Source organism: Podarcis filfolensis, assembly GCF_964270895.1.
Source record: "Podarcis filfolensis genome assembly, chromosome: 12".
NCBI classification, from domain to species: Eukaryota; Metazoa; Chordata; class Lepidosauria; order Squamata; family Lacertidae; genus Podarcis; species Podarcis filfolensis.
Window position 1 is genome coordinate 21,692,196 of NC_139614.1, and position 478,353 is coordinate 22,170,548.

Consider the following 478,353-nt stretch of genomic DNA (forward strand, 5'->3'; position numbering starts at 1 on the left):
TAATCTGTTTTCTAAATAGTTTGGGGAAATCACAGGGAAATATTAAAAAAACCCTTTTGGTTTCATCAGTGGATCGTGCTCTCTCCTACCACAAGTCTCCACGGACCTTTTACTTACTTTACTGTAATTGGAAATATTTCTGCTCTGCCTTTCCACGCAGCTTGAGGCTGCTTCAGTTTAAAAACAAAAAGTCACTTTGCCTTTGTGTTCTGTGGGGAAAAAAATGTATTAAATATCTTTTAAAAAACCTGGTTCAGTGTGGGGCATGAGCGTAGCCTGGGGGGTTGCAGGGGGCTAAATTTAGTAAGTAAATAAGAATATTTAACTGACCAATTGCGTCACAGACAACGTGGTTCTGCCCCACCTCTCACCACAGAATGCCTTCCCTTCCCAAATAAATCCCGGCCTACGCCCATGGTTTGGGGGCACTTAACCCACAATACTGAGCGACACGCAATCTACGCCGTTTTGCCGTACTGTTTCTTTAAGAGCAGAAAGGAGGCGGTGATTGGGCTGTCAGCTGACAGCAGCAGTGGCTGCTGATGCTTTAACGCAGGGCGAAAACCTAGGGCTTTCTCCGGTGCACGATTCTAACTGCGCTTACTCAGAAGCAAATCCGAGCCCAGCAGCGGGACTTCTCTCTCAGTAATTTTTAATTGCAAGCACGTTGCGCAGCGTCAGATCCTGAGACCTGGCCTTTCATTGCTAGACCCCCGCGCAGCGCGATCCTATTCTGCTCGCCTGTTGGGGGAATTCCTTCCATTTTAGTATTGCAGAAATGAAGGGAGGGGAAATGTGCTTTGCTTCTTTATGTAGACCGGTTTCTTTTTAAGCCGGGGTGGTGGGATCCATGTTTCTTCCAAAGCCTAAATAATGCGAGGGATCCGCCGAAGGCGCCTTCGCTTTCCCAATGGGCAGGCGCCATAGGCAAAGGGGGCGGGCAAGGCTGCTTCTTCTCCCCCCGCCTTCCCTTCCAGGGATCGCGATTGGCTGCATGCGGGCTTGTGGCTTGCCAGCCTTCTTGCAGGGCTCCGGTTGCGGGTGGGGGTCAGCACATGATCTGCAGCCGGTGAGTGAGGCCGGGAAATTTGGGACAGTGTCTCTGGGCAGGTAAGCCAGCGCTGTATGCTAGATGCGGCGCATTTAGGGTAGAATCTGTAATAAGACAGCGCCGGGGGTGTTTTCCCTTTTGGTTAGGGGGCTCACTAGCTCAGTCCAGGGGCTGCTGCTGTTTGAAAGGGCCTCATGTTGAAATCCCCGCCTTTTTTTTAGGATAAAGCCGAGCAATAAAGCGCAAGGTCGCCTCCGTGCAGCTAATGGGTGTCGGAAACCTGCCAGAACAGCAATGGTTAATTTCCAAAAAGAAGGGTGCCAGGGGTTGTCCACAACTGGAAGGCGTGTTTCTCGGGAAGGCTTTATTCCAAATCTCGTGTGTGTGTGAATGTGTCAGTGTCAGAAGCTGGTGATGGTTACTGGCTGACAAAGGCAAAAGTCATTTTTAAGCATGCTGAAACTCCCTCGATCTTCCTTATGATCGCTCCTTTTCCAACGTTTTGAAAGCTGAAGGCCCCCACTTGAGGCCTGGCTTAAATTTAAAGGGCAGGCTAAAGCAGGTTTGCTCCAAAGTAAGTTCAAATGAGTTCAGTGATACATCGTAATAAATTAAGAATGATTTGTGGAAGGGGAGGGGAACGCCCAACTTCCTCTTAATCTGCTCCTGATAAATAATAGCACTGGAAAGGAAACCAGCATTTGCAGAAGTTAGGAAAGGCCGAAAGGCGCTTCCTTGTTGCACAACTGATTTATAAAAGCCGGGTTAAATCCAACCTTAATTGACAGTTCTGTGGCTGCATGTTTTGTTTAGGCTTTGGATATGTCCGCTTGCATCAGGAAACATTAAAGAACGTTAGGTTTTGTAGCTCTCAGTCGGTAGTGAGGTCCAAGCGGCCCCAGCCTTGCACAGCTCTGGACCCTTTGGCTGAGCAAACCCGCAATGAGAAGTTACAAAAATTCAAGGTATGCAACATTTTGTATTACAGTGGTGCCTCGCAAGACGAAATTAATTCGTTCCGCAAGTTTTTTCTTCTTGCGAGTTTTTCGTCTTGCGAAGCACGGTTTCCCATAGGAATGCATTGAAAATCAATTAATGCGTTCCTATGGAGACCGCTTGCCAGGCTGGCGGTGCGGAGAAGGGCTTTTCTCCCCACCGCAAGCCTTCAGGACAGGTAAGGGAACAGAGGGGAAGGCGCGCAGCGCTTCTCCTCTGTTCCCGGGGCTTGCGGTGGGAGGAGAGTTTTTCCTCCCCACCGCCAACATTCAGAACAGCATTCTGAACGTTGGCAGTGGGAAGGAAAACCCTCCTCCCACCGCAAGTCTTCAGGACAGCCATCCGAAGGCTGGCGCGGGGAGAAGGTCTCTCCGCCCCACCGCCAGCCTTCGGAGGAGCCTTCCGAAGGCTGGCGGCGGGAGGAGGTCTCTCCGCCCCACCGCCAGCCTTCGGAGGAGGTCCGAGGACACTGGGGAAGACGCGGTGCGCTTCCCCGCTGTCCTGGAGATTTCCCTATGGGCTTTCGTCTTGCGAAGGAAGCCCATAGGGAAATTCGTCTTGTGAAGCGCATCGAAAAACGGAAAACCCTTTCGTCTAGCGGGTTTTTCGTCTTGCGAGGCGTTCGTCTTGCGGGGCACCACTGTATTTTAGATGGTGTGAAAAGTGACTGATGATGTGAAAAGCAAACTTAAGAAGTCCAGGCTCCCCTACAATCCCAGACCCACATCAAGCCTGCCTCTTTCTTCTTCCACTGCCAAAAACACTCCGTCATCAGACACTGCTGCTACTCTCTGCAGAGGAGTCACCGATGTTTCTAATATGCAAGGAAATCCTTTTGCAGTCGTGCTGTTATATTCCCGGTTCCCGGGAATCTGACTCATAAGCATATTATGCACACACCAGGAAAATGCACAGGTGCGTTGTTGCAGCTCACATTTTGTGCACAGATTATAAGCCCGTGTCATAATTTTTCCTTTGGAAAAAAGCCTTGCTATCAGGCCACTGTTGTCTAGCTCACTTCTTAGGCAATTGCTTCATTGTGTGTGTGTATGTATCTGAGAGAAAGGGGGGAGAGATGATGTGGCTCCTATATGGTGAGCCTAGAAATAAAAAGGACTTGCAGGTTGGGAGGATGCCAGAGGGAGAAAAGAAAGATGGATAAAGGGGTAAAAAGCAAATAGAATGATGAGTGGCGCAGCAAGAAAATAGAGCTGTGCAGTGCTGCATACCCCAACCATTTTTGGATCTGGTCCTGTCCATCATCAACATACACTCCCCAACAGATTATCCATGACTCTTGACACATTTCTTCCTTATTTCTTTTCTAGAACAAGGATGGACAGATACTACACTTGTGGAATCTTGGTTGTTTTTTTAAAAAAATTATTTTACTAAAACTCCTAAGCCCATCAGCTGGAGCCTGGTGCAAAATGGTGGGTCAGATAAGGAACAGGGTCAGGCCAGGATTATTCCTGGGATCATGAAGGGGTCCCTGCCTATAATGCCATGATAGCAGGTTATGGGATGTGATTCCTGCTATAAGCTTCCTACCGCTGTGAACCTAGCATGTGGTAATGGAACGTCTGCTTTAATGGCAAGCTGAAAAGTTCTAAAATTATAGGCCTGGTTAAGGCCCAGATTTAGAGGCCTAGAGTCCACTGGGAAAGAATGGCTGCACAGATAGCGGATTAGAGGTGATTCAAGGACTGGTGGGAACTTTGCTGTGCTGAACAGATGAGTGCATTTGGGCTGGATTTGCCTACCTTTCTGATTTAGGTTTTCTGCTGAAAGAAAGGCATTCCACACCAAGCTGGCTTATGTGTGATTAGTCTACACTGAAATAGAAAACCTTGTACAGTATATATCTGGCAGCTCCCACTGGTGGATTGGCAGAAACACCTGTTGGGAAAATCCCCAACTCACACATTTGTTTTCAGAACTAGAAAAGTATTCATACCAAAATCCATTCCCTAAGTGATCTTTACTCAGCAGCCTTATTTTATTTTAAGGAAGCCTTTTTCAAAAACAGTTTGGAGTAAAGAAACTCTTTCTACTCTTCCCCTAAAATCCCCATGTAGATTCTGATCTGCCTTTGGTCTCCTCTGCTCTAGCTCACCCCAGTGTCCTGAACTGAAAACAGTCAGTAGTTATCATTGCCTGTGCTAATTTTACTTACAGGAAATTCCCAGATCCCAGGAGCAGAGCATCTCCTCTGCATGCAGAAATTCCCAGGTTCCATTCCTGGCATCTGCAGGTAGATTTGGGAATGTCCCTTGCCTGTAACCCTGGAGATTCACAGCCAATCAGTGTTGACAGTACTGGCCCGGATGGATCAATGCTTTGCCTTGGTATACAGCAACTTCCTATGTGTCCATTCAGATTAGGTCGGCTGGGTTTTCTATTACTTCAGGCAGAATCAGGGCAAGGTCTTAGAAGCACAGACACAACTGGCCTTCCTGCGACCATTGCTGTAGTAGAGCTGTCACTGTTGGAGGAAAGCCATGACAATCTCTGGTGACCTGATTGTCAGTACAGCCCTGTCTCTGTGACTAGAGCATTTCCTTATTTTTAAGTATCGTAAAGGATGGGTGAATGTAGCACTGTAAAAAAATAATAATGGGGAAAATAGTACAGTGGTACCTCAGGTTACATACGCTTCAGGTTACATACGCTTCAGGTTGCAGACTCCGCTAACCCAGAAATAGTGCTTAGGTTAAGAACTTTGCTTCAGGATGAGAACAGAAATCGTGCTCCGGCGGCGCAGCAGCATCGGGAGGCCCCGTGAGCTAAAGTGGTGCTTCAGGTTAAGAACAGTTTCAGGTTAAGTACAGACCTCCGGTATTTAAGTACTTAACCTGAGGCACCACTGTATAGGGCTTCCTGGCCCTGCGCAGTTATTCGTTGTCCTTTCAAGATCACTTTCTTTTAAGGAAAAAATGGGAACGCATTTTTGGAAAGTATGTGACTTGAACACATTCAAGAACATGCTGTTTTCTACGTTTCTCTTAGAAATGAAACTGAGAACCGTTTGGCATTTAAGGGCCAGTCTCACTTCTCCACTGATTTGTATGGGGCAGTAGTTGCAAGGATAAGGAACTGATGCATGTCCTATTCATGTCTGTAAAATTAGTACAACTGTTGGTGGGTTGGTACCATAGCAATAGTAAGCAGTCTGCCACTTGTGAAGAGGATAAGAATAGTTATATGTAAACTGCTGCAGTTTCAACTGTTTGAAATATTGACCTCCAAGTCTCAGTTTGGCAGCTCATGATTCCGGGAACAGCAAATACATCTTCTGGGCAGGAGTAGGGAAGCTTTTTCAGCCCGTAGGCTGCATTCCTTGATGGCTAGCTTTTCAAGGGTAGCTATAAAACACATACCCATTCATACATCATTCACAAAAAACCACATATGCATTCATATATACACCTAGGCATGTGACATTTGTTCATTTCTTCATTCATTCAAACGGACACACAGTCATTCACTCGCTGTCTTTCTCAATCTCACACTCATTTTCTTTCCCCTGCCCCCCAGCAGTTAGGCTTGAAGAAAAGATGATTCCTATAAGGAGGGGGGTGATCTTTGTGGATTTTTGTGCACAATATATTTGAAGGAGAGAGTTAACCCTTTACTCCCCAGCTGCAATCCTGGGAAACAGACAAGGAGTTAAAAATTCAGAATGTGTAGATCTGCCTTTGTATCCTAGTTCATTGTGATCTTTGGAGGAATATTACATCCACTTTGCTCCTTGGATTTGTGCTTGAAAGGGAGAGCCTTAAGCATCATTGACTATTTGAAACAAAAGAGTTATAGCAAAACAAAATACTTCTGGTTTTTGTTTTTAAAAAGTCATGTAGCCTAGTTATGTGGAAGATGTCCTGTACCCATGTGGGGATTTTGATTTAATTTGCATTTAAAGACAAACTGCAAAGTTTCAACTTTCCAGAACAATACACATTGAAACATAGCCAGATAACATATTAAAAAATGTATATACCAGGAGGAGTGTGTTACTAAAATCAACGTAGAGAAATGGATTATTTTAGAGAAAATTGCTTTGCTAAAATGTGTATATGAGACAAAAACTGCATACAAGAACGTATATTAGGAGAAATCGACACTAAAATTGTGGTGACTTTTCACGAGGACTTTTTAGAGAAACAGTTTGCAAACTGATGTGGAAATGTGGAGATTAGAAAAATCAATGGAATGGAGAGAAACCAAAATTAGCAGATTCTCATATTCCTGCTTCTACATCTTGTAGTTCATATTTTAAAATACTGTGCCACAAAGTGTAGGCGATAGATGACATTGCAAAAATATATATTGCTGTCAAACAAATCCCAAATGAACCACTTCTGCCAAACCGTAAGTACAGTTCCAGAGTGTGTAATGGCAGCTATAGGCTTTTATCACTTGGGAAGACAGGCGAACTAATGCCAGTGTACTGGAAGAAGCAAAGATCACCAGTATTGAAGCAATGATTCTTTAACATCAACTTCATTGGATTGGTCATGTTGTACAGATGCCTGATTATCATCTTCCAAAGCAACTACTCTATTCCAAAATTAAAAATGGAAAGTGTAATGCTGGTGGTCACCAAAAGAGGTTTAAAGACTCTCAAGGCAACTCTAAAAAAATGTAGTATAAACACCAACAACTGAAAAACCCTGGCTTGCAAGCGCCCCAGTTGGAGAACAGCCTTTACCAAAGGTATCATGGGCTTTGAAGATGCTCAAACTCAACTCCCGCCCGGAAATCAATGTCCCCACTGTGGAAGGATGTGTGGATCCAGAATTGGCCTCCACAGTCACTCACAAACCCACTGTTAAAACCGTGTTTGTGGAAGACAATCTTACTTGGCTACGAGTGATCGCCAAAGAAGAAGGCTGCCATACAGCTTGATCAGATGGTCTCCTGATAAAAGTATTGTCAAGAATATGGGAAAGGAACAAGAAGGGATAGGTGGTTTTGGGGTTAAGTAATGGATGGCATATTGAGGCTCCCAGCTTCAGAAAGTGAATCATGAAGTTCTACTAAATGGGTGGGTGAGAATAAGGAAACGACAGATTTGCATGGGGAGGCAAAAAACGAAACAGGAAATGTTGACTGTGATGCAGTGAAATAGTTCCCTTCTCATTAGTTAAGAGAAATCTGTGGTGCCGTGTTCTACTGTCAAGTTGCTAAAGCCATTTTTCTTTGGTGAGTTGTGAAGTGGTTTGTTTGTTTTTTTCTTTGGGCAAAATGATATAGAAATTCTGGGTGAAAACAAGAAATAAACTCCTCTATTGAAACAGGGAAATGTTGTATCACTCTAGCAGAATGGGTAAGCAAATTCAATATTTGAAGGAAGAAGAATGCAAATGGAAGGAAACAATGGAAGTGGTTGTGAAGTTTCACGGCTGTGGTTACTATTTTTGCCATTACTGTTTTGTAAGATTGGTTTGAGATGACAAGTGGTCGGCATTGCTTTTAGAGCAGCTATATAGCATTGTTGCAAAATGCGCTAAATATTTGCTCTTATTTACACTTTTGACAATGGAAATAATAATCCAGTATTAGCTCCAGTAAGATCAGTATTAGCCACAAGGGGGCATGCCATTGACACAGAATCAACATCAGCTGTTGTTTTACTGTTGCTGCTGCGTTCTTATGGTACTTTTATAAGTACCATTTTATAAGTCATTCTGTCCTTTGGGTAGCCCCACTAAAATTTGGCTTGGCTAAGGAGAAAGTTAGCTTACTACTCGTAACAGGTAAGAATATAGACCCTCAATGTCTGTGGTGTTCTTGTAGCTGAGCTTCTGATTAAGCCTATTAAAACAAATACCACTCAGGTAGTATTCATATAAAGTTCTTATAACTATGTAAATTTATCATTTCTGAAGCTTGAGGAGCCATGAACCTTTATTATGAATGGCATTTTTGACTGTAGCAAGTGAGTAACATCTCTCTTGAATTTTCTCTGTTTTCATATCTTTTTTTCCTGAATGTGAAATACTTCAATGTTTGCTTGGAAGAGGAGCAAGATGTTACCAAGCAAAATGTAATCCTAAGAAGTAGTGAAATACTGTGAAGAAATCTGATTCCTTTCTTAGTTTCGTAATGATTAAAGTTACTCTCTTCCACTGTTTTGCTGAGATACACTTGACTGACTTGGAGCCTATCATGGTAAAAGTATTTGGCAAGCTCTACTTGACTTTGTCCAACATATTCTAGACAAACTCATAACCAAATTCCAGATTTGTACCCCAGTCTTCCAAAACCAGCAACAAAGAATAGACAAAAATGTTTTGGGGCTTGAAAAAGAGCTGAGAGTATAGTGATTTTCAGCAATCCTATCCCTGCTGGACTTGGGAGTGAGAAGCACTTTAACTCAGTTGGACTTACTTTTGAGTTGGCATGTATAGGCTTGCAGTGTAATAGTGTGAGCCAAGAACATGGGTATGCAAACTAAGGCCCGGGGGCCAGATCTGGCCCAATCGCCTTCTCAATCCAGCCCGCAGATGGTCCAGGAATCAGCGTGTTTTTACATGAGTAAAATGTGTGCTTTTATTTAAAATGCATCTCTGGTTTATTTGTGGGGCATAGGAATTCGTTCATCCACCCCCCAAATATTCGGCCCCCCACAAGGTCTGAGGGACAGTCAACCGGCCCCCTGCTGAAAAAGTTTTCTGACCCCTGGCCAAGAAGATCCATTCAAACTTCACCTCAGAAGCAAACTGTGGCAAACCACTCTTCTTCCAGCTCTTTCATTTTCCCTCCCTACTTAAGAATAATGGCCTAATAACAGCTGCCTTGAAATCAAGAATTTCTGGCTAACCTGTTCTCTAAGGAGATGCAGATCAAAGTACTAATTCACTTGTTGTGATCTTTTTGACTTTTAAGGGAATTCAAACAGTGGGAGTAAACTGACATGAATTTCGATCCTATACTAATAGCAAACCCATCTTCCAACTGTGGATCCTTATGTTACCAAACCACTACCACCCAGAATTGATGGAGCCTCAAGAGTTCGTAGAAGTACAAAATAAAAACCCCAAACGGCTCAATTAGGGACATCCTCAATGGCTATGGAATGTTGCTTGGCCCAGAATGGAAAAGAGGTAGCTTGTAATTCAAGTTGCACCTGTTGATATTTCCTTCTTCTATGCAAAGGTGCAGGTGCATCTTTACCCAAAAATAGACTATCATTTAAGATGGCATAGTTGGCTGCCAGGAACACTTTGCACTGCAACATTTTGTTGCAGTTCTTACTTGCCCTACACTATTTGTTATCTCACTGATACCAATATTTAAAGATTTGCCTTCCTGTAGGATAGTTTCCTCCCTCTCTTCTCTGATCATAGATTTACAATTGCATAGACAGGAGAAGACACATGCTCAGCAGCTGCTTTAGAACACATTAAGCAGTTATTCTGTCAGCCTTTCCCATCTAGATGAAAAGGTCTCTGCCGTAGTTATCCATTTTGCATTGTTCTGAAACTGATGAGTTTTTTTCCTTCTTTTTGTAATTTTTTTGGCTCTTTTTCTTATGTTTTATACATCACATTGGGACATATATGGGAGGTGATCAAGTAATAATAATATATTCAGTAGAAACTGTATTGGCTTGTTGCGAACATTTTTGAGCTTCTAAGTATGTGAGAACAGCAAAAACCCACCAGGTTTCACATTGCTAAATAATAATGTTCTCGCAGGATTCAGGACCATAAAACTTTTTTTTTTCAGTTTAATTTTTTGTCAGCCCTTTTTTAGAGCAGGAAGGAAAAACAAAAGAAACAGATTCCTTTGTACAAACTGCACCACCCTCCATTCCTAGTAAAAGCACTCCCCTACTCTATTTGATACCAAAGGTGTCAAAAAAATTGCTTACAGGCAGTGAGGTTGAAGGGATGATGTAAAGTTTACTATATCTGTACAGTCCAATGAAGAGGGGACTTGGCATTTCAGGAAGAAAATGGAGTCTTGGATGCCCTTTCAGGCTGGCTGTTCACTAGTCCCCATTCAGCAAGGCTGCGGTAGCTTGATAACATTGTCTGTGTTTCCTCATCCATTGAGAAAATTCTGCCATTGTTTCATAAGTGTGCCTGAGTGGCTGACTGGTTTTTATATGTGTGGAACTAATGCATCCTTCTGCTTTTGCTACAATAGAAATATTGCCATTTCTTCCCTTCCACCAATCTATTTCTCTCTGAATTCTAAACCTTTGATTAGCTGTTCGACTTTGGACAACTGTCACTGGAGTGTTCTAATAGATTGCCAAGAAAAGACGATGTATTCGTTAGCCTTTTCAGTATAGAGGCACAGCTTGCATTGCACATGACTCTCTTTAGAGTTCATAAATGTAATTTCCACTGTGAGTTAACAATGCTTTCTCTTGCATACTTTTTCTAGCATTAAACCATATCTAGAGATAATGCTAGCTAGCCTCAACTGAGCATGAAGGGAAGGGGGACTGGATTTGCTTCCCAGTACAGCATTGTCCTGTGTCCAGCAGTCCATCACCCATTGATTGATAAAGTGTCATTTCTGGGCATGGTGCTTTACAAAGTATAAAAGGAGAGGTCCCTGCCCAGAGGAGCTTACAATCTGAAATTCAGTACTGAGGAAGGCAAAGGATATAAAGGCAGTGGCAGCTCAATGCTTTACATTTATTTAGGCTTTGTTATTGTAGGATAAAGGTAAAAATAAAGGGACCCTGACCATTAGGTCCAGTCGTGCATGACTCTGGGGTTGCAGTGTTCATCTCGCTTTACTGGCCGAGGGAGCCGGCGTACAGTTTCTGGGTCATGTGGCCAGCATGACTAAGCCGCTTCTGGCGAACCAGAGCAGCGCACGGAAACACCGCTTACCTTCCCGCCGGAGCGGTACCTATTTATCTACTTGCACTTTGACGTGCTTTCGAATTGCTAGGTTGGCAGGAGCAGGGACCGAGCAACGGGAGCTCACCCCATCGCGGGGATTCGAACTGCCGACCTTCTGATCGGCAAGCCCTAGGCTCTGTGGTTTAACCCACAGCGCCACCTGTGTCCCTTATTGTAGGATAGGAGAGCCTTTTTTAATGCTGAGGTATGAAGTTAAATATACAGGGGGAGGGAGGAACGAAAGGGAAAGTGGCTACAATGGATGTCACCTGGGTCTGTTTCTTAGGGCTGGAACCCAGTGTCAAACACAAATAAACAGCTGACCAGTCACCAGGCAGACTGACTCCAGCTACAAAAGCAGCTCCTAATGCTGAAGGAACCAGATACCATATTTGCTGTGAGCCCTGCAAAGACCTGCTTTGCTGGCTTTCAGATGCCCTGCTTGAAACCATGGAGTACAGCTGCCAGTCTGTGAAGACAATACTGGGCTAGAGAGTCTTAACTCATTACAGTCGTGGCTTGGATCCCAAACGCCTTGCGTGTTGAACGCTTTGGATCCCGAACGCCACAAACTCAACAGTGCGTTTTCCAGTTTGCGAGCATTCTTTGGAACCTGAACTTCCAGCGCAGCTTCCGATTGGCTGCATGAGCTTCCTGCAGCCAATCGGAAGCCACGCCTTGGTTCCCAAACATTTTGGAAGTCGAACGGACTTCTGGAACAGTTTTCGTTCGACTTCCGAGGTACGAACCTGTATAAGGCAGGTTCTGGTGTGCTAGCAGCTAGAATGTCTCAGCTAGATTTTTTTCTGGCTTTTCATCCTCCAATTCTGGTAGCTGGTCAGAAGGGTGAAATTCTAATTGGGCCAGTAGCATTATGTCGGGACAGTAACCCTAGAGATGTGGCTCCAGTGCAATACTCATATTGCCTGTAATGTGAGAAACAGCCCTTGGGTAGTTCTTACTGTTGCTACCTTCTAGTTACGCATTTTCTCCTTTGCATAAAAGCACCAACAAGCTCTGTCTTGTTATAGGGAAACAACAAAGCATACCCGACTTCCTTCAGCAATTGTTCTCTCTAAGGCTGGCATTAGGACGTGGGAGAGAGTAGAGGCTTCAGAGGTCATCCTGCTCTGAGCTGAAATGTGTGACTAACAGCCAGTCTGCTGTAATGCTTGAAAATCAATTGAGAACTAGATTAAAGAAAAGTTCAGCCTGCCTTTGCAGCAGAAAGCACTTCTTTGCTGCACGAACTCTGTGTACACTTGGAAGCGCCATTGATTTAACTTTGGTCTCTCCAGCTGCAACTGGGCTTACACAGGACGTCTCTGAAAAAGTAATTCTGCTTCTGCAGCTGCTGATTGAAAACCCTTTCCTTTCCGGTATGACTTGTATAGATTTCTCCTTTCGAAGTCCTGTTTGGAATTAACCAGGTACTCTCTGTAATTGTTGGGCTTGGGGAGAAGGAAATGAAAGACTGCCATTTCCCAACCCATCTGCTTGTGTACTTTCTTGTCTCAGTTGTTGGTGACTGCCTGAGCCCTCATCAGTCTTTCGTCTCCCTCCTATGCAATTAGAATTGTGTGATAGAGTGGGGATGAGTACCTGTATACCTGAAGGAGTGTCTCCACCCCCATCATTCAGCCCGGACACTGAAGTCCAGCACCGAGGGCCTTCTGGTGGTTTCCTCACCGCGAGAAGTGAGGTTACAGGGAACCAGGCAGAGGGCCTTCTCAGTAGTGGCACCCGCCCTGTGGAACGCCCTCCCATCAGATGTCCAGGAAATAAACAACTATCTGACTTTTAGAAGACATCTGAAGGCAGCCCTGTTAAGGGAAGTTTTTAATGTTTGATGTTTTATTGTGTTTTAAATACTCTGTTGGGAGCCACCCAGAGTGGCTGGGGAGGCCTGGCCAGATGGGTGGGGTATAAGTATTATTAATGTTGTTGTTGTTGTTGTTGTTGTTGTTGTTATTTATTACCTTGGCCCCACCTTCACTACACCCCCATTGCTTGTTCCCCTCCATGCATTGGCAGACAGGGCCAATCCAAAACTTGGAAACAAAGACATCAATTGTCTAGTGAGGGGCTTTAAATTGCAGTCCTGGTTGATCACCACAGATTTTCCTATTCCTTCTCTGTCTGCTCTTAACAGGATGCACTGTCTTGCAGTCCTAACCACATCTGCGCAGAATTAAGCCCTGCTAAATTCAATGGTGCTCGCTCCCAGAAAGGGGAGTTATAACCGCAGTCTTAGAATATGTTCACATTACCGGGTACTCCACATCTTGGTGCTCTCCCACTTCTAGTTTTTGAAGCCGCATTCACATGGTGTACGATCCATTATCAATCCTGTAGTTACTCACCAAATACCAGCTTCAATCTGATTAGAAAACTTCAGCTGCATTTGATATGTACTACAGAACGGTGCGTAAATTTGAGACAGTGGTTGCGCATGCGCAGACGAGAGCTTCATGAATGGGAGTTGTGGAGGGGCTGCGGGGGGGGGGGGAATCTATCTGACTTTTAGAAGACGCCTGAAGGCAGCCCTTCAGGGAAGTTTTTGATGTTTGATTGTGCTTTTAATATTCTGTTGGGAGCAGCCCAGAATGGCTAGGGCAACCCAGTCAGATGGGCAGCATGTAAATAACAAAATTATTATTATTATGCATATTGGGTATCCCCACCTGCTATCCCATGCGAACAACACTCTGCAAATGCAGATTGACACACAGCAGGGGAAAATGACTTAGTTGCATTTTAAGCCACCCATGTGAACAAACCCTTAGTTGTGTTTGTTAAAATGCAGCGCTTGTATCCTCTTCTGCTTTCTCAGCTGTGAGAAGGAACAGAGACAGGAAAGCACTTAACTTTGAGGTAGATGTTGCATAACATCCCAGAGCTACTATTGAGGGGAGGGGAAGATCTAGACAGACTTTACGAAGCCGCAGCAGTGGATGTTTAAAATTGTGCTCTAATCTGATTTATTCTAAGGTAACTGGATGAAAAGATGGGCAAGATAACTCGGGTCTTGCTGGCTTTGCTCAGTCTGAGCTTGAGCTTGGAGCTAGTCCACACTCAGGAGCGATGGAGTGTGTTCCGAAGAGCTTTTCGGGGAATAAAGTATGGAACATCGTTGGGAGGAGACCCTGGAAAACCGCTGTTTCTAACGCCTTACATTGAAAGTGGCAAAACTGAGGAAGGTAAAAGTGTTAATCTTGTTATTTTAAAATATATAAGTATTTCCACCTGTTCTTCATTATCTCCTGTGTAGAATTCTACACATAGCAGTAGAATGCATTAGTTAAGAGTTGGGAAGTGGGTGGTGATGTGGTCTAAACCACCGAGCCTCTTGGGCTTGCCGATCGGAAGGTTGGCATTTCGAATCCGCATGATGGGCTGAGCACCCCGCTTTGCTCTGTCCTAGCTTCTGCCAACCTAGTAGAGTTGTACCTCGGTTGTTGAATGCCTTGGTACCCAGACGTTTTGGCTCCCAAATGTTGCAACCCCAGAAATGTGTGTTCTGGGTTGCAAGCGTTTTTTGGAAGCTGAACGTCTGACACGGCTTCCGCAGCTTCCGACTGAGTGCAGGAAGCTCCTGCAGCCAATCAGAAGCCATGCCTTGGTTTTCAAACTGTTCCGGGAGTCGAACGGACTCCTGGAACGGATTAAGTTCAACAAACAAGGTACCACTGTAGTTTGAAAGCATACCAGTTCAGGTAGATAAATAGGTACCTCTGCAACAGGACGGTAAACAATGTTTACATACGCTCTGGTTTCCGTCACGGTGTTCCGTTGTGTACATCTTCCATATGAGCTTTTAGAAGACATCTGAAGCTAGCCCTGTATGGGAAGTTATTAATGTTTGATGTTTTATTATGTTTTTATATGTTTTGGAAGCCACCCAGAGTGGCTTGGGAAACCAGCCAGATGAGCAGGGTATCAATATTAAAATAATAGTAATTATTATTATTATTATTATTATTATTATTATTATTATTATTATTATTATTATATTTAGCCTTAGTGTTGTGCTCATATTTCAAATCCTGCTCGTGTTTTCATGGAACTATAGTAGTTCTTTAGATATTCTACCATTAGATATTCATTGTAGAATGGCATTGATAGCCTTAACCTCTGTGAATTTGTCTACTCCAATTTTAAAATCACAGCTAAATTATTCTTAATCACAGACATGGGACCAGATAATCCTTATCAGGAAGGCAGCATGCAGGGAGGGGAGCTGTTGGAAAAAATACCCCATTGGTACTAATGATGATTTTTCATTCTTTGAGCTTGCACTCATTTTCTCTTTCCCTTACATATGACCAGAATGCCGACCAATACAAGTACTTTGTAATTGTTCATGATGCTGTGAGAAGATGTTAAATATAGAGTAAATCCTCCATACGCTTATTATACTTTGCAAAGCTGCTTATTATTTTCACCTTCTGCGTGTGTCTTGAAAAAACTGGAGTTAATTCCAATACAGGACTTCTACAAAACTATTTAACTCAGCGTCACAATAATAAACCAGAAATAAAATACCATGTATCTCCCATGCATCTGAACTTCCAGACACTTCTTAAAGCGCATCCTCACTTAGCCATGAAGTTCACTGGGTGACCTTGGGCCTGTCACCAGAATAACCTACCTCACAGAGTGGTTGTGAGGATGAAATGGGGAGGAGAACCATGTACACCATCTTGAGATCCTTGGAAAAGAAAGGTGATATATAAATGTAAGAAATAAAATAAATAACCAGCCCTTCAGTCTGATGTTTTTTATACTTGTCATTCTTTATAACAGGAAGGCAATTAAGTCTGGTAGGCCATCTTCCAGGACCCAGTGTGAAGAGCTATTCGGGTTATCTGACAGTCAACAAGACTCATAACAGTAATCTTTTCTTCTGGTTCTTCCCTGCTCAGGTGGGTCTGTTGTTTTGATATGCTGCCATATTAAAGCTTTCCATTTCAACAACGTATATATTGTACAAGATCTGTGCTAGCTCTGCTGCTTCCCAAAATGAGTACAGGTTAATAATGTTTGGCATGTAGTACCAGCCTACATGGGGACGCGGGTGGCGTTGTGGTCTAAACCACAAAGCCTCTTGGGCTTGCCAATCAGAAGGTTGGCGGTTCGAATCCCCGCAACGGGGTGAGCTCCCATTGCTTGGTCCCTGCTCCTGCCAACCTAGCAGTTCGAAAGCACTGTAACCATATAGCCAATTACAAATGTGAGTTATGTGCATCATCTTGTGATCAAACACAAGAGATTATTGGTTTCCGTGCGCTGCTCTGGTTTGCCAGAAGTGGCTTAGTCATGCTGGCCACATGACCTGGAAGCTGTCTGCGGACAAACACTGGCTCCCTCAGCCTATACAGCGAGATGAGTGCGCAACCCCAGAGTCGTCTGCGACTGGACCTAATGGTCAGGGGTACCTTTACCTTTACCTTTATGTGGTGTTTATAAGCAGCCACCAGAACAGTCCTGTGGGTGGGGATATTGGGAGATATAACTACAGTGGTACCTCGGGTTACATACGCTTCAGGTTACAAACTCCGCTAACCCAGAAATAGTACCTTGGGTTAAGAACTTTGCTTCAGGATGAGAACAGAAATCGTGCTCCGGCGGCGCGGCGGCAGCAGGAGGCCCCATTAACTAAAGTGGTGCTTCAGGTTAAGAATAGTTTCAGGTTAAGAACGGACCTCCGGAACAAATTAAGCACTTAACCCAAGATACCACTGTAGTTGTGTAGCTGTATGTTTTGTATGTGGGAGTAAAGTGTTCAGAGCACATTTTGGACCAATAGGCAAAATGTCTGCTGTGAAATGAAATTGAGATGGAGAGTACATTGTTCAGTGTGTCCATGCTAGATTGGAACTGGAATCTACCAAACCCTGATCTAATATCCTCCTCTTGTTTGTTTTGAAAGGTTTCTGTAATTGACTGCCATTATCAGCAAACCTAGACTTTTCCCTTTTGAAACAAAATGTTTGCTGCTTTGACACAGCTTTTCTAGCAGTTATCTGATTTTTCTTTTTAAGTCAGCTTTCAAATTCTGGACTCTCTCTTTGCTCCCAGTACTAATGACCTAGCTTTTCATTTTTCATTAGAATATGTAGGAGAGTTGTTTTAATTATTTGTAAATGAACAAAAAGCAATTAAATGAAATAGATAATGTAAGAGTCCTTAGTTAGAATTGAGAGAGCTCTCTGAATAAAGAGCTGAATTTAGAACCTGTTGCTCATGAAGATTTGCATTGCTTGATTCCTTGTGCCATTAATTCACACTGGCATAATGTGTTTCCAGAAAGGAATGAGTTGAATGAAACATATTTTTTGCACAGGTGGTTGCCAGAGAAACAAATGAGCCTTAAGAAGAATTCCAAAATCCATATTAGGTCAATAACTTTTATGAGGACAACCAAAATACTGCAAGTGTGTTTTGGAACAGGAGGGTGACAAATTGAAATTGCAGAGTTTTGAGAAATTAAAAGACAGAGTGCGAGATTGGCTTCATTATTATCAAATAAGGGAGGCCTACAATTTGGACAAAAAAATTGGTTTCCAGGTGGAAAAATCAAAATTGGAAACAGAACTGTTAGATCCCAAAACTAAGATATTATCAAGAATGTATAACTTGCTGTTGAAATGGAATACTCAGGATGAAACGGTTAAATCTGCTATGATTAAATGCGCACAAGATGTTGGACATAATATAATGTTTGCTGACTGGGAACAGTTGTGGACCACAGGTATGAAATTTACGGCATGTAATGCCTTAAGAGAGAATATTATGAAAATGATATACAGGTGGTACATGACACCAGTCAAGCTTGCAAAAGTATACCATTTGCCCGATAATAAGTGTTGGAAATGTAAAGAAAATGAAGGTACATTCTTTCACCTTTGGTGGACGTGCCCAAAGATTAAGGCCTTCTGGGAGATGATCTACAATGAATTGAAAAAGGTATTTAAATATACCTTCTTGAAGAAACCAGAGGCCTTCCTCCTGGGCATGGTTGGCCAATTGGTGTTAAAGAAGGATAGAACTTTCTTTATGTACGCTACAACAGCAGCAAGAATACTTATCGCAAAGTATTGGAAGACACAAGATCTACCCACCCTGGAAGAGTGGCAGATGAAAGTGATAGACTATATGGAACTGGCGGAAATGACTGGCAGAATCCGAGACCAGGGAGAAGAGTTGGTGGAAGAAGATTGGAAGGAATTTAAAGACTATTTGCAGAAATATTGTAAAATTAATGAATGTTAAAAAGATTTTGGATTGAAATGAAACGGCTTTAGCAACAAGGTTAAAAAGAATATGTAAAAATGGATTGATAATTAGATGAAAATACAAAATTATAATATGTTAAGATATAGAATTAAGATAAAAACAAAGAGGGAAAGGATTTGCTGAATTAAACATGTGAACTGGAATACAAAAAAGGGAGGTGTGAGGAGGTCAGGAAACAAGTAAATGAAATATAAGACATGAAAATATTGATCTGTTTTTTAATTGTTTTTTTATTTTTTATGTATTTTGTATTTTTTCTTTGTCTTTTTGTACCTCTGTTTTTATTTTTATTTTTGTTTTTTGTTTTCTCTTTTTTAATTCTGTAACTCTTTTCTGTCTGTAAAATTTCAATAAATATCATTAAAAAAAAAACAAAATACTGCAAGTGTGCAAGGTTTCAACTTCTTCTTAGTACCGTATTTTTCGCCCTATAGGACGCACTTTTTCCCCTCAAAAAATGAAGGGGAAATGTGTGTGTGTCCTGTGGGGCGAATGCAGGCTTTCGCTGAGTTCCCGTCGGGCTCCCTAGGCTTGCAGATAGCAGCCTGCATCTTGAAGCCTGGGGCGCGCTTCGGTTCCCCGACCTGGTTTGGAGGCTGGCGGCGGGGAGAAGCGCGCATCTCCCTGCCACCAGCCCCACAAGCGCGCCATCCCGCTGTCCCCGGACCTGGTTTGGGCTTCAGGCAGATATCCCCAAGGCGTGGGAGCCCTGCGGGAAGTCGCGCCGGTCTCCCAAGGCTTGCGGAGAGCTGCCTGTTCTGGGGGCTGGGGTCAGGGGAAGCTCGGGCTGGGGAGGGAAATATTTTTTTTTCTTTAATCCCCCCCCCCAAAAAAACTAGGTGCGTCCTATGGGCTGGAGCGCCCTATGGGGCGAAAAATACGGTACTTTCTGTTTAGGAGATGGGGGAACTGACATGTTTAAAGGAGTTGGCAATGGCTCAGATGTCTCTAAAATGAGTGGGATTTGAGACCACTTTAGAAAGAACGGCGGGTGAGTTTTCAGAACGTTTGACAGGCAAAGACCTAAAACAACATCCTAGTGGCTTTTTCTGAAGAGATTTGAGCTTGCAGTATATAACTGTGAAATCTCAAAACAACTTGCTTAAGTTGACACAATGTTGAGAAGTTTATGCCAATAAGTCCCATTAGTTTTATATTTTTTAAGTGTGAATGTAATTTATTTATAGTTCACTGACCACGAATTATTTCAAAAAGAGTTTCTTAGCAGGATGGAAATTCTGAAGGCTCTTGGATGAAGAGGAAAAATAGGCTTTGCATAAGGATATCACCACTTCTTCAGTTTAAGGATATACTGTTCTGCTAGAAATGCAATATTATTAATCCCAGATGCTATGAGCAACAGATTTGTTTCTGTGTTTAATACTTCTGTTGTAATCCTGGGCTCATTACATAAATAGCATAGTCCATCTTGTACAACTTACGCCAGAGAGGGAAAACATTGGCAGCAGTAAATGTTTTATTTAGAAGAGACCCTGAATGGTTTTTCACAACTGATTTTGCTGGCCAATCTCATTTGTCAGCTCTAATAAATAAATAATATTGCAGAAAAGAAGAAGAAGAAGAGTTTGGATTTGATATCCCGCCTTTCACTCCCTTTAAGGAGTCTCAAAGCGGCTAACATTCGCCTTTCCCTTCCTCCCGCACAACAAACACTCTGTGAGGTGAGTGGGGCTGAAAGACTTCAAAGAAGTGTGACTGGCCCAAGGTCACCCAGCAGCTGCATGTGGAGGAGCGGGGAATCGAACCCAGTTCACCAGATTACGAGTCTACCACTCTTAACCACTACCCCACACTGGCTCTCAGAGTGAGTGTTGTGATAAAAGGGAAGGAAGCAGAAGAGTTTCAAGCTGGTTAAACTTCCATTACTTGGTCTTCAAAATGAGAGATGCACAGATGTTCACACAGAGTGAAAGAATAATTCAGTGATTGCTCGAGGTCTTTACCCTGTCATGCTGAATTTCTGTGAGTGGGGAGTTGTATCTCGCTCTTTCTCTTTTATGGCGGGCGGGCCATCCCATGTTGGGGTTTCCTCCATCTTTTGTTCTGTGCAGTCCAACCCCATATAATTATATTGTGGCCTTGCTCACTATGACACAGTGGGAATTGGCAAGCTTTCGGGTACCCAGAAGGAAAATCATGGCCATTTTGCTCCTTCCCTGGACCTGTTGCTGCCATTCTACCCAGATCAAAGCCATGGTTTGGCTTCATATTGTCTCAGTCCCAACAAACCATATCCAACCTGTTATGTACTGAGTTGAATAGGATCCAAAATGCAGCAGTCTGATTGGTCCAAGAACAATAGGATCCAAAATGCAGCAGTCTGATTGGTCCTAGAACAATAGGATTCAGTATGCAGCAATCTGATTGGTCCTAGAACAATGCAGCAGTATGATTGGTCTGCAGGAGCCACCCAATCCAGCTCCAGATGGAAGTGAATCCACAACCTGATTGGCCTACAGGAGAATTCTGGAATTAGCCAATCACTTGCAGCCCATTGTGTAAATAATGTATATAAAGCAGATACTTTGAGGGGACTTTCATTCCTCCTCACCACTATGAGCTGAATAAAGAGCATGAAATCCACTCACAACTCTGTGTATATTTCACAATCTTTGTTCGTGACTTACCATTCATGGTTTCCCAGAGGGAAACAGACCACGAGTGCAGATTCACACATAACACTGAGCCAAACTATGGCTTAGCTCTGGGTAGCATGGCATTAGGAGGAGTGAGGAAGGACTGAAATGGTTGCATTTTCCCTTCTGGAAGTGCAGAAGCTTGCTCTTTCTTGCTTCACCATGGTTTGGCTTAATGCTATGTGAAAACGAGAACTGTGTGCGGATGTTGATCCCATTTGCTTTCCTCTACTCCCTCTGTTTAAAGTCTGAAAATTTCTTTTCACTGTGCATGCAAGATACTAGGACTGTAGAGACATGGCTTACCAAGCACGTGGTCACTCAGAGCATGTAGAAAGGTCTTGTGTTAGGTATAAAATTAGCTACTGTATTTTTCTGTGTATAAGACGATATTTCCCCCCCAAATTTAAGTTTAAAATTGAGGGTCGTCTTATACACAGAATGTTGCAATTAAATATATAAATAAATACATGCCGCCATCCATATTCTTTTCTCCCAGCCCCCCCTCACTATTGGCGCTATATATATATATATATATATATATATATATATATATATATATATATTTGTTTAGTTGTGTCCGACTCTTCGTGACCCCATGGACCAGAGCACGCCAGGCACTCCTGTCTTCCACTGCCTCCGTGTGTGTGTGTGTGTGTGTGTGTGTGTGTGTGTGTATATACACACACACACACACACACACACACACACGCACACACACACACTAAATATATCAGTAAAGTTGTTCTGTTTGATGTTTATATATACAGTACTAAATATATCGGTGTTTTGAATATTTAATCGAATATGAGAGTTGTTGTGTTTGGTGTTTAAAATATTAATTTCTTAATTTTGGGCTCAAAAAATAGGGGGCGTCTTATACATGGGGGCGTCTTATACACGGAAAAATACGGTTCTTATAAAGAAAGTGTTGGCATTTATTTCTCACAGTCTACCGAGATAATTCATGGATTCTGTAAATTTATGTGGGAACAGCTCCAGTTTTTATTGCCTTTCTGGTCTGCAGGTACAACCTGAAAAAGCCCCTATCCTACTTTGGCTCCAAGGTGGACCTGGAGGAACATCCATGTTTGGCATTTTTGTGGAACACGGACCGTATGTTGTCAAGAAGAATCTCACATGCAAGTGTTGTTTATTTCTATGTTGAAGGCTTCCAGCGAGATGTTAATATCATTATAGTTTTAACATAAAAAATGTAACCTGTTCCCTTATGGGTTTGGAATTTGCATCTGTCTTGCATGTCTTGCTGTAGCAGTTTGCAGTGTGTCTTGCTGTAGCAGTTTGGGAAAGAATAATATATGATCATTAATGGCATGAAATAGAAGTACCTTTTTATATAAAAAAAGAAACATTTCCCCTCCCCCCAAACTAAAAATGCATTTGAAATATATTTCCTATATTATCAGTGGCAGGTTACAGGTTGTTATAATATTAGTTCACAGACTTAAAATAATATAGAAATATGTTTTAATAAATAAATTTTGCTCCTAAGGTGACATCCATGTTAAGGGAGAATGTGCACTTTTCCCCAAAACAGTGCTGGGAGGAAAATAGATAAATAAACTGAGAGAGATTCCCAGTCTTACCATTCACAGAATCATAGAGTTGGAAGGGGCCAATGCAGGAATCTTTTGCCCTGCATGGGGCTTGAACCCACAGCCCTAAAGGTCTCATGCTGTACTGACTGAGCTATCCAGTTACAGTACAATCCTGAGTCTGTGGAGCGTGAAGCTGGCATTTGGCTGCATAAAACCATAATTTGATTTATAATATTTTTACATCAACTTAGGGCTAAAGCATTCTCAAGGATAAAAAGGTAAAGGTACCCCTGCCCGTACGGGCCAGTCTTGACAGACTCTAGGGTTGTGCGCTCATCTCACTCTAGAGGCCGGGAGCCAGCGCTGTCCGCAGACACTTCCGGGTCACGTGGCCAGCGTGACGAAGCTGCTCTGGCGAGCCGGCACCAGAGCAGCACACGGAACGCCATTTACCTTCCTGCTATAAAGCGGTCCCTATTTATCTACTTGCACTTAAGGGTGCTTTCGAACTGCTAGGTGGGCAGGAGCTGGGACCGAACGACGGGAGCTCACCCTGCCGCGGGGATTCGAACAGCCGACCATGCGATCGGCAAGTCCTAGGCGCTGAGGTTTTACCCACAGCGCCACCCGCGTCCCGTTCATTCTCAAGGATAGCTTGCAATATAAAATAGGATACAGAAAAATGATTCAAATAATCCACCAATAAACTATAAAGCAGCCTAAACATGTTTTAATCCATCAAAAATAAATGGCCTTTAGGTTTTGGAAATGTTTTCATCACACCATTCTCCAACCTGGTATGTGACTGATCATACTCGGTTTAAAAAATACCTTTAAAATTCTCACCACAAGTGATATGCATTGCTTTTTACAATTACGCTAGGTGCTAACATCTGTCTGAAGTACTTGGGTTTAGTTTTTTGTTTTTCTGTCTTGGTAGGAAATGCAGAACCATATGAAAATATTGTAAAATAGCCAATGCCATGTTTAATAGCCTAAAACAATTAATAGCATTACTGTAAACATTGAAATATTGAATCCATCCAGCATGTTAACAATGCAACCTTCTCATGTTGTTCAACATTGCTGCGCCTTGTGATATAAAATGAGCAAAAGATGAATTCACTACAGTAATGTGCACCGAAATAATATCAGTGACAAAGTCTGGCCCGATAAATCCATCTTTAATATATACCTTAATCACAGCAGACATATACCTTAATGGGATGAAAAAAGTAATAGCATATAATGATATTTCAGTTGGCAACTTAATGCTATACAAGCTTGTGAAAGGCTGCATAGTTTTCTTCTGTGGTCTCAGAATGTTGAATAGTGGACCCTACAGTTCAAGCACACCTTGATTATTGACTTATTGGGTGACTTTGGCATGTTAGCCTACAATCCACCTGGGAGCAAGCCCTGCTAAGTTCAGTAGGACTTGACTGCTGAGTAGATATACCGTATTTTTCGCTCCATAAGACACACTTTTTCCCTCCTAAAAAGTAAGGGGAAATGTGTGTGCATCTTATGGAGCAAATGCAGGGGGAGGCAGGCAGGAAAAGCCCCCAAGAGCCGCACACAAGCTCTGTGTGGCTCTTGCGGGCTTTTCCCCAGGAGGGCGAAGGGACTGACGCTGCCAGTCAGTCCCTTCTCCCTCCTTGTAGAAAAGCCCGCAGGAGCTGCGTGCTCCTTAAAGGGTGCGCGGCTCCTGTGGGCTTTTGCGGGAGGTGGGGGAATTGCCATAGCCGCGCGCAGCCTCTCCTGGCTGGATCCCGCTCACTGTCTTGGCTTCTTTGCTCTTTGGGGCTGGGGGGGGGTGGGGCTTCCCCCGGCAGCCCCGAGAAGCCTGTCCGCTGCTCTTTGGGGCTGAGGGGGAAAAATAATATTTCCCCCCTTGATTTCCCCCTCTAAAAACTAGGTGCATCTTATGGTCCGGTGCGCCTTATGGAGCAAAAAATACGGTAGTTAGGATCACACTCTTCGTCCTGCTTCCTATTTGGACTGATGCTAATGATTCAAGCTGTAGACACTCAACTCTCATTTTCTTCCGTGTTGATAGTGTCTGAACGAAAATTTCCTTGGACCTCCAAGTTTTCCATGCTCTACATTGACAATCCGGTAAGTGAACAACGGATTGCGTATCTAAATGTGTCTGTTGAAAAAAAACTTTTCTTGACAGCAACAATTGCCTTAACCCTTATGTTCTTGCATCTTAAAACGTCGTAATTTTATCTGTTACATGTAAGGATAGTCACTTTGTCAACAGCCCTTTTTTCCTCAACGTGGTATGGCATTTAAGAAGGATCTCGTGTAGGGGAAACATGGCTAGACAAAATCTTTGGGCAGCTGCCAGGGCTAACGACTGATGTGGACCCTATGGACCCACCATGCTAGGTGCCTGGGGCTGCCTCTCGGCAGATATTTTTATTATTATTTCCAGTGCCCCACAATGTGGGGTTCTACCAGTGAAGCAGGGGTCCCTTCAGATCTGGAACTAGGTCTGTGCTGGCTCTCTACTAACTATGTGGTGGGCTCAGGTCCAAACTAGTCATGACCCACAATATACTTCCTCTGGCTCTTTAGGTTTTAATCAAGCTGAAGCTGAATTTGGGCAGACTGAAGGGACGAGACTGGCTAACCCTTTCCCGCACTGACAGTTTCCCTGTTCAAAATCCCTCTCAGTTAAGGGGGGAAGTTATAGGAGTGAAGGTCTGAGTGGAAAACACTGCTGATTGGGATGTATAATTCCACCCTTCCATTTTTGTGTGTGTGTGATCCTGTGTGTGATTTTAATTCAGCAGCAGCACCCTGAATTCTCTCTTCGTCTCTTTGTGGTGACTCTGGAATATATTTACTTACAATTGAAGGTTGCCTGAGAACTTGGTAGATAAATTCCTAACAGCCACCAGAAAGCTTATTTTAAACAAAGGTTGAAATATATGTCCCCCTTCCTTTATTGACAGGAAAAATTTGGAACTATTTCTGTGTGCCTTGATTTGAAATGTGGCATGTCGCTGAATTTTCTCACATCTTGAACACTGTGCTAGAATAATCCTAACTATGCTAGAATAACAAAAATGAGTCTTATTAAAGGAAGGTTCACAAGCTGCATGTCTGGAGGAATCCAGATCTTCTAATGGACTAATTGAAAAAACAGGTTTTTAAACTCCATTTGCAACTGTAGGAGAAACCGTATACCTAACAGAATATCATTTTGCTTGATGTCAAAAACAGCAGCGAAAAACTGGAAGATAATTGTTCCACATATATTTTATATTCTCTTTTGCTCTCAGGTTGGAACTGGCTTCAGTTTCACAGATGACACAGGTTATGCAGTGAATGAAGATGATGTAGGAAGAGATTTGTATAGGTAAATCAGCCGATACAAGATGCATTTTCTTCTGCTAAGCTTTTGAAATGCACCAGAAAAGTCAGCGCTTGCTGACACCTTCTGGAGAACTTTCAAAATATTTATATAGTAAAATGTTCTTTATCCCCTTCTCATTTTAAGGAAATGATTATGTAAGCATTGGGTGAGATCCTAGACTCGTGGAATTGTAGAGTTGGAAGGGATCACATGAGTCATCAAGTCCAGGAATCTTTTGCCCAACATGGGGCTGATCCAATGTTACTCATACTCAGAGTAGGCCTTGGAAATTGATGGATTTAATTACCGTAACATCAGTCCATTGATTTCAGTGGGTCTTCTCTGAGTATGATTTAGTTCAGGGGCCAGCAAACTTTTTCAGCAGAGGGCTGGTCCACTGTCCCTCAGACCTTGTGGGGGGCCGGACTATATATTTTTTTGGGGGGGGGAATGAACAAATTCCTATGCCCCACAAATAACCCAGAGATGCATTTTAAATAAAAGCACACATTCTACTCATGTAAAAACACCAGGCAGGCCCCACAAATAACCCAGAGATGCAATTTAAATAAAAGGACACATTCTACTCATGTAAAAACATGTTGATTCCCAGACCGTCTGTGGGCCGGATTTAGATGGTGATTGGGCCAGATCCGGCCCCCGGGCCTTAGTTTGCCCACCCATGATTTAGTTGGATATTGCCCTTGGCATCCGGACTTAACAGAATGGTGTGTGCATGTTTTCAGATGCAGAGAGTAGCACAGTAGATGGCTTTTAAACATCGCTTTCCAGACAGTGGTTTTGTTAAGTAATATACGTGCAGTTTCCTCTCATTCTTGAGAGACATCAATCAATACATCTGTCTGATTTCATCTACCTCTTTATAGATGCCCTGTTTTTGTTTTTTATGCATCCCTCTAGATGGTTGTGTGAGAAAGGTGAGTTCACTCTGAATAAGAATGATGCTTGGTAACAGAGACGGTAGAAATGCAGACTTTCCTTCAAGGTGGAAAATTGGAGTTTCATGGCCCAAGCAGAAATGATGTCACGTGCCTTCCTGCTTGTCTTCTCCCCAAGAACTTGTACATATTGCAGCAGAAAATGTCTCTGTTTAAGGACTGTATCTGCAAGGAGAATTTTAAGAAGTGTGCTGAGACTTCTGCATATTTTTAAATTAATATTACTGTGTAATAGATTGTGTATGTTGGGATGAGATTAATGCTGTGACACTTCGCTGTAGTTCAATTTTTGAGACAAAATGTATTTTGTGGCTAAAGGATAATGTCACACTTGCCTGTGACCATATTTTCACGAGTGAATGTCAGCCTGCTTCTGTTGAGGAGCAGCTGCCGAATAAGTTAGCAAGCTTTCATTTTCAGCACTACTATGACATTTGACTACAACCTTTCTTAGTGCAGATATTTTTACCTGTACTTCGTCTGTCATTTCAGTGCTCTCATCCAGTTTTTCCAGCTCTTTCCTGATTATCAGAAAAATGACTTCTACGCAACAGGAGAAGTAAGTTCAGATAACTTTTAATTCTTGAACTGTGTAACTTGTGAACATGAAGATCGTCGAAGAGAAATTAAGGAACTTTTTGTGGATTATCCTAAAGCACAGGTGGACCTGTCCCCCCTCCACCCAGTTGGATTTAATTTTAAATTACATTTCCTAGATACAGGCACATCTATCAACATAACTTTGAACAACAGTATGTTTTATAATTAGTAAAATAATGAAAAAATAATATCTTTAAAACAGCCAGCAGGGGGAGCAGAAAGGACCAGAACAGCCCCTTCCAGATTAAAAAATGTGTTGTTACCTAGCGATTCCCTTTCCCAGCCCAAAAGTACATTTTCTGGTAAATAACTTTGGCCTCAGCATTTAGTCTGGCAGTGTTTCTTTTAAAAATTAAGAGCTTAGGTATTTCTAGAGGAGCTTTTCCCATTGATCCTTGCTTTGGTACTGAAATTGATTTCAAAACCTATCCTCCCCCCAAGAGAGAGAAGGGAACCTCTTTGGTATTGCAACTAAAAGCTATCTGTTGCTCACTGCCTCTAACAACTTAAGCAGAGCTGCTGTTTCTTTGATACTAACTGCTAACACGTGTGACATTCTAGGCAAGAGATACTGCTTTCATTACAGCTTTGTTCTACGATTCTCCTTTTGTCTCTGAAGATGTAGATCCCATCTTGATTTTTCTGGCAAAGAAAGCTTCTTTAATTTTTTGCTAACAGAGATACTTGTCTAGGAAAGAAATATGCAGTGTGGGGTGGGAGAAAAGAGAGTCAGATTTCATTGTGCCTTTTGCCAGTGGAGACCAGGGATCACCTTCTTGGTTTCACATCATAAAAAGCCTCCTAAGAAAGGAAAGATGGAAGAGGCTTGAAACAAACAGTTGCCGCGCAGCCTCGTGAAGGGTAAAAGGTCAGCTCTTCATTGGCAGAAATTGAGACAAAAGGCCTGAATGCCTAAAGAGGCTGAGAGTATTAGTATATGCTCCTTTGTATATGCTTATCTTGCATTAAGTTATATCTTACCATATCTTCTGCAGTGCACCTGATATCTGCAGTTTGGACTGGGTTACCAATATGCAGAAGCGCTAATAGATCCATGGATTAAGCCCTTCCCCATCTGTTGCCCCTTGTTCCCCATGTCTTAATTTTCGCTGAGTTGGTTGAAGGTTTCTGTTCTTATCCCTCTCCCCCCATTGATCAAGAACTTTGGCTGTGCCTCTCTCCCAACACCTTCCTTGATTACTCTTCAGATGGCTTGTAATAACTTCCGGTTACCTGCTAAATCTTTCCATTCCAAGCACTAGCCGCATGTTACCTCCAAAGTACAGTGGTGCCTCGCAAGACGAAATTAATCCGTTCCGCGAGTCTCTTTGTCTTGCGGTTTTTTCGTCTTGCGAAGCACGGCTATTAGCGGCTTAGCGGCTATTAACGGCTTAGCGGCTATTAACGGCTTAGCGGCTGTTAACGGCTTAGCGGCTTTAAGAAAACAAGGAAACAAAGGAACAAAGGAAACAAACTCGCAAGAACTCGCAAGACGTTTCGTCTTGCGAAGCAAGCCCATAGGGAAAATCATCTAGCGAAGCGACGCAAAAACCGAAAAACCCTTTCGTCTTGCACGTTTTTCGTTTTGCGAGGCATTTGTCTTGCGAGGCACCACTGTATGATTGAAAGTCATAGTTCAGAGGCACCCCAGGAAAGCGGGCTGCATAGACAGCCTGGAAGAGTGCTCTATCCAGCCTAATGGCACATTCGTACTTAGGATCGGCCAGCACAATATTGCAAGTCATTGATTCATTGGTTTTGTAAGTTCATGGGTTATTCCAGCGTTGCAAGCATTATTGAGCTGGTTGGATACATGTACAGTCGTACCTTGGAAGTCAAACGGATTCCGTTCCGGAAGTCTGTTTGACTTCCAGAACGTTCAGAAACCAAAGCCTGGCTTCTGATTGGCTGCAGAAAGCTCCTGCAGCCAATTGGAAGCCACAGAAGCCCCGTCGGACGTTCTGCTTCCAAAAATAGTTCGCAAATCGGAACAGTCACTTCCGGGTTTGCAGCATTCGGGAGCCAAAACATTCGAGAACTAAGCTGTTCGAAAACCAAGGTAAGACTGTACTAGACGCGAAAAGACTTTGATTACAAATTTAATTAGTGTTCTCAGTTAAAAGGTTGAAGGATTTTTTTAAAGAAAAGCATTTAGGCAGGAATCCAGTTGGTACACACAGAATGTCTTTTGATCCTTTGCTAACAGGAGAGGGGAGGTAAATTTTGCCCATTTGCTGTCTCTTTTGCACCATCCAGAACCCAAAAATCAACTTGGGAGATTCTCCATAACATGTAGAAGGGGGTTGGCAGGGGAGAAGACGAATCAGAATAAATATCCCGTCCTCTGTGAGCTCCTTCTATGAGCTTAAGAGCACGAATTCTATTGATTACTTACAGCCTTAATAATGAAAACTAGCAGGTGCGAATCAAATATTTTAGATGCAATCATATTGCATAAAAGCATTTATCCTTGGAGCACGATACCAACTTGCCTGCATGCACAAACCTCTTGTGTTTATGCTTTTTGCTGCAGCCAGATTGTTAGTGGCCTCCCATTGGAAGTCCCAGTCATCTCCTTCCCAATCGGAGTGCCTATCAAAAATATGGGACATTGCACTGTCAGAACATCCGACACGTGCATGGAGAGTCCTTAACAGTTCATTAAAAATAGATCTTTTTATTTCACATGGTATAAGATCTTATCCTAACGTAAACTCAGCTGAACAGCCCACTAAACCCCAGATGAAAGTGTGGAGACGCTTTATGGAGAACTGAATTGACTCACACACACACACACACACCCTTTTTAAAATATATGATAGTTGAATGCATTATTGTATTCTCAGCTTTCAGGTTTTCTTCCCCATTGTATTTTCATTTTATTTTTTTCTATTTCTGCGTGCAATTTGTATTGACTACACCTATCACGTTCGATGTATTTTCTATGTGTTTATATCAATAAACAGAATTTTTACAAATGCATGAAAGCTATTCACACTACCTTTTTGTTTGACTGTATTCTTCAATATCACTAGTCCTACGCAGGGAAGTATGTGCCTGCCATCGGCTATTATATCCACACCCGTAATCCTACAGCAAAGATAAAGATCAACTTTAAGGGTGTTGCCATTGGAGATGGTCTCTGTGACCCTGAATTGGTAAGATTTCTCCATATTGTGTTTAATTAAAAAAAAATTATTATTTTTTAAACCAGACGTGGATTGTGATTCTCAAATTGTGGGGAAAGGATAACGGAAGAAAGGGAAAAATGAGTATTGTTCCATGTAACTTTCTAATTTCAATAAAACTTTAATTAGTTTACCACATGTTTCTCAAGAGCAAATTAGCTGTGATCCTGCAGGGAACTAGACTGCTTATAAATGCCACCAAAGTTTTTTTGCAGCCTTGGCAAACTATTTAAAATTTGTAAGCATGCTTTAAAAAATAAATAAATCTCTGCTTAATGCATTGCCTTTTTTTAAAAAAAAACAACAATGGGCATTCTAGAAGATTAGAATAATCTAGACTAATATCGCTGAGTTTCTTGATTCCCTTTGCAGATGTTTGGTGGCTATGCAGAATTGTTATATCAAATTGGCTTGTTGGATGAGAAGCAGAAGGCGTTTTTCCGGCAGCAGACTGATCTGGCAGTAATCTACATCCAGCAGAAGAAATGGAGAGAAGCCTTTGAAGTACGTATTAGAGGCCCACATGCTGGCCTCCAGCAATTAAAACCATCTGAAGAGAGTAAGGGGGTCAGAAGGAAGCAGAATGGAGGTCACAAGCTCCGCTCTGGAAAAAGGTGTCCATTTATATTGCCGCAGAAGGGCAAAGAGAGGGAGAACTAATGGAGAGAGAAATCACCGTCCAATGTTTCTACAAAATTTACCTTGGCCTCTTTTCAGAATTGAGTGCTGTGGCATATGTTTACATAGGCATCTCTTTCATGAATTGCTTTAGTTTTTCTAAGTCTGTGCTTGTATGCCCTAAAGGTTTAGCTTATCCCCAGGAAATCAGGAAAGATGCAGTCGTGGAACTCGTTGCATATGCTTGAACACACGCCTGAAACCTTTCTATATCCATGAATAATGGCTCCAATTTTTAACCCCCACCAAAAGAGTGGAAGGCGAAAACAGCAGCACACACTGTGGGCTGGCGTTTTGCTCTGAATTTGCGGCGTTTTGTGTTTCCCGCGCAGTGATGCCACGAAGCAGCCTTCGGATGTGTGCAGCAGTAAGCCGCTAATGAGTTACTTACTGCAATATAGTGCATTTTACAGAATAATTTGTCTAATTTTAGAAATAACCTTTAAAATGCATATAACTGTGTGACTTGTATTTCCTCCCCTTGGGAAGATCCACCATGCTGACTTATATTCTCAGCATTCCAGTTTATATCCATGCTACGCATTATCTGGTTTCATTTATTTATTTTATTTACACACACACACACACACACACACACACACACACACACACACTGCTTGATTACAAGGAAACCTCTAAAATCTTAGCTATGGTGGAGCAGTGAATAGAGTGTGCCCAACACAGGCAAATAATAGGTTGAAGCAGCATTCTAGATTGGATCTTCCTGGGGGCTGGCAGTGGGATCGGGAAGTTGAAGTGGGTCAAAAAACAGCGCCTTCCAAATTTTGAATATGGTAATCAGTTGGCCCCAAGAACAGGAGACAAATCCTTCCTAATAATAGTAATAATAATTCTATTATTTACATGCCGCCCATCTGACTGGGTTGCCCCAGCCACTCTGGGTGACTCTCAACAAGATAGATATTTTAAACGCAATAAAACATCCAGCCATTGAAAGCTTCCCTGAAAGCCTTCAGATGTCTTCTAAAAGTCAAATAGTTGTTGCTCTGTTTGACATCTGATGGGGAGGCGTTCCACAGGGCAGGTGTCACCAGCGACGCCTTTACTCGGGGGTTCAAGGGGTGCAGGGCACCCTGGCGCCAAATTCGGGGGGGGCGCTAAATGCCAAAGATGGCACTGGAGGTTGTAGTTGGACATCCCCATCCCCAGGAACTTTTAGAGGGGAGATCCGTTCATCGTGGATGGGTGCAAGGAAGGCGTGCAAGCTCAGGTAAGGGTGTGGAGGACCCAGTGTTGTGGGCACCGCACGGTGGCTCCTCTGCCTCCGCCCAGCACTGCGGGCAGAGCTTTTCCTTTCCGCGTCCCGCCCATTCCTTTCCTTGCTGTGCTTCTCCTCCTGTGCCATCAGGCGCCCTGCCTAGCCCTGCCCAGGTCTGTCCCGTCCCGCAGCGCCGCCCTCGTCCTCCCGCAGCAGCGGAGCCCAGGAGGGAGCAGAGTGGCGGCAACAGGCCAGGCAGCCTCCCTCCCTCTCGCGCTGGCTGTTTCCTTGCCGTGCTTCTCCTCCCGTGCCGCTGGGCACTCTGTGTAGCACTGCCCAGCTACGTCTCATCGCGTGACAGCACCCTAGTCCTCCCGCAGCAGCAGAGCCCGGGAGGGAGCGGAGTGGTGGCGGTTGTGACAGGTGAGCGATTTCTCCCTCCCCTAAAGGCGGCCCTGGGTGTCACTGCTGAGAAGGCCCTCTGTCTGGTTCCCTGTAGCTTCACGTCTTGCAGTAAGGGAACCGCCAGAAAGCCCTCGGAGCTGGACCTCAGTGTCCAGGCAGGACAATGAGAGTGGAGATGCTCCTTCAGGTATGCATGGCCATTCAGGGCTTTGAAGATCAACACCAACACTCTGAATTGTGCTTGGAAATGTACTGGGAGCCAGTGTAGATCCTTTAGGACTGGTGTTATATGGCCTTAATATTTCATTGCTCAGGTACACTCCACAAAGCATCTCCTTGCTACTCGTGGCCAACTGAATTATGCCGAGCATTGCGGTTCCTTAGAATTTTTAACCCAGCAGAAACCATATTTTGAACTGTGTTTCTTTCCATGGCTCTCTTCCTCCAGGTGTTTGATGTTCTGTTGAATGGCGATGAAATTGGAACTGCTTCCTTCTTTCAGAATGCCACAGGGTGTAGCAACTACTTCAACTTCATGAAGTGCCAGGTAAGCCACCCTCAGACTAGGCATTCTGGTAATGTGCTTTCGAAGGTATGGAATTGACTTGGGCTACTGCTCTATCAAGAGCGATTGGAAATGGTGGTAGCAGTACTGGAGCTTGGGGAAACGATCCCTCCTCCCTCCCCCCCCCCCCCCGTCGTTGCTTAAATCTCAGCACATGCTTAAGGTGAAGGGACAAGTGGGAGATTTTGCACCTGGTGCCAAGGTACCATGAGGAGGTCTTTAGCATTGTGCAAATACTGCAGACGATTCACCTAGGACGTCCCTGTCTCTCCACTTGCGACAAACCCAACAGCTGGAGAGAAAAAGGAAGGGTTTCCCACCCCATGAAGATTAGGTCTATCGATGGCTATTGGCCTGGTGGCTAAATGGAATTTCAGTATTTAGAGGTGCTGAGAGAGTGCTGTTGCCTTCATGCCCTGCCTGTAAACTTTCCAGCTAAGCACTCTTGGAAGCCAAATGTTAAGACTAGTTTGACCTTTTCTCTGCAAGTTTCTCCCCCCTAAGTTCTTATGGGAAATAGTGCAAGATGAAGCAGTTTGCCTAAGTTAAAACTTGATATTGCATTGCCTGCATGGGACACTGTTTAATGCAAGTAAACTCAGTCTGGCACAGTGACAAATTAATGTGGCTGTACATTTTCACTAACGGCAAACCTTTCCCCCCCTCTCTCATCTGATCAATTACCAAATGCCACCAGTTTTCATGACCTGCTGGGATTTCCCCCTTATGAAACTAATAGACTTGAACACTTTAAATTGCTTCATAATTTCAGACTTAACTGACCCCTGCAGTTTCATGTTTAACACAATCCTCACTTATGCGGTGTTTTGCATGCTTCAGTGCTAGGTAGGATATTCCTGTACATGAATAACTAGGGTATATAATTTTATTGTGTTGATTTTTTTGCAGCCATTTTTATCTTTTTCATCTTTTGTTTAATAGGAACCTGAGGATCAGGAATACTTTGGACAGTTGTTAACATTGCCAGAAATAAGGAAGTCTATCCACGTTGGCAACCTGACATTTCATAATGGCTCCACGGTTGAGAAACATTTGCTTGAAGATGTGATGCAGACAATAAAACCATGGCTGGCTGTTCTAATGGATAACTACAGGGTAGGTAGGCTGCCAAGCCCAGCCTCTTAAATTTAAGAACCTGCAGAACTGCCTTAATTCATTATTTTCCAAATATTTAACCTCCGAATATTTAACACCTACTCCCGACTTCTAATCAGCCATCCCTAAAACAGAACCAGAATAGTTTTAGCAATTCAGTGATAATCAGTGTTGCAGCAATGTGTGACTTCAGAGAAATCAGCTGATTAACTTTGCATTTCAAACCTTTACCCAATATTGGAGAGGATAGCTTTGTGTTATAGCATGTAAAATGTCTGGTTTTTTCCCTGGCATTCTTTTTTTGGGGGGGGGGGGTCAGACTTGGTTAGTAGAGGTGATGAAGTCCTCCGTTGGAGACTTTAGCACCTCAGTTCTCATGTGTATATGTTGCAGGGACTTTTCCCCATATAAAACACATAGCATTTCAAGAGAGCTAACTTTCGAAGCTGGTGAAATACTTCTGCACCGGTGGTTGAAGTCCTCATCTACAGGACAACACTGCATCTTAGCAACTGTATTTGTGCTTGAATGTTTTGCTCTTCCACAGCACCTGTTCAGGTTTAGCCAGCAGATCAATTGTATTATATTTTTGTGTTATTATTTTATATATATTTATAAAAGTATTTCTGTACAGTCATACCTTGGAAGTCAAACGGAATCCGTTCCAGAAGTCCGTTCAACTTCCAAAATGTTCAGAAACCAAAGCACGGCTTCTGATTGGCTGCAGGAAGCTCCTGCAACCAATCGAAAGCCCCGTCGGACGTTCGGCTTCCAAAAATAGTTCGCAAACCAGAACACTCATTTCCGGGTTTCTGGCATTCGGGAGGCAAAACATCTGAGTACCAAGGCGTTCAGGATCCAAGGTATGGCTTCATAATATATCAGGATTACGTACTACAACGAAATACAAAATGCCATTAAAAGCAATGCTTTTAATCCTTGATGTGCCTGGCTAATCAAAAACAGACAGAAACAGCTGTATAGGCCTGTTGGCATAAAAAGATCCTCAAGAGAGACAACAGCAAGGCTGTCTGCCAAATCTCTGCAGTGAGAATGTTCTGTAGCAGAGGACTGGTGACGCTAAATGTCTGACTTTCTAGCTGAGGCCAGTTACGCCCCTGTAACATGGGTGACAGCTAACAGCACTCTTCCAGATAATCTCTATGATTGATCTGAGATATAATGGCTCAGGTAGACCGTAAGGCACCGGGGCTGGATGCGGCCCAATTGCCTTCTAAATCTGGCCTGCGGACGGTCCGGGAATCAGCATGTTTTTACATGAGTAGAATGTGTGCTTTTATTTAAAATGCATCTCTTGAGTTATTTGTGAGGCATAGGAATTCGTTCATTCTACCCCCCCCCCCGTATAGTCCGGCCCCCAACAAGGTCTTAGGGACAGTGGACTGGCCCCCTGCTGAAAAAGTTTTCTGACCCCTGCCATAAAGTATACTGGGCCCAAGTTGCTCAAAACCCTGAACCTGGGCTGATAGCCTATGGGAAGTCAGTGATGTTTCAGGAGTTCCCATAGGCAAGTCTGTTGCTGTTGTAAAACAAGAGAGGCTTGGCATTTGTTGCTTTTCTAAGTGCTGCCCCAGGCGGTCAACTAGAGCTATCTAGTAATGAGAGTAGATAAGGGAGCAGATTACTTGCTTCTTACTTCCCGACCTAGTTTGGTAAGGCACTTGTGGTGTTTAAAAGACTACATAGAAATGTCTTAAATGATGAAATGAGTAAGTTTATTGACTTTTTAAAATTTAATTCCACATGCCACTGAAATTAATCTTAAACAACTTAAACTGATTGAAGGCTGTGGTTAACAGTCATGGCTTTCTTCCAGAGAATCCTTGGAATGTGTAGCTTTGTGGGATACTAAGACTTGTTTGTTGGGAATCTTTAGCCCTTCATGTAACTTTTAATTTTTAACATTCCGTTAGATGGGCCCACAACAGTTACGCAGGCATAAAACTGGTCTAAATTTCTAGTGTACACGTAACCTTAGAAAATATTGAAGAACGTACCTACTGCAGCAGCTTTACATATATATATATTTAGTTAGATGCTGTAAGACACAACCGGTATTGGTCTGTGACTGTAAATTGTTCAGTTTTTATGCTGAATTTTAAATTGTTGCCACATGCCCTGGGACCTGCTGACGACGACAACAACAACAACAACAGGACAGTGGTTGTAGCACAAAAGAGAGGTATGCACATCCCATTTGCTGTGGCCAGTACTCACATCTTGTGATCTTTGGAGTTCACATGTAATGTATTGGCTAGTTTGCATTGTATATCACATTGGGGGGGGGGCATACGGAGCCACTCATTTCTACCTCAAGAATATTGCAATGGTTTGGAATGATAACTTACTTGCATGTCAAGCTTAATGTTCACATGTGACATGGCTTGGGGCAGTTTTTGCAGTAGGCAGAACGTCTCTGCAAGACTGAGCTATCTAACCCTCTTTTGGTCTATGGCAGGAGTCACTTCACATCCCATACTAGTGCCTAACCACATGGTAAATGTAGCATTTTGATCTGAACTATATTAGGAGGGTGAGGACCAGTCCAAGTTGAAGCACTCTGCTTTTCTACGCACTGGAAGTTTGGCTGTTTTGGCAAATCCAGTCTTTTTCCTAAGGCAAAGGATTGTTGTCGTTGCTGCTGTTATTTCTATACCAACTTATACCCTATTTCTATACCGCCCTATGGCTGTGCGCTTCGAAGTCCTCCATGTCAGAAATTAATGCAGGAAATAAGTTTGGTACAAGGAAGTGCATGGCGTTTTCTGGAAAGTGGTCAACATGCCCTTCATACTTTTTGTTGGATTGAAGGATGTGTTCCTTTTAGGATACGTAAAAAGAAACAAAAGAAACTTCTTTTTTTATTACTTTTTATATCGGTCCTGGAGGTTTTGCTTAATATGATTAGGAGGGACCAGTTGGTTAAAGGCATTCAGGTCGGAGCTAAACAATATAAACTGAGAGCATTTGCAGATGACTTAGTACTTACATTGCAAGAGCCAGAAGCTAGCACGAAAAGAGTTTTGGAAATAATTCAAGAGTTTGGTCAAATGGCAGGATTTAAATTGAATAAGGCTAAGACAAAGGTTTTGGAGAAAAATTTGACACAGATAGAAAAGGAAAGGTTCCAGAATGAGACAGGGTTGACTGTGGTTAAAAAAGTGAAATATTTGGGTATAAATATGACAGCTAAAAATGTGAATTTGTTTAAAGATAATTATGAAAAAACTTGGAGAGAAGTGAAAAAAGATTTGGAGATTTGGTCCAACTTGAAGCTTTCCTTGTTAGGCCGTATTGCAGCTATAAAGATGAATGTATTGCCAAGAATGTTGTTTTTGTTCCAAGCATTGCAAATAATTGATAAAATGGATTGTTTCAAGAGGTGGCAAAAAGACATATCTAAATTTGTCTGGCAGGGCAAAAAGCCCAGAATTAAATTTAAGATACTAACGGATTCAAAGGAAAGAGGGGGGTTTGCCCTGCCAGACTTTAAACTTTACTATGAAGCGGCAGCTTTCTGCTGGCTGAAAGAATGGCTACTTCTTGAAAACACAGACATTTTGGATTTGGAAGGTTTTAATAACATTTTTGGGTGGCATGCATATTTGTGGTATGACAAGGTTAAAGCACATAAAAGTTTTAAAAATCATATTGTCAGAAAAGCACTACTAAATGTCTGGGACAGATATAAAGACTTGCTGGAAAATAAAACTCCAAGGTGGCTGTCGCCAATGGAAGCTAAGGCAGTTAAAAAATTAAATATGGAGTCCAAGTGGCCAAGATACTGGGAAATTTTGGAAAAGGAAGGGGACAAATTGAGATTGCAGAGTTTTGAGAAATTAAAAGGGAAGGTGAGAGATTGGTTCCACTACCATCAAATTAATGAAGCGTTTAAACTGGACAGTAAAATTGGCTTCCAGGTGGAAAAATCAAAATTGGAGACAGAACTGTTAGAACCCAGTACTAAGAATTTGTCTAAAATGTACAATTTGCTGCTGAAATGGAATACACAAGATGAAACGGTTAAATCGGTCATGATTAAATGGGCTCAGGACATTGGTCATAATATTTTGTTTGCTGATTGGGAAAAGTTGTGGACCACCGGGATAAAATTTACGGCATGTAATGCCTTAAGAGAAAACATTATGAAAATGATATATAGGTGGTACATAACCCCAGTCAAGCTTGCAAAGATTTACCATGTGCCTGACAACAAATGTTGGAAATGTAAAGAAACTGAAGGTACATTTTTCCATCTTTGGTGGACCTGCCCGAAGATTAAGGCATTCTGGGAAATGATCTATAATGAACTTAAAAAGGTATTTAAATATACTTTCCCCAAGAAACCAGAGGCCTTTCTCTTGGGTATTGTCGGCCAAGGGGTGTTAAAGACGGATATAACTTTCTTTATGTATGCTACAACAGCAGCTAGAATACTCATTGCGAAGTACTGGAAGACGCAAGAACTACCCACACTGGAAGAATGGCAGATGAAGGTGATAGACTATATGGGCTTGGCAGAAATGACGAGCAGAATCCGAAACCAGGGAAGAGAAGCAGCGCAAGAAGAATGGAAAAAATTCAAGGACTATTTAAAGAAATATCATAAAGTTAATGAAAGTTAGAATGATGTTGGACTGGAAAGTAAATGGTTACTATTAGCAATGGTTAAGACAAGGAAAATAAGGAAGAATAGTCTAAATTTAAATTAAAATAAGGGAAGATTTGCTGAACAATCGATAAGAATTTGGAATACAGAAAGGGGAAGCATGAGGAAGTCGGGGAAGATAGGATATGAAATTAGGATATGAAATGATACATGTTTTTTGTTTTGTTTTTGTTTTTGTATGTTTATGTTTGTTGTATTGTGTTTATATGGAAAAATAAAAATATTTTAAAAAAAAAACAAAAGAAACTTCTTTGTCTTCTCGCTCAACCAAAGCCAGATGGGGAATAATACTACTCATAATTCATTGTACAGGATTTGTGAAGGATGCGGCATGGCGTGTGGTAGCTGCCATGATAGATGCTGCAGCCTACTGACCTTTCAAAAGATCACAATCACTTATAGATTAAGAGCAGCATGTTTGGTGCTTAGAAATGCTGTCAGGAGTGCTTCAGAAATTCTGTTTATGGCACTCCTGTGTCTAGGTTAAACTGTTTGCTATGCTTCCTCCAACCCCTCTTTCTTCCTTAGCAATTTAATAAGGAATTATGGCAAATAATAGAAAATGGAAAACACAGTGTTAATGGCATGGCCTATGTCAGGGAACTGTCATCGGAAGAACAGGTGGTGGAGGGGCTCCCAGAGGTTGAGAGAGACTTATCAGCGGAGGAGGGAACCAGCAGGGGGCGAGAAAGAGCTCCAAGGGAAAGCGAGTCAGAAGAATGGCTCAGAGACAATTCCAGCGAGAACAGTGAGGAGGTTTCAGGACCTCCTATAGGGACACCCACTCCTCGCCGGAAATTGTCACGTAGAGAGTCCAGAAGACGTGTTTCCGTTAAGGAGCTGTTATGCTGGAAGAAATTCCGTAAACGCCCACTGTCGGATTCTGCCAGCGACTGACGGAGCCATGCTTATGGCGCTCCGTTACAGACAGTGGTTTGTGGACTTAGCCAAACACTGAGGGACTAGGAACTTTACGCACAAGCAGCTCAACATCCCATCACAGCCTATTAGAAATCTGGCATCACTGTCCTTGGTTGTATGTTGTGTGGCGATTAGTCTTGTGCAGTCCTTTTTGTATTTGGCAGAATTTGGTATTTCTCAGCAGTAGAGAAGATGCTTGGTTGCCAACGGTCCCAGTTTCAATCCTTGGCGTTTTTGGATAGGGCTGGAAAAAACCTGCTGGAAACCATGGAGAGCTGGTGCCAGTCAATGTTGACAAGTGCTCTTCAGCCTTGTAGTCCTGGCGTTGTTGGGCTGCAGCTGCCATCATCCCTGAGCAGTGGCTAAATTGGTTTATGGGATTATGGGAATTGTAGTTCAACCCCAACTAGGGATCAAAGGTTGAAAAACACTAGTGTAGGCAGTACTGGACCCAATGGGCTGACTCACTTTATTTTATTTAAGGTATTTAAATAAATAAAAATAAAATATTTAGGTTTTGGAAGCTTTATGACAAGTTTTGATTAAGTTGGCCATCTTTTCTGCAAGGGTATTAAAAAATTTACTAGGACTCCTGAAGGGTCTTTCTAAAACTAGAAAGAGGAATTTGTCTTAATTAATAGGAAGGAAGCTCATTATCAATTTGACTTTACCTCATAAATTGCAACATTGGTGAGGTTGCGCTTCCTCCTATGAATCAGGTTATTGGCAAGGGGATACTGCTGGATCCATCTCTGCTTCTGGCATCCTTGACAAGGAACTGGACAGTTACAGCTTTCCCTGGGAAAGTTAAATCTTTCCATTATCAGCCTTGTTTTGGACTAGACTATTGGCAATACGCTGTATGTGGGATTGTCCTTTGGAAAATTTCAGAAAGTACATCAACTTGTTAATGAGGACATGCTGCACCAAGAAAGCAAATACTGATCGCACTTAGCTTAGAGAACTTCAGTGGCTCCTAGTTGGCTTCCAGAAACAATTCAAAGTACCTGTGTTGATCTTTGGCATCCTAAATCTCTTGGATCACTATACTTGAGGGAGCATTTAAGTGTTATTTGTTGAGATAGCAATAGAGGCTATGCTTCAGGTGCCTCCTCACCACCAATGATGCCAAGACTTCTCTGGAGAAGATGATCAAAAGTCTATATGGCACCATTCCTCTTTTCTCTTACAAAGCAAATGATATTTTACTGGGTTGTGTGTGGTGTGTTTTTTTTACATGTGATTCTAAATATTTATATTGTGTGGAATTGACTCTGTTAGCTGTAATACGTACTTTTTAGTGGAAAGCCAGGATATAAACATTTTGAAAACATAGTGAGAAGCAGAAAAGTGGGAAGGATATTTATTCCCCGTTTGTCTGTTCTTCTCCAGAGTTCCCTCAAACTTTCTACGAAATGCCAGAATTTTCTTCTGTTCCTTGATTGATACCTTCCTGTTATTCACCGTAGATACATTATCCGGGCTTCAAAGGGTGGAAAGCTCCTTTTGAAAACTTTCCCATTGCTTAGGAACCTGGATATATTTCTTAACTTGGCTATTTATGTGCTTGTTTATGTTTCTGAGCTTTGGCTCCATTCCCTCCCAGTTTGTAGTTGTGGGATTGTCTCAAGCTGCCTTTTTCCGCTTTAATTTTGGTTTTAAAAAAAACAAACCCCCCCCCCCTAATAAAATGCAGCTGTTACTGAAACGCTTAGATATTTTATCAGGTTTTCCCATCAGATGTGTTGCAGTGTCACTTGTGAGGAAATATTACACCAGTAGGTTCAGGCAATGAACAAAACATGGCACATGTGCAAACTGGCCATTTCTCAACACTCATCTACAACATTGGCTCCTTTGTTCGTAACAGAGCTGAGGGAAAGACCTCTGTTACATCCCACACATATCCCCTTTTTCAGCCTTCAAAGATTGGCTTCTATTACTTCTACTGAAAGAGTGACATTTTTTCTTCAACATAACGTGGTGTTGCTCCATAAAATAGAGGCAGCCTAGTGATGACAACTGTTTTATCCATTCTAAAACCAGTCACATTACATTTCTATAACACTTTTTACACTACATTAATTGTCACACATTTTCCCCTCACGCACACTCGCACAGAAACGATGGGCATCTCCCACCCATTTCCCCCCTTAATAGTAGATTTGTGTAATTGCACCCCTATTTGTCAGATGCAGAGTGCTAAAAAAAGATTTGTGGGAGGAAATCGTAATACGGGATCACAATTCAGCTGGGCTTTTGCTTCTGAATATCAAATGGTTTTCCAAACTGGGGTCTCCAGCTGTTTTTGGACTACAGCTCCCATCACCCCTAGCTAGCAGGACCGGTGGTCAGGGATGATGGGAATTGTAGTCCAAAAACAGCTGGAGATCCAAGTTTGGAAAAAACTGGTTTAATCAAACCATGGTGTTATCAAACATACCAAACACTGCCTGTTCTTGAGTGGGTATGGCTTTTGTTGGATATATTCGAAGCAAATTTTATCACTTAGCTCTTCGTGAAAAAAGATGTCTGTTTCTTCAAGAAGAGCCATATTGGTGATAAACCAACGAGAATGTTCCTCTAATTCTTTCTTTCTTTTTAAAGCACCCATTTGGAAATCACTGTGGTCATTTGTTGTTATCGCTCAGCACTGTTATCTGCCAGCCTTTCTTGGTTATAGAAAAGTATTTTAAGAAAAATGTTTAATGCCTCCAAGAAGAGAAACCAGAAGTCTCATTGTGCAAGCAGATATCTATTGTGCAAGTAGACGGATATATATATAATTTCCAGAAGGAATTAAATGAGCAAAGATTTCATTTGCAAGGCAAAAATTGGGTATGATTTGTGCAGGACTTTCTTACGTTCCATACAGGGGCTTTGTAATAATTGGATGAGATATTTTATCCCAGGAAAGAGGCTTTGGCTTAGAATTCTTTAACTCTAATAAAACCTTTGATGTTTGTGGATTCTGTGAATATATTTTTGTTAGTATCAGATTTTGCTATATCTACTGATTTAAACCTGTCTTGCCCCAAAAGGAGTTGTGCAACACCGGAAAGGTTAACTTGCCTTAGGTTAGAACTCAGTCCTACAATATTTAAGATTGCATCTAGTTCGGAAATTGTGGCAGGCACTGTCACTTATCGTTAAACAGCTCATTAAATCCCTGCTAATTGCATCTTTGTTCCTGCATTTTAAAGTCTTCCTGTGCCAGCCCTTAACTACCTCACTAAAATTTTACCATTTGTACCCTCACAGTTAACTTCATTAGCTTATTCTAGCTCAAGTAAAACAAGAGTTTTAATAAGATTTTGTTTTGTACAAGTTGAAGGCAGAGTGTTCGACATTTGCTCTGCCTGGTAGCCTGAGCGACTTAAAATCCACAAGTAAAGTAGTGCATATTTGAAATGTTCATGACATGTTTATATTTTTTGTAATGTGTTTTGGTTTTCTGTGTTGTTTCAGAGCTTTTAAACAGTTTTGCTTGTGATCTACATCATACCCTCTAACACCTCAGTGGCAAAATCCAGGACACGTTCTTCTGGGACATTATCTTCCCATTTTTTCCCATTTTGGATGCCATAATCTTGAGCAATTTCACCTCACAATTCCCCCCCCCCCCCAGAAAAAGCGCCTTTTTCGGCACGGTGCCCTAAAAGGTGTTTTGGGGGCGCCACACAAGATTGCAGGCCTGAAAAAGAACTTGGGGGGGGAAACACATCACAATCATGATGTGAAATCGGCAAGATCACAGCATCCAAAATGTTATGCCATGCCGCCATGGCAGCCATTTTGTGACTGCTGCCCACAACATTTCCACAAAATTCAAAATGTGCTCACTGGTCCTGAAAGGTTGGCAACCTCAGTCACATTCATTCTATTCTTTATGTCTAACTTTTTGCTTATTTTGTTTTGCTCGTCTGTTCCTTTTCCACTTCAGTTCCTTTCAATGTTCTGGGAAAACTAGGGTTTCATGTCATGATGAGCCCACATCTACCGCTTGGAACGGGGAACTTTGCCACTGACCCAAATTTCCCTGTTTCAAAGAGGCTTTTATGGGGGAAATCCTTGTATCCTTTCTTTGGAATTTAGTTTATATCACCTTCCTCGCAGAAAGCATGCAAGCAAGCCAAAGACATGAGCCACCCGCATGTGAACATTCTTTCTTAAACTGTTCATTCATATAATCCACAAGTCTTAATCCCTTTCTCTTCTGTCTAGGTTTCTTCATCTGCAGTGTTTATTTATGGCAGCAATTGAATTTAATCGGCTACATGCTACTCTCTGCATTGGCCATGCTACTTTCTGCTTTTGGTGAGAATGCTTAGCAAAAGGAGATGGAGAAAATGTAGAGGCTGGTAATTATAGTCGTGAAGGGCCTTGGCAGTGGGAAGAGGCACAGCCAAGAATAAGAGGATTGTCTTTTTTTATTTTGGAAAGTTTAGTGATATTGGAAAAGTTGAAAAGTACAGATTTGTCACCCTATCTCTCCTTCCCAGTGATCCTTTCACAAGTTAACTGTGAATATTCAGGTTGCTCCCGATTTTCTCTTCTTGTAGCATGGTCACAGTGAGTTGCCAACATGCAGGTAGAGGACCAGGAGGATAGGCTTCACTGGCTTTTGTGTATTTGATAATGTCACTGCTTTGCACAATATAGATTTACTTAATACAGGGATGTTTAACCTCTGGGCCACAGGCCTGATTAGGGCCACCAGGCCTTCCCAGTTGACCCATGGTGCCATTTTAGCTGAACCATGCCCACCTGTCTTAATAAGTCTTGGTTTGTTTCACTACGCAGTTGTATTTATGGCTTCTAAAAAGCTGTCAATTTTTGCATTTCTGGTGGCCGGATCTTTTATGCTCCAGTGCTTAACACAATGGACAGCCAGGGTCCAGGTTTCCTTAATCAGGGAACGCAGTATTAGCAGTATTTCACCACTAGTGTTTGATTAAAGCCCCAGTATGAGGCAGCCACACTTGTGCTATTGCTAAATGAGCAAGTGGTGGATGGTGCAGTTAGGAATGGAATAGCTTGAAGTAGCCTCCAATGTAGGTCATATCTGCTCCTTATAAACAAAGAAAATGGAGCCCCAAGCGTTCAGTGGTGGTTCAGTAAAACATCAAGCTCCATTCCTGGTTTACATAAATCTGTCTTGGCCATTCCATTTGCAAGACTGCCATTACCTCAGGTTTCTTGGCCACTGCTACTAGCACAGAAGTTATGGCAAATTTGTAAAACATGTCTCTGTACCTCCTGTCTGCCATTATGCTCTTATTTTTCTTGTTTCTTTTACGGTGCTCCCTGCAACATGTAATGACTTACTAGAAGAAAAATTAGCCCATCTTATTGTTTAGCTGTCCCAAAAGAAAAGAGCGTGTGAGGAAGGGATTGGCTGGGAGACAGACTGTTCTTCCATCTGGTATATGAGACTGTATTCCGGAATCCCAGGGGTAATCTAAAGAGATCTTCTTTTGATGGTTTACTGTAGCCCTGTGGGAGTCCTTTCACCTTCCTCTGCTGATTGACAGGGATGAACTGTATCCTTAGATAACTCTGTGCAAGAATGCAGATGTTGCATGCCATGCTTACATTTCAAATCCTGTAATATAACACACAGTTTTTCAAAAACTAGAGAATAAAATAATTGGTACCTGCTTAGGCTAGTTACTTGTTACAAACAGCAAAGGGGGGAAATGTTCAGATTATTATACAGTGGTACCTCGGGTTAAGTACTTAATTCGTTCCGGAGGTGCGTTCTTAACCTGAAACTGTTCTTAACCTGAAGCACCACTTTAGCTAATGGGGCCTCCTGCTGCTGCCGTGCCGCCGGAGCACGATTTCTGTTCTCATCCTGAAGCAAAGTTCTTAACCCGAGGTACTATTTCTGCGTTAGCGGAGTCTGTAACCCGAAGCATCTGTAACCAGAAGCGTATGTAACCTGAGGTACCACTGTACTGTAAATGAATACAATCTGTATCAACTAGTGCTGTATGACTAACTGATATGTTCCCTTTCCAGAAATTGCACCATTAATGACAGTTAGCCTTGTTAACCCTAATGAATTTCTGCTCTGAAGAAAAATAATTCAATAGGTCGTACTGCCTTTGTTTCTACCCACTGCTTTTGAAAGATGGCTGTAGCTGTTTAAAATGACAGTACTGCCCCAGCCTTTTAGCTGGGGTGGGGTGGGGTACATCTGTAATTGTCTTCCTTGAAGTTGTCCAATGGGATTTTGGTTTATTTTGTGGAGTGCTCAGAATTGAGATGGCAGCTAATTAGGATCATGGCTGAAATATACTCAGAGTCGCAAAGTGATTTCATGCTCTTTATTCAGCTCATAGTGGTGAGGAGGAATGAATGAAAGTCCCCTCAAGGTATCTGCTTTATATACATTATTTACACAATGGGCTGCACATGATTGGCTAATTCCGGAATTCTACTGTAAGCCAATCAGGTTGTGGATTCACTTCTATCTGGAGCATGATTGGGTGGTTCCTGCCAACCAATCATATTGCTGCATTGTTCTAGGACCAATCTGACTGCTGCATTCTGAATCCTATTGTTCTAGGACCAATCAGACTGCTGCAGTTTGGATCCTATTCAACTCAGTACATAACACCCCTCCCCTCTAAGTTCCAGTCCTGCCCGGGAGGTCGCATTCATAGTCCTCGAGGTACGCCGGTGGCCTACGTGTGCGTTGCGGCCTGGGGTGTTCCCTGGTCCGGGGTTCAGGTTCTGGCTCATGTTCCAAGGATGCTGGCTGTGATGGGCCTGTCTGGTCAGGTGCAACCGGCTCGCTCAGTCGTGGTTCTGGTTCCGGTGTCCTTTTGGCTTCGCGGGTCCTCTCTGTATTTACTGATTCTGCCTCTCCTGCTGGCCCCTCCTGCTCTATGGGCCTCACTGCCCCTCTGTTCCCTTGGGACTCCTCTGACCTTTCCTCCTCCTGGTTTTCTCCCGGGAATCGTCGCCGTATCTGGTCGCAGTGGCGGCGCCAGCATTGCCCCCCATCCGTTAGCACCTCGTACGACACGGGACCAGTGACCCTGGTGACTGTGGCGGGTACCCATGCTGGGCCTGCCCCAAAATTCTTTGCGTACACTGGGTCCTGGGCCTCGAAGGTCCGGGGGTTCCTGCCTTCCCCCACCACTACCTCATCCTGAGCTCTATCGGGGTGAAGGCGGTCCAATCTGATTGCAAGGCGCCGACCCATTAGTAGTTCAGCGGGGCTCCGGCCAGTCGTTGAGCTGGGGGTGCTGTGTTGTGCTAGGAGGAATGTGGCAAGGCGGTACTCCCAATCCCCTTGCGTCATGCGGCGAAGGGTGTCCTTGGTGGTCCGCACCATGCGTTCTGCTTGGCCATTGGTGGCAGGGTGGAATGGCGCCGAACGGATGTGGCGGATGGCGTTCTGCGCTGTGAAGGTTTGGAATTCTCCTGACGTAAATGCAGTCCCGTTGTCTGAGACGAGAGTGTCAGGGAGCCCGTGGGTTGCAAACAGCCTGCGTAGTACCCGGATGGCTGCGGACGTAGAAGTGGACGGTACCAGTGCGACTTCCAGCCATTTGGTGTAGGAGTCCACCACTATGAAGAATGTTTTCCCCTGAAAGGGGCCAGCGAAGTCCACATGCAGGCGTGACCATGGTGCTCGGGCGGACTCCCAGGACTGGACTGGGGCCCTTGGGGGATCTGGGCGGGATTCTTGGCAGGCCTGGCAGTGTTTGACCCAGGCCTCTATCTCTCCGTCGATCCCCGGCCACCACACATAACTCCTGGCAAGGGCCTTCATTCTTACTACCCCTGGGTGTGTCTCGTGTAGGGCTGTGAGGACCCTTTTGCGGAGGGGCTGGGGAACAACGACCCTGCTTCCCCATAACAGGCACCCCTTGTGGGCCGACAGTTCATGTTTGCGGGTTGTGTAGCCGGCGAATTCTGGCCCGGGGCTGCTGCTGGGCCATCCCCTCCACACCCAGTCCAGGACGCGGGAGATGACCCTATCTTTCTTGGAATGGTGTGCAACTTCTTGTGCCTGAATGGGGCGGTCGGGAAGCAGCTCCAGGCTCATAACCTCTTGTGCAGGTGCTGGGTCGGGGCCTGTTTCCGGTAGTGGTAGCCTGCTGAGGGCGTCCGCATGGCCCATCGCCTTCCCAGGGCGGTGAATCAGTGCATACTGGTAGCTGGCAAGGAAAATTGACCACCTGAGGACACGAGGAGACAGCACTTGGGGGGTCTGCTTTTCGGAGGCAAACACGCCAAGCAAGGGCTTGTGGTCAGTCACCACGGTGAAGGGCCGCCCGTACAAGAAATCATGGAATTTTTTTACTCCCTTCACGATTGCCAGACCCTCCTTGTCGATTTGCGAGTAGTTCCGCTCGGTTGCGTTGAGTGTCTGGGAAAAGTATGCCACCGGTACCTCTCTTCCATCCGGGAGTTGGTGTCCCAGGACAGCGCCAATGCCATAGGGTGAGGCGTCGCATGCTAGCACCACCGGCAGCCTCTCGTCGAAGTGTGCCAAGACCGAGTTTGAGACAAGCAAGTCCTTGACTGCCTGGAATGCGGCCTCCTGGCGCTGGCCCCACACCCAAGGGGCCCGCTTGTCCAGGAGTCTGTGTAGGGGCTCCGCTACCGCCGCCTTGTGGGGAAGGAAGGAATGGTAAAAGTTCAATAGTCCCAAGAAGGCCTGAAGTTCAGTCTTGTTCTTGGGCGCTGGGGCATCACAAATGGCCCGTACCTTGTCCCCAGTCGGGTGGACCCCTTCTGCGTCCACCATAAATCCCAGAAAGTCCACCTGAGGCACTCCTAGTAGACATTTTTCCCGCTTCACCTTGAGACCCGCCGTCTGGAAACGGTGCAGAACGGTGCGGAGGCGGTCCTCAAACTCCTCTGGTGTGGGCCCGGCAATCAACACATCATCGAAGAAGGGGGTGACGCCAGGAATCCCTTTAAGGAGAGAGTCCATTAGATTCTGGAATATGCCTGGTGCCACGCTGACACCGAATTGCAGCCGCTTTACCCTGAACGCTCCTCTGTGCGTCACAATCGTCTGTGCCTCTGCTGTGGCCTCATCTACTGGCAGTTGTTGATATGCTTGGGCCAAGTCCAGCTTGCCAAAAATTTTCGACCCAGCCAGGGTGGCAAGGACATGGCTGACCACTGGCACTGGGTATGCATGGGCCGTGAGGGCCTTGTTTATGGTACATTTGTAGTCTGCGCAGATGCGGACCGAACCATTCGGCTTGACGGGTGTGACGATTGGGGTTTCCCAGGGGGCATTAGGCACCGGCTCCAGCACGCCTTGCTCCACGAGTCGGTCCAATTCCTCGTCTATACGGGGTTTCAGGGCGAACGGGACCCGGCGGGCCTTGAGCCTGACTGGTCGTACTGCGGGGTCAAGCTGTAGAGCAATGGGGGGGCCCGTATACTGTCCCAATTTCCCATCAAAAACCCCCGGAAATTCCTTGCATATGGCGTCCACGTCCACTTGTAAGCTCGTGTGGTTCACCCCGGTGACGGCTAGCCCCAGTGGTCCAAACCATGCCAATCCCAGTAAGCTAATGTAGGGGCCCTTGACCACAAGCAAGTCCAGTTGCCGCGTCCGCCCTTGGTATTGCACCCTGAAGGTCCCCACCCCCATTGTGGGGACCTTACGTTTCTGGAAGTCCCGGAGGGTGAATGGGGCCGGCCTGAGTTTGGGACCCCCAGTAGGACACAGTTTCCTTAAGGTCCTTGCCGAGATTATGGATAGAGTTGAACCCGTGTCAAGCTCCATGCGGCATGGGGCCCCCTCTATTTGTACCTCTACATAAATTTTCTCTACGTTGGGGTGGGGCAACTGGTATACCTGGAAGTCCGTGAGCTCCGTCGAGTTGCCTTGGTGTGTTGGGCCCCGGGACCTGGGGCTCTTGGATTGGTCATCTGATGCCTGGCGTCGGGTGGGCCGAGCTCGACACACCCGGGCGATGTGTCCCAATTTTCTGCACTGCCTGCACTCTGCGTTGCGGAAACGGCAGGTCCTCCTCTCGTGACTGTCTCCACAGCTTGCGCAGTTCCCTGCTTCTCGTCGAGGCAGCTGTGGTATGTGGGCTGCTTGAGTGCGCTGCTGTACTCGGTGCACCTCCTCCCTGTTGGATCCTGAGTCGTCGGTGAGGTCTTCGTGGTGGACCCTCGGTTGGGACGGCTGGCTCGGCCGTGCCTCTTGCGTCGACCTCTCGGCAGCTTCCGTTGCCAGGGCCTCCTCCAGAGCGACCTGGAACGTTAGGTCCTTCTTAGCGTAGAGGCGTCGTTGCAGCTTCTCATCCTTCAGGCCACCGACGAGGCGGTCACGAAGCATGTTCTCCAGCTCTGAGAAGTTGCAGAACCGGGCAGCTTGGCGGAGAGAGGTCACAAACCCAGTTATGGTTTCCCCAGGGGCTTGCCGCTTTGCATAGAAGGCATTTCGACGAGCCACCACAGAGGGCTGTGGCGAAAAGTGCCCCTTCAGCTGTTCCATTATTGTTTTGTATGGAACAGTAGCGACGTCTTCGGGTGCAAGGAGAGCCCGGGCGATTTCAAACGTCTCCTCTCCGCAGACGCTGAAGAATATCGCCCTCTTCTTGGCGTCTTCTTCATCGGTGACCCCTTTGGCTTCTAGGAGGAAGGTGAAACGGGAGGCATACGCTTCCCAGTCTCCAGATGCTGGGTTGAACGGCGAGAAGCTGCTGTCGGTTGCCATTCTGAGTTCCTTGTGTCCCGGAGCTGAAGCCTGGATACACGGTGCGAGGCAGCGGTGCGGCAGGTGGCGGTGCTGCGGTGCTGTGTGTGGCAGTCAGCTCAGCGGGATCCCACCTTCGTCGCCAGTGAAATATACTCAGAGTCGCAAAGTGATTTCATGCTCTTTATTCAGCTCATAGTGGTGAGGAGGAATGAATGAAAGTCCCCTCAAGGTATCTGCTTTATATACATTATTTACACAATGGGCTGCACATGATTGGCTAATTCCGGAATTCTACTGTAAGCCAATCAGGTTGTGGATTCACTTCTATCTGGAGCATGATTGGGTGGTTCCTGCCAACCAATCATATTGCTGCATTGTTCTAGGACCAATCTGACTGCTGCATTCTGAATCCTATTGTTCTAGGACCAATCAGACTGCTGCAGTTTGGATCCTATTCAACTCAGTACATAACAATGGCACAGGCCAGGACATCTTAAGACTGCTCTTCAATCATCATTTCCTCTTACAGGAAACCACAAAATATTGTAGATTAAGGTCACCAGGGAAAAGATCAAAAGTTTGTCTGCATAGGAAACATAGTATAATTGTATAAGGACCAAACAGTAAGGATGGAGCTGGTTTTAAAACAGGATCTAGAGTTGCAATTTATCACACATCTTATATGCGCCTCTTGCAAGAACCTTGAGGTATTTGAGATGATATGCTTCAAATTCTTTTCAATGAGTGGTTATGCCATTCATCCGATCTCCCAAAGCTGTTTGCTTGAATTTAGAAACAACTCCAGTTTAAAAGCAGAAACAGAAAAACAGATTAACACTACTGTTATGTATTCAGTGGTCTGGGTTTGCCTGAGCTTGAGTCTGGACTAAGAATTCTGAGCCCCTGTGTTCTGATTCGGTACATGATATCCAGTAACAGAACATTTCAGGATTGGGGCCTCTGCCATTGGCCCTTAAACTCTTGAGTTATGATTCGCAGCTTGGAAGCTTAGACAACCAATCACGTTGGGAGTGGGAGTGGCCCAGACCTTCAGAAATGTATATAAGTAGTTGCTTTGCCCCTGGTGTCCAGTTCTGCTAGTTCAAGAAAGGTTTTTGCTGTTATCACTGTGTCTTGCCTCATGGGAACCCCACTTACACTTCAACTACCATACCTAAATTGAGCGCATTACACAGTGTGCATAGCAATTAAAATCCCCATAGACTTTTGAAGCTTGCATTCATATTTTTATGCCAGAATAAATATTATAGCTGATTCTGTATTTAGACTTGTTCATTAACATTATAGTAATTATTACAATGCTTGGTGGCTGTTTGAACTGGTCTTCAATAAAACTGCATTTCTAATGGGTGGTACTTGAAGTAGGCCCACTGAAATCCATTACTCAAGTCCATTAATTTCATTGGGTCACTTCTGTATATTATTATTGCGTGTTATCCAATGTTTTCAGTGCAAACAAGGGAACTTTAATTTGCAACAAACCAGAAATTAAGGGATTTTTCATCATAGTTTAAACATATTTATCGTGATGCAGCCATCGGCAGTGGAAGGTGGAAAAAAATATAGGACTTCTTCCTTCCACTCTTCTCATATGTTGCTACAGAAGCTTTCTTAATACTAGGAGTATGATTTGGGGGACAGTTTTGCAATAAATTACACCCGCATTAAAGTCAACCTGCGTGGCCTGCCAGTATACAATACAAATAAGTAAGTGCAAACTCCTGTTGGCGTAAAATTATTCAAGCTTTTGAAGTTTGGCAGAAATCGTTTGCACTTTGCTGAAATTGCTAGAAGTGTGTGTGGTTTGTGTCCCTGTAGGATGTTCTCCCACCGACAAGTGCGCACACACTCTTAGTCCCCATAAAAAATGAGAAAAATAGATACAATGCCAATTACATGTTACTTCTAGGTTCGTAGAGCAAAGGATACATAGCCTTACCAAATTGGGTTGTGCTGTTTTTACTGTGCTGTGTCCTACCCTAAGACGGGTAATTGTAATTATTCCCATACTGTCGAGTGTAACAGCTGCAGAAAATTTTTGCAGAGGCCATGGAGAATCAAGGTCTTTGAGGCATAGCTTCTTCATATAAACAGTGCAATTATTTTATTTGAGCTAGCTTGGGCGAGTCTTACAGAAAAGGCTTTTAACCCCACCAGGATTTTTTAGTAACAAAGAATTAATAGTTCATAGGAAACATGTGTGCGTTGCAGTCGTACAAAGGGCTCTATCTTGGCTTGAGCCTGAACAGTCTGCTGTGAGATCCCAACTGATACAAAACATATATGCTGTTTGGGTATGGGATTTAAAGAGAAACTTAAACCAGCTTTGTGGGATGGAATATGTTTTTACACCAATCACGCGTTCCCCCTTTTTCTATTTAAAACAAAAAAAAGAAAAAGAAAGAAAAAAGAAAAAATCCAGCGTGCATTCTGATGGAATCTTTACGCTACATCTTCTTTTTCCATTTGTTGAGCTAAAGTCTAAAGTTCTTCCTGTCAGAATCTACCAGGGCAGTCTCCCTGGAGTATTTTTTAGTAAGGCTCCCTCTTTCCATTCATGGTGCATTGTTTTTCAAAGACCATACCCAGTGATTTGCACCTATAGACTATTCACTCTCGTGCTAGAGATTTTGTTTCTGCTATTGCATATGTAACGAAAGCTATTGTTGCTATGGTTTCTATATTTTCTATTATTTCTATTCTTGCTAAGCCACCTTTGGCTAATGCATGAAGTTATAAATTTTGTACATGTAGTGTGCATTATATTACCAACCTATATGTTACTTGATACTGATTTCTGTTTGTTGACAGTGATCCATTGTTATTATCTTGTATGACTGTAGTTTAGTACCAAAGGTTGACTGCATCGGGTTTTGTAAAGATTGGATAGGCTGGAAGACTAATACGAGTTGCATCCATAGAATCATAGGATTGTAGAGTTTGAAGGGACCCTGAGGATCATCTAGTCCAACCCCCTGCAATGAAGGAATATGCAGCTGTCCCATACGGGGATTGATTGAATCTGCAAACTTAGCGTTATCAACACCATGCTTCAGCCAACTGAGCTATTCAGGCTGACCAGCACTAAATTGGACATATTGGATTAAATAGTCCTTAATGCTCTTTCAGATTTGAACTATGCACTGAGCTTTTGCTTTAACTTTCATGTATGAGATGAAGGGATCAACTGTGTCTGGTTGATTAGCCAAATTGCTTTCTCTCACCCTTTTGCAAGCAATGTCGAGTTATTTGTGCTCCTTCTCTCATTACTTTTAGCATGGGATGTGCGGGGTATGGTCAGGGAAGTTTTTAATGTGTGACATTTTAATGTATTTTTAATCTTTGCTGGAAGCTACCCAGAGTGGCTGGGAAAACTCAGCCAGATGGGCGGGGTACAAATAATAACATTATTATTGTTGTTGTTGTTGTTGTTGTTGTTGTTGTTGTTGTTGTTGTTGTTGTATTTGTATGTGATTGGATTCTTGAGAGTATTCTTTTTGAGCTCAAATGCCCAGCCATTTCTGAGACATAGAGGGCTATGGCTATCTTTAATCCTATCCTCTTGTGAACATATTTTTTATTTTGTTTATTTATATACTTATAAACCACATATAACAAGCTAGTGTAAAGATAAAAAATACATTACCACAGTAGCAACAGTAGAAACATCAATAACACCAATGATCAAAAGTAGCTGAATAACCAATCAGATTGGACATGGTGACGGACTTTCTTGAGGGCAAATTCAGGCAGTTCAGAGTATGAGCAGTGCTTTATTTGTTGCCTTGCTGAATGGGCAGGAGAAGGCTTGCTTGAAGTAAACGCCATAGCAGGTGTGTGGATCTTGAGCATTAACAAGAAGCTGCCCACTGCCCAGGTGATGCAGGCTGTTGTCCTTTATGGCTTCAGCTCCTGCATCTCCACCAGATGAGGAGGGCAAGTGCCTCACTCTCCTTGTGAGGCCCCCCTAAATGGCCAAAAGTTGGGAACCTTTGCGTGGCCTGTAAGTGAGGCTGAGTTCTGCTTAAGCTCAGCCCTATTGGATTTCACAGCTGCAGCCTGAAATTGTACATCCCAGAAACAGATGCATCACCCAGACTCCTGCTCCTCTGTTTTCCCCCAGGTCTTAGACCTCTCTGTCCAGGTGTAATGGCTGTGCTCCAAGCTGAGGCTACTATTTCCCCATCAGACTAACCTGGTCTCTGTCCTTGATTTTTGGCTTTTGCTTTGTTATACAGGCTGTTTAGGATCGCTTCTGAGAGACTCATGGCGCTTTGTACGCCTGATCCTTTACTAGGCTCTTACAAGCCGTGGACCTGCTTCTGTTTTCCAGGTTCTCCTATACAGTGGACAACTTGATATCATTGTGGGAGCCCCACTGACGGAACGGTTTCTGCCGACTGTGCCGTGGGCCAAAGTGGAAGAGTACAAGAATGCCGAGAGAGTTGTATGGAGGGTGCGTGCTAAAGATCCAGACGTTGCTGGCTATGTGCGCCAAGCAGGTGAATTCTATCAGGTAAGGGGGCGGGGATGCTAAGATTTTAAAGAATCACAGTGCAAATTCAGCTTTGTTTATTTGACTTTTTCCAGCTGAAGGACTCGCTTTTCTCTCTAACACCAGGTGAAGTGAGTTAAATTCAGGCTGCAATTCTGTGCGTGCTTATTATGGAATATATAGCCCCCACTGAGCTCATAATACTTCTGTCGGAGTTAAACCTCCCATTCTCTTGGTTGTGCACTACCAGTGACCTAACTTGAAGTGAAACTATCTCTTAAGCACCCTGCATTACGAAAGATGTTTGGGAATTGTCAGGGAACTGCCATCGGCTCAGGAGTGGGGGGGGGGGAAGGCGGACGGATTACAGAGAGCCCCCAAAGATCGTGGGAAGCAGCACCTCCTCAGCGGAGGAAGGAAGCCACACTTCTAGTGGGGAGGAGGTGCAGGGCTTGGAGGATGCAAGGCGGTGCCAGGACACCTTGTCTGGGCAAAGCGGGGAGGAGGGAGGTCCCCCTTTACCCAGGCCTTCCTTGCGCAGAAGACTTTCGCGCAGAGAGGGGAGGCGTAGGCTGGGGGTCAAGAGACTACTCTGCTGCGGAAGATTCAAGGACCGCCCACTCTCAGATTCTCTAGTGAATGAGCAAGACGTGGAATAGAGGCGCTCTGCATTGTAAAGGTTTTTAGCACCAATAATAAAGCTTTAGAACAAACCAGTGAGGCACCTTGCCTGATTGCTCTCGAGCAACCATCTGATAGCCTTAACAGGAATGTAGGAATCAGATGCCTGATCATTTTCTCCCCACCAACCACCCCCACAGGGACTCCAGGAGTAGGACGAGATTGCTGCTACAGATCTTGATGTGATAGATCTCATTTCCGAATGTTTGTTGTTTGACTCCTGGTGTGGGTTCTCTCTGGCAGGGAAAAATGAAAGCTTTCCCTGCAGCTTTTAAAATTGATTTCGGCAGCAAAGCACTGAGCATGCGGTCGGAGCAGCTATCCTTGGTCAGTGTTTCTATCCTTGATCACTGTTGACAAAGATGACATTTGCACTTGGCTGCTGGGGGGGGGAGGGGAGGGGAGGGGAGAGGCTTAGACTTTTCTAGGCAGCAGCTGCAGACAGTTAGCCAACTATTTGTACTGCCATGCAGTGACAGATCACAAAATACTGCATCTGCGGGCATCTGAACACGCTTCATTTTTAGCCCTCGTAAGCAGGCTCTGCTCCTGATCCTCCAGTTTCTGTAACATCTGAGTCGTAAAAAAAGAGAAGTATTTACACAATAAAGCTGTGCACAGGGGTAAACTAAATATTAAAGGCCTTTCCCATCTTCTGCTATGTCCCCTCCCCCCAAAAAAATCTAAAGAGAGTCAGTATCTCATGAAGAAAGGAGATATTCAAAAAGTGACTATTGAAATGTTACTAATAATAATAATAATAATAATTTATTTATACCCCAGCTATTCTGGGCGGCTTCCAACAAAATATTAAAATACAGTAATGCACCAACCATTAAAAGCTTCCCTAAACAGGGCTGCCTTCAGATGTCTTCTAAAAGTCTGGTAGTTGTTGTTCTCTTTGACATCTGGTGGGAGGGCATTCCACAGGGCGAGTGCCACTACTGAGAAGGCCCTCTGCCTGGTTCCCTGTAACTTGGCTTCTTACAGTGAGGAAACCGCCAGAAGGCCCTCGGCGCTGGACCTCAGTGTCCGGGTAGAACGATGGGGGTGGAGACGCTCCTTCAGATATACCGGAGCAGTTAAATAGAAACGCCAATTCTTCCAGCCGAAAGAAGACAGCACTGTGGAAAGTATTCAGTTTTTATTCAAACGAAGTCTGGACCAGTGTTAGAAACTGAGACATGAAAGCTAGGAGCTAAATGGCACCTTAAACCCAAGTTATGGGCGCCACAACAGAATGTCTAGGCTGAAAATGAATGAACTACAGCTAAAACCTTCTGATCATTTTTCACATGGTCTAGTCCTCATCTGAAGACTGCAAGAAAAGAAGCCATGCTTCCCCTGCCTGCCTCCTTAATATTCTTATGAGGGTCCCTCAAAACGCTGCCTTCCTGTAAGGGCAGCTGAGAGGCAGAACCTATCAGCTTGCCTGACGCTGAAGTGATTTCTTGGAAGTCAAGCAGGCAGGAATTTCTCCTCCCACGCCCTCAGCACCAGCAGTCACAGTTTTAATCTGAAATCTTACGTGCAGTGCCCAGAGCTCAGAAATTGCTCACGCCAATGAAATTCCCAATCTCAGAATGTGCCTAGAACAATGGGAGTTTCAAACGCTGGTCAGGACAGAGAATACAAAATTCAAGGCACCTTCTTACCCCATGCCCAGATCCTTCCAAGCAATATAAACTGGATAACAGAATGTGCAAACAACTCATAAACAGCCCCTGGACTCCTCATGGTCACTTCTAATTGGTTACACCAATTATTGGAGTTGCTTTTTCTTTACAACTCTCCCTATCTTGTCCCGGTTTTGTCCTAACTCAAAAGTAGTTTCTGTTAAACTCTTAAAGGTTTGAGATACTTGTTTTCCTTCCTCCCATGACTATTAAATTGGGAGGTGCTGAATCTGCGTTTTTAGTGCAGTGAGGCTAGGCTTGTGTTCTGCTGGTGTAGCATTCACCTGTTTGCTTGTACAACAGTTCAAAGAATAGAGATTGCTCTTAAGCAGTTAAAATCATTTAAGTGCAGCACGACTAAGAACTTAAATGATAGGCATCTCATAAATCACATTTATAACCCAGAGTGTATTTCAATTAGAAAACTTGGATTTTGTTACTCTCAAATATACAATTAAAAAAACAACCCAACCAGCTGAAATCCTACATAGAATGACTTGTTTTTGCTGGAATTCATCAACACCTTTTTATTTTGGGCTTCGCTGATATGCATGACATGAAGGTCTTCTGAAAGTTTTAACGAAAGCTTAACTTAGCCTATAATAATATGTCACTACTTTCAGATGGAAGGAAACTATTCAGGCAATTTTCATCAAATGCTTCTCACAGGGACTAAGTATAAACTGAAGTGTTATCTTTCACAGTCTCTTAAATTTATAGGCTTATAGACATTTTATTTTCCAGTAAATGCTTCTGAGAAATGGCCTTGTGAGTCAGAATGTGGGTAATATTTACTTTACCATTGCTTTACTGGGGTAGTGTGTGTGAGGATCAACCAGAATGAAATTTTACAATTAACAGGCTGCTTTAAAAACAAAACAAAGCAAAAACTACAGTGATTTAAGAACACGGCTAGCTTGGCTTCATTTCAGTATTAGTAGGAGGACTTAAATTTCACTTGCTTTCAGGGGAGCTTAAAATTATGTGGCTGAGTACTTTTCGGAAACTGGGTCCTTTGGAGGATTTTGGGTAGGTTACTAAATTGGAATAAGTAACTGCAAATAAACATATTTCTAATTGAAGGAAGAAGCTGCTGAATAGATTTGGGATAACTTCTGCCAAGGCCAGCTAGTTCCCAGGAAGAAAAATCTTGGCTTCACTGAAGTCTTTGTTAGTTCCTTTGTCAGTTTCTTGCTTCATTCTTTGAGGATGAGTGAAGTTCCTGATACCACGTAGAAATTATCCACACTTAACTTTTGCCCTGCACTTTCTTAGGCAGAGATCTGCACTTAAAAGCTCAGTGTCTAAACATTCTTTTTTGCTCTGGAACTTCCCCCCTGGAAGCCTGCTTCTTAGCGCTAAATTGGAGCAGAGGTCAATTTGGGTTCTCAATGGATTGCTGTTTGCTCCTATTGAGCTTTAAAGAATGGATTTTCGTACGGAAAACTCGGGGGCAAAAAAGGGAATTTGGACATGGAGCGCAGACCATGCCTGGAAAGAGCAGAGGAAAGGTAAATGTGGATAATCCCATAGTGTGGTGACTGTTTTCTAGAAGCTTCTATGGGTGTCGTGGTTTGTTTAACTGTTTTACATGGACTTTCTCTAAGCATGCAAAGTGCCTATAGGATAGTGTTCTTGCGCTAGCGTGGTCATATTTAGAATATGGATAGAATGTATTTTTCAGTAAGTTCCCCAGCTATCAAATACCTAGCATCAGTTAATGGTTGAAAGGAGCTGGTCTATAGGTCAGTGGTAGAATATTGCTTTGCAGTGTTGAGGTCCAGAGTTAGGTCTTGATGAGCAAAATTCAAAGTGTTGGTGCTGACCATTAAAGCCCAAAACGGCTTCGGCTCTAAATACCTGAAGGAGCTTCTCCACCCTCATTGTTCAGCCTGGACACTGAGGTCTACCTCTGAGGCCTTCTGGTGGTTCCCTCACTGCGAGAAGTGAGGTTACAGGGAAACAGGCAGAGGGCCTTCTCGGTAGTGGCGCCCGCCCTGTGGAACACTCTCCTGTCAGAAGTCAAGGAAATAAACAACTATCTGACTTTTAGAAGATATCTGAAGGCAGCCCTGAACAAGGAAGTTTTTTATGTTTGATGCTTTACTGTGTTGATGTTTCAATTTTCTGGAAGCTGCCCAGTGTGGCTGAGGCAACCTAGTCAGATGGGTGTCATATAAACAATTTATAATTATATAGAAAGGCCACCAAAGTGGGCGTCTGGAAAGGAGCTGACTGTGTACATAGTCAGAGTACATAGGCAGCTGGCTTATATCAAGTTAGACCATTGGTCCAAATAGCACAATGTTGTCAGCACTGACTGGCTGGGTTGCAGGCAGAAGTCTTCCACAGTTCTACCCGGAGACCCCAAGGATTAAACCTGGAACCTTTGGCATGTGAAGAATGTGTTCCACCACAGACCTATGGTCCTTCCCTGAAGGTTAAACTATTAGTCTGACCCATTTATGGGGTAGTTCTTCATGCTCAATGTCTGTCGCCTTGCTGGTTTCCTTAATGGGCACCCACCCTTTCTGAAGTCTACATTCATGATCTCGACACACCTGTGAGTTATTATTTACCCCCTTGTGTTGCAGCTCTTAAGATCGTACTCATCTGCTATGCCACAGCTGCAGCCTTGCTGAAGTGCTGCCTGAAACTTGGCCAGTGCTTGGAACAGTGCCGTGGCAAAGATTTCAGCTCCTGTTCGTCCAAGTGCACTTGTTCGGCTTGGTTTTGAAGAAGTTTTTAATATTGCCAAACTATCAAGAGGCAGAGATCTTCTTCAGGAAAAACAAGCCACAGGCATCCTGCAATCTGATCAGCATGCATTGAGACTAGAAACTCACCCAACAATCTGGGCAGACAGAAGCAGCCTTATTTTAAAGGGGATATTCTCTCACTGTTGCTCACCAGTGATCCTTCTCATCCTTTCTCCTTGCCAGTCACAAGTTTCTGCTTCCAGCATGTTCCCTGCTCCATAGTTCCCTATTCTTCTGGTGTTCTTTGAGGCTCATATTATTCCCCTCTTTTGCACACCCAGCCCCCTTTTGAGCTCAGACTCTCTTGAACTGCTGTCATCTTGCCTATAGGCATAAATGAGCTAAGTCAGGCTTCCTCAACCTCTGCCCTCCAGATGTTTTGAGACTACAATTCCTATCATCCCTGACCACTGGTCCTGCTAGCTAGGGATCGTGGGAGTTGTAGACCAAAAACATCTGGAGGGCCAAGGCTGAGGAAGCCTGAGCTAAGTTATCTGCTTTTGAGGGAATGAATGAAATTTGTTGGAATTTTCTGGCCCAGCAAGGAAATAGCAGCTCCGCATTAGTATTCCACACGGATCTTCAGAATGACACTGCAGAATATTCCCACAAAGCCACAGCATCGCTTAAGCCAGTCATGGGCCGGCGATGCTGGTTTGCCAATGATTTTAAGTAAAGCAACATTTTGGATTTCTTTCCTGGGTTCTCTCTGCCGTTTGCCTGTTCAATCCCTATGGCTGCGCACATCTGTTTTGCACTATTCTGCTTGCTGATTTAATTGTACATGGCTGCACATGCATAGATATCTGAGAGGAAACCACAAAGAGCCACTTGTCCAAAGACAGCGAAGCCAAGGAACTGATGCTTGAACAGATTTCTCCTAGAACAGACTTTTATTTATTTCATTGCTTGATAGCCATAGCACTTAATCTTTTAATGCTGATGTTGAATCTCTCTCTCTCTCTCTCTCTCTCTATATATATATATTACTGTGGCTGATTTTAAAATTCCTTATGATGTCAAAAACGGTTACGCTCCCATGTGTGCGGATGATTTTTGTTCTAAATCCAATGCATAGTGATAGTGGTGAAACAGAAGCACAGACTTCTTCTTCTTCTTCTTCTTCTTCTTCTTCTTCTTCTTCTTCTTCTTCTTCTTCTTCTTCCCGTGGCTTTGGGATGTGGTAGCCATGCTAAAGAGGATGGGGCCCAAACCAACGGGTTCAAATTACGAGAAAGGCAGGTTGGACTAAACAAGTAGAGTGCAAACTGTTCGACAACAGACTGGACTCTCCTTTGTTAGAAGTTTTAAGCAGAGGCCGGATAGCCACTATCTGGGATGCTTTAGCAGTGGATTGCCTTCATCAGCATGGAGTTGGACTAAGGGTGTCCTAAACTTGAGTCTCCAGCTGTTTTTGGACTACAACTCCCACCATCCCCAGCTAGCAGGCCAGTGGCCAGGGATGATGGGAATTGTAGTCCAAAAACAGCTGGAGACCCAAGTTTGGGAAACCCTGGACTAGATGAACTTGGAGGCCCCTTCCAGATCCTTATGTTTCAGTGATTTGGCTCCAGATCCAGGCAATTTTCTTTCTTTCTTTCTTTCTTTCTTTCTTTCTTTCTTTCTTTCTCTCTCTCTCTCTCTCTCTCTCTCTCTCTTTCTCTCTTTCACACATGTATTCCCACGCACTGCTGTGAGCGTCCATTAAACATTCTAGAAGTTGATCTCCCTTCTGATCCCTTGAAGATGCACGATCAGGCGCCACACTGACATCCCACAGCCGCTGCCCTCCCCTGCTTTCAAATACAGAGGTCAAAGAGGAAGTTTGGGTCACAGTAAATGTAAGCAAAGACCCTGTATTCGGCTGTTACTTTTTTGTCGTGCATGAATGCCGTTTGGACTGGCGCCCTGTGAACTCTGCTGGCTGATCCCACCCCCACCCTGCCTCCACTACTGTATGTTCCTTTTGAAGCTGCGTGGAGAAGGAGAAATGCAGCTGTTTACTGCTTTCACTGAAACTGTGTGTGTGTGTGTGTGTGTGTGTGTGTGTGTGTGTGTGTTTGTGTTTGTATGTGACTTCAGTTTTTTGCAATTAGGACCGAAGCCTGGAACAGCACTGCCGGCCTCCGTGGAGCATTTAGCAATGTCTAGTCATGGCAGTGATAGGATTAAAGAAAGAGGAGGTCTGTCTGGAACAATGTAAATTATAGCCAGCTCTTACGATTCAAAGGGATCCCAAAGCCAAAGTAAAATTAGGGTGGTGGTTGTGGTTTTAAGCCAGTTAACATTGGCTTATAGAGTGTGTCCCAAATAAATTACCACATCTGGTTCCTGCAAGGGGAAAGACCGGCAGTGGAGTGAGCATGAAACCTGAACTCTTTCTCACCCTAACTAAAGTATAGCGGCTGGGTCCATGCTTCATTCCTGTAGTTTGACGTCTCTACTTCTGGACTCGCAAATTAATCGTGCAGTGTTAATTGAGAAGGGGGAAAAAATGGGTGTGGGTGTGTTATTGTTCACGACACAATCCCTCCTCCTTTTTGGTTTTTAAAATATTCACCTTGTTTCTAAGTTTTGCATGTATGCTGTTGCTGCAACTGCAGCCCAATTTCAGCCCCCTTCCCTTTCTACTCCTATCCTGCCAATAATGGAGGTGGAGAAGTTCTCGCTGCTTCTAGTAATATTGTGTTGTGTCCTAGTAAAATAAGCTTTGCCAACAAAGGTCCGTATAGTTAAAGCCATGGTTTTCCCAGTAGTGATGTATGGAAGTGAGAGCTGGACCATAAAGAAGGCTGATCGCCGAAGAATTGATGCTTTTGAATTATGGTGCTGGAGGAGACTCTTGAGAGTCCCATGGACTGCAAGAAGATCAAACACATCCATTCTTAAGGAAATTAGCCCTGAGTGCTCACTGGAAGGACAGATTGTGAAGCTGAGGCTCCAATACTTTGGCCACCTCATGAGAAGAGAAGACTCCCTGGAAAAGACCCTGATGTTGGGAAAGATTGAGGGCACAAGGAGAAGGGGACGACAGAGGATGAGATGGTTGGACAGTGTTCTCGAAGCTACAAACATGAGTCTGACTAAACTGCGGGAGACAGTGGAAGACAGAAGTGCCTGGCATGCTCTGGTCCAGAGGGTCACGAAGAGTCGGACACGACTAAACGACTAAACAACAACAACAACAAAATAAGCTGGGAAGGTAGCTCAATAGTGGAGCATTTGCTCTGCATGTAGAAGGTCCCTGGTGTATCCAGTTTAAAAGAATCAGGTGGTGACTAGGGCAATATGGCCTGAGGCTGTATAAAGCAACTCCCTGAGGGCGGTGTGCTATTTCGAAGCACGTTGCAAGAAATAGGTCCACCACTCGGGCTGGGCAATATATCGATACATTGCCCAAATCTGGTTTGAAGTCCACATCATGATATCGATTTCATAATTTTTGACCTGGCAATATATTGCAAATCATGGTGCGTGGGTGTGTGCTATGCAAAAATCACAATGTGGGAAAAACAGTGAAGCTAGCCAATGCTTCTCTCAATTCCTGCAGCTCCTGTTAACTCGGTCAGCTCAGCTCTCCCCTGCTTCCTGCAGGGGGAAGCGTGTCACAAGAGCAGGCGCCAGCAAAAATCACAATACGGGGAAAACCATGAAGCCAGCCAGTGTCTCTACATAGCTCGATCCTCATGTCAGACACTGTGATATATCAGTACATCATGATGTTTAGCTGGTGATATATCACGATGTTGAAAACCAGGTGATGGGACGCGGGTGGCGCTGTGGTCTAAACCACTGAGCCTCTTGGGCTTGCTGATTGGAAGGTCGGTGGTTTGAATCCCCACGACGGGGTGAGCTCCCGTTGCTCTGTCCCAGCTCCTGCCAACCTAGCAGTTCGAAAGCATGCCTATGCAAGTAGATAACTAGGTACCTCTGTGATGGGAAGGTAAATGGCATTTCCGTGCACTCTGGCACTCGTCATGCGCCGGTAGCGGTTTAGTCATGCTGGCCACATGTCCTGGAAAACTGTCTGTAGACAAACAACGGCTCCCTTGGCCTGAAAGTGAGATGAGCGTCACACCCCATAGTCACCTTTGACTGGACTTAACCATCCAGGGGTCCTTTACCTTTACCTGAAAACCAGGTGTTCAGAACATGTTATGAAGGCTGTACTTTTTTTTTTGTATTAAAAACGTAGAAACTTGCCTTATCCTGAGTCAGACCGTTGATTTCAGGCAGGGAATCTTTCCCAACTCTACCAAGAGAAGACAAGGATTGGGGCTGGGACCTACTGATGCAAGTAGGACTACCCCATTGCAGATTTAGGAAGCTGTGTTTGCTGTAACAGCCTTCTGTCTCCGTTTACTCAGCATCTTGGTAATCGTACTTCTTCTGACATTGTTAGTTTCGATCTGAAGTACAAATCAGTGCTCCCAATTCAAACGGCCAAACTTTTGGAAAGGAAGAGGTTAATCATTGACAGTAGGCTTTTAACAAAAAGATCTGTAGTAATGCTAATGAGGAAATAGCCCAGTGACCTCTGGCAACCTGATGGACTCTCCTGTTCAGATGTGGAAGAGACTTCTGCTGCCAACTTGGTTTGAAAATATTGTAAAATCCAAATGCCACGTCGGTGTCCTTCAGCAGGCTCTGTGCTTCTGCAGGAATCACTGTGCCAGACAACTGCTAAGACAAGTCTGATTCTCGTTCACCTTCAAGGCTTTGGCTGTTGGCACCAGAAGTAAAGATCCTCTGGAATAATTTGAAGACACTGACTGATGTTGTTTGCTTTTTAGCGGTGAAGGAATATTACAGTGGTACCTCGGGTTACATACGCTTCAGATTACATACACTTCAGGTTACAGACTCCGCTAACCCAGAAATAGTGCTTCAGGTTAAGAACTTTGCTTCAGGATGAGAACAGAAATTGTGCTCCGGCGGTGCGGCAGCAGCGGGAGGCCCCATTAGCTAAAGTGGTGCTTCAGGTTAAGAACAGTTTCAGGTTAAGTATGGACCTCCGGAACGAATTAAGTACTTAACCTGAGGTACCACTGTATGTCTGTATGCTAAGGAGAAAACCTGTGAAAATGAGAATATGGACTCAGCAATGCAACACGGTTCTAAACATATTTGAAAGAGCATTATCATTTGATTAGAGCTAGCATATTATCTTATTTCACAGGACTGCTTCTGCCCAAAACGAGAGGTCGTCTGTTTGATTTGTACTTAGATTAGAGACTATGCTCCTGAGCCACATTACAGTCATTGCTCAATGAGTCCGTGGCTGAGCTGGATTTGCATTAGTATTTTTGGTTTGGATCCAACATGCCATACCATTGGGTGATTTTGGTCCAGTCGTAACAGATCGCTGAGCTGTGTATGAGCTTGTGTGACTTGATGGTCGTAGTGATGAGTTAGTATGCGGAAACCCCAGTTTCAAATCTTTCTGAGGCCTGCTGTGCATTTCTTGTGTACACATCAGATGCTTTTAAAATGTACAGTATATCTAAAACTGTAAATGAAAACACACATTCTGCAGGGGGGGGGGGAATCTGTTGTCTCATTTCACCATTTGTGATTCAGTTTATTTAGCTGCTATCGCTCCCTTTGCTCTCAGAATGCGGCAGACTTTTCACTGTATATTTTGTGCCAGAGCACAAGCGCATAAGACCAAGTACAATAAACAAAATACACCCAATTAAGCATGGAGGGCATGTATACATGCGACGTTGGACATGCCGTTTATGTATTCAAGGCATTTGTATATCTTCATAAATATTTATCCCGAGGAAGTTTACATTGCAAATTTCAATGCAATGAGCCACTCATTGACTCTGTTCCGACTACAGTATTTTCGTCGAACAGTATTCTCTTTGTCTTATTGCATTTCTTTTACTTAGAGTTGGAAGGGGACCATAAGGGTCACGTACTCCAGCCCCTCGCAATGTAGGAATCTCTTTTCTCAACATGGAGCTTGAATTTAAATTTCACATAAATTTAATGAGCAAATGCCATTTAATAAGAAGAACATAAGAGGTAGGACACAACCATTGTGGCTACAAGTCTTGTCCTCCATGAATTTGTTCAGTCCTCTTCCAAAGCCATCCAAGTTGGTGGCGGCTGTCACTGCCTCTTGTAGGATTGAGTTCCATCATGTAACTATGTGCTGTGCAAAGAAGCACTTTCTTTTGTCTGTTATGAATCTCCCAACATTCAGCTTCATTGTGTGGCCATGAGTTCTAGTTTTTTGAGAGAGGCAGGAAATTTTTCTCGATCCACTTTCTTCATGCCCAGTGCCGGATCGACGTATAAACTAAACAAGCTATAGCTTAGGGCCCCACTCTCTTGGGAGGCCCCCCAAAAAATTAAGAAAAAAAACACAGGATGTACATTTCCAAAATATAAGATAAAAAACAAATAAAATAAAACCTACATATTGCAACAGTGTTTTGTGTTGTGTAGGCTCCTATGATGTAAGGAATGGGCCCCGCCTGCTAGCCTGCTCCCTAAAATATCACTGGTTTGCTCATTTCTATATATAGGGTGCCTACATTCTGCATGGACTGGTTATTTTGTTATGTGCAAATGGCTTTAGATACCTATTAGGTCCAAAAATTACCATATAGGATTCAACACAAAAAACAGTGACAATTTGTTGTTAACAAAGAACAGCTGGACATATAAAGGGCCCCATTACCTTCAGTAGCTTAGGGCCTCATCAAACCTAAATCTGACACTGTTCATGCCATGCATAGTTTTATAAACTCTTCTATCCTGTTGCCTCTTACTTACGTGGTCTCTTAAAGTCTCAATTACTGCAACTAATTCCTCACAGAGCAGTCGCTCCCTCCCCTTGTTAATTTTGGTCGCCCTTTTCTGAACCTTTTCACAACTCTGCAATTTCATTCTGTGGGGATTAATGTGAGCTACAAAGCCCCTAATCTAATTTTTATTGAATGTGTTGGAACCAAACGTATGTCCTGGAAGCAGCGTTTTCTCTTATTTAAACTATATATATTTCTTTTTATAATTCTACAGGCCATTGTTCGAGGCGGAGGACACATCCTGCCCTATGACCAGCCAGAAAGATGTTTGGACATGATCGACAGATTTATATCAGGGAGGGGATTCAAAGCCTAATGGGCACTGAAATCTCAGCTTCAGTGCTGCAGCTCTTCTGAATTCTCCACAAGAGATTTTAGGGGCCAATAGGAAAACTTGTACTGTGTATAAATAAACTGTTTTAATCTGCTCAGTTACAATCTTGAGTCTGTTGTCCTTGTCACTGGCTCAGCTTTCCCTGCTGTGGTGCAATTTTGAACCTGGTATTACAGAGGAAACTTTTTTTTTGACATGGTTCCAGAATCCCTCATAGGCTGAACTTATTCACATGGAAAAAGGGTTACACGTTACACGGTTGAGACTATTGTTACATGAAATAGACAACGGCCATTTTTCATATGTGGGTGGGGGGGGTGTTCAGTTCCTGGCCCCCATGCGCATCAGCCTGTTCTGCCCCTTTTTTGCCCTCTTCCGAGTCCCAAAGGACTTATTCTTTGGCGGTCATGCGTCAATTGGATGTGCACACATTGGCCACTGGCTGTACAAAGCAGCTTTGAACAAACTCTTTCAGGATCCTATACGTAGCCAGTCATGCCAGCTGAGGCTTTGTGGGGTTTTTGAGTCTTTGAGTCTCAAGAGGGAACCACATAATTACAGTGGTACCTCGGTTCTCAAACTTAATCCGTTCCAGAAGTCCGTTCCAAAATCAAAGCGTTCCAAAACCAAGGTGCTCTTTCCCATAGAAAATATTGCAAAATGGATTAATCCGTTCCAGACTTTTAAAAACAACCCCTAAAACAGCAATTTAACATGAATTTTACTATCTAACGAGACGATTGATCCATAAAATGAAAGAAATAAAACAATGTACTGCAGCCACGGAATCAATCAATCAGTAGCTGAACTGGGTTCCACACAGTCACAAAAACAAAAAAAGAGAGCCACAAAACCACAAAATAAATAGTAAAAACAGACAGACCTCAGTGTAACACTCAAAACGGAAGTGTGGCACTCAAAATGGAGCATGTTTGGCTTCCAAAAAGAGTTCGCAAACTGGAACATTTACTTCCAGGTTTGCAGTGTTTGGGTTCCAAGTTGCTTGAGTACCAAGGCATTTGAGAACCAAGGTACCACTGTACTGTGGAACGGGGCTGAACTGCTGATGTTCTCCTGGCATGAGGTACATGGCTGGGCCTCTGCTCAACTGCCCATGTGTTAGAAGGGATATCTGAAGTGAAGACTTCAGATGTAAGTATGTAGCTTCTTCACTACAGATACCCATTTTAACACATGGCCTTCTCAGCCAGCACCATGCTGGCCTCACTTTTGAGTAATTGATATGTAAAAGGGGCTTTATTCTCTAACTTGGGGCTTCCCCTCATTGCTTTAACTCTACTGCAAAACAACAGACAGATGTATAAATGGAACTTTCTTTTACTGGACCCACAGAAATAGAACAAAAATAGGAACCCATAAAGGAACTGGAAGTAGGAAGAAGTAGAAAGACAAAGGAGATATTTATTAATCTGACGTGTTTTGGACCCTACTGTTCATTCTTCAGGGAAATTCGGGAAAATAAAGACTTGACATTTATATGTCCTGCCTCTCTTCTGAGTTTTCCCAAAGAAGGACCAGAAGAGTCTGAAATGCATTAGATTAATAAATCTCTCTCTCGTCTATTGTTTTGCTTCTGTGTAAGTGAAATTATTTAAAATAAATCTCCCCCCACAAAAAAATCCTTAAACCCCACCCCTTTCCAGTTTTTCCTCTTGTTTTGCTGTCATCTGTAGACTCCTGAACATCAAAAATAATCCACTTAATGATATTGTTGTACACACCTCACTTCTCTAAACAGAAGTTCCAGGAGCATGATACTTAACTGGGCTCTGTTCAGACGCCATTTTGTAACATTTGAGTTTATTCACAAGGAGTTTGTATGTAGGTGAACTAAGCTGCAGATGTTTTGAACTACGACTCCCACCAGCCCCAGCCCTCATTGGGGTTGATGGGAGTTGTAGTCCAAAGCATTTGGAAGGCTCTAGGTTGGAGAAAGCCGGTTTCTCCAAAACACAGTCCAATCCATTGTCTCACATCTGATCTCACAGGGAAAGACAGCCCACAAAAGGCTAGGAACCTCTGACTCTTCCTCACTATCTTCCTCAACAATTATCTGTCTTTGGTTCCCTTTTGCAGAACATTATCCTCGGCTGGGGAGGACAGGGGATTCCAAATCTATAATTCTCAATTATAGAAGAGATTTTAAATTACTGTGACCAAAAGCCTCCCGGGCCTATTCAGAAGCCTGTTTTGAGCTGAAAGCTTATTTCCGATGCTTCAGAAAACGAAAATAACAAAAGCCTGCAAATAGGAATAGCAAGCAAACTTGCAGAGTTTAATTTTCTGGATGCGCGATGTATGCACGCGCTGACAATTTGGTCCTTTCTCATGTATATTTTCATGATTCAGTGGTTGTTATCTCAAATGTCTTTGACAAAAAAAGGAGAGAAAGTGCATCTCCATCGAGCACTTGCTCATCAAATTGCAAGCGTTTTCAAAGAAATCAGCCTTGCCTTGGACCCTAACTGCTTACTGGTACTTCTATTGAACTGCTGAGATTACCAAGCCCTCTTTATGGCTCCCAAACAGACATCTGGGGGAGCCAGAGGACTTCTCTGGTTAGTTGCAATACCACCCTTAACTGTTACATATGCATATGGACTTACCCATTTGCTTAAATTGGGCTGGAGGACAAGGTCTGTGCCATGCCCTAGATTGGTGGAACCAACATCAAAATAGTGGACACTTTGTAGGTACCTGCAACAGATCAGGTGCTGCTGCTTCCTCCCAGTGCTGCTAGGGGTGAGCCTGCTGGACGAAAGGCCCCCAGGGTGGCTTTTCGCTGGAGCTGCCCTGACAACGCAGTACAGTGGTACCTCGGGTTAAGTACTTAATTCGTTTTGGAGGTCCATTCTTAACCTGAAACTGTTCTTAACCTGAAGCACCACTTTAGCTAATGGGACCTCCTGCTGCTGCCGCTGCGCCGCCGGAGCACGATTTCTGTTCTCATCCTGAAGCAAAGTTCTTAACCTGAGGTGCTATTTCTGGGTTAGCAGAGTCTGTAACCTGAAGCATATGTAACCCAAGGTACCACTGTACCGGCCTTGGCTCTGGACTTGCTTTCCTTAGAAAGGCACTGGATTATCACAGTCCAGTCGAAGCAAAATACAAACAAGAACTGCACCCTATCGAAAAACAAAAGCACCTATAGAGGTAAAGCTCTTATCACCCCAAGATTATTTGTTTTCAGTCCCAGTGCCTTTTGCATTGCATTTATTTAAACAGTATGTACGTACCGCTTAGCTGTGGTCATCTCTATGCGGTATAAAAGAAATGCAATACAGAAATGTTAAAAATATTTAAAACTATAAAACCAGGCTTCAATTAAAATAGTTCTTCTAAAAAATGAAGATAACCAAATAAAATTAAAAAACTTTGAGGAAATAAGAGAACACATTTCAGACTGGTTCCAATACCATCAGTTATTTGAAAAATTTAAATCTGACAAACAAAAGGGGTTCTCAACAGAAATTTCCCGATTCGAATCTGATCTTGTAAATTCTAAAAGAAAAACTCTTTCCAAAACTTACCGACTCCTCCTTGACTGGACAGTCAAGGAGGAGGAGGTAACAGTGGCAATGGTGAGGTGGTCCCAGGATTTTGGCCATTCAATAACCATGGCCCAATGGGAAAATTTATGGAAGATCAATTGGAAATTCACAAATTGTTACACGATTAGAGAGAACTTTCAAAAAATGCAATATCGATGGTATCTAACACCATGGAAACTTTCAAAAATGTATAAAAATGTGTCAAGTAATTGTTGGAGATGCGGAGACTCAGGAACATTCTACCATATGTGGTGGACATGTAGGAAAATACAGGTATTCTGGGAGAGTATACATGCAGAACTGCAAAAAATGCTAAAGATCTCTTTCAATAAAAAACCAGAGGCCTACCTCCTGGGAATAACAGATTTGGATATTCCACAAAAGAGGAAGGGTATCTTTTTATATGCGACGACGGCAGCAAGAGTTTTGATTGCAGCAAAATGGAAGAGTAATGAAATCCCCTCTATACAAGATTGGATCCAAAAGCTGACAGAATATGCCAAATTAGATGGTTTATCAAAAAAAATAAAGAATAAATCAAAACAGGAATTTGTTTCTAAATGGGAGGTTTTCAAAGAATATCTGAAAAATAAGTATAGAAGTTTAAATTCTGTTGCAGCATTCGAGGAACTTCAGTAATAGTTGCAAGGTAGATATAAGAAATTAGATTTATTGAGAATAAGTTTAATTATGAAAAAAAATGTGTATTGGCAATAAGTAATATGAATTTGAAATATAGAATAGACGGGAGGTTGGGTCTTTAGTGTTAAGACCAATAGATGTTTTATTGTTTGCTAAGAAAAATTATGTGTCTATGGTTACTGTTGTAATTTGTGTGTAATTTGGTATTTGGGGTTTTTGTTGTTGTTGTTTTTTCTTGTTGTATAAATAAAAAATAAAAAATAAAATAGCTGGTGGATTTTTTATTTTTTTAAAGTAATAATAATTATTATTTATTTATACCCCGCCCATCTGCCTGGGTTTCCAACAGAATGATGATGATGACGATAATTAATAATAATAATAATGTGATAAAACATCAAACATTAAAAACTTCCCTAAACAGGGGGGTACAGGTAGTGCTGAAAGTTGAACAGAGAATGGGTCTGTCTGACCTCAACTAGAAGGGAATTCCATAAACGTGGGCCCGCAATACTGAAGACACAATTCCTGGTGAATTGTATGTATTCAAACCATAGGGGACTACGAACAGTGACCCCAAAACCTCAGTGATCGGATAGGGATTAAGTGGTCCTTGAGTTATCTTGGACCCTAGTTACTAAGGACTCTGTAAATCAATACATTAGAATAATGGTGCATTAGAATTTAAATTCTAAAAGGGAGCATTCCTGAAATGGTTTCTTAGTTCATTGTGGGAAAGTGCATCTCTCTCTTGAAGGGCATATACATGGGGTGTTGGAATTCCTGTATTTTATTGAATCTAAGAAGATTGGTTTGTATAGGACATATTTGCCAACACAAATCACTAACATTTCCACGTTTCCACTTCTAACCAGATATAAACTTGTTTCTTTGAAACGCAGTGGTGGAAGTCCAGCTTGGAATCGCTGTTCATGAGGATGTCAAATAATATTAAATCCACCAAAGTCTAGCTTATGCTGGATACTAGTGAGTTCACAGGACATACCGTTTTGATAAATACATTACACTTAACAAGACAAAAGCTCTTGGTTGTGTCTTGGGGATAGAATGTCAAAGTTCACTTCTTTAATTTCCTGTACTCTCTCGCTCTGTTTTTTAGAACTTCCACTTGAGGATTTGGGAAAGATGATACGTGCACATCCTGAATAACTAGCAAGAAACATTAAAAGAATGAAAGTAAATTTTCTAATCTGGACCTTTGTCTGCGTCTTCTGAAGCCTCTCAACAGTTTTTGCTTTTAAAAGAGGGAACGTTATCTTATTCTACATGTCAGAATTTTCACTATTTGGCATTATTTTATCTCCCCACAAAAAGAGATTCGATGGATGACTTAGTACATCAGTTTATACAGTGTCTTGTCCTGCCCTCTATTTGTGTACTTTTTATGGTGTAAAATACTCCTATATCCTTGTTTCCATGCTTTCTTCCTGTTTGTCATTTATTTTTAGATTTAGCTGCACTTTCATGAGAGAGGAAAGGATGGAGAGTTCCAGAGCTTCTGAGCTCCTAAAACAACAGCATTAAGAAACAAACTGGCAGACACTGCAACCTAGAAAGGGAGATCCAGAAGGATCTTCTTGGTTGATAGGTTAAAAGCCACAAAGATGTCCTGGAAAATCAGCAGGGTCTCTCCTCCATCAAAGGTCATTCTCCCTGGTGACCAAAGCAATTTTGGTCCTAAAACAGCTAGAATAGGATTACCAGACGTCTACGGTTCCCAGGGAAAGTCCCCAGATTTGCAAATCTGTCCCCGGACAAATTCCGTCCCCGGAATATCCCCAGATTTGCAAATCTGTCTCTGGGAAACATGGCAGCGGCAGCCTCAGCAGCCCGGAGCCAGCCTGTTAGCGCAGTTGGCTCTGGCTGGCTTCAGGAGCTGCTTGCTGCCATGGCACCCGCCATTTTTCCTGCACAACGGCAGCAAGCAGCTCCTGAAGCCAGCCAGAGCCAACTGCACTACCAGGCTGGCCCCTCCTGGGCAACGGCCGCCCACTTGTGACTCCCAAGCCTCCCCTGATCTGTCAAAACAAAGGGGGAAGGGGGAAGTAGATTGGGAAAGGCTCAGGAGTCATGGACAGGTGGAAAGAGGGAAGTTTCAGAATGAAACAGGTTTAACTATTGTGAAGAAAGTGAAATACCTGGGGATTAATATGACAGCAAAAAATGGGAACTTGTTTAAAGATAATTATGAAAAATGTTGGGCGGAAGTGAAAAAAGATTTAGAAATTTGGACAAATTTGAAGCTTTCCTTGCTGGGTTGAATTGCAGCTATAAAGATGAATGTATTGCCTAGAATGTTGTTTTTGTTTCAAACATTGCAAATTGTGGACAAGATGGGTTGTTTCAAGAAGTGGCAGAAAGACATTTCTAATTTTGTCTGGCAGGGCAAGAAGCCAAGAATAAAATTTAAGATATTAACTGATGCAAAAGAAAGGGGTGGATTTGCCCTGCCAGACTTTAAACTTTATTATGAATCAGCAGCGTTCTGTTGGTTGAAAGATTGGCTACTTCTTGAGAACACAGACATTTTGGATCTAGAAGGTTTTAACAATGTTTTTGGGTGGCATGCATATCTGTGGTATGACAAGGTTAAAGCTCATAAAGCATTTAAAAACCATATTGTCAGAAGAGCATTGTTTAATGTCTGGACAAGATATAAGGATTTACTTGAAAATAAAATCCCAAGGTGGTTATCACCGATGGAAGCGAAGGCTCAGAAAAAGCTCAATATGGAGGCCAAATGGCCAAAATATTGGGAGATTTTGGAACAAGAAGGTGACAAATTGAAATTGCAGAGTTTTGAGAAACTAAAAGATAAAGTGCGAGATTGGCTTCATTATTTTCAGATAATGGAGGCTTATAATTTGGACAAGAAAATTGGCTTCCAGGTGGAAAAATCTAAACTAGAAACAGAACTGTTAGAACCCAAAACTAAGATACTATCAAGAATGTATAGCTTGCTGTTGAAATGGAATACTCAGGATGAAACGGTTAAATCTGCTATGATTAAATGGGCACAAGATGTTGGACATAACATTATGTTTGCTGACTGGGAACAGTTGTGGACCACAGGTATGAAATTTACGGCATGTAATGCCTTAAGAGAAAATATTATGAAAATGATATATAGGTGGTACATGACCCCAGTCAAGCTTGCAAAAATTTACCATCTGCCCGATAATAAATGTTGGAAATGTAAAGAAAATGAAGGTACATTTTTTCACCTTTGGTGGACCTGCCCTAAGATTAAGGCTTTCTGGGAAATGATTTATAATGAATTGAAAAAGGTATTTAAATATACCTTTGTGAAGAAACCAGAGGCCTTTCTCTTGGGCATGGTCGGCCAATTGGTGTTAAAAAAGGATAGAACTTTCTTTATGTATGCTACAACAGCAGCAAGAATACTCATCGCAAAGTATTGGAAGACGCAAGATCTACCCACTCTGGAAGAATGGCAGACGAAGTTGATTGACTTTATGGGACTGGCAGAATTGACTGGCAGAATCCGTGACCAGGGAAAAGAATCGGCAGAAGAAGAATGGAAGAAATTCAAAGACTATTTGCAAAAATACTGTAATATTAAGGAATATTGAGTGATGTTGGATTGAAATTAAGGGGTTATTAGCTGTAATGGTACAAAAGAATATGAAAAAATAGTTCTTTTTTGTATATAAGTAAAAGTATAAGTTATAATAATTTAAGAAGATGGATAGAAAATAAGGTTTTTAGCTGTAATGCTATGAGATAAGGATTTGCTGGATGAACAATTTGAACTGGAATACAAGAAGGGGAGGCATGAGGAGGTCAGGGAAATATGTTATTGAAAAATAAGTTATGAAATTTATGTGTTTTTAATATTTTTTCTTTTCAACTTTTTTCTTTTTTTCTTTGTTTGTATAAAATGGAAAACCCTAATAAATATCTTTAAAAAAAAAAAGGAGTCATGGACAGGTGACATGCCGTTGCCCAGGTTTTTAAAAAACTCTGCGCATTTATGTTTCACAGGGTGCGAAAGAAGGGCTTTGCACCTTTATACAATATGCAGGTGTGCTTGGGCCCAGGGTCTTTTGCCTCACCATCCCCACTACTGACTCCCTGTTGCTACTCAGCTGCCAAAAAAAAAAAAAGTGTCCCTGGATTCATTGAAAAAAACCTGGTAACCATAAGCTAGAAGCCAGATTGAGATGGGTCTAGGGATAATATATTTCCTACAGGATGTCTGGAATTGGCAGTGGGTTAAACCACAGAGCCTAGGACTTGCCGATCAGAAGGTCAGTGGTTCGAATCCCCATGACGGGTTGAGCTCCCGTTGCTCGGTCCCTGCTCCTGCCAACCTAGCAGTTCGAAAGCATGTCAAAGTGCAAGTAGATAAATAGGTACCACTCCGATGGGAAAGTAAACGGTGTTTCTGTGTGCTGCTTTGGTTCGCCAGAAGCGGCTTAGTCATGCTGGCCACATGACCCGGAAGCTGTACGCTGGCTCCCTCGGCCAATAAAATGAGATGAGCGCTGACTGGACCTAATGGTCAGGGGTCCCTTTACCTTTAACTTTACCCACTTCAGCACCTTGCCCACAAAGGGTACATTAACAAGTTGCAACAGGCGGTTAGCTGGAAAAGTCATCTGGGTCCAGAGAAGGGTTTTTAAGAAGCATAGAATCATAGAATTGTAGAGCTGGAAGGGACATTGAGGTTCATACAGTCGACCCCCTGCAATGCAAGAATATGTGGCTGTCCCATATGTGGATCAAACCTGCAACCTTGGCGTTATCAGCACCACGCTCTAACCAACTGAGCTATCCAGTCTCACTGCTGCCCCTGTCAAGGCAACCACAACCCCCCATCTCTCATGAAGACATTCACTACCTCCAGAGCCTCATTGATTGTCTACAGTTATCCAAGATAGGCAATGGGATGACTATACCATTGGTAGGTAAACACTTCTACAAGCACAGCTTGTGAAATTTACTCAGGCAAATGCAACTGTAAAATAGGGGGGAGAGAATGAGAGAGAGAAAGTCATTTTGGAAAGGACGATTTCTTTCTTTTGCTACACTATAGTGTAGGTACTGAATAGGTAACACAAAAGCACTGGTGCAAAGCTCCCCGACAGAAGAAGAAGAAAAGTTTGGATTTGATATCCTGTTTTATCACTACCCGAAGGAGTCTCAAAGCAGCTAACATTCTCCTTTCCCTTCCTCCCCCACAACAAACACTCTGTGAGGTGAGTGAGACTGAGAGACTTCAGAGAAGTGTGACTGGCCCAAGGTCACCCAGCAGCCGCATGTGAAGGACCGGGGACGCGAACCCAGTTCACCAGATTATGAGTCTACCGCTCTTAACCACTACACTGCACTGGCTCACAGAGATGGTGTCACCAGCGCAAAACCACTGTGCTCGATTTCCTGCCCAAGTGAGACCTCAAAATGTTCTTAAGATGCTAAGCATTGGTGTGAAGCAACTATATTTATTGAAGCCAGAGTAAGTTGCCTTCAGAATCATACTTGGCTTTCTTGCCCATCCTAAGCCATTGTTCCACTGGTATGGGGAGGATCTGAAGTCAGCAATGGAGACCACTGGATCCCCTGCCCAACTCAACATGTTGTTGTTTTTTTTTAAACTGCTAGATTTACTGCTGTGAAATTTCTTGCACTCCTTTACTAATCTCCTGAGTAGTCAGCCCAGCCAGTCTGTTCTTTCTATAGGAGCAGTGAGCTGGGAGAGAGCAGTAATCCCCCAGAGAACTGATAAATTTGGCAGTCCACAAAAATTTAACCATTAAAGTTTTCACTTGGCTCGCTCTTCCTTTGGCGTTGTACATGGAATGTCAAGGAGCCTTTCTGGAACGAGAAGCGGGTAAGTGGGAGCTAAATTATCTGGGCCACTGTGTTCTGTTCTTTTGCAATGCTTGTGTTTTATGTCCAGGCGGCTTGGTAACTGCGAAGCGTTATTTCTGAAGAAATCCCCTCAAGCTGTGATTTGAGGCTTTGGCTTTGACATGACAACCTGAAAAGCAAGCAAGTCGCTCAACAATGAAAAGTACAGTGTGGAATAACGCTGAGGGGAGGGCACAAAGGCTATGAAAAAAGGACGAAACGACATAAATTTGGGCAAAACTGAACAATAAACCTGTACTGATGTTGTGCGAACAACCCCGCAAAAGGGTGAACAATCTACATATAATAGTAGTCAAAGTATCAGGTGTCTGGTAAGCATCCCAAGGGATGAAAAGATTGTGTTACTTACTCTCTGGGCAAATCTCCAGTATTGCTGTGTGCCAACAAAAAAGTTAAGTATTCTTAGCAAAAGAACACTTCAGTTGCTGAAAACTGGAGGCAGAAGTGTAAAACGAACTTCACTTTTAGAGTTACAGGAATACCTAGGAAAGACTAATTATTGCCAAAGGCGAGGAAATATTCGTATTATTTATTTCTATTTTAATTCCAGTCTCCCTGAAACCTCAAGGTTAATTACAACATTAAAACAAAACAAAACCCAAAGTCTAATATTTCAGTCCAGAGAACTCTTGTCAGCAAAGGACCCACCACTTTCTAGAACATCCCTATTTAAGCAAAGGGAGGACCCAAATCTGTAGGAGCTTTGCTTGAGAAGTTGGTGAGGGTGTGTGTGTGAATCTATAAAAGAACAACATGAGCACAATGAAGTCATGGTCTGCAATATTTCACTGAACATTAGCGGGCTAGGTGTTCAAGAAAGGCTATGCTGGTAGGATCATAGGAAACACAAGAATCTGCACTTTCCCAAGTCAAACCAATGTCCCATCCATGTTACACCATGGGTACCCAATGCGGTGCTCTCTAGATTTGCTGGACTACTGTTCCCATTATCCTTGACCCATGCTGTTGTTTTTGTCTGTTACTATGTTACAGTTTTGCTGTGCTTTGCTTTTATATTGTTAAACCACCCTTTGATTCCAGGATGAAAGGCACCATAGAAATTTAATAAATAATAATTATAATTATAATGCTGTCAGGGGCTGAAGGCAGCTGAAGTCCAGCAAAATATGGAGGCATCTCTGGGCTATACTGACAGGTGATAGCTCTCTAGAGTTTTGCCATCTCTATGGATAGTCTACAGGGAGGAGGCTTGTACATACAAAGTATGTGCTCTACCACTGATATATTTTCTCTCCTCATAAGCACATCGGACAACTTAGACTTGCCCAGAAGTGCAAGTCAGTGTCTCATAGCCTCTATCAGCCTGGCCTGACTCCCTAAACAACACAGCAAGATTGTGGCAGTAATTAAGGGCCTTTGTTGCTCTAATGTAGGGTGGAGATCAGATAAGACGTTCTTTATGTGAGGTGCAATGACTTCTCCGTGAATCTCCCTCTCACACCAAACAAAATTCCAAAGATAGTTCCATGGGGGCCAGAAAAGGAAAAGATCTAGAGGAAAAGTCTGAACCTCAAGTGTTTTTAAAAGCAGCCCAATATGATGACACACACACCAGAGAAGAAGGTGTGAGGGAAGATCTACATCAGGAACAAGGGGGAGGAAGAAAGAGTCATATTGGGATTGGTCACCCGCTTGGACCTTGCCACCTGAGACGGTCACCTCACCTTGCCTCATGGGTGGGCCAGACCTGCCCTGAGGCCATTCAGGGACACTCCGGCAATGAGCTGCCATAAGTGTACAACTCTTCTCTTCAAGCGTTTATTGCGTATTTATTTGTCACAGCTGAATCCCACCCTGTCCCCAAGGAGCTCATGGTAATGCACATGGAGTTGCCACGCTAGTTTGTTGCAAGGATGAGGTAAATTGGAATGAGCTGGGAATGTAAGATGAAGTTCCCACATCCCTCAGGACTGGGCTGAACACTGGCAATGCAGCCTAATACTTTGGCAAAACAATAATAGTGTTGTCATGTTTTAATAAAACTCCAAAAGCATAGGGCCCCTTATAAACAAAGGCGATGGCTTGCATCTGAATGCAAGCGAAGAAACCCTTCTTGCAGAGTGTTTTAATATTCTACCTGTACACTGCCAGCTCTGTGAAATCAATATTCACGAGCAATTGTGATCTTTGTGATAAAATCTATGGACTTTTTACTGCAGCCTTTAAAGTGTTTTGAAAGGATTCACAGAGATAATAGCCCGGGGTCACTGGAGGTTCCTGAAATCATTGTTCCAGATCTTCTGGAATTATATAGAGACAGTCACAATGAATATTATTTTGACAGATCAAAATTACATGAAACTGTTCTTCTTAATTTATATAGGTTTTTAAATGAATGAATGAGTTTAAGCATTGTTCATTTAAGCCCAGACCATACATACTAACCCATTTGTAACACAAAAATCCTAAAGTAAGCCATAGCTGAGGCAGGGATTGTGAGGGCAGAGAGGATTTATAAAACGAAAAGAAACCAAGTCAAAGACCTAGTGCAAGTTAAAAAGTATGCAATCCAAGACAAGTTAGGTCAAATCCAGTCCTACCAGAAGAAATACACCAAACTATATTTTTTAAAGTCATAGTAAGGGTGGTAAACTGCAAGAAGAGGTGCTGGAATTAGGTTATGAGGCCTGGAGCTGGGGAAAAGAGAATAAGGACTTGGAAGCGGCTAGGCTGAGCGAGGCTGAGTTTACACATCTAAACCATGAACAGCAATTGTTATGAAGCATTACTGACACATGGCAGTGATGTGTGGTGTCTTTCCAATGGTGGCTGCCCCAGGGCCAGGACTGACTCACTCCTTCCCCATATGCCAAACACTAGAATCTGCTTCAGAAATGATGATCTAACTACATGGCTGCATATAGATGTTGGGGGAATAAATTATATTGTTCAGACCTCTTGGCCCTGAATGATCTTTCAGTCAGAGTCAAGTCTCCTGTATTGCATTAGCAGATTCCACTGCCGTTTCCATTGCTTTGTTTGTGTGTCGTATCGTTACCAATGTAACAATAACATGCTTTGTATTTTAATCCACAAATGCATACTTTCTGTGGCATGCATCAGTAATGTACATCCCATACGATCTTTGCAACCACAATGTTGCATTGGTTCTGCATGCATAATGGTCAAACTAGCCGGAGACTATGAAGAATGGAAGCACTCTGTTATGAGAATTAGAAGGTCTAAGATATAAAATAAATGTTCATGAATGTACCTGGCAAACACATACACAAGTATATAAACCACGCGTCTGAAATAGTACCTGAAGCCATTTTGACTCTCAAATTGACCTCCAATATTTCTCTGCAAGGAGGAAGTAAATGGGAAAAGCTTTCTAATTGTCTTTGGACTGTAGGGGCTTACACCTCCCTTTTATAATACAGTCTGTATCTGTTAAGCTGAGTACACTATCAAAATGTGTAAGAGATTCAGGAACTAAGTATTTACCATCTCAAATGAATGGCCAGACTGCCCAGAAAATGCAATCAATGACCATTATCAAGAACCCTGGCAAAGAGGATTTCTGCTGTAGACCGCCTCCTCTGCTGTTGACCACCTCTTTCTGTGATGTATGCATGATGTTTCAGGGGGGTGGTCTTGGGCTACAGGGTGGGCAATTTCAAAAGTCTATATAAGAGCTTGCACACCAATGTTCTGGGTTCCTCCTCCCTCCTGCGTGGGGGTGTGAGCACCCTGCTGCAACAGTTTAATAAAGATCAGGCTTACTAGCTGCTTTGCTTCTCAATATTCTCTGGTTGGCCTCTGTTATTTTTCTCCTACCGATAGAGAACCTACATAAGGACTCTATATGGGCTCTTGGGTACCCCATTAGGGAAAAGGAGCAGTTTTCTCTTATAACAACTCAGTCATCACATGACCCTGACAGTGAAGCGAAGAGTCCAGAAATGCACTCTAAACACACTGGAGGAAATCCGGAACTGGCTAATCAATCATCACCACCGTAGCTAAAGTAGTTTTAAAACAAAATGAACACCTAAAGCAGAGACCTTTGTTATCCAGCTGGAACAGCTTGTCAAAAATTCTCTTTTCAGAAAGTCCAGATAATGGGTGTCTATCGTATCTCACTGCTCAACAGAACAACAGAAAGATTTGCTTCAAGTGAGGGTACTATCTGGTGGCAGTCTGCTCTCCACAAGCAATCTGGCCACCATGTTCTGCACCTACAGGACTGAACCCAGGGGCAGCCCCACATAGAGCACCTTGCAGTAATCCAGCTGTGAGGTTGCATGGACAACCGTGTTTGAGCTATCCCAATCCAGGAATGACTGTAGCTGTCTTACCAGCCAAAGCTGACAAAAGGCACTCCTAGTCCAATAGAGGGACGTGGGTAGTGCTGTGGGTTAAACCACAGAGCCCAGGGCTTGCCGATCAGAAGGTCGGCGGTTTGAATCCCCGCGACGGGGTGAGCTCCCGTTGCTCGGTCCCAGCTCCTGCCAACCTAGCAGTTCGAAAGCACGTCAAAGTGCAAGTAGATAAATAGGTACCACTCTGGGGGAAGGTAAACGGCGTTTCCGTGCGCTGCTGTGGTTCGCCAGAAGCGGCTTAGTCATGCTGGCCACATGACCCGGAAGCTGTACGTCGGCTCCCTCGGCCAATAAAGCGAGATGAGTGCCACAACCCCAGAGTCATCCGCGACTGGACTTTACCTTTACCTTTAGTCCAATAGAACTGGGAGTAAAAGCTATTGAGATGATGTATAAAGCTATCAGATCATGCATTTGATAATACAGTGGTACCTCGGTTCTCAAACGTCTCCACTGACAAATGTTTTGGAACTCAAATGCCAAAAACCCGGAAGTAAATGCTTCCGTTTTCGAACGTGCCTCAGAAGTCGAACGGCTTCTGCTGCTTGTTTTTCAATTTCCTCAACTGAATTTGCAGACAACCCTTTGTGCCTCAGTTTTTGAATGTTTCAGAACTCGAACAGTCTTCTGGAATGGATTACGTTCGAGAACTGAGGTACCACTGTACTATTTATGGCTTATACAGCACTGCCAACGTTCCTGATGCCTAACAGAGTTTCATAGATAGTAGATCCCTGTCTCCAGGGAACTTACTTATCTATGCAGAAGTATGGTAAGTTTCACATTCCTCCCAGCTGAGTAGATATAGACCAGGGGTGGCCAACTCCCAAGAGACTGCGATCTACTCACAGAGTTAAAAACTGGCAGGAAAGCCCTGTTTTTTGGGGGGTTGAGCTTTTTTGCAAAGCAATAATGTTGAGGTTATTTTAGGGGAGACAAAGTTGTTGAGCTTCTTTGGGGGGAGCCAGTGATCTACCAGTGCTCTACAATACCACAGATGTCCAGTGATCTACCAGTAGATCACAATCTACCTGTTGGATGTGCCTGATATAGAATATGTATTTAAGCCAGCCTTTCTCAACCTGTGGGTCCCCAGATGTTGTTGAACTACAACTCCCATCACTCCTAGCTAGCAAGGCCAGAGCTCAGGGATAATGGGAGTTGTAGTCCAACAACATCTGGGGACCCACAGGTTGAGAACCGCTGAGAGACTTATGAGAAAGGATTTGAAGGAACAGAAAGATGCTTGTCTGGTTGACTGAAGCGCCCACTAAAGGGTATCAACTGTTGCTTCGAATGCTTGTGTGACAAGTTACTGTATTGCACCAATAAAAACAATGCAGTCTTCAGGAGTGAAGAAAGTTGAAAACACCAGCACCCCATTTCCAAATGTGTTTAGAAATCTCATTCATTGTCCTGTAACTCACCACCACCTTATGAGTGGTGATACTGTAGCCTTCAAGACACAGGAGTAGTGGATTGATGCCCATTTAAAATGAGTTTTAAATGCTCTCTTTCAGTTATCATGGATGCAAGCAACCTTATATGGGCTTTCAGGCTCTTTGGAATCAATGCTTATGGAAAGAAGCATGTAATAGCATTTTATACATTAGGGCCTCAGCACTGCAGTAATAAACGGCATCTAATTCACCCTGCCTAAAAGTTTGAAGCCATGTATGTGATTTGCACTGCAGCCATTTATGGGTATACAGTATAGGCTCTATGGAAAGTATACGTTTGTCTCAACTCCAGTGTTTGGTTCCCAGAGAAAGGAAATGCCTTATACTATAAAAAGCCCATTAGCAGCTGGGTTATTGGCTAGTTTGGCCAGAGTAGAGGATTGCACTGTTAAAGCAGAAAAGCAAAGTTAATATGCAAACACTTACCATTCAGTTTAAGTAGCAAATAGGAGCCAAATGCTCTGGGCGGCAAAGATCACTGGGGAACAGGACTTGGAAGACTGAAATAATTATTCAGTTATTATCTTGATCAAATTTCAGCACAACTAAAAATTCCCATGCAACGATCTGACTACTCCAGTGCAGCTAAAACTGGTGATGTTCTGACTCTCCCCCCCCCCCCAGATTGCATCCCCAATTGAATTCTAAGCTGTAGATTGGGGCAAGGAGGTCTGTGCTCCTCCTGGTTTTGTTGGATGTCAACTCCCATTAGACCCAGCCACCATGACCAATGGTCAGAAATTATGAGGATTGCAGTCCAGTATCTGGAGAGAAAGAGGTTCCTTAGCCCTCCTGCAGATTATTTTGAAAATCTAGCAATGTAATACTATGGATAGTTAAGGGCCATACTTTGGTCCAATCACCCTGACCTATCAAGGGAAATCCATGGGCAGCTGCAGTGCTTGGAACTGATGGGAAGGCACATCTGGAAGTGTATTTGCAGCCATATTGTGGTTTTAATTTGGACCCCATTGCACTGGTTGCATACATTTAGTTTAGGTATGGGAAGCTGCAGACTCCTCCAGATATTGGTCAGTGACAACGCCCACCATCTCTAACTACTGAACATGCTGATTAGGACTGGCGGGAGTTGGAGTCCAGAAGCATCTGAAGTGCCACAGGTTCCCCATTTCTGATTTAGATACAGCAGGGAATGACCCTTTCATACCAATGTGTGCTATTAGCAGTAGAGCAGAGCCACTTACAGCCCCTTATCTCATTGGATTTGATGGGAGTTACTTCTGAGTAAAGGTAAAGGGACCCCTGACCATTAGGTCCAGTGGTGACTGATTCTGGGGTTGTGGCGCTCATCTCGCTCTATAGGCCGAGGGAGCCGACGTACAGCTTCCGGGTCATGTGGCCAGCATGACTAAGCCGCTTCTGGCGAACCACAGCAGCGCACGGAAACGCCGTTTACCTTCCCCCAGAGTGGTACCTATTTATCTACTTGCACTTTGACGTGCTTTCGAACTGCTAGGTTGGCAGGAGCAGGGACCGAACAACGGGAGCTCACCCCGTCGCGGGGATTCAAACCGCCAACCTTCTGATCGGCAAGCCCTAGGCTCTGTGGTTTAACCCACAGTGCCACCCACGTCCCTACTTCTGAGTAGTCATGACTTAAAACAAACAAACAAAAAAACATAAATGCATGCCTTATACATCTTTAGTCAGGCATTTACTGCTTAAAAGCTCCTTCCAACTGGCAGAGCAAGTTTTTGTAGTTGAGTATTCCCGTAGGAAAAGGTACAGATAGTTATTAAAAATGTGGCTGCATCTCCCTGCTTGAGCAGGGAGTGTGTGGAATATTTGCTGCGAGTCTGGAAAACACACTTTCTTCCTGAAGAAGAGCTGAAGGTCTCGAGTGACATTCCATTCTTAAACGAAAGCAAATGATCCCATCAGAAAATACCTTATCTGCAATGCTATTCAACCAACATAAATTACAGATGGCACACAGATTACTTCCACAAGTAAGCCATAAATCTGGGGAAAGGGTGTGTGCATGTGTGTCTATGATGCTTGGCAACAAAATGTTCAAATTAGGCATTGGTGCTGAACATCGCTCTCCTTAACAGCAAATAAAGTTTTGCAGCTTAATTGCATGCTTACTCAGATGCGAGTCCAGTTGTGCTCAATGGGGCTTACTCCCCAGTAAGTGTGTTCTGGATTTTCACTCGAGTTTTCATCTTTGAACGCCGGACACATTGTATGCATTAAGTTGTTAGACATGTTTGTATTTTTGTATTAGAGCTTTTTATAGAATCTGAGTGGACATCAAACCCCAAAGCTCTCCCAAAACAGCCACAGATGTTATGCAGATGATTTTAATGCCGGTTTTAGTTTTGTAAGACACCCTGGGAATGTTTTTAGACCGAAGTGTGGGGTATAAATTCATAAAATAACAAGAACAGCACAACAGCAGCACAGTACACATATTATATGTGTGAGAGCAGCAGTCATTTGTTAAATGATTAGTAAATGTGTTCTGGTGTAACTGAACACAGTTTTTTAGTGAATGGAAGTGAAGTTGAGAAAGAGCCAACTACCGATAAAACGGGGTACTCGGAATGAGTGTGTGAGAGAGATGGGGGTGGGTGGGAGATGAACTGAAGAGCTGTTGAGGCAAATCAGTCACAAACAATCACATATGTCGACTCAGAAAAAAATCTCCACTGCTTTCAATGGGATTTAAGCCCAAGATTTCAGCCTTAGAAAGGAAGTTGTGAAGTCCAAGACCAATCCATTTGGCTGGGCTGGAAGCTCAGGGTTGTTTTTTTTTTTTGGGGGGGGGGTGTTTGGCTTTTCAGATGTTGCTGAGCTACAACTCCCAACACCTCCAGCAGGTATAGCCAAGGGACCTGTAGTTCAGAAACATCTGGAGGGGGAAATGTTCCCGGGCACCTGCACTTGATGGAAGATTAAAGTCTCTTCCCATACTCCTGATCTGTCAAAGTTCAATGAATCACATTGCTATTAGCAAGGAACTCACCTGGCAGACGAAGGTGGACTGAGCCAAGGGCCCATGTGGTACGCAGGTTGCCCACCCTGTCCCAAATGTATCACAGCTGGGAATAAAAGCATATATAATAGGATGCTAACGGACTTCATTCTTCCACTCCTTGTCCATATGGCAAGAGAGTATATTATAATCTCTGCACCCTTGCCTTCTCCTTTTTATCTGTTTTCACCACAGGTTTCCTGTTAAACGTTTGGCCAGACATTAAGATGGGAAATTAGCAGCAGCGATGTAATATGCATGGGAATGATAGGTATTGTTTTTGTGCTGTCTTTCCCAGATGGATATTCAAGATGTTTGGGACGTTTTCCTCTTGTCTTCTCTTGCATGTTGCAATTTCCCAGAAAAAAAATCTAGCAATGGCTGCATACACACTATCCTGGCCAATGTAGTTTGTTAATGGGTTGCTACGAGTTATAACTTTGTGAAGGGTTTAACTACAACCCCCAGAATTCTTTGAGGGAAAGAATGCGTTTTGAGGGTGCATTAAAAGTATAGTGTTCAGCTTTATTAGTTACAAATAAAGCCTAGCACAAATTTGTTATTAGAAGGCGACATCATCTAACAATTTACAGTGACAGGCTGCTGCACTGACACCAGGAGACCTGCTATTTGTAAGGCACCCATGTGGAGCAAGATTCAGGAGATATGATGAATACTTCAGTTGAGCTGAGGTCTCTAGGCTTCATTGTCACCCTCCAATTCCTCGAACCATCTTTACTTGTAAGACACCTCCTTCCTTTATATAAGCATTGCATCCATGGGCTTTGAAGACACTCAAACTCAGGATGAAAGGGAGAAACGTGCTAAGAGGAAAGTACTCTTGGCAAACCCTCACCATGATCAACTCCTGCCTGGAAACTTATGTCCCCACTGTGGAAGGACGTGTGGATCCAGAACTGGCCTCCACAGTCCCTTACGGACTCACTGTTAAAACCGTGTTTATGGAAGACAATATTACTCGGCTATGAGCGATCGCCAAAGAAGAAAGAAGGAGCACTCTTAGGATTTCAGTCTTTTTAATTAGTATAAAACTCTGCACCAGCCTGTAACTGATATGCAAGGAACACATATACAGGTATCATTTGTATTTTGAGAGTGAAGTGTTGCGTGCAGGGGGCAAACTTCACAAAAAAATGTCCATAGTGCGGGATGTATTATTACTAGAGCAGTCAAGTACAACAATTTCCTGTTGCCTAGAATGGGCACACAGGGGAATGTGGCTCCAGGCAGGAGCCATACTTGCTCTGGAGCTTCCTCTCCCTGTGTGTGACCAGGTAGATGGGCATGACCCTAGCTGACCAGATAAAAGGGCTGGCCATGCTGCCATCTTACTCTTTGAGTCTTGCTCTCCTGGCTCTTAGCCAGCGCATGGCTCAGCCTTCACACAGAATGGAGCTCACAAGCAGAAGGTCTGAGGTGTAGCTCAGACTTCTTTTTACTGTAACCACAAGATAAAGCCAGCCTTCAGATTACTGCTGTGAGTAAAACTTTATTCTTACTTTTAAAGAAGACTGTGTTGTGTTATTATCATTTTAAGAGGGAAATAAAAAGGAAACTTACCAGGAACAAGCCAGACTGGATTGCTTAATTAAAGGATTCTAGTGAAGCATCAACTCACTTCCAATAAGTTGCAAAGGAAACGTGCTCTGCTGTTTTCTCACTAGCGTGAGTGAGGAGGGATAATATCAAAACAATCTATCCTCTCCCATCTTCCTTAACATTCCCACACATAGGAATGTAACAATATATACCAGGCACCAGAAAAGGGGGGGGGGGAGAGAGAGAGCTTTATTTCATAGCAGTTAGGAAGGCCAGTGCTGTGTCTACAGATTTAGAATTCTGTTATTTTAAACAAGTGTGTCATGTGGTCAATGGATAAACCATTTATTTTGTTTGGAGAAATGGGATTCACGAGCTCTTGGGTGCACTGTTTGGTATCCAGATCACTACATCACAGCTCAGTTTGGGTAACTGGAGATCCTATGAGAGGTGGGTTAGGCTGATTCCAGGGCCAGCCCTACCATTAGGAAGACGGGAGCCAACTGCCTCAGGAGGCAGATAGTAGGCAGCTGCCTGGCTGTTTCTCCTGAGCATCTCTAGTAGCTGTGTGTGCCTTGCTTGCTGGTCTCAGGTGTACTGGAGAACGCCCCCTGTATTGAAGAAAAACTCATCTGCCAATCCTTGCAGCTTCTGTAGATGGAATTGGAGGTGGGGATGTCTCATCCTGATCTGACATCCTATACCCAGGGGAGGGGGAGCCTATGGCCCTTCATATGATCTGGGACTACATCTCCCTCATCCTTCTCCATTGGTCACGCCAGCTGGCTCTGATGGGAGCTGTAGTAGCGCAGCCACATGTGGAGGGCTCATCATACTGGCTCAGCAAAGCGATCCCTTTTGCTCCAGATATACTGTGGCGGCTGCAAATCCTAGCAAGCCTCTTTTCACAGAAGACCCGTTTCGTTTTACCTTCCAGCCAGAGAGGTGCTGCAGCGGGTGGAGGACAGCAGCAAGGCGATTCAGCCGTCGGTGTCAATAGGCCCTAATCTGCGGTAAACCGTGACTATTGCTCTTGGCAGGCCGCTGCTCCGTGCAGAGAAGGGGCGAGTGGGAGGGACTTGGCTGGCAAGCTGCGCAAATTGAAACCATCCAGCGCTTTATCTGCAGCCCACGTGCTCCGATCTCGCTTCCCCTCCTGCCCAGACCGCCAAGTTTCTCCTGCGGAGTCCCCCCCCCCACTTTGCACCCCCTCCTCCTGCTGCTGCTGCTTGGCTGCGCCTCGGCACCCCCCTTCCCCTCGCCTTCTGCATGCACACACTGACTCCGGCGCGCTGCCCTGGTCCGACGGCCTCCCTCCTTCTGTCCTTTCGGCTGCAGCAGCCTCCCCTCCACCTCCTCACCCCCCCCTCTTTGCAGCCGCTCTTCCCGCGCGTCCCCGAGGGCCAAGGGTGGGAAGTGCGAGTTTCCGCTCCTCCGCTTGTCTGTCCCCGGCCGCAGAGCAGCCCAGGCAGCGGCAGCGGCAGGAAGCTCGCCGGGAGACGCAGCGCCGCCGACGGCTCTCTCCCGCCTAACCCTGCGCGGCGGCGGCGGCGGCTGCTGCAGGGAAGTGGCGATCGCCGTCTCCAGCGGCGGGAAGCCGTCGGTTGACTAGGCGAAGGGGGTCTCTCCGTCCCCTCCTCGGCAGCGGGTTCGAGAGGCGCGCCCCCGACGCCAGAGGAGGAGCCCGGCCGGCAGCCGCCGCGCAAGAGAGAGCAAGCGGGCGAGAGGAGAGGGTGGGATGCCGGAGAGACGCCGAGGGATCGGGGGAAGCTGCCGCTCGCCGCCCGCCCTCGCGGGATGGAGCCGCCGCGCCCGCGCCGTCTGATGCCGCTCCTCCTCCTCTGCTGCTCCTTGGCTCTGCTGCCTCCCGCCGCGCAGCCCGTGTGCCCGGAGCCATGCGACTGCCAGCAGCAGCAGCACGTCCTGTGCACCAACCGGGGGCTGCGGGCCGTGCCCAAAGCCGTCGAGCCGCAGGACATCCTCACCTACAGCCTGGGCGGCAACTTCATCGCCAACATCTCCGCTTTCGACTTCCACCGCCTGACGGCGCTGCAGCGCCTCGACTTGCAGTACAACCGCATCCGCGCGCTCCACCCGAAGGCCTTCGAGCGCCTGGCGCGCCTGGAGGAGCTCTACCTGGGGAACAACCTCCTGACGGCCCTGGCGCCCGGCACCCTGCGCCCCCTGGCCAAGCTGCGCATTCTCTACGCCAATGCCAACGAGATTAGCTCCCTGAGCGCCGCTTCCTTCGCCGGGCTGGGCAGCCTGGTCAAGCTGCGGCTGGACGGCAACGCCTTGGGCTCGCTGGGAGATGCCACGTTCTCGGGGATGTCCAACCTGCTCTATTTGCACCTGGAAGCCAACCGCATCCGCTGGCTGAGTCGCAACGCCTTTGCCGGCCTGGGGAAGCTGCGCTTCCTGGACCTGTCGGGGAACCAGCAGAGCCTGCTACGCCACCCCGACATCTTCCGGCCGATGCGTTTGCTCAGCACCCTCCTCCTCTCGGGCAACAGCCTGCAGCAGCTGGGGAAAGGGCTCTTCCAACACCTGCCCAACTTGGCCAAGCTGTCCTTGAGCGGCAACCGCCTGGCTTGGTTGGCGCCGGAAGCCTTCGCCGGCCTGGGGGCCCTCAAGGAGCTGCGGTTGGATGGGAACGTTCTGAGCCAGCTGCCTGCGCCGCTGCTGCAGCCACTGCGCAGCCTGGAGGTGCTGGACCTGAGCCACAACGCCCTGGCCGCTCTCCCGCCGGGTGCCTTCGCTCAGCTGCACAAGCTGCGGGAGCTCAGCTTGCAGGACAACGCCTTGACTACGGTGCCCGGTGACCTCTTTGCCTCCAGCCCCGTGCTCTACCGCTTGGAGCTGGATGGAAATCCCTGGAGCTGCGACTGCCGCCTGCGAGGCCTGAAGCACTGGCTGGGCTCCTGGCATGCGCAGGGCCGGCTCCTCACAGTGTTTGTGCAGTGCCGGCAGCCGCGGGCCCTGGCAGGGAAATACCTCGATTACCTGGAGGACTCCCAGCTCTCAACGGCTCTCAACGGCTCCTCTTGCCCTGACGTGGTGACCTCTCCTGCCCCGCTTGCTAGGGGCAACAGCAGCTCGGGCCTGGGCCTAGTGCAGGAGAAGGTCGGCTCCTTGCCCTCTGCCTCGACCATGCAGCTGCTGGGCTCTCAGAAGATCTTGGCGTCTGGAAGAGAGAGCTGGGCAGCTGAGACAGGCCCCACAACCTCAACGCCCGGCTTGCACCTCAACACCAGGCCGCCTTCCCTACCTGGAGCTGCTTGGCCCAGGCGGGCAGGCAAATACCACTCAGTCTCGTCCGGCATCCCTCCGTTGGTCACCGACCCCTGTGATTTCAACAAGCTGTTCCTCTACAACCTGTCGGTGGAGGCGGTCGGCTCTGGCACGGTGACGGTGCGCTGGGGGGTCCGCCCGCACCGTAGCCCCCGCCTGCTCGGCCCTGTGCGCTTCAGAGTCCTCTTCGACCGCTTCGGGGCCGCCACCAAGTTCCAGCGGTTTGTTTACCTCCCCGAGTGGAGCGAGCCTGTGGCTACTCTGCAGGAGCTGCGCCCCGACACCCCTTACCTGGTCTGCGTGGAGGGCGTGATCGGGGGCCGCGTCTGCCCGGTGGCGCCGAGGGACCATTGCGCGGGGCTGGTCACCCTGCCCGAAGAAGGTGCGGGAGCTTCCGCCGCCGTGGCGGGCAGATCCCAAAACCTGGACCATCAACTCCTCACCCTGGTGCTGCTGGCGGTCAATGCGTTGCTGCTCTTCCTGGCCCTGGCGGCCTGGGCTTCCCGCCTGGTGCGGAAGAAGGTGCTGGGGTGCCGGCGGCGGAAGGCAGCGTCGCCCGTGCACGTCCGGCAGATGTATTCGACCCGCCGGCCCCTGCGCTCCATGGGGACGGGCGTCTCCGCCGACTTTTCCGGCTTCCAGTCCCACCGCCCACCCCGAAGTGCGGTCTGTGCCTTGAGCGAGGCTGACCTCATTGAGTTCCCGTGCGAGCGCTTCATCGACAGTGGCGCCGGAGGGAACAGCAGCGCCCGGCGTGGAGAGGATCACCTGCTGCAGAGGTTTGCAGACTAGAGGCGTGGACGGAACAAAAGCTGTGGCTTCCGTCGCCGCCCTGTTATGCCGGAGTCAAGTGCCCAGCATTGAGATTTGGCAAGGTCTGCTGGGAATGGCAGCCTTTGGTTGTACTTAGGCCTTCTGCTGTGCAAAAATGGCGGCTCATCAGATGAATGTTGGATGGTTCTAGGATAGGGTATGCTGGAAAAACAGTAGCAGCAAAGGGGTTGCCCATTTCTCATTTGGGGACCAACCCTAGTTAAAGCGGGATTCTACCACTGTTCTCTTGAAATTACCACTATACTGTAGCTGAAGGGGTACTGGTTCCTCTTCATGGGCAACTATCAACTTGGTGATGTGGGTTTTATGGTTATCCAATCATCAGTTTCCACACTGAGATGGTCTATTGTTGTTTTCTAAATAACTATTCTGTAATCGTCTCTAACCTGTGGATATAATTCTTTAGCTAATCCTAATTACTGTTGGCCAAGAAATGAACAGAGATACTAGGAATGAAACAGAAGATGGAGAATGTAACCCTATACAAGTGTTCAGAGCTCAGGTGGATTGTGTGCCTTATAGTTGCTCCGTATTTGCACCATTTTACGTGCCCGGTACATCACTTAATGCAAATCCCAGGTCTCCTCTTTCACAGGACTAGGGTCCTGTTACTTCCGCATATGAACTGTCTTACATATGAGAACTCCGCATACAGCTTAAATCCCCCTTACCCACTAGAATGGTCAAACCAAATGCTCGTCCAGTGTGGCATGTGGCCAGCCAGTGTGGCATGAACACAACAGCCGTCTTCTGCTTGCCTACTCGAATTAGTATTTAGAGCGGGGTTTCCTAAACTTGGGTCTCCAGCTGTTTTTGGACTACACCTCCCATCATCCCTCACTAGCAGGACCAGTGGTCAGGGATGATGGGAATTGTAGTCCAAGGCAACTCAAGTTTGGGAAATTCTTGATTTAGAGGCATGCTACCTCTCCAAACTTTATAGCCTTACTTTCCATTGAATTTGTTTAATCCCCAGTTTTTGCTGGCGGCCATCTGTACAACTTGTGGCAGGGAGTTCCATAGTTTATGCGCTGCTCGAAGAAGAGCTTCCTTTTGTCTGTCCTCATCTCACACCCTTCAGCTTCGTTGGATGTTCCCATGTACTCACGTTAATGACAAGGAGGAAAGCCTCCTACCTGCTTTCTCCATGTGGTGGATACTTCTTATTTTCTTCTGCCATATCCCACCTCACCTTTTCTCCAAACTGAAAAGGTTGAAGCATTTGTAACCTTCCCTTATGGAGGAGTTGCGCCAGCTCCGTTTACACCACCTAAATGTACAGAGCCTACGCATGGTGCTTCTGCCACTGCTGGGTATACGCTGGCACTGCCATGCACTTGTTGCAAGCACACACATGCCAGGGAAATGTCTAACCCATCCCTAAGTCCGTACAGTGCTTGATTTGCAGACCGTTTGAATCAATGACGTTTCAGACACTGACCTCCTTGATCTTTGCACCAGCCTCTATTGAAAATGAGCCAGGCTTGCTTCTGTTTTGAGTAATGTGAAGGCAGATTACTGCTACGACATGGGGATTGGTGTTCATAGGTGTCCAAACTTGAACACTAGACTTTTAACTCTAGTCAACGTTTTGAGCCCCAGTCTTTGACTCAAACCCTTTCCCTCCACAAGTGGTGCCTTGGAGACAAACCTTAACATGCAAGTAATTGGAAGAAACTAGAACAGTGTTTTTTTTTTTTTTTAATAGCCAGAGCCTTTTTTTAATTAGCTCAAATCAACGTGAGCTGATTTAATGTGTGTTTATATATAAAGTATGCAAACATGTTGGTTTTGCTAGGCTAAATTGCCGATACCACTAGGGGAAAACTAACCCAAGTTTGTTATGATTTGTTTAGAATGGGTTATTTTTACAATGGTCTTGAATAAATACTTTTTGGTACTTCTACAGCTTAGCATGTTTTTCTTGTACAAGCTGCTGCGACTATTGCTAGGGAGTGAAATGCAGAGATTTGTAATGAAGAGTGGATCTGAAGGAATCTGATTGGTAAATAGGTAACATGGTTGAATGAATGTTTGACCTCTGAAAAATAACACTCGACATAGTTCAGACATCTGAAACGGTTTGGTTTTTTTTAAGGAAAAAAAGAAAGAAATTCAGGCAGTTCAATGGGTCATAAATAAATTGCTCTTCAGTGTTTTCCTCCCTAATGTGACTCTCACTAGAAGTTTTATTCAGTTGGGCAACTTTTCATTAGCACTAACAAAAATAATGGGGGCAAGCTTTGGAGTTCTCCAGGACTCCTCATTAGGCAAACGAAGGAATGGAGGAAATGGGGGCCTGACTCAAGGTACAAAAATTAGCCTGGGTGTTGTAGCCATGAGATCAGCTTGTAGCCTCAGTTGTAAGATGGAGACTGCAGACAGAATAAATCCTTCTCATGTGCTACAGGTATCAGGTTACACACCTAGAATTCTGGGGTAAAGAAACAATGCTTGCTCCCAAATTATGAGAAATTAAAGTTAGGACATTTCAGGTTATAGATCCCCCCCCCACCTCTGCTAATCTATAAGCTATTTTTAAAAATTATATATAAATATTGTCTTCAATGTTGCCTGATAATAAAGTTATGATGACAAGTCAAGACTTTAAATTTTTCAGAAACGAGGAGTTGCCATTGCTTTTTTTTAAAAAAATCCTCATCTTGCTCTCTTCTGTGTAACAACTTGCCTGTTGAAGAGTTTGGAAGAAATCAGAAGTTTGCTGCAATTTTGTGACACACTGGTACCTTGGGTTAAGAACTTAATTCGTTCCGGAGGTCCGTTCTTAACCTGAAACTGTTCTTAACCTGAAGTACCACTTTAGCTAATGGGGCCTCCTTCTGCCGCCACGCTGCTGCTGCATGATTTTCGTTCTCATCCTGAGGCAAAGTTCTTAACCCGAGGTACTATTTCTGGGTTGGCGGAGTCTGTAACCTGAAGCGTATGTAACCCGAAGTACGAGTGTATTTTGGTTGGTCCTAATAAAGTTATTAGGGGATGTGGGTGGCGCTGTGGTCTAAACCACAGAGCCTCTTGGGCTTGCCAATCAGAAGGTCGGCAGTTTGAATCCCCGCGATGGGGTGAGCTCCCGTTGCTCGGTCCCTGCTCCTGCCAACCTAGCAGTTCAAAACCACGTCAAGGTGCATGTAGATAAATAGGTACCACTCCGTCAGGAAGGTAAACGGTGTTTCCATGCACCGCTCTGGTTTGCCAGAAGCGGCTTAGTCATGCTGGCCACATGACCCAGAAGCTGTACGCTGGCTCCCTCGGCCAATAAAGCGAGATGAGCGCCGCAACCCCAGAGTCGGCTATGACTGGACCTAACGGTCAGGGGTCCCTTTACCTTAATAAAGTTATTACCCAACTGTGGCTTTTAGAAGGTGGTTCCCCCCCTCTATGGACGAACACCTTTGCTTTTGACAAATTTTATACATATTTTCACATAAAATCTCTATATTATGTCTGTGTTTCTCAGTGATTTTAGAAATTTCTCAGCTGGTTGAGCTGCGATGCCTTCAAATGGTAGTTCTCAATTTGGGTCATAAACCACTGAGAAGTTATCTTTGTGCAGAAGTAAATGGGAAATCTGTCACTTTTGCCCTGTTGTGCAATCCGATTTATTTTAGTCTGACCTGCGTAGGGGCTCCTCTTAATGAATGATGCCTGTGGATATTACTTTTACGAGGGAATTAAACTGTTACAGAGAAAGTCTTCATGCGATGTCAGAACAACGCTGTTTTACTTCTTACACAAATATTCCTCTTGAGTGTAGCCTGGGAAAACACTGATCAGATTTCTTTACAGACTGCATGGTTCTTAAATCTGCGATCCTTTTATTCTTTGATATTCCATATTCTTTAACATTTGCTTGATAAGTGTATGCCTGATGAGTAAGGAGAAGAGTCAAGTGCTAATGACATCACCATGTTTTCCCTTGCTTGTTCTAGATTTTTCCGTTCCAGGAAGGAAGGGGAGTAGAGCATCTGCCTTGCATGCAGAATGTCCCAGCTTCAGTTCCTGACATAGAATCTTAGAATTGTGGAGTTGGACGGGGGTCCTAAGGTTCATCTAAGTCCAACCCCCTCAAATCCAGGAATCCTGCATTCCAGGTAGGGCTGGGAGAGACTCCTGTCTGAGGTCCAGCTCTGAGGGCCTTCTGGCGGTTCCCTCCCTGCGAGAAGTGAGGTTACAGGGAACCAGGAAGAGGGTCTTCTCAGTGGTGGCGCCCGCCTTGCAGAGCACCCTCCCACCAGATGTCAAGGAAATAAACAACTATCTGACCTTTAGAAGACACCTGAAGGCAGCTGTGTTTAGGGAAGTTTTTAATATTTGAAATTTTATTCTGTTTAATATTCTGTTGGGAGCCGCCCAGAGTGGCTGGGGAAACTCAGCCAGATGGGCGAGCTATAATCAATATTATTATTATTATTATCATCATCATCATCATCATCATCATCATCATCATTATTTTGAGAGTTGCTTCCCCTCTGGGCACACAATACCCAGCTAGAAAGTACAGTCTTATGACCCAGTATAATCCTACGCTGGTTGTTTTTCTCACGTTACATTAAAAACCCAATTGACCCTGCAATCCTGAACCCACTTACTTTGGGAGTGAACCCCACTGAATCCAGTGGGACCCACTGCTGAGTAGATACGGTTAGGATTGCAGCCTTAGCCTTCTCCTGTATCCTTAGCTCTACATCTGAAAATTGTTAATATGTCCAGAGAGCAGAAGAGAATTTAAGGTTGTGTTCCTGTGCACACTTTCAGAACAGCTAGTGTGGTGTAGTGGTTAGAGTGTCAGTCTGGGACCTGGGAGACCAGGGTTCAAATCCCCCCAGAGCCTTGAAACTCACTGGGGTGTCCATGGGCCAGTCACTGCCTCTCAGCCTAACCTACCTCTCAGGGTTGTTGTGGGGATTAAAAAGATATTTATTGGAGTTTTACAAAGACATGAATTTAAAAGATCATATAAAAAGAAAGAAATACAATAAAAGAAACATAGAAAAATACATAAAATAAGAAAAGGAAAATAAAAACAAATCCATTTTTGTAACCCTAACTCGTTATCTTATTCCTTGGCCTCCTCACACCTCCCCTTTTTGTATTCCCATTTAAATAATCAAATCAGCAAATCCTTACCCTCTTTCGTTTATCTTAACTCTATATCTTAACATATTATAACTCTATATTTTCATCCATTTATCAATTCATTTTTGCATATTCTTATTAACTTTGTTGCTAATGCCACTTATTTTCAATCCAACATCATTTTAACATTCATTAATTTTACAGTGTTTCTGAAGATAGTCTTTAAATTTCTTCCAGTCTTCTTCCACCAACTCTTCTCCCAGGTCACGGATTCTGCCAGTCATTTCCGCCAATTCCATATAATCCATCACCTTGTTGTGGGGATTAAATGGGGTGAGGGAGAACGATGTATCAATCAATTAATCAATAGATAGATAGATAGATAGACAGATAGATAGATAGATAGATAGATAGATAGATAGAAGTAAGCTCCTCTGAACACTGCCACCATAAAATCTATCTGAAAATGTACGCTCTAGCCAATGTAGGTTTCACACCTGCATTACAAGACTGATTTAAGTACCAATGGGTTTAATAAGCCCCCCCCGTGGAAAAACACGCTTTGTTACCAAACTCATCTGGGTGATGTGCCGCGTGACCCCCCAAGGCGTCTCTCCTTCAGATGTATCCATTAGGAAGTTAGGACTTTGGGAAGGGTGTGTGTGTGATAAGTCATTTCCCCCCTGCTAATTGACAGGATGTTGTGGAATTATAAGCGCTGCGTAGCAGTAAACAAGGCCTTATATTGGCGGCACTAAAACAGTAGATGCTGCCACCGCTGCGAATTCGCAATGGGAAATGGGGAGAGAACGGAATGTCAGTGGAGGGGGAGGCCGGTTTTTTGGCAAACTGGGAAAGTCTGAAGCCCCTGCTATGTGCATAGCAATGAGCTCAGGCTCACAACAGATGTGCACGACACACAGAATTCCATTCCATCCGTGTAATGTGGGAATCAGCCACTGGAAAGAACAGCCATCATTCTGACAGGGCTTCCAGGAAGCAGTGTTCACCAGGCCCAAATGACATAAAACGCTATGCAGTATTAGCATTAATGCTAAAGTGTTTTTTGCAGCATGCTTACACAATGAAGAGATAGGGCCCCATTCCCTTTACTTCTGCTGTTCAGTGGTGATGAGTACCGCTTATGCATCCAAAATGATCCTGTCCAAGAGGGAGCTGTCAGTAGGCTTTGTGAAACTGCAAAGTTTGGACAAACAGAATAAGAATATGTATCTATCAGCGGGTGGTGCTGTGGGAACGCAGGTGACGCTGTGGTCTAAACCACTGAGCCTCGGGCTTGCCGATCAGAAGGTTGGCAGTTCGAATCCCTGCGATGGGGTGAGCTCCCGTTGCTCGGTCCCTCCTCCTGCACGTTCAAAAGCACGTCAAAGTGCAAGTAGATAAATAGGTACCGCTCTGGTGGGAAGGTAAACGGTGTTTCTGTGTGCTGCTCTGGTTCGCCAGAAGTGGCTTAGTCATGCTGGCCACATGACCTGGAAGCAGTAAAGCGAGATGAGCGCCACAACCCCAGAGTCGTTCGCGACTGGACCTAGCAGTCAGGGGTCCCTTTACCTTTATCTATCTATCTATCATTATCTATCTGTCTATCTATTAACAAACCCTCAGGGAAATTGCAAGTTTGAGAAACCGCAGAAGCAAAAATATCTTCCTGGAACTTAGAGCGGGGGATTAAAACACAACAACCCAAAACAGTGTAATATGGACTGAGCATGTTCAGAGGCCGCAGAATGCTTTGTGTCTGTTAGAGGAGGGGAGAAAAATAGAAAATGGGTGGGGGAGGGAATGGGGTGGAATATTTTGAATGATGGCATGACTAGCTGACGCTCATACTGCAACATTTGGTTGCAGACCCCACTTGTTCTCTCAGTATTAATGCGAACCAGTTCTCATAATGCCCTTCAACTTGTCTTTCATGCTCGCAGTCAATTAATACACGGTCTCAGTTTATTAAAATGCTAATTTTGGGAGTGCTGTTTAAATGTGTGCTCACGGCTGGAGCGGACATGCTAATCCATAATCTTGCTAAAAGCACTTCGATGTAGAATTGTTAAGGTTCACCCATTGCACAATCCCTGCCATTTTATTCTTGGCAAACTTAGCATTACAGTATTTCTTGCAAGTATTTAGGGCTGAACTGGAAAATTTACAATTACAATTTATTTATTTACGGCTATTAGCCCATAAAGGAACTGGAAAAGGACTCCTACCTCCCCAACTTTACCACCTTAGGGTGGAAAAAGGTTTGGTAAGTTGAAGTGTATGATTTCAGTCCTTCAGAGGGTGTAGAAGAGACATATTCACTCCACGCAACCCTGAAGCCATTCCTACTCCCCACTCATGTTGGGTACTGTTTCTCCAATGCTTCCTCCCAGACACCCCAGAGAGGACAGGAAGAATTGCATTCTGGTTCTGTGCGCAGTCTGAGGTTTCATGAGGACGCCATGAAATGATGTTTCCTTCCTGCTCTCTGGCATTTTCCGAGTAGGAACGAACTACACAGCACTAACCAAACAGGCACCATGACCAGTCCAACCATCAGGAGGAACATATGTGGTAGCAGACAGCATCACCTCCAGGGTTTGGAGGACTCAGAACGTAAGAACATCACAAGAGCTTGCTGGGTCACACCAAAGGCCCATCGAGTCCAGCATCCTGTTCTCACAGTGACCAACCAGGTGGGGATTCCCAAAGTAGGACCTGAGCACAACAGCACTCACCCCTCCTGCAGTTTTCAGAAACTGGTCTTCAGAAGCAGGTTCTCTCTGAAAGTGAGTGTAAAGGTAAAGGGACCCCAGACCATTTGGTCCAGTCGTAGCCGACTCTGGGGTTGCGGCGCTCATCTTGCTTTATTGGCTGAGGGAGCCGGTGTACAGCTTCTGGGTCATGTGGCCAGCATGACAGCCGCTTCTGGCGAACCAGAGCAGTGCACGGAAACCCCGTTTACCTTCCCGCTGGAGCGGTACCTATTTATCTACTTGCACTTTGATGTGCTTTCGAACTGCTAGGTTGGCAGGAGCAGGGACTGAGCAACGGAAGCTCACCCCGTCGCAGAGATTCGAACCGCGACCTTCTGATCAGCAAGTCCTAGGCTCTGTGGTTTAACCCATAGCGCCACCCGCGTCCCTGAAAGTGAGTGTAGAACATAGCAACTGTGGCTTGTAGACATTGATAGCCCTCATGGTGTCCTCTCCTTCACTGAGTCTAGCTTCTATTTGCAGTAGGCCCAGGAGGTTCAGGTCAGTGGGCCTACCTCCTGAGTGGGGGGTCCTTGGCAGATGCCCAACTGTGCCAACCCTTGGCTCTCTACCTGGTGTCAGAAGTGTGTATATGTGTGGAAAGTTTCATGAATCCTAGCCTTCCCTGGCCCCCAAAGCCCCCAGGTTCAAACAAACAAAACACCAAAAGGACTTCCACGCATACTTTAGGAAAGGGGATTGCGGTCAATAGACAATAACTGAATGAAGATAAGGCTTTTCTGTGGTGGCATCCAGAGTCTGGGATGTGCAACTGGTGCCAACATTACAATCTTTTCAACACCTTGTTAAAATATTTTTATTTTCCCAGGCATTTTAAATTATGTTTAGTCTGCATTATGGTTCTAAAGTTTAATTGCTGTTAATTCCTCATATTGCAACTGGCCTTAATAGTTTTGTTCATACACAACGTACACCACTCTGGAATTCCTTTGGATAGAGGGCGGTCAAGGAATACTTTAAATTGATCAATCCCCCCAAGCAAGTGTTTGGCCAATGTTAGGTTTCGACCTGGTTCTTACAGGTTTATGGCCCAGACTCTTAACTACTCTTAAAAAGGTAAAGGGTAAAGGGACCCCTGACCATTAGGTCCAGTCATGACCGACTTTGGGGTTGCGGCGCTCATCTCGCTTTATTGGCCGAGGGAGCCGGCGTTTGTCCGCAGACAGCTTCTGGGTCATGTGGCCAGCATGACTAAGCCGCTTCTGGCGAACCAGAGCAGCACACAGAAATGTCGTTTACCTTCCCGCTGGAGCGGTACCTATTTATCTACTTGCAATTTGTGCTTTCGAACTGCTAGGTTGGCTGGAGCAGGGACCGAACAACGGGAGCTCACCCCGTCGTGGGGATTCGAACCGCAGACCTTCTGACGGGCAAGTCCTAGTCTCTGTGGTTTAACCCACAGCGCCACCCGCATCCCCTAACTACGCTTATAACATGCTTTATTGCACTCTTTTGCAAATGTGGAAGCAGGATGGGGAAATACATTGATGACTATATTCTGGGTGGACTCATCAGTACAAGGGTGTGATCTTGAATACTGTGTGCAACTGTGAAACTCGAGGGAATTTTCTGGCTTCTTGCAGAGTTCATTCCATTCCTGCGTTTTGCTAACTTGCTGCTTCCAGAGATGACTTGCCTCTCTGATTCATAAGGTGACACTTCTTGTGGAGCGAATGCTTTGTTGCTGACGCCCACATTGCATGGGTCTTCAGAAATGCTTTCCCAAGCAGGGTGAGCCCAGGTTGTACGCTGAACAATTTGTAAACATACTAAGGAATGAGTGAAAAGGAGAAGGGGCAGCTGTATCTTTCTAATGAGGGTTTGTGAGATATTTATCAAGCAAATTAGGCCAATGAAGCCAAACACAGCTGTTTTATATTGCAAATTAAACTCTTCCTTTTCAAACAGCCATTAAAATATAAATAAATGGGGCCAAATTCACCCCTGATGCCTTGCTTTGCAATCCAGGAAGATTTGTCCTGAGATTACAGGTGCCTATAGTAGATATCTTTTTACTGTCACTACATCATGGCTCCTTGTTGGGTTGGATACACACATGATTTCCCTGAAAGAAACCTGGGAGCTGCACTTTGCTAAGGGTGCCTGGAATTGCAGCTATGCGATGGGCAAACTCCACTTCCAAGGATCCTTTGGAGAAAGCTATTTGCTTTCTAGTAGTGCAGCAATATAACTGCTAGTCCATTTGCTAAAGCTAAGCAGGGTCTCATGTGGTTTCAGATTGGATGGTAGACCACAGTTTGAGATTCATGCTTTGCAGGGGGTTGGACTAGATGATGTCTTCCAAAGGTTGCATGAATAATAATTGCATAATAATTTTATTATTTATACCCTGCCCATCTGGGGCAACTCTGGGTGACTTCTAACACATTTAAAGACATGATAAAATATAAAACATTAATGTGAAACATTATGTAACTCCTTGGCTCAGGGGTTGCATAACTCCATACCCTCCAAATAGGGACGTCCTAAGGAAAAGTGGGACATTCTGGGATCAAATCTGAAAACAGTATGGCTTCTGTAAATCCAGGACTGTCCCTGGAAAATGGAGACACTCGGAAAGTTTTGTCTACACGTTTATTTGCTACAGCAAAGCACTGGACTATTGGGAAGTACACACGATTAAGCAAATCAGTTCTTGGTTTCATTTCTGTCACAGAGGACACGGCCTCATTATTTGTGACACTGTTTGAGAATTAATTAGTTTCTGGAAAGATTTAATCTCTGATTCAGCTGAATTTATTATACCTTGGATGTGTCACATGGAAAACAAGGTTAACAAAAGGAAACATCTGCTCTTTATCTCCGCGAATGAACATTTGTGCAGTTAAGAAGCACATACGATTTGAATCATTGCTTATTTTGTACTGGCTAGAAGTGATATTTGAGGTAGGGCTCTGTCTTGGATGCATATAGTGGGAAACCACTTGACGATGATATTCCATTTAATGAGTTCCCATTTTTTCCTCTGGATACTTCTTCATAATAACCTTTTTTTGATTCTGGAAACAAAAGAGCATGGGAATCTAAGAAAGCCTGAAGTGGAAGACAAATGCTAGTAAAGAACAGAAACCTCCAGTGCTTTTAGAATGGGAGCGAGTCGTTCCAACTTCATGCTGTTTTTCTCCAAGGAAAAGGGAAAACAGAGTGGGAAGAGAATTACTCCAGTTTGGCACTCTCCAAGGACACACCTGGACATCTGCTTCAGAAATGGAGTCAACAGTACTGTGCATGTAATATATAGGGGAATTTCTCTTTTGGAGGAGAACATTGCCTTTTTTAAAAAAGGAAAAGGATGATACATTTCTATTACAAATTGGGGCATCTTTTCCTCTGTTCCAGTATGTCTTTATTTCTTCTCTCCTTACCCATAGGTATCTGGTAGGTCACTGCGAGAACAGTACGCTGGACCAGATGGGATGTTGGGCTCTTCTTATCTTTTGATGTTCTTCTAAACCAGGGTTTCCCAAACTTGGGTCTCCAGCTGTTTTCGGATTACAATTCCCATCATCTCTGACCACTGGTCCTGCTAGTTAGGGATGATAGGAGTTGTAGTCCCAAAACAGCTGGAGTTCCAAGTTTGGGAAACACTGTTCTGAACCAAAAGGACCTATTTACCACTTAAGTTTGAGTGTCATGTACCATATAGCTACAATGGCCCATTAAGGTGTGTGTTTTTCATAACTGCACAGTATTCACAATCGTCGTATTTTAGGAGAAAACAAGGAGAAAGCTATAATACAGCAGAGGGAGAAAGCTATAATACTGCAGCCGTCTGGTGCTGGGCTGAAATGCTGTTTGGGAAAATTACATTTTCCAAAGGAGCATAAAGGATTTATGAATGCTGGTTTCAGGATAAATCAACATGAACCAGTTGTTTTGGCATAGATTGCAGAAGGGACATCATTCTTCTTCCTCTTTCTGAGCTCCAGTCCAGAGCAGGAGGTGGATTCCATTCCCCCCCCTGCACAATACAAGTTTTGCTGCAACAAGGAAATCCCTTTCCATGGCGAACTCTTTGCATGCATTACCTTGCTCCCACACCCATTTCCCCCTCCTTCTTCAATTCAGCTAGTCTTTGTCAAACATTCTATGATTTTAAATGCCTTAAACTCACATATGATAGACAGGACCAGCGCTACCATTAGACAAAGTGAGGCAGCCACCTCAGGCAGTTGATGTAGAGCACCATAAAAAAGGCAGCTATGTATTTGTGACACTTTCTGCCTCTGGTGCTAGACTAAACTGGTCATCTTTGGAAGGCGGTCATCATTTGCTGGTTTGCCTCAGGCAGCAAAATGTCTTGAGCCAGCCCTGATTATGGAACAGCTTGTCACTTACTTAACCGCCTTTCAACTTTTGCTTGCGAGTAGTTAATGTGTAGCTGTACAGCGGAGAGGAAATTCTAATCCCTGTTAGTAAGCATAACGTGCAAGTGAGTGATTTTATGTATATGATGAAATCTCCTCTCTCCCAATATCCCCTCAAAATCAAAATAAAGTATGGATGCATATATGGAAAGGCTGTAGTAGTCATGGGAGATAAATTTGGTTCAAGCCATACCTAGTTTGAACCCACTTAATTCTCACTCCCTGAAACATGCGAATGGAAATGCAGCTACCCTTCAAGATCATGTGATGCAGACCTCCAACCAAACAATGTGTACAAAAGCGTGTAAACAAGTGAAAAGTGCCAATACAGCACAACCTCTACTTATGATAATAATCTGTTCTGGAGGCCTGTCCGCTGGGTAAAACTGGACGCTAGTAGAGGCGCCGTTGTGCGAGTGCGCATTCGGCGGCAGTGGGCTTCAGATGGCAGAAGCCACTTCCGTGCATGTGCAAATCATGGCAAACCTGGTGTTTACTTCCAGGTTTGCTGTGGTTGCAACTTGGAACGTCTGTGAGAAGAGGCGGATATAAGTCGAGGTTCCACTGTTCATGCATGCAAAAGCTATTGCTGAAAATGACATACAAAGTGAGAGCTTCAGGAGGAATGCATAGCAAAAGACTGATGGATATCCATATGGACTTTTTTTTTTAAAAAAATAAATCCATCTGTTGAGGAGAAATGAATCTAAGATTGGAAAAATGAGAAGCCCAAAAAAACTGAAATGGAGAGATTTTGTCTATCTCTGAGTCTGTAGGTCGTTTCCTAGGCTCCCCAAAACAGCACTGGGTGAGGAGAAAATGTATCTGCCCATGCTCTTCAGTGAATAATCTCTGAAGAACAAGAGATGGTGTCTCTTCTCTGCATCACCATGGGGAGTGTATGCGTGTGATTTTGAGTGTGTATCTTTGAGAGACGGGTGGGGGCTGTGTATTTGTGTGAGTGGTGAAGGCAAGTGCTGTTTGTGGGGTTATTGTGCTTGCAGAGTCGGTATGTGGATTGGTGTATGAGTACAGTGGTACCTTGGGTTAATAACTTAATTCGTTTAGGAGGTCCATTCTTAACCTGAAACTGTTCGTAACCTGAAGCACCACTTTAGCAAATGGGGCCTCCCGCTGCCACTGCACGATTTCTGTTCTCATCCTGAAGCAAAGTTCTTAACCCAAGGTACTATTTCTGGGTTAGCGGAGTCTGTAACCTGAAGCATCTGTATCCCGAGGTACCACTGTATGTAGTCCGTATGTGTGCTTTATGGGTGGTGAGTGTGCATGCACTCGCGCATGCATTGGTGTGTGCTGGCTATGCTCACTGCTAGCATGTGGCCCTTGGAGGGAAGTCTGACTGTCAACGTGACCCTCTGGCCAAAAAAATTTAGCCACCCTTGCTCTAAGGACTTCAGTCACTTCTGTAATCCTAACCGTCATTAACTCCCTTGAGAAAGTTCTCCATTTTGAAAATTTTCCTCACAGATTTTGAAAATTAAGTCTCCACCTTTGCATGTATGAATATGATGTAAACTTTGAAATTTTAAGATTTTTAAACCTTTGCATGGTTTTATGGCTTGTTCATAGGCTGTGTGACACAGCCTTCTTTCTGTCCAATTCACTGCCCTCCTCAGTGTGTTCCAGACAACTGTTTGCTTCTTTCGCTCTGTGTTGCCCTGTGTGTATCTGGTTACTTCGACCCCCTCAGTGAATAATAATCTTCTGTGCATGGAAGCCATGAAATAGTGACAAAGTTGAGCTGAGGGGGGAGAGGAGAAGCCCTCCAAAAGAGCATTTTCAAGCGAATTAACCTCCTAAAACAATCCTACATGAAGACTTCTTCATTTTTCAAAGTTTGGCTGCCGTGAAAAATCATGTTCAAACATAAACCATTTGAGGTTAGGTTGATAGTTGCCACTTTAACTAACTGCAGTTTGATGCTGAATCCAAACCAGATGTTTTATTTTCTGTCAGGGGTGTTTTCTGTTGTCTAGGGAGGGAGGAAGGGAAGGGAGGGGGACGGGAAGGCAGGCACAAAGGGTTATGGAGCAGGGGTTTTTTTTATACTGCAGTTGATTAGGACAAATTACAAAGAGCTATGCTTTCGGATTGGAAATGCTGAGGCGTTTATGATCTCAGGCCCCAACAATTAAAAGAAAACAAAAACAGAGGGATTGAAAGAATATGTACTGTGAACCGTTAAACCGAAAGGCCCACGGGCCCACAGCAGCTGGATTTCATTTAGCCTTAAAAAGTTTAATAGCCTAAGCTTGCACATCTCTCCACTTCAGAAGATCATCTGCCAGGTGGGGGAAATTCTACTCCTTCCTCTGCCCCCCTCCTGGTAATAGTCATGCTGTCTCACTTCATTTTTGTAATAAAAAGGTATTGTCTCTTGAAATGTTTTAGCAGGATCTGTGTTTTACCCAGAGCAGAATTTATAACCCTGGAGAAATGGGAATTCAGCATAAAGGGAACCGAAGGGATGAACCGCCTGTAGGTCTGTATTTTAGTTTTCCTCCTCAGCCCTGTATGAATGAGAAACATTTCATGCCCATGTTTGCCAGGAGACATGTCGAGAGAGTTTGACAAAACCAGCCTTCAGAGCTCTGGTGAGAGAAAATGCCTCAGTCCAAACAAAAACTGGCTCCTCCATTTCTCTCATAGATAAACACGACTTGTGGCTCCTAAAAGCTGTCACATCCCGGGAAATGGCTTAAACTGGCCAGCTAAACCAGGTGGGGGTAGCCAATGGGTCTCAAACCCCTGGTGAGTTAGGGGCTTCCCCTGCGTGTGAAGACAGGCTCCGGAGGATTAAGCGGACGAGACCAGTAGTGGGTCCAATGGTCAAGAAGGCTGTCTCTGCACGTGCTGTAAAGGGAAGTGTTATGTACTGAAGTTCTCACCCTGGGCCAGCAGGGGGATACTGTAGACAGTTTTCACTCAGGTCCACATATGCAAATAAGGAATTGACAGTGATGTTCAGTGACTGGATAGTTACAAAAAGTTGTCACTGTTGCGTTGTAGTCGAGCTGTATATAAGCAGGTTGGCTGAACCCTTCAGTTCAGTTTTGTTCCGGCCTCTGAATAAACAAGAGCTGTCTGAAGAAACGCTGTGTCGTCTGATATGTTCACCCACAACTTAACAGGAAGTGAGGGGCAGATGAGGCTCATCAACCTGGGAAGAGTTGAGGAGAAGGAAGAAAAACCTCACCCTAAACCTCTACAGCCCTGTGGGATATCTTCAGGAGAAGAAAAGGCTAGGGAGTAAACCCTACACAATCCAGAGTGGAGCCCCTAAGACCAAGGCCTTTTCCAGCTGGAACTTGCCGGAACTCAGTTCCAACACCCCTCAAGAGACGCCATTGCCATTCTAAGAGAATGATGGAGGCATTCATGGTGACTTCTGGCATCTAGAAGAATTGCACTGCCTAAGACAGTTGGGTGGCGCCTTGCATGCCACCTTCCGGCAACTCCTGCAGCCCAGCTGGGGCCAAACTTATCGCTCTGCTTTCCTTTGGACCACATCAGCGAGGCCGAGAGGGGGGTCTTGTCATCTGAGCAGCCCAGGACCTCCATACACACTGCCCAGGCTTGCGGCCTGTGGAGGTCAGTTGGGTGCTGCTAATGCAGTGGTTTGACTTCACTCCATTGTCTCTCGAGACAGACAGATGCCAACAACAGCAACATTGGCACCATAGATTTATACATACAGTGATGCCACTTTTAACTGGCATGGCTTCCCCTGAAGAATGGTGGGGGCTGTAGCTTGTTAAGGGTGCTGGCAGTTGTTAGGAGCCCCTCTTCCCCCCTCACCTGAGCTGCAATTCCCAGAGTGGTTTAACCACCAACCCCCCCTCCCCTCACAGGAAACCCTGGGAACTGTATCTCTTAGGAAACTCCTTTTCCCTTCTAACAACTCACAGCACCTTTAACAAAACATAGCACCCACAATTCTTTGGTGGAAGCCATGACAGTTTAAGATGATGTCATTGTGGCCTATCACTGCTTACAATGTGGCACAACCAAAGAGCAATTGGTTTTAACCCGGGACAGAAGTCCCAATTTCTGTCATGAACATAGGGTCAGTCGCTCTCTGCACCAGACCGTGTGGCAGTAAGGTATGTGATTTTAGAGGGCAAAACTTAATTTTGTAAATTTCTTAAGTGTTGGGTCTTTAAGATTTTTTTTTTGGTGGGGGGTGGGCATGAGGGATTTAAATCGGCTACTATTTTGGTGATTACAACATTCAGCTCGGAAAGTTTCTGTCTGATGAAGCACATAAACTGATTTTGGAAAACCAAAGAATTTTAATTTTACCTTCTGAAAATGTCAGTTATTGTGACAACAATGACAGCAACCGGTGCTTTCCCTCCCCCTGGGGGTACTTATGGGTATGCAATACCGGTACCTTTTTTTCCTAGAGGAAAAGCACTGATAAGAAATACTAATAATACTAATACTATAACTGCAAGTACTTGACAGTCATTCATTATTTCTATGGAATTTCACACACACTTTACTTATCAAGCAAAACTAAACTGTGTTAATTTAACCAAAATATCTTTTGACTTCCCAAGCCATTTTACAACTTTGTAGCACCCTTCATTTTTGGGAAAAATTCAACATGTCCTAATGTGTCAGCACCTGCTGAAATTGCAGCTTCTGTCAAGTGGTAGCTGAGGAGGGGTGGGAAACTTATATAAAGGTAAAAGGTAAAGGACCCCTGGATGGTTAAGTCGAGTCAAAGGTGAGTATGGGGTCGCGGCGCTCATCTCGCTTTCAGGCTGAGGGAGCCACGTTTGACCCAGCTTTCTGGGTCATGTGGCCAGCATGACTAAACTGCTTCTGGAGCAATGGGACACCGTGATGGAAACCAGAGCACACGGAAATGCCATTTACCTTATCACCACAGCGGTACCTATTTATCTACTTGCACTGGCATGCTTTTGAACTGCTAGGTTGGCAGGAGCTGGGACAGAGTAACGGGAGTTTGCTCCGTCGTGGGGTTTCGAACCACCAATCTTCTGATCAGCAGGCCCAAGAGGCTCAGTGGTTTAGATCACAGTGCCACCTGTGTCTAGCCACTGCTGCCAAGCACTCACACAACATAGGTATTACTAAAACAGTCTACACTCACAGGAACCAGTGATGCCCTTGACTTACCCTGACCACTACCAGCCTCTATGACAATACTTACATCACACGGGGACCCTTCTGTGCAATCAGTAAGGGTGTCGTTGGCTGCAACCCCCACAGCTCGCACACCAGAGCATTTGCATCTGAACAGATTCCCATACAGGGCTGGCATCCGTGTGCGCCATTATTCCACTGATGCCTACCCTAAAGGTAAAGGGACCCCTGACAATTAGGTCCAGTTGTGACCGACTCTGGGGTTACGGCACTCGTCTCGCTTTATTGGCCAAGGGAGCCGGCGTACAGCTTCCGGGTCATGTGGCCAGCATGACTAAGTCACTTCTGGCAAACCAGAGCAGCACACGGAAACGCCGTTTACCTTCCCGCCGGAGCGGTACCTATTTATCTACTTGCACTTTGCCATGCTTTCGAACTGCTAGGTTGGCAGGAGCTGGGACCGAACAATGGGAGCTCACCTTGTCGTGGGGACTCGAACCGCCGACCTTCTGGTTGGCAAGTCCTAGGCTCTGTGGTTTAACCCACAGTGCCACCCGTGTCCCTGATGCCTACCCTAGGCTCCTTTAAAAACAACAACAACAACACACCTCCTATTTGAATTTCCCAAAATAACCCTGATGCAGCATTGGCTGTAAGCATTGAGGGAAATTTAAACAGCAGGCCCCTGCTTGGAGCATTGCTCCTGTCTACCAGTGGTACCAGAGCAATTATCCAGGGCCTGCCAGCAGAGGAGGGGGCTTAACACAGGGCACATTAGCCAGCCCCCACCCACCCACCACACTGCTCACCCTCAGAGCCAAAGCTGGCCCTGCTCCCACTGGTATAAGTCCGGCTTGGCCTGGAGAGTTTGATAGTTAGAAGAATTTCCCAACTGCAAGCTCTTTTTATTATTATTAAATATTTTCTTGATTTACAAAACTGCAAGCTGTTTTCTGCACTGTTTTTATTTTTAAGCGTTTCCATGGCATGTCTGCAAATCATCTAGGGATAAAAGGCTATTCAAAAATTAATACACACACACATCCCACTATAAGATACCACTGAAAATATAAAACACCATGGAAAATATCAAGTCTCCCATACAGTTATAATCCACCCAAAGGAATTTGAATCTGCCAGTTCTCTGTGCAGATGGATTCCTCTCAAGGGAGACAGCTGGCTAGTTCACAGAACCTGGACAAATGGCACATTGGCCGCCATCTGGAATTACATATCTGACTGGTCTTCCAGCGAGTGGATCAAGTGGCCACGTTGCTGGAGAAAATCACTTCCACATAATAGCAGTTTGCTAAATGAGCTGTGACTTGATTGTGGTCCCATAAACCGCATGTGTTCTGTAGTTAATGCAGAGTCTACTTTGCTATAAAGAAACTGTGCTGTTGCCTCAGAGCTGGCCTCTGGTGGAGCGCAGCAATGTGAAGTCTAAGCTAGGCTTTGTGGCCTGTCACCATGAATGGTTTGTTTATTATAGTCCTTCCATTCAGAAATGTCACCTGCAGTCTGTGCTTGTTAGGTCTTCTCTCAGTTTTTTCCTTTTCAAAAAAATCACTTAAAGAAATCTAGTGCCACCTTGTGGATTTGGGATTTACTGCAGAGCTTTAAAATCCTCACATTTTGTCAAGGGCGGGGGTGTGTGTGTGTGTGTGTCAAAAGTGGATTGTTTAAAGAGACACAAAGCTGGGTGAGCCACAAAACCATTTCACTTTAATTTCAACGCAGTTGATCTCAATTCATCAGTGTGCGAGAATACATTACGAATCTGTCAGTACCCAATTATCGTTGACTGCTTACTAAAGCCACATTAAATGTTTTTCCACCCAAAGATCCAGTGCCGTAGCGTGGGGGGTGCAGGGGGGGCCGGTCGCACCGGGCGCAACATCTGGGGGTTAGGGTTAGGGGGCGCAAATCCACGGGTTAGGGGGCGCAAATTACTTGCCTTGCCCCGGGTGCTGACAACCCACGCTACACCACTGCAAAGATCTAAACGGCAGACTGGTATACCTTATCAGAACAGACTCTCTTATGTTATCAGGCTGCCAATTGTATGAAGCATATTTTACTGCACTGTGGGCTGTATAAACAAGCTAGGGATCAATTTAATTAAACCCTTATTGGTAAATTTACCTGGAAATACTGAAACCTCAGGTATCTTCTCAAAGATAAGTCAAATGATATTAACTTGGCCATGGCAAAAATTCTCTCAGAGGTAATAAAAAATAGAAATCAACATGCTCTGGATAAAACATAGTGACTGTCTTGTATCTTCCCTTGTATCTCTGCTGCACTTTGCTTTCAAAACTGTTTTTGTGGGTTTTTGGACCGTAATAAAGAATGTGTGTGAATACATAAAAAAACCTCAACCGCTTTTGAAAATTTACATTTAATTAACAACGATAATCTAAGTGATGTCGGACATAAGAACTTTGAGCTGAAGTTCTAAAACTGATTTGCACAAAAAAGATGGAGGAATCGTAAGAAATGGTTTCAGAAACACACTGTCAGTGAATCCTATACTTGTCTACTCAGAAGCAAGTGCCACTGAGTACAAGGAGATTTACTTGCAGGCTGGTGCATATAGGATTGCAGCCTAAACATCATGTGGATTTGCACATCAGTTATGGGGGGGGGGACCAGCCTGTTGCCTGCTGCAGAATCTTCACGCTCCCTGTAGCCAGTTCACACCAGCTAAATGTATTCACATGATAGATGCATGTAGCTCCCAAAGTAGCTTACAAACGTAAGATCAATAAAAATAAGATGCATAGATCACAGGCTTTTTCTGTGCAATTTACAAAAGACGGGGCAGGGATATGAGGGGAAAGGAAAACAAGCAAAGCCAGGCACCAGTTCTTAAAGTTGCATAATAGTTCTTATAATGACCAGCTGAAATGGGAGCCATTCAGGGGGACAGGAGCTAAATGCAGCCGGTCTCTCAGCAGAGCTAATGGAAAGCTACTCATCTCTCCTCTACAACCTGATAGGATCGATGAATGCCTAGGAAGTCAGAAGTAGGAAAGCAGTCACCCAAGTCTCCTTCCTCGCATGCATTCCCTGACCGTCTGAAAAGAGCTGTTGTAATTAGAAAAGCAGCTGTGAGTTATTCTAAAACAGGGGTAGGAAACCTAAGGCCCGGGGGCCAGATCCGGCCCAATCGCCTTCTCAATCTGGCTCATGGATGGTCTGGGAATCAGCGCACAGAAATTGTGCAGCAGCGGCACGGCGGCAGCGGGAGGCCCCATTAGCTAAAGTGGTACCTCAGGTTAAGAACAGTTTCAGGTTAAGAACGGACCTCCAGAATGAATTAAGTTCTTAAACCGAGGTACCACTGTATACATATCACTCACCTTGCACACTTAAGTCCTTTCCTTAAAAGCAGGCAGTTCTCAAAAACCTGCCAGAATAACAGTCTTCACCTGCTGGTGGAAGGACAATAAGGAGGGAGCCGGTCTAGCCTCTCAAGAGAGGGAGTAACAAAGTCTGGGAGCCACTGCTAAGAAGGCCTTCTTTTGCTTCCTCACCAAATGTGCCTTGTGAGGTTGGCTGAACTCAAATGGGACATATGAGTGGACCTTTATAAAGTTTTACTTTCAGCAGTTCACAATGGGATGGATGATTTGACCTCAAGTGCAAGCATTATGGCTGAGGTGATCTCTGTCTGCTGCATTTGTTCTGCATGTGTCTTTTCACTTATGCAGGTCACCATGTCATGTTGCCATTGGTGATGAACATGCATGCGTAAATCAGCATAAGGATGTGGTCTGTTGGTGCCACATTTATCGTATTCCTTTTTTTATGGAGTTGCCTGTATTTGTCAAAGGCCTTAAAAGCTTTCGTTATGGCTCTACGTGACCCTAGTATCTTTCCATTTCTTTCAGCTGCCTGCCCTCCAAACATGCTCATTCATTACATACTAAGCATGCAGTCCTAAATATGCCGAACTGAATAATCATTCCACTAAAATCAATGGAACATATATACTTGACAATTTTAATACAGTAGGTTGAAATCAATATGAGCTGAGCATTTCTGTGGATATGCATTGTATTGAATGAGCAACACTTTTTCTTAAATTGAGCATAAAAAGCTGCTCAATACCAAGTCAAAACAATTGGTCTGTTTACCTCAGTATTATCATTTCTCAAACTCTGTGGTTTTGTGGACTGCTTAAACATTGCTGTGGGTCTTCGCAGACCACTTAATTAACTCTTTCCGTCAGCATCAAAGCCAGTGCCATGTTACAAACATCATGGGCAGGCTAAGTACAGATATTCCCACCTGTTCTGCAACCTTTCCATGGAATGTGACCTTGCAGACTACCAGACGTCCATGGATAATGCCAAGGTTGCAGGTTCAATCCCTGTACGGGACAGCTGCATATCTCTGCATTGCAGAGGGTTGGACTGGATGATCCTCAGGGTCCCTTCCAACTCTACAATTCCATGACTAAGGCAATCTCTGGTCTACTGCCAGATGTTCTCCAGGGTTTCAGACATGAGACCTTTCCAGCTTTACCTGCAGATGCTGGGTGCTGAACTTGCATGCAAAACCTCTGCTCCTACCACCGAGTTATGTCCCTTCTTTGGGGAAGAAAATCTTGTTGTTGTTGTTTAGTCATTTAGTCGTGTCTGACTCTTTGTGACCCCATGGACCAGAGCACGCCAGGCACTCCTGTCTTCCACTGCCTCCTGCAGTTTGGTCAAACTCATGCTGGTAGCTTCGAGAACACTATCCAACCATCTTGTCCTCTGTCATCCCCTTCTCCTTGTGCCCTCCATCTTTCCCAGCATCAGGGTCTTTTCCAGGGAGTCTTCTCTTCTCATGAGGTGGCCAAAGTATTGGAGCCTCAGCTTCAGGATCTGTCCTTCCAGTGAGCACTCAGGGCTGATTTCCTTCAGAATGGATAGGTTTGATCTTCTTGCAGTCCATGGGACTCTCAAGAGTCTTCTCCAGCACCATAATTCAAAAGCATCAATTCCCTTTTTTATGGTCCAGCTTTCACTTCCATCTTAGCATTTACCTAAACCAGGGGTAGTCAACCTGGTCCCTACCGCCCACTAGTGGTCGTTTCAGGATCCCAGGTGGGTGGTAGGGGGTTCTGGCACATGTTACTGTAGCCCTGGTGGGTGGCAAGGAAATTTTACCATCAAGAAAGATGCATTAGTGGGCAGTAGGTGTAGAAAGGTTGACTACCCCTGACCTAAACTATAGATTTTGGACTGAAACGTGAACTATCCCACATTTCTAACATACCCTTTTTTACCAATGAGCAAAACAGTCTAATAATGCAACCCAGTGTTTGTTTACTCGAAAGTAAATGTTGTTATAACCAACAAGGCTCACTCTAAAAGTATATATGTGCAAAGAATTGCATGGTTAAACATTGATAGCCTACATCTTTAAGATCTCCTAATAAAATGCCAGCTTAAAAATTGTTTCCGCGCCTCTCCCCCAGCTTTGCTAACATCTCAATCTCCTCCAGTTATAAAGAAACACACTATAAAATATTTTCCACCCCTTTAAAGAAGTTCCCCATGTTTGCTTTACCATCCATCTCACTTCCTCTCTGAATTTTAATTATGTGCTAACATAATCACTGAAAGGAGGTCATGGAAAGTTCAGGCACATTTTATGTCCCTGCTTTTTTTTGTGGCTTTCAAACTGTCCACATTACTAAAGGGGCAATACATCACACACAAACACACACACAAACACACAATCTGCATCAGCTGTTGCTTTAATCCAAATCTAGTGAAAGCTGTATGAACTCCCTTCTTGGCATTTACACAAGTCAGGGAATGATTGGAGTTGCTGGGTTTATTTTTATTTTTTTAAAGTGTGTTTTTAAAAACTTGTTCACCCACATGAACAAATCCAATCTCAAGCGACAGCTGCTGTATTTGTGGCTCACCTGGTCCCTAGGTGTCAGAATAGGCAACCGTTTCTGCTTTCAGAAGTAACTCTAGCAATGTTGGTGAAGTTTGAAATACCAGCTTCTAGGGATGGAGGAGAAATTTGATTCAGTTCACAGTCAAGGCCAAATCTATCAAATTCACACTTTCTGAAATAATATGAGAACTGAAACACAGCCATATTTAGGAATTCAGCTATATTTTTTTTGTGGAGCAGTTCTCCAACCAAACAGCATTTACAAAAATGCATCTATGAGAGGAAAGTGTGCTTTAAAATTAGTGAATATTATATACATAAATGCATTCGATGGATTTATAAGGCCCCCAAGAGGAGGATACTCAGAGGGTCTCTAAGGATCGACCAGGGTAAGTAGATTGCTCATGTTTTGCATTCCCCCCCAATTTAAATGAATGAATGAAATATCACTTTGTTCTGCTCTGTTACAAACTGAGCAGCATTTCCCCCCTCCTCCAAAATGGAATGTAAAACGAGATCCTGCACACATGAGATCAAGCAGGCCCGGCTCCAGGTTTTGGGCCCCCTAACCAGGCTGCACTTGGAGGGACCCACAAGTGCCCATAGCCACTTGAGCCCCCGGTGGTGCTATGTCTGTAGCCACCAACCTCCTCCTTGTATACCCAGACCCTCCAAGTGCCCCTGTTTTCCAGGGGACAGTCCTGGATTTATAAAAACCATCCTGGTTTCTGATCTGATCCCAGAATGTCCCGGTTTTCCTTAGGACATCCCTATTTTCATTGGAGAAATGTTGGAGGGTATGGAGTTATCCGACCTCCAAGCCATCTGAAGGCAGCCCTGTATAGGGAAGGCTTTTTTTAAAAAAAGTCTAATGTTTAATTATGTTTTTATATGTGTTGGAAGCCACCCAGAATTGCTGGGGCAAACCAGTGAGATGGGTGGGCTATAAATAGTAACATTATGGAATAGGATGTCCCTATTTTCATTGGAGAAATGTTGGAGGGTATGCACACCCCTTCGTGTTCACATGCAGATGTAAGCAGGTGGCGCTGTGGTCTAAACCACTGAGCCTCTTGAGCTTGCCAGTCAGAAGGTTGGCGGTTCGAAACCCCACGATGGGGTGAGCTCCCGTTGCTCTGTCCCAGCTCCTGCCAACCTAGCAGTTTGAAAGCACTTCAGTGTGAGTAGATAATTAGGTACCACTGTGGCGGGAAGGTAAACGGCGTTTCCGTGCGCTCTGGCACTTGTCATGGTGTCCCGTTGCGCCAGAAGTGATTTAGTCATGTTAGCCACATAACCCAGAAAACTGTCTCTGGGCAAACGCCATCTCTCTGAAAGCGAGATGAGTGCCGCAACCCCATAGTTGCCTTTGACTGGACTTAACCATCCAGCGGTCCTTTACCTCAGCCAGTGGCAGTGACAGTGTTATAATGGCCTAGGAGCTGAGCAGCCTGCCAGCCCTGTATGGTACCTTGCAGTCACCATATTTCATCTTGCGCAGCTCTGTGGAGTATAAAATATTGTGGCCATCAGGAACCGAATGGAGCTGAGTAGCTGCTTAGCTCTCAGCTCATTACAGCAGCACTGCTGCTTAACATTCTTCTATTTATTAGGGAAATGTTAAGGATTTCTGCAACTGATGACAGGGGAAGAGTTTTCACATTCAGCCTAAAGTACTAGTGCTTCCTCAACTTCCCTATGAAAAAAATGTGTGTTTATGTGTCCAGCTTTTTAAATGTGTGTGTATTGAGGTGGGGGAACAAACAAGACAGGAATGTAGAAAAAGATCGTATTTGATACATACAATGCACATTTAGTTACAGGTAAGTTCCGCTTTGTTTGGTTGAGCCTATTCCCTGAGAAGCATGCCTAGGATTTTAGCTGAAACTAATTATAGGCAGCAATTGTTTTAGGCACATCCAATATGAGCGTGATAAAAAAATGCGCTCACTGCCCCGAACCTGGAAATGACCCAAACACGTCACAGAAAGGGACAGGACGGGGGCAGGCTTTTTCAATGGTGTTTCAAATATATGCAATTTCACTTAAACACACAGTGCCTTGGAACATAAATTGGGAGTTGCCTGTACACTAACAGCAAATGTAAGTGCTGTGTTAAGGTACCTATGTAGCCAAATTGAGGCAACTGGAAAACAAGACAGAGGTATCAACATGCACAGTGAAACAAACCCCAAAGATTGCAAGATGGCCAAGTGTTGGGATGAAATAATGGAGAAGAAATAATGTGAAATTGGCTGGAGGGGCAGCTGAGGGGGAAGTACCCTGAAATGAGGAATGGCTGGCTTAACAATGAACACTCCATACTGCAACATTTAGTTGCGGATCTCACTTTGTAATAGGGATTCTGAAATATGAGTGAATCCGTATTTAATGTTTAATAGACTATTGTATTTTAATATTCTGTTGAAAGCTGCCCAGAGTGGCTGGGGAAACCCACCAGATGGGTGGGGTATAAATAAATAATAATAATAATAATAATAATTATTATTATTATTATTATTATTAGATACTTTCTGCACTTCGTAGCATCTTACATTTTCTATCTCACTGGTGCTTTTCTTGTTGGCAGCTGTCAAGGCAATAAAATGGTTTGTTGCGGCAGAAGAGCATTGACATGAGATTTATCCCTTAAGCAAAGTTAGAACCCCATTGACATTTTGCGAAAATTGTGCTATTAGATGAAGCTCTTGTCAACGTGGACTAAATCAAACATAATTTTCAAACAGCATCAGCGTTTCCCCAATGATCAGGTTTCAGACAAAGTTGACATGCAGAAGAAATCACAATTCAGCTTTCTATTTATGACTGACAGATTCAATTGGTTAATTACTGTGTCTTCCCCCCTTTTTTATTTTCTTCTATAATTCTTGTTAACAGGCTGGATTCAACTGTTGCTATTTTCGCCTTGTTACCACTACTCCGTTTGACATGTGAGTCATAATTGTAATAAGCAATGTGAGTAATGACTGTAATGACTTTATTTCCTCCCTCTATTTCTCACTACGCCCGCCCCTGTGGTGGTTTGGGATTTGTGCTCTTCTCGGAGGCAGCGGCCATTATTAATGCAGATGTGTCAAAATGGACAGCCAGAAGTAGCCATTGTTTCTCTTGAAAGACAAGCCACGAAGCAATCTGCTCTCCAGGGTTTCAGCCTTAAATAAACTTACTCTACAATCCCATTGTCCCTGAAAGAGCATCCCAGGGAACTCCGGAAGTTGACTTACACTGAGTCAGACCATTGTGCCATCTATGGCTGGATCTACACAGATATAAAAAAAAACCATGAAAAAACACTATAAATATATCTACCCCAATGCAATTTGCCATTGACTTTGGATTGCAGCTCTACAATGCTATCCAGTGTCACATTTCTGTAACCCACTTATAACATTATAATGGACCTGTGTAACTGAGTCCTAATTTAGTACTGTCAACACTGACAAGTACTGAAACGCCAGGTTTTTAGGCAGGAATCTCTCCCATTCCTACCTGGAGATGATGAAGATTGAACCTGGAGTCTTCTGAATTCAGAACAGAGGCTTGGCCACATATACCCATTTTTGTATGCAGTTCCCCCTAATAAAATGAGTATTCTATATATCTTATTAGCATAGGGGTTTCTATGTGCCAGTGTGGTGTAGTGGTTAAGAGTGGTAGTCTCGTAATCTGGTGAACCGGGTTCGCGTCTCCGCTCCTCCACATGCAGCTGCTGGGTGACCTTGGGCCAGTCACACTTCTCTGAAGTCTCTCAGCCCCACTCACCTCAGAAAGTGTTTGTTGTGGGGGAGGAAGGGAAAGGAGATTGTTAGCCGCTTTGAGACTCCTTCGGGTAGTGATAAAGCGGGATATCAAATCTAAACTCTTCTTCTTCTTCTTCTTCTTCTTCTTCTTCTTCTTCTTCTTCTTCTTCTTCTTCTATCCCAGTGTACATATGCAGTGCAAAATTTGCCTTGAGCCTATGCTCAGTCAGCAGAACATGATACTTTTAATCTCAAGGCTGTGGGTTCGAGCCCCACATTGGGCAAAAGATTTCTGCATTGTAGGGGATTGGACTTGACCCTCATGCTCCCTTATGATTCTACAATTGAAGGATGGACTGGGTTCAGGTATTGTTCAGGAGCATTCACATTTAAATGCAAGCTGAACTGAATTTCTCTTTCATCCCGAGGAGTAAGGCCTATCTTCCCCATGCAAGATTTCTATACTGAGCGCTTAGGGTGAAATATAGCTGCATGCAATTAAACAGTTCTTTAAAACCTTCATTATTTGGATTCCCTGCTTTCACAAAGACATCTCATTGTCATGCCCGGGACTATTGTTCTGTATTAATAAGCTGACACCAAGCAGCTCCAAACACCAGTGTCATGCTTCGCAAATATTTGTCTAACTTTTGCTTGAAGAAAAATGATTAAGAGATTTGAGTTGTTTATACAATACTAGCGTGTTCCAATATAAGCAGAGGAGTTTACAGAAGAATCCCCATGACACCAGTCTTTCTCATCTGGATAACCATTTAACTTTGCTTTTATGGAACATATGATGAATAAAGTGCCAAAAATTTGCTTGATATTCCTAGTGCAAGGACAACAACCCAGAGATGCTCTGCTGTGTGTGCATGTGTATGATCTAAACAGATTAACAATAAACATTTTATTGGTTTGGATCTAGATTACGTTAGTTGTACTTAAGTCTCATTGACTTTAATAGGAACTAAGTCGTAACTGACTGGTTCCATTGATTTCAGTGGGATACAATTTCTATTAACTTTCAGTGGAATCCCAAGTCATGTCTGCTCATAAGTAAACTTCACTGACTTGTTCCAGCTAAGGATTTTAGCCCTAATATAGAGCCAAACCATTGCATGGGATCCACCTAACAAAGGGCCTGTTCACCTGCGTTTATTTATTTATTCAAAGTATTTGTACCAGTGGCACTGTCAGATGGGGGTCTGGGAGCTAAGACTGAGGTAAGAAAGCACCAATTCCTTCAGGCAGCCCTTTGGCTCATAGGGATGTTGCTTAATGTCCAGATTTTAAGGTAGGAGAGTGGGAGAGGCAAGGACTATTTTCTACAGAGTGGCCAAATAGTCTGGGCTAAACCAAGTTGCTTTTATGTAGCTGGTCTATGTGCCAAACTCACGCATGTTTGAAGCCTCCAAAAAAAGACCTCCCACTTGAAAACCAACACATCTTTCATGTATTCCCTTTGTGTCAACTGATTCAGATTAGAAAGGGATCCTTTGTGAGCCAAAATTTCCTAAGGGTGAACCTGCTAATGATTAGCTGAACAATGATGTCCGCAAGCCTTCAGTTAGTGCTGAGGAAAATATTCCCCACACACTGTTAAATGAGAAATTATGAACTGGTGTCACTTACTTTGTTGACATTAATAAACTCTGTAATCCTATACTCATATACAACAGTGTTATTATGAAAATTGTTCTGGCTTTGCTGGAAACACAGCATGTTCTATCATCCTACACCTTAGTGAGGATCTCAGTCTACCTTCTGCCCCCCCCCTTTTAAATTTAAAACAGTCAAAAAGTCATGAACGTCAAAATCATTCTAATATGGCAGTCCCTGACTAATCTTGCCCCTTTCTAACATTTCTGTGTTTTTCTTTCTGTAAATCTACCAAAGAATAAAATAATATAAATTAGGGAATAAGGGGATTTCTCAGGATGGTGGAGGGAATGTATTCTGTGCCCCATTGGTGTGGTGGCAGCAAAACTCACCCTTCTTCTGATAGGAAATGCTCTTTGGGTAGGTGGGGGGCACACAAAAATGGGGGGGTTGAGGAGGGTCAGTTGGGTGTGTGAGTGAGAGAGAAAAGTGCCTATTTTCATCTGAGGAATGTTGGAGGGTATGCTGCAAGTGTCTATTATTTTATAGACAAAGCTGGCCCTAACATTAGGCAGAGTGAGGCAACTATCTCAGGTGGCAAATATTGGGGGTGGAAGCAGCTGTTCCTCCTGAGCATGTGCTTCTTTTGGGGGACTGAGCTGTGTATGCCACAAGACTTCTCCTGGGGCTTTATATTAGTCTGTTGCCTCAGGTGCGGCAAAGGACACACTCCCAGTGTTTGAAGTAAGCTTCAACTGCCAATCCAGTTGGCTTCTGTTGATGGACTGAGGCGGTGACGCCATCTTGTCTTTAACCTCAGGCAGCAAAATGTCATGCACTGGCCCCATTCATAGTGCTTTATGAAGTTTGAGATGCTTCTAAGAGTTGGCAGTTGACTCCTTTTGCCGTAACGTGAGGTAATCATTTGACAGCCTGCAATTACTCCTTGTCTCCACTGCCGTAATGTCAAGCTACAATCTTGACGCCTGCAGAAAATGTGATTATTAATGTACCTCCCCTAAGCTCACATCTGTCTCTGGAATTCTGGAGAAGACATGGACAGAAAGGAACATTGTGCGTCTCTAAAGGATGAAGCTTGCCCTTTTGCTCCAACTACTAATTGTTCTTTAGGGACGACTAGTCAAATGTAAGAGTCAGGACTCGGTGCCCATCAATGTCTTTAATGAGAAATCTCTGTGCAAGGGGTGAAATGTACGCGAAACGTTCTTCAAATAGGCAGTGGCATTTCCCCATTGGGAAATCCCAGAATCTATTAGATAAGCTAGATAAAATGATCGGCAGCGGTTGTCCTCAGGTGAAGAGGAGAATCCTGCACTCTGTATATAGGTTTGCCAGGAGAATGTGATGGTGAGGAGGAAAGAATTCAGCAAGATTATTTTTTTGCGCGTATAGAAGACGAACTTTGGGCCTGTCCCTAGGCTAATCCTCAAAGCAGTATAATTAATGACACTGGAGAGTTTGAGAAAGTGAGAAGACCCTTTGAAAAGGGTATTCTAAAGTTCTAAAGGGGACATCTTCAACTCCCAGAAGGTGGAATTTCAAGTTCATTTAAATATTCACTACTTAGTAATATCTAAGTTCAACAGAAAGTCTTAAAAAAATCTCCTGTTCATCTATCTGGGAAATGTATCACTCCTGATATGTTGCTCCTATAAGGAGGCCTGGCTCCATCACAGGTTTTTGGAGGAAGAACATAGGGCAATGATGTTGGGCCATTACTTCTATTTCCCCTAGTTTATTTTCTCATTTGCTTAAAACAAAATGAATGTACGCCTGGAGTTCTGAGCTACAGCTTGTCCTACAATAGGTTCAGTTACTGGGACACTAGATCCATTTGGGCCTCTTAATGCGTTCTTCCCTCTTATATGCCTTCTTATAATTCTTCCAATGGAATAGAGTCCTGTTTAGACTCTGTAGGGACATTGCTGCTATCACTGGTAACCTCCCAAAGTACAATTCTTGGAGGAAACATTCTTGTGGAGTTCAGTCAAGAACTTCAATCACTCATAGTGTCCCCTAATAGCAGAAAATGCCAGAGGCTAGCATGCAGCACCATGAATAGAGCACTATTCATAACTTGTACTGTTAAAGCTGATTTAAACTTCTACATCTTTCCTCCATTAAGGGAGGATACCGGGCTTTGTGAAACATCGGCATCAATAGCTTTTGCCACCACAGTGTTTCACGTTTTTAATACCCTTTTAGGAATGTAGCAGTGGCATTAAAAGCAGCATTAAATGTCTGTAAATGTTTTAGAATGGTAAAGCCTGGAGATCAAGTTTCTGTCTTTAGATAGTCCGTTGTTTCCCACTGACTAGTGTCATTAATATTAAACTGGATACCAAAGTCCTGACACAAGTAATGGTTTCTGGTAATAAGATTGTTTTAAAAGAAATGTACTTCTTAAAAGTTTGGGATTTTTTCCAATGCATGTTTACCAAAATTTATGAATTCAAAGCTGTTTTTATTTTGTCTTGATGAAGATGACTTGGTGTGTCTATAATTTCCCTCCCCAGCTGAACCTTTTAGTTTCAAGAGGAATATTCAGTTTCCTTGTTTGTAGTACTACAAATCGGAAAGAATCTTTTTCCAGTGCAATGTTTATGAGATTAGTACAATCTGGACAGTGGAGAGAGCACAGATTCATAAAAAATACCTGCCCAAATACACTGACACTGGATGGGTAAATTGCATTAACTCGCATCTATTTTATGCAACTGACTATTTGCTTCCAAGGTGTCTCTTGCCTTAACCTTGTCTGTTGTACATCTGTGCTGTCCAGAGATGGCAGTGTTTCAAAACATTGCAGCTGAAGGAAATGAGCCTGTTGCTCTTAATATGCCACTCCTATTTGTGATCAGGCATAATTCTGTACGATAAGGCATCAAAGTGTGAAATAACAAATTATCAGGGTTCAGCTTTCTCATCTTTGTTGCTCGTTTGGAAAAAGGGTTACTTGCCTAAATCCAGCGGTGTAGCGTGGGTTGTCAGCACCCGGGGCAAGGCAAGTAATTTGCGCCCCCTAACCTGGGGCAAGGCAAGTAATTTGCGCCCCCTAACCTGGGGCAAGGCAAGTAATTTGTGCCCCCTAACCCGGGGCAAGGCAAGTAATTTGCGCCCCCTAACCCCTAACCTGACGCCGCTGCCAGCTTCTTCTTGCTGCTGCCTGATCTGGTCTGGTGTGGTTCTCTCCCGCGCTCAGCGCTGCGCTGGGCATCCGCTGCACTGTCCCTCCCCCAGATAGTCCCTCGCTCTCTCTCCGCACTGCACGCCTGGCACCCACCCCCTCCACAGTGGGCGGCGACCCGGCGGCTCGGATCGGATTCGCACAGCCAGCACTGCAGTGAGAGAGAGTGAGTGAGCCAGGTAGGGGCAGAGAGCTGCGAGTGCGAGCGCGCCCCCCAGATGTTGCGCCCGGTGCAGCTGGCCCCCTGCACCCCCCACGCTACGCCACTGCCTAAATCACATATTACAAATGCACCGCCATCATGGAATGACTGCAAGATCAAGTGATAGGTTGCATTTGTGAAACATCCATCAGAGATAAAAACATTGCACACATAGCTTTCATGCCAGTCAACAACACAGAAGATACGCTGTTTTCTGGTGAAAGCAGTTCACACCAGGTGATCAAGTAGTGTGTGTACATGTGAAAATAGGGACCACATAGAGTTGGTTGCCTGGTAGGGTTGTCATACGTCCGGAGAAACCCGGAATACTGTACAGTGGTACCTTGGTTTAAGAACAACCCTGTTTATGAACTATTCGGTATACGAACTCCGCAAAACCGGAAGTAGGTGTTCCGGTTAGCGAACTTTACCTCGGTCTACGAACAGAAGTCGAATGGTGGAAGGGCACCGGTGGTGGGAGGCCTCATTAGGGAAAGCGCGCCTTGGTTTACAAACGGCTTTGGTTTAGGAACAGACTTCCGGAATGGATTAAGTTCGCAAACTGAGGTACCACTGTAATGGGAAGTAGTGTCCAGGCAGAAACTGTCCAAAGTGTCTGGGAAAATTCACAAGTATGGCTACCCATGTTGGCATAATTGCTTTTGCCTATTTTTTGCGACTCCTTTTGTGTCCAGATTTTCACTTTTTGAAATATGGCAGCCCTGTTCCCTGGTGATGTTGGACTAACACTCCCATCATTCTTGACTGCTCCCCCTGCCGGCTATGGATGATGGCAGTGGTAGTCCAACAACATCTGGGAGTCCAAGGCTGATACAGAGAGATGGGCTTAGAATGATGACCGGTATACATTCTAAAGTGGTTTCAGCACACTTTGATAAAATATATATTGCTGCTGAAGCAGTGAATGTGTGTTCCAACCAAATTCTGCCACAACCCTGTGCAAGATGACTCAAGCATAAGTTTCGGTCCACTCACTGGAACTCACTCCTAAGTAAATGTGTCCAGGACTGCAGCCTTAGAATGTCTGTCTTCACCCTTCCGTGATTAGTACAAATCATCAGCACTCATGAGACTCTGATGGAGAAAAACTAGAGAAAAATTCAGAGGCCTTGAATGATCCCTGGCTTAAAAAAAATTGCAAACACATCTCATGTAATTTATTATCTATGTGTTTTTGAACCCGATTTGGCTTTGAAATTCTCTTTTAAATACAAACACTCTTCTTAAGTGGTGTAATTTCCTAAGACTAGCATTAGAAGATAGTGGGTGGTCTCTTTTGATAATTGTACTGGTTCCCCAATGCTATGAATGCTAGCACACATGTCCCCTGCCCTTTGCAGGGTCCCTTTTACAATCTTCCAGCTGCCCTTTTGTTTTTCCAGACTAATTCCACATTAGCTTGCAAATGTGGGAAGGTGAAAGCGAAAGACGGGCAAGATAGCTTGCCCCCAGTCAGCAGGTAAAACCAAGAACTGAGGGTACTTCCAGCTGACCTGCTTATTGAGTAGTCAACCGGATTTGTTTCCAGAGAGATTACGAGATGTTGGCTATTTGTTGAGCATTCCTTCCAATTTGTTTGCGGGGAGGATAGACGTTGTTGCATCAAAGCAAGTGTTATCCCACACTTTCTAGTGCAGTTCTGTGTCACTTTCCTGACCACAAAAGTCCCATCTTTGGGGAAAGTGGGTTCATAGCACGGGAACACACATTGCCAGTATGTGATTGGATCCCAATGGAAAATAGCAATGGTCTCGCCAAAGCACCCTCGATCTCTGTGGCTCATTGAAACTTCCCCATGGACATTCAAAGGGCAGCTGCCTTTTGGGTCTCCTATTTGTTTAGGTTAAGTGTGACTTAGGTAGGTTCATCTTTAAATGCAAACTGAATCAAATAGTACCTCACCCATTCCTGCCCTTCCTACAAGGGAATTGAAGCTAACCTTCGACAGAGTTCCAATGTATCCAGTATGCTCAAATTTCAGAGCTTTGAATTTCGAATGGGATGCTGATTCCCTACAAACCACATACGCTTTTGGGTCATGCCACCGGGCTGCCATTGCTTCCATTTGTATTTATGCACTAAGAGTAGAATTTGCTGAAATAGACAAATCACCCTTCACTAAACATCTGAACGGAAGTAGCTAGCATTTCATATCTGGCAGTGGACTGTAAAAGAGGAACTGATTATCTCCACTAGCTAATATATTTTGATTGATCAGTATTTACTTTATTTTTCAATTTTTCATTTACTTTATTTTTCAGTTTATTTAATTGCCTGCTAAAGAGGTTTTGGTTTGTTACACAGATAGTGGAAGATTGTATCTGCTATGTTCTTGGTTTGATTGCTTGAGTTGGCCCCAGAGACACTTACGCTGCGATAGACTGCAATGCCATCGTTAAATCAATGTGTTTTTTTTAATGGCCTCTTATGACTTGACAACTTGCTCAAAGGTTGATCACTGACAGATTAGAGAACTGATGCTGGATTTTTGTTGAGTTAAACTATGGTGTAATTTTTAAGCCAGAAGGGCAATCATTGTGTTGGGACATGGGATTTATCACCCCAATGGAATGCAACATACTTTCCAAAGTGTCTCCTTAGTTTGATATTTAACCAAATCTCGATTCCATACATAAACGGACAAATGCACAAAACATGCATAAATGCACAAAACAATAAACGTTAGGTTGCATTTTCTGCAAGGCTCAAACGAATTCTTCCATTTGCTCCACTAGAGGGCACTGTGGGCTACATAAACAAAGTGTGATGGCTCGGCCCTGGCACACGCTTATTATTTAAGCAAGAACAAGTGAAGTTTAGAAGGCAACATGCATTTGTTTTCTCTGTTCTGTTAATGCCCTCCTTCCAACTCTTTCTCCCAGCCTTTTAAATATGTAGAGCTGTTAAAAGGAACTTTGCAGTCCTACTATTCCCTCAAAATAAAAGTTTTGTTTAGACACGAAGCCTGAAAAAAGTTTGTTGTTGTTGTAAAGATAGGCTTGTTTACACATTTTAAGATTCCTGAGGATTTCTCCATGCTCACCTATTCTTGTTTGTAGGAGCAAGATATCTGCAAATTGTATTGTGGTCATCAGTTTGCTCCTCCTTTCAGTGAATCCATAGGTCCCTGTTACCTTGTAATGGATTATGGATCCATCTCACCTTTATGCACTTCAGAGGAGTCCCACAGTGGTGTCTGCAATAGCAGGGAGGAGTGTGCACAAGATAAGAATCCTATGGGTCAAATTCCTGGATCACGAAAAATCAGAGGCGGAAGCGAATTCTCATGACAGATTGTCAAAAAGGACAGATAATCAGGAGAAAGGCACAGTATGGTCCACATTCTCTGCCTGTCCATGTTGTGAGGTAGAGTTCTTCAGAATTTTAAGTTTTTAAAATAATAATAATTTGTATACTGAGAGTAGAAATCACAAGAGTTCCATACACACGTAAGGAATGACAGTATCAATGGAAGTGACTCTCTCTTACAAAGCATTCTTCTTCCATTGTGCTGGAAATACTGTATTTACTCAAATGTAATGCGTGCCTTTTTTGGCCAAATCAAGTCACGAAAATTAGGGTGTGCATTAGATCTGATGGCGCATTTACATTCACCAGCAAATACTCTTTTCGTTTCAAGGTTTTGAAAACGCGTTAGATTCGAAGGTGCATTAGATTCGCGTAAATACAGTACGTCATTTAAGCTTCTTATCTGACTTGATCTGGCTGTCGCATAAGAATCCCGTGGGAAGCAACAGGGCCTGTGCAGGAAAGCAACAGTCAGGACCAAGGAAGTCACCACCCAACATCTAGCAGAAAGAGCAACAGAGATTCCACACAATAGACACAACAGGGGCCACACAAGGCTGTAGAAACAAGGGCAGGAAACCCTCATCAGAGAAGTTCAATGACTGGATTAGCTCAAGAAGGAGAGCACTGGAAACTATAAAGGCACCTACACCTACTTTTATGGTTTCTTAAACATTCTACCCTGAAGGACCTCCTTCTGCCAGGACTTTTAGGACATTCAGTTTATGGCCCTCTTAAAATAGCAATGGCCAACCACCCACTGTGCTGCTTTGGAGAACTTCTACACAGGTTCTGCTCAGAGATGTTCCTGGGTGAAGTTCAAGGTGTTACTATTGGTATAAAGCAGGCATAGGCAAACTTGGCCCTCCAGATGTTTTAGGACTACAATTCCCATCATCCCTGACCACTGGTCCTGTTAGCTAGGGATCATGAGAGTTGTACACCCATAACATCTGGAGGGCCCAATTTGCCTATGCCTGGTATAAAGCCTAGCTTGGGACCAATTGACTTGCAAGACTGCCTAACCCCAGATGCGTCCATGTGACTGATTTGATCTGTGAAACTGGCTACTTTCAAAGTGCCACCTAACACTCATTCTGCTGTTGTAAGAAATCAATATTTTAACGTGGCAACACAGCTTAAAATCTTTTTATTTAGGCAAAACAACAACAACAGCAGCAGCAGCAGCAACAACAACAACAACAATTTTATCATTTATACCCTGCCCATCTGGCTAGGTTTCCCCAGCCACTCTGGGCGGCTTACAGCATATATAAAAACATAGTAAAACATTGATCATTAAAAACTTCTTGATACAGGGCTGCCTTCAGATGTCTTCTAAAAGTTATGTAGTTCTTTATCTCCTTGACATCTGAAGGGAGGGCGTTTCACGGGGAGGGCACGACTACCGAGATGTTGTTGTGCTGTGAAGTCAATTATTTTTAAATGTTTTGATTTTTTTTAAAAAAATAATAATTTCAATACCTCTTCTAAACCGCTTCGAGGTGTTACTTTTTTCAACTTTGATTGAAAGTTTTCCATGTAAGATACCAATAAATATCACACTAATCCAAAACAGAAAAATAGAAAAAGGAGATGAAGAAATTATTATTATTATTATTATTATTATTATACCACCCTATACCTGGAGGTCTCAGAAAGGTAGAGAATAAAGAAGAAAATAAAGGAAGGAAGGAAGAAAAGGAAATGACCAAGTCCTCTATCAAAATTAAATCTTAATCCTTATTCCACACACAGAAAAGTGAGCCCTCCCTGCTCTCACCTGGGAGTCCCCCCCCTTCCCCCAGCGCTGCCCCTCACACAGAGCCCCTCATCTCCATCACCTTCCTGTGTCTATCTTCCGTGATATGAGATAGGGAACTTCAAATTACAGAACAAAACCTAAGTATAATGAGAAGAAAGAAAAACAAAATGTTTAAAAGAAATAAATGCACCTCTCCTCAGTCAGCTGTAGCTGTTTGTTCTAAAGTGATTCTTCCTAACAAGGGCCCAAATTCCTGAAAACAAATTGCGGAATCCATTAAAAATATTACGTTAACCTTCATTCTTCATCTTGTTAATAATGTAACTGAATGTAGAGAAATGGAGATGATTCAAAAATGTGTGGATGAAAAACGAAGAATGACGATATATATCTATAGTTTCACAAATTATGAACAGCAACTGTGAGTTGTACCCAACTACAAAAGTGAACATTTGGAGCAACTTCTTTGTGCACCAGGAAGTTTCTCTCCCCATGCCTATTCCTGCACGCCTCCCAGATATGTTATGGGGGTTCCCCCCAGCCTTCCGGTTCAGAATTAAGAGTCTGGTGGGGGGTGTGCAGGTGGACGAGAGACTGGGTCCTCTCTGTTGGTGCTTGTGAAAATGGTTCTACTCAAGCAATGATTTTGTTCAATATAAGACTGGAACTCTCTGGATGTTCCAAACTATAACCCCCCAAAGCCAAAGTCAAGCAGTCAGTTGTCAGGTATGGTGGGAATTGTAGTCTATGGTGATGGATCTCATGGAATTGCTTGAATTTTATATTCATTTCTTATCCCTATGTCTGAAACATTTAATATTCGAAACCGAAGATAAATGAAGCATTTCTTCTCTGTTGATGTAGTCAACAGATTAAAGAATCCTACTGAACACAAATATATTCCAGGGATATTCAACAGATTTATTAAGAATGGGAAACAGAATATATATTTTCTTTCTTTCTTTCTTTTTTACAAAAAGAAGTCTATACAAGTTGCTTTCTAGTAAAGGGCTAATTGTAGAGTAAATCAACCATAAGTCCCACAGCCCATTAGTTTATAGTTTATGGGATTTTTACCCTAAGGTAAGGACCTCTATTAAAATATACAAGAGTACACATAGCTAAATATTCTCTCTCTTTTTACAGTGCTCTGTATATAATGTTCCCTTTTAATTTGCTTCATTAAATGGTTTTGTGTGTGTGTAATTAATGCTTTTAATGGGAATGCTATGGTAACAAATATAGAATTTATTACGGCTTGTTGGTTTTCATTTTTGTTTTTCAAAAAACATTTTGCTTACTAGACTTTCCATTAGCAAGCCGCAGTGCGTGGAAGCCCTCGTAATATTTATGTACCCAGACCAGAAATCGGCTACCAAAAACCAGGTGATGTTTTCAATAGCGCAGGGAAATATCCTACATAAACAATCCTGACGAAAGGGTTAGTCGTGTGTATGGAACAGGAGGCAACACCAAAGGCTATCTTTAAAGGAATCCAAGGGAAATTTTTCCCATGGTGATAACGGGATTTATATGTAGGCACCAGGACTTGAAGGAGTGAGTTATGAAGTGTAGAAAGGTATAGTTCAGGGAAAAAACAACCCTGCCTCTTTCTGATTTTTGAAAATAAACACTACCCAGCTGCCCAACATAGGATGCATGAAAAATCCTAGCTGAATGCCTGAATGTGCAATCCAAGGGGAATTTGAACAAGCCCCATGCGGGCATACCTTGGTTGATGCCGTTTTCGGTTCCTATGAGAAACAGATTCCGCTTCAGGAAAGAGCTGTAAAATCTGTCTCTGGCTCAATGGTGCAGAGGTCGAGATACGAAGCACAGTCCTGTACAGTGGTACCACAGGTTACATACGCTTCAGGTTACATGTGCTTCAGGTTACAGACTCCACTAACCAAGAAATAGTACCTCGGGTTAAGAACTTTGCTTCAGGATGAGAACAGAAATCGTTCGGCAGCGGCACAGCGGCAGCAGGAGGCCCCGTTAGCTAAAGTGGTACTTCAGGTTAAGAACAGTTTCAGGTTAAGAACGGACCTCCAAAACGAATTAAGTTCTTAACCCGAGGTACCACTGTATAGGGATGGGAGGGGGGTGGGGGAAAGAAATCCAGCTCACTTTGCATTTTCCTGCAGATCTCCCCACTTTCAACTTTCCAAAACAAGAAAATGGAAAAGCAGCAACCCTTCAAAATTTAATTGATTACTCCACCAACAAACTGTTGCAGCACAACCAAAACACCTGACACCCTGGGGTTTCAGGTTTTTCAGTTTAGCTCCCTCAAAACTGTGGGTGGGTTGGTGTGAGGAGGGGAGACAAGTTTGCGCAAACAGGGCCTCTGTGGAACTGGCTGGTTGTGGGGAGGTTCAGACTTTTATGGAAAGATGCCTGTAGGGTGGGAGGGAGCAGCTTGCCTTGCTTCTACACAACTCAGCTTCTTTCAGCACCTGCTGTTTCGGAGACGGCTTGAACTGGGAGCCAAGAGTGAGATCCGGAGCCCACCCTTTCTCTCTGGAAGAGTGTGGAGTGCCTGTCAAAAATGCGGATAATTATACTTGCCTTATAACACAAAATCAAGTCTAAAATACTGCAGCTCCTCTAATAAGTATAGCAATTAAGTTGGATGTAACACATGACTGTATGGGTGGGCTCTAGAAGGACAGATACTGGCCTAGTAAAAGGGCTTTGTTATGAAGCTGCCTTTATTTCATTGACTGAATGACTGCAAAAGTGAAATTACAATGGTACCTTGGGTTACAGACGCTTCAGGTTACAGACTCCGCTAACCTGGAAGTAGTACCTCAGGTTAAGAACTTTACCTCAAGATGAGAACAGAAATCCCGCGGTGGCGACAGGAGGTCCCATTAGCTAAAGTGGTACCTCAGGTTAAGAACAGTTTCAGGTTAAGAATGGACCTCCAGAACGAATTAAGTTCTTAACCCGAGGTACCACTGTAAGCCCAATTTCGAAGGGCAAAAGTGACTCAATGCCATCTCTGGAAATGGCAATGGGCAGAGTACCAGTAACTAAGCGTGCACACCTCTGATTCTGGCCCAGAACAAGGCTGAAGAACCTGTGGCCTTCCAGTTATTGTTGATCCATGGGTTCATGGGAACAGTAGTCCAATAATATGGGGGGGGGGGCGCTACAGGTTTCTCCGTCCTGCTCTACAGGTATACAGTCATACCTCGGATGTCGAACGGAATCCTTTCCGGAAGTCCGCTCAACTTCCAAAATGTTTGGACACCAGTCAGAAGCCGCAGAAGCCGCATCAGACATTCAGGTTCCAAAGTGCGTTCGCAAACCGAAACACTCACTTCAGGGTTTGCAGCGTTTGGGAGCCAAAGCATTCGAGTCGCAAGGCATTCAACTTCTGAGGTACGACTGTATTTGTCATTCTTCCTTTAGATCAGGAAGGCTTAAGCATTAGTCTGCTGTGGCTTGAATCAATCTTATCTGGCCTCTGGTAGCCATATCAAGTTATAAAACATTTGGGGGGGAAACACCAAATCTCTTGATCTTGTGTTTAGTGTATATTGGTGGAATATAGTCGATTATATGAACTAGCAGGGGAAGAGAATTTCTCCATGTGCTTCAGCTTCCATTGCATTTGCATGAAACAAGAAAATGGGAAATACTAAACCTCTTTCTCTACTTTGCTTTTAGATAACAGGTGAAGATTGATATTATGATATTATGATCCCAGGCCAGCCTCCTGTGCTTCTGGCTCTGTGGTGCAGCTTTGCCTTGTTTTTATTTGGTTTTTATTGTTGCAAACGACCTGTTAGTTTTGACAGGGAGCCACCTTGGATGCAATGGCAGAAAGGTGGGATCTGGAAGTTTACATAAATCTAAATAAGTGACAGATGTTTTCAGTCCAAGAAAATTGCTCAGTCTTTCCCCCTTTCTGCCTGAGTCAGGATATTTCAATTCCCCCTGCTTTAAAAGCAACCACTTTCTTGCTTTTACATGCTTTTGTCTCAAGCCCATCGTCTTCATATACTCAGCAGTTATGTCAAGCATCTCTCCGCCCGCCCTGACTGATTACCGCTGCCTGCAAAGTGCTGACGGAGATATTTTTCCTGTAGGGATGCCTCATTTTCCAGTGGGATGCCAGGGAGATAAATGCCGGACATCCCCAGCTGATTATGTTCGTGAGCCCCTCTCCGGCTGCGAGGCCACATCTCTGCTCGCCTGTATCTAGGGCCCATATTGATTGCGCTCCAAGCAAATCCTCAGAGATTGGGCCGATCAGGTTCACTAATGGTCAGACTTCTCCTGGTATTTGCTTACATAACACTATCAGAACACATGTCTTAAATATTTTATCAGCTTTAAAGGGTCGCTTTCATAACAAGGCATTGTGTTGCACTGGAGAAGAGAGATTAGGTTGGAGAATAGATGGTCTGCAATACCCTGCAGGGAAAACAATAGCCTTGGGCATGAGTAACTTGCTGCCTTGTCACTCTTTTAAAGGCACATTTCTCCACTGGGGTGGAGAGCCACACTTTTCAAATAAGAATATTTTTGCAGGAATATTCCACGGCGACATGCTAGGCAATCGCAGTGGGCTAATTGTTTACTTGCTGCGCTCTTTTCTGACCATTAAGGAAGAATTTGGGTTGCTTTCTTCTGCAGAGACCAATACGCACGCCACTGTTAGCCATGTGCTTTATTTTTAAAATAAATAGGTTACACAAGAGCTATCTTAGTCAACGAAACTGGAGGATTTCGTGCATCCAACCTCATTCACAGATTAGAATTCAAAGCGATTGTTCAAGTTATGGATGCATACACAACAAACGTTTAAAGCACTCCCCCCTCCAAAAGAATATTGGGAACTGTAGTTTGTTCAGGGGTGGGTGGGAATTATGACTATGTAAAGGAGCCAATCTCTGGTATAGTCAAAACCTTCATAGGAGCAGTCAGTAGTGCTTTCCGTAAAAGACATGGAAATGATGGAGACTTTTGCAAAGAATGAATGATTTCCAAATGTTGGCGCTGACCTTGAAAGCCCTAAACGGCCCTGGCCCAGTATACCTGAAGGAGCATCTTCACCCCCATCGTTCAGCCCAGAGACTGAGGTCCAGCGCCGAGGGCCTTCTGGCAGTTCCCTCCCTGCGAGAAGTCAGGTTACAGGGAACCAGGCAGAGGGACTTCTCGGCAATGGCACCCGCCCTGTGGAATGCCCTCCCATCAGATGTCCAGGAAATAAACAACTATCTGACTTTTAGAAGACATCTGAAGGCAGCCATGTTTAGGGAAGTTTTTAATGTTTGATCTTTTATTGTGTTTTTAATATTCTGTTGGAAGCTGTCCAGAGTGGCTAGGGAGGCCCGGCCAGATGGGCGGGGTATAAATAATATACCGTATTTTTTGCTCTATAAGACTCACTTTTTCCCTCCTAAAAAGTAAGGGGAAATGTGTGTGCGTCTTATGGAGCGAATGCAGGCTGCGCAGCTATCCCAGAAGCCAGAACAGCAAGAGGGATTGCTGCTTTCACTGCGCAGCGATCCCTCTTGCTGTTCTGGCTTCTGAGATTCAGAATATTTTTTTTTCTTGTTTTCCTCCTCCAAAAACTAGGTGCGTCCTGTGGTCTGGTGCGTCTTATAGAGCGAAAAATATGGTATATATTTTTTAAAAATACCACTCACACATTATACACCAGCAAAACTTGGTTTACCACAGAATTGACACTTGGCAATGGTGGTGGGGGTGGCATACAAGGAATCCTGGCTCCCAAACACTTATATCAGTATGGTCAGTTCTTCAAATATACATTTGTGTGCGCATGTGTGTGAGAGAGATAAGAGGTCATTTAGTTCAATTTCCTGGCAATGCAGGAAAAACACACCACTGCAGCAACTCTGAAAAACCTTAAAAACCTCCACACCATTTGGAAGTTCTTCCTAAGGTTTAGGTGAAATCTCTGTCCCTGTATTTTGAACCAATTGGTTTAGGTCCTGCTCTCTGGAGGAACTGAAAACTAATTTTCTCCATCTATGTGGCAGCCCTTCAGATATCTGAAGGTGGTCTCTGTCCAATCCCTTCCACCTTTCTTTGCAGTACTTGCTCTCCCGGCTTCTAACTATCTTTACCACCTTCTCCTGGACATGCTCCAGTTTAATTTTGGTGCCCAGAACTGGAGGGTAAATAACTCTCTCAAATAGATACTATACATATCCATATCATGCTAGAAATGTATAAAAAGTGGATGGAAAGAAGTTTTTCTTCATGCATCAAAATGCTGGAACCTGACGTCACACAATGAAGATTGTGTTAGAAGATTCAGGACAGATCAGGGGAACGACTTCTCCATGCAGCACATAGTTAAAAACTATGGCATTTGCTTCCCGCAAGATGTAGGGATGACTACCACCTTTAAAAGAGGTTTAGACATAGTCAAGGAGAATAAGGCTATGGTCTCTTTCCACTGATGGAGGCCTTATGCCTTTGAATACCGGTTGCTAGGAATCGCAAAAGGGCAGTGTTATGTATTCAGTGGTCTGTGTTTGCCTGAGCTTGAGTCCGGACTAAGGATTCTGAGCTCCTGTGTTCTGATTCGATATATGATATCCAATCACAGAACATTTCAGGATTTGGGCCTCTGCCATTGGCCCTTAAACTCTGAGTCGTGATTCGCAGTTTGGAAGTTTAGACAGCCAATCACGTCGGGAAGGGAGTGGCCCAGGCCTTCAGGAAAGTATATAAGCAGTTGCTTTGCCCCTGTTGTCCAGTTCTGCTAGTTCAAGAAAGGTTCTTGCTGTTATCACTGTGTCTTGTCTCGTGGGAACCCACCTACACTTCGGGCAGGGTGCGGTTACTTGCAGGCTTCTGGCTAGCCAACTGTGAGAACAGGATGCTGGACTCGATGGGCCTTCGTCTGATCCAGCAAGGCTTCTTCTCTTCTCAAATCAGATAAGAAAATGGGAGGACAGTATAGAAGATAACTGTCCGGTAGCAAGGCTGATTGGATTTGATGTAATAACTGAATGAACAGGTTATGTCAGTTCCAGAGAAAGAGGTTGGATTGAAGCAATCCAAGGATCAATTTTTAAAAGTTTCCCCTAATAATAATAATAATTACAATAATACTAATATGCCATCCATCTGGCTGGGTTGCCCCAGCAACTCCCGGTAGCTTCCAACACATATAAAAACATAATAAAATATCAAATATTAAAAACTTCCCGTTACAGGTCTGCCTTTAGAGGCCTTCTAAAAGTTAAAATTAACGAAAATTAAAGAAAAAGTGGAAACTGCAGGCATTTAATTGCATTTGAGTGCTTTATTATACTGGAATTGCAGTGATATTATTAACATTTGTACAAATGCACAAAATCTCCCCTCGTTAGAAAGAGATGTAGAAATCGGATCTAGATGAATAATCTCAATGAACTTCACTGTCCATTCGTAATAAATGTGTTCACAATGCGACAAAAGAAGCGTAAGATAAAATTAAACATATTAAAAGCAACTGCACGTTATTTACAGGTATGTACCAATTTTATTTCTCTCCTCCCAGCAAGGGAGGTGGTTGGTGGCGGCGGCTGTTTAAACAGAAAAGAAGAACAAGCACAAAACCTTTGCAAATAATACAAAAAAAAAAGAAAAAAAGGATCAAGCCCCAGCTCTAGCGACAGAATCTTTACCCTCCCTGTAAACCTCCACAGTGCTTACTTCTCCCAGTGCTAAGTGTTCCTTTAAAAAAAATAATCAATGGAGTTGAGTAATAATATTTCATAGAAGCAGCTTGCATTGATCAGCCGGTGCTTAAAATGGAATAATTTGGAGGCATGGGGAAAATAAAGGAGCTCTCCAGAGAGAGGAACAGCTCTTGTTTTGATTCCAGTTCTACATTCTTACTCCAGTAGACGTGCCTTTGACTGGAGGTCTACCTAGCAAAGGAAATCAAGTAGATTCAAAATCCAATATGGTGACCCTGCCCCATCATAAGTTGTTTTCAAGGCTGGGGTCATAAAATACCCATGGTAGCAGAGGTAGGATTCCCTGTCTACTATTCTCTTCGTAGGCATTGTTTTTAAAAAGTCAAAACCTGTGTCAGCTGGTTTTCAGTAAGTGGAATAGGGTGTTGGGTGGTTAAAAGGGAAATATACAGGGCGATATTGACCACAGCTACTGATTCGGTGTTGAGAGACACAAGGTAGGGAGGGAAATACAGAAACTTTTATTTTTGTGTCCATTATTTTCAAGAGGGCATTGGAGACAGACAGGAAGGCCTTCCTTCCCCTGTTTAAGGATTTCCCTAGTTGTACAACTTCACGGAAATAACATGTAGCTTTGCAGACTTGGGAGAAAATACCATTGGACACAGTGATTGTAATAAAATGCTCTCAGACAGAACTGCTTCATGAAACATAATGTGAAATGTTTGTTTCAGTGAAACAAGATTCTACAGATGGTGCATTCCACATATTATGCATTTTGTGTAAACATACTTGAGCATAATGTCCAGTTGTTATCCAAGGAGAACTTGGAAAGGGGTCAGATTTCCACTCGGGAGAATTCCTCTCTCAGCCTCATGCTAACATTTTGGATTTACGCTCTTCTCAGCCCCCCCCCCCTTTGCAAATCCCTGTAAGTCATTTACAGAGATAGAAAAATGTCAGAAGAAGCTTTCACGTATTAATTCTTCCAACATGTGCCAATATTGATACTCAGGTATTGCTGCTTCCAACATGTGCGCTATTGATACACAGATTTTAGTATGTCTGGCAAGGAAAAATCTCTGACCACATAAATATTTACTCCTGAAGAATGAGGTTTATATGCATTTTCTCCCCACTCAGTTATCAATTTAGCAGTAGGTATTATTTGGGCAGTGGGGGTTGGGCAGGTAGAGTGTCGTGAAAACAAAGTAGGAACACTTTAATAGTTGTTGGAAGAAAAACAATATCTTTTATCTTTCAGTTTTTTTAAAAAAAGTTGGCTTAAAAAAATCCACTTGACGTTTTATTGCTTTAAATATACTTGCTGTTACGTTATTACACTTTAAAAAAATTAAAAAGGTGCTGTCTCCCATTAATCTACAAGGCGACGTGATATTAAGTGGGTTTGGAATTCAAAATGGACGTCTGACCACTGTTCTTTTCACCTCGCTGTAGCTTAAGTAGCTCCTGCCACAACTTGGGCAATATTTAAAGAGCATTCCAACAGAAAAGAGGCACTTTCCTGCCCAATGACATATACCTACTATGGGTTTAAACTGTAGTTCTTGTAGAAGAGCTGGGGATATTTAGCAGAGCGTCCCTAGCACCTCATAAAGCTGAAATCCCCAAGACTCTTTGGAGAAAAGACCCTAAGTTAAAAGTTGCGTGAAACAGATGTAGATAGGGTGCTTTTAAATACCAGGCTATTAGAAAACAGCAGGTCTAGATGTGGCAGGGTGGTCCATATGGTGCCTGCCATTTGTTGTTGGGACTACAACTCCCATCATCCCTGGACTTTGGCAATGCTAGCTATGACTGATGGCAGTTGTAGTCCAACTATACATGGAGGGCGCCATCTTGGCTAGTGACTAGCTTTTCCCTACTTCAGTCATCCAAGAAGGCTTTCTTGGAGCTAGAGTGAGAGACAAAGGTGGCGATGTCTCCAGTTAGAGCATCTAAATCTATCACTGGCCAACCTCTTACAGGGGAAAGAACTTCGGCCGGGGGAGACAGCTAAAGTGCAACTTTTCAAATAATATAAATAATTGAAATGCCGCGAGATGCTAATTAGTTACAATGGTTTCCATTCTCTAGGCACTGTTTGAGTATCTGTACAAAAACCGAGACCTTTACTTCCCGCTCTCCGCCACCCCGGCGACATGGCAGAACATTTTTATCTGATGCACAATGGAGCTTCAGTGGTTTAAAGCTACTGAGCGCTGTTTTCGGAAGGGACACAAGGAGGACTGATAAGGCAGTTTTAGTGCAACTCACTAGGCGATATTAGAAAAAGAAGCAAGCGTCGGGCAGGATCTCCATTGGAGTTGCTTATAATGAGCCTATTCATAAAGGCAGCTTTCCAGTTATATGGGTTATTTCCCTTGAGCAGGCCTGTGCACATCTTCAACAACAAAAAAAGAGGAAACAACTGTACATTTGTACGCCTTTGTTGTCGTCGTTACAAATAGCAGATGCTGCTTTAAAGAAAATACTGAATTCTGGACATTTCCAGGTAGTAGACGCCAGCAAAAGTGGTTCCATCTAGGATGGATAACTCTTGCTTGAGATCTACAAAGATATATATATTTATATTTGTATTTATATATATATATATTTACATATACATACACTGAGAGTTGTGCATTGCAAAAAATTAAAGGGGTAGTCCACTCAGAACCGCTGCTGCCATTCTCTGGTTTTCCGTGAGGCTTGTGTGAGATTCAGAGTCATGAATGTGCAGCAGCTGTCGCCGGGCGGGTTACTCCCAATGTAACTAAGAAAAATACAAACATATTCTAATATAAGAATGCTGTTTAAATGGAATGTGTTAAAAATAACATTTAGTAATAAATACTTTATAAAATTCTATGTGAATACTAAATTAATAGATTCCTGTTTTGTTTTTAAATTTCAACTTTGGTCCTTAATGAATTTCCATAAATCCACTATATACTTTTTTTTCCTTTTCTTCTTTTGTAGAAAAAAGTGTTGTTGGCTAAAAAGCAGATTCTAACTAAAAGGCTTCTTTTAAAAACACACACCACACACAAAATATCATCGCTTAAAAATATAAATCCCCCCTCCCACCCCCCAAAGAAGGGCTTTTACCAGTTGCAGCTAGGTTGTTAGTGAAGAGAAATATACACCAATTTTTGAAGGCCCACCACTCAACTTCCCCCTGTTCTTCCAACCCACTCTCCAAAGGGTGGGACAGTTTTACTTAAATTGCATGGATGAGCATGCAGCAAAAGCTCCCTGTTGTCATAATAAAACACACCAGAAAAGTACACCCACACACACACACACACACACACACCCACACACACCACTTTTTGCCCCCAGGTTGTGTCACAGAAATATGGCTTGCATAAAAGATCAATGTAGCACACAAACGTGTATTGCAACACAGCCCTTTGGGATAAGTATTGCAATCAGCAGTGCTTGGAATTTTCCCCACACACAAACACACAGACACACACATTTCCATTTTTGTACAGTGAGATAGAACACTCCTATATGGAAGAAGAAGAAGAAGAAGAGTTTGGATTTGATATCCCGCTTTATCACTACCCAAAGGAGTCTCAAAGCGGCTAACATTCTCCTTTCCCTTCCTCCCCCATAACAAGCACTCTGTGAGGTGAGTAAGGCTGAGAGACTTCAGAGAAGTGTGACTAGCCCAAGGTCACCCAGCAGCTGCATGTGGAGGAGCGGAGACACAAACCTGGTTCGCCAGATTACGAGTCTATTGCTCTTAACCACTACACCACACTGGCTTTGGTCAGGGGATGGGGAAATAAATTCTTCAGCCTCTAGTTGTAGAACACAGTTAAAACAAAGAGAGGGAAGAAAGTGGCCTTCACTTCCTCATGTGAATGTGAGGGGTTGTGGATGTGATACTATGAAACAAGGCTACCTATACGAAAGAGAAGATAGGTCAGAATTATCAGAAGCCTGGAAACGAAGAATGACGCACTTATCTTTTTCAATAGACTTGTAATTACGAGCATAACGTGATGAGTTTGTTTTGATGCACCGAGTCTAGTTAGTTGTAGAATGAAGAGTACATATGATTACACAAGGATTAGTGTGAGCTCATCATAAAGTTCTCTAACATAGGATACGAAGCATCATTTGCAACATTATGGGGGAGCATGGGATCTTGATTCTGCCCTAGGGGGCTAGTAGAAATCAGGCGGTCAAATTCCCTAGTCGTTTCAGCAATCAATTCTTACCTGTTTGAAAATAACACCTATTTATCCCTTTCTTTTTAAACTCCTCATGTATTTTGTATACACAGTATACATCTCTAATGTCGGCCTCAGAACAAAATGTATATGAAATACTATATAGGCATTTTAAATATATTTAGTAATGCTATTCAAAATGATGAGATTTGTATTCTGTAGCTTGGTCCAGATATACTGGGAAACCATGGTTTCCCATTACATGTATAGATGAACTTCAGGATCATGCCCTACCCTTTACCTTCTCTAACACACACCAGGAGGAAACTGAAAGTACCTGCTTTTGATTTTGAACCAATCACAGTTCTGTTGTGATGTCTGAACTCGGGATACTGTGGTTTGCTTAAACTATGGGTGGCATCCAATGGAAATCCACTTGCTCAATTCAACTTCTGGCTTGTCTTCTCCCTCTCCATTCCTCCATGCACCCCCCAAAATCTGCTGCCCAAAGTCCCTCAACCCTTCAGAGCAGATTTTGGGGGTGCGGCGGTGGGGGGGAGCTATAGGAGAAGATGAAGAAGCCTCATTGCATGAGCCAGACGTCTGCTCATGTTAGTTTGGATCTCAGCCCACGGTTTGAGAACAAACCAGAATTCGAAACCGCAGTTTGATTTGTTTGTAACCCATACTAATTATAGTTCAGGCACAGTTTCCTGAGTTCAGATGTCATGGGGAAGTGTGGTTACTTTAAAACTGCAAGCAAACGCTTTGATCAGCTCTGACATATGCAAAAGGAGGGGAGGTGACATGGGAGTGTGTTAAGTGCAAGGCTTGCTGAACATTATGCACCAAAGAGGAAATCTTCCTTGTGTGTGAATCTGGCCTATGTGTAATTTTCAGAGCAACGAATAGAAGATCTAAAGACTTTTTGACGATTTAAGGCAGTTCCTTGGCCTAAGGAAATCCATTCTAGCCCAAGGAAGTATGGCGATGCAACTCTCATTGGGGGTTCAGTTCCTTATGTGTTTCTAAGAAAAAGCAATTCATGGCAAGAATAATTTCCCATCCACTAGGTAAACGACTCGGGATTCATGTGTATAAGAAAACAAGAATCTTACACGGTAATCCTAGGCATATTTACTTGGAAGTAAGTCTTGTTAAGAACAAGGGAAGCTGCCGTATACTGAATCTAACAGTTGACAACTGTGCTGTTTCCCTTGAGACCATCGAAACATCAAGTCCTGGACTTTGGGCTCTCAAATCTCAGCAGTGACTTGTGAGATGCTAAAATTCAGCACCCCCGCCTATTGCACTCTGTCCGATGGTATTGTTGTGGTGTCCCCAACAGTGTGGCACCCAGTGCTGCCATACCGGTTGCAGTTCCCTAAAACTGCCCCTGCTGTCACGTCCAGGGGACTTGCTGTATATGCACACTCAAAATGTTGCCATTGTGGTGGAGGGAGAGCTCTGTGCACTAGCCCCTTGGGCTCTGGATGCCCTGCTCTGGAACGCCTTGTATAGGAATGTGCCAGACTACAGATTCTGAGGTGGACCATTGATGCAATCCAGGTCACGATCCACCCGGATCAGATCCAGTGACTCTGCTTTGGAATCTGAGTTGCGCAAATTCCTCCCCCATCCCTACGCCCAGTTTCCTGGATTTGGGCATATGTTTTGCTCTTTATTGACTGGCAACGCCACAGAAAACTGCGACTGACATAATGAGATCTGCCCTCCTCTTATGCCATGAATTTTTACAACGAAAATCTTACAAGAGTTTCCCTAGCACTGATGACTTACAAGCAGACTTCACCTGTGGTTAAACTGCTTTTAACTTTTACTATTTATTAAAAACACTAAATCAGGATCATAAAATGTATGAGGAGGGTTTTTTTCCCCCCTTGTGGGTCTTTCCCCCCTCTCTTTTTTTGGACAAAGCAAAAGCCAGTGCAGCTGTGGATAAGTGGCTATTGAAAACAGTGACCAAGCAGCTGTTTCTGGGTAAATGGCTGGTGGGCCTGGAGGCATTAAGGTTTCTTGAATACTGACAGAAAATTGTGCAAGAAATAGGAATAAGAACTTTAGCTTGCGATCCTATACCCACTTGCCTGAGAGAACGCCCCACTAAACTCAACAAGATTTACCATATTTTTTTGCTCTATAAGACTCACTTTTTCCCTCCTAAAAAGTAAGAGGAAATGTGTGTGCATCTTATGGAGCAAATGCAGGCTGCACAGCTATCCCAGAAGCCAGAACAGCAAGAGGGATTGCTGCTTTCACTGCGCAGCGATCCCTCTTGGTGTTTTGGCTTCTGAGATTCAGAATATTTTTTTTCTTGTTTTCCTCCTCCAAAAACTAGGTGCATCTTGTGGTCTGGTGCGTCTTATAGAGAGAAAAATACGGTACTTCTGAGTTGGGTATGTATAGGATTGCAGAGTTAGTATTAAGCACAATAAAGATGCTTTAAAAGGAGGACAATAGCTATGAGGGTTGCGAACAGGAACGGAAGGTAGAGAGGGAAGGACGGGGACAGAAAATACAGTGGAAGCTCAAAAATCATTTCAATGGCATCGTGGTGGTAGGCTAGAGGCTTTGGATTTCTGGATGAGAGAATGTTAAGAAAGTGACAGAATGGCCAGGGAGGGTCAAGATTTCTACCCCTTGGAGCATTACATAGACCACCTGCATGTTTTCAAACATTCATCCGGAAACAAGCAGGCTAAGGAAACCAGAATTACCAAAATAAAAGGAAAGGCGGGGGGTGGGGGAGCCAAACATTCTGTAGAATTGAAACTTGGTGCCACAACACACTGAAAAGTGAAATTCTATGCATGGAGAAGATGATAAACAGCTTGGACAAAGGGAGATGAGATGGAGAGCAGGACCAGTTGGGTGCATTGCCATAATTTGCTTTTTTGAGCGGATAACTATGTAAAGTATGGAAACATTTTTCAAAACAAAATAGATATGCAAGGCTACGGATGTGTTTTAGAGCCTGGTGCTATAGGAAAGAAAGAAAGAAAGAAAGAAAGAAGGAAGGAAGGAAAGAAAGAAAGAAAGAAAGAAAGAAAGAAAGAAAGAAAGAAAGAAAGAAGGAAAGAAAGGAATTATGCTGTCAACCAGGCTTCTTCGTGTATTTATAGTCCAATTATGCCTAGTTGCCAGTGTGTGGCTGCTTAATGCTTCTCAAGCCTTGTTTTGGCTAATAAGTGGCCCTTTAACACGTTTCCGCTGTAACAACTTGCAGTGGTGAGAAGGAACATCATTATGTACAGGAACAGTTTGGTTTAAACGTAACAAACAAACAAAGAATACAAACAAACAACTGGTACCAGAAAAACCGGAGAAAGCACCAACGCATTTCCCAAGCTGATAGCATAGTCATTGCATAACTCCCTTTATTATTACTAAGTATAAAAGACATTTTATAAACTATAAAATTGGAACTCATAGTCTTTTGGGGTCTGAAGAGTCCTCCAGATCTGAGATAACTTTGAGAGAGAAAAAATGCCTTTAAACCAGAAAGGAAATCTGATATTTTCCTATCACTTTTTCATAGCAGTTCCTGACCGATAGGTTTTAAAGGATCGGATTCATATCTGTTCTGTGGCTTGTGAGCTGACTGAGGGTTGAGCTTCCGACGACGTCGCTGACCGTTGATGAAGTTGTGATGGTGTTATGCTGGATGACTTGTTGCTGGGAGCAGGCAGGGACTGGACTTGAAGGAGGACTGCTTTCAGGACCTGAGGAAGGAACAAATGAAGGCTCAAGTCGACATGGGTAGAGGAACCTCACTTTCTCCTCCACTACCCTTCCATTTGCCCCACTTTTTGCAGAATATTACAATGCTGCTAAACAGGCAGCAGAGTGTAAATGCCACAAAACACACAACGAGAGGAAATCCAGAACCCAGATATTCAGATTAGGACATATTATTATTATGTTTATGATTAGAAAGTACATATCTGTCTTAAGCCGTAAGCATTTTGAGGCTGCAATCCTCTACTCACTCACTCAGGTAGGAGTAAGACCCACTGAACTCACTGGGACTTGCTTCCAAGTAGACAACAGTAGGATTGTATAATGACACCTCAGTGTCCACAGTAAATCACCACCGTGTTACTTGCATGTACTGACGTATCATCTTCATGAAGTCAGAGCTGCTCCAGCAAAATACTGAGTACGTGGCCTCTCCTCTCCAGGCTGCCTTGTCTCCTTTCCAAGCACTTTAATGGGGCTCTGAACGAGGTGAAGCTGGGAAAGGAAGGCAGTGCTATTCCCAGATTCCTTGAACCTCCAAAGATACATGGGAATCTGGAAGTATGAGTATTGTAGGAAGGCACTGCTCCCTGGGCGGAAGGACAATATGGCATTCCCTCCCCAGTCCACTCAGCAGCTGAATCTTACTTCCACAAAGGGCAAAGTTGTGTGGTACACAAAACTCTGTCCACTAGCACCTCATCAGTGGACTAATCTACAGTGGTCAATTAAAACGTTAAAAATGCATTATAAAATGTGACACCAGAGGGAGCTGTAGAGCAGTGATCTGTCATCAATGTAAAATTGCATTGAGAGCTTTTCTCCGCTTCTCAATAGCGTTTTCCAGATCAGTGTAGATCCAGCCCGTGTCTGCCTGACTTCTGGCATTTGCTGCCTGACGTGGCTGCTTCATTTTGCCTAATGGTAGGGCTGGTTCTGGAGTCTTCTCTGGCCCTAGGAATTTATGGATGCTGCTGTCTCTGGGGAAGTAAAAGAGATCCTTACTCCCCAGATGAAGAGAAGTAATGAGTTGGAGCAGCCCCGAGGAGTAGTAGTAGTAGTAGTAGTAATAATAATAATAATAATAATAATAATAATAATAATAATTTTTATTTATACCCCACCCTCCCCAGCCAAGGCCGGGCTCAGGGCGGCTGAGTAGTAGCAGCAGCATTATTACAGTTTATTACCTGCCCTTCCCACGAAGGTCCCAACAATTAAAACACAGCAAAAATATTAAAACACAACAATTCTCAATGTTAAGAACAACTTCAAATTACAATAATAAGGTGGGTCCTAAAAATATATGTCTTGGGTACCAAAAGCCAAGGCGAACAGGTGTCTCCTCAGCATTCACCCAAATCTGTACAATGAAGGTGCCAGACACACCTCAGTGGGGAGTTCCACAACTTAGGGGCCGCCACAGAGAATGCCCCCTCTCAGGCCACCATCGCCATTGCTTAGGAGGGCAGTGGAATAACCAAGAGGGCTCTTTTCACCAATCTTAGCACCTGAGAGCTGCTGTAAGGAAGGAAGTGCTCTTTCAGGTATTTGGGGGCCTGACATGTTTAGGGCTTTATTCCGACCTTATTTGCACTAAACTACAACTGAGGGGCGCCTCATATAGCAACAAACCTAGGTTTGCCGCCATATACACACCCAACTGGCAGCACAGCTCAGCTGAGCTCTCAAATAAGTATACCAGTATGACATCCATGTTTGCAAACACAGGTTTGTTGCGCTCATAATTCCCTCCCCAGTCCAGTCAGCAGCTGAATCTTACTTCCACAAAGGGCAAAGTTGTGTGGTACACAAAACTCTGTCCACTAGCACCTCATCAGTGGACTAATCTACAGTGGTCAATTAAAACGTTTGCAAACACAGGTTTGTTCCGCTCATAATTCATATTGCTAGGTGCACAACTGAGGCTATGTTTTACTTCCAAGCAGTACCACTCCAGGTAAGGGCTTGCATACAGAGAAGCAAAGAAAATAATAAAACCATGCAAGAAGCAAGAAGCGTTTGAGGTGATTTTCTATGTGGTCCTGGCTTTTCTCTTTCATTTTTGGAGGGCTGTTCCAACTATGTGAGCCGTCCGCTGCAGCCTGAAGTGGTACAGCTTTGCCATGTAAATTGGCACCATCTTTGATGCTCCCCCCCCCAAGTCTCAAAATATTTTTTTCTTGCATCTCTAGCTGTTCCTGTACTTTTAATGTCCTATATGGCATTTTTATTGTATTTATCATTCTAAATTATACCCTGCCTTTGAAGACTTGAACTCAGTGACAGCCAGTAGATCAAACAAGAAAGCAATTAAATAAATAACAGTAAATGTATGGTTTAGACTGTAATCCTAGACCCACTCCTGGGAGTAAGCCCCATGTAACTTACTCCCAAGTGCATTGGGGCTTACTTCTGAATAGGTATAGATATAGGATTGTATATGGAAGGTGCAATGCCCAGAATAAGAACAACAGGGCTAGGCATTACTGGACATTCTGAGGCCTTTGACATGCCCCTACCATGTATATTTTAGTACTGAGGCTTCTCTAAGTCTGAACTGGTCCAGCTTGCACATAATGTTAAACCATAGTTCATATTTCACTTTGATGGTTTGGCTTTATAGCAATACACGGGCTCGAGTTTGCATGTAATTACAAACTGTGGTTTGTTGCTTGTTGCTCCCATTTAACATTGCGTGCAAACCAGGCCATTTTAAGCTTTGGTTGCTAGCATGCTTCACCGCAGGTGCTTTTCCTCCATGCTAACTTTATGCCATTCCTAAAGATGGTTGAAGGAGACTGTTTAGAAATTGAGAGGTTAGGTCAAAAGAGAAGCGCATCATTAGTACTTAACCTATGATAATATAAATATGTTACCTACTTACTTAGGTATCCTTGCGATTCTTTCTGCATGGCTGTTATTGGACAGTCTTTGTGTGTTAACAATAACTGTTTCAGCTGTGCTACCTCGTTTTTCAACATGGAAACCTCATTCTGGAAGGAGAGAAGAGATTTTTTACTTTAACAAATGTATACATCTTAAGAGGAGACAACTTTGCATGCTTTTCATTGTCATAAATATAGTAGGCTTGCATACAGTTTGAATCTCCATGCAATTATTTTTTCATTGTAGATATACTAGGACGAAATCCATATCCTGCCATGTGCCTTAAAGTCTACTGTGTATCTGCCATCTCATTTTATTTTTTAAAACCAGTCTTAATAGGATTATTGCTCTAGAGCACGACAACCACAGCAAATGAGGCAGCTCTACTGTTCATTAGGATCGTGCTTTAGGATCCCAGCATCAGACTGCTGCTCTGTGTCCATTTAAAAAAAACCATTAAATTAAATTGTATATATTTAGCAGTGGATTGACAATGAAGTAACCATTTTTTTAAAAAAAACAAAACCCAATTCTGACAAATGTAGCATGGTGTAGTGGTTAAAGAGGCCAGGGTTTGAATCCTCACTTGGCCATGAAGTTCATTGGGTGTGACCTTAGGCCAGTCCCTCAGCCTAACCTACCTCACAGGTTTGTTGTGGGTATTTCCCCTTCGGGGAAAGGGTGAGATCTAAAATACAGTAAATGAATAAATGAATGGATGGATAGATAGATGATAGATAGATAAATAAATGAATAAATAAATGGGCTCTCATGTATACACAGTGCTCCCTTCCTCTCCCTCTCATGTGAATCAGCTCTGTGTGCATATTACAGTATACAAGCAGCTCAGGATTGCGACAAATATCCTTTGAAAATGAGGCCCAATATTACAAAAGACTTTAGCTACAAATAAATGGATTGGAGCCTCGTGTTTTGCTCTGGAAATGGAAGAAGCTTCTGTTTACAGAAGAAGAATTGTGCCCACAGAAGGGGTTCTTCCATTCAAGGAGCAAAAATATTATCAAAACTTAAACTCGTAACTGTTTTAAAAAGAGAACTACAATGACTCTATTGGCTTGCCTGAAAAATTATCTCTTCTGCAGTATTGGCTAGGCTAGCAAGGTCAGACGCAATGAATCAGAGATGGAAATAAGGCGTGGAAATGACTGCTGTGACGAAAATCATCCCCGTAATCCATACAGACTATATTCATCCAATTCAGAAAAGACTGTTGCGAATCGGACGTGCTTGTCTCTAGCTTGCACATGCAGACATATGATGTAGCATTAAACACATGCTTACAATTGAATTTTAATTCACTCATTGCTTTTGCAAGCAGGAAATCATATTTGGTAGAAACGACCAGTTTTTATATTATATAAAAGGTTCGGCTTGTCACCAAACTACTGCCATTTGGTATGCACTGATCCCAATTGGTGTCAATAAATTTAACAGATAGATTTTCTGCTTCACTTTTTCTTTAAAATAAAATGAATTATTCCAACTCCAGCAGAACATTTCTGACTATCAAATTCATCTTCATTAGTAAGAAATCCTGTAACAAAGGGAAATCTATGAATTTTTAACTTTCCTCTTTCATATTGAGCTGCAGCACATTGATTACAATGTGTAGATTACATTGTCTAGATTACAATGTCCTACAGTGCAACTGGGACCATATAGAAGACAAAGAAACAGAGACAGGGGGAACCCTTTTTCTTATGGGCAAGTTGCAATCCACCTGGAAATTATCCTTCGCATATTACCATCTTATAATGAGTTGCATTCATTCTGATGTGATTTGCACGCAAGAATTTCCCATTTTGTGCCCATTGATTGCGCACAGTCCTCACTGAACCCTTTTGGTATTCCCTGCCCACCTTACAGTCCCCTCCCCCTTATCCTTCTGGATTTACCCAATCTTCCCGATTCCCTCTCTTGTATGTGGGCGGTGCCATTTTGGCTACATAAGGATTGGCATCCTGCGAATTAATTTGCTATTAGTACACAAGGTTGTCTTAAGATGTCACTGTTTGCGGTGAGAAAAATGATCAGTGCAGAGTTTAGTCCACTTCAGACCATGGCTCTGTGCTTAAAATGGAGGGTGAAGATCATTCGTTCCCTTTTGAGGTCTGGTAGTACGAAGGAGAAAGGCCCAGGCTAGATGAGAAAGGCTTCCTTTCTCTCTGCACATCACTCATCTATTACTTACTGTCTTTAAACATCCATTCCATACCTGAACAAAGATGCAATGAACAAAAGGTGTTGTTTCATGCTGTTTGCTCAGAATGTCTTTATATGTGAGCCTGCTTCCAAATCTTGACACTCTTCTTGGTTAATGTGTGTGTGTGTGTGTGTGTGTGTGTGTGTGTAGATAGATAGATAGATAGATAGATAGATAGATACAGAGGTAAAGGTAAAGGGTAAAGGGACCTCTGACCATTAGGTCCAGTCGTGGCCGACTCTGGGGTTGCGGCGCTCATCTTGCTTTATTGGCCGAGGGAGCCGGAGTACAGCTTCTGGGTCATGTGGCCAGCATGACTAAGCCGCTTCTGGCGAATCAGAGCAGTGCATGGAAACGCGGTTTACTATCCCACCGGAGCGGTACCTATTTATCTACTTGCACTTTGACGTGCTTTCGAACTGCTAGGTTGGCAGGAGCAGGGACCGAGCAACGGGAGCTCACCCCGTCGTGGGGATTTGAACCGCCGACCTTCTGATCAGCAAGTTCTAGGCTCTGTGGTTTAACCCACAGCGCCACCCGCGTCCCTAGATACAGAGATGATAGATAGATAGATGATAGATATTGTTCAGATTCTCTGTGTTTGTGTTAGTAGCCTAAAGTGTAGCAGCACCAGTTTAAGTCAAGAAGGTCTTGCTGGTGCAGCAGTGACCCAAGATGCAAACAGTGCCTCTCTGTGTCCTAGCCATGTCCTAGGCAGCAGTCCGCACCTGAAGTTGCATGTTTGTCTGGGTGAGTTCTTCTGCTTTCTTTTCCAGTGACATCACCCAGACCTTCCTCTTCTGTCTGCAGCGTGTGGCAGCTGCTCGGTTTCGTTCCAGAAATTTCCGCCGCCTCTCATCTGGGTCTTCGTCCACCACTCTCCTTCGGCGCCCCCCAGTGGGCTGAGGCGGCTGTATTGTCTGTGTGGGCTGCATCTGTTGGGCTGCTGCTGATACCTAATGAGAAACATAACTGATCTTAATTAAGTAGACAGTAAGGGGATGACACCATAGCTGACTGTGGAATAATAGTAATAATAATAATAAAGATCAACTGTAATAATAAAAAAAATACGACCGGGATATGTTCTTTGAATACAGACATTTTGGCAAGATATGAGAATGGCAGAAGTTCAAAGACTCCACCAGATGCCCTTAAATTACTCTTCAACTAACAGCCTGCATGGACCAGGAAGATGTTTTGGAAAATGGCCTTTTTGAATTGCAGCAGAGAGGATGTTTTATTTTATTTTATTTTGCTCCATCGTATTAAAAAAAATGTTTCATTTCATTTCAAGAACAGTTTTTTAAAAAAGCCAGTCAGTTCAAATGTGAAACATCTAAATCACACCAGTGACTTGCATTAATCATGAAACAGAAGGAGCCTTGGGACCCTTAATTTTGTTCCTAATTTAAAGGCGTGCATTTTCCTTTGCACTGCATGTCTTGTTTACACAGATAGCTATCCTGAGGTAACAACCCATTAATTTGCTGTGCTTTGGATTTATGAGAAATAAATAAATCTTAAGATGGAAGCAGGCTTTGAACCAAGTGGGCAATTAAGAGGTGTCCTATTATCCCCCTTTTCCATTTTCTTGGGGAAACTGAGGTGATTCACTGATGAGTTTATGGGAACTAAAAAGAAATTAAGTTCTCAGAACCATTAATGTGACAGTTCTGTGAGGAACTGGAACACCTCATAAGACACATGATGCATTTCATATTGCTTTCCATCTCAACCCGTTCATGGGTGCTACACCAGGGAGGACAATTCTAGGCCAGTGAGCTAGCTTTGTCGGCTTCCTAGCTTTGCACCAGCACGACATGATCCTTTCAAGTAAGCAATCCCTGCAGAACCTTCCGGAGTGTCGTGAAGGATTGCTAACACAGGCTGCGCCAAACATTTTTGCCATCTGAGTTTGTGAATGTGCCTAGACTCAAAATTTTTACAGTGACACCACAGCAACTTTCAGCTGCTCGTTGGCTTCCAAATAGTAAAAGTCAAATGGCAGCATGCGTAGCAAATCCAAGTTGTTTGACCATGAGTAAGGCAATCACTACTTTCATAATGAAATTACCATTGTATGCCCAAACTCAGGCCCCATGCCATCCATCTCACATTTTAGCCTTCTTGCTGGATTCTGTGAATTGGTCCTCAGTGTCTATCACCCCCATCTTGGCTTGAGAAGTTTATGTTGAGTAATGCCAGATGCCCCTTCCAGCAGGGATATGTATGTTGCCTCTACAGCAACACACCTGAAATGTAAAGGCCTCAAAGGTCTCTTTTAAACTGTCAGTCTAACATCAAAAGCCACAAGCAACACCTTCTGAGCCATCAAAGGTTTGTTGTTTACATTACAGGACACGGACATCTTTGCACAAGCCTTTCTGCCTTCTCCCTTTTTAATTCAAGCTGTAAATTCTGTTTCTACTTCTCAGGCTGGTTCTCTTATACATAACAGCCCTTTCCACTCCTTTAATGTTGTTTTACTTGAGTGAAAATGTGTTCTTTTTCAGCCTCTTGTTCCTCTGTTGCCTGAATAGTCTTAGATGACATGGTGGGACAAACCCTGGTAAAAACAGGGCTCATGTACCTCACTGTTTATGCAGGAAAAGGTAGACCAACTTACACAACATGCAGAAAATGTGGCCAGAACGGTTCTGTCCAAAGTTTGGCATATGCTGGAAGCATACCCTCCAAAACCTTGAAGGCAAAAACCAGGAAACCACCTACCCATTTTTTATGAAAGAGAAGGGTAGCCATTTTGGGTGCTGTGATCTCGCATGATTTCATGCTGGAATTCCTCTCCTGAAAAGCACATTTTGGGGGCACGGAGCCTCCAGACATGTGTTTTTCAAGGCACAAGATCGCGGTCCTGGGAAGGAAAGCATTTTTTTCTTGAGAGAAATTGCGGTGCAAAATTGCACAAGATCACCGTGCCCAAAATGGCTGCTGTTCTCTCACGAGAAAAAAAATGGGATGTCCCGGCTTTCTTGGGACAATTTCAGGGTATGTGAAATAATCACTTGATAGCTTACCACAGAAGGGAAGCTCTTGCATCTCAGTCCACATTACACCCCAGCTCATAATGTGTTGCTCACTGACATGGTAAATGTACTCCATGGTTCCGTTCAACACATGGACGAGTTCTTTACAGATATGCCCAACACATATTCCGGGTGCATCAACATGGCTATGCCAATGCCCTTAGAGATGTATTATTTAGTATATGCTCCAAAGGCTGACAGGAATGTGACACTGTTTGTGCTTATGTGATGACAGAGGATTGTGGAAGTGCATAGACTGCAGGTTTTAGAGCTACTGACTCATTTGAAACACATGAATGTGTTTGGTTATGTAGATAATGTGGCAGAATCAATTAAAAGGGACACAGAATATCATATATAATTTTTTTGTTATACATTTCTGACCATGTATAATTTGCAACAAGGGGTAATGTAGAGTTGGCCTTTTGGGGGCGGACCAAAGTTGTTGAGATTTTTTTAGTGATTTTCCTGGACATTTCAGTGATTTCCACCCGGACGCTGTTTGCAAGGGCTGAATACCAGCTATGTCCAGGAAATTACAACCTTGCTGTCTCAAAGTTCTTCTGATTGGAAATTCATCTGAAAGAAATTTCAGTATTAAAACCAAACATGTGTGAAATATCTGAATTAGGCCAGCCGGCACAGAGCAGAACAGAAAGGGAACTGCTAAATTGGCTGGGCTTTGCCTTGATCCCTGATCCTGTATGTCTCTCCAATTGTTTATAACCCTACTGCTATATTTTTAGCCATTCATTTTAGCAACCCCATAATTCATTAGGTTCTGCAGGGCTGTTGAAAACTTTGAAATTTAATACAGGGGCATGGCATAAAATAATCAAAGTTATGGCAAAAGGGGAGCGTAGCTCCTAGCAATTCAGATCATGCATTGGTTTTGACATGAACCTTGAAACTTAAGTATTTGGTTCAATAGAAAGAGTTGGTTAATAATTAGTAAAGTGTACCATAAGATTAATGTGTCTGCTGAAGCAGTCTGACCCCCCAAAGAGGCCAATACTGAGGGGAATTATAGATGGATTTTGAAAGCAATAACCTTATGTTTATTACTCACTCAAACCATCTTTTATCCCAGTCAATGCCCTCTTCAAAAAGTGTCACTGCTTTTGTGTTCCCTTGAGGAATTCAAACTGTTCTGTTGTCTAGGGAACTACCTGACCTATAGATCTTAAAATCTCCACCCATCCTCCAAGCAGCAACGCACAATGTTTTTTGAACAAATATCTCTTTTACATGTCCTACAGAAATGGAACAATTTCTACTAAAGCCCGTGAGACTGCTCTTTGTGGGTTTTGGCAATAGCCGTTATCTGTTGTTTCCTCCTTCCATGTGCAAATATTAAATCTTTATCTGTTTAGAAGGAAGGTGTAATTATCTTGGAGTCTGGAAACAATTATTTCTGAACAGGCAGTTGAAGGACTGTACCTGATTCTCCCAAGGCACCAATCCTAAGTACATACACCTAGAATTAAACACCACGGAAATGGAATTTAATTCATGGGTGCAAGATGAACTTCCGCATAACTGCTATAACCTGGCAAAGGCAATCTGCATATGGCAAGAGGGCCTCTGTGAATGGATTGCCTTTCCTGATCCAAGTTCCATGTGTGTAAAGAGTGTTGACAGTGCGGGTGGAAAAGCGCTGCATCTAGCTGAGGGCTGCACATGCACAGTTTTTACTTAAATCAGGACTGCATATACAAACTCTTAGTACTGTTGAGTGTTGCATTGTTGAGCAACTCTTCTGAGGAATGGAAGAACTGATTCCAGGCATCTCAATTGTTCCTCTCTGAAAGTGTAGATCAGTACTGTCAAAGCTGGTAGTATTCCTTCAGCACCATCTCTTTTCATACACAAGAGTCTCTACTTAAGGGCCAATGTATATATTTTTTAAATCGCAAATGACACTTGGCTATGTCCATCTCAATTATCTGTGGACTGCTTCTTTTGTTAGTTAATGTCCATCTTGTATATACGCTTCCTTCAAAGTTCTATCTAGTGGGTCAAACATTGCATTCCAAGCAATGAGAAATTCAGATCCATCTCTTAATGATTTCACTTTCTTCTTTCTCTGGTATTACTTATTATCATTCTAGAGTCCCACAACTTTTCACCTTGGCACCATTTGTCACTATCCTATAACTTATGTGTATTTCTTTTTGTAGCCCACGTGATCTTAGAAATTGGATTTTTGATCAGGATGCCAACCAAGACAGAGCATCCATCATTGCCGTCCGTTACGCTACTTGGTACCCCCAAATTAAGACCAATCCCTCAAGGTCCCGTTACATTGAGATTCTGACCTTCCCACAACTATGCAGGGCCTTTGTAGAACTAAGATTCCAACAGATGCCCTCCGTGTATTTAGAGGGGAGATGCCGGAAAATTCTCCATATGGATCACAAATGTATACATGCATCTCCTCAGGTAGAAGACATTACACACTATCTGCTGATTTGCCCCCTGTACACAACACCCAGAGGAAAATTTATATCGCCAATTCTTAATTGGCTTCCGGGTTGATCCGCACAGGAAGTGATAGTTGAACTCCTAGCAGATAAACACCTGTACATTACACACCAGGTAGCCAAGAAGCTCCGTTCCAGCTATGTAAATACACTGCAATCTTAAATTTTAATGTTGTGAATTTCCTTTATATTGTTAACTGCTACAGGTTACGTTATATGATTTTAGATGAAAGTTTTTCTTTTATTCTCTGTCGTTCATTGTAAAGGCCTTTGATGACATACAATAAAACTGACTGATATACAGAATGTATAATTTCACCTTTGATACCAAGACTTTTTTTTTTAAAGGATTGCAGGTTTAAATGGTTTTTAATGTTGTGTTTTAGATTGTTGGAATCTGCCCAGGGACTTTAGGATGAAAGGTAAGTAAATAAAAATTTTGATCAGCTTTGCTCCTCTGCTGTGTTTAAATCTTGATGGCATTCTAGACAAAAAAACTTCATGCAAACTTCCTCAATTGTTTCACATCTAACTTTAATGTTTAATCTTCAGCTTGGTTTCAGTTTTGCTCTGGGTATTGCATTAACCTGGTGGATTTTATCCCACTGAGATTGAAAAAACCCCTCAACGGTAAAAATAAAAATGTTGTTTTCCTATATGACTGATTCTCCGTAACATCCATAAAATTTTTATAGTAATGACATGTAGGTTGCTATGGTATATAAAACAAACAAACCATGGCACATACATGGTCAAATGTTGCCCCAAAACACATGTGAAAGGCTAGTTATTTCAAGACATTTTGCAGCAATACACTTGAACAGCTGAAAACCTCGTGCGACAGACACTTCTGGAGCTGCTGTATGGCAGCAGACACATGAATACTCTGTGGGAAATACTGCTATAACTCACAGAAATGGGTCCTGCAGCATAAAGTGTGGATCTGCCTTGAGATATATTCATAACTGTAGACTTCTTTAACCTGAAAATTTGATTCAAGCTCTTTGGAAGGTAGCAAATGGTGCAAGCAATTATATCTACATTTAGAAACGTGTTTGAACTTCTACCCCAACATAACCCACTTTAGGTTTTCGGCATAGATTCCTGAAGTACAATGTCTATCCTTGATGCAGATTTTTTTAAAAAATAGTCCTTGATATAAAGTGAAGGTGCCAATGAGCAATGCCAGATTTACACATGAGCTAAACAAGCTATAGCTTAGGGCCCCATTTTCTTGGGGCCCCCCCCAAAAAAAATTAAAGGGAAAAAACCTGGATGTACATTTCCAAAATATAAGATAAAAAAGAAATAAAATAAAACCTACATACAGCAACAGTGTTTTGCTCCTATGATGTAAGTCATGGGCCCCGCCTGCTAGCCTGCTCCCTAAAATATCACTGGTTTGCTCCTTTCTATATACAGGGTGCCTACATTCTGCATGGACTGGTTGCACGGCAACATGTGCAAATGGCTTTAGATACCTATTAGGTCCATAAATTACCATGCAGCATATATTCAACACAAATAAACAGTGACAATTTGTTGCTGACAAAGGACAGCTGGACATATAAAGGCTCCCATTACCTTCAGTAGCTTAGGACCTCATTAAACCTAAATCCAGCCCTGCCAATGAGTACAGAAAGAGCTAGAGAAAATCAAAATCAAGCCAAGTTACAGGGAACCAGGCAGAGGGCCTTCTTGGTAGTGACATCCGCCCTGTGGAACGCCCTCCCACCAGATGTCAAAGAGAAAAACAACTATCAAACTTGTAGAAGACATCTAAAGGCAGCCCTGTTTAGGGAAGCTTTTAATGTTTAACAGGTTATTGTATTTTAGTGTTTTGTTGGAAGCCGCCCAGAGTGGCTGGGGAAACCCAGCCAGATGGGCGGGGTATAAATAATAATAATAATAATAATAATAATAATAATAATAATAATTAATAGACAATGTGAACATTTGATTTAAAACCCAAATTTATATTGCAGAATATATTTTGAGGAAGTTCTACCTGTGCTTGCCCGCCTGTGTGCAGGGGTGGATGTGGCGAGGTCTGATGATGCGCTGGGTGCGCATGAAGGTGAGCGTGGGAGTGGTGGTGCGGGTGGTTCTGCTGGTGATGCGTCTGAGGGTGGTGCGCTGGGTGCTGATGCTGGTGTGGATATGGGTGATGAGGTGGAAGCGTCTGGTGCTGATGCGGATGTGTGTGCATATGGTGGTGAGCTGTCTGGTCCTGTCGGGAGCTCATCATCTCCATCATATGGCCCATGCTGTTCATATTTCCATTTGACATCCCTGCAGGATGATGAGTCAATGCTGCCTTCAACCTCTGCAACAACAAAAAAAAGTTTGTTTATAAAGTCAGTCCACAGGCGAGGAGACGTCATATTCGTTCTTTGCATTTGTTGGCCGCTGTCTACAAAATAAAGTTCTCAAAGCAACGTGACAAAATACAACAATTCAAATCATAAGAAAATTATCCATAAAGATTATGCGCGGCTAAGATTTGTCGCAACTGTTGTCGGTTTTGTTAACTGACAAAAATGCAGCCACAATTAAGCACTCGGTAGCCCTGTTAGAATCTCATTTGAAGGGGGAAATGTGAATATTCTTGAGGGAAGCAGAACCAAAATTACACCAGAAAGCAGTGGAGGAACTCAAAAAGTGATAGAAAAATTAACTGATTTTTTTCCTTGAGGAACCAAATTATTCCTCAAGTGTTTTGAGAATAGGATGCTGAAAATGGAATTTAAAAAATATAATTCAATACAATATTCTCACATTTAAAACACAGCCATTTAATGCAACCATATGGTGATGTAGGAATTGTTTTGTTAAAGGGTGCTCAGTGGATCCTCAATGTAAACATAGATTCGAATCCAGGGAACTGTGAGCTGAGGTAAAAATGAGGGCTGGGGGCAGATGGTGGGCCTTACAGCACCACAACAGAGCTTGGTTATAACAGCCTTCAGCATATCAACCACTGTGGGTCATAAAAAGTACTTGCTCAAGGGCTGTGCTCACAGAGTAACTTTTCTGGATTTGGAGACATTTTTTCTCAAAATCTACTTGGTTGGAAATATCCCTTCAGTAAGTTAAAGGCTCTTTCTGCTTGCAGATGAAACACCTTAGATCTCTGGATCAAAGCTGTATTTGTTTGTGATATTTTGTATACCGTTCTTTAAAATAAAACTATTATTTATTTCAAGGTGTCTTAGAATAACAATTCAAACAGCAGAGGCGCAACAGCACTTAAATAAAAATCAATAATCTTTTTAAAGGCTCTTAAAATGCCACTATTCTATAAATATCAATTAGTATATGGTTACAATAAAAATATGCACCAACTATGCCTGGTATTAAATAAAAAAAGTCACTGTTCATCTACACACAAACATACCTGATTCATAAAAAGAGGAGGAAAATATTCAAAGTGCCATTTAAACAAGGATTCAACACATCCAAAGCTAAAAGTCTTTTTAGAAAACCCACTGGGTTTCTTTCTTTTATATTTTAGTAATATTGTGCTCTTACTTTTGCCTTCTTTGTTTATGCTGAGGTTCCATTGGAAACACACACACACACACACACACACACACACACACACACACACACACATTAATGGCATAATGTGCTTACATGAAAACCTCATGTTTTAAATTGAGTGTTGATTTGTTTGTTTGTCTGCTTAATTGGTTTTTAATGGCCTCTGATGCATTAGGTAATTTGGAATGCTCCCGTATGAAATTTGTTTAAAAACCCAGTATTTCTAGGTTCTCCTTTTGGGGTTTGTCTCTGTCGACGTGCATATCTCCTATTTGGAAAAAGTTCGGAAGTGTAGGGATGAAGGAAGCACAAATCACTCATCCAGTTTCCTTCAAATGTCTGGTGTGGCTTTTGTCTGACAATGCCAGGGACTGAACAATAGGATGTGCTTTTCTGTTTCGGAACCTAAGAGCCTGGAATGTAACAAGTTATCAGCCACACTCAAATAAAACAGCAACTGTTTCCATCAGACTAAAAGGTTAATTGCTGGCATTAAGGAGAAAACAATGGTGAGAATATTGAAATATTTGCTGGAGCAACCAAACATTAATGCACATTGTAGTCTAAGCGGTCCTCATCTTTTTTTTTTACCTTAGGGATATTTCTTCAGCTTTAATGTAGGTGAAATATGTCAACCTATCTGGGTGCAGCAGCTCTGATTTCACTTAACTTATTGTGGAATAATCAATTTCCGTAGTAATGAAAAGGCAACAATGCTACCAACCTCCTGTTTTGAACTCAACACGGCTAATGCCTTTTGGTTCAGGGGCATAACGTGATCTCTTTCCAGAAATAGGATTGTTTTGTTTCAGTTCGTGCGATCAACAGATTTCAGATATCCATTTCATTCAGTTTTGCCGTACACATCAGATGAAAGAATTCCTCCATACCAGACTTTAAACGTGAAGAATTCACCACATGCAGGCAGGCCTCTGGACTGCAGCCAGCAGAGCACAAAATATGTGATACAAGTGTTGATAAAGTATCACAGGCAGAACTCAATTCTTAAAATAACCTTTAGCTGCTTCTTCTGCTATAAAGTACTGTTCAAAGTTCAAAAGCCTGCATTCATTTTCAACACCAAGATTCCCCTTATCCGCTTTGCGTATCTCACATTTTCACCTAATAACCATCCAAAAACAGCACGGCATTTGCCAAACAACCACTTATTTCAGAGAAACGTATTTTTCTCCACTTGTCAGGAATTTTCTGGGAAAGAGACTTTCCCTAGATTCCTCCTCGACTTCGGCTACTGCTACACAACCCTTATTCACACAGTGATCTGTAGAACATGGTCACACATTTCTCTTTAAGAGGGCTTGCAACTTAATGTTATTTACAAAAGAGAGACATGGAGGGGAGATATCAGGGGGCAGTGCAGATGCAGATGCAGAAGAGGTAAGGCTGCTATTGGCCCAGGATCAGGAAAGCTTTTGTTGGAGAAGAGACCAAATGGAACATTTCACCCACTCAAGATGGCTGCACATCCCCCTCACGTTCAGAAAAACAACAGCAACAAATAAAGAAGAAAATATGGAGGGTGGCAGACACCAATACTTTAGTAACCCTAGTTTCTCAGTATGTGTAACTCAGGAATCCAACGCAAGCAATACAATATTGAGTTTTCATCCATTTAAACAGGGATGAGGAACTGTGGCCCTCCAGATGTCATCATCTTGACTTGGGTATGGTGGCTGGAGCTGGTTGCAGCTGGGAGTCTAACAATAACATCTGGATGGCTTCAGGTTCTTGCCCCCCTGTATTAAAATGTACTATACAGTGGTACCTCGGGTTACATACGCTTCAGGTTACATACGCTTCAGGTTATAGACTCTGCTAACCCAGAAATAGTACCTTGGATTAAGAACTTTGCTTCAGGATGAGAACAGAAATTGCACGGTGGCAGTGCAGCGGCAGCGGGAAGCCCCATTAGCTAAAGTGGTGCTTCAGGTTAAGAACAGTTTCAGGTTAAGAACAGATCTCCGGAATGAATTAAGTACTTAACCCGAGGTACCACTGTATTTCACACAGTACACAGCATGAACAAACTACTTTCCATCTGAAGGGTTCTTTAGGCACTGTGGTGGTGATCTCCCTGGAACAGAGTTACTTTTGGCTAATCCAGAACTGACCGACCTACTTACGCTTGTCTCTATTTAAGTCAATAGGACTGACTAGTTGAGTTTTACCATGTTTAAATATCCCACCTTTTCCCCATTACACCGGGAACCCAATTTGGGCACACAGGTTGGTCAACCTGGCCATGATGATGATGCCCAAAAACTCTCTCAGCCAAAAAGCAAAGCAAAAAAACCCTCCCACTTGTTTTATAGATCTGGTATCTTTACGTTGGACAACTGCGCCATAAATTAGGTTATCTGTCCCCAATTAACGTACTGAAAAACAGAAGCACTGCAGCCACTCAAAAAGCAAAACAAGCAACTTATCAAGGAATTCTAATTCATCCTTACCTCCATTACCAAAACAAAAATGCACCCAGCTCTGCTGCCCACGGTCTTTGCTGGACTGAAACGGAGGATCTCTTCGTTTAGGCTAATTTTTTAAAAAATGAACACAAATTCTATCATAGCCACAAAATAGCTGGCGGTAGTAGCTGATGAAACTCACCAAGGAAAGATATAGAAAAATACACCAATCTAAGTCATTTTCAAGCAAGGCATTCTTTTCCAAAGCCAAATCTGTGGCATTAAAAGGGTTGGATAACTACCACTATTTTGGTAAAAGTCCAGTAACGTTATATTAAAGAGTGTTTATTCTGCCCAAATATAAAACTCCCACAAACCCCTATTTGCCAGAATTTTTATAAATGGTGACTATTAGTCTGTAGATGTGCCCACGCACTGTTTGTCCAAATGATCCTACTTTGATGGTGAACTGCACCACTTGCCATTATAAACTGCACACTCCCCAAACTCTCTTCCCCTTTCCCCAAAGTGTCAGGGATGAAAAAGACCTTAATGTGTGAAGGAACACCCAGCTCCAAATGCACACACACACACACACAACCATAAAAGCTGTGAATTTGATTCTCAGTAGAATACATTATTCTGTTTTCTTTCCACAGACCCTTCAGCCACATCTATTTACTTGAGATTGCAAATCAAGAGAGGCAGGGAGAAGCTTGACGTGCAGCTGGTTTCTGTCAATAGGGGTCATTTGTATGTGGTCTCTGTACTTTACAAGCTCCTTGTTCACTTTTCCCAATGGGAGGGTGGGCCAGCTGCCCTGGATCCAAATTCTGGTAAGAGACCAGCTATCTACCTCATCTTCTCCCATAGCAACAACAGCAACTGCCCAGCCCCTCTTTAACTTCATGCTTAGGTCAGCGCTCCATTGACAGGAGTGTTACGGAGCCCCTGCAGAACATTTATCAGACACACACAACTACACACCATGCTCTTGCCATGAATGAGAAGTATTTGAGGAAACATTTTTATTCTTCTATTGAGGAAACATTTTTATTCTCCTGCCTTTAAAAACAGGCACTTAAGACCTTTGTAAAACTGAAGCCTTTGCAAAATAAAGCGACATTGCACCACCCGCAACATGGGCACTGCAGTATCAAATTATCTTACGTGCATTAGCAAGCATTATTGGAATAATGTAGACAAAACGTCTTAGATATTGCCAAGTGCTGCTTAGATTCTAATTCATAATATTTCAAGTGGGATCTGCAATACAAAGTCGTCTTCTTTACTGTTCTAGGCAGCAATGCCCTTTTCCATGATACTCCATTTCAGCTTCCCATCCACACATTTCTGGCCACCCCCCCGGCAATGACCAGGCTACAGAACATACTCAAACCTCACTGAACTGTTTTTAGAGGTCCTCCATGTAAGGGTTTTGCTTTTTTAAAGAAAAAGATTTGCACTTAAATCAACCTTGGGGTCCCCCAAGCCTACTGATATTTCCTCACATGCACAACTAAATAAATATATGTATTTATAGACATCTATTGCCCAGCCTTTACCACGGAGTCCTAGGGCAGGTCATGTATAGCTCATTATAATGAAACCAGGCAACATCTTCTGCCCCCAGGTTTTAGCTAGATAATCCACGACAAAGCAACTTGAAATTGCATTACAAAAACAGTTGCATGTTGCAGCAAGGTTACAAGGGCAAGCTAGGCGGTAGACAACTACTGATACATTTAAATTAACCTCTTTTAGTAGTTTAACTTTTGTACATTTTAAAATACGGTTGTGAATTTTCCTCGAGGTTTTCTACAATCAAACCGGCGTGTATGGGTTTTATGAAATAAATAATAATAAACGCATGGACTGGTGTCGGTTAGCTCAGTGGGTTAGAACATGGTGTTGATAATGCCAGGGCTGCAGGTTCGATTCCCCATAAGGTACAGCTACATATTCCTGACACAAGCTACAATTCCTGACAGGGGTCGGACTAGATGATCACCAGGGTTTCTTCCAACTCTTATGAGTCTATGTACAGTGAAAGCCTTGTGTCAGTGGTGGCCCTAACAGGATCGAACTGAAGCACATGCATCTCACATTCCCCCATAATCTTTTAGGTGGCTTGCTAATGCAGTGCTATTCCATCAAGCTTTGGGTATGTGGAGGTATAGATTTATATTTATTTACTACTATTATCCAATGTTTTGATGGACTGCTGCTGATTTTTGACATTTGGATCATGTTGTGCGTTTTGGCCTTTTTTAAAAAAAAAATTAAATCATGTAATGGGCGCTAGCTACCATGTGGATATTTTCTATGGAAAGGAACATTTTGATAGGTAAATAAAGAAATACATTTATATTGATATTTCACTGCCTTTTAAGATGAATGTCATGAGATGCAGAAGAAGCACAGGAACGAATCTTATCCCATGCTTCACCACCAAACCCTTTAGAGGCAGACAAGATGAAGCTGCTTTTTGTAAACCAGAATTCCACTCAAGATTCGTTAAAAAAATATAAGCTGAATATAATTCATCTCTATCCAGCAACAGAACTGAAGACACTTAACGATGACATTTCAGAAATGGATAGAGCTGTTTATGATGATGACATGTAAGGAACAGCATTCTTTTCTGTACAGAAAACGCCTAATGATTTCAAGAGGGGGACAGCCGTTCCAAAAATCCACATCAAGGTCTATGTCTTAGTTTAGACAATGCTAATTTGCTAATCTTTGTAATTAGTCCCAGGCTTGTGCCCCTTCTGTTCTCCAACACTGAGACTTGCAGCAGTTGGAACAATGACCTGAACTGCTGGGATGGGAGTCAGAGTGGAGAGCCAATGTTAAGGATTTGGTTCTATGGGTGGGGCATTGCTCAGTCCGCAATGAACACAATGTGGGTGGAATTTCTGACCGAAATTGGCAGGATTCTACCAAGTAGGCATCATCCACCCAGTCCAAGCATAAACCATATTCACGTTGGGGGAAATTAATGTGTCATTAAGTGCTGTGAGTGGAGGTGAAAGCTTGTAAACCCTGAAAGACCAGAGAGTCTCCTTCTTTAATGGGCATACCTCGTAGCAACAAAATGGACGCCATTAACTGGCTGGCACAGTTTTTCAGCGGTAATATCTACAAAAACACCCAATTTGTTGTCTTATTAGAAGCCTCGTCTTCTTAAAAGCTGCTAGGCTTCCCTTAGTAGCTTCACCTCTTTCAGACTATGCAAGGTGAAGGGGAAAGAAGAAAATAAGAGGATTTTGCAACCATTGAAACATGTTGGGAAGAAAACGAAATAAAATAATTTGTTGGTGTAGGCCGCATGCCACTGAACTTAATGGTGAAGTTCATATGGATCCTAATGAGTCTACTTCTTTCCTCCTTTCTCACTGCTAAAGAACGGGACCACAATCCCGAAAAAAAGGAGGATAGTGCTGGGATACGGCCAGTAGCCCAAAGACAGTGAATGAAGGACAAGCTCAAATTTAACAAAACTGAATGGGGAAAACTGCAAATGTGCTGTACAGGTACGTACAGGTGCTGATGGAGCCTAGGTCAACTCTTTTGCAGTCATTGGTCAGGACAGGTATTACATGTGGCTCTAGGTCAAGGTTTCCCAAACCTGGATCTCCAGCTGTTTTTAGACTACAACTCCCATCATCCCTGACCACTGGTCCTGCTAGCTAGGGGTGATGGGAGTTGTAGTCCAAAAAGAGCTGAAGACTCAAGTTTGGGAAACCCAGCTCTAGGTGACACTTCCTTAGATCTTTGTATACAATGTCACTATACCCACTGTCCGGAAAACTTGCAACAGCTTTGCTTATTATTTGGAGATCACGGCTATACAGACACAGAGAACAGTTCACATTTTCTTGTCTGGTGTGTGTGAGAGAAACCCTATCAGAGCAGCCCTAAAGCTGTTTGGCATTAAGCAGAGATACCACTGGAGAAAGCAGACACTGCAGTATTAAGCTAGCAAACCACATCACACACCCCATTCATTTTAACAAGTATCTTGCGGGCTTAAGCTGTGGCAACCTCGGATCTGAACGCGCCTCGCCGGTGGAACAGATGATCTCCCTTTCCCACAGAATGCTTGCATCTTACCACAGTCTAGGGGCTTATCTGCTATCAGCCTGGGCAAATGAAATAAGTTCTTCTCGTACAGCTACTTCTCCTTGGAAGACTGCCAATGTGTAGAAGGCAGGTTGTGGGAGAGGCAGACTCAGTGGTGGTTGGTTCAAACAAGGGGGTTAAGGTGACTGCATCTTTTCTAGTTATTTCCCCCCCTGTAGTTAAAGCCAGGAGAGATAATTTATCCCATGTTTTGATGGTGCTCCAGTTGGCAGCAGAGAGAGCTGTTTATTAATTTGCTCAGTCCACCTACATATCAGCGCAGGGCTTAAAGGTGCAGTCAAGCTGTGCTGGTGTCAGGAAAATTGAGGAACGGAAGCGTTTTCTGGCCTGTTGCTCTGACAGTGCATGCCAATCGCAGATTTTGGTGCAAAAGGGGTCTTACTATGGAAGACGACAAGTGAATTTTCTGCATTTGGGGGGTAGAATTCTATTGATGTCTATCTTTCTCAAAACCTACCCAGAGTTAGGGATGGAAGCAATTGTCAGTTATAGTTCTCTCTCTTTTGGCATTTTTCTACTCTTAAATTCAGTTCTTCACATTTCCACAGCAACTTGCGTTTTTAAAAACATAATCTTCATGGTGCAGTGCAAATTTCTCCTCAGAAACACAATTTTCTATGGAGGTTTGACTAATGCACATGCATTTGCAAACAATTTTCCCTAATATAAGTTAGGTTACTTTCACTATGTTATTCATTTTCATGCACAATTTCCCCTAATATATATTGTAAACATTGGTTGGCTGGATAATTGCATTACAAAATTTGGATAAGTGTGAATTCTGAAGGTTAGTTGTTTTGGTCTGTGCTTTTTTTAAAAAGATTTACCATTAAATATGAAGTGAATCACCACCCCTTTCATTCCTCCCTTTCAAACACACATGGGTGAAATACTTATAATAATATAATCATAGAATTTTGGAGCTGGAAGGGACCACAAGAGACATGTGGTTCAACTCCTGCATTGCAAAAATCTCCTGAGATTAAGAGTCTCATGCTCTACTGATTGAGCTAACTTTAAAAAGAAAAAAAGGTAAGCATTTAGGAAATAACATATTTTCTTTCAGAATTTGCATTTGATTTTTAAAAGCCTTGTAACTTTTCTGTTAGCGCCACCCTTATCCTAGCATGACCCAGTGCTATAATTCTGACATGCAGTCCACACATAATGGGCAGAGAAGTTGCTTTACTGTGTTTCTCACTTAAAAAAAAATTTCAGAAGAAAACAGGAAGATGCCCCATTTGGAGATGAAGAACGTTATTGATGAATGAATACAAAACACTGTGTAGAAAGCAAAAGTGGTCAAAATGGTGGGACATTGGTTTTGGGTGGTGACTTTCTTTCCATAGCTCATTAGTTATGAGACTAGATGAATTTCCCCATGCTGTTGTGATCTACAGCAGTGGAATGCACTGGAATGTGTGTTTTTTAATTTCTTTATTTTATTTAAAAACATTTTTCAGCTGCTTAATATTTTTTCAAAAGAACCCAAGCTGCATAAAAATAGTAAAAATAAAATACAAGCAGCATCAAAACAGAGACACAGGATAAAAACTAGTAAAACAGTATTATAAAAACAGGAATTCAGTAAAAACAAATACCAATATTATGAGTCGGAGAAAGCCTGGTTGAAAAGACAAGTCTTTATAAGACTGTGTTTTACGTATGGCAGTTGGAAGTGCCTTTTTTGGTATATCCTCTTGATTAGTCTTTTTTGGGAAGTTTTAAATTAAAAGTGAAACAAAACTTTTAGAACTCTAAAAAAATTGCAAGAAGACATGACCATAGGAAGTTATGCCGTCCATTAAATCAGAAACTACACCAATATCCGATTGGAGCCATAAAAACGCATGCAACCATTTCCTCCACAATTTTCCGCAGTACCTTACTAATTGTACTCGCTTTGTGTTGCCTTTCTCTTTTTTTAAATCAAAACGATTGGCATAGGAAAATTTTAGGAGCAGACTGTACTTTGGATTCTGGTGTGGATTTGGGCACATATCAGTTGTTTCGAGTGAGAAGACGTTGCTTTCCTTGCTTCTGCTCATAAGAAATGCCTTCTTCATCACACACAAACCCACAAAGTTCTAATTTAGACCTTCATATTTCTACTGATATAGCTAAGTGTTTTATTCTTTTAAATGGCACAAGCACATATCAGAGCGGCTCTAGTTGGAATCGGAACAGCAATCTCCATGGCTATGCCTATCGCTTTATTCATTTTAGATCTCCGCTGTTACTTGCACACATGTGTTTCGTATGAAAATCTGTTTTTAAACTCATATCCCAGCAAACTTTTTTACAGATAGAATTAGAAAACACCTCTGCAGCAGGAATAGGTTTGAGCACAAAACGGGCATTTCTAAGAGTTTTAATGAAGATATCCTGGAAGGCTGTTTTGCTCACCCTTGTTGTTTGGGTCTGAGGCTCATTCCCCCCCCCCCCGGATTTTTCTTCTAAATTATTTAGAATTGAGACTCTATATGACACACGATCCCATTATTATTTGGGAAACACAACAACAGCATTTCATACATTCTTCATTTTTCTCACTGCAACCACATTGAATAGTTTTGTGCAAATGAAGCTTATAATTACTCCTATAAATCAGCCCAATGTGGTATTTCTTGTGATCTCTTTCAATAGCCTCCCTCGAGGATAGGAATCCCATCTGCTTCCCTCCATTCAGGCTAATTGAAGGGCACTGACTTTTCAAAATGGATTCATTAATGACTCCACAGCGCATATTCTCAAACTTTGTCACGGCGATCCTCTTTAAGTCAAGAAGGGAAAAGGGGGGGGGAGAGGGAGATGGGGGGGGGGAAGAGAAGAAGCTGACCTATTCCCAGGTGTGACTCAGAGCCACTTCGTGAAATATGCACATCACACGTGGAGCAATTGCAACAGTCGCTCCACAGCGGCTATGCCAGGCAGACATCGCTTTGGCATGCCAACTCATTTAGTAGGTTCCACGCAAAGGACCGCAGGTCAAGGAACGTCCAGGTGTGTTCACCAGACTGTGCTGTAAATCAAGGGCAGAGTTGTTGCCTTCTTCACAAGGTGGTACTTTGAGGGTGGCTAGCAGCACCCTACAGGGTGACATCATTGGCCTGGGTATATGTAGATACCGGGGTGCCCAAGAGCACTATCCTTGCCTATCATTTAGAAATCTCCCTTGTTGATATTTAATGACATGCATGGATATAGTCTCATACCCTCCAATGTTTCTCCAATGAAAAGAGGGGTGTCCTAACAACAAAGGGACACGGGTGGTGCTGTGGGTTAAACCATAGAGCCTAGGGCTTGCTGATCAGAAGGTTGGTGGTTCGAATCCCTGTGACAGGGTGAGTTCCCGTTGCTCGGTCCCTGCTCCTGTCAACCTAGCAGTTTGAAAGCACAAAGTGCAAGTAGATAAATAGGTACCACTCTGGTGGGAAGGTAAACGGCATTTCCGTGCACTGCTCTGGTTTTCCAGAAGCAGCTTAGTCATGCTGGCCACATGACCCGGAAGCTGTTTGCGGACAAATGCCGGTTCCCTCGGCCAGTAAAGCGAGATGAGCACCGCAACCCCAGGGGATGGGGTTTGAAATACTGCTGATGTGAGTGCAGGACTGAAGGATGTGCTCCCGGTTCTTCCTGCTCTTGTGTGAGGAGGAAACAAATGACCAGAATTTTCATCCCCTTATTTGTGAATGCTGCCAATGTCTGCTCTGAAGCCACATTATCTGAATGACTTTACTTTGCTGGGACATTATATCTGTAAATGGCCCAGGCTTTTTAATGGATGTCTGCAGGATTTTCCCCACCCCACTCCTTCTTTAGACTCTTCTTCATGATGACGCCTCTGCTTCATTGTGCCATCTGACCAGGTTTCTGCAATCTCATCGTTCTCCTTATGTCTTGATCTAAAACAAATGCAGATGTGCTGGCAGCTTTCCCTTCTCTTTATTTCTAGTTTCTGAGTGCAATGTTACAAAACACTTGTAATCCCATTCCTCTTTTGCCACTAATTTAATGTGCATTCAGCATCTATAAATATTAAGGCCAAAACTGTTTCAATATGTTTTCTCCACCACAATAAATGCAAAAGATGGCCTGGAAAGAAGAAGAATAAATATGCAGGTAATGAATGTCAAACTCTCTCTATCCTCCCCTTGCCAAATTATTCTTGTTTTTGATTATATATATATATATATATATATATATATATATATTCAGCAGCATACAGTGAAGAACTGCTTTCTGTAGGTTGTTATGAGTTTATGGAACAGACATTAATTGAGAGCCAGGTTTCAATATACTGCTTAGCCAAGGACCAAATTTAAGGATTTGGGGGTGGGATTGGTTGTTATGTATCTGTGTGTGTTTTAAATGAATAGATACATATACCACGCAACAGAGCAAAAAGACATCCTATATTTCAAGCCTGAGATTTCTCCTGATGTTTTGTATACAGCATTAAGCTTCAACGGAGCGTTAAGGTTAAACATGTTGTTGATGCTGACATGAAAAGCAGCAAATGGTGCAAAATGGTCCTCCAGATGTTTTAGACTACAATTGCCACCACAGATGCATGATGCCCGTGGCTGGTGTGGGGAAGACCAAGGAAATGAACACAGGAGATTGGTATTGGGTTGAATTGGGCCACATTTGTACTGATTACATGTAAGAGTAGGTTTTGCTAGGGCATTGGGCCTGTATCTGGCATCAGACAGCCCACATGCTGGCTGATAGGAACCCAGTGGTGTCCAGCCTGTGCTGGGGAGTCCCCCACAACATGGACTGAGTACCACAACCCCACACAGACCACCATTTGGAGAGGTGTTTAGGCCCATAGGTCCCTGTGTGGATTCCTGGACAGAGTTACCCCTCCCAGAGCCCATTAACCTTATGAGGAGGCAAAATTACCTTCCAAGTTCCATGCTATTGTATCTAGAACTGACAAGTAAGTTCGGAAATTATGTGCAAGTACTGTAGACTCTGACTCCTTTTCAAATGGTTGTAAAAATTGGAGTGGTTTTTAAAAAAGTGTCAGTACAGTCGTACTTTGGTTTTCAAACAGCTTAGTTCTTGACCATTTTGGCTCCCGAATGCCACAAACTGTTCCAGTTTGTGAACTATTTTTGGAAGCCAAACATCCGATGGGGCTTCCGTGGCTGCACTTTGGTTTTCTGAACCTTTTTTAAGTCGAACGGACTTCCGGAACGGATTCCGTTCGACTTCCAAGGTATGACTGTATATTAAAAAGGTTTTCAAGTGAAAGTGTCATATTATGCTTTGTTCAATAATATTTCAGTGTTTCAAAAGATGGAATGTTGACGAATAACAGAAGTTAACTGAGAAGTGGTATCAGAAGAATCTCTTCTAAAGAAGATATATTTATACCCCTGGGATCACACTTTAAGAGATAATACGTGGAATCTGACATTTCCAACTTTAATAAATGTGCTCCCTCTCTCTCTTTAACACACTCACACTATTAGGGACTGTAACACAATTATTATGGTGGTGATGTGATAATCCATTTCTCTGCAACACACATGAAGCTGTTGGCTGGGGACAGCTGAACAAACAGCTTGCAAAAGTCTTTTTGGAGACAGCCAACAAGTTACACCCATAATTTCATCTCTGTTAACAAAAACAACTCATACTGGTGCAGGGCTGGGGTTGATTTCCTAGCTTTTGAATTACAGAGTGTCAAGATGCACTTAAGGTACCACCTTACTGATTTATAGGACGCTATATGATGTCAACCCAAACTAGAAGATTCCATGTGAAATTATGCAAAGCCAGTAAGTTTTCTTGGCAATATTACTGCATGCCCAACAGAAAAAACGATGACACAGAAGTGTTCAATTAAAGAGCTAAGATTGACTAGTTTAAGAAATTCCTTATTTGTATACGAAACTAGATTAAACGAAGAAAGGTTAACGTTTTAAATCAAGCTGATTTTGTTATCTGTTTACCAAATTAAGATACCTGCTGGAGTTTAAGGAGCCTTTGGTGAAGTAGCTAAGATTTATTACACTTCCCAAAGTGACATTTCAATCTTCCTGGGGATAGAAAATAACAGAATAGAATGAAGGAAAGTAAATGAAAGGACAGGGGAGAAAAGATAGTGGCATCCTAAATTGCTGTAATAAGGTATATCAATGGCAGGACTCTGGTGAATTACGACTCGGTAGTAACATGAAGGTGGGTCAGCAAAATGAAACAACAAAAGCCATTTTGGTGAATGATCACAAAATGGTAACACAGAAAGCCAAGGGAAATATTGTGTTTAAAGTGGGGCATATATGTATCCTTGGTACTAATGGCAATTGTTAGAGAAGTTTAGAAAAAACATATGTGGAAAAGTTGCCAAATAAGTACTGGGCTAAGTTAAAGGGGCTGGTAAAGTTAAAGGTAAAGGACCCCTGACAGTTAAGTCCAGTCGCAGACGACTCTGGGGTTGCGGCGCTCATCTCGCTTTACTGGCCGAGGGAGCCAACGTTTGTCCGCAGACAGTTTTTCTGGGTCATGTGGCCAGCATGACTAAGCCATTTCTGGCGCAACAGAACACCGAAACCAGAGCAGTGCACGGAAACGCCTTTTACCTTCCCGCTGGAGGGTACCTATTTATCTACTTGCACTTTTTTGCGTGTTTTTGAACTGCTAGGTTGGCAGAAGCTGGGACAGAGCAACGGGAGCTCACCCCGTCGCGGGGATTTGGACCGCTGACCTTCTGATTGGAAAGCCCAAGAGGCTCAGTGGTTTAGACCACAGCGCCACCCGCGTATTGGGCTAAGTTAAAGGGGTTGGTACTGGTGCATAAAGCCCTGTATGGTTTACTGTGAGTTCGAGATAGACACAAACCTCTGTCTCTAGATGGAATAGCTCATCACATATCTCGGCTGCAAGGCTATGTCTGGAATTAAGCCGCACTGAATTCATATGGGTTTACTTCTGAAAAAACAAAGGATAGTGTTTTTAATTGCTTCTGGGTTATATGAATCCAGAGTGCAGGTAAAGCATTGCTTGATTTAATGCTGTTCCAGGGAGAGGGGTGGGGGACTAAGATAGAAAACTAGTACTTCACTATATCCATAGAAACATTCGGTCACAGAATTCCCCACCCAGACTCTGGAATGATAGATTTCAGGAACCACACGATGGATGATTTGTCTAGAGAGCCTCTGAACAAATTAGTATAAAAACAGGAAAGCACAATGCTTTAGATTGTTAACTATGTGGTTGTAGTATATAATAGGAACTCAGAAATGTAGTCTACTTTAAATCTTTCAAGCAGGGAAAAAAGAGAGAGAAAGTCACAGAAGCGGCCACTGCAAATTTCCATGGCTAGGTATCAATTTCTGAAGAGAAGCCATAAGCACCCCCCTCCCCCTGGCCAATTTGGGAGATGCATATAATATAGCTAGTGAACTACACATAATGTTTAAGAAAACGAAGGAACCAGAATGTTACAACTTTCCCACCCAAACACATATGTGAAGCCATAAAATGAAATATTAACAACACAGCAAACTGGCAGCTGGCGCAGCGAGTCACATTCAGTGCCAGCTGTGGGCCCCTTTACAGATTCCCCACCCGCTTAGACATTCACCGCTAAATGGACCATTAAAAGCACACTGATTCACTGGGCAGAGCTGAACTGAACATAATCAGATAGAGACAATACATTGTACATTTTATGCCTCTAATACAGATCTGATGAGACATGGGACTCAAGACTCAAAGCTACCCATATAATTTTGTAGCCTGCTGTTGTTTTCAAGATGAAAAGGAACCACCGTACAAATGGTTGAATTCTAAGATTTAAGCTTCATTGTGATATAATGACAAGTTAAAGCAACATTTCGAAGACCTTACTGTGTACTAAAATAATGTGAGAATCAGCCTTATTAATGGGCTAATAAACAGTTGCTTCCTTGTTTGCAAGGCAGATTTATTTTAGGTTCTGACTGTGAAATGAATGCAATCTTGTGTAACTTTTTCTTTTCTTTTTTGCTTATAGACACTGGGTTGGATCCAGTCTGATTTAGTTGAACTTAGTTCTCACTGAAATCAGTGGGGCTGAAAGTAACACATAACTTGTCCCAATGAGCCAGTGTGGTGTAATGATTGGAGTGTGGGCCAGGACCCAGGAGAACAGGGTTGGAATCCCCACTCGATTATGAAGCTCATTTGGTGATCTTCGGCCAGCCACCATCTCTTAGGTCACAAGGTTGTTGTAAGGATGAAATAGGGAGGAGAACCATGTACACCACATATAAAGGTGATATATAAATGTAATAATAATAATAATAAAATTCAATGAAAACTAACTTCAACTAACTTACTCTGGATTGAGTCAACAGTTAATGTTAAAATATTGTTACAAAAGTTGGCCACCTCCACTCCCTGCAAGATTCCAGGACTTCTAGGCATACCCCAGGGTCTGTGCTCCTTTGGAGAATTGAGACACGACAGAGACTGTTGTAGCTTCAAGAAATATGGCTTATTCACCTATTTATACCTTCAGTCTGCATGGAGTGAGTCCAGATCTTACAGAATGGTCATTTCAAAAGGGGCTTGTCCCTCACAGCAGTGCAGCTCTGAAGTCCAAGGCATCTCTCCCAGCCAACCTGCAGCCAGCCTGCCCAATATGGACCCCAGTCTTTTCTCTCCTTTCTTCTTCCCATAACACCTTGCTAAAAAAACCCCTCTCTTTTCCTGTCACCCCAAACACATACCCCATCACCTTGGCAGCATGTGTCTCCACAGGCTAAAAGATTTTGATTAGATGGCCCATCAATACCTTTCATCACGTTAACAGATTTGCTCCAGCCAGGCTGGAAAACTGTAACAATACTTAAGAGAGCATGCAGTTTCCAACACTCTTTGTGTGCTTTGTGTGTGGATGTTTTAAGCAGAAGGTATTAACTACAGGGTATGTGTGTCAGGACTGGAAAGAGTGCCTTGGAAGACCTTCTGGCGGTTCCCTCGCTGGGAAAAGCCAAGCTACAGGGAACCAGGCAGAGGGCCTTCTCGGTAGTGGCGCCCGCCCTATGGAACGCCCTCGCACCAGATGTCAAAGAGAAAAATAACTACCAAACTTTTAGAAGACATCTAAAGGCAGCCCTGTTTAGGGAAGCTTTTAATGTTAAATAGGTTATTGTATTTTAGTGTTTTGTTGGAAGCCACCCAGAGTGGCTGGGGGGACCCAGCCAGATGGGCGGGGTATAAATAATAAATTATTATTATTATTATTATTATTATTATTATTATTATTATTATTACTACTACTACTACTACTACTACTATTATCCAGCTCTACCAGGAAGTTCCAGGGGCTGAGACCTATTGCATTCAAAGCATGTGCTCTTAGATGGAATAGCTCAGAAATAAGTCCAAATCCATTCAGTGTGGCTTAGTCTCATGCAAATATACATAGGGTTGCATATTCAATTTTCAATATGAGGGAAACTTGCTTGAAGCCTCCCCCTCCCAATGCATATTAATGCCCACATCAGCTGCAAGTGTTAGTTATGTAAACAGGCGTTCTGCTGCCTTACTGTATTGCCAGAATGAAAATGCATTCCCAGCAAATGCTGATTCATGGCTCGGTAAAATGGAATCATAAACTATTCTTGTGCTGAAATTATATTACAAGCACATACAATCCACTGGCAAAAAAAAAAATCCCCTGTATTTAGTGATTAACTGCTCAGTAGGTAATACAATATTCTAATGAAACTCAGAAATGCTTCCATGGGAACGTAATGAGAAGGATTGGGAAACCACCTCCAAAATGAGCTGTTACAAAAAGGAATGTTGACTGTGGAAAAAGACATTATGCTCAATTTTCAAAACAAAGCACGGCCAGGACTTTTGAGGATGTTGCTGGCGTTCACCTACTTAAGCCCATCAGTAATGGTTGAGAAATCAGAGATGACATCAGGACATAAGCAGCAGTCTGTGGCGTGTGTGTGTATATGTGTGTGCTAGGAACTAAACCCAATCCACTGCTGATGTCATTTTACACACTTGCAAATAGTGATGTCAGTTTGCAGGATTTCCATTTCTTTCACATAATAAACAGCCTGGGTAAATTGTGGGCAAACAGAAAGCTGGGCATGTCACAAAACTAGAGAGGGGAATAATGGTTTTTAAAATTAGGACAACTCCTCAGTTATAGGATTTCATAGATTTGGCAAAAAGAGCTCTCAGAAAGGGAAATGTCCTTCTTCATCTGAGTTCTTTTTTGTGTGTCTCTACCATGAGAGGTCCAGAGGATAGCAATGTGAGAATGGGCCTTTTCTGTGGTGGCTCCCCATTTGTGGAACACTCTCCCCAGGAAGACTCACCTAGTGCCTTCATTACATATCTTTAGGTGCCCGATCAAAATGTTTCTCTTCAGCCAGGCCTTTGGGTGATTAGTATTCTATGGCCTTTCAAATGTGTGTAAGTGGGGGATATTGGTTTGTTATTATTCTTGTTTGTTATTATTATGTATTCCTGTGTGTTCTCATTTTGTATTTTTGTGTTGTGAACTGCCCTGTGATCTTTGAATGAAGGGCGGTATAACAACAACAACAACAACAACAACAACAACAACAACAACAACAACAACAATAGGTTTGCCTTCAGTATGCTCCCAATCTCTGGCACTTTAGTGTGGCCGATGAATTGCTTGCTAATGCATGCAAAATAGAAACACATTTATCAATTATGTCAGTTATTGGATTCTGTACTTTATGCCGAATGGAAAGAGAGTGTTTTTTAAAGGAAATACGTTTATCAACCAGAATTTCTGCCTCATAGATACAAGCTGCCAAGCTTCTCCACAACAGCTACAAGGCACCGCACTGCTGATTCATAGGTACAAGCTACTGTACGGCCTCTGTTTATCCCACTAGTGTTGCCATTCAAGTCCCTTTGAAATGAACAGGCTCACAATATAGCTTATCATATGTATCATACATTTTACAAAAATAAATAAATACTGTCTTCCCTTCTGCAAATTGTGGGTGTAGACACCATGCATTGGAATGTGTGGCGGAACTGTTTTAACCAAGAGTGATGTCTGTTCAAAACAATTCCACACAGTTAAAAACTTGCTTGCCCTTCCTTCAACCCAAGCATTTTCAGACAGAGGCACCGCTCCCCCAAATAATAGCTGCTCTTGTTTTGTAATTCAGTTAACAGCAGAGTCTTCTCCATGTCTACTCAATAAACTTACTCCCAGTCCCAAAGGAGCTTCAGTCCCCAGTAAGTGGGCAGAGGATCGCTGCTTAAAAAGTAAACTGTGCACAGTATATCCATGGGCTATCTTCTTTCTTGCTTAATTTTTCCTGCTTACATATTCATGTAAAAGCTACAATCTTCATTTTAAACACGCACCCCTTTTATAACTATAAAACATATTGTATAACTATGCCCTGGAAACTTTAAAAACCCCTTTCAAATTTGTGACATGGAAAAACAACACACTTAATCATGCTATTATAAAAAAAAGGGATTGCTGTTTTGGTTGAGTTGTTTTGCTATAATTGCCTCCTAACTATGCATTTTTCATTAATGCTATTTATGCTGAGGACTTCCTTTTCACCGTAAATAGTAAGATTACTGTAAGTCAACAATCAAAAGAGAGGCTCTGAAATATTTATCAACAGGTATATATATATATATATATTCTGACAAGCCAATCAGTATTGTGGTATTTTCCTTTCTACTGAGGTTCCTCCCCCCCCCCCCTCCGGAAGGTTACATAGGCTTTCATGAAAACTTGAGCTGAGCTGAAAGACGTCACTTTCAGTGGCATAAAAATCCTTTCCACTTTTGGTGATTTTACAGCTATTACTTTAAAAGTAACAGCAATAGAGAGCATTCAGAGTGAGGTCAATGCTTCCTGAATTTGCTTTCCTTGCAAATTCCTCAGCAATGTCAGTATGTAGCCATATCTGATTCACTACATATCATCCTGATGCCATATTTCACCATGTGATCCACAAGTGGCTAGGATTGGCAATATGAAGGATGGAGGAAGTGTTGCCCTCACTCCTCATTGACTTGTGTGCCCCTGACGATCTTGTCAAATCTGACTTGACTGTGCAAGACTGTGACATCATCCCAGTTCCTATGGAATTATCAGTTGGCCTGGACACACTATATTAATAAATAAGGAAGAAAAAAGCACAGCCACCCGAAGAACAAAAGTAGTACTGAAATTCCAATGGCTCAAAAAAAAGAGGCTGACATTTTCCTAATTAAGGTTTTGTGGTTTTTAAAGGAAATATTGCATCTATCCTAAAAAACATCCCTCTTCTGTTAGAAAATAAAAATGGATGAAAGTCTAGCACGTTTCTATTTAAAATGTCTTCCTCAAGGACCATTTTGTCCTACCCCACACAAGGCAAGGAATGTCTTTATTGCAAAAGAAACACATACAACAGTCCCCACGGTGTTCCAGATACACACACACGTGCTTCTAAACTTCTAAGCCGAGACCACATAACACCGGTCTTGAAAGACTCCCAGCACGTTTCCGAGCACAATTCAAAGTGTTGGTGCTGACCTTTAAAGCCCTAAACGGCCTTGGCCCAGTATACCTGAAGGAGCGTCTCCACCCCCATCGTTCTGCCCGGACGCTGAGGTCCAGTGCCAAGGGCCTTCTGGCGGTTCCCTCACTGCGAGAAGCAAAGCTACAGGGAACCAGGCAGAGGGCCTTCTCGGTAGTGGCGCCCGCCCTGTGGAACGCCCTCCCATCAGATGTCAAAGAGATAAATAACTACCTGACATTTAGAAGACATCTGAAGGCAGCCCTGTTCAGGGAAGTTTTTAATGTGTGACATTTTGATGTAGTTTTAATCTTTGTTGGAAGCCGCCCAGAGTGGCTGGGGAAACCCAGCCAGATGGGCGGGGTACAAATAATATATTATTATTATTAGCTGTTCCCAGATTTGTGCCCTGCGGAGTAGTTGTAACAACAGGGCGAACTCCTCCCGACAAACTTATGTACCCTCGTCTGACAGGGCACGCATACATAGAAGCCTTTGCCGCTCTTCCCTCTTCAAGCCCCTCCTGGTTCTAGGAGACCGGGGGCGGGGGATGGCAAAGGGTCTACATGACTGTTCCTTGCCTGAACCATCTCGTCTACCTCCAGCACATCCTGCACGCCTCTCTCCACCTCAGACTGCCCTGCCCCTTCCTCCTCCTGCTGCCTTGGCTCCTGCCTTGCAGGTGGCACCAAACCCTGTAACACCTTGGCTCCCTTCTTCTGAGTCACTCCCCTGCCTCCACCACACAGTCTTCAGAGCCCTGCCAGTCCCTAACACAGATGGTTCCTGAAAGTCTATTTCCCTCTGTATCCCATCTAAGGGATGGATCTTCAAAACGATAAACATGGGCAATGCTATTTTTCTAGAAAAAGAGGTGCCAGAACTCACCATGAACGCCTCCCTTGTTCTCTTATAATGGCAATGGCGCCCACCTGAGAGGTGCCGGAACTGAGTTCCGGTGAATTCCGGCTGAGAAAAAGCCCTGAACATGGGTACCTCTTAGGTTCCCTGTAATTAAAGCACAAAGTTAGGCACTCTATTTGAGTAGTGAAGAGGAAGACGCTGTAACTTGGGTTTTAAAAGCAGCTACTTAGCTTTCCCCTGAGTTTGGAGAGGACTGTGGAAAAAAGGAATGTATCCCATGCTCACAGGAGGGATTTTCCAAGTTCTCACAGCTCTAATTATGATGGGTGGGCAGAAAAGAATCTATTGGCCCACGAATCTTTGGCAGCTTACTGCAAGTCCTTTGAAGTTCCCATAATGTGCAAAATGAAGTGACACATAGCTTTGACAAAAACCCTAACATGGCTTCGTAGTTCAGCTCTGCTTTCCCACCTTTCTCCATTTCATGAGTTGTATCCAACCCAGTCCTACTCAGGTCGGACCCCCTGAAAAACCAATGGATTTAAGTTTGCGGTGCCCACGGATCGCGGTAGGTCTACTCTGAATTCAAGTGATTTGGAGACAGCCCGAAATCTTGGCTGAATTGGAAAACTGTGCAAGTTCTCACCAAGATGATGCCAACATGAAGCTATCATATATATATATATATATATATATATATATATATATATATATATATATATATAATGGGGTTGAGTCATTTCTTTTCCCAAAGGAAGGTGGGCGCGAATGCATGGATGGGTGGATGTGAGTACAACTTTTGGTGTGTTTTCAATATTACTAATGTGGACGGATCCTTAAGCAGAAATTTTCCTCACAGTGGAGTTGTTCAATAGCCACACCAGTGGCAAAATATGGCTCAATAGCTTTTCTTTCTTTCTTTCTTTTTTTAAAAAAACCATAGGCTTTAAAATAAACTATATGAGGCTTTGCTTACATTAGAGGTGTAAAGAGGTCTCCACAGTGCACTTTATACAAGCTGAGGAAATAGTATACTGTGTATTGGACTGTAGAGTACAATAGTGTGTGTATTTCGGGTCCTGCGAGAGGCATTCAGGCATGCTACGGAGTGCCCGTCATAGCTCTGCTTCAAGAAGAGACGAACTGTTGCTGCGGCAGAAAAGCCTGTAGATTCAGCTGCCTTCTTACCTCACTTTCTCTTCTGCAGTGACCTCATCCTGTTACAATGCTACTATTCATGCAGATGCGGTGGAAAGCCACACACAAAAGTTTCATTTAGTCACATAAACAAGTATATTTGGCCTGTTTGATTAAAAACGAACGCTTAATACGGTCCTGTGTCAATTTTCTAATTTATGTTCGAAAAGGATACATTGCCATGAAAGAAACAACAACATCAACAACAACAACCCACAATCACTTCTGCCGACAAGTATTCCTTCATATAAATATACATGCAAGGCCTGAGCTTCAGCAGGCTTTTAAAAAAGTAACTGGGGTATAGGCATATATACAATAATGCATCTTTTAAAAAAGTGAATCTGGGGCAAACATCCATAGCTGAAATGCATTCCTGTAGATCTACTGATGTCAGGAGATGGGCAGCAATATTTTCTGGAAAAGGGTGAAACCCTAAGCGGGGCTTCACAAGAGCACACTCTTTCTATCAGATGCCACCAGAGCCTCAGCCAAGTGCCATCGATTCCTTATTCTTATGCCCTCTGGTGGCACAGATCTAGGGTTAAGGCTGTACCATTCCTCCCTCCTATGTATGTTAAGCAATGCAGCCTAAAGCACACATTGAGTTCCCTCAGCCCAGTGGAAGAGACAGTTCCATCCATGGATGAAAAAGGATTTCTGCAGAGATTCATAGACTCAAATAGGGAATATTTATGATGATCTGAAAAGTAAGGAAAGGAAAATCCTAGGGTACCTATTTCAAAATAAATTTATTCCTGACAGATTAGATTTTTACCCAGTGGCACTTTCAATTACATACCTCAAATAAGGATTCAATTTAGATTTAATAAGACAGTTATTGCATGCTAATGAAATACTAATGGATTATTAAAAACATATTTTTCCTCAGGTTTAACAACCCCAGAGTAGACGCATCTATCTGGATCAAAATACACATGGCTTCAATCTCCTATTGGAATTGAATTTAAACATATCTGCTGAAAGATTAAGCGTATCATTTGATTATAGGACAATTACATATTTGATACAATGGAATAGGTAATAGGTAATAGTTATCTCTGAAAAGACCAAGGTTGCTTTTAATTAATAATGATTAAAACAAACAAACCACAGTTTGCCTGACAGTGACATGCTATGCCCATTGAGTGGGTGGGTGTGGCACTTAAAATAGATTTTGGCATGGTTTGGACATAGTGGGAAATTGTGGTTTGCCACCGTGTGGACAAGACTGTGTGTACCCGACTGTGTGTACCCATTCAACCTGCTTCTCCTTCATCTATCAAAAATGAGAAGAGATTGCTTGTTTTACAGATTTGCTGCCTTAGCCTGTTTCAATGTATATTAAGGTGTTTAGAATATTTATCAAAAGCTACCTTGCTAATGTTGTTAAAGGACAGGATACAAATGTGAATATATAAATAGAAAGCTTCTGCTTTCTGTTTCAAACTAACAACAGATTTACATTATGTCTGAACTCTTTGGTTTATTTAAACTATGGTTAGCAAGGGGAAAACCCCTACCCCCAGAAAGAAAACCTTGGTTCTCAAACCAGCAGTTCTTTTCAAGCCACAGTTCCCTTAGCTTGGGTATCACAGGAAACTGTGGTTGGTTAAAATAGAAAGATGTTTATCCTTGTGAACCCAAAATAATAGGCAAGGGAGAGTGATCAAAAGAACAACAGACTCTCCAAAGCTCATCCACATAGCCAGAAACCATAGCCACCTGTTGCAGCTGAACCAAACCACAAATTGAGTAATGTGCACATTTGCTACGTTTCAGGAGTGTATGGTTTTCTCCCTCAGATCAAGTTCAAGGGTTACCTGGTCTTCAGAAGAAGGCAGATTTGCCCATTACTGATTGACTAGCTGTTGCTTCAATCACACAGCCACATCCCCTTGTCCTCAAAGCAGCACTGTGCGAGGGGCTGAGTTAAACCTCAGGGCTGTCGTGAACCCACGACCCCCTCTTCTCAGAGCTAGCAGTGAACAAGGGATCGGAATAAAGCACTAAGCAAATGTTTGAACAGAAAAACATGGAATGTGCCTGAAAGCAAGAAGAGTGGATTTATTGTGTGTGGTGCTGAGAAGACGTTCGATCCAGAGGCTCTTAGCGCATCATTACAGGAGTGAAAGTGGGAGAAGGCAGAGCTCACCCGGCACCAGCAAAATGCACACACTTGTGTGTGAAAGTACATCTGAATGCAGCCTTCATGCAGAAATGGACAACTGGTGATTTCATTGAATTACAAGGAGAGTTTCTGTGTGAGACAGTGGGTGGTGGTAGGTTCTCTCCTGTCCCCATGGTCTCCAGATTGGGAGGCATATTTTCAATATGAATTTGCACATAGAAGTATATACCAAAATACAGGCCTTCATGTGACCATACATATCTATGCAAGCACAGAAATATACTGAAAACATCTATTTCAATGTGTGGACAGCATGACCTTAAGCCTACTGCAGCACACCCTCCAACATTTCTCTGATGAAAATACGGACTTCCTATTCCATCATCATCATTATCATCACAGCTCCCATCTGACTGGGTTGCCCCAGTCACTCTGGGCACCTTCCAACATATATAAAAACATAATAAAACATTAAACATTTTAAAACTTCCCTATACAGGGCTGCCTTCAGATGTCTTCTAAAGGTTGTATAGTTAGTTACTTATCTCCTTGGCTCAGGGGTCGCATAACCCCATACCCTCCATGAAAATAGGGACGTCCTAAGGAAAAGTGGGACATTCTGAGATCAAATCAGAAAACGGGATGGCTTCTGTAAATCTGGGACTATCCCTGGAAAACAGGGACACTTGGAGAATCTGCTGCTGTCTAGCATCTGTGCATATACTGAATGCATGCAGAAGATATGAAGAGAGCTGTGAAATTGGAAGTTAAAAGCAGCCCAATCCCAGCGTGGGGTGGCAATTTTCTAGCACTTTTGACATGTAGATACCTGAATTCCAACTATAAATGTGCATTTCTCAGCAGATCCCCATACAATAATTATTGCAGGTCTTCTTTAAAGAAAGAAAGGGGGAAAATACCTATCTGAATGTATTTCATTCTTTTTTTTAAAAAAACAACAGAATTGTACCTTACAAGATATATAGTACACTTTTTATATAGGATATGCTTTTTTTTTAAAAAAAACCCATCAATTGCCAAGAATGATGTCACATTTTAGGTTGTTAGCCAAGTTTTCAACCAATTGGATTCTACGTCTGAGACATGTAAAACCATTTATCTTCCAAAAATCTGGCATTCACATTGAACACTTCAGTTCATACTTCATTAGGTACCCCTAGCAACCCAATAAACACACAATAACTAGGGAGGTTTTCTTAAATAAAGAATGAATTCATTTAATTAGAAATACTGTTTCAATTAGCTTTCGGCATAGCAAAAACAAAGAGCTGTGTTTTTTCCGCCCCCCAAACACAGAAAGCTGACTGCTTTATCGTTATTGCTCAAAACAGTCGTTCATGATCAATGAGGTCTTCAAGGATGTTCCTGATAATCCCACTCCCCTTTTATTTATTATTTAAAAGGAATAATTTAATTTTTTCTTCACATATGCTTCATGGTTGTTTATTTTTTATTTTACTAGGGACTGCCTTCACAACAACCCTGTGAATAAGCTATTGTTCCCAATTTACAGAGAGGAAATCCCCCCAAAGTCACAAAATGAATCCTGGATGGAATTGAGACTTCAAGTCAGCTTATCAGAGCCGGCCCCAAATCTAGGCTTGGAGGGCATGTACTTCAGTTCACTTAGTGAGCTTGAGCAGGGGATTGGAGAAAGTGGAAACAGGAGTGCCACAAATGGGAGGTACTTTGTTCAAGAGCAGAAGAATTACGTTTCCGAGCACAATTCAAAGTATTGGTGCTGACCTTTAAAGTTATAAACTGCCTTGGCCCTGGATACCTAAAGGAGTGTCTCCACCCCCATTGTTCAGCCTGGACACTGAGGTCCTGCTTTGAGGGCCTTCTGGCAGTTCCTTCACCGTGAGAAGTGAGGTGACAGGGAACCAGGCAGAGGGCCTTCTCAGTAGTGGGGATCATCAGTAGATGGCCCATTCCATCCTATGGAATGCCCTCCCATCAGATGTCAAGGAAATAAACAACTACCTGACTTTTAGAAGACACCTGAAGGCTTTTAGGTGTCTTTTTAGGGAAGTTTTTAATGTCTGATGTTTTATTGTGTTTTTAATATTCTGTTGGAGTGGCTGGGGAAACCCAGCCAGATGGGCAGGGTATTATTATTATTATTATTATTATTATTAATAATAATAATAGTCCAGAATTTACACCAGACATGGCTAATCCACTAACTTCATCATAAATCATCTTCAGGCATTCAAAGGAATGCACAATGGCTCAAACTGGGTAGCGGTCACCCCTCCCCAGCTTCTGTCTGTATGCAGAATCCACTCACTAAGTATCACACACTGAGTGTGAAGGTGTGAAGGAAAATCCTGGGCACATTCAGTTCCCATGATCCAGAACCTTGAACAATCAGGGTTCCTGATCAAAAAGAGAACAAGGGAGGCGTTCACAGTGAGTTCCGGCACCTCTTTTTTCTAGAAAAATGGCACTGCTTAACACACAGCTCCTGTTGGATATGAGCTGGGCATCCAAAGCTGTGAGGGAACACTAAAAGTGAATCCTCCAAAGATCTCAGTGATTGGGCACGGATATAAGGGATCAAGTGGTCCTTGAAGGGCTGTCTACTCCCAGTCCTGTTAAAAATAGAGAACCCTAAGAATGAAGGTTATATATGATACATTCAGATCTATCTATGTGCTTATAGATGTCTTGCCTGGAGTCTTCAAATTACCCTTCTCCCTCCACTGACATTAGACTTGAAGGAAACATTCTGTTCCAGCCAACATAACAGGTTGTGTTGTGTGTTTGGTTGCACTGGGTGTGGTGAGTCCTTGGGTGGGATGGGGACATGTTGCAGTGAACTGCAAGGGAGAGGAGACAGTGAGAAAAATCACTCCTACAAGGTTCCTTCTACTCATAGTTCTCAGGATCCAGCCCAATGCTTGGATAGTGATCAACGTTCTCTAACAAATTCCTCATTTGTTCACCCGTCACGAATCTCAAGACATTTTCACATGTGATGCTCAAACCAGTAGATGTTGGATGCTAAGTAGGGAGGGAGACTGTATGGTCTCAACTGGAAGGAAGTCCTATAAAATTGGGCCCACAATACTGAACACACAGCTCCTGCTGGGTATGAGCTGTGCATCCAAAGCTGTGGGGGAACACTAAAAGTTTTATCCTTCTAATCCCAATGCCAACACTACATCTCCTCTACCTCTCACTCTTCTCTCATCTCAATTTTTCTTCCACACTGACAGCATCCAAATGCCATACAAACAGTGTGGGAACAGATAAACAATTATGGGTATCACATAATCAAGCACCACCATAGCTTATCCACTTGTACCTTTCCTCCATAACACACACACACGCGCGCGCACACACACACACACACACACACAACAACAACAACAACAACACTTTTTTTCCTCCAGAGCTTTCCCCACAGAAACCAAGCTGAATTGGAGCAAATGGCAGTCTGTGGAAAACCTGAATATATGTTGCTCCGATTCAGCTTTGAAGAGCTGGGGTTTTTTTCGGGGGGGGGGAGCTCCGGAGCAAAGAAAATAGCTTTTGGACACAAAACTTTAAAGTGTGGACCTGTGCCTGGAAAGAGCAGGGCTAAAGGTAAGTGTGGATAAACCCTTTTGTTGTTGTTTAGTCATTTAGCCATGTCCGACTCTTCGTGACCCCATGGACCAGAGCACACCAGGCACTCCTGTCTTCCACTGCCTCCCTCAGTTTGGTCCAACTCATGCTGGTAGCTTCCAGAACACTGTCCAACCATCTCGTCCTTTGTCGTCCCCTTCTCCTTGTGCCCTCCATCTTTCCCAACATCAGGGTCTTTTCCAGGGAGACTTCTCATCTCATGAGGTGGCCAAAGTATTGGAGCCTCAGCTTCATAAACCCTTAGTCTTGCTCAAAAAAGCCTGAGCAAATTCTAATCCTGACTAAAACTCACACTGAGAGTCCCTCCCTGCAATTCCGCATTCCTTTTTTAGTTTACCCAAGCTTCAAAAAAAATCATAATTTGCGTTATGAATCTCTCTCTCATTATTCTAGTAGACAAGCATGGAATTAGGTAAGGTAATTTGGAAAACAGATGAGAGGAGTATGATTTGTTTTAAATCAACACCAAGTGAAGGGGGTCCCAATCTGGGGCCTTCAATTAGTGCACAGAAACAGATGAACATTGTGTTTCTTAGACCAAAGTCTTTGAGAAAGGGAGAGGAGCACATCTATCAATGAGGTCACATATGCAAATGACCCTTTAATCACTCCCAATTGTCCTGGCACTGTTTACCCATAGGAACACCAGCATGCATGTGGCTTTCAACTAGAAGCATCATGAAGATTGAAGTGGAGAGTAAAGAGAGCACTGCTCAAATTCTTACAAGCCGTACAACCCGTCTCAAGTTGGTCCTCACCTCAAATTTTCTTATACATATTTCAAAGAGTCATAGAATCGTAAAGCTGGAAGGGACCCCAAGGGTCATCTGGTCTGACCCCATGCAATGCAAGAATCTCAGCTAATGCATCCATGACAGATGGCCACCCAACCTCTGCTTGAAAACCTCCAAATGAAGGAGAGTCCACCACCTCCCAAGGGAGTCCATTCATTCTCTACTGCCTGCTACACCAGGCAGAAAATGTACTAGGAAAGTAGGGGAAGCAGCAATGATGGCTTCATAAATAGAGAAAGAACTTGCCCATGTGAAGACCACCTGGTGGAAACCCTTACACATATGGTTCTTAATTGTAAACTATATGTTGATCTCCGTCAGCAATTTCTAGATCAACTCTGTACCCCCAAATGGAAACCAGCGTTGGAGGTCATACATTTACTATTACTGGGGAATGATCAGGAGCTCAGCAAGTTAGTGGCTAAATAACTCTATTTGGTTTTTTGTCGTCGAAATACACTGCAGACGTCTGATCTCCCTGGAGACCTAGAGATGTGACGATAGACTGCTCTGCCTCCTTTCTTTTAGCAAATTTTTGTGCCACTGGGGAAGTGGTAATTATGTATTGATTTGTTTTTGATGTTTGTATGTGATGCCAATAAAAGGTTTGATGATGATGATAAATAGTGGTGGCCTTCATAAATAGGAGACACCAGTTAGACTTCTCCTACTTCACCTGCGATTGTAAAATGAAGAAGATATTGCAGAGTAGTTCAGTCTCAATGATCCTTGGTAGATTCTTTTGTTGGCAGAGATAGTGGTGATGGGAGATGGAGAGGCTGATGGGCTCCCCTATATTTGAAAGTGCCAGCTGAAAGTGGGACTGTTAATATGAAAACTTTTTTAACACCACCACCACCACCACCACAATGAATCATTCTCGAGCAAGTGTAAATTCTGATTTGCTGCACAGCCAATTTGTTTTTACCTGTGCATAGAAAACTCAGTAGCCCCCCCCCCCAAAAGGTCAACAGTTATCTTTATTCTTGCATGCATTTCCTAGACAACCCAAAGAAAGGAGGAGGAAAAGGGAAAAGGAAACATCACTGACTCATTGCAGCAATCCATGCTGGATGACAAATTCTTGAAGCAATTCTAAAGCTCAATCCCAGAGGTGGCATTTGTGCCAAATTTCAATGACACGCTTCAGTAACATGAGATGTTCACTGTTAGCTCTGCCGTTCCTAACAACTCTCCAAGATTTGGATTCTTTTTCCCCAGGCTACAAAAGCACAAGGAATGAGTTCATTGCTGAAGAACGAAAGGGTCTCAGTGGCACAGGCTGCCTGGTGATTTGCTAAAGGAGCATGTGCCTGTTATTTTTCTGCTTACTCCACTGTTATGAGTTTTAGCCAAAGCAGCCTACTGATTTAGGGGTTGGAAGACACCAAGGTAAATGCTAGAAGAATAAGAAACATGGCATTTTAAATTTAATATTTAGGCTCAGACTAACAACCAAATCCATATCTAAAACAATGAGAACCCTTCTATTAAAGAGTGTCCTGTACACTCAATGCATTTTCATATTTAACATTTACATGTCATGTAAAGCTTATCACATCCCATTGCAAAGAAGCGAAGTACTTCGCTCTTCTTTTATGGCTCAAGCCAATCTGGAAACTCTTTTCCAGAGAGCCAAGATAGGATTAGTCAGTAGTAAGGGATATATATGTACTTTGAACATACTCAGAGGTGTTTTTGTTTTGTTTTGTTACAAAACACAAGTCCTTTTCTCACCAATACCAGAGTTCACTGGACATTTTGTTGTGGCTGGAATGGCACTTGTTGACCCTGCAACTCAATGTCTATACAGTGGTACCTCGAGTTACATGCGCTTCAGGTTACATATGCTTCAGGTTACAGACTCCGCTAACCCAGAAATATTACCTCGGGTTAAGAAATTTGCTTCAGGATGAGAACAGAAATTGTGCAGTGGCGGCGCAGCGACAGCAGGAGGCCCCATTAGCTAAAGTGGTGCTTCAGGTTAAGAACAGTTTTAGGTTAAGAATGGACCTCCAGAATGAATTAAGTTCTTAACCCGAGGTACCACTGTACTTCAAAATATCTGCAAACTGAGGTGGAAATTTGGAGAACTTAATTTAAGACTGGAATAATGAGAAGCTGAAAGAAACCAAAGCTGGCAAATTTATGTGACCCCTGAGCTCTGTCATCTATGAGCTAACTGAGATTCCTGCATTGCAGGGGGTTGGACTAGATGACCCTTGGAATCCCTCCCAACTCTACAATATTATGATTCTATTATTCATCCCTAACCCTATGATGGCCGTTCTTTACTAGCCTGCCCAAACCAGGAAACTTTGCTCAGGATGCATGGTCAACTAAGAAGCCACAGCAGGAGTTTCTAAATCTGTGATGTTATCACTTTAACTTTCCTCTGACATCCAATAATTAATCTATCACGATAACATATGCTTTTATAGGGCACAATAACAAAAGCCTGCATTAGCCCATGGAAATAACTATGATTACAACTGCAAACGGGCAAACAACAAATTTTGAAAGGTTAGAGATTTTACAGGGATGAAAAACATATTAAATACTTTAAAACCCAATAGCATTAAAGTTCATATAGAGTGAGCAGGTGCTTACAGGGCAAGCATTCAAGTAAAACTAGAAATATTAATATTCTTACTATATATTATATATAAAGTGTAGCATTAGTAGTGCTGGGCCAAAGTATTCAAGCCAGAGATTTTCATAAATTTTGGGAGTAGGCAGACACCGCCCTGAAGAGTAGATCAATCTTACTGGTGTTATTTCAGCAATTTTAATATCTTATTGTCTTAGTGGCCAAGGGATTTTCTTCCTTGCCCCCTTTAACAATATAAAGCCTTGTTGCCACTTCAAGAGTACCTATTCAGCTGCATTCCTGGGACAGAATGCCCCCTGGTGTAGCAAATATTCTGAAACTGCAAAAAACCCCAATCCTGCTCAATTTTGTAAATACTTTTTATGAAGGATCAGTGCAGGTTGCATTGATTTCTCACTGAGCACTGAATTAGAAACAGTTTATACAGCAGGAAAACAAAGTGGCAAAGCCTTCTCCAGCCCACATGTCTTCATCAGACAGCAGAGAAGGGTTTTTAGGAGTATGAATGCTCCCCATCAACATTTTGTTTCATGTAGAAAAGTCAGACAGGCAGAACCTATCTTCTGATGTGCTAGGTTTCTATGTGTTGCATTTTATGTTGCCTTTCTTTAAAGGATCTCACCCACCCACCACTTTATCCTCAAAACAACTCTGTGAGATGAGATAACACTGAGAGAGTGTGACTGGCCCCGTGAATGTCATGGATAAACAGGTACACTGGTACCTTGGGTTAAGAACTTAATTCGTTCTGGAGGTCCGTTCTTAACCTGAAACTGTTCTTAACCTGAAGCACCACTCTAGCTAATGGGGCCTCCCGCTGCCGCCGCGCCGCCGGAACATGATTTCTGTTCTCATCCTGAAGCAAAGTTCTTAACCCGTGGTACTATTTCTGGGTTAGCGGAGTCTGTAACCTGAAGCGTATGTAACCCGAGGTACCACTGTACACTGCAACACCTCTGAGCTTTCCCCAGAACCTTCAGGCAAAACAGGTTACAACATCCCAGCTGCTGCTGCTGCTGCTGAGTGCAACTTGCAGTAAATTCCTAAGGAGACTTCAGACAAATGAGTTTAGACTAACCTTAATGACCCTCAACTGCTGCTGTTCTTTGGACCCCAGAGCCATAAGCTGGAGCAGCTACAATGTGCTGCCGTATGCTACGAAGGAAGAATTTAGCAGCATGCATTCTATCTCTAAAACTAATATGTTGATACGCAGAAAACACAAAAAACCTACTTCCTTTGTGGTATCTGGTGCTTCTGACTATTGGGGGAAAATACTGCGAGCTATGAAACACTGGGAAGAGAAAACCAGACCAGGGAAGCTGAAAGTTAGGGAACATTTCTAGTAAAATGTCCCATTTTACTAGCATGCTTGATCTCTAACGTTTGGACAGAAATTCCAATATTGGTACTGTTTATTTGTATGCATGTATCTTTGAATTTCAGGGACACGGGTGGCACTGTGGGTTAAACCACAGAGCCTAGGACTTGCCGATCAGAAGGTTGGCGGTTTGAATCCCCGCAACGGGGTGAGCTCCCGTTGCTCGGTCCCTGCTCCTGCCAACCTAGCAGTTCGAAAGCACGTCAAAGTGCAAGTAGATAAATAGGTACCGCTCCGGCGGGAAGGTAAACGGTGTTTCCATGCGCTGTTCTGGTTCGCCAGAAGCGGCTTAGTCATGCTGGCCACATGACCCAGAAGCTGTACGCCGGCTCCCTCGGCTAGTAAAGCAAGATGAGCGTCGCAACCCCAGAGTCGGTCATGACTGGACCTAATGTTCAGGGGTCCCTTTACCTTTACCTTTGAATTTCAGAGTTTTGATACCTCCGTTTTGGCACACAGGGCAGATTACAACACAGCAAAAATCTCACCAGAACTGAATTCTTATTAGAATCATAGAATCTTAGAACTGTAGAGCTGGAAGGGACCCCAAGGGTCATCTAGTTCAACCACCTGCACTGCAAGAATCTCAGCTAAAGCATCCATGACAGATGATCCAACCTCTGCTTAAACACCTCCAAGGAAGGAGAGTCCACAACCAGCCGAGAGAGAGAGAGACCATCCATCTCGCCCTTGGTCCTTCACTTGCTGCCTCCTCTACTCCTCCTCCAGTTAGGAAGTTAGCACAGTGCCCCATACTTGGTGCTTCCTCTCTAAGGCAACCAGCTATAGAGAGCCTTGTTAGCTTCCACAACTGGAAGAAAAGACAGCCACAAGAGTAGGAAGGGACAAAAACGACAGCTGGAACCCGTGTTTGATTTGCTGCTGTGATCAAGAATAGTGAGTTGTCCTTTTTTATTTTATTTTATTAAGTCTCCTTTCACCTTCAACGTGCCTAACGCTCCCATTTGGAAGCACTCCCAAAGTTAGAAGCAATTTACTGTATGCTCTAAGATACTGTGTTCCTGGAAGCCAGACTGTTCATACCAAGTCTGTGGATAAATAATGCTTTTATTAAAAAATGCAATCAGTCAAACGCCGCAGATACTGAGCTGATGGGTGCTTTTGAAAAACATTAGGGAACAATTTCCTAGCTTGCTTTAAAGAAGAAAAACCAAGGGGAAAATCAGTTGCAGTTTCTGGATCAAATTCACCTTGATAGACAGATTAAATAGGCATATTACCTTTGATGTTATATGAAATTTGAGACTGGCTTATCTCCCCCCCCCCACCTTAAAATTCAATTAAGAGCTTTTTCCTCTTTAGAAATTGTTTCAAATTAGGTTAGATTTCCAAACACAGAGCTCAGAATTGGGTTATATGTGTTTACAATTATATAAAATTCAGTTTTCAAAAAGTATAGACATATGTAATTTAACAATAACCAGAATAAATTTGTAAAGCCGGTTTCCAAACTCCCATCTTTCATTTTTGTTATAAAAAGCAATTCTGCAATATATTATACATACTCAAGAGGCTAAATGAGGGTCAGTTCACATAATTAAGTCATGTGCAACAAGTTGTATGGAACCATAGGTGGGGTTCTTGTTGGGTGATTATATTGGAGCATATACATGTGGATTCACTCTGAGATGTGCATTTGCATCCAGTCTGTGCATGTGGTTCCCAGACCAGCAAGGGGACGTCTATTTAGTCCTCAAGTTGATCTCTGTTAGTAGATCAGGGTAAATATGTTTTTCTACAATGATGTACGCTGGTATAGGAAAAGCCCATATCCACTATGTTCACCATAATGTGTGAAGTTCACACAACTGAATGCTCACTCATTGCGAAGTAAACCTTGCCAGTAGAAGTTAATGGAATGATATGTATCCTACTATATAATAAAATTGTAAGGTTAGTGTCATGCTGCAATTCAGCATGACAACAAATCCGCAGGCATACAAGTAAACAAGTAGCAAGTGGCCCCATGGTGAGCTGTTGGCTAAACTACTCTCTGAAGCACCTCCAACTCTCCTTTAAAAGCGCTGGGGGGGGAGCTGTGAGTTTGGTCACATGCAAAGGGAGGAGGAGCTGGCCAGGTGTAGGGGGGAGATGTTGGCAAAAGGGTAGCTGAGCAGAGGTAGGAGTCCCTAAAAAGGTAAAGGGACCCCTGACCACTAGGTCCAGTCGTGGCCGACTCTGGGGTTGCGGCGCTCATCTCGCTTTATTGGCTGAGGGAGCCTGCATACAGCTTCCGGGTCATGTGGCCAGCATGACTAAGCTGCTTCTGGCGAACTAGAGCAGTGCACGGAAACGCCGTTTACATTCCCACCGGAGTTATCTACTTGCAGTTTGACGTGCTTTCGAACTGCTAGGTTTGCAGGAGCAGGAACCGAGCAATGGGAGCTCACCCCTTTGAGGGGATTCGAACCGCCGACCTTCTGATCGGCAAGTCCTAGGCTCTGTGGTTTAACCCACAGCGCCACCCGCGTCCCAGCAGTTCGTAGTACATGAATAAATACAAATCAATATATAAAACTTATTCAGCAATCCGTGATCTTCCCAACGATCAAATGCCAAAAGTGATAGTATTTACCCCTGACAATTACAGGATGCAAAACGAAACCATACTTAACAATGATGCCTCATTGGGTATACATATATTTACACGGTTAAATGCTGCATTAGAATAAAATATGACATCCATCTTGCATTGAGGGCACAGTCCTCAAATCCCTGGGAGGCCATTGTTGGAAAGGGGGTCTGATGCCAGAACCTCCTGGTCTGACTATCACTGGTGCCTCAGTGTGATCTGATTGATATCAAAGTTCAGATGTCAGTAGGGCCAAAAAGGAAGTGTTTTGGGGCCACTATAGGAAGCATCTTGAATCCAAAGGATCTAAAATAATCTGATCCCCTGACACACCACCAAACCAGAGAAACGTTTAGTTAGGCTCCTGAGTGTGACTTAATCTCTTTGTCCCCTTTCCCTCCCAATAATTCCAATCTGGAGGGAAAACACAATACAGCCCGGAAATAGAGGGAGGAACACAGAGGGAGTCTTTCCACTCTCACTTCCGCCCTGCCAGTTCGAGCCCATCAGGATGTCTAGTAGGCCTTTGGTTTTCTCTCTCCACACTTAGGACTGCAGCCTGAATATGTTTTATATTTGGTGTGTGTTTTAAAACCCTACAAAGATACCAAATACACACACACACACACACACACACACACACACACACACACCTCAGGAAGAACAACGACTAAAATAAAATAAAACACCAAGCCTCAACATCAAAGTGTGGGAGAGTAGGTTTGTGACCTGATTTATTCTAACCTGTAGAGGGTCTGCCACCTCCTGCTGGAATTTCAATTAGGTTCTTTATATGAGTTCTGGAGCCAAGCGCAATAATGCAATGCAAAGCTAAGTGCTCAAGCTCATTGGTTTCAATGGGCTTAAGCACACTTAAGCCTGTGATGGATTGTGGTCACAGAATGTAAGAAAATCAGTTCACACACACACACAAAACATGAAAGCAGCTTCACAGTCACAGCCCTGATGGTTTTTTTTTCCTCCTAAGCATCTGGGGTATAGATTGGGGCTTGACACCGCAAGTCTGCAATTTTTGCGTGCATTCTTTTGAACCTGACACCGGTTATAAATCCCAAGAATATACAGCCAGGCTCAGAGTGGCAGTTGCTGTTGTTGTTGATTCTCTTTTTCATCTGAAACAACTCCCTGACACACCATGGTATTATTTATTCATTGCAGAATCGCAAAGATCAGGTAGCACCTTCCAAAATACTCCTGGAGCCTTTGAACTGGCTGCATATTGTATGAAAGTAGCCGGCAACGAGAGAAAATTAAAGATTAGACCTTTCTTTTTAATTTAGAAAACAAATGTGAATAAGGCAAGCATTCAGAAATAAGTTACTAAAACCGACTTATAAAGTCGCCTTAAAAATCTCTCAGCAGCTTTAGCTTCTATTGTGTCTGAAGAAATATATGAGCCCATAACAGTCTCATGAGATTTCATTACTGAAAAGGCTCATTAGAAAAGGCATTAAAATACTAATTACCTCATAAACTATTTAGTTGTGTACCCACTGGGATAGTACTTACTAGTGCCCAAGCTCTGCATAGATCCAGCTAATCAATTAATGCTCATTACAACTAGAAAGAGTATGCAGACTGCAGCGTGTAGCAGAAATAAATAAGTCAGAGGTTAGCTTGGAAAGTGACTTGGCTGTAACACAGCCTTCGTTTGCAACACTGCTTTTATCTGCCACGATTTAATTTTAATCAGCATTTTCGATACTGTGGGTAATGTGACTCTGTCGGCTTGAAGAATCTCAGCAAACACTGTTGCTTCTTAGGTACATAATTTATCACAACCAACCCTATGAATGATGTTCAGAGATTAAAGTGGAAGAGGTTGATAATTGTTGATATTTTGCAAAGTAACCTAGATCCCAAAACAAGCCATCTTAAAAGAAAGGGATGCGTTTTCACTGTTTGTTTTCATGTTTGTGTTTTGGTTGTTGGTAAAATAATAATAATAATAATAATAATAATAATAATAATAATAATAATAAATTAAAAGAAAGGAATGCAAGCACTTTTCTTTTCGCATCCATTGTAGTGCTTGGGAAACAAAGGAAATGGCTTTCATAGAATCACAAAGTTGGAAGGGACCACACGGGTCATCTAGTCCAACCCCGTGCAATGAAAGGAATTTTTTGCCCAACGTGAAGCTCGAACCCACGACCCTGAGATCAAGAGTCTCATGCTCTACCGACTGAACTGTCCAGTTTTATACCAAGTTATATCACTGGTCCATCTGCCTCAGCGCTGACTACAATAACTGGCTCTCTGGGGTTTCAGGTGGGGAAATATCTTCCGTCTGTGTTACAGCTTCTGCTGCTATGACAATTGTGGAGCTGTAAGAAAGACGATAGGGGTAAGGGTGCCCTTTTACAAGCAGAGCTGATGCAACTTAGGGACATTTGAGCTGTCCATACACTCCATATACACGGCAAGAGATCATTCCTCCTTCCCTGCTCCCTCCTGCTGTGCTCATGATGGCATTTCTGAAGCAATCAAATGTGTGGCCATGCTTACTGCCGCTCAATGTTTGTGTCTGATATGCAATGGATTCCTAGCGACTATGCCTTCTCATTGAATTCTTGCCACTTGCCAAATTGTGATAAGGATGAAGCCTGTCATACATTGGACTCCTTCAGATCTCCCATCTTCAACCAGAGTAGTTTTTGGGGCAGAGAGAGAGAGAGAGAGAGAGAGAGAGAGAGAGAGAGAGAGAGAGAGAGATGGATGACTATAGAATGGACTACTAAAAGGTGGAAGAGGGGAGGAGGACTAGATGGTCAGGGTACCAGAGAATGTAATGTGCAGCAGGGGGACGGAAGCTGCATGACTGTTCCTTTAAGTCTTCCAAACACTGGTGTGCACATGTTCAAATGGTTCAAAATGAAATCTTAAAAATAGGAGTGGGATGTGATGGTGACTACATTATTCCATGTATGGTTGTATATTTATTCCAGAATGCTCAGCAACTTGGAGATGTGATTGGAATCTCATATCAACAAATGGTTTGGCCCATTGATTTCTAGGCGCTGGGTTTTGTGATATAGCTCCCATTGGCCAACTCTGGGAACTGTATATCCACTTGTATAATTTCCAAGCTGTGAGTGTTAGTGTTTATCTGGCCAATATGGCACCACCTCTTTGCAAGATGTTAGCAGGCTTGGAGGAAATGCAGGAATCGCAGATATCTTTAGAAAAATTCAGCGGGAGGGCACAAACAATAGTTCAATGAGGACTGAGTGTGCTTAGTGGCCATGGAATTTTGACTGTTGGGGTCTGTGTAAAACTGAGTAAGAGGGGGAATGGAAGGAAATATTATGGTGACTGGGACATTGAACAGAAGCACTTTGCAATTTTGTTGCAGGCCCCATGTATTATATATGATGTTGTAATACACCAATTCCCTGGAAAAGACCCTGATCTTGGGAAAGGTTGAGGGCACAAGGAGAAGGGGACGACAGAGGAGGAGATGGTTGGACAGTGTTCTCGAAGCTACCAGCATGAGTTTGACGAAACTGCGGGAGGCAGTGGAAGACAGGAGTGCCTGGCGTGCTCTGGTCCATGGGGTCACAAAGAGTCGGACACGACTAAACAACAACAATACACCAATACCCAAAATTTAGTCAACACTGGTCTACTGCCTGACATCAAAGCAAGCTGCTCACGGTGGGCAAGTGTGTCTTTTTGCAAACCTCCTGGAAAATGCAGCACCCTTTCCTCTGGTGTGCCTGACTGGGTATGCAGATGGCTGTGGCCTGCAAAATGCTGGACATAATTACCTACAATAAACTGCTTGCTAAATAGGCTAATTGGAAACAAGATAACCCCAGTGGCAGTTGTGAAAAGTACTGTATTGAGAATAGCTGCAAAAAGTGCTTCCACGAAACAAACGATCGCCAAAAAGAACAGCTCCCCCCTAAAGAAAAGATAGAGGGGCTTGCCAATAGGCGATGTCTTGCCAGTGAACTCTCCCACTGGTGTGGACACCAGGAAAACAGTCCTCTAGGCTCCTTCATGAGAGCTACATGTTGGCAAGTGCAGTCATATGAAGGCAGGCACAGACATTTTCAGTTTCTCCCTACAACTCGCATAAAGAGACTGCATGGCTACATAAGGAACTGAAGTCACAATTTTCATTTATTTGTATTTATCTAACTCGGCTGACATTTATGGGATGTAAGAGGCCTGGTTAATGTTTTGGCCAGTTTAGTTCACATCCAAAATTGCCTGGGCAAAATCTTCTGGGCTGCTGAAAAGTGAGACTAAGAGGGAAAAGGCTTTCAAAAAGTCTCCTTATTGCTTAATAACACAATCCTCCATTTAGCGGCAAGCTCCTTCGAAATTAAACTTCCCTTGAAAAACAAAGGTTCATGATTAAAACGTAAGGTTGTGTTTTTTTTTAAGAGCAAAAACAAACCCTGAAGAGTTTCATGAGGGGAAAAAAATGAACTAAGAAAGTTTTAGATGTTTCGTGGAATTTAAAATCTCAGTGCCTGCTATTCATGCAAGGTGAATATTGTAATCACAAAAGTATAGAAGTTCAGGCTTAACGCCACCAGAAAGCCATTTAAGCCAGCAGCATTCAAGGGAAGGATTCTCCCAAACTAGCACAGAACTAAACTTGGTTGATGTTTAGGGATGTTGAAGAATCCTGACTGTTAAGTTGTGGGCGAACATAGCAGACGACACAGCGATTCTTCAAACAGCTCTTCTTTATTCAGATGTCAGAACAGAACTGAGCTGAGGGGCTCAGTCAGCCTGCTTATATAGAGCTCCAGAACAATGTAACTGTTGCCATTTTCTAAAACTATCCAATCACTGAACGTCACTTTTCGATCCTTCATTTGCATACAAACTATCCAATCACTGAACGTCACTTTTCGATCCTTCATTTGCATAACTATCTACAGTATTGCCCTGTTGGCCCAGGGTGAGAACTTCAGTACATAACACTGACAGAAATGGAAAAGGGGGCAGAAATTTATGTAGTTCACATGTGGTTAGGAATGGAAGTGAGTACAACTGGGATTCATTCACATCATTGCTGCTGTTTTGTTAAGACTGCAAAAACAATATATAATTAATGACATGCGTGGTTTTTTTTTACATTGTTTTGACGTTTTCTTTACATTGAGATGAATGTACGCTATGTAGGTTATATGAATAGTTATGTAACGTATGTAACCTATGTTACATAGCAGAAAGCAGGATGGATAATGTAGTATTTGGCAGAAACCAAACTGCAGCAGAATGGAAACAGCTCTGGTTGCGATGCATACAGGGGACGAGTGTGTTTCCTGCTACCCCCTTTGCCCTCGGATGCCTTATAAGAAACTGCTTCAGGAGAGGGACTGTGAGCAACCTGAAACTATGACGCTCCCTTGTAATTTTGCAATTGGATGCTGCTTGTTGTTATATTTCTAGCACTGGTATACATATTTTTTATATGTTATTACATTTGCAATTCTTTCACTATGCTATTATGAAATTGTTTTGCAGTGTGTTTTTTTAAAATGCACCCCTGTTTCTTTGTTGAAAGCCGCTTTGAGCATGATTTTTGTGTGTGTTTGGAAAAGCGGCATAAAAAACAAAAACAAATGAAGGAATGGAAAAAGGTTGGAATGGAAATGGCTGCCTTCTCACATCCCTATTGATGCCATTTGAATAAGAAGTGGCAAAGACAAGTCAGATCAAGTGGGCTTCCATTCTTAGACTGGAAGTCCTTTGGTCAGACATCTTATTGTAAAGCACCATGTGCGTAGATGGTGCTCCAACTAGAACATGATCTTCTACTGCGAGTGGCCAAAGAATATTTAAATCAACGGCAAAATGTTAAATCACAATTAGAAATCACCTTTAAATGTCATGGATCTGTTGGTTACATTCTTATCATTTTCAGAATTGCTAAATTCAGTATATAGCAAATGCAAATACACAGGTGCATGCGTGTGCATGCACACACAAACACAAGTCACAGATGGTGCGCACAGTGCCATATCTTGTCTCCATGTAGCGAATGGGTGGGGGTGCTGCTGCTGTATCAAAAGATAGCTCTCCTTCAAGCTGCCTTTTCAGGCTCCCACAAAACCTCATACCCCCCCCCCAACAATTTTGCTAAGGACACAATGAAAGTGGCCCAAGCTCCCACTTTCTGTGCTTTCGTGCTTCACTCATGGTGAAATGTGTGAGCACAAATCCATATGCAAACAATGTATACCATAATAGAAGAGAAAAGTAAACCTCCCCTTCTCACGTCACCTAGAAAGATGAAATGTAGAGGCAAGAATCAGGTGTGCCACAATTTCTCACTACCTTTCTGAATTCATGACGCAACTCAAACAAATGAGATGGTTCTAAAGGTCTCCCCCAGAAATCCTCTCACAGTCAGTATTACCACGTCCCTAAAATGCTAGATCTGTGCGGCAGAAGGAGAGGATGAGCTTACTGCTATTTCCCCCCAGTTAAACTAGTGATGACATATTCATCGAGCACATTTAGAAAGTAAAAAATAGTGTTTTGATTGCTAGGGTAAGGCAATTTCCCTGCAACATATGCCCTAGCCAGTGAAAAGCATATGGACCCCAGTAACAACTCAGCAACCAACATATATATATATATATATATATATATATATAGAGAGAGAGAGAGAGAGAGAGAGAGAGAGAGAGAGAGAGAAGGATCCTGACAATGAAGTAATCAGAAACGAGATTTTCTCAGGCCTTCCATGACTCAAGAAGAGAGACAGAATATGTTCCTGAGTCACATTGTTGGGTGGGTATGTTAAATACTAGAACATTGCTGATTTAATCTGTGGTGATTCTTATCCTTTTTCATACTATTCTATCATGCAGTTAATGTTTTATGGAAACAAGCCTGAATATTTCCTGCATTTTTTAAATTTCAAGTCTGCTGGGCATTAAAATAACCATTTACTTCATACAACAACTTCATGCTTCTGTCTCTGTCTCATGAGTCATTTGAATGGTGGTGGTTTTTATTTTTTTATTTTAATTCACCCTGGATGAAAATTGCTGGGCACAAAACATTTAACTCGGGATTAGCCAAAGTGTAACCTTCCAGATGTTGTTGGACTACAACTCCCATCATCACTGAATACTGGCTGTGCTGGCTGAGGCTGATGGGAATAGTAGTCCAGCGACAGTGGAGCATGTGATGCAGCAGCAAAAAACCCTAATGCTATTCTAGACTGCCTCAACACAAATATAGTGTCCTGATCAAGGGAAGTGATGGCGCCACTCTATTCTGCCTTGGTCAGACCACACCTGGAGTACTGTGTCCAGTTTTGAGCACCACAATTTAAGAAGGATATTGACAAGCTCAAATATGTGCAGAGGATGGTGACCAAGATGATCAAGGGTCTGGAAACCAAGCCTTGTGAGGAACGGTTGAGGAAGTTAGGTATATTTAGGCTGGATAAGAGGAGACTGAGAGGAGATATGATAGTCATCTTCAAATGATCTCAAGGGCTATCACATGGAAGAGGGAACAAACTCGTTTTCTCCTGCTCCAGAGAGTAGGACTAGAATCAATGGATTCATGTTACAAGAAAGGAGATTCGGACTAAACATCAGGAAGAACTTTCTGACAGTAAGAGCGGGTCAACAGTGGAGCAGACTCCCACAAGAGGTGGTGGACTCTCCTTCCTTGGAGGTTTTTAAGTCGAGGTTGGGTGGCCATCTGTCATGGATGCTTTAGATGAGATTCCTGCATTGCAGGGGGCTGGACTAGATGACCCTTGGGGTCCCTTCCAACTCTACAATTCTATGACATCTAGAGGGCGTCAAGTCGGCTACTCCTGACGTAACTTGTGTATGCTGTGTTGTTCTCCCTGAACTTGGTGTACATGAAAGCAACTCCTTTTGACAGTAAAGCCACTTGGAGAAAGGAAATTATAGTCTCTTAAAAACAAAAACAATGGGAATTTTTGGTGCATGGATGTATTTTAAAGCCTTTTCCTTGGAATTTGTGCAGTCTCACTTTCCGGGATTATTTTCATGCACCATTAACAACAATGTTGTTTTACATTGCAAGCTTTTCTTCCTTTATCTGGCATGCACTTGAGTTGTATGTCTCATCACGTCACAAACAGCCTCAAAGGCAAAGGGGAGATATTATTTTGATACACACACACACACACACACACACACACACACACACATACAGAGAGAGAGAGAGAGAGAGAGAGAGAGAGAGAGAGATCTAGTTTTATCTGCTCAGAAAAGTGAGCGTGAGCGTGCCAACTATTCATGAAACCCCTGACAGTTAAAAGGACGAGCTGTGAAACACTTTCCCGTTTCTTCTTCTTGAAATATATTCTTTCTTTCTTTTTTCCTCAGTCCTCTCCCACAATACATTCATATATAATATAATAATAAATGTTTGTTTTGAAAGTTCTGAAATTAATTCAGGCTCCAAAATGCAATCAATTAATAAGTTAAATAATTTTTAATCAATTCAAAAGTTGCCTCTGGTTAATCAGTAGGCATTTGTTTTGCATTGTTTTGTTAAATATTAATACAAGTAACTGAATGAGTGGTTCGTCCACGTATAGTTTCCTTACTTTCACATAATGGAGACAGGCGCCTATTTTATCTGAAAATAAGTGTTCTAAAATTCTTGCTGATACATTTATTGAACTGAAATTAAGATGCAATAATAGAAGGCGTGAAACCCAATAGACTGTTACATTCCAATATGTAAACCCACATTTTTATGATCTAATGGACTTCCATTAAAAGTTTTTGCTATGTACCTGTTAGAGATCCAGCTGCTGCTGCTGGAATACAGTGTTATTGACTGCATTAAAATTAATTAGTATTTTAGGACGAGTCTCTCCTAAATTGCATTTTATGCTATAATATATATACATATTTATATTTATGCTATAATATATACATCCTGATATATACATTTTTACAATAAATTTTCCTAATGTGATGCATACATTATTTTACCAGTATTATATGCATTATTCTGCACATTTTAGCCTAGCACATGTGGTTGGTTTTTTTTACACATTACTAGAAAGCTGCACTGCAAAATTCGCAGAAGCGTGAATTTTCAAGGACAACTGTGTGCTAGTTTGTATAGTGTTCCAGGAGCTGCACAGTAAGTAAGTTTGCCTTTAAATGCAAAGCGAACCAGTTTCCTCCTTCATTCTGAGTACACACACAGGCACCCTACTCAAAATGCAGATGTTGGGGGAGTAAGGCCAGTGGGGCAGGAGATGTCAGGACCTGTGCGTGTGACCCTGCTAACAATATTTTGCCCATGTGTTGCGGCAATGAGTGAAAGGGGCGATAAGGGCACAACTATTTGAAGATGGGGGGGGAGGGAAAAGCCCCAACATGTACACATAACTTGCCTGCACAAGCCCAAGGGATTATTTGGATTCTGGCCTGAGTAATTAAACCCCAAATTTGTTTAAAGGAAACTGAACTATGAGATGAACTGACCTAGCCAAGTTCAAGGAAACTGCGCAGTAAATGGAAGGTATGGACAAAGGAATTCCTGGTATGCATTAATATATGTTAGAGCCTGCTAAGGTCATGTTAATGCAAATAGAGAGAACCAGTCATTATTCTTGTAATTTTATTTTTGTTACCAGCTGTTCAGTGGGTGATTTGCAAGATCAGTTTTATAATTAGTTAAAATCACACAGTTTCGCCTTCGAAGTGGGAAAAGTTGTAATGTCTGGATTTGAGGATACGATGTATGGCTTCTAAAAGGTATTTAAAATAAGCATGTCAATGTATTTGGGTGTCAGATGCGCATAGTGTGACTCGGTTTCTTTCCCCCTTTTTCATTAGTAGCAACCACAAGCTTTTAAATGTTATTTGTGAAGTGTTTAAATTAGCACAAAACCCACCTCTGAGCACACATGCGAATACAAGTAAGACTTAAAAAATATTGTTTTGAAAAGACATGTGTCGTCCAGTTGCCGGCTTAGGATGCTGTCAAGAAATAATGTTTTTATTATAGTAGTTCAGTTCGCATTCATCCTCACATGAAAGGTTTGGTAATGCCATATTCTCAGGTGCCAAGGCTACGCACAAATTCTAATGGGATCTTGCAAATGTTCGAATGCCTAAAATAGTCTTTGCTAGACCTGTACAAATTATTTTAAATTGCATAAATATTTTTAGTATGTCTGGCTTCTGACAGAACACTACTATATACATGAGGATGGCACTGGCTACTTTTTCCACTTCCTCCTTCCCTTCCCTCCCTCCCCCTGGAAAATAACGAGCAATCTTTATTAGTTCACACACACTGGAGTTGCTTTTATGTACTGCGTGACACTTATCATCAGTTAAACATCATATGGATGGCGGGCTGAATTCACAAAGAAAGGCACTACAATCTGGAAGGGGGTGGGCATAATCTCGCCCAAGGTTCCAGTGCTATTGCACACCTACTTGGGAGTAAGCCACGTAAACTCTCTGGGCTTACTTCCAAGCAGATATAAGGGAATCTTAGAATTGGACAATACGTCAAAGGTCACCTAATCCAAACCCCTGTCTCTGCAGTCAATCCACAACACAGAAGCATCAATGTGCATGGACCACGCTGATAACCTAGGACACTTGATATCCAGAGTTTTAGTAAGGAACCTACAGTAATATTAAAAGCAATTCATGTTTTGAGAAATCTGCTGTTTGATTAATCAAGAGACACCTTGATAACCATCCAAAAGTGAGACAATTTCTCAAGCTTTTAAACCTGACTGGGACCCTTCCCACTCTGAGTTGTGGGCGAGGTGGAAATACCGTATTTTTTGCTCTATAAGACTCACTTTTTCCCTCCTAAAAAGTAAGGGGAAATGTGTGTGCGTTTTATGGAGCGAATGCAGGCTGCACAGCTATCCCAGAAGCCAGAGCAGCAAGAGGGATTGCTGCTTTCACTGCGCAGTGATCCCACTTGCTGTTCTGGCTTCTGAGATTCAGAATATTTTTTTTCTTGTTTCCCTCCTCCAAAAACTAGGTGCGTCTTATGGTCTGGTGCGTCTTATAGAGTGAAAAATACAGTAATCCACAAGGCTGATGTTACCTACGTATCACTGCAGCATTTGTGTGCGCACACACTGCAGCTACACTGCTATACCTGGCAACTTCTGCACAGCTCCCATAACCGTTATCTGCTGATAGGTTGTTCTGCTACTTTAGGATTCTTTTTCAATTTTAACAGAGGGTGTTTTACTGTGGTTTTCACTGATGTTTTATGTTCTGATGTCAAGATGCCACAAGGGACCTCAGGAGCCATGTGATTGGTTATAAATTCCAAACAGGAATATTTCCCCCAACACGACACTGGTTGCTCCTTATCCCTCTGCCCCCAAATATTATGAACCTATACAAACTGGGGCCGGATACCATCATGCTGTTTAGTTTTCTCCACTTTTTGCCATTTTAAAACAATAATCATATCTTTTAAATAATGCAGTATAGAACAAAGAGAAAAACTACATATATAAGCCAAAGGTAATTGATGAAGGCTCAAGCATTTACATCAAAAACGAACTTGTCCACTTTGACACAGCAGAATTATATGTGTCTCTCCAGATAACCATGATATGTTAAAGGAATGATACTCCTTCAAAAGCATTGGTTCATGTAGTTTGTTCCAACAACTCCAACATGTTTGCAAAGCTGCTCTTTCATTTTTTCCTCCCAACAATTTTCCTGTGTTATATATAGTGTAGCATACACAACAAATGTTTGGCAATCACAATAAAATATGATTCTGTGGGTGCAATCCTATCTGTAAGAACTGCCAGCTGAAGGGCAATAGGGTTTGGCAGGAGTCCTGCTGTATCAGCAGAACACCAGATATACAATGAAAAAATATGTCAGTGGAATTCTTTGGATATAGTGGATATAGTACCAGTGAAAATACAGCGAAAAATGGCTGAAAAGGGGTAGAGCTATGGGTGGGCCATGAGTGGCACAGCAGAGAACAGTTATGCCAAATCCTACACCTCTTCAATTCACACTCCTGTCAATGGAGCAAATTTACACCAACCAATGTTCTACAGTGGTACCTCGGGTTACAGACGCTTCAGGTTACAGACTCCGCTACCCCAGAAATAGTACCTTGGGTTAAGAACTTTGCTTCAGCATGAGAACAGAAATCTTGCGGTGGCGGCGAGAACCCCATTAGGTAAAGTGGTACCTCAGATTAAGAACAGTTTCAGGTTAAGAATGGACCTCCAGAACGAATTAAGTTCTTAACCCAAGGTACCATTGTACTTTTGTGCTTTCTTCTTACCATCTCAGGCTAAGCATCTTTTGGCTGTTCCACCAGCATAATGTGAATGTCAGATCACTCTGTACAGCTGCAATCCTATACCCACAGTTGCGAGTGTGGTGCTGATAACGCCAAGGCTGCAGGTTCGATTCCCATATGGGGCAGCTGCATATTCCTGCATTGCAGGGGGTTGGACTAGAGCAGTGTTTCCCAAACTTGAGTCTGTTTTTGGACTACAACTCCCATCAAACCCAAGCTAGCAGGCCAGTGGTCAGGGATGATGGGAATTGTAGTCCCAAAACAGCTGGAGACCCAAGTTTGGGAAACACTGGACTAGATGTTCCTTGGGGTTCCTTCCAACTCTGCAATTCTATGATTCTGTGACCTGAGATCAAACCTCACTGAACTTGCTAGAATTCATTTCTGGGTAAATATGTGAAGGCTTGTACTGTAAGCCTTGGACCACAAGCTTAACATGAGCCAACAGTGTGATGCAGCAGCAAAAAAAGCTAACACTATTCTAGGCTCTGTCAACAGGAGTATAGTGTCTAGAGCAAGGGAAGTACAGTGGTACTTCGGGTTAAGAACTTAATTTGTTCTGGAGGTCCGTTCTTAACCTGAAACTGTTCTTAACCTGAGGTACCACTTTAGCTAATGCGGCCTCCTGCTGCCGCCGCGTGATTTCTGTTCTCATCCTGAAACAAAGTTCTTAACCTGAGGTACTATTTCTGGGTTAGCAGAGTCTGTAACCTGAAGCGTCTGTAACATGAAGCGTCTGTAACCCGAGGTACCACGGTAATAGTATGACTCTATTCTGCCTTGATACACCTGGAACACTGTGTCTAATTCTGGGTGCCACAATTTAAGAATGATGTTGACTAACAGGATTTATGCAGAGGAGGGCAACTAAGATGACCAAGGATCTGGAAAATAAACCTTACGAGGAACACTTGAAGGATCTGGGTACATTTAGCCTGGAAAAGAGGAGACTGAGAGGAGATAGGATAGCCACTGCTCTTGAAGGTAGGACTTAAGGCAATGGCATCAAGTTACAGTAAAGGAGACTCTGACTAAACATTCAGAAAAGCTTTCTGACAGTAGGAGCTGTTCGACGGTAGGATGGTCTCCCTTGAGAGGTTGTGGACTCTCCTTCCTTGGAGATTTTTAAGCAGAGGTTGGATGGCCATCTGTCATGGATGCTTTAGCTGAGATTCCTGCATTGCAGGGGGCTGGACTAGATGACCCTTGGGTCCCTTCCAACTCTAAGATTCTATGATTCAAAGCAAAAGAAGACTCCCAGCACTGATATTTGTAATAACCACAGCTTTGGGACTTTTAGAACTTTGCAACATACACATTTCTTAGCTTATAATCAGTTTACAATGCACAGCATATTTAGGGAAATTGTATGAATGATTGATGCATGTGTATGCTTAATGCACATAAATGCATATTATAATTCTTTTAAACATTACTTCTATCAAAAAGTAATTAAGTCTGCAGGTTAATGGCATCCTGTTGTATGCCGGTTCTTGGAATTGTCTGCTGGGGGAAAGCTTGCCAGAGGAACACCTTTGCAAATCTGACTCTGAAGCCAAAACAAATTTACTGAGATTAAAAAGCGATCCACTTAATTGCACGTATTAAAGAACAGAATTCTCACCATATGTATCAATAATTTCGGTTTTAAAGCCTCAGAGTTCCATTAAAAAAAAAGTGGGGGGGGGGGGGAGAGGCAAAGTAACAGTAGAAATGTATGCCTCTGAAAGAGATGCCAATGTGATGTTTTTTCTTCTTCAGCCAAGGAGTATTTTGCTTGGCTCAACAGTACTTGGGTTAGAGAGAGAGAGAGGGAAAAAACACTTGCCGGCAGCCTAATCCAGAAAGATTTAATAAGCTGGGCTGGAGATGCTGTTGCTATTTGGCACATCACGATTACGGTATGGCACACAGCAGAGAAAAAAAACCTTGACCACAGATTTAGTTTGGCTGCTGTTGCCAACTCTTTTGGCTACATCTGCTGCTTTAAGCCAACCAACTGCATGTTTACAGAGTGTGGTTTCAGCTGAGGTGTTAAAAAGACTTGGGTTGGCTGCCTAGCTGAAATTTATATTGAGTTAAAGATGTGACCGTTCATGTCTACCATAAGTGCGCATCGTATCTACTGGCAGGCAAAAGGCCTCCCTCCTCCGCCTCCTGCGGCGAACAACAGTAACTTCAAAAGCACACATTGCGGCTTTCTTTCAAATCGGCAATAAGCAGTTCTAAGCATGTGGTGACAATATGAAATGCTAGGCACCAGCTGCCTGTCTCCCACTTATTAATGCCATTTTGTATTGGTATAGACTACAGCTCCCCTGATCAATTGAGGCGATTTTCTGCTCCGAAATGCTGTATCAGAATCCTGAAAACACTTTTATGTACAGTGGTACCTTGGTTTACAAACTTAATCCGTTCTGGAAGTCTGTTGTTAAACCAAAGCGTTCTTAAACCAAGGCGTGCTTTTCCATAGCAGCGGGGGACTCAATTTACAAATGGAACTCACTCAACATGTTCTGCTTCCAAGGCAAAGTTCACAAACCAAAACACCTACTTCTGGGTTTGCAGCGTTCATAATCCAAGTTGTTCATAAACTAAGCTGTTCTTAAACCAAGGTACCACTGTATCTGCTTCTTATAGTTTCAGACTTATAAGAAGAACTTGACACTAGCACAAGCGAGCTTAGATCGTATGGAAGTCCACAGCGTTAGCCCAATAATGAGGTAAAGTAAAGGTAAAGGGACCCCTGACTGTGAGGTCCAGTTGAAGAAGACTCTGGGGTTGTGGTGCTCATCTTGCTTTACTGGCCGAGGGAGCCGGCATACAGCTTCCAGGTCATGTGGCCAGCATGACTAAGCTGCTTCTGGCGAACCAAAGCAGCACACGGAAACACCGTTTACATTCCCGCCGGAGTGGTACCTATTTATCTACTTGCACTTCTTGTTTTCGAACTGCTAGGTAGGCAGGAGCAGTGCAATTTTTCTAGAAAAATAGGTACCGGAACTCACCATGAACACTTCTATTTGAGGCACCATGAAGGCACCGATTTGAGAGGTTCTGGAACTGAGCTCTGGTGAGTTCCAGATGAAAAAAAGCCCTGAGATGGAATGAGACAATTTTCACGTGGAGACAAAGCTCTTCACTTCCAACTCCTCTTACTCTAAGTCAAGCATGTTGGCTTGCCCCCATGATTGAGGGGGCTGTTGTTGTGCAGCATGCGCATGCATGTCACGTGATGTGCTAACATCTTGCACAAATGCCATATGACTTGCACACGTGAACACCATAGTCATGGGATATTGAGGCCCCCCCAAGATGGTGCCCCTCCTCTGAGGAAGGAACAAGGGGGTACTTCAAAGTGAAGCTTTCTGGGTTGGGCAGCCAAGAGAGAACTGCTGCCACAGTTTGCCATGGTGGCTAGAACAGCTGCTTTGAACCAAGGTGGATAAAAATCAATGATTTAAAAATAAATAAAAACGGATTTTTTAAATTTAAATCAGATTTTTTTTATTTAAAAAAGGGTTTTTTTTTAATTTAAATTGGATTTTTAAAATAAAATGCTTTTGGAGGAAAAATATTTCTAAAGATAGTTTTTCATTCACGTTACATTATAGTTCAAAGGCTATTCATCAGGAAATAAGGATTTGTTTTAAGTTTTTCATGTGTGCTAAAACTCAAAGTTTTTTTTTTTAAAAAAAGTTTAACCACATCAGTTAACAAACATGGATACATATGCTATAATGTTATTGTTTTAGTTCAATACATTGTTTAAATTGTTATTAAGGAAGCAGAAAAGTTGTCCAAATATAAACAGTGAACTTATTAAACCTCACAATAATTTCATAATTATCGGTCTACGTATTTCGAATAGTATAACCAAATCAGCAATTTTTTATATAACTGTAAAAACTACTCCGAAAATTTATTATTCCAAAGATGAAGCCTTCATCTGGTTGTAAATATTAAGATTATACCAGCAAGAATGAGTATTTCTGTAAAAAAAAAAGTCTGAAATCAAGTCTCACTGACCAGTGATTTAAATCAATTCAGTTTAAATCAAATCCACCCTGCTTTGAACATATTGTAAAGAAATGTCACAAGAAACTATCCATAAAGTTTAAAACAGGGGGGGTTTCTATAGCAGCAGCAGCAGCAGCAAACCGTGGTTGCTGAAGCCTCTTTTGACCACCTTGCTGAAAAGATCTCCCTCTGCAGGCCCCCTTTAGCCCTTTCTCAAAATGAGGCAAGACAGGGAAGAGGCAGGGGGGAAGTGGAGAAACAGATGGCGCTGTCACTGATGGCATGCCAAAGCAAGGGGGAGTTTTAAACCAGTGAGGACACTGGGAGGTGCAAGGAGGAGGATGTCACAGTGCTGTAAAGCAGAGGATGGAGCAGGTCGCTCATTGGGCCTAGAGAGCCATGTGGTACAGAGAGCAGCTGGGCAGTTCTACTGAGCTGATGGAGAGAGAATCTATGCACACATGTGAGCATGTTTGTGCATGTATATATATGCACATGCTCATTTTATTTATTTATTTCCACAAGTCTGTATACTGCTTAATCCCAGTCATCTCTAAGCGCTGAACAGGAGTCCAAATACAATATATCTATGTGAGGGGCAATGCATAACGAGTTTTAATACAAATGACAGCGGCTTGGACTCCTCAGTGCTGGAGGAATTTGATCTTTCCAAACGGCAATATGAACTGACTGATCCACACCTTCCAGACTAACTTGCGGTTCAGAATGTACGTTATCCATCATGTCTCTCCCCCCCCCCACTTTCTAAATATCTCAACAGCTCAAAAACGTAGCACAATACATTTTTAAAGGCACACTGTGCTTAGAAATGCATAGTTTGAGAGAAAACATTTAGGCATGCATTATTTTGAAGAGACAATCTGTTTAAAATATATATTTAAATATGTATTATGCATATATATAAACACAGTTTAATGAGGAAGTGGGTCAAAGAGAACTTTTTGTGAGCATATGGGAAAGCTGCATGCGCCAGAAGTTCACCCATCTCTACTTTTTTATATTCTAAGGTCTCAGAATCCACTTTGAAGAACAAAGCTAAACAAAACACACCATTAAATACACACGGCAAGAGAATCAAATATTCAAGCACTTGGGAAGCAAACTCACTAGGATTCCTTCAGCCTAGTGTCATATCCATCCATTTCTACAAGCACCCAATGGCACCGACCATTTTTGCACCTCCTTCCACTCCGCCAAATATTTCCTCATAACTTGCACCTAAAAGCAACCTTTCACGTACGCAATTCTACTGCTAACGTTCATGTATTCCAGCTCAGTCTCCTCTCGCAATATCCTATGCCCAATATCCAGAGGCGTACCTAGGCTCTCTTGCACCCTTGGCAAGGAGATATATTGGCACCTCCCCTGTCCCTTGCTCCCTTGGCAATCGCTGTCTCTCTCCATCTTTCCTCATGATTTCTGAGGCACCGCCTGGACCAAACTATCTAACCCCTATCCAACCGAGACACAAAAAATCAACTGAGTCAGCCATGCTCTGAACTTGTTTGTAGCAGACACGTAATCACATGACCAGAAAGGAATTATTTGGATTGTCCTCAGAGGCCAGCAACGAAGAGCATAATAATCTTTTCAGCAGACAACATATACAATATGTTTTCAATATTTTACCATTTTGGCTTCTGAGTGCATTGGAGGGACTTGTGGTGAAGCACATGGGTTGCTGAGGTTTGGGCCTTGCATTCCCATTATGTTGGTGTTCATAGACATCTGTCGTTCCATCTTGAGAAGGATAAAGAGCAAAATAAATCAGATGGTATTTGAAAGGTAAGATAAATTTTCCAAAGGCTTTCTACAAGCAGGCAAAGGCGAGGCTCGTTGTGTCCATGCAGGATGGCCATCACTTTTTGCTGGCTGTATTTATCTGCTTTCAGAAAATATAGCCAGTAACTTTGTTTTGTCCAACAATCAATAGAAAACTGCCTCTTCACCAGAAGAACAAATTAGTCACCTAGGCTTGAGACTTTCAATAATGATTTTCCCTTGCTTTTAGAAAACAACACACTGGGTTAAGTGGCTTTTAAAACATCACTGTATAAAATTATGGCTGATGCTGTCAGGGCAGCCCAAACTAACTTGTTTAAGATATATGTATAAAATGTATGATCTAGGGGGGTTGGAAATGGGAGGCTTTTCCCAATGGAGCTGTTGAATCTGACAGCGGGGGTGGGGGGGAATTCACATGCCTGCCTTAGACTACTGCGGCACAACGTTATTTAAATACTCAGTTCATGTAGCAAAACAGAAATGATGTTCCTGAAAATCACATTGCAGGAGAAATGCTCAAGAATTGTTTACTTTAAAAAGCGTTGTGTTATTTTCAGTGAAACAATACTGTTTCTTTCTATTCATTTACTTTTTATTATTTTTCTTATGTGGCATAACAAACATAGCCAGTCAAAAATTTAACAGAAGAGAAAAAGAACATGACAGAATCTAAGCTATAACCAGCCAAACAGAATCAGGAAACAAAAATACCAAGAGGTTTTTATGTGCAGACCTCTTAATTTCTTCTTCTTCTAACGGATGCAGAGATACAGTAATGAAATTGAAAACGGTGCATACTTGATTTATATCAGCATTTACATTAAATTGGAAAACAATATAGTTTCTAAGAAGTCTGGCCTTTCTGGGGGACAGGTGGCAAAAGCACTTTGAATCACCAAACCACCAAATAATACACACATACACACACACACAGAGAGAGAGAGATATAGCAGCTATACTTACGGGCATCAAAACAGCAGAGGAACCAGGCATTGTAGGATTTGGTAGAGTCCCAGGCATAGAGGCAGGCATTGGCTGTCGTTGCCGGTTGTGTAGCTGCAGTAATGACGATAATGAGCCTGGGACAGGCCTAGAAAAAAAGGGGAGAGAGAGAAAAAGGAACTGAGACATATTAAGGAAAAAATGATCACACTCAATTTCAAAATGAATGTCAAAACTCAAAACCCATCTGGTATTTGAACTTTAAGTTCAGTGAAATTTTCTCATTTCAGAGTTGGAAAGGATGGCAGAAAGTTTGGGGGGGAAGACTTAATGCATAATCAATTTGATTTTTTTAACTGTATCAAAGTTTCTGAAAAATGTCCCGCAAAAGTATAATTTTGAGACAGAAGCTGCAATCCTACATTTACTCACGTGGGTGTAAATCCCATCAAACTCTTCTGAGTAGGCATGTATAGGATTGTGCACTTATTTCCTTATATTACACGTATAGGATTGTGCACTTATCTCCTTATTTTATGGTGATTTTTCTTGAACCTCCAGTACTGTGCTCTGAATTCAGCATTGTTTTTGACTGAATATGAGCAGTGAATAATATTTTTTTATTTATTTGCATGAGGAACATGACTCTTCTAAACCTAAATTTCAGCTCTTAAATCCCCTCAACTGAACTTGGGATCCAGACTGGCCAATATGGAAAGTGAGCGCTCCACAAAATATCCAAGACCCAAGTCGTTCAGAGTATGTATGATTCAACAGCACCAACAATTTCAGTACAATGATATTGAACTTGAGTATTTTGCAGTTGTTACTTAAGCATATCCTCCAACATCCCTCAGATGAAAATAGGGGAATTCTATCTTACATCAGTGTTCTCCCCTCCACCCCCCACTGCTGATGGAATTTAGGAAAAGGGCGGGGTTGGCTGAGCTGCCCCAGTGGCTGTCACCAAGAGGAGTATGTGACAATACTGTACTGGCAAATGTCTTGGTTATATGTGGGAGCCTTAGATGATACAGTGGAACCTTGGTTCTTGAACTTAATCTGTCCCGGTAGTCCGTTTGACTCCCAAAATGGTTCGAAAACCAAGGTGTGGTTTCCGATTGGCTGCAGGAGCATTCTGCACTCAATCGGAAGCTGCAAAATCCATATCGGATGTTCAGCTTCCAAAAAACGTTTGCAGACTGGAACACTCACTTCTGGGTTTGCGGCGTTTGGGAGCCAATTTGTTCGGGAGCCAAGCCGTTCGATTACCAAAGTACCACTGTATACGGCAGTGGCGTAGCGTGGGTTGTCAATACCCGGGGCAAGGCAAGTAATTTGCGCCCCCTAACCCGTGGATTTGCGCACCCTAACCCGTGGATTTGCGCCCCCTAACCCATGGATTTGCGCCCCCTAACCCCCAGATGTTGTGCCCGGTGTGGCTGGCCCCCCCTGCACCCCCCACGCTACGCCACTGGTATACGGCAAAACAGCCTGCCTTGGGTGTCAGAGGAGGTACCCAGGCTGGATGTTTACAAAATGGCACTTCTGCGCCCGAAATGTAGTCTCTGTGATTGAGGGCTAGGACTGCCAGAGGGCCCTTGTGTAGCTGTGTGAACTGGCCCCTGCTTAAACTGCTCCTGACACCACCATCACCGTAGTTGGGTGTATTGAGTGGTACCGGCTGGGAGAGCTGAGGAGCGCAGCAGCAGCAACTGGTGCCCTGCCCCCCTCCTCCTTGTGGGTCCTGCTGTGTCACCATGAGGGGCTGGGCGGCCTCCCCCCCAGCCCCCTCCCTTCCCCCTCCCTTTGCCCACTTGCAGAATCCGGGACTCTGCATGACATAGTGAGAAGCCGTGACGGCTTCAGGGTTTTCATGACGGGCCCAGCATTTTCGGACCAGTTGGAGGCTACGCTGAAGGCTTTATTGATCCTCAGCTTTTTCCAGATTAGTTCTACTGAAAAATATGGACAATTAAATAGTTTGTTTCCCTCGACTGTTCTCCACACCCTGAGCCACACCACCAGCTGATATTTAAACATTTCTTGGCTTAAAGGCCAGCTTGAAATGCTGAGCTTTGGAGTAGCTGCTGGCTGAAAGAAGAAACACAAAACCAAATTCTGCTTTGTATGCCCAGGCCTTTCTTTGCATGCACATCAAGGGCTATGGCTTTAAACTGCATTAAACTCTACCTCTGAACAAGGCATTTTCAGATTGCCTTGAGCCTTAAAAAATAAAATAAAAACCAAATCTAACATTTGTGACTCAATGAAACTATATTTTTGTGTAAGGGAGAGCTGATTCTCAAGGTGACTGACATAAAACAAGCAGCCCCCAGATAACTTTCTGGAGCCCCACAGCCAGTCCTTTCTGCACTGCTTACAGACCCTTTATAGAGCTCTCTACCTTCATAATAAACTTAGGTGTTAGGCCATTTGACAGAAACTTGTTTTGGCTTGACTTCTGCCGTTTGCACAGGTAATCCTCAAGAGCCCATATGGTTGGAATTTTACTTACATGTTCCAGAGCCAAAATGTTTTCTGAAATTGATTTAATGAGCCTGGGAATAGGGGTCTCGGGTAAAAAGGAAATTATTTGTGTATATTAAAAAAAATAGCAAATAAGCTACTTTGCTGTCCTCACTCTCACCCTCGGCTCTGCTTAGCTTTGCAAGTCTGCATCTGCTTTGCAGTTGGGAAAATTACTGTTTTCGTTGGGGATCCCCCCCTCCCCCTTGTAGCACCTTGGAACCTTCCAGGTTTTTCCTGGATGGAGGAAAAAAAACAAAACACCACACACTTTTGAATTTCAGGCCGCAATTTTGTCTGTGCTTGCTAACAAAAGTATTAAATAATTGTGCACGCACAGTCTAAATTGGCAGGGATAAGCATGGGGACTACATGGGTCCCCTCTGCCTTTATGATGACAGGTCCAATGAAACAGTGCACCTGACACCCAAGAAATTTCGTTTCTGGAATCCAGAAGTAAATAGCCTGGAAGGAAGAGGCAAAGTTCAGAAGAGAAGCCTTGTTAGCTGGTATTAGTGAAACCTCAAAGATCACCTCCATTATATTTGCAAAGCATCAACAGTGTTCTGGGTACTGTGCAGATCACATTGAGGATATAGACCATCTAGACTGGCCACAAAGCTTGAAGTTTACTGCCGTGGTGCCATCTTGTACCACCTGCAAAAAGGTTGCTGCTGCATCCTAAAATAATGCCAGGCAGTCAGCATCTGAATTATTTGCATATGTAAAAAAGGTTTATTAACATTTTTCTTCTAGGCCCTTGAATGAATAAATAATAGTTCGTGTGATCCTCCTTTACCCTTACTTTCCCTTTTTGCTTCCCCCATCCAAGCCACTATTTTCCCAATGAAAATGGCGCCCGTTGCTCTTTTAAACAATAATGTTGCAATTGATACATTATCATCATGTCATTCGTAGTCTCTCTCTCTCTCTCTCTCTCTCTCTCTGTGTGTGTGTGTGTGTGTGTGTGTGTGTGAAAAGAGTTACATCTTCCTTCTTTCCCAGTCCTAGAATACAAATATGTTATTGCCTAATTTTAAGCCCGGACCCATCTGGTATATATGACATTTTGGAGTGAAATCACTTTCTTGATTCACACAGTTGAATTTTAGTATAAAGGCGCATAAGCTTTCCTTGAAACCTGATTTTTAACTGCACAAATATTTTCAATAATTGTCAAAGTGATTATGTATATCAGTATTAACTTCGCAAACAAAGCAGAAGTTTTCCTCTTTAAAATGAGAAGGCAAATTACAGTAGACTCATGAAAACAAAGACCCAACAGTCTCTCCAGTGCAGGCTTGTTACCATGAGCTAATAATTCCAGACTTTAAGCAAGCAGAGTCTCCTTTTCTTAATAATTGTATGCCTCTGGGCAAAGCATTTCTACTAAAAACTATTGAGGCATGGAACAAGGCAAGGTGTGTGAGCTAATGTGGGATTGTTGAACCACTAAACCAACTCTTGTGGCACCCAGCCTGCTCTGCACTGACAGATTATTTCTCCACATACACTTGTAAAAACACACTGCTTAAGGTTAAAAACCTGCTTAAGCTTTTCTTTTCAATTAAAATGTCAAAGATGACAGGACGTGCAATCGCTGTCCCCCAACAGTATGGTGGATGCGAAGGTCAGAGTTACAGCTCCTCCTCCTTTAGAGACAGTTGCCTGATGATGGAGAAGTGGTCTGGTATGGTCCTCCCCTCCCGGTACCCATAACAAAGAGTTACTGTGCCAGGCCTATCTTCCATAACATTTGATAAGTCAAATAACCACAAACTGGGACTTCTGTTAGGCCAGGGATGGGGAATCTGTGGCCCTCCTGATATTGGTGGACTCCAGTTTCCATTAGCCCCAGCCATCATGGCCAATGGCCAGGTATGATGGCAGCTGCAGTTCAACAACATCTGTAGGACTTCAGGTCCCTCATCCTTGTAGCAGGCACACATGTCTCCTGTGCTTCCAACTGGGTATGGCGTGGCTGCACTCAAGTGGAAGCATGAGAAGCATCTTTGGCAAGGACCTAGAACATCACCAAATGAACAGTAGGAATCCAGGTGAGCTGGTTGCACAGTGTTCGCTGCTCCCGCAAGGCTCAAATCGAGCCACTTGGGAGCAAGCATCATGAAGCACATTGCACATGTGTGTTGAGAAGATTAAGTGACAGCTGCTGGAGACTGGTTCACTGGGTCCAATGGGGCATTGCCAGCCCCCATTTGCCTGTTTACCCACTTGTAACTAGTCCAGGGGATCACACAACCTGTCAGCTCCCTCTCCCCATCCTCCATCTCAGTGTCATCCTTGCAGAACTCAGCAGGAAAGACGATGGAGACGGACAAAAACAGGATTACCATACTTTTCCATGTATTAGACGCTCCCATGTATAAGACGCCCTCTCTTTTTTGGGACTCCAAATTGAGAAAATGGGGGGAAATTACCCAGAGTTGTTGAGCTTTTAAGGGGGTGGGAGTTGCTGAAAATCGCTCACCTGCGGGACCAACACAGCCGATCACATGCACATCGACGAAGCGACCACTCATCTGCATGCTCGCCAACAGCAAACGCCAATCGCCCACTCAATTGCCATAGCAGCCAATGGCCTGCAGAACTTGCAGCAACAACCAATCATCCGCCAAAACACCGCTGACCATCTCCGGCTTGCAGCAGCCACCAGTCACCCGTCCAACCTCACCGCTACCCATGTATAAGACGACCCCTATTTTTAAGCTTCAAGAAAATAACCTAGGTATCAATAGGGCTTGGGGGAACCTCAAAATCCTGTTTAGAAAAAATGCTAATGGGGAACCACCACCACCCCAAAGCCCAATGAGGTTTGAGCATGTTAATTGGAAAGCCAACTGGCTGTTGATGGGGAGGGATAGTGGAATATCAGGAAGAAGGGGTTTTCCAATAGCGTGGCCTCGCTGCTGCAATGTTTTGTTGTAAACAATTAGGATAACCATGCCATAGCAGTTGGTAATTGTCCCTGTATTCTTCCATTCCCATCCCCAGAAAGAAATCACCACTATATGCAGCAAAGGGCACTTGTGTGATAACAGATCTGTGACCAGCACAATGGATCGCACCTGACAAATGCTAAATGCCCATCTGGGAGCTCAGAAGCGATGACTGCTGGTAGGTTGAGGGGATATAAATACCTGACTTGTACGTTTAACATTTTAATAGAAAGGTTCATCATTTATGAATGGGAACCAATTTGGCAGCAAAAAGGCTACCTTAAAGCCCTGCATACAAATGCATTTACTCACACCTCGTAGGTCTCTGCATGTACATTTCTTTTCTAAACATGCCCCCCATTCCCTCTCCCCCCCCGCCACACCACATACATACTCTCTCGCTTGTATACAAAACCCTTCCAATGTGAAGCTTTAACAAAGTGATTCTATTTGTGCAGCAAAGCATACAAAAGTCTGCGTTCCTTCCCAGTCACAATTTGGGCTTGCTCCATTCCCTTTCAAGTGCTGCATTGAACATGAACTTGCAGCTGATTCTGAGGGTTGGAGTCCATTTGTTTTCACATCAATGAAATTAATTTCCATTGGAAACTGCATCTAAGGCATTTAATCAAAATGGGCCTTAAAATAATTCTGAAAAGCTCATCTGTCTCCAATCTATATAGTGTTTTAAAAATTGGACATGTGCCCTGCAGTAATACTGCACTTTACAAAGCTTAATGCTCTGCACTTCTGAGTATCGGTTACATCAAGGCTCTGGTAAATTAAAGCAGACTCATATTCTTATTTACATTGATTTATAAATATATAGACAAAACTGAAGTAACTATGCCCCCGGGTTGAACAAAGTGGAATTTGAACATTCTTGTTTGGGGGTTCAGAGGTATTTTAACATTTCAGACAGAGTTCACTGTAGCTAAAATGTGTGTAAGGAAGCATTGCTCTTTAACTGAAAAACATTTTCAGGACAGTGTGGTTCTGAAGTGAAGAGCTGCGCAAGGAAGGAGGTACAGTGGTACCTCGGGTTAAGAACTTAATTTGTTCTGGAGGTCTGTTCTTAACCTGAAACTGTTCTTAACCTGAGGTACCACTTTAGCTAATGGGGCCTCCTGCTGCCGCCACGCAATATCTGTTTTCATCCTGAGGTAAAGTTCTTAACCCGAGGTACTATTTCTGGGTTAGCGGAGTCTGTAACCTGAAGCGTCTGTAACCCGAGGTACCACTGTATTTAATACTGTCCCCACCAGCCATTTTTCTGCTAAAATTCACGGTCAAGCTGCTCCTGCCCCCATGGGAAAGGTTTACAACTGTAACCCTGAGGAAGAAAATGCAGCTGGGGAAACAGTGCTTTGGAGTCGACAAGCAGCCAGTGAGGAAAGGGTTGAGCCAGGGGTCAGCAAACCTTTTCAGCAGGGGGCCGGTCCACTGTCCCTCAGACCTTGTGGAGGGCCGGACTATTTTTTGGGAGAGGGGATGAATGAATTCCTATGCCCCACAAATAACCCAGAGATGCATTTTAAATAAAAGCATACATTCCACTCATGTAAAAACAAGCTGATTCCCGGACCGTCCGCAGTCCGGATTTAGAAGGTGATTGGGCCAGATCCGGCCCCCAGGCCTTAGTTTGCCTACCCATGGGTTAAGCACTCCACCCACCCACCTCCACTCAAACTCATGTCCTCCCGAAGCTGCTTTTCACTTGAAGAAGAAGCCAGTCATCTTAAAAATAATGGGTTAGAATCCAACTTAACAACGTAAGATGAGAGTTCCAATGAAGGAAGAATGGCTTTTGAAAATGATGTGGAATATGCGGAATGTGCAAGATTAACAGCAAAGATTAGAGGCCGAAATGATGAAAAAATCCTCCGGGACCTTTTATTGAGTATTTAAAGAACATTTATAGCAAAGATGAAAACGCGAGAAGCATTTGAAATGTGAGCGTTGGTGCTAATTATTAAGATAAATAGGTTAAAATGGATGTATTGAATAGCGTATGCGAAATATATGCAGCATCCGAGGGTAGGTATTGAAACCATGGAAGGGGAGGACGGGAAGCCAATGGACAAAGTAATTTACGGTCTTTTTGTGTGTTTTTTGTGTGTGAAAAATAAATAAATAAGATCCCCCCCCCAAAGAACATAAGATGTGTCTGCTGGATCCGGCCCATCGAGTCCAGCATCCTGTTCTCACAGTGGCTGACCAGGTGCCTGCAGAAAGCCTACAAGCTGGACATGCGCAGAACAGCCAACTTGAGACTCCCAGCAACTTTTGAGTACAGTGGTACCTCAGGTTACAGACGCTTCAGGTTACAGACTCCGCTAACCCAGAAATCGTACCTCGGGTTAAGAACTTTGCTTCAGGATGAGAACAGAAATCGCACGGTGGCAGCGGGAGGCCCCATTAGCTAAAGTGGTACCTCAGGTTAAGAACAGTTTCAGGTTAAGAACGGACCTCTGGAATGAATTAAGTTCGTAACCAGAGGTACCACTGTAGTATGCTTCACTTGTTTTAATGCTTTTGTGTTTTCTGCCTCAGGCTCCTTTGGGAGGAAGGGCAGGATATTTTTTTAAATAATGATTTTATTTTTTAAAAAATGATCTGATGAGTGAACCGCAGCAAGGGGTAGCCCAAAAGTGGTGTATTCAGTCAGATGGTACAGAGGTAGTTTCATCACAAGAGCTGGAACTAAGAGGAACTAAAGCCAAGGATAGCTCAGGAGTAGCCCGCTAGGCATCCCAAACACAGCAGACAAAACCTGTACAGTGATACCTTGGGTTACAGATGCTTCAGGTTACAGACGCTTCAGGTTACAGACTCCGCTAACCCAGAAATAGTACTTCAGGTTAAGAACTTTACTTCAGGATGAGAACAGAAATCATGCGATGGCGGCGCGGCGGTAGCGGGAGGCCCCATTAGCTAAAGTGGTACCTCAGGTTAAGAACAGTTTCAGGTTAAGAAAGGACCTCCAGAACGAATTAAGTTCTTAACCCGAGGTACCACTGTACACACACTGAAATCAGTAGGACTTAACTACTCTAAGCATGGGTCAACTACTCTTAAGCATGATTAAATCTGGATCCAACTCATATTTAAAAAGAAAAGCTGAAAGGGCTTCTAGTTTGTGTGTAACATGTACTTTCCCCCTCATGAACAAGATAACTTGGCACACTTCAGTGCTTTGGCAGTTGTAAGAAGCCCACGGGTCAGCCTTCGTCCAGCCTGGTGTCCTTCAGATGTTGTGAACTATAACTCTCATCTGCCTTAGGCTGCATGAGGTCAAGATGCTTGTGTCACTAAGAATTCGTTCTGCTTTCTGCAACAAGTGTCCAGAACAGGTGGTTAAAATCAGAATCTGACTCCTCTCTCTCTCAGTACAGTGTTCTGTGTTTCCCTGAATGCTTTTCTATGCTCTAACCGGCCAGGTGGCATCCAAACTATGCTTGACTGCAATGTAAGTGCATTACTCCACACAAATTCCATTAAGCAAATATAAAGCTGAAAAAACAGAGGCCGAACTGTAATCTAGACTTCAGAATCACAGTTTTAAAAATATCCTTGTTGACCTTTGGGTTCCCAGGGGGGAAAAATTCCAAATGATTAGCGGGCTCCTTGTGCAGCTCTATTGGAAACAATGTAGGCATGTGAGAGGCTTGAGGGATGCCTGTGGTTCAAGTAGGAAACTCTAAATTTGCTGCCGAGCCCCAGGGAGCAAAAAAAGATCTGGGAAAAGCCTTGCAGGAGAATGTGGTCTCGGAGTGCAACAGAGCACCAGCAACAGAATTGTAAAGCAAATGCTAAATAAGTGGAAAATTGGAAACAGCAAAATTAGGCCGGTTCTCAACAATAGCCATGAATCCAGTTAAAGGTAAAGGGACCCCTGACCGTTAGGTCCAGTCGCAGACGACTATGGGGTTGCGGCGCTCATCTTGCTCTATAGGCCAAGGGAGCTGGCGTTTGTCTGCAGACAGCTTCCGGGTCATGTGGCCAGCATGACTAAGCCGCTTCTGATGAACCAGAGCAGTGCACGGAAACGCCGTTTACCTTCCCACCAGAGTGGTACCTATTTATCTACTTGCACTTTTCACGTGCTTTCGAACTGCTAGGTGGGCAGGAGCTGGGACCAAACAATGGGAGCGCACTCCCGTTGCGGGGATTCGAACCACCAACCTTCTGATCGGCAAGCCCTAGGCTCAGTGGTTTAGACCACAGCACCACCCACATCCTTGTGAATCCAGTTACAGCCCCGCAACTTTCATCTCACCTTCACAAGCTGTATCAACTCTCCACAGTCAGTACAGTCCCTATGGCGGCTCAACAACCAAGGCAAAGTGTAGTAGTAACAGTCTCTACATACGGGGGACTGGGTGAGAAGCACAAAAGCGCAGCTCTCCATGCATAATGAAAGAGAAGGTTGAAATGTATTTAATGCAACTCTGATTTCATGGATAATATTATGAGCTCATTCACACAACACCAAACCCAATGATGGTGGTAGTCATGATGATGATGATGATAATATTTCACTCTTCTACTTTCACATCTAAAGTGAACATTAAATGCCTAAAGCAAAAAAACCCCATTCAACCACAATGTAAAAACCAAAAACCAAAAATACAAACAAATCCAGAATGGTAATGTTAAAAATAATTATCAATCAAGATTAAAATAGGCACCAGTTTTCAAAAATTGCACATTAAATGTCTACTAGGTCCATGAGCCCACTACAGAAAAGGTCCCTAGACCACCATGTGAATGAGCACTCCCAGTCAATATTTACCATCTCCTACTCCTTTTAAAGGTAAATCAAGTGTTGTTGTTCTATTCAAATCGTCAGCTTATGGTTCCATCCTAGTTTGCAGGACAAACAGAACCCACAGACAGATAGTTTGGACGAAACAGAAAACTATGGTTTGCTGCAAACCAGGATGTGGTCAGCGAATCATCATGTGTAAGGGGAAGAGGGAGTCCAAGCTTTCACCATGGTTTGATGTTATGCCATGTAACCAGTTTGCTACATTTGTGTAGCAATTCATGGGTTGGCAATAGGTTTAAACCTCCCCTATCTACGCAATGTGAATGGTGGTGTTCTGATCTAATGGAGCCATCGAAAATGTGGTTCTCCGTATTAGGGTGAAACGCATGGTTTAAAGCATGCATTAACAAACTGAGAATGAGTTTTATTTCACTGAAATGAAGTAGGGGCATAATGTAGCAATGTGTAGAAACTCTCAGGAGAAATCTGTCACCATTTTCCCAGATCCAAGCAGTGGGAAAGATTTAGGCCCCAACCTAAATTCATTTAGTTCCATGTTTACTCCATTTGCTCAATGCTTTGTTCTTTTTCGTTTTCTTGAACGTATGTCCCAGATGTGGTTATGTAAGTGTATTTGTTTGAAGTCAAACTGTGTCATGGGATTTTACTGTTCAAGATGTCAAAATGGGTTTGAAGAAAACGTCACAAGAACACATATGTAGTGGGAATATAGAAAGAGACTTGGGGAGGGATTACCAGCAGGCAGATCACCTATTTAAATGAATGGGAGCTGTGCGAGAGCACTAATGTTCACTTGCGGGGGGGGGGGGGCTTGTTACTAGAATTTCCTGTAAGATTGTGCTCTTGGTGTGTAAAGTTTTTCAAGAAAATACAACTTAAGCAAAAAAGAAAAAAGAAAGAATAGGAAGTCTTTTGGAATCTATATATAATGGTCCATTATTATTATTATTATTATTATTATTATTATTATTATTATTATTATTACCCTGGGTTGCCCCAGCCACTCTGGGCAGCTTCCAGCACATAAAAACAATGTAACATCAAACATTAAAAACTTCCCAATACATGGCTGCCTTTAGATGTCTTCTAAAGGTTGTGTAGTTCTTTATCTCCTTAACATCTGGCGCGAGGGCGTTCCACAAGGAGCATGCCACTATCAAAAAAAGCCCTCTGCCTGGTTCCCTGGAACCGACAAAAGGCCAAATGACATACAGTCCACTACTATATGTCATGGTTTTTATATCACTGCTCAATGTACTAAGCTATCAAATTGCACGTTGATGAACCTGGTCTATGTTGGCCATCATTGCTAACACTTGCTTAGCTTTATATTGTTGGCTTCCATTTTTAAATGGACAGAACTCCATTTTGGGAGCCAGCAAAGCTGGCCGGTCTTGTTTCATACGTTAGTGGTTTCTCTGCTAGTGTGGACTACAAATCTCAGCGCTTCCACTTTCCATCCTGCCTAATTAATAGGAGTGTTGGCAGCTGCCTTTTCAGACCACTGGTCCATTTGGGTCAGTATTGTCCACACTTACCAACAGTGATTCTCTAAGATTTCAGAGAAGGGGACATTCCCAGCTGTAGTGGACAGTGGGGTGGGGAGGCAGTGCTAACCTCCTGAGTGAGCAGCTGAGTCAGTTCTGCTTACCTTGAATGAAAGGGGAGGGGCAAGGTATCCTGGAGGTCAGTGCAGTGCAAACACACAAGCAGGAGTGCCAGCCTGGCTCCGCTGGTGCCTTTGCACTGCACCAATCTCACCACCTCACCTGTCCCAGTAATCAGCAGCGACTTAGCTATTGGAGGATCAGGTAAGAACTCCCAGTGCACTACACCATGCCCTGAATTTAGAGGGACTTTGGAAAGACAGGTAAGGACTTGCCTAGCTTTTTCTGGATTTGAATCTTCAGCTACTACTTCTCCTCTAAAATGCTGTTGAGCTATGTGCCATTGGTGTCTGGATATTTAAATTTTATAGGATAAACTAAGAAACCTCCAAATGTTTTGGGGAAGAAGAGGAACTTATAAAGCTCGGTTTGGAGTGATTACTATGCATTTGTGCTTTTGATTTTTTTCTTCTTTTGGATTATTTAGCATGCAAATTTAAGGGCACAAAGCTTGGAAGTTTGTCCCCTGCAAATACCCCACATTTCCCATATATACCAAGAATAAATTTATGCCACTGTGCTTGGATGTGTACAGTTATAACTAGGAGCATAAAAGAAAAATGTGAGAAAATACTTTACACTAGACAGAAGTATCTAGCAGCTGTTTGTTCTTTAGCTTGTGGCTGAAAATTTAATCAGCGAAAATAACTCAGCTCCTGGTCTTATTCCTACTGTAGTCTTATCCCTTTCTTTGGATAAATGTGGTGTCTGGGGTTTGGAGTTAAGTGTCATTTTGTATCATTTCTGACATCTCCTTGAGCTTCTCTTCATAAGAGTCTGATTTTAATTTGTGGTAGAGTTATGACTACAAATAAACATGTATCTCAGCTATTCATGAGAAAGTGCTAATGCATATAAAATATGAAGTCAACTCTTCTTCTGAACCATCAACACCATGCACACAAAGCAGGCACAAATCAGGGATCTGTTCTCAGTGAGTCTCACTTGTTTCCCACTGAAAAATAGGCTTCATTGCTCAACACATAAAATGAGATCCACCCTTAGTATCTAGGGGTAAATCTGCACTGTCCCAGAGTGGACCAGGTGTAATCCTTTTCAAGGGTGGGTTAACCAAAAGATTAAGAACCTAGTGGCATATGAACCACATCAAGACTGCACAATTTCCAGCTTTTCTGCCAAACATCTGCCTCTTCTTTCCTGCTTGTTCCACCATCATTTCTCCAGGATTATTTCCCTCTAACTTCTTGGAGCAACTGGCAACTTGGTCCAAAGTGGTATTTCCTGCCCCATATGTCTTAAGGAAATGTTGAAATAGGAATAGAGATACAGTGGTGCCTCGCAAGACGAAATTAATTCGTTCTGCGAGTTTCTTCGTCTTGCGAATTTTTCGTCTTGCGAAGCACGGAACTGCACCTCTTCAAGCAATGCACCCGGTTTTAAGAAAAAGGAAACAAATTCGCAAGACGTTTTCGTCTTGCAAAGCAAGCCCATAGGGAAATTCGTCTTGCAAAGCAACTCTAAAAACGAAAAACTCTTTCGTCTTGCGAGTTTTTTTGTCTTACAAGGCATTCGTCTTGTGAGGTACCACTGTAGCAGCAACTCTGAAAAAGAACAGGTGTACAGGAGAGGCAAAAGGCACCAGAATCGCAGATCCACAATGGAACTAGTTAGAAGAACAAGACAGTAATACTACACAAAATTAGTATACATAGCGTGCAGAGGGTAGAAATGGCTCCAATTTTGTTTCCCTTACTTTGGAACATGTACATTAGAGTCCAACCTTATAGCTTTACAGTTAATGGAAGTGTCTTCTTAGTGAGGTTCTCCATGCTTGCTTTGGAAGTCAAAGGCTAGTACTACAAGCTAACAATACAGTTTTTTTCCCTAGCAAATGCAAGTTTCTGGATGCAGAGTACTAACTATAACGGGTTTCTGGTTGAGACTATTTTCAGTTTGTTTTCTCCCATCAGAACTTGCAACGTTCCTTTCCCCCTTTGCCTCTCACTTGCCTCATTTTACCCAGAAAGAATGCTATTAATGGGTATAGGTACGAAGACGGTGTTTTCTGTGGAGTTTTATCCTTTTCTGTGAAAACTCCACAGAAACCAACTTCTTCATACCTATACCCATTTCCAGCTGAAAGTGACAACATTCACAGTCCTTCCTGTATTCTTCAAGCAGTTAAAAAATAAAGTGTTTCAATTTCAAACTGACATGATCTTATTCATTATAAGCTTGGCATTATGTAGAAAAGTCCACGCCACTAACTCGCTCTATAGGCCAAGGGAGCCGGTGTACAGCTTCCGGGTCATGTGGCCAGCATGACTAAGCCACTTCTGGCGAACCAGAGCAGCGCACGGAAACACCGTTTACCTTCCCGCTGGAGCGGTACCTATTTATCTACAGTACTTGCACTTTGACGTGCTTTCGAGCTGCTAGGTTGGCAGGAGCAGGGACCGAGCAACGGGAGCTCACCCCGTTGCGGGGATTTGAACTGCCGACCTTCTGATCTGCAAGTCTTAGGCTCTGTGGTTTAACCCACAGTGCCACCTGCGTCCCTTGATAAGGAGATAGGTTTGTATTAAAAGTCAGAAATATCAGTTTCTGGTATTTTTCCTCTCCATTGCAGCCCCTTTCCCAAATTTGCTCTGGAGAATCCTGACCCCCATAACACCTTTTTGGGTGCGCATGGGGAACTGCAGTGGTTGGAGAGGGGAGGAAGTCCCGCTGCGTGAGGAGAAGTCCATTCCAGTGGTGATGATCACTTTTGGATGTCACCCACAGATTTTTCAGAATTCAATGCAAACACTCTGTTCAGTCATCCACCAGCTACTGTGACTAAATGAAACCTTGTCTGAAAAGTTGGCAAAAAATGGGGGAAAGCAACTCATACTGACAACAAGAGGCTAAGTAGAAGTAAGAGATTATAATTGATACTGATAGATCTTAATTGCTGACCCAAATTACTGGCAAAAGTAGTGCCTTTTTAATTTCCCAATTATTTACTGAATAATTTCACGTAAGGAAAACAGAAGATCTGTCCAACTTTAATTAATGAACTACAGTTGTTTCAAGTTGAGGTAAGCCTAGTTAATATTGTTGACTTCCATGAATCATTGCCGGTTGTGAGGTGAAGATTTGACACATTATTAGGAGAAAGAATGCAAAATGGAACACTTCTATAAAAGAGCTCAAAGCCCACAGCCAGGAAAAGATAGAAAGGCTTCTCTCAACTATTTTTTTTTCCAAGAAAAGACAAACAAACTGCAACACACACACACACTTATCTGCTTCCCTGTGGACCATTTCTCCTGCTATCCAAATCAAACTACTGTTACGCTGAAACAACATGAGGCATTTAAACCATTTTATTGTACTTGGAACCGTTTTACAGTACTTATATTGCAATTATATTGCCTTTATTTGGTTTTATAATTCTACATTCTAAAGTCCTATGCATCATGGGACTTTATGGGGAAAGGGAAGTAAGAAATCTTATAAACATTCAAACATTCAAACAAACAAACAAGCTGACCAGAAGTTGCTTGTGAGAAAAACAAGTAAAAATAAAAGATAATGTTGGCCAACGCATCCTCACTAGACCAGCATATCCAATTTTTTATAATATATACTCTTCAAGTGTAAGAACAGTTTACTAGCAACTGACCCCAGGCCCTGTACCATGTGAAAAAGATACCATACTATGTGAAAAAGACAGCGTGTTGAAATTTGGATAGCAATACTTTTGATTTCCCCCCTGAAATGTCTCATAACTCAGGCCTCTAAATTCTCAATCTCTTAAAACAAGAACCCTTCAGCATTGGGACCAGTCTTATCTTCCTCTCCTTATTCGTCACAGAGGTGTTATTAAAATGTTTGGTCCTTCTTCTTCTCAAGACTTGGCAAGTAATAAATAAAGTCTGGAACAGGGAATTAAAGAAAATAAAAACTTGAATCAAATTTTATTATCTATTTATTGGATTTATATACCACCCTTGCATCACAGGTTCTCAGGATGGTTCATAAGATACTGTGTGTGTGTGTGTGTGTGTGTGCGCGCCCTCAAAACATCTACACAAGTAATATAGATAGATTAGTCACAGATTTATGCTATCCTACTCGTTTGAGTGCAGGAAGCTCCTGCAACCAATCAAAAGCTGTGCCTCGGTTGTCGAATGTTTCGGATTACGTTGGACAACCAAGGTTTGACTGTAACAAAGATGAATCAGTGAGTATAAACAAGACTATGTATCTGCCCCTTCAGGAGGCATGTGACCCTGTCCAGAACAGGCAAATGTCTAATTTTCCAGACTTTCCTTCCTTTTGCTCCCTAGTGGCCCACTTCCAGGCCACCAAGTTATCCAGATACCAGCTCAAGACTTGCACATAAACTCCTGCTTCAAATGATACAGAGAAGTAGAGCTGTGTCATCAGCACAGTGCAAACGCTATGCTTCAAATCTTCTGACGACTGCTCCCTATGGCTTCGTATAGATGCTAAAAAGCACTGGGGACAAAGGAGTGCCCTGCGGGACACCACAGCATAGTTGGAAGGAGGTGGGGCAACATACAGTCACCCAGTGGGAACAAAATGGCTGAAGAACAATGCCGCCAACTTTGAGGCACAATTCAGGAGGACACCATGGCATAGTCGATTGTATCAAAAACTGCTGACAGATCAAATAAGAGGGGCACACTTACGTTACACACCTAAGCAAAACTGAAGCCCAGTTTTTCCTTCCTGGAGAAGAAAAGTTGCTTTTGTGGGAAGGTGACTGGAAAAGGAGAACCAGTGTCTGCTGCTTGTATCACAATTCCAAGGACACATTTGAAACTCAAAGAGGGGGAAGTCACTTGGGGAGGAGGTAATCTGAAGAGGGAAAACAGCAGGTAGGGAAGCCTTGAAGTCTCCCCATTAACCACCTATCTGCTATCCCAATGGCTCCCTCTAAAAGTGGCTTTTCCTTTTCAAAAAGGACTTTCAGGCTAATACATAATTTGCTTGCAACAGGTAGTTTAGCACTAAGCTGAGCTAGGCCTTGCCTGGAAAAATAATGCCCCCCTTTACTTAGGAATATAGTAACATTAATTATGTGCTTGTATTTAGCTGCTCAGTCCAGGGGTATAATGAAATAAAATAGGGTCTTCTAATAAAAAAATATTTCAAGTAGGTAAACCTAAATTCAGTTATTCACCAGATTTTAGCCTTTAAAGAGAGATGTCAGTGTTACGAGAGTTGGTGAAGGCAGTGATATGCAAAGATGGTAAACTGGGAAACTGTTGGCAAAATATTTGGCTTGCTCTTGGCCCGTGGCCCGTATTTCCTTTGTAAATGAATCCCACATCTTTATTAACTTAAGCATTTCTTTTTTCTTTTTCTAATTTGAAACGTATTTCAAACCTTTTGTTTAACGAAGTCCTTGGAACATGATACGGCCCCCAGATCGAGAAAAATAGGAAAGTCAATTAAAATTCTGACATTAGCCACAATCACGTAAACACATGCTTCAGCTAATCCACTATTTTATTTTTTTAATTACATGCCTCAAGATGCAGAGGAGGAGCCACCAAGGGGCGTTACCATATCACTGTCAGGAAAACACAAGTTCTGAACATTTTCACAGAAAGAATTCCTACTATTTGACAAATGCAAATACAGTTGCAGATCCCATAGTTTTTACTAACCTGCATAGAAACCTTAGAATCGTAGAACCATAGAATTTTAGAGGTGGAAGGGGCCTTCGGGTCCAGGGGTCGGCAAGGCTTACTGGGCATGGGCCGGATCACTCCCGCGGAGATGCTCTGTGGGCTGGACCAGCGCAGCATGATGCCGGAAATTGCGTCTGCACACGAAAATCGCACCTGCGCAGAAGCGATTTCTGGAGGGGTGGAAGAGAGTCTCCACGCCGCGCTGCACCGGTTTAGCGCAGCATGCGGGGACTCGCCGAGTGGGCGGCTCGGTTTGGGGGCGGCTCATGGGCCAGTTAAGCGACCCTCATGGGCTGCTTCCAGCCCATGGGCCTTAGGTTGCCGACCTCTGATCTAGTCCAACCCCCTGCAATGCAGGAATCTTCTGCTCAACACGGGGCTTGAACGTATGATGCTGGGATTAAGAGTCCCATGCTCTACTGACTTAGCCGTCCCAGGTATTCTAGCCGTACATATTTTAGGTAAAGGTAAAGGGACCCCTGACCATTAGGTCCAGTCGTGTCCGACCCTGGGGTTGCGGCGCTCATCTCGCTTTATTGGCCAAGGGAGCCGGCGTACAGCTTCCGGGTCATGTGGCCAGCATGACTAAGCCGCTTCTGGCGAACCAGAGCAGCGCACGGAAATGCCGTTTACCTTCCCGCCAGAGTGGTACCTATTTATCTACTTGCACTTGGCGTGCTTTTGAACTACTAGGTGGGCAGGAGCAGGGACCGAGCAACGGGAGCTTACCCCGTCACGGGGATTCAAACCGCCAACCTTCTGAATGGCAAGTCCTAGGCTCAGTGGTTTAACCCACAGCACCACACGCTTCCTGGCAGAAAAGGCCCACTGGCTTTCTTCCAAAATGCAATAATTAAGCCATTTATTTTTCTCACCCAATATATATATATATATATATTTGTATATGCCATTTGAGTACTTGGATGTCAGCTGTAGGCCTCATTGGGTGTCTGTTGTGGCCTGTACCCTTAAAGGGAGCCCAGGACCATTCTGCACACAGACTACTATTCCTGCTCCTCTTTCTGTTTGCTGTCTCCACCTCTGTTCACCTGTTGCCTCCAGTCATGAAAGCAGGGCTTTCCCGCCCCCCCCCCCAGGCAGAACTCTCAGGTGGGCGCCATTGCCATTATAACAGAACAAGGGAGGCGTTCATGGTGAGTTCCAGGACCTCTTCTTTTTCTAGAAAAAATAACACTGCAAGAAAGCAATGGCAAGGGTGGGGAGATACAACAGGATCTTCCACCTGCTTTCCACTTTCCCTTCTGAGTGGTTGTATGGATTGGGCACTGGGGCAAATGAGTGGGCAGTGGTGCCTTCGAGAGAAGAAGAGGTCTATGGTGGCAAATTGCCCAAGCTCCCAATAACCTTTGAACCCAGAACTGATGATTTATTTATGTTCATCATGGATTTTGCCTACAAGAACATCTTTTATGAACAGGCTAAAGTCTGCAAATATGGCTATTTTGCATACCTTAATTTTGATCCCTTGGAAAATGTTGGTCAATATCAATACGCAGACATGAAAAGTTTTCTTAGGGTTGCCATATTGTGAAGAGCAAAAAAGAGGACACGTTTGCCGACTTCTACTTTTAACTATGGGTCGCTATGACGAATGTGCCAGTGAAAAAGAGGATATGTCCTGGGAAAAGAGGACATATGGCAATCCTAAAACAAAGACAGCACCACCAAGACAGAACGCTTAAAATCCCTACCCACATTAAATGAATGGAAATTCTAGACTGATGTGTGGCTTTTCAACGAAATCTTTGAGAACAGAGATAAGAGGGTGCTTCCACATAAGGAAGCTAAAACCATTCCTGTTTGTATATTCAGATACTTCCTGCTTCAATTCTTCATTTGTAGCTCTCATTGCTTGGAAAACTGGTATGGGGACATGTCCTTCGTTTCTAAAGGAGCTACAAGACTCTCAACCTTCCTCAAAGAGCTGGAATTAATATGTAATTCATAGATGTATTCTAATTGGTTACTGTACATGTAAATATTAACAAGCGATCGATAAAGTTGGGAGCCATAGCAAATTTAATAGGTTAACTTTGTGCTGTTTGAGAAAGGACTTCCTTTCGTCTGTCTTCAGTCTCCTGCCAGGCTGCCTCACTTGCATGACTCCTGGGTCTAATAGTATGAGAAAATAACAAAAACTTCTCCGTCAATTTGTCCACATCATGTATATGTTTATTATATTGGCTCTGGATCCATTCCAGTCCGGCTTCCGCACTGGTCATGGGACCGAGACAGCTCTGGTCGCCCTAACAGATGATCTCCGCAGGCAGCTGGATCGAGGCGGGTCGGGGCTGCTGATTCTTCTAGACCTGTCAGCAGCCTTCGACATGGTCGATCACGAACTCCTGGACCACCGCCTTGCCGTCGTGGGGATCCAGGACACAGTCCTTCAATGGCTGCGCTCGTTTCTCTCTAGTTGGGGACAGAGGGTGGTGCTTGGGGGGGAATTGTCATCGGGCCACTCCTTGGTGTGTGGAGTGCCTCAGGGTGCGATTCTCTCCCCGATGCTTTTTAACATCTTTATGCGCCCCCTCGCCCAGCTTGTCTGGAGTTTTGGGCTGGGTTGCCATCAGTATGCCGATGACACCCAACTCTATCTGTTGATGGATGGCCATCCTGACTCGGCCCCAGACACACTGGCCAGATGTCTGGAAGCTGTGGCTGGATGGCTACGTGGGAGCCGGTTGAAGTTAAATCCTTCGAAGACAGAGGTCCTCTGGCTGGGACGGGGCGATATGGGATTGAGGGGGCAACTCCCATCTCTTGCGGGGGTGCAATTAGTGCCAGCATCGTCCGTTAAGAGTTTGGGTGTAATCTTCGATACCTCCCTCTCTATGGAGGCGCAGATTACAGCTATAACAAAGGCAGCATTTTTTCATCTCCGCCAAGCTAAGCAGTTGGCTCCTTATCTCTCTCGCCCTGACCTAGCCACTGTGATCCACGCGACGGTCACCTCCAGACTGGATTATTGTAACTCGCTCTATGTGGGGTTGCCCTTGAGACTGACTCAGAAACTCCAGCGGGTGCAGAATGCCGCGGCGAGACTCCTTATGGGGTCTTCGCTGCGAGATCACATTCATCCGGTATTATACCAGCTGCACTGGCTCCCGGTGGAGTACAGGATCAGGTTTAAGGTGCTGGTTTTAACCTTTACAGCCCTATACGGCCTAGGACCCTCGTACCTACGGGACCGCCTCTCCTGGTATGCCCCACAGAGGAACTTACGGTCTGCAAATAAAACATGATCCCAGGCCACAGAGAGGTTAGGCTGGCCTCAACTAGAGCCAGGGCTTTCTCAGCCGCGGCTCCAATCTGGTGGAACGCTCTGTCACAAGAGACTAGGGCCCTGCGGGACCTGACATCTTTCCACAGGGCCTGCAAGACAGAGCTGTTCCACCAGGCCTTTGGTCAGGGCGCAGCCTGACCCCCTCCTCTGGCAATCTGCACAGAATTTTGTTTAATGGTTGCCATGAATTTGATTTTAATTACGTTTTATAATGAAATGTTTTTAGAACGTTGGATTATTTTGATTGTTGTTAGCCGCCCTGAGCCCAGCCTCGGCTGGGGAGGGCGGGATATAAATAAATTTTATTATTATTATTATTATTATTATTATTATTATTATTTACAAACTTAATTGCCTTTTTCTTAAAAAAAAGAAAGAACAAAAACAAAAAGCCCCAAACATTGTAACCTTTCATTATGGGAGAGATGTTTCAGGTCCCTGGTCAATTTGGTTGTCTCATCTGCACCTTTTCCAGCTCTAAAAATATACTTATTGAGATGCAGAGGCCAGAAATGTACTCCATGGTAGATGTTAAGGGATGGCAGACGATTAAACAACCTTTTCACTGAGAAACAGACTGTGTTTGTGATATATTGTTGCAACGAATTTCGAGAAAATCTACTGGATCCATTGTAGAAGGAGAAAAAATATATTTCATCCTATTATGTTACGCTGGTGTCAGGGGTGAGGGGGAAAGATCCCATTTAGTACCTGATAGTGTGCACACGGGGGACGTGGGTGGCACTGTGGGTTAAACCACAGAGCCTAGAACTTGCTGATCAGAAGGTCGGCGGTTCGAATCCCCGCGACGGGGTGAGCTCCCATTGCTCAGTCCCAGCTCCTGCCCACCTAGCAGTTCGAAAGCACGTCAAAGTGCAAGTAGATAAATAGGTACCGCTCCAGCGGGAAGGTAAACGGCGTTTCCGTTCGCTGCTCTGGTTCGCCAGAAGCGGCTTAGTCATGCTGGCCACATGACCTGGAAGCTGTATGCCGGCTCCCTCGGCCAGTAAAGCGAGATGAGCGCCGCAACCCCAGAGTCGGTCACGACTGGACCTAATGGTCAGGAGTCCCTTTACCTTTTAGTGTGCACATGCGGCAGTGAAAGGGAGTAGAAATAACTTTTCTGTTGCTTTCCTATAATATTAGAACTTTGGTTCACCAAATGAAATGTATTGGCAATAAGGTCAGGACAAAAACCAATGCACTTCATCACATGCTGTGTGGTCCATTTATGAATTCACTGCCAATTGATCCAAGTGAGAGTGCTATCGCTTTCATGTCCTCCTTTCAGGCTTCCCATAAGCACTCTAGCTCAGTGGTAGAGCTTCTGCTTTCCATACAGAAGATCCAGTCCTCAGCATCTCAAGATAAAATGGTGAATGTCCCCCGGCTGGAAGCTTGGAGAGCTGCTGCCCGCCATTTTGGAAATACTGAGCTAGATATGGACCAAAGCAGTTTCCTCTCTTGCTAGCTGAGTGGTCCATGTGGAAAACAACACCAGATAAACCTTTGGGTCTGATCTAACAAGGAGAATGCTTATGTTCAAAATGTGCTCATGGTGGCCACAGGATTATGTCACTCTAAATGGGAATTAGACAAATGTATGGAGGCCATATGGTGGCTAAATAGAACATCAATTTTCAAAGGCAATTAATACTGGTTTTGGGAGCAATAAGAGCAAAGGGAGGATTACTGCCTCCTTGAGGGCTTTCTAGAACAGGGGTCAGCAACCTTTTTCAGCAGGGGGCCAGTCCACTGTCCCTCAGACCTTGTGGGGGGCCAGACTATATTTTGAAGGGGGGGAATGAACGAATTCCTATGCCCCACAAATAACCCAGAGATGCATTTTAAATAAAGGGCACATTCTACTCATGTAAAAACACCAGGCAGGCCCCACAAATAACCCAGAGATGCATTTTAAATAAAAGGACACATTCACGCTGATTCCCAGACTGTCCATGGGCCAGAATGAGAAAGTGACTGGGCCGCACCCGGCCCCCGAGCCTTAGGTTGCCTACCCCTGTTCTAGAAGAATCTGGCCAGCCAGTGGGGAGGGGTGGGTGGGGAGTAGGCTGGACTAGACTGACCTTCAATCTGACCTATCATGAATCTTATATTCAATTACACATCTTAAATAATGAGTCAGAAAAGAGGAAACACAAGTTGCATGTTACAGACACCATGGGCTGACATTTAAATTTTGTGGTGACTGGAGGGGAAGCACCCATAGTCAGGAAAACAATAAATTTCCCCTTAATCTGTTGGACTGAATTAAATAACTTCACAGAAACTTTGGAACAGCCAAGGAAAGTTTAAGGCAAGAAAGGAAAATCTTTGGTGTTGTCCTTTCCTTTCCTTTTTTGCTGTCTGGTTGTTTAGAGCGTAGAAATGGGCAACCAGGACAGTTCTCTCCACCCACCGAATCTTTAGAATTCTTGCCAAGATAAAGAATGGTTTCTCCTGCCCACCTTCCTTCCAAGACAATAAAATGTAGTAAGTAAATGTCTTGTAGGAAATCGAAAAAGTAACATTACATGCAGGAGCAACTGGAGGGTAAAAAACAAAACAAAACATGGGGCATCTCTGTGATTCCCTGATAATTGGTCAGGAATTGTTGAGCAGATTCATAGTTAGATGGGTTTATAAAATCATATTTTCTATCACAAGTGTATTTTTTATAGTTTCTGTACTTTGTACATTCCTATTTTTAAAAGTAGAGTCTCTGGTCAAAATCTAATAAACAAATCCTATAGATTAAAGATAATTTAATAAATAAACCCTATAGAGTCAAAATAATTTAATAAAGAAATACTATAGAGTCGATGTAACTTTTTTCAGCATAGTAAGCACTGCTTACGGAAATATTGGATGCTCATAGATCTCTACTAGATCTCTACTTGGAAGCTGTTGAAAAGGCAGGTGTCCTCTATGGATTGTGAATGGAAAACCATACTCTGTGCCATTTTTAGCTACTTTCCTCATTCACAAGAGCAATCGGCAGTGTAGCTGGCAAGCCAGGCACTTGTGGGTCTCAGTCACCACAACTTTCGAAGTCTGTATGGTACTTTGGAGAAGCAGAGATTGCAGAAATGGCCTTGCCTGAAACCCCCGTCCACCAAATGGTAGCAATCAACTCCCATGAGCAAAGAAAACCCCCAAGATAACATGTGAACAAGCCCAAAAGTTTGTTCTGTGCAACACTTTTTTAAGGATCCCAGACGTTTCCCACTTCTGATGGGCAGTGTGCAGTGGGACGTATTTACATGGATATAATGGAATATCTTTTATAAACTTGTTTCTTGCACAAGATCCTTTGGCACAACACATCTTGGGTGCTGCTCTGTACTTGTGGCAAATTAAACATTTTCATGTGGATGAGTCAGTTACAACTGTTGTTTATGGAGAATCTTTCCACTGTACAGGAGATGAGTCTAGTTCAGCCCCACCAGCGAAGACTGATACAGGTACTATACAACCATGGTTGCACTATACAACCATGGTTCATCCATCAGAAGCATTCCAGGGGCTTTCACCTTTCCTTCTGTGTGGCCATTGCTCCACAACTTTCTGTTTGTAGGCTAACAAACAAAGGTTACTGTCAGGTGCACCAACTCCTAGGAGCCGAGCCCATTTGGACATATTTTTTGGGACAGCCCCCCCAATGTTCAAAAGGGGTGGAGGCGGCCAAGTGCAGAGCCAAGCACAGTGCAACTTCAGTGGCTGGCTCCTTCTTCTCTTCCTCCTGCCACGGAGGGGAAGGAGCGGGGAAGCAGCCCCCAGCCAGTGGCCGTGGCAGGAGGAGCCACCGGCCATTGAAGCTGAACTGCCACCGTTTTCAGCTCCACTCCTGGCTCCCCCCAAAGTCCTGATGACACACGTGCAACATCAGCCGCTCAGTCACCCTCAAATGTTGACACCTCTGATTACTGTTACCTCTCTGCCACTGTTAGCAGTAACGTTTAGCTAGCCATAACGGCATTTTGCAAATCCACTTTAAACTATGCTGTGAAATGGGATTTGGCACACGCCAAAATTAGGTTTGAAACGGCAATGGAAGGAATGGCCAAATGAGAGGGGAGGAGAGAGGAATGCTTGTTTGTTATCACATTATTATTTTTTCACTGTAAATAACTTCAGCATAAGGTGTAAGGCACTTCCACATAAATGAGTTTCCTGAATGTCAAATATGCTGATTCAGAGCACCTGACGCCAGGAAGCCATGCGGCAAGTCTGGTTGTCACTGAGCTGACTGCCACTAGGTCATACTACAGAACATCTTTACCTTTTCCATTTAACCCTCTTCCACTGTATTATTTTTTTTTAAAGCCAAAGGGGGCAGGGGAGGGAATAAACCTGATGTTTCAAATTCTGGCAAAGCACAGATTACATTATGGAAATAAAATATGAAATGGGCCACGCATCTATGTAAACACTCCCAATATTTGCGATTCATTTCTTTGTAAAATTTGTTATATAGGCTTTGATTTAGCATGCTTTATAGTTTAAAATTCCAAATGCCCTGTCCCAACCCTCCCAGGAATTAGCTACATGTGGCAAGTATTTTGCTTTCTTCTTAACAGGTATGTTTGCGGGGAGGGAGGGTATAAATCTCAGGGACTCTTTGCAACAGAGAGCACGAGCGTGAACGCCCAGGAGCCACAATCCTGAAATCGCTTTGGTTGTAAGTTCCCCCACCGACATAAATAAGTGGTTGCATGGCTTGCAGAACTGCGTTGGCAAAGCATTAGCTTGAAGCCCAGAGTGGCACCTTTGGGACACGACGCACAAATCACAACCCTAGATGATTTATATCCTAGAGAGCGTATCCTTACCAGCGAAACCTTTTATGCGCTCTATTAGACAGCAGTTAACTGATCTCAAATTGACCAGTCTCATTTCAAAAGCAGTCGTCCCCCCAAAGCCCTTCCTCAAAACCCAGTTTCAAAACGTGTGTGTGTGTGTGTGTATTCTAGCAGAAAATAATTCGCAGCTGTGATAATATCAGGTTGGGATTTTTTTTTTAAGAAAAGAAAAGGAAAACACTATACTATAGTTTTACATTGAATAATAAAAGATAAAAAAGGGCAGTCTGTGAATAATTAGGGGTTGCTGTCTGAAGCCAGTTGCAGTCACTGCAACTGATAATAAACTTAAACCCCCTCGAGAGCAGGTAAACGCTTTGCAACCCTGACCCCCTACATCTCACATTACTTAACTACCCTGCAGCTCCAACATTACATCACCATCCCAATGATTGGTCCCTGCAGTTTAACTCTCTCCCTGTCTCCTCCGATTAGGAACGAGAGAGCAACGCCAGGGAAGGAGGGAGGGGAGGAAGGAGCAGCCTCGGAAGAAACTTCGCTCGAAAGTTTGCTGCGCTCCCTCGCTTGGGCCGGTGCAGGATCGGAGGATCTGCTCCACAACTCTTGATGGAGGAGGATGAGGATGTTTGTAAGCAGAAAGCAAACTGCACCGAAGTGCAGAGAAGGACAATGGGGCGGGTGGGGAGGACGAGAGAGAGATATATATGCTCCCAGAGGAAATGAATCAAGAGGCAAAAAAATAAAAGCCAGAGAAAGGTGGTCGTCTGACTGGTGGTAGTAAGAGGAGGAGGAATGGTAGTAGTAAGTCGTGCGAGAGCAGAGCGCGATCAGAAAAGGAAAATTAAAAACAAACCTCATGGACATCACTGGGTCTGAATTCCCTGCTGAGGTGCAGAACATGAGAGCCCTGGAATGAGTGTATCGAGAACCTGAGCCAAAGCTTAACTAGCCCGAGTGAGTCATATCCTTCCCATTTGATTCCAGTCCAAATGGTGATGTAATGCTCTGGCCCTCTCTCTCTCCCTCTCCCTCTCCCTCCTCTCTCTCTCTCTCTCTCTCTCTCTCTCTCTCTCTCTCTCTCTCTCTTCTACGCCTGCCTCTCTCCCTCCTCCTCCCTTTCTCCTTTTTAGCTCGGTGCTAGTGAAGTCACCATTTAAATCTGGCAGAGCTGAAGCTGAAAAACTTCAATGTAACCAAAACAGCCCCAGGCGAAGTTCCAGACGCACAGAGACTTGGTGGTGCAATTGCCATTGGAAACGGGTAAACACTGGGAGAAACAGTGCCGCCTCACAAGGGCCCGAGCAGCTGCCTGGGCGAGATCACAGTCAGACCCCGGGAACGGGGCTGTCGGAAATTTAATGGTTTTGTATGTGTGTGTGTGTGTTTTCTTTCTTCCCCCCTCAGAAGATGCTACACACACACACACAGAGAGAGAGGCACATTCCCGCACATTTTAAGACCCCAAGGAAGAAGAAGAAGAAGAAGAAAGGGAGGACTTGCAAATGGGAGGAAAGCAGCTATGGAAAGAGGAGGTGAAACAAGCAGGAACAGGAGAGAGAAACTATTCGAAATATGCTTAGGCTTATAGGGAAATGAACGCAGACATATCTGTCAAGAAGTCTTAAATCGAAGAGTCGCCCTTGTTCTTGAAGGCCAGCCCAGGGCCCAGTTCATAGGGAATGAATGGCGCTGCCTTGGTAGTAACAGCCCAGGAAAAGCTCTGCTCCGAGGAGCCAGACAATTCTTTAAAAACATTTTCATAGCTGGCATTCTATTGTTATTAATTCCCACAATTGCTCCCCCCCCCAACCTCTGGTGTGTTTTTTTTAGCAGTTTTCTCCGTTTACATCAGGATCGCGCTACCATCATGCGAGGAGGCTTGCCGACATGACACCTGTCTTCATTTCCTGCCTCTTAGGTTTTTTTTTTTTAAAGAAAAACCACTTCATCTCCCGTGACCACCGTTTTATTTCACTTTTTCAAAACCATCGCGTGTCCTCGACGCACACCACTTTGGCAGTGAACCTCTTGCACCGATTCAGTGCTTCCCTCGAGGGAAGCAGATACTACCGCGCTAGCACAAAAAGAAAGTAAAAGGGTTTTTGTTGTGGTTGTTGTTAAAACAGTTGCTCTGTCTGGTAACAACAGTGTCAGCTGGTGGAAGAATCAAGAGATTTGTGATCTCCTGGGAATTTGAATCCAGGCCGCCATTAACATTCGGTTCTGCAGCAGACCTGACAGTGCATGGTTGATGGCGCAAAGTCTAATAATCACAGAATCATAACGGAAGGGACCCTGAGGATCATCCAGTCCAACCCCCTACAATACAGGCCTATGCAGCTGTCCTGTGTATGGATCGAACCCGCAACCTTGGTGTTATGAGCGCCATACTCTAGCCAACTAATGTCTAATAAAAGGCTGGAGGGCTTGGCTAGAGAACAGTGGCGTAGCGTGGGGGGTGCAGGGGGGGCGGGCCGCACCGGGCGCAACATCTGGGGTTAGGGCAAATCCATGGGTTAGGGGGCGCAAATCCACGGGTTAGGGGGCGCAAATTACTTGCCTTGCCCCGGGTGCTGACAACCCACGCTACACCACTGCTAGAGAATACCAGTTATCTATGTACCACTTGATTTTAACATTTCACACTACTAGTTGTTCAGGAGTTATAGGAAGTGAAAGAGAGTGATGTGCCTCTGAGATGTGGATGGGAAAATAACTGCAGCACACCATCGCTTGTAGCACATTGCAGGAGAATACCTTATGAGGACTGCTAAAGTGCTGTAGTGTAAAAGCACCTTGTGTGGCTGCCATTATTTTAACAGCAGCCCATTTCTAAGACGCTTCCGTTGTGCAAATTGCAGCAGCAGGAGCCGCTGTCATAAATGATGCTTCTACAGAGGTGAAGAATAAATATCCCCCGTAAGATAAATCACTTTTTCCCAGCTCGATGGGCATGACCATCACTTAAATTTAAGAAAACATCTCTGTTATTTTCAGACAGTTTGGTTACAGCTATGAATTGTTGCTATCTCTGGGGACTAATATCTATGGCTGCGAGTTGGGTAAGGAGGGAAATAAAGGAGGGCATATTCCTTTCTGTGGATCGGGCAAACTCACTTGATACTAATACTATGTGGCCAGTGAAAGTGACAGTGTTACCAAGTGAAACAGCTTGGAATTAGAGGTGATCAGCCATAATTATTCCTGGCGCCACTGAAGTCGGTGGCTTGACAGTATCATATGTAGTTATAAAGTTTGGTTCATTGTGTCATTGGCCTGCATAACTCATTTATGTCTGAATGACCAGTTATTGATTTCTCATCTTCTGTAACATAATAAAAAGAAGTTTAATCACTCTAAAGCTTTCTTTTATTTCCATGCTACTTTCAACTGAACAACATGCAGAAGCACCTCTGTTTTTATTTCCCAGTTGCCCTGCAAAATAATATTCTAAAGGATGGGGTATATACTTTATAAACAAAATAATAAAAATATAACGATTGCAAGTCTCTTGTAAAAAAAAAATAAAAAAATAAAAAAGGTTCCGGTTGTTCAGTTCTAATTTTTTTCTTATGGATTTCAATGCCTTTAAGTCTTGGGAGCCAAATTTCAAAGACGACATGGTACTTATAGATATGATTTGGAATATCTGGTTTTAAAAGTTTTTTTAAAAAAATAAAAAACCCAACAACTGAATAAATGTTTCTAATACCATTCCTAATGTAGGATGGCAGGTTCATAAATAAAAGGAAAGCAAAACCATTAAAAAAAGCAAAAGCCATAACTCACATAGTCTCCAAGTTCCTACAGATGAAAATAGGGCATGCCTGTAACACCCTTATATACAGACCAATGATCACTACCAGGACCCAACCCCTGTCTCCGGTCAGACATTGCTGATGACTGATGTATGAGTTACTGCACCCATTTACTCTGCAATAGCCTCTCTTATATGGCTTTAAAAGCCAAGAATCTGTTTGCTGTTTTAGTTAAACACACATCTAAAAACTGTAACGGTCTGGTAACATGTTATCGCAGTTCAGAACGCACCTCAGCATCTGCAAGTGTGTAAAACGTCAGGCCGCACACTGCATGGTACCTTCATTCATTTCCATTATTTACATGTGGGTCCTCCACTGGGGAGAGGCTTCATTTTGCCCCTGCAGCCTCTTAATTTTCCTCTACTGAGTGCATTCAGTGGGGCACAAGTAAGAGACTGAACATACGATTGTTCTAGGGCTGCCATATTTTGAAGAGCAAAAACGAGGGCACATTTGCCAACTTCTGCTTTTAACTAGGGATCACTATGATGACTGTGCTCGTGAAAAAGAGGGTGTGTGCTGGGAAAAGAGGACATGTGGCAACCCCAAAGGCTCAAAAAAATAATCCCAAATCGTAAGAAAATAAAATAAAAATATGTTTCTTTTTCTGGAATGTGTCAGGTGATTTTTCAAATCAATTTGATGCAAGTGTGGCGCTCATCCATCTCTAGAAGGTATGGCTATAGCCCAGCCTTATCTGCTAGATCAGGGGTCAGCAAACCTTTTCAGCAGGGGGCCAGTCCACTGTCCCTCAGACCTTGTGGGGGGCTGGACTATATTTTGAGGGGGGGGGGGATGAACGAATTCCTATGCCCCACAAATAACCGAGAGATGCATTTTAAATAAAAGGACACATTCTACTCATGTAAAAACATGCTGATTCCCGGAACGTCCACGGGCCAGATTGAGAAGGCGATTGGGCCTGACCCGGCCCCTGGGCCTTAGTTTGCCTACCAGTGTGCTATAGCCATGGCAGCACATGCAAGGGATTGTATTGCATATTTGAGACAAGCAGGAAAGAGGTTTATTTGCTGCTCAACCCTTCCTGTCAAATGTTTTCACTGACACAAGGAAGCTGACAACTGCTGGATGCACAATATTCTTATAGCAACCTGAAAATAGGTTTGTATCCATGTTCATTCTTTGTCAGTTCCAGAAATCTTCTTTGCGTGGTTGCTTATATTTCTTTTCCACAACCCCAATCCAGCATCCCCAATGGTGTAGTTTCCAACACTGGCTCCTAGGAAGAAAGCACCCCTGTACAGTGAAGTTGGGGTCCCTGCACATGATTCTGTTCCCCAAAGTGCCTCTCTGTGCAACAGGCTACAATACTGGACCTGTATACCAACTATAAATATTGTCTTATAGTACAGAATCTTTCAAAAGGAAAGGGGTGTTCAATAGAATGTGGTGGTCAGTGAATTCAACATTGCATCATAATTAATAGGTTTCATAAAATGAATAAAAGGTTCGTCTACTACACATCACACTTTTCCAAACATACTTGGAAAAAAGTTGCATTACATTTCGGCACCTCAGTTATCTGTTCTGTGGTTGTTACACAGGTGAGCGGAGGAACAATTCAGGATCAACTCTTTCTCAGACAATAAAAATGTGTTTTTGAATGAAGCTAAATGCTTAAATAGCGTTAAAAACAAGACGACTGGTTTGAGGGTATTAAAAAGTCACTTCCAACTCAGGTATTTTTAAGTTCTGTTGACACCCCCCCCAAATCCTTACAGGAAACACTGTTATCCCATTTTCCTTCCTGTGACCTGTAAATGATGTAGGATTTCCTGTAGTCCAGAGGAAATCTCACTCAGATACCAAAGCTGCACCTTTTCATGTGCGTATTAACTTTATTCCTTTCTATTCTCCTTCCCTTTCTCTTCTCCCTGCATTCCTCATATACAGTATTTCTAACATCCAGACGTACTGAAGAAGAGAGGCTGATGGGATGGGAAGCAAATGATATTTTAATTCCAAAGGGATCCAACTTCAGAACAGTGCCCATGGCTCCAATTTTGCAGACTAGCTGAGGAATGTTTATAGCCCCCCTCCCTGCAGCGTATCTCATCCTTGGGGAGAGGGTGGTGTGGCAGATATCACAGCTGTCTGATGTAAGCACGGTTAACAATTCCACTACTCTGGCTGCAAAGCTCGTATCTCTGCACAAAGGAGCAATGTGTACGCTTTGAAAATCACACCACCCAGCAATTATTTGGCAAGAGCACCATCAGCTGAAGCAAGCACAGGGAAAAAGCATTTAAAATGTTTAAAAGTCTAGAACGTGTATCCATAACTTGAAACAGATCCTTGTTTAATTAAAAATACATTTGTGCACACCTACGTACAAACAAACAAACAAACAGCGCCTACGTACAAGCCCTAAATTCACCGTGAAGTAGGTTCTACTGAAGTTAAGTGGGACTTACATCCAAGAAAACATGCTCAGGATCAAGACATTTGATCAACAACTTTATCTGTTTTTTAAAAATAAATTTTATTAGAGTTTGGGGAAGGGGATACAAAGATTATTATCTATTCTCTTTTTAATCAAAACTAAAATGTTAATCTAAATAAAAAGACAGGCCGAAAAGAAAAAGGGGGAAAGAAAGGGGAGGGGAGGAGAGGAAAGGGAAAAGAGAGAAAGAGAAAAGGATGGAAAAATAGAGAAGGGATGAAGGGGAGAGAAAGAGAGAGGAGATAAAGAAAAAGAAGGAAGGAAGGAAGTTAAGAAAATAAAGAACCTCTGATTCTTCATCTGTCTGCTATATATAAACATTATTCAACTCATCCACACCAACATAACACCCAGCGAAGCCACTTTCTATAATCTAAAATTATCTTCAATCCTCAAACCCCAGTGCCAATAGTTCATTTTGTTTTTCACGCAAAAAGTCTACGAGAAGTTTCAAATCTTTAGTAAATGTTAACAACGGCTTTTCTCTGATTAAACATGTCAATTATGCCATCTCAGCTAAGTCCATTCCTCCATAGTTGGCAATGATGAGCCTTTCCATCTTCGTGCATATAAAAGTCTCGCTGCAATAATCATGTACTTAAACAAAGTTCCATAGTCTTTTTCTAATTGTATGTTCATAAACCCTAGCAGGAAGAGCTCTGGTTTCAGTTGAAAATTAACCTTCAAAAATCTCCATATCAGTGTATGTATTCATGTCCAATATTTTTTTGGCTTTTTTACATGTCCACCAATCATGGTAAAATGTCCTTCCACCTTCACCACATTTCCAGCACTTATTTGGAATATTTTTATACATTCTAAATACAGTGATACCTCGGGTTAAGAACTTAATTTGTTCTGGAGGTCCGTTCTTAACCTGAAACTGATCTTAACCTGAGGTGTCACTTTAGCTAATGGGGCTTCCCGCTACAACCACGCCGCTGGAGCACGATTTCTGTTCTCATCCTGAAGCAAAGTTCTTAACCCGAGGTACTGTTTCTGGGTTAGCAGAGTCTGTAACCTGAAGCGTCTGTAACCAGAAGCGTCTGTAACTCGAGGTACCACTGTAGCTTCTCAGGAGTTAAATACCATTGACATGTCATTTTATACAAGTTCTCTTTTAAATCCTAACACAGTGTGTATTTTAACCTTTGGTCCACATATGTTCTCACTGTTCTTTAACTTGTTCTTCTTGCATTTCAATTTTCAACAGTAATTCATAATTTTCGCAATAACATGTCCACCATCCGCACACAATTGTATTTCAAAGTCAGTCTTTTTTTGTTCTATACCAAGTAAATTGTAAATGAGAAAACCATTGGTTTCCCCTTGTTAGTTATTCCCTTGTTTTCACTTTGCAGTCTCCTTGATTCCACTCTAATAACTTTTGGTAAGTTAACAATTTCTCTTTGCCTATCCCCTCTTTTCTGTGTTTCGCATCCAAAACAACTTTCTCACTGACTGATTACCACTGGTGCAGAGTCATTTCTACGGTTCACAACTGGAGTGCTTGAATTTCAGCTGATGCTAGTTCCACTGATTAGAATGGTATCAAATCATCTTAAATTGAGCTGCTCCATCTGAAATAATCTATGTGATGTGTTGCAAACTATAGATTGCATAAGCTGGAAAAATATATATGCCTATATTACCATTTGTACGGGCGAGAATAATTCTGAAATAATTGTTCTCCATTGAGGGAAGACTCATTTTCACAGACATTATTTTTCCTTTTCAACCCAAGATCCTTCTAGTCCCAGTGGAATCAAGAGGGCCAGCAAATTTCAGGGTTAAATAAGCTTTAATGACTATCACATGTACAAAGACTTAAACCTAGCATTATTATTTTTTATTTTTTTTAAAAAAATGTGACATCTCTTCCTTTTTTAATTTAAAATAACCATCCAGGTGGTTTCCTAAGGACTTCTTTGCAAATTGCTTCCAGTGAACCCTTTCGGTCACAGACCACTGCAAAAACCATGTGGAGTTATTCAGTGTTCAGTTCGACTTGGGTGTCCTATGTTTTTATAGTGGACAGAACCATAGAGAAATTTTATCCACAAGGCTACATTGATAGAGACAGAGCATGCCTCGCTGCGAAGCGAGATGCCAAAATTATTCTGGAATAAGATAGCTCTGAGTGGGGAGAAAATACCTCAAGATACCATTTGAAGGCACAAAAACTGATTAAAATCAGAGAATGCCAAACCATAAGCAATACAGGAGATATGCGATGATGTTCCTATTTTAAAACAACTGCTGGGCTCTAATTTTGATTACAGCAGGAGTTTGGTGGACTGGAAGAATTCACCTTTACCAGTATGTCATTTTCCAGATCTAAATCCCTCTCCCAGCTTTACCGTCCAATGGGAAAAGCTGGCACAATACAAGTGCTTCAGGATGCAAGAGTTTCAGGATGTAAATTTGATCAGGAAAATGGGATGGGGCGAAGAGTTAACTTCTGCTCCCCTAATGCCACTATGCTGATCAAAATCACAGCTTCTTGTGACTGCTTAAAATAAATGAGAAAAGTCAGGCCATTTGATTGTGGAACTCCTACATTGCATCAGTACAGTGGTACCTCGGGTTACAATTGCTTCAGGTTACAGACTCCACTAACCCAAAAATAGTACCTCGGGTTAAGAACTTTACCTCAGAATGAGAACAGAAATCATGTGGTGGCAGCAGGAGGCCCCATTAGCTAAAGTGGTACCTCAGGTTAAGAACAGTTTCAGGCTAAGAACGGACCTCCAGAACGAATTAGGTTCTTAACCTGAGGTACCACTGTATTCTTATTACATACTTGCACAGCAGAAAAACAGATCAAATCTGTTTCAAATCTGCATGTAGTACAGTAAAAGTATTTCAAACTGTAATGTATTTGTATGTTTGAGAACCTACAATGGGGACAACAGACATGTGATTCCCATATTTAGGTGGGGCAAGACTTTACCAATATCTTTGAGGCATGCGACTGTGAAATATTTGTCTAAGTCCTCATATCGATGTTGCCCGCTATGAACCCTCTAGAGATTTCCTAAGCCTTCGTCCTATTCTATCCAATACCTCTCAGGTGAGATTGTCAAAGTCAGTTAGTGTCAACTGGAGTAGAGGGCTCTTTTTTTTGTTTCAAGTTGTTGACATTTGCCCCATAGGAAATGGGGTGAGAAATCTGCCTATTCATTTTCATATAGACCTATATAGGTGAAATAGCCTTAAGCCAGAATTGTGCTGGCGACCTGGAAATTAAGTCTTCTGTATCCAATTACTATCTTTGAGCCATGTGGTCCAATTATACAGATTTTTAAATTACAGTTGTAAAACATAGGTGCCTATAAGTAACTCAACAATTCCTGTAGAGACCCCCCCCCCAGTGTTTTAAAAATTATGTAGGGTGTTTTTCACATTAATTAGGCTCGAAGCTACTCCCAACCTGTGCATAAAAACTGCAAGGAGATGCAATCATGGTTTTAAGAAAACAAACAGTTGACTGGTACAAACTAGTACCATACAAGACTAGTGACAAAGGCAATTTTGACTGAATATCTTATATAAACAATTCTCTTTCCCCATTCAGTTATCTAAGTGTGAACAAAATGTCGTATCTGTTCTACCTTAGCTTAGTGGTCTAATTGATCTGTCTTGCTGAATGATCCATTTCCAAATGCATAGTGAAGTGGAAAGGCAAAACTTAAGAGCCTCATCAGTTGCTAGCTTGGAACTCATCATAAAACTGACTGCTCAAGTGACAGGTTCTGGCATGTGGCTGGCCATAACACATTTGAATTAGCTCAACACTCAATTCATTAAGGCCTGATGGGAGAGTTACGAATTAGCCTCAGCTGAAAATCTGAAGGCTTTTCAGTGTTACCTTCTCACTCTTCTCTTCTATTTCAACAGAGGCTTTGCTGAGAAGGCCCTTCCAAATATATGCAAAATTTGCAGATCCTTCAAGTGCCGATATTTCCCAGGGACAGTCCCGAATTTACAGAAGCCACCCTGGTTTCTGACTGATCGTGAAATGTCCCGCTCTTCCTTAGGCAGAGCTGTAGCTGGGGGGGGCGGAGCTAGAAAGTCTTTTTTTTACCTGGGTGAAGCCTCCAGAGGGGTGCCATTGAGGCTCCCAACCTTTGAGGGTGTGTATGCAACTTTGCATGGGGTGGTGTGCTAAACTGGGTCTTTGACCCAGGCAAAATGCAGCCTACTTTCGCCCCTGCCTTAGGACATCCCTATTTCCATCGGAGAAATGTTTTAGGGTACAGTAGGACGCCCCTATTTACAGTAGAGAAATGTTGGAGATGATGAAGTTATCTGACCCCCAAACCATCTGAAGGCAGCCCTTCTATAAGGAAGTTCTTTAATGTTCAACGTTTTATTATGTTTTTATATATGTTAGAAGCTACCCTGAGCGGGTGGGGCAACCCAGTCAGATGGGTGACTTATTATTATTATTAATAATAATAATAATAATACAGTCGTACCTTGGTTGTCAAACTTAATCTGTTTCGGGAGTCTGCTCAACTCCCGGAACCGTTCAAAAACCAAGGCGCGGGTTCCAATTGGCTGCAGGAGTTTCCTGCACTCAATCAGAAGCCTCGGAAGCTGCATCAGAAGTTCAGCTTCCAAAAAATGTTTGCAAACCGGAACACTTACTTCCGGGTTTGCGGCATTCGGGAGCCGATTTGTTTGGGAGCCAAGCTGTTGGACAACCAAGGTACAACTGTAATGGTGGTGGAATAGGACGTCGGTATTTGCATTGGCGAAATGTTGCAGGGTATGACTTTGGTGTTGCAAACCATGTGACACAAATAGTGTTTCTTGCTGTCGGGTGAACTGTGAGATACCGATACAATTCTTCTAATGGAGGAATCATTAAGACAACTGGTCTGCTAACAGGAACACAGTTCCTAAGCGCAGTTCTATAGACATTTGCCTGAGTCGGTGTCCTTGTACTGAGTTCCGTAGTTAACCTATGGCTTTGGCTCCCACAAGTTGTGTTAATGGTCACCAGCTTGGATGGCTTCATAAGAGGATTAGACCAATTCGTGGAGAAGAAGGCTGTCAAGGCATGGTCATTAGGCACAAGGGCTACACTCTGCTTCCACTGCCAAGGCAGAATGCCCCTCAATGCCCCGGTTGCTGGGAATTACATGTGGGGAGCAGAGACCTGCTGCGCTATGGTCATGCTTGCAGGCCTTCCCATAGACATCTGGTTTGTCTACCATGAGAACAGTGGTCTGATGAAGCAGGGCATATTCTTAACACAACGGGAATTACTTCTGAGTAGACATGAATAGAATTTCACAGTCACCTTCACATCTTGCTTTTCATCTCAAATTCTGCTCAAGTTAATGTTTAACATTGCATGCTTTTTCAGATAATGACGTTTCCTAGACTGTCACTCCGGACACAAAGTGGAGAGCCCCATATCATCCAGAGGCAATTTGTCACTTCAGCCTTGGATTAACCCCCGACTTGTGTAAATAAATCCAAGGTTGAAGCTCCTACCTCAGGATAAGAGAAAGTGCAAAGACGGTTTTAGTAGCTATTGAAATTCCTTCCTTCCTTGAGGTTATCGACTCCTTTCTTAAATTCCATATTTTTTTTTTGTCTTGGCTGTTTCTTCTTCGGCTTGCAAAGAGTTCCCCAGGTCACCTATGTGCGGAAACAACAATCCTTTTGTTTGTTTGAAACCTGCTATGTGTTATTTTCATTGGGTGCCCTTGTCATACTTTTCGCATTATCTGAAAGGGTAAGCAACTATTCCCTGCTCACTTTTCCCAGCCAGCTCATAATTTTATGCATTTTGGCTGTACTCCCTTCATGCAGACTTCCTCCCCCTCCTGAAACAGAGGAATCCAAATAATTTTGGCTTCAGCTTTTTTGCATGAACCTGAATTAGGGGACAATGAAAAGTAATCAGTCCAAAATCCTATGCATGTTTACTCGAGAGTAAGCCCCGCTGAGTTAATCCTTTCCAAGTAAACATGCACAGGGCTGGGCAATGAGAATTTGTATTTATTTATACTCATATGGTTACCCCCACTTTAAATGTTGAACCCAGCTAAATACATCATGCAGCAACGTAAAATGATTCCAGTGTTCCCAAGGAAACTGTTTTCACTAAACAACATGATTCCCTCATTTTAATCTTATACATACACAGGGCAAACATTTAGTTTTTATCTAACTTCACAGCAATCCCATGCTATATAGCCCCTCTGGTGGCAATTGAGATTAGCCAGGGTAGCTTGCCATCAGTACCGAAGGCAAAGGTCCTGAAAAACCACATCAGGAATCACTCTTGAGAAGGCCTCTTGCATTTTCATTCACTATCTTTGGTAAAATGCCAGAGGGTCTGAACTTGGCAAGCATCGCAGCACGCTCAAAGGGCCATTAATTCCAACTAGTATTTGGTTGATTATCTTTAAAGCTTTGGTTGATTTTGTCTTCCTTCTGTTTTGTTTGGTTTGTTTTAATTTTGCCTCGGTTGTCAATCTAGTTTGTTCTGCATCTTTGGCCTATTAAGACATTATAGCATACTACTGACAGCCATAACAAGCAGGGCACTTTGAGTGTGATTGTTTTCCTTCTTCTGTGATTATCCATGCAAAAAATTAGCTGGTCTTTCCTCAGACCATTATCTGTTGTTGTAAGAATAGATGAGGTTTCAAATAAGTGATTTTGCTTCATAAAGAACAGTGCATAACTCAAACGATTCCGTATCTAGCATCCCAGCATCAGAACTTGGTTCTACATGGCGTCTTAGCCCAGTTCACATGCTATATTGCGCCAAAACAAACCCGGGTGACAGTGTTGAGAAAGCTCGTCCCTGAGCCTGGGTTTGGAGGACATGCTAAGCCAAACTATAACTTAGTTTAGCATGGCACAGTCACATAGGAGCCAACGCCTAAGGGCTTTGGGGTCTTTGGCCCCCACAATAAAATATTTGAGGGGTCTGGGCCCCCAACCCAAAGTTGATGGGCATTCCCATTCAAATGGTGTGTGTGCACTGCATCATATGATTATGTATATCTTCCAACTTTTGAAACTCAGTCACGATGTCTGATATCATTATTAAGCATTTTCAGTATTTTCATAGCACTTTTAGATGAACAAAGTGATTCACAATTTTCACATCAGGGACTCATTCACACCACCTTTCTTCGCAAGTGGAAAAGTCATCATGAGGTGATTTGCCCACCCACTCCCACATGCTTAAAAAAGGCTCTACATTCTGAAGTATTCTTGATTTTCTAATAATGCCTTTTAAACAGAGAATTCTAATAATTCTAATAAAATTGCAATTCTGGCCATCAGCATCTATGCCTGCTGTTATATGAAGGCATGAATAATGTAGAATCCAGATAACACATTATTTTTACATTTGTTTTCTGATCAAGCACCTGGATCTCCCTAGCATTCTAACCACTGCACCACATGAGGCAACAAATTTAATATATTTAAGCAAATTAAATGTTACTTTAACTACCCCATTTGTGTTATTTTCAGCGGATACTTTGGCTAGGACCCAAGAAATGGAAAACAATTTCCATGAAAAGGCTTTGTATTTGTGTTCCTCAACAACAACAACAACCGCTCACCCCTCCACACACATACACACTGAAACAAGTGTGAAATTGCTTTGTATTTTGTCATAGTTTGGCTCTCCCAAGCAAACCATAAACCACAGGACAAACCATGTTCAGGCATTCAGTTCAATCTCCTAAAGTCTAACCTGAAGGAGAAAGCAAACTAGATACCGTATTGGCCCGAATATAAGCCACACTTTTTAAAAAAACAAATTTGCTTAAATTTGCAACCTTACAAAAATTGGCTTTTACGATATCGCTGCTGAAACAGACATACGGTAAAGCGGAACGGGTGTGAGCGCCTGTGGAAGCAGCTTATATTCAGGTATTGTCTTTTCCCCCCTCCCCCCTTGAGTTTTAAAGGTGCAGCTTATATTCGGGCCAATATGGTAATATTTTCCCTGCACAGCTTGAGAAGCAATCAGTCAATGGACTAGGAAGACTAGGCTAGTCCCCTAAATATTCCTGCTAAATTAAAGTATTAAAGCCTGGTGTCTCCTTTCCAAAGCCTAGGAAGCGTCTGGCCAGCTTAGGGAGGCACAATGCTTATGATGTCATGGCCCCCTCACATCATCCTTGTGAGCGGGCACATCTGGCCCTAACTGTTCCTCTACGAAAAATTTCACTGCACACCACTGGAAGCAATTAAATAAATATCTAAAGAGATAGGCTTCTATTTTTATCAATAAAAAAATAGTTTAATAAACTATGTTTTGCCAATGACCGCTCCCCGCTTAAAACGGGGGGCGCCCTTTGCGTGGACACGTGTAGCCCCTAGATCTGGAGCGGCTCCATCAGCATAGGCTTGGCTTTGCCTTCCCTCAGGTGGGATACCTGGAGGTCTCCGCCTACCTCAGTCAGTTGTCCAATCCCACCTGGGGGAAGCGTTGCCAAGGAGACCAGGCCAGGTAGGGGAGGGATGACCTGCCCACACAATAGAGGGAGGATCTTACCTGGGAATCCTCACTTGGCTCCAGAGCTTATCCCACCCTACCCACCCTCAGTTATGTCTTATTTTGCAGGTTAACTTTTCTTCACAGGTTTTGCAGGTTAACTTTTCTTCACAGGTATGCGGGCGCTGCTACGTTAAGGTCGCTGTTAAAGGGCCGGAAAGGAATTTCCCTGCATTGGCAGGTTTCGCCTTTCCCGTAGCAAAACGTCACAACTTTGGCGGTATCAGGCCTTGGGCGGAATCCTTTTGTCCATCTTCCTCTTTGCGGCGGCGATACCAGGGTTCCCCGTTAAAGGGGTTTTCTGAAGGGAGGCTTTGACCGTACGCCGAAAGGTCATCATTGCTCTCCCCTGCGGTGGCGGCGTTACAGGGGCGGCTATCTCTGCTTGAACATATGTTCTCCAGAGCCGGCCCATCCCCCCCCACACTGGATAGCCCTGATGCTCCCTAGGTCCCCGGCGGGGGACTGGGGAGGGAGAACGCCCAATGCCTGAGCCAAGGTCTACCCACATTTGAAATTTAATAAAGTTGTGGCCAATTTAATCCCATAGCACGTTGTCTTGAGTCGTTGTTCCACATGACGGGGGGACCGCGCAGGATCTGGGGACTCCGCCTGTCCACGCAAATAAACCTTGTCTTGTTCAGCAAATCTGTATTTTTAGGTGATCCTTAAATGAGTTTGGCCATAGTCCTTAGCCTCATCAATGTTCAGTTATCTCACATTGAGTTTTGCTCATTATCCAAGCCAGGCATAGGCAAACTCGGTCCTCCAGATGTTTTGGAACTATAATTCCCATCATCCCTGACCACTGGTCCTGTTAGCTAGGGATGATGGGAGTTGTCCCCAAAAAATCTGGAGGGCCTTGGAAGAGGAGGGAGGAAAAACAGGGTGAGAGACTGTTTGGTGACCCTCCGATCGAAAGAGGAACGAGACAAAATATTGAGTGCTCACTTCCAGAAGACCCTAGAGATTAATGAGACCAGAGTGGAGATTTTTAAAGATATTCCGAAACACCTTTTGGATTTGAGAACTAATTACGGAGACTTGGTGGCCGTGTTGAGAAAGAATACTATTGTTTTCAGATGGGAGTTCCCCCAGGGACTGTCCTTTACATTTAAGGGGAAAAAGTTCAGAATCAGATCAGTGGAAGATAAGGAAAAATTTCTGAGAGATTTTGAAGAAGATCTACAAAAGGAAGCGACAGATCTGCCAAAAGCCTTGAGACCAGGAGCTGGCATAGCACCACCACCTTTGGAATTTGACAAATCAAAAAAGAAGATACCACCGCAAGAACTTGACGAGCTCTTGGGAGCGGCTGGAGGAAATTAAAATAAATACACCATGTCTCTGCAATTATTAAGCTGGAACATTCACGGTTTTAACTCGCCGGAGAAGAGGAGGAAAGTATTTCATATATTGAAAAAGGACCAATTGGATCTAATTTGTTTGCAGGAAACTCATGTGGTAAGGCTCCACAGGAAAGTTCTCATTAATAAAAGACTGGGTCAAGAATTTATTTCATCGGACAAAGTCAAAAAGAGAGGAGTTGTTATATATGCTAAAGAGAGCCTATCACCGAAATTTGTTTTTAAAGATGAACAAGGAAGGTTTATTGCAATTGAGATTCAACTACAAGGTGAAAAATATTTGATTTTAGGAGTATATGCACCAAATGAGGGGAAATCTGAATTTTTTAAGAAATTGCATGAGACATTGTTGGACTATATGGACTATAACATCATTTTGATGGGAGATATGAATGGAGTGGTATCTACTAACATGGACAAGTCACAAAGACAGGTGGTAACTAAAGATGGAAGACTACCTAAAACTTTCTTTGAATTGACTGACAATATGGACTTGATTGACACTTGGAGAACTAAGAACCCCCTCGGAAGAGAGGGAACATTCTTCTCTGAAGCCAATATGACATGGACAAGAATTGATCAAATATGGATAACTAGAGGACTGGCACCCAAGATTCGAAAAGTGGAAATCTGCCCCAAAACTTGCTCCGACCACAATGCAATAAAGATGGAGATGAAACTAATGCCAATCGGCTCCTTCAGATGGAGGATGAATGACGCCCTGTTTAGAAACCAGGAGGTGATTAAGAAGGCCCAAAAAACATTGAGAGACTACTTTGAGATAAATTTAAACACTACGGTGGAAAAAAGAACAGTTTGGGACGCAAGCAAAGCGGTCATGCGAGGGTTTTTGATTCAACAGAATGCAATAAAGAAGAGGACTCAAAATGAGAAAAAAGATAAAATTTTGGAAAAAATAAAAGAAGGAGAGAAAAGATTAAGAGCGAAACCAAAATCCCAAGAGATTCTGAGAGAAATTAAGTTATATCAAGTACAATATATGAGAATGATAAATCAGGAAGTGGAATGGAAAATCAAACAGATGAGACAAAAGTCTTTTGAATCGGCTAACAAATGTGGGAAACTGCTTGCATGGCAGATGAAGAAAAGACAGAAACTAAACACCATAACAAATTTGGAAGTAAATGGGAAGATTATACAGAACCCATTGGAAATTAGAAACTGCTTCCAGAGATTTTTCAAACAACTTTATACACAAGGGCCACAGAAAGAGGTCGAATTAGACCAATTTCTGAGGAAAAACGGATTACAAAAAATCTCTCAAGAAAAGAGGATAATGTTGAGTGACAAAATTACAGAACAGGAAGTGGAGGGTGCCATTCGGAACATGCAGTTGGGCAAATCTCCAGGACCAGACGGCTTAACCTCCAAATACTATAGAGTTTTGAAAGATTGGTTAATTCGACCACTAATGGAGGTATGCAATGAGATACTAGAGGGGAAAAAGGCGCCGGAGTCGTGGCAGGAAGCTTATATTACACTTATACCAAAAACTGAGTCTGAAAAGACGCAACTTAAGAACTACCGCCCCATATCCCTTCTTAATGTGGATTACAAAATATTTGCGGACATTTTGGCAAATAGATTAAAGAAAGTACTACTGGAAGAGATTCATAAGGACCAAGCGGGCTTTCTCCCGGGTAGACACTTGTCGGACAATACAAGGAACATAATCAACATCTTGGAGAAGTTGCAAGTGAATATAAACACCAAAGCAGTTTTAATCTTTATAGATGCGGAGAAAGCCTTTGACAACATCTCTTGGAGTTTTATGAAGAAAAATCTTCAGGGGATGGGGGTGGGTCAAGGGTTTGAAAATGGTATAAGTGCAATTTACTCAGAACAAAAGGCTAAATTAATTGTGAATAATATGGTGACAGAGGGATTTAAGATAGAGAAAGGTACACGACAAGGCTGCCCAATTTCCCCATTGTTATTTATCATAGTCCTGGAGGTATTATTGAACATGATTAGAAGGGACCGTTCGATAAAAGGCATTCAGGTCGGAGCTAAGCAATATAAATTGAAAGCTTTTGCAGATGACTTAGTTTTAACATTACAGGAGCCAGAATCTAGTTCGAAAAGAGTTTTGGAAGTGATCCAAGAATTTGGGCAGATGGCTGGTTTTAAGCTGAATAAATCTAAAACAAAAGTTCTTGAGAAAAATTTAACATCGATTGAGAAAGACAGGTTTCAGAAGGAGACAGGCCTAACAATAGTAAAGAAGGTTAAATACTTGGGGGTTAATATGACTGCTAAGAATTTAAACTTGTTTAAAGATAATTATGAGAAATGTTGGCTAGAAGTGAAGAAAGATTTAGAGATTTGGTCAAACTTGAAGCTTTCCTTGTTGGGAAGAATTGCGGCTATAAAGATGAATGTATTGCCAAGGATGTTATTTTTGTTTCAATCTTTGCAAATTGTGGACAAGATGGACTGTTTCAAGAAGTGGCAGAAGGATATTTCTAGATTTGTCTGGCAGGGCAAGAAGCCTAGAATAAAATTTAAAATACTAACCGATGTAAGAGAAAGAGGTGGCTTCGCCCTGCCAGACCTGAAACTCTATTATGAATCGGCCGCATTTTGCTGGCTGAAAGAATGGCTGCTTCTTGAAAACACTGACATTTTGGATTTAGAAGGTTTTAATAATGTCTTTGGGTGGCATGCATATCTGTGGTACGACAAGGTCAAAGCTCATAAAGCATTTAAAAACCATATTGTCAGGAAAGCATTGTTTAATGTCTGGTCAAGATATAAAGACTTATTGGAGAACAAAACTCCAAGGTGGTTGTCACCAATGGAGGCAAAGGCACTTAAAAAGTCCAATATGGAGGCCAAATGGCCGAAATATTGGGAAATACTGGAACAAGAAGGGGATAAATTGAAATTGCAGAGTTTTGAGAAATTAAAAGATAAGGTGCGAGATTGGTTGCACTATTTTCAAATAAGAGAAGCCTATAACATGGATAAAAAAATAGGTTTCCAGGTGGAAAAATCAAAATTGGAAACTGAGTTGTTAGAACCCAAAACTAAAATACTTTCAAGAATGTATAACTTGCTGCTAAAATGGAATACGCAGGATGAAACAGTTAAATCTGCTATGATTAAATGGGCACAAGATGTTGGTCATAACATCATGTTTGCTGACTGGGAACGGTTGTGGACCACTGGTATGAGATTTACGGCATGTAATGCCTTAAGAGAGAATATTATGAAAATGATATACAGGTGGTACATGACACCAGTCAAGCTTGCAAAAATCTACCATTTGCCTGACAATAAATGTTGGAAGTGTAAAGAAAGTGAAGGAACATTCTTTCACCTTTGGTGGACATGCCCAAAGATTAAGGCTTTCTGGGAGATGATATATAACGAAATGAAAAAAATCTTCAGATATACATTCCTTAAGAAGCCAGAGGCCTTTCTCTTGGGCATGGTGGGCCAATTGGTGCCAAAGAAAGATAGAAATTTCTTTATGTACGCAACAACAGCAGCAAGAATTCTCATCGCAAAGTATTGGAAGACACAAGAGCTACCCACCCTGGAAGAATGGCAGATGAAGCTGATAGACTATATGGAATTGGCGGAAATGACTGACAGAATCCGAGACCTGGGAGAAGAGTTGGTGGAAGAAGACTGGAAGAAATTCAAAGACTATCTTCAGAAATACTATAAAATCAATGAGTGTTAAAAATGTGCTTGGATGGGTAATAAGTGGTAATTAGTGATAAAAGTTATTAAGATTATGCAAAAAAGGTATTGATAAATGGTTGAAAAATAGGGATATAGTATATGTTATGGTACAAAGTTTAAATATTTGACAAAGGGTAAGAATTTGCTGAATTAAATATTTGAATGGGAATACAAAAAGGGGAAGGCGCGAGGAGGTCAAGAACATAAGCATATGAAATTGAGGCTATTGGAAAAATGGAATGGTTTTATTTTTTCTTTGTTTAAATGTAATTTTTCTTAATTAGTTGTGCTTTTCTTTCTGTATTTTTTTCCTTTTTTTCTTTTTTGTGTGTTTCTTTTTCTGTAATTTATGGTTTTTATTTTGTGAATTTCTATTTTTTTTCCCTTGTAAAACTTCAATAAAAATCTTTAAAAAAAAACAACAAAAAATCTGGAGGGCCGAGTTTGCCTATGCCTGATCCAAGCCAACAACAGAGAATCTCCAGTTCTTTGTTGTCTAGATCTGGTGTAGCTAAGATATTGTTAGGCAACAACGCCCATCATCCCTGACCATGCTGGCTGGGATTAAGAGAGGCCCATAAATTACTCATTTCTGGCAGTAGACTGTGCCCCCAGTGTACAGTTTATCCTACAGGGGATTACTGTAAAGAAAAACCAAGCCGGAGGGATAAGACAAATATAGGTGCCAAAAATCCAGCTATGATCAGGAAAGAACAAGTGCAATTAATAATTCAAATAACCATTTGAACGTTCATTCAGACATTTACCACAAGGTGCCAGCAGTTCTTCTTCACTGTTTTATTGTTTTGTTTTTACAAAAAGCAGAACATTTTAATGACGTTACAAAGAGGAATAGAGCTTCAGATGAGGAACTAACAAGGGAAGCTGTGTCTCAATTCGGACTAAAGAGTGTTCCCTTTTCGTCAAGGACGGAAGCCAAAACTCTATGGTTTTGCAATCATTCTTAAATGTTGTCACCCCCCCCCCAAAGAGGAAACAAAAACAGTTGTTGCATCACAGAATGCAGGATTTCCATCAGCCAGAATGGAGAAGATGAAAGTGCAGTGAAAACTATTTATCATGCTTTATAGCACTCCAAACCACATATAATGACATATTTTCACTTATTTTATTTATAAAATGCACTCTCTGTCTAAAGGCACCTAAGGCAATTTACAAACCTTTAAAACACAATACACAGGGTAACTTCACAAACTCAGCATTTATTAGGTTTTCTGTTCAGTTTTTGCTCTCTTACAGAGAACAAAGCGTGTTCTCCAATAAATGAGAGCACGTATTGCAGTGTGGGCCACCGGGCCAGGCCTCTTGTTGCCAGGCAGGTTAATAGTTGTTGCCTGGCATTGTGATTGGATAACCAGGTTGCTGGGGCAAATTGTATGTTGCAAATTGGGTGGGTGGGACCATAGTCTTTAAATATTGGTGCACTCTGGTTTCTCTTTCTCTTTGCAGAGTGCATCGGATCACCCGCCCGCCTGCCCTCTTTTCCGGTTGACCTTGCTTTGCCTGTCATGGGGTCGCCTGCCTTGGCGCAGGGGCCTAGTAGGAATTTTGCCATTTGGTGATTGGCTGTGCCATTTGGTTTTTGCCTACTACTCAGCAATTCGTCACAACTTGTAAGGTTGCGGTTAGGCATTGGTTATAATATGCTGGTGGTGGAGGGGTCAGGATAGGCTGTGCCTGCCCCTCCTATTGCGCTGAAGGGAATTCCGTTAAAGGAATCCTGGGGCTTGCCACGATTTCGTCCAATCCCTGTCATGGGACCAGGGCCGCCCAATCCCTGTCATGGGAATCCTTGTCATAGGACCAGGGCCGGCAAGCTTTCAGGGAGCTGCTGGGGTGAGCAGCGTGGGTCCAACGCTTAGCTCAAATGACCCCCAAGTTTGACTTTCCCTTCTACTGGCTACCGATCGGACCTCGGGATGTCAGTTCTGTCCCAGGCGGGGGGACAGATAGTCATAACCAATGTCTAAACAACCACTCACTGATTTTGTATTTTAATAAAGTTGTGGCCAAAATAGTGTCCAAAAAACCAAAACTAAATTACGTGTTATGTGTGAAGTTATTTGAGGGGTGGCCTGGGGACCTACACACGCAACAGAGTTTTGACTGGAGCTTTTCATAAGCATACAGATTTATCATTTCCCCTTATATTAATTTTCTTGTGATACTGTCCTCCTAGGATTGTATCATTTTGGAGCACAAATGGAATATATGTTTTAGAGAAGCATTTCCCTCCTTAAACTACTGGATTGACTGAGACAAATTATTTCCTCTATTCCTATTGTTGTTGTTTTTTTAATTAAAAATAAATTTCAAATTAAGTTGAAGCAAGAATAGGATAGCTCATCCATATTCAGTTGCTGTCGTGGTTAGTTAAACCATTTTACTCTTCTACATCATGTTGCAGATGTAGGAATTTTCTACCTGGTTCTCATTAGCCAGCTTTATTCATGAATTTTGTGACACCACAAATGGAACGGGACATAGATTCAACTTTACCTAGAGACACACAGGGGGAGTTTTGTTCAGCCCTCTATAGATGCCAGTCTCAGAACTGCCCAAAGATGTTTCTAAGGAGGTAATCCCTTAAGGAAGTGCAGTCTCAGGGCAGATACTACTTCTCTTCCATCAGAGCTGAATAATAAGAGACAGGCTGTCTTCCAGTTCTCTGAATTTTGGAGTCTCACCTACTCTAGGAATCATTACATTTTCATATGAAATCATTATCGACTATCGCTTTTGAAAAAGCACTTTTCCCTCCATTTTTTTTTTACTCTCAAATGAGGTTCAAATAATCTGAAAATCAAAACATTCTGAACTTGCTTAAAATATTTTAATGGGCTCCATTCACAAGATATATGACTAAATATCCCCAGTGAGTAATACGACTTGTAGCCACACCAGCCTTAGTCTGAAATCTGGTCTGGTGTTCAAAAATAAACAGGGTTGTGCCTCTTTAATAGCAACATGGAAGACCACCAAAAAAATCCAAGGGTGCTGCATGAAGAGCTTTTGGTGAGTCAACGGGCAGCAGAATTCTCTTCCATTCAGTGCTCAAGCCAAATTATGAGAATACACATAGAGATACAGGGATTCCATATTTTGATTTTTTTTAAAAACTTAACATCGCAGGTATTCCATCTTGCTCAGTATTACAGTGACATAGGGCTGCCTACTAAAAACAAGAGGTAAATTAGAGTAATTTGGAAGCACATGCCTTATTGATTACAGTGGTACCTCGGGTTAAGAACTTAATTTGTTCGGGAGGTCCGTTCTTAACCTGAAACTGTTCTTAACCTGAAGTACCACTTTAGCTAATGGGGCCTCCCGCTGCAGCCGTACCGTCAGAGCACGATTTCTGTTCTCATTCTGAAGCAAAGTTCTTAACCCGAGGTACTATTTTTGGGTTAGAAGAGTCTGTAACCTAAAGCATCTGTAACCTGAAGCGTCTGTAACCCGAGGTACCACTGTACTGAGTATTATGAATATGAGCCCACTCATACCTCAAAATTGTAATGGCTGCACTGAAGGTATGTGGAAATTGAGAGGAATGTAAGAGGGTCTTTTTTGTCATAGGGCCTGTTCTTTGGGATGCATTATGCAAGGAAACATGCCGACAGAACATTATTACCCTGTAAATCTTCTGTTCCGAAAGTAGTGCAAAATCTTTTTCAAGTTATTACTCTTATTGTTTAGGGAAGCTTTTAGATACTTTTAAGAAGCTTAGTAGGCTATAAATAATTCAGCTGGATTATCACATCTACTTGGTTTTACAATATAAAAATATTCATTTGCTATTTTAAACTGGGCATTGTATCAACCCTTTGTGGTACTTACAGATGGCTGCCTTGTAGAATCTTGGAATGATAAGTGCAGGGCATACGTTTCATAAATACAATGATGATGATGGTGGTGACTGGGGGTGGTGGTTGTTATCCCAGCACAAAAAAAATTAATAAGGAACAGTACGCATGTGAATGGCGTCTTATCAGCACTGAATAGTGACAACTAGCCCCCTCACACACATCAGGGCGAAAGTCTTCGTGCTTAGTAGCTGCAACCTGAGTCCCAGCGCTTCTCTTCTTACGAATACTGTATTCCATTTTAGGAAGCTGCCAGTTAACTCTTTTCCAAACTATACCAGTATATCTGAAGGAGCGTCTCCTCCCCATCGTTCTGCCCGGACACTGAGGTCCAGCTCCGAGGGCCTTCTGGCGGTTCCCTCACTGCAAGAGGCCAAGTTACAGGGAACCAGGCAGAAGGCCTTCTCGGTAGTGGCGCCCGCCCTGTGGAACACCCTCCCACCAGATGTCAAAGCGATAAACAGCTACCTGACATTCAGAAGACATCTGAAGGCAGCCCTGTTCAGGGAAGTTTTTAATATGTGACATTTTAGTGTATCTTTCATCTTTGTTGGAAGCCGCCCAGAGTGGCTGGGGAAACCCAGCCAGATGGGCGGGGTACAAATAATAAATTATTATTATTATTATTATTATTATTATTATTATTATTATTATTTATTTGTTCATCTATCCCAGTACTGATACCATGACTGGCAGTGGCTCTCCAGGGTCTTTTTCAGTAGTAAGTATTATCCAGAGAATTAAGTATTAACCATAGAACTAAGTATTAACCATAGAACATTAGCATTGGGAAAACTGGCATTTTTCCTTTTTTTTTAACCACCCAGAACTATAGCCCTTGAAAAACATGTTCATGCTGCTGTGTTTTCACAGCAATCTGGATCTGTAAATGTTTGGAGGAAGGAAGGGCGGGAGATGGATGTTCCTACAAGTCTTTCTTTTTAATGTTTTAAGCAGAGCTTTCCAATACGCTTTAGCACAGCACTTCTCAATCCTTCATGCCGGATCAATGATGATTTGCTATCACTTTTGCAACATCAAAATTAATTTTCCAATGGAAGAGGTCAACATAGGTGGCTCACAGATCTCACTTACAGAAACCTCACTTTCATCTAAAGTGCTTTGTCTGAATTGTCTTTCATACTGTTTTTCCTTTCAGGTAAAAGCCTAGTTGTCTGGCTCATAGCTATGGCAGTGACAACATAGATGTGTTCTGAGTGTTGTAGTATTTAATAGTCTTAGATAACAGATGCCCCTGACACAATACTTAACCAGGTTCTGTCTTTCTTTCAGTATGCTCATTATTAATGTAAATTCTAGGATATCAGGGGAGAATATTTTACCAGCATAAATATTCTTCAGCTGTTTGATCTTCTGCTATGTTCCATCTTCCTTTGCTTGACAGTCCTCAACAACACAGCACTGCCTGTTTTCTTAACAAGGCACACTCTCCCCCATTTTGAATGGCCTTGTATGTCAATCTTTTACAGTCCCTCCGTGCCATTTTGGATTTAAAATAAGCCTGCATCTTTGAAACAGATCGTTTTCCCAAACTCAAGGAAAACCTTGATTATATCTCACATAAAAACCAGGGACACCTAGAAGTCACTATGCAAACTTATTTCATATGCTTATGCAAAACTCTGGTAGAGAAACAGAAGAGCTGGGGGCAGGGAAAGAGAAATGAATAACAGTTTAATAGTAATCATTTGGAAGGAAGTATGAACTGAGTAGTTTCATGAGACCAATAAAAGCACCAATAAAATCTCTAGCTTACAGTTACACACTAACCTTACATTGTTTTGTGAAACCTACCACTTGTTCTTCCCTTCTTTCTTAGTTGCCACCCCTCATAATATGGATTTACTCAGTGCAGTGAGATTTTAGAAACAGATTGTTTCTTCCAAGTGCCATTTGTTAAACACAAAATGTGGAAAGTTATTCTGAAAGCAAGCTTTGCATCTGCCTAAGAGTAACATCCAGAATAACGTCCTGAACAATTGTCATATTTCCTGATTATCAATATATGGATACCACAAAGGCACTGTTATCTAATAAATTAGATCTCATTTATAGCACAGAAGAGGGCCACTAAGAAACCTCCAAGAAAATGCAGGACGGTATGAAATGTGCTAGCAGTAAATGCAGAATACCACCTGGACAACTTAATTCTGTCTGGACACTCCAATATGAAATATATAATGCTGTGTATCTGTTATGTACTGAAGTTCTTACCCTGGGCCAGCAGGGGGATACTGTAGATGGTTATGCAAATGAAGGATCGAAAGTGACGTTCAGTGATTGGATAGTTACAGAAAATGGTTACTGTTGCATTCTAGTGGAGCTCTATATAAGCAGGCTGACTGAGCTCTTCAGTTCAGTTCTGTTCCAGCTTACAAATAAAGAGCTGCTTTGGAAGAATCGCTGTGTCGTCTGATATGTTCGCCCACAACTTAACAGTATCCATGATCAAATAAGTCATTACCTAAAAAGTTATGGCCTGCACATCAAGTTTGCAAAAGTGCAGTAGATCTTTCATTCATATTTCATTCCACCCCTTGTTTCATTTTGCACTGGTGCCTTCAAATTAGGAGTTTTAAAACCCTCAATAAGGGGAGAAAAATAGAAAACCAACATATGCCCCCAAGGGCCAGTTCACAAATTATTTTAAGTGGTTGTTATTAGCCTTCCTACTTGATAAGCTTCCCTTTGCTAATATGTGCAGCATTTATTTGTCAAAAGAAGCTCCATCTGTGTGATAGGCTGTATCCCTCAGAACAAGACCTGTATCTCTGCTTATGCTGCTGTTATCTGTGGATGCCTAGTATGTGACTGTTTTCTAATTAGTTTTCAATAGATAGGAGGCAGAGTCAAGGAGGCAGAGATAACCCACAGGGGAAGGGGTATCTCAACCAGGCATAAATTGGGGGAAAGTTGCATCTCTTAGTTTCACCATATTATCAAAGTGTATTTTCTTTCTCTCTTTCTTAGATTAGCCTTCAGTTCGTTGGGAGATAGATTCCACTGAAATCAAAGGGGCCTAGTTTCAAGTAAATATTCGCCGGGACCTAATTTCAGGTAAATATTCACGGGAGCAAGCTGCATATTCAAGATCGCTTCCCAACTCCTTAACTATTGGAGAGGCTGGAAGCAAACTTCTCGAATTCTTCTTGTAAAAGCCGTGTTCATGGCCGATCCTCCGCAACACTGCACTTATGTTACCTCTGTGATTCATGAAATAAAGAGCCTAGGTTTCCCTTCCTTTTTAATCCAACAGTTTTATGTATTCCACTGTTATTCATTTAAAGCCAACGAAATTGTCCTCGGGGAATGGCATGCACAAGCACAACATTATAAGTGTTAATAGGAAACGGATCTGAACAAAGAACCACATTTCCCTATTATATTGTGTTTCTGCCTTAGTACAACATGTCAGCTTCCGTCACAGCTGGCTGTTTTTCCTTGTTGCTTCAAGGGAAGCAGCTATCATTTGCCTCTCACAGTCTTCTTTTCAATCTAATTTATTTCCTATTATAGTCTCGTGCTTAGCAAAGCCATATATTATACTACAGGGTTTAGGCCTCGCATTGTAGGTCGTGGAACATAAAACAGCTAACATATTTGAAAGCGGGGAGAAAAGACATTATAGATGATCCAGGCCCACAGAAGAAAGCACAATGTATCATTACATTCCTATCAGCATAATTAATGATAAAAAAATAAATCAAGCATTCATTATGGCGAAGAAAAACCTCAGAGGGGGGCATTAATAGTTTCTCCCCTTTGTGAAGGCTTCAGTAAAGAATCACATTCAGTTTCTTTTACGAGTTCTAAGGGATTTCCTACATCCTATGGGAAATATACAATCCCTAATGCAAATGAAAAAAGGGGGGGGGGGAGCTTGTATTCCAACATTTGGCAATTGCCCTTCCACCGGTCGGCTTCCGTTCGTCTTCCGGGGCAAAGTTCGCTAGCCAGAACACCTACTTCCGGTTTTGCGGAGTGCGTTGCCCAAATCGTTTGTTAACAGGACTGTTCTTAGACTGAGGTACGACGGTAATAATCATAATAATAATGTGTTCAGCAATCAATTTGAAATAACGCCTTGGTTTGGTATCCATTTATATGCGCCTATGTTGCTTGTATGCTTTTGAATTATGGTGCTGGAGGAGACTCTTGAGAGTCCCATGGACTGCAAGAAGATCAAACCTCTCCATTCTTAAGGAAATCAGCCCTGAGTGCTCACTGGAAGGACAGATCCTGAAGCTGAGGCTCCAATACTTTGGCCACCTCATGAGAAGAGAAGACTCCCTGGAAAAGACCCTGATGTTGGGAGAGATGGAGGGCACAAGGAGAAAGGGACGACAGAGGACGAGATGGTTGGACAGTGTTCTCGAAGTGACTAGCATGAGTTTGACCAAACTGCGGGAGGTAGTGGAAGACAGGAGTGCCTGGTGTGCTCTGGTCCATGGGGTCATGAAGAGTTGGACATGACTAAACGACCAAACAACAACAACATTGTGGATATTGTTCATACCATTACTTGTACACACAACTATGGGATTAAACATTTGTAACCTTCAGCACAGAGATAAAAATGGACCATGGAATCCTACAGAATGCATCATGAGGAAATTCATAAGAGGAAGACTAACAAGTACAGTGGTACCTCGGGTTACATACGCTTCAGGTTACATACGCTTCAGGTTACGGACTCTGCTAACCCAGAAATAGTACCCCGGGTTAAGTACTTTACTTCAGGATGAGAACAGAAATTGTGCTCTGGCGGCGTGGCGGCAGTGGGAGGCCCCATTAGCTAAAGTGGTGCTTCAGGTTAAGAACAGTTTCAGGTTAAGAACGGACCTCCGGAACGAATTAAGTACTTAACCAGAGGTACCACTGTACTCAGCAGACAAACCATAGACTAAAGAATCTGAGCTAGAATCTGAGCTAGAACAGACAAATTTACTGCAGAACCCAGGCCGAAGGATGGATCAGTTGTGTAACTCAGTACCAAGCCTTTGGCACATGACAGGATCGAAAATGTAGAATGCAAACCGATGCACACTTATTTGGAAGCAAATCTCGCTGAACTCATTTCCCAAGAGTCATTTCTCGGCTTGTAGCATTATCCATGTTGATGTGCATGCATCTAACAATGTTCCCAGCTGTAGAATCATAGAATTGTAGAGTTGGATGGGTTCCTGAGGGTCATCTAGCCCAGCCCCCTGCGGTGTAGGAATCTCAACTCAAGCCATAGTGCTGAGTCACTTGGAAATTCAAGCTCCCTCCCACCAAAGCAAACAAGAGAGATTTGCTTAGCAACAATATCCATATACAAGGTTTTCCAAGGAAGAAACAACTGAAGGGGCTGGTATCTGAAAGAGAAGATATTCACCAAGATATTCACCAAGCAAACAGCTACTTGTTTGGATGGCCTTGTGATGCAGCTCATAATGTTGAATGAAAACTTAATTGGGAGCAAGAAACTTCTGTGCATGTGCCTAAAAAGCTTTGTCATTTCAGTGATTAATCAGACATTTAATTGGAGTTTGATCCAAGATAATGGCCAATAGTAAGCAACTTTTATGCATTTGCCTAGCCAATCTGAGAATTTGCAGACTCTGATTTGACATTGCAAACAACTTCTGAAGCTCCATTTACAACATATCAGAACATTACAAGCTGGGGGGAAATTGTATTCTAAGATAGGTAATTATTTTAAGTGATTACAAACTTTGGTGCTTTCTCTCTCGTTAAAATGCATGGGCATTTTTGGTTAAAGAAGTAACACATGCCACTACTCTTCAAAACTCCAGCACAGGTTTCCTTCCTTCCTTTCTTTTTTAGAAAAATTTTTTTTACAGACATATTAAACATCTTATGTGCATACAATTTTGTCATCTTTTTTAACAGCACGGGCGTCAGTGCTGTTGGGTCCTGCATGCTCTTTGTTACAAACTGCTTAGAACATAAGGCCTTTTGTGCAGTCGCCGTCTTGTAAATTCTAAGAACATGCAGCAGTGCTGAATAATAATTTTTTTTCTTTTAAAGTTCAAAACATTAAGAAGAGAGAGAGGAGAAAGAGAGAGATTATATTGTAGTCCCCCCCCCCTGGAATTTTAGCTTTATTCTCTTATTTAGTGTTTCACACAAAGTACACTTTACATAAAAACACAGAAATGCAAATGCATGAAATAAGTCCAGGAAGGACAAATGAGATCCGAAGATGCTATTACTTCAATACGTTTTGCTTAAAGTAAGTATTCTCCTACAAGTGGATTTGTATCTGTGCCCCTTTAAACTCCCAGTCGCAAGGCAGCTGTCTGCCTCTTCTCTTAATCCCTCATCACCCCAAACCACAGGTTCAATATGGCCTCGCTGTTACCTTTTGTATTAATCAGCCTGGAGCCTGAGAAACACAGCCTGTGCACTCCTGGGAACACTAAGAACTGCTGGTGTGGCCGAAGGAGCAGATTTCATCTAGCTGTCTACTTGATACCATCTCATACATTTTTGTGTGAATTAGTGCAGGCACGATCTTCCTGGTGAACGCCAGAACACTGCTTTTAATATATATAAAAAAGGAAGATGCGAGCAAAGCGAAAGCTACGTGAAGAGGCAGAGTTTCAGTCGGCCCTCTCCACCCCATTCATTTCTTAAAATTGGCAAACAGCTAAGCAGTGTCCATTATTATCACTCTGCTGTATGCATGGCTGTGCGTGCTCTGGTGCTTCTGAAATCGGGATTTGCTTCTGGAATACCAGCTCATGAGATAAGCAATATCTCTTGGTACTAGGAAGTGTGCGGTTGGACAACTGCCTGCAAAAATGCTGCTGAGCCAGAAAAAATCAGCAGCTCCTTGTTTGATTTCATTAGCAGTAATTACAGCCAGTGCTCAGTCTGTCTATGACATGCAGCTTACTTGTTGTCTATTCATTGAAGAGGCGATAGGTGCAGAGTGAATTATGTCAGCAACAAGTGATTTAAAAGCATCCCAGGGCTTTAAGCCAGGCTATTATACCTGCTCAGTAAACAGTCCGGAAATTATAACTAGTGGCTGATCATTTTGCACAATCAGTATTCATTCAGCATGTGCAAACAATGGGACTGACAAAGACAATAAAGTAATAAAAACATCCTCCCAGAATATTTTACCTCTCGACTTTTATGACTTCATTAACAAGCAATGTCACTGTGCATCTAATCAGGCGGTTTTGAATGGCTGATTGGTTCAGCTACATTACATTGCATTACAGTAGGGGCCTAATGGGACTGAATTTTATTGAATTAATTTAAAAATACAAATTAAGAAGGCCAGACCCATGTTTTAAAGGCAGCATGCTGGTAGAGTCGTGAAAGAAACCTCCCCCCCCCCCAGCTATTTAGTTATTGATCTGATGGGTTGCACTTGACACTCAATCTCTTAATGAAACCAGGTACTAGACATCTCCTGCCACAATGCATGGGGGGGGGGAGGAATGTCTGAGTTGTCAAGGAGCAAGTTGCCTTGCAGTTACTGAGAACACTATTTTTTTTACAGGCAAAATGTGGCACATTATTTCCAGTCAACCTGTCTTGATATGCTACATTCTAAGAACGTTGCCATGTCAGACTAGAGTCCATTAGCACCACTGAGAGATTGCTCTGCCACAATCAGCTAGAAACAGCTCTACTGCTACAGTTCCACATATTGCTTAATATAGCCCTATATTTTTCCATTATAATCCTGTAACGTCCAGCCCTGCGACATGGTATTTTTCATTTGCACAGGTATGCATTAGCTCAAAAATGTATGAAAAATTCAAAAATGAAGAAACAGCAAGTGCTACACAGCAGGGGTGCCAACTTGAATAAAATATGGGGGGGCAGGTAAGCCCCACTGCACATAATTGAGCACATGCACACCATTTGAATGGCAATGCTCACCAACTGGGGGGGGGGGATAGGACCCATCAAATTGGGGGGGGAGCAAGGGAACCATGGCCTCTAGGAATTGGCCCCTATGCTACACAGGAACCAACTAATTATACAGCATGTAATGGCCAAAGGTGACTTAAGAATCTTGGTGACTGCATGTTTAGCATAAAGAGAAAAATTGGGGTGTTGAATCTAATCACCACCTGCCTCTCCTGAACAGCTGAACTTCAAAAATAAAGCCTTTTCGCATAGGCTTACCTAGGATTCCTTGTGCCCTTGGCAAAGAGTTGTAGTAGCACTCCAGGCAAGGAGCTGTATAGGCACCTGCCCCCAGAAAAAAAAAAACTTTACTGCAAGCCTTTGTGCCGTGGTGCCAGAAGGATGGGAAACATCTCCTGTGTTCAATCTCCCATGACAACAGCAGCGTGTCACCACACAGAGATACATCATACACTCCTTAGTCTAATACAAGGGTAGGCAAACTGAGGCCTGGGGGCCGGCTCTGGCCCAATCGCCCTCTAAATCTGGCCCGCGGACCAGGAATCAGTGTCTTTTTACATGAGTAGAATGTGTCCTTTTATTTAAAATGCATCTCTGGGTTATTTGTGGGGCCTGCCTGGTGTTTTACATGAGTAGAATGTGTGCTTTTATTTAAAATGCATCTCTGGGTTATTTGTGGGGCATAGGAATTCGTTAATTTCCCCCTCCCAAAATATAGTCCAGTCCCCACAAGGTCTGAGGGACAGTGGACCGGCCCCCTGCTGAAAAAGTTTGCTGACCCCTGGTCTAATATGTGACTTTTGTGGCCTCTGCCTTTTTTTAAAGGGTTCCGTGGTTGTAGGAAAGATAATAATGAGCAGGAAATGCAGGGGGAACCAGACAGACAAGGCAGAGCTCCCAAGATCCGCTGTGGAATTAGCTTTGAAACTGCCAGTATAACATGGCAAGGCAGGGAATGTCAACCAGTTCTTGTTGATAGCGTTTTTTCTTCCAAATATCAGACCAAGGGTCAGGGAGCAAGCTTTGTTTGCCCTCTCTGCCGCTGTCACACAGCCAAATCTGAGGTCATAATTCTGTGATTTCTGACTGGATGGAATCGCACAGAGAATACACCCTTTCAAGAACAAAGGGAAATGTTGCTGAAGCAGCAGCCGATCAGGAAAAAGAAAACCCCCAATGCCATCTGAGTTTGTAAGGAAGCAGAATGGGCATTAGAAGCATGACCTTCACTCAAAACAAGTTACATCTCCTTAAAACAATACAGTGGTACCTCGGGTTACATATGCTTCAGGTTACATACGCTTCAGGTTACAGACTCCGCTAACCCAGAAATAGTGCTTCAGGTTAAGAACTTTGCTTCAGGATGAGAACAGAAATCGTGCTCCGGTGGCACGGTGGCAGCAGGAGGCCCCATTAGCTAAAGTGGTGCTTCAGGTTAAGAACAGTTTCAGGTTAAGAACGGACCTCCAGAACGAATTAAGTACTTAACCCAAGGTACCGCTGTATTCAGAGTCTGCACACTAGTATTTAGTGAAAGGACGTATACAAAGGGGGGGGGGAAAGCATGTCGTCTTTCATATGGTTCCTGTGTCCGCCACTATTAGAGCTGGTTGCACACGCTCTGAGATTAGGGAACCCAGTTTGCACAATACTGGAAACACTGGAAAAAGTGACTGGTATTTCCACTGCCCTGTTGCCCCTCGCTCTAGTACCTTGTTGCAGCATGACTGCCCTAACTGCAGTGTTTAATCATGGAGTGCCATGCCAGGGGCAGCTGTTCTTAGGTACAAATCCTGTATTTTTCTTGCCGAGGGATATTGTTTGCAAGTTACTACTGCTATGCTGTTCACCACCTTGATTTTTTTAAAAAGAAGGTGGTATAGAAATATTTGTAAACATGCAAACAAATAAATATATAAATACTGCTGACACTACTGCTACGACATCACTGTTTTAGGATTTATGTTAACATGCATTTTGGGGGGGGGGGAATGAAAAAACAACAACCATAACTTCATAAAGAGAGGAAATCATTCAGATTCTAGGCAACACAAACATAGTATAGCTTATGATACAGTACTGGAATGTATCCCAAGCCTTTATCCTGTTGTTATTCGCAATAAATTAGGCATAGCAATTTCCAATACAGTGGTACCTCGGGTCACATATGCTTCAGGTTACATACGCTTCAGGTTACAGACTCCGCTAACCCAGAAATAGTGCTTCAGGTTACGAACTTTGCTTCAGGATGAGAACAGAAATCGTGCTCCGGCGGCAGCTAAGGAGGCCCCATTAGCTAAAGTGGTGCTTCAGGTTAAGAACAGTTTCAGGTTAAGTACGGATCTCCGGAACAAATTAAGTACTTAACCCAAGGTACCACTGTAACAGGATGTCAATTAAACCAATGTATTTTCCTCAATCAAAAGTGATACAGAAATCAAAAACATCATAATGTTCAGAGTATTTATTAGGTGAAGTTCAGTTTGCTACAATAGTGGCGCTGTGGGTTAACCACAGAGCCTAGGGCTTGCCGATACGAAGGTCGACGGTTTAAATCCCTGCAACGGGGTGAGCTCCTATTGTTTGGTTCCAGCTCCTGCTCACCTAGCAGTTTGAAAGCATGCCAAGTGCAAGTAGATAAATAGGTACCGCTCCAGCGGGAAGGTAAACGGCGTTTCTGTGCGCTGCTCTGGTTCGCCAGAAGTGGCTTAGTCATGCTGGCCACATGACCCGGAAGCTGTACAGCAGCTCACTTGGCCAGTAAAACGAGATAAGTGCCGCAACCCCAGAGTCGTCCGCAACTGGACCTAATGGTCAGGGGTCCCTTTACCTTTACAATGATTAAAATGAAAGAGACGGCTGTCCTGTGAACACCTGCATTGATTACTTCCTTTTTAAAATAGGATGGGAATGAAAAAATCTATTATACAACAATAACCCCCCCCCGCCGCACCCTATGCATATACTTCAGTAGGTTTTGCTTGCCTACTGCCACTGCTTATGTTTGGATTGTTGTTAACAACCTGAAAATAGACACAAAGAGATGTGTCTTTGTATGCAAAATTAAAGATACTTTGAATTGTTATTAGTAAACCAAACACTATGCAGAAAACATATGTCTTGGGTACAAGCATCTATTAATAAATGACTGAAAAATATGTTGGAGATCTAAATAATGTAGCATCCTGATAGGTGTGCAGGGATGAGTGAGTGTATTGTGTGTGTTTGTGTAAGAGGGCATAGATAATTATTGTAAAAACATTTATTCCCTCTGTGGATGGATATGTCCAGGGCCGGATTTACGTATAAGCTAAACAAGCTATAGCTTAGGGCCCCTCTCTCCCCCCCCCCAAATATACTTCTTCTTAATTGTATTTCACTATTAATATACTTCTTCTTAATTGTATTTCAGTTCAACAACTACTTTGATAAAATACATATTTTGTTATGTGCAAATGGCTTTAGATACCCATTAGGTCCATAAATTACCATATAGCATATATTCAACACAAAAAACAGCGACAATTTGTTGTTGACAAAGGACAGCTGGACATATAAAGGACCGCATTACCTTCAGTAGCTTAGGGCCTCATCAAACCTAAATCCGGGCATGGATGTGTCATATATATGCATGAAATGAATGTGATATAATTCTGCTAAAAAGCTGTGATATTGGTATAGCTCTTGCAACATACTAATTTATTTCTCATTCCAGAGTTCCCAGTTATTTAAAGGATTAGCATTAGGCATGGCTGTTTACATATAACAAAATAAGGTTCTATTAGACCGAGTAAAATTATCGTTGAACTCATAATATAAAAAACAGAAATGCAAATGCTGCCTAATTTCTCCTTCCTCTTGTTTTTAGACAAATTTAAAAAGATTATTTTTCCCCGGAGCAAAGACTGTGGGATAGACAATTTTTATAGAGAAGGTGTTTTTTAAGTGTCTTAGTTCCTGTACATGAATAGGGGAAAAAATACTTCACACAATTGCCAGATGGTGACTTTGGGGCAAAATAAAATGATTACTGAAGAGCCTTAAACACATATCCTCCTTCATTTCAACAGGAGGGAAACTTGGTGTGTTTTTAAAAATCGTATTTACCCAACAACAGAGCAGTTGGCAACTAAGCCTTCTGGTGTTCCACTCATTTCATCTACTTATTATTAGTTACATTTGACTTAGTTATTTGTAGAATTCTTCAGACATCCTTTTATTTCGTTGATCAAATCAATCTTTTAAAAAAACTAGTAGTAATAACCTAAATCTAACGGCATTTCTTAATCGCTCAAATGTGTTTAAAAGGATTAACTAAATTTTAAACATTTACTTGTGGTTCTCATAACAGTATGATTAAAGCTGTTCTGAAGATAATTCTCTTCATTGCCGCAGAAAGCGGAAAATGAATATTGCATTTACTTTGCTTGGCACAGCCAGTTATTTCCAGTGACTTTGGAAAGCAGTGACAAAGTCTGCACTATATATTTGGGGTGACAGCAGCTATACAAGCTGTGATATCTGCGGCAGGACGGTGTCACCTAGACTTTCCAAATTCCCCTTGGTTTGAATAGGCTGGCTTGACCACAAAGCTATATAAATGCATGTCCAAATTTGGAAGGAGAACTTTGATTGGCAGCAGTATTTTTTATTTTTTAAGTGTTTTCGTGTTGGTGGTCTGACCTTTCTGGCAACAACAACAACAACAAAGGGTCTCAGAACAGAAAATACCTTTATGTGACACACATTACTTTTGCCTTGATTTGAAATAGCAGCTAATTCCCAGGAGACCAAAGAAGCTGACTTAATGTAGCTAGCTGAATTATGGACTAGCAGGGAACAGGCAAGAACAAGCTGTTTTGAGGGCTGGCTGGATTGTGTGCGAACTGGCTAGAAGCATTTGTGTCTGCTAGGAAGTGCACCTGAATTTTTGTGTGTGTGGCTTCACCCAAACACTATAGCACTATTCAGGCCTTCAGTGAATATGTGGAGGGAGTGATTCGAAATAATACCTCCTGTGCTGTCCCTGCTCCATGTTTTCATCTGAAAGTCTGAACAGAGCTGATGGATGGCAGTTTGCACAGGACACAACATGCACATGCTCAGGTTTGTCCTCTTCCACATATTCACTGAAGGGCTGAATGCTGCAAATGGCTTGTGACTTGCTCTGTTCTTCCAGGTACAAGAGATGAGAGCGCTGTAAGGTGCTCTGAGTGTTGCAAGCTTTGTGTAGCAAAGCAAAAATCTGTATATTTCTACGTGCTCTGCTACCAAGTAAGTCCGCTCTACTCTCTATCAGAATTCCTGGTAGAGTGTACTCTTGAAACACGTTGGGCTGAATCCTTTATGTTTTTCTGCAGCTGAGATGTTTTATTTTTATTACAGTGGTACCTCGGGTTACATATGCTTCAGATTACAAACTCCGCTAACCCAGAAATAGTACCTCAGGTTAAGAACTTTGCTTCAGGATGAGAACAGAAATTGTGCTCCGGCGGTGCGGCGGCGGCAGCAGGAGGCCCCATTAGCTAAAATGGTGCTTCAGGTTAAGAACAATTTCAGGTTAAGAATGGACCTCCGGAACGAATTAACTACTTAAACCCAAGGTACCACTGTATTATGTATTAAATTTGTATGCTGCCCTATACTTCTAGATCTCGGTTTTCTCTCTCCTCTTTTTTAACACTGGTACAAAGTTGGTTTCTTCCATTTGCCCTTTGTCCCATATATAACTACTTCAAGGAATGTTGCTTTGGTTGCTTAGAACATTAAACAACTTTTAAGAAGTCTCTCCGCTGTATACTGTTTTAGGAATAGGACACATTCAATTCCAAGATTGCCCTGGTCAGACTGTACGCCACCATGAAACCCTGTGGAGATAGTGAGCATATCTCCCATGATGCGGAACAGGATCATATCCTCCTCTCTGCTTTCTCTGGGATGCAGCCAATGCCCTAGTGATCAAAGATTGGGCAGACTCTATGACCTTATGGGGTTTCCTCCTACGTGTCTTGATTTGTTATGCTCTCTGTTGACATGGGTATAATATTCTAGACTTTCTTCAGCCCAGTTCTGACCATGTTTCCTCAAAAGCCAGTCCTGTCGGTTTCAATGAAATGCAATTCCAAGTAAGTATGTTTAGGATTGCGGCATTGGCCTTCATTTGAATATAGCCTATAGTTAAGAGGAAGCAGAATGAATGCAGCATGAGTCATAGATATATGAGGCTGCTGAGTGTTTTCTAAATAAGGTGTTCAGTGAAAGAACTGTGGGTGTTCTCCAAATAAGGTATCTAACTAGTTCCACAAACCAGGAAGTGATAAGTGCTTCAATTAAATGAAATAGCTCAACCCATTGGTAAATAGGCAAATAGGTTTCAAAGTACTCCCTGTACCCCACATCTTGATATACCCAATCAGTTCTGTCACTTCATAGACAGGGAACGCACTGAGAAAGTTCTGTTTCCTGTGCTCTGTTAATTGTATGACATATTATACTTATTCATTAATAAACATGCATTACATACCCTCCAACATTTCTCTGAGAAAAATAGGGGCATCTTGTTCTATTATTTTTTATTATTATTATTATTATTATTATTATTATTATTATTATTATTATTATACCTCTGGGTATAGGGCTGTATATAAATTCAATAAATAAAGAATAATAATAAAATTATTATTATTATTAAACTATTTATACCCCACCAATTTGACTGGGTTGCCCCAGCCACTCTGGGTGGCTTCTGACACATATAAAAACATAATAAGACATTAAACATATAAAAACTTCCTTGTACCCGGCTGCCTTCAGATGGCTTGGGGGAGGCAGATAACTCCATACCCTCCAACATTTCTCAGATGAAAATAAGGAAAAGCAGGACATTCTGGGCTCAAATCAGAAAGCGGGATGACGTCTGTAAATCTGTAACTTCTTTCCAAAAAGCACAACAACTGAAGGGTGACCTGCTGCCCCCCGCAAAATGATAACAACTCAATAAATATTTATTTCTTAATTTGGGGTTAAAAAAGAATAGGGGGTCTTTTATATGGGGGCGTCTTATACACAGAAAAATACGTATATTGAGCAATTTATCAAGGAAGCCACCATGGACAGGGCATGTGGGTCAGAGAATAAAATATCTAAGAAGTGTGTTACAGGAACAGATCTTTCTGTCACGTCTGTGGTTTGAGGTGATTCCCTTCTTATTAAATTTGCTTTCTGCCATTTGTTATTGGTTTGCTTACCATTTTCATGGTGCTCAACCCAATACACCTACTTATCTGGAAGAAAGCCCCCATTAAACTGAACGGGGCTCCTTTCTGAGAAGACATGTGTAGGATGGCGCCTTACGACTAAACCTAACCTGTGCCTTGTTGTGTCTGCACGAAGCTCTCTATTTAGGAAAGCAAGAAATCAGAGGTAATCTCTGGCACCTTTACAGTTTATCCTCTGGGACTATTGCTACACATCCCACACGGTACCACACACCCTTGTAAGGGATAGCCTCAGTCAGGTTTTAAATATGGATTAAGGGGACATAAAAATAGAAGCTGATGCACACACATGCCAACAAAATTGGCAAGGCTGTTTGCTTTGCTGACTCGGTTGGTGGAGGAATGTCAATATAAGTGCCAGTACCCTTTATGGAATGAGAAGGAAAGGTGTAAGGTAAAACAGATGAACCAAACTAGAACCAGGCATGCAAATGTTTTCAGCAGGGGGCCAGTCCACTGTCCCTCAGACCTTGTGGAGGGCCGGACTATATTTTGGAGGGGGGGGAAAGGAAAAAAGAACCAATTCCTATGCCCCACAAATAACCCAGAAATGCATTTTAAATAAAAGGACACAGTCTACTCATGTAAAAACACGCTGATTCCCGGACTGTCTGCGGGCTGAATTTAGAAGGCAACTGGGCTGGATCCGGCCCCCAGGTCTTAGTTTGTCTACCCATGCACTAGATGCTAGTAGCCACTTTGAAATGACATTCAAAAGATGCCCGGAAGCACAGTCCACACCATAAACACCCTGGATTAATTTTTTAAAATGTAGAGTTTTTAATCCGTATCTTTCCGTGTATAAGACGCCCCCATGTAAAAGAGGCCCTCTACTTTTGGGGATCACAAATTAAGAAAATGGGGAGAGATTGCCAAAGTTGTTGAGTTTTTTGGGGGAGGATTTCCCAGATTTGTTGAGCTTTTTCGGGAGGGAAAGGCCCCGAAAATCACTCACCCGATGCTGCCATTCACACACATCACAGAAGAAAACTAGCATCTGCCCGCTCGCTGCCAGCTGCTGCCAATCGCACGCACAATTGCCACAGCAACAGCCCTTGACGCAACCACTGATCACCTACGCAATTGCCACTGACAAGCACCTGCTCGCAGCTGTAACTAATCGCCCGTCCCGAATATGCAACTACCTGTGTATAAGACGCCACCTGATTTTTAACCTTATTTTAGAGTAAATAAACCTCGTCTTATACACAGAAAAGTACGGTATACTTTAAGTCAGGCTTCCCCAACTTCAGCCCTCCAGATGTTTTGAGACTACAATTCCCATCATCCCTGACCACTAGTCCTGCTAGCTAGGGATCATGGGAGTTGTAGGCCAAAAACATCTGGAGGGCAGAGGTTGAGGAAGCCTGTTTTAAGTCATAGAACTGTCATGTCACGAATGTTTTTTGGCCCTTGTAAAACAAACTCATCGGCGAGCGGTAACTGCAGTAGATCTGAATCGTAGAATCACCCCATGGAGGGTTATGTGCACTGATAACGTTATCTTTCATTCATCACGGAATAAAATGTGGGGTGTGTGGTAACGCAAACAGGGGCATTTTGCAGCCATGAACTGCTCCATTTATTTCAACGGAGTGAGCAGATCTACACTTGTAAACGAATGTGCCCAGCAATCTGGTTTCTCTATTGAAATGAATGAAGATACATTGGAGCAGTCCACAAGAAATCACTAGATTGGGACAAACAAATTGAAAAGCCTGTTTTAACTTATTTATTCTAAACTAAGAGGCTTGCTAGAAGCTGCCAAAAGCCTAGAGATCATCTATGAATCAAAGCCCTGCTCTGAATGTAAAGGACAGCCCAGGAAAGCCAAGCAGAGAAAAGAGCATTTTGGGAACTTTTTCGCCTAAGGGAAATAAGTTCACATATAATTAGAGTGCATAATTGTCCCAGTAGGAGATAATTATTGTTCCACTGCTGAACAAGTTACTTGTTTCTACGAATATTATAACCGCACAACTGTCAGATCTCCATAAAAGCCCCACATTCAGAAAAAGCCTTTTGTAAACTAAATTGCAAAATAAAATTTCAGCCAGGCCTATAAAAAATAAAATAAAATACGAAACACAAGTTGATAAATGCACAATTCTGTTTTGCGCCAAGTGGTATGTTAGCATTTGTAACAGCTTCTCACTTTCTGGAGTTTTAATTACGACTCAAGGGACTGAGGAAATGGGGAAATGGGAGGGAACACAACTTTTTAACAGCCTACTTGGTCGTTGCCCCTACCTTTACTGCTGTTGAACTGCAGAAGAAAAGGGGGGGAAATCTCCACAGGCTAAAATTCTTTGCATTGCATATAAAATAGTTTCCTCCTGATTTTTATCAGCTAAGGTCCCACAAGGAAATGACAGACGGTTCATGTCAATAAGCTAGAGTTATTGTTTTCAGATCTCTCCCGCCTCCCAACTCCCTGTACAAAAACAATGTGGCCTGTACAAAAACTGGTTAAAGCAAATGGTGCTAACGACAGCCAGAACGCTCCAATTTAGGGTTCTAGCATGACTGCAGTTTGGTGTAGCACAGGTCTCTGGTAAACCAGGTCTGTTATTACTGATGCAAATTTGTAAGAACAAAACAAGAGTTTGGTTGCTGGATTAGACTCAAGGGCCATGAAAGTCCAGCATCCTGTTTCTCGCAGTGGCCAAACAGATGCCTAGGGTAAGCCTCCTCCTTTATTCAGATTTTTTTTCTGAAGGATTAGCTAAAATATTACAGCCACTGCATAGAAGGACCCTGTAGCTGTTCACAAGTCGTAGTGGTATGACTAAAAAACATTGTGAGCCCCTTTGTGTGTTTACACACAGACACACAAAGGTGTTTGATATGTGTTTAATTATACCACTATAAACCATTTAATACACACACAGAGAAAGAGTTTAGTGCCATTATGAGCTATTGCACAGAAATGCATTACCACATGTTAACATCCATACAAGTGACCATTTTAATCTCCTTGAGGCAGCCATTGCTATAAATCTGACACACAATCAGAAAAATGCCCAGTAATTAAAATCAATTCAATGGCATATAAAGGCTAAATGAATCTTGTTTCTATTTGTCTTTCAGTTGCAGGAGCTGGGTGCCTATGGAGGTACAGAATCACAGAGTGAGAATTGGCCACTCTTTTAACAACCCCCCCCAACAGAGGCCTGCCAACCCCTTGCTTCCATAGCTCCAGAGGGGAGAACCCACTACTCCCCAAGGCAATCGTTTCTATAGCTGAAATGCTCTTACTGTTAAGACATTTTTCGCAATGTTCAGCCAAAATCTGCCATCCTGTAACATCAGCCCATTACATCTAGTCTTACCTCCTTGGGAAGCAGAGAACAAGCAGAGGTGGCAGAGCTTCAGGTACAGTGGTACCTCGGGTTAAGAACTTAATTCATTCTGGAGGTCTGTTCTTAACCTGAAACTGTTCTTAACCTGAGGTACCACTTTAGCTAATGGGGCCTCCCGCTGCCGCCGCAGCGCAATTTCTGTTCTCATCCTGAAGCAAAGTTCTTAACCCGAGGTACTATTTCTGGGTTAGTGGAGTCTGTAACCTGAAGCGTCTGTAACCTGAAGCGTCTGTAACCCGAGGTACCACTGTATTTGAAAAGTAGCAACATGTACTGACCAGTCTTCTCTTCTCCAACTCCAATTTTTTTATCAGCTAAGGTCCCAGGAGAGACGCATGGCTTGGGCACGCTGCAGGCCCTGCAGTGAGTGCCGCCCGCCATTTTGTCACCCCCTCAATGGTGAGCTTTTTAACCTTCCCTCATAGGACCACCATTGAGGGGGTGACAAAATGGCGGGCGGCACTCACCACAGAGCCTGCAGCGTGCCCGAGCCACGCGTCTCTCCTGGGAGTGAAGCGGTGACTTGGGCGCCCACAGGCTCCGCACTGCCCCAAACGGTCCGCCCGCTGCCTCCCCCTCAGCTGTAGGGCGGCTAAGTGGGAGGAGGCAGGCAGACTCCTTGGAGGCCCTGCAGGGCATCCTGGCCTGACTTGCCCCACCCCATGGGTGGCTGGTCCTGCCCCTGGGTGCAGGGCACGCACGCTGCCCCAGGAGCCCAATTAGCTTGCTCTGCCAATGGGACCACTAACCATCTTTGTTGGTCTCGCTGAGAGTCTTAAGGTTACCTGCTTCCAAATATTTTGGGTGAGGTGATGGGGGGGAAGCAATTCTCCTTTGGTATGCAGCTGGTTTAAATTATCCGATATACAGTGGTACCTCTGGATGCAAACGGGATCCATTCCAGAGCCCCGTTCACATCCTGAAGTAAACGTAAGATGCGACTGCGCGGGTCGCGTTCCACCACTTCCACGCATGCGCATGACGTCATTTTGAGCATCTGCGCATGCGCGAATGGTGAAACTCGAAAATAACGCGCTCTGTTACTTCCAGGTCGCCGCAGAGCACAACCCGAAAATACTTAACTTGAAGCTACTTCAACCCGAGGTATGACTGTAAGTGGACACACACAAAACGTGTGTGTTACGGAACCCCTTGAACACTGACAGAAAATTTGTCACACAAAATGACACTTCTCCTAACCCATCAAAACAGAACTCTCTGATCTCGAGAATTTTGCACACGGTGAAGGGAAGTGTTCTGGCACACTTCTTCAAAGTCTCCAAGTGCTTTCAAATCTCAATCCAGTGTTTGCCTTTTGACATAGGGACTGCATAAAGAGAGTAACTTTCCTCTTCTGTGGCAAATGCCCTAATTCGAGCTGTGTTGCCTGATAACACTATAAAAAAAATGATGGCTATGAATTGGTTTGTTCTGCCTTCCTAATTTCAAATGACTACTGTGCTAGGAAATTGCACTCCTAAAAGATGGTAAATTTTAAAAGAAATGTTCTTAACTAGCTGGGCACTGCTAAGAGAGAATGTCAGCCCTGAACTTAGGCATTGCAGTAACTCTGTAATTCCTCCCATGTAGATAAGCATTCATTTTTTCACAAATCAAATAAATGTAAGAATATTTAAAAAACAGTTCCAGAATGTTCTGGCCATTCATAACTGAAAAACTGCAACTATCCAATAGGTAATTAAGGAAATGGACTGATGAGTTTAGATAAAGTTGCAAGCCAATATTTCATCTCTCAAGAGATTTTTGAAGTATTTTTAAGATTGCCAGTAAATATCTGCTAAGTGTAATATTGGGTGGGTGGGTGTTTGCTATTCATTAATGTCACTTAAGTAAATGACATTTTCTATTATCCAATAAAAAAGAATAATTATAAATGCTTTAAATGACAAGACGTACCATTTTGTTTGTTTAATTTAACAGGACAGGGTTTAGCATTCAAGGGCTGCACTTACCTAAACAGGACTTACTTTTAATTAGCACATAGGCTTGTGCTGTGCGCATATATATATATATATATATATATATATATATATATAATGTTTTAAAGCTCCAGAATGTACATTTCTACTCTCTGCCAAGCAATGCCTTCCACTCACGTCTTTACTTCAAGACATAACTGCACAGAACCTCATGGGAATCCTAAATAGTTCAGAATTTGGTCCCAACATATAAACAGGAAGTACAATAGAAAATGTCTAGCCTCAAAGTGGTACTGAATGAAATATTTAAAAAATAAACAACTTTTGTATAAAACTCTTCTGACTTTGTTAGATGAAACTGCTAGTAATATGCCTAAGGACATTTTATATATTTGCCTGAATAACATTATCGGTATCAATAAAAATATGCTTCTTTGTTATTGAATGGGTAAAGGCATCCTTCTTCACAGGGTACAGAAATTCTTTGCTAGAATAGTGGATCAAAGCATTCAGTAAATATACCTTCTTATCCCTTGTCATCTGGGTTTCGCTGCCTGAGATGGAACAGGAGGAACAAGAAGACAGCTGCCTTCAAACAGATGCTTGTAAAATGTCTGGTGGGAACAAACTCCCTTTAAGCATAGTATCACAGTGTATAGAATAACATCTGTTAAATCTCATTTGAAAATTGCTATGATGGTCTTTCAGAACATAGTAGGATAAGAAGAAATATGTATAGAAATGTTCTGAGCAGCTTACTGCTCCCTCACTGCAGTGGGCAGAAAGGCAACCAGTTTGGAGGTTAGAATGAGATTCATTTTAACCATTATTATTATTATTATTATTATTATTCTATACCCCGCCCATCTGGTAATGCATCATGGCTTCAGCAGGCTGAATAAATAATAGTTTACCCAAAAAATTAAATACATCAAAATTCGATTGAAAATGTGGACAAGATGCTTTCGTTTCCCTCCAATTGTATGGATGTTTCTTAGGAAGGAGTTCCAAAACCAGCTCCCTGAAAATCTTCTTGTTTAGAATTCCATCTTAAACTTGACAGTAAGTCCTACTGAAGTCAATGGGACTAATTTCATGCTTAGCATTAGGTTGTTATTTGGGTCAGCAAGATATTATCACAAGTCAAAGATTGTCATTTAGACAATGATTGCTTCATATTTTACTAAGCAAGGGTGGTCGTAAGCAAACAAATAAACTATCAAACCCACATTTCATCCAGCTCCTGACATGGATGCTTTCAGGCTGCATTAAGGGGGGGGGAATCTTGGGGGAGACAATCTTCTACACCATTAAGAGTTTTAAGTAGCACCTGATTTAGGTTCAACTGGAAGAGTTGAAAGAATTTAAGAAGAGGTGCCCTTTTCCAAAACTCTTCCAGTGGAAGAATCCATCTTACTGTCACTAATTTAAGTAGAGCACACACTGTTTTAAGTTGTAGGATGTCAGTGATACACAATGGAAGCAACTTCAATTAATTGGGGTGGGGGGAAATGGTACATTAGCTAGATTTCTCTTTTCTGAAACATCTTTGAGTGTTAAGAAGAGGTTTGGCAACACAAATAAGCACCAGTTAATCACAGTCGCTTGGCTATCTGACTTTTCTCATTTGATCTATTCATCTTTCTTTATGCTTTCATCTATTCAGCTAAATGAAGCAAAAATAAACCCAAGGCAAGGGAATCTCTGAATCTTACATTACTTAATGAGAAATAAATTGACCAGCTGTGAAAAAGATACTCTAGCCATTTTTGAGAAGGAACAAGCCTCTCTTCGTCTGCACATTATAGCTTCAAAATGAAATTCATAAAATTCTTTCCCTCTCCTGAGATCTACATTCACACAGTGTTTCTTTTAAGGAAAAAAAACTTAGGAATGTACCTCTTTCAAAGCCTCATGGACACTTGGGGTTAGACGGCCAGTTGCTATAAATCAACATTTTTTATCCAGCTTGCACCCCTTGACTATCTGATTTAATAATCCTTTGAAGGCTGAGACAGAAGAATGAACTGCCTATTTCTTAATAGGTTGAATATATATATATATATATATATATATATATATATATATATAATTTACTTGAAAGCAATATTGTGGGATTGTGTTGGAGTTACAGAGAAAGATAGGTGGTACTAACAGAAGAACATGGTGGCACAAACCAAATCAAGAATTTCCCCCACTAAAAGTCAATTGAAATGCATGAATTTCCCATGAATAACTTTTGTACGCTTATGCAACAAGTTCTCTTAAATGGAGGTTTTATTGGATTATGTCCATTGTGTTCAGCTTCCATTCACAGATTTCTTGAGCAGCAACTTTGAAAGGCATCAAATTTGTTTGATTTGGCTTTATGGTGCCATTTTCTGAAGGTGATTCTACCTAATTACCTGAAAGACAAGAAAATCCTCAAAGAGAGTCTAGACTTTGCTACGCCTCTAAAGAGATGGACCCTAGTGAATTCTTTCATTTGAGAATTCATCTTTTCCCTAAACCAGACTGCTGCTCAGACTCTGCAGACACCAATGTCCTGTCATTAGTCAACTTCAGGAAATATACCATGTTTGTTGCCCAATCTGCAAAGACAGGAAATAAAGGAAATGGAAAGGTTGTTTGGGGACGGAAGAAGCCCTGTTTATTGGTAAGGGATGCATTGCTGTGAGAACACGGCTGCTCATGTTTGTTCAGCCCAGTCGTCTAACACTTTAGCCGAGAGACAAAGGCCTTAACTTCTGAAACCAAGTAAACATCATTTAGCCAGAATGTGAGGACAAGTCTAGACCTACATAAGGAAAGGGCTTTGGAGCTGGGCTGAATTAAAGAAACTCTGAGCCAAGGGACAGAAGCTATAATCCTGTATCCTTTCCAAAAGCCAAGGAGGTTTTTTTTAAAAAAAAATTAAGGAGCCAATTTATACAGAGATGGATTTAAAAGCCAGAACTCAACGCACACGCTCCCATTGATTGCAACTGGCTCTGGGACAAGCTGAGAATGATTATATGTTCAGCAAAACAAAAATATTCAAGGAATATCAAGGGAGGATTTTTGATGGTTTTAGGATAGATTTCTTGCAGTTCATGAATGCTGATTAAAGAGATACTGTGGGGTGAAGAACTTCTGAAACAATCATGCACTCAACTGGAAAATGTTTAGATTTGATATCTTATGACTGACATTATCAGTGCATAACTATGAAGCAAGGCTAGACAATATTTGTGTCTTCCTAGCCTATATCCTATTAGCTTCACTTTCCTGGGAGCTTTGACTAGATCAGGACACATCGCTCTAGTTTCCTTCAACCATTTTGTGTACTTTTTTCTCATTAGAATAAATATTCTATAGCTCCTTTTGTCTTGGGTCACCTGAATCCATCTAGGCTGCTGTTTCCAGAACCCATTCCTACCAAGCTGACTCCTATTCCTGAACATATGAAAAGTAGATGGCACAGGCGTATCACATAAGATTCTAGAGATTATCACGCACTTGGAAACATACAGTTATTGGCTCCTGCAGGAGAGCATGGTCTACACTAAGCTCTGTAGCGACTTACACACCTCCCCTTTGTCAATATGCGTGAGCAACTGGCATATTTCTGTGTTAATTTTATGTGTTTCACACATACCACTTAGAGTGCTTTTGAGCCACTCTCCAAAAGTTGGTGAGCTTGTGACTGAAATGCAGTTTTGATTATACTTGTATGATCAATCGATGGCAACACATCTGCACTCACATTTCAATCTTACTATATATATTTTTTGTGAAACATATGTTCCATCTGAAGCACACATGAATGGGACTTCTCCTCCCATTTGGAAGTGTCTCTTTCGCCATTACTAACAGGAAAGGGTGAATAATAACAAACGCCGTGGAGAGAGGAAGCCCTGATTCTGAATTAAACACTTTTCTGCCTTGGGTAAAAGAGGGGAGAGGAAAGGGAGCAAGAATGAGGGAGGGGGGGTCTGCAAGTTTAAGAAAGGAAGATGAGTCCAGCTTTAGGATATGCGTCCCCCCATACACATACCATACTTTTCTGTGTATAAGACTAGGGTTTTTTAAACAGTAGTACCTTGGGTTACAAACACCTCGGGTTACAAACACTGGCTTACAGACTCTGTGAACCCAGAAGTAGTACCTCGGGTTAAGAACTTTACCTCAGGATGAGAACAGAAATTGCATGGTGGCAGCAGGAGGCCACGTTAGCTAAAGTGGTACCTCAGGTTAAGAACAGTTTCAGGTTAAGAACAGACCTCCAGAATGAATTAAGTTCGTAACCAGAGGTACCTCTGTACATGGATAGAGTGCCCATACTACATTACACCATTGATTAGGGCTCATTTTACAAGTATGAGGCAGCTTGCTACAGAACCACCGTGAAGAACTGTTAATTATTTTCTCTAAAGCTGATGCTGCGATTCTAATTATGGAATAAGTGGTAGACGCTTTTTCCCTCCTGACTTCCAGTTGACACAGTATGCTACGTAAGGTGACGGTCATGGTCTTCCACAATTCATTCATTACATTAGTCTGTGCTAGATAATTTCCTGGTAGGTTCAGGGCTCTCTATAAAATAACGTTGGGCCTGGTCTATCACAGCAAAGGGTTTCCAAAAGAAAGGAAGGAAATCAGGTCTACAGAAAGCATTTCTCAATGGCATGAGAAGAAGCTGCAGAGGCAGCAAATATTAAATTGCACCACATCTCCGCTTCATATTCAGAAAATACAAATCTCAGGCAGTAACCATTATTTGTAATAAGGTTATAAAAGGTGCCCATTATCCGTAAGTGAATAATAACTGGATAATTTAACACCTATGAGTTATTTACCTTTCCTGTTGTTAACAGGATCGGATCAGATCCCACGGCCACTTGTTAGGTTACATGATTTAAACCTCTTATTCCCTCAGGCACCTTCCACCTTCACTTCTTTCCCTCCTTTTCAATCCCATGCTCCCACTCATAAAACTATCTTAGTTCCAGCCGCCATATATGAATAGCAATGTGATCTAAACACTTAGTGCATGTATATCAAAACATTGGGGTTATTGTCTTTTGTAATTACTGTTTCCAGGAAAATACTGAGGGGTTGGCATTGGATCTTTAGAAAGGGAAAGCAATCACTGCAAGTTTTCAGCAATGCTACTGAAAATGGTAAGGTAATAATAATATCAAAAAGGCAATAACAAATATCTGGCATTTCCATCCTGCCATGGGCTACCTTTACTACAAAAATGAAAAGATAATACAGAAAGCCTGTAGTTTAAGAGAACAATGAGAGGAGCTAAGTGTACAAAAACAATCACAAAATGGAACCTAGGTCTATAAACTACACAATTTGAGTAAAAGGTAAAGGTAGAGGTACCCCTGCCCGTATGGGCCAGTCTTGCCAGACTCTAGGGTTGTGCGCTCATCTCACTCTAAAGGCCGGGAGCCAGCGCTGTCCGCAGACACTTCCGGGCCACGTGGCCAGCGTGACAAGCTGCATCTGGTGAGCCAGCGCAGCACACGGAAACGCCGTTTACCTTCCCGCTGGTAAGCGGTCCCTATTTATCTACTTGCACCCGGAGGTGCTTTCGAACTGCTAGGTTGGCAGGCGCTGGGACCGAACAACGGGAGCGCACCCCGCCGCGGGGATTCGAACCGCCGACCATGCGATCGGCAAGTCCTAGGCGCTGAGGTTTTACCCACAGCGCCACCCGCGTCCCTACACAATTTGAGTACTATACTCTAAAGTTGCTATGTTCCTGTTCTCTATCCCAAGCTTCACCACCTCACAATTTTACATTATTTAGTATGGTTTCACGGACAGGTAATTCTGTGACAATATATTACCTGCTGGTTTGTCCTTGGAGGGTAGGTTTCCCTATTAACATTTCCTTATAAAAACTACGGAATACATTAAAAGCTCATTCCAATATTCACCATGTTTTACTTAGAATTCTTTCTCACTTCCTTTGTGGTACTTTACCTCACTTAAAAACCCTTCTTTATTTTCCTCTTCTTTTCCTCCCATTACCCCATAGAAAATGAAATATATCATGCCCATAGACTCTCTTGCTAACAGTCCTTTTAAACAGAACCTTTTGTGTGGGAGCAGAATCACCTATTACCACCAACGCTCATCTGGCATAAATTTAAATACACGTTGTTCAGCATAGTATAGGACCACAGTGCTCTCAGATTCAGCATAGATGTAATTGCATTTGACTTTAAAACATTGACTTTTCACTGTTTTTGTTTTTTATCACAAAGTGTTTGCTGCCTTGGGATATTTTGCAGGAAGGGCAGGACAGAAATGTAGTAAATAAATAAAAAAAGAGAGAAAGAGAGAAAAATGCTCAGCAAAGACTCCTACATATACTTATTGGTCATGGAGTAAGGGTGGCACTGTGGGTTAAACCACAGAGCCTAGGACTTGCCGATCAGGAGGCCGGCGGTTCGAATCCCCGCGACCTGGTGAGCTCCCGTTGCTCGGTCCCTGCTCCTGCCAACCTAGCAGTTCGAAAGCACGTCAAAGTGCAAGTAGATAAATAGGTACCGCTCTGGCGGGAAGGTAAACGGCGTTTCCGTGCGCTGCTCTGGTTCGCCAGAAGCAGCTTAGTCATGCTGGCCACATGACCCGGAAGCTGTACGCCGGCTCCCTCGGCCAATAAAGCGAGATGAGTCGGTCACGACTGGACCTAATGGTCAGGGGTCCCTTTACCTTTAAGGGGACAGTACTTCATGAATTGGTAACTGTTTAAAGAACACAAAGCACACAGTAAGACCCAGTGCGCAACAGCTGCGCAAATGGTGAAGTTCATTATTAGAAAAAGGAACTGAAAATAAAAACTGCCTCCCTCGGGTCTGTTCATCAAGCCACACACCCCTAAGGCCATCGCGGATTGGCTCTTTTGAATGAACGGGTTGGGCATGAACCAGTGAGCCTCCACGGCGGCCGAGGGGATGTGCTGTGCTCAAAATGGCGCAGTGCGTCCAAGCAGTGAGGGAGATGCCACGATGGGCCGAAACCACTGCTCACCGAGTAGGTACTGTAAGTGGCCCTTATTGGCACCATGCTCTAACCAACTGAGTGGTCCTAGTCTCCAAAATAATTGCTCCCTCCATAGCATATATTTGTCCTGAAAAGGCAGCTGGTAGTGGTCCAATATCTGCTTCTTTGGTGGGCCAAATTGGAGGAGTAGGAGGATTAGGAGCGGGGGGACGAGAATAGCATGGGAAGAAAAAGTTAAACCTCACTGTGGTCTGTATTCCAGAGTGACAAGCCCAAGTGCAGATTAAAGACAGGTACAGTGGGACCTCGGGTTACAGATGCTTCAGGTTACATACGCTTCAGGTTACAGACTCCGCTAACCCAGAAATAGTATCTCAGGTTAAGAACTTTGCTTCAGCATGAGAACAGAAATCGTGCTCCAGCGGCGCGGTGGCAGCGGGAGGCCCTATTAGCTAAAGTGGTGCTTCAGGTTAAGAACAGTTTCAGGTTAAGAACAGACCTCCAGAACGAATTAAGTTCTTAACCCAAGGTACCACTGTACAGTACAATTCCATGATTCTGAAGTGCTTGTTATTGAAACAACAGAAACACAGGGAAAGTTCAGTTGACTTGACATAACCTATGCACTTGTGAACACAGGATGCACTCTAAATATAAAACAGCTGGAAAAGAAGATGGTCAAATGCACATGCATTGTAAACAGAGCTGACCAAAAGTGCACACAAAGATGCAAAGTAAGCTACAATGCAGAAGTGACTTGCCCTTATTTAGCAACAAATGCTAGGAAACAACAGATGAGCTGAAATAAAATAAATGTCATAAATCACAGCAGTGAGTGACTATTAATAACAGATTGTTGTAAAGGTCTTTTTGTCTGTCTGTCTTTCCTTCACTATGTCACACAGCAACAAGATGTTACATCTGAGAAGCTTCCTACAAAACTTCTTCGTCATTTAGGGAGGTCAAGAGTGTGGACTTCAGTATTAAACTTTTGCAGGGAGTTCTCGACTGAGTTGTTATTCTGACTGTCTCTCTCTTTTTGCTGGCTATCCAAACTTATTTAGATCTTTAATTTCATAATAATAAAAAATCTATCAGGTAAGTAAAACAAGAATAGAGGCCACTTCCTACAACTGCACCATATGTGTAATTGCATTGTTGTAAGTAAGCCGAATGCCATCAGCCTCTTTATAAAAGGAACAGGAAAAGGTTAATATCAGAGGTGTCAAAACATGGCTTTTTACGCATCTCACCTCTCCCTTTTACCAGGCCAGGATGCTTTACCTAGCTGACACCATGGATTATATAAATTAAGAAAGACGAGGAGAGATACAAAAGAAAAATATGCTACCGAGCTTTTAAAATCAGTGCTGCAAAGATTTATCGCGAGGTCTGAAGGGACAGCACTCAGGACTTGACAGTATGACTTACAGCATGTACTGGAGAGGGGGACAAAAAAGGGGGATTTAGAATGAGGGTGGGGGGGAAACCCTCGACTCTCATCTCTGAAATGCTCTTGGACTAAAGCCAACTATTAGTCCAGAGAACAATGTTGACATTTAGCCTTTCTAATCAGTGTTGCCTGTCACCCAGGGCAGAGATTCCTGGCCTATGACGGAGTTTTCCAGAAACTGGCAACACTATCTCTCCCTTCCTTCTCTTCTTTCCCCTTTCACTGTAGAAACCCATCACTGCCCATCCTTAAACCCTTTGTAGTCCTGTAAACTCCATATACTGGAGCACACAAATCCACAGTAGTCAAGGGCTGGATGGAGTGAATATTCACTCATGTGCAAGGTACCAGAAGGCCAGTACAGTGGTACCTCAGGTTAAGTACTTAATTCGTTCTGGAGGTCCGTTCTCAACCTGAAACTGTTCTTAACCTGAAGCACCACTTTAGCTAATGGGGCCTCCTGCTGCCGCGACTGCATGATTTCTGTTCTCATCCTGAAGCAAAGTTCTTAACCCGAGGTACTATTTCTGGGTTAGCGGAGTCTGTAACCTGAAGCGTATGTAACCTGAAGCGTATGTAACCCGAGGTACCACTGTATTTGCTTATGAGTGACTGTCAGACTCAAGGTAAAAGAGACTGGGAACTCATCTTAACGCAGGCCTTTCTTTTCCTCCCTAAAAACAGGTTCTCCTGGGTGGTAGGGAAGAGAGAGTGAGCAATGTGCCTGCTTCTCTGGAGAGGCTTGGCACTGGGTGCCCTTCCTCCATTTCGCCCCCACCATCATGCGTTTTGAAATGATGGAGGACCTGTCTGTCGGCACAGGCATGTCTTTAGTGCTTTCGTCTCTCCTGCCCCTTCTGGTCTATACAGGGATGCCGACGTACAGCCGCCAGCTGGCTTCCAGTGAGTGGTTGACCATCTAAGGGGGCCTGCTGGGCTATGCCCTCTTCATCTTCTCCCTTACAGCCTTTGCCAACCTTGAACATTCGATTTTCAGCAAAGGACTCCAAGCTAAGATCTTTCCTGAAATCATTACCTGCCTGCTGCTGCTGGCGCTGTTTGCTTCAGGGCTGATTCACTGAGTCTGCATTATCACTTGTTTCATCTTCTCTATGAGAAGATCTCCATGCAGTCAACCACCCTGGTGCCCACAGTTGCCAAGAAGGTTAGGAAATGCAGGAAGATGAATTGATCCCGGGGGGCGGGGCGGGGAGTGGAAGATCCTCCTCAACACAGTCTGAACATCCAATAAAATCTTTTCTTTTCTTTAAAAGGAGTTTCTCTTCTACTTGAGAAGTCTAGACATCTGCATGGCATAGAACACTTAGGAATCAGAAGCGCTGGTTCCTCTCTCAGAATGGAATAATTCTTAGCATTTAATCAAGTGGGCTCCCGGTGCCCATTTTTATGGAGGCAAGAATAATAATTTGAAGTCTGAACACGGGCTGCTGATAGTAGAGGCACTACAGTACTGGGTAAAAAGCCTGCAGGGGGCTACTGCAGACTCATACTCTGAGCCTTCATTTTTTAAAAAGAAGTCTCTAATTGCATTTGAAGCAAAACGTACAGGCCCCATTCTAAGCAAATGTTTCATGAGATATCAGCCTGCAGTAGCCTGTCCACCCAAAAGCAAACAAGGAGCAGCAAACACAGCAGCTCATGCTCTCTTTAACTCAGGTTTAATTTCATGCAAAGGTTTTCTTTTCTGAACACGTAAACATGCTTTAAGAAACACCTGCCAATGCAAATAAATGTCATCATTAGTATATTAATATTGTGGGGTGTGTGTGTGGTGAGAATATTGTGGTTGCAAAAGCATGGGCTGCCATTAGCCCTGCTAAGCAACCCACCACTGCTGTACTAATATTGCTGGGGAAGACGGTTGAGATAAAACAACAACAACAACAACAACCCTGCAGTGTAGTCAAGTGCTGTTATCCAGTCTCATGGTCTGATTTGTTTTCCTTTCTTTTCTAGTTAAGGAAATGTAATCAGGGTCTACTAAGAAAACCGTAGCGGCAACATGGGGCTAATTAACTGCTTTCCCATGCATGCGAGAAAAATAAGGGGATTATTGGGGGTGGATTGTTGCTGGTGCCAGTATAAACACTTATGGGTATATCCATATCAAAGGCTCAAATAGGAAAAAAATAGGAAAGGGTGGATGTTTGACCTCTGCAAAAGTTACCGTAATATGAGGTATAAATTGCGACAACAAATGCTAAGAGAATACACTGCTTGCTTTTTAACAATTTAAGCATGGGCATCCTTAGTTGCTGTATATCTTAAAGCTCTTTTGACACCTCCCCCTGCCACTGAAATGCCTAGCCTGATCCTGCTCTTAATATAACATTGCCAGCATAAGATCAGTTGATGAGAGACCTACAGAAATGTTTTGTTCCATATACTACAAACCAGTTGCATCCTTTGCAGAGTTTACGGTTGGCATTGCAGGAAAGCAAGGCTCTTGTGCTTTTAACAGTTGTGTGATAGGCATAAATTCAACAGGTTAAGTATTTTCTAGTACGGAGCTTCACTTGTTGACATTCTGTCCGTCATATATCATATTACTTATGTGTGACCTCATTTATTTTAGAACCACCTGCAAAACTGGATGCAAAAACTTTGGATGTCACAAAGCACACAAATATTTTATGCAATTTTGTGTCCTCTTTTGTGAGGGCAGAGGAGGCTCCTATTTACCTCCAGGGTACCGGTCCCAGGAAATCCTGCTTGCATCTCTGCTTGAATCTGCTGAAGCAGGGGTGAGAAACCTGTGGGGAGCCAACTCCCATCGGCCCTAGCCACTATGGCCAAAGACTAGAGAAGATGAAGTTGCAGTCCAGCAACATCCAAAGGTTCAAAGTCTGTAGGATTTCTGAGTAAGGTTTCCTTTGGCTGGATATGAGCTCCATGGCTTTTTATGACTTGTCTTCCAGCTAATGGACTCCACTAATGGGCCTTTCCCTCCCCTTATGGTCCTATGACCCACTAGTATCTCAAAAGTTACCATCTCCTCCACCATCTGTATCCTTATCCCTGACAGATGTTTCATGCTCACCTGTACACCACACATCAACACCCCCAAACCTTAGCCACCATTACTTGGTTATAATATGATACCAGGAGAAAGCAAGCGCCTGGTAATTATACCCTGAGTTGCCGACATTATTCAAAAAATAGTTTAGTAAAACAATCCAGATTGCTCGAGCAAATATGCCTAGGCCTACTGCTTTTAATTACTGCCCTTTTGCATTAACAAGAACTCTTATGATTATTTCCTGTTCTGGCAACCATTCCCAGGGCAACATGATTACTTGAATCCACTATTTCAGTTATACTTAAATATTACAGTGAACCAGTTCATATGTCTCATCGAACTGTATGTTCAGATCCTGAATGCAAATTTCATTGAAATTAACAGGGAACTTATTTCTAAGAAAGAATGATTAGATTTGCTGTTCCTAGAATCATGTTGTTTGCAGTTAATATTTCGATCCTGTCAGTTATTTGATACCACTGACAAAATCTTTATTCTTTTTTTTTCAGGTGTGCATTTTCACGCTAAGATTTATTTAATCATTGCGTTAGGTGTGTTTTTAAACTTTTGGTGCTTTCTGCTTTCGAATAGGTCACATTTGCAATAACATACATGCGTGCGATCAGCAGTCAAGTATTTGAAACTGGTGGCTTAGCATCGCACGAAGAATCGTATCTGAATATTTCATGATGTGAAATGTGAAAAATTGTGAGCTGCGGTCATTTTTTTTTTGCCCACCCAAATTCAGGAACTGAACTCCCACACAGAGTGATGGAATGGAAACAGGGGTGGGCACCTTATCCCCCAAATGCAGAAGTGTCAAGAACTAAGCTTTTTCTTAACTAGGCCAGAAAGGATTGGAAATGCTACACAAGAAGAACACTCGTCCCCTGTGGGCAGGGAGTGGCTGTCTGGCTGACACTCGCTCACAGCTGGCATTGGCACACTCCAGATGGACCTGTTTCCAGCTTTCCTTCGCCAAAGTAAGGGTTGCTGTGGGCGTCATGGGGCCTTTGGGGATGGGTGGAAGAGAGGAACAGTATACAAGTGAACACATGGCAAGGTATTTCCTGTTTCCATATATTATTATTTTTTAAAAGTCTGACATTCAGAGACTGTGCCCATGAAATATCATAGTGCCCCAGTATCAGGAAATCGCACAGACTCTGCTGGCGCATACCGGATAACACCATTTGAGTTCATTGCATGTCAATATGGGCTGTGTATGGAATCTAGAAGGCTAGCCAAGCAAGTTCTTTCGCTAAATGTCACTGAATTTTATGCAAGAAAATAGTCAGGCCAAACCCCGATGAATGAGAATTTGTTACCAAAACTTCTCTGGGATTCAATAATACCTGGCTTTGACTTGAATGAGCATCCTGGAAGACCCACTTTAAATTGCCGTTCTCGGGAGTTGTCAAATGTATAAAAATGCACCAGCCCTTTATCACTGAAATCCTTGTCCTTATTTAGCTCTTTGGCCTAAGAAAACTATTTTCTGGTCAATACCATTCTTAGTGGCAGTGCTTTTTTTTTTCCTTAAAAAATGTTTAGGGGTGCTCTCATTTTGACTCATGAAAATCACCATTTTATAGTTCAAATTGGGAAAAATAAATACAGCAAATGGACAAAAGTACAAAGATTCAAAAAATGTTTAGGGGTATGCGTACCCCTCCATACCCCCAGTAAAAAAAGCACTGCTTAGTGGTATCCTTTATTCATTAGATGTATCATTAGGGTAAATATTGCTGTCTCCTTTTCTACTTTCATCAAGCAAATGACACTAGCTTGGCGTTCCTCTGTAGCAAAAAAGGAGAGCAACTTCTGTACCTGACACCTTTTAACATAAACTGCTTTTAATTTTATAAGGAAATCTACACTTAAATAAATTGATCTTCTTTATTTATCCATTTCTGTGCAAACTACTATGTATTGTAGTACAGTAGGTAACAGAATACCACAACAGAAGCATTGCCTGGTCCATGTGACCCTCCTATGGGGTTATGCTGACAACCGAGCTCACAACAGTCATTTAACTTCTCCTCTTCCTCCAGCTCTGACTTCCCCTGCCTCTGATTCTCGAATCCTGGCCGGTACAGGTCCCTGCAACTCACTGCCCCCACACCCTGACTCCAGACCCCCTTCAGCATCCTAGCAGTCCCTGATACAGAAGCTAGACTGCCTCCCTCCCTCCCACCATGCTGTCCTTCTAATGGAAGGTGAAGACAAGCGTTTGGGAATTGACTGCTTTTAATTAAAGGGCTGGTGCCATGCTGTTTTTATTGTAATTATTGGTACATTTTAAACACATTTTATATATGCATATAGTTTTAATCCTACCAGTTTGATTGTCTTTTAATGATTGGTTTTTCTATTATTTTAGCAGTTCTTGCTTTTGCATGTTCAGACCTTAGATAAATTCAGACAAGACTCAAATTTTGGTTTGGTTTGGTTTTTGGCAGAATTTAGGCCACAACTTTATTGATTACAGCAATTGAGTGGTTGCATAGGCTCTGGTTCGACTAGCTCCCTGCACTGTTGCAGGTAGCGCTGACCCAGGGCACCAGCATAGGTCAGCCTAGGGTGAACACCTGGATAAGCAGAAAGCCAGGAACAGGCTATCTCCGCCACCCAAATGCCCCCCTGGACTCAGGCACGGGCACAACACGGGCACAGGGGTTGACCAAACCATTGAGTCCCTGGATTCCTTTAACGGAATACCCTTCACATAGGGATGGCAAGAGTATTTTCCCATCCCTATCACCTGAACCAGAGCCTATCCGCAACCTTACAAGTTGTGACAATTTGCTATGCAGCAGGTGAAACCCAAATGGCACCAGCCAATCAGCCAAGTGGGGAAAATTCCTGCTATGCCCCTGTCCCAACGACACATGACAGCATAGCAAGGTCAAGCACACAGCCCTAAATATTAGGGAGAGGTGGGCAGGTGTTCCGGTGCACGCACCGAAAGAGGAAGCTCTGGGTCACGTGCATAGGTTTATATAGGTTCCTTGATCCGTTTAGCCTGCGTCCTATTGGCCTGATTAAACCCAGCATCAAGGGACCTACCAATCGGGTGTTGTGGCTATTCGATCGAACCCACCCACAACACAGGGTTTGGTTGCCAGGTCTCACTGCAACATGTGCCCTCTTTAAGGGAGGATCCGGTTTATCTGTATTCCACCTTGAGTCCCATCAGAGGAAAAGGCTGGGTATAAATAAATATATAACAATGACAGAAGAGGGGACTTCAGGTCTTCAGTGATGAGGTGGGAGAGTGTTTTTTCACTTCCAGGCCTCCACGCTTTCAGTTGAAGAACAAAATATAGCCTATGCATGAAGGATGAAATATAGCCTATATAGCCTATAGGAGTAGGGCTATGAGGCCCAGTCCAGCTCCTTGTCACTCTGCACCTCTGATGATCGCAGATAGGTTGGGAAAGGGGTACAGAAAGATAGCTTATAAGTGCACAGGTCTTTCTCTGCACATTTGGGAACTCTTGGGTTTTTTCCATCATTCCCAGCTGTCTGCAGAGACAACTCTGCAACAGGGTTCAAAGATCATTATGTTCAGTCCACATTTTTAGAAATAAAACTGACCTAATGCACACCTACCAATCTAATACATGGATCAGACCATATTTATCCTTCAGATTTTGGCACATCTCTCATCTTTACAATACAATTCTCAGCTCCAATAAAAGGGACAAATCTATCATCTATCTATCATCTATCTATCTATCTATCTATCTATCTATCTGTGCATACACTGAGATGAACTACGTTATTTAAAATACCAATTTTATGTCAAAAAATTATATTTAAATATGTATTTAAATACAGGTTTATATGTAGGGTTTTGGTTTTAAAAAAACACAATGGAACCGACTTATGAACACACGCAAAATGGAAACAGACCAGGAATACAGTTTTATTCACATAGGTCAGGCATAGGCAAACTTGGCCCTCCAGATGTTTTGGGACTACAACTCCCATCATCCCTAGCTAACAGCACCAGTGGTGAGGGATGTTGGGAGTTGTAGTCCCATAACATCTGGAGGGCCAAGTTTGCCTATGTCTGACATTATTCTTTATTATTACCCTTAAGGAACACATGGAGTCAGAAGCAGGAATAGTATGCACATCTCAACTCCCACATATTCAGTGAAAGTTTAGTTTAAAAGGGGGTAGCTACAAAATAAGGCAAACTAAGCATTTTTTTTAAAAAAAATCAGCAAAATTAAGGAGTAGGCTTGCCATTTTCTATTCAGGAGGGGAAAACTTGGATATTATAGGTGATAGGCAAGAGAAAAAAATCTTAGCCTATTAGGTAAAGTAAGAGGGCATATAATGATTGCTACAAGAATTCTTCATTGGAGTAACTCACACAGCCCAGCAACAAGTTACATATAGTTCTTTGTCTCTTCAATTAGCTAGAGTTATGGCTATACATATTGATTTTGAGAATTATGCATTCTTAATGTAGTGGAAGTTGAAAATTAAGACACTGTGCCAGTCAGAATGGAGTGGATAATAGGGTAGACACAGAAAAACATAAAAGAAGAAAAAGGACAATGCTTCCGAAAGTTTAAAGCACAAGAAATTGGTTCTTAGAAAAGCACAACATGCTAAAAGAACCCCTTCGAATACCACTACATAATTGAATACTTTCATGGCATTGAAAGTTTAGCCAGAACTTCTGTTTTGGAAGCCTTTTTTAACCACAAAATAACCCATAGCGGTGTACGGAAATAATTTGTTTTGAGGTGCTAAAGCAATGGTAAAGTTGCATGACTCAGAAGCAGATAGTTGCAGTACACTGTAAGGTAAAGATATCAAAAGCCTGATTATTCCACTGACAGCTGGAGCATGTAGAGTGCAGCGATGTTAAGAAAAAGAGTAATTATCTGCTATTTACATTGAGATCCTATTCCAAAGTTTCGAGAGAAAGCAACGCCCAACTGTAAATCATGTCATCAATGAAATCAGTATATAAGGCAGTTTTGGGGCAAGACGTAGGACAAGGTGAATGAAGGATTCTATTTACAACACTTAGGCTTCTATTTTTCCCTGAGGGAACTTATTATTGAGCTTGATCTTACTGGAGTCATTGAAACTTTCACTACAATTGAATGATCCCTTACAATTAGACTCCAAATCTCCTATCTGATCTCAGCTCCCTGTGCTACCCCTACACACACTAAATTTTCACTTGCCTGTGCTGATTTATAACACAACCATTCGGTAAAGGTAGCATGGAAAATACGAAGTCTTAAGAACAGTTTGCTTCTCCGTAATCTGGGGACAGATCAGCAAGCAAGCTCACTAATGCCAGGGCAACTAATGCCAAACAGTTAATATCATAAATAATTGCTTTTCATCACAACAATTTAGCTGGCTGCCTTGTCGTTTCTGGTCCCAACTGGTTAATACATCAAGACAACATGCTAGGTTTTAGGCAAAATCCCAGTATTGACTTGCAGTAAGCAAAATAACATGGTACATTCTTGGAAATTACTGGGTAACATTCAACTAACTCCTACTCGCAGTGAACCAAAACAAGTCATGCCTATTAGATTCATGGGTCTACTTTGAGTTGCACTAGCATGTTGTATTTGGATTAGACCTTAAACTGGGTCATTCAGCCAGCCTTCAGTTACTGACCTGGTAGATATCAATAAAAGGTCAGCATTATACCTGCTCTGAAATTTGCAATAATTTGGGCTAAGGTGAAAGTTACTGATTGTGGATTTTCTTTAAATAAGCCATACTCAAGAGTAGAACATGGGAGCCAACTCCTATGGTCTTTTTGCCTCCCCAGTAAAATATCTGAGGGGGCCACACACCCACACCCAAGTTGATGGACATTGCCATTCAAATAGTGTGCCTGTGCTATGCTATATGATAAGTTAAACAGACTGGGGCTTACTTGGGCCTCCCCAATATTGTATTTAAGTTGGCATCTTTGGAGTAGAAGTAGCAAAATGAGCAGTGCCCAATGGATTACCTTGTTAAAGGATTTGAGGTTGCTTGTCCATGTGCACAGATCACAGAACCCAAGTGAGTATTTCAGGACGACGTTTCAGTTCAGGAATTTGTAATATGTATTGAACTGAATAAAATAAAATGAAACTCATTCAAAACAATTAACTGCAGCACTTAACTAATAACCTGCGCTAAAGGATAGGTCTTTATTTTGCTAAACTATTGCTGGTGCCTAACAGCCGACTGCAGTGTCACTGGACTGCGGCAACATTCCTCTGCCATACGGCGCTATTCAGGCAGCCGGACTTACTCCAGCTGTAGCTTTGACGGGAAGGTATTGCCCAAATGCTCTCTCCTGTTACAATGTTAAGAAATAAAGATGTTTAAATAAAACACCTTATTCTCGTTTCCCTTGAAACGATATCTCTTGCTCTTTGTTAAGTGAAACCTGATGAAATACAAATCCAATCCAAGGGACTTCACCTCAACCTTTCACCTCAGAACTTCCCTATGCTTTCCAAAGCAGAGCGGCTGGGGAGGAGTACAAGAAGGGGCAAGAGCAGAGAAGCATTAGGGCTTAAACAAGTGTTTTACATTTATTCACATTGATCAGACTCCCACTCACGAACCTTGCTCCAAATCCTGTAAAAATGAGATACTTGCACATAGCAGGGTTTGAAGGAAAATATCATCTAATGGAAACACACACGAGACAGACAGACAGACAGATAGACAGACAGACAGACAGACAGACAGACGCATGCCAAGGCTTCAGTGGTGGCAGTGCTGAGTTTTGGGACAACATGGTGAAATAAGTTAAATCCATTACGGGTAACTTGTATAGCCCACATCCAAAATATCTCCACCACAGATCACAGGGCCACATTTAATGTCCATATTTAATTTACACACACACACACATCACTGGCTTGTGATGAAATTTTTCATAGGGGAACAGTTAGGCACCAGCTTGTGAGGGCGATTGTGAGGGACGGGGCGTTGTGACGTCGCTCACGAGAGCATCACACCTCCCTAAACCAGGCAGAAGCTTCCCAGTCTTTGGGAAGAAGGCACCTACTCTAATTTACTGGGAACATTTAGGGGACTAGCCTGGTCCCCCTAGTCCACTGACCGCACGCCACTGACACACACATCCAAATTTAATGTCGGTACACAGCAGATAATAAATTTAAGTTAGAGAGGCTACGGTTGCAATCCTAAACCCGGTGAAACTGGGAATAAGCCCCATTGTGCCAACAGGACTGATTTTGCAGTATGTTGGGATTTTGCTGCCTGCAAACTTCATACATGGCCTTCTGAAATTTAAAGAGCTTGAGCACGTCATGCAAATATGACGGGTGAGTAGGAGAAACTCACATACGACCTAGCACGCTGCTTACTGCAGATTTCAAAAGATTGTGTCTTGAGTTCTGCATTAGGAAACAAGGCGGGCAGGCAGAACCATAATTTAGCAGATTTGGGGGCCTAAGCAAACCCCACCCGCCACCGCACTTGGCATGCGCCCTGTTACAAAAGGCTTTCACAAACATGATCTTCTGCAATGGATTAAGGCACAGTAAACTACTTAACTTAACTTAAGTACTTGTTTATTAATTTTTCATTGCTTAGCCTAACCTCTGAAGGGTTAGATTCCCCTTTACCCCCACAAAATCAATGATTTTATGTTTATAATGGAGCTGGAATTAGCGCGGCTTCGCTCTCCTCCTCCCCTTCATTCATTATTCAGAGGAATCTTTAACACATTAAGGGATTCGTCTTGAATGCTTAAGACCTTGCTGAGGGGGGTTGGGAACAATGTATCCCCCCCACACACACATCCCAGTATTTAAAATGTATAAATACTGGTACCTAAGGAATGAAGATATGGAAATAATTGGAGGCTTGTAAATTGATTCTGCTAAATAATTTTGATTCAAAATGTATTCGTGAGGAAGCACGCCCAGCCCTTACGAGTTTTGATCTGAGGTGGACTATGCAGCATGAAAAGAAACAAGCACACCAATTATTTCTGTGAAATACAGTGCATTTTTACCCACAAAAAACCAGCCTCCCTGCCCCCCGCAAAAAGAAAAAGTAACAAGCACATAAATCCCTCAGACTCCCATCCTGTTTTTCTGTATATTCAAACGTCAGAGTTATTGAACTGTCACAAAGGTGTATAACTCAAGCTGCCAGTTAAATGGTATCCAGGTTTTCCCCACTACTGTTCCCGACCGAAAACAAAACAAAATTCAGATATAGTGCAATTTACTGCACTTGTCATTTGAAGTCTTTATTTCAAAAGGTAATAGGACGGCTACTGCACTACTAAAAGCAGAAAACCGAAGATATATGCCTTTAAAGGGGGGAAAAATAATAATAATGTTGACTGCAAGTTGCAATCAGTCTTAATTCATTCTTTATTGCTGCTCTAGTTCAGTGTTATTTGAGCTGGTCTTAACTGTTAAAAGCATTTCAAATGTTCACATGGTGTGCATTAGGTTTCCAAGTAAAAGCAAGGAGAGCCCACCAAATGTAACTTTCCGAATGCAAACCACATGAATTTGATTTCTTTGTGGCATAACTTTAATTGGGTTCAGAGGTCTCTCAGATGTACCTGTCTATCTGCTTTCCGATGGCCTGATGTGATAAGGCTAATACGAAGAAGCTGCTCCGAACTGCTCTCGGTTACCGTGAGACCATTACCAAGTTTACCCATTTGTGGCTATGCTCAGACCTCCCCCCCCCCGCCAGACTACAGCCACCAAGAAGCTTGAAACTGCAAGATGGCGCAATACCTGTAATATGACATGGTCTTGCATATTTACAGGGCCATGCAGGTTGTTGCTGTTCCAGAAGCTACTCGCATCTCTGCCGCTGGCTCTTACACCAAGACAAGCAACGTCTGCCCCATGAAGGTAGGGGTGGATGTGAGAGACACATACAGACCTCCCATTCACCTCCCTAATGGCCCTCTTGCAGTCCTATATGAACACAATAGTTGGGGAGAACAGGGCTCCATTGAATGTACAGGCATCCTCCGCAGCATATTGTATTGTGCTATTGTTAATGGGGAATAATTTATGGCCCTGCTGATGGCTAGGGGCACATCTCGCAAATTTACCAGGCAATCATCAGGAAATGAATCAAAGAGGAGCATAAAAGGCTGCATTGCTAGAACATGCCCCAGGTCCCTCTGCCAAATGAACAAACAACAGAAACTCCTGACTCCAGGAATTCCCACAGGAATCTTACAAATGGGACGGAGATAGAAGGGCTATGCATGAATATTAATCTTAGCTGTCAAGTCATTTTTAAGATGGCCGTAACCACGCCTCATAGCATTTGTTTCATTAAGTTAATCATGCACCACTTGAAACGGCAATAATAACCCTTAGCACCTAGCATTGCTTTCAAAGCGTTACAAACAACAATTACGCCAAGTTGGCTGCTCCTACTATCTTCATGATATACGGCCCAAAGTGGAGAGGTGCTTACTGAAAGGGCATAGTGGTTTGCCAAAGGCCAATGACTATGAGCTCTAGGTGGGGACACCTTTATGGCTGAATGGGAAGTTCTAGCTAGTGCATACCTTTCAACATTTCTCTGATGAAAACAGGGGCGTCCAGTGCTATTTTTCTAGAAAAAGAGATGAACTCACCATGAAAGCCTCCTTCATTCTCTTAGAATGGCAATGGCTAAGAGGTGTTGGAAGTGAGTTATGGCTGAAAAGAAGCCCTGGGGACGTCCTATTCCATACACTCCATACCTATTTTCACCAATGAAAATAGGGACATCCTAAGGAAAAGCTGGACGTTCATCAGATACCAGGAGAGCTTCTGCAAGTCTGGGACTGTCCCTGAAAATAGGGTTGCCATATTTTGAGAAGCAAAAAAGAGGACAAATTTGCCAACTTCTACTTTTAACTATGGATCACTAGGGCAACTCTCATTTTACATACCCATGAAAAAGAGGACGTGTCCTGGAAAAAGAGGGCATATGGCAATCCTACAACTTGAAGGGCTTGCTACTGCAGAACACTGCAACTAGGCTGGTGAGTAAAGCAGCCTGCCGAAAGCATATTACACCATGGCTGTCCTGCATTAGCAGTATGCTACCAGGCCAAATTTGAAGGCTCTTGTGCTAGCATACAAAGCCCAACACAACTTGGAACCAGATACTTTAGGAATCCTCTTAGTCCTTATGTTCCTTCCTCGTCACTGCAATCATTAAGAGGGAGCACTGTAAGTACTTATTTTACACACACACACACACACACACACACACACACACACGGAAATAGATGGCCTATTTTGACATTGCAAGGGATTTGAATATTAATGTCAGATCAAGATGCTACAGAAAATTTGCTGTCATGCACCTTGTTTTCCTTTGTTTCCTCATCTTTCATTTGCCATATATTTAAAAGATTATATTGGTGTTAATTGGTGTGTTGCTTTGTTACTGATTATGCATCTTGCAAGACACTGGTTTGCTTAAGTATTTCATCTCAGTGATGCTATGTTAAGTTTTTTCCTGATTCTTCAAACAATGCAACAGAACAATCCATTTTCTTCAGCTGCAACCCAAACCCTGCTTCGAAGTTGAATAGAAATCAATGACTTCTAAGTAAATTAGTTTAGGACTAGTTTAGGACTGTGGTGCCAGTGGCTATTTCTTTTATATTACATTGAATTGTAATCCATAACCAAGAAGGAAGAGGGAACCATGGGGAAATTTCAAGCAATCAGGAAGTAGTAAGCTTTTCCGCAACAACCTGGACTCCAGTCAGAGCTGGCTGTCATTTTATAACCTTCTGACCAAATGTGTTCGGTTAAGACTGGTTTCAAAACTTAGGAAAACAAACCACATGAAAAGAACACAAACTGAGAATATTAAATAGGCGTTTTCACAGGAAATGGATTCAATCCCCCCCCCCCAATATTCCTGGATGCTAAACTCTGAATCATTTATTCAAATTTTTATATTGGTGCTTTAACAGGGAGTCAAACATCTACAATAGCTTGTTTACTTTAACCAACTTTGTTTTGTTAACTCCTCAAGAATTCCACAGCTTCTGCCCTGTTCATTTAATTTTCATCAACCCGTGTCCAAAAATACTGATGACTCACAATACTAATCTCTGTTACAGTGGGCACAACTGCATATACTTAAGGGGCTACCCTCAACTAATGCAAAAACAAGAGTAACCATATACTGGAGGCCGCCCAATTTTTACTTAGTGTTCTGGAACATATGCAGGGTTCCCACATATAAACAAGCTGCCCATCATGTTAAGATACGTTATGGGTTCTGCTTCTTGTTTCGGAGTGCTCAGCACCAAAGCTGTTGTCAGGATTTCATTCTGGACAAGATTCCCATTAAGAACTCTGCAGTGGGGAGCTGTTTGGGCTTTGTCTATTCATGTTTAAAGAGAGCCTTCCCTAAAATATAGCAGAAGTAATAAATTAAGCAGCAGAAATGGCAACAGATTATTTTGTAGAAAGGAAGTTGCATTTGCTACCAGGCCAGCGGCTGCTGCTCTTGCAGCTGAAACTCCAGCCAGGAGCTATAAAACAATTCCTTGTGTCTGGGAGAAATGATAATACTGCTCATTTCCAATGATTGATTCAAGATACACACCCAGTGCCTATGCCAAAACCTGCTAACATCTATAATCAATAAAGTTGTGGCCTGTTTAAATCCCACTTGGTTGTCCTCAATTTATTGCAACTAAATCATGTCTTGACCCCCCCACCTATTGCTCCACCACACCTGGGCCCATATTCCTATGGTAGTGAAAATAGCACCATACTATTAAAAGTAAATGCATTGATTAATTTAATTACTATCCAACCTTTTTGTTCCATCATGGAACTCAAAATGGTGTACATGGGATTCCCATGGAAATAGGTAGGTCTCCTTTTAAAAAATGTGCAAAAATAATCTTTGCTTCAGACTGATGAAGCATATGTGCAGCATTATACCAAGTCCAAAATCTAGATTGTTTTGGTTTAGAATTTCATTGTTGTTCAGGTACCAATCAATAAATGCTGACACTTTAAGTGAGGCACATCATGATAACATCTAAGTAAATGGCTTTGTAGGAAAGAGCACAGATATAATAAATGAACAGATCAAATTATCTTCACTAAGGAAAGAGTGAACACCTTCCTCAAACAGTGGTTTGGATTGAATATTATTGGCGAAGTGGCTCAATAATACTCTGTATATGCAAATGTTTGGGCTCACTCAACATTGTACAGAACCTTTATTCTCAGTAATAAAGGAACTCAAAGGTGGAGAATACTACACACACACACCTATAAAGTTTTGTATGAGTTAATACTTTATCATCCCTTTGGAACTCTGCTGTATCTTTCCACTTTTATCCTTCTAGGTTGTGACACTTTATGGTTTACATTTTTGATTCTTTGCTTTTTTATCTCTTGTTATGTTTGCATTTTTCTTTCTGTTTTTGGTAACAAATCACTAAAAAGTATTTAAAAAAATAAATAAAATAAAAGTGTTTCTCTTCTTCACTGGCAATGCAATGTTTGCTTTTGGTTTGGGAAAACAAAAATTGTCATTTATTTGTAAGAAATCAATTGCATGAGATGTAGTTGTAATGAAATGGGAGGGAGGATTCACTTTATCTGCCTTGCCTTGCTTTTAAAATAAACTCTTATGCTATTTTATCTTTTCTCACTGTTTGAGATGCTACTGTCTTTCCTCTCTTTGGCTTCCCAGCGAGCCCATATTCTGGCGGTAATGAAGCAAAGGCAACGCATGCCAATTAAGACTGCAATCTTAATGTCACTTACCTGGGAATAAGTCCCACTGAATTCAATAGAACTTACTTCTGAGTAGACATAGTTAGAATGTCACTGTTTATATTCTTCTGATTTCTTTTTTTCTTTTGAATATATCAGAGGTAGTCAACCTTTTTCTACCTACCACCCACTAATGCGTCTTTCTTGATGGTAAAATTTCCTTACCGCCCACCAGTGCTCAATGGAAGGAGGATTCAGCTTGTGCCGTAGAACCCCCTACCGCCCACCTAGAATCCTGAAGTGCCCACTAGTGGGCGGTAGGGACCAGGTTGACAACCCCTGGAATATGCAGTCAAATGACTCCTCCAACACTTTATACCTGGGTCGGTTTGGGATGTGTGTGTTTTAAGCACTGGCGGAGGAAAGGGGGGAGGAGCAGCCTACCCTTGATGCCATGGGGCTGCACAGTGAGAGGGGCACTGCCTCCCCCCTCCATCGGTGGAGAAGCGTGTGCCTGTGCCACCGCCCCGCCCCCCCGAATCCACTCAGGCTCAGGCATCACCCTTACATCCACTGCCAGGAGGCAGAGGCAGGCGAGAGGGGGGACTGAGCCACCCCACCGGCACTTGGGAGCTGCCCAGAGCCACTTCTCTTTTGATCGCAAGGCACTGCACACTTGTAGCTCTTGAGCACCTACACTCAGGTATTCATGGGTTTCTTTTCCTGAGGAATGGGCTGTGCTTTTGAAGTTGCAAACGGGGCTTGTCACCAGCAGTGGAGCAAGCCGATTGGGCGCCTGGTGTGGCGTGCGCACCCTGCGCCCAGGGGCAGGGCCAGTTGCCCATGGGGTGGGGCGAGCCAGGGCAAGACGCTCTGTGGGGCCTCCAAGGAGTCTGCCTGCCTCCTTCCACTCAGCCATGCTACACCTGAGGGGGAGGCAGCAGGTGGACTGTTTGGGCAGTGGGACGCCTGCAGGCGCCCAAGCCACCGCGTCACTCTCAGGAGAGACGTGTGGCTTGGGTGTGCTGCAGGCCCTGCAGTGAGTGCCGCCCGGCATTTTGTCACCCCCCTCAGTGGTGACACCTGGGGTGGCCCGCCCCCACCACACACCCCTTCCTCCGCCCCTGCTTGTCACAGGTGTGCCACCTAAATCCGCCATACTTGAGCAGTATTATAGCTGTCCGCAGAAGCAACATGCAGGTATAACAGATTACATTCTTCCTTATCCCTCCTGCTTTGCACTATTTTTGGGTGCTTTTGCCTGGCAGGAATAGGTGTTTGAGCTCTGTCTGTGGTTGAAGCAAGAGAAAGAAAGAACACGATGAGGCATTAAGTAAAGCAAAGAAGAGGTGGAGTCTGAGGTGACTGGAACAGAGTGCCTTCCCAACCCCTTGGGTTGTGGGGGGCGCAGGGGAAAAAAGGGAAGGACAGTCAGAGCAGAGGGGAGGACTGTGGCAATTCAGTGGGATTCCCGGGTGAGGAACAGTGAGAGGGGCAGCAAACTCAGTGACAGCCCCGGGCAGCAAAACCCTAGCTACGCCACTGGTTTTAAGGACAGTAAAGCAACACATGGGAATTTTCAGACTAAAGTTGGTTCCAGACAGGGATTTAATTTGCAAACACACCACTAAGATCACAAACAGGTAATCAGAAACAGGCTTTTAAAAACAAATTTCTCAGATTTTCAACAGAAGGGGTGAATCCAGTTCAAATGCAGAAGAAAAAAAATGGATTGAAATTTGGATGCCAACAGTGTAATGCGAATGATACAATAAACTTGCATGCTTACGTTGCTACCAGTCCCACAATAAACACCCGTCTGTAAGAGCCCTAAGGAGTACATTGAAATGACAAAAAATATTGTTTTTGCTTGGTTATTAAGATATACAAGGACCACATCGTGGTTTTTGTGGGAGCAGGAAGGAAATATTGCTGTATTCTGCTTCTCCTCTTCTCATTTATCTGACTTGGGGCCTTCTCGGCAGCAAAAGCATATTAACATCTGAAATTAGTATGCATATAAAAATTATACACTGCCAGTAATTTGTTCACAATAACCCTTATCCTGTCTGGTATCTAGGATGATACCATTTTATACACATGCCTCCTGGGAAAGAAAGAAAGAAAGAAAGAAAGAAAGAAAGAAAGAAAGAAAGAAAGAAAGACCTGGAAATAAAAGTTACAGCCACTCCAAAGACACCTCACTCTGCCTCATGGAATGAAATGCACATGCACACAGATGAATCCCAGTCTCATGTGCAGGAGTGAGGCCTGAATGCAACAGTTTGAATGAAACCTTATCTTGCCATTTGTTGTTTTCATTGGACTGCAGCCAGTGCAAACATTTGCAGGTGGCTGGGCCATATTTTGACACTTAACTATCTACAGTTGTGATAAAAATCAGAATGTTGCTACACTGCAGTTTCCAATAGCCTACAGGGCCAGATTCTGCTCCCACTTAAGATGCACTAAGACCATTACGACATTGTCTGCTGAAAAGCTTAGAGTTTTTTAACAAACGTATTTTGCGGGGCCTCTCTCTCTCTCTCTCTCTCTCAAAATAAAAAGAATCCTTTTCTGAGGCAGCAAATTCTCCTAATACTTCATACTGTTATGAGTTTGCGGGTGCCATGGCCCTGTAATTAATCCCTGGATCCAGCAAGTGTTAACATCTAATCATGACAAACTAGCTTTCCACGAAGTGATTGCCTGGGTGACGACCCATTAATGGGGATTAAGGTGCAACAGAGCAAATAGGTGGGGGCCCCTCTCTCAACAGTGGTACCTCGGGTTACAGACACTCAGGTTACAGATGCTTCTGGTTACAGACTCCGCTAACCCAGAAGTAGTACCTCAGGTTAAGAACTTTGCTTCAGGATGAGAACAGAAATCATGTGGCGGCGCAGCGGCAGTGAGAGGCCCCATTAGCTAAAGTGGTACCTCAGGTTAGGAACAGTTTCAGGTTAAGAATGGACCTCCAGAATGGACTAACTTCTTAACCAGAGGTACCACTGTAGAGAGTTTTGTGTGTGTCAGTAAGTGTGTGTGTCTGTGTGTGTGTGTGTGAGAGAGGATGTAATCTAAAAGAAAACAAGAAAAAGAGGGTCAGAGAACACAACGTTTGGTTTCTGTTTGAGTCCAAGGCTGCAGCTATGGAAGAAACAAGACCCTTTGGGGGTGATGATGGTGTTAAGCCCTCAGGCTCAGTTTGTATATATGTTTTTAAAAAACGTATACAGTGGTACCTCGGGTTACATATGCTTCAGGTTACATACGCTTCAGGTTACAGACTTCGCTAACCCAGAAATAGTACCTCGGGTTAAGAACTTTGCTTCAGGATGAGAACAGAAATCGTGCTCTGGTGGCACGGCGGCAGCAGGAGGCCCCATTAGCTAAAGTTGTGTTTCAGGTTAAGAACAGTTTCAGGTTAAGAACGGACCTCTGGAACGAATTAAGTACTTAACCCGAGGTACCACTGTATCTTAAAGACACCACAGTCTCCTCTGTGCCTGATTTCCAAAAGGAATAATGAACCCTAGGTAAGTGCCTGGAACCCCTGGAATCCCACACCAGTCGGAGGTCGGGGTGATGTGCAACAATACGTTAACCAGGACCTCACTGCCCACAAAGTTAGAATATGTTGAAATACAAACCAAGAATTCCATTCATAAGTGTTTCACATGTCCTCTTCCCCTTACCCAAGGCTATATATCCTCTGCAGTAAAAATCAATTCTGAAAATGTGCACGAATGTACCAAATGGCAATTATTTTGACTGTGCTTATTTGGTTTAGCCAATAAATGTTGGTTGTTCAGTCAATGCTAGGAACAGAATCCTATATGTATCTACTCAGAAGTAATTCACATTGAGTTCCATGGGCTTAGTCCCAGGAAAATGGATATCAATTGAAGCCTAAAATGAAGGGAGTACAATACACTGTCTATTCTAAAGCAGGTAAGCAGGTGTGGGGAATCTTAGCTTTTCAGATGTTGCTGAGCTACAATTACCATCAGTCCCTGGAAGCAGGGCCAATGGCCAGGAATGATCAAAGTTATGTAGTTAGAAACATTTGAAGGATCAAAAGCTCTCTGCATTTGCCCCAAAGGATGCATGTGAAAGCAGGAACAGAACTCTTGTGTGTAAGAGAGGTACACAATAGAACTTTGGCACACCTTTGAGAATATATTACCACTGTATATTTTTTTTTAATAAAAGAAATCACACAATACTGTCAACACAGAGTAAGGGTTTATCTCCAATACTAATGAGCTAAAAAACTAATGTCAGTAGCTGGTAGATGCCCACGATATTCACAGAACCACATTCCGCACGCCAATAGCAATATCAATGAGTACATAAATTGTCAAAAGAACCTGATTTTCTTATCTTTCAGTGCTAAGAACACAGGAAGTCAATACAACAGGAACACACATACAGTGAAGGAGCCTGGGATGTGTGAAACATATAGGCATCCACTGTGCATTGTTTTTTGAAGAAAAAGACATCTGGAAAGATCTCTGAATGAGTCTTACACAGTAGAGGTCAGTTTGGTGGGCTTCAGCTAACACTGGCATCACTACAGCTGACTTTGATGGGACTGGGGAGGGAAAGAGCCGCAGCAAAATTGGTTCTACTGCTGCACCTGCATAGCCCAAGCTCACCTCCACTGTCCTACCCTACCCATTGTAAAGGTGAGCTATAGCAAGAGCAGTTTCATAATTCTATCCCACCATACCAATTGCTGCACTCGTCATGCAATTCTTATTCATCCAAGGCCAGAGGTCCAGGAAGAAGCATTCGAGCATACGACAACACGATGGACATGCATTTTACTACAGATGATAGAAAAGCTGTAGAATACCCATTGATGGATCTTTCAAAAGTTAGGAAACAGACTAATAGATTATAAACAATGTACGAAGAGACACTAATGGGTTAAGGACAACAACTTGGCTGGATGCTCATTATGGATGAAAGAGAGAGCCAGCACATGGAGTGGTTAGGAAATCCTCAGCCTAAATATAATGGAGTTGGGGTTGACTTTGGAATCAAGGTGGCCCAATACATTTTGGCACCTGGGGCAAAACAGAAAATGGTGCTCCCCCAATCGGGGAAGAGGAGGGGAGTGAAGAGCTATATCAGGAACAAGTGGGGAAATCAAATCAACCTTACCCAAAGGTTGAAGTGGGAATCAAAGGCTGTCGTGGTGGAGGAGGAGAGGGACCCACTCTGAATCACATCAGGTGGGTGCAGAGCCCAGGAGACCCCAGAGGGCAGCCCCCAACCATTTACTCCCTAGGGGTGGGAGGAGACTAGCCAGGGCTGTCTTAAGCATATGTGGCACCAGGGTGCAAAGATGCGCCCAGCCCCAGGTTGCCCAGTCCCAGGCGCACAGGAGGGTGGAGCCGGTGGGCTGCCTCAGCGTCTCGCTGGCTCGGTCACCCCCAAACTCGCAGTGCAGAACCACCTGCAGCGGAAGAGCCTGCTGTGGCGCTCCAACCGACGGGCAGGCTCTTCCCCGGACTCAACTCTTGAACCCCAGACTCTAGGCCTGGCACCCTGAGAGCCCAGCACCCAGGTGCCCCGCACCACTAGCGCCTATGGGTAAGATGGCCCTGAGACCAGCAGTGCCTCCTAGTCACCAATAAGCCACTGTAGAGGTGTAATGGCATGGGGAGGCTGCAGAGGAGCAGACAGATCTGGTTTCCAAGGAGCACACCATAACTGTTATGGCTACCACAACAATAGCAGCAGCAGCAGCGAGCGATGCATTCTTTGGAGGCCAGATCTGCTGCCCCTGTGGATCCTGCAGCCTGAGGTAGTTGCCTCACTTTGCCTCATGGATGGGGTGGCCCTGAGGGTCACAGAACATACTGATGGGTGGTCAGCTTCTTTCCTTTTAAAGATAGCTCTGGACTCTTGTGGAGAAGAAAGGCTATTACTTAAGCTCTCAGTTATGATTAGCTTTGCATAATAGACTCCAAACTGTACAGAAGAAATGTGGGATCTCTCTCTAGGATAGTAATCAGAGATATATGAACAAACACAGTATGTTTTCAATATATGGCTCTTCCGGTGGCTGAAATGCTAAGCAATACTATTGATAAGGGTTGAGAGACTACTCAACAGCTCAGCTCGTCAGGATACAAGTCCCCCGCAGGTCCACGCGGTCAGTAAAGGAAGGAAATTCCAGCCAAGTAATTTGGAGCAAAACAGCAGTCAGTAGACTTAGATCCTTTATTGTGGCGCAACAGGTTCCAACAGCAGTAAGAACCCTGAGCATGAATTTCCATGACACTACATAACCGCCGCCACCCATCTCTAGATTATCTTGCAAAAGTTTCGCCGTGTATCATTCATCAAACACAACATCTGGCACAACACCTAGACCAGCACTTCATCCAAGCAAGAATCAACTGAGGATGTCCTTACCCAATCTGCCGATTCGTGGAAGGTGCTTGTGTTATGACGGAACTCGATTGCGGAGATGGCATGGCTTGTTGAATAACGATGCTGGTGTCGTGGTTTGGCATCCTTGGATTTGAGAGCTGGTGCGTCCCCGGTGCTGCCATGGCTCCTCCAACGGCGTTATGCATTGAAATATTCTGTGAGAAAGGGATTGGGAGAGTAAATTGGATGCTATCGTGTGTTGTTTTTAATTTCCCTCCTGCCTAAAATTAGGGATCTGGAAGTGTCAACAAAAAATGAAAAGTTATTGGCTCCCGGCAAACTGCGTGTCAATAGATCTTGCTCTAACTAACAGCTATAAAGAAATGAAAAATAACTCTTCTGCTTTTACAGTGCAACACAAATTGAAAATACTTGGAAGTTGACTAATCACTCTTCCATACATCTGACTCGTGATTTATAATATAGACATTTTGCACATATCCATTTGCCTGTGTGTGATATATATTTCATTTGAAAATGATTTTCACGGTCAGTCTATGGCACATTGATTTAGTATTCAGCCTGGTGCTACAGTACTAGATCTGTTGAAAATGATAAGTGAATTGGGTTTGACAGGACTCAGAATAACAACTAGTGCGTGTTATATATATATATATATATATATATATATATATATATATATATATGTACGAGAACCTTAACATTTATTCTGGGTGTAGCTGACATCTTAAGCCAATACAAAGTTATTCCTGGACTCATCTTTGCTCTCTCATTATTGCTCTAACACCTGTTGGTACGCAAGATATGTTTTTGAGTATCCTAGAGTTCTTGTTAAGTAGTAAGAGGAGCTAGACATGAAAGTCAAAAATTTAAGGCTAAATGCAAGGTAACATTATTGCCACAGATAAGTAAGTATCTAGAGTAAATTCAGCAGCTGAGACCTGAAACAGGAATAAGAAGTTGACATCTAAAATTCATAGAATCATATAATGGAAGCAACCCTTCCATTATATGATCCTATGAATTCTAGATGTCAGCTAGTCATCTAGTCCAACCCCTTGCAATGCAGGAATCCAGCCCACAGCTATCCCTGAGTGGGCTTGAACCACCAACCTTCTGCTTAACAGCCAGGTGCACCAACCCATTGTGCCATGATCATAAAATCACCTTTAACTACCTGAGGAAATGAACTAGATTGCCCAGAAAGGTCCCAACCTCATGTTGACTTTCTAAACCTGCAAACACAGGGATGGCGTGGCATCCGTGGAGGTGTGGGAGGAGCAAAGCATTCCTCCATCCCCCTGATCTTCTATAATTGCCCTCCACACCCCCACATTCCTGTATTTGCAAAAGCAGTTTTGGTGATTGCATTAAAAATATCACCCATCTAGAAGCACAGCTAAGGTTTTTCTTCAGCCCTCACTGTTAATCAAGAAAGTGCATAGCAGGCCACTATCTGTCAGATGCTGTCTCACAAAGAACAAGAACAAATATCTTTCAGGCATACAGAGACAGATGAGCAGCTTGAGAAGCATTTGACTTTGACTAACTTTCTCTGCTGCTGTTAGACAAATCTTGATTGGTCCAGCCTGGTCTTCTTCCTGGGTGTTCCAAGTTGGGTCAATGCCAGCCCTGAATGCTTGACAGCAGCCACATCCATGGTTTTTATATCATGCTAAGTACTCTAAACTCTCCTGAGTGTGTGATAATGCTAAAAGCAAGATGAGCAAGAGCACTAGGAAGTTGTGAATGAACGAGTGAAGAATTAAAAGGTGATGCGCACTGCTGTGACAGCTAGGTAAAAAATACGAGTCCCTGAAATACTGCTTGACTGCAAAGTTCTACTGCCAACAGAATGGTTAGCAAACATTGCATGCATGGGAAATGGAAGAACATATTTATGGTTGTTAGATCATCTGTTACCCAGCACCTTTCTCGGATTTCTGATTTCCGAATTGTAGCTGCATAGTTTGTCAGAATCCCAAAAGGACACTGAGCCTCCTGGTTCTCAGCTGCCAGAGCTATATACAGTACATTGAACCAACTTTTAGGATTGATAGTGCCAGTGTTGTTAATCAGTGGGCAGCCCTGTTTTATTCTGCTTTGCTGGGACCTTTATTTACCTATATTTAAACATGCAGTGAATCTTCTGACTTCTATTTTAATCTACCAGACACAAGAGTAAAAGTTTTCAGGTGAGGCTTTTGTTTTATTTTAGTCACAGGTTGTGGGCACACACCATACAGTTAAAGCCCACACACCAAAGAATTCTGGGAACTGTGGTTTGTTGTTGTAGCTCTGTGAGGGACAAACTACAGTTCCCAGAATTCTTTGGGGGAGGGCACTGGAAATGTATGGTGTGTATGCGGCCATAGTTCAGGAAGCTTGCAGGATCAGCCCGAATGGCTAAGGTCACATCATAGAACTGTAGGACATAGAGCATGGGTTGGTAAACTAAGGCCCGCAGGCCGGACCAGGCCCAATTGCCTTCTAGATCTGGCCTGTGGACGGTCCAGGAATCCAGGCAGCCAGCACAGTGCGTGCATGCAATGGTTTTTGTGACTCAGCCAGGCTTGGGGGTCAAAAGTGAGGCGGGTGGCTGCTTGAGACAAGCCCCTTCTCTGTCCGTTGTGCGTGCAGGAATCTTTCCTTCTGGGGTGGGGAGCGGAAAAGAGGGGAAAGGAGCCACAGTTTGGATTTCCACCATGGAGCTACTGTCGAGTGACCTCAGGAAGGGCAGTTGTGGCGGCAGGGGTTCGGAGGCACCTCAGGAGCGACACCCACCGGTGTCTGTGGCGGTGGTGCTCCCCGCCAGAGGAAATGGGGAGCGCCTGAGCAGCTGCCCTCTGAAGCAGTTCTGCGCTCTGCTGGGGAGGCCACTCATCAGCTACATGGTGCGAGCCATGAAAAGGTAAATAGCCGCTGCTGCCTCGTCTTCCCTCACAATGGGGAAAAGAATGTTTTTGCTTGAGCGGCACTGGCCTGACTTAGCGTGACCAATGGCTTTCCCCTTCACCCACGCATGCGCACACTCTCCAGGGCTGACAGGAATGGTGCGCTTACCTCAGTCCCCCACCCTGCCTTACGAGAGAAATAATAACTGTCAACGCATAAAACACAAAGGAAGCAGCGTGGGTGTATGAGGGAACCCCCCCCAAAAAAATCATATTTGGGCAATGTTGGGGTACTGCAGCAGGTGCCACCGCTATTGCGTCCAATGGAAGGCACCACTGAAATTTGAGACACTGACAGCTGTGTATCCCACTGCTTTGGTTGAGTGCACAATGCTAAAACAGAACCTACTAAGCTACCATCTATACAGACTTCCAATATACATGTATTGGATTAAATCAGCCATGCAATGATGACAGCAGAGGAAGACTCGCAGAACTTTCCACAGAAAACATTCCTGGCAATCATTTCTTTTGTGGCATGAACAGGCTTCTTCATTCCATCTCCTGCGTGCAGCTCATCTTAAATGTAAACATTGCTAACTCTTCTGATGGCTTCCTCAAAAACATAATGGATTAAGTGCTTTTCATCTTTTATCTTAATTTTTGTGACATGATCTCATTAGTGGTGCCCTCTAATTATCAATGGAAATGAATAATGAAAGATGCCTCCTGTTTTCCAGACCCATCAATAACATGCATCCATGTCCCTTTTTTGTATCCCCACAGATTATCCCTTTGACATATGCTTTTACATGCACAATAGTATACAACGTATACCGGATGTGCCAGTGGCTATGTTAGAATAAAGTTTGAGCAGAGTTTTTGTTGTTGTTGTTAGGCATTCTAGATTAAAGGAAAAGGCAGTATTTTGAAAGGCAGGGAGCCCAGTTCCACGAACCATTACATGAGAATGTTAAAATAAATTTTCATATAGGGAAAATACACGCTGCCATGGAGGAATACTGAAAGAGTACATTTCAAGCTTCAAAAAGGAGGACCCATATACTACATGGACTAAAGGTTATTTATTTCACAAACAATCAGCTGCCTGAGATCATCACTCAAGCAGCACTGCACACAAAGCACTCCTTATGTTCCAGTTGAAATTGCAGTAACACAAAATACGTACCGCACAATTAGGGTCATTTACTATATGTTGCACCGGGATAACTGCACAGCATCCTGCTAATTGAAGGCCACTGAGCAGGGGAATTCAACTGGATGGATAGCTTTTTATTTATATTTTGTCTTAATAGTACTGAAGCCATAAAGGGAGCATTTTTTCTCCCTTCTTCTTCCTGAAACTGCCTGTTGTGGAGTTTATAAAACAGGAATTTGGCAGCATGTCAGTGGTGCAAACTGATTTCCTCTTCTAAATGTAATTTTTAAAAGCAAACAAACAAGGTTATGTCTGCTAATGAAGCATTACATGCTACTCTGGAGCTTTCCCCCCTCTTTCTTTTTGGTCGAGCAAACGCAATCTCAATAGAAAACAGTTAATGGCCTTGCAAAGGAATATATTTGCTTCAAATTCATTCAGTAAGTATCTCTGTCCAAATGAAAGCATCACTTTATATTATAGCAATCCCGTATACTTTTGCTCCACAAACGTAATCAGGAATAGAATTTCAACTACAACAAAAATCAGCAGTTTTGCTGAGAAATGTGGGGTACTATATTATGTCAATATTTATTTATTTTTTAAAAAACCACATAGCTAATTATAGGCTGCCATCAGCAACTTCAGTATAATATTGTACTTAATTGATTAAAGCCTACTTAGATATACATGATTATATCCTCCAAATGTTGTTGGACTACCAGTCTATGTTGTCAATGGCCAGAGATCATGTGATTTTTTTCATCCCTGCTCTAAGGATTCATTTTGGCATAACATGGTGTGTCCATTGGCATATCCATCAGTTCAGTCACCAGATTCTCACTGGAATTCTAAAAACTCATTGGCCTATGTCTGTGGACCAATAGAGGTTTGATGGAATGTCCACAAAGGATTCATCACACTCTGACCTTTTTAATTCCACCGGCTCATAAAAAAGCTGTGTTCACCAGCCAACTATAAATATGAAATATCACAAGTTACATATCCATTTCTTTAGCAACAGTATCATTTCACTTTCCTCTTAGCAAACTGTGAACCAAATCCCACTGCAGTGTAGATCTCTCTTGCTTTGGTTACGACTAAAAGAACTGGCTTTTCCCCCCTTTCACATAGTTAATCCTGTGTAATTCAATCAATGTTCGAGACAGAATTCTTACATTTAAGTTTTTCATCATAAAGATAGTTTCTTGACAGATTCTTTTTTCATGCTGTTTGCGAATTAAAAACTTTGGGGTACAATTTTTCCAAATACAAATAAACAGTAAACATGGCTAATGCTCCTGAAGAGGAGCTGTGATACCCAGACCATTATATTTATGCTGATTTTTCTGTTACTGTAACTCCTACAGAGGTATCCACACTCAAGACCAGTCGGGAGATTTATAGCATTGCTTCCAAACGACAGACTATGGACATGAATCTCTCACCTTGCATGGTTTTACATGGCAGTATCAATATGAAACAACTTCACGCTTTCCTAAATTATGGTCATTGCCAGAGCTGCTTCAAAGACATGCACAGGAAGTGCACCTTTATTGTAGCCAAATGTATAAAGGTCCAGGGTTGTTTTAAAAGATGCTTCCTTCAAAATTTGCAACTCGGATTTAAAATATCCAGAACTGGTTGGCCTTGGAGAGGTAATTAGAATGTTGTGTATGCAAATCAAAGCTGGCGGATCAAAAATATGTGGAGGAGGGTGAAACCTACAAAAAATAAGAATCTTGCAAGTACGTGAAGAAAAATTAAATGGCATCTATTACCATCATTTAAAAAAAAATTATAGCATCCAAGTCTTTGAATTGCCCGCTTTTCAATTGAAAGAGAAAAAGTGCAGAGAGTAAGTTCCGCTTTTAAACTAAGTGTTTTTCCAGTTGTTGTTTTTTAAAAAGCTTATTAGTTTCCCTACACACAAATGTTCTCAAAATAGCTTAACCTTGAATGGCTTAAGAGGGGGAACTTTTTTGAATGATAATAATTTAATCCTGGCAGCAGCACAGTACTGATGCATCCATTCCCCCTCCCCTCGAGCAATTGTCTAAATCATACACAAGAGAGTGTTTGTTTTTAAAGGCAATATAGATATTTTGCTCAGCTTCGTTTTAGTGATTGCCCACCTCCAGGAGGGCATCCTGTCACTGCAAGATTGAAGTCGATGGATGCCAGAACAGAGGAGGAATGCTAATACTGTCCTTCTTCACACTGATAGTTCCTCCAGTTCTAGTTAATAATTATGCCCCTTCATTGTGCACTATAATCTTTTAAAGATTACAACGCTCCTTTGGGAAGAAGCCAAGAACCAGGGGAAATTCTCTCAAGGAAAACTGATAACCGTCTCCCTATCTGCTCTGAAAAGGCTTTTCTGCAAGGAATTCCACCCTAACTCGTCTCCTGCCAAATTCAAGAGAGCTGACTCAAGGCACCAGCATGAGTGAGGGACAGTGTTTTGATGGACCAAATGCGCTCAAATGTTGCTCACCTCTGCTATAAGTAAGTGTTGTGGGGTTTGCTGACTATATGAAGTAATGCAGGGCAGCAGAGGTGTAGCATGGGGGCGGGCAGCAGGGGCCACTGCTGCGGGCACACATTCAGAAGGGTGCAACTGGGCTGCCGCGAGACTGGGAGGAATGGTGGCTCCCTTTTCTGGTTCTGAAACACAGAGTGCACCTCTCTTGGGCAACTAGATTGGCTGCAAGTGGAGAGCAGGTTTGCTGGGGTGGAGCCCCTTCCGTATGCCCTTGAAATAAATAAATTAAGGTCTTATGTATATAATAAAGGTTCATAAATGTACCGAGCAAACACGTACATAGATATATAGGCCACATGTCTGAAGCTGCACAGGAGAGCAGCCATGGAGCCATTTTGACTCCCAGGCTGACCAGGTGTTTTCTCTGCAAGGTCAAATGGTGGAGCCTCCCCATTGTCTTCTCCTTCACAAATCCTGTCTTAAGGGTATGTCTGTGTATGAATAGGGTGAGCCGGTGACTTGGCTCAGGAACTAAGTACTTATCATTACGAAAGGCTGGCCAGGCTCCCCAAGGTATCAATCCAGTAAATATTAACAGGTAACTTGCCAGACAGGAGGTAAACAACCCACTCAGATTATGAGGTAAACAACCCACTCAGATTTCTGCTTTAGCCCGCCCTTTCTGTGATGTAGGTATGATGTATCTGGGGGTGGTCTTTGACTCCAAGGTGGGCAATTTAAAATGTCTATATAAGGGTGGACACACCTGGGTTCTGGGTCCTCCTCCTTCTCCTGCCTGTGAAGGGGGCACCCTGTTGCAACAGTTCAATAAAGATCAGGCTTACAAACTGCTTTGCTTCTCAGTATTCTCTGGTTGGCCTCTGTTTTTTCCTCCGACCGATGGAGAACCTACAAAGGACTCTATAAGGGCTCTTGTGTCCCCCCATAAGGGAATAAGGGCAGATTTTCGCTTATTACACCCTCCTCCTTCGACACCTCTGAACAGTGCACCACAAGCTTCTTGTGCCATGGCTGCCGCTGTGCATGCCATGTTGTTGCTGCTCTAGGAGGCCCCCAGCTCCCTCCTGCCCCAGGGCCACAGCAGAACCACCAGCCAAGGTCCCTGTATTGGAGCAGGCAGCCACAAGGCATGGCAGGATGCCACTGGCGCGCCCGGCGTGGATGCAGAAGCAGCTGCTCAAGCCTTGGGTGGCAGCACACCGGCTCCTTGGCCTGGCCTAAGGAGAGTCCTTTTGTTGTTGTTAAATCATTTTTATTAATTTTCCAATAAAAAACATCCAATTAACATATCAAGTCATAATCCAATTAAAATAAAAAACTAAAATAAAAAAGACCAAATTATCATCCAAATTATAATTATTGATTTTTCGGGACTTCCCATAGTGTGGACCTTGAAGCATATCTCCAAATCTCAATCCCACCTCTCCTCGTTGTTTCCATATTTTCCACATCTCGATTTTAACACTTTAAAATTCTTCGTCTCTGGCTCTGTGATTCTCAATCATGTCAGACATCATATATCCTTTCATCCACCAAGAACAGCTTTATTTGCGTATATATCTTTTTTCAACTGTCTTTTTGCCAGCCTACAGAGATTCCTGTGGGTGCGCTACAGGTGAGTTGTGGTGCCCAAACTCTTTTGTACCTTGCCCTTGGTGCTGGATACAGACACTACACCACAGCAGGTAAAAGGTAAAGGTAAAGGACCCCTGGATGGTTAAGTCAAAGGTGACTATGGGGTTGCGGCGCTCAACTCCTTTCAGGCCGAGGGAGCCGGCGTTTGTCCACAGACAGCTTTTCAGGTCATGTGGCCACCAGGACTAAACCGCTTCTGGTGCAACAGGACACTGTGACGGAAGCCAAGGCACACGAAAATGCCATTTACCTTCCCGCCACACCAGTACCTATTTATCTACTTGCACTGGTGTGCTTTCGAACTGCTAGGTTGGCAGGAGCTGGGACAGAGCAACGGGAGCTCACTCTGTCGCGGGGATTAGAACTGCCAACCTTCTGATCACTGGCCCAAGGGGCTCAGTGGTTTAGACCACAGCGCCACCTACGTCCCACAGGGCACAGGACACAGGGCAGGACAGGACTGGAGAGGCTGCAGGTTGCAGCAGTTTGGACTCCTTAGCAGCATGTACAAATTCACCCTATTTTCTGACAATAGCTAAGGTGTATATGAAGTAACAAATGTTAGAGGGATCAGTTGTTTTCTTACGGAACAGTCTTTTTAAAAAAGCAACAACAATAACCAGTACATTAATTTCCACACACATGTCTTGCAGTGCTTGGAGAGGCCATGAAAAGGGCATTCTTTCACTAAAGCAACATAAAGAGCTTAAGATGGGATGATCAGTATCCCATTGTTAGCTGCCACTAATACCTAACATATCAAATCTAGATCCTCTACTTTACTAGGGGGCTGTTCCTGCTTTAGTGGATTTATGCCTCCTATATTGTTTCTGTTTTCTTTTCCTTTGACCTTGAGGCACAAATTAAGGGCCTGCATTGTGGGATTAACTCTTGTAGTTACTCGCTGTATATGTCCTCATCAACAACAGCATTTCTTTTGCAGAAAGGAAACATGCCTTTTGGGACTAGGAAGCAAGGCCCAATTGCAAAAGCCCCGGATATCCTGAGGGAGGCTTAGAATAGATTGGGGCAGCCTGTATAAGGTGAAACAAATCCAGTTGACACAGCAACTGGAATCCTCTGTCCTTCTCCATTCGTTTAAGCAGCAAGTAGATTTATAAGCAAATAATAATGCCACGGCTGCAACCCTAAACTTACTAAAGCCCCTTGAATTCAGAAAGATTTACTTCTTAGTAAGCGTACAGAGGGTTGTGCCGCACATCACACAGAGTGCACCGAGAGCTGGCAAAATAATTCAAAGGAGATGGAAAGGATTTCGTCAATGGTAATTTTTAAAAAGTTCTCTGAGCAATCAGTTCATTTGGGCCATGATCCTAAACACAATTGCATGGGAGGAAGTCCTGTTGATCTCACTGGAGCTTACCTCTGAGTAAACATATTTAGGAACTGAACTGTTAGTGATAGATTTACCTGCTTGTTAACATCAGGCGGGATGTGGGTGGCGCTGTGGGTTAAACCACAGAGCCTAGGACTTGCCAGTCAGAAGATTGGTGGTTCGAATCCCTGTGTCGGGGTGAGCTCCTGTTGCTCGGTCCCAGTTCCAGCCCACCTAGCAGTTTGAAAGCACGTCAAAGTGCAAGTAGATAAATAGGTACCGCTCCGGCAGGAAGTTAAACGGCGTTTCCGTGCGCTGCTCTGGTTCGCCAGAAGCGGCTTAGTCATGCTTGCCACATCACCCAGAAGCTGTATGCTGGCTCCCTCAGCCAGTAAAGCAAGATGAGCGCCGCAACCCCAGAGTCGGCCACAACTGGACCTAATGGTCAGGGGTCCCTTTACCTTTACCTAACATCAGGAAGGCATCTTCGCTGCAGTTTTTTTGGCACCTGCTAAAAACACATTGAATCATAGAACTGTAGAGTTGGAATGGCCCCAAGTGTCATTAATTAATTCAACCCCCTGTAATGCAGTAATCCTGTACACAGTGGCTAATAATAATAATAATAATAATAATAATAATAATAATAATATCCCTACTTGGACTCAAACCACCAACCTTCTGGGTAACAGCCAGATGCACTAATCCAGTGTGCCACATTTATTTATTTTTTTATTGAATTTATATACCACCCTATACCTGGAGGTCTCAGGGCGGTTCACAGAAAAGATCACAATATATAACATCAAAATAAGAACAATAACCCAAAAACACCCTCCACCCAAAAAAGAGCCACATTTTAAAAGGGTATAGGATTTCTTTTAGCATTAATGTTAACAAATTTACTTGTGTTTAACTGATAATCTTAATATTTTTTTCTAAATGTCTTACAGGAGGTTTTATTACAGTCCAGTGGTATATACTGTACATTTTGTTAGAGAAATAAATAGAACGTCACGTCAAATACGACTCAATGTGGATCTCATTTGAAAAGCAAATGAAACTTATTCCTGAAGTATAAGGAAAGAGTAGAGATGGGGGAGAAATGCAATCAAGTTCACATTTAAGGAAGAACCTACCAAATTTGCACTTTCTGAAACAATATTCGAACCAAAACACATCCTTCAAAGTTAACACATTTCTGAATTCTGCAGTTCTCCAGCCTAGTAATGTGTACACAAATGGATATGCTGCAGTAATGTATGTGCAGAAATGCATTCCTATAATAGTGAAAAAACCATACATATATTGTGTAAAATGCTTTGCGAAGAATGTGTGTTATTAGGCAACATTACGTACAAAAATGTTTTTATACAAAAAATAGTCATACTGAAATGCTGATGAATTTTTGAAACCCCACCCCCATTGCAAAATGCTTCAGAAATGTGGAGAAATGGATTTAAGAATGGAAAAGCGAGGAACTGAGAGAAATGGGCAGGTTCATCCATCCCAAGGAAGGGGAGGAAGGCAACGATTTGAAGGATTCCAGCAACCTTTGCAGTATTTTACTAACCACCTGGCTGAAAATGACTACCTTATGCTGAGCAATCGCCATTCCTCTGCTTTCTGAAGCCTTTATTGGTGTTTCCTGTTGCTGGCTTTTTTGGCTCCAGCTTTGGAATTCCCACTAAATAAAGATGGCTATAGCCATAATAGGCTTAGCCAGTCTGGCTTTTTATTTCCTCCTTCACCAATTCCCATTCACAATACTTCTAAGATTAACGTCTCCTGCCCCACACAAATGATACCACTTAAGCACATAAATAGTTCACAAACAAGGGTGGAAGGATGAACGGAAGAGGAGGGGGAGGGTGGGAAAGGGGAGCCCTAGAGGGGGAAGCACAGAACACTGTCCTACATGACTAAAAACAGACTCCCCATATTAATGCAAAATCAGCATATGGTTCTAATAGGCTTTCCAGGATGATTTATCAGGTATGATTAAGTCCTCAACCTGCATGTCTGTCTCCATAAATAAGGCAGAAGTGCACCTTGCGCTAAAATGTATCAGCAGTGTCCTATTACCCACCCAGGTTACAGCTCGGCTAGGGAAAGAGAAGAGTTTGTGTTTAATAGACAAAAGAGGGCATTGAAAGAAGGCTGCCAAGATTTAGGAGCCTTATCTTAGCAGTATCTTAGTAAAAAGCTATTGCAATAAAGGCTGTTCCTTAGGTCTGTGCTAACCATAAAGCACCAGCATGTCAATATTTAAAAAGTTATGCTTTGAAAAAACCACAATCAAAATTCCCTAATCTAGAAATTAGCTGCAGGTGCTGGGGCTTTGCCTGAAATCTCCCTCAATCACACTGTTGCAGGGAGCGCACAAATATGCATTCCACTGATACATGCCTCCTTCCACTTCTATAGTTATTTGGCTAACAAAGCAAAGCTGCTGTGAAACATGGCTTTTGGAAGGGCAAAGTTATGATGGTATAATTATATAACTTAGTCACCTGGTGACACTGGATTTATAAACCTAGACAGCATCTTAAAAAGCAGAGATATCACCTTGCCAACAAAGGCCCATATAGTTAAAGCTATGGTTGTCCCAGTAGTGATGTATGGAAGTGAGAGCTGGACCATAAAGAAGGCTGATCGCCGAAGAATTGATGCTTTTGAATTCTGTTGCTGGAGGAAACTCTTGAGAGTCCCATGGACTGCAAGAAGATCAAACCTATCCATTCTTAAGGAAATCAGCCCTGAGTGCTCACTGGAAGGACAGATCCTGAAGCTGAGGCTCCAATACTTTGGCCACCTCATGAGAAGAGAAGACTCCCTGGAAAAGACCCTGATGTTGGGAAAGATGGAGGGCACAAGGAGAAGGGGACGACAGAGGACGAGATGGTTGGACAGTGTTCTTGAAGCTACCAGCATGAGTTTGACCAAACTGCGGGAGGCAGTGGAAGATACGAGTGCCTGGCGCACTCTGGTCCATGGGGTCACGAAGAGTCGGACATGACTAAATGACTAAACAACAACAAGGAATCAGGAGTTTCCTGTGCCTTCTCTGCTTTTCTCAGAGAAAGTAATTGTCTAGCCAGAGGCGGAGGAAACTGCTCGGACACCTGGGGCAGTGTGCCCAGGGGCAGTGTGAGCCCCCATAGGAGTGGGGCACACCACAGGGCCTCCACCCACTCAGCCACCCTCAGCTGGGGGGGGAGGCAACTGGCAGACCGTTTGGGCAGCGGGGAGCCTGCGCATGCCCAAGCCACTGTGTCTCTCCCAGGAGAGATGCGTGGATTGGGTGCGCTGCAGGCCCCACGGTGAGTGCCACCTGGCATTTTGTCACCCTCAGTGGTGACACCCGGGGCAGCCCGCACCCACCACACTCCCCTTCCTCCGCCCCTGTGTCTAGCTTACTCTAAGTGCCCCATGATAGTAAGCACACAGCTCTGTTCTGTTTCAGCCTCCTTACAGACATCCATAGCTGTATTGATGAGAAATATTCTCCAAATGCTCCTCATCGACCACCTCCGTAATAGGCAGGTTCTAGGCAGCTGCACTGGAATTACTGCAGATTCCTTGATGACCAGCATTGCAGGGAGAGTGAATCCTAAACGGTTTGCCTAAGTGTCTGAAATCTTAAAAACGACCTTCTATTGATGTATTTTGAGAGGTTCCAAATTACAGTGCATAACAAATCATACAGCAAAATGCCACCACAGCACAGTTTTTGAAAGATGGCTATTAACTCCTAATGCCTCGTGCTAAATCAATAGTCAATAACGCCAATGACCCTAACATATACAGCCGGAGCATTTTTTTCTCTTTAAGGCAGCTTCAGCTTAGAAGCTCTATGAACGTAATACATTCATCATCCCCCTTCCTCATTTTTATCACAACAGTCCATTTTTCTAATCACTTATTAATGGTTTGTCAGTCTCCAGAATCTCTCAGGAAACAGTGGCACCATGTCTGCTCTCTCCAAAAGATATTTCAAATTTCTGTTTGTTCCTCCCTTATAAGAATTTGAAATTTTCTATCTGGCCCATAAATGTGATAATCAGCATTTTAAAATCATCCAGACAGAACTAGCAACTAATGGGCAACTGTTAGCACCACAGCCTTATAAGGAGATATTAGAGTATTTCTGGTTCCGGAATTCTTAACAGTGAATCATTATCTAACAAAAACCACAAGTTAGAAGTGAAATCTACCCCCCCCTCCACACACACTGCTATCACTTTCACTGGCATGACTCACAGTCTTCTGGAACAAGCGTGTATGTACTAGTTGGCAAAGCAGAATGGAATTGTACGTTCATACAAAGTCTGACAACATTCGACAAGGGTGCTTCCAGAATGAGGTTTCCTAAAGCTCAGCGACAGCCACAAGCATTACAGAATATCTCGCAATCCAGATGGCACACTGGGAAGAGCCACCAAAATCTCAGTGGGTGGCAATGCTTGAATATAACAAGATATCTTCTCCTGCATTTCCTGATTAATTCAAATGCACTGACTAAGCCATTTGGGGGAACAGGGCAAAACTGCTGTTGGGAAACATAAACCCCTGAAACTTGTTAGCATAGAATCAGACTGGAGTGGAGAGGACTGCTACTAGTGTTGCGCCGAGGCAGAAATGAGATATAATACTATTCAAGCAAACAGCTATCGCATGGAGTTTCTTATAGTAAATAGCAGTTGCAGGCTCCCACCCGGTCCTGAATGCGACAATGGTGGAGATAAAGTTTAAAGCCCTCCCCTGCCCATATCATAGTCTCCTGAGTACAATAGTCACAATAATTCCCAGATCAGTGTGCAAAATCTCCAAGGGAGTCTAGCAATAGGAAGCAGTGGCAATAAGGTTCCTTGCCATGGTGTGGAGGAATGAACAGATGCTATTTCATTCTCAATCCTTGCTATTTATTATTTACTGCTGCTGCTGCTGTCACCATCACCATCTGACACATCTAACAACTTGTAAATTACTGTGCGATATATTTCAAAGACACACCTAGCTCTCATTGTATGTGCACACACCCACCCCTACATCAAACAGAGTACCTTATACAGTTCCTGGTTGGACGCCACTCGCACTTTCTTTCTGTCACATATAGATGCAGGTGAGGTTTAATACCCCGATGTTTCAACAGAGCCAGTCCAGTTGTTTTGTAGCAAAGGGAGTACTGCTCGCCCCAGCCTTGACTTTATTCTCTTAGACCTCCATTCATTGCCCTGGAGTCAATTTGCCAGCAGTTCTTCTCCAGCAGCAGGAAAGGTCATGTGCTTGCAAATATAACCTATGACAAATGCTTGGGATACTTTATGCTCAGACCAGTGTAAACCTAAAACCTGTTGCTTGAGGCTTAGATGATAACCTGATCTGCCGTCACTGTCTACCTTGCTGCGAGGGACAGCCCAGTCTGAGTGACACATTCTTTTCAAAGTGCAACCATCAGTTACAGGCTGTGGTCACAAAGGGATGCCAGGCGGCCTTCGTTTTATATGATCAAACACAATTTGCTATAGTTTTAATTTTCTTGATAGTCAGTAAACTAGAATCTGGGGCAAGGAACTAGGAACTATGCCCCCCAAATGCAACTATTTTTTATCTATGAGTATGAGCTCCGCATCTGTGAGGGGAGTATTCTCCCAACTGGTGCTGTCCAAATTCCCATCAGTCAAAGCTAGAAAAGCCATGCTAGCAGAGGATGATGGGAGTTGTAGTAAAAAAAAAGCTGGATGGCACCAGGCTGGGTGGCAGTTGCAGCATGCGCTTGTTTGTCCCATTTCTCCCCTTATCAATGCCTCCACTTTTCCTCCCCTCCTTTGTGATCCCTCTGCTGAACATTTCTACTGTAAGCTCCTGGAGGAAAGTAGCTATATTCACTGTGTAAAGCAGCCTTTCTCAACCTGTGGGTCCCCAGATGTTGTTGGACTACAACTCCCATCACCCCTAGCTAGCAAGGCCAGAGCTCAGGGATGATGGGAATTGTAGTCCAACAACATCTGCGGACCCACAGGTTGAGAAGCGCCAGTGCAAAGTGTTGTGTACAACGCCCAACATTCCTATGAGTACAGTGGTACCTCAGGTTACATACGCTTCAGGTTTACATACGCTTCAGGTTACAGACTCCGCAAACCCAGAAATAGTGCTTCAGGTTAAGATCTTTGCTTCAAGATGAGAACAGAAATCGTGCTCCATCGGCGCGGTGGCAGCAGGAGGCCCCATAAAGTGGTGCTTCAGGTTAAGAACAGTTTCAGGTTAAGAACGGACCTCCGGAACGAATTAAGTACTTAACCCGAGGTACCACTGTATTGACTATTATGGCTGATGGGAAGTGGAGTCCAACCACATCTGGAGGAGCATCGGTGCCCCATCCCTTCTATAAATGGTGAATGATCAAAATAAACACTGAAATTGAACTGGTTCATTCATGTGCACACAATTCTTGATTTGACTTGTTGCTCGCAAGTATTTACCTGGCAAAATAGGTTCACATCATAATTGGAAGCCAGGGGCCACAATAAAATAAAATACTTGCATTCTACACAAACTGCTACATGCAATTTGGCACATGTAGTAGAATGGTCCAGCAGGATACCATAGTCGATGGTATCCTTTCCCACCAGGTCAGTTCCTTCATCCAATCTAAAACCATGGATGAGTGAAATTTCATGAGCATATGTAGCATTGAATAACAGAGCAATCAGAGTGGAGGGTGCTAGCAGTGGCAGAACTGGGTAATACGGTGCCCTGTGCAAAGGCCAAAATTTGGTGCCCAGCACCTTCGTGCTGGCTTCCCAAAGCAGGGTAAGCAGGTGCTTGGGTTTGAGAAAGTGGTTCAAGGGTTTTGGCAGGGTCCTAGAGCCCTCCCACCTCCTTTCCAATGCTGGGAAAGTGTTAACTAGGCTTTGGGAAGGAGGAAGGAGGACTCAAGACCCTGTCAGAGCCTCGAACCTTCTTCTGAAAGCCTAGCACACTGGCTCACACAGCCCAAATCTGCCAAGGGACATGAGACTTTGGGGTAAACAGAAAGTAGAACCATATGAAAGCACATGGCATCTTATGATGGAATCCTACGCCCCTGGGCTGTACCGTCACTGAGGTTTTTAAAAAGCCACTTCTCTTCCCTTCAACACTTCTCAGGCACATATGAAAAAATCTGAATCACTCTAGGCATAACCCAACATAAACTGTAAAGCAATATCAGAAGGTCTTCTGCAATCCATGTCAAGGGACATTGAACTAGGAAACATCTACAGCATAACAATATCAGGCATGACCCACACCCCAGCTGTCACCTGGGACAAAACTTGTCTTTCCTCCCCATCGCCAACCCAGGAAATGATTTGGATGATAACGTGGCAAAGGATCTCTGCGTCCTTAAAGAAGGTGGATAATTACCCCAAAGGAAGTGCTCACATGTTGTGGCTGGAAGGGGCAGGCTGCAGGCAGCTGCTGCAAAAATCACCAGCCAATTCCTTGCTGCTCTCCTCCTCTTCCATTTCTCCACTTTCTGTGCCCAGCAGAATGCCTGTTGCATTTCTTCCGCAGGCACGAAAGAGCAGAAGCAATTCCTACTCTACCCCAAAAGGCTCACTTACCTGGAAGGAGAGATGCAGGCAGGTGCGATCCAACTCACAGGCAAACCCTTTCCCAACACTGGCAGCTTCCTTCCAATCCAGATGTTTAGAAAGCTTGTATGAATTTAACACCGTTTTAACTTTCTGTATGTTTTAAATGGCGGTTGTCATTTTGTTAGTGACAACTTTATTGTTTCATCTTTTTTGTAAACCATTTTGAGGGTTTTGCTACAATCAAGTGGCATATAAATTTTATGAAAGAAATAAACAATCCCATTACATACTAGCAAAGCACTGGTATAGTATCCAATGAATGAATAATATAGATTGCAGTAAAAATTAAAACAATAAATGATGCTAATACTGTAGACACAATCCTTTTCAAACAATACAGGAAATTTTACCGTGCTTATAAATTAGAATTCTCTCTCCTTGATGTAAATTTGATTTAGAATTAATTTGAATACATCAGCGGCATCTACAACCTATTTTTGACTGCAAATTGGCAAAGATAGAAACAAAACCACAGGATATAACACAAGGTGGAACGGTCTCCCTTGGGAGGTGGAGGACTCTCTGTTGGAGGTTTTTAAGCAGAGGCTGGATGGTCCTCTGCCATGGATGCTTTAGCTGAGATTCCTGAATTGCAGGAGGTTGGACCAAATGACCCTTAGGATCTCTTTTAACTCCACAATTCTATGATTCTAAGGTATATTAAAAGGGCAAAAATCATGAACTTTCCGTATCCTTAAGCCCACCACAGATACATTTTGGAAAGTTCAGAGATTTAGGGTACAGTCCCACATACTGGAAATGTTTGTGTGTGTGTGTGTGTGTGTGTACAGTGGTACCTCGGGTTACATACGCTTCAGGTTACATACGCTTCAGGTTGCAGACTCTGCTAACCCAGAAATAGTGCTTCAGGTTAAGAACTTTGCTTCAGGATGAGAACAGAAATCGTGCTCCGGCAGCACGGCAGCAGCACGAGGCCCCATTAGCTAAAGTGGTGCTTCAGGTTAAGAACAGTTTCAGGTTAAGTACGGACCTCTGGAATGAATTAAGTACTTAACCCGAGGTACCACTGTGTGTGTGTGTGTGTGTGTATGTGTGTGTGTGTGTGTATATATATATATATATATATATATATATATATATATATATATTCTGGGTTCCCCCCATCACTGTAAACTTAGTTCAGTTTGCACAGAACTTCCCCTTCCTCTCATCTTCCTGTGCACCCCCAAAAACTGCTCTGGAGGGCCCTATGGAGCATATTTTGAGGGTGCCCAGGGGGCAGCCGGGGAGAGGAGAGGTGAGTGAAGCTCCATTGCTGAGCTGAACCACAGCACTTGATACGACCCCTCTTTCCTTTTGTGAAATGCCCTTGTTTTAAGTGTGGCCCTCCTCTTCAAATCACCTTTGTAAATGTCTGCTCCTTCAGTAGCTTCATCACAGGTTGTCTCCTCAGTTTTAGCAGTTAATGCAAGCTAGAAAACATGTCACAATCTATAGTGCCACCTAGTTTCCAGTCTAAAAGGTTGTGTGTGTGTCCTTCCCCCTCAGTCATGTCATAGTGTTCTCTCTGCTTTCACACAGCATATCGGAAGGGGCGGGGGGGGGGCATGTTTCCATACTACAAAGTCATACCCTTTTATTGTTCTCTTCTTCTTGTGCCTTTCTAAACTCATGCTCTAAGGAACAGTCTATATCATTGAAGAGTCCCACGTCATCACAATTCTTTAGGAACCGGGTTGGTGTCGGAGTTTGGTCTGAGGAGAAATATCAAAAGGAACTGCAGTGGGTATTTTTTGCAGTTAAGAACAAGGTATTGTAACATAATATATTTCAGCATATTAATATAACAAGATGCAAAACCAATGTAGAGAAGCCATCATTATTTTGTGTACATTATACCAGAGGCAACTCCCATAAAGTTTTTTTTTTAAAAAAAAGTTTTTAAAAGTATAAGACGAACAGATCTATTTGCATATATATATATATATATATATATATATATATATATATATAGTGCTTCCCAAATCCCTAAACTAAAATAAGCAAGGAGGCTATCCTTAAAAGATGGCGAAGAAAGCTGTATCCTTTATTTTTGTTTCTATTTCTTAATGTTTGTTCAGGTGTTACAAAGATGGAAACAAACACATGAGCAAAGGGAGCACTGTTTATGAGCATGTTAAACCTACCCTTCTCCACCCGTTTCTACTGTCTTCTTCTCATGGAAGACAACTGTCTGAAATGCAGAAACTTCTGCACTCATGGAAAATCAGGAAGCGTCCCCAAGTTTAGGAGGCTTCCCCCTTCAGGCAGGCAGAAGCTGGAAGCAGCGGTGGTTGGTGACCCCATTGGGACTGGCAGGGAAGCCAGGAGCAGTCATGACCCATGACAGGCAGAGCCAACTAATTCACCATCCTCTTCTCTGCTCATTTCTACAAGGATAAAACTGAGACTAAGGAGGAAGAAGCAGACAAGGCAGGTCCACCCACTGGTCTTGTAAGTACGTACAAAGGCCGGGGGTGGGGTGGGGGGCTTGGAAGAATCAGTGCTAAGGCTGGTGAGGCAGTGTCCTATTTGTCCTAATGAACCGGCCTCCATAGGTTGGAAGGCAACCTAAGTGGCGGGGAAGGATGAGGTGGAGCTAGCACACTCTACAGCAGCCTTTCTCAACTTTGGGTCCCCATATGTTGGGGACCCAAACTCCCATCATCCCTAGCTAGCAGGATCAACGGTCAGGGATGATGGGAGTTGTAGTTCAACAACATCTGGGGATCCAAGGTTGAGAAAGGCTATTCTACATACTTTCTGTACACACACACTTATATGTTTACTCATCTCTCTCTCTCTCTCTCTCTCTCTCTCTCTCTCACACACACACACACACACACACAATAGCACATAGGGTGTTTTACACTGGAGAAAGGAGCATTAGAAGAAAGGATTCAACATTCTCTCAAACGACCGCATCCTGGCTCTCCAAAGCAGTGCTGTGGGGCTGTACTTAGCAAATATAGCATGGGAAATAAGAGCAGGAGCAGCTAGGTTAGGTTTATGTCACATGGGTGACTTTTTGTTCTCTGTGTGCATAGCATTATGGAGAAGAAAAGTGTTTGCATCTTTCCTACCATAACTACCGTATTTTCCCGTGTATAAGGCTAGGTTTTCCCCCTTAAAAATAATGTCCAAAATTAGGGGGTGTCTTATACATAGATAGTGCTGAGGGTGGATTTTCTTAAATCTGAGTCCCCCAAAATAGGGGGCGTCTTATACATGGCCATCCATCAGCATATAGAGCTGAGTGTCATCAGCATATTCGTGACAGCCCAGCCCAAAGCTCCAGACAATCTGGGCAAGGGGGCGCAGAAAGATGTTAAAAAGCATCGGGGAGAGGATTGCGCCCTGTGGCACTCCACACACCAAGGAGTGGCGCGACGACATCTCCCTCCCTAGCGCCACCCTCTGTCCCCGACCAGAGATAAAAGAGCACAGCCATTTACGGGCTATGCCCTGTATCCCCACGTTGGTGTGTTAATCTATTAAACTAAGGAACTGGTGAAATAGAGGAGGATGAACAAATGTTAAAACCACAATTTTTTTTTAAAACTAATAATAATAAAATTTATATAGAGAATGACAGCTTGCCAGTGAGAGTCCATAAGTGTCAATGAACCTGCTGCAATACCTACATATCTCCTTTTCTTATGCCCAGTTTGCTCTTAATGTGTGTGAAGCCAATGCAACTTGATCAGTTAGGCTAATTTATCTGGGACCACTGCAACCAATAAAATATCACACCCTCTGCCTGCTATTCATTCAGCTGCTCTAGTATTTTTAACGAACATTAAAGAACAAAAGGAGCTGATTGCAACAATAGTGTGTGTGTGGGAGGGGGTTCATTCTACATTCTGAGTTATATGAGCAATTTTGTCCTGAATGAAAGAGTGCTGTACAATGTTTAACACCACCAAAGGCTTTCAGGAAACACCTACGGCTGTAGATTGTTTGAGTGGTCCCAGAGCCTTTTATAGAAAACAAGAGATTTTCCTAACTGTTTGTAAAGAATAGCACAATATTATATGCATATATTAAAAAGTGAACCACAGCATGCAACATTTTTCAAGACGGACTCTAACTTAAAGATGTTTGCTTCTATGAAGGAACTCTAAGCTTAACGGATCCTTAGAAAGCGGAAAGGAACTGTATTATTTCAATCATACATCAGACTTGTTAAGCAAAATATGGGTTTTTAAATATTATTTGTCAGACCATTTTTTAAAAATGGTATTGCTTAGCAATAACAAACAGCTTCAGAGAATAGCTATAGATTTTCTTCTTCTTCTTCTTTTAAAAAAAATCAAAGTCTTTCAAACTAAACCATAACAAATGTGATTAATCTACAGTGTGGATATGTGACAAGCAGAGATCCAAAGGGTGTAATTTGATGCCTGATATTTAACAAAACTGTTTAGTCTGCTGTACATTTAATAACAGGAATTTGGCTTGTTCAGCTGGAGCGCTTCAGTGAAGTTATATATTAGCCATGTTTTACTTCCATGCAATGATAACAAAATCAGAGAACTAGGAGCAATACGAGAGCTGAAACAAAGGCTGCCTATCACACCACAGAGGGGTTCAGATCTCTCTCACTTTCTTTTCCTTTTTTATTTTGACAAAGTTTTTATTTCCACCGACTTGTCACATCATTACTCAAGTGTATTAGACAATCTGTGTCCCGGGCAGCTGGTGGGTTGTGAGGGGTTGCCTTAATACCCCAGAAAACATGAGCATAGAAGGATTAGATTGCATGTAGCAGAATTGCCTTACTGCACAGTTAACCAAAAACACACTAAAACCCATAGCCAACTTGAATGAGCTTTATTTTTACCTGTTGTTTACAATCATGATCTTAAGGGATTAAGGCCCTGACAGTGCCAGTTGAAGGGGTGTGTAATATGTATTTGCATTTAACATTTCTGGAATGTTTTATACTGCTGTGGGTGGATAACACGGTCCCAGCTGAAAGAGAAAGTTTCTACTCATCAAGCTAAGCATCTGAAGACTCCTCAGCTGTGCACCAGATTGATCACTGAGCATGAAGGCTGACATTGTCTTGTCATCTTGTTTCCTAGCAGGGTAACCTTATTCAGAGATAGGGAACCTTTTGCCCTCCATATACTGATGGACTACAACTCCCATTATCCCTGACCGCTGGTCATGTTGGTGCTCACCAGGTTTCCTATTCCTAAGCTTAAATAGTCCCAGGAACCCAAAGTAAAGGTAAAGGGACCCCTGACCATTAGGTCCAGTCGTGACCGACTCTGGGGTTGTGGCGCTTATCTCGCTTTATTGGCCGAGGGAGCCGGCGTACAGCTTCCGGGTCATGTGGCCAGCATGACTAAGCCGCTTCTGGCGAACCAGCGCAGCGCATGGAAACGCCGTTTACCTTCCCGCCGAAGCGGTACCTATTTATCTACTTGCACTTTGACATGCTTTCGAATTGCTAGGTTGGCAGGAGCAGGGACCGAGCAACGGGAGCTCAGCCTGTCATTGCGGGGATTCAAACCGCCGACCTTCTGATTGGCAAGTCCTAGGCTCTGTGGTTTAACCCACAGCGCCACCCGCGTCCCAGGAACCCAAAGTACTAAGGATATAATTGTCATGGTGATGCTACCAAAACAAGAACAAAACCACCAGCCTGTTAGTAGAAGGCATTCTATGAGCCATCATCACATGGAATTTGGGTAACCGGTGACGAGTTTTCATGTCACTGGTTGCAACTGGTAGTGCCAAGGCCATTTACAATTTGATAGCCCCAATCCTTGTGGTTAATGCTTCCAGGCTAGACAGACGATGGGAGGCCCTGACTAAATCAATGTTTTTTACCTTCTGGTCCCTAGCACAACTTCTGATCTACACAGTGGCGTAGCGTGGGTTGTCAGCACCCAGGGCAAGGCAAGTAATTTGCGCCCCCTAACCCGTGGATTTGCACCCCCTAACCCATGGATTTGCGCCCCTAACCCATGGATTTGCGCCCCCTAACCCTAACCCCCAGATGTTGCGCCCGGTGCGGCCGGCCCCCCTGCACCCCCCACGCTACGCCACTGGATCTACAGCCCATCTAGGCTCGGAGTCTATTAGGCACTCACTCTTCCAAGCTGAAACAAAGGCAAAGGACTCTGTGACAATCTCCCCTGCAGAGTCAACAGTAGGAGTAGGTTTGGCATGGCACCTTCCTTTACAATGCAGTTCTGCTGCAGAAGCCAAGACACAGGGAAATGGTTATGAACCATTGAAGTGCCTAAAGGAAAGCTTCTGCCAGAGCTATTATTCACACGGAGTGGAAGAGCCCTTAAGCCCTTTTTGAGGGGCTTGGCTCATGTGGGAGTTCCAGGCTATGGCAAAGGCATGGCTGTAGGAGGCAGGATTCTGGCACTGGGGGCACCCATATGTTTTGGACTACAACTCCCATCAACTTCGCTCAAGTCCAATGGTCAAGGTTAATGTGAATTGTAGCTTGAACCTTCTAGGAGTCTGAGGGAAGGCTGCTCCATCCCAGCCAGATGGGCGGAGCATAAATAACATTATTATTATTATTATTATTATTATTATTATTATTATTAAAGGTAAAGGGACCCCTGACCATTAGGTCCAGTCGTGACCGACTCTGGGGTTGCGGCGCTCATCTCGCTTTATTGGCCGAGGGAGCCGGCGTACAGCTTCCGGGTCATGTGGCCAGCATGACTAAACTGCTTCTGGCGAACCAGAGCAGCGCACGGAAACACCGTTTACCTTCCCGCCGGAGCGGTACCTATTTATCTACTTGCACTTTGACGTGCTTTCGAACTGCTAGGTTGGCAGGAGCAGGGACCGAGCAACAGGAACTCACCCCATCACAGGGATTCGAACCACCAACCGGCAAGTCGTAGGCTCTGTGGTTTAACCCACAGCGCCACCCGCGTCTCCTATTATTATTATTAGGGCTGTTGTATTTTCATAGAAGAGTACATACCTGTTTGCCATGATTATGTAAAGAAAAATCCTCCCCATCCCCTTTTTTTTGTTTGAAACTGCTTTTCACTGGTTTCTTGCTGTTCACTTCTGCCAGTATCTGATCTTAATACATATTACTGGGAGCAGGGCGTGTGTGTGTGGAATAAACTGCTCCCTGGTAAGAACATGGCTAATGTATGAATGTAATGTATGTAATGTATGAAAAAAGTAAGTGGTGGGTGGGGGAATTTAATGAAGTTTAAGCATACTGCACCTGGGTTTGCTATGGGGCAACTATGGCTACAATCTTTTCAAATGCAGATGACATGAAATAACTTTGCCAGAAAAACAAGGAAGGGAAGGGGGTGGAAAAGATGAATGCCTGATGGGAAAGCATGTCTAAAGGGGAAAGTCTCTCCCACTCATATATCATTTCTCTTTTTCATTAGAAAATCTTAGAATAAACCATCTAACTTTAAGGAATTCAGATTTCCTGAGGGGCTAGGTGGGTGACGAAACAGGTTTTTTCCCCCCTGACAGCTTCTCTGTCAGAGCAAAAACTAATGAGATGAGAGTGGGGAAAAAACAGATGCATCCTAAATTACAGGCTGACTAACCTGATGTTAAACTAGATCAAGCAAACGTATCTTTGTTTCCTAAATACTGTACTGTACAATCCCACAGGGATGACCTGGTTCAGTGTAATTGGCTTATTCCTCACTCAGAACACACTTTATACATACACACACACACACACACACACACACACACACAGTGGTACCTCGGGTTACATACGCTTCAGGTTACATATGCTTCAGGTTACAGACTCCGCTAACCCAGAAATATTACCTCGGGTTAAGAACTTTGCTTCAGGTTGAGAACGGAAATTGTGCTCTGGCAGCGGGAGGCCCCATTAGCTAAAGTGGTGCTTCAGGTTAAGAACAGCTTCAGGTTAAGAACGGACCTCCGGAACGAATTAAGTACTTAACCTGAGGTACCACTGTATGTATACACACACACACACACACACACACACACACAGTGGTACCTCGGGTTACATACGCTTCAGGTTACATACGCTTCAGGTTACAGACTCCGCTAACCCAGAAATATTACCTCGGGTTAAGAACTTTGCTTCAGGTTGAGAATGGAAATCGTGCTCTGGCAGCGGGAGGCCCCATTAGCTAAAGTGGTGCTTCAGGTTAAGAACAGTTTCAGGTTAAGAACGGACCTCCGGAACGAATTAAGTACTTAACCCGAGGTACCACTGTATGTATACACACACACACACACACACACACACACACACAGTGTAAAACTAAACATGTTTATTTGGAAGAAAGTTCTAGAGGCCAATGGGATCAGTCCCAGTAGGTGTCTAAGAATACAGCCTAAATTCTAAGCCTACCGTATTTTTTGCTCTATAAGACTCACTTTTTCCCTCCTAAAAAGTAAGGGGGAATGTGTGTGCGTCTTATGGAGCGAATGCAGGCTGCACAGCTATCCCAGAAGCCAGAACAGCAAGAGGAATTGCTGCTTTCACTGTGCAGCGATCCCTCTTGCTGTTCTGGCTTCTGAGATTCAGGATATTTTTTTCTTGTTTTCCTCCTCTAAAAACTAGGTGCGTCTTGTGGTCTGGTGCGTCTTATAGAGCGAAAAATACGGTATTTAGGTAGTGGGGGTCGGGGACTGGGTAAGTCCTCTGATTGGGGCTGTGACTGCCATCATTTAAAAAGGTTGACCTATAGGAAAAGGCCATGGTGCTGCAAGAAAGGGTGAAGAGATATTGCCACTCTTTCTTTGAGCTGCTCGCACCATTCATGCCCCAGTCCTGATTTGTGCTAGTTTGGGTCTTATCCAATGCTGTAGGCTAAGCTTACTGATCACTCAGCAATGGCTCGATGCATAACTAACAAACAAGATTAGAGCTGAACTTGGAGGGGGAAAAATATCCTCAAGCAAACTGTCATAGTTCAAATGTGTTTTTGCAAAAATTCTCCTAGTTTGACTTTTGTCCAACAATTCCAATTATATTTAATGTGAGGATTTTAGATAAAAACAAAGCATAAAATTACTGAGTATGGTGCCATTATTGCTTTTTTTAAAAAATCATCGAGATGTGTGATTTTTAAAAATATATATATCGTAAGAACTGTATTGCTGTATTGTTTTTAACACTCGATGGGGAGCCGCCCAGAGTGGCTGGGGAAACTCAGCCAGATGGGCGGGGTATAAATAATAAATTATTATTATTATTATATTATTATTATTATTATAGCACATAAGAAGACAGTGGAACGGTCTCCCTTGGGAGGTTGTAGACTCTCCTTCCTGGGAGGTTTTTAAACAGAAGTTGGTGGCCATCTGTCATGGATGCTTTAGCTGAGATTCCTGCATTCCAGGGGGTTAGACTAGATGGCCCATGGGGTCCTTTCCAACTCTACAATTCTATCATTCTATGACTGCTGGGTCAGACCAAATGTCTGTCTACTCCAGCACCCTGTTCTCACAGTGGCCAACCAGCAGCCCACAAACAGTGCATGAAGGCAACAGCATTCTTTCCACTTGCAATTCTCAGTAGCATAGAGTTAAAACATGCCATCATGACTAGCAGCTGTTGATAGCCTTATGCTCTATGGATCTGTCAAATCTCCCTTTAAAGCAGCGGTTCTCAACCTGTGGGCAGTGGCGTAGCGTGGGTTGTCAGCACCCGGGGCAAGGCAAGTAATTTGCGCCCCCTAACCCGTGGATTTGCGCCCCCTAACCCCCAGATGTTGCACCCGGTGTGACCGGTCCCCCCTGCACCCCCCACACTACGCCACTGCCTGTGGGTCCCCAGGTGTTGTTGGACTACAACTCCCATCATCCCTGAGCTCTGGCCTTGCTAGCTAGGGATGATGGGAGTTGTAGTCCAACAACATTTGGGGACCCACAGGTTGAGAAAGGCTGCTTTAAAGACATCCCGGTTGGTGGCCCTCATCTGGTCACAAAATCCGTAGTTTAGCCATGTGCTTTGCGAAGAAGTGCACGTCCTTTTGTTTGTCCGAATCTTCCACCGTTCATCTTCAATCAATGGCCTGGGTTCTAGCATCATGAGAGGGAGAAGATATTTTTCTGTCCCTCAGAGTCAAATGTCAGAAGCCAAACTTGAAATTTAAAAAAATTGTATCCTGGAATTATTGAAATTTTAAATTGCACTCAATTTTGTGAAAGCTTTAAAATTGTGGAAAGAAATGTGACTGGTATGGGGACTGTTGCCATAGTACTACAGTGTGAGAGACACTGTTTATGGCCAGAATGATGTCTGAATTCTTCCCCCGCATCCAATGGGTGACTCTCAACCGGCTCACACTTACAAACCTAGCCTTTGTGTTGTTTAAATAAATGGAAAGTACCTCATTTAGCATTGCATAAAACAGGTGCCCTATGGGATAAATGCATTAAGACATTATACCTATCACAATTACATTTCCGTCTTCTGATGTGTATTCACCCGTGGCATTTTGGCAATACACTTGCAGCATTTATTTTACATTTAGAGGAGGTGATTCCCTAAATGGGATGAGCAATCTGAATCATCTCCCTGAAGCCAATCCTGTAACATGTACTTCACCTCATCCTCCCTTACTTTGAATAACTTTGTACAAATGCGGCACCCAGGAAAAAGACATCCATCAGGGGAAGTGAGAAAACACAGAACCAGCAGAAAGGAATACAAGAGGGAAAACATACAAAAGATCCCTTTATAATTCAGCGGATGAGCCTCAATCCAACTCAGGAAGGGCAGTATGAGAGTCTGTGAAAACTGTTATCCCACTGCAGACGTCTTCCCAAACTCTGCTGAATTATTCTGTGAGTGTTAATGATTTTTAAAAGCCACTGACATGGCTCAGAGATTACATACTGTCTGCAGTATAAACAGTTATACAGAGTGTTTCAAGGACTTTTATTGCTTCTGATTCCAAGCTTTTCCCTCTGCTAGTTAGGGTTTTGTGTGTAGTTGTTTTTACAAGTGTCTATGTAACTATGCAAAATTTTCACAGATGTGCTCTTGAGGACAGTCTCCACCTCTGCCAGTTCCCTCAGAGATTCTCTTTTCACCTCAGAAAACTCCTCTCTCCACAGGACTTAAAGGAATTCCTGAGGAGCAGGTGCTGGGGGGGTGGCAAGTTGACTCTGAAGGGGTTACATCCACACCATGCATCTCAACAACATTGTTTTCCTCAAATAATCGCGGGAACTGTAGTTTGTTAAGGGTGCTGTGAATTGTACTTTTGTGAGGGGGGTGACATACAATTCCCAGAATTCTTTGGGGGAAGCCACGGCCGTTAAAGTGGAATAAATGCGCTTTAAATGTCTGGTGTGAAGTGTGCACTGAAATGTCCACCTAGAAGCAGCTTTCGACATTCTCAGTGGTCTGATTCCACCCCCCTAGTTCAATGTTAGACCCAAGGAAGAAAGAACTAGAGCTCTTTGCAAACAAATGTTGACATTGGGAAGATGGAAAAGCTGGGGCAGCCATGAGCTTAAATGCCTTGTTTCCTTTAGCCCCATTTGGGTATTCCTTCACACCTTTAAGAACTGTACAGAGGGGGAGAGCAGGGCCAGTCACCCACTACTGCATCCTGCTATAATTGTTATGTACTGAAGTTCTCATCCTGGGCCAGCAGGGGGATACTGTAGATAGTTATGCAAATAAGGGATCGAAAGTGACGTTCAGTGATTGGATAGTTTTAGAAAGTTGTTACATTAATGTTGTACTGCAGCTCTATATAAGCAGGCTGACTGAACCCTTCAGTTCAGTTCTGTCCTGGCCTGTGAATAAACAAGAGCTGTTTGAAGAATCACTGTGTCGTCTGATATGTTCACCCACAACTTAACACTAATAATAATAATAATAATAATAATAATAATAATAATAATAATAATTTATTATTTATACCCCGCCCATCTGGCTGGGTTACCCCAGCCACTCTGGGCGACTTCCAACAAAACACTAAAATACAATAACCTATTAAACATTAAAAGCTTCTCTAAACAGGGCTGCCTTCAGATGTCTTCTAAAAGTTTGGTAGTTATTTTTCTCTTTGACATCTGGTGGGAGGGCATTCCACAGGGTGGGTGCCACTACTGAGAAGGCCCTCTTCCCTGTAACTTGGCTTCTCGCAGCGAGGGAACCGCCAGAAGGCCCTCAGCGTTGGACCTCACCCACCATGCTTTGGGAGGGGGGTTATATATTGAGGGAGTGCCTGCTGTATACAAGTAGCATCCCTTGTAAGAAGAGCCCTACCAAAGAGCCAAAGGCTCATCTTGTCCACCTAGCTCTTCTTTATCTCCACTACAATGGATACACAAAACTCCCCCTGAACTCCTTCTGATTACTCCAAGTTGCACAATGAAACTGTCATAGAATCATAGAACTGTACAGTTGGAAGGGACCGCAAGGATCATCTAGTCCAACTTCATGCAATGCAGGAACTTGCAGTTGTCCTGCATGAGGATTGAACCTGCAACCTTGGCGTTATCAGCACCATGATCTAACCAGCTGAGCTCTCCAGAATCAGCCAGTCTATAAGCTTAAGCTTAAGATTTCTTAACTGAGTTATACAGTCAGACCTTGGGTTGCGAATGCTGCGGGTTGTGTGTTTTTGGGTTACGGACCATGCTGAACCCGGAAGTACCGGAACGGGTTATTTTTGGGTTTTGGCGCTTTGCGCATGCGCAAAAGTGCCAAATCGCATCTTCACAGATGCGGCGCTGCGGGTTGCGAACGCTGCGGGTTGTGAACGTGCCTCCCGCACGGATCACGTTCGCAACCCGAGGTTCCACTGTAATCTAACTGTACCACTGAGGGCTAGGGAGGTGGGAGGATGGGGAATATGGGATGTTCTTTTTTTGTTATTACGTCTTACTTACTGTTTTCATTTTTAGCTTTGTAAAATTATAAAAGCCAATAAAAATATATGTTTTTTTAAATAAAAAGAACCTCTGCTTCTCATACAAAAAATGGGGAAAGGCAATTAGAGACAGCTGTAACATAAGAAGACCCCTTCTGGATGAGAACAAAGTTTGGTATCCTGTTTTCCACAGTGATCAACCAGATTTCTATGGGTAGACCAGTCCTCTCTTACTGACCTTTTGCAGCAATTGGTACCAGAGGCATGTTGCTTTCTCTAATCTTGAAGGTTTTATTTAGCCACAATGACTATCAACCGTAAAAAGCCTTATCCTCCACAAATTTTGCCTAATTCCCTTTCAATGTTCTCCAAGTTGCTGGCCATCACCTGATTTTGCATAACTTAACCACACTCTGTGTTGCAGAAGAAGCACTTTCTTTCATCTGTTCTGACTCTCCCATCCTTTTGCTCCATTAGATAACTCCAGGTTCTAGTATTATGAAAGAGGAAGAAAAATGTCTCCCTATCTGCTTTCTCCACATCACACATACTTTTGTAAACCTATGTCATGTCCCTGCCCTTCCTCAGCTTTTCCCCACATGGTGCAAATTATATATATTGCTCAATTGCACATAGTTTGTTTCTGAATTTTTGTTTGTTTGATAACATAGCTGCAAAGGTTGGAAAATTAGAAAGTGGAGAAAACAGCACAATTTCCCATATTTATGTCTCTTGGAGGATGAAGCATGTATAGCAAAGGTACATTAGTGCAAAAAAACAAAACAAAAACATGGGAAATGGTTCAGGCTTCTTCAACACTGTACCAGTTTGTGCTGTCAAAGAACAAAACACTGGAAGAAACAACACACAACTAAGCATCACAGGGCAGGAGCAACACTTTTGACTCACCACAGAACTCCTCAAACAGGACTGTGCCTATTTAATTTATCACACACTCAGTTGGGAAAATGTGAATTGGCTGTGGTTTGCCTTTTGCATCTTGAGAACATAACTAAACAACGAAATGAACATTTACCATCCAAGGTGTGACAGCATTGTGGGCCAGCACCCCTCATTGTGATCCAGCACTGAGTCCTGAACATTGGGGCTAATCTGTCTCGCCTGCTGGAACCTCAAATCCAAGCCTGCCTGTGCAATTGACCAATAGCAGGCAGGCTGGAAGGTGGGCCTTTCCCAAGGGGCGGGCCTAATGGAGCAGAAGGCTTCCCTTGGGTCCACTCCTGGGGAATAAAAAGCAGCCCATCCTGGCCTTGGCGCCCAGTTATTCACCAGATCTCCCACTCTCCCTCCCTTTGTATATTGGTTTTCTTGTTTGTCCTTGACCTTGCTATGGACCTCGTTGGCTGCCATCTTCAAAGCCAAGCAGGATTTTTTTTTCCATCTGACCAATTGGCTTGTTGTCTGGCAGTTTTGCCTACCTCATAGCAACCATTACAACTTGGCAGTTCAGGTAAGCCTTGGTTGGAAGGGAGGTTTAGCCTCTGTCTGCGCCTCCGAGGGAAACAGTATCCTGTTAAAGGGATCCAAGAGGAATTGCTTCCATCCTGATGCCCAGCTGGGAGCTAGGAACAAATCACTCCTCAAGACAGCGATCTCTCAGGGGCATTCCTTTTTGACATAGGTCATAGGATGGCCCTGCTCTCAGGTGGACCCAGGTGCTTCCAGAAGTCAATGGTTATACCCAATGCCTATGCCAAGCTTCTGGCACCCGTAATCAGTAAAGTTGTAGCCTTATTTGACCCAAATTCTAATGTGTCTTGTCTGCTTATTCCTGGTAGATGGGGCAATGGGGTGGGGTGGGGAGCCTTGGCACGAAACTAATGTTTATCCTTATCCACATCAGAATTGACAACCGATTGTTTTTCCTATCTTCTTACCTGATAACATGTTATCTGTTTTCAGTGAAGGAAACTTCAAAGTCATTTCATGTTTGTGCCTGTGAATCATCAGGTGATCCTCTGTTGGAAAACGCTGCCAAGCAAACACAAAAGGAAGGAAAGATTTCGTTTCTGAATATAGGTCTGGCAAAGGACATTATTTTTGTTCTTAAGGTAACTGGTTCAGGCATTACGACAACATGGTAAGGATGTGGGAAGGGGTGGACGCCAATGATGCAATGAGTAAAATTAATCTTTACCCATCATTTAAGAGAACCTATTTTCTATAAGGATAAAGGCACACACAAATGTATTTCTCTAGTGGTGGTTGCTTTGGTGGTTAGTGGATATTTTGGTTCTCCCTCCCCTTTCTCTATACTTTTCAAGGTGTGCTTAGACAATAGTCTATAGATATCATCATAAATATTAATAGTTATATTTCAGTGTTGGTATCAAAGCAGCCAAAATGCCACCATCAATGAACATAAAACCCATGGGAATGCCAACGTTTGCCATAATAATTATAAGGCCATAGAGAATCCTAAGGGGAAGGAAAAGCCCCAAACAGCTCAATTAATATTAGAATGCAGATTATTTTGGGAAACCAGATTATGACTCCACACTGTAAAATGTTGTTTCAGGAACCACTTGTTATTACTGCGCAAGATGTCTCCAAAGGGCTGGAGTTATTTTATTTTATTTTTCTTATTTATTAAAAGGTTTGCTCTGCTTTTCATTTCATCTGGGTCTCAAAGCAGTTTACAGAGAATAAAAACATATGCAAAATGTAAAGCATATATTCACTGGACTAGTGACAGCTGTATAGCTTAGCTACATAATTGTGTTACGTGGCTTTATTTATTTATTATTTCTATCTTGCCCTTCCTCCCACAGGATCTTTGGGGTGGTGGTAAAAGGTAAAGGGGCCCCTGACCATTAGGTCCAGTCGCGGACAACTCTGGGGTTGCGGCGCACATCTCACTTTATTGGCCAAGGGAGCCGGCATACAGCTTCTGGGTCACGTGGCCAGCATGTCTAAGCCGCTTCTGGCAAACCACAGCAGCACACGGAAACACCATTTACCTTCCCGCTGGAGCGGTACTTATTTTATCTACTTGCACTTTGACGTGCTTTTGAACTGCTAGGTTGGCAGGAGCAGGGACCGAGTAACAGGAGCTCACCCCGTCGCAGGGATTCGAACCGCCAACCTTCTGATTGGCAAGCTCTAGGCTCTGTGGTTTAACCCACAGCGCCACAGGATCTTTGGGGTCGTGCTGCAGGATCCTAAATATAGTTTCTATCAGTGGTTCCCAATTAGCTAAGTGCCGCGGACCTCCTGTTTTTCAAAAGCCAAGCAATGGCTTTTGAAAATGTTGGAATCTCTGTGGCAGTTTTGGTTAGGTGAATGGTGTCACCATGCCCTCCAACATGTCCCAGCACAAAACCAGGATGCGTGTCTTCTGGGCTGTACTCCTGCATGAGCATGGTCCCCCAAAATGACATGCCCTGGACAGTTGATGGGTATGTGCCATGGACTCCCTGGGTGGGTTAGGCGGACCCCCTGAGGCCCGCAGGCCACCAATTGGGAACCACTAGTATATACAATAACAGCAACATCTAAAACAAAATATCCAAGCAATATCAAACAGCCTTTAAAAATCCGTAATAAATGTATAAAAGACCAGATACATGTTCATACACCAGAAGAAGTTATGCTACAACTATAGACTTGGTTTGTATTCCTAGCCATTCAACTCACCTGTGAGCAGCCTGGGGCACTGCAGACAAAAGGCCTCTCCTGTTCCAAATTCATCTTTGATTCCTCATGAATCTACATGTTAAAAGGAAAGGAGGGAAAGGGAACCCCTAAACTTCAGAAAACATAGAAAGTATAGTTACCTGGCCCCCCGTAAAAAAACATCAACAACACACAGAAACTTTACCACCCACCCTTAACTTCTAAAATCAAACTTCCTAGTGTCTTTCAGACCCTTCCAGAGCATATTTGTGCACTTAAAACGAAGACAGAATTATCCTGTCAGAGGAAGTTTCTATATGGAGAAAAATTATTCTCAGTGTTATTATTAGATAATACTACCAATGCTATTCAGAAATATCACAAATTAAATACTGTATACCTTTTTACCTTTGCCTCTTCTAGTGATTATCACTTCAAACATAATGCTTAAGAGCCTTTTCTAAGACTCTGAAGTGATTATCTTGAGCACTGATTAAGTATTAAGAAGATAAGATTAAATATTATTTATTGATGTATTTATTAAACTTATATTCTGCACCTTCCTCCAAATGAGCCCAGGATGGCGATCATCAAACAATACAATGAAAACCTCTAAAAACAGTTCTAAAGAAACAGCTGCTATAAAACAGTTTAAAAACAACCTTCTAAAAAGAAAATTTAAAACTCCTAAAATCAGTTAGGTATTCCCTAACTAATAATCAAATGTATGAGTAAACAGGAATCTTTTTAAATTTCTCCTAAAAGGAAATGGAAGCACTTCACAAGGGAGGGCACTGCAAAAGTTGGGGACCACCACCAAGAAGGCCTAGCTATGGGTCACCACCAACCACCAACTGAGCCTCCTTTGCTGATCATAGGGCTGAAGATGGTTGATATTGGGGAAAGCACTCTTTTAGATTTGATCCATTCCAATATAGGATTGGGTCCACAGGCACTTCCTCTATAACAGATCGAACCTGTGCTGTCCAAATAATGAGTTTAAGGAAATAACCTCTGAAGGTATACAAGAACCATTTTGCAAGAACAAACGAAGCATATATAATCCATCTGTTGTCCTTTGCATTAATTTATTGAAAATAACGTTCCATCATTCTGCCCCCACATTGTGGATGAGGGGAGAAAACAGACTTTACACAACCTGACAACCGAGCCACTGCATCCATCTCTTTTTCTTATAATGTGACTTCAGAACAGGAAGAAGGGGGAAGAGCTAAAAGAATAATTTGAAATTATTCCCCCCCCCATGGCAACATTAAGAATATACTATATATTTTGGAATGTTGAGCAGGAGCATTTTGGCACCTTTCCTGTTTAATTTTTATATTAATGACATGGTTAAAGAACTGGAGGGCCTACAGTTTGCCCCTGTCACAATTCTCGACCAAAAACTCTCAGTATTATTGTATGCTGATGACTTAGTACTTGTATCTAGAACCCAGGTGGGCCCGAGACGGCTGCTTGCAAAATTAAGTTCTTTGGGGGGGGTTTACATAAGCTTCAATTGGTTATATAATGGGAAACCAATAACCTAAATTGCAAATATATGGATCCTTGTTGGAGAAACAGTATTGACCATGTCACTCCGTGGAAAAACTCACTTCAGTTCTGGAACATTCCTTGTGGCAAATTGCAAGTTGCTTTCCATTGCTTTGCTACCTTCATCCATAAAATAGCAACTCATGCTTATTAAGTTTAGAACTTCCAATGAACTCGTTAGCAACAAATTACATCCATTTCGTCTACTGTATATCTCTTGAGTCATTCTGATTCAATTTTACAGGGATATTTGTTAGTTTAAAAATCTGGAGATTCTGTCACATTATTGTCCCATTTTTGGGGACTGGCATTCTTGGTTGATATAGCAAATCTCTCACACACCGAGAAGCTGGTGAAAGTGTGGGAAAAAATGGGACACATGCTCATGTTTCATTGGCTTTTACCAATCAATGATTTGAGGAGGATATTTCCAGTAGACTCATGGAATCATAGAATTGCAGATTTGGAAAGGACGCCTCAAGATTCATCTAGTCCAATGCTCTGCAACACAGTGTACTACATCCTAATGCTTGCAGATTGCAAGCTGTGTTTACTAGGGTGGCTATAATATTGTTTCCTTACACTGATAAACACATATGTCAACTGAAACAAACTGAGTCACAAGAAGCCTAAAGAGAATGCTGAAATAAAGCAGGAGCAGGTGGTAGGTCAGCCTAAAAATCTCACTTGGCTTCTTTTGCTGCAGTGAGTTCTTTCCAGGTTAGCAGGACAAGCCGGCCCTTGAGCAAACTACAGTGTCACCTTGGTTCTCAAACTTCATCCGTTCCGGAAGTCCGTTCCAAAACCAAAGCATTCCAAAACCAAGGCGTGCTTTCCCATAGAAAGTAATGCAAAACAGGTTAATCTGTTCCAGACTTTAAAAAACAACCCATAAAACAGCAATTTAACATGAATTTTACTATCCAACAAGACCTTTGATCCATACAATGAAAGCAATAATCAATGTACTGTACTATAAAATAAATAAAGACAGTCCAATTATTAGTTTTTATTACCTGCACTGATGATACTCATTGTTTAGATGGGGGGCTTTTATCCATTTCCGCAGTCACACAACCAATTAATCAGTAGCTGAACTGGGTTCCACACAGTCCCAAAAACAAATTGACCAAAAAAATCTCAAAAACAAAAACGCAAAATAAATAGCAAAAACAAAAGCGCCAAACTTAATCCATTCCGGAAGTCCGTTTGACTTCCAAAATGTTTGAAAACCAAGGCGCAGCTTCTGAGTGGTGCAGGTGCCCCGGAAATAATAGCCGACAACCGTATCGGACGTTCGGTTTCTGAAAATTGTTCGAACACTTACTTCTGGGTTTTCAGCATTTGAGAACTAAGGTGTTTGAGAACCAAGGCGTTTGAGAACCAAGGTGCCACTGTATAGTGGTTTCTTTCTGAAATAAACTAATGTCATGCTTGCTTGCTTGCTTATATTACATTAGACAACTCTAATATGGATATGCATCAAGACGCCATAGAAATCTCTTACTTACAGGAATTACCGGTAATATTTCCAAAAATACCCTTTTTCATTTCGTGTTAATAAATCTTAAAAACGCTTCATATTAGTGAAAGGCTTTGAGAAACTTACACTTTACATTTATTAGAAGAAGGTACCACACTGTCCTGCTCACATTCTTCAACTCTGGGTCAAGAGGCAAACTTCAAGCGAAGAGTCTGTTGCTATTTCAACACAGGCCTTTATTGCTCTGCTGGTGCTATCTAAATAAGAGGGAAAAGCTGGTGAGAAAATTTTATGGCAACCCACAAACAATTGTCTTGGATCAAAAGAACTATACGCAGCAGGGCAGTATTCTGTTCAAATATTACATAGAAATTAGAGGGAGAAATAAGGTGGGTCACAGCTCTCCTTATCTTTCTTCCATTATAAAGTGGGATTTCCTTAGTCTTTCTTTTTCCTCAGTGGAAGCCGACAACCAAACATATCTTAATCTGAATAAAACTACAGGATTATCTATGAATGTGGGACTAAATTTTCTGTAACATGTGAAACAGGCTCGGCCGCAATATTCTGGAGCTTTAGCAGTTTTAACACAAGAAGCAATTTTTCAACGAAATTACGGAGACATTTTTATAAAAGAAGTTAAGGCAATATATACTGAACAATCAGCAAAGTTGCCATAAAGTAATGTCCTGGCTGAGAACTGCAAAATAACCAAAGGAACGAGACGAGGTTGTCCACTGTCACCTTTATTGTTTATAATAGTTTTAGAAGTTTTGGTGAAAAGAATAAGATGTAATCAAGAAATTAAAGGAATAGGGGTGGGACAGAGAAAATATAAATTAAAAGCTTTCGCAGATGTTGTGGTGATATCTGTAGAAGAACCAACAGAGTCACTCCCGAAAGCACCAGAAGAGATAAAAAAATCCAGAGAAATAGCAGGTCTTAAAATGAATAAAGATAAAAACAAACTCCTGGTAAACAAAATTCCTGGTAGGGAAAATGGGGACCTTCCAGGATCAAAACAGAAGCCATGATGGCTTTCGTAATTCCAGAAATGTCCCTGGGAAATCAGGACACTTGGAGGGTATGATAGCAGCAACTGCATCTGAAGTGCTGCTCACAGGTCAACAGTTTGGGGTACTAAGAAATCAAAGGCTGGCCTTGGAGAATCACCCAAGACAGACCTTTGTACAAAGCAGAACTTTTGCAGCTAGTGCAGCAGTAAGTAGAATTAACTTTCCCTCCTCAACCCGCCTCAACATAGATGTTCCTGCTGCTCAGGAACATGAGGCGAAGTAAAGCTTGCTGGTACAGATGCTACAGGAAGACCAAAGGAACAGGTCATGGTGGAAGACCAGCTTGCATAACAGGAAAACAGGGTGGAATTCAGACTTTGCAGAGGGAGCACTTTGCAAACATTTTCATCCCTTGTGAAATTAGCTGACCCTTTCAGGATTCTTTGTGTCAGATCTCATTAAAAAGAATTCAGCACAGGACTATACAAAAGAGACAGCAGAGTTCAAAGATCAAGTACAGATAGGGTTGAGACCGTGCAGAATGATAATATCTCCACAAACCCTTAGTCCGCAGAAAGGATATCCCACTGAACTTAAGTAAGTGAAATTAGGGTTGTTGAGCTTTTTTCTTTTTATTTTTCCCCCAAAGTTGTTGAGCTAAAAAAGGAGGTTTTGAGCTATTTTTAATTAAAGTCACCCAAATCTACACTACTGACATGGGCCATACGCCAGGGTTTCCCCAGACATTTCAGCAATTTCCACCTGGACACTGTTTGCAAGGACTGAATGCTGGCTGCATCCACGAAATTTCGGACATATGGTATATAGTAAAATATATGGGAACTGACATCTTAATTTCAGAATCGAAACAATTGTACTTGTAATCATTATATACCAGTTTCTGAAAGTATTAGCGTAGTTGTGCAAGTGAAAAGAAGCTTAGGATTTAATGTAGATGTTAACAACATCTTTCAAAATTCATTGCCCTGTAGTGACCAAGGAAAGCACGGTATTGGCAGCCTACATATGCTAGGAAGCCCACTGCATTGTTGAAGCCTGACACACCGATGAAATATCACTCACTCAGCACGAGGCAGAAAGATACATGGCATTCAGACTGAAAGAGTGTGGATAAAGATTGGCTGAAGACAGAACTGTGTTCACGCCAATATTGTTCAATGTGTATTCTCTAATGGGTAATTCGCATAGCTATAGAGAGGGAGTACATTCTGACTTTTCCATAATCTTCACAAACTGCTTGTGTGACTGTGATAAGCTGCATATATATATATACATACCGTATTTTCCGCTCTATAAGGCACACTTTTCCCCTCCTAAGAAGTAAGGGGAAATGTGTGTGCGTCTTATGGAGCGAATGCAGGCTGCGCAGCTATCCCAGAAGCCAGAACCGCAAGAAGGATCGCTGCGCAGCGCTCCCTTTAGCTGTTCTATCTTCTGGCTTAGCCATGCGAAGCCTCTTCAGGGCAGTGGGAGCCTTCATCCCGCTGCCCTGAAGAGGCTTCGTGCGGCTATCCCAGAAGCTAGAACAGCAAGAGGGAAAGTTGTGCAGCACTCCCTCTTGCTGTTCTAGCTTCTGGCTTAGTCCCTCAGTTCCTTTCCCCACCTCCCGGAAAAGCCCCCAAGAGCCACGTGGAGCGTGTGTGCGGCTCTTGGGGGCTTTTCCCCGAGGAGGGAGAAGGGCAGCCTGTCAGTGATTCCCCTTCTCCCTCCTTGGGGAAAAGCCTGCAAGCGCCGCACACACACTCCACGCAGCTTGTGAAAGGGAGCGCTGAGCAGAGCCTGGAATGCATACAGGCTCTGCTCAGCACTCCCTTTAAAGAATATTTTTTTTCTTGCATTCCCCCTCTAAAAAATAGGTGCGTCTTATGGAGCGAAAAATACGGTACATATCATACATAGGCAACTCCTGCAGCCAAGCTGGTGTAAAACGTATTGCTCTCCTTTCCTTTGGACCACATCAGCAAGACTGAGATGTGGCAAGTCTTGTTGTCTGGGCAGCCCAGGACCTCCATACACAATGCCCAAGCTTGCACCCCAGAGAGGTCACTTCCGTGCTGCTAAGGCAGCAAAAACAACGCAGGAGGCAGCACTTATGAGTTACTGGTCTCTACAGCCACAGCAGGCACTGTGATTCTCCAGCAGTTGAACTTCACCCCCAGAGGCACACTCCGTTGTCTCTCAAGATGCCAATGATACATAATAGGGAGAAGGGACTTCTTCGCATGTATTGGAAATAAAACCCAAATACTGTTGTAATATTCTTGTGTAAATTAATCCGCCGTCACCACTACCCCCATCTCAAAACATGTGTTTAAAATTGAACGAGAGAGATTACAATGTCCAGGTACATCTTCAGTGCAATGTCCAGGTACATCTTCAGTGGTACTGCCAAGTTTGAAGGAACCCTGAGCAAGATGCCCTCGGGCAGGAAGGAGGGATGTTGCCATGACTACTCAAACCCTTCCCTCCTACATGCCACCCTAACTCTTACCTGTGGCACTGTCTTACCTGCTCTAGCACCCATAACCTGCCATTTACCTGCACTAGCACCCGTAATCTGCCAGCATGGCCATTCTGTATCCAACCCATGTTCCTCATACATCAAAATCAACTTAGTCACAACCCCTCTTCAATGCCTTCCTGTCTATACACCAAGGCAGCCCACTCATAAACCACCTCAAGCTCTTCCCACATTTCAAACTCAGAAACAAGGCCAATGTGGGGCAGGTGCTGGTAAACAGCCTCTCTCACTGTCTTAGATTCCAAGCAAATATTTTCCTGGAGGGAGATGCAGAGGCTGCTTACTTGACAAATGATGTGAAAGGAGAGCAGGGCCACAAGTATCTCCACCTCAGCCCAACATGGGCACAGCCTCACTGTCAATCTGTCACGGGGTTAGTGAATATACATTGCAAAGCATGGTCCCTAACACAGCCAGGAGCAAATTACAGACATATTTAAGTAACCTGAAGTTTGGGGGGGGGGTTTGGCCCTTCAGATTTTCCACAGGTTTGGAAACACCTCCAGAGAACAAAAAAAGAATTCAGAAATACAGCACGTTAAACAACAAGCCCACTCCTCAAATGACCACTCCTCAAATATTTCACTGCTCACTTTGTATCTTACCCTTGTGGGTATATCAGATTAGCACAACGTTGTCTTTGCACAACTGCTGGAAAGGAATGGCGTGAAATCACTGGACCCTATTCTCCTTTCAGTCTCCTCATAAAAAACAAATAACTAAATAAAATATCTGCAAAAATTTGTACGGCTTAACTCGTAAGAATATCACGCAGGCTTGTTTCCTGTTCCAATGTTATTCTTGAAGTGGGTTGCAGTCAGAATCTGATTTTCATCGAGCTATTATTATTTGCAGCTGTGCGACCTTCTTAACCCTGTTTCAAAAGTGACATTTCAGCCTTCAGCTCCATCCTGACTGAATGTTGCAGAGTTTTCAACCTTGTGATTAACCCTTAAGAAAGGGACAGAGTAATTGTCGTACATCCACCCAGTCTAGGTCAGAGGCTCAGCCCTGAAAACTATTCACTATGGGCATATTTGTTTTCTATGGAGAAATAATACGTATTTTTTAATTTAAAAAAAAAGCTTCAATGGAATGTAAAATCCACATGGATTCATGAGAAACATGAAAAAGAGAGGAGAGGACTCTAGTTCGCTGCATGCTGGTCTCTCTTAGAAAGTCCACATGCCAGACATTGGTTCTTCATGCTTGACTTGGGACAACTTCCAGTGTTACGGGACAGACAAGTTTCTGTTTGTCTACACTACAGCATGCTTCACAGAACACTCTAAACCATGAAGGAGGGAGATGCATGCCAGCGTTGATGTTTATCATGCATCTTCAGTCACGCACCAGCTCCTCACTATACATTATTAAGTGTTTGATGAAAGAAACAAGCAGTGAACAAATGGGAACTTGCCTTGCCTGTGAATCTTGAAGTATCCCATAGCATTTAGCCCAAGTTCCTGTGGGCATTATTCCCAACTCCCCTCGAGTTTTGTTTCCCCCCATTCCTAGAAGTTAGCATTCTGTGGGCACTGGTTGCACTCAGTCTTCTCTGGGTTCTTTGTGGGGAAATGTTTCTACAGATTCGTTCCGTACTGCTGCAAACTTCAGAGTTGCACTCAATCTGCGGACAGCTCTCTCTTGTGTGGCTGTCATTTGCCAGTGCTATTTTTCGAGAAAAAGAGGTGCCGGAACTCACCATGAAATTCCCCTCATTGTCTTAGAATGGCAATGGTGCCCACCTGGGAGGTGCTGGAACTGAATTCTGGTGAGTTCTGGTTGGGGGAAAAAGCCCTGTCTGTTGCTATTTTGCCTGCGTACGTCACAGAGGATGGAGAATTGAACTGGAATCTCGAATTGACTGAGGTGGCTAGTGAAGACATGCACCCAGTTCAGACCAAACAGCGTGGTTTCTTGTTTTGAGCACACAAGCCTTACATTTACATACTCCCACACTTGAACACAAGTGGGGAAAGGTTTTAAACTTCCACTCCTAGTCTACACACACACACACACACACACACACACACACACACAAGTTTCCCATTTTAAGCAAACTCAGTTTGATATCCTAGTTTGATATCTATGCTGGCTTGCTACCTAAATGTGGTTCGTACAAACTACAAACTCCCATATTAATCAGAAACAGGAAACTGATGTTTAAGGGGCCAAAAACAGGACAAGAAGCTTTAAATCGCCGCCCTGTGCGCATGAAGGCAAGTGCAGAGGCCTGAGGCTCACACTGACTTGTTTGTAACAACACATCTTGCATCCTTGCATGCTGGTCATCACTGTCAACCTCTGCAATTTGCCCAGCTTGATACAAAGGAATGACCCGCAAACTAACATTTTCTAGCTTCTACACTGGATACATGAGATCGGGATTTTTACTTTTCCAGTTATGCTATAGGAAGAAAGCAAATGCACCTTCTTCTTAAGCACTGAGATGGAAGACATTACCAAAATGAAACTGCATTAAATTTAGTTATATTCATCATGCACACACAGTCGTCCAGTATATTGAGCTTTTTTCTTATTTGTAATCTACTATGTCCTACAGTAGACTTCAGCCCACACATATATCTGCTACCTTCATGGTCTATTTCATGCATCTGATGTAGGGTACTGCCTACACAAACTCGTGCCACAATAAACCAGTTAGTCTCTCAAATGCCATAATGATCATCTTGGTTGATTTATTTTCTGGGGGCAGTAAATCCATTAGCATGGCTAGTTTTCTGGAATTACTCTAAAAACAGCATCATTCAAAACATGGTGAAGGAAGAGTTAATGGCAAACTTTGTTACCAGTTTCTCCCTGCCTGAGTAAACCCTCCCACCAATTTTCAGGATCATTGGAATGAAATGGAGTATGATGTTTTTCCTTCTGTCCAGCTGAAGTGCTTGTTTTAAAAACAGCTAGCATCAAGCTTTCCACATATGTACACATACAGGATTCATTATTACACTTGTGGCTGTTTGTGCTGCTATGGTAAAGGATCTGTCACCCATATTTTCCTGGATTAAAATATTTCCAAATGGGTCTGGATGCTAGGAAGAATTCCACATGTGTGGCTTTCTAAACAGGCCTTAGCATGATCGATGGCTGGAACCTCAAATCTCAGTGGTGCTTTCAGTGTAGTGTTATGCAATTATATGTAAATGCTGACTGCATACAGAAATACAATCGTACTGGAATCTTATTTATTTATTAAAAGGAAGGGTCCTCTATCAATCTATATAAATCAAAATGTCAAAAATTGTAGCAATCATCTGAGTTCTCCAGAATTCTTCATCAGGGAAAAATATGTTACAGAAAGTAGGGACCGGGGCAACAAGGAAAGCACATACACACAAAATTTACGCTGCTGTTGTAGCCACAAGTTCAACTTGTACACTCAGTTCCAAGATGAAGGTTGCGGAATGTCCCTCCAAGATGGAGGTTGCGGAATAAGTCCCTCCCATGTGACCTCCAAGGGATCATAGATTGTAGGATAAGGAGAGGGACAAGTATTCAAAGAATGGGAGTACCAAAACAACTTGCTATAGGCTTTCTTTTAGTAAATATAGGTATAAAAACAGAAAACAGTACTGAACCTTGAATGGAGAAAGTATCTGAAACAGATTTTTTTTTAAGGACAGAACAGAGATCAAATATTATGTTAGATACAGATCCCAATTTCCCTCATGGACTTACCCTGGTGAAGTTTTACGTCCATCTTCCAAATCCAATCATCACCTTTTGGATGCAAGAAGGGAATTTCCCCTAGTGTAGCTCATGGCATTCGTGAATTGAAAATTCCCATAGAGTGGAGAAATACAATTCATGGCTCAGAAGCCAGTTACATATCTCCAAACATTTGAGCTGAGAAAGACATTAACGGGGTGTACCAGGGTCACAGGGCAGGCCTTTGGGTGAGAAGTCAAGGCAGCCACTCCACAGAATGAAGAGGAGGCTCCCCCAAAGTATCTACCCGCTCCAGAAGACTGCAAAACCCAGAGCCTAAAACTACCTTAAACTGTGCCATCTACATGTTGTAAGTTAGAACCTAGAGAGCCCAAAATATAAAAAGGACAAGAACAGGGATTGGAGTACTGTAAACTGGCAACGCAAGAATGTGAAGTAGCAGGAGATATTGTGGAGTGGGGTGGGGAGAGAGAAGACTGGAGAAATATGAAAAGTGGTAAAGGAATATGACTCCCATGGCCATGCGATGATTTTAGTAAATGACACTTACGTGCAGTCCAGTAGGCTGAATTGGGTGCTCCTCCACCAGCCTTAGCCTGTCCTCACCTACCTACCTCTTTACTTGCAACCAATTCAGTGGGTCATTAGGAGAACCTCACTGAGCTACAGTTTTCAGAGTGGCTTAACAATTTATCCCTCTTCACTGGAAACACTGGAAATAGTAGCTCTGTGAGGAGAATAGGTAAAGGTAAAGGTACCCCTGACCATTAGGTCCAGTCGCAGACGACTCTGGGGTTGCGGCGCTCATCTCGCTCTATAGGCCGAGGGAGCCGGCATACAGCTTCCAGGTCATGTGGCCAGCATGACTAAGCCGCTTCTGGCGAACCAGAGCAGCGCACGGAAATGCCGTTTACCTTCCCGCCGGAGTGGTACCTATTTATCTACTTGCACTTTGACGCGCTTTCAAACTGCTAGGTTGACAGGAGCAGGGACCAAGCAACGGGAGCTCACCCCGTTGCAGGGATTCGAACCACCGACCTTCTGATCGGCAAGTCCTAGGCTCTGTGGTTTAACCCACAGCGCCACCCGCTTCCCTCTAAAGTGGTATTACAGGCCTTTAAATGTATGGTGTGAATGTGGCCCACCTTAGGCGATATGGATTCCATGGGTCAGTCAGTCCGTCAGTCAGTCAGTCAGGACTGTTTGGGCACAATAGTTCTAAAGGGCTATGGAATTATGCTCCTAGTGTAATGCATTTGATGCCTACTGAAACATTTCTGAGATAAATAAATTTATGTATATGTTGCCTTGAGTCCCATCTGGGGACAAGGTGGGGTATAAATAAATATATAATAATAAATAATAATAAATAATTTAAAAGTGTACAAAGGCCAGGCAAGCCAATGCCTGCTCCAGTGAGAGCTCTTAGCAACATCTGGTAAATACACAACACTTGAGACGCTTTCTCGGATGCTTGCAGATGGGGTCCTGTCAAAGGGCTGCCCTCTCATTTTTATTCATGGGCTCATCGCATGTGGCGTTGTGACTTACAAGCAACAACTTTCGTTGCTGAACACCAAGCAACCGTTCCTGTTGTTGTTATTTGTCTACAGTTCATTAAGAGGTTTCCCTCCAAAAATAATATTGACAGAGGGTTTTTTTAAGAGAGAGAGAGACTGTACTGTAATTCCAGTATGCTAATTGCTTTAGTTTACAGTACACCAGGAGATAAAAGAATGGGCCTACCTTGAGCGTAAATAAATAGCTGGCGTTCTGAAGAGAAAGAGGGGGAAACATGAAAGGCATCCTGGGGAAAACAACAACACAAGCCTGTTCAGCTGACTTTCATACCAAGAACAGATGTAAGGTTCTTTTTCCCCCTCTCAATGCAAACTTTGAAAAACATTTCCAGGCACCTTTTGCCTCCTGGTTCATCTTAAGATATTTCTGAAGTTTCTAAAACCAACAAGGAACATACAGCGCTATATTGCAATGTGAGTATATCTATACCAGCTTAAAACACAAGATCAGCCTAAATCTCTCAGCCTAAATGAGAATTCCTGGGGACAAATGAGAACTGATGGGGAATGCTGGTCATTTATAACTCACCAGGTAACCTTTATGTATTCTTTTGCTCCTAATCAAACATAGTCATAAAAGACCCCACCCTCTGAAAAAACAGCAACTACTGGTAATTACAGAATTTACAGTATTACACACACACAAAAATTAATTACAGGAACCAGTATTTATATGATCCATTTTATTTGGGAGGTTAGTACAGTATTATAAAATGTGGATCTAGACACCAGCAAGTGGATTTCTGCTCATAAAATGTGGCTTTCCAATCTGCTCCTTCCCACTATAGTTGCTTCCTTGCCCCATCCCTTCTCCCACTGCTCCTGAGGCTGAATGATTCTCTAGAATGGTGAAGGGTGTGGCAGTTGCCTACCTACATGGCCCCAGGGCTGGTGTCAGAACATGGCATTTTCCAGCAGCTCAATGAAGACTGTCACTTACATTCTTCACAGTGCCCTGGACCAATACTATAGCAGGGCTTGCACTGGAGCACTGGAAGAAATTTAAATCCCAAGTCATCTGGTGCTTAGAGTTCTAATGTTGCTGTCCACTGTCTGATAAGCCTCCACATCAGGGCTCATGGTGTGTGTGTGTGTGTGTGTGTGTGTGTGTGTGTGAGAGAGAGAGAGAGAGAGAGAGAGAGAGAGAGAGAGAGAATGTTATAATCATAATAATTTATTATTTATACCCTGCTCATTTGACTGGGTTTACCCAGCCACTCTGGGCAGCTCCCAACAAAATATTAAAAACACAATAAAACATCAAACATTAAAAACTTCCCTAAATAAGGCTACCTTCAGATGTCTTCTAAAAGTCAGGTAGTTGTTTATTTCCTTGATATCTGATGGGAGGGCATTCCACAGAGCGGGTGCCACTACTGAGAAGGTCCTCTGCCTGGTTCCCTGTCACCTCACTTCTCACAGTGAGGGAACCGCCAGAAGGTCCTTGGAGCCCATTGTCCGGGCTGAACGATGGGAGTGGAGATGCTCCTTCAGGTATACTGACTGGGGGGCGGGTTCACCAGATGACACTGTGCCAAACCTGATAATGAAACCTCCTGGACTGTACAACTCTATCCAAAGACCTTCCTCAACCATAATGCTCATTGCACATCCTCACATAGACCCAGTTTTTTGCATCAGTCCACATAAAGTATCTGAAAGGGTCAGAAACATCTCCTAATGTTTACACCTTTAGGAGTTTCGTCCATGAACTCAGCAATTCCATGTACATGTAAACCTGCCCTGAGACAGTCAGAATCCTGTTCTGATTGGATTGTTGTTCCACCTTTTCTCTTGGGAACTGCCCCATAAATATAACATGCTTTTGGAAATAGCTTATCTCTTACTTCTATGGCTGGGGACAAGAGTAGCTAGTGTGGTGCCTCCTGATGTTGTGGACTACAGTTCTCATTATCCCAGACATTGACCGTGCTGGCAAAGGCTGATGGGAGTTTGTTCCAAAATATCTGGAAGTACATTGGTCCCCTTCAGCCCAGGGAACTCTGACCTCTTCCACAAACAGAACCCAGGCTTAGTTCAGGAAAGGATGACTTAACTGTCAGGGGTCCTTTACCTTTACTAAGCTTCACAAATTGTTTTCATCAGCATTAAAGCAAAATATGGCACATACTATCAGCTTAGAGATGCAAATTTAAGCAAATAAAGCAAAATATGGCACATACTATCAGCTTAGAGATGCAAATTTAAGCAAATACAAAATGTGATCGGGTAAATATAGATGATAGATAGATAGATAGATAGATGATAGATAGATAGATAGATAGATAGATAGATAGATAACTGATAGATGTTTTGCAGTGCTTTTCTTTTTAGAAATAGAGGTGCCACAACTCACCATGAACTCACCCTTGTTCACTTTGAATGGCAATGACACCCACCTGAAAGGTGCTGAACTCTGGGCTTGGGAAAAAACCCTGATATTTTGTCATATTAAATAGTTAAAATGTTCATAAATATTAATTTTAAAATGACTTGGTTCTGAAGGCACAAGGTAAGATGGCCATGGACATTTCCTCTCAGATTGCTGTATAAACATACTACTATTAGTGGCTGGTAATGGGTCAAGTTGGTGTTGAAAGGTGTAGAACTGTTACATTTTTATGTCCTTATAGTTTCACATCAAGTTGACCAAGGAATTACTTTTGTGTGAGCATTTCTCGTTATTATCTTCATATGGTAGCTAAAAGAGGTGACTAGTTGCTTGGTATTTGGATAGCTTTGGGGGTGGGGCAGCAGAGATAGAATATGACTAGACAAGCATTTGTGAAATAAAAAATATTCAAAGTATGTCTCACACTTTCTTTCTTGTGCCTTATTTTGTTTTCGCATGTCTATCATTTTTTTATATATCATGGTTAGGGTTCTCAGAAGCTGGAAGTCATCTCACAAATCTAGAGCTGGTCAAGCGTAATCTTCTTAACTTTTATGTTCCCAGACTGAGGAGACTTTCCGTACATAGAACCTGGCAAGCAAATAATGTCTCAGGGACCTTAACTGCATGTCCTGCTGAGGTAGAGCATTTCATAGGTGCTTCATAAAGCAATGTAGCCCAAGGCTCAGTCTGGGGAAGCTGCTTCACAGGCCACACCCAAGGAAGACAACAATGAATGTGTTGTGCTGGTAACAAGAGGTGGGAGAAAATAAGGCACAAGCCAAAGGAGCAGGAATGTACCTTGAAAGGAACAGGAAAGGAGACGAAAGAGAGGAAGGAGGCTAGAGAACCTTGTAATGTGGAGTGAGTTACTGTGGCACAGACTGGAAGGTGCACGCATACAACTCCATTTGTACTACCCCCCCCCAAATGTAGTTTTACTCAATCTGGAATTGAAATAAATAAATAAAAAATGAAAAATTGTACAGTAGCATCTTAGAAACCAACTAGGTTTGTTCTGGGTACAGTGGTACCTCAGGTTACATATGCTTCAGGTTAAGAACTTTGCTTCAGGATGAGAACAGAAATCATGCTCCGGTGGCGCGGCAGCAGCAGGAGGCCCCATTAGCTACAGTGGTGCTTCAGGTTAAGAACAGTTTCAGGTTAAGTACGGACCTCCGGAACGAATTAAGTACTTAAACTGAGGTACCAGTGTATAAGCTTTCATGTGCATGCACACAAAAGCTTATACCCAGAACAAATTTAGTTGGTCTCTAAGGTGCTATTGGACAATTTTCCATTTTTTAAATTTATTTTGACTGTGTCAGACCAACATGGCTACCTACCTGAAACTTCAATCTGGAATCGTTTGTGCTTGTCCTCCACATGGCGCTTTCAGTCTAAATTGATTCCAGGTTCTGCCCCCACCAAGGTAGGTGTGGCTACCCCCTTTAATTTGAAAACCCTCCCTTTAATAGGTTATCCATGCCTTTTGCTTCCTGCATGCACCCAAGGCAAATGAAGAAGAAAGAGGTGGCTGCAATCTTGGTATACACCCAAAAATATTAGATATAACCCCTATTGCTGGGACCACTTTCATCGGTTTGCAAATGGACCCTCTGTAGGGTAATGCGGAATCAGTTGGCAACAAGCTTTTATTTTGGGAATAAGACCAGTTTCTCAATAGGGGGTGGAAAATAAAAATAAATGCAAAAATCTAGGTTGCATGTTGGACTACATGGGGCGGGCGGGGGGGAATCAAGTACAGTGGTACCTCGGGTTACAGACGCTACAGGTTACAGACGCTTCAGGTTACAGACTCCACTAACCCGGAAGTAGTACCTCAGGTTAATAACTTTACCTCAGGATGAGAACAGAAATTGTGCGGCGGCAGCAGCAGGAGGCCCCATTAGCTAAAGTGGTACCTCAGGTTAAGAACAGTTTCAGGTTAAGAACGGACATCCAGAACGAATTAAGTACTTAACCTGAGGTACCACTGTAAAGAAATAAGAAAGGAGCAAATGGGCTGGATCCAGGTGACCCTGGGCCATTTAAAACTAGCATTATAATGTATGTCGGAGTGTTGGGCTTATGGAAGGGCTATAGCAGCGCAACAGATGCATGCTGGGTTGTATGCAATGAGGAGTAATAAAGAAATCAGCAGACTGGATCTTGAAAACGCAGCTCTGTGCAGCTCTGTGCCCTTGCAACCCTTCCTTTTCCTGTTGTGTTGGAGCACTACCAAACACTTAACCACTTCTCTGCACTGTGATGTACTGCATATGTAGTGACCTTTAGCCCATTCTGCACATTTAACAAATTTGCTAGCCAATTAACATAATGGCTTTCTGTACCCAAGGGCTCTCTGGAGATTATCAAAGGAGGAGGCCGAAGCTGAGCGTGAAATTTAGGGCACATCCAACAGAAACGCAGCTAACTAGATTAAGAGACACCACTGTCTTTTCATTCCTCCAGAAGGAGAGTCCTGCTATTCGTTTCACAATGGAGTTGACGGCTGTTGCCATTTGCTGGCAGGATAAACATAGCATCTAAGCTCAGCTCCTCCAACTGAGCAAGGCAGAGAGTAGATTTCTAAGATTCTAGACAATAGTTTGAATTTATCACTGGTAGAACAGGTAGCACAATATAAATATATTGCAGAGCCTGGCAGGCCAACTCTGCCCATTGTCAGATTCATGGAGCAGAGGTTCCTTTGGCAAGCGAAAGAAAAATGTGACAAGAGATCTCTGTTGGAATGGGAAGATTTGCCTCTACTTGCACATATAGGAACATTTCCGTTCCCCTACACACACACACACACAGACACTTCTGCCAAGAGCTTGATATGTGCCCGGGAGCTACGAAATAGCTCAAATTTGCTTTGGAGAAAAGATTGCTACACTATTGAATTACTTTTTTTAAGGAGCATTTTCAGCTTAAAGCCCATTTCTTGAATCAAGCAGGCAGTTTTATCAGAACAATGTGACGTTGGTTTGCGATTGTCATTAAGTGAAATTATTTACCCCTCTTGGAGAACATACATATTGTAAGCACAGGGCAGTGAAAATCAACCACAACACACCTTCATTTATCAAAATAATCTGGTATGTAAATATCTGAATAATACAAAATTTAGGAAAACTGAGTTCTGTTTGCATTACAGAATTGCTCGCAGATACAGAAGTACAAAGCACAACTATTATTTGGGACATTTTCACGGCCAAAGAGCAGGTCAAGAAAGCTCTACCATAGCTCAATATTATCCCCCTCCCAAACTTTTACGTACATCCTAAAATACAGAGGTTTCATTTTTGTAAGGTAACACCCTACCAAAAAAAACCCGCAGAGTTTACTAGAACCAGTTGTTATCATTGTGTCTAGGACCGTGTTACACAAAAGCAAACAAACTGATTTTGCATTTAAAAATATTTATAAAGAGGAGGGTGGGGTATCTTCTCTACGTTACCAGAGGTAACACTGGCAACTGTGTAAGGAATTTACCATAAATGAGGCCTAATGTTTTCAAAGGTTTACTCAGAGGATTAGTGGTTTGTTCTAGTTGTAATAATAAAAAGTGGTTAGATTATACTGCTCAGGTTTGGGGAAATTTTCTACAGGGATTGAGATCTAAGAACCTGTTAACACATGGGAATGTGGCCGAGTTGAAAATTTCATCATGTATTTCATTACTGGGTTTCGTTTTCTTAGTGGGTATCCCAGTTCTAAATCCCTTTTTCTGGCAATGGTTTGTTAACGGAATAAATCAAATTTCCAACACAACATTCGGACGTGGGCAGGTATCAGAAAACACACAAGTTGTGTGGAAAGTTGATACCATTCCTCTCTCACCCCTCTCAGAAAACTTGTTCCTCTAATATGAGAAAAGGTTTTAAACTTCATGCCATGGTGTTTTTAAAACTTTATGGCTTTAATATACCTACATGTGATTTTAAAGTTGCTTTATACAACTGAAATCCACTGCTAATTCTTAGTCAACTTTAACTTGAAGGGGGGGAGCTTATTTAAAATAAACAGCCATTGAACTTGGTGCAAAGGATGTTGTGAAAAGCCTGACCATGTCACTGTGAACCTTCGTATTATATACAGTATATATATATATATATATATATATATATATATATATATATATTCAAAAGGAATTAAAATTAAGAAAAACGCTGACAGCGAGGGTCCCTTAAGGAGTATCAGCATCACAAGTTTCAAACAAAAGAGAAATAAAACAAAAACAAGACAGCCTTTGGTTTTAAGTGGCTTGTTTATCATCCTTGGCACGACTGATTGGGAAATGGTACTCAGGGAAGGACCCCAACGGCAGCGCAAACCTATTCATCCTAAAAAATATGTCTCTTCCCTGAAAATGTACAATGAGAAGGTGGGAAGTGCAATCAAAAAGCCATGTAGCAAATACTGAGGGAATTTAATAAAACCACCCCACTTAGGGCTAACCCACCTAGAAGACCTCTCCTTTACATTTCTCAAGCTTTCACATTATTTGGGCATGCAAGTATAGGAGCCAACTCCTAGAGGCCATAGGGGCTTCGGCCCCCACAATAAAATATTTGAAGGGGCCGGGGCCCCACAAAATTTATGGCCATTTCTATTCAAATAGTGTGCGTACACTGCGTTATGTGATTGATTATGTGGGGCGGGCCCTGCATAATATTTTACCTGGGCCACCACAATATTTTATTCAGGTTGGCATCCCTGCATGCAGGTAATATTAATCGTGTGTCCAGTAGAAACTTGACACATAGATAAATATTTTCAGTGACTGACTGTGATGGCCTGGGAATCCGATTCAGAGGCTGAACCGGAGGAATCCCAGCCTGCACAGGAGTCCCCACCTCCAGGGCCGGCTGAACTGGGGCAGGGCCTTGATTCTGAAGCGCCTGCACCTGTGCTGGATCCTCAGGAGCAGGCACCAGGTGAATCTACTCTGGCTCCAGAGGTGGTTGAGGACTCAGTGTCTACAGGTGAGTCTCCCCCTGGGCCCAGTAACCCTTCAGCCTCTCCTGAACTGCAGAGGCTCAGGGCAGAGAGGCGAAGGGAACTGGTTTCTCCCAGGAGGAGTGCTCGCCTTAAGGCCAGGAGAGGTGGGTCTCCTGGGGGCCGGGACCGCCCCTGGCCTCAGAGAAGATAAAGGCCAGTCAGCCCGGTCCCAGGTTGCGGGAGCAACGTCGTTGATGAGCTGTTTCGGCCAGCATCCAGTCCTGTTTCCCCCAGAGTTCCTGTCCTTGCCCGGCTTCCCGCTGTGAACCCCGCTTTGCCCGAGGAGGACTGTCTGCCGACCCTCAGCTCAGGTCCTGGACCTTGCCCCATGGTAACCTCCCCCCCCGGACCAGCACACTGACAAAGAGCTGTGGAACTCCTTGCTCTGGAGAACGATAGCTCCTTGTGAAAATGCTCAAACGTGCTGCTTTCACATTTCACTTTTTTCATGGAGAGATGCAAGACATTTCTCCACATTGGGGGCAGAGTACCTAACCCTCCTCTTCCAAAGCTCCACACTGTCTGATATAGCACCTGTGAAAGTAGCAAGTCTGGGTAAGATTGTCACCTTATATTTCTGCCACTGAGGATATGTGGCTCTCTCAATCTTTAGCTCCGTACACAGATGCATTGCAGAGCAATCCTAAGTGAAGTTGCTGAGAATTGTATAGTTCTCCACCACATCTCAAGTCCTGCTGGCTTGTTACTGTTAGAATTCCTGCTCCGTGATTGCAGTCATGGGATTTTTGACTATCACATGACGGTATATGTTTTGACTCCACAAAGTGGGAAGTGACGGGATGTTTGTGTTACTGTCTTCCTTGAAGTGGGACTATTGTCCTTTGTTCTTTTTCTCTTTGCTGTCTGATGCTAGAGAGAGAAGGAGCCATGTTGCAGTGCTCCGTGTGTGTTTATATGTAAATAAAGTAGATTAGCCAAAATGCTGAGTTGCTGAGGTCTGTTACGCAAGCTGCGAAGACTCTGCGGATTCCTAAGTGTGCCGGTGTCTGTTGGCATCGTTCGCTGTGATGTTCGGGCAGAAGAAAGCTTTTGAAGCTCCCGAATGATCAACCAGGAGGGAGGGAACATGCCAGCTGGGCATGTGTCTCTGCCAGGGTCCTACTCGAGAGTAGGACGAGCTCCTGACAGTTACTGGCCAGGGAGGAATGTGAGGAAACTTTATTTCTCACCTTTGCAGTTCCTGCTCCCAGTTGGCACAACGGAGAGGCTCAAAGAAACTGAACTGCTTTAGATTCAGCAGGTACAGGAGTCCTGCTCTGAAATCCCACCCCCTTCCCCATTTCAGAACTGTTCACCTGCTACTGCCAGCAAAAGAGCCACTAGTTTCCCACATGCCTGGTGAAATATACTCAGAGTCGCAAAGTGATTTCATGCTCTTTATTCAGCTTGTAGTGGTGAGGAGGAATGAATGAAAGTCCCCTCAAAGCATCTGCTTTATATACATTATTTACACAATGGGCTGCACATGATTGGCTAATTCCGGAATTCTACCGTAAGCCAATCAGGTTGTGGATTCACTTCTATCTGGAGCATGATTGGGTGGTTCCTGCTAACCAATCATACTCCTGCATTGTTCTAGGACCAATCAGACTGCTGCATTCTGAATCCTATTGTTCTAGGACCAATCAGACTGCTGCCTTTTGGATCCTATTCAACTCAGTACATAACACCTGGACACAGCTCTCCCCCAGCAGCACATTTTCAGTGGAGAGACGCCAGTGCAAACCATCCTAACCCCCTGAAGGCACCAGAGACAGTGAGAGAACTTGCTCCGTAAATTCATGGCTGAGCAAGCATCTGACTTTGAGCACATCTCAATCGCCAAAGAAGGAAACATGTAGCACGCACACAAAAAGGGTACAGATCTACATAGGCTATTTTGGGGGTGTATAAATGCAAATTAGGAAATCATGATTTAAACAGAAAGAAACAGAATCCCACCCGGCCAGTCTGCTGACCAGGTACTAATTGTTTATGGACAACTCCAGGGTCCCCAATCTTGCTTCATATGGTTTGTTATCTTTACAATAGACTTGGACCACACAACCCTTCAAACAGAGGACTCCATCAAATCAAAGACTGCATTTGTGAGTAGTATAAAGGCTACTCCCCTGAAGAACATGGCATTAACTAGCTACATAGGCTGCCTCTGCTGTTCAGGATTTTGCTACATCTTGTAACTGTTAATGAATTATGTAAAATGTTCTGAGCTGCCTGAAAAATGGTTTACTATAGAAAGGTGGCAAACAAACAATGGCGGTCTTGATGATGACGATGAGGACAACGACAATGATACATGGCTTACCTTCTTAGAGGTCCAAGTCCAATACTGTCCACTAAACTATGTATAGCAAGTTGCCAGACACTTGCATATTCATCTCTTGACTGTAATGGCAAAAAATGGCTTCCATGTGTATCTGAGCCATCACTAACAGGAGTTACATATGACATAATGTCACTTCCAATTCAATGCCCCTCAGTAGATTCAGCTGTCAAACGTCAAGTAATCAAGTGATGTCCCTGCATGTGTGACTCAGCCAAAAGTCTCTGAAATATTTTCCTTTTACATAATAAACGTCATCAAGTACAACTAGGAGGTTATTGGCATTAGTGCACCCCTCTACCTCATATGTTCTGCTTTCCCTTTTCAACTTAATTATTCTAACAGTATTAGCATCACTCCTAGGCACCATCGGAGGGGAACAAGCCTGAAAGACCTACATTGGCTCCCAGTACGTTTCTGAGCACAGTTCAAAGTGTTAGTGCTGGCCTTTAAAGCCCTAAATGGCTTCGGCCCAGTATACCTGAAGGAGCGTCTCCACCCCCATCGTTCACTGAGGTCCAGCACCGAGGGCCTTCTGGTGGTTCCCTCCCTGCGAGAAGTGAGGTTACAGGGAACCAGGCAGAGGGCCTTCTCGGTAGTGGCACCCGCCCTCCCATCGGATGTCAAGGAAATAAACAACTATCCAATTTTTAGAAGACATTTGAAGGCAACCCTGTTTAGGGAAGTTTTTAATGTTTGATGTTTGATTGTGTTTTTAATACAGTGGTACCTCAGGTTACATACGCTTCAGGTTACAGACTCCGCTAACCCAGAAATATTACCTCGGGTTAAGAACTTTGCTTTAGGATGAGAACAGAAATCGTGCTCCAGTGGCGCAGCGGCAGCAGGAAGCCCCATTAGCTAAAGTGGTGCTTCAGGTTAAGAACAGTTTCAGGTTAAGAATGAACGAATTAAGTACTTAACCCAATGTACCAATGTATTCTGTTGGGAGCCGCCCAGAGTAGCTGGGGAAACCCAACCAGATGAGCAGGGTATAAATAAAGTAAAATAATGATAATGATAATAATAGTAATAATAATAACCTCCCCAAAATATTTTCAAGGGGGGGCAGGATCCCTCAAAATTCCACAGCTGTCGTGCATGCATACTGCAGGGTGTGCTTGCATCTGGCATGCAAGTCACAGAGTGTGCACATGACGCATCAGCCTGCCCTGTGGTGTGAGAGAGTAACGTCAGCATGCCATGTGGCCCCCGGCCCCCTCAGTCATGGGGGCAAGCCATGGCATCGCTTCTACAATTCTTCCTCCAATGTGATTACCAGTGCTTTTTTAAAAGCAAAAAGCAAAAAAAAAAAAAGTGCCAGTACTCACCACGAAGTTGATACAGTAACTGCCATACTTTTAATATTAAAAAAAGAAGAAGTATCGTTGTTGCATACCCTTGAGAATCCCCAGAAAAATAGCACTGGTGATTACTATACCACTCACATCTGAAAAATGGAAATTAGCATTTAGACAGCAAGAAATAATAATGGAATTAAAACAGATCATATGCCTGGCAGTTATGATTTGGAAAGCTAACTTCAAAATATGTCATTTCTTGTAACGCACACATCCCAGCGCAAAATACCTAGAATTTCAAACGAAGACATCCTTAGGAATGCCGAACTTGATTCAAGACGGGGAAGCACCTGTACACAATTTGTGAATGATCTCACTCCGACATGGCTCTCAGTGATGGTAATTCAAGCTATACCATGGGGTCATGGACAAATCAGCTGTGGAAGTATTCCAGATTTCCTGGCTTTGAACTCCTTCCACTATATTCAACACAACTTACCAGAAAAACACAGTAAAATGAGATAATATAACAGTTGGAAGGTATGCCTTTATGCTTTAGGCAGCTCTTGTCCATCGCTGAGTTTTTGGGTTACCCTGCTACAAAAGAGATCGTGGTTTAATTGCTATGCTTTGTTTTCCTAGATCCCTGGAGAATACCTGGTGACTGGATTTCCCCTTGCTTGGAGTGAGTGCTTAAATAGATTTCAAATATGACACCGCTCTGACAGTCACACTCACGGCCCTGAAAACATTGCCTAACCTTTAATATATGGTGACATGCACTGCATGTCCTTAGTAGTGAAGGAAATTCCCTTTGCATATGCTCAGAGGCCCCTACATTCTTTCCTATATCTTTGAGGGTTAGAGGAAACTGAAAAATAGGAGACAGAACCAAACCAATCCTATTTTCAGCATATGCAAAGTGTACCACTCAATACTGTGCTACCTTGTTGCCTAGCCTTATTCAGACAAAACCTCCCCACTCCAATACGTGTGTAGCAGTGTGTGCATTCATGGGTGTGTGCATGTATGATTTGCTTCCAAGTAAACATTGCTAGACGTGGGTGGCGGGACGCGGGTGGCACTGTGGGTTAAACCACAGAGCCTAGGACTTGCTAATCAGAAGGTCAGCGGTTCGAATGCCCACGACGAGGTGAGCTCCTGTTGTTCGGTCCCCGCTCCTGCCCACCTAGCAGTTCGAAAGCACGTCAAAGTGCAAGTAGATAAATAGGTACCGCTCCGGCGGGAAGGTAAACGGCGTTTCCATGCGCTGCTCTGGTTCGCCAGAAGTGGCTTAGTCATGCTGGCCACATGACCTGAAAGCTGTACGCCTGCTCCCTTGGCCAATAAAGCAAGATGAGCGCTGCAACGCCAGAGTCGTCTACGACTGGACCTAATGGTCAGGGGTCCCTTTACCTTTACCTTTGAAACATTGCTAGAACTGGGGTGAAGAATAATATGATCATAATAAATCTCTTCAGCAGGCATAAAACATATTTGTGCAACTTAGACAACATTTTCTTCTTTAGATAAAAATAATGAAAAGCAACATTACTGGGTAATATCCAACTAAGTTAGGATTGCCCTATGTCTGGAATTTCCCGAACATAGCTGGTATTCAGTCCTCGTAAACAGCGTCCGAGCAGAAATCGCTGAAATTTACTGGCAGTTCAAAAAAGCTCAACAACTTTGCCAAGAAAATGCGGCAACTCTAATTAAGTTATACTCAAAGTAGACTTCAGTAACTTTAGTCAATTAATTTCAGGGAGTCTGTTCTGAGTATGACTAAGGTTGAGTACACACCGATTACAGACATTTGAAGCACATTTTCTCCCTCAAAGAATTCTGGGTTTCTGAGAATTGTAACACTGTGAGGGGGAAACTACAGTGCCCAGAATTCTTTGAGGGAGAAAATGTGTTTTGAGTGTGCTTTAAAGGTATGGTGTATACATAGCCTTATAGCTGGATATCACACACTATTTCATTTATTCTCTGGAATCAACATGGCATCAACTGTCTACGCATGAAATAATTATATTAGCAAAGCAACTAACAGACGGGAACAAATAGCAACCCTCAAGTACCATTTAACAAATTGCTCCAAATCAAAACATCACCTACAGAATGTGTTACGATACAATTAATTGGTAAAATGCTGACTATTATTTTTTTTTTACTTGCTGTGAACAATTTAAACATCTGCTAAGCTTTCAAAGAGCACAAAAGCTATACTTAAATGAATCAATGCCATCAATTTAAGACTCTTGCAGAGATAGTCAGCAAAATTTGTGGAACAGCTTTCAAAGATAAGTATGAATTATTTACAAGCCTAACAGCGTGAGCCCCGGACTTGTTTACTTGGAAGTAAGGTCCACTTAATTCTACAGGGCTTACTTTATTGTAAGTATGCTTAGAATTTCAGAGGAAATGGTATGATGCACATTTACTTTTTTGGAAGTAAATGCCACTGAAATAATGGAATTTACTTTCAAGTAAATATGTTTTAAGATTGGCTTGCACATTTAACACCTGCAAACATTTGTATACTGCCCTTCATCTCTAGATCTCAGGGCAGTTCACATGAAATCAGTACCCTGGAAAATAGTAATTGGTGCTTACATTGTATTCCTATTATTATTATTATCATCATCAAGTGATTAGAATAGTGTTTAGTGACACAATATTACTACTACTACTAGCAGTAGTACTAAGAGCATTTAATTGTAATAACTTCATATTAATTATAAGCAGTGCTTTTTTCTTTAAAAAATGTTTAGGGGTACTCTTATTTTGACTCAAGAAAATCACCATTTTATAGTTCAAATTGGGGAAAATAAATACAGTAAATGGACAAAAGTAGAGGTTCACAAAATGTTTAGGGGTATGCATATCTCTGCATTGCCCCAGAAAAAAGCACTTATTATAAGAACCTTGTAAAATTGTAAGAACTAATATTCATTGATAGTAAGAACATAAGAAGACTTTTGCAGGGTCAAACCAAACAGCAATCTAATCCAGGATCTGTGGTCCACAGTGATCAACTAGGTGCCTACAAGAGGCCCACATGATCTTAGTCACCCTCTCTGGTTCCCCAATGACTGGTATTCTGTGGTCCCATATGTGGTATATTGCCATTATTACCATTAGCCATTCATACCTTTATCCTTTATGGTTTTGTCTAACCCGAAGAGCTTTGGATATTTGTTTTCTTTTATGCTGTACAATCAATGAAACACAATGGCTTTGCCCATAGATTATTATGACAATCTAACAAAACATTATGTTACGCAGAACTGGAGGGAAGTGCAGGATTGAACTGAAAGAAGGTACCTTTTTACTCTTGGAAAAAGCAATAGGGCATCTTTGGGGCTGTACGTTTCCTTCGTACCCACCCTACAGCTTCCAGCTCATGTAACCTAGATCACACTAAGCATTCTTGAAGCAATAATATGCCCACATGCTAAATTCTGTGGAGGGGTGTAAGTGTGAAGGGGCACTAAGAACACCTTGCTTCAGGATCCTGTCAACTGAATGTGATATATGAGGGCATGAAAATATTAAGAAGTTCTTCTTGGTGGGTTTTAAAGTTCAGGATAGACGAGGCAGTATCTAACATTATCAGGATACAAAATGCGTAAGGCTTTGTTGGTTGTTATCTAAAGGTCTGACTCCATACTGTTTCTCCCAACAATTCTACCACCATGCAAAATATCATTGAAGAAATTGGCAACATTTCCTGAATTTAAACTGGGGGGGGGGGAGCCTCAGTGTGTTTGACTAATTCTGATAGGAGTATTTTTAAAAAACAACGACAAAGTAGTCTGACTATTCAAAAAGAGTTTTCAAAAATGGATTACATTTTTGAATGGGCATTTAAACTCAAATCCTCCTTTGCCTGGGTGAGGGGCAGTAGAGTGATCTATTTTAAAAGGTTTCGGTTACAGAAAGCTGCAGGGGTCATTTCTTCAACTCAGATGTCAAAGCTCTAAAGGAGATAAGCAAAAGAGTCTGGTTCATTCCGACTTTTCCCTCTGAGAGATAGATTTCACTGCTACGCAGGCCCAGGGACTTAAGAGAAGCACAGGGTGACAGCAGCCTCTAATGGCAAATGTGTGCACAGAAATATTGTGACTTTAAATACAATGACACAGTTAATGCCGCAAAAAAAATCCCTTTTGGAATCTGAATGAAGCTCGTTTGTGCTGACTAAAGGAACGTCTCTGCTCGCACCCGCACCACCAATTTAAGGACTTTTTGAAGTTTGGTTCCAATTCCCTGCTAAATATTGTCAAGTTGATGATACTTTACAGGCAAAGACTCCAACTCTTCAAATCCCAAAGCAATTATGCTATGAGAAGAAGAAAGAGCTGATAAAAGTGTTCCCTGGGAAGTTGAGCTCTGCTAGGTTTCCCCGAGCTTTCAAACAAACTCGTTAGTGTAAACAGAAAGACAATCCGGTTTGTGTGAAAGTGGAGCAGAAGAGCAGAGCATGCTTGAGAAAGATGTCAAAAATGCAAAGAAAGGGACACGTTTAAATTGCAATCAGTCTTGAGAAGACTGTACCCACAAAGATGACAAGTGAGGATTTGGGGGCTTATAAAATCTGAAGAATGCACATACCGTATTTTTCCGTCTATAAGACACTCCCATGTATTTTGAGGGACTCAGATTTAAGAAAATGGGAGGAGATGGCCCAGAGTATAAGACGCCCCCCTAATTTTTGACGTTATTTTTTAGGGGAGAAACCTAGTCTTATACACAGAAAAATACGGTAATTAATTCTGCACTGCTCGGGTATAAAAAGGGGACAGACATTTGTGAATGGCAGCCAACAGATTAGGAAGTTATATTTCAGACACAGTTTGCTGTGGCTGCGTTAGCCAATGTGACAGAGTCTATAATAGGGAGAAGGGAAATTAACTCATAAGAGTATTAATTATGTTAGCACTGGAATTTGACTCAATAATATAAGAGTTTTTAGAGTTGCTCAATGTACACAAATCTAATGAAGAGGAAAAATCTAATTCAGAAATAAACAACGGATTGTATCAAACACAGCACAAGCAGTTTTTGGTCATATAACAGGGCTTTCCCTTCCTCTCCTTGCCCCAAGTGCCCCCCAAATCTGCTCCAGAGGGTTCCTCAACCTTCTGGAGAAGATTTTGAGGGCACGTGGGAGACTGCAGGCAGCCGGAGAAGTTCTGTTGCACATGTGGAAGTCTGCTGTGGGAATAAAACTGTAGCACTGGAGAGAACCCAATTTCGGTTCTCTAAAGAGAACGCAGACTGAAAGGTGAAATACAAAACTTGGCTTTCTTTTTTCTAGAAGTGAGGAGAAACTTAGATAAAAGGATAGCCTTGACGCACACACTCCTGCTTTAACATGTTGGTCTGAGAACTGCTGACAAAGATTACTTTTTCTTCTTCTATGCACAGGTAGAGTTTAAAGGAAGGTATGTGTGATGGAAGTTCTGACCCTTTGGACAGAAGCTTAGGTGGTAGTATGCACACAGATGTGAGGGAGCTGCTAACAAAATACCCTCCAATGCCCCCACATCAGCAGGGTACCTTAGCAAGCTTAATGGCAGCAGTGACAACTGGAAACAACTTCACGAGGATTATTTGGGGGCATTGTGGGAATTCCAAAATGTGGGTGGTTCTTCACAACTGTCCAGTACAGTGGTACCTTGGTTCTCAAATGCCTTGGTACTCAAACAACTTGGAACCCAAGCACTGCAAACCCAGAAGTAAGTGTTCCGGTTTGCAAACTTTCTTCGGAAGCCGAACGTGCTCCGTTTTGAGTGCTACACTTCTGATTTGAGTGCCACACTTCCGTTTTGAGTGTGATGCTGACGTCTGTTTGTTTTTTTACATTTATTTTGTGTTTTTGTGGCTTTTTTGTTTCTTTGTGTGACTGTGGGAAACCCAGTTCAGATACTGATTGATTGATTAATTGATTGTGTGACTGCAGTGCATTGTTTATTGCTTTCATTTTATGGATCAATGGTCTAGTTAGATAGTAAAATTCATTTACAGATAGGTAGCCGTGTTGGTCGGCCATAGTCAAAACAAAAAAAAATTTTTCCTTCCAGTAGCACCTTAAAGACCAACTAAGTTAGTTCTTGGTATGAGCTTTCGTGTGCATGCACACTTCTTCAGTTATCTGAAGAAGTGTGCATGCACACGAAAGCTCAGACCAATAACTAACTTAGTTGGTCTTTAAGGTGCTACTGGAAGGAAAAAAAAAATTTTGTAGTAAAATTCATGTTAGATTGCTGTTTTAGGGGTTGTTTTTAAAAGTTTGGAACAGTTCAATCCATTTTGCATTACTTTCCATGGGAAAGTGAGCCTTGGTTTTGGAACGCTTTGGTTTTGGAACTACCAATACCAAGACTAACTTTTGTATAGCAACTACTATCTAACAGAACACGGGTGGCGCCATGGTCTAAACCACTGAGCCTCTTGGGCTTGCCGATCAGAAGGTTGGCGGTTCAAATCCCTGCAACAGGGCGAGCTCCCATTGCTTGGTCTCAGCTCCTGCTAACCTAGCAGTTTGAAAGCATGCCAAAAAAAGTGCAAGTAGATAAACAGGTACCACTCCGGCAGGATGGTAAATGGCATTTCCATGCGCTGCTCTGGTTTCGCCAGAAGCGGCTTAGTCATTCTGGCCACATGACCTGGAAAAACTGTCTGTGGACAAACGCCGGCTCCCTTGGCCTGTAAAGCGAGATGAGCACTGCAACCCCAGAGTCGTCTGCGACTGGACTTAACTGTCAGAGGTCCCTTACCTTTACCTTTTACTATCTAACAGTTTCTAAATTAACATTTTCAGATGATGTAAGATGTTCTTGTTTTTAAGCTTCATATGATTACTCTTTTTGACTCTGCAAAACAAAATCAATTTTACGATGAAGAATTTGTCTTTTGCGTATAAATGACCACCTGAGAGATGTATTCAGGCTATCCTAGAATTTGCATCACCGAACCTGTTGTGAGTTTCATTCTGTGAATTTATCACGTACAGGGGACTTTATAGCGTAATGTTTTTAGGGTCTATCTCTGTCCGAACCAACAATGTCACCTAGACAACCACATGTCAAAACAAATGTGCTTTTCACTTCTTTGGAACAAATTCGGTTTCTTCCGAAAACACTATTTAATTCTCTGTAGAAGAAGAAGAGGAGTTTGGATTTGATATCCTCCTTTATCACTACCGGAAGGAGTCTCAAAGCGGCTAACATTCTCCTTTCCTCCCCCACAACAAACACTCTGTGAGGTGAGTGGGGCTGAGAGACTTCAGAGAAGTGTGACTAGCCCAAGGTCACCCAGCAGCTGCATGTGGAGGAGCGGGGACGCGAACCCGGTTCACCAGATTACGAGTCTACTGCTCTTAACCACTACACCACACTGGCTCTGTACTTTAATGTGGCTAGGCAAGTCACCTAATAGCACACTCCATTGCAGGTCTTGCTTCTCAGTAAACATGCAGAAGATTCTTATTCTGGCTTTAATCCTGCCTGCAGAGTAGCTCTGTGAAATTCAAAAGCTTGCTATCTTTAGGCACAACACAGACTCCCTCTATACATCAACAGAATTAACCACTGCATTTTATTTACATTCCCTTGACCTCTGTGATGATGGCCCTGTTCTTTGCGCTCACTGTATTTAGAGCTTCAAAACCTTCCTCCTATAATAAAAGGTTTCGAGGATCACATGTGATTCTGGCCCCCCTCTCCAGATGGCAGATTAAAGGTTTGACGCATGGCTGAGTGCCATGAGACATGATATAAGTAGGCATTTGTTTTTAAACCATAGTTTAGCCACAATGAAGGAGTTTTCCGTCTAGTCTGAGGCCAATTATGACATGTGTGCAAACCTTCATTACCAGTGATAACACAAGTGAGATGGTATCTTTTACAGAACCAACTTACTTGTTGATGATGTTTCACACTTTCAGACTTGCATTTTCCATATTCAGACATTCCGACCAAAAAGAAAACAATGCACATTCTGTCATATGGTGTTTTGTGCAATAGCATCAAAACGATGCTTGTCGTTGTGTCTCATAATCACCGTGCAGCATATTTCAGCATCTGGATACGGCCTTCAAAAACATTTGGTAACTAGGAAAGAAAAATTCCCACTTTCTCACTCAACTATTCCCTCTCTAACGCACAGCAACCTGGACTCTCAACACAAGCTTCTCTTCTCTAAGCTCAGCCTCCAACTTAAAGAGGTGGCAGAATAAAGGTGCAACTTTTATTTTTTTTTTATGGGCAGCTGCTGTCAATCAACAGCCACTGGTGACATGAGCCACTCTTCCTCCTCCTCTCATCCCTCCTCCACGATGATAAAATAATAGGAATTTTACAGTTGGAAAGGAGCTTGGAGTTTGGATCTCAACTACTTCAGTGCTGGATTGGGAATGCAGGATGCATGATCTATAATTGTCCTAAAGCCTTTCTTTGATCCTGAGTGCCATCTTAAGGACGAAAAGGACCAAAATAATAATTTTAATGCATTTAAAAAACAACCGCAACTTTTGTGCACATGATTTACAGAGCTGTTGGCCGTTGTTGTTGTTTATTAATGCATCATCAATGTGCATGAGGCTCTGACAAATAAATAGGAGGTGAGTCCTTATCCTAAGGGCCTTACAAGCTAAAGTTTTGCACAGGGTTGACAGAACAAAGAGGAAAAGGAAATGGAGGTGGGGTAGATAGAGAACGTGCTCTCATTTCAGCTGCACCTTGAAGGCTTGGTTACAGTAGGATTTGGAAAATGGGACATTTGCCAAATGTCCTGGAAAAGGCTGTTTGGGAGGAGAGAGGCAAAGAAAGCGAGGTGGTTCCCAGATGGGGGCAAATGAGTCACTGTGAATGGGTAGTTGACAACGAAATTGAATTTATTTTCCCTAGAAAAGGAAAATCTGAATTAAGATGGGGAGGGAGGGAGGGAAATGCAAGTTGGCATTTTGATGCCAACAACATCACATGGGCACTGCAAAAAACTTGCAAGCATGAGGAGCAATGATAACCACATTCATCCAGATTTCATTTTGTGGCATGTTTTCAGAGACAGGTCTGTCTTTTAAAGCTCCATGTCCAAACACTAGGGGTTTTTTTTTTGCCCCGGTGCTTTCCTCATGAAAACCCACTCTTTACCGCTGATTCAATCCATGGAAAACCCAAATTGCCATTTGTTCCAATTCAGCATTAAAGAGTGGCTTTTCCTAGGGAAAGGGACACGGGTGGCACTGTGAGTAAAACCACAGAGCCTAGGACTTGCCGATCAGAAGGTCAGCGGTTCGAATCCCCGCAACGGGGTGAGCTCCCATTGTTCAGTCCTAGCTCCTGCCCACCTAGCAGTTCGAAAGCACGTCAAAGTGCAAGTAGATAAATAGGTACCGCTCTGGCGGGAAGGGAAACGGTGTTTCCATACGCTGTTCTGGTTCGCCAGAAGCGGCTTAGTCATGCTGGCCACATGACCCGGAAGCTGTACGCCAGCTCCCTCGGCCAATAAAGCGAGATGAGCGCCGCAACCCCAGAGTCGGTCACGACTGGACTTAATGGTCAGGGGTCCTTTACCTTTCCTAGGGAAAGTGACAGAGGGAATGCTCAGACATAGAGCTTTAAAGCACAGACCTGTACACTTATAAGCATGGTGCAAAAAGTACGAACTGATGGGCCCCGAGAGAGGTGACACAATGCAGGCATTCTGGGAGCCAGTTATCTGCTTTAACCAATAAAACAGATGTCTCTTTCAGGTAATTTATTAACATGAAATGCCTCAAGCTGCAAGACACAAGTACCATAAAATAATTGGTATTGGAGAATATGCCAAAACACTCCTACATGTGAATTCTTATGCAATTCGTGTCTTGGGAAGTTGCTGGGAAAGGGCTGTGTCCTTATCATGTATCACTTGGTAGAGCAATATGCAATTCTGCTTAAAGTGGTATACAACAAACAACAACATTAGCTTTTATAGTTCTGAACTCTCACAAAGTCTTCAGATATAGCTTGGCTCATTCAGTAAACAAATCTACAGTAGCAAACCGCCTGCGTGATATATTATGGAGCTCTGGACTGGGGCAAGGATTTGTTTTGCAACAAAGCAAATTAGCAGGAATTGAACAGGTGTGCGTAGCTGAAGCCAAAATCCACAATATCATGCAAGCCATCAAAGAGTTATGGGCTTGATCCAAAGATCTTGTGCAAAATGAAGCAGCAAATTCTAATATCTAATAATTCTAATATATTTTCCTGTATCCAAAGGAAGACTGGGAAGGACCAGGAATAGTATATGTAACATCTAAAAACATCTAAAAACAAACAGTTTGATTGTCTGCAGTAGGGTTGCCATATTTCAAAAAGCAAAAACCGAAAGCTTTTTTTTTTTTTTTTAAGGAAAACCCAAAAGTTGTTGACCTTTTTATTTTGGTACAAAAATGCCAAGATTCTTCGATTGACTTGCCTAAGATCCAGGACCATATCGCAGCCCTAGTCTACAGTAAAAGCAGTCAGAGAGAGATATTTTACAGCATATGTCTACATGTTTTATGAACACCGGGCATGTTTGTGAGCTAGAAGTCACTAAACGCTTTTGAAAAAAGGCACTAATGCCTGCCCTTTGTCGAAACTAACCTCTTCACCTTGTGGAAAGCCATAAATACTAGTAAGTAGCAGATTTTGTCAAAGGTTATTCTGCACAGTAACCACTGGAGATATTAAGTAAAGGTGTTCAAAGCAACATTAGAAAAAGTACTGTTTATCTATAGAGAATGTTGCGATTAGGAAATATATACTAATACAAATGACTGAAATGTATCATTGGAAATGTCAAAGAAGATGGGGGGCAGTGCTATAAGCTATTTAATTAAAAAAATAAATGAAGATCTCATCATGAAACTACGCATTTTAAAATATAAAGTACATTGATACACACTGAAAGCAGCACAAACATTTTCTACCATAGGATATGCTAGAGTACGTCGCGGCAAAGTGACATGTGTTCTGATTCAGCAGTAAATAGTGGGACAAATTAAAAACCGATTAGACCTAAGCATAGAAAACACAGCACAATCAGAAAACCTCTTAGACCCATGTGGGCACGGGACAAACAGAAGCATGGACAAGCCTTAAGCCAGGAGTGAAGGACCTGTGGTCCATAATATATTACTGGACTCCAACTCCCATCAGCCCCACTGAGCATGACCAAAAGTTGGGGGTGATGGGAATTGTAGTCCAGTGACATCTAGAGCCACAGGTCTTCCTTTCCAATCTAAGGGAGCAATCCCAATTCCCAGCTGTAGAGCAAAGGGGCTGAAAAAATAAAATAATTTATAATAATAATTTATTATTTATACCCCACCCATCTGGTTGGGTTTCCCCAGCAAATCTGGGTGGCTCCCAACAGAATAATAATAATAATAATAATGCGATAAAACACCAAACATTAAAAACTTCCATATACAGCAGCAGAGCCACTGTTACATCTGAAGCCCTGGCAAAAGATAGGGGCAATATTTTTCTTGATTTTTGATATGCTGGCTCCAGACCGGCACAACCGAGAGGCCCAGATCAAGCTTTTCCACATGTATTGTGGGGAAATTGCAGTGTTTTGTTGTCTCTTTGCAAATGTTCACACTGTTTTAACTATGTGAGACTCTTTGAACTGCCTGGGCCAAGTAGATAAACGGGAATACTTGAGGAATCCTCATCATAGGGATCTGAAAACCTGGTATCATAAGGAGAGAGGGTTTTCCAACTTACTGGTATATATTACAGTAAGTGCAAATATCTGCTCATATGAGTAGTCTACTTGCCTGAGCAGTATAATGTCAAGGGATTAAAACTGCACAGCTCCTACTATGAAAGCTGCGGAGTGTTCACGCTGCAAACTCAATTAACTTGTAGAAACAGTGAATCAACCAGAAATGCAAGTTTTCCAGCCAGAAATCACACACAGCCCAAATTTAGTCCCTTTGCACACAACAGTACCAAATGGGATGCAGAGGGATTTCAAAAAATGAGCCAATTTTCTGTTCAGACAAATAAGTTTTATTCATGCTTTACAAATTATCACCTTCAGTATGTCTCTCCATACTGCAGTACCAACTTACCATATTGCAAATCATCAGCAAATCTGATGATCAGAAATCTGATCATTCGAAATCTGCCAGGCTTCCTTTTTCTTTTTTATTTCCAAACTTTGTTCAAATTAATGCACTATGTACAGCTTGCCACAATTTTCCATTATTCCATTTGGTTTCTGCCCTGTGATTCATTTAGCCCATGCCATGCCCATAGCTATTCTCACAGGAGCCCTGATTAAATCATAGTGCAAGACTTTTCTGCGTGGTTTTTAAATCACTGCACATGCACTCATGCACACCGATAGCCTACAAAGGTGGCGGGAGGAAGGGGGCCTGCGCAAACTTCCAACTATGATAAACTGTGCATTCCACAATTCCACAATTAATTTTAGACGCTCTCCAAGTTCTACTGGAAAGCAGGCAGAGTGGAAGGTGGGGAACAGCCAGGGCTGGAGTTAGGTTTGATGAGGCTCTAAGCTAGTACAGGTAATAGGGCCCTTTATATGTCCAGCTATCCTTTGTCAACAACAAATTGTTGCTTTTTTGTGTGTTGAATATATGCTATATGGTAATTTTTGGACCTAATAGGTATCTAAAGCCATTTGCACATAACAAAAGGCTAGCAGGAGGGGGCCATTATTTACATCATAGGAGCCTACACAACACAAAACACTGTTGCTGTATGTAGGTTTTATTTGTTTTTTATCTTATATTTTGGAAATGTACATCCAGGTGTTTTCTTTCCTTTAAATTTTTTTGGGGCCCCCAAGAGAGTGGGGCCCTAAGCTATAGCTTGTTTAGCCTATACATAAATCTGGCACTGGTCACAGCCAAGTAATGGGACGTCTGAATGGAGTGAGAAAAATAGTTGCCCCATTAAACTCAAGGCTGATAATTAACCAATGGCATTCTAATTTCTCTTATATACTGCAACACATTTAGGTAAACACCTGCTCAGACCTGCTCCAGGCATCCCTATCAATTTCTGCATCAGAATCCATCAATCCATCCTCACAAAGCCGAAGTGGATTTACTGACTATAGGTCCTCTGCCTTGTCTCCAAGGTCTAAGCTCCCGGCTTACAGAGTGATCTTCAACATGATTATTTTGAAGCAAGTGTCATTGAGTTCAGGGAAGATTTGGAGCAAACCAGATCTGATAATGGAGATCTGGTTATGGATGTCCCAACATCTTTTCTCTTTAGTTAAAAGCAGTGAGGATGAGGGGAAATTTAGATTGTGGAACAGGAAGAAGGATTTATGGTTTGGTTCTTTAACTCTTTCTCTTTGGCTGATCCCCCGATTTAAACAGCCCGGTCTTGAAGCTGCTAGTAGCAAGACGGAAAGGGGAAAAACAGGAATCCGTATTACACCTGTCTTTTTAAATCGTAGTCATCACACTACTCTTACCTGCAAAGCGGGAAAGTTACACTTCCCGAGGAAGTGTTTCCATGTCATACGAAAACAGTACAGTGGTACCTCGGGTTAAGTACTTAATTCGTTCCGGAGGTCCGTACTTAACCTGAAACTGTTCTTAACCTGAAGCACCACTTTAGCTAATGGGGCCTCTTGCTGCCACTGCGCCGCCGGAGCACGATTTCTGTTCTCATCCTGAAGCAAAGTTCTTAACCTGAAGCACTATTTCTGGGTTAGCGGAGTGTGTAACCTGAAGCGTGTGTAACCTGAAGCATATGTAACCCAAGGTACCACTGTAATAATATCTCGATCATAAAGTGCTAATAGAAGGGATTTAAATAATTCATCTCCTTGGACACTTTTTAACAGAAAGCTGAGGTACAACAACAATAATTTTATTATTTATATGCCACCCATCTCACAAACCGTTAAAAACACAATAAAACATCAACCATTAAAAGCTTCCCTGAACAGGGCTGCCTTCAGATGTCTTCTAAAAGTCAAATAGTTGTTTATCTGTTTGACATCTGATTGGAGGGTGTTCCACAGGGCGGCCACCACTACCGAGAAGGCCCTCTGCCTGGTTCCCTGTAGCTTCATGTCTTGCAGTGAGAAAATTGCCAGAAGTCCCTGGGACAAGAGAAATGTAATCCATTTTTCCTTCTGTTTCTGATGCTGGTGCTTTTATAGCCAAAACAACACCACGCAGACACACAAGAGGGGGCATCTGTAGGCTTAGGGGAGTCCCAGGAGTACAAAAAAAGGTTAAGGAAAAGGGGGGATGTCAAAAACATCACAGTGAAGACTGAACGATCCTAGATGTTGACTGAATAGGAGAGAAGAGAGGGACAATGTAACAGAGTGGCCACAACAGAATGTAGTACTCCACACTGCAATACTTAGATGCCAGTCCTGCTTGTTTTGAGTGCTTGATCATTTCAGGTCTTATATATTGAATATAGCTGCTTCTTCCACTGAAAAGTACTGTATTTTTCCATGTATAAGATGATGCTTTTTGCTAAATAAAATTAGGCAAAAATTGGGTGTTGTCTTATACATGAATAGTGAATGCAGAGGGGGGATGTGTGATTAATGGCAGCAGCAAGCAGGAGATTGGCAGCGGCTATTGGGGGGTGATTGGTAGCTGCAACAAGGCCTGCTGCCGATTGGCTGCGGCAATTGGGCAGGTGATTGGCGGCTGCGGCAAGTGCGCGGGTGAGCTGTTGGTGGCAGTGACCGGGCAGGTGTGCCGATCACACACCTGGGGCGAGGTGTGCGATTGGCAGTGGCTGTGGCAAGCAATCGGCCGTGGCGGGCAGGCGGGTGAGTGATTGGCGAAAGTGACCTCCCCCACCCCCCAAAAAAGCTAAACAAAATTAATTTCTTAATTTTGGGTTTTTAAAAATTAGGGGTTGTCTTATACATGGGGGTGTCTTAAACACAGAAAAATACAGTATCTGCTCAATTCCCACCAAATAGTACAAAGTCGTTTGAAAGTGAAGTGCTTCTGGAGCTGAAAAGAGTGCAAGCCAATCCATGTTTACTCAAAAGTAGGTCCCACTGTGTTCAGCAGGGCTTAGGTAAAGGTAAAGGTACCCCTGCCCGTTCGGGCCAGTCTTGCCAGACTCTAGGGTTGTGCGCCCATCTCACTTAAGAGGCCGGGGGCCAGCGCTGTCTGGAGACACTTCCGGGTCACGTGGCCAGCGTGACAAGCTGCATCTGGCGAGCCAGCGCAGCACACGGAACGCCGTTTACCTTCCCGCTGGTAAGCAGTCCCTATTTATCCACTTGCACCCGGGGGTGCTTTCGAACTGCTAGGTTGGCAGGCGCTGGGACCGAACGACGGGCGCGCACCCCGCTGCGGGGATTCGAACCGCCGACCATGCGATCGGCAAGTCCTAGGCGCTGAGGTTTTTTACCCACAGCGCCACCCACTCCCTAGCAAGTACCTTTAGGATTACAGCCTAAATGGTTCGGGGAACATTATTCTCTCTCTCTCTCATTTAAAGTAGCAGGTCTAGTTTTCAAATTGGTCGAGGAAGGAGACTTCTCTTTCAGAAACTCAAGGCTGAAATGGGCCTTATCTTCACAATCTGCTGGGAGGATGACATCTGATTCTTTAAACAAAGAAAACTTAACTCCCAAGCATATGTCAAGGGTTTGAATTAATGAAGCTACAAGAGTCTCTGGAAATCTTACTAAGCTCTGAGGGAAGGAGATGATTAAGGGGAGTGCTCTGAATCCTCTGTTCCCACTGATGAAGGGTGTGAATACATAATACTTAGCAGCACATTGGATTATTTGATGCTCAGCACACTGCAATACTAGGCACAATTATTGCTCCCCCTTTCTAGAAATGACATATTTTTTTCAATTTGGGGTGGGGTGGGGGGCAGGAGGAAGAAGTGGATGTTTTCCCCGACTATGACTGAAGCTGAAATTAACACGTAGGTTTTGGCGCAGGGAACACCACATTAAAATTATATAGTGACTTTATCGTGTTAAAACATGTTTGTTTTTACACCATTGTCATGGATGATCTCAGCAGAGCAGCGTTCAGAGAATAATGGTTTAGTCAGTCACGGAGTTAGCAAAGAGAACACAAAACAATGTACTTATATTGAGGCCCGTGTAAATAATGCCATTTACAATTTTTGACAAAGGGATAATAGTTTGGTTTTAATAATTCTCTGCTGATTATTGCAGTCTGGAGGGCTTTCTCCCAATCAGTTACGCAGAGGCGTAATGCACTTTACCTTAGATGCCTTGCAGACTACACACATAGCCATTGTGCAACTCTTTTTGAATGCTATGAGAAGTTCCTGAGAAGTTTAGAATCAGCACGTTCTCAGTGGAAGGACTGGAGCTACATAAAACTAAAGAACATATAGATGAGATTGCGGCTTTACATAAATAAGGTGTCAGGTTAAAGCAGAAGTACAACTGTGACATTTGTTTCTTCGCCTGATTTTCTTTTTTTACTTGTTTATTTTACAACTACTGCAAAATTACATCATGCATGCATGTGTGCAAACACACACAGAGAGAGGAAACGCCCAAGTTCATTGAAATTTTGGAAGTCTTAGAAGTCAGCAGAAAGCAAACTGTTTCAAGAATAAGGATAATTTGATAGATAGATGATAGATGATAGATAGATGATAGATAGATAGATAGATAGATGATAGATAGATAGATAGATAGATAGATAGATAGATAGATAGATGATAGATGATAGACAGATGATAGATAGATGATAGATGATAGATAGATAGATAGATAGATAGATAGATAGATAGATAGATATAGATAGATAGATAGATATAGATAGATAGATAGACAGAGATATATTGAAAGCCCCCAACTCATCAAAAAATCATCAAGCTCAGTCACGAGGAAAAGAAACAGAAAAGTAATGAATTGAAATCAGAAGAGGAGAAACAGCAAAAATGAACTTCCTCTCAAATTACTATTCTGTACCTATTTACCTAGAGTAAAGTCCCACAGAGGTCACTGGTGCTTACATCTGAGTACCGGGGGCACCAACTAATATAGGGGTGGAAGGGGCTTCAGCCCCCTCAATATTTGTGGGCAGGGGGCCAACCCCCCCATATTGAGGGGACTGCCATCCCCTGCAGCCGGGTGAGCGCTCGTGGGGAGGGCAGGCTACATCATGTGACACCAAGCCCCCGCAATGTGGGGGGTAAGTTGGCACCCCTACTGAGCACACATTATAGAACTACACTGTTAATCATGTTTCTCTGGGTACAACTCCAGCTTGTGGAATGAGAATCAGAGAAAGATGAGGTAATGAAGTATAAACAGCTTCTTGAAATTCTCCATCCTATTTGTAAGCCAAATATTTCATCCCGTTTCACCAAATGAGAAGAAACGAAAATGGCTGCCTCCTGATCCCCACAACTTCTGCCACTGCTCCCCCTTCCACCACCGTGCCTTGGCTCTTACCAAACTCAGTGGGAGCCAGGGCGCTCCTCAAAGCATTGCTGGGGGCAAGCAAGACAAGTGGCAATGCTATGTGCTGGAACATCTCCTTCTCTGTGGTGCCTCTCGTTTTTCCGCTGCCTGAGGCAGGTGGTTCACCCTGCCTCATAGGTGGGCCAGCTCTGGGAAGAGAAATTGGGGGGAACCGTTTCACCAGTTTTCTTCAAGGGGGCAGGGACATTCTGGGGGGGCGGGGAGGCGGGCCGCCCTGGGTGCCATTCCGAAGGGGGGTAACAAGATGCTGACTCCTGATTGGTGGCACCTGCCAGGGTGCTCGCCGCTCGCTGTGCACCCCTGGGACGCGTGCCACACACCCCAGGACGCATGCCACACCCCCTGGGATGAGAAATTCTACAACAGATTCTCAGGGGTGAGGCTGACCATGGCAACAATACAGCAGCTGCTGCTGCTGCTGCTGCTCTTTGGCCTAAGGTTTTCCTTCACTTTGCAGTGGCATCAACAGCTATTGAGTTGGCAACCTGGCCACCATTTTGCATCCTCCACAATGCCTCAGGACTAGTCACTTTCCAGGCACTGGCCAAGGGAGGGGAGAAGAAGAAGATGGCAGCCAACACACACACACAAAATGGTGGAGAGCATTCAGCTAAAATTCTACAATTGGCTTTCCTTTTCTTTGGAGAGGTGGATGAGGGAAAGAAAAATCACAGAATTTTTTCTCAGAAAAAAGGTCTTATGGGACATTCCAGTAAAGGATAGCAATGCAGCATGTCAACAATTTGTATGCCCTTTCTTTCCACTGAAAAAGTGAGTGATGAATAATCACGTTAAGGCTGCAGTCCTTATTTAAGAGTAATTTCCACTAAACTCAGTGTGACTCGCCTCTGAGTAAATATATTTGGGTTCAAGCATCCTGACAAGTTTTGCATGGCTTTAAGTCTATATTTTTATGGCTTTTATTGTATGGTTTTATGTTTTTATTGCTGTAAACCACTTTGATATATTTTATGACACAGTATACATAAATAAATAAGTACACTTATCCCCCAAGTAAATCCCAGTGAATTCAGGGCTGTACTCATCTCTCAACTCACAGGAATGTGTATTTAGTTATGAAACCCTTTTGTCTGTTTTTACAGATTACATCTCAGGAGAGCTTTTTTTCAGTTGGAACTCAGTTTCGGCACCTCTCAGGTGGACGCCATTGCCATTATAAGAGAATAAGGGAAGCGTTCATGGCGATTTCCGGCAACTCTTTTTCTAGAAAAATAGCACTGCATCTGAGTAACAACTTCTCAGTGATGGAAGGGAACGACATGTTTTGCCAGACGTTTTATCCGTGTACAAACGTGGGCAAAGTATTTTTGCCAGCCCTCCACAATGTTTTTCAGTCTGCCGTAATTGTCTGGTCCTATTCACCTTAACCACAGTTTGTCTCGTATTAATGTAGTAATTTGCAGTTCTTTATACACATGAAAAAATAAAATAAAAATAAAACAGGTGCTCCCCAAATCAACTTTGCGGATTCCTGGTAATGCTCATATGTTAAACTACATGTGGTGCTTAATGCGTAGATGTCTTGTTTTTCTTAAAGTAATAATAGTTTCAGATGACCAACGCCTCCACCTGTTTTTGGGATTACAACCTCTGGAGAGGGGAGGTTTATCAGAGCAACAGCCCAATCCAAAATCCCCCATGTATGGCTACAGAGCTTAAAAGAAAAAGTTCCATTGGAACTTTCCTCTGCCTGCTAGCACCCAGCAAAGAAGGGGTGCCATGCCCCCTTGCCTGACAGTCTTGCCCTCTGATGGTTTCCTGGATGGACTATCCATCACCAGCCTTTGTCCCCTGCTAATGGCCCATCCAGTGTCAGGGACTGGGCAGAGGAGGAGTGGTGGAGACCACCTCCCCATTCTGACCCTTCCAGGGAGGAGGAAGAGGAAGACAGTGTAGGTTTACAACAGGGATTTGAGGGAGGTGGCAGCTCAGAGGCAGATGAGGGGGAAAGTTGGGAAATCATGGGAGAGCCAAAGCAACATGTTGTCATTAGAAAGCATTCCAGACCCTCCATCTCCCAGAACCTGGCGAGCTTTAAAAGTAGGAGAGCAAAGAGCTCAAAGACAGAGGGCAGGTAGCAGCACCCGTAGAGGAGATGATGAGGATGATGAATGAGGAAGTGGGAGACATGGGGGTGAGGATTCACTTGGGACAACACCATTATCCTAGAGGCCTGGTTCTATAGCCTCTCAGTGTAAAGACTGAAATTAAAAAGGACTGTAAGAAACTTTTCCTTGTCTTCATACTTTCCAGGACAACCAGCCGGGAGCCATTGACAGCATCTTGACATTCAGCTACCTCTACCCAGTTGGCTTGGCTCATTAGCATAACTAAATGCAGGGGGTTTCCGTGTTTGGCAAAGTTTAATCAAACCTTGATTAATTGTAACTTTCACTAAATCATAACACCTTTAGGAGGCTCTGCCCTCCTCACACAATCTCATAACAATAGCCCCTCCCCAAAGAATCTTTCTGGGGACTGTTGTTTGTTAAGGGTACAGGAATTGTAGTACTGTAAGGAGTACGCTACATTTTCCGGGTTTACTAAATTGCACTTCTCTTTCATAAAGACCCTCAATTAAAGGTGTGTGAGGAGGGTGCGTGTTTTAAATGTATGGTGTGTATACAGCTTGGGAGAAAGGCGATGGCAAACCTAGACAGCATCTTAAAAAGCAGAGACCTCACCTTGCCAACAAAGGTCCGTATAGTTAAAGCCATGGTTTTCCCAGTAGTGATGTATGGAAGTGAGAGCTGGATCATAAAGAAGGCTGATTGCCGAAGAATTGATACTTTTGAATTATGGTGCTGGAGGAGACTCTTGAGAGTCCCATGGACTGCAAGAAGATCAAACCTATCCATTCTGAAGGAAATCTGCCCTGAGTGCTCACTGAAAGGAAAGATCGTGAAGCTGAGGCTCCAATACTTTGGCCACCTCATGAGAAGAGAAGACTCCCTGGAAAAGATCCTGATGTTGGGAAAGATTGAGGGCACAAGAAGAAGGGGATGACAAAGGGCGAGATGGTTGGACAGTGTTCTTGAAGCTACCAGCATGGGTTTGACCAAACTGCGGGCGGCAGTGGAAGACAGAAGTGCCTGGCGTGTTCTGGTTGATGAGGTCATGAAGAGTTGGACATGACTAAACGACTAAACAAGTGTATACAGTCCAGCAAAAAATCCTGTTTGCTTTTTTGTAACTACTGCCCCCATGTCCTATCGCAAACTGCTTTGGAAACTGAAGTGTGATTTGCCAAAAGAGTGGCATCTGTTACTTAAGAATCATAGATTTGTAGAGTTGGAAGTGACCCTGAGGGTCATCTAGTCCAACCCTCTGAAGCTCAGGACTGTGAAGCTGTCCTGTAACAGGGATCGAACCTGCAACCGTGACATCATCAGCACCAAACTCTAACCAACTGAGCTATCCAGGCCCTCTTAAGAAAATCAGATCTGAAGCCTCCTTATACCACACACCGCTCATGCAGTTACAGTGGTGCCTTGGTTTAAGAACAGCTTAGTTTATGAACAACTTGGATTAAGAACGCTGCAAACCCGGAAGTAGGCGTTTTGGTTTATGAACTTTGCCTTGGAATAAGAACATGTTTCGCTTCCTGTTGAGTGTGTTCCATTTGTAAATTGAGTCCCCAGCTGCTATGGGAAAGCACGCCTTGGTTTAAGAATGCTTTGGTTTAAGAACGGACTTCCGGAACAGATTAAGTTCGTAAACCAAGGTACCACTGGAGAAATTGTGTGAATTAGCATGGGGGCCGGACCTGAATTGGGATCATGGGAACTAAGAGCTTCCATCCTTTTCTCTCTCCCTCCCTCCCCACCATGCTGATCCATCTCAGAGAGACCCTTCTGCTTACTTTGAATTGCATCAAAATCTTTGACTGGGAGCTTGTATTCTGATGTAAATAGCAGATGTGGGGTCTCCAATCCAGATCAGTCGCACAGTGAGGAGCAAAGAATAACAAGCCCACCAATTCCCACAAAACATGGGCCCAACCCAGATCACGCCCTCACCTGCTCCTTTTTTATTTTATTTTTTATTTTTAAGGCTAATTGTGTTAATGGTGTCTCGTCTAGTCTGGGCCTGGATCTTTGGATCCTGGCCCATGTGAACAATTGAAGAAATGTTAAAGATCTTTGCTTCAGGTTAGATATACTGATATCCTTCAATGGACTGGAGCCAACCTGAAACAAAACAATTTGAAGCGGGGATTATTACAATGTGCATTGTTTCTCTAAGTTATGTGAATGCCATCCTTGAAAGCAAACATCATTTAGGGCCCTATCCTGCTGAAGTTGAGCACATTGCTGAACTTTCCCATTGAAATCAGTGGTGCTTATCTTTGTGTGGTTTGTGCCCATTGTTTAAAATACAGCAATACAAAGTGTAATAAACACTTTCAGGAACATGGGAATTGAAAACTCCAGCCAGTTGCACTATTGTCCACTGGTTTTCAGCAGAGAGATACTGTACTTTATGAGAATTATAAATACTTGGCATGCTTTGTTGTTTTCCCATCTATGTATCTATATCACACACTAAATAGATACTGTCTGAATACAAAAAAGTAAAAAATATTTATTCAAATAGTGGCAATTTCTAGAAAAACAATGCTAATCTGAACCATTTTTGAGCAGCATGCAAGGAAAGAGTAGCAAACGAAAGCACTGAAATGATACTTTGAATTTCCTAAACTTACCTTTCACTTTCTTACACTTCAGAGCCTCTGATCCACTGTTGAATGTTTAACTGCCATTCTCCTATGTCAATTTCTAGACAAGACAAGACACCTCCAAAGAAATCTGAGAATGGCTGCCCTGAGATTCCCACATTTACAGTACAATCCTGACATTTACAATACAATCCTAGGCATGTCTATTCAGATATAGGGCCCATTCAATCCCATGGAAAGCAACTATAGGACTGCAGCCTTCATCAAATTAACTTTGAAGCACAAAGAAGCTGGCAGTATGTGTAGTCATGTCACAAGCACCCAGTCGAATGCCAGGAAGTATTTTGCCTCTAGGGAAAATGGAGATAGTGAGACTACTGACAGGCTGTATTTAGGAGAATTCAAAATTAAATTTAATGCTCTTGCGTACTTGTTCACCCATCCTTTTCCTTTCTGGCAACTCAAACATTCCAACCTTGGGCACATTTATCCAGCAAACAAATGAGATTTGTTTCCAAATAATTCTGTATAAGATGGGAGTTAAAGAGCATATCCCTATTGCCAGACCATGCCCCATACAGCCAATTCTACAACCCCAATAAAACCACAGACTAGAACTCACAGAAAATAAAATAAAATAAAATAGAAGGCACTTAGGAAAGGAGTGGTGTTCAAATTAAGACAATTGCAGAAGAGAAAAGCACATACAAATAGGAATGAAGATAAATTAAAGCAAAAAAGTTTGAAGGATATTTGGGTTAAAAAAATTAGAACCTATGGTGTACAGATGAAACATACACTATAAAGCATTATGCGAGACAGCCTAATGGTTTGTTGAAGGAAACTGAACGATGTGGATTGAGGCTTCTGTTATGTAAATCATAGGTCATAACCCTAAACATTTGGACCAGCTTGTCTCTCTGTAGTAACATCATAACTAAAGTACATTAAGCAGCACTAGTAACTGCTACTTCAACAAGCTTTAACTTATGGCTTTTTTTATAAGTGAGGACATTAATAGACAGGACATTAAACTGTTTTTATACGCAACAACAGCGGCAAAAGTTTTGTTGGCCCAGAAATGGAAGCAAGAAGAAATACCGTCGAAAGAAGAATGGCAGACAAAACTAATGGACTACGCAGAATTGGACAAAATGACAGGAAGGATTCGAAACCTGCAGGACCAGAGATTTACAGAAGATTGGAAGAAATATACGAACTATTTGAAAAGCAACTGTAATCAACAAATTACGCTAGTAGGACTACAAGAAGTTTGCAAAGAAGAGAGGCATTAGTTATGATATTTAAATGTAACAGTGAAAGTAAGAAATGTGAAAAAGATTGGAAAATTTTCAGATGTGATTGACGGAAGTCAAAAAATTGTATAAGATATAAAAGTATGTTCAATAATTGTTGAAATGATATGCTAAAAAAACATACACACACACACACTCTTATGGCTTTTGTATACTGAGTCCAAAAACCCATCGGAAACATTCAAAACACATACAGAAAGCCCAATATTTAGAACTGTACCCAGTGACAGAGCTTCATGCTCCAGCACTGGGGGGGGGGGCGGGTGGAGAGCAGGTGGGGGTGGGGCTGGCGCATGTCCCTGGGGAGGGGACCACAATGGGTGGGGAGGCAGCCACAATGGCACCCCACCGGCACCGCACTGCGCTCCCCCCGCACTCCTCTTCCTCCGCCAGTGACTGTAGTCCCAAATAAAAGAGCTCACAAACCATTGCCCGCAAAAAGGTTAAATCAGTTTAGCTGTGCCTAGGGGTATGTAGCTCTGGCAGGGCAAAGTAGGAAACAAATTCCAGAAAGGAAGAGAATAAATAAATGTCCAAAAAGTGTAGGTATGGACAAATGTCTCCTTCAACTCCAATTCATTTTTTTGTATATGTTTGCTCATGATTTCATTCCACGTCTTCCAAAGTTAATCTTTCTTTAAAAGCCTGCTCTTCATAGTAAAGTTTAAAGTCTGGCAGGGCAAACCCCCCTCTTTCCTATGAAGCGGCAGCTTTTTGCTGGCTGAAAGAATGGCTACTTCTTGAAAACACAGACATTTTGGATTTGGAAGGTTTTAATAACATTTTTGGGTGGCATGCATATTTGTGGTATGACAAGGTTAAAGCACATAAAAGTTTCAAAAATCATATTGTCAGAAAAGCACTATTAAATGTCTGGGTCAGATATAAAGACTTGCTGGAAAATAAAACTCCAAGGTGGCTGTCGCCAATGGAAGCTAAGGCAGTTAAAAAGTTAAATATGGAGTCCAAGTGGCCAAGATACTGGGAAATTTTGGAAAAGGAAGGGGACAAATTGAGATTGCAGAGTTTTGAGAAATTAAAAGGGAAGGTGAGAGACTGGTTGCACTATCATCAAATAAATGAAGCGTTTAAACTGGACAGTAAAATTGGCTTCCAGGTGGAAAAATCAAAATTGGAGACAGAACTGTTAGAACCCAGTACTAAGAATTTGTCAAAAATGTACAATTTGCTGCTGAAATGGAATACACAAGATGAAACGGTTAAATCGGTCATGATTAAATGGGCTCAGGACATTGGTCATAATATTTTGTTTGCTGATTGGGAAAAGTTGTGGACCACCGGGATGAAATTTACGGCATGTAATGCCTTAAGAGAAAACATTATGAAAATGATATATAGGTGGTACATAACCCCAGTCAAGCTTGCAAAGATTTACCATTTGCCTGACAATAAATGTTGGAAATGTAAAGAAACTGAAGGTACATTTTTTCATCTTTGGTGGACTTGCCCGAAGATTAAGGCATTCTGGGAAATGATCTATAATGAACTTAAAAAGGTATTTAAATATACTTTCCCCAAGAAACCAGAGGCCTTTCTCTTGGGTATTGTCGGCCAAGGGGTGTTAAAGACGGATATAACTTTCTTTATGTATGCTACAACAGCAGCTAGAATACTCATTGCGAAGTACTGGAAGACGCAAGAGCTACCCACACTGGAAGAATGGCAGATGAAGGTGATAGACTACATGGGCTTGGCAGAAATGACGAGCAGAATCCGAAACCAGGGAAGAGAAGCAGCGCAAGAAGAATGGAAAAAATTCAAGGACTATTTAAAGAAATATTACAAAGTCAATGAAAGTTAGAATGATGTTGGACTGGAAAGTAAATGGTTACTATTAGCAATGGTTAAGACAAGGAGAATAAGGAAGAATAGTCTAAATTTAAATTAAAATAAGGGAAGATTCGCTGAACAATCGATAAGAATTTGGAATACAGAAAGGGGAGGCATGAGGAAGTCGGGGAAGAAAGGTATAAGAAATTAGGATATGAAATGATACATGTTTTTTGTTCTGTTTTTGTCTTTGTATGTTTATGTATGTTGTGTTTATATGGAAAAAATAAAAATATTATAAAAAAAAAAAGCCTGCTCTTCAACGTTTCAAAACTTGATTCAGTATGAAGAATGTTTATATATGTGATGCAGCCATATTATTGCAAGTTTCACCTGAATTGTTTCTATGCCCTTCTGCATATAGGCCGTCCCTGGGCTTATTCACGCGCAACAAAGTAGTTCATACATTTGCAAGGCTGAAACAAAAGTGCATTTCTGTATTTGCATGGACAATACACACACACACACACACACACACACACACACGATAGATCCAATGTTGCAGATCCAATGTCCTTCCTGTTCTTCACACCCCATCTATTCTGAAGGGTTGCCCCTCCACAGCAGATTTGGGGTGAGATGGGGGTTGAGGCACTAGGAGTTGCTGTGCGGAAGAGATGAAGGCAACTCCAATGCATACAAACAGAAGTCCATTGGGGAAACCATGACTGGAGATCGCCCTGAATGTGTAAATAGCCAGGACCTATGTTTCAGGAACTGCAAAAGCCAGTGGTTCACAAAAATCCCAATTCAGTAATTTGTTTTGTAGGGTGGGGGGAGAGATAGGGTGTCCACTTATGCAATACCAAAAAGAGGACAAAACATGGCACAAATCTGCATACAATTTGCATATGCTAATATATATCTAAAGATACAAATGTAGAAAGAATGACTCAAATTTAAAGGGAAATGCAATACTTTGCCACCATCAAGACAGGTGACCAGGTGTGTTCCTGCTGAATCTGTTGTCCATTCAAGTGCTAACTGTTGAAAGGTAACTTCAAGGTTGCTGCTGTTCCTTCTATTTATCTTTAAATTAGACTTCAACCAGACAGACATTTCAATAGAGGACTCCTTCAAACAGGGAACTGTCCACTGACAGCTCTACAAATAGAGGACAGTCCTCTATAAAATGGGACACATGGCCACCCTAGTGGATTGGGTCATGTCGACCCTTAATTTGTATATATCGGATTTCTTACAGTACTTTTAAACAGTGCTGTTTGTCTTTTGTAGCATTATACGGATGTTATAAGGAAGACTAAGAGCAGTGGTGAAAGCCAAATAACTAAGGATCAGATAGCAGCACTTCTGTAATTTCAGAAGACTGACTGTTGCACCCCATATGCAAGCTCACACACGTGTGCTCTGTGTTAATTAATCCAGACTAATACTGTCTCCCTGATTCTGAATTCACAATCACTACAAGGATTGGAATCCCTACTTCAGACATAATCCCATCACAAGCGAATAAAAATGACCTACACTTTACCACCATCACTGTAAATGCCACACGGCAGAATGAGTTATAAGTGATAACTAAAGTGTGTTGTCCCAGTACGGGTTCTATGAGTTTCCTAGCTAATTCACCCTATTTCCTTACAGTTCAGCTGCTTCCTTTGGTGAACCACTAAACCATTACATCCCACAATCCCCTGGTCCACAATCCAGAGAACTACTTTAGGTTCATCCAAAAGCTGGCACATACCCTATGGAACTCTTGAATGTTTTCCTTCTTTGATCATGCCATAACAGTTTTGCCTCTTTATCAGGGCCTGATTAAAGTTTGATGAGGCCCTAAACTGCTGAAGTTAATGGGGCCCTTTATATGTCCAGTTGTCCTTTGTCAACAACAATTTGTCGTTGTTTTTTGTGTTGAAAATATGCTATATGGTCATTTATGGACCTAATAGGTATCTAAAGCCATTTGCCACTGTTGCTGTATGTAGGTTTTATTTTATTTGTTTTTTATCTTATATTTTGGAAATGTAGTATATCCAGTGGGGGGTTTTACTTTAAATTTTTTGGGGGCCCCCAAGAGATTGGGGCCCTAAGCTATAGCTTGTTTAGCTTATACATAAATCAGGCATTGATCTTCGTTGATTGATTGAATAATATTTATACCTCATCATTTGAGGTGTGGAATCTCAGAGCACCCTGAGGTGGACCTTCAAGAAAGACCTTAACATATGCTACTATTCAGGTGCCTTGGTTCTAAGTCATGCATACTGAATATGTTGGATTGCGCCCCAAAACTGAGTCACTGCAGCTGTTTAAGCACAGGTGAAATGGTATCCAAATACCTGGTGGGTATATGAGAGGGTGCTACTTGAGAAATGCAAGCTAAACACCAGTAGCGACACAGAGCAAGCTGAGCCATTTTTTTGACAATGATCCTAAAGTAGAATCACACAATGAGAGATCTCAAAACTACAAGCATTATATCAAATTAAACTAACACTAGTAACTGTAACTATCTAAAATATGTATTAAAAATTACTTTGGAAAAGTGACTCCTTTGAATTTCCAAGCAGAGAATATATATATATATATATGCATAATATCTTACAAGCTCAGGAAACCATACTAAGTCTTATTTTTTAATATTTTTTAAATTTTACTTTGACAATCCCCAGGGGAAAAATATTAGAAATTATGTTTATAATACCCCTTTAAAAAAACAAAAACCCAGCCATCTTCCCTTGGACAACTCCATATATTCAAGTGTTTTATTACAATCACCATCTGCATGCTAAAATCAGAACACCAACTTTTAATTAAGTAAGATCGTGTGGGGCTGCCTTTGAAGAGTTCTCAGAAAAGATGACTGAGTCAAAATGGCTGCTGCCAAACTGTCAACTGGGGCGGGCCATAGGGAACGTACGATGCCAATCTTCAAACAGCTTCATTAGATCCAAGTGGCTTCCCAGGCCCAGTTTCAAGGGAAGGTGCTGACATTTAAAGCAATAGGCAGCCAAACATAAGCGTATCTATCTGCCGTACACCAAGTCAGACTACTGGTCTAGTTAAGCATGGTCTACACCAGTCAAGGACAACATGTGGCCCTCCAGATGTTTTGGAACTACAACTCCCATCATCCCTAGCTAACAGGACCAGTGGTCAGGGTTGATGGGAATTGTAGTCCCAAAACATCTGGAGGGCCGAGTTTGCCTATGCCTGGCCTAAAGGCTGCCTTCTCTCAAATGAACCAATCCGTACTTTTAAAACTCTGCCCAGAATTTTAAATGACCTTGTTTCAAGGAGTTTTTCTCAAAAAAAAGAAGTAGTCTCTCTCTCTCTAAACTTTTTAGACTTACTCCCTTAAGGTGATACACAATATTAATACATTGAAACAAGACACATTCATATATCTGAATTAAAACAGCAACAGATAAAACAACAGCAACAGAATAAAACTATATAAACAAGCAGCAGAAAATACATTAAGCAAATACACACACCTTAAAGTGGCAAATCCTCAGCATCAATGTCAATTTAAAGCAGTTGGGAATAAAATGGTCTTTAAGGCCCATTAAACAATACATGTATTAAAAAATACATTAGTGCAGAGGCTATGCTGGGGAGGGAATGGGGTCACTATGCTTACATATGATTCTTTTTTCTTGTTTTTGCCATGTATTTTGTGCTCTTATATTGCATTTTTATGTTGGGAGCCACCCTGAGATCCACAGGTGAGGGGCAGCATGCAAATTTAATACATAAGTAAAATAAATAAATAAACAGAAAGGTGCTCACCGGACTTAAGAAGAAGAAAAGTTTGGATTTGATATCCCGCTTTATCACTCCCCTTCAGGAGTCTCAAAGCAGCTAACATTCTCCTTTCCCTTCCTCCCCCACAACAAACACTCTGTGAGGTGAGTGGGGCTGAGAGACTTCAGGGAAGTGTGACTAGCCCAAGGTCACCCAGCAGCTGCATGTGGAAGAGCGGAGATGCGAACCCGGTTCACCAGATTACGAGACTACCGTTCTTAACCACTACACCACACTGGCTCACCGGACTTAACCATTCTTAGGCTTTGAAGGCCCTGTTTATGGGCCCATCGCTATCTCAAAGCCCAGACACACTGATATGGTGCAGGTGGTCTTTCAAGCAGCTTGGTCCCAAATCATTCAGAGGTCACTAGAAATGGCAAGGAAGGCAGCTAACACGACATGGGTGTCTTGTGCTCTGAGCGCCTGGTCCACACAGACGAGCAGGCACCTCCATTCTGCAGCCATTGAAGCTTCTGAACCATCTTTGAAGGGGGCATCACATAGAGCAGATAACAGTTGTCAAGTGTGGTTCTAACTATGGAATGCATGGTTGCTGCAGGGTCTCACAGTATAGAGATTCTCCATCCAGTGCATGTCTTCTCAAGGCATGGAAATCAAGGCTTTGGAACACTTATTTTGGAAGACTTTTAGAAGACCTCTGAAGGCAGCCCTGTATAGGGAAGCTTTCAATGGTTGATGTTTTTTCTGTTTTATATTATGTTTTATATGTGCTGTAAGCAGCCCAGAGTGGCTGGGGAAACCCAGCCAGATCTCCGGGGTAAAAACGTTGTTGTTGTTGTTGATTTTGCCTCATCTCTGTTGGCTTTACAATGGTATTCAAGAGCTATGCTTTTTCAGAAGACAATTCAGGCCTTTCTGAGTTCCAAGGGGTCTCCTTCCCTAGAATATCTACTTGGTTTCTTCTCTAGCTTTATTATTTATTTAGTTAATTGTTTGTTTGTTCACAGTTTTTTATTAGCCAATTATTTGGGAGCATTCTGTTTTATCCATTGTTTTAATTTGCATTGTACAGAACCACATATGCTTTATTTCAAAAGAGCAGGATATACGTAATGCAAATGTCCCTGGGAACACCAAGCAAGCTATTATTATGAAGATGCTGGCTGGCTCAGGCTTGAAAACATCTCAAATATGTTTTAGCTATAAAAACTCAACACAGTGTTATTTCCCATTATTCCCCATTAAACAGTTATTATTACGGAACATGAATGATGGGCATAACAATTATATTCAAAGAATTACTTCCTTGTATAAGCATTTTCCTACTTTTTAACTTGGCTGATACTCAGTTAGACCAGAATATAATCTCTGGTCTAATTATTGCTATGACCTAGTAACTTACTAAAGCTGCAATTCCATTCATACTTGCTTGGAGTATGCAACACTAGAAGTTATGGTACTTACTTTGGAGTAAACATTATTGGATTGGATTGCAAGTAACCTTCTTTTTTTTCTTCTTTTTTTTACCAGAAAAGTAGTGCACTGATGATACCTAAAGACCCTAAACCTAAAAGTAAGTTCCCAAAAACAGCAATCCTAAGTATATTTATCTGCAAATGAATTACATTTCAATTAACTTTCCAAATAAGACAGCATTAACTGAATGCAAGCACTAAAAATTAGGACTGTGTGTTTGGCATCCATTTCCAAATTTAACAAAGTAATTTAGAGAAACACATCTGTCATGTTAGCACGGCTTAAAAGTTTTGGTTCGTAGTTAATATCACACCTCCTATTACATTTTGCATCTCACCAAACTGAGTCAACATCATGATTCATTAAGTTTTTGAAGACGGAAACAAAGGGCTATCAGGCTGGGTGGGAGCTCTTGTTATTTAAGATTTCGTGCTATGCTTCACAAAGTACCTCCTGATGCAGCTATGTGACATGTACCAAACTGTACAAGATTTGCATGGTTTGCAGCCTTCAGATATTAGATTTGACAACGGTCTACATCTGGAAAACCAGAGCCACAGTCCTGCATCGGCTACAGTGGAATTCAAGCAACACAATTGTGCTAAGAACTTCATCCCAGGACCGTAACTCTTTAACATACACTAACTTGAGGTGCAAGTTCTTTACTCTCAAACCCAAGCCCAGACAGCTACAGCATGGCTAAACAAATCAGGTAACAATATGTGTCTGGAAGTGAACTAGCAACTATATGAACTGCAATGCATTTTAAATGACTTAATTGAAACTGGTTAGCCTCTTAACGATTAAAAAAATCTATATGCAAATCCAAAACCCAATTCAGGAAAGGATCATTCAGTTAAATGGAATGAGTAAGTGGGGGGAAATTCAACAGCCTTTAGAATCCTGACTTTAATGTGGATTTTAAACAAATGTAACTACATAACCATTTTTAAAGTAGTAAGAGGTGTAGACAAAGGTAACAAGCGACTGGGACCAAATTTTATTATCCTCTGTTGAAGATAATTTTCAACTTGCTGAAGTAAGTGTTTTAAGCTGTGCATTAATACACTTTGGCAAAAGAAAAGAAACGCTGATGGAACTTGAAAATTGTGAAATATTACACAGGGCTAATTTTATCCGCCATCAGGAAGACAGTCAGTTGTATGAAATTTCATATGAACCTAAACTAGGTTTCCACTTAAAGGCAGATCACACCAAAGGCAGCTTCCTAATTTATGAGGCCTGCACAATTATTTTTTAACTAGACACATTGGATGATTTTCACACAAAAAAGGAAGAACAGAACATTCTAAAGCAGCCCAGATCATAAAAAACAGAGGCATATTCATGATAGGCACCCAGGTTTGTATTGTGCTGAAGTACAAAATATCTCAAAGTGGGTTGGGGTCTTTCTGTTGAGGTGTGCAGATTGAATTGCTTTGTCCCTACTGCCAGCATAAATAAAGATTTGCTAATATGGGAGGACGGCAAAATATCAAGTGTCTTAAGTCAATTTATAGTTACCCCCTTCCAGCTAAGGGCCGCTTCACACACACACTTCGCGGTGCCAGTTGACTAAACTCTAAACCTGGTGTGAGCAAATGTTTGTGAAATGTTACAAACTTCTAATACATGGCATACTTCATCACACATGTGATGATCGATGTCTCTCACACAGCGTGAAATAAACACAGGTGTATGAGAATCGCTTATTGGATATACCTTATTTTCTAGACAGGACTGATTTCCAAGTGGGAATATTGCAAGATTAGATTAGGTGCAATACTATAAAAAGATTGTATTAACTGGGCCGAGAGACCAGGAACAGTTCTCTAGATTCTAGTAAGGGCCGTCAAACTAAATATCACAATGCACAACATCTAGACAAATGGAGCCAGTGACTTCTGAAGAGTCATAGCGAAGTATAGATGGCCCACTCTATCTTGGTTTTCCTTCCTGTTTCAAACTATGCTCTTTTTGAGATCCCCCTTTCCTCAACCTCATTCCCATTCCATTTCTGAATTGCAACACCAATTTTTGCTGTTAATACAGTTTGCTGTGGAAACGGATCTGTCTCAGGCCTCACCTTCTTATATACAAGAAAAGTATATCCAGAATACCTATACTGCAATCCTAAACCAACACTTCAAATCAAATATATCACCCCTCGTCTTACTTCTTTCTCTGCTACTCATTGGACGTAGGTATCTTTTTAAAGAGTGTTTAACCTGAGCAGTTGTAACCATTGGCACCACATAATAAACAAGTTGTTTTGTTTGTCAAATTTACTGTTTGAATTCTGTCTCCCAGCACAAGCATGATACAAGCACCAATATCATGATACCTTACGAAGTATAATAAGCAATAGGTAATAATTCACCCCAAAACACAGGATAGCACATAGCAGAAGAAAAGAGCGGACAAGGGAAAAAAGAACTGCATTCTGGAGGATGAGTTGCTTCACCCAATTCACAAGTCAACTCTCCTTCCCAGTGCCCATATTTTGTTCTCTCTCGACAGTAAAAGTAACATGGAAAATCTGTCTGAGTCTATAATTCTGAATGTAAGGCTAGTGGAGTTTTAGCTGTTCAATCCACTGTTGAAAGCAGATCTCCTGTTCCAAGTAACTACAGTACTTTAATCAAGTGTTTGACACCCACCACCACCTCTCACCCCTTCCATTTCTTGAAGCGGTGAGATTAATTTTTCCACGAGCCTTTAACTCGCTTGGAAAATGTGACTAAAAATGTATAGAACTGTCTAGCCTTAAACCCGGGTAGAATCAACTTTTTTTGAAAGCATTAAAGGACACGCAGTGAACTGCTGCTACATTCTGCACAGGAGAACTATACATCTCTAGGATGTATACTGTACTACGCCATCTAGTTAACCAACAACAGGTCTCTCAGGCTTACGTTCAAAGTGGATACCTTAAGATACTTGGACTTGGGAATGACTAGTTTCTTTCAAGATTCCAATTGTTTCTTTATAAGGAAAAGAAATATCACAACCAGGATAATCTCTGTCCTGTGGATATGGGAAAATCTAGGTTATAATAGCCCGGTGGACTTCTACATCAAACTTTGATTTACAAGATAAAAGCAACTTTTAAATTAAAGTGCCTTTCTGTGAACAGAGCTTATTATTCCAAAGACAAGAGTGATTTTCCTAGAAAGTTGTCTCTGTGTGCCTGCCTATTATCTTTGATTTTCCCCTTCCACTAATGAGCATTTATCTAAAAGAGCCTCTTAATCCTCTGATGTGTGCTTCTGGTCAGAGGTAACAGTTTGAATAAAACCACTAATCACTTATAGCTGATCATTAATCACACTTCTCTCTGGGGCTTTGCAACCTGCACAAGAGAAGGGGGGGGAGGAGTCCCAAGAATGAGATTTAGCCATTTAAAGTTCTTGCTGAAAATTTTATCTGAAGCGTAAAAGTAAAAGATGCTAAAGACAGTTTTTGAAACTTAGCATACTCCACCCCCAGTTGTGCCGCAGCACAATTAAGAGTTGTGTTGCCTCTTCGCTCAAAAAGAAGAACCTAAAATTATATAAACACACTCACCGATTTTATATTTGCGTGGTGTGTGCATATGTGAATGTACAGACAAGATCTGGATTGAAATAATCTATCCGCCTAAGTTTATATTCACTGTTTCTCCATGACAGTTTCTTCCTGCCAAAAAAAAAAGTTTTCTTGGGAGTTAGTTGAGGTGACTTGCTAGACTCAAGGCACCTCAGTTCCAAGTCTCTCTCAGGTCCTAGTTTCAGCCAAGTGCAGCGTCCCCAGGAGCCAGTGGGAAGGCTGCTACAACTGGAGGCTCCCTGGGTTTAAAAAGAAAAACCTCGGGAAATTCAATAGGATATTTCCAAGTAAGATATAATCGGGATCGGAATGTTCCCGCCCAACCTTTCTGTGATGACCAGGAAATCCCTAGAAAACTCTCCCTTCCCGATCAGACCTTTTTCCTTCTTCCAAACTTTGCGCGTGCAGTATCAGCCCGATTCCATGCAAGAAACTTCTCATCGCGCTGCTTGGTGGTGGGGATTTAAAGAGACAGTCTTACTACTTGCCTACTATCCCGGTTAAAAGGGGGAAAGGGGTGTGTGCTGGAGGTGGGGGGTGGGAGAAAGCTCTTTGTCTTTGGCGCTGCGAAGTTTTCCTAGGAGCCCTGGATCTCGACGATCGCTCAGCATGGCGCAAACACCGCAGCAGGCAAGTTGAGCTTAGCAGGTATTTCCCCTTTTGACGTTCTTCTCAGACGACAAAACTTAGCCAAGAAGGAGAGTTTGGGGGGAAGAGGGAGACACATCCCAGTGTTTAAGAGGGGGAGGGTTTGGATCTAAAGGAATCGGACAGAGCAGTCGACCTGGAACCAGGTAGCAGCGCCCGATCAGCCGGATTGCTGATCCTCCAGCCAACCCCCAGCCCCCAAGATCGGAGTCTCTTAATCACACATTTTACTAGCCTGCAGAATGACGTAATGGCCCGGGATCCAGCCTCTGACTCCCAGAGAGAGTGTCAGATAGGGCGGGGGCGACACTGTGTGTGTGTGTGTGTGTGTGTGTGTGTGTGTGTGTGTGTGTGTGTAAAGGAAGGGGCAGCCACCTAACAACCAAATACACACACACACACACAGCTTTTTTGGAACAACAGGGGACCACGCAGGGACAGGCGATGGCAAGGTGGCGCGGCAAGGAGGGCGCAGAGAGATGGTCTCCTCTCCCCTCGCCGAGATGGCCCAAGCCAAAGGATGAAACTTCTCCCGGTCGCTCCTTAGTCCCTAAGCGGAGTTCAAAAGTTTTCGCGCTGGGGATCCGAAGCGATCAGGGGGTGGGGTGGGGAGGCAGCCGCGAGCTGGTGGCGAAGGAGAGCGCTGTCATTGCGCCCAACAATGAAGATCTTGCGCGGGGCAACCGGGACAGGACAGGGGGAGGCGAGCCGGGTCGCTCTCTCCCTAGAGATCCGCCTTACGAAGCGCTTCCCCCGAACCTAAGAGGTCGGCGGTGGTGGCAACTTGCAGGTTTACCTCTCTGGTTTCTTGCGGGCAAGCGGCGATGGCTTCAGGAGGAGTCCCAAGCCAAGGGGACGGGGCATTTAAAAGAAACAGTTCAGGGGACGGGTTGCCAGTCTGCCAGCCTCCCTTCCATTAGGGACCTTTTTTTTTTTTTAAATGCCAGAGGAACACATACGCCTGGAGTGTTTCTGAGCGCACGCAGAGCGCACCGTTCTCCGCGCCTGAGCGATCGTTTCCCAGCAATTTTCGGGGTCTGGGGAAGGGCTTTCTCGGGTCGTCTAAGTCCCAAAAATCTTGTCGGGCCAGGGGGTGGAGGAGACAGGTAGGATCTCAGTGATGGAGTCTCCCTGACAGCAAGCGGACGACTTTCTTCGCCACCGCTTTGGTTCCACAAGCGCCCAAACTTTCGTGCACTTGGCGGTCGCCAAAGGTTGCCTCTGCCGCTTCTTCGCCTTTTATATAGCGAAGTCCCCCCATTTTAACTCTTCACAGCCCAGGAGGGTTGTTTCCTTACACACACACACACACACACACACACACATCTCCGGCAAATAAATAAACAAACGAATAACAGATAAATCTTCCCAGTTGATAACGCACCGTGCCAGCGCACGGGGCAAAGAGGCGGAGCGCGCGGAGACGCCCGCATCCCCCCGTTACATCCTCCCGGTTCGGGTCTCTCCCACACTTTCCCACCTAGCCAATTCTCGCCTCCCGGTCGCCAAGCTGAAAGCGAGAGCGGCTCCTTCTCCCAAGTGAAAGTCATACCCAAACAACCATCAACTTGTAGCAGAGACCCGGGAAAAATCCCAGACACAACAGCACAACCAAAACAGAAAGAAAGGAGAGAGAGAGAGAGAGAGGGAAAAAACATCGTTTACAAACATTTCGCAATTTTTACTCGATCGCTGTTGTTGTTTTAACCCCTCGCCACTTTGCGTTTTCTTTTGCCCTGCGGAGTACCAGCCCCGCGCGCGTGTGTGTGTGTGAATTCGCACACACGCGCGCGCGCTCGTTGGGGCAAGAAGAAAGCAGCAGCAAAACCCCTTGCAAGCAAGAAGTTTTGAGCAAGGCGAGTTTTGCTTTTTTGTTTTGTTTTGTTTTTCCACCCCCCCACAACGCGATGTAAAGTTGCGTTTTGGGGCAATCAGAAAGGCAGCTCCGTATTTCGAGGGACTTACCCAACAAGTGTAAGCAGGGAAAGGACCAGCAAGCAGCCTGGGTGAAGGAACCACGTTGGACTGAGAGAAGGTTACAATACGTTCTATTTAGAGAAGCATTACATCACCCTCCGTGACGTCACGTGGGATTCCTGAACTTCTAAATCATTGCGGTCCCTGCTCAAGGGAGAGAGCCGAGCGGTGGGCGGGGCCCGGAGGGGCGTGTCCTGGGTGGGCTCCGCCCCCGCCCGCCTCCCCTCCAGCCATTCAGGGCGCAGGGAGGAGGAGGAGAGGGAGGGCGAAGGCAGAGAGCGCAAGCGGCGCAAGCAACAGCTTGCCGCGCCGGGGATGACAGGACGCTGCCCTTAGTTCTGTGAGTCAGCTTGGAAAAAATCTCCGGCTAGATGGGTTCGGGAGAAGGAAGCTGGAAAGCGGCGAGCCCCCACCTCCGCTCCCGGGGGAGAAGGAGGGCGGGCGGGATAAGTCCCAGGGAGCGTCCCCGATGCAGTTGCCGGAGGCGGCGGAGAAAAGGGCTTCATGCAACTGCGCCCATTCACACGTGCAGTTGTTGAAGAGGTGTATCCCACCCCCCAGGACTTAATCTGGGCCGAGGTTCGACCCCAGAACGCTGAAGAACAGGAGAAAGGAAACCTCTGAGCACATGCAGAGGGCGCACTGCCCACTACACAACACAGATGGCGAGGCAGGTCGTCTCAGTGGCTCTAGTCTTCGTGCATCCTGAACTCTGTTTTGCAGCAACCTGCGGCATCTTGCATGTAGCCCGGAATGGGCTCCCTTGAACTCAGTACTCTGGTCTTGCGCATACCTAATCACGTGTCCCGTTTCGGCCACCGGTACTTCCAGACCCGGGAAAACGTGCGTGGGGTTTGGAATGCAAGTCTGTGTGACCCTTTTGCTACAAACTGCAGGGAGGTTACATCATGATCAGTTTGTGCACCTCCATCCAAATTTTGCTGCTTTTTGCTTTACATTCAACTTGATAAAGATTTGAGAAGAACAAAGCTTGTTCTCTGCTTTGTAATATTTTAATAAGTCCTAATTAAATTATTATCATACTGTTACCTTTGGATTTTGCAGCCTCAGTTTCTTATGGGTAACTATTTGAGGCCTGATTGACAGAAGCAGCCATGTAGGAAATAAAATTTTGACCATCCCTTCTTTTTCAAAGGGCTAAGATTGGTCAGGTCAGTTTATTCTCTACTGGCAACTGATGTAAGGAGCATTTATTCTGCCAATCACTGTGGGTCTTGTAGTCAGTTGCTGCCAAGCAAAAGATCTATAGGGTCTCTCCTGTGTAAATGGGGGCCTAGTCTTTCACTTGCCTCCTCAAATAAATGACTTTCTGCTCCTCTTAGGGAATGAGGAGCAGCAGAGGTGGGATATAATTAATTTTATTATTATTATTATTATTATTATTATTATTATTATTATTATTTTATTTATACCTTGCCCATCTGGCTGGGTTCTCCCAATCCAATTGAGGAGTGAGGTTATCACCCCCTCTACTACTATCCAAACCAGGTTGTTCAACCTTTGCTACTGTAGCTTTTCTTCTAGAAGATCAAGATAATCAGGTGATAGCAAGAACTGGGGGTGGGGGTGGGAATAGCAGGAGCAATTAGAATATGATCTATTATTTGATTATTGATGTAAACCTCCAGAATGTATTTTGTATAGTTAAGTTTTTACCTCTATCTTCAGTACATTTTATTCTATTTCATTGCTATGGCTAGTAGCTGATGCAAATCAAGATTCTTCCAATTCTGATTCTGAACCCCAATCCAAGGTGGGTCAGTTAGGAAAGGGTTGTGCGTACTTCATAGTTGACTGGAAATAAACTGTAATATTTTTAAGCATCCCCTTCTCAAAGAATTGCTGTGTATTTGAAATTACTTGTGTTGTTTTAGTCCCAACACTGTAAAGAAAAATTTGGGATCTGGGAGATCTGGGTACCAAACCCAGGTCGCTAAAAAAAGGTATGCATATCCCAACCTTCAAAGTTGGACTCAAACATAGAATCAAGTAAGAGCAAAAAGTGTTTTTTGAAGTGCTACTAAAATGCACCTTTGATACCACAAAAAGTATGATCACACAATAAAGGTAAATATAAATTACTTGGATGAAGGAATTGAGGGGATGCGCATCAAATTTACAGATGACACCAAAGTGGGAGGGGAAGCTAACGCTGCAGAAGACAGAATCAGAGTTCAAGATGACTTTAACAGATTGGAAAACTGGGCCAAAACTATCAAAATGAATTTCAATAGGGACAAATAGTTCTACACTTAGCCAGGAAGAACCAGCTGCACAAATATAAGGAGGAGGACACCTGGCTTGCCAGTAGTCCACATGAAAAGGATCTGGGGTCCTTTGTCGACCACAAGCTTAATATGAGTCAACAGTGTGATGCAGCAGCAGCAGCAAAAAAAAAGCTAATGCTATTCTAAGCTGCATCAACAGAAGTATAGTGTCCAGATCATGGGAAGTAATAGTACCATTCTATTCTGCCTTGGTCAGACCTGGAGTCCTGTGTCCAGCAAGGGAACGCAAAACATACACTAAGATGCACTGTTAGAGTTGCACCACACTGTCCCCATCTCAGCAGAACAGTGAGCCTACAAAGTGCACAGTAAAGAACTTTGGTGAAAGGTCCCCCAACACAGAAAGAGATTTTTGCAAAAACAACTGCCCAAGGCACCCCAAAGTAGGAATGGTCCATGTAGTAACTATTACCTTGCCTTGGAATCCTTAGCAAGACGCCAGACGCAAGACTCATCTGGAGTCTTAGGTCCATTTTTGCTACTGGAGCTGCAAGAACAATGAACAATATAAAGAAGTCTGGAGACGGGTGATCATCAGGTTGGGAAAAACATAAAATATTATTATTATTATTATTATTATTATTATTATTTAATTAAAAAAACACACTTTTCAAATAGAATTTTTTCAAGTCTGCTTACACCAAATATTTCAATGAAACAATCAACAATATAAAAGTCAGACATACACTACTACAACAATTCAAAGCACTAGCATCAGATCAGCTGACTCAAGGATAAAATACATTTTTAAACCCTGGACTTTGTCACCTTGTGCAAAAAAAATCTCCAACAGCAGCTGCATACTGGGCAAGCCTTTCTTGCCTTGCCAGCCCAAGACAATATATACACAGGCACATGCACACACCCCCTTGGGACTAAATGTTTAAAAATTCTTGTTGCATCAATTCCTGGCTTCAGCTGCACCACCCCTCCCCGCCCCGCTCCTTGGAAAGTCACCATCACCAATAAGCCTCTTTCTGCAGCTTCTCCCCCTCCTCCACTCCACATGTCAATCAGAGAACACACCTGGCCAAGAACTTCAGTGAATGGACAGGAGGAAATAGAGGAAAGAGACCCTGCAGGGATCCTGGTTCCAAACTAGTACATTGAATTGTGCAAGGAAACTGACCAGGAGTTAGCGCAGCTGCTTAAGGAGACTTGCCTCAAGAGGTAGTTCAATATTTAAAGAGATATAGGGATGTTGTCCTCTCCCATAGCACCACCTTTTTGCACGCAATGCAGATGAGCTGTGGCCCATCCGTTCACATGGTTATTAATAATACTTATTTATTAATCACCTTCCACCTGTATATCTCCAGGCACTGTACAAAAGCTAATGGAAGGATGCATAGAAAGGTAACAGGTGTGGCAGTGATGGGGGAAATGGCACCGATTGCTTTGTTTCCTGCAATGCAGTTTCCAGAGGCAGAAGATCTCTGCTCAAACTACTATGGTACCTCGGGTTACATATGCTTCAGGTTACATACGCTTCAGGTTACAAATTCCGCTAACCCAGAAATAGTACCTCAGGTTAAGAACTTTGCTTCAGGATGAGAACAGAAATCATGCTCTGGCGGTGCGGCAGCAGCAGGAGGCCCCATTGGCTAAAGTGGTGCTTCAGGTTAAGAACAGTTTCAGGTTAAGAACGGACCTCCGGAACGAATTAAGTACTTAACCCAAGGTACCACTGTACCAGTTGACAGTGCCTGTGGGTCTATGTAGCCATGAGGACGCAAAAGGTCCCAGCAGTTCAGTCTTGTTGACCGCCACCTAATGCAAGGATGGAGAATCTGTGGTCCTCCAAATCTTGTTAGACTACAACTGGCCTCATCCCTGACTGTTGCCCCTGCAGACCAGGGCTGACGGGAGGTGAAGTCCATCAATGCCTGGAGAATCACAGGTTCTCCACCCCTGCCTTGATGCATATGATGGTGACTACATTATGTTTGCCCTGATACACTAGCCACCATGTAGTAGGGCCACAAGAACAGCCTGTCTGTGTATGTTAGGGGCTTCCTCTTTGACTCAGTAGGTCAAAACTGTAATTGAAACCATAAAATAGCTTTCATAAATACACCCAACTTTCAGTCAAAATGAAAAAGGTGTCTGAAATTTAAAGCCCCTCAGAATTTTGATTGGGATGAGACAGATTGAGGGTACTTTTTGTGAGTAATGCTAATACTGGAGCTGTTTCAGCAAGCCTCCAAAATCTTAGTCATCCCAGTAAAATATATGATGAAGTGGAAAGTAAAGGTATTGCAATAATTAAAGAAGCTGTGTATGTCATACATTCGTTTCAAGTAAAAAAAAACCCTACTGATGTCACAAAATTAATGGTTAATAGGGTCTCCACTACATTTTACATGCAATTTTAAAGATATAAAATTATCAACCATGTGATTTTCTAAATTGCTGCCAGACCTGATTAATATCATCATTACTTTTAACATTTACGATAATCTTGTTGCTAGAGGAAAAAAAGACTCTTTCCTCATAAGCGATAGCATTTGAAAGCCGTCAGATCATTTGCTTCGCACGTTATCCATATCAAAAGAATATAAATGCTTAGGTGTTGTTTCTTTAGATTTAAGAATAAATTAAGTATAAGGTGAGCTGACCGTCCCCCCCCCCATTTGATGTTGGTTAGGATAATCTGGGACGCAGGTGGCGCTGTGGTCTAAACCACAGAGCCTAGGGCTTGCCAATCAGAAGGTCAGCGGTTCAAATCCCTGCAACGGGGTGAGCTCCCGTTGTTCGGTCCCAGCTCCTGCCAACCAAGCAGTTCAAAAGCACATCAAGTGCAAGTAGATAAATAGGTACCGCTGCGGCGGGAAGGTAAACGGCATTTCCGTGCACTGCTCTGGTTCACCAGAAGCGGCTTAGTCATGCTGGCCACATGACCCGGAAGCTGTCTGCAGACAAACGCCGGCTCCCTCGGCCTATAGAGCGAGATGAGTGCAGCAACCCCAGAGTTGTCCTCAACTGGACCTAATGGTCAGGGGTACCTTTACCTTTTAAGTTCAACTGCCGTTGAATGAAAAAAATTGATAAACGCATCAAGATTTGGTCTTCTTATCTTACAAATGTACCCTTACCAGATGCAGTAACCATGCTGTGGAGGACAGCTATAACCCTGCTGGCCACAGCAAGCATGAAAAAAAAAATCCCCTTTACTGGAGATTGCAAGTTCTTCTTGATATCTTAGTGCAATTTGAATTAAATGCAGAGGTACCTCCTCCCCAAGGTGAAGATCAGGTAATCCAATGCTAACTCTCTTCTTTGAGAGAATCAGCCTTTTAACAGAAGTTTACATTTCCTCGCAGCTTGTATAAAAGTGGTGGTGGCAGAGAACACTTGAAAAGAAACGATTCCCACTCTAGTTAGCTAGTTAGGAGGCCAGCTCATTGACCTTTAGAGACTCTTTTCCTAATTTGCTAACTATCAAGAGAAAGCACAACCAGTGGGTAGAGAATCAGATCTCTATCTTTCAAAGCTGAATCAGAGGTGCATGGAAGTACAGAAACAGGATGTTGCCAATATTTTGTTTCTCTTGAGTCCCTGTGCCTTTGAAAGCTTTCCAATAGACAGCAAAGCAACAGGTGCAACTATCTCCATGCTAGACACACCTGCTCCATTCCTATCCATCATGAGAAGTTCTGAGAGGCTCAAGAGGAAAACAGAGCAACAGCCCCCACCTCTGGGAAACAGCTGCTTTCTCATTGGTCACTGCTGCAGAACTTTCTTGTGGCCTGCATGAGAGCGATGGGGAGAACCTCCTTGCTCCTCTAAGTTTCAAATGATGGCTGGACAAGCTATGAAAGACATAGAGATAGGAATGAATAATGGAAAGCAGCTGGGCAGAGACTGGGTCCAGCAACAGGGAGCTTTGATGGGACTTGCTTATCTGTGTTTGTGTGATTCAGTTTGTGATTCACCTAATAACAAATATTATCAGGCCATATGCATGGATAGACAAAAATAAAATGGACAGCAACTCAGTACATCAGTAAAGCCAAGGCAACGGTCGTTAGAATCCAACACAGACCCAAATCTAAACCCCGGCAAACAGTCTTAACAAAAATCAACCCAGTTACCAAAGTTAAAAACTGTCAAAATGACATTATTCATCAGTGACTAAAATGGAATATCAATGATGTTAAACAATATTAAGAGATGTTTGAATACCTGAAAGGTTTTGTTTGTCTTTGTCTTACAGACAGACACACACACACACACACACACACAAAGGCAAGGTAAAGGTAAAGGACCCCTGGACGGTTAAGTCCAGTCAAAGGCAACTCCGGGGTTGAGGCACTCATCTCGCTTTCAGGCCAAGGGAGCCGGCGTTTGTGCACGACAGATTTCCAGGTTATGTTGCCAGCATGACTAAACCGCTTTTGGCTCAACAGAACACCATGACGGAAACCAGAGCACACGGAAACGTGGTTTACCTTCCCGCCACAGTGGTACCTATTTATCTACTTGCACGGGTGTGCTTTCGAACTGCTAGGTAGGCAAGAGCTGGGACAGAGCAACAGGAGCTCACCCTGTTGTGCGGATTCAAACCTCCAACCTTCTGATTGGCAAGCCCAAGATGCTCAGTGGTTTAGACCACAACGCCACCCGCATCCCTTACACACACACACACACACTAAAATAAGCACCAGATGAGTCTCTCTAGGGAAAGCGTTCCACATAATGGAGGGCACTACTGACAATGCCCTCTCCCTCACTGACACTATCATTTTGAGGGGCACTCAGAGAAGGGCCTCTGTTAGCAATCATAGGGCATGGGTAGGTACGGTACATACAGAAAGTTCACCTGACCTTCCTCTCGCTGAGTTGCTGCAGGATACTGGGTCTGAGTGGTGGCAGCAATGTTGGCGCAGTGCAGACACCCTGGCAGAAGCGCTAGATTGGCTCCACCAGCACGCTTGCACCGCACCAGCCATGCTGCCTCCACATCCCTCTCCCTCGTCATCCTGATATGATGCAGCAACTCAGCTGTCTGCTGCTGACTGGGAAAAAGCAGCTCTTCAGGTGTTGAGTTCCCCAGCCACTTCAGACTTTTTTTAGGTCAACCAAGCCCTTTTAATTGGTCCTGGAAAAGAACTGGGTTGGCCAAGGTGAGTTTGAAAATAAAAGTGCTGCCATCTGTGTGCTCCTCCACTCCATATGCCCCAGCCCTACTCACCTGTTAGAAATTCCTCCTAACAGGAGAGCCAGAACTTCAATAAAGATTGGGACAAATTTACATTATATTTGAAAGACCACTGTAAACACTTGAGCTCTTTGGCAGGTTTTGAATAACTCTTGCAATGTTACACAGACTTTGGGTATAATGGAGGATTGCAAATTAGTTGAACTTATAATATGGAGGGTTTTTTTATTAAAAAAGGGACTCAAAGAAGCCATGGAGGGGAGGAGGGAAGTCTTGAGATTCGAAAGAATCTTGAGCTATTTTTTTTCTTTGTGATTATGAATGTGAACGGAGGTTTAAGATCAAAGAATAATAAAAAGAAATTCCTCATAACAGAGGCAGCAAAATACACCCACGGATTTTGCGTGCATTTCCCCCCAACATTTCACTGATGAAAGTAGGCATGTCCCATTCCATAATGATAATTTTACTATTTACCGGTATACCCCACACATCTTACTGGGTTGTCCCAGCTACTCTGGGCAGCTTCCAACATGTATAAAAACATAATAAAACATTTTTAAAAAACCTTCTCTATACAGGATTGCCTTCAGATAGCTTGAAGGTCAGATAACTTTATATCCTCCAACATTTCTCTAATGAAAATAGGGACATCCTAAGGGAAAATGGGACATTCTAGGATCAAATCAGAAACTGGATTTACTCGAGGGACGATTCCAACAGATTCCACACAAAAAACACTTATGTTCCTGCGGAAATGGCAGCACCAAATCAGTGGTGCATGCCCTCCTGGCTTGCACTCTTTATAAAGACCTGAGGAACGAGATTATCACCCCTCTTTTTTTGTCCTTTCTGGCTCGCCCAACCACTGCCATGGTGTCTTTTCTCCTGGCAGATCAAGAGGAGCAGATGACAGCAAATGTTGCAAGGTTCTTAGCTGGGGCAATCAGAATAAGGTCCACTACTTGACTGCTGATTCAGGACCCTAAACTGTGTTTTATATACCGGTAATCAACTTTTTATTTTGTTCTGTGTATATCCCAATGTTCTTTTGTTGCTATGGCCGATGGCTGACGCAAATAAAATTTCATTCATTCATTCAGAAACTGGGGTGGCTTCTCTAAATCAGGGACGTCCCTGGAAAACAGGGACACTTGGAGGGTCTGGCTAATGTTGCATCCACGGTACGGAGTTCATTTAGACTCTGGCCCTTTCCAGAAATCCTTTTCATTGTGCGCTCACGAAGATTTGTGTGCATATGCTACTGAGGCATGATTTCGCTTAGGATGTCATTTGTGTCTAGGAAAGTTTTAGCATGGCAACACCGCTTCATCTCCAATCCGTTCATATCCCATAGCTTCCTGCTGAAATCCTACAACTTTTTATATCACAAATACAGCAGGATTCTTTGTAATGCTTTTGTTGTGCCACAGTGCAAGAGTGCAATGCTGCCGTAACACTGAGGACGCGTCACAAAGCTACTAATAGAGTGTAATCAGATGTGGACTGCTAATGAATTGTTGTTGCATCAATGGCATGTTGCAGCAGAACACACCTACTAAAAAAACAACCACCGCACAACAGCAACTCACAACTCAGTCCCTCTGTCTCTAATTACTGTTTGTTGTGTTGCCATGCTCCCTAGTTCGGGTCCTGCAAGGAAGAATACACCATAACTCACTGGCCAAGAGTACAGTACTAGAAAGTGGAGTGGAGTAAAGAAAGAAAAGGGATTCTTCCTTGCAGGATCCAAATCTGTACATGGAAAAATTTACAAGTACATAGCAAAGCTCACTTGGATTTGCAGGTGTAGCCAACAGCCCCCACCGAGTGCAAACTCCATTCTTGTACAGTGTCTCATGTGTAGGAGACTCTGCAACAATCTGTTGAATAAGGAATAGTTGCTTGGTCACTAAATAGTGTATCCATATTTCAGGGAGAGATAGTACTACTCTGCTACCACAGGGTGTTTGCGCATTCTGCAAACTTTGGGATGCTTGGGAGGAAGAGATGAAGATGTTCAAGAGTTCTGCTTTGAGTTCTACTTTATACACACCCCTTTCTGATGATAACGCCATTCTGCTTATCTTTGTATAGTGTATATCCTTGCAAGGAGCTGAGCTGAACTTCTCAGTAGCCATTTGTTTTTGTAGTCCAGAAACAGAGTACTTGGAAAGTTTTTTTGAGAATAAAAATATTATATATGTACTCTTCTATTTCACTGCTGCCCTTGGCTTAATGATTGTGCAAAACTCTCTATTGGGGCATTGCACATGGAGTCCTGTGCTGTGCATCTTGATCTGAGTCATTTACCAGGCTTGAACTTACATATTTCTACTGCTGTGCTTGACAATGACATTAGTCAGACCCTTGCCCTTCAGTGTGGAGGGGCAAGAGAGGTGGGGGAAGTCATAGGGGGAATCTTCATAAACTCAAATAGGAATTATTGTATGTTGCCTATTTCAAAGGCTTAACGTGACACCTTCACAGGTAACGGGTGAGTCATGAGTGGGCTTAGGGTGTTAAGCCAAGCTCTATCAACCATGTACCATTTCCACTTGATTTTACCCTTGTGCTAATGGTGTGTCCCATCAGCATGAGGGTTAAGCCATTTCTGGCCTATCAGGGGCACAATAAAAATGAAAATTTACTATACTGGAGTGTTCTACTGGTCCACTAGCTTGCTGATCAGAAGGTTGGCGGTTCAAATCTCTGCGACGGGGTGAGCTCCCATTGCTCTGTCCCAGCTCCTGCCAGCCCAGCAGTTCAAAAGCATGCCAGTGCAAGTAGATAAATAGGTACCGCTGTAGCGGGAAGGTAAACAGCATTTTTGTGTGTTCTGGTTTCCGTCACGGTGTTCCGTTGCACCAGAAGCGGTTTAGTCATGACCCGGAAAGCTGTCTGTGGACAAACGCCGGCTCCCTGCAACCCCATAGTCGCCTTTGACTGGACTTAACTGTCCAGGGGTCCTTTACCAGTGTGGTGTAGTGGTTAAGAGCGGTAGACTCGTAATCTGGGGAACCGGGTTCGCGTCCCCACTCCTCCATATGCAGCTGCTGGGTGACCTTGGGCTAGTCACACTTCTTTGAAGTCTCTTAGCCCCACTCACCTCACAGAGTGTTTGTTATGGGGGAGGAAGGGAAAGGAGAATGTTAGCCGCTTTGAGACTCCTTAAAGGGAGTGAAAGGCGGGATATCAAATCCAAACTCTTCTTCTTCTTCTTCTACCTTTTTACCTTACCACTAGTGTAGGAAGAATTAGTACAAATCATACCCCATTCAGAAAATGTAATTAGAAGATTACTCAGTAGTTAGAAGAATGCTCAGTTAATTATGTTTTGTTTTCTCCTTCGTGTTCTAGTTCAGTCCTATGAAAAAGGAAACTTGTCAGGTTTACATAAAATACAGTAACACAAGGGATCAATCCTCCTGAAAACAAAGCTATTATTGTGAGGCAAATGACAAGAGTACAAACTCTAGACTGAAGGATTATCTCCTCAGAAAGAGATAAGTTTGGTCCCCAAGCCATAAAGGCAAGAATGAGACTTGAAGGTGAATGGCTTTGTCCATGTCTGTGTTTAGGGAACATAGCCTGGCTCCTGAAACAGAGAACTGAAGCCAAGAGGGCCAGTTGTGTGAGAGAGTGGCAGGGAATTAATTGAGTCATACTGCTGGAGAAAGAAACGGGGCTTCAGGAAGGAGTAACTGAGTCACCCTGTGACAACAGAAGCACAAAGGCATGGAGCTTTGGAACAGCCGGCAAAATAAAAAGCAGGCAAAACGTAGGGTGGATTTAGCTGTGGATTTTCAACATGGAAAGTCAAGTGATTTCGGTATAGCAACAAGTGTACAGTGGTACCTCGGGTTACATACGCTTCAGGTTACATACGCTTCAGATTACACACTCCACTAACCCAGAAATAGTGCTTCAGGTTAAGAATTTGCTTCAGGATAAGAACAGAAATCGGGCTTCGGCGGTGCAGCGGCAGCAGGAGGCCCCATTAGCTAAAGTGGTTCTTCAGGTTAAGAACAGTTTCAGGTTAAGAACGGATCTCTGGAACGAATTAAGTACTTAACCGGAGGTACCACTGTATATTGCAAGCACTTATTTCCGGTCACATACCTAAAAGTGTTTTGTGTTTTGAATTCTTTGGGGCTAGGAAAGGACTCTGAAACTGCTGGAGAGCTACTGCCTGTCGTATACACAATAGTACACTAGATGGACCGGGGATCTGAACTCAGCATAAGGCAGATTCCTGTGATCTGTAAGATCATCAACTGTACCACGGGGATGGTTGACTGCGACTGAGAAAAGAGTGACTTTAGTAATCCATTACTGCACTCCTTCTAAATACCAGTTTGGTGAGCATGACTTGTCCCTATCTCATTCACCATCTAGTTCATCCCAAAAAGTGCTTCCCTTATGAAAGTATGTGGTTCCTGCTTCATAAAAGCCAGTCTGCATGAGAGGCACTTGCCTAAAATCTCTCTTACCTGGGAGTAAGCCCCACGTTTCTGAGCACAATTCAAAGTGTTAGTGCTGACCTTTAAAGCCCTAAACAGTCTCAGTCCAGTATACCTGAAGGAGCGTCTCCATCCCCCTCGTTCACTGAGGCCCAGCTCCGAGGGCCTTCTGGTGGTTCCCTCACTGCGAGAAGCCAAGTTACAGGGAACCAGGCAGAGGGCCTTCTCGGTAGTGGCACCCACCCTGTGGAATGCCCTCCCACCAGATGACAAAGAGAACAACTACTAGATTTCTAGAAGACATCTGAAGGCAGCCCTGGTTTAGGGAAGCTTTTAATGTTTGATGGATTACTGTACTTTAATATTTTGTTGGAAGCCGCCCAGAGTGGCTGGGGAAGCCCAGCCAGATGGGCATGGTATAAATATTAATATTATTATTATTATTATTATTATTATTATTATTATTATTATTCTCTAGTTCAATAAAGGATGCTACTTGATATAACAACACAGGTAGCCAGTATTCTAGAAAGGCATTAGCATCAGTATGTGTGCAAAATCAATAAACATTGATCAGTAAACATTGAAGCTATATTTCTGTCCTTCTATAAATGTTTGTTGTACTGTTATAAACATTAGTTTTAGTGCATGTGCTCATATCCAGCTAAGTCCAGGTCAAAGATAATTCATGTGAAGTTGTTTTTGTTGTTTAAAAGTCACCAAACTGAATTCTATGCCCTCAGTTTTCTTTAGTGAATGATTTTAAGAAAATCTGTTGTATCAGCTCCTGAATATTGCTAGTAAAATAACAACCATGACACCTGTAAATTTGTGGCAATTTTCCGTCTTATAAATGGTTGCATGAACCATCTTTTCTAACTGAAGAAGAGCTAAGGGAAACTTGAAAGCTCTATATAGGTCTTCCTATACTGGTGAATTTTGCCAGGTTTCTCTGCAAACTTGTATACTCCACTAATGTTCTTATCGCTGATGTTGACATTTTAGGAATATTATCCTTTTTTTGCAGGGGGTGGGGTAGGGAATCTTTGCTACAGAATTTTGGCCTTCTGAAGTTCTGAAATAAGGAATATTAAAATGCTACGTTGCAATTAAGCATTTCAAGTATTTCTTTAAAAGTATTTTGTCTGAAAGCATTACTATTAAAAACAGTGCTATTAAAAAATCAAATGGAGCAGTATTAAGCAATGCTGTCTTTTGAGAATCGCCCAGATCAGTAGAGGAAGTTGATAGCATTGTGAAAATAGTGTAAGTCGGGTGTTCAGTCCCTCTCTGAAAAACAACTGCTTAGTGGGATCAAAGGGTTCCCCTTTCAACGTTGCAACAATAATACACGGGAAATAAATCTGAAACATATGAAGATGGCAGAAATAAGGAAACAGGGAAAATAGGCAGCTCAGCTACATAGTTGTTATATTCTGTTTTCTCTGAATTATTTTCATTCTTCTCATTGTATTTGACAGGCTCCACAGTTGAATTAAGCATAGTTCTTTGCAGGGCCGGATTTCGGTTTGACGAGGCCCTAAGCTACTGAAGGTAATGGGGCCCTTTATATGTCCAGCTGTCATTTGTCAACAACAAATTGTCGCTGTTTTTTGTGTTGAATATATGCTATATTTTAATTTATGGACCTACACAACACAAAACACTGTTGCTGTATGTAGATTTTATTTTATTTGTTTTTTATCTTATATTTTGGAAATGTACATCCAGATGTTTTTTTCCTTTAATTTTTTTGGGGGCCCCCAAGAGAGTGGCGCCCGAAGTTATAGCTTGTTTAGCTTATACGTAAATCCGGCACTGGTTCTTTGATATGCAGACATATCTAAGACTATGCAGGTTGACTCAGAAGTTGCATTGACTGAGTTCAAGAGTAAGTGCACATAGGACTGCAAATTGGAAGGGACCCACAAGGGTCATGCAATATGCAGCATAACTAAAAAGAAGTGTAAATAAATTTATCCAAATAAAATTAATATTTACTGTAGGAATCCAAATAGATCCTTCTTGCATAGCCAAACAAAGTTCCCTGTACCCCCCAAAAATCATATTTATTATATACTTTAGCACAGAAGAGGTAGATCATGCAACTTCCAAAAAACTAATTTCATTTTTTTTAAGAGAGAAAGAAGTTCACAGCCTGACCTTTTGTTGCTCCTTATCATGACTTTCCATTTTAAATAGGACTGGATAACGCTAAGCCAGACCAGCAACCCTTCTTGTTGGAAAGGACTTTGGCGAGAGGTTTAAATCACCAGGGACTGGAACCCTAGCCCCCAAGGGTACCGGTTGGAGGATTACAAAACCTGTAGTTCTGCCCTGTCTCCCCCAGACAAGCTAAGAGTGCTGAACCAAGAACAGAGCTTTGCTTCAGGCTTGTGAGAAAAAAATGAGCCCAGGTTTGGGTTTAACACTAAGCTAAACCATGACTTAGCTCTGGATACCATAACAGTAGCAGAGAGTGAAAGGGGTACCATTTTTCCTCTGAGTACCTGCACACTTGCCCGTTTATGCTTAGCCATGGTTCAGGCTTGGGCTTACACTGGTACCTCAGGTTACGTACGCTTCAGGTTACAGACTCCGCTAACCCAGAAATAGTGCTTCAGGTTAAGAACTTTGCTTCAGGATGAGAACAGAAATCATGCTCAGGCAGCGCGGCGGCAGCAGGAGGCCCCATTAGCTAAAGTAGTGCTTCAGGTTAAGAACAGTTTCAGGTTAAAAATGGACCTCCGGAACGAATTAAGTACTTAACCCGAGGTACCACTGTATATAGGGACGTGGGTGGTGCTGTGGGTTAAACCACAGAGCCTAGGACTTGCCGATCAGAAGGTCGGCGGTTCGAATCCCCGCAACGGGGTGAGCTCCCGTTGCTTAGTCCCTGCTCCTGCCAACCTAGCAGTTCAAAAGCACGTCAAAGTGCAAGTAGATAAAAAGGTACCACTCCAGCGGGAAGGTAAACAACATTTCCGTGCGCTGCTCTGGTTCGCCAGAAGCGGCTTAGTCATGCTGGCCACATGACCCGGAAGCTGTACGCCGGCTCTCTCGGCCAATAAAGCGAGATGAGCACTGTAACCCCAGAGTCGGTCACGACTAATGGTCAGTGGTACCTTTACCTTTACCTTTACCACTGTATATGCAAGCCAAGCCTCTACCTGTAAGTTGGAATCACCAACATGGTGCCCTCTGGATTATGCTGAAGTACAAGTGCCATTATCTCTGATCATTGGCAAAGCTGGCCGGGGCTGATGGAAGTTTGAGTTGAACAAGAACCAGAGGCATCATGTTGGCTCCCCCCATATTAGATGTGCACAACATTTACATAAGACAATCTTTTTCAGACACAATGTACGGTATCTTCACTGCTAGGGAAGTCTGGCAATGGCTGCTCACTTGGTCCTGGGGTGAACGGCAGTTGTGGCCCATCACCATCGCCCTCAATTTAAACCACAATCATGGGCAGGTTGGGGGGCGGAATCTGGGCAACAGACCGGAGTGGAGAAGTCTTCACTCAGGTCCGCCGCCTCAGTGCCCAGGCGTAACCCTGCTTTAAGCTTCAGCCCTCCAACTGGAAGGCTGGAAAATGGATAAACACCCAATGCCTGGGCCAAAGATCTGTAATCAATAAAAGTTTCTGCCAATTTTAAATCCCAGAACGTTGTCTTGTGCAGTTTGTTTACACCTGTTGTTGGTATTCCCTTTTGCCCACCCAGGGTAGGAGGTGCTGTGAGTGGGTCTCCAATTCAAACTCAAAGAAAAGCAGTATACAAGTAGCAAATGGGCATTTATTCAATTTTGAAAGAACAGGTTGTGCAGCTTCTTTTCCTCCTGGACTAATTAGCCAAAAAATGTTCCAGTCCAATACAAACTTACCAGGATGTAAGCCCCACTTCTGAGAAGACGTGTATAAAACTGCCTTGTTCGCCAACAGTTCTTGAGCGAGTAGCATCAATAAGCTGCCCAGTTGTGGAGTTTTACCTTTGTTAGGACTCGCCTTTTATTCACACCCTAAAATTATCCCCCAAGCAGCTCTAATGGCACCAGGCACTGGCAGCGTGCTGAGTGACAGGCAAGACTAGTTATCACTCAGCACCTGGGAATTGCTGGAACAGCCAATAGGATGGCATCTCTTTAGACGGAGAGAATTTTCATAATTTGATTTCGTAAGATTTCCAGGCCACCAATAGCCACTAAAAAAGTTCCTTGTGGCAAATTTCTGTTTTGTTTTAAAGGGGGTAGGGTATGTGGATCTACAAATCACAAACATTTATACTGAAAAGTTGTATTTCATCCCAGCAACTAAACTTTGAATAAAAATAATAGTCTTCCACAGTACTAATAGCCTCTTTTCCTTTTGGAAAGCCAGAGTGGTGTAGAGATTAGAGTAGCCTTTCTCAACCCAGGATTTCCCAGATGTTCTCGAACTACAACTCCCATCACCCCTGACCATTGGTTATGCTGGCTAGGAATCATAGGAGTTGTAGTCCAACAACATCTAGGGATCCAAGGTTGAGAAAGGCTGGGTTAGCGTGTCAGACTAGGAGCCAGGAGACCAGAGTTCAAATCCCCTCACTCAGCCATGAAGCTCGCCAGGTGACCTAGGGCCAGTCACTGCCTCTCAGCCTAACCTACCTCACAGGGTTGTTGTGTGGGGATTAACTGAGACCATGTGAGCCACCTTGAGCTCCTTGAAAAGTTAGTACAAATGAATAGAAAGAGGGGAGTTTTAAGGGCCACAAAAACCCAGCCAGATGGGTGGGGTATAAATAATAAATTATTATTATAATTATTATTATTTTGACAGCACAGCAGAGGACCAATGGGCAACAGTTAATAGAAATACATCTTTTCAATAAGTTTTATCCACTATTGTACAAACAGAGCAAAATTCAGAATCAACCTAGGAGCAATAGGCCCTGCCCAATAAAGGGTGATCATCCTGCACAAGGACTGTAGCTTCCCCTACCTCTCTCAAATATATTTTTATACTGCTTGCCATTCATTCGATGTAGAGCCCCAGGGCAGTGTATGATCAATTAGCTTAAACCTAAAACCCTGTAATGAAGCATCATAGAACACCCTTCATTCTTAGAACATACACAAGGTTAAGATGCCCGCGTGTACAGAAATGTTTGCACATGTTATGCATGCATTGTGAATACATTCCAATATACAATATATTGCCCTTAGGAGACTTCCAAGAAACAATGTTCTGTAAAAAGAAATAGCTGAATCTGAAGCAAACAGGAGCTGCAGAATCCTATATATGTCTACACAGACCTAATCCTCATTGACTTAAGTGAAATTCCCAGATAAGTGAGTAAAGGGCTGCAGCTGAAAAGTAATTTCTTGCAGCCTCCGTATCAAAAGTGGATCAATAACATGGTTTTTCAGTGGCCTATAATATATAGTATGTAAGTGAATAAGACGTGAGATATAGCACAGTTAAAATGCTTTTAAAAATAATAATATCAATCGTGTAAGAAAAGGAACAAGTACAGAAGTGCGTAACAGCTGCCTTTTGTTCCTGTTACAGGACAGGAACAGGAGAATTCATAATCTTCGCCCTACTTAATATCAATAGCGCCCTCTACAGAGAATTCAGAGACTTAATTGTAGTTCCTTCCTTTGCCATAAGAAGTATGTAGGACATATTATTGCTGCTCTTTGAAGAATATAATTAATATCAACAACTTGCTTTAATCACATTGCCAAAAGAGAATTTGTACTCTTTCAGAGCATAAGAGCAAGTGAAGGGAGCTATCCTTATACACTACAATGCTAAACACAGTTCCTCAGAAGTAAGTCCCTTTCATTTCATTACATGGGTCCATAAATTCCACTGCAACAAGAGAATTAGGCGCATCAAATTTTACTTGTATTGTGGCAATAGTTTTTTAATTTGAGGGTGGTGATTTGAAACCAATGTATTGGGGAAACAATGTCATTTAACTCTTCAAAAATAATAGATCCAGTTTTGCATTTCTCCTGAAATTTATGAAACTGCGTTAGCTTTATCTGTTTTGAAAGAAGGGGAAATGATAGTGTGTGTGTTTTCTTTCCTGACAAGCACTCTAAGTAAAGCAAACTGGTTTTAGACATGATGGAGTGACTTTTTCAATGATTCAAAGACGAAAGATGAAGCAACTGGAGTTTGTTTTGTCTGTGGTGATGGTAATTGAAAAGATCTATTGCACCTGGGCTAAGACCAATTGGGAGTGAAAAATGATCCGCGGCATGAACATCAAACCCAGAACAAATATACTTATGCATAAGACATAAGCTATGATCACAAGCTCTTTTTAATTGTAAAGTTCGGGGTGTTTATTATATTGTATGTCTCTTTCCTCCCCACTTGACTTTCTCAATATCTTTGCATCTTTCAATATCAATCTTTCTCATTGTGAACTTACTCTAAAATACCTCAAATACACAACCAAGATTTAATAATTGGAACAAAGTTTAAACATCACCGTACCCCATGGTCTTGCAATTACATAAACGCGAACAGAGATGAAGTCATCTCTAATTCCATTTGTGTTGCCACCTTTTCCCTGGTAAGGATATTGTACTTTTAAAAAGTGGAAGATAGGCAGAAATTCAAGAGAGGAAAATGTCTCCTTCCTGCACCAAAAGCAAGGTTATCTTGAAGACCTGCCACAGCAAATGTTCCTCTGAACGTGATATTTCCTCCTCTTTCCAAATTCCTCTCTAGACTTTTTCTCAACAGAGTTGCACATATTCCTCACCATCAGCCCTCTGGGCCATGATTATAAATTCTCTTCCAGTGTTTGAGATTAACCTACCCTCCAGATGTTTTGGCCTATAACTTGAATGCCAAGGTATCATTACATCTGATACCGGCTGCATCTATGACAACTGAAAAATGATGTTCACATGTATGCATATAGCCTGCATCACATTTCAAGGGTCTTTTACCCTGAACATGACACTGGTAGGCTTATGGTTTAGAAACAAACATGTATCAACCGGACAAGTAGATCAGCAAAGATGGACCATTTGAGAGCAGAAAAACCTAGATGGGGAAGCAGAGACTCAGAACGATACTTGATCATATAATTCTGTACTTTTGTAAACCTCTTAGAGATTTTATATACAGTTAAACCATAAAAAATTGTTGAAAATAAAAATTAATGCTGGAGAACGTTGTATGCGCAATGTACTTTGGCTAATTGCCTTTTCAGGAGCAAGATGACTGTTCACTATCCTATTGCCGAAGAATTGATGCTTTTGAATTATGGTGCTGGAGGAGACTCTTGAGAGTCCCATGGACTGCAAGAAAATCAAACCTATCCATTCTTAGGGAAATCAGCCCTGAGTGCTCACTGGAAGGACAGATCGTGAAGCTGAGGTTCCAATACTTTGGCCACCTCATGAGAAGAGAAGACTCCCTGGAAAAGACCCTGATGTTGGGAAAGATGGAGGGCACAAGGAGAAGGGGACGACAGAGGACAAGATGGTTGGACAGTGTTCTTGAAGCTACAAACATGAGTCTGACCAAACTGTGGGAGGCAGTGGAAGACAGGAATGCCTGGCGTGCTCTGGTCCATGGGATCACGAAGAGTCAGACACGACTAAACGACTAAACAACAACATCCTATTGCAGCACAGGTTCTATTGCACCGAGTGAACTCTTGCAGCAGGACAGTCAAAGATCTTTTTGTCCTTTAACGAGGCTGTAAACTGGGATGCGTTAGTCATACCATAATCAACTTTCTACTTATGAGCATCACTGTAAGGCAACCTTCCTCAACCTTGGGTCCCCAGAAGTTGTTGGACTACAACTCCCACCATCCCTAGCTAGCAGGACCAGTGGTCAGGAATTGATGGAGAGTTGTAGACCAACAACATCTGGGGACCCGAGAAAGGCTGCTATAAGGCTTTGCCAGTAATCCTTGATTCACAATAATGCCATCGCAGCATGCCAGTGTTGCCTATGTCCTGGCCAAAACAAGGGATAAGACGTGAGCCTCTTATGTGACTCAGGACATTTGGGTGGCACTATGCATATGACCAGCACCATGATTGAACCAGCCTTCCAACAGCCTTTCTTAAATATGTTCTACATGCTCTCTTGTACCTCCTGTCCTTGCAGTGAGGTGTTCTGGGCAACGCACGTGACTCCAGCAGTGTTTTCCCACTTTCCTCTCCCTCCTTGGTGGGTGTGGTGGTGCCCTCCCCCTCCTTTCCTCCCTCCTGGCCCAAGGGTGGCACATGCATGGGCTGTCAGGAGTTCAGCCTACAGTCGAGTAGGACCCTGGTAAGACACATGCCTGACTAGCATATTCTCTCCCTCCTGGTCAATCGTTCGGGAGCTTCAAAAGCTTTCTTCAGCCCGAACATCACAGCGACCGATGCCAACAGACACCGGCGCACTTAGGGATCCGCAGAGTTTGCGCACCTCATGCGTGACAGACCTCAGCAACTCAGCATTTTGGCTAATCTACTTTATTTACATATAAACACACACGGAGCACTGCAACATGGCTCCCTCTCTCTCTAGCATCAGACAGCAAAGAGAAAAAGAACAAAGGACAATAGTCCCACTTCATGGAACACAGTAACACAAACATCCTGTCTCTGTCACGTCCCACTCTGTGGAGTCAAAACATATGCTATCGTGGCTTGAGAGCAGTACATGTGAAAAGGATATAGGAGTCTTGGTTGACCACAAACTTGACATGAGCCAACAGTGTGACGCAGCAGCTAAAGAAGCCAATGCAATTCTGGGCTGCATCAATAGGAGTATAGCATCTAGATCAAGGGAAGTAATAGTGCCACTGTATTCTGATCTGGTCAGACCTCACCTGGAGTACTGTGTCCAGTTCTGGGCACCACAGTTCAAGAAGGACACTGACAAACTAGAACGTGTCCAGAGGAGGGCAACCAAAATGGTCAAAGGCCTGGAAACAATGCCTTATGAGGAACGGCTAAGGGAGCTGGGCATGTTTAGCCTGGAGAAGAGGAGGTTAAGGGGTGATATGATAGCCATGTTCAAATATATAAAAGGATGTCACATAGAGGAGGGAGAAAGGTTGTTTTCTGCTGCTCCAGAGAAGCGGACACGGAGCAATGGATCCAAACTACAAGAAAGAAGATTCCACCTAAACATTAGGAAGAACTTCCTGACAGTAAGAGCTGTTCGACAGTGGAATTTGCTGCCAAGGAGTGTGGTGGAGTCTCCTTCTTTGGAGGTCTTTAAGCAGAGGCTTGACAACCATATGTCAGGAGTGCTCTGATGGTGTTTCCTGCTTGGCAGGGGGTTGGACTCAATGGCCCTTGTGGTCTCTTCCAACTCTATGATTCTGTTATTCTATGTGAAAGACAAAAATCCCATGACTGCAATCATAGAGCAGGAATTCTAACATGGGCATCCCTTCGCTGGCCCTGAGTGGAAGGAGGTGCCCCCACTGCCCCAGCCCTGAAGGCCTGGCCCTAGTGCAGCTTACCTCCCAGTGGCTCTGGGCCTCAAGGAAGGAGCTTGTTGTGGGGGCACCTGGTTGCGCCCCCTCTGAAATTTGTGCCTGGGGCCATGGCCCCCCTAGCCCCCACTACGCCACTGGTTCTAGTATTATGAAAGAAGGAGAAACCATTCTCTCTATCCTCTTTCTCCACACCATGCCTAATTGTATACACCTCCGCTTATCCTTGCCTTTCCCCTAAACTAAAAAGCTCCTGAGTTTGCAAGCCTGCCTCACAGGGGAGTCACCCCAGCTTTTCGACAGCCCCACGCTTCAGGAAATGCTTCCTTAATCATATCTCTGCTTAATTATTGCTGCGCTTTTGAATATGTCTATATCACAAAAATCTGGCATGTAGTCGATTTAGATGAGCTTTATCCCATCAGGCTGTGACAGACTTTTAGCCTGCTCATTAATTTGTGGCCGTCGTGTTTTTTTGTACCACACAGAGAATATAAAAAGCCAGCCATATTTAAATGCGACTGGACAGGAGTGAGAAGGCATTGCTATACATTTCATTAGAATTTCAATAAAAAGTGCTATTGCTAGGTTTGTTTTATGAAGGTTTAAATTGCTAAGTTTAAACCTCAGTTCGACACACGTTTCTGTTAAGGAAAATCACTTGAAGGGAAAATGTGAGCAATATTTTCTCTAGCCATAATGTGTCTTATTACAGCTTGATGGATATTTATCTTCAAAGTTAACTGTTGCAACCATCCAAATTCCATATTCATGTCTGGTTTTATATAATTTCCTTAGGACTGATATGAGTGCAGGTATTGCCTAATGACGTAACCATCAAGCAGCCCATTAGCTTTAACTTTGAAGGCTTCTGCATTATTTTATGGGGGGGGGATTGCAAGGGGGCTGGTTCATCTGTTAAAACTTTGAGCAAGCCCCTGCCAACCTGGTGACCTCTAGATTTATTTGTTTATATTCATTTATTGCATTTATATCTTACCTTTTTTTATCGAAGGAGCTTGAGTGGTGTACATTGTTCTCCTCCTCATTTCAACTGCCCTGAGACCTGCGGGGGTAGGGCGGTATATAAATTTAATAAATAATAATAACTACTAATAATACTAATTACTTTGTGAGGTCCCCCCCCAAAAAAAAATCTCAAAAGTTTTGGAGCTATTTTTAAGGAAATTCATCAAAATCTAGACTTCCGACATGGGTTGCCAAACGTCCAGATTTTCCCGGACATTTCCGCTCATTCCCACCCAGACACTGTTTCCGACTGCCGCATTTCGGACGGACCCAGTGAGAGCTTTACGATTAAGTGGGGATCTGAACTCGGGCCTCACATGTCCTAGACTGACACACTAACCACTACACACACTCCCTGGGAGTTGTAGTCTCAAACATCTAGAGGTCATGAGGTTGGCAAAGGCTAAGCAATGAGGTCGCGCCCACTGTGACCCGGAGATAAGATCATACCCTAAGAGCAATTATATCCTCCTCTGCTCCCTGGCAGTAGGCAGACTCACAGTTGTGAGTGGGTGTGCAGCAGCAGGCAGGTCTGGGGTAGCCAGTGTGCACCAGAGGAGGAGGGAGCTTACAAACTGCAGGAGGTAGCAAGTGGCACTCTGTAGGACCAGATCTGCTGCCCCTCCCAGCTGTCTGGAGCCTGCTGCCCTGAGGCAACTGCACCATCCTGCCTCATGGGTAGACCAGCCCTGAACTTGATAGAAAGTTTCATAGAGACCTGCTTTTACTCTCGCAAGATTGAATATATTGCCCTTGGCTGTACTCGAGGGACTATTCCACACGAAAAATGCTTATGTCCCTATGGAGATGGCAGTACCGAATTGGTGGCGCATGCCCTTCTGGCTTGCACTCTTTATGAAGACTTGAGGAAGGAGATTTTCACCCCTCTTTTATTGTCCATTCTGGGTCACTCAACCACTGCCACAGTGTCTTTTCTCTTGGCAGATCAAGAAGAGCAGGTGACAGCAAAGGCTGCAAGGTTTTTAGCTGGGGCAATCAGAATAAGATCCACTATTTGACTATTGATTCAAAACCCTAAAATGTATTTTATATAATTGACTTTTAATTTCTATTCATTGTACAGTGGTACCTCGGGTTAAGTACTTAATTCGTTCCAGAGGTCTATTCTTAACCTGAAATTGTTCTTAACCTGAAGCACCACTTTAGCTAATGGGGCCTCCTGCTGCCGCCGCGCCGCCAGAGCACGATTTCTGTTCTCATCCTGAAGCAAAGTTCTTAACATGAAGCACTATTTCTGGGTTAGTGGAGTCTGTAACCCGAAGCATATGTAACCTGAAGCATATGTAACCCGAGGTACCATTGTATATCGTATTGTTGTTTTATTGCTACGGCTGATGCAAATAAAGATTCATTCATTCAATAACATTAAATTATTTAATTTAAAAAAACCTATTTAAATCATTCATAAAACAATTTAAATCAGTGCTAAGCTAAACACACACACGCACACATTAAAACACATGTCAACATCTGACATGTCTGGAGAAGCTTGCCTAAACAAAAAGGGTTTTTAGCAGGCACTGAAAAGAGTACAGGAAGGGGACCAGCCTCGTGTCAATAGGCATGATGCTGTTGTACCAAGCATATGTTATCCCCCATTTTCCAGTGCAATTTCCTGTCGCTTTTCTTGCCTTAAAAAACAAAAGCGAAAACCACTGGTGCAGGGGAGCTCCAAATAAACTTTATTTGCATGGCCTAAATTTGCCTGAATCCCACCCAAGAAGAATGATGGTCTGGAAGCACCCTTGTTTTGCCCCTTCGGATAAACAGCAGTTTGGGAGGGCAAATTTTCAGTGGAGGAATGGGGCAACAGGGCACACCCCGCTCACTTGATTTGGAGAGAGATCAGGGGCAGAAAATGGGTAATTTCCCAGAATTTTCCACTAGCCAGTCATTTTAACCTCCTCACTACAAGGTTGTCATAGAGATCAGCCACATGGCTGCCAGACAAAGAGTTTTAAATTCCAAAGTTACCCAGGAAAACAGACACAGCAAAATCTAGAACTGCTTCTACAACAAATGGTTCCGATTAAAGGAAATTTGAGTGTGTTTTCCCCCACCGGCTATAGCAGACACAATTGCAGAACACATCTATATTGCTAAAGTGTGCAGTCCATGTTCCTCTTAACAGCTGTTATCATTTCATGAGCTGCAAGATGCAGCCGTACGACCAATATTGTTTGTGGTGTTGTTTCTCTTTATACAGGAAAAAGAGAGAGAGGGGGGGGGGGGCAAATGAAAAACAGAAGTAAATGTACATTCCAAGAGAATGGAAAATGTACATACCAGTACACAACTCTATGGTTCAAGTGAACTCTATAATGGACCAAATTTAAACTGTGACTCTGAATAATCCCATAAAGAGAATGGATACAGCTTTGTGGCTGATGTTTGAAACTTGGGTTATAATTAAGGCACTTTTCCATATAGCAGCATTTGGTTGACAAAGAAATGTAATTAATATGTGGGAATATTGCTTTTGTATGTTATTATGGCATGTATTTTTGTGTTTCTATATTTTGAACTACCCCCGTGATATTTGGACGAAGAGCAGTATAGAGAACTAATAAAGTGGTAACAAATAAATAGTTTTTATAGCAATCTTGTTATTAATTTAATTTTGACAGTTCTGAGTGCTTGGTATTGATAAGATTTCCTAATTAGATTTCTCTGTTTCACATGGAATGACCAGTCTGTTTTACAGCAAGTTAAGAGTATAATGCTTAGATAGATGGATAGACAGAAATGTATGCTTTAGTAGAACCCTGATCAAGGGAAGAAATCTAGTGTGGTATAGTGGTTACAGTATTGAATTAGGACCTAAGAAGAGCAACAACAACAACATCATTTTAGGCAACATAGGAAGCTGTTTATATCAGGTCATACCACTGGTCCATCTAGCTCAGACTGTTTAGATAGGAAGTGGCTTTCCAGGTCTTCAGGCAGAGAACTTTCCCATAGAGATACCTAGGACTGAACCTCAGACTTTTTGGCGTGAGATGATTTACTGCAAATAAAAGACTTACCAGCTTTAAAAAGAAAAGAAAGGGAGAGCCTAACAAAGTTCACACAGAAACATAATAATGCTTGCTTTAACTCGCTTGTGGAAACAACTCAGAGGTTATTAAAAAGAAAAACGATAACAAGAAGAAGATTGGAAGATGGGACTTGTGAACATCAAAAGCAGCAGAAATATGAGATGATTGGACCCTTACTGAACTCGAAGCATGGGAACCCCCAACAAAAATTTAAAATTTGGCAAAATATCTGGACTTAATGATATGTATTGGTATAATTTGGAATAACTAACGTGATATGATTGGATTGTTAAATGAAAAATTTAATAAAAATTATTTTTTTAAAAAAAGAACCTCAGACTTTTTGGTGCGAATGTCTACCACTGAGCTGTACTCCTTCCAGTGTTTATATACTACAATATAGCTATGGCAGAAGTGCATTCCTGTTTATCACTTGGTTAAAAAGTAAAATAAATCAGGGCCAATACATTTTCTGGAGCTAGAAAGAAACCAATCAGAGTCTTTAGAGAATGTTTCACAAAATCCTCGAAGAACAGAAATTGCCTTGGTTGTGTTTTCCAAGTGTGAGTTTTAATGGCCTACCTGAGCACTTCTGTGCTTGTGTGGCATAGTAAGTAAACGCTCAACTTCTAAAGGAGGTTTTTAAAAACCCTAATAAAAATGGAGTAAAGTTTTCAAAAGGACCCAAATGGCACAGGTGTAGACACTGCTGAAGCACCAGCAGAGGTGGAGGGGGAATAATTGCATTTCCCTAGCAACAAAACATTTCGATTTCATTGCTGAGAAAATCGCAGCACTCGGCTGGTACCTTGGAGGAAGATGGCTTGACCTCTCGCAACAAAACAAGTACCAATTACATATGTTGTTTTATTGTGTAGAATAAAGGTCACCTCCAAAGGCTCCCATTTATGTTGCCAGGGGTGCTAGCCTGGGGTCAAAGCAAAAAGCAAACAAAAAAGCGCTGACATTTCTACCAGCTAAATACATGTTGGTACATAGTGATAAAAGCAAGGTACTCATCCACCAATCAAATTGCTACTGTTGGAGGGTGTGGCAGAACCCATATATGGACTGTCATCCATGTGACGTAGGGAGGTTCCTGTGCTAGCATCATTTGGTTGTGAGGTTAATTCTATTCACCACGGTGTTTAGTGTTTATTTATGGTTGAATGTCTTATTTAGTACTGTTGCTCTTATTGCTTGGTTATTAATTTCTGATGCTTTATTTTTGTTGCTTCTGTTATTGTTTTGGATGCTTTATTGGACTTTGTGGTGACAATTGGTTGTTTCTTATGATTGGACAAAAGGTTTTATTTTGGTCTGGGTGTTTTTTTATTATCGTTTTGCGAATTTTGTAATGGTGAGCCACTCTGGAGATTTGTGTATCCTTGAATTTTCCCTTGGCTTCCTCAGGAAAGATAAATGACCAAACTAGGCAAAGCAAATGACGACCGTCATTTGCTTTGCAAATCATGGTGAATGGCTCTTAGTTTTTTATTTACTCTATAATTTACTCTGTTTTTATTTGAGGAAGAGCTTTTACGCACAAATTACGTGGGCCCAAAGGGAAAATGTGGTGCAGGGAAGGGCATTGTGTGTGTGTGTGTGTGTGTGTGTGTGTGGAGGGAGGGAGGGGAGCACAGAAATAGTAGCCTCTCAGACCAGCCATCCTGTTCCCTACTAATTCATCACTGACATTTATCAAACTCAGAACAACCTGATGCTAAGAATTACATGAATAAGATTCATCTTAATTGAAGGGAAGGGGCCCCAGTGCTAGATAAGATTGTAGGCAAGTGCACAGATCTTAATGCAGATATTCTGCAGCTCATGCTCTCTAGGAAGAAGGAAATATGTTATTAAATATTTGGGAAGGGCTGTGGCTCAGTGGTATGCAGAAAGCCCCATGTTCAGTCTCTGGCATCTTCACCTGTGAAAAGCTCTGAAACTCTGGAGAGACATTGCCAATCAGTGGAAACAATAATGGAATAATGATCTGACTCAGTATTCGGCAGCTTCCTGTTCAAGATTTTTCCAGAAATAAAAAAATAAAAAGAACTGTTGTGTCCCTCTTCCCTGTTAGCCCCCAATTGGTTAATCATGACAAGATAACTGATCAAAGAGATGGCTGATCAGAATCGGATGGTACAGCTGTTTAACAGCCTATGTGTCAGATACCAAGGTAACCTTAAAAACAGGAAATATCAAATACAACTTGAGAGAGCATAACTGTTGTGAATTTGTAGTTTTCTGATTCAGCCAATGATTTGCAGATGTCCCAGCTAACTCGGGAGAAGGCTCACTCTTCATACAGAACTGACCCATCAGTCGCCATAAGGACAGCGTGGAGATGAAATGTTGCAGTTTGCTTTCTGCCAGACAAAAATCTGGAATGAGTTTCTGAGGTATTTCAAATTAGCCTGTTTCTTGAATAATAATAATAATACATCCCCCCCCCCAAAAAAAAAACCCTGGTTCATGGAAAGATACTAGGGGTAAATGTTTCTGGTGATTTTTGTTTTGTTTTACTACAATAGATAAATAATATCTGTAATTCATTCTTGTACCAGGTCTCCAGACAACTGTGGAAACAGTTCAAACCTGCTTTCTTAGCTCAGTAGGAATGAGTCATGGAACAGACTTCAGAGAGAGAGCTTTGTTCACCTTCTTGAAGTAGATTCTCTTTTCCAGATTTGCACAGAAATTTGGCACATTTAGCATCAATGCACAAAGTGAATTAGGAATGTAGGAAACTGCTTTATACCAGGCCAGTCCATCTAATCTGAATAGCAACAGCTTTCTTGGGTCTCAGGCAGACAAATCATGCAGTTGAGTTGCCCATATATGGGGAAATCACAGGGGTTAGGGATGGATTAGCCATGCTGAGAAACCACCTTCATTGCCATCCCATAATTTGCTCCCAGGTTCTTTTAGCTTAGCAGGCATGGCCAAACTTGGCCCTCCAGATGTTTTGGGACTACAGTTCCCATCATCCCTGACCACTGGTCCTGTTAGCTAGGGATGATGGGAGTTGTAGTCCCATAAACATCTGGAGGACCAAGTTTGGCCATGCCTGGCTTAGAGGTACTGAAGACTAAACCTCGAGGGCTTCTGCACTTGTTCTCCTACTGAGCTTTGCACTGAATGCAGATGCATGGGCTCTAGTCTCCTTGGCCCAAAGATTCATTGGCCTAAACAGCATCCCTCCTTGATTCAGTGAGGGTATCAGATTCGATCTTCTCCTTCCATCAATCATGAAGCACTGTGAGCAGGCGATTTCTGTCTAGGAATTATAGTGACTACCTGGAAAACCAGCTGAAGCTGAAAATAGGCACTCAGTACAACTGATGCTACTTTGGCCTTCAGTAACAGAGCTAGGTGAATCCCCCCAAACTATGCACATGTTCCTTTGAAAGGGAGTGCACCCCATCCAGAACAGGCAAATTAAGACCCAGCAATCTCTGGGTCTTGTTGGGATTCAGCCTCAACTTAGTGGACCTCGTTTAGCCCATTACTGCCTCCAGACAAAGATCCAGCCCCTGCACAGCCAAGGCCATCTTACCCATAGGTGCTAGGGGTGTGGGGCATCCAGGCGCCAGGCTCTCAGGGGTGCCGGGCTGAGAGTCCGGGGCCCAAGAGTTGAGTCTGGGGAAGAGCCCGCCTGTCAGTCGGAGTGCCGCAGTGGGCTCTTCTGCGGGCAGAAGAGTTTGGGGGCGACCGAGCCAGCGAGATGCTGGGGTGGGCGGGCGGCTCTGCCCTCCTGCATGCCTGAGACTGGGCAACTGGGGGGGGGGGGCGCTGGGCGGATCTTTGCGTCCCAGCGCCATATATGCTTAAGACAGCTCTGTGCACAGCTTCACTGGATTCAGGTGACAAGAAGAAACAAAGTTGGGTGTCATCTTCATATTGGGTACTCTTCACTCCAAAGCCTCCATTTATCTCCCCCAGTGTTGAATAGCATGGGGAACAAGATGGGACCTCACAACACAACTGCCATGGGGTCAAGGAGAAGTCCCTCAATGCTATTCTCTATATCTAGATCCAGCACCCACCAGATGCTTGGTACAAGAGCACCTCAGAGGAATAGGGAATGGATTATTGAGGATCAAGATCCCAGGTAGATGAGAACAGGGGCCACAGAGAGCTTTCTGCTAGCCATTAGTTTATTACCTGCATTCTGGGCAAGGGAGGATGTCTTGGCTAAGGGCTAAGGGAGTAGCAGAGTGCCTCTGTGGCAAAGAAAAGCACTTTGGTTTTCCAAGTTTAAATACAGGTTTGCAACCCAAAGACTTAACATAGGTTTTTTTGCGTGCAGTTGCTTACAGAGAACAAAGCCTGTTTACAGTTACATCTTGAACTGATCACAACTGATTGATTCAGGTGAGAATGGGTCTTACGGAACAGTTGAAATAGCAAAGATTAAATAACCATACCTAGGGAGGTGACTACTTAGTTCCATGAAACTGAGGAAGCTTTGATTGTTTCCTTCCAGGAGGGGTCATGCACACAGCAAAGAATGATTTTAAGTAATTAAGGACAATAGAGGATGAGTCATAGCAGGAGCTTTCGTGAGCCAGCTGCTTATGCACTTCGATATAGAGTTTTGGGTTCTAAGTTAGGGACTGGGATGTTGTAGCCTTCCAGATGTTGTTTGGCCATCTCTGACCACTGGCCATGTTGCTTAGAGCTGATGGGAGTTGGTTCTTCATCCTTGTTCTAAATGGAACCTGAGAGGCTTGAGCTAATATACTTAGAAAGCACTGGTAGGTTTCGTCCTACTGTACAAACCATGATCTAGCACATCATACACCATAATGAATGTAAGAGAACTTTCCTCTTGTGCTGTTTGGAAACGCAGTCCCACAAGTTCAATATACTGTAGATTGTAGAAGGCAAGTGGGAAAGGCAGGATCTTCCTTTTCATGTAGGAACAAGAACGCAGACGAGATTTGCCTGCTGATATCACTCCTGACACGATGCAGACATGCTGTGATAAAATCAATGTGGCCATTGGTCTACAATGCAAATTTCCTGGGATAGTTCCACATCACATGTACAAGTGACCTGTGGATATGCATTTCTACACACACAGTCTTTCCCGTCTTAAAGTTTCAAGCCTTACTCTGAACTGTCTGGAGTTGGGTAGACAATTGGCAGGTTAAATTTTAGGTAGCTGCTTAAAACCATTTTGACAAACTACAATTATTTTAGTTATTTTCAAATATTGTTGTTGTTGTTAAGAATGTGAGTTTCTTAGTGCCTGATTTCACAGCTCTTAGTGCCAGGTTGGAGAATAAATTGACTATCCAAAATACAGTGGTTGTCTAGCCCTGGTCCACAAGACACAGATACTGACCATTGAGCTAATGCTCTATCACAGTTTTAGGGCCTGATCCAGTGCCCATTTAGCTCAATGAGGGCATTTCAGTTAAATTGTAGTGGGATTTGATTCAGGCCTCCTTTCTCTGACCTTGGTTCTTAGACCAGCATCCGTATTCTTTTAATAAATTTCTGTCTCTTAATATTTTGAAACTACTTGTCTTGGTTACATCCCCTAGGGATACATAATAGAAACAATATGAAAATGAAATTTGGAAATAAAATTTACCAGAAAGTGGAATACAATTAAATAATGCCATTACCTAAAATTGAATACAGTTGTGGAAAGTTGCCATTTGAAGAGTTTCCTTGTTCCCATCCATTATTCAGACCTTCCTTTTGGAATATCAGATGCCTGAACAATGTTAAGATCAACCTATGCTACAAAGAGTCCAGCCTCATGTGTATGGATTATTCTATGTTGCCTAACTTTTATCTGCAGCAATCGTGTTTGTACATTTATATATATGGACAAAGGCACACACAAAATCTACTAACGCCAGCTTCCAAGAAAACTTAATTAAGTTACTCAAATCATCCATGTTTTAATGATATCAACTAAACAAAACATTTATGAACATTTCCAAATGCTAGTAATACCTTCCATAGAAACTAGAAATACACCTCCATTTGAAAATCCAAATCCACCAATAAAAGGTCAAAAGCTGTTGATTGAACCAGTTTCCCCCTTCTCATCAGGTAACAACATCAAGCCAGAGTGTTGGAATGGTGTGTTCCTTTAGCACAAGGTGAATCTAAATGCCTCTTAACCTGTAGCTCATAGCCTGGGTATAGCTGCTGGGAAACTGAGAAACAACCTCCCGTTTTCCTCATGCCTGGAGACCAACCGGCAAGCATTTGAGGAGGAACAAACAGGTATCACTACTGAAGGTCTGTTGGGTCATCCTATTGAGTTGGCATAGGGCTTAAGTTTTGGGGTGACTAGACTTTGGCCACATCATGAGAAGAGAAGACTCTCTGGAAAAGACCCTGATGTTGGGCACAAGGAGAAGGGGATGACAGAGGACGAGATGGTTGGATAGTGTTGTTGAAGCTACCAGCATGAGTTTGACCAAACTGCGGGAGGCAGTGGAAGACAGGAGAGCCTGGCGTGCTCTGGTCCATGGGGTCACGAAAAGTCGGACACGACTAAACGACTAAACAACAAAGACTTGCCATGAAAACATGGGGTAGACTGTTGGATCCTTTCTTTTTGTGGCAACTATTAATATTGTAAAGATTCCTGGTTTTGTTTGTAGTTGTTTAAAGAACTACAGTATGGCTGTTAATTGCTTGTTCACCCTGAAACCCAGAATATTGTTTGTTTACCCTGAACCCTAGAATATTTAGAATTGGTGTTGAGAGCACCCTTCGACTACCCATTTTCTTGTCATCTCCCTCTGCAACAGTGCATACCACTGCCAGGAAAGGCAAGGCGTGGCAAGTGGGAGCTATTGCTGCTTCCCCTTGCTCTTCTCACTGTTCATGCACTAAGAGAGAGCAGGTGAACATGCAACAACAGCAAAGAGAAAGAGGAGCAGCAGAAACAGGCCGCTCTGGGGATCAGTGCAGTGGGCCTCAGCAAGGGCCCAGCAAAACAAACTCTGACCAACAGCCCTGTCTAATACACTCAGTTTCTCTAAGTCACGAGAGGAGATGTAACAGTGGCACTAGAGATGGGAAATAAATTTGATTTAGTTTCTATTTAAATGTGAGCCTACGCAAGTTGCTATTTCTGAAACAATACACACCCTATAAAATTCACACTTCTCTGAATTTTGCAATGCAGTTCTACAACCACATTTAATGTTTACAAAAACGCACATATGCAAGGTAAAATATACATTAAAAATGCACATATATTTTTGAAAATAGCTTACAAAATGCATCACATTCAGCGGAGTTGCTTTGCAAAAAATGAGAACATTTGGCAAAAGAGCATACAAATTTGGAGAAATTTGCACTCAAATTCTGATGAATTTTCGTGATCACTTAAAAACATGAAAACCGATGTGGGACTTTGGAGAAGGGAACTTAAGAGTTGAAAACTAAGAAGTGGAGTGAATCCAAAATTGAGATATCTGTCTATCCCCAAGCGGCACATCTGGTTGGTTTGGTGTTTTTTTGTTTTTTTTTTTAAACAGTTTAGTCCCAATGATATACAAAGTGGTGTGGGTTAAAATCAAAAGGCATCACAATGCACAAATGAATGATGCTCAGACACACATACCCCAACCTCACCTTTACTTTACAAGGGTTCTAATCCTATAATTGATTCTCGCTGATAAAAAAGCACTGGGAAAGGCAAAAGTAGGTGGTGAGGTTTAATGCCACTCACTTACCTATTGTTTTAAAACTAGATTCCACCCCCGCTCCATACACCAGACCCCACATTGTACGTAATTTAGTCTGACTGGTTTTTAAACAGGCAAATCTGCCATCATCACATTGAGTTCTATCCTATAAGTCAGCTATTCATTAACCCCAAGCACAGGTGGCGCTGTGATCTAAACCACTGAGCCTCTTGGGCTTGCCAATCAGAAGGTCGGCGGTTCGAATCCCTGTGACGGCGTGAGATCCCATTGCTCGGTCCCAGCTCCTGCTAACCTAGCAGTTCGAAAGCACACCCAAAAGTGCAAGTAGATAAATAGGTACCGCTCTGGCGGGAAGGTAAACGGCGTTTCTGTGCGCTGCTCTGGTTTCAGTGTTCCATTGCACCAGAAGCGGCTTAGTCATGCTGGCCACATGACCCGGAAAAACTGTCTGCTGACAAATGCCGGCTCCCTCGGCCTGTAAAGCGAGATGAGTGCTGCAACCCCAGAATTGTCTGCGATGGGTTTTAACTGTCAGGGGTCCTTTACCTTTACCTTTTTACTAGAAAATCAACGGAGCCCTAATATTTGGAGCAGGTTGGGGTGGAGAAGTATTTTATTATGACAGAGAAGAAACTACTCAAAGAAAACATTTCTAGTAGCAAGACATCCTGGGACATGTCTCTCATACAGCAGCAGCTGTGCTACCCTTTCATTTACATGATGGATTCCAGATTAACACTTGGGGCTCCTGTCAAATTAGCCAGCCTTCCATGTCACACTCTCTGTCTTGACTGAATTCGTGAAAGGAAACCCATTTGAAGTCATCAGGCAATTTAACTTCTGAAGCACAGAAAAAAGCCGCTCTTTTTATATCCCCTCTTCTTTGCAAGGCGATTCGTGCAGTCGAATGGATATCAGCACTATGGGGAATGCATTGTTATTTACTATTTTGATTTACGGCGCGTTTATCCTCTTCAGAAAAACTCAGATCAGTTTACAACAACATTTCGAGTTTTGAGCAACAAGCCATAATCCACAGGCTAGACAAAAAGAAAATTGCAAGGCTTTATCGCCAGCAGAACCAGTTGCACGGGCCTCTTAAAGCTTTCCAAAGCCAAAATGCTTAATAGTGTTTGGGAAAAGCTTGTAATGTGGGGCTCTGGCAACCTTCCCTAGGAGCAAATACCACAACCTTGGGGCCACTGTTGAGAATGCTTTGCTATATGCCTTTCCAGATGTTAGCTGGTGCAAAGATGGTGCTATCAGGAAGGCTCGTCTTAAGAGCCATGAGGACTCAATATGGGACAAGGTTCTCCCTAAGATTTAGAGACATATCAGTGACTGTACTAATGTTCATTCCTTTTTTCGGAGGGGGGCAAGTTAAGGCTGCAGCTGAATTGAATAGGTGCATTCTTAGATTCATAGAATTGTAGAGTTGGAAGGGACCACAAGGGTCATCTAGTCCAACCCCCTGCAATGCAGGAATCTTTTGCCCAATGTGGGGCTTGAACCCACAAGACTGAGATTAAGAATCTCATGCTCTAGCTACTGAGCTATCCCTCTATTAATGTATATATTGTCGTGGTTATACATTTGGGGGAACTCCCCTGAACCCTAGATATTAAAAAATGGTAGGATTTTAATTATTTGGGGCATTGAAGGGAAGATTGCAGGCCGGTGGAAAAAATACAGGCTAAGCTTCCTTTCCATGCCAGTGCCTCATCTGGGATAGAGGTATTAACACGACAGAAAGTGTTGATAGACCATCTAAGTGAGCCAGTGTGATGTAGTGGTTAAGAGCGGTAGACTCGTAATCTGGTGAACCGGGTTCGATTCCCTGCTCCTCCACATGCAGCTGCTGGGTGACCTTGGGCCAGTCACACTTCTCTGAAGTCTCTCAGCCCCACTCACCTCACAGGGTGTTTGTTGTGGGGGAGGAAGGGAAAGGAGAATGTTAGCCGCTTTGAGACTCCTTTGGGTAGTGATAAAGCGGGATATCAAATCCAAACTCCTCCTCCTCCTCTTCTTCTTCTTCTTCTTCTTCTAAGAGGAATCTTGGGCCTGGGCAGAGAGTGGGGAGCCAAAATCTGTCTACCACTTGGCAGAGAGTGGAGGTGGCTCCCAACTTTTGTAACATTATTAATTTCTACAACTTCTACTACTGTTTTGCTTTACACATAAATGACTCAAAGCGACACACTATTTACAGACTTGCATCAAGATAAGATCAATATGACATTTAGCCATCTCACATAGATGTTGACCAAATTTATCCAAGCATAATGCCCTTTTCAAGGAAATGGGACTATCTTTGCATCAGTAATGGACATCATAGTTTCTCTTGGCTTCTGACTTCTGTGTTGTTGCTTGTTACATTTCCTTCAGCAGCTTTCATACAGATGTGTCACATACTGAGCTCTCTCCCTTAAAGCTTAAGATAGTTACAGTGGTACCTCAGTTTAAGAACTTAATTCGCTCTGGAGGTCCATTCTTAACCTGAAACTGTTCTTAACCTGAGGTACCACTTTAGCTAATGGGGCCTCCCGTTGCTGCCACACGATTTCTGTTCTCATCCTGAAGCAAATTTCTTAACCCGAGGTACTATTTCTGGGTTAGCTGTAGGAGTCTGTAACCTGAAGCGTCTGTAACCTGAAGCATCTGTAACCCGAGGTACCACTGTACTTCTTTAAGAACATAAGAGCAGCTCTGTTGGGTCGGTCCAAAAGCCCATCTAGGCCAGCATCCTGTTCTCACAGTGACCAACCAGATGCCTGTGAGAAGCCCAGAAGCAGAACCTGAGTGCAATAACACCGTCCCCTTTTTTTTATTCCCATCAGCATATACTGCCTCTGTCATTGGAGGTAGTGTATAACTGTCATGGCTAATAACCATTCAGGGCATTGTTCTCCATAAAAAGGACATCATTTAGACAAAGTTCAATTCATTATTTGTTTCCAGCTATGGTCTATCTGAAGCTGTGGGGCATGTACAAATAGTTCTGGAAATCAAGAGAAATGAAAATAACTTAGAAATTCATCAAAGGTGAACAATGCTTATATTGCATCAGCTGGCAAAGGACACGATCACTACTAAATCCCTTTCCAGCAAAGTGGAATTATGGAATTTGTCTGGCAGGGAAAAAACCAAAATGCTGGTGAAACACTGCGGTTCAATGGATGGAAACAAGACCATAGAAAGCTACAGGCAGAATTCTAACTGGGCACCCAATTACAGTGGTACCTCTGGTTAAGAACTTAATTTGTTCTGGGGGTCCGTTCTTAACCTGAAACTGTTCTTAACCTTAATTGCCATCGTGCGATTTCTGTTCTCATCCTGAAGCAAAGTTCTTAACCCAAGGTACTATTTCTGGGTTAGTGGAGTCTGTAACCTGAAGCGTCTGTAACCCGAGGTACCACTGTATAGCATCAGGAATATATAAGCATCAGCAAGGGAGCAAACCCTATAAAGACACAAAGCATATCTCTTTGCTCCCAAGTCCCTAGAACTATGGATACTCAGTGGAAATGCTGAAGATTGAGAGCTGCACAAATAGCAAAAATATAGGAATTGTAGATGAACACCCTTGTATTCCAAGTGTGTCCAAACATAAAAATAATGGGATATATTCAGAATAATAGATTCTGCTCATAGCAGTACATGATGTACTGAAACTCGGGCCCAAGCTTAAAGCTTTGAAATCTTAATTCTTCCTTTTGCACAAAAGTCAAAATCTAGTCCTGTACACTCCGGGGACTCCCTACAGGCATCTGGTGTCAGTAGAAAGTGCAGGTTTCCATAATTCTTTGTAAAATCAAAGTCAATGATAAAATGTATGATCGGGGAAGGAAAGGCCAAGCATGCTAGGTAGTTGATTTATTAGCATATTATACTGAGTGCTTTCCATTAAAAAAAACAACTAAATAAAGATCAGCCTTGAAGGTCTGTTTTTCATTCTTTTGCCAGAAAGGAGAATTGACATACGAGGATAAGTTTTCAAAGCATCGCAGAGGTCTTAACAACCTGAGTCACGTGCCTGCAACCCTGGGCATTGCTTTGAAAACATCCCCTTGGGCTCTGCATGCCTTCCTTTGGGAAGCTGGAGCACTTACAGTTCAAAAGGTCAGCAAGGGGATAGACCAACATCATGAATATCAGCTGAGATTCTCACCTGGATGGCTTTGGGCCAGGAGTAGGGTGCTCTCTTCTGTCTGATAAGCTGTGTTCCTTCTAAGAGGTATCATCACACTTGAAATGTGGGAGGAAATCAAGGGTGTCAGGTAGATCTCTGTCTTGAGCTAGGACTTTCCAGCTTTTGTCATAGTCTTGTTGATGAGCAGCAATGTACAAAGCCCAATAGAATGAACGGGAGGCCAGCTAACCAGAACTGTCTCCAAGGTGTATTTGTCTGGGGGCAGAGTCAGCACCCAAAATTAGGTCCAGTCCTAGGGTCGGGTTAACAGCAATCCACATGGTTAAATGGTCCAGGAGTCAGGGAATCTGATGGCCAGGGGGTCAGGGATGAAGACAAGCAGGCAACAGTAAGGTAGGACCAGGAACTACAAGGATTGTAACCAGCATCTGACTGCTGTTGGATGCTCTGCATAAGAAGGCTGAAGCCAGGTGGCTCTCATGAGCACCTTCTTCTTTGTGTCCTGATCAGCTGCAGGTGGGGTCACTCTGCCTTCTCCCCCTTCAGGCAAAACTGACTCCTGGCCCATCGCAGCTTTGTAGCAATTGCCCTACTATACATTTTCTGCTCTGTTCTCAAGTACTACCTTAGTCAGTATATAACTGCTGCACTCTCTTCTCAAGGCTTCCTTCAGCCAGAACAGGAAGTTAGGAGCCAACCGTGTTATCAATAATGGCCATTATTTGCATATTATATACAACAGGATGGTTGACTGTGTTTGACTGTACAAGGGCATGGTTTTATTAGTTACTATCATTGAGTGCTCACTGGAAGGACAGATCCTGAAGCTGAGGCTCCAATACTTTGGCCACCTCATGAGAAGAGAAGACTCCCTGGAAAAGACCCTGATGTTGGGAAAGATGGAGGGCACAAGGAGAAGGGGATGACAGAGGACGAGATGTTTGGGCAGTGTTCTCGAAGCTACCAGCATGAGTTTGACCAAACTGCGGGAGGCAGTGGAAGACAGGAGTGCCTGGCGTGCTCTGGTCCATTGGGTCACGAAGAGTTGGACATGACTAAACGACTAAACAACAACAAAATCATCTTGGCCAGGGATGGGAAAACTGTTTCCCTCCATATACAGTTGGCGTCCATCTCCTATAGTCAGGGTGTCTGGCAATACCTGAGGTGCCTAAAAGTCACCATACTGATTTAGGCTCTGATTTCTTCCAAGACGCCTGAGTTTCCATCCTTTGAATACATAGCTGGTGGTAAATCATGAGCCATAAAATATTTTGGTGTGAAGCGGGCTTTTTCTTTTTTAATAGTTAGATGCAGTGCCGGATTTACGTATAAGCTAAACAAGCTATAGCTTAGGGCCCCACTCTCTTCGGGGCTCCCAAAAAATGTAAAGAGAAAAAAACTGGATGTACATTTCCAAAATATAAGATTAAAAAACAAATAAAATAAAACCTACATATTGCAACAGTGTTTTGTGTTGTCTAGGCTCCTATGATGTAAGTAATGGGCCCCGCCTGCTAGCCTGCTCCCTAAAATATCCCTGGTTTGCTCATTTCTATATAGAGGGTGCCTACATTCTTCATGTGCAAATGGCTTTAGATACCTATTAGATCCATAAATTACCATATAGCATATATTCAACACAAAAAACAGCGACAATTGTTGACAAAGGACAGCTGGACATATAAAGGGCCCCATTACCTTCAGTAGCTTAGGGCCTCATCAAACCTAAATCTGGCCGTGGTTAAATGTTCTGAATTAGAAACAACAAAGTAGAGGCAAAGAAATCACTGGCTGAAAAATTCATAAGTTTTCTTATGAAATGACTTGTCTGGGAAGGCTTTCCAATTCTTCACATTTCCGCACCTGTAAACTCAAGGAAGAATGTAGCAGGATGGCTTCCTTTACTGTACTATGCCTTAGTTTCTCCATGTTGTGCTCATAATATTTTGTTGATTGCATGGATATTTTCAACCTCTTTCTAACCAAATGAAGCCCCAGAATGAGAGCATGAATGTACAAAACCCTCCAATGTCTCCAGCTAGCCTTTCATTCCTCTTCACATACTTTGGGCTGGATGTCAGTCTCCCTCAGGAGCCCGTGATGCTGCAGGGCAGAAGTGAATAGCAGGGGGAGGAACCAAGTTCTGGAGAATATCTTTTCCTTCCATTTACTGTGGCTTTGATCGAACAAGACTGTTTATTCATATCTCCGTAGAGCTTCAGAAGATCAGAGGCCTGTAACCTCCTACCCGGAAAAGTGGCTCTCTTCACTACAGACAGGAAGCTAAATCTGGTTTTCTTCATTTACTAGTTTGACACACTTGAGCTGAGACCTGCTCTTCTGAATCGGGGAAGATTCACACAATCTCTTTCTCTTTTCGCTACTGAGTTTTTGTTACTGATTACTCCTTTCGTTACTGAATTATTGATCTGTACAAACAGAACCTTGTTTGGAAAAGAGGAAGAAGTAAATCTTTTAAAACAGGAGTGGGAACCTTTTTTTTAAGCCCGAAAACTGCATGCCATTGTGGGGTGTGGCCAAAGCAGGTGGAGCAATGGATGTGGCACTTAGACTGTAGGATACATTCCAGCCCACAGAAGTCAGAAGTTTCTGCATAACACGCAGACCCACACACTGGTCTTGGATGCATTGCACGGGCTGCCAGTGAGCTACTGGGCCCAATTCAAGGTCTTAGTACTGGTATATAAAGCCCTAAATGGCTTGGGACCCAAGTACCTAAAAAAACCATCTTCCCCAGCACCAACCATTTCAGACCCTACAATTGGCAGGTAAGGCCTAGTTGGTGGTGCCCACGACAGGACTGATCCATCACAGGGCCTTTAAAGTGGTGGTTCTCCTGTAATGTAATGCCCTCGAGTGATGTTAGCCCCTCCCTGTTATTATTAGCTCTCAGGAGGAATTTGAAAACATTCCTGTTCACCTAGGCATTTGGTGACTGTAGAATACTGTTCTGGCAAACCCAAGATCCCTGGATGGGATTTTAAAAAAAACAAAAACAAAAACTGCAATTGGTGTTTTTTTTTAGGAAATAGAATGTTTTTGTTTTTAAAGTGCAAATCTGTTTGCTGCCATGGACTCCTTTGGGAGGAACAACATGATATTAGTTTATTAAGCATGAAATACATACATACATACATACAACCCAAGGAGAAAAGTTCCATAAACCCAAGCCAGCCAGATTAATAATAATAATAATAATAATAATAATAAAAATAAAAAATTTTATTTATACCCCACCCTCCCCAGCCAAGACCGGGCTCAGGGCGGCTAACACTGAATATAAATAGAGTAAAAACATTAAAAACAAAACAAAAAACAAAAAAATGATTAAAATATAAATTAGAATATAGTTGTGATTCGAGGACCCCTTCCCCGTTTGAGAATAATAAAGACATGTGGACACAGTATATAAGGTTGTTGTTGTTCGGTCAAACTCATGCTGGTAGCTTCGAGAACACTATCCAACCATCTCGTCCTCTGTCATCCCCTTCTCCTTGTGCCCTCAATCTTTCCCAACATCAGGGTCTTTTCCAGGGAGTCTTCTCTTCTCATGAGGTGGCCAAAGTATTGGAGCCTCAGCTTCAGGATCTGTCCTTCCAGTGAGCACTCAGGGCTGATTTCCTTCAGAATGGATAGGTTTGATCTTCTTGCAGTCCATGGGACTCTCAAGAGTCTCCTCCAGCAGTGGCGTAGCGTGGGGGGTGCAGGGGGGGCCAGCCGCACCGGGCGCAACATCTGGGGGTTAGGGCAAATCCACGGGTTAGGGGGCGCAAATCCACGGGTTAGGGGGCGCAAATTACTTGCCTTGCCCCGGGTGCTGACAACCCACGCTACGCCACTGTCCTCCAGCACCATAATTCAAAAGCATCAATTCTTCGGCAATCAGCCTTCTTTATAGTCCAGCTTTCACTTCCATACATCACTACTGGGAAAACCATAGCTTTTACTATACGGACCTTTGTTGGGCTAGAAAAAGGCCACAACTTTATTGATTACAGAATGTGAGAGGTATTGGTTTAGGCATTGGACAACAGCAAATTTGACTCCACCCACTCGGAGAGGGATGAGTCTGACAAGGGTTATCCACCAGTAGGGGGAGCCTGTTGATGCAAATACAACTATAAGCTCTCTCCTGATGTCACCGGGGGTCGTGCCATGGCCCCCAGCCACACAGGGCATTGGACAGGATCCACGACCGCCGGATTCCTTTAACGGAATACCCATAAGTGAAGGGGTAGCTGATGGCCACACCCTGTCCTTCATACACCAACAACACATTCCAATGCCTAACCGCCAAATACCGAGAAAGTTGTGACGACTGCTACGAGGTAGGCGAAAAAACCAAGAGGCCGGTGCCAATTTGCCAATTGGGAAAAAAACTCCTACCAGGCCCCCTGGGCAACCAGGGCGACCAACCATAAGGTCCATAGCAAGGCCAAGCGAGAAGCTATGCACTAAAGGGAGTGGTGGGTGGCTGACGTGATGAAATCCGGCGGGCAATGGAGGGGAGAACTGGCGCGGCCGCATTTGAGCGGCCAAACCACGCCCCCAAGCGGCCCTCTGGTTGGGTGCCGCTCGGGGGCGTGGTGCGCCAGTGATGAGGACAGAGCAGGGGCCGGAACGCCCCCTGTGCAGCGCAGGAATCGTTTTCCCGTTCACAACCCCTCCCCTCCGGGAGGAGGAAAGGCTTTGCAGCTTAAAATGCAGCCTTGTTTTAGTGGTAGCCTATAGGTCAAAGCCATAAGGGGGCGAAATGTCAAATATTCACCAGGGCCAACTATCCATGCTGGTCCTACAAGGCAATTGAGGTTCGTGCAGAGCAGGGGTTGTGAGGGGGTGTGGTCTGGGGAGGGGACATGGTAGAGGAAGATTTATGGGGGCCACTTAAGGAGGCCCGGGGGCCACATTTGGTCCCTTGGCCTAAGGGTCCCACTCCTGTTTTAAAAGAGTATTACTTGCTTTTAAAATATTTTAACTTGGTTCTTGATGTAGTTCTGCTCCTGAACTTTGATATCATATTTTTGCACTGTGTTTTGAACGATGCATTAAAGTAAAAGGAGGTGGGAGTTAAAAGTAAAAATAAAAGGCAAATCCTTTCAAACAAAATGAAAATGGTTCAGCAGCTGACTAGCATTCCATCTTCATAACCCATTTCCCAGAATCAGGGGAAAGAGAAGCTTAACCTCAAAAGGACTCAAAAGCCCTCGCAAACTTTTCTGCTTCCAAGGTTTTACAGACCAAGGCATCTCACTGCAGATCACCAAGCGTGCCACCCGGTGGCAAATTTATTTTTGTTATGAGCAAGGGGCAAACTCGGAGCGGGGGGGGGGGGGCTGTTCCAACCAGAGAACAGTGCTTAGTCTCAAATGTTATTGTAAAGGAGCTGAGAATGAATCAGCCTGCCAGAAACATCCTGAAACCCATAATCTGCCTTTTGCTATTTATAGTAAAGCAACACACCTACGATTCCTTCCACACTTGATGCCGTCTGTTCAAACATGATAAACTTAGCCAACATCCCTCATTATTTTTAGTGTGTTAGCTGGTGTCGGCTTGCCTGTTCTGCAGATTCAGATCAGGACCCAAATGATGAGTATTATGGAGTTCTTGTGTGCTTTGGCTAGACTCCACAGCTCTGTACGAGAGAGAGAAAACCGCCTTGTTAGGTAGACTGTAGATACTGTGCTGCAGATGAATTCTGGGTGCTGCTTCTTGATGGGCCAAGAAGTAAACTGGTATATTGAAGTATATAGAGTAAATTAGGCCTTTATTAATAGAAATGTATGTAGGGTCAGCCTCCTATGGGAGTCATTGCTAACCTGTAATTCAGTCAGTCTGTCATACACATACTTGGTAGGAGCACTGGGCAGGATCTATAGCTTATGAGGTAATCTCCTTAAGGAGCCTTGGGTGGTGCATTGAAAGGCCCCGACCCAAGTGTTTTTGGGGAGGGGTACTGGATGTCTTCAGGATACCTGAAGGAGTGTCTCCACCTCCATCATTCAGCCCGGACCCTGAGGTCCAGCGCCGAGGGCCTTCTGGCGGTTTCCTCACCGCGAGAAGCGAGGTTACAGGGAACCAGGCAGAGGGCCTTCTCGGTAGTGGCACCTGCCTTGTGGAATGCCCTTCCATCAGATGTCAAGGAAATAAACAACTATCTGACTTTTAGAAGACATCTGAAGGCAGCACTGTTTAGGGAAGTTTTTATTGTTTGATGTTTTATCGTGTTTTTCATATTCTGTTGGGAGCCACCCAGCCAGATGGGCAGGGCATTAATAATAATAATAATAATAATAATAATAATAATAATAATAATAATAATTTCTTCACATACCCAGGTTGTTGTGCACTGGAGAACGCTATGGTAGGAAGTTCCCACTGGAAACTCATCCTGGTTATTAGGTAAGTGGGCTGGCTAAGTGGAGGACCAGGCCAGCAATTGGGCTGCCAATTGATGGATCCTTGCCCCATGCTTCGTCAACTCCAGTCAATAAAGTTGTGGCCTTGTTTTACTTGCATTTTGCCTTCACCTGCCATTGCTGCTTTTCCCTGCCTGGTCAATGACTGGTTTGTTTTACTGAATGATATTTATTAGAAGTTAAAATGCTCCCTTTTTGGAACGGGCACTACTATTCACTACTGAGATCACATTTTTTCCTTTTATATATGCAGAATTATTTCCCTTAAGGGTAGTTTCCCCCTGATTTTTCACATCCTTTTTAAGTAATTCGGAATAGACACGGTCCATCCAGAAAAATCTCCTCACAAACCACACTCAAGTTTAACAGAATCTGCACAAAAGCAAAGAACTGCTTCCTTGGAATTTGGCTTGTGCAGAAAACGCTATAAATATCCCAAAATTAATTACCACTAATATTACTGTGAAGTGCTGAATTAGCTTTTATGTGGGAAAGGAAGTCCTTCAGTTCATTTGACCTTTTTAGTAAACTAATCTCTGTGAGCCTGCTAGCTATGTGAAGAGCTCTCCTTTCTTAGAGAAATCCTTTAAAACTGTCCGCCCAGTGAAGCATTAGATCAATAGAAGCAGCTGATATACATCTGTTCATCTCCACATCATAAGTTTAAAACTCATTTAAAGCATATGGCTAATAATAATAATAATAATAATAATAATAATAATAATAATAGCAATACATTTATATGCCACCCATCTGACTGGGGGTTGCCCCAGCTACTCTGGGTGGCTACCAACAAATTAAAACACAGTAAAACATCAAACATAAAAAATTTCTCTATACAGGGCTGCCTTCAGGTGTCTTCTGAAAGTCAGGTAGTTGTTCATTTCCTTGACATCTGGTGGGAGGGTGTTCCGCAGGGCGGGTGCCACTACCAAGAAGGCCCTCTGGCTGGTTCCCTGTAACCTCAATTCTCACAGGAAGGGAACTGCCAGAAGGCCCTCGGAGCTGGACCTCAGTGTCTGGGCTGAACGATGGGGGTGGAGATGCTCCTTCAGGAATACTGGGCCGAGGCTGTTTAGGGCTTTAAAGGTCAACACTAACACTTTGAATTCCGCAGTAGGGTGGGTGCCACTACTGAGAAGACCCTCTCCCTGGTTCCTGTTAACCTCTGTTCTCACAGTGAGGGAACAGCCAGAGGTCCCTCAGAGGTGGACCTCAGCGTCTGGGCTGAACAATGAACAATGGGGATGGAGACACTCCTTCAGGTATGCTGGGCCAAAACATGGGAACTGTAGTTTGTTAAGGGTGCTGTTAGCTGTAGCTCTGTCAAGGGTAGATTACAGTTCCCAGGATATTTTAGGGGAAGTGCTTGAAATGAACTGCTTGAATGTCACATTGTTCCCTTAGTTTCAGCTACCCAAATTATGTATTTTGGGTATACACACCCCAAAACCCCCACTGATAAATACTTCCTGACTAAAAAAAAGCATTGCTTCCCCATTTGCTAGTCCAATATTTTCACTTACTGGTGTTATAGGTTTGTGGCAAGCCAGGTAAACTGCTGCCTGACTGTTTCAGGATGACATCAAATATTAAAGCCAAGTAACACGATCCAATGGAATACTATGTTCAAAGGATACAAAAGCCCAGTTCATGGCCTCTGATCTGTGATAGTAACTTCATGTAAACACAAATAGCAGTAACATAACTGTGTTACAAGCATATTGGGTTCTTTCCAGCTAAGTTCTAGCAGAACTTCTGAAGTCAGTTGGAATAAGTGAGCTATACCCATTAATTTCATAAGGTCTACTCTGGAGTAGAACTAACCTTGGATACAACTCATTGTTGGGATGAAACTTGTCAGGGCATACCATAAATGCACACATGGATGTTGGGACAGTTATGAAACAAGGGACTGCAAAGCTAAATTAGGCTGGCCGGAGGACAGGTGATGTCTGTCTGTTTCGTTCTTAAAAATAAATACAAAACCCCAAAGGCATAACATTATAAGCACAGGGCCCCCGTAGATTGAGATCTTTCCTACACCCACCCAACTCAAACACTGTCTCAGATTGGATATTCTTTTGAAACACGCCCAGTCAGGTTCATACAGAAGGATATGGCTCTTGGGTGCCATAATTTTATTTTTGTTGTTGTTTTCTTTGTAAGCAGGAGGAGAGTAGTGATTATATGCTCTCTTTCTGGATTTGAATGGGAGAGCCATTATGCCGCTGGGTAAACACCCACAGATAGCCACCTATGATTTACTATAGTTAAACTGTGAGTTGAAGCAGCCCTGCATCTATTTCTGTCAGCACTTGTCTTGCCCTTGGAGAATAATGAGCTGCACATCTCTGGAATACGCTCACTTCTTAGGATTTGGACTGTCAGAAGTGCCATCTTATTTCGTGCCACACTAAACAGTTGTGGAAAGTGAAGGCTGATAAGCTTCAGCATCCTGTTTCTGCCATGACACACTACGTCGCTGGCTACTGTGCTGCAGGAATTATATTATGCAACTCTCCACACTAGACGTAAACACAGCTCATTTCAATGCATCTTTCACTATGTGGATGTGGTGAATCACCGTAAAGCTTTCATCATGTGACCTTGTCAAGTACTGCTGAATCTTTATCCCCGCTACGTGGTTTGCAAAAAAAAGTTATGACTAAACAAAACACTTAAGGCTAAGAAACTTAATAGTGAAATCTTAAAACAGTTCTGTTGGTTAGAAGTTCAGAATCTCTTAAATCGTGAGGGTCAGCTCATTAGGAAGAAATTAGCTTTATACTTTCAGCTAGATCCAGTACATGCCTGACTAATATGGTGTCTCACAGAGATCAAGTAACCCTACTTAAGCTTAATGAAAAATAAAAAGGACTTTAGGGTCCTTCAAGTTAGGAAACCATGCGGGAAAACGATGTCTTGGTCAGGATTTCGCATTGTATTCCAAGGAAGGTAGAAAGCTCTATAATATAGTCAAAAACCACCCAAGAATTGTAAATTTAAGTGGAAAGATCAAAAGTCCACCAGCGAGAAGACTGTATAATATATTATGCAGTTTGATTATGCGCTATATTAAAGTAAGATGTCCTATCTATTAAGAAAACATTGGCAGAGGAATTTGCACGAGTTATAGCAAAGGCTTAAAAGTTACGAACATGAAAGGAATTTTTATACGCAGAAAGTGAAAGAAACACACCCACACCTTCAAATTTTGTGTAGGTGACTGGCAAAATGAACCCTCAAGTACTGTCAAATAATTCAGCACATCAAAGTTCAATGCTTCCAGAATTCATGACATCTTTGGGGGCGTGGGGGAGCAAAGATCTCTTATTCCTATCATTCCCTAAAACTGATTATTTGGACTTTTAGTATTTTAAAAAGTACTTCAGTCAGTCATGAATTGTAAAACCAGACAATGGCTGTATCCAGAAAATCAGACAAGGCCCTGCTTTTGGTATTTCCACTAGTACTGCCTGGCTGGCATTGACCCATGAGAGGATCTTTTTGGCAGAAGCTCCACATTTGTGGAAAACACTTCCCGTGATTTTTTTTAATAAATAAAAAAATCCTGTTTACCCAGGCATTTGGTGACTGAAAGGTACTGTTCCTGGCCACCTTGAAATTATTACCTGTGAGAGTGATTCTGAATGTTTTGCATGTTTTTAGATGTTTTAATTTGTTTTAAACATGTTTTTAATTTATTGTTTTATCACAGATAGGCTTGCCACCCTGGACGCCCTTGAGATGAAGGGAAGGGTATGTATAATGAAATGAAATGAGATCCAGAGGTTTCCAATTAACCATAGTTTCCCATTTCACCCAACACAGTAAACTATGGTTACTAGTTCAGAGTAAGCCAGGATCTTAAATTATGATTTGAAAGTTTCATGTTCTGAAGCTGGTAACCATATATTTTACCAGCCTGAATGAAAGGGGGAATTATGGTTAACAGAAGACTTCTGTGGAGACCCATTGCAAAGCGAGGAAATATGTGTGGACAAAAGGATTATGAAGATGGAAGATGATTGCTCAAAACCAGTCAATGGATTATAGCTAAGTAAGATTCAGAGTAGACCCGTTGAAACCAATGGACTTGATTGCTATTGTCAATGGGTCTACTCCAGTTATGTCTTAGTCGGATACAACACAGTATTTATACCAATATAGCCCGCTACCAAAAGTTTTGCCCATCATGCCTTGGTTGTGAGCTATTCAAGAGCTGATCATTGCTGGAGACAGAGTAGGTGAGCTTCTATTCTGATCCAGCAAGAAGGCAAGATTGTCAGCAGCAGATGCCCCTTGTCATGATGTCACACTGCAACAGGGACTTCAAGAGCTTCCCTTGCCAAAATAACCTCATCTAACAACTATTAAAGATCTAGCAGGAGCAATAATGCTAAAAACTTGGTCATCTCTGGCATTTACCCAGGATGCTAATTTAGTGCATGGATGTGATCGTGCTGCCAGTAATGGAACTTCACTTTCAGTACAACACATCTATCTACCGTAATTGATTGGAAACCTCATTTTCTCTCTCTCTTTTAAGGCCGTACCATTGCGTACATTTACTTGAGAGTAAACCTTACTGAGCACAGGGTCAGGTTGTAAAAAGGGTAAGCTTCTTGCCTTCTTTGGTGCAGCGGTTACATTTTAAAAAGAGAAACTCATATCAGTTAAAAGTGGGAGTTCGGAGAAGTTTCCATTGGCTAAAATGAGACCATTTAATGTCCTTTATCCTTCAGTGGTTTTATAAGCGAACTCTGCTCCCCATGTATTGCTTGTATACAGCACATGAACCCTAGTAAACCTTTCCTGCATGCCGCTGTTTCACTTTGCAATTGAAGACATTGATGGGGTTCCAGAGTTTGTCCTGCTTAGGTGCTATTTTTTTTGCGATTCTACCCCTGTTGTCTGATGTACAAGCTCAGATTGTTTCAATTTGTTTCAGTGGATTTCAATATTGCATGATTATATGGTTGCAACCTGCCTTAGGACCCTGTGGTGGCAGGTAGTAAGAAATCTCATAAACAAACAAACAAACAAGTCGGTCCTGCTTAATACATCAATGAAATGGCATTGAAATGAATTTTTACATTGATTTCAGTTAACCCAAGCATGGCAAACTCGCTCTGGACTTATTCCAGTGTATTCATTTGAAAAATAGTGCATGACAAATGTAAGTCCAATTAATTTCAATAGAACCTAAGTGTGACTAACTGGCTCTGGATTCAACCCAGAAGCCAACTTCACATCCATTTCACTTTCTTAAACAATTGTACTACTTCTTCTGACACTGAATTTCTAATACATCTGAACTGGTGGGCCTGATTTATTTATTTTTTTAGATCACAGTTTTAACAATCTGTTTATTTTGCTTAAGTGTCCTAAATAAAGATAAGTTGTTGTTTTTTTAAGTTGTGCCTTTTGCAGATAGAATCACAGACAGATTTGGAGAATTGGATTACAAATGGTAGAATTTTGTTTTTCCCCTTGTGAAACCTTGTATATATTCTTATGAAGTCTGTATTGTTCATCAATGGTTGTGCAACTCTTAATTCTGAAAGGGTAGACGGATAATTTCATTGCTCAATGTTTTCATTTTTCTTCCTAGAAAAGTTAAAACAACAACAGTGTGTGACCAAAAAGTATAAGAAAGTTACACTGAACATTTGGCAATCATTGCCATTCGTGTTGTATCATCTCGGTCCAGATTCAATAAATATTCAACCTAATTTCCACAGAAACCCATGCAAAGACACATAAGCCTCATGAAACCTTTACCAATCCTTTAATTGTATGCAACATTTGAAATCAATTAAAAACATGAGACTTCTATTTATAAAATATGTAAGCGGGGTGCATCGCTCAAGGCTCCGCAAGAATTAAACGAACCTGTATATACAGAAGCTGTGACTATATACAATGCATCATAAGGGGTGTTGTCATGCTGTTCTGGCCTGTAATGGTTACTTTGGGTTACATCTGAAAGCATTGCCCATGAAGTAAAGGCTACCTGGCCAACAAATACTTACTTGCTAAGATACCTAGATACCCACCCCACCCCTTAACCTAGAACGTGCAGAGCAAGTTGCAGTAGAAACCCAACCTTCACCAAGTGCTTAACATCTTTGAGCTTAAATAAATATAAATAAGCTTTTGCTTAAATAACAATGTGCTAGCAAATCACAGGGTCCAGTGGGTCTAGCTCGACATAGTTCTAAAGATATCCTTTCAGTTTGCCTTCCCAGCTGGACAGCCTTATCATCTCTTTGTATGGCCTCCCGCCCTGTCACCCAAAGTGGAACAAAGTAGAACAGTTTTAGTGTGATCTTTCCACTATCCCCTTCCCCAATGCTGGCCCCAGCCCACAGACACGTGGGTGGACAAGACTAGTTGTTGAACTAGAATTATAGAATTGTGTCCTGGGCATGATTCATGTTTTTTCTATATCTCAGCATGCAACAGAGAAATTGTTGACAGTGGGGTAGCATGGGAGGGACCACAGGGATGGTTGCCCTGGGTGCAAAATTATTATGGGTGCAAAATTTCAACACCCGGTGCTGCCTCAATACAGCTGCACACTTCCATCACTGGGCTCCATTGAAAACAGCTTCTCCATGTGAACCAGGAAATCACTTTTCTAGATAATTGAACAACTCTTCTTATCTCTGCGGCTGCGATCTCCTGGGTGATGCAGATGCTGTGAGCCCATTGAATGCGCATCCATACTCCATCCATTTCATTCTCTCCTGCCCACCCCCTGCGCAGCCCCAGATGCTGGCAACCCACGCTACACCACTGATTGTTGACATTGTTGTCAACAAATGTGTGGTGAGAGCAAAACCAAATCAAATCAGGACCTCACTTTGCTTGGTCCATCATATGCCAGCAAATCACATGGTTCAGAAGGTATCACTACTGTGCAAGATATACTTGGCGAATTTTTTAAATGCCTGTATTATTACAATGTGCCACCCAGTCTTGCTCAGCTTGCTCTTCTACGAGAACCATAATAGTAGATACATGAGGGGAAGGCAGCAGGGATGAACATGCAAGGTCTGCTTGCTCCAGCCATGGTTTTTCTTATTTTCCAGCCCATGGGAGGTGAGCTTCTGCTTATATATCTATGGAGGCCACCCAATTTGTTCTAAAACATATGGGGAGCATCCACCAATACAAAAAGACTCCCCACTACATGACTGAAAGGTGAAAGGTGATGGGAGTTAAGCTAGCTCCTTCATCCCAGATGTCCCCTTCATGTGTTTAATTAGCACTGAAGTGTAACATGTGAAGAGCAGTTTGATGTATAGCTCTTCTAGTCTTAGGTGCCCCATTTCTCATCAGTCTGTCTTCTCCTGATTCCATTGTTGTATTTCCCTCTTTTTTCCAATATATCTTCCACCTGCAGATCCTTCAGGCTCCCATGTTTTCAGTGCAGTACCTGCTCTGTCCTCTACTTTTGGCCACTATGCCTCTCGGGCTTCCTTTCCCTTAACTCGACAGCCACCTGGGCCTTCTCCACATTGAGGTCTTCAGACCGGAAGTTTGTCTCCTAGTTCCCAGCACCCTTAAAGCTGCAAGGGTGTTTTCCCTAGCTAAAGTGACTGTTCAGTTCCTTCACAAGCTGCAGCAAGCAGTCATTCCAAACGTCATTCTGTGCACAATTTGAATATACACATACAGTCCTGTCTCTCTCCACAATCTCATTCCATAAATGTCAAAATACTTTCCAGCCCCCTTCAACAGGTGACTGGATTAGGGTAGTTTCTGAACTAAATGTGGAATGATATCAATGTACATACTACGCTTTTTGTGCTTTCTTAACGCTCAGTAAACATATCAACTTTTGTGTGCCACTCAAAACTGGGTGTGTGGATTTGGCTTCGATTTTTAACTGGAAATGTGTTTGAGTACCTTAAATTTGCAGAGTTCCTCTTAGTCTTAGTGTTCAAGGGCTATATCAGGAAATGAGTGTTATGTTAAACCAGTGGGAGCCAACATAGTGCTCCCCATATGCTGTTGGACTTCAACTCCCAGCATTCCTGGGGCCATGTTATCTGGGGCAGGTGAGAGCTGTAGCTGAAAACATTTGGACCACATTGGGTACCCTAGAGTTAGGCCAAAGGCTTCACTTTGACAAAAGTAAATAAAAATAACATAAATCATGTTGTGTTAAATCAGCTTCTGAATTCAGACACATGTTTAGTACCAACCAAAACATCTCATACCATGTTATTACAAAGAGTTCACGCAGCTTTGTGGGTTATGGCAGTCACCTCTGCAAATATTTAGCATCAAAGTGCTCACAGAAGGAGGAGCCAGATGGCTAGAGTGTGTAGTTCATTTATATGGATGCATCTAGCAGAGGAATTAAAGGGGAGTTCTTTGTGAAAATGCTAACATGCTGAATGTTCATTTTCTCATTCAGCTTTGTGGGACACCTAGACTTTAGTGTTCTGGCAACGCAGAGCCAATAAAACAGGTTCTATGACTGCCACCTACTGTATAGGTCAGGAAACTGCCCAGATAGTCTTATAAACTCCCAATTTGTTCAGTCCACCACAGACAATTTAACATGATTCTCATTTACTTCACTGTTGTCTTTGTAAGACCCTCCTGTGAAATTCACAATTCACAGTAAAGCTTCTTGCAAAATAGTTGTATTTCTTTGCTGTGTCTACTACCTTCACACAAGGGAACATGTCCTCTCTCTCTCTCTTTCTCTTTATCTCTCTCTTGTAAAAGCCACACTACCCATCACATTATATTAGGTGTGGGGAACTTTTAGTGCTCCAAATTTCTTCTAATCAACACATTTTTTTAATGAATTTTGACTAACGTGCACACTTTTGCAAGCAATTTCTCCTAATATAATGCATTTTGTATGCTATATTAATGAATATACTTTTCTGCACACTCTCCCGTAATATATGCATTTTTTGTAAACATTGGAAAACTGCATTGCAAAATTCGGATGTGTGCAAATTTTTCAAGTTTCGGTTCTCATGTTGTTTTGGAAATTGGAATTTGATAGATTCAGCCTTAAATGCTAACTAAATTGAATTTCCTCCCCCATCCCAAGTTGAAAGCTTCCTAAATGTGGATCCCTAAGGATAATTCCAAACTTGAGAGAAATTACCACCTGATAATAAATTCTGCAGAATGTCCACATCAATAGGTTCCCAGGAACTATTCCCAAATGGCTAATTTTATGGGTTGTAGCCAACCAAGTTCTACTCAGAGTCAATCCATTGACATGAATGGACATAAGTTAACCTTGTCCATTAATTTCAATGGATCTGCCTTTGAGTATTGCTTGTGTTGTATTTACAGTATCTTTCTGTGTGCATTCTCCAAGCCTATTTGCCATACAGATTTTGACACCTCCACCCCAACATGAATGCACTTTGTTTTATGCAAATTTCACTTGACTAGCAAATAGACATATAATGCAACCAATCAACATCTTGTTAACTCTGCTTGCACTTTGTTTGGTTCTTCTGTTTGACAGATTTTTGTTTGGCAAGCATAGAAATTGATTTGTCAGAAATCAGAAAGTCCACAGGTGTTTTGGAATTCAAGCTGTCACTAAATGTTACAATCATTGCAGGAAATGATGTGTTTGCTTCCGGTAGCCACAGCGTCACTCTTAATTTGTAACTGGTAGCTCCACCATGAACTTCTTGACTGCCAAATAGGGGGTTTAGGATAAGATTAAACAATAATGTTTAAAAAGCCTAAGACAGTGGCTTGTATTTCCTGCTTCAACCACAATATACAACCCAAACACTTTTGCGTAGGCAGTAATGTGTTGCACCCTTAGTAGGCCACAGATACTGGGAAGCTGCATGAGGTAACATGCTACCTCTTTGTCAGGGACTGGCTGAATGAGGAAGAGTGGTGGGAGCCACCCATCCAAGATCCCCCCCCCCGGGAGGGCACAGAAGATGACTTAGATCCCAGATCCTGGTGGTGGGACACTGGTGGTGGGACACTGAAGAAGAAGAGTTTGGATTTGATATCCCACTTTATCACTACCATAAGGTTTCTCAAAGCGGCTAACATTCTCCTTTCCCTTCCTCCCCCACAACAAACACTCTGTGAGGTGAGTGGGACTGAGAGACTTCAGAGAAGTGTGACTAGCCCAAGGTCACCCAGCAGCTGCATGTGGAGGAGCGGAGACGCGAACCCGGTTCACCAGATTACGAGTCTACCGCTCTTAACCACTACACTACACTGAAGAGCAGTCTGGGGAATGGATGAGCTGGAAAGTGCTAGAATCGGGGGGGGGGGGGTTGAGTGATCAGGGAGAGTCAAGAGAAGGGCCTTCTGGGACAGGGCTGGAGGCTGAGAGTCACAGTGTGAGCGCAGACACAGACAGAGAGGACCCAGAGGTTGTCTTGCTACCCAGCAGCAGGACAATCCCAGTCCTACTAGCTCTGCCACCCCATTTGAGGAGAGTCCTGCACGTTGCTGAGCAATTGGTCAGACAGGCCCAGAGGAGGAGCCTACACCCTCAATGCTACCTTTGTCTGCTTGGGAGGGATCCAGAGTGAAAGGCTATGGAGTGGGGGGGGTTAGAGGTCAGCTTCAGCAACTTCTCAGCTGGATGAAGACAAACCAGAGGACTCTACTGGGTTGTTGTTTTCTGTTAATAACAAAGCTAATCGCATTCTGTGCCCCCTGCACTTCCCTGCCCTGTGGTTGACCTGGACTCTCTTGACAGCTCCTTGACACTCTTGAAGAGAAGTACCATCTGTATATTAATTTTGAAGCAGTGCTTAAGGTTGGGTTAAATGATGGTGGTGCTGATGGTGCCAATGATATTGCCCCTAAACACGTGTTCCTTGGGCAGCTTGCAAAAATAGATTAAAACATTATACCCATAATTGATCATATATGAATGTAATGTAGCTCACAGTAGAGCACATGTTTGCATGAAGAAGACCCCAAGTACATTGTCCAGCTGGGAATGGTGGGAAGTGATATAAATAGAAAAGAATGTAAGCTTTTTTATATGCAGTAACAGCAGCTAGAATACTATTAGCCCAGAAATGGAAGCAAGAAGAATTGCCAACGATTGAAGAATGGAGGATGAAGTCGGTGGACTATGCAGAATCAGACAAATTAACAGGAAGGATTCGAAACCTGCGGGACCAGAAATTTACCAAAGACTTGAGTAAATTTACGAACTATATGGAAAGTATTTGTGATGATCAGACGACGTTTGTAGGTTTGCAATAAGTTCTGTGAGGAGTATTGTTGGAAATATTGTAAAAATGGAAAAGGGGAGATGATAAGTTAAGAGAGGTAAAGACAATATAAAATTAAGTAAGGCATAAAAAGAGGTTAAGACGGAAGATCATCGGAGGTGCTGATGGAAGTAAAAAAAAAGTGTATTTGTAATAATTTGTGTGGTATGTTTTATAATTTGTATGTTAAAATTAATAAAAATATTTTTTTTTTAAAAAGTACATTGTCCAGCACATAGGAGACGACTCCTAGGAGCCGAGATCCCTTTGCCACCCCCATAAAATATTTGAGGGAGCTGGACACCCCCCCCCAAGTTGATTGGCATTGCAATTCAAATGGTGCATGCATGCTATGTCTTGTGATTGATTATGCAGGGCGGGGCTTACCTGCCCGCCATATTTTATTTCAGTTGGCACCCCTGGTCCAGCATCTCTTCATGTAGGGCTGGGAAATACCTCTGTCTGAAACCCTGGAGAGCAGCTGCTACCCTGTACCGAGATAGATGGATCAATGGCCTGTTTCCAGGTCAGTGCGTACAGCATAGGACTTCTAATCCCTGGGTCTTGGGTTTGAGCTGCACATTGGGCAAAAGATTTCTACATTGCAGGGGGTTGGACTAGATGACCCTCACAGTCCCTTCCAACTCTACAATTCTTCCCCCCCAAAGATCTTTATTGAAACATATATATATATATATATATATATATATATATATATATAATAACCAAAATTCCCAATGATTCCCTCACATAAAATATAATATCTAAATTACAACAGCTGCATAATTATACACTTAATTATAAAACCCACCACTCACCCTCTACTTCCCTCCACAGCAATTCGACTTCTTTCTATTTCTTTCTACCTTTCCCCCCCTTGCATTCTATAATAAATTATTTTTGTTAAATTCTGATTTTTCCTTCTTTTTTATTGGTTTGTTATTGCTTACATTTTTTATTCTAAGGCTTTTAGCATGTCATTTTTAGAACAATATTTTGACATATAATCTTCGAAATACTTCCATTCCATTCTCAACTTTTGATTTGATTGATATCTTATAATTGAAGTTAATTTTGCCAATTCTATATACTCACTTAATTTACAAATCCACTCTTCCTTTGTCGGTCTGTCCTGAGATTTCCATTTAGTGGCAATCACTACCCTGGCAGCTGTTGTTGCATATAAAAAGATTGGGTTTTTTTCATATGTGGTATGTCTTTGCCCACCAACCCTAACAGATAAGCTTTGGGATTTTTTATCAAGGGTTTTTGTTTTTAGCATTTTCTTAAGTTCCTCATGTATTATTCCCCAAAACTTCTTTATTTCCTTGCAACCCCACCACATATGAATTATTGTTCCAGGTTCTTTGTTACATTTCCAACAAAGGACCAACTCTACGATTCTGTGATTTAATTTAAGGCATGTGGCATTTGTCAAAGAATCACATCAGATAATTAGACAGCACATCAATGGTAAGAAAAGTGGTAAAACTGAGGGCAATTAATTTGTGCAACATTTTAAAGTGGGTTTTGCTATTATGGAGCCAGCTATCCTACTGGAAATCTGCAGCACTGATATTTACTAGCAGCCTGCTATGTAACAGGATTGCTGCTGACAGGCTGCGTATGGTAGACTTGTTGCAGCAACATCCTATGCAACAGTGGCATAAGCCAGTCTCCTCACCGTTATAACTATGCATATTTTTTGGTTCAGAGTGCCTGCCTTCCCTTTTAAAAGATCAGCTTAGTTTAAATCAAAACTGGTGCCCATTTCATATTAAGGACATTAAAAGCGACAATTCTGCTTCTTCAGCAACCATCGTTTGCCTTGCAGAAAGACCCTTTGCTATTATGAGCAGGATAATGAGAGGGGAAATCTCAACTCCTTTGCAAGCACCCAAAGATGTATGTGGTCTCCTTGCAAGCAACGTTTAATGAGCATACATTCAAAGTGACTAAATGTTTCTGCTGGAAGCCAGCAGCATAACTGACTTTTCAGAATAAAAATGGATAAAATCTACTTAGTTCAAGCAGGTGCATAAGGCATGGCATCTCACATTACATATTGGACCAGGCTGCAGAGTCCTCTAATTTTCACCAGCTGTATATGGTCCTGAAGGAGCCATTGTCCCAACTGAGATTTGCTTGTACAGGAATCCTAGCAAAACCTATTTTCCTTCAGATGGAGATCCTACACTAGAATAAATTTAATTTCACAGGCTGATCCTGTGCAGTTTAACTCAGCAGTATATTCAATTTATATTAACAGTGTTCAGGATAGAACCCAATCTCAATAACTCTGTTTAGCATTGAATCCCAAGAGTAAACAGTGGCTCTCAATTTTTCCCCTCTGGGCCACACTTTCAGGGGGTGGGGGGAATTGCTCGTGCCACACTGAATTTTTTATTGACAAGAAATAGTTGGGAAACAAAAAGAAACAACTCCAGGCAGTGGGGGATTTATAACATAGAACACAATACTTTATAATATCATCATGGGACATCCAGAAAGTATGAAACAATACAGCTACATAAGAACATGAATCGTTCCCAAAATACAATTATAAACAAGCCTCTTACATACGTACCTTAAGTATGTATACAAACTCAATAAGAGGTGTGAGATTTCTTTTGCCAGGTAATCTCATTTATATTAGGTCTAAATTTGAGACAAACAAACTCTTGTCTCTTCACCAACACAAAGAGTTCTTTCTCTTTTCTGATATTTCATATTTGTCAGAGTTGAAAATCTCTGGTCTTCCCATTAGCAACACAGCACCATCAGAAAAACATGCAACTGACCATCTGTGCTGTGTTGCTAATGAGAAGACCAGAATATTAGGTTAGATAGATTTGAACCAACACATTCTTTTATTTTTCATATCCCGCTCTGTCCATTTGTCTTCCTCTTTACCTTTTAAAATTATTACTAAAACTTACAATTTGGCTGTTGGGATCTGAAGAATGTTGATGCCAAAGTAGCTGCTGGGAACATGCTATGATGTAGTGGAATTTCAGAGGGGAAACAAGAGGCTTTGCTGAACCCCCAAGGTGAGAATCATTGTTTTGTCCTCTCAGACTTCACCCCACCTGGAGATCATAGGGGTTTATAGGATGTGTGGTGACAGCATTACTGGATAGCTATGGGACACAGATGGTCTACCTTAGAAGACAGTTGTGCAAGGCAGAGCATAAGCTGGTTCTCCTAGTCTCCCCCTTCTATTACAGGAAAAGCACAGAATATTATAATTCATCTCCACCTTATTTTCTGTAGTAGAAAGATTGATTTTCTGTCAAGGATATGTTTCTTTTGTAAATCCTGTTATTACTGAATTCCTGGTTTCATCTGTTTTTATAATACTGTTTAACTGGTTGCTATTTAGTATTTTTGGGACGCGGGTTAAACCACAGAGCCTAGGGCTTGCCGATCAGAAGGTCGGCGGTTTGAATCCCCGTGATGGGGTGAGCTCCCGTTGCTCGGTCCCTGCTCCTGCCAACCTAGCAGTTCAAAAGCACGTCAAAGTGCAAGTAGATAAATAGGTACTGCTCCGGCGGGAAGGTAAACGGCGCTTCTGTGTGCTGCTCTGGTTCGCCAGAAGCAGCTTAGTCATGCTGGCCACATGACCTGGAAGCTGTACGCTGGCTCCCTTGGCCAATAAGGCGAGATGAGCGCTGCAACCCCAGAGTCGGCCACGACTGGACCTAATGGTCAGGGGTCCCTTTACCTTTTTATTTAGTTTTTTATCCCCTTTTAAAATAATAACAGCAAGTGGTTTATAAATGCTTTTAGTTAATTTAATAACCCATCACATGGAAGTTGCAGCAAGCTTATTTTCTGCTGCTGCAGAGGGTAGGAAGTGAACCAATGGACACGAATTGCAGAAAAGGAAATTCCGACTTAACATTATGAACAATTTCCTGACCGTAAGAGCTGTTCATCCATAGAATGGACTCCCTGGGAAGGTGGTGGACTCTCCTCCACTGGATATTTTTATGCAGAGGTTAGATGGTCACTGATTTCCTGAGTAACTAATTGTCAGGCAAGTAGGGTTACGAACACAGGCATCTCGTTTTTCTTTGCTACCACGAAGAAGGAAACACTAAAGCTGCTCTATGAATTAAGATCTCCAAAACACATGCTACATATATATATATTTCTTGTATAATGACTGCAGCTGTGATATGTTGCTCTGTTGTTGTCTCTTTACTTGTGAAATCGCAGGCCATTGCTCTTGCCAAGTCTCGAAGGCATACAGTGAGGGAACATCTGTTAATTAGGAGTATTATTGGTCTTAAGTGAGGACATTGCTTACTGCTTAGAATTCCAGATTATTTACAGAGTGCCCATCTTCTTTGCAGAACCAAGAAACAAATGAAAGACAGCATTTTAAAAAGTTAGTTGCAATATTACGATGTTTAACATGGGAGTGAACTGAAGCATCTTATCAGTGTGCTAGTTTACTCTTTAGCCTTTGACTGATTGACATCCGATGCCCTTTTAAGGGGGATTATTGTCTTTATTCTTATTTTTATTATGTATTTTGTGTTTCTTTTATATTGTCATTTTATGTTGGGAACCACCTTGAGGTCTATGGGTGTAGGGTGGTATGGAAGTTTAATAAATAATAATTTACTTGTGAAGAAGTTATTCTTAACAATCTTCGTACAATGTTACTGTACATTTCCTCCTTACTGACCTGTACATGTGCCTTGTTGGTAAACATACATTTCATCAGCCTATAAGCTCTGAAGGTGAAGACAGGGGTTTCAGACCTTCAATATTCATAGAACATTAACTACCCATGACAAATAAAACTAGGGAACTTTTTCTAGGTCAGTATAGCCAGTATAGCCACAATGTTTCTACAGAAAATCAAAGTTTCAGGAGATGACTTTCTCTGGCTTCACACCATACATTTAAAGTACAATGATACCACTTTAAATAGTTATGGTTTTCCCCCTCCCCAAAGAATTATGGGAGCTGTAGTTCCTTAAGGGTGCAGAGAGTTGTGAAAATGCCCTTAGTCACCTCAGTCAGCAACAATTTCCAGAATTCCCTGTGAAGAGAGATAAAATACTCTGGAAAATTCATTCCCTCCAAAATTTCTCTGATGAAAATAGGGACGTCCTATTCCATTATTATTATTATTATTATTATTATTATTATTATTTACTGTTTATACCCTGCCCATCTGACTGGGTTGCCCCAGCCACTCTGGGCAACTTCCAATATATATAAAAACATAATTAAACATTAAACATTAAAATACTTCCCTATACCTTCAGATGACTTGGGTGGTTGGATAACTCCGTACCCTCCAACATAAAAATAGGGCTGTCCTAAAGAAAAGCAGAACATACCAGGATCAAATCAGAAACCAGGACTGTCCCTGGAAAATAGGGACACTTGGAGGGTCTGGAATTTAGGGTATCTAAAAATGTTTCCCCTTTGCTGTGATTGGGACACACATTTACCCACGTTTACTGAGTACAGTGGTACCTCAGGTTAAGAACTGAATTCGTTCCGGAGGTCCGTTCTTAACCTGAAACTGTTCTTAACCTGAAGCACCAGTTTAGCTAATGGGGCCTCTTGCTGCCGCTGCACTGCCGCTGCGCGATTTCTGTTCTCATCCTGAAGCAAAGTTCTTAACCCGAGGTACTATTTCTGGGTTAATGGAGTCTGTAACCTGAAGCGTCTGTAGCCCTCTTTTGTTTTTGTGACTATATGGAACCCAGTTCAGCTACTGATTGATTGATTGATTGTGTGACCGTGGTACATTGATTATTGCTTTCATTTTATGGATCAATGGTCTTGTTAGATAGTAAAATCCATGTTAAACTGCTGTTTTAGGGGTTGTTTTTAAAAGTCTGGAACGGATTCATCCACTTTGCATTACTTTCTATGGGAAAGTGTGCCTTGGTTTTGGAACGCTTTGGTTTTGGAACCCACGTCCCACTGCTCCTTTTCATTTGACCAGGTTTCTTTTATGCCCACTATAGCAGTGGTGGCGAACCTATGGCATGTGTCCCAGAGGGGGCACTCAGAGCTCTCTCTGTGGGCATGCGTTCTGTCACCCCAGCACAGAGTTTGTAGGGGCAGCGTGCATGCGCGCCGAGTAGAGCCGTGCATGCGCGAGTAGCCTGCGGGCGGCAAACTGGCTACAGGCTGCAGCAGAAACATGAATGGTTCCATTCCACTTTCTTAAAGCTCCTCAGTTCAGAACTGCCAGTAAGCCCGGCGCCATTTTGTTCCCTTCCGCATGAGTGATCTTTAGAAGTGCATCCCAGTGAGCTAGCCATCGAATCATAGGATTGTGGGGAGTTGGAATGTAACCCGAGGGCCATCTAAGTTCAACCCCCCTGCCATGCAGGGATCTCAGCTGCAGCATCCATGGCAGATGGCCATTCAGCTTCTGCTCTAAAATCTCCCAAACAAGAGTTTCTTGAAGGGAAATTATCCAAACGGCCATGTTCTCCGGGAGTAATTCCCTTTTTCATGATTTCCCTAACAAGGATAATGCAAACTTTTGCCTTTCAATAAAAAGTTGTTTGTATCATTGAAAGCTCTGTTGTTGTGTTTTCCATTTCAGACAAAAGATGTTAATGTAGGAGTTGTTTTTTCTAAACTAAAACCTCAGTATTCAGGTTAAATTGCCGTGTTGGCACTTTGCGACAAATAAGTGGGTTTTGGGTTGCAGTTTGGGCACTCGGTCTCTAAGAGGTTCACCATCACTGCACTATAGCTACATTCTCCTTGAAAATCGAGCATTACAGCTCACCCATCTATTCTTTAATGAAAGCTGCCTCAAATACGGTACAGCCATTACCATTTTTCAAATACCTCTATCTTTAAACGCCATCCATTTCTGTGTTCTGACATAAAAATGTTGTTGCATTTCCTTTCTTAGTCTCACACTGCAACAATTTCAGGATTGCAAGTTAAATATTTACCCGTGAAAATTATTCAAAATAAATCAGTGAGTGCTCATATAATGGCTATGTATGTATTGTTCTGGGGTTTGTCCTTTCATATTTGAAATGCATCTACCCAAAGCATGTAATTGAGAACCATTATAATCTGATAAATTGAGGGTTGACTGGAAGTTAAAAGGATAGCTAACAGCCTTTGCCACGAATTGTAGATTAGTGGAGAATAAAGCAAGTGCCTTTGCTAAAGGAAACACATTCCTAAAGAAAATGTAATTACTGCCAGTATGCCTTTGACAAATCCAGGAAACGTGGACAAGTGTTCTGGTTTTTCTGTGTGTTTTTAAAATAAAGTGAATGGGGAAATTTGGACATGCTTGAATCTCTGGACCCAACCCATAGAAACATAAGGTTGTGCAGCTTTGGAGAGGTTGTCAGGAACTTACTGAAATATATATGATCAAATACCAATATTTCTATTCCTTAGAACAGCCACATGCCATAGATAACCACATGCTCATCCAAAGATCAAAGTTCTGAAATACTCAATGGCGTAAATTTGACATGGTCCCTATATGTCACTGTTTTCACACATTAAAGGCTGAGAGCTTCATGGAAAACTTCAGCTAGAATTTAAAAATCACACACATGCATTTACAGTAAACTGTTTTCTGATGAGTAGCCATCTTTGCTGACATAACAGGAAGTTCTGGCTTTCCATCCTAAAAATTTAGGACACTACGTGCCTGCAATGCATTCCTGCAACTTTGCAGTAATGGCTTGTTTTGTGACGTCGTATTAGCATAGCACTAACACAGCACACTCCAACCTAAATAACCCCAGCAAGTCCAAAAGGAGTTCAGCATCAATTGAAAATGTTTTATTTATGTGGCTATAACTGCTGTTTAGGTATGATAATGAAAAAGTACACATTTACGTAAACAATGGCTGTCTGTTAATATTACCACAGGAATGATGAGGAGCTACTTCTGCACATTTTGGAAGGTTTGGGAGAGACAGAGTTGTATTGAAAGGAGAAGCTCCAAGCTTCCCACATACTCTTAACTTTGTAGCTTTGACAACCAGTTACTAAACTATCTGTACAGTGCAAGGAGGTGACAGGTAGGGGTGCCATATGTCCTCTTTTCCCCAGACACATCCTCTTTTTCAGGATTTAAATTTCTATCCCGGCAGATTTTAAAAATTTGGCAAAATGTCTAGGTGTGGGGGTTTTTGGTGTGTTTTTTAAAATAATTTTTTCTAGTGCATTAGACTCAGATGTAAGGCACCCGGCTAAGCTAGTCTTAAGCAGAGAATCACAACAGAACAGCATCTTAAACTAGGTACATACTGTCTAAATTCCTTCTCTTATGGCTAAACTAAAAGGCTCAGCTGCAAGATCTTGGAGAATGAGTCTGGGAGGGCAAGTTAACACCCCCTTCCCATAGTGAGACTCCATATGTACACATTAAACAGTTTAATAAATTGTTCTGGGCACACTTATATTCACAAAGATGTAAACATGATCCCAAATACTTTCATGTGGCAAGTAAGGGAGCAATTGTTGTTGAAAGTTAAGAACATTGCTACTGTACTAACAATATATCATGGTTTCTATAGCCTACATATAGTAAGGGTATTTAAAATAAGAGTCGTCATAGCAATCCCTAGTTAAAGTAAAAAAGGTAAAGGGATCTCTGACCAGTAGGTCCAGTCGTGACCAACGCTGGGGTTGTGGCGCTCATCTCGCTTTACTGGCTGAGGGAGCCAGCGTACAGCTTCTAGGTCATGTGGCCAGCATGACTAAGCCGCTTCTGGAGAACCAGAGCAGCACACGGAAACGCTGTTTACCTTCCCACCAGAGTGGTACCTATTTATCTACTTGCACTTTGACGTGCTTTCGAACTGCTAGGTTGGCAGGAGCAGGGACCGAGCAATGGGAGCTCACCCCGTCGTGTGGATTCGAACCGCTGACCTTCTGATCGGCAAGTCCTAGGCTCTGTGGTTTAACCTTGTCCAAGCCTCACCTTATGACTTATGGGTGCTCCTTTTCATGTGCCATGTTTACCTAGCTAAGGGTAGTGGCAACAGAATGAAGCACCATACCTCTGTCCCCTGATCTACATCTCTTCAAGTCACCACCTGAGACCCCTGCATCCTAAATCAGTTAAACAGTCCGGCTTTGGTGATTTTAAAAATTTCACTCTAGGTTTTGGAGCTGGTTGGTGCATTTTAATATTAATTTCTTTCTTGGGTTTTATTAGCTTTGTGTCTGTGATTTGATCCTGCATTTCCTGTCAGCCAAGATTGACTAGACACTAAAAGGCAGTTCATCACATAATGAACAGAGAATAACCATTTGAGCTGAAAGGCTCTCTTGTGCAGAATAAGTTGTAAACTTGCTATAAGTACAGCATTTCCTGTGAAATAAGTCTTGAGTGAACTCATTCAATTGAAGAGCCAATGCTCGTGCAATCAGTGAATGGCCTAGTTTTCATTAACATCATATGAGGTGGTAAATCTGTTTCTGGACAGTATAACTGCTGAAACCCTTTTCCATGGAAAACCACCAAAATTGCCAGCAAAACCACATTGCTGCACATAGATAATATGCATGTCTGGGAAAAGGACAACCTAGACCTATTCTCTCTGACTTCTAGTTTCTCCGTGCAGTGTGTGGTTTGTTTGTTTTCCGAGCATGGAAGAGTATTCAGTCATGTGAGTCTGCAGTCTCAAGTGGTACCATGCAAATGCAAATTTACCATCTCATCTGTGAGATATAGGCCTATGAAATGCAGGCAGGTGCAGATTTCATAGAACCACAGAACTGGAGAGTTGGAAGGGATACGGATGGTCAACCCCCTGCGATGCAGTAATCCAAACCAAAGCATCCATGACAAATGTAGGGTTGCCATATTCTCAAAAGTGAAAATCCGGACATAGTTGTTGAGCTTTTTTCCAGTGAAAATCCACCCAGACGCCATTTTCAAGCCCAATTTCCAGATATATGGCAGCCCTAACAAATGGCCACCCAACATCTGCTTAAAATCTTCCGAGGAAGGAGAGTCCACCATCTCCTGAGGGAGTCCATTCCACTGTCAAACAGCTCCTAGTGTAGTAGTAGTAGTAGTAGTAGTAGTAGTAGTAGTAATTATTGTTGTTGTTGTTGTTGTTAATTTATTATTTATACCCTGCCCATCTGGCTGGGTTTCCCCAGCCGCTCTGGGTGGCTTCCAACAGAATATTAAAATACAATAACCTATTAAACATTAAAAGCTTCCCTAAACAGGGCTGCCTTCAGATGTCTTCTAAAAGTCTGGTAGTTGTTTTTCTCTTTGACATCTGGTGGGAGGGCGTTCCACAGGGCGAGTGCCAATACTGAGAAGGTCCTCTGCCTGGTTCCCCGTAACATGGCTTCTCGCAGTGAGGGAACCGCCAGAAGGCCCTCAGCACTGGACCTCAGTGTCCGGGCAGAATGATGGGGGTGGAGACGCTCCTTCATAAAATTCTTCCTGATGTATAGTCAGAATCTCCTTTCTTGTAACTTGAATCCATTGGTTTGAGTCCTAGCATCATCCAGCCCACATTTTACCAGCATTTCCACAAGAATATCATGGGGAGGGGGGGAAGCGTTGCCAAAAGCCTTACTGAAATCAGGATACACTACAACCACATAATTCCCCTGATCCACTAAGCTTGTAACTCAATCAAAAAAAGAAATAATACAAATAACAAATTTTTATTTATACCCCACCCTTCCCGGTTTAAAAACCAGGCTCAGGACGGCTAACAGCAAATATAAAACATTGATTAAAATGCAACTTAAAAACAGCATAAAATACAACATAAAATGCAGCATCAATATCAATAAAATTCAAAAATTCAGGGGTCATTGGGGGGGGGGACCCAGTCAGTAGACATCAAATGATCACCAGAGCTAACTGGCCAAGTTGGTCCTACTAGGGCCAGCAAGGAGGCCAGGGAAGAATTTAAATGTGGGGTTCCAGAAAGGGTTTCTTCATAGAAGAGGAAAGGGAAAAGGGAATAGAGGATCAGGCTAATTCAAACTGAAGGGCAGGCGGAATAGCTCTGTCTTACAGGCCCTGCGGAAGGAGATCAAATCCTTCATCTGGCATTACTTGTTTTTGAGAAAACCATGCTAGGTCTTAGTAATCACTGCATCTATTTCCTGGTATCATCATCAAGCTGACCAGTTGGTAGTTACCTGGGTCTTCTTTTTCCCCATTTGCCCACCTCCAGTCTGCAGGTACCTCACCTGTTCTCCAAGAATTCTCAAAGATTATAGAAGGAGGCTCTGAGACTACATCCATAAACTCCTTTAGAATCCTTGGGTACAACTCATCAAGCCCTGGAGATTTGAATTTGAATTTTGGTAAATAGACGTGCAATGCATTATTGGCAATGAAAAACTTAAGTAATGCACATTACTAATGTCATCATGCATGATAGCATCCCAACTGAAGCTAGCAAGGTTCTAAAGAATTAACTTAAAAGCAGAACGGGGTGGAAGATTCACAGACCACATAGGACCAATGCATGTATTATGGCTGACACGTAGGTCATCATTCAGAATAGCAAACATAACAAAAAGTGCTGTGGCATCTACAAAACTTTACGCATTTTATTACAGAATAAATTTTCATGGACCAAAGCCTATTGAATAATGTGTGATCAGGTTGCATCTGATGGAATGGGTGCTAGCCCATGGAAGTTTGTGCAAGACCTTTGTATCATAATTTTGGTATTTTGTGAGTTTGGGGATGGGTCAATGTAAGGTTTGGCTATTAAAAGGTACATGGGGTCTACAGGGCATTTATTATTATTATTATTATTATTATTATTATTATTATTATTATTATTATTATTTTGATACTGCTATCCAACCCAATCTGGCCATATCAAATTGCAGATCAATATAGCTAAATAGCAATAAGTTATTACCTCTCTATTATTTAAAAACAACAACATCATCAACAACAGAAACAAATGAATATATATATTGTTTCCCCACAAAAATGGAAGGCCCCTTTTTGTGAAACATGGTAACTAAGGTTATTAGTGTACTCCTGTGCCTTTCCTGGTGTGTGTCTGTGTTTTTGTTCTTTAATAAAAATTATGCGCACGCAGATACAGAAATACCTGCTTGCTTGCTCAGAACGGAAAAGGGAAGTGGAGGGTGAGGAAGAAGTGATTGAGGGGGAGAAGTAAAAAACACAACCCAGATACATTTAATCAAGCTTTGCCCAAAGGTGTGAATTGCAAGCAGCAGAATAGCAATGAATATACATGACTGAAAAAACAAGAGATGTATGAAAGCTACTGTGGCAATTGTGGAGACAAAATATCAGAGCTGAATGGGCCTTTCTGAAATAAAGTCCCTGTGAGGAAGTCTTTCAAGTGCTAAAATACTTTTTGTTGCTTTTGCTGCGACAGACTAACACAGCTACCCCTCAGGAAATTGTTATATGCAAATCAGACGATTTTCTCCATGCCACTGCAAACAGACCCAGAAAGATCATCTCTCGTGGTGTAGAGAAGCTTGTTCCACCCACATGATGACTCATCGCACATGAATAGCTCATCATATGAAGACTGAGGCCTGTAAACCGAAAATACAGCTCACCTCTCACCCCACAAACCAAATGTTAACTTCAATCTTCCTCAGCTTTAGATTGCAGACCCTCCAAGTGTCCCTATTTTCCAGGGGCAGTCCTGGGATTTACAGAAAGTGTCCCAGTTTCTGGTTTGACCCTGGAATGTCCCGCTTTTCCTTAGGATGTCCCAATTTTCAAAGGAGAAATGTTGGAAGGTATGCTAGGACATCCTTATTTTAATAAAAGAAATGTTGAAGGGGGTGGAGTTATGCGACCCCCAAGCCAAAGAGATAAGTAACTATACAACCTTTAGAAGACATTAAAGGCAGCCCTGTATAGGGAAGTTTAATGTTTGATGTTTTGTTGTGTTTTTATATATGTTGGAAGCTACCCAGAGTGGTTGGGGCAACCCAGTCAGATGGGCGGGTTATAAATAGTAAAATGTTGTTGTTGTTGTTGTTGTTGAATAGGACATCCCTATTTTCATCAGAGAAATGTTGGAAGGTATGAGATTGCCTGGGTCATACACACACCACTACAAAAACTACCTAATAGCATCCGTGTAGAATGACCTCAAATGGCCATGTGGCAGCCATAATGTTTTCACCAACAGTTAATAATCTAAGCTCATTGCCTTCAGCACCAATGCTAGTTTAAAAGATTGGTGAGTGGCCACCTGCAGGGTGTATTAATTCACAATTTTGTGTATTGGGGCACCTTGAAGAATGTTCTGGAAGAGATGGCACCATCTTGTATCTAGAAGAATAACAAGATTCTATCTGGACATTTCCTCTCATGACTTCTGTGCACCCTACAGCCAATTGTTAATCATATATATATATATTGATAGCTAATTGTTTTTTAATGATTGCTTTAATTATTGCTTTCCCCAGCTATGTTTCTATTTGTTTCCATTTTAGCTGTAAGCCACCTTGAGTTCCTGTCAGGGAAAAAGGCAGGGTAAAAATATTATAATAATAATAATAATAATATACTACTACTACTACTACTAGTAGTAGTAGTAGTAGTAGTTGCTGTTGTTGTTGTGGGATAGAACAAATTTTGGGGTAACTCAAGAAAACATGGTATGTACTTCTTATTTAAAAGTGATGAGACCTTGCAAGTGAGCACACATAATTGTAGCGGCCATTGAAAAGTGCATGTAAATAGTAGGTGATTTTTGGCTCCAGTGAGAGGACTTTCATCTTGGTTTGGAAGATACTGCATTCTCCTGGAAGGATCATTTCTATACCTTGAAGATTTGCCTGAATTCTACTTTGTCGGGATAAAGTAGCCTTGGTGGCACCAGCTGCACCTTCTCCTGGGCAGAGACATCCACAAGGGCAGGGAAAACTGGTCACAGTTCTCCATGCCCTTGCCGCCTCCCAAATGGATTACTGTAAAGCAGAGCTGCCTTTTGACATTCGAGTTGGCACAGAATACAGCTGTCATGATTTTGAGTGGCAAAGCCTATTCAAACAATAGTGTTGAAAGCACTCAGCTGACCTCCTGTCCAATTCCGAGTCTCAGCATACTAGCAACTGACTATTCCTAAATGCTTTGAGACCATGGACCCAAAGCAGTGCCTTAGCCCATAGCATCCTTCCCCTTTCTCTGATCATCTGATCATCTTTAATGTGTAATATTTTATTATGTTTTTGTATATGCTGGAAGCCGCCCAAAGTGGCTGGGGCAAACCAATCAGATGGGCACAGTAAAATAATAATAATAATAATAATAATAATAATATTGGGCTGGAGCCTCTCTGTCTTCTCCTTATTGGCGTGAAGCAGGTGCTTGACAGCTACAGAGAGCTTTTTCAGCCCTAGGGAGGTTAACCTCACTGCTTTTATTTAGATGCCAGAGAAAGAAACTTTACATTCTCTCAGGTTTATACATTTCAGTTATTTAAAATCTTGCTGATGGACTTTGTTCTAGCTGCTTTTATTTCTCTGATTATGTGGGTTTATTGCTTTTAGATGTTCATTGTGCAAACTGCTCTGGAGCCACGTTTTGTGAAGGGTATTATTAATTTTTAAAAAATAAATGAAGCAGCAATAGCAGTAGTCACAGATATCATTTGGGATCAGTTCAGGGCTATTCTGTACCTAGTTGTCCTAATGGTGCTGCTTCTAACTTTGTCAATAATGCATGTACATGTTTACTCTGAAGTAAACCTCAATGAGTTCAATGGGACTTACTCCCAGTAATGGCTTTTATTCATCATTAAAGTTTATTTCCAAACGACGTAACATTTTAAGAGATATACAAAACCATACAATTCAAACCTAAACTTCCCCATACAGATGAGCCTTCAGATGGCTCAGGGGTTGGATAATTCTATACCCTCCAACATTTATCCAATGAAAATAGGGACATCCAACATTTATCCAATGAAAATAGGGACATCCTAAGGAAAAGTGGGACATTCCTGGATCAAATCTTGGGCGTCCCTGGAAAATAGGGACACTTGGAGGATCTGCAAGATGCAGTGGTGGGCACTAACGTGAATGGCTTTAAAGGAGACTTAGAGGAATTCATACAGGATTTATCCATATCACTGGTTACTACCCACAAAGGTGGTGTTCTGCCTCCACCGTCACAGGCAGTATGCTGATGACTACAAGTTGCTGGAAAGCACAGGTTGCACTTAGGCCTCGCTTACAGGCTTCTCACAGGGATCTGGTTGGCCACTATCAGAAGAGGATACTGGACTAGATAGGAATTGGGCCTGGATCCAGCAGGGCTCTTATTTATGTTCTTAATTGGAATACATGCCACCACCATCCCATATAGACCATGATGCTTGTCATTGGTCTGCAAGCTCAAAGTTCCAAAGCAAAGCAGGAAGTACTCCTGCATATGTTCTATAGCATCTACGACCTGGGCTAAACAGACAGTGGTGGCAACTTTACACTGAATGATGGGATATGGAAGTATCCCAGGGTGCATTTGCATCTCAAGTTACAAAGGTCCAGGTAGTCTTAAGAATTTAGAAGGCTTCCCACTGGATAAGGTGCTGCAAGTACACAGAGCTTGCGCAAGCGTTCAGTGCCAGGTTGCAAACTGTGGCTGCCAGATTATGGGTTGTAACAGGTGCAGTAGAGAATATCTGGAAGCTCCCCAGAGCCATATCACTTGTTATATACTTTGCAAGACAAAATAACACTATGAAAGAAAGTCACCTGGAATATTGCACTATAACAGCGACTCGGGATAATTCAGCTGAAGCAGTGCAAGACACAGCACAAGACAAAGATGTAGCAGTGACATAACTAAACTTACACTGATACAGAGTGTTATGAGGTGGGGTTTGGGGGGGGCGGGAGGTAGGTTGTATGCCTGAGGCCCCCTTCCAGTTCCTGGATCTAGCACAGATTCAATTGCTGGAATAGCCAAGCCAGCCTGGTAATGGCCCACTATTGGGTCAATAAAGAAACAAAGGGTTCTGTGCCAGATGGCAAATGGGTTGGCTTCCTGCCTCAACTGTCTGTTAGTTAGAAAGACAAAAGGCAGGAGTGGAGAGCTGAGTTACATGGCCCTGAAGCTAGAAGCAAAGCAGCAAGCTAGAAAAAGCACCATCCCTGGAATCCAAGGCTGGGAGAAGTAAGGCCCTATTGGGGTGTTAATGCTGTGAGCCCCTCCATTGTAGGCTCGGGTTGTATATATGTGTAAATCAACCATTTATCAACCACAGTCTCTGCTGCTGCCTCATTCCAAAGGAACGCTGGGTAAATGCCTGGAACCCCTGGATTCTCTCACTGCTCAGAGATTGGGGTGGCGTGCAACAATACCAACAGGGCTAAGAGATCTTGCCTGTACCAATGCACTATTCCAAAAATAAAACAAGAGTGTTATACTGGGTGTCTGTATGGCTCACAGGATGCTGGTTATCTGCTTCTCCAAGGGCAAAACTTCTGCTTGTCCAAGGGGAAAACTGGGTTGTAAGGCACAAACCAGAGAAGTAATGTTTGGATGATTATACCATAGTAGGACATCTGGAATAGGGGATAAATGAGGAATAACAGAAACTGTATTATCCAACAGATGTGCTGTGGGGCAGTGACTTGA

At 42.8% G+C, this 478,353-nt stretch overlaps 3 protein-coding genes and 1 long non-coding RNA gene across 17 annotated transcripts; 3 read left to right on the forward strand and 1 right to left on the reverse strand.

The window, feature by feature from the left end:
- The first annotated feature begins 376 nt into the window (after positions 1-376).
- On the forward strand, positions 377-67,724 carry CPVL (carboxypeptidase vitellogenic like). 6 transcript variants are annotated; one of them, XM_083578771.1, is made up of 13 exons: positions 377-504; positions 13,909-14,117; positions 15,724-15,842; positions 21,901-22,015; positions 24,492-24,550; positions 25,726-25,802; positions 27,251-27,317; positions 30,394-30,516; positions 30,919-31,050; positions 33,297-33,395; positions 34,356-34,529; positions 55,188-55,370; positions 67,501-67,724. In XM_083578771.1, exons 2-13 carry the CDS (start codon positions 13,925-13,927, stop codon positions 67,600-67,602), a joined length of 1,443 nt encoding a protein of 480 aa, XP_083434897.1. In that variant the 5' UTR covers positions 377-504; positions 13,909-13,924; the 3' UTR covers positions 67,603-67,724. The 6 variants fall into 6 exon arrangements, with proteins under 6 accessions (XP_083434897.1, XP_083434898.1, XP_083434896.1 ...); XM_083578772.1 differs by lacking the exon at positions 377-504 and adding an exon at positions 511-645; XM_083578770.1 differs by lacking the exon at positions 377-504 and adding an exon at positions 920-1,069.
- Positions 67,725-88,752: 21,028 nt separating this feature from the next.
- On the forward strand, positions 88,753-94,145 carry TRIL (TLR4 interactor with leucine rich repeats). Its single transcript, XM_083577506.1, has one exon. The coding sequence runs from the start codon at positions 89,912-89,914 to the stop codon at positions 92,195-92,197; it is 2,286 nt and encodes a 761-aa protein (XP_083433632.1). The 5' UTR covers positions 88,753-89,911; the 3' UTR covers positions 92,198-94,145.
- A 50,511-nt stretch (positions 94,146-144,656) lies between these two features.
- On the reverse strand, positions 144,657-409,455 carry CREB5 (cAMP responsive element binding protein 5). Of its 9 annotated transcripts, none has more exons than XM_083578731.1 (12): positions 409,439-409,455; positions 350,171-350,301; positions 347,026-347,097; positions 345,267-345,360; positions 332,117-332,238; positions 313,372-313,544; positions 212,667-212,793; positions 211,548-211,658; positions 157,686-158,003; positions 150,876-151,103; positions 147,922-148,030; positions 144,657-145,018 (listed from the first exon to the last, which is right to left on the reverse strand). In XM_083578731.1, exons 3-12 carry the CDS (start codon positions 347,077-347,079, stop codon positions 144,855-144,857), a joined length of 1,500 nt encoding a protein of 499 aa, XP_083434857.1. In that variant the 5' UTR covers positions 347,080-347,097; positions 350,171-350,301; positions 409,439-409,455; the 3' UTR covers positions 144,657-144,854. The 9 variants fall into 9 exon arrangements, with proteins under 9 accessions (XP_083434857.1, XP_083434860.1, XP_083434858.1 ...); XM_083578734.1 differs by lacking the exon at positions 409,439-409,455 and adding an exon at positions 406,706-406,787 and having other exon boundaries at positions 350,178-350,297; XM_083578732.1 differs by lacking the exon at positions 409,439-409,455 and adding an exon at positions 406,706-406,787 and having other exon boundaries at positions 350,171-350,297.
- LOC310745868 lies at positions 291,738-296,365 on the forward strand. The gene is made up of 3 exons (XR_014540407.1): positions 291,738-291,767; positions 294,773-295,244; positions 296,236-296,365. It is a non-coding gene; the product is annotated as an uncharacterized lncRNA (long non-coding RNA).
- Positions 409,456-478,353: the final 68,898 nt, after the last annotated feature.

Coding starts and splice junctions, on each gene's coding strand:
- CPVL (XM_083578771.1), top strand. CDS start 13,925: ATGGGCAAGATAACTCGGGTCTTGCTGGCTTTGCTCAGTCTGAGCTTG. Junction 27,318..30,393: donor ACTTCTACGCAACAGGAGAA/GTAAGTTCAGAT, acceptor CAATATCACTAG/TCCTACGCAGGGAAGTATGT. Junction 30,517..30,918: donor GTCTCTGTGACCCTGAATTG/GTAAGATTTCTC, acceptor TTCCCTTTGCAG/ATGTTTGGTGGCTATGCAGA.
- TRIL (XM_083577506.1), top strand. CDS start 89,912: ATGGAGCCGCCGCGCCCGCGCCGTCTGATGCCGCTCCTCCTCCTCTGC.
- CREB5 (XM_083578731.1), bottom strand. CDS start 347,079: ATGAATTTGGAACAGGAGAGGCCTTTTGTCTGCAGTGCCCCAGGCTGC. Junction 212,794..313,371: donor TCCACGAATCGGCAGATTGG/GTAAGGACATCC, acceptor CTTTTTTTCTAG/GCCTGTCCCAGGCTCATTAT. Junction 211,659..212,666: donor CCTCTGCTGTTTTGATGCCC/GTAAGTATAGCT, acceptor ATCCTTCTCAAG/ATGGAACGACAGATGTCTAT.